Source organism: Sparus aurata, chromosome 22 (genome assembly GCF_900880675.1).
Source record: "Sparus aurata chromosome 22, fSpaAur1.1, whole genome shotgun sequence".
Classification (NCBI taxonomy): Eukaryota; Metazoa; Chordata; class Actinopteri; order Spariformes; family Sparidae; genus Sparus; species Sparus aurata.
Window position 1 is genome coordinate 24,876,818 of NC_044208.1, and position 455,936 is coordinate 25,332,753.

A 455,936-nucleotide genomic window follows, 5' to 3' on the forward strand; every position below is an offset into this window, starting at 1 on the left:
CCGGTGCAAGTGTACCTGAAGTGGCTTCCCTTTTTTGGATAAAACTGTGTTCTCCTTTAATTTCTAAAGTTTTTGCTGTCATGAAACATCATTTTAGATGTTTACAGCATAATACAATGTACATAATTGTGATAAAAAGTGAAAAAAATAATCATGAGTATATATATTTCTGTAGATATGTATTTTACCCCAGCGATAAGGTGCTGGAAAATGTTGTAAATGACCCTCAAAAGTGCTTGAAAACTGCTTGAATTTGACCTTGAAAAATGTGTACGAACCCTGGAAGCTACATTAATGTGTGTTGGTCTTTCATATTTACTGACACAAACCAAGTCTCACTTGTCTTTCTATCCAATATTAATGAATGTACTGCAGAGAATAAATTTAGATTTTAATAAATCTCCACATCAAGTACAGACTTCCCTTCAGTAACACAACTATGAGCAACATGCAACTCTGATATTTAGAGGCAAATAGAGATTGAGAAATAACAACTCTTAAACTACAGATGGTGATTACAAATAGTCTTTTTAAAAAAAGGGTATTTAAAATGATCAGTTGGTGGTTTGCTTAAGGGCACCACTTTCATTGCAGGATACAAAACACAAACAGTTCTCTTTTGTCCAAGCCAATATTTATTCTGTACAGCAGGATAACATTTAACTTGGGAAAAACTGATCCATGGTGACTGGGTTTCTCCTTCAGGGCATAGAAGCACTTAGGAGTTGGCGTTGGGTCCCTTCTTCTTTCCGAAGGTAGGCACAACGTTCACGAAGCGCCTGTTGTACTGGATGCGACGCTTGGCGCGGCCAGTCTTCTTCTTCTTCTTCTCCTGCTTGTCAACCTGGACAATGTGACAGAAAAGGCATCTGTTATTTTTCTAATCTTCATGACCAACGACATCCAACACAGAACATGTAAATACCATTTTCACAGATTTGGAAGCTACTGCAATGTGTTCAGGAGAAGATGTAAAGCGTGGATGTTCGAGTTTGTATTTTACTGGAATATAAAGTGTCATAAAATACACAAAATCTTCTTACCTTGGGTGTCTGTCCCCTCACTTTTCCGGCACGGGCCAGAGAACCGTGGACTTTACCTGAGGAGGGGGAAAAGGAAGATGGGAGTGTTAGTTGGGTTAATTCCCACACAAATCAAAGATCCTGCAATTGTTCAGACAATATGTCATCTAACAAAAGACTAACATGATACCTTTGGCCATAATCTACTGACAACATGCATCATTTTGAATTTTCATACTTCATACATGACGGTTGGTGATGGAGGAAATATTGGTTTTTGACTTTTATCATTAGAGTATATGAAGCCAGCTTGTGCGCTGAATCTTTAACGCTGAAACTAGACTACTGTGTGTCGTATTTCAATGTACTGACCTCCCAGAAGCCTGCCAGCTACCTCCAGGGTGCAGTGCTCTGAGACACCGCAGGATGCCAGGGAGGAATCATCCTCCAGTGGGCACCCAGCGAGCAACAGCACCTGATCCTCGACCAGGAGACCCTCCACAGCCTGGACATGGGCCTGAGACACACCAAACAATAATCATTTATAGCAAAACCCTTCACCAGGGGATGAAAGCATTACTAGGATTCACAGACATCACTGAACAACAGTGCTGCATTGACCTGATAACCGAGATATAAAAAGTTTGGTGAATCCTCACCAACTTATAACAATCAAATTACCTTGATCTGTCCAACAGTTTCCTGTCCGGTCACCTCAAGGGTGTGAGTGTTCTGGGCACGCAAGAAGAGCTGCATCTTGATGCTGGAAGACAAACCGAAAGGGAAGATAAGCTTTACTCATTGTCAATATATCTACTACGGAAATCAGCCTGTGGCGTCGGATTTATTTGTGACAGCAAACATCGGCTACAAAACCCGCCACGTTATACCTGCGTCTGAGGTTACTAAATATGCTAAACGTGGGGATACCGTGTCAAAATACATCCTGTCACAAAACTTTGAAGTTAAAAGACTAACGAGATGCAGAGGACAGCAACGTGCCGGGAGCTGGGGCAGACTTCTCCCCCTCGGTATCTTGCTAATGCTATGCTAGCATAACTAGCCGCATGGGACACGCGTTTCATAAAGTCGCTTAAAACACATGGAATATAGCGCAACTGTTGAAAATAAAGAATAACATATGATACATGATGATATAAAGGCTGTATTAGCGTAACTAAAACTTTCAGGGCTTTACATTTTTAGGATTTTTCGCTGAAATTACACAGGCCTTACCTCGTTGATGCTAGTCGTTCAACGCTAGGCATAGAAAGGGCTGTATAAGGGCCGACACTGCGCATGTGCGGATTTACGTAAGCCTAGATGGAAGCGGTGACCACGCCCATCGCACTTTGGACTGTGAAACAGCTCTTACGGGATCGATTATTTGGTTTTCCATTGTTTTAATTTGCAAAAATGACTGTTTATTTAAAAAAAAAAAAAACAAAGCTCAATAAAACACTTAAGTAACCATACAATTATTTAATCATCACTATAAGAAGCAGGACAACGTTTATTTGGGCATTTTTAAGTATGGATTTATTTTTATTAACTTTACTCAATAAACAAGCTTTCGGTTCTTTATATTTCACTGTACATCACTATTTAGTAAAGGCTAAATTTAATACCTGTCAGATTGACTATAAGGCGATTGTTGCACTTCATACATGTGGAAAAAAGATCATTTCTGACCTTAAGAATATATGAAAGGTTGCTTGGTAATGTCTTAATGGCTCATGAATTCAATATATTGAACAATGTTGGAATGGAAAGGATGAAGTCAACAAGGGAGCACTTCAGGATATCAATCTCTTTATTATGAAATCAGGTCAAAATAAAAAAAGGAGGAACTTTTCATTTTCTTTATGGAAACACAACCATGACATATTAAAAATCTTTCAGTTTGGGAAGAAGAAGAAACACGACTCAGAGGTACATCAATGAATGCATCCTTTACAAGTTTAAATCTTAAACACAGAGAAAGAGACCAAACTAAGCCATCCGATCTAAAAATTAGAAAGCCTTTGTCACACAGGGGAAAATAAATCTGCCTTCTCACACTTAACATGCATTAAAGAACCCAAAAAAGCAGCCAGTTTAGGAGATGATGGATGTAGCAATTAACTTTGTTTTGAGCAACATGACTAATCAACATGGCTGCCATGGAGAGCCAAGTGTATTATAATCTAAACAATTGCTACAAAGTATAATTTAAGTGATTAGCACACTTTAAACCAGAAAGAAGAAACAAATGAGCTTCTGCGGTTGGATTCATCTCCATGACACCAAGTTGAGTAGCCCTGTTCAGAAAAGTAGGCAGGTCAGAAAGGATGCTTTCCTCTGAGTCTCCGTCTTCATGTAAGGATTTTGTTCATCATGTTGGAGGAGGAGGGTAGTACTGGTTATACTGGGCATACTGGTTGTACTGCCCCCAGGAGTTTTGTCCCCAACTGCCGTATGGTTGCTGAGAAACAGGGAAGGAAAGAATAAGTTAGCAGGATCACCTCAATTTTAAAATAACTTGAAACAAAAACATGCGTTTAACTTTGGTACAGTTGATTAGAAACAAGTTCTAACAAGAAAATAGACTTTAAAATGCTGCGTGTGACATGAAGGGAAAAGTAATCTCTTCAGATTAGAAACCCACCTGGTACCAGTTGTAGTTGTACGCAGAGTTGTTGGCCTGCGTGTCTGTCAGTGCGCTTGCTGCAGCCGCGGACTCGTCATCCACACGTTGTCTCTTGGCGTCGGGTTCTTGAGCGCTAAAGACAAACAGTTTACAGTGAGTGAAATCTCTTACTATTAGGTGTTTTTTGCTGCAGTGCCTATAATACATTTTCAGAGGATGTTTAGCTCATGTTAAACACCCAGTATAAGTTTGTGCTACAATGAATGACAACAGGATACTGAACTGCTATTATATGACTGGAATGTTGAATAAGGAAATGAAAATAATGATGTGTTGATGTGACCCAAGCCCTGTTCCAATATCCACCTGTCATACCCGTTCTCCGCTTTCCTCTTTGCGGGTTCACTTTCTTTCTGCAGTTTCTGTTGTTCGTTATATGCAGCCACAAGCCTGAAAGAAATAAAATAATGAAATTTGGCCAGATCCAGTCAGTCAAATCTCCAGGGTTTTCCCTGCCATTATACGGCTTAGGCGCTGCGCCCAAGCATTTTTGCCTCCCGCCTAAGCAGGGTTCTCCCCAGACGGTGGAAGAGCGGCACTACGCCGCTATACCGGTAGGTCAGCACCGCTATACTCCGCGCGTGACGGTGACGAGCGTCTGTCCGTCCGTCCGTTCCCCGGTTGACGGCTAGGAGCTCCCGGCTGACTGCGATGAGCGTCCGTCCGTCCCCCGGCTGACGGAGTTGATGACCGTCTGTCCGTCCGTCCGTCCGTGTCTTCCCCCCCCGATTGAAGTTGACGAGTGTTCGCCACGGACAGACGGTGCGCCGCAACACAAAAAATTTCTGGGGAGAACCCTGATCTCTGAAATTAACAAAACACTTACACATTTATGTCACTGCCAAAGTCCTCGAGGAACTCGACCTTGCGCTGGCAGAAGAGGAGGCGGGATTCAATAGCCATCGGACTCTGCAGGGCTCGGTCGAAACAAGCCAAGATCTCAGCCTCATTCTGCGTCACATCTCCATTGTATTCCAGCTCGAGCAAGTTTAGATAGAGCTTTGGATTAGTCTGAAAAGCCATAGAAGTACAAGTGAGTATGACATAAGTAGTGCAAAACTGCCATTGTGGAAGGTGGTTTAATTCATTTTTAATTACATAATAAAAAAGGCAATTCATCTATCAAGTGCATGTCAACTCCAGTTTCTCTTTACATTCTAAAACAGATTTCTTGGCAGGGGAATAACAGCCAACATTTTCTGTCATTTAAGGTTTAGTGTCCCCAAATTTCACCCAAATCATTTAAAAACCTGCTGTCTGGTATGTGCAAACCACTCTGATTTCCACTTAAGGAAAGAAAACACTTTCAATGATGTGAGGCGCCCTATATAGTGCAGCAGGAATCCAGAGAAGAGGTGATTAAATTATCTTGGTAGTGGGCGTTTTTTTTTTTTTAATGGCCTCTATATACGGCTAAATAACCCAAGAGTGTCTAATGAAATTAACACTACATGTAAAAAAAAAAAAAAGAAAATAGTTTTAAGAAGGGCTTGCTAACTCTTTAAGTTCCCTTGGTAAAAAAGGTTATGCATGCATTTGTAGAAGGTTGTCACCTGGTCTTTTTCAATAGCATCCAGCAGCACCTTCCTGGCTTTGCTCAGACTTTTCTGCACCTTCATCTGCTGTCTGGCAAGCTTCACAGCATAGAACGACGTCTCAGTAGCATCCTTCCCGGACTCCATGGCCTCCCTTAGCAGCGCCTCTGCTTCATCCATGTTACCATGGCGACGCTCAAGACTGACCCTTCGAAGGCGTACCATGGCAAGACCCGGGACCGATTCCTCTAGCGACTTCAGGATGCCACGAGCCTCCTCGACATTGCCTGGACAAAGAAAAGCAGGTTATAGTAAGTGTGGCCCAAACAATGCTGTTTTCATTTATTCATCCCTTTCCCTAATAAACTCCTGAGGACTGTCTTTTGTTTGCATGTTGTTTGAGTGCCACTCACCCTGCTGCTCCTCAAAGGCTGCCCACAGCAGGTGGATGGCTGGTTTCTTGGGCAGGTGGATGGTACACGCCTTCTTGTAGACATGTCTTACACCGTCAGTGCTGTAGCCCTCTATATATTTTGCATACTTCAGAGTGAAAAAGAGAAAGCGGAGTTGGAAGGAATGCAGGAGAGGACAGAGAAAAAGAACAGAGGAGAAAAAGAGAAAGGCAAAGGAGACAACACATTTTAAACCTAAATTTTCAGTTGACAGAAACAGTGAATTTCTTCATTGACAAGATCGTTTTTAGAAATTTTCTGTGTAAACCCATCAGCACCTTCATGGAACCAATTAGATAAGTTTCTGTAAGGTAGTGGGAGACGAAGAAGATGCAACGTAGTAGTTGGCAAATGCTGCAGTCATATCTTGTGTGGCAAGCTGGCCATCCCCTAATACAACAGATACAGTCACATATCAACGTTACACGCAAAGAGAGTGCAGGACGATTTACTGTGTCGAAGTGATTATCATCGTGGATGGGGAAGTGCAGGGAAGTAGCGGGAGTGACAGAGCGGTTTAAGGTAACTTTACCTTGGTCCAGAACTCTTCGTAGAGTGCGCAAGCAATGAGGCATCGTTCAAAAAGAACAACCACGCGCTCTGGAGTCCCATTTTCAATTTCAAAGTCCAGGTACTCCTTCCAGTTGTTCAGCTGGGTCTTCTCTAAGGCTTTGACGTGGAAGTATGGCCTCTTAATCTGAAAAGACATGAATAAATGCTTGTTTCACAGTGTCAAAGAATAAAAAGAAAACATGTTTTCAATAAACAACAAATAAGACACCTACCCCTTCCTCAAAGGCCCAGCGCTTGCTGACTTCATGTTCATTGTGATTGAACACCTCCTGCCGAGCCTCGATCACCTTGTGGCGCATATTCTCGATCTCTGTCACTCTCTACATAAAGACACACAAAAAAACACATGGTCAACACTCTAGTCTCCATATCATTCTCCACTTGATGTCAAAACTGCGAGTCCTGCAATCAAGGATTTACATCACCATGAGCTTGCCAGAGACAAGAAGCCTGTAGAGGGGGGAGGTATGTATGCACCCTGCATATCAGCCTCTGGGTGCAGGTTCTGCGGTCAAGGGGCCACGGTTGATCCGTATAGTTTATGGGCGAGTCCCTGAATGGATGCCAACTTGAATCCCCCCTGGCATTCATTGGCTTGGCTGCTGACATAAAGACACCTCTTCAAACCTAAACAAAGCTTTCGTTCCATCTCATCATGGAGAAAAGGCAAGCTCCGGCTAACCCCTGCAAGTACTTTTGGAAATGTGTCTCCCTCTGCAGGACCAGAAATTAGATTTCTACCTTAGCAGGGTCCGAAAGCTCTTCTGTACCAGGTGGTAGTTCGTCATCAGCAGCAGGCGGCTCCGCATCTTCGGTGACCATCGCCATCAGGCTGGCTTTAGAGAGCTCGAGCCTCAGCTGAACAAACTCCTCTTCTGACAAGAAATGTTTGGGGTTGTTCGTCTGGACATGATCTTTGAACCTGCAAAGATTAATAACAGGCAAATCAGCTTTAATGCAAAGAAAGATCCAAACTGTTATTCTAGAGTGACTTTAAGCAAAAACACCTTTCTTTGTGTTGTGTGGAGCTACACTGAAAAATAAATTACCTTCAGAATCTACCTTCAGATACACAGAACCTGTACCAATGGAAACTGCAAACAGAGTGACAGAAATGCACACATACCTCTGGAAGTGCTGGGAATAAAGCTGGGTTGGGATGCCCAAGATGCGGTCATAGATGGCGGTGACATTGGCCAGCTTCTGCTGTTCCGTCTCCCAGTTGATGAAGGCCTCCCACAGGCGATCTGAGCGAAAGTCTGTGCCTGCTGCTCGCACTGCATGTTCATAGGCACTAATGGTAGACATTTAAAAAAAAAAAAAGGAAAGATTGTGAATATTAACCAACTATTTGATAGTTCATGCCAATGCTTAAGATGTTGGTTGAAACCGTTATAAACAAGAGCCACATAACACAAGGAGGTTGAGGTAAAATGATATAGAGCAAGTCTTTCACTCACGCTCGAATGCGACCCTCAGTCTCTGGATCCGTCGTGTCTGAGTTCTCTTTGATGAAGGTCAGGTAGTGAAGCCACAGGTCGACGCTGAGAGGAATGGCCTGCAAACCTTTCCTGTACACCTTGAAAGAGACCAAACACAAACAATCCTGTCAATGGTTGGAACAATTTTTTATTCATACAAGCACCTCTATTTGCCCCTCTCAATTAAGGCCAAAATACCTGGTGTGTGCAGTCTCTAAATGACAAGGCTCAAGGACATGTACATGGACATTAGTCAATGTAGTATTATAATCAAGGAAGAAATAACAAGGACAGAACCGCCTGCCAAATATTTAGTGTATGAAGGGTAAAATCCATTAGCCAAGAAAGCAACAAATGTGTCCCAACGACAATAATATTTACCTCTTCTGCATCCTGTATATTCCCATGCTTCTTTTCAATATCAGCATACTTCTTCCAGTAGCCATAGCAGTAGGGATAACGCAGGAAGAATACATCGAATGACTGCCTCACAGGTTCAAGGACATTCTGCAAGGGAGGAATAACAGCAAAAAGATTGTCAAGTTCACATTTTAGTATAATAATCGAGTTTTCCACTTTTCAATGAAATCATAATGCACAAACAAAAGTTTGACCCCATGTTTAATTTTGGTTATGACCTAACTGTACATATCTGAATAATCTACTCATCTCTTACCTCTTGCTCAACATATTGCAGCAGGTAGACCCAACCATTGAAGTCTTCTGGGTTCTCCTGACACCCTTTAAAGAGTTTTTCAAACTCGCTGGGCTGCGGTGGTTCTGTAGGAACAGCTGACTCTTCTGTTGTCTCCTTGGCTGGTTCTTCAAGCTCCATGCCATCCCCTGTCTCCTGTGGTGCCTCAGTCCCATCTGGTGCAGTAAACAGGGGACCATTAAGTATCCAGTTATATGCATTACTTATTTTGTATTATATGTATACAATTATTTTTATTACCTTGACTGGCATCCTGTACAGCAGCCTCTGGCTCTACACTCATTTCCTGGTTGTCTTGCAGAGACTCCACAGACTCCGTTTTGTGTTCTTCCTCTTCTGTAGGCTGTGGTGGAGGAGGAGGTGGTGGTGGTGGTGGTGGCTGCTCCTCTTGGAAGAGCTGAGCACTGGCGAGTTGAAACTGCTCCACAGCCTTCTCCACAGATCCCAGCTCTGTGGCATTCATCTGCTGATCTGGTTCTTGCTGTTGTCCCGGGGCATCCTGGGATGCGTCCGAGTCATCAGGCAAGATGTTGGTGATTGGTCCTGGAGCGACCTGGTCCATGGACCAGTCAGCCGCTTGTCCTAGAACAGGAAGGTCTGGTAGAAAGGCATCCCCATTGCTCTCCATGACAGGGGACTCAGTGTCCAGCATTCCAGTAATGGTATCGTCTGAGAGTCCTAGGCCTGTTGAACAGCCGGTAGGATTATAATCAGAACTACAGGAATTAGTCCAACAATTTATTTGCAAACATTTTGATATTCAATTTATCATTACAAAAATGTCTTTGATATATGAACATAAATTGATTAACCCTCCGAATCGTTGCTAAATGAAAGGACAGGCGTAGTGGAATTAAACATTATAATAACTTTTCTTTTCTTAATTTTTTTTTACACTGCAATTACATTTTAAAGTAATAAGTAATTTTAATGTAGAACTAACACCATAGGCAATGTAAACTATATCTCACCTTAAGGTGCACAGTCGCTATCTAGGATTGAGAATTTTCCAGAACTGGTTCGTCGGTACTTTTTACTGCATGGCAACTAAAGCAAACAAACGTCACAACTCCCAAGATGCCCGCTACATAACTATCAAGGCTACACGTTAAAAATGCTGTGACATATTTTTAGTTGCACTTCTGACAGTGGCAAATGGTTAACTTTAAGTTAACTGGCGTTGGCTTTGCACCAAAAAAGGTCAGCCAGTAGAAACAGCAGCTGGTGCTACAGGAGACTTCCGTGTTCTAACATTAACACGGACGCCAGCTTTAGCTTAAACCATTGCGTTAGCCTCTAAAAATAATGTATCCACGTGATGCGTTTCTTAATAAACACTACGCGTTACTGCACGACTTTGTTATACGGCTTTACAAGTGTTTCGTCAAAATCGATTAATATTAGCTGGAGCAATGTTTGCTCGTTGCGACCATGTTACACACGGGAGGTTGTTTGCATAGTCAAAGTTCAATCAGAAGTTGGGCCTCAGTTACACGCCAATGTGTTGCCTGAGAAGTAACACCGCAAGTGACGACACGTTAGCGTTAGCTTCACATTAGCACTCGTTAAGTAACGTAACGCTGAGTGTGAGCTCAGTTATGAGCATTTAACGCTACTAAAATGACCATCTTACCTGTGCTGTGCGTCGTGTTATGAACCGATAACCTCACCATCTTGTCTACCATATGCTAGCTACAACGTGTTAGGCATTAGCCACCGTCTCCAGTTAATAGTCGGTATCGGGGGCTTCTCCATATTAGCTAGCCGGCCAGCGACGGCAAATTCACTAGTAGCTAGCGTTAGCTGGGTGCTGAATTGCCACACTTCTACCGGCGTTACACCAATTTCACGCATAAAGATACGTTTTTTGGACTTACCAGTATCTTCCATTAAATGTTGGTCAACCTCAAGAACTTGTATGCAGCTTTCGAAGTCACTTGTTCTAGTTAACCTACAACAGCCAGGCGCGCTTCGCCCACCATTCTTAACTTAAAGAAGAGGATCGAGGTAGAGACTGCGCATGCTCAGTGCAGAGCCCGCCCTCGTGTGTCCCGTGTATGCGCGCGCTTGTGTGTCTGTATGGTTATGCATTAGATTTTTTCCATGTTACCAAGTTTTGTGTTTATATTACACAATGTGCAAGGTCAAAAAATATATATACATTCAGACACGTGAAATTAAGTTTTACAAGCTGAAGAATAAGGGTTTGATCAATTACTTTACCTATTCATTTAGTCACTTCACTGAAGAGCACATTGCAGTGAAACTGGTGAGTTTTTCAGTAGGGGGGCAGTATACTCACACCAATGACCCGCTTTAGACCACAAGGTTACAGCTAGACTGATAAACTGGTCTATATAACTTTATTGCAGAGAGGCGCTGGCATACAGAAAGATCCAGCCTGTGTCAGCAGACACATAACAATCATTTACAGTTCAGAAATGCCCGAGATATGTTTCACAACATGTTCTTTAATAGTTTATTTATGAAATTAATGTCCCATTATCTCAGTCATTATAATCAGTCAGTTGTAATGACAGTGATTCAGGATTCTTATCAAAATTGTTTGTTTAGACCGGAGCTGGACAGCTACTTGACATCTGGGGCCATTGCCGATACTGATATTAGGAATTTAAAATTTTCGATATAGGTTGATATGCACACATTTTTTGCAGTGCTCCCTCAAATGTGGTTATCAGTCACAATGGTGGCACAATATTTAACAATTTAACAATAAGATTTATTGTCTAAAATGACATCAGCGCACTAAACTATTCCAAACAAAAGTTTTCTGGTAATGTGCAGCTGTGACAAGCCGATATCGACCAATAGTATCAAGGATAAATCAGTCTGGGCCAATCAAGAAGTGGTTCAGACTGAAGTTTATTTTGGTAGATCTCTGCAGGATTTTTAAAATATGCTTTCATGCAGAAGATCCGGACATATATTCAATATATAGCTACTGTAACTTATAACAAATTAGCCCATAAAAGCTCAGTTTCCATAAATATGTTGGCGCACTGTATCCTTGGCCTACCTTTGCAGGAAGCTCAATAAAAGCTTACTATAATGACTATTTCCTGATTTTACAAGGTTAATTTCTTTCATAAGATGTTACATATCTCACTAACTGACACACTGCGGTTTTATAGTGATAATCTGGTGATTTATATGTTGATTGTGTTTTTAGTCAGTTTCACTAAGCTGCTGTCGTCACGGTGTGAAACACCAGAGTGTAGTTCCCCCTCACAGCCTCCACGTCACAGACTGATCATACGGGACCGTTTGAATGAATGATCAGACATGTCGGACCGACCCGGCCGGTAAACTCGGTCTTTACTGCAATAATGTGTGTTAAACCTTTACATCTGTGTCATGTGCGTAGGCCGATGTGTGATTATATCGGCAGACGTGACATTAGAGGCGATTAAACACATAATGAAAGCTCAAATGGCGTCAGCACGCGCTGATGGGCCGGTCTGCGCTCCTGCTTTTTTCGAAGCGCGCATGCGAAATGGCGTATGGTGCGTTTGCGTACAATCCGAAATCGTAAAATTCGAGTGAAGGGTGCGTTCATTCTCCATGTCCACGGTGGTTTTTCTTTGCAGAGCGATGAGTTCAGATGATTACAGTGTGGAATTATTAAAAAAAACAATCAATTCATATTCATAAGGCATTATTTATAGCCAGTTGTCATGTGTAAGTGTCAGTCAGGGGCCATGCCAGTCAGTGTTGCTGTTAATGCTCAGTGGCTTTAACTTTTAGGTAGCACAGTCTATAACACCTTTAAATTGTAACTTAACAACAATAACATTTAATTTACTCATCTTGTTGTGATGATGTGCCTGTCAGCCATTACATCACTGCTTTTGATTCAAATATTGCTCAATCCTGATTGGTGCACATTAGTATGTGACATCATCTTTTATAACTCCCGCCCACTTTAAACCAGTCAGAAGAGCATAAGGGGGGAATAAAAGAAAGAAATCTCAATTGTGAAATACATCAAATGTGTTGTGACTTGCAATGTTGTGTTAATATAGGATACCATAATAATAGAACAGAATAGAATAGAATAGAATGGGTCTTTATTGTCATTGTCACAGGTACAACGAAATGTAAAGTGCTCTCCAGTCAGTGCATCATTTATGAATCTATAAAAAATATGAAAATATAATTGAAGTGCTAGTGTTTAAAAATAGAAACATATAGCAGCATACATAAACACACAGTCATATTCACCCAGTCATTGCATTAAACCAGTATGAACATACATCCACAGACATCCATACTTTCTGTAATTGCATTGATCCATTTCACATTCCGATCCACTGCACATTATTTTTTGCAGCACTGAGGGTGGTTATTGCATTTGGATAAAAACTGTGTTTGAGTCTATTTGTCTTTGTTTTAATTGATCTGTACGGTCTGCCTGAAGGCATCAGGTCAAACAGGGAGTGACCAGGATGGTGGGTGTCCTTTATAATGTTCTGTAATGTTTTATACGTTTTTCAGGAGATGAAAGTAATTTTTTTTTAATTAACCAACATCTGCATACAAGCATTGTGTCTGTATAACAATAACATGCATACAGGAAATAATCGAAAGAGAAGTGACGTGTGAAATAAATCAAGAGAAAAATATGGTAATGATGAAAAATATTAGATACAATCAAAAGTAATATGAAAATAAAGGTAATATGATAGACAGAGAGATGAAACGCCGTTCGAGAACACACAAGTGGGGATAAAAGTTGCTTTGAAAAATTATAGTTCTTTTTTTATTTGCGTGTTCAGATGTCAGAGCTGACGAGCGGCCCGTGAACGCAGCACCAGTGTGTGTGAGGCGGTGTAGAGGAAGTGGCGGCTGATCTGGGTCCGCACCTTTTCCGGTAACACAGCACCGCCACCGCTGTGACTGAACGGCTGACGAGAGGGAGAGAGGAGAGGGGAAGAAGAAGTGAGCCAGAGAGCGGCAAGAGCGGGGAGAAACGGCCCGGGGGACTGGGGGGTGACTGCCGCAGACGTAGGTATCCGCCTCGCCCTCCGTGTTCTTTGTTTTTGTTTTGGCTTTTCCAGCCGCAGACAGAATATTTCCTCGGATCCAAAGTTGTCCTCTGTACTAACACCCCTCCCTTCTCTGGACCCGCTCTTGTGTCACAGGGGGGGAAGAGAAGAAAGTCGGATGAATCAATGACCTTTTGAGCGCTCTGCCTCTGGATGTCCCGCTGCCGAACCGGACCGGAGAGATCCTGATCGGGTGTGTTTTGAAGAAAAAAAGAAAAATCTGAACTGTGCTTTGAGATCCATCGACTGGAATTTGGCTGAGGGCAAGTGTGGACAGCCGACAAGCCGAGGAGGAAGTGGGAACCCCGTGCTTTGGACAGGGCCTGATTTGTAAAAAAAGGCTAGTAGTGGTTCTGCTCTTCATCAAGTCCAGTTCAACTGAGACTGACTGGATCTTTTTTTTTTTTTCTTCAGAAGGAGACTTTGGGTTGAGTGGATTTTGACGGAAGTCTGAAAACGAGGGGATGTAATTTTTTCTTCTTACATCGGAGGGCAGTGGATCATGAAAACACATCCCCACCCAATTCATCCCCACACACACGCTGACTGCTCCAAAGTCAAAAGCCGCTCAGGTCAGACCATCTAGAGAATTTGTAGTGGTTCTGGTCCGACACCTGCACAAACTTGAAAGTCACTGCCTATTTTTTTTTTTTATTATTATTTGAATATTGACACTTGTGTCAGCCCACAGCTGCCATCACGTGGAGGACACTGAAGCTCTTAACGCCTCAGCTGTACTGAAACCAGCTCCTTCTTTCTCACATTAGAGGAGCCTTTTGTTTTTTTCCCTTCACACAAAGTATTTATGCACAGCAAACACGATGGGCAAAGTGTTCGCAAAGATCTTTGGCAACAAGGAGATGAGAATATTGATGCTTGGACTTGATGCCGCCGGCAAGACTACCATCCTGTACAAGCTGAAGCTGGGACAGTCGGTCACCACCATCCCCACGGTCGGGTTCAACGTGGAGACCGTCACCTATAAGAATGTGAAGTTCAACGTGTGGGACGTCGGGGGCCAGGACAAGATCCGGCCCCTCTGGAGACATTACTACACCGGCACCCAGGGCCTCATTTTCGTGGTGGACTGTGCCGACAGGGACAGGATCGACGAGGCCAGGCAGGAGCTCCACCGGATCATCAACGACCGGGAGATGAAGGACACCATCATCCTGATCTTCGCCAACAAACAAGACCTCCCGGACGCCATGAAACCGCACGAGATCCAGGAGAAGCTGGGCCTGACCCGGATCAGAGATAGGAATTGGTACGTTCAGCCCTCGTGTGCGACGACAGGGGATGGACTCTACGAGGGCCTGACCTGGCTTACCTCAAATTACAAATCTTAATGTTTCTCCAAACCTTTTTTGGAGGTTTGCCCGGAGGCAAGAGAAAAAAGTAGCTGAGAATGATGAAAAAAAAAAAAAATGCAATCTGAAGCAATTAATACCACGACCTCTCTGCTGAGTATATATGTCGAAGAGAGTAGCAGTTATATTTTGTTTTATCTTCCTTGTTTGATGAATGATCTCGTCACTATAACCCCACATTTCATTTAAAAAAGAAAGACAAATTGTTTTTATTTTTCTGGCTTTCATTTGAATTTTTTTTTGTCTTTCTTTTCAAAGTAATTTGCTTTGGTTCACAGTCTGTATAATCAGTTTAAAATATACAACAAGCTTGATTTCTTTTTGAGCTCTCGGTGCAAATTCTTTGACACACCCCTCCTTCTTTTTGTTTTTCTTGTATCATTTCATTTTCGGGGACACACACTTTATATTCTGCTTTTTTTCGCTCCAGTATTCTCACGGACCCTTAAGCTACGTATCCAAAAGGACGGGAAGAGTCCTGATAAGAAGAAAAAAAAAAAGAACCTACATCAGCATATCATATCTTTTCATGGCTCTGACTGCCCTCTGTCACGTGTGAGAATGTGTATCACGACGGCTGTTAGGAACCTTTTAGAGACAAAACAAAACAAAAACAGACAAAAAAAAAAAAAAGGAGTTTTCATAACTGATTGTACTGGGCTGATTGAGGAAATTGTGTTTGTACCTACTTCCTGTGCCGTGGTTACATCCATCATGTCTGCTGTGGCGGTTTGTTTTGAAAAAAGACACTATGTGGACGCTGGATATTCGCACGCACACACACACACACACACACACACACACACACACTGTGATATGGATATATACTTTTGTTGTTTCAGTGTCTGAATCTGTTACCAGCAGTCTTATTATTACTGTCATCCTCATCGCCGCCATTTTTCTTTTTTGTTGTTTGTTTTCTCCCAGAGCTTCCATTCATTCATGACTGTTGGGTGTATTCTGTAGTTTCAGCTGCCTTCAGGAGGAGGTTACAGGTGAACGCCCCCCCTACCCCCCCCAAAAAAAAGAAAAAGAAAATCAAGACAGTTACCACAGCAGCAGAAGCTCGACTGCTGACTTTGCACTTTGGGACGGGGAGCGTTGGTCGGGGGGGTCAACAACGAGCTGGCTGTGCACATTTACATTTCCTGTGACTGACTTTTGGACCCCGGCAAGTGTTTTCACATATTCCCAACCCCCCCCCCCCCCTGCCATCACCAGCTCCACATGTCCTGACTGCAGCCCTCCTCCTCCTCCTCCTCCTCCTCTTCTTTATTTTTTTTACCCATCACCTACCTGCAGACTACAAACTTCTGTTAATAGCTCATAGATACTGCTGTTTTATTTTTGTTCCCCTTTTTTTTTTTCCTTTGCTATGCTGTTGAAATAATAAAAAAAAAAAATATATCCAGATCAGTGCGGAAGTGACGCCTTTTTCAATAAGCGGCGAGAGTCGACTTTTTCACTTCTGAAAAAACGCTCGTGAAAGAGGAAGCGAGAGAGCGTTTGAAAAAGGGGGCTGAAAGAAGGTACTAGTTAGAGCGAATCGTGAGGCGAAGTGAAGTTTCCTTTCCTGCACATGCATGCGTGAGTCACCGGCTGTGAATAAGTGATGAGATCTCTGGTTTCAGGGTAGTGATTGTCAGGTTAAACCTGTGCTCTTGCCTCTGCGCCGCGTCGCTCTGTCAAAACCGATGGGAGCCGACTCCTCGAGTGGCTTTTTTTTTTAACAAAGGAAGTGAATTTAAAGCAGCGACGTGCAGCTCGGCGAAAATCAACAAGCCCAAACTTTTTTTATAGAGGGTAAACTCTCTTTGTAATGAGTTAACTTCACATGTGTCTATTTAAACAAGGGGTTTAACAGTAAAGTGATAAAACAAGCGGTTTAAAGTTCATCAGCGTGATAAAGATCTTAACTTCTGGTGTGAATTTGTTAACCTAAGCAGTAACGTTGAGAGCGGCGGCTCGTCTCACTGCTGCGGTTAATGTCACAGCCTCCTGAAAAAAGGCCTCTGCCAGCCCGGCTACGTGAGCTCCAGATCAGAGATTCATCCACCTGCTCGCTGTTCCACCTGTTTTCTTTTTTCTTGTACGTGTTCCCTCTGAGCCACCAGAAGAAGAAGGAGGATAGCTGCTGTAAGGTCAGCTTCCCCCTCTACGTGTGCCAAAAGAGGCGGGTGTGAAATTGCGGTCAGTGACATCACCGTGTGAAGTCAGGAAACGCTCGAGAGAAGAAAACAGTTGTCATGGAAATGGTCGGTTTTAGGAGGCTGTCGCTGAGACAAAAACAGAACCGGTGTCAGCGCAGACAGGTGATGCAGGAACAGAGTACTGACGCACAATGATCCGTCTCCAGTTTCTTGAAAAGATTCACATTTTGAAGGTATTAAATCCTCAGAGGAACACGCAACTGTGGCCGTGTTCAGGAGAGACTCGGTCCAGGAATTCCTGTGCAGGAATGCTTGCTCTCTATCTGTATTTGCTCTGTTTGTCGACCATGTGGTGTTTGCTCTGTGGCTGCTCATTTTGAAGTTTGACCTGTCGCTCCGTCGCAGAGCCGGCATGTATCGTTTTTCCAGCGTGAAGGACAGGGACGGGCGGTTCAACTGGAGATAGACACACAAATGCTCCTTATCTCTCCTGAAACCACACACCAGTTTTTTTTTTTTCTTTTTTCAGACTCAAGCGCTCGCAGGAACTTCACAGCGAGTTATTCTAATGAAACCACTCTCTGTTTGAACAGAGGAGGGCAGCGCCTCTGACGCACCAATCGCAATCTAGTTTGCGTCTGATTTTCCATTGTGGACGAGTGAAATCGACGAAAAACGCTTTTGCTTTTCTCAGGAGGGGAAGTGTGGAAAGGGAGAGCGGTTTTGAAACTGCTCCTGATGTTACATCAGCGCTGAGCCGGTGAATCATGCTGCACATGTCGGAGGCCTTTTGTACAGCTGTCACTGCACTCAGCAGCAGATGCACTGCACACACTGGCTGGTGTCAAACGCTGTCAGGCTCACCTGTGGCCTTCAGTTAAAGGCCGTGTTATAAGAGTTTATGTTTACAGGGGAGAGGCTCTGAATTCAGCTGTGTCTTTATCAGCAGGTTTGGGGTCATACACAGCACAATTACCCTTCAACACTGATACAATCATCATCATCAACAGTCACATCAGGGCTTTACTAGAAATGTGTTTCCTCTGGGCGAAAGCTGCCACGGAAGTGTTGGATTTGAATGAAAGCCTGAAGCAGACCTGCCTCAGGCTTTCTGTCCGCGTTCAGGTCTAGCCCCAGAGCTCTGCCATTGTATGTCCCTGGGCGGGGGGTGGACCGGACTATTGTACGCCTTTTTCAAAGGGGGTGGTTTCAAACAATTCTTTCAAACGGAGCTCATTGGTAGTTCCCCTGTCATCTGTTTACTCAGGCGTTCCCCTTTGATTGTAATCTGGCTGCAGTTCTTCATTCACAGAACACGGAAACGTACAATGTGCATTTCACCGCAAGAGCCGAACTCGTGTTTAAGGAGACGCTGACCTTTGCTTTCTAGGAAGCTTTCAGCTGTTCACCTGGTTAATGATGTGTGTCATGCCACTGTGAATCAGTCATGCTACAGTCATGCTAAACGCAGCGCAACTTCTGATTGTCTTAATGTTAACTTCCGGTAAAAGCCACTCATACAGTGAGATGTGATGTGTCAAACAGACACTTCTCAATCTATGCTTTTGCTCTCACACCTCAGGCGGTCGCTGTGTGCCTCTGCCCACAGCTGTTTCCATAGAGCTGGGAAGTTTAGAGATGGTATGCTCGCTTTACTCGAAGAGTCAGAGGCCAAGTGAAGCACTCGGGGAGCGTTCAGCCCTCGAGCCTTTTCTCACCGTGTTTGTACGAATGTGTTTAAATGTCAGTTTGGAGATATGTACAGAATCGGTGGAATGAAAAGCGAGCGGAAGTTGAGCAAACAGAAGTGCTGTGAATGGACAACCTAGTGAGGTTTATGTTAAACATGCTACGAGGGACTTTAAACTGGTTATGAAACAGTCGCAGTTTAATACTGAGGCCTCTGTATGACCTACATCAGCAAACGCAACCATCAGCAACACGATTGGCTGTTTCTGTGCGGTTATGATAGTGACTGTTAAAGGTGCAGTATGAATTATATGTGGATTATATGAATTGTAGTTTAAAACGTTCCAAAAATTAACCAAAATTATCAACAGAAACATTATTTTAAAGGTGTGTTTGTAACGTGGTATAGAGGGGCCTATTGAAGTTAGCATGCTAACTAGCTTGCCCCTAGCCACATTGTGAAAACACCAACGATCCCACAGTTCTATGAGCTGCCAGCCTGGGCAGAGTCGGCTAATACGACCGCTAGCTGCACGTTTAACTGAGCTCAACAGCTAACACCTGCAGCAGTTAGTGGTTACTATGGTGATATGCTGCCCGGTATTTCTTTTGTTTGTTCTTACATGATGGACCTTTCAAGGAATGGGAGTAAAATTAGAAGATCTCACGTCTGTTAATTTAATCTGAAGCTACAGCTGGCAGCTGGTTAGCTTAGCATAGCACAAACTGGAAATAGAGGGAAAAATGTGAGCCTGACTTTGTCCAAAATCTGCCAGCACCTCGCCAGCTAACATGCTGTATCTCATTTGTTTGAAGGTGCAATATGTAGGAGTTGGCTACCTGTTTAATTTATAGTCAGAACAAACATCGGGCAGCATATTGCCAGAATACCCGCTAACTGCTGCTAGCAAGAGCGGCCGTGCAACAGGGAAGTGTTGGTGTTTGCACTGCTAGCACATGGAGCTTTGGACGGGGATGGGACGAGGCTAGCTGGTAAGCATGCTAAATTCATTAGCCTATATCTCTGCAACACAATACAAGGACATCAAAACTTCATAACTGTTATTTCATCACATTCTGTTGATAATTTCAGTTAATTTTTGGTTGTTTTCAACAAGAATGATTACATATTGCATCTTTAAATTGCAGTCTAATAGGCTGCTGGCTTTAGCTTCATATGAAATGGACAGACATGCTAAATAGACTGCAATATATGGAGATCTTTTCTTGTCTTACTGACTATTCAAATTGCTTTACAACCCCAGTCAGCCATCGCCCTTTCACACACACACATACACATTCTTACACTGGTGGCAGAGGCTGACACTGGCTGCCACCTGCTCATCAGGAGCAATAACTATTCAAACACACGCTCTCGCAAAGATGGAAGAGAGCAAAATTTGTCTGCAGCGACCGCATAACTGTCCTCGTAATCAGTGGATTACCTTACCTTCCTGATCACCTCACTTTTCAGCACACACTGATGAAGCTTAATCCGGAAAAAAAAATGTTGAATTCTTTCCTTTAAAGAAGAGTCATTAGAGAGAACTATCAAAGGGCTAAAGTGAATTCTTTAGAAGCTTTGTGTTCGCCAGGAAACGCGTGCAATTACACAAGAACTGCAGCAATTATGTGTCTACCAGAACATCAGTTTAATAGTTTATTATAAATGTTCGACGAATAATCAAACCTGTCACTGCTCATCACCTGCAAACCTGATGACACAGACACGCTGTATAATACACTTCACTGCCATTCCTTCAGTCGTCGCCGCCGTCCGCCTCCAATAACCAGGGCTGTGCATCCTCCTGTCGCCACGGGCAACCGGAAGCTAAAAAGCATTGTGCTCCTCGAACACACCCCTCTGCTTGTTCTGCTCATCAAGGATAAATCTCACCCTTGTATTACTTTTGTTTTCTGCCTTTTTCCAAAAGTCTTTTGATTCAACGATTCTCTGCTGTTGTCTCTCACAGGCATTTCCTGTCCAACGAGCTGTTAACGCACACAAAGGGACTTTAGGAGCGGCTGGATGGGCCGCGGCTACAGCTCAGAAAGTCTCAGTGTCTCAGTTGTCATGGGGCCCCTTTTTTTATAAACGGAGTCATAAAAGCAGCATGCAGAGTGACATTCAGCTTCCAGGCGGTTGTAAGCTCCTTCAGAATCGGTTGCACATTGTGTCTCCCTCCGCTTTGGACAATGTGCTAATAATTATAGGGAGCCCGAGGCCTGCAGTGTTTGCATTTGGCGGAGAAGTTGTGATGTGGGAGGGATGTGCGCGGCAGCAGCAGTGATGCCGGCTCACAGATGTAATTATTGGAGGCTGAGAAGTGAGAGGATTGCCTCTGCACATCCTCTAGAAACAATTAAAGTCAAACAAGAGCGCACGGAGAGCTCGTTTTCGCGTGAAAGCGCGTTTATCTACACGCCTTTGATTTCATTGATGTGGTTTTTACTCTGCAAAACGGTTTAAAAATCTCTCGTACAGTAAACTATCTGCATGAACAGCAAGTGAAGAGTTTTTCTTCTCACTTTTGTTGCTTTAGCGGATGAAAATTGAAATACGGGAACAGGAAGTGGCATGATTTTCTAATTACAGACAGATCAATCCTGCAGATAAAGACCCAAACTGATGTGTAAAAATGTTTTCAGTTGTGACAGGAAGTGACATGCAGCAACCTTCCTGTGTGACACATGGCACACCACAGCCACATATGGACACGCCGAGATAAGATGAAAACAAAAAAAGAAAGAAAAACGACTAACAGGGCAGCGAGAAGCGCAACCGACGTGTCTGCGTGGGTCGAGAGTGAAACAGTGAGTACGGGGTTAAAGTATTGTCATCCTGAGGTAAATTATAAGTGTGTTAAACAGCACTGTAATTACCTGGACTGACTTTTCTGCTTACAGTACAGTGCGTATGCGAGTATGGCCAACATGTAAGTCTCTGTTTATTTCCCGGTTAAGTTTCCCTCCGCGTTGAGGGACGATTAAAACACTCAACTAGTGTCGCCAAGCCATAACACGTCCTTGGCGATAAAAAAAACCTGTTGAAGCTGGGTCAAAGGCTGCCACTCACACACATTGTGTAATTATTAATAGGTCCGCTGTGGAATACTGTCGGACTAAACAGGGAGCCAATTACTCTAAATGTCGCTCTCTCTCTCCTCCTGGTGCCTGTTGGCAGCCACCCACTTACACAAACACAGAAATAGAGCCACCAACACAACTTTCATCCCTAAATAACACACACAGCGCCAAATCCCAAAATAACCCACCACACACAGCCTCCCCACCGGCTCTTATTAATGACCCGTCTGAGGAGCCATCTGCTTCCAGCGGGCTCAACACCGGGCAGCTGTGTGTGCGGCCCGTGTGCTCGGGTCGTGTACATGCATGGCGGGTTGTTGGCAGGTGCTGCGTGCAGCTCGGTGACTTGCGAACGGACGCCTCAGGTCGCTGCTCGGTGTTTAAGCCGAGCTTCAGTTGTTCCTGCTAAAAGGCCTCGTGTTGCACGGTTGCAGTCTGATAGTCTTTTCTCTCTGAAGATGAGTTCAGTTCTCACATAACCTGTAATTCGCTCAAAACTCAAACACTGGAATACATAAAGTGCACTGCCAATTCCGCAGACTGTAAAGATTAATCTGTCACATGCGCAGGCTTTATTCAGTCAGTTTATTGACAGTGATTTGGTTCAGCAGTCGCTTCTATGACTTCCTCATCTCCTGCTCCTCACATGATGTCATGTCATCTTTCTTTGTCTTGCTCAATGGTGTGCTAAATCTAAAAAAGCGCCATTACGTGCACTCAGCCCGCCCTGAGATCAGCGCAAAACTATAAAACAGTTGAAACGATACTGCCTATACCGTGCGTGACCATGTCCCCCGGAGCTATTATCTACTGTACACACAATCAATTGCCACAGTTTATAATGCCATTCATTTTTAGTGTTTTGCAACAAACCTGCTTGTGTATGCAATTAGTCTTCCCTGTAGGGAGCCACAGTCACTTGTCGAGCCTGTTGTGTCCCAGTGCCTGTAGAGAACAGGAATATGCTGAGCCATCTGCAGTATTATGTCGGCTCTCTTTAGGAGTCTGCCTCCTCATCGAGCTGAAAGAGTGTGATGTCTCACACACACACACACACACACACAAACACACACAGAGACCCACGCCCAGCAGGCATGTGTGCACTCGTGCATCACAGGTAGGACCCTGCCTTTTTTGGTTGTATGCACTAACAGAAGGCACACAGAGTGGCAGCGATGCCCTGATTTGTATTAAAGTGATTTAATCATTTAATAACCTCCTGTTGCTCTGTTAATGCATCACATCCACCAGTCGCAGGTTGTGCTCCACCAGTCCATCTTGGCTTTAACTACAGACAGAGTAGACGGGGTTAGCTGAATTGCAGGAATACCTTTTCTTTGTTTGCTCCCGTCACTATGGCAACATTGACAAAGACTCAGCGGCAGATGGCTGTGGCACATCTAAGCGGTTTAAACTGACTGTCTTGACATCCATCCCTTGCTTACCGCTCCTCCAAAATATATCTGTTTCAATCTTTTTAAATCAGCATCGGTTAAAATCCAGATTGAGACCAGCTCGCCCCGGGGCATCTCTACGTCACCGATGCACTGATATGTTCTGGGTATAAATCACAGACACAGTCCAGAAGCAATCGAATAGCAATAGCAATAGAAGTCACATCCATCATGTCTGGTGGGGTACACGTGTAGAACAGGCTCCCAAGCCAAAAGCATTAGCAGTATCGTGCAATATGTGCATAAAGCATGTGCGCATGTGTCTCTTTGTCTTGTCTGTTTTTAATAATGTGATTTACTCTGGTGCCTCGAACTACTTGTTTCCTCTTCTTGCTCTTATACATATTTATCATACGTGAATGCGTGGCTGTATTTGTGTACATCAGGCGATCCGCGGTCCTCATTTGTGTATATTCGGCATGAGCACGCACTTGTAAATCACCAGTGGCTACTCCGTCTACTGCGATCTGCTCGACTTGAAATGCAGCCTGCCAAAAGCTGCGTAATGACAGCAGAGGCAATGCATTCCACATGTTCACAATTAGGCATACGGTGTGATCTGTGATTTGCTCACCAAATATGGTTTCCTTGATGAGTTTTGTGTGATGCAACAGGGCTGTGCGCTACAACACAAAGTAGATTACAGATTCCTTTCTAATTTGGCTGCTTGGATCCCTTTTCATCAACGCCGGTGACATAAATGTCAAAGCAAGCCGCCATAAATGGAGATTTTTTTTTTTTTTAATTGTTACATGCTGCTGAACTACTGTGCGCCACTTATATGTCACTACTGTATATTTTGTGCAAAGCCAGCCGAGACCTCCCGCTGTGACTGAACTCATGAGAATTCGTCTGGCCATCAAGGAACAAAGTGGCTTTCAATCACAGCTGCCATGTCCAATTTTAAAAAAATAATCACGTCAGTTTGTCTTCATCGCTTCAACAGCGAGAGGACGTAGGAGACAGAGCTGATGACATCATGGAAAGGAGCTCTCTATACAAACTATTCTGGCCTATTTGCAGCTGTGAGTGGAAAAGCTGTTTGTGAACAGTCGTCAAGTTTCTGCTCTCGATAAGGTTGATGAATCCCTCCCACTGTTCTGTTATTGAGCCTCTCCTCTGGGGTCTAATGAAACAACACTTAATCTTTAAATATTTTGCATCAGATACACTCGATTACCTGACGTGGAGTGCATTTCATTCATTCACAGCCAGCACTCTTTACGTTGTACATTCCTGCTCAGACGAGACTGAGTAAATAATCCCCAAAGAGCGAGCTGGATCTCTGCCCTGCTGGTTGATTATTATGGCCATAAACAACATAAATTCATGGGAGCGGTGAGGATTCCTCACTGGATTGTGTTTTGTAGTTTCACGCCGAAATTCTGCCAAAAAGGACAGCCGGAGCGAGGGGAGAGAAAGAGCAGAAGAATGGGAGATACAGAGAAACACAAAGACAGAGCGAGCAGGGTGTGACCTTAATCCCAGACTGGGTAAGAAAGAAAGTCACGCACTGTGAAACATGCACACACACAACACACACATCTGGTCCATCCAGTTCCTACTTCCAATCTCAGAAGACAAGTATGATGGCTGTAAGCTTCACACAGTGAATCTTGTGTTCCACATTGTGTACATGAGGTGAGTCAGCACTCCGGTTAATTACTCCGCTGACTACAGTGAGCTGCCATTCATAAATGAAGGGTGTGGCTGTTTAGTTGGGCTCATTCATGAGTCATCACCCCCTTCGAGGGTCATCAGCAGACTCTTTGGTTTTTTCTGCCAACATGTGAGGGAGGCTATGACATTTCCATTTTGAATGTATTATCACCTTGCTCAGATAACCTCTGTAAATTTTCCCAGGCAAATGTTTTGATGACACAGACAAGAGCCATCATCACCGCACACTGTCAGAGCAGCATGCAGAGGGCTGCTTGGCGCCTCTGTGCCTGTTACCCTGCATGCAAGCCACTACATGTCGCATCTCCCCGCCAGAACACCATTTTAGGCTACTGTCCCAGGTGAAGGCGGCATGCGTGCTGTTGGAGACTGTGCAGATTCTGTTACTGACACCCCAGCTCTGTCCAAAAAAAAAAAAAAGGAAAAAAAGGCCTGCAGGGATGGCTTTGCTTTCTGTCTCATCAAATAACAATGAACAGGTTGTTTGAGGAGAATGTGCCAAGGCAGCTGAATCCAACCCAACTGTTAGTCGCAGTCCAAATTCAAAACCTCGCCGCTGTCGAATCCCTAACAGAGGACGCACATGCTGGAGTACAGCAGGTGTAAATGGACCAATGCACAGGCAGAACTGATGTGCGGACATACAGATTTGTGACTCACTTCATACATTGGAAAGTTTGCCACTTTGCCACTGAAGTGCACTGCCCTCATGTGGTCACACTACGATGAGTAAGTACACAGCCACTACTCTTTGTGTTTATATCTGCCTGTGTGTGACAGAGATAGGCATACAGACAGGGAGAGAGATGGAAGTGTGGGCTCCAGTCGCCCTATATCTGTCTCCCAACTCCCACATGAAATGCAGACAAGGAGGAAAGAAGGTGTCTAGTCTGGGGCTCAATGGTGACCCACATCCTCGCTTCAACCACACCCCCCGAAGCATCTCATTACGTCAGACTCCATAATCACCCACGAGATCAGAGCTATATGATTCCTTTACATCACATCAAAAGGCCTCGTCTTTTACTTTAAATGTGCCAGTACGCCTCTACGTGCCGGGGGGATGCGGGCACTTCCTCCCTCATTTCGAAATGCCTCATTTTATTCTAGCAGTGGGAGCCAGCTTCTCATCGAGGCTGCGCTCATTTCGGGTCCCATGGGTGTGTTCGTGCTTAAACGCGATTGTAAATCGATGTATAAAATGCTTTCAGTCCTGTAGCCCGCTAGTGAAATATTATAGTCGCTAAATAAATGGGAAGGCACACGTTACACATTGTAAAGCCATTTCTGTCAGCGATTTTGAGACGTAATTCCAACGACCACCCCTACAAATAATGGTACGCCCCACTCCCTGCCGTTAGCCGTTGTTGTATGCGATGCTACTGAACAGAGATGTTGCGCTACTAGCTAACTACACACTAGCATTATAGCCACGAAAAGATGCGCCTTCACGGGATTAAAACAATAAAACAAACAACAAGAAGTCCGGAAAAACTTTGCCCAACTGTGCCCAAACTTTGATAGGCTACCGCCCAAATCACTTCCCCTTCAGTTTCGAGTGTGTTAGCATTGTTTTATCCCACCACTACTGCCATTGGACGCGTCTTTTTATTTTTTTTTTCTTCTGGAGCAGTCCAGTCTGATGAATTCACCGAAAAAAGACGGAGATGATGATGTGCCCGTTAAAGACCCGGTAAAATACGGCGAATTGGTCATTTTGGGGTAAGTCTCTTCAAACCTAAAGCGATAGTAAAATCTGTGTAGGACGGAGAAACGCTCCAGCGGCAAATTAACGTTAAATATGTAGCGGCACCTTCGGCACAATAAACCCAACAGATGACGTGTGAGTTCAATTTTAATCCACTGTTCTCATTAAACATACATTCTGTAGCTGCCGTTTATCGAAGAGGAAACCCACCACAGTAACACATTTAGCTCATATTTGTCAGTAATTCCACATTGCCGCCGTGTAGCACCGGTCTGTGGCTTGTGTTGTAATGTTACAAACTAACTTTATCCTCCAAATGAAGGCATAATCCCTGAAAACCACGCCACCGTATTGTTCCCACATCATGTGTGGTGCGTTTGAGTGCAAAATCCGCTCTAGCCGTATTGCACATAAGGCTACTACGGATGTAGCCCCCTTTTTTCATCAATGGTTGTAGTGGGGATAAGCAGCGCTGGATTGCTCAGGCTGAAAACCCCAATGATGTCATACTATGCTGGATCTGAGATTGCTTAAAGTAGGGCTGGGGGATGATATCATTGTCTGGAAAAATGCATGCACCGTGCTCGTATTATTTAGTCATGAAGCAGCTTTTGTTGCTGATTAATAAACGAAGCAGCCAGATGACCATCCATGCCAGAGGATGAGGATGAGGAGGATGACGAAGAGGAGGAGGAGAAAAGCCCTTCTTCATCACCAGCACACGCAAGCACACAGTGGGCAGGATGTGCTGATGACAGCCACCAGCTTCCACAGCATTTCCACCCCTGCAGCTCCACCACACTGTGCAGGGTCTGCAGGGACCAGAAATGCCACAACACACACACACTCATATACACAGTCATATCCAGGCTTACACAGGCCCCCCTCTTGCCTCGCAGAGCTTCCTGTGTATGCCAAAGATAACTGACCTAATGGCCTATCTCTTCCCCTCTGGCTGGACAAGGAGAGAGGAAGCTGTAGCCCGCCCGCATCGGAATACTGATTAGTCGCCCTCCTCGTCATCTGACTGTTTGAACAGAGCGGTCCTTTAGACCCTTGAACCGAGGAGCTGAGCGTTTACTGCGTGCACCTTGAACGCGAGCCTGCTCTGCGGTGCGTGTTGCGCGATGTGTAAATGTGCCTTTTTATTGAGGGCTGAAAATGCATTCATGTTGGCTCACTTTGAAAGTGTTGTGATTGAGGTGTGGTTTGATCTCGTTCTGCCAGAGTGATTGCCACGGGCTGGCAGGCTATTATGGGTATCATCTCTGTGGTTTTGAGCAGGGGCTGAGTGATACGTGAAAAGTGGATGCTGCTGCAATAAGGGGACCGTCTTCCGTTATTGCTGTTACTTAGTTATGTAACACAGTTAACAGCGTATTAAACCTGGTCACGTTGGCAGATGATACACTATTAATGTTGGTACTGACATGACTTTATAGGTGGGATTTATTAAGACCAGCTCTTCTGTCCCCAAATGTACAGTAGGTAACTTTGACAGCAGACAGGCGGTGTCAGAACAGGGTGTTCTTTCTACTGCTTCCTGACATTTTGCTGGCCTGTATTGTGCAAGCGTGTACTAACTTTGCATCTGTCAGCCTTGATGATCACATGCCCCGGGTGGTCGATGGCTGCTTCACTGCAGGCCATGTGATCTTTGCAGTGGCTGCCTGCCGTCGCTCATTGCCTTAGTTAGCCTGGACACTGTGTACAGTAGTGCCCCCCGTCTTCCTCTCCTCTGTATTTGTATCTCCCACACCTCCTTTTTTTATCTCACCCGTAAGCCCTCTTAACAGGGTCTATGTCGCATTCCTCTCACCCAGTCCCTTCCCAGGCAGACTCTCAGTGTTTTGCTGAGTGCTGACTTTCACAGAGGCATGCCTCCTCGGTGGCTTGCCCTCAACGAAAATAAACCCTGTGTCGAGGGGCAGAAGGAGTGAATATTTCATATTGTGCTTTATGATGTGCACACATGCGTGATGCAGGCCGGAGCTGCCCAGGCGAGAGGTGCTTTCTGGAGCTGCGCTTCCACTGGCCCTCTCTCTCGACCCTCTGTCCTGTCCTGTCTTCCTGCACCCTGCCCTTTACTTCATCTCATTCATTTACCTCTCTGTCTCGAATGCGCACAATAGCTTCTGACGTCTTTTCCATTTCTGTTTCTGTCAAGGCGCTGGCTACCTTTTCTCCTTACATAAGCTGATTTTCTCACCCCTGCCCTCTTCTCCTTAGACCCATATCACATCTTTTGCCTTTTAGCCAGACCCCTCAGACGCCTATCCTCAGTGTGTTCTTTTCCTGACCCAGCCCGTCTCTTGTCAGCCACGGTCCAGTTTTAACTGACAGGCAGGGCCGCGGAGGGAGCAGGTAGCACTGAGTCATCCTCTGCTACTGGACTCATACATTTCAAAAAGTAAATGTTGCCTATTTGAAAGTTTGATTCGGGGCAGCATAGCCGATCTTCTCACCAGTATCCTGCACTCATCCGTTTTTTTTAGGGTTGAAACCCACAGAAAATGAATCCTGGTCCTGAGATTCATGGTAGTACAGCTCATTAAAAATGCATAATGTCAACAAACTTTCCTCAGACACACACACACACACACACACACACACAGATTAACTACCAAAACCAATTTATTTTGTTTGGACTAGCTGCTGTCACGAAAATGATAAAAATACATAGAAAGATATAATACAGATTTTTGCAAACCCCTCTGGTTTAATGCTGCTTTTGCTACAAAAGAACGGGACAGAAATTGTTAACTCCCCACCACCCTCTCAGCTGGCATCTTGTGTGGTTGGAAGTTTTGTTTTTTCAGTTCTATTTAAGGTTAATTCCTATTTAACAATAAGTAACAAGTGGCATGCTGAGCTTTAAATTAAATTTTAAATAGATATTACACAGTACAGATGCATACAAAACCAATATTGGCGTATCACAGTTACATCGGTATTTGCTTATACTTTGTTTGCCAATATGAAAACTATTTTTTTAGATGTAATTATGCAGAAAAAGATGCTTGGGGGGGATTTATGATTATTACATTCCCAGTGAAGTTCTATGAAATGTCACAAAAAAACAAATCAGGAGAGCCCAGAGCGATGTCTTAATTGTTGACATAGTCCGAGCAGCAGCAAAACACCACTGACCAGTTGATTATTGGCATTTTCATTTTCTGAAGTGATTCATTGTTCATTTTCTAAAATTGCCATTAATTTGTTTCCTCATAAAAGACTGCTTGATGGGTCAATCATGGTAACTACTTTCATTGTACACACACAATCAAAGCAGGCAGTGTTTCTTCAGCCCACGCTGCGAGGCCAAAGTGGGACAGATCAGAGCAGAGACGGACCAGATGCCCTCTGATCTGATCAAGTCTGTCCAGCAGAGACGGTTACTGCCCCTCACAAAGTCTTCTTGCCCGCTGGGTGTCCTCTGAAAAGTTTTTTTAATAAGAAACATACCCTCCTGATTAGTTAAAAGCCTAAAACCAGAATGCAACCTTCTGTGTGAATCCGGCAGATGTCCAAAACACGAGTAAAAAGCCCGTGTCTTAGTCAGCTCCAGAACCAGAACAGCTCTCTCACTCATTTTCAGTAAAACGTGAAAGCTGAGGTCATCTTTTCAAAAATGGTTGATATTAAATTATAAAACACTGAAGGTCCAATACATAATTCACCTTTCCCATGAGGAGAAGCTGAATTTTTACTTCTGTTTCTATTAATGAGCACAAACCTCACCTCTAAATTAGTAACTAGAGTGCTTAATCAAGACTGTATGGTTCACGGTATTGTGCGACGGTGTCGGGGAAAATTATTCTGTCCTTCTGAAAAGGCTGTAACAGGAGTACAGATGAAGAGCGCGTCCCTCTTCAGCGAGTACAAGCTTCAAGTGCGAGCTGAGTGAGCAAGATCAAGTGCTAGTTGTCCTTTTCATTCAGGTTCAGCAGCTCAGTATGAACCATGGGTGGCCGGGGCGTGCTGCTCTAATTCATTTCAAAAGAATCCGAGGTAATGTAGCCGCGAAGATGCACCGAGTCGTTTGAGCTCACACTCTAATTGCAGTCAGTTCTCCTGACAACTTGGCAACACCGGTGACATTTTATTTATGGCTTCAGTTTTCCCCCCCAAGTGATGACGGATCATAAGTGCGGTGTGAAAGCGGTGAGATAACAGCGTCTTTCCCAACATTGGGCTTTCTCAGAAACGCTCAATGAAGTGGAAAAACAAGTGTTACCTCAGAGTCTGTTGACTAATCTAGTCAAGAATAGAGCTGCAGAAATGTGACTCCAGTTGAGGTCATCATCTTGAACTTTGAGAAACACGGATTTCACCGCGTCCTAATATTTTATAGAAAATAATATTCATTAGTTGCTGCCTTCGTCTTGATTCGTACGACTGACGCGCGTATATCGGCGCTCGCATCCTCATCCTGTGCATGTTTTTGTGTGCCTCTCTCCAGGTACAATGGCTCTCTTCCAAGCGGAGACCGTGGGCGCAGAAAGAGCCGCTTTGCTCTGTACCGAAGGGCCAAGGCCAACGGCGTCAAACCAAGCGCTGTGCACATCCTCAACACACCACAGGACAGCAAGGTACACATCTGTGTGTTTGCATACTGTATGTTTCATGAATGTGTCACGTCGGTTTCCTTCCTGCGACTCCCTGTTGTCTCTTTTAAAATGAGCCAGAGGAAGGATGACTAAGGCTGACGACGGACGCATGTGGGCTGTCCGTCCTTTGTGTGTGTGATCAGGTCATTGTCAGATGCTGCTTTCAAATGCAGCATTAAGATTTATTAATGTAGCTACATCATCAGACTTTTGAGTAACACTATGATTCAGGCTGACGTACGAGCTGTCCGGAAAATTAAAGACTTCTCCAGACAATGAGCACTTATCATCTGCTTGTCACTGTTGTTGTTGCAGGCCGTCCACAGCAGGGGGCAGCACAGCATCTCCTTCACGCTGTCCCGCAACCAGACGGTGGTGGTGGAGTACTGCCATGACAACAACACAGACATGTTCCAGGTGAGACACAAAGGAAATCAGGACATCAGAGGGTCAAACTTCTCATGCGTCACAGCTCGTTTTACAACAATAAATAATCCTGCCTTTGTCGTCATGAGCACGTTCCTCCTAAAATATGCTGTTATGTAATGTCATCAAAGAAACTTCAACAGTAGGCAGATTATTTTGGTATTAAGTATTAAGAATAGAGACGTGTGTGTGGAACATCTCCAAATAAGTCTATTTTTGTGCACAAAGTTCTGCTCCGACTTATTTAGCTTCCAACAAATTAGGACTGCTCGTTCACCTGAATCACTCAAGTATGAGGGAGTTGAAAACCTTTAGTCTAAAACTATGATAGATTGAGTTGTTAAACATAGCAATGCCACATTTGAATATAACTGTCAAAAGCAGTTTTGACAGTGAGCTCTTCTCTACGCTGTCTCCTGCAGATTGGACGCTCCACAGAAAGTCCCATTGACTTTGTGGTGACGGACACCTCTGGAGGGGGGAAAGAGGGGGAGGACCCCTCCATCGCACCCAGCACCATCTCACGCTTCGCCTGCAGAGTGGTCTGTGAACGCAACCCACCGTACACTGCACGCATCTACGCCGCTGGCTTTGATTCCTCCAAAAATATCTTCTTAGGGGTGAGTGGACTGAAGATCTCACCAACAAAAGTGTATTTTTGGAATCAGGGTTGAAAATGCCCACTGATACTAATCCCATGAAGAAAGATCCAAGTTGTTCTTTTTTCTCTGGTAATAAATCATCTTAATATGATCATGAAAGATTTCTGTGCATTCGTTTTCGTGCCACCACAGGAGAAAGCAACCAAATGGAAAAACCCTGATGGGCACATGGACGGCCTGACCACCAACGGGGTGCTAGTCATGCACCCAGAGGGGTTCCCTGAGGACCCAAAGCAGGGTCTGTGGAGAGAGATATCAGTCTGTGGAGATGTCTACGCCCTGCGGGAGACGCGCTCCGGTCCCAGCCGGGGAAAACTTGTGAGTGCACATCGCTTTTGGCCAGCGTTAGATTTGTGAGGCTTCTTTTGGGTTCGATTTTAAGCGTCTGTCCGTTTATTGACCTCCACAGGCGGAGGGGGAAAGCAGTGCGCTACGTGACGGCTCCCTGGTTGACCTGTGTGGCGCCACCCTGCTGTGGCGTACAGGTGAGGGGCTGATGCGTGCTCCCACCCTGCGTCACCTGGAAGCGCTTCGCCAGGAGCTGAACGCGTCCCGGCCCCAGTGTCCTGTCGGCCTCAGCACACTGGCCTTCCCCAGCCTGCCACGCAGCCACAGGTCTGTTTCAAAACTACAGATTATTTCTCATCAGGATATTGTTTCATCTCCACTTGCTCGTCTATAGAGAATTTATGACTGCTAGGGCTGCAATGATTGTTATCGTCGATTAATCTACAGATTATTTTCAAGATAAATTGATTATTTAATAAAAAAAATTGTTAAAAATGTTTTTCCAAAAGCCCAAAGAGAAGTCTTAAGATTGCTGCTTTTGTCCAACCAACAATCTAAAGTCTCCTCAGCTACTATCATATGTGACAAAGAAAAGTAGCACATTTTTACATTCAAGTCGCTGAAACCAGCAAATGTTTGACACTTTGTTCAAATATTGACTGATTAGGAGTTCACAGGAAGTTGAATGTTGATGTGTTCTTTCAGCCTTGAGGAGCGTCAGCCCTGGGTCTACCTCACTTGCGGCCACGTCCACGGACGCCACGACTGGGGCCAGAGATCCGAGGTACAGGAGGACCCAGGAGAAGGCGACGGCTCCACCGTCCGCCGAGAATGTCCCCTGTGCAGGAGCGTGGGTCCCTACGTGCCCCTGTGGCTGGGCTGCGAGCCTGCTGTGTACGTGGACGCTGGAGCACCCACTCACGGATTTGTGCCGTGCGGCCACGTCTGCTCTGAGAGGACAGCCAGGTACTGGGCTGAGACCCCGCTCCCCCACGGGACGCACGCCTTCAGACCCATCTGCCCGTTCTGCTCCTCCGCACTCAGCACCCCCGGCTGGACGAGGCTCATCTTCCAGGGCCCCATCGACTAGTCGCCACTCTGCGGCAACCACTTTCACAGTAACAGGAAAACGCCTGAGCTACATTCACGTTCCAAACGTTGATCAGCGTTCAGTATGGATTGGTTGATGAGTGTCGTGTGTGTGTTCTACACTCAGGTGTTAATTTGTGCGTGTATAACAAACACTGTCAGACGTTGTTACTGAATGCAGCTCACGGCCGAAGTATCCTTCCCCTTGCTTATCCTTTGGTGCGTGTTGATTGGTATATGATCAAGAGAACAGGTGGGAAAAAAAATAGAATAATCAATGCCACCAAATTCTACAGGAGCTGATTTTACCTTCAACAAGACAGTATCTTCACAGGGGCTTAAATGATGCTGCTTGACCCTTTTCAAACACTAATTTCCTCTCCACAACCCTCCACTAATTATAGACTATGTTCTATGAAACAGATGGATCCAAACACTTTTTATTTCTATCTCAGGAGCCATGTATGAAATGTCAAGTAGCTTTTTGCACATAAGAAAAAAATGGCCTTCTTAACCTAGTGGATATGCGGCGTCTTACACGTCTGCAGCGTCCTTGTGTCCTTAACGGGGTGAAACGTCACCTCTTGATTTCCAAACCAAACGCTGCCACTCGTTGTTTTTTTTCTTTATTGATTGTGGCAGCACTTTGATCACCAAGCAGAATAACCCATCTGGCCTCAGCTTCTGGCTTCAAGCACCTTCATCCTTATTTAGCCAACCACTTATCGCAAATACGGGAGGTCACACAGATCAGTAGTGCGAGCTCCTCTCCAGCATTTTAAGTTTCTAGTGAGTCATGATGGCAACTTTAATGGAGCAATGTGTAGTTTTGGAGAAGAAATTCAAACTCAGAATTCTAACATTTACAAGGTAAAGTGAAGGTGAATTAAAACAGTATGAAATGGCGTTTTCCTTCCAGGTCAATTTGTTTATTCAGTCATGAAAACGAAGAGTTTATTTAATTTGTTAAGGTGTAAAACAGATCATGAAGATCTTTCTCCTCTGATAAAATTTCTTCCTCCAAAACAACATACTGCACCTTTAAATTCAGGATGTTTTTGAGTAAATCTTTAATCTCCATGTGTCCCTTTAGTGTGAAATCAGTGCAGGGAGACTCCATAAATGAATACCTAAATAAAACCTACCGTTTGAAGCGCTGCGGGAAAACCACAGGCTACATCTTCACACCTGCTAAAGCCAGATCGTATCCCGACTATCAAGCAGACCAAGGATGAGCAAGGGCTGGGAATGAAACTGGGTTCAAATCCACTTCATAACTCTCTACAGCAATAACAGCACTCGCATAGATAAGCTAGATGTTGTGCTATGTTTAGCCAAGTGTTTAATGTCGGCGGTCACTTCAAACATGGCTGAAATGGTTTCCAGGTTAAGGGCTCAACCAGAGGTGTGTTCAACATCGCGATTCATTGATTGATTTTCCCAATGCGGTCGTTAGAGCAGTGATGTGTGATGTAACCAAAGCACTAGATTCTGACTGAATTAATTTGCTAAATTCTGGTTTTATTTCGTAGCTACGAGAAATTAGGCTTTGCGTTTTCTACTGTTTCTGTTGTGTTGAACACACTTCTGGTTGCTGAATTATGCTAAACAGGGTCCATGTTAGTGTGACGGAGTGTCAAAAAGGTTTGACCTTGTATAACCTCAAAAGATAACCTTTTTTTTTTGTTTCAAAGAAAACTATTTTGTTAGGAAATGGGGAGGGATTTATTTAGGGGTGGGGGGGGGACGCGGGGAATTCTTTTAGATGTTCAGTGTTAAAAAAACAACTATTTTTCTAACTGATAATAATTGGTTTTAGTTAACTGTTGTTACTCAGTGTAAGCAAGTTCTGTATGTTTCCGAATATTATCGTGTGGTAGACCTAGGAGAGCTTGTGAGTGAGAAAACATTTGCCAACACTGTGTCCAACAAAACACACACTTCACACACTGCTACCGTTTAAAAAAAACACATTGCCCAGACAATGAATGTAGCCAAATACTCAGGCTATGTTTAGCCTTCCCTGGTGCTCATATTGAATGGTCTATATTGTGATACTATTTTTGTAACTGAATATTATGGTGTAGCTCGGTGAACTAGCTCAAAAAAAAAAACAAAAAAAAAAGTCCGATAATTTCAATAATAGCCTCAAGTGTGCAAGACGTATAATTGATAACACACAAACTCACATGGAAATTGTGTCTAGCTTGCATGTGCTGAACGTACACATACGGTATGTACACTACACATACACTTACTCGAAAAACTTTGCACGGTTGACTGCCAACCTGTTGTTCATGCTGAGAGCGTTTCGTCGCAGACCAAGATGTCTTCCGAGTCTCCGGCTGTTTTTAAACCGCAGCACTTCTGTTTCTTTGTTTGGTTTCTTTTGGTTTTGGAAGACCTCCTTCGAGAGAAAAAGAACAAACAAACAAAAAAAAAGCGCGCGTGAGAGCCTAAAAAAACAAACAAATCCTCATACTTGATAGATGTGTGACGTTTGTGAATGAGACCTATCGAATCCCACTTTGTACTACTATGCTGATATTTTTCCGCCAAACCAACTCACTGCAGAAAGATGTCCACACCCGCACTTGTTTCTATCTTGCATTTAGGGGCCGATCGTGGAACAGTTCAAAGCTACTGAAAGTCAGCCCGCTGCTTTCTGAATGTTTTCCATTTGAGGTCTAAATGCGAGATTTAAACTCCCCACAGTGCGGTGGATAATTGACGTAGTGTTGATAATTACTGTAGCTCAGGATTAGTGATTTTCAGATTCACAGCTGGCAGAGGCCTGAAGGAAGCCTGGTAGGAGACGGTGGAAACGTTTCACTGCTACACAACACAGTAACAAGGCTTTAGATGTGAACGGTAGCCATCGAATGTGTCAGACGGATTGTAGAGGGCGTACAGTAGAGTAGATCACCACAGGTCACAGTCAGTCACATACGGGTCTTAATAGAAGGGGAAATGGGCAAAAAAAAAAACAGGCATTTAAAACTACGGCTGCCGAGAACGCCTGCTTGCAATTTTTGTTTTGTTTTTAATGCGCTTTACTGTGTTCTCATGATAATTGGTAGATTATGTTGTTGCCTCGACAAAAAACAACTTTATAAGAGTGGACAGTGACAAACACACACTGCTCTGTGGGGTGTGTTTCAGAGTTTTAAAAGCAGACAGTACAAATTTTGTTGCAGGACTGATTTCCCTGATCATTTGATATTAGAGTATTGTCACTGTAATTGGATACACTTATAAACGGAGGTCAATTTAAATGATACGTTTGCGCAAAAAATTTAATTCAGTCCTCATCTACTCACCCCGATGCCGATGGGAAGTCGAGTGAAGTTTCATAGTCCACAAAACTTTACAGCAGAAGATTCTCCTGAACAACGTATGGGGACTTTTTTTTTTAAATGTTAAAAAATAAACACAAAGTGGCTCCATACAACTCGCCCACCATAATCCAAGTCTCCAGAAGGCCAGGGATCACACACTGATCTGAAAATGTTATTTCCATACTTTTTTTAAAGCCCAAATAAAGTTTTGTCAAATCAATTTGGGATGTCGGGACTTCCAGAAACTTGGAATTCGTGTGGCGAGCTGTATAGAGCCATTTTATGCTTGTTTACTTTCTTTTCAAATGTATTGTGGACTAAAATACTTCAATTTCCTCCTCAATTTGACATTTTCAGCTTGAATCTGTAGCTGTCAGGACACTGTCTCTGCATGCTGGCATGGCACTCCCAGTCTTGAACAATACAAGTAATAAGAGGAAACAACTCTTCTCAAGTATCTCGTCATCACAAGATAACAAAATGATTCTAACAGCGGAAAAAGATAAATTGCAAGCACAGCCCCTCTCGGCCTCCGTAGAAAACATCTCAATCGGCTGCCCTTTACTCAGCACGCCAAATCCAGTGAATTCTGCTTTTGAAGATAATATATACAACGATTAATGTAACACCATTGGCATGTGGATGGAAGAACCGCTGCAGCACCCTCATTGGCTTCTAGTTTTCTGACCTGACACGTTTGTTTTAGCCGATTCTACTTCTACTCTTCGTCTGAGCCCTCTTTGGGTTATAGGTGTCCATATGCAATTTCCTTTCCCTTTTTTTTGTTTTTAGATTTTTAGTGTCGGGGGAATTTGTCAGATACAGTATTTTAGCGCAGCATCAGGTTGTTTAATACCACCAGGAACATCATTAGCTCTTCCTTAACTCTGTTATTTTTATGATATCTAACTGTCGACCTTCATTCCAGATGGTAAGACCTCAACTAATGAACTCATCTTGCTATAGGTGGGTGAGTAGCTGGCACGTATTATTACACAGCGCAAAAACCTCACAATTAACAATGCATTCCTTTCAATACATCTGTGTTATGTACAGCTATTTTGTATTATTTTATATCATATTCTTCTGTAATCGTCCGGTGCACAGACAATCGCTATACACATGTCAATAAACCTGTTAAAAATGTCTGTTCTTCTGGCTGTTTTGAGCTCTCTTCCTCTTCAGGGTATCAAATACTGCAGGTCAGCATAAAGTCAAGAATGTGCTTATCAAACAGAACGCAGCTCGCTGTATTTAAATGTACGGGTGTGCTCCACATGCAGCCAGCAGAGGGCGCTCTCTACCAGCTCTGAGGCACAGAGCCCAGTACACAAAACTAAAATAAGGGTTGCTCTACAGTTGCATCACCTCTTTAAAATAATCGACCGTTTTAATGAGCGGTTTTGGCAGTCATGTTCATCACCACGCAAATGTGATAAGGCGCCGCAGATGTTCTGCAGAATTATAGAACGCCTGATTTTTAAAATAGCAATTTAAAACACTTAAGTTTGTTCCGTTTAGAGAGGAATTCAGGATGCGTGCTGAAAGAGCTGCCGAGAGTGGCGTCTTTCAGAAGTTTGTTCAGATTTCATTTTTCTCTCGTGAACCGCGAGGAGGAGACTTTCTCTGAAAGTTCTTTCAAAGATTACGAAGCCTGTTTCATGGGTATCTCAATACCACACTGCATATAATCTCTTCCATAGCACGGGAGGCAGAAAACAAAAAGTCTGCGGAAACCATAGCAGAGGATGTGTGAACAGTGTTGATCCAGGTGCATGTTACGATAAACTATGACTTTCATTTAGTCCTAATGATTGATGTCTGTCCTTGATAGTATTTTGATACATTTACGAGGTTATTATACAGCTAGCTGAAATGCTCCTTTAACAAGTTAATGATTAAAACTTTAAATGAGGGCCATGTGCTTGTTACCGTAGCCTGGTTTTCACTCAGGGATATGTTTTAATGGGGACAAAACTCTTATAGTGACTGATGAATTTGCCAAAATTAGTTTGTACTCTGCTTTAAGCACAGACGAGACAACAGGGTGACAGCTGGATGCAGGCGAGACTTGACGTTCAAACTCAGAAACACAATCGGCTTTATTGGTTGAGTGTTTTAAGTTGCTCTTAAAGGTGCATTATGTAAGAATTGGAAACTCTTAGGAGGCAACACACCACCAGAGTAATCCCTAACTGCTGTTTACTGCCATCACCTAGTTAGCTCAGTTAGCTGTGCAGCTAGCAGTCTGGACTGGGAGCTCAGAGCGGCAGGTAAGTGTTGCTGTTTACACAGCTAGCAATGGAGATATGGAGCCTGATATACCGTGGCTAGCTGGTTAGCACGACATCTTCAGCAGATATCTCTGCAACAAAACATAGACGTTATAACATTAAACCTGATATTTCTTCATATTCTGTTGATAATTTTAGATGATAATACATTTCAGGGATGTTTTCAACCAGTATTCTCACATGTTCTACCTATAAAGTCACACAGTTCCCAGAATAATTTACAGGAATGTGGATAACGAACAACAGACGGCCAGTAAACGGTCAGAAAAGCTAAGCACAGACGAAGTGAACATTTAGAATAAAGAATGTAAGATATAAAGTAATAATAATAATCAAATGTATTATCCATTCAGGGGTGTTTTATTCTACTCAGTTGTAGAGAAGGTGTATGTGACTGCTCTTGGTGTGTTTTGGGGCTTCAAACAAAATCTTGTTTAAGGCTACCAAAAATCTGAGTTGCTGCCGTGTTAAGAGGATATTGTTTTATAAATAGTGAATGTTCTTAAATTAATTTGTGTCAGATCAGATTACTGCAGAGCAAACACTCCAGGAAACACTGTACATACTGCACAGAGGGGGGGGAGGAACAGGAGCTCTTTTTATTTTTGCCCTGAGGCTCCCTCACAGGTTTATCCAACCGTGTGTGTGTGTGTGTGTGTGTGTGTGTGTGTGTGTGTGTGTGTGTGTGTGTGTGTGCGCCATGGGACCTAGCATAGATGATGGAGGCCGGGTTCAGCAATGCATTTCAATCCTCAGCGGAGGGATTTGTAGGTTTTGATCCCAGCTAATTAATGTGAAACCCTCAATGGGAAGCAATGGGTATCTGTAAGTGGGAAGTTTGAAGGGGGACCGTGTGTGTACGCGCTTGTGTGTGTGTGCGTTTGTTTTCATGCATATGTTTGCACGCTTGCACACACAAGTGAGGAGCATGTGAAGGCATCTGAGGAGACTGCGTGTGTGTGTGTGTGTGTGTGTGTTAATCAACGAGTCAGAAATCTTCCCCTCCGTAAACTCTCTGCGGACTCACTCTGGAGGTAGCAAGGGGCGTTCAAGCCATTGTTCCATCAATCCATCCATTAACTACAAACACTGGGAAACTTTAATTAAGCCGGGGCCACAGACGATTAATTAACTTTAAGACTTTCACTCCTTTTTTCTTTCCTTCTACACATTCCACTAAGTCACCGAGCCATAGAAAGTGTTAATTTAGCCACATAATTTACAAATCCAATTAAAGCCAATATTAAGGCATCACAAGCTGCTGCCCTGTGTTCTCCCGTCTTATAAGACTCTCCTCTTTTGTGGCTGTGAATGCGGCTGCGAATCTCAGCGCACGTAAGCTGAGCGGAGTGTATTAAACAGGGGTTAAGAGTTGTAATAAGTTTGATTATTTTATGGAGTTTATTATGCTGTGTTATCCTGTTAGGGAGGTGATGTTGTGGCAGTCGGTTGGTAATCCGGACTGTCTTGTGTCTCACCGAGTGGTCTCCCGTTCCGCCGCCGTGGAGGCTGTCGTCACATGTGTCTGTTTGGGGAAGGGAAGGCCCAACCTGGAGGTGAGATGGATGAGAACACGACAGAGCTGCAAGCTGTTTCAGCGCCTGTCATACACATTTCACTTAAGTCTTCAGGAATGTCTGCACTGTGGCAGTTATGGGAAGCCTGCTGATGATGCCACTTTCCACCAACAACCACCAAATCAAGCTCAGTTTTATATACATTACTATAAACATTTTTTACCTTGTACAGAGCTGTGACACTTAGATTATGTCCACAATCAGAAAGTTGTACATGTGTGTTTTATAGACACCAGTATTTTAGGCTCTTTATGTTTAAATATTTCTCCAATGGGATTTAATTCCTGGCGGTGCGCTGAAGGCAGCATTAAGGACTTCCTGTTGTGAAACAGTTCTCAGCGACTCTCAGTACAAATCAACAGTTCAGAATTTTTTTATATGAAAGTCTGAACCGTACAAAGAATGTAGGCTAAAGTTTTGGGGGATTTTCTGGTTAAAATGTTCTGAATTGGTCTATTGGGTGAACTTCACCTGTAAGTATCAAGAGTGTAATACTATTCATTTGCATTGCATGTGAGTAATATACATCTCTGAGAAGCTCTATAAATTTTTTTGCAAAGCCTGGATAGCTGACCACTAAAAAGTAGTGCAATAAGTAATAGATTACTCTACACAGACAGTAATATTCTCACTTAATATATTACTCTAAAATTAAGGTAACTAGTAAAATTTTGTTTATCGCATTTTGAAAGTAACTTGCCCAACACTGGTCATGTTTTACTTATAAGTCGGAATCAGCTGAAAGATATGTGCCCACATTTCCACAGCATGAATTAGAATCAGAAGAAAATATAATATCATAATCAATGTTGTTATCAATAACCTGATTCTGAATTCTTGTCCAGACATTGATAGACTGTGAGGCCCACAACCCACACGTTCTTCTATATTCATTTCCAACCACAGCAGATTCAGCCAGACCATCTTGAACTTTTAAAAAATATATGTAGTTAACCGACTCAGTTAAAGCCCCGCCCACCTGCGTAACGTCTGCCTCGAGCTGAATTCTACCTGCGCCATTTTTCTTCAACTGAAAGAACTGCGTGAGTGTTTCCTTACGACCTGTTACACCAGAAGTTTGATATTCCAACAAAAAACATTAGCTTAGTACCACTTCATCTTGCTTTTCTCCATATCCTCCAGCTTGTTTTGTTTCTGAATGTTACCAAGTTAATGAGCTAGCTTATTATGTTAATTAGCCAGCTAGCTAATGTTAGCATGAGCTGTTAGGAGGCCTTTCATCCTCTTTGCCTGTCTGGTGTTTTTTTTTAAAACCTCTGCTGTGAAGTCTCATGTTACTTTTATTAGCACACATCACACACACCACCTGAGAAATGTCATTATTTGGCATTTAAAGTAATTATCTTGAATATTTTCATGTAAATAAATATTGGTTAAGTCACTATCGCTGAATGAGGTAACACAATGATGATTCAGTCTATGACCCACTGATGAAAGCCCTTGAATTTACTGTAATAGCAAAGTGCACGCTGGGTGTCGGTGAAAAACTAAATCATAAGTGGTACACAGTTAGCGACGCGTTCGCACAGCAGTGAGCAGTGGGTGGTTAACCAGAGAGAGAAGCAGTTTGGTTTGTTGTGGTCACTGCTAGCGTTTACATTACTCATTTACAGTGTCTGTCAATTTCTCATTTACAGTGTCTGTCAATTTCTCATCCTGTTTTATTTGTATTTTCCTGTCGAAACTGCGCTAATTTCTCTTTCATGGTTCCTCATTCCGATAATGAGGGATGCGTCCCCTGCAGTGGCGTCCCTCTGCTCCTAAATGAATGTAGGCCAAACACTTCTCTGTTTGCAAAGTTTCTTCTTTTCCTCCCTGACGTCGCTCTCGCTCTCAGCGTGACCAATAACAGCCCCGAGGAGGCATCGTCGTAATTCCCTGTAAATGACAACTAATGAAGATGGTATTTCCCCTCATTACTTTGTGTCTTTGAGGGGGCAGGGCTGTACGTGTAGCTCGGTTGATGCAAGCACGTGTCACTTTTATTTTCTGCTCTCCGCCATCCACTCGTGGTTGGAGAAATAAGTCCTCCTCTTTTCTGTTTCCCCTCTCCTCAGCGCCTTCAACGGTCAGGGATGAGCACCCTCCTCTCCTCTCGTGGCTGTATCAAGCACACGCTCAATTAGCATCGCATGGTAGGTGAGAGCCATTTTGAAAACATTTCTCATTACACCTTATCACTGGGGCACAGAGGGGGGCAACATGAAGCAAATTAGAGGGGTGAATGAGAGACGGCGAGAGCGAAGGAAGGAAGGAAGGAGGGAGGGCTGAAGACATCAAAGTGCTCCTGCTCTATTTAAATTGAGTGATCTTGTGTGAAAGATCCCCACTACATAAAGATTAACCCCATCCTCCCTCCCACACACGCACAGCTAATATCACACACCCACATACCCTTGGATTTATGTGTCAAGGGTTAATAACTATGAGGATGAGGACACTGGGGGGGTGTTCGTGCAGGGTGTTCTTGCAAAATGCACGTGTGCGTTTCAGCATGAATGTAAAGAGTGTGTTTATGTGTGTATGCATGCGAGGATGTTTAGCAGAGAGGAGGAAGAGAAGGGAGCGCACACAAGCAGGGAGGTAGAGATCGCACAGCAAGTGCGAGAGAGGCTCAGTTTCATCTCAAACCGACGGACTGACATGTTACAAATCCCAGCAGCAGCAGCACTGAACAGACCTGCCAACACTCCTCAGGAAAAGACTCTCCAAGACACACACACACGCACACACACACACACACACACACACACAGAGAGGCTGTGTGAGAGTTGATCTGTTGCCTGTTTTCCACCAGTTTCATCATGTCCTTTAGCTAAATGCAAATTTCGGTCCTTTTCAGCACATTGTAGTGTGTGAGAGTTGAGGTTGTGGCATCTGTATGTGTTTATGAGCCTTTCATATCTTTGCATGTCTTTTTGTCTGTGTGCGTGTGTGTGTGTGCGTGCGTGCGTGCATGCGTGTGTGTAGGCATGTATCTCTATCTGTGTGTCCCTGTTGTCTTCAGTGTTTGAAAGAGTGTATGTGTGCATTCCTGTGTTTGCCCCAAGTTTTCTTTCACTGTGTGTGTGTGTGTGTGTGTGTATATGTGTGTGTGTGTGCATGCTCAATCCTGCCCGGTGGATTAGTGACGTCGGCGGAACTCACCCTCTCCCTCTGATAAGGGCACGCGCCGCTGCCTCCCGCTCTCTGCTCCCCGCGCTCAATTTCAGATAGTGCTAATGGAATCTGTCCTGCGCGATTGTAATGCGAGCGAGACTCATTTTCCACGGAGCTTGGAGCTGTCAGCTTGGCAGGACTGTTGGGAGGGTTCGGGAGGAGGAGGAGGAGGAGGAGGGGAGAGCCAGCGAGGAGAGGGTTGATGGGAGGACGAGGAAACCGAGCTGCTGATGAGGAGGGTGTGCGAGTGTGTGAGTGTGTGTTTGTGCGTGTCTGACGTGTGTTATGGTAGGCCTCCTCCCTCTTGTCAGGGAGCTGTAGTGTAGCTTCCCACACGTTGCCCATCATGGTGCATTCCTGGGTACTCACAAACACACATTTCCAGGTCAACTCTGTCAGCATATGTTGACTAAGTTTGTGTCACAGGACAAGTTGAAATGTTGTTAGTCAAAGAAGAAAACTTGCAGTATATTCTCATTATTAACTTGTCTACCCATACAGAAAGTTTTGGCCAAGAGTGTTGAGGTCGTGAGATGTCAAGAGTTTCCATAGGAACTATTTTAATTTTGTCAGAATTAAGTAGCTCCTATGAAAAGTGTTCGCAAAGAGTTCTTTGGATTATCCAGAGAAACGAGGCTATTGTTACTGAAACTACACATTGCTGTGGATTTAAAAAAAGAATAAAAAATGTTTCGATACTGTGAGCACCATGAATAAAGATGCCTTTAACCTTTATTGTACAAATCTAAGAGACAGATATATTAAAACCAATCTTCATGGCTGCATACACCAAGAAGCAGGCGATGTGTTTTTGTTTTTTGTAAATTGGGTGGAGTGGCCCTTTAAATTTAAGGGCCTTATGGTTTTTTGTTTTACTATTATTTTGGCAGTAAACTTCCAAATATTGTCAGCCTTCTTGGCAGCAAACATAGTGACTTATACCACACTAAGGATAACATTTCTCAAAAATAGGTGTGATCACATAAAACTGTGGTACTGTCCAGATGATGTTAACCCTCAGACACATGGGCCCAACTTGGCCAGACACTGTAACTGTTCAACTGGCTTGTTGTTACAATAACTAAAAAATGATATTGATCAGTGCAAACATTGACACGATAATCACAATGTAATGATATCACAAAATAAAATAACTTTGAAATACACTGTGCATTCAACGTTTTTTTTATAATATTAAAGGCAGGTAATTATAATATTTTATTTTATTTTTTAATGTTGTGTCATTATCGGTAATTTTCACATCAGTTCAAACAATGTAGAGCCCGACTGATGCTTGATTTTTGGGGCCAATGCTGATAACAAGAGTGAAAATGTCTGTAACTGATATACTGGCTGATTTAAATATATTTTTCATAATGTGGTAGGTAAATAATGTCGGTAATGCCACAAGGACACGGAAACAGTAAACCGTACAAGGAGTTTAATAATAATAAAATACCCCGAGCGTCTTTTCTGCATTATAATCTCACAAAGAACGATTTCATATTGGTGCATATCTGGCAACATGTACGCCGACGCTGACACATCTGTCATAGGCCACGTCGGCCAACCGAGATATCGTCAGGCTCGAATACTATATGCTGTTACATGCTTTTTGGAGGCTTTAAAGGGAGACAAACTGGATTTTCTGTCTTGATATAGGATTTTGTCTCTGCGTGTGTTTGAACCTGTGGGTGGTTTTTGTGAATGTGTGTCGATGTATTTTAAGCCGCGGCCTGCAGGTGGCAGTGTTTGCGTGGTGAACACTATAAGACCGTAGCGGCTGACCACTGGACCAGTTCTCCCTGAACTAAGGGCGATTCTTGCACTCGCCTTTCTCATTTGTCTTTGTTGTGTATGAATTATATGCCTATGTATATTTATTGGTTCTCAGAAACACACCCACAGTTGTTTTTACACATCTTTCTTCAGTAGAGATAAAGCTGAGCCTCGTATTTTATCCCCCCTTTGTGAGCGCCAGTATTACGTATTTCTAGTAATGGTTCTGGGCATTTGACATTCAGTTTAATCCATCCATAAACAAGGCCAGGGAGTTCATATAGGTCACAAGTCACTATGCGATACTTGTCCTCGTCCTGTCCCAGTCTCTGCTCAGTTCAGGGGAAGTGAAGGAAATACCAATTTGGCAGTGCTACAGGGATTACTGTGTGTAGCGGGCATTTTTTAATCTGGGACAGACTGTGGCATTTGTCTGCACTTAAAACTGTCATCAGTCCTGCCCTGTCTGTCGGCCTGTCACCACGTCCCATCCTCTTGGGAAGTAAAACCCCACAATACACTGCTGGAGCTCATTAGACTCTTCAAAAATAAATAAATAAAAGAAATAAACTGCAACCTAAATCTCACAGTCAGGGGTTTACGCAGCCAGAGCCCCATTACTGGTACTCTACCCCCTGGGAAGAGTTTAGTGTCAACGGACCTTCCTTCTGTAGGGGTGGAGGAGGGTCTCCATCAAACACATGAAATGACATGTCTAAATTAAGGAAGAGTATTTTGATACAAACAGATAACAGGTGGAAAGGTTTATTCAGGGTCAGATCGGTGCAGTCTACAGCACTGCAGCTGAAGTAAACTGCAAGTAAAGTGAAGTAACCTCTAATGGCCTCAAAGCCAACGTTAAAGAGCGTGAGGGGACATATATGCTTCTGCACGCACACAAACAGAGCAGCGCACATGCAAAAGAGCATATGCTTAATCACCACTGGAGTTTCCCAGGAAATAAAAAAAGCCTCCATGGATTAAATCCTTCGAGCTGAACATTAGCGAAGTGCAGAGTTCAGCTCTTACAGGGGGAAAAAAAAAAAAAGCAAATCATTATCTTCCAGAGAGAGAGAGAGAGGGGAAGAATCAGAGGTTGAAGGCAGCGGGGCTGTGATACTGGGGAAGAAAGGCGTCACGTTGCGAGGAAGACAGACTGATAAAAGAACGAAGCCATCGGCGGAGGAAGAGAGAAAGGGCCCCACAAATTGGCAAAGGGAAGTCAGGGTCTCTCTGCTTTGCATTTCATTTACATGGCTGGCCGTATCGACCAATCGGATTGGGAGCGGAGCCCGTGGCTTAGGAAGGCGAATAAAGACTCCAAATGCCTTCACTGCTCTCATCCCTCTCTCTCATAATACCCTGTCTGCCCTTCTTTTCTCTCGCTCCCTCTCTTTTCTCTCCTCACTGTCATAATACCCTTTCTCTCCCCATTCTCTGCTCTCTGGCGCGGTACTATAAGTAGACCCTGTCCGATGTGATAGTGGGATGAGGAGAGGTGAGGAGGAGGGGGAGGAAGAGGAGGAGGAGGAGGAGGAGGAGGAGGAGGGGAGTTTGCAGGGATGAGTTTTGCTGCCACCCACTAAAAGTAAAAGAAGCGAGATTGTGCGCGCGCGTGTGTGTGTTTGTTTGCATTTGAGGGTGTTTGTGGGTGCATGTGCATTTATTTCTCAGACACAAGCAGAAGCACTTTCATCCGATGTTGTTTTGTTTTTGTTGTTGTTGTTGTTTGGGGTGCGCATCCTGTGGTGCTCACCTGCATGACACACACAATGTAACACCAGCAGAACACTTTGTTAACCTGACAAATCCACTGACACAGAACAGATGCAAGCACACACACACACACACACACACACACACACACACACACACACACACACACACATACACAAACCCTTAGAAGACATAATGCATGCTAATTGATTTAAAAATGCTCTGTAATTAATAGTGATAATGTCTGTGTAATTACATATTACACATAGAAGAAGATAATTGAGACTGATAGCAGCCATGTGACTTTTTTGATGTACAGTCCATTTCTTCAGTAGAATGTATTGGTACACACACACACTCACTCACACACACACACACACGCACACACACTCACTCACACACACACACACACACACACGCACACACAATGATACACTTCCCCTTGAATTCATTTGAATAATGGCATGTAGACAGACACATTAGGGAAAAACCCATGAATGACCCCCGGGCATTTCTCACAGGAGACATGCAACCACTTAATGCTTAAGCACATCACCACACACACAAGCACACACACACACACACACACACACACTCACACAATCACACGGACCTCCGGGGTGTAATTTTGTGCCATATTACGAGTTGAATAGTTTACCTTCCATCCATGCAAGAGATGCCTCCGTCTGCGAGTCAAATGAAAGTTTTGGAAAGAGGAGATGGAGGATGGAGGAACTTATTCGCCTCAGTCAGAGATATTAACACATCACCCACATTAGTGCAGCATATTGAGATGTCCCCATTGTGCAGCGCTGGTACTGTAATCTTTAATTTTAGTTAAAGATATAATAGTTGTGTGTTTATCCTAAATGTTAAATCTGTAATTTCATTTAAGTAACAGTGTATTTTATCTGGTTGCCTGTCGTCATAACCCTGCTCCTCAGTCTGGCCCTGAATCTAAGCAGCACACAAGTTTACCACCAGCCGCCACCTGAAATCACAACTTCACACCTGCAATACACACACAATATTAATCTCAAAAGTGTGGACCACTACCGCAGCAGCCTCCTCTCCTCAAGAGCTGACATCCAACAGTAAATACATCATCATATCAGCGTGACCTTTGTGAGGGTGTTTGTGGACCCGACAGGAAACAAGAACCACCCAGAGCAAACACATAAAACCCCTGGTGTCCCAAAGTATCCTGAACTGAGATGGACTGACCATGAGTAAAAATTCAGATTTACCTCCAGAGACCTCTTAACTTCTATCACATCAACAGGGACTTTGGGGTCAGACAAAGAGACATCATCTATCTCAAAAAGTGAAACATCGTCTCTCCAGGAGCTGCAGTTAATGAAGTGGATCTCTAAGACAGCCCGACACCTCCAACCGCCACAGCACCATGAATAAAGTGCTAATTGAGATTGATTTTATATCAGGTTTGGTGTTTTTTCTATAACTAGAATGGCACTCCGTAGAGGGCATACCTCAGCCAAGGCCCAACATACTAGCCACCTAAAGAAAGCTGGATTTTTTCATCAATATCCACGCCTTTCTCCTTGATAAATTAATTAAAATGTCAAAAAAAAAAGGAAAAAATCTCAGGATCCATCTGATTTCTTTGGATTTGCATCAAAAGTTACTCTGCTCTTGTCTGGGTCGAGACTGAAACCTTGGCAGAGGAAAAGATGCATCTTGTTTATAAAAATGATTCTTATATTTGGTATGTAAAATGTGAAACTGTGCAATGAGATACACAGATCTAAATCCTAGCTGCTCAGGACTCAGTGCCTTGCTCATGGGCATTTCAGTACCCCGAAGGTGTGAAGAGTATCAAACCTACTGCCGTCTCAGTCAGCTTCATTACAGCCACTGAGTTTAATCTGTGGTAACACCTCACTTTTCATCAGTCATCACCTCCATCATCCTCATTATCCTTTTCCCTGCCCAAACACACACACACACACACACACACACACACACACACACACACACACACACACACAGCACCCCTCATTGCCGTTAATCATCAATAACAATACCTTATTTGTAGGGGAGGAATGTTTACAATGGGATCGCCCCCCCAAGGCGTGTGTGCCCCTCCCTCGACACCGCAGTGTGTCAGTGTGCCACCAATTACTGAGCGCAAACTGAATGAGGTCATGACGGGATGGGGTCATTAGCAAAACAAACCCGCCGACCCCGTGGGGCAAAAGGAGGCAAAGAAGAGGGGGAAGATGATGGCGGAAGACCTCCCCCCCCCCCCAAACATCCCAAAATACATGACTGTGTCTCAGCCTCCGTTACTCTTCAGCCCCGTCCAACAAGTGTGAGGAGGGAAACGTTTTAAATATCCCTGAACACACTCAGAGGGCTGCTGGGTCTTTTTTTTTTTTCACCTTCTTGGCTGTACATCAGGGGTCTTAGCATCCTTTTACATCATTTTACTGTAATTTCTGTGATAGCTTTACTTCAAACATGTCATTAAAATATATTTAGGTGACACTGAAGCACCGAATTACATCATGCATACAAAAGCGAGTGTTACACCGGTGACTCTTAGATTTACATGCACGCAGCTGATGGCTACTCTGATGTTTGTACTATGGCTTTCCTTTGTTTCATCACTTGTGACATCTCTCTTTCATGTCCCTGTCTTAGACGTGACAAAATTACTCGCCGAAACACCTTTACAACCAGCATCCTCATTTATTCATTAAACTACAACTTACTTGAGATTCACTGTAATATTTCTGTTTTGCTTTCAAGGTTCATATATGATTATATGAAACAACATTTAAAAGGCAACATTTAAGAGTATCTGCTTCTGTTTTATGCATTCAAATCAACTTTGAACTACTTCTTAGTGAAAGTTTTACATTCATATTATATGTAATTATTTGTATCCATTGCCTTTTTTGTTGGATTAGATTTTTTGAAGGTCACTTCATTGACTTATATTTATTATATCATCACTTGCATGAAGTTTGGGGGCTTGCAAGACACAGATTTAAAAAGAAGGGTGAAAGCTGATGCTGCAGAGGTCGAGACATCCTGCCTGTTTGTTCCTAAAAGCCACAGACGACATTAAAGACGTGTTTCTGCTGGCTGGCTGGCGCTTTTCATTACTAGCTAATTGACTCCGACATGTGAAATGGGTGTAATGCCCCTTTAAATTGTTGTGGGAACTGAGTTGAAGCTCTTGATATATTACCTTGTACACAGTAATGGTAAAGAATGGCTAAATAAATGATTTGAAATTTAGTTTATTTGAAAACAGGGACAGTGCACATTAATAACATTACTGTAAATGCGCCAGAATTAGCCAAGAGGCTATTTTTCATCTGTAGTCCCTATGACAGATGTTAAAGTCACCCTAAAAACAAAACAGAATATATAAAAAATAAGATTAAAATTACAAAATTACTAGCCAGGGCAATCTACAAAACATGCACAGCAGTTAACAAACATGACAAAATAGCATATATAACATCAATTTAGAAAACATCATTCAAGACGCAAGAAACATCACACCACAGCATGCAAAGCAGAAGCACAAATACAGAATGCATGCAACACAATAAAAACAAGACCACAATAAGACAGCACGCAGTAAAAAGAGAAGATGGCTACAGGTTCAGCACAGACGGACCGAATTATAACTATTATTATAACGAATGTAATAATAGCAGTGATGGAAAGGACTTACTCAAATAGCTTCACGTCTACAAGCTGCAACATTAAAAACAAATGTACACATTCATACATCTGATTATTACTCAATAGTATAATGTACATTGTTCTGTTATGGGCTGTTTAATGAGTTATCTCACTTTTTGTGTTGTTACTTTTGTTCTTGTAAAATTTCAAGGGCAGGACTATTTCCACACTGAAGTATTGTCTCTTTTACTGAAGTAAAAATATCTGAGTACTTCTCTCATTACTGAGTAATATAAGTAGTTCTACCATCTTGACAAGTTTCTGACCTCATAAAGAGCCTGTAGCCCAACGTACAAACGACTGTTCATGCTTCACTGAATCCCCGCGCTCACACTTCTTTATTGTGTAGAGAAAGGCCTTGTTGAGTTCTGAGTGGACCCTTTCTGTCGTTACTTAGAGCCTTTAAACAACACTCAACACTTCTTGTTGTTTGTGTTAACGACGTCCATGCTGCCGTTATTGTTGTTGGTGGCGGCGTTCTGTTTTGACGACCTCTTCCCGGTGACGATGGCCTGTTGGTTTCTCTGCGTTGACGTCACGGTGTTTATATAGTTGAAAAGTAGGACAGCGTATCTGTTGTGGGTCAATGGCAAAACACCCCACACAACCCCAACCCCCATCCACGCACACACACACACGTGATACACATGTTAAAACCCACTCAAACAATCAGTGGAGTGAGTGGTGCAATAAGCCCTCCTCAATAAACACGTACAAAAAAAACGAATCCACGGAAAACACGCAGCTCATAATCTCTCCTCCTGCACCGAACAGCATCAGTCAACACAAACGTAAACATCATCTGCCGAGTCGTGCGTGCTGCGCCCAGAGTCATTATTTCCCATACCATGAAAATATTGAAGATGCTACAAGCGATTAGCGGTGAGGCTGTCCGGTGCGTGCGTGTGTGTGTGTGTCCTTTGTTGGCCGAGGGCATATTTGTGTTTGTGTATCTCCATTGTGACGCGTGTAATCCGCATGCTCTCTAATCCCAGAGCAGGTGGCCAGGCGTGTGGCGGCTGTGGGGGTGCAGCGAGGGCACACTCCTCCTGCTCCCCTAAACACACACGCACACACACCAACACACCCACACACATATGATTGATCCATAAACCCACAAACACATCAATGCTCGCTCCACACTCTGGCGTTCTATAGCAACAAGGGGAGGAGGACACCCATGGAGACACACACCTGCACTCATTCACACACACACACACACACACACACACACACGCTCTGTTACAAGTCCTGTAAGTGGAGATTGATGACCGCAGGGAAGCACGTGCCAGTGTTTCCAGCCCGCCCCTCCCCAGCCACCTCCTCCCCGCGTGCATCCGCAACAGACACGCTCGCCTCCAGGAGCTCAGCGCTGCCCTTAACAGGTGGGCCGAGGCGAGGCGGGGCTCGGACGGAGGCATCTGTCAACAAACTCTGCATCCGTCCTCCTCCACTGTACTACCTCTCCATCTGCCCAGAGAGGAGGCAGCCAGGGCGAGGAGGAAGGTCAATAATGTAATAATGTAATGATGAAACTGTGATCATCAGGCCTGTGCTGTCTGTTTTAGGGTTTTTTTGTTTGTTTTATCTTCATAAATCATCACGTCATGCCCCTAACTGCCTTATAGATGGACATGGATGGAGTTATGTAAGGTTTTATACACTGTATGTTGTTTCCTGAAAAGCACGCAGAGGCCCCTTGACCTTTGACCTCTGTATTGTAGCACCAGTACAGGAGAGGTTTGGCAGTTGAGGTCACTGCATGTCTCACTTATTGAACTGTTGGCACTGATGTAAACTTAATTTAAGGTAAAACTATTTAAGGTAGTTGCTTTTATAATTATATATTATATACAGTGTGTGTGTGAGCGAGTGTGTGTCATATGCAGCAGAAAGTAACGGCTCCATTTCTTTTGTAATGTTGCCACGAATGTGTCTATTTGTCAAATATAGACATTGGCAGGATGTGTTGGGTTGGTTTGACCAAGTTTTGGGGGTTAAGTTAATGGAAGGTGTTTCACCTTATTTAAGTGTGAAAGTTGATTTGTCAGCTGAGGAAACTTGATCCTCTAAAGAATCAAGATTGAGATGAAATGTGGATTTAAAACTCAAAACACTGCAAAAGAAGTGATTAATAGAGATGTAGAACAGCAACGTTAGTTCCAATCAATCCTAGATTATGATCCATTTCCGTCCACCGTCCAATTCAAGAATTGACCTGAGCAACAAGGTCCAGAAACACTGTAAGTTAAGATAACAATTTATAATACTATCATTAATTAGTTATAAATATATTGTTAATTAAACATAAGTTGATAGTTATTTCACTGTTAACAAACAATTGAATGCTTTTTAAACCATTTATTAATTGTTTATTGTTAAGTTGCAACTCATGTCTATAACACTTGTTAATTGTTAATTACCAAGAGGTAAATGGTTAATTAATACTGTGTAGTTCATCTAGAAACATTATTTGGATGGCCCTTTACAATTTTACCTTTTTTTTTGTTGTTTTGTTTTGTTTACCAAAGCATTTCTTTCTTTTTTAACATTGAGGTAACTGTTTGCTACAGTTTAATTAACTATAAATGTGCCCTTTATTGGTGATGGTAATTATAAAGTGTTGAAAATAAAATATGTCATTATTTATATAGTTGTAAACTATAACTCTGCCTCCTCCTCGCTGTCCTATAGCTTCCTCCACGAAGCGTCACTCAATCATCTGTTTGCGTCAAATGCTTTTAGTTCCCTGCCAGCTTATGGATGTAAATTTGGCCATTAAATGCATGTAATCTGTCATTACAACATCTCCCTTTTGCTCTTATAAGGAGATTTATGATTTTTTTTATTTATTTATTTATTTTGCTGCTAATGGTCTGTTCTCATAAGGGCAGGAGTGCTTTGTTGGCTGGATGTCCACTGTCGACGTAATCCAGGGTCGTAAGGTCCAGAGGCTAAATGGATGCTTTGGGGGAAAAAAAAGAAAGAAAGAAACATTAACTAGGCATTACCTTTATGTAAAATACTAATTCTCTTGATGGCAATTCATTATTTTTTATTTTTTCTACATATGCTGGATTTTCTTTAAACCTGTAATCAGCTTTCTGCTTTATGTCCGTGTGTGTGTGTGTGTGTGTGTGTGTGTGTATTTATGTGCAGCATATGTGTGTGTTCAGAGTGCTGTATTTCCTGAAATGACAATATCTAAGTATTATTAGTATTTTGGCTCACATGTGTAACTCCGAGCCATATGGTGGAGACGCCCAGCTCAAATCCCGGCACCACTCACACGTCATTTAGTTGAACATTTCACTAATGTGTAGCTCTGTAAGTGGTTTGTACACAGTCGTAACAGGCTCAAGTCTTGGAAACCAGTTAATTCTATAAATGATGTTATGAGTTATGATTTGGTGAGATTAATATAAAGATTATCACACAAATCAGATGCTTTTTTATGATTTTAGAGCGGGACTGTGCTCACCGTGGAGCTTCTCTCAGCCTGAAGGGTTTATTCCACTCAGAAAGATGATTTAAGAGAAATCAAAGAACATTTAATTGAATTTAAAAGGACTTGAGATAATATAGCGATGCACACATTATAGCCTGTGGCCTGCTCTCGCAGACGAGCTATAAATGTGTGATGGTTTCATCCGGTATAAAAATGATTTTGCGCTTGGCAGTGTCCCTCACATGAAAATTGAAAACATGCATGCAGTGTGCCGTCAGTGCTGCAGTACAGAAAATGGCATCGACAGACGGCAGCAGCAGCTATTATTACTGGAGACGCTCTCAGGAGGTCCAGTTAGGAAGTGTTTTCAGAACAGTTTCAATCAGATATTGGAAACCAGCCAAACAAACCTGGTAAAAAACATGTTAGACTCCATCCTGCTCATGTTGTCCAGCCGTGTGTTATATTAAATATAGTTGGGATTAATATTTTCATGTTCACGTCTCTGAAAACTTTGCCTTCATTTGCGATCACTTGATTGTGTCCTGATTGATAACCAGGGACATGCAGTGGCCTCCTAAAAAACCTTGGCATGAAGTATAATACTGATAATCAGAAGGACAATAATTAGTATTTTAGGCACACATAAAAATAACATTTATAATTTAATTACATAATATTTACTGAGCTTCAGCGGTGGAACTTAACAAAGTACATTTTCATTAGTACAATTAAAAACCACGTGTTCCTGAGTGCTGCAGTTTTGGGTACTTCATACAAGTTACTCCACCACATTTGCTGGTTATTTTAAACAAATCAGATGCTTTGTTAAGATTTAAACCTGTGCTTCCGAGTGTCTTAAGAAAGAGTGACGTCTGTGGTCCCTCGTCGCCTCAGGTGTCTATAAGTTGACAGATGCAGTTCCCTCGAAGAGTCACTTCCTCTTTAAGATTCTCAGATTAGTTTAAAGGCCCAAATAGGTAAAATAATATAATGTCTCGCATAATATTTCATCTTCTGACCCCTCGGAGGGGGCCAGACCTTCTAGGATGGGAAATCACTTCACTTAACTACTGAAATGTATTCAGAAGTAGTTAAAGATAGCTCCATTAGAGTTTTTTTTTACAATGTTTTATCGTGCTTGTACTGCAGTAAAGGGTCTGAACACTTCTTCCAACACTGCTGACGTTTCTCTGCTTATCTTTGGCGTGTCAGCTCTGTGTCAACTTTTTTACACGAGCACACTGCCGTCATCATCATCCCCATGACATTGTTGGACTTTAGTCAGTTAAATTTACTTTAATTAAGTGGCTTCTTTTAGTGCATTTGCTCTCTGTTTTAGTGAAAGAAACTAAAAACTGGGTTATACCAGCCCTCGCTCTGTCCTCTGTTATGCAAAATTTGACTCTGCATTTACGCCACTGATCGGAAGCTGTAAACGAAAAGCCTCTAAACACGAGTTCAGCTGCGCCGACTTTAAAGTTAACCCCCCTGGTCGAGTGTTCGGAGCAATTAAAAGAACATTTTGCGTCGCTTTAAGTCCCATTAAAACATCACATGGCAACGTTTAGCATGCGCATCTGATAGAATTGAGTCTAATCTCATCAAATTGTGTAATCCGTGAGATGAAATCACTCTAAACATTACACGGCTTAACACAGATAGAGAGGGTCACGAAGAGTTAAGGCTGCGTACTTTTTTTTTTAACCATTTACCATATTCCTCAACCGCCAGTCTGACGGGAGTACAGCAACACTATTGTTTCATTCATTCAAATGAGATTCCATGACTGTTGTTGTTGCAGATGAATTATGTATGTGTTAATATGTGATAGACATCGTCTCTCGGGGAATGTAGGACACATGCTTATGCATAACAATAGCCTTTGGTTGTTTTCTCACCAACAAATTGGCCGTTTATCTCCCGTGTTCTTGTCTTCATGAAAGCAACAATATTCAGTTCGTCTCCTGCTTATTTTTAACGCAACATGCTGTCGAGAGATCAGGTCCACATCCCGCTTTAACCAAACGGCGGTTACTATATTCAAATAAGCCGGACTATTGCCCTGATGCCCCAGAACTTTCACTAATTCTTCTTGAAAAAAAAAAAAAACAAAGTCATATGTCTGTCAGTGACATTGTGCAGCTGGTAATAGCATTAGCCTATTTAAATAATCTCTGATAGGCTTGTTTGAGTCATGAATTGTTCTTGGTGAACATTTCTGGATGTTTCGTGCCTCTCGTCTCTCTCTCTCCAGACGATAATCGACATATTTGGGCTCATTGTGTTGGTTTGACTCAAGCAACAGTCACTGTCCATAAGCTGACTACAAAACAGAGCTGCAGGATGAAGCTGATACTCGGGCGATCTGCAGCATATTCACATTTAAATTAGCCGGTACTGATGTGGATACAGCTGGATTTACGTGTTCAGAGATTCCTGTTGGTTTGAATAATATCGATGGTAAAGAGATGAAGACTGTCGGTTTGTAAAGCTCGAGGTGTCATCAGAGCAGCACGCAGAAATAAAATCAAGCTGGTTGTGAGATTCAAACGTCTACACATTAAAGGAGCAGTACGTGGTTTCGCGGAAGAAAGAGTAAAATCTTCATTGACTGATTTTTTTTTAATGCCAAACAAACTAAATACACATAATGAATTGATTATGATTGATTACTGACATGTGGAGAAGGGTTAGGATTAAATAAGTGTTCGCTTCTTCTTCTTTTCATGTCAGTGCTTGTTAATGGAATTTACTTTGTAACAAGCTTTTCATTTTTTTATGCTTATTTGTCGAACTAATTGAACTTTATTTCATTCATTCATTCAAACAAACTCTCTTAGTTTTCATGACTGAATAAACTGAATAAACAAACTGACCTCAAAGGACAACACGGTTTCATTTTACTTTGTTTACACGTGGCGGACCCTGCCACCCTTTCTAGCTTCACACAGCATTCTGGGGACCTTATTTTCCTCTGAGAACAGCTTGTTTATTCAGAACAAAACAAAACAATAAGTTTGTGTTACTGACTCATTTATCTCATAAATATTAATATTCTGAGTTTGAATTTCTTCTCCATAACTACACAGAGCCCCTTTAAACATGAATACTTCAATACAGTTAAATAAGTAAACGTTTAATGTAACTCAAATCAAGCTTCATGTTCTTCTTAATATTTATTAATGTAAGATGTAACTGTGAATACACACTCCTTATCTACAGATGTATTATAAGTAAACAACTTAATCAATCATCTGTATTAATAAATGCTTTAAATCATGAATCAGGCTTTAATCATTCCTTAAGTATTTGATTATTACTCCACATTTAAAGTGTTATCAAGCTCATATTGTCTGTATCTGCAATGATAGAATGTGTTATTATCATTATTATCACTGTTATTGTGAATATAAATGTGGTCATAAAGAGATCAAATTGATCTATATCTTAAGGTTTTACCAAATGCACTCATGAATTGATAAAATCTTTAAAATCACGTTATTTGCACTTTATTCAAACCATGAATTGGAGTTTTCCTACAGTCACATTCATTTTAAAGCAAAGAAGCAGGAAGGTAAAATACAATAAAATAAATAAAAGGCCTGTTCATATGATCCAGCAGCATTAATGTCAGTATTACAGGAGTCACTGTGGAGCCGGAACGCCGGATCAAGTCGCTCCTCTCGGCCGTCGCTCGGATCCTCTGCGCCGGCGGGGAAAACCTGGAAATCCCCGCCGCGGTGAGGGTGAGGTGGCGCCGCGGCGGGGAAAGCCTCGCCTCCGGGCGACGGTCGACAAAATGTGCGGTCGTCTCGTCCAAAAGGAGGCTCCTTTTTTTTTTCTTTTTTTTTTTTATTGTTTAACATCCTCAAATGCGATGAGAGGATTAATGAAGCGCGTCTGCCGGACCCATATGTCCCCTTTAGTGCCGCTTGTGCTTAATTAAAACCGAATGGATACTCGGGGCCCCCGGAGCTCCTGATTTACTGCTCCCTGCTCACATTTACTGTCGAACCTGTTGAAACTTTGACTCTGGGGTCGAGACAAAATATAAATCTTGAGGATTCATATGACAGGCAACATATATACATATATAAAGAATAAGGGAGAGAAATCTGTTTAATTATGAGCCAGTTTGTGATTTTTAGCTTTACGCACACCTGGATTTGATTGTTTTATTAAGAGAACCACTGATTAGACCGGATTTTCTCCCCCATAATATTACAGCCAAAAGCCTTTGGGTCAAATTATATAAAACATATTATTTCTCACATCACTTTAATTATGCCATTTGGTTTTTTTTGCTTTATGTCCTCATGCAGGTCTAGATTTGAGGTTTTAAGTCATTTTCTGTGTGATCGAGCAAAAACAGATTATCTAGTGTCATCCATATAGATCAATAAACATAAAACAGGCTGATTATTGATGTTTAAGAGAGTGCAGCCCTGACATCAGTCAGCTGTTTGTCGCTTTTGTAATTAACGTGAGTCAGTCGGTGCTAATTGGGGGTCAACGGCAGCAGAAAGTCACGGCACAGTTACAAGAAGCCTGTCTGACGTCACCTGTCACATCCTAATTAGACCGATAGCACGAGCCTCCTCCTCTTCCTTCTTCTTCTTCTTCTTCTTCTTCTTCTTCTTCCTCTCTGGCTTTATGTGTACAGAGTCCCTGCAAGAGCTGCCTGATCGAGTCTGATCGAGATTGTTTTATTGGTCCTTCACATAAAGAATAGCCTCTGATCAATGATGGAGTGATTCTTTATTTGCTGGCACATGAAGTTTAAACTCAAGCAGCCATCTGCAGTTTAATATAAACTGTATTTTTTACCCACTTCCCCTGTGTTTTAAACTGTTTGCTCCCTTGCTCGTTTCTTCTCTTTCTCATTTCTCTCCGTGTGAACCGTCCAGCGGTGCGCCCTTTGGACCAAAGAGCAGCCGTCAATAAAAATGTTGGGATTATCCTCTTTATGAGCCGGGATTAACATAGCTCTCTCATAATTCACATTCCTCACAAGCCTGGACGGAAATCGTGTGCACCCCCCCCCCCTTGTGTGGCGTGGGCGTAGAAATATTTAAAAGTGCGCAAAAAGTGAATGGAGTTTGGCACGGGTGGCGCTTTTACCGTTAGATTCCAGCCTAACCAGAAAGAGTAAAACATGAAAATAAGATGTGAGGTTGGTGTGGAGATGTGGTGGTGTGTTTGTGTGCAGAAACAGGTGATGTAAAGTGGAATGAACACAGAGGATTTAGACGGATTTACACATGCAGCCACGGTGTTTTGAGTCAGGTCAAGTGGTTCTTTATTGTTATTTAGTGTGTTTGTGGCCTTCTCACCGCAGTTTACAGCTCAGAAAAAAAGAAAAAAATGGACCTCGTTTTTAACCCTGCAGCCCCCCCTCCCTAATTCCATTTCAACTAATATGTCTTTTAATAATAATTTAACCATTTAACACTCGAGACATGGAAAAAAAAAAATAAATCAAATTCACAGCTGGGCGGGGGAGTTCGTGTGTGTGTGTGTGTGTGTGTGTGTGTGTGTGTGTGTGTGTGTGTGTGTGCGTGTGTGTGTGTGCATACAGGTAGTACAAAGAATCACAGTTTTAAAAAAAAAAAAAACAGAAGAAATCTAACACATGTGGGACATAATTCAAAAACACACGAGGGGACATTTATGAGCACAAAAACGGATTGATTGTCTCTTTATAAACTAGCCTTTAAACAGTTTTCTCATAAATTAATAGTGCATCCAGGTTCATGTCAGAGCTGCTCACACACACACACACACACACACACACACACACACACACTCATGCACAACGCTTTGATCAAAGGGGCCCTTCAGCGTGCCAACATGATAAAAAAAAAAAAAAAAAAAGACAAGAGAGGGGAGTCTTTAAGGAGCTTAGAAGAAAAACCTGACCTATTCCTCAAACTCAACCAAGTTAGGCTTTGGATCTTTCTCTCTTTTGATCCTTTTCTTTCTTTCTTTTCTCCTTTTGGTCAACACATTTGTTCCGTGTCCTTGATCAAAGTTGTTGGAGAAGTCAGAAGTCTGAATTGTTCAATAAATTAACCCCCAACAAGTGAGACAACCAGCTGGCAGTCCTGCTCTGGACGAGGTAGAAGTTTGAGGGGGGCCTCGTTGGAAATTAAAAAAGAAAAAAGACAAAGCCTCACTTGCTGCTCCCCAAACCCTGGTTTTCTTTCTTTCTTTCTTTTTTTTTTAATTCACCTGTTAAAGTCTTGCAGTTTGTCAGGATTGTCCCTTTAATTTCTGTCTCTCTCCCTCTCACAACACTTGAAACTTCCACGCTGCCTGGTCTTTGTAATCCAAACAGTCCGCGTTGAAGTTGAGCTTCCATGAGGAGGCTGTCTGCTCCTTATAGTCCAGGCAGTCCGCGGCGCCGCTGAAGCCCAGACCCGCCGCCCCGTACGCCGACGAGGAGAGGGAAGACGCGGGGCTCAGGTGGCTGGACACCCCGTTGCTGCCCATGGGGCTCATGGCGGAGCCCGCGGCGGAGAGCTGGTGGTGCATAGGCGAAAGGTAGGAGCCGCAGTCCATCCCGGTGAAGTAGGACGAGGAGCCCGTGTAGCCCTGGTTGTAGCCCGGCGCCTGGCTGTAGGTCATCGGGTAGGAGCGCTGCATGCAGGAGGAGGAGGAGGTGGACAGCGGGTCCGACAGCGGGGAGATGGAGGCCGGGCTCCAGATAGACACCGGCGCCGCGCTGCCGCTGCTGCTGCTGCTCACAGCCGGGAGCGAGGTGCCCGAAGGCGGCGTGAACTGGCCGCTGGCCCCGCTCTCTGAGCTGGCCTCTCTCACCGGAGAGCCTTTCTTCTTCATCGGCTTGCTGACAGCCTTGTTCTGCACCCCGCTCTGGGTCTGCTGGGCCTGCTGGCGGTGTTTGGCTCGTCGGTTCTTAAACCAGACCTAGAAGAAAGAAAAAGAGGTTTCGATTAATGAGATGAAGCTATAAAGACAAAGAACAATGTCTGGAAATGTTTATTTCCTGTCTCCAGCATTAAAGATGCTCCACAAGCCTCATGGTTCATTTATATATATATATATATATATATATATATATATATATATATATATATATATATATATATATTTTTTTTAAAAAGGCGAATATTAAATTGACCAGAGAGCCAGTTAGAAATAATTGTTGTTGCATTTTAATAAATCATGTAAGACAACAAACTAGCCATTACATCAATAAATGTCTCATTAATTCTGATTTTTATAACTTTAACAGTTTGAATCAGTCACAGACAACGACAACACGTCGTCTCCAGGTAATAAAGCTGCTCTCAGGACGCTGCGCCCTGAGGTGCTCTGACGCCAACGACTCATTATCGACCTCTCAGTGGGTTAAAAAACTGTGTGTTTGTGGTGTTTGTGTTGGCTCACCTGCACTCTGGATTCAGGCAGGTTGATCTTTAAGGCCACCTCCTCTCTCATGAAGATATCCGGGTACCGAGTCTTGCCGAACAGGTTCTCCAGCACGTCGAGCTGGGCCCGAGTGAACGTCGTCCTCTCTCTCCTCTGTTTGCGAGGAGTCCCTGATCAAAAAAGAACAAAATAAATATTGTTGAAACGAAATCACACCGATTGATCGTGTAAAAATAGCTGGACAAACTTGTGTTACTTGATTCAAGATAATTTATCAATATAATCTGAATTATTTGAGTGTTTATTGATGATAAACATTAAAATTAAGCCTTTGAATCTGATGAAGAACTAATTTGTCTGATGTAAAAATTCATCACTCAGCTCTCAATGTAAATATGAAATGAATTGATCACTCGACTGCAATTAATTCTCACTTTCGTCATATTTAAAAGGCTATACGCTACTTATCCACCCTGGTGTGCCTCAGCCTACCTTGGTACCCCACTGACGGGTGCAGCAGGTCCACTCCTGAGGTAGATAAGCTCAGTCCGTTCACCGTGTACGGCGGCTGCTTCAGATAGGACATCATGCTGGCGGCCGGACGAAGGAGAGCACCGATCAGAAGAAGAAGAAGTCAGAAAAAAACAAAACGTGTCTTTTTAAATCCTCTCGCGTTTCCGTGTTTTTTGGAGTATTTCACCACGTCCACATCGACCTGGAGCAGAACACAAGAGCAGGAGAGGAGGGTGTTCAGGATCGTCCGCTGGTGGCTTTTTTTTTTTTACGCGCAGCCTTTTACGCACCGCGGCGGGTTTAAAGAAGTGGGCGTCCTCGGACACGCAGCGCTCTTAAAGGCGAGTGGAGACCCCCAGCTGTCCCTGCTGGACTGAGGATGCTCTGTCTGGCTGACAGGCGTTTACGCCATCACCCCCCCCCCCCTCCCTTCCTCCCACCACCACCTCCACACACACACACACACAAACTGCTTACTATAACCCCACCCCCTTATCCACCCCCCTCCTCCCCAAACACACTCCTCTCCTGGTACCACCAAAACAAAACATTGTCGTTAAAATGCGCACACTCGTTGGGCCCCAACCGGGCTCTCAATTAGCATATACCCACAGGTTAGGCGAAGCTAAATAGACAGCTGATTGGGGGGCCATTTGCAGAAACAAAGCCCACTGTTGACCGATAAGTAATGCTGATAACAAAAGACTCTTAGGGGAACAAACAATGAAGCCAAATACTGCAAACTGTGCGCGCATTCACACACAGCCGCGCAGCTTCATTTCTGTATCTCGGGGCCTATTGTAGGTTTCCACTAAAACCCATGTACATTCAAATGTAACGAAATTAAAATACGAAGGACAACTTTGGCAAATAATTAGAAACATGGAGGCATCGTCACCCCCACCGCCTCCTCCACCACCACCAGCAGCAGCACCCCCAAATTGAATTGTGACATATTATTGACACTCCTCGGGGCGATCCCTCCTCCACATCCACCACCACCTCCTCATCCTCATCCCTCCTCCTTTTTCCTAATGAATTGCTCCCGGTAATTAGATTTGGAAGGTGAGACTATCGAAAAGTGTTGATTAGAGAGGAGCACTTAATCTTAATCTAAACAAACAAGGAGATGGCCCACTAAAATTGTGTCCAGGTGACGCAAAACACAAACTTTCATTTCAGCCTCGTATTTTAAAAAAAAGGTAAATAAACAAAAATAACATCGAGTTGAGGCAAATTTTAGAAACTTTTCAGGAAGATTCTGTTCGTTTATTCCTATTTTCCTCTTGTGTTATTATAAGGTAGAGACAAATCAAATATTTTTTTAAAAGGAATATTAAAAAAATATTATAAATCCATCCATTTATGATGCAATATTAAATCTATCACGTTATTTTATTCTCTGCAGATTAAAGTAAATTTAAAGCCTATTTTTATATGAGATTAAATATTGAACACATAAACAAAACCAAATGCGTAATAATCCTTCATATTTTCTTTTCTTTTCTTTTTCGTTACAGCTAATTAGTCTATGAACCATATGTTGTGTCTGAGGCCTCTCCCAACGTTTCCACTGACACCTACCTGTAGAATAAACTTCCCAGGGTGCTCCTCTCTCGTCTTTATACAGCCAATAACGGCCACTCTTATCCTCAATCTGTCACTTTTTTACTACCGGTTGCTCCACATCCGTTCAATAATAAATACCCTGCCCCCCCCCCCCCCCCCCCCTATTAATTATTATTGGCTGCAGGAGATTTTTTTTTTCTTCTTCTTCTTCTTCTTTTTTTCTTTTCTGTAAGAAATTAACGAGATAATCCGGACGGCACGCGCTGGCCTGATTACAGGACGCCAGCCACGACTCCGCATCCAGGCCTCCTTAATTTTCTGCGTCACGAAAATAAAACAAAGACTGGCATTGTATTTATCAGACCAGCTGACTGCCAGACAAACCCCCCCCTGTACCCCCACACACCACCCCTCAACCCGGCACAAGCAACCCGTGAACTCACTTTCCCAAACCGACACATTATTATTATTATCATCATTATTATTATTATTATTATTATTATTATTATTATTCCTTTGTTTAAATATTTATATATTTTCTCTCCTGGTCCAAATCCAGAAATAACATACATTTATAATGTTAATGTTATATTTTACATTTGCACACTCAATTTATAGTTTTATTTTCCAGAATAACACCAAAAAATAACCTTTTTTTTTTTCTTTTCTTTTAAATACTTTCCAGTTTTTTTCCATTCATTTAACATCTCGTGGGTTTTAAAGATAAAAAAAAAAAAAACTCCAGTTCCACCCAACTTGACTCCAGGGTTGGGGTCTAACCCTCCCTCCTACATGCCTGAATACATCCACAGTCTATAGTCAAGCATCCAGCAGCAGTTAGAGTGTATTATCTGAAGTTGTGGACCGCTCCGTCGTCCAGCTATTAATCGCTTGAGTGCCCCTTTTTGCTCCGAGCCTGCAGCCCCGGAGAGGGAGGAAAAGTTTGAGAGCACGCCTCCCCAATTACCTCCCTGCGGGCGCACCGCGCGCAGCAGCTCCCGGTGGCTCTCACCACCCATTAAAATAATAATAATAATATAATAAAAACATCTAATTTAAATTTATTCATGCAGCTGGAGTAAAAATCACTTACTTCTTGATTTTCTTCCTGTAAAGGTCTTTTCTCTGTGAGCGCGTCTCTCGGCAGGGTGGTTAGTATGTCAAGCGGCTTTGATTAGTTTGCTCCCGGGTAAGCTTGTTGGATGCGGATAATACGAAGAGAGATGCTCCGTATTTATGGAGGGAGAGGGAGACAGCGAGGAATTTTAGCAGCCAATTGGAAATGAGAGGAAAACGTGATGGGCGCAAAAGAAAAGAAAAAAAAAAAGGTGTGAAAGGGAAGCAGCAGCTGGAGGAAGAGCTGGAGGTGGAGGTGGTGGAGGCGACATCACCAACATACCTGCCATCATTTCTCAATTTAAAGTTCTGATGATATTAAAGATGCTGATATAGGTGTGCTGCCTCGGTCCAGACAGCGACCAATCAGAGCCGAGCACCTGCAAACACAACAACAACTAAAGACTAACAAGCAGAAGATTAAAGGGGCAGCTCGCAGATTTAATTGTCAGAATGAGCTGAGCAAGCAAACTTCAGTAAGGAGAGGTGGAAATAACTTCCATCTGTCACGGTTGAGTCCTGTGTAACCCTGTAGAGGAGATTTAACACACACACACACAAAATATATATATATGGTGGCCTGTGAGGCTCAACAGCAAATTCCCTATATCCCTTTTTTTTGTTATTATTATTATTTAAAGCAACAAACAAACACACACACACACACACACACAATTATGAATGTTGCTCACAAAATTTTCTAGGTTACACATGTTTAAAAAAAACGTGTCCGAGGAGACTCCTTTAATTTTAAAGGTGCATCATGTAGTTTTGGGGAAGAAATTTGAACCAGAAGAGAAAAATATTTGTTATCATGACTGAATAAATAAAAAAAACAAACTGACCTTAAAGGACGATTTTGTTTACATGTGGCGGACCCTGCCACCTTTCATGCGTCAAACAGACCTTGTTTTCCTCATTCTCCAGCTTGTTTAATAAGTTACGAAACAAAAACATAACTGCCTCTTTGCCTCTTTCATGTCGTAAATGTTAAAATTCTTTCTCTAAAAACGACGTAGTGCCCCTTTAAATAAAACACCTGTGTTGGCGAAGCAAAATGCTCACAATTCAATGTAAATGTCTTTTTTTTTTCCTAGCCTGGTTTCAGTCCATGTTCATCCTCTGAATGCAGGTTTTTTCTTTTTTTTTTTTTTTTTTTTTTTAATTGATGCTCCCAAACAAGCAGCAGGTTAGAGAACTAATTAGGAGTCTTCATGCCAGATGAACAGACTGTGAGGCTGCTGGGTTCTCAGACAGGACTAAAAATCAATACCATCCTTCTACGGACTCTATAGAAAATCGTTGTTTATGATTTAGTGCAATTACATGAAGTCACTGCCGTCAGCGAAGGAGCTGAGAATTGAAGCGACATTTGGGAAAAATAACTGTGAGTGGACTTGAAGTGTTTGTTTTTTTGAAAATATTCCCTCTTGTGTGTGCAGCGTTACTGTAAGTGGAGTTTTCCCATTTTCCCCTCAGCCATCTCGCTAAAACAAACAGCCTAACCGGGGCTTAAGTATCTGGTCCTCCCTTGTTGTCCCACAGCTATGTTCTTGGCTCACACGGAGTCCTTTCATCTTCAGCTCTGATATATAATTCATCGGAAAATATCTAATAGCCCTGGGGAGCGTTTCAGCTAAACGGGGCCGCGGTTGTAAAAAGGTGAAGTCGCTTGTTAATGTCTGTGGCAATATGCCCTCCCCCTGTCTCCGGGCCAATTGACGAAGTCACGGTTTCTCCTGCTGTTAGGGAGACGAATTGAAGGCTAAGAATCGTGGGACTGAGATACCGCTCTCTCACACAGGACTGGATAATACTGGCTGGCATGAGGGAGGTATGATGTGCTGCCTCCTCTCTCCTCCAGCAGCCTTTTGTTTGCTCCCTACAGGACCGAATCATGTGGAAGAAGAAGAAGAAGAAGAAGAAGAAGAAGAAAATCACAGGAATCCTTTGTGGCTGCGGGATTTTATCTATTAAGTCTTCTGCATTTATATTCCTGCAAAATATATAACATCTATCTATCTATCTATCTATCTAGTTTTTTTTGTCACACTGACCGTTTCCCTTCATCTGTCCATCTCAAGGTCAAATCAATGACTTGGCCCACTCAACCAAACCCCATCTGTTACACACAAACACAGAACTGTACTGGACGTTTTTAAGACTGCTTACTTCTTCTTCTGCCATCTGCACCGCAGTAACCTCACGCCATGGATTTATTGATAGGCGCGGCGGAGGAAGCGATACGTGTATTGATGACGATGCGAGCGTCCCGCGGATACTGAATTGATATTTTATTTTGGATGAGTCTGTGTTAGCTTCGGACAGCAGGTGTTTCTGTGGAAAATAACAGACATATTCTTTTGTTTTTTTTCCAAATTTCAGTCAGGCGTCCTTTAAGGCTCAGTCGCACCAGGAAGTGATGGTGCTCATACATTCAATCATGTGTGGATCTGGGAATGAGTCTATAATATACTATCTTACAAATGCACAGTTTAAGAGAAGTGGAAGACTAAATAAAGCCGCCAATCTCACTGTCAGAGAGCTAGCGTGTTGCTAGTTCACTAACAAGACAATTACACCTGTCGTTAGTGGACACCCATCGCAGTTTTCATCACACGTCTCCGAGCTGTCCAGCTGATCACTTGTGTTCAGATTTTGTAAGTTCAGTCAGTCTTTAACCAGGCAACAACAAGGAAGACCACATTTGTTGCGAGTGTTACTAGCTAAGGAAACGTGGTATGAGACAGTAGTGCCTGTGAAACCACAAAGGGGGGGTTTCTTCATATACTGGTCTCTTAGCGGCGGTAGCAAACTTGCTAACAAGCCGTGAATATGCAGCTCCAGACTATAACCATCGTCATCTGCTATCTGTACTACGCCTTTCACTCCTTCCTTGCATTTGGTTGTCAGAATTGTACATCACTTCCTTCAATAAAGAGGCAGAAAATACCTCTTTAAACAAGCAGCTCAAGACACAGTGAGTTACCTCTCTTTATTCAAGACCTGTGTTTGTTTCTTAACCGTCTAAAAGCCCTTTGTAAATACAAATTAGTGTCACAAAGTTCCATGATGCACTGTTTGGGCTTTAAGGCTTCCTTACAGATCTCAGCTCTGTCAAAACGGCACAACTTTGCACCCCACGGTCCACCGGGTTAGCCCCCTCAAGATCTAAATGAAAAACTGACATGTGCTCCACTGAGAGACACTCACCGAGCATCAGTGCATTGTTTTATATTACACCTGCGGTCCTGTTAGCATTTAACCCCTCTGCACCCACCGCATCATATCATATTCATGCCCTTCATTGAGATACATCCACCACTTGTGGTTTGCCCGTGGGAGGGTTGAATGTCTTGTCCCTGCTGGTACCTCGTTAACCTCCCGCGGCCTGCGGCTAGTGTTAGCCAAACTGAGGGGCCTCATACCTGGGTATTGGTCAGCAGGGACCGGCCCCGGGAGCCCTGGACCCCCCACCGGGCGAGGGGAGGGAGGCAGGCGAGACAGAGGAGGGCCAAACAAAAACACAACCTGGCATCCCCATGGCAAACAGCCCACCTACTGTCAGCCAGCATCTGGGCCACAGCACACAGCCCCTCTATTCACATTCTGATGACGGCAAATACAGAGCAGCACACACACACACGCACACACACACACACACACACACACACACTGGTGGTCATACAGCATAATCTTTGTAAACCTGCAACAGAACGGAAAATTTGCCTGGTTTCAGTAAAGCAGAGAGCTGAAAAGTATTTTTTGAAACGACTGAGCCGCCACGTTGTTGAGTTTCAGCCAATCAAGGTTTCAAACAATATACAGAAGTGGCTTTTTTGAGGTCATTTGAAATGCTTTGAGTGCTGTGTTTAACTGTACTTTGAAGCAAGCACAGTGCATGTGGAGAACAGAGTTCGCAAATTGCAAGATAGAAAGAATGACAGAAAAGGGATTGGGGGAGCGAGTGACGGAGAGAAATAAGGAGGAGGAGTGTAAAGTTAATCCAGTCTGAATCGCTGGTCCCGGCTGCAGGAGTGACACTGAAAACAGTTTTTCTTTTCTTTCTTTTCTCTGCAAATTTGCTCTCCCCTCTCTCTCTCTCTTTGCTTCCTCCCGTGCCTCTCGCTATTTTTCTGCCTTCTTATCCTTTTTAATTAGAGGGGCTATTCTGCTGCACAGAGGACCTTAATCCCCAACTGACCAACAATGCAAAAAGCCAGCCTTTGAACAGCCGACCTGCGCCCCTCTTGGCCCCCCAAAAACCTTCCCCCACCACTCCCACCAATCACCGCGCTGCCCAAAAACCCTCCACGGCTCCCATCGTTGGGAAAACCCAGGCTCTCTCTCTCTCTCTCTCTCTCTCCCTTCTCCATCTTTTTCCAACGTCTCGGACAAAGCGCTTTTGGGGGGACCGCTGCAAAGAGAAAGTGTGTGAAAGAGCATTTCAATATCCGCCCGAGGTTCTCGAGAAAAGCTTTGGTTTGGTGCTGGGACAAGGCCGAGGTCAAATGGCAGGTGACTCTGAATGAAGAAAAGTTACTAAAATAACCCGCAAACATGTGACGTTTATGGAAAAGAGCTGCAGATTACAGAGGAGGCGTTACAATGGGAGAAGTAGCAGAGGTCAGAAGGTTGCACCTGCAGAGTGTCACTCACTTTATTATTTATTTATATATTCAATTACTCAGTGGTTAGTTCCTTCCTTCTGGTGGACCACGATTGGACCTTATATCGGAGGAAATATCTACAATAGTTAATATCGATACACAAATAATTAGATGAATAAAAAGTCGTTACATCGCGAACATTTGCGAATTAGAAAGACTACACATGCAAAAGTTGTGTCAGCGCTGTCCGAAACTTTGTAGTTGTTCCAGGAGGCATCACAGAATCAAATAACTCTCTATTTCACGACTTTTAATACAGGATTTCTCAACACAACCAGACTTTTCACCCCTTTTAATGATTTTTTCCTCAGGTGAAATGTGCCAGAGTGTTGGCCATGTTGGTGTTGATGGCATAAATTGTGCGAGACGAGAGATGTAGTACCTCCACCAACGCCCAACAGTTCTCTTTTTGTCCCCTCAAAGGAACCAGCTACCCAAATTCGCCTGAGAAATTAGCAAAAATGTCAGAAAACGCCCACAATGTCACAATGTTAACGAAAAGCACGTCACTTTATTCAGATCCGCAACAGAATGTAATGGGGTCTATTCTGGACCAGGACCCATCATCCATCCAAGTTTCATGGAAATCCGTTTGGTAGTTTTTGTGTAATCCTGCTCAAAACCAACAAAACCAACAAAAAACACGGGTGAAATTATAACCTCCTCTGCAAATGTAACTTAATTGTAGTTTACTATTTTTTACGCTTACATTTTTAGAACACTGGACTTGTTTTGATATTATAGATGGACAAACACCATATGTTTTAATTCATTTGCCTCCCACTGTTCCCCCCAGAATTAAAGTACCAGAGAGACTTTCGCTCTCTGTAACTTTTACTTTAACGGTTTTACAATTATTTCTCCTCGTTTTATTTGTTGTCTCTTCTGTCTCCTGCTTTCTTCTTTTCCTCTCCCTTTAAAAAAATTCCAAACTTAGTCTTTAAAAGTACTATAGAAACAAAAACATGCTGTTACGGGCACAATTTTGAAATTGAATATAATCACATACTACCTGCACACTTCGAGTTTCGTATTTTGAAATGTCTTTTAATTCCCTTTCCTGATTTAAGGAGTGATTCTTCAGGAACAAGCGGAGGACGCTGTTATATAGAGCAGAAGCTGAAGCAAATTCCCCCACTGGGTCTCATTTCCATATGTATGTTCATCTCAAGATGGAGTCTATTAAGACTAGCCCCTTGTTGCCTCGTTAGATGATTATGTGTGGCCGTATTAGTAAATTACCTACAGATTGAGATAATAAGTCGGGGGGTCAGGGAGGAGAACATAATGAGGTGCTGGTTAAATTACTCGTCAGAGATAAAAACACACAATAGAAGGATGGTAAATCCATCAACCCATCATGTGCAGGAACCATTGTCATTGTCATGCATCTGATCATTTTGTGTTTTATATTAACCGAGGTTTGATAGAACGGGGGTCCAGATATTTAAACTTTAAGGGGGCAAAATAATTAGTCTCGTTATAATGTCACTGCTGAAGATAACAGAACTCCAACTCGGCCTAAAAGCAACAGAACTAATTTTCCTGTAATTTCGTTCAAGCTGATTTTCTATCAACATTTCGCCAACATCGCAGGCTGACAAATTGCCACTGGAGCACAATGACAATCCTCACGCTTTCAACCCCGCCTCCGCGCGTGAATGACAGAAAAATGGATTTCCTTTCACCGCCCGACTGCAGTTTTTTCCCTATTTTTTGACGCGGTGGCGTTCTGGCTCGACGCTCCTCTCATACAGACGGGGGGGGGGGGGGGAAAAAACACAGGCCAGCCAAACCTTCTGCCTGGCTAATCACAGGCCCAATATTTCCATAGCAGGCAATTAGCATCGTGCTTTTATGTGTGAAATGGCTGAGGCGAAAGAAGGAGCGAGTCGGGGAGAGAGGCACAGTAAAAACAGAGAGAGAATAAAAGAGCAATTAAGATGTTGGGTGAGCGGAGGACAGAGACAGGCAGTCTGCTGCCGTGTGATTTGAGGCTTGCAGGCCCAGTAATTAGCCCTTCATTGTGAGATAATGGACTTGGCCGGTCTTCCCGGTTCCCCGAGCTGCCCAGCCCGACTCGACCCATGGAAGGTCAAAGGGCGCAATGTGCAGTTTGGCTCCTATATGTTTGTGTGTGCATGTGTGTGGGACTGTAAATGTGTTGCTGCATCTTTCGAGACTCGCGTCATCTGATGTTAAAGTCCGGAAACTGTAAAAAAAGAAAGAAAAAAGGGTTAGAAGTGTTTGCATGTGAGTAAAACTAATAATCTCTCTAAATCTGTAAAGGTTGTCGGGGGTTAAGAGCGTGCCAGTGGCGGCGGCGCCCAGGCTTTGAGGCGTTGGAGTCATCGCTCTCCCCGGCCTATCGCTCCTTTCTCCCGCCATCTTTAGAAGAGCGGTAATCTGTGAACCCTGAATCATAAGCTTTGGGTAAATCTATGTAATACGGGTAATTCGATGAAGCAGTATTTTCCTGGTGAGAGGCAAAATCCTGTTGACTATTCAAGGATTGAATCATCCAACAGTAATGCCATTAGACCAGTGCCACGGATTCCTCGGAAAATGCTGTTTAATTGCCAGTAACCAGCCATTGTTTGGTGACGGGTAAACACTAGCCGAGATTGAGGGTGTGTGGGGGGGGGTGAGCGAGGAAGCGTGTGAAAAAGATGGCCCCTTCGGCTTCAGCCAATCGCCATTGAGAGACGGATTTACTCGGGGCTCGACGGAGCCCGCGCTGCAAAGTGGCGGAGGCACTGGCTTAACTAAAGTCTTCAGGAGTATAAATGCAGAGTAACTCTTTTCCTTTTAATACAGGATTTGCTCAACAATGCGATTTAGGGGGGGGGGTGTCTATTCAGGATAGACATTTATTTTTTTTTGAGTGGCGAGGTTTTTGAGGATCAAGCCTTGTTGCTCACGTTTATTAGCGCGGGCCTGCACGGCTCAGGGATTGTTGGTCGCTGTAATCGTCGAGCAGTTTATCCATGTTTGTGTTTGGCTTTGCGCAGATACTCCCTGACACTAAGTCCCATTCTTTTCCACCTGTGTTGAAGATCTTTTAAGAACAAAGACTACCTACACCCAGCCGTTCATCCTAAGCCACACTTACGCCGGCTTCCCCGACAATAAAATAACCGATATTAGCTGTCCGAATCAACGTGAACCGATCTAAAGCTACTTGAGGGAGTGCTTTTTTTTTTTTCTTTTACTTTTACTAGTTAATCCAATTCTCACCACACGGAGATTTTTTATGAGAATCTGAACATTTGGGGTGCATTGTTGTCCCTTTCCCCGCGGCCCCCTTGCTCTCAGGCCTGTCCTGGAGGACGCAGATTGGAAGTGAGAGGTGTGGCGGCCGAGGCTCGCCTCCATTGTGAGCCGGTGCCTGGGAGACGAGCAGCGCTGCCAGACCAGACACTGATTGGGTTTGACACTGCGTCCAGGAGGCGAGAAGAAGCTTTTCTTTTGCTCTTTTTTTTTCCCTTCTTTCATGAGTAAAAGAGAGCCTTTTTTTTTTTTTTTTGTATGAAAGGCCCCTCCTCTGCTGTCCTCTCTCCTCCAACTCCCCCCTGGTTCTGTTGTGCTCCTCGGTTCTCTCTTTCACTCCTCTCTATACGTTCCTATATTGACTCTTTTCTCAGATTAAAACCAGCGGACTTCTGTTTCTTTTGTCTTCCTCTTTTATCGTCCCTCTCTCTTGGATGTTGACCAGGAAATTTGATCCGCGAGCATCACAACATTAAAAACGTACTTTTGTCCTCTCTGAGCAACACTAGTTGTTACAGTAAAACAACTGAGGGCAAACCGAATCTGTCTCCTGCCCTAAGCCTGCCACATACTGAGCCCACTAGCATGTCCTACGGTGGACACTTTGCCACATAGGGATCCTTAAGCGCCGTGCCTCGGGCTATGATCACACACAGCTCAACACTGGGCCTTTACACAGGATTTACCTTTCAATTTTCTAAGCTTGGGGTCCTTTTTGTTGACAAAGTGCCCAAGTGACACATTGTGGTCGTTATTTGTGTCTTAACAATGTCGTTTTGAAGGAGCAGTTTGGCACTTTGGGAAATAGCCAGGTGATGGTTAGCTTAGCTTAGCATATGGACTGGAAACAAAGGGCAAAGCTCACTTATTAGAGGAGTTGGTCGTTTCTATGCTGTCTTGCAGAGAGTTTCATAAGATGTAGGTGTAAATGTCAAGCTACAGCTTTTTAAGAAAGAATTTAAGTTGAAAATTAATTGTAATTCGATGTGTACTGTGTTTCAGAAATATCTATGAAAGTTGATACTACTCCCCAGACTCCCAGTCCAGACTGCTACCTGCACGGCTGACTGAGCTACACAGCTAAGGTGCAGTTAGCAGCTACGTCGGCGATATGCTGCTTTGTTGTGAGTATGAATTTGACAGGTGGCCAATTCTTACATATTGCACCTTTATTTTAGTGTAAAAATTCCCCTCAAAGCTCAGTAATTAACAGGAAATGTGTCATTTATTTAATCTGTACAAAAACCAAAGTATAGAAAAAACATTTTTTAGTAATTTTACACTCCGAAGAAGATACAGCGTGGTAATTAATTATCTTAAGAGGTGCTTTTAGGCACGTTTTGTTACATTTAGACCAGATTTGCCCAAAGTTGAGACCACCATGATGCTCGATTTGGCCTGCTTGAAGTTTCTAGTGAAGAAAAAAGTAATTAAAAGGTAGAAATCCCCTTTACATATGTCTGATCTTTACTTATTATTATCATTTAACATAATCTCAGCATGACAGGAACATAAATCCAGTCAATTAATTGAATCGTAGCAGCGTTTTGGGTCTTAACGAGCCCTGTTTTAGACAGAACCCGGCTTGTTTCCAGTATTCTATGCTAAGCTAAGCTAACATTTCGTGGCTGTAGCTTCATATTTACTAAACAGACAGGAGAGTGGTATCGATCCTCTCATCTCACTCTCAGCAACTTCAGTGAAGAAGCATATTTTCCAGGTGTCAGACTTCACCTTTTAATGTGAACTACAAATCAACCCAGAGGATTATGGGTAAGCAATCCTAAATACTGCTGTTGGACAACTGCGCGGGCACCAAACGGGGAGAATGTGGGATGGTGGAGTCGCATTGGTATCGATCAATCTTCCATTCTGATCACCAAAGGGGAGCACAACCCTCTCGATCCGCTTAATGGAGGCGCTAATGACGAGCTCCATTAGTTTAATATATGCTTTTATCGCTGTGCCCTTAGATGACTGTAGCGTTTCATTAGACATGTCTGCCTCATATCTCACTTTGCACCCAGAGGAAACTGTGAAGGGATTAATTTTATGATGGACCCCCTGCCTCCCTCCTGCCTCCCTCCTCCTCCTCCTCCTCCCTTTACTCCTTCCCTCCCTCCTCCTCCTCTGCTCTGCTCTCCTCAGCTCAGCTCCCAGCCACAGCCAGGAGACCCAGGAGGAATAGTGTCTTTGTCGTCCTGCCGTTTTTTCGGAGTTGAGGAACAAGAGGAGTTTAATCCTCATTGTCCAGGAGACTGCAGAGGGTGAGGGGGGGTCCTCCGGCTGTAAAATGATCCAACTGGCCTCAGCTAATCCCCTCCTAACCCCCCACTCCCGGGCCTGACCCCCCTCCCGGCCTTAATTCACACCCCCCTCCCCTCCCAAAAAAAAAAACTACCACAGTATCACACTATAAACACAAACACGGATCTGCGACTGGATCCTTCAAAAAACACAAAATCAGGTGACGACGGCACCGATCGCTCCAAAAGTGAATGTTAAAACTTTTCCCCCCACTTTCTTTCACACACACACACACACACACACACACACACACACACGTGCAGGATAACAAAGTAATTCATAGTTGTGCAGTAAGTGGTTTAGGGGGGTATGTTTAAGTGGGATTTAACTTAATCACCTACACATAGGCTTAATCAAACCAGTCACCCATCTTCTTCCACTCTGGGGATCCTCGCCACCAGTAGAGGTGTCTAATCACACACATAAACACACACACACACACACTTTCCTGCCATTATAACATGTGTGTGTGCACTGTGAGTTGTGTGAAGATGAAAACAGCCCGGGTTTTGTACGAGTATGTGCGTGTCAGTGACAGAAAAATGAACAACAAACAGCCCGTTCGAGTGATTAGGAGTGATGATGCGAGTGGACGTGTGTGACTTGAGTGTGTATACGTGTGTGTGTGTGTGTGTGTGTGGGTTGACAAAAATAAAAACTAAATAGCTTTCGTTTTTTTTTGGTCATTGTTCTTCTCATTAGCTGGGGGATTATTTTCAAGATTAGGCAGGACAGGGCCGGACATCTATGTGACGTTAAGTCTTTCTCTAACAAGACGGATGCTCTCCAGTCTGCACAAATCTTCTCCCTTTGAATTTTCCCTACCTTTTGCTCATGCAGACCCCTCCCTCCCTCCGTCGCTCTACCCGTTCCGTCTTTATTTCTCCTCTGTTCCTCGCTCCCCTCCTCTCTTTCTTTTTTTTTTTTCCGCGCTCCTCCCTGAGTGACAGCTCAATACCCAGCTCTCCCAGGCTTATCTAGCCTCAGCAGATGGTTGACTTGGATCACTGTTCATACGCCACGATCTGGGCTGGTGATAAAGACTGTTACAGAGGGAATACGTGCTATCTCCCTCTCGCTCGCTCTTTCTTCCTTTCACTCCTTCTCCTCTCACCTCCTCTTGATCCGCACTCGTCCTTTTTTTTTTTTTTTCCTCCTCCCTCTCCATCCGCCTCTTTTCAGCTCTCTCATGCATCGGCTCTACCTGGACACGTCGACTCTCCTCCTCGCCCGTGTCCTCCACCTTTTCTCAACTGTGCTTCTTTGTCCCCACCCGCCCCCCTCCTCCTCCTCAATCCTCCCTTCTGTGTCTCCTCATCTCCCTCCATCCCTCCATCCCTGTGCATTGAATCTGGTGCTGGGTGATTGTCTCTGCCTCCCTGCTGGGCTGGCGCCTGTCTAAAGGGCCCCAGGACCCTCACACACTGAGGGTCTCCAGCCATGCCAGAGATGCCCTCTCTGTCCTCTCCTCTCGCCTCGTATCAGTTCATCTGGTCCCTCTTCATCTCCACAGGATGGAGGAAAAGGTCAAATCGTGTCGCTTTCGGCTCCTCTTGCTCCTTTTCATAATCAAAGTTCCACCTTTTTTCACATTTGCCGTACATATTTCTTTAATATGTTTTAAAATGCCAAAAAAAAAAGTACAATAAGTAAACAGGTAACCTTCAAAGTGCTGCAGACGGAAGCCGCTCCACACTCACATCTACCGTTCCCCGTCGTTTCGTTTACATGATCACTGCGTTTTGAACATCTGATGTGCACTTCACAGGCTTGAATCGGCCATTTTATGTATACTTCACTTGGTCTGGATTGGTCATTTGATGTCTTTCCTCACATGCTTTTCATTCTACACAGCCGAGCAACAAAGCAAAAAGGGAGAAAAAGGGGTATAGCTGCCGCTGCACAGATGAAAAAAAAAAGGGGGGACTGAGGAGCGCCGGGAGCGATATGAATGAGGACGTACAACACAGCGGCGCGTACGGCGACGGGGAAACGGACTGGCAGAGACATCACTTGCGCCGCACCATACGTTAGAGCGGCCCTGTGTGATGTGCGCCAGTGTACTATGAGAGGGAGAGGACATGAAAGCAGGCTGTGGCTCTACGGTGTGTTTTCTTGTGGAAGATGCAAAGAAAAGATGTTGAAATGTATCGAATAATAAGCAGCGTGGTGCCAGCACGGGCGTATATAGGGAGCTGCCATCCCATGTGTGGTGGCAAACCTCCTCTCTTTTCCCTCCCCGACACTCCAGACAATTTGCAGCCATCTTAATCTGAACGGTGGAATCTGGCAACCACACAGGAGCACCTGCATCCGTCCAGCCTGACCCGCTTTTGTTCTGGTCCGACCCCCTAACTTTAGCCCCTAATTAACCCAACAGAAACTAATTAAATACAGCTCTAGTGGACCAGACGCCAGACAGAAGAAATCAAAAAAAAAAAAAGAGAAGGAGGAGGAGATGAGGAGGAGGAGGAGGAGGAGGTAGGGAAGTGAGGGAGCCAACGTGACAGGAGAGGAGGGGGGAAAAAAAGAGGAGATCCAAATGTTGGCCTCCAGCCTCCTGAGGCCGGTTCAGAGAGAATCGAAGGAGGGTGTCACTGTCACAGTCTGGTTTGTCCTGAGCGCGTTGCCACTGTCTTGCAGAGCTCCACGCTGACCTCACGCTCCTCAACACGCCGTCGGGTTTTTTCAAGGTATTTTCGGGTTCCTCCTCATAGATGAGTGCGGCTGCCAACTGCTGTAATCACAAGCGCACCAGTCACATGACGCAACTGACGCCCTGGAGATATTTGGAAAAGGGTAAAGACAGGATGGGGAGAGCCGCGGAGAGACAAGAGCGGCGTAGAATGAAAGCAGGAGGTGGGGGGGGGAGGAGGAGAGGAGAAAAAGGAAGGTACGGGACGGGATTGTGAGAAAGAAGATATATAAATATGGGTTCAAACCAGCCAAGTGTCTCTGGCAAAGGCGCTGCTTGCTCCTAGTCCCAGGCACGGCTCGCTAAGTGATAGAGAAAGTAATTAAGAGAAGCCTGTTCAAGTAGATAGGCCTGTAAAGGAGATTTGAAGAGGGGGAACTGATTGTGCATGTCTGATTCCAGCTCTTCAGAGAGTTCTCAGCCCCAAGGCTTAGCTTTCAAAGGGCCGTCTCTCTTCCTGTCTATCTCTCCGTCTCTTTCTCTAACATATATCTACAAACAAGAAAAAATGACTCACCCTCTTTTTTAACACATATCAAGCACATGTATGTTCAACGGGGGAGCCGAATGTAGGACAGCAAAAGAAAGGAGAGGTGTCTCTCGCAGCATCTCTCGCCACGTGACGGCTTAATCAAGACATCAGACGTCCCCCTTTTTTTTTTTTTATCTACAGGAAATAAAGAAGCACTATTGTACTGGAAAGTTCACACCACGTCTTTTTGCAAACAGCGATCCACCTCTCTGTGATGTGGACGTCCTCGAGGGCAAGATAGAGCAACACTGCCACCTAGGACGGGTTCTACCGACCTGCAGAACCGAAGTGAGTCTGCTGACAGAGGAGTTACTTGGGTTAACTCCAGGCGAGGTTGACTTGTGTTTGACTGGGTCTTTTTTTTTCTCATTGGCTTCAATAAAACAGACAGAAGGGAAAAAAAGATAAAATCTTGCCAACATGCAAAGCTCACAGTGTTTCAGAGGTGCCGCAGGGGCACAGAGGCAACAAATTACCGTTAAATAAATATTTGTCCACTACTTTTTGTTTGCAGTTTTAAACCTTATACATAACTGAACAGAATGAGCGGAAAAAAGTATGTTTTTTTTTCTTTTCCTCATGTCACCTGATGGTGAGTTATGAGGCTTACATTAGTAGAAGTGAGTTTTGGGGAAGATTTTTAAAAACAAGAAAAAAGCAACAACTCACCGATACTGCTCTGGATACCACGTTGTGAGTATTTGTTGTCTAGAATAGATACATTTGGATTTAATGAACAAATTAGTTGATCTAAATAACTCATTTTAAAAGGAATCCTTTATAATGCTTCATATATATGTTATGATGATTTAAAAAGTTGGAAAAATATGGTTTATCAGAAGGGAAATCGTTCTTACTTCAGAGAGATTATCAGCATTTTTACCTCCATCCAAGTCAAAACGACACCTTCTGGGTTTGTGACCGTCTGAGATTTAAAATCACAAAGCTTTTACGGTCGCATTTGATGTATTCAGTTCCTTCAAAATATGATTAATGCTGTGTGACAGTGTGGGATGCAAGAGTTCAGTTGTTTCAGTCTCTGTCCACTACAGTAAAGAGTCTTAGTGATGGAAAATAAGCAGAGTTTTTACTTCTATCTGCAAATAACTCATATGTAACCTACATTTGTCTGATACAGTAAGTGCTGAAGTGAAAAGTGCATCAGAAGTCTTACATGTGCAACCTGCAGGTGCTCCAGGATAAAGTCGACCCTGCCATCGAAACTGATCTACTGACGACACCTGCTGGAGAAACTGTAGTGTAGTTGATGCAAAAGACAAAAAACCATGGCGTCCTCTGCTGGTAAGACAGTAAACAAGTCAGCAGGAGTGTTTCACTAAAGCTTCCAGGACACATTTGACAGTTATTTTGTTGAGTTCATCTCAGACTTCAGTCCAGCTTATGTCAGGATAAGGTGAAAGGTCAAAGTACAAACTGATGCATCTTTTATTGTCATTTATTTATTTATTTTGCTGTAAAAAAAAAAAAAAAAAAAAAAATCCTGTAAGAGAAAAACTGTTTATTACTCACTTCAAGGTTACAAATAGAGGAGTACACTGATTGGAATAAAAATGATAGGCTACATATTAATGTCAAAATCATCATTCTTTTTTTAACCTCATCATGACCTCTGGCCCAATTATTCCACCTTTATTTGACTTTGTTCACCTTTCTGACAACTTAATATTTTATTTTTTATTATATCTTGTTCGCGTGTGCTTCTGTTAACAAACAGGGGGAATAAAACTAAAGTAAGAAAGTAATCTACAGTAGTTAATTGGCCCTGGTGTCTGAAAAAAACCCTGCATCTGTCATGCGTTACACCACTGTCGTAAAACGTTCCTGTCTGCTGTTGCAATGGCGTTTGCTGCGACAGCACTTTGCGGCAGCTGGGAAATCGAGGAGAGAGCAGCGACAAACGTCGCCAGCGGATACGCTATCGCCTCAGAACCCCTCGGATTTATGTAATATTCGGTAAACTAACTTGTATATTGATTGTATATCCCTTCGCCTTGTGGATGAGATTGTGTTCAACGTTTTCCAAGCGTGAATCTCCACCTTAATGCGGTGGGATGGCCACAGTGCCGCCTGGGCCTAGTAGCGCACTGCCTGCATCCCCGGCTGAAATTCCTCCTTTCCCCGGGGCTGGGAGCGGGGAGCCGGTGGGGGGAGACGGACAGCCGGCCTGCCACAGGGAGGGCTGTGTGCCTGCCGATACAGGGAAGAAGTCGCAGCCGGTAAGCGAAGTCAAAACGTCGGTCAAGAATAAGCAGAAAAACATGCTAGCTCGAGCTAGCCCGGCAGCGCTGCACCTCAAAATGCAAGCCCGAGAGCAGCAGCAGCTAAACGGCTTGGTCAGCCCCTCAGAGGACGCTGACAGCCACCAACACGCAGGAAACCGGCCTGACAATCCAAGACCGTCCGTGGACAACTGTGACAGCAGCAGCAGCAGCGGCAGCAATGAGGAACAACCCGCTAGAAACAATAGTGAGCATTGCCAACACGAAGGCCACAGCCCCTTCTCCAAAAACGGCCGTCACTCTCCTCTGGTTAACAATAGCATGAACGGGATGCCGGGTTTCACAAGAACTGAGGCGGCCCACAGCCACCCCGGGGACGGAGGGAAAGAGGAGTTTGACCACATGGAACCGCCGAGACCGCCGACCGTCGAGCCCCTGGACGGTGCCGGGCCCGGCGGAGAGGCGAGCCCCGCTGACCCGCAGCTGCAGCCGCCCTCCGCGGAGCTGGCCCGGCTCGACCTGAGCTGCTCGCCCGGCCGAGCGGAAGAAGACAGCCACGGCATCCGCTATGTCCGCTACGAGTCCGAGCTGCAGATGCCGTGGATCATGAGACTGATCACCAAGGACTTGTCTGAGCCTTATTCAATTTACACGTACAGGTACTTCATCCACAACTGGCCGCAGCTCTGCTTTCTGGTGAGTACAACCCTGACACCATCTCAGTACGAAGACAAAAGCCTGTGTTCACCTTTTTGAGAGTGAGTGTTACCTCAGGTAGCATGCCATTATTTGGGGCTGGGTGTGACTGCATGCTCACCTGTCAGTGTGCCTCAAAGGGCAGCTAAACATAGCACTGATAAACACACACATGTAAATGCCTTCACTGGTGGCTCATTGGTTTGGAGTTTGCATTGTGTCTGCTGGCAGCTACAACACTCACTTTTCTATCACAAAGCCTCCAAATTAGCTGATTTTGTGGATATCAGCCTGTCCAGGTAAGAAAAGCTGAGCTGACAGGACAGTATGTCGAGTTCATCACTGATGTGTGGATCTCGTGTGCAGGAATTTTAAGGGCAAGCGATGTTTTAAAGCCTTTTCTGAGAGTAATGTGCTTTAAGTGGGCGTTTCCTCGTGCACCCACAGAGTCCAGCGAGGGTTTGCTTACTGCTTTGAAACACATTGTCCTTTTTCGTTGTTTATCCTTGGAGCCTCAAGGTTGTAAACTTCCAGTTCCAGTTTTTCTGGAAGGCTGCATGTGACATAAGAGGAAGTGTCGTGAGACAGAGGTCAGAGGTCGGCTCAGAGAGCCTGCAGAACCGGCAGGATGACAGCAACTGTACAGGAACTGTTGTGAGGCTTTCAGCAACCACCCCCAAAAGACCCCTAACAAATGTGTGTGTGTGTGTGTGTGTGTGTGTGTGTGTGTGTGTCTATCACAGGCCATGGTGGAGCAGGAGTGTGTCGGAGCCATAGTTTGTAAGCTTGACATGCACAAGAAGATGTTCCGTCGTGGCTACATTGCCATGCTGGCCGTGGACTCGAAACACAGAAGGAAAAGCATCGGTGAGCCCAAGACTCCTTCATGTAACGTACAGAATCAGCAAAAGAGTCTGTCCTCTCGTAATGTGGTGCAGCGGCGTCATTTTGTGCTTTCTCTGACGACCAAATCTCTTTATGCAAATGCACCATTTTCGATAAGTTACACACTCTTGAGTTGATGTGTAACACCGTGACATCGTGCACCTCCTCGCATTTCTTCTACTACCAGATGTCGAGCCAGAAAAACAGCAGTTCTTTTCTTAAAAGCTTTTGTGTTTTGTGTGTTTGCGTGCCGTCGCTGATTTAAACTCTTCTGTTCAGGTACTAATCTGGTGAAGAAGGCCATCTACGCTATGGTGGAGGGTGACTGTGACGAGGTAAGACACACAGACACATTCCCACCGGAGGGCGATCAGTCAGTTCACACTTCCTTTTGTAAACCGTGTTATAAATACCTGCAGAGGATCATGTAAAATATCTTCAGATAAGATGCACTTATGTGTGCGTTTGTGCCAACATGAGCGGGCTTTATGCCTGACATTGGCACACATTCGCATGCTGCGTGCCAGCTTGTTCGCTCACAATGTTAACGTAGGCAGTAGACGAGAGGGACAGTCTTGGAATTACCAAACCAGATTGTTCTGTCAAAGAAAAAAGAAACTGGAGAATAAAGTTAACGCATGAAACGACAGCATATTTGAAAGTGATTGAAAGTGTTTGGTTCTTTTGTTTTCGTTCGGTGTTTGCCCGACAGCAGAGCCTCAGTGAGAGAATGAACCAAAAAGGGAAGAAGAAAAATGCTGCCAGTGTTTCAAGGCCCACTTTTTCTTCCCCCGTCCTTCACGTGTCTCAGTGTGCTGGTTACCTTGGTTTGATTGTCAGCCACTCTGAACCCTTTCAGCATCCGTCCTCTGTGGCGAACCGTTTCGCTCGCTCTGCTTCTTGCTGAATAGCTGCACACACAATACACACAGTGGATTTCAAAAGTATTTTGTAACCTCCAGATGTTCGAAGTGGAAATCAGATTCAGTATGAACCTTTCTCCAACATCTTTTGTTGACCGAGACCTGTGATTCACCACAGCAATAATTCCTCTGCTGGTGGGATTGTGTGCAGACAAGTCCTCCGGGTACATTCCCCCTTTTTTCAATCAATCAATCAAGCTCCTGCAAACACTGACACTGTGTCGCAAGCTGCATTTTTTTTCTCAGCTGTGGTGCTTTTGTATCAGCAGGCATTGTTCAATTCAGAAAACATTGTAACCTTCGGTCCTGTGAGCTGAGAAAGCAGACTGAAACGATACTGATAAAATAAGAATTTAAAGACTTATTATTTCATCTCCTCTTGTGTTGTCAAATATCCCGGGCTACAACATTTAGTTGGTTAAAACTGTTTAATTTCTCGAGTGCTTCGCTTTTAACTTTTACAAATTAAACCTCCACCTACTCTTCTGGTCACTGAAGTAAATACACAAACACCGTCTGCGTGCTTGTAGTCTTAACTCCCCTGATGTAGGCTGTTGGTGTAAAGCCCGTCGCTGGGCACTATTCCCATCTTCCTCCTGCTATCTGCATGTTACAGTTTTCAAAATCCCCTTCGCTATGTTTAACAAAAACTTCCTCCGAGATAGCAACCTGCTCCAGCGGCTTTTACCCTTTTTTTATAGCAGGAAATAAGCCAGTTTAATGCCAAGGCTCGCCTCCCCATCTGTAAAACAAGTCCCCTCCGACACTGTTTGGCAAGCAGGGGCTGCAGTCGCTGCATCTTGGGGTTTAGCTCAGGCTGAGACGTTTGAGATTGGTAAAGAAATACAAAAAGCCAGAGCATTTTTTCACTCTACACCTGAGAAAGAATTGGTGCAGCTATACCTGTCTCCAACACTGACGGAGCGCTGTGGAGTAAAGTCTGGCTATGTGAGACTAACATGCTCACTGACGCCGTTGGCTCCACCGTACCCCCCTCAGCTTATTGTTGGTTATCGTAAAACCCATCGCTACTAGTGCGTCGGCTCAAGAAAGTCACCACAGACAACATATCTATTAATTCTGGCCTACTGTATTGATCAGCTTAATCAGCATTTTATGAATTATTCTGGCAAGGACTTGAAGGTTACAGAAATTCTGACCCGCGGGTTTTAAATGTCAGACCTCCACGAACAAGAAATATTGCTAAACCACCACAATCTTGCAACTACGTTACACCATAATAACATAACTGTGGCTCCAAGTATGTAGCTAAAGGGCAAGAATGTCTAAATGATGCTCGATTTCAAAATTCTAGTGAAATCTACGAAGACTAATAGTTGCTGGGAAATGAGAACTAACTTGTGTACACATTGGGAAATGTTCCTTAACAAAGAGCACAATGTTAATGTAAAATACTCGAACCTCCCCCTTTGGATGGTATGTTTCAACACTCAACATTTGTTCTCTGGTGACCCACAGAAAACCTGTATATATCTTAATTTAAATCAATATGTTTGAGGGTTTTTTCAATTTTATTAAAGAGCTTTTCTGTGTCGATGAATAATTTCTATAAAACTCATTATTTCTTGTCTTCCGGTGTTTTATTGAGATTAAATATGTGGCTATATGTTTTTTTTAATAGATGTCACAGTAGGAAAAGCACAGATGCACATAATAAAATAAGTGTTAGCTGTTAGCAGTAGCTCCTCGTACTGTACATGCTGCCGTACTGTCATGGCTTCCCGGGTTGACACTTTATTCATGATAATTTGCTTTTTCTGTGCTCTTTCTACAACATCCAGTCAAGATATCTGCTCCATGGCACAGTTAATCTACTGTAGCAGTGGGAAACGGCTAGCATAGCTCAGAGTCAGACACAGAAGTCTATTCAAACAACTTCTAAACTGTCTTTATACACTTAGCATGTGTTTATTTAAGGCACGTAGAAATAGAACATGAGATATTTTGGTGTAGTTTGCAGCTAGCTTACTCATAGAAGCTATTCTTGACCACCAACAGCTGAACTACACTCAGTGATCTCATGTGCCTTCAGGCTGAAAGCTGTATTTGCATGAGTTTCATGATTCTGCACTAAACCAAGCTGACTCTCAGAGGTAGCTATGACTAGTTCTCTAGCTAACAAGACACAGCATGAAACTGGGACAGGTTTAAGAGGCGTGGGGGTTGAGTGTGTTTTCTTTACTTGGGTAAACTTTCCTGCGCAGCGTTTCATAAATCGCACTGAACAAGCAGAGATTACATTGACATTGATCCCATGATAGAAAATGGCTCATTTCCAATAACGTTCCTTGCTGACACTCGTACAACTCCTGTTAACATCCACAAACTGTCCACGGGATCTGAGACAGTACTAAACCTAATAAGAACCAGTCATCCACTCATGTAAAACATCAGACTGACATGGCTGTGTTTTTCTTTCCCTCCAGGTTGTATTGGAGACGGAAATCACCAACAAATCAGCCCTGAAGCTGTACGAGAACTTGGGTTTTGTCAGAGACAAGCGGCTGTTCAGATACTACCTGAACGGAGTGGACGCGCTGCGGCTCAAACTGTGGCTCCGCTAGAGGAAAGAAGAGGGGGACGGGGGAGGACGGGACAGCGGGTGCTGTTCACCTCGTACACTATCAGCTTGACAGCCTCAGCTCTGCCCTGGTCATTTCACTCTAATACACACACACACACAGACACACACACACACACACACCGGAGTATGCACATAGGTATGCATAGACACGCAGACACACCCTCTTTTTGCCCTTGACCTCTGAACAACTGATGTTTAGGCAGAACCGGACTGACATCCCACCTCATGTTCTCATGACGGGGCCCCTGACACTGTCTGCGACGAGGAGGGGCGGCGAGTGAGGGTGGCGGTCTCTGGGATGACCTCGACTGGGGACTAGGTGACCTTTTTTTGACCTTCAAGCTTGAAAGCCACATCGACCGCGACGCGAGGCGTGAGGCAGCTCATGCGAGGACGTGCGTCTGAAAAAAAAACAAAAAACCCCAGAGGACACGGCACCACACCGAATCCTCCTGCAGAACACGGACTTAACAAAAACAACAGCAGTGAAACAGGAAGCGGGGCGGTAAACACAGACTGGGAAGAAAATATTTGTGGAGTTTATTTTTGTGTTTCTTTTTTAACCTTGTAAGTTGGACGGTTGATGGAAGAGCTATAGTACGAGTGTGTGTTTGTACCGCCTCATGTTTGTTTTCTCTTTTTTTTTTTTTTTGCCCTGTTTTTGTGTGCGTGTGTGCCAGTGAATGTGTTTTGGTGTGAGTGGAATTACGCGTACCGTTGTGTGTTTTTGTTCCCCCATCCTGTCCATCGGGGTGCAGCCGCTCCCTGCTGCTGCTTCCATCACCTGCCTCAGCCTCCAGGACTGAAGCCTGTAAAGATATGCATGCATTTTATTTTAATGTAAGTGCGGGGGGAAGGGGGGAGAACAAGCGTGAAGAGTGCGTGTGTTGATTAACCCAGTCTGAGGAAAACCCTCCGAGCCCCTCACCCCTGCGTTTGGTGTAAGCATGTCGGTGCAGAGAAACAAAACGCTCCATTAGCACCTCAGACTTTGCCCACCCGGTTGGATCTGCCACCTTTTCTTTTCCTCTTTAGTGTCCTTCGCTAAATTTCCCCCGACAGTATGGGTGAGGGTTTTTTTTTCCCCCCCACAAATGCACTGCCAGCTGCTGCGAAATTCCCAAAAAGGAGGAAATGGAGTCTCACAGAGCGACTCCTCGCCAACGGAGACGCGGGCAAACGCGTCCTAGCCGTCTGAGTTCGCTCCTTTTTGTTCGATCGTCTACCGCTCCTCATTGCAAGTGCCACTCAGTTTAAGCAAATGCAGTGATCTGCCCACTCACAGGTGTCACACAGCCGTGTCGGCCCGGTTCCGGTCTGCGCTTGGCGTCAAACCGGATGCGAAATGTTACATATGCTGGATTCCTGTTTGAGGATGGTGTGTGTGTGTGTGTTTTATCTCTTGATAAAAAAAAAAGGAAAAAATAGACAAGTATTCTTAGCAGATTATATTTTATTCTTGTGTTTTCGCTTTCAGTTCATTTAGATGATCTACTTTTTACACCTGTGTAACCTCACGCTGCTGCAGAAGGCGGCTGAGTCCACGACGCACTTCCCAGGTGCCCTAACTCAATGCACAACCAACCTCGCTAACAATTTTAAAAGATCTCCAGCCCGGAACTCGTCTCCTAGTTTGCACCCAGGCGTTCTAAATCCACACTAATTATGGCAAAGAAAGTTTGCTTCAACCGCTTTTTGTTTTGTTTTTTCCTCTTTTGAAAGTAAAATGAACAAAAGGTCAGATGCACTTCTTTGGAAATTGCTGCAGCGTGTGTGTGTGTGTGTGTGAGAGAGTGTGTGTGTGAGAGAATGTGTCCGTGTGTTTGTCTTGTTATTTTGACAACAGTGTGGCTCTGTTCTGTCAGACTTTAATTTTCTCTTCTTTCAGAGGCCCCAGCACAGGAACATCAGAGCCTTTTGAGGTGCTGTGTTTTGCTCCAGCCTTATAGGGACAACAGGAAGGAATAAATCACACACTTATTTGTTTTTTGTTTTTTTTTAGCTGTCACAGATTCGATAGAAGTGCGATAGAAATGGAGACAGCTTGGCTGGCAGTCGAGGGGAGAATAAACCCTGAATCAAAAATTTGTAAATGCAATTTTTAAGTGAACGTTTGTTTTTCCTTGTAGCACCTGAAAAATTATGCAAGTGTGCTTTTTATCCTGCTGCAATATTCCGAGTAGGAAGCACTGCGAGACACTGTGCCAAGTGGCTCAACTAAAAAAAAAAAAAAAAAAAACTAAAAAAAAATCTGCTACAAAATATTGACAACAGAACAAACAGAAGTCTCTCGTCTCTGTGGGTGACGCTGCAGGACCGCCATCGTGTTTTGGGTTTATTCTCCTTTCTGAGATATTTCATCCCAGGAGCCGACGACTGAAAGGAGAAAAGATGTTTACAGAGTTTCCACCCACAAAAAAACAAAAAAAACAGCCCGTCTATGTGAGTTTGTGTCTGTGTGCATTTGGAGCAATGGATCAGATGACCTATATTTGTTTTTTGTTTTTCAGATTTGTATACGAGTGTTCAATTCATTGGATATATTGAGAGCATGTTTTTTTTGTTTTTGTTTTTTTGTGAATCATCTGTTGGGATGGGGGCGGTTTGGGTTGATTTATCAGATTTGATTCTTATTTTTAATTTCTGTGCTACTTTGGCCCATCGAGAAGTGTAACGAGAAATCTGAGCAGCTCATAGTGGGCATATGAAAAAAAACAAACACCCAACTATTAACTTTTTACAGCTCATCTGACACTGTTTATATTTCAATTATCACCCCGTGTAACTTCCTCCTGGTTTATGTTGGAGGTTTAGACCTTTTGTCCCTGTGTTGGACACTTGTTTCCCCTCCTCTGCGTCCTCTCACTGTCTCAGCCTTTTTTCTTCTTCGACACACTGACAACTGAAGGATGAGCGTGCAGGACAAGATAACAGCGTACACATTCAACCTGTCTCACTCTTTCAAACCAGCTGTCAGTGTGAGGAGGTGTTAAAGATTTTGAAGGAAAAAGGGTTTTCTACCTTCCCTCTATTTTGTTGTTTTTACTCGTGAAATTTTGGCAGTTCCATTTGGTATATGGGCATTACAGCCTGTCGCAAAGAGCCCGCGGGCTCGGTTTAGACCACGACCACAGACTGGAAGGGCTTTGTCATCAATATCACCTTGTAGCCACGGCTCTCGGTGTCGCATAGTTTTACTCAGCTCTCTCTCTCTGACGATGCGTTTGGAAATAAGATTTGACTTGACATGCCAGTTCAGTGTTTGCAGATGTCAGATCCTGGACGTCCAGGTGGCTCATCCTAACAATCACAACTCCGCTTTTCTGTCTTCACCCGGGGCGACGTCTGCCATCTTTACATTGAGTGTTACAATCATAAACCCCCTCCCCTAGAAACCAGTTTGTTGGTCAAACAAACACGATATATCTCGGTCCCTTCCAACCAACCAACCAACCAACCAACCACGGGGGCTTCCTGCAGTCTTTTCGGGGCGGGACAGCACCGCCTCCACCGCCATCCACGAAGTGTGCAAAAGGGGAGAGCAAAAGGGTTTTTTTGCATGTCGAGACTTCTGTTTCCCCCTGTTCCTCTTCCCCGTCCCCTCTCTTGATTTTGATCTGGAAATGTCCGATAGCTTTTATTTAATGTGGAAAAAGAACACAGAAATAAATTATTTGATTTTTTTAATGCTGTAAACTTGGGTGATCGTGTCTTCTGTCTGGAAAACAGTTGAACTGACAAAGTGTAATTCACACTCGGGGCTGCACGGGAAGAACGAGTCACAATCAGACATCTAAAAGAATCGTTTATTTCATCACATCCGGTTTCATATCTACATGAAGAGACAGAAAAAAGTGTCCACTATTTTACACCACACTTACCCTAAAACAGTATTATTGCATATAAACAGGCAGTTGTACATTAAGCGTAACAGATGGCTCATGAAGTTACAGAAAACATTTTTCTTTTAACTAAGACATTCGTCGTTGGTGTCACGAACGAGTAGTGTTCAGATATTTCTTTCATTTTTCTTACTGAACTACAAAAATGTGAGGACTCGATCTGACAACGACTCGCTGCTTCTCAGCGATGTCACATTCTTGTGTCGGACGTGTTGACCAAAACATCCCCTTTAGTCCATCTGTCCTTTTGTCTGAAACAGATTCACACATGAAAACAGCTATTGCACAAAATGATTTGATTAAAAGCGACAAAAAAACCTTGATAAAATATGAGCTTCTTCCTCAGCGTCTTCAGTGTTTGTGCTTCTCCAGCCAACAGAATAGTCTCTGTCACAGCTCTGTGTATTAACAGATATGCTCTTTAAAAAAGAAACAATTTGCACGTGGCAAAGGAATTCATATTGTACGTCAACATCTGTTTTATGTTACAAACATCTGTAGGATTATGGCATTTTGTATGTGTACCTCACAGTAACTTATGAACAAATACCTTTTGAATAAAACATTCACATTTCCACAAAATTCACATTTAAACGAAGCGTTAATTGAAATTAACCGTACGTGAAGGTTTCTAAAATGTGCTGGAAAATCTTGCCCGATGGGAATGTTCAAGCATTTTGGGAAGCAGGTTAATTGGCTTTCCTGACGGGAGTTTTATGAGAGGACCGATGCCGCTCTTTAATCTGTCCGAGCTAACGTTATAGCCAGGTGAAGCGTAGCTTAGCATAAAGATTCGAAATGGGGAAACAGCTAGTTTAGTTTTGTCTGAATGCCAAAAATCTGCAAACAAGCACACCTGAAGCTCACTCATCATTAAATGTTGTTAACTAGCCGAGACAACAGGAAGTTACAGCTCCCAGTCAACTGTGAATTGTTGTTTTTAGATTTCTTTTTGCAGGATAAAAGCAATTTTCAAGATATGGCCAGAATTTTAGTTTAAAACATAACAAAAAAAAGATATAACATCATAACATAATGTGAAGTAACAGCGTCGACATTATTTTGAAAATGTTCATGTACTGTGTTTCAGAGATGTATACAGAAGTTAGCATGCTAACCAGCTATCCCTGTTCTGAATAACAGTTTGTATCTGAAGAGGCCATAGTCCGATGTCCCCCCTTAATGTCAGCAAAGAAATGTCCGGGAGCAGCAAATCTCAAAAGCTCTCATTGCATTTTTAGTCCAGTAATTCAAATAAACTCACAAGCAAAAAGAAAGTCCACATCATTAAGTTTGTTTGTTTAAAGTCGACAGGAACAAAAAAAAGCATTACAAAACTTAATGTTAGCTAGTAGCTACAGCTATAGATAGCTACAGCGAAGAGTAAAGTGCTCCAGCAGTTAGCGGTGATATGCTAACACTAATCTGTTTGCAGGGATGAGTGAGCTTTGGTGCCTTCTGACCGACCCTCCAGCTGGCTAGGTTTATGCTAAGTTAAGCTAACTGGCTGCTAGCTCCAATTAACGGACAGATTCGTGAGTTTGAATTTCCCAAAATGTTTTAACAATTCCTTTTGAATGTCCTAAATGTGTAGCAAGAAATAAAATGCTAGCCTATTTACACTCACACCACTGACTCCAAGTCAGCTGACGAATACACTGCACATATTTACATCGTTTATGTAATGTAACTCTTCTACAGCCCTTTTTTTAATTTTTTATTATTAGTTGACAGGAAACCCGCTGGTGCACGCTTTCCCCCTTTAACTCCACAAAGACAAATCTTCTATCAGCCAGCACCACTCTCATCCTGCCAATACCCTGCTATCGCGTTGTACTTTTACGAGCAGCAATATATCTATTTTTTTGTTTTAAGTCAAAGTGCATCACACCACCCCCGCCGAAGCCGTTACAGTCAACATCACCTGACAACATTCAGAAAAGTGCTCACGTTGGTAACTTGTAGAAAGGGAGGGGGGGGGGGGATACAAAGCTGACCTTTGTGCAGCCTGTGCAAATTGTGCCCTATACTCTGTCACACTCTGTGGATCAGATGAGTCATAGCCAAACAGCCCGGGGTGATTGAAGATGCGGTAGTCATAGCGATGGGAGTGTTCGACCGAGCCTCCTTCACAGGGAGCGTCAGCCATTGGTCACCAACGACCCAAAAAAGGGGTCTCATCAGAACTCGTCCTCGGAGCTGTCAGCCAGCAGCATGGCCTGGTCCTGACGGCTGGTTCCGGGCTCTCGAGGTTGCTGAGGAAAAAAAAAAAAGGTACACTTAATGCTCAATGCAAGGCTAATCCTCCGTCGAATGTGAAAGAAAAGTAATAAGAAGTGGTATTGACCTCTGGCTGTCTGACCTTCCTCCTCTGGTGTTTGAAGCTGTTTCTCCTTTTGCGGTGAATCATCCTGATGCTGTAGAGGGCGCCGACGATTAGCAGGGCCCCAGTGATGCCAATGCCCACAGGGGCCAGCATCCCAGACACGTAACCCGCCTGCCGAGGGTGGATACGCAAAGGTCAAACCTGAGCAGAGTCGTAAACACGTCTAATCCAGGTAAATCCATTTAATCTCTCTTGAAAACCCCAAAACTGGTAACTGTAAGTTTTTAGTAGCTGTCGGAGGAGAGATTGGTTCATTTGTCACGGACTACTTTCTGCTGCGGAGGGATACAGATTGGGAGCTCTGGTGATTATTTATGGCAGCAGGATGGGGCGGCTGTGATTGAGTCAAAATAAACAACAGTGCCTATTTATGTGATAATGAAGGAACATGTCATCCGGTACAACAATGTGGCTCACTGATGTGTTTTTCAGATATTTTAGGACAACAATGGAGCCGTTCAACACAGAGGAACAAGATATATCAGGCTTAGGATGAAAAGGAAATACCTGTTCTTTGGATCAATGTATTAATTTGCTTATTTTCATGGGGTTAGTCGGCAATTAAAAAATATTGTCAGCTCTATTCTAATCACCACTTAGGGAAAGAGTGAAAGAAACAGACATTTCTTGATGGACAGCCAAGACTTTTCAAGGACAGCAAAGGGCAGTCTTACCTTCTCTCTGATCAGCTCGACCCAGCTCCGCACTGGAAGTAAAAGAAACAAAGATTTAAACAGGAAACATCATAGCAAATTATTTCTCTCAGCAATTTACATGTTTCTGTGTGAGGGTATGAGTAGTCATTATCTTTGATTCTTAGGTAAAACATTGTGCTCGTACTCAGCCCCTGGTTGCGTTGAACCCAGACGGGAGGCGGAGGGATGAGGCTGTACGGAGGCTGCGTCGAGGACGTTTTAGGTGTTTCTGTTAGATCCTCGTCGCTCTCGTCCTCCACCGATTCCTCAGAGTTCTCATCGTCCTCGTCTTCATATGTCTCCTCTGCAGGGGAAGAAAGCAAAAATGATCCATTCAGCAGCGCGAGAAGAGGAAAAAGATCACATTTATGATTAAGAATGAAAAATGTAAAATAATCCTAATTAAAATCAAATTGTTTTTCCCGTCGGCAGTGAATCTCGCCTTACCCTCAGACTCCATCTCCTCTAACCCCGATGTGGACTTGTGCATCGGATGATGGGTTGCCATGGTTACCGTTGTCATAGCATGCTGGAGGGAGGAGAAGGAGGGGCTGCCGGCGGTGGGCAAGTTCTCCTCAATGTTCGGTGTCCTCACAGCACCTACGTGTCCCGAATCACACGGCACGAAGAGACAGTAAAGAAAAGTACAACTCACAGCTCATTTAATATGTCATGATTTGATTTGGGCACAGAGAGTGGAGCTCCTGTTGGTGCTGGGTTAAGGAAAATTGAAAAAACTAAAAACAAAGGGGCATAATAGTTCTCCTATAAAGTTGTATGGCCTTGGTGTAAGATTGCACTCTTGACAGAACGCTCTTCGGTGCCCCTGTGGTAGATAAAACATGGTTAAGTGCCCTCTAAGGTGCCCTTCCAGTTGATAAACATGGCAACTGCCCTCTCTTCACTATCTTATGACCTTCTGTGCGCTGGTGCCCTCTTATTTTTTTCATGCTTGTCCCTCAAACATCCTGATTCTGTCACTGGTCAGGGCCATAAAACTAAGCCACTGCTCTCCCTGTTCTACCATCAGATGAAGAGGGGGATGCCTTTTTGCTCACTGATCCCTCCTCACATCACCTCCCTTACCTCTCTCAGAATGATCCTCCAGCTCAGTTCCGGCATGCCGCGGTGAAACAGATGGACCCGACGAGCTGATTGGCTCCAGCAGCTCGGCACCAGACGTCTGCCAAGTTGAAGTCCAGTCGGGCACGAGCAGGGGCGGGGCACGCGAGGGACCGTTGCTGTCCAGGTCCACCTCTGACGGAGGCATGGCAGCGGGAGGCTGAGCGCTGCCGGACACCAGCGTGACCGCTGCCTCCGCCGGTGCCCCCTCTGATGTGACGTCTTCAAAAGGCTCGAAGATGAGAGGGAGAGCCTCTGATGACATGGTGCCCTCTGTGGCTTCATCCTGAGACAGCGGGACCACAGTGTCCACTGTAATCAACAGGAGAGCAGGGACAAAATGAGGGTCAGGATATGAAGCTTGGTGTCTCGTTCTTAAAGGGCAGATTGCTGACGTACTGCAGTCTAAATTTTTGTGTGATCATGTGGAATTATTGATTCAGAAATACATGAGTGAGAGCATTCTAGGCGATTCTCTTTGCCTAAAGTGTTGTCAGGACGTCAGATGAAGGGCGATTCTTATTGTCTAAAGCGTGAGGAGCTGTCAGGAAGTCAGATGAGGGCCAATTCTCTTAGCGTCTTGTGAGTAGGTCAGATAAAGGGTGATTCTGTTTGCCTGAGATGTGGGGAGCTGTCAGGAAGTCAGATAAAAGTCATATCTCTTTGCCTGAGATGCAGGGTCGTCAGGAAGTCAGATGAAGGGTGATTCTCTTTATCTAAAGTGTTGTCAGGAAGTCAGATGAAGGCGGAATCTCTTCACCCATGGTGTGCCGGGTTGTCAGGAAGTCAGATAAAAGTCAAATCTCTTTGCCTGAGATGCAGGGAGTTGTCAGGAAATCAGATGAAGGGTGATTCTCTTTACCTAAAGTGTTGTCAGGAAGTCAGATGAAGGCGGAATCTCTTCACCCATGGTGTGCCGGGTTGTCAGGAAGTCAGATAAAAGTCAAATCTCTTTGCCTGAGATGCAGGGAGTTGTCAGGAAGTCAGATGAAGGGCGATTCTCTTTGCCTGAGATTTGGAGAATTGTCAGGAAGTCAGATGAAAGGCAGAATCTCTTCACCTGTGGTGTGAGAAGCTGTCAGGAAGTCAGATAAAGGTAAGTACTCTTTACCTAAAGTATTGTCAGGGAGTCAGATAAAGGTAGAATCTCTTCACCTGTGGTGTGGGGAGTTGTCAGGAAGTCAGATGAGGGGCGATTCTCTTTGCCTGAGATTTGGAGGATTGTCAGGAAGTCAAATGAAAGGCAGAATCTCTTCACCTGTGGAGTGAGGAGTTGTCTGGAAGTCAGATAAAGGTAAATTCTCTTTGCCTGAGATGTGGGGAGTTGTTAGGAAGTCAGATGAGGGGAGATTCTCTTTGCCTAAAATGTTGTCAGGAAGTAAGATTAGCTGACAGACATTGTCTAGCAAAACAGCGAGGGTCATTGCCCTGGGGAAGGCCAGGTGAACACCTGTCATGAGGTCTGTTGTCTTGTTACCTGACAGTTTATAAGTCAAGACATTCTGAATGTTCGGAGAGAACATCCGGCTTGGGTCTTCTCTCCATGCTGCATGTATTAAACAGATCTGATTCACCACAACGAGTCTGTAATTCTTCAGAGAATTAAAAACTCTCAAACTTCAAAAGGGAGAATTTCCATTAGGCTCAATTCCGAGAGTAAACTAGGCCAATTGAACGAGGACAAGTCGAGGGTCTTGCAGTTTTTCCTCACACAAAGTTCTGCTGACAGCTAAAAATGTATATGTTTTCTCTTGCAAAGCAGCGACTGTAGTCAGCACTTAGCGCTTTATGCCAGGCTGCATTGAACCAGGTGCCTCTTTGGACATGCAGTTTTCTCATTAGGAGCATCTCGAGCTCTCTGGGAGCCGAGTTCACAGAGCAGCTAAGGCGCCATGAAAAGGGGGATTGTTTGAAAAACGGTTCTCTAGATAAGCGCTACCACAGAGGAGGCTGTCGCAGGGAAAAAAAAACTGTCACCGGGTATCTCTCAGGCGCTTCCTTTAGTCCAAAGCATTTCTAAAGTAGGCTGAAAAATGCTTATAAAGACTGCAATCCTTTTACATAATACAGTGTTGGGAATTGAGGGGGTTTTTTCGTGTCAGCTTCCATTCTATTGGGAGGAAGCTTCATCAAACAGACAACCCCCAAATGAACGTCGGGAACACATATTGGCTCAGACAGACTCCTTTAATCCTTTTTCCCTCTCCTGCCTCATGGAATTATAATAACCTGCCTGTTTCTTTACAATAGCCGAGATGGGGCGAGTGGAGGGTGGGAAAGAAAAGGTTATTTACGGAGGGGTTGAATCCTCCCAAGACTTGTACAACACACCCTGCCACCAGCCGTTTCCTGGCAGTTATGTGTGTTCTCGTTCCTTTTTTCTTTTTCTTTTTTTTTTGGTTCTCTCAGGCTCAAGTCAGGAATAGAAAGTAATTAGACTGCCACGGGTCCCAGCTGGGGTTCAAAGTGGAGCGTGGAAAAAGCAGAGCGCCTTCTTTGCCAATCATCAAAAGGCAATCTCTGCCACGAAGACGTGTCGCTTTCATTTCCGCCTGACTTTTTTTTAATGAAGCCTCCTGAAACCATGCAGACTCCAGCAAGGGGTGGAAAATAAAATGTTGTGGAGGGAATTCTTATGAGGTGACAACAACTCCTTACACTGCTTTTTAAGTATATTTTGGGGCCTTTGTTGTAAGTACGGCTGAAGAGGTGATGGAAACTAGATGAGAGAGACGTGGCAAAGGGCCCGAGGTCGGGACTCGAACCCTGTGGCCCCCACAGCGAGGACAAAGCCTCTGTACATGGGACGCCCGCTCTACCATCTGAGATAAACTGCGCTCCCACAATTTTTCCATCACACTTTCTCTCATTTTTCTTGACCTACCTCCACCGGGCCTCGCTGCCTCAGTCCACAGGCTTTCTGGCCCGTCTTCTCTGGGCATCAGGTTCGGTCCGATCTCAGGCAGCAGGGGGTCTGGGAGGGAGGATGTTGTAGCTCCATCGTGGCTCCAGACTGACAAAGGCGTCGAGGTCCGAGGGGAGAGGAAGACCAAGGGAGGGATGGGGCTGTGGGAGCTCAGTTTCTGGATCGGTTCTCCAGGTTCTGTAGGGGACGGTAAGCTTGTCCCTTGGAGAGAATCGCCATAACCAGGTAGTCTCGTTCCGTCCTCCCCACCTGGGTCCCTGCTGTCTCTGGCTGTGATGCTCAGCTGTGCAAATCCATCTGGAGGCGACCTTGTGGTACCGACAGCTACATCCAACTGCTTCCTCCCACCTGTAGGCTCCTTTTCACCGTCTGGATCAACAGGCGGCTCTGAAGCAGCCTCCGACTGCCTATGAGTGTCTCCCATCTCAGATGTGCCTCCGACCTTCTTTACCTCGCTCCTCTGGCTGCGTGCCTCTCCGCCCGCCTCGCTCGGCCCAGATCTTCCATCAAGGCTGTCCCCGTTTTCTGTCTGCGTCACTGGAGCTGTCCCCTCAGGCCCTCCTCCTCCTCCTCCACCTACATCCAATATCACATGTTCCGTCTCTGAGGGTTCAAACTTTACATCTGTGCTGTGCGTTGACCCAACAGTTGTTGCCGCGCTGGCACACAGCCCGTCACAGTCCTGCGTGGGGGCGAGGTCCAGGAGGTGGACAGGGGTTCCGTAGATGGAGAGCAGACAGGTCCAGGCCAGGAGGAGGAGGAGGCGATGGAGCGTCCCAGACATCAGCATCTCTTCTGTTACTGGACTCAGCGCCTGCAAGAGTGGATGCACAATGACAGATGCTTAACAGGCTTAACTGAGGTGTGAACAGTCCAACATGTGGAGAGAGAGACAGAACAGAGGTGGCACGGTCTGGGTGGGAAGACGAGGTGACAGGACCACATTACACAAAGTGCACAGCTGCAGATTAAAGTGTCAGGACTTCACATAGCCGCCCTGTGATAACCACAGAGAACAGGATTAGCTGTGCAGTCCTTCGCTTTGATGCTGCACTGGTTTTGAATAGTTCTAGGGGAAGAAACTCCTTTTCATCTCCGACTCTTCTGTTCGGTTTGTATAAATAGAAGGAAACGGCAGGCACAGGGAGAGAGAGACGGAGAGGGAGAGAGTCTGACACAGCAAATCCTTCAGCACCCCTCCGCACTTCACCTATAAATAGCAGCCGGTTCTCTATCCTCCAGGATCCTCTACAGATGGACCCACGAATGTTACATTCTCCAATGCACAGTCCTGCGTCTCCCTAAGAAAAATATAGGGGGGGGGGGGCATGTTCACACACATGACGGATTTAAAGCCAACAGCTGTGTGTGTGTTGCTTCACGTGATGTGGCAGCAGGTGAAATGGGAGACGAGCGACATGTGTGTTGTTGACAGGGTGACACCCTTTCACACCGCCTGAGTCAGACAACCCCATCCAGCCCCCTGATGATGCTGCACAGTCCAGCAATGTCCCAATACACCCCACTCCTCCTCCACCACCTCCCCCACCTCCTCCTCCTCCTCAGCTGGTGTGCACCCCTCAGTCCACAACACAATCCCCTCCAGCATTCGCACTGTAAACAAAAATTTGCATCGTTCAATCACAATTTCTCCAAAACAGACCTGATCACAGCCTGACACGGTCTCCAAAAACGCGTCTCCTCCTCTCTCCTCCTCACCTCTCTTCTGCTCTGCTCCCCCCCTTTTTTAAAAAAAAATCTTCTATCGCATCATCCCCGAAAACGAACACAAGGCGACGATCAGAATATCCACCTGCTCTTACCTTCCAGAGTTCATGACGGAGGACGCAGAGAAGCTTCTCTCGCAGCTCGCACACGGAGACAGATCTGAGGAGAGTGTGTGTGTGTGTGGAGGGGAGAGCAGGATGAGGAGAGGCGCGTTGTTGTGCAGCTCAGCGTCACCGACTCTGAGTCTCTCAGTCTTCTCGACGTATGTCCGCCTGCTGCACGAGCGCTGCCACCAAACGCCTGAAACACTGCAGGATTCGGTCAGACAGACATCTGCTGCCGATGATGAGCAGATCTGGTCATTGCTCGATTTCAATTCCCAGTCTGTTATTATTATTTTCTTTCGCTCCCCCCCCCCCCGTCCTAGTCTCTCCTCCCAGGGGGTCATGTGAGGATCCTGGTGGTGCTGAACGGACAGCTCCTTCACCTCGTGTCAGGGGTCGCCTGCTGCAGAGTCACAGAAAAGTCAAAGAAGTTCCTCGTTTACCAGGAAAACATCTTCCACTTCCACTGAAAATGTAACGCATGTACATATACACACTGTGCAAATCATGCTTCATACTGTGTGTGTATTACAGCCATGGGGATAATTATTATGTGCACTTGTCCTCCTTGGTCCTATATGTAAGTAAATGTCAAATAGTGTTTTATTGTCTTATCATTATTATTATTATTATTACGTTTTCACTGATATATGTATATATGTGTGTGTGTGTGTTTGTGTGTGTGTAGATATATATATATATAGCTCATATATGCCCTCTGTATCTTTAATATATATATATGTATATGTATATATGACATAATTATGTATGTCTCTGTGTTGATGTTTCATGTCTGTTCAATATGGAAATTTCATAACTGTAATTAATTATTGAGTTTGTAAATTAGAATTCTCTACAATTACATTTTTTAATTTTATAATTTACTCATCTATTTTTTTATCTATTAATTTTTAATTTATTCATTGCAACCATTTTCCTCGCAGAGAACTTTGCAAGTAAGTTGTCATCCTAATTAATTTCTATTCAGTGGAAGTCAAATTGATAAAGCTCTCCACTGCTGGCCTGTCCTAGAATACAGGGATTTTCAAAAAAGATATGAAAAAAATAAAAAAGATTATGTACAATATACAGCCGCACCACATATATTTGTTGCAAATATACAACAAACACTGTTGTATATTTGCAATACTATAATTAAGATACGAGAAGTACTTTAAGCTAATTAAAATACACTTGAAGGCTATTTCAAAACATGAGTCTATGTTCTATTCTGTGTATTTTATTAGTCTGTATTTGATCGATTAATCTTTAATATGCTGTTTTTAAAAAAAGTTTCCGTCATTGTTTTTTTTTTCTTTCTGAGCACATTTTGATCAGGCAACTCTTTGTGACGTCATCGCGCTTCTGAAGGACCCAGCCCAGCCCAACAGGAAGAAAACAGATTTCTTCTTCATCATTTTGATACGATGCAAATCTGCGGCTGTCAACACTAAGTATTGACAGTATTTGCGCCTGAAGGCGAGCACATCAATAAAATGCCCTTATTTGATGGGTTGGGAAGCGGAGGAGAGAAGACTGCGATCGTCATTGACTTAGGAGCAGCGTTCACAAAGTGAGTTAGCGTACCTTTTTTCACTGAGCTATTCGGGTTAGCATTATGCTAGCGTAAACTTAGAGTGTTATATTTTTTATTTTTTAACTAACCGCCTGGCACATCAGGACTAATACACAGGTCTCAGCTCACATACTCATTAAACATATTTATGTATGCTGATTAAAAAATGCTGTAGCGGTGTTAGCTAGCAAGCTGCCCAGTTAATGCTAACTTGACATGTTTAGCTAGCCTTAATACCAATTTAGAGATAAGATCAAATCCAATAAGAAACATTAACGTGGAAGAAAAACAACTGCACTGAACGCCATTAGCCTCTTAGCGAGTTGTACTGCCAAATACTACTAATACTACTTTTCTGAACACTCTACATGTTAATATTTGGGTACATTTTAGTCGATGAATGTGCTAATGTAAAGCTAAAGGTAGCTAGCTAGACTTCATCAGATTTATCTGACTTGAAGTAGTTTGCAGGTAGTAAGCAGCGTTTTATTATATAGTTAAATTACATGACGTAAGATTTAATTGCAAAAAGCTAACTGGACAATTAATATACGCTCGGCTTTCATCAGATGATAGCAGCTTACTATCTTTTGTCTGTTGTTGGATGGACATTCACATCCATGCTGACAGTTGTTTGTGTGACCTAAATAGTTGTATTAAAGCAGTAGGTCATCTGAAAGCTGTCTGGTACTCAAAGCCACATCACCATAATGATACTGTACATACCTCCACACATTTAGGGCAGTTACAGTGCTGCACAGTTTGACATTTTGCTGGACATTCAGTCAAACTGCAGTCAAGACAAGACACCGGCCTGAGGCAGATCACATGAAGATCAAGAGGACTGTTCCCTTCTCTTTTGATAATGATGTCTTTGTCTACAGTAACTGTCCCACAACATTTGACACAGAGCTGCACTGTGATCTTATTCATATGCAACTTACTGAAGGGATTTTAATAAAATAATTGAGCCTTTCTTTTTTCCTCAAATACAAATTAGATAAAAACAAGACATTATTTTTGTGCGTCATGTTTGCACACAGTTAACAAGGCTTTCTAACAGTATCTATATCAGCCATTGCTTTTTTTGCACATTGTGTATCAGCTCTCCTGACAGTTTCCTTGTCTTGCAGATGCGGCTTTGCAGGGGAAACGGGGCCCAGGTTCATAATTCCGAGCGAGATCCGGAAACCGGGACAGCAACAGGTGAGACGTCGCCGTGCTTTGCTGACGGATGTTTGGAAACTGTAATGTACATGATGATGTTAATGAGTTCTGGAATGTCTTCTCTTTCAGGCCACCAAAGTGGTTCAGTACAACATCAACACAGAAGAGCTTTATGTCATCCTCAAAGAGTTTATCCATATACTGTACTTCAGGTGAGACTCTGCTGCACTCATAATTTATCGTAAGAAAGCATTCAGCATCTTTTTACAAAACGTTAAAATGGTAGTGGCTCAGCATCGTCTAATCAAGGTTTGTCTTATTTGTCAGGCATCTGCTGGTGAACCCTCGCGACAGAAGAGTGGTCATCATCGAGTCCATCCTCTGCCCGTCTCACTTCAGGGAGACGCTCACCAAGGTTTTCTTCAAACAGTTTGAGGTAAGGAAAAGAAAGTAAACAAACAAGCAGACCGTGTTTTATTGACGCTGCAGAACACGGGTGGAAAACGTGTTAATATGGACCACGTGCATGTTTTTGAAAATTCGCTCAGAAGTTTATCGCTGTGCACATAAAACTGGCAGACAAAATGTGATTCACTCAGCAACTTTAGTTAGGAGCTTTATAGTAGGTGTACGCTACAGTGTGTACTGAGTGATTTAAGTGTTATTCTTTGAACGTGTTCTCCAGGTGCCCTCTGTGCTGTTTGCTCCAAGTCACCTCATGGCCATCATGACTTTGGGGATCAACTCCGCCCTGGTGATGGACTGTGGCTACACAGAGACTCTGGTCCTACCTGTATCCTTTTACTGTCACCCTGGACTCTTAAAGGAAAACTCAGACTCTTTAGGATATTAAGGATTTGCTTGCGTCCTTACCAGGAATTAAGTGAGACAATTGATATAAGTCACATCTCTGTTAATAATGTGGAGACACATTTAGCCTGGCACAAAAACTGCGAGCAGGGAGAAAAAAACTAAACCCCAAACTAAACAAAGGTTTTGGTGTGAAAACTTTGAGATTGGGATTCGTTACCACCTTAACTGTGAAATCAGGTTTATGAGTGCACTCCTATTCTGCCAGCTTGGGAGGCGTTGCCTTTGGGAGGGAAAGCCATCCATAAGTAAGTAGCTCCAACAGATGTAAGAGGAGGGTGCGACTTTGCACGTTGGTGTACTGTAAAAAGAAACGCTTCTATTTCTTGCTCGGCTCTGTGTTGATTGAAAGTGTGTTTTTTTTTTATACCAGACATTTTGTCTTTTGTTTCTTGTAGAGAGTTGGACGGACTTCTTGTGGAACAGTGCACTGTGGACACAGACACCACCACTGGGCAGAGTGTTCCAGCTGCCATTGGTAATTACAGAATAATACCGCTGTGTGTCTTTGTCTTTTTAAATGGGTTAACTCAGAAATAGACTGCTGACTTGTTTTGTAGGGCAGGGAGCAGGAACAATGACTTTGACCCATTATGCATCATTGAGTATTCAGAAGAAGAACTTGTTTCTCTGAGACAATCTGAGTGAACAGCATTCTCAATCTGTGAATTATACATATGCACGCAGTCTATTTTAGACTCTCTCCCCACACTTTTTCTCGACGGAGAGAACCAGACTGAGTCATCGTGTTGAGCTGCAGCCGAGTGAGCGCAGATACACACACATGCATCAATAATTAAGACCAGGCAAGGCCCACTCACTTGACTGGACTGTTGAACGAAACTGCACTTCTGCAGGAAGCGCAGAATGTCTGAGGTCATTGTAATCAACCCTTTGTACTGTGCAGGACTCAGGGAGGAAAAATGTGGGCTCAGAATCTGAAGAACATACAGGATTTTGTGTATGAAAGTGGTTGACAGATTCTTCTCTCCCAAGTTTTGTTTTGCTGCAGTCCTCCAACACCAAGCAGTCATATTCGACTCTTCATTTGCTGCAGCGTCAGCTCAGTCATTCTCCAACTGCTGATTCAGCCTCGTCATAAATCCAACTTGGAAATGAATTCAGAGAAATAGCTGATTTATGCGCAAGCAAGTCGAAATAGATTAGGTTCTGCTTCGTTAATATCTCTCTTTCATCTCTTTTTTTCCTCCAGGGACCATCCCAGAGGAGACTGTGGAGGATATCAAGGGTGGGTTTGACTGAGTTGTGTCTGGTTTTTCTTATTTGTTCTTTAAATCTGCACGTCTCGCTCGGCTCCCATGAGAGAGATGGATCAGCTTCATTGTTTATTCCCTTCAAAGGCGGCTTTAAAGAAAACATAAGAAAACTTATAGTGAGACTGTGGCTGCTTCCTCATCACCATCCCTCTTCTAGACCATTATAGCAGCAGAACTGACGATATGCTAATTATATATATTTTCTACTTAGTCACCATCATTTGCAGGCTGCATTCTTTTGTGTTGAGACAAGAATAGCTTTGTTCTAATTTATGTAATTAATTTCTGCAGTCAGTGAGGAGAAGCTATTCGTCCTTAGTTGCAAATTTAACTGTCTTTAGTTTGATGCTTATTGGTTTTGTTTTGTCCTTCCAGTCAGAACATGTTTTGTCAGTGACCTGCAGAGAGGCCTCAAGATCCAGGAAGCCAAATTTAACCTGGACGGTACAGCTGAGGTAAGTGTCACATTGTTTTTGTACTGTTATTTACTAATTACCTCAACTGCACATCCGTTTTTTTGCATTTAGTGATGCGCTCCTGTAGATTTATTTGTACCTTCTCCTCCTTGTGAATGTGTTTTTGCAGCGTCCAGCTCCTCCTCCAGATGTTGATTACCCTCTGGATGGTGAGAAAATCCTGCACGTCAATGGAGCCATCAGGTAGTTGATCAGATAACGCACTTGTTCAGCTGACAGATAAAAAATAAAATGAAACTGCCTATTTTATATCCTCTCTGAGCGACGCTACATTTTTCCTTCAACTTGCTTGCTGTCTAAACTGTGTCTTTGATTATTTTTTTTGTCACAAAGTTTTCAATCATTAGATATTCTGTTGTTTTTTTTTGTCAGGGATTCTGTGATGGAGATACTGTTTGAACAGGACAATGAGGAGAAGAGCGTGGCCTCTCTGATACTCGATGCTCTGGTCAAGGTAGAGAAAAGTTATTCTTCAACGTGTATGTGCAAGGTGTTATGTTCACGATCAATCACTCTCTGGATGAAAGCAGTAGAAATATACATCAAAGGTCTTTCTTGGCCAAGAAACAAGAGTCCTCTAACTTCACCTGTGGAAAAAACAAAATATAACTATCCTATTTTTTCTGGTTTGATGGTTGAACCTCAAAAAAAAGTGATGAAAAAGAGAGAAGCTCAAGTCATCCACACTCCGTTTAGCTATGTGTCGTGTAAGTCAGGGCTGCCAATAAGAATTATTTACATTATTGGTCATTCTAGTGATTGATTGTTTAGTCTATATGCTGTCAAAAGATTGTGAAAAAAAGCTCATTAAAATTTCCCAGAACCCAAATTGACGTCTTCAAAGGATATTAGTTTACTCCTAATTATCCTGCTGTAAACCTTCCGTATCTTTGGCAGCAGGAATGAAGTTAACCCAGTTTTGTGCTCCACATAGCAGCATGTACCTGAGAGCAGCAGCAGACATCACACACCCTCAGACTGTAGCAGCGATCTGTTTAAAACCCCCCGCCTGTGCAGTACTCAGGATATTGATATATGATTAGGACTCTACACACGAGAAGTCACTGCCGTAATGCCCGTCTCGACCACTTTTACCCTACAGAGTGTATTTTAAGTGATTTAATTTGTGTTTCCCCGCAGTGCCCCATCGATGCTCGTAAGGTGCTATCCGAGAACCTGGTGGTGATCGGAGGCACAGCCATGCTGCCGGGCTTCCTGCACCGGCTGCTGGCAGAGATACGCCTCCTGGTGGAGAGACCCAAGTACAGCAGCGTGCTGGCCAGCAAGACCCTGCGTATACACGCTCCACCTGCCAAGCCCAACTGCACCGCCTGGCTCGGAGGTCAGAGATGAGATTTTGGTTAAATATTTAATTCTACCTGATGAACTGAAGAAAAAGAGTTTTAAAAGAATATTCTCCTATGAATTTAAAAGCCCTCTCTGTAATGCCGTCCTCTGCTCCACAGGCGCCATCTTCGGGGCGCTGCAGGACATCCTGGGCAGCAGGTCGGTGTCCCGAGACTACTACAACCAGACGGGCCGCATCCCAGACTGGTGCTGCCTGAGCTCCCCTCCGCCCGAGTCTCTTTACGAAGCAGGAAAGACCCCTCCTCCGCTCATGAAGAGAGCCTTCTCCACAGAGAAGTAGAGCAGCGCTGTAACATCATTCAAACAATGTACTCTCCTTTACTCTACCTGATAGAACAGTTCAGTAATCTCAAATCTTAACATCTTGTGAATGTGTGAAGTACAGACAGCGTCAGGTGTTTGTAATGTTAACTAGTCACACTCGTGTTTTTGTTACGCACTGTCTGACGATCAGGTGAGCGGGTTTCTGACCGGACCAGAACAGATATCGGGGCGGTCACGTCGATATTCTACAAGGATAACAGTGTTGGAATAGTTCCTGTCCCACGAGACGTCTCACTGAACCGACACGCCAACATTTTTATTTTGTTCCTGATTTTGTTGACACGTAAAAACACATCAGCAGAAAAGTTTCTGACAAATATCCAGTTGATCTTTTAGTCATCCGTTTATCAGGAATGACAGAAAATGTTGCTCAACTTTTTGGAGAAAACAAACGTTTTTCCACTGATGTGATATAAAGTGTGGAGATCTCCAACGTATGGATTCAAACCGTAATGTCTCCAGAAAGCATTTAATTTATTTATTGTTTGGACTTAATGAAGGGCCCTGAACACACATACATTTCCGCTAATTCACAGTTTTTTCTACGTACATCCACGCAGTTTCTGAGAAGCACTCTAATGAAAGCGAAGTAATCGAAATCACCTGTGTGTGTTGACCATAGTTATTGTTGTTGTATGCAGACTTTAAAACATCTTCCACACGATATCATTGTGATCTGTAACCATAAAATTCAATTATAACAACCAATAAATATTCAGAAGTCAATCAGACGTGCTGTTTCTGTCTTTTCTATCCAACAGTGGCATATATTTAAAAAGAGAGAAAGAAGGTTAATTTCAGATTTTCACAAAGAAAATCGTCAGCTTGGTGTTTCTGTCTAGCGTTGCTTCTATTACTGTGGAACAGAGTGGAGCATTACATTAAATAGGAAGTGAAGGTAAAAGAAGAAAATGTGTTTATTTCTTGGCACAGCTTGCATTCAAACACAGATATTGTACGGAGACGTGTTTAGACACCAGTTTAAACTATGAATTACACTCTCGTTTCGTAACTCTGACTCATTTGTGACCTCGCACCACACTTAACGGACACAAATCATCCAGTAATTAACTGTAAAAACACTGAACTCACTCTTACTCATTTTCAAATACGTTGGAGGTCGAGACACATTTAGGGCTGCAGCTAACGACTGTGTTCATTATCAAGTCATCTGCCAATTATTTTCACGCTTAATGGATTTAATGTTTAGTCTGTTAAAGGTCAGATTGCTTCTTTTGTCCAATGAACAGTCAAGAACTCTTCGTTTAGCATCAAATATGACAAAGAAAAAGCAGCAAATCCTCACATTTAAGGAACTGGAACCAGCAGATGTTTAACTGAAGTGATCCATTGATTACCAATTCATTTTCTTTGGATTGATTAATCACATAATCACTCCGGCTCTTAAAGAAAGCACTGTACCGTTTATCCCAGAGTTGTACCGCAGGTCTTTACAGTCAAGTGTTTCATCAGGCCTCCGTTTTTACTCTGAATATAAAAACGTTTCGGAGGAAGAAAACCGGGATGGTTGCCAGCAGCGTCCCCCCGGCTGTAAATACAAATAACACAGCGAAATGAATACAGCTCGCCTTCAAACCGACAGAACGCCGTGTTGACTCGTTCACACCAGCTTCACCTGAGTTTACATGGAAAATCAAAGTGCAGCGAGTTCGCAGCGACCCTCAGTGGATCCACTCGTGCAAAGAGAACACAAACCAGACACGCTTCTCATGTTCGGAACTCATCAGTTGGTGATTTTGTGCACCGTTTGTGTTCATTTGTGCGTTGTTTTTGTAAAAGTTATTCCAACGTTCAGCCAACTTATACAAGGAACCCGCAACACACTGTAAATGTGTGTGTGTCTCTAAATGGAGTCGCATCTGTTTGGCCTTTTGGGTCACATTCATCGCTCAGCTACTGTGGGCTTGGGAACCGGCAGCGTTACCCACAATGCACCTGCTGCTGCAATAAAAAAAATAGATAAATAAGTGTGGGAAATCAGATGGAGTTCGGATTTTAGGCACAGGAGTAAAAATAGGCGCAGATTCTGAGCGGAGGAGAAGCTGCGGGGGAAGCTGGAGGTGTGCGTCTGTTCGTCCGTCTCGTCTTGGTGGTTTTTAGGTGAATAATTGCGGCTTCCAGGCCCAAAATCTGGCTGCGTTTCACTTTCGTCTGTTTTATCTTTCCATCTAGGGTAAAATAATCAAGATGTGTGTGTTGAGTCTCTTTCGACACCAGAGGGATTCTGAAGAAAACAAGCATTGTTACTCATACGTAAGACCATTCTACCCGTGGACTCAGGCCAGTTTTTCGTCCTCAGATGATCCTTTTCCGAACATATAACTCAAGAAAGCCGCGGCCTCGCCCCGCAACTGAGCATATAGAGCTGTATTGTCCCACCTGCTGCCTCTGCTCCAGCTGTGGGGGAAACCTCATCCTCCCTCGATGGGGACTGGGACTGGAGCATCGGTGTGGTTCCCAGAGACAGGAAGCAGCAGCTGTCCGTCTGACCTCTGGCTATCCTACTGGGAGTCTGAGCGCGAGGGGAAGCCCCCGGAAAGTGGGTGAGCCCTGCCTCCAAGGAGCGATGGCGCACCACTCATCGAGAGACCGGGAAGCTGAGACACGGTTCACACGCCCAAATCTGTCCAAGCATTCACCGTCACTAATAAATTGTGACTTTTAATTATACCGGCTCGATGAGAAGATGTTTGATAGGTTTGGGTGTGCAAGCTCTTCCAGGAGTGGCTGAGCACGCAGCTTTTGTGTTTTTCTGTTGTAGGACACTGGAAAAAAGGTGCAATATGTAAGAATTTAGAGTCAAAAGGGCATGGGAGTGCATTAACAAGACTCAGGCAGGAATGTTCACAGCAAAGGTGAGGTGTGAAAGTTTTATTCACGCTGTTTTTGGACGAGATCTCCGACTTCCTTCTCCACCCGCCGACATATCGTCTGTTTTCAGAGACGTTACAGCGACAAGTGACTTAATAAACTGCAGTTAGCTTGAGTAAACCTCTGTATCTCTCTGTGTTTGAACATTGTCGGAGACATTCGGGGTGACGTGTGAGTACACAGCTTAACAAAATATGTTACAAAGGTCCAATTTGTCCAGTCTGAAGTCTGGTTTGTGACTCCAGCCCACACCTGAGTTGATGAATGACATGTACGAGGTGACATGAGCACCGAGCTGCTCCGCCATCACAGCCTGCAAATGTGGTCGAAGGAGAAGGATCATCCGTCTTGGTTATCTCCTCCGTAGAGGCTGTTTTTCAACACACACACTCACACCAGCCCAATTATCCCATAAATCACACACTGGCTGTGAAAAACACATCTGAGCCCTCATAATAAATGCCGGGTCGCCTCGGTGCTTGTCATTCACGCCCTGCAGAGCAAGCAAACAACGAATTGTGGCTGGTTCCGCTGCACCTGCAAGTCGTTCCGGGACGTAAACATGATGAGGATTCTGTGGCAGCGTATTAGTACAAAACCACAAGAAAGCCAAGGCAGCTATTGTGTAACAGGACGGCTAAATTTATCCAGCAGTTGTTTACAGGAGTCCCAGCAGACGTGTGCTGATGATAACAGATATGGTCGTCCGTTGTAAATACACGATTGTGCAATAACATGCCAGGAGGAGGAATGAAGGAGGGGAACATCAGAGACATTCTTGCAGGATCGGTGTTGATAACCTCAGATCTGAGGTCTGTGCCAAGACCAGACAGGCAGCTCTCTGAGGGCCCGAGTGCACAAACAACACGGAGGAGCCAAAACTGCTCAAACTAGGAACCGGATCCAGGAGTGGACCCGGAGCAGCTGTGATGCAAGGAGCCGCTCACACCGTCGGCCCAGCAGGATTTCATCATCGTTACAGGACAAGAGAACAATTGGGCTTTTTATTTCATTTAATCAAATTGGTTTTCAAGTTTCAATTTCATACTGTTTTACTTTGCTTATATTTGGCGGACCCTGCCACCTTGCAACCGTGCCCCGGGAACCTTATCATCCCCGGTTTGAATTTCCTCTCCAAAAACTACAAACTGCCCCTTTAAATTAAAATAATCTGAGTATTACCAGTTCCTGCTGCTTTCACCTTCTACTCCACTTCATGTCAGAGGAAACATTAGTGCAAATTAATATTGTAAAAACATGAAGAACAAAAAAAGTTAGGATGATTTTTTTTATTTTATTATTTGAATGTCAAACTTTATTGATCTGGTGTTTCATTCACAAGCTACCAAACATTTTATAATTACGTTTGAATATGTGGGTGGCATAAATCTACTTGTGTGTGATTGTTAAAGACAAACAGACGGACTGTGTGAGCTTACGTCATCAAGTCGTCAGGGTTTCCTATTGATCATCGAGTCTCAGCGGTATTTGGCGCGCGCTCTTCATACCCAGCTCGCGCGGTCACAGCTGGCCAGGTCGGCAGCTCGAGGACTGTTACACTTCTCACTGAAGAGAGAAGAAGAAGAGAGAAGAGAGAAGAAGAAGAAGAAGAAGAGAGGAGAGGGGGAAACTTCTCTTCGGCATCATGCAGACTTGTATCGGAGCCTCGCACCTCTTATTGGCTCTTCTGCTGCAACTCATACCTGCGCAGGTAATTCAACGCTTTTCAAAACACGACGTCTTCTAATGTTGCTGCCGGCAAAGTGCGTTTTATTCCCAGTTAGTTAAATTTAGTTTGTTTTTTTTAGTTTCTGCCATTTATTAGCGACGTAATTCAACTTATCATTTATCAAAACGTCCTTTATTTTGAAATTCTATTTAGAAGACCGCATTAAGATTTTCCTTTTTAGGAGAAGACTGAAAAGACTCGTATCTCAGCCAGCAGGACTCAATTAGGACACATCTGCTCCACACTCTTTTTACACACTATCTGTATTTGGACTGGCTGAGCTCCACCATCACGATAACCGTGATTTATTCAGGGGGTTTGGGGGAAATGACTGATTTATGTTACTGATCCAGGTACAGACAGATAGAGAGGTGTGCACTGAAGATGTATCGGCAGCCTCATTTAGAGACAGCTGGCTGACTGACAGCTCCAGGTTGGTGCTCCCATGTGTGTGAAGAGGCTGTAACCCTCCTCATCTCTCTCTGGTTTCTTCTTCGTGGAACATCACCTGGCCTCAGGATTGACAGATTTGATGTTTTTAATGTAAAGTGCAAACCAAAAATCTCATCACATGAAGAGAGATGTGAGATGGGTTTAAAGTCACCTCAGAAAATGATGAAGTGCATTCATATCTTGTGTTTTACACAGTTTTGTAAAGTAACTAAGTACTTTTGGGGATGACATTTTAATCAGAAGAGATCTTCATCTTCATTGACTGATTAACTGAGTAAAGAAACTCTCTTTCTTTTCACGACTGAATAAACAAACTGACCTTTAAAGGACGACAACATTTCAAACTGTTTTACTTTGTTTATATGTGGCGGACCCTGCCACCTTTCTGGCTTCAAACAGTGTTCTTGGACCTTATTTTCCTCTGAGAACAGCTTGTTTATTCACTTATGGAAAAGAAAGAGTTTGTATAATTACCTCATTAATGATGTAAAAATTAAAATTCAGTTTGAATTTCTTCTCCAAAACTACAAACTGCCCCTTTAAATTAATTTACCTGAGTATTTCTAGCCCACCTCTACTCCACTTCATGTCAGAGGAAACATTAGTTACTTTGCCAGTTAAGATTAATATTGTAAAACATGAATAACCAATACAATTAGGATACATTTTTGATTATGCGAATGTCAAACTTTATTGATCTGGTGTTCATTCACAAGCTAACGTGTATTTTATGAATTCATTTAAATTCGATGAATCATTACAATCCAATTACACAATGTATATCTTGTATTCTGCACAGTGACTAGCTTACTTTTACCTTTGACAAGTAAAATACCATTTTGAATGCAGAACTCTCACTTGTAGCTGTATTTCTACATCTTGGTGTTACGGCTTTTACTCAAAGTGGAAACAGACCACTTCCCGCTCACTGGCGTTGCGAAGTCGTGTTATTTTTGGCGCCACTGTTGCGAATACGACCGGATTGTTTGTGTTTTCCTTTAGAGAAGCAACAACCAACAGCACAGGACTTAATGTGAGTGCATTCATTCACTTAGTCTTTAATGGAGATGTGAAAGCAGACAGAGCGGGGAGGGAAGACGAGGTTTGTAACACAACATTACACTGTGCAATCAGCATTTGACATTTAATGAAACGTTGAGGCAAACAACCTGTCTACGGCCTATTTAAGTGGGAGATCTGAGTACTTCTTATTCCACTGGTAACACTGATTTGATAGTTTGAAGGAAAACAGTGACGGATAATCAACGGAAAATGTTGCAACTTGTGATTTAAAGACTTGTGCTTTTTTAGCCTCCAGAATCAGGAATAGCGTATCTATAATTTGATGAAGATGTCCATCCATTAAAAACTGCTACAAATCTATTTCTGTTGGTCCAAAATGTGTCCAAAAACGCAGGTTAGCAAATGTCCCCAAGTTTGAGTAGATGATCCAATCTGGACCCAGAAGCGCACTTTGATTTACGAGCCTCCCATCGGCTCGGATGAGACTTTAGTGGCTTCGAGTGCAGTTAAGTCAGCAGACCTACCGTCTTTATTTGTCAAGTATGAACCAAAAGACAACAGTGACATTTTAAAACCATACTTAGAAAAATATGGAGGAAGGGTGTGGAAAAGTTGGGAGTTTTTTCAGCATCATAATAACCGGTGTGCATTTGCCTGGAGGCTTTTTTTAAAGGTCCACTTTTGCGGTTTTGGGATGGCCGACCAACCCGACCTGACAATGATGAGTTGCGAGTGAGACTCAAAAATCAACTTTTCTTTCAAAGTGGACCTTGAAGTTCTAAAATTAGAGGGGGGAAAGGAAAAATGAGAGAGGAGACAAGAAAAGAAACACAGTTGTTCATGTTTAATGCTTTATTTTATATTGCTCCTTTAGTTGTGAAGCAACAGATTTAGATGATATCATGTCCAACGCCAGGCTGCCCAATCATAACACTGTACTGTCTAATTACAGCTGTTGTGATGCATCTGGTTCGATTGCTGGATTAGGTACAAACTCACATAGCTCATAGCAGACGTAAAAATCCCCCAATAAAACTGCATCTGACATTTAGAAGACAGTTTTCCCATCAGTGTTCGCAGAGCGAGGGTGGGGAGGGGGGCAGCAGAGAGGTGAGGAGTCAGAAAAGGAGATTGTTGATATTCAAAAGAAAGCAGGGAGCCAAGATCAACTCTGCACTTGTGTTTCTGCTCAATTTGGTGTTCAGAGATCGGGAACGTAGCCATTGTGAGTTTGGAAGGCCGGGTTGTGAGAACCTCACAGAAAATCACGCTGTGTCACGATGCTGTTGAGTACTGCCTTTGTTTGCACTGTGTTTATTGTGTGTAAAAACCTCCCATGTGGAAAGGGGAGCAGCTATTCTTCGCTGTTATTCTTCGCATACTTTACCAGTTGCGCTTCTCGTTAAAACAAACCTTCTAGTGTGTCAGAAGAATTGAGACATCGGGTGTATTTCTGTTGTCGGTTGGCTCGTTTTACTGCTTTTTTTGCTGACCTGCAAACAGTGACACAATGGCAGACTCGGGAATTCATGCAGCATCATTGTTTTTACTGGACCGCTCTGCGTGCACGACTCTCATCTGACCACAAGAGGGCGCTCCACAACTGCTCAATGAGCCCACCACTATTGTGACCACCTGCAGAGCATCATGCTCTCTTTTCACCTCTATTAGTTTCTCTAATTATCAGCTGGATCTGTTTTTCGTTGCTGTAAATACTTTCATCAAATGAAATTAACTGTGGATCAATGCATTTTTTTATGTACTTTGCAGATTTCACACCCTCCAGAAGAGGCTCACACAAGAAGTAAGGGCTTTCACACTTGATCACATCCCACTGAACCGGTTTAAAGACGTAAGATTCGACTTGTCTTGTAGTAATGCGGGTCCAGGAGGTGCTGGAGAAGAGCATGTGCCGGCCCATGGAGCAGCTGGTGGATGTGGGGCAGGAGTACCCTGGAGAAGTGGAGTACATCTACAGGCCTCTGTGCGTCCCACTTTGGCGCTGCTCCGGTTGCTGCGGGGACGAGAACATGGACTGCATGCCTACCCTCGAACGCAACATCACTCTGCAGGTGTCGCAGGTGTTGCCGTGCTAATCAGATGCAACCGATCCGAAATAACTAAAGAAAGGTGTTAGAAATGCACTTTGCTCTCTCTTTCCTTTGCTCCACAGGTGATGAGGATTCACTCCTTGATACATACGCGCGTGGAGCTCACATTTGCGGAACATCGGACATGTGAATGCAGGTGAATCACTGATTCTCTCTAATAAAAAAACTAAATGTGAACAGAGACAGCTCACTGCCTGTTGTTTGTCCTTTTTTTCCCCTCACTCTCTTAGAGCCCGTGAGCATCTCCTAAATAATAAAAGGTCAGTAGATGAACATTTTATCTTCCAGACGAGAACACATCAATATCTTCATTGCACTCTGCTCTTCCCCGCACAGCAGCGGCGAGTCTATCACAAACAGACCTCGGAGGAGGAAACACAAGAAGACGGCGAAAGGCTGTAGCAAGTAAGAGACTGATTGCCGTCCTGTGACACACACACACACATACACACACACACACACACACACACAGTTTCGCAGTGTTTGGACATTTACAGCGACATTCATCACCGTTTCCTCCACATTGTCAGACTACCAAGGACAGATGAGATTAAACAGTATCACAACATATTGTCTGCTCTGTTGCTCTTCTCCTTGGCAGGCCTGCAGTCGGAGAGCACACAGAGTACATGTAGCACACTGATCCAAGGCTGCTCAGTTCCAACCAAGGACTGCCAGTGTCAACATTTAGTCTAAACATAACCAGAATCACTTATCAAGAGTACTCAAAAAAAGAAGAAGATACATGAAAGACACTTTGTATATTTTAGATATGATCCCAACCCGTTTTTTTAAAGATGATTTCTCCCGCTGTTGGCCCTTTAATGGAGTTTTAATCTCTGGCAACTTCCCCAACATGCAATATTCAACTTTGATCACTAAATAACTATAGATCCATGTCAAACTGTTCTCTTCTGTTCAAAGCACTAGAGAAAGTTAATGCAACCCAGTTACCTGGTTTTATGTTTGCAATCAGGTTTTAGAGCCCGAGATAACTGAAACAGCGCTTGTGAAGCTGCTGATGGAGGAAACTACTCCGTTCTTGTGCTTCTACATTTGACATTGTTGACCAAACCATGGTCCTGCACTGTCCAGACACCCTGGTCGGGCTCAGTCGGTCAGGTTTTCTTGGTTGTCTTATCAATCTCCAGTTCCTTTATACATGATTTTAGCTGTGGAGTTCCTCAAGGGTCCGTTCTGGGCCTTCTATTATTTTATATTTAACATGCTTCCTCTAAGTCAGATCACCCAGAACCATTGATTAGATACATTAGACATTTTAAAAGTGTGTAATGACAACTCGGAGGTCATTGTCTTCAGACATATACGACCCACCAACCAGCTGCACAGTAAACTCAGCGGGCTAACCAATGACTTTACGCAGACTGCAAGAAATCTTGATGATGAGTACTGTCCAGTCGTTTTTCTTCCAGTGTCAGCCGGAGCTCCCTTCACAGACTTACACCAATATATGGAACTGGATGGTACTCGGCTTGTGGTGCTCATCGATCCAAAACATAAATATGAAAAACTCACAGCGGAAATCTTTGTGAGTAGTTTTCACATAGGAACTATTTCCTTACCGTATCACCAGAGAGAAGCAAGCATCCAGGAGTAGATGCAGAATAGTCTATGATGTAGGAAAATCACGTATTTATCGATTTCGGCGTCAACTGTCTCTTTAAAACTCTTCAGTTTGAGCTAACAGCACTGGAGATAACGGTGCGACTGAAGAGTAAAATCAACACCAGCGACAGAGCTCAGAGTTCAACGCCGGCCTTAAAATTGAATCCGACCAGGAGATTAATCCCAGTGAGGCTGGTATGTTGTTTGTCTGTGAGCTTCACTCCCTTTTTCTTTCTCTTTGCTTTGGCAAGGGAAATTATTGTGTAACCAACAGCGAAGGTGTCGCCACGCTCAAAATAAATAATAAATAGTGAAGGGGGACACATTGTGAGGTTTAAAAGATGAAAGCAGCAGCCAGATTTGTAGAGCGTTATGAAGTGGTTCTGTTAAAAGGGTCGCTCGTCGAACATGAAGATTACTCGTCCGTGTATTAAATACTACTCAGCCTGTGAAAACAGCTGTATGATATCTTCTGTTTGTGGCTTTAGAGGGAGCTTTCTCATGTCTGTGAAAAACAACCAGGGTGATATCATTTGGGTTATGGGCATTACATCTAGGCTGCAACAGAAAGCCTGTGTGGGGGCTGGGGACGTGGAGTCAGCGGTCATCCACGAGGCAGCGACACTGTCCAGCTGATGTACTGTAGCAGTTCTAGGACACCGGGCGCAAAATAACACAAACGCCCATATGTGCTCTGAAACAGTTGCGGCACTATAATCTTTGCTCTTCTCCGCGCCGGTCATGAAAAGATCCATTCTTTAAAAGTGCTTGCAGCGGGAGACAAAATCCACAATCTTCTTTTTCGTGCAACCATGCATTCTAAAACCACGAGGCTGCGACGTGCAAATTTAGTATGAGCAGTCCGAGTTAGGCAAATCAACGGGGAAATCTCAGGTTATAATCTATTTGGTACACACAGGAAACTTTTTATGTCACTATCTCTCCACCTGAAATCATACCGAGGACTGTATGACGTCCACCAAACTGTCATTAGCATCAGCTGAACTTAAAAATCTATTTTTTCTATACATAAAAATGCATTTATGTATAGACTAAAGATGGCCTACTCACATTGGGATCACATAGTTTCGACTTTCAATATCAAATGATGACTTTCAATCTCATAAATTTACCTTTTTATTTTATAATTCTGACTTTTTATCGCATAATTATGACTTTTGGCCTTGTAATTAAGACTTTTTGTACCATAATTTTGACTTTTTATCTCTTAATTTCACTTCTTAATCTAACAGTTTTTAAAAAATAATAATTTTGACTAGTTTTTCATCTTAATTTCACAAATTTCACCTTTATATTCCATAATGATGTACTTTTTTATCAAAAAATGTTCTTTCTATATCAAATTATGACTTTTTATTTCATACATTTGACTTTTTATCTCATAATTTTGACTTGTTTTCTCATCAAGTTTTCATCTTATTTTTTCTGGTATCTTGTGGAAATTAACTTCCATACTTCAGTAACAATTGCAGTGATGCGTTTTTCAACATACACATGGGCGGGTGAGTATTGCTTTCAGTGAACGTATCATTTCTGCAGCAAAGATCCTCAGTATCAGTATTGGAGGCATCACCAGCGGCTCAGTCACTGAAGCACATAAACCTTTCGCTCTTTGGGGAAATGAGAAACAATGGAGTGATTTGAAGTTTGGGGATCAGTGCTAGGTCAAGTGTTTAGAGCGGTGACTAAAGGCTCTCACCATCTCCTCTGATAAGAGGAGCGACGGGACATCTTATCCTTAAAAGAACTGAAAAGAAATCCAGTCGCTGCGTCAGCCTGTGTGGCTAAAAGAAAGACTCTTGGACTTGAGGTCACTGTGGGCTGAATTTGCTGGTGGTCCTCAGGTTTCCATCCCCTATTACTTCTTTTATCAACTGTGTAGGAACCTGTGTGGCCATGTTGTCGTGGCTGTTGTCTGATCAAACGTGACGCTGCATCATAACCTGTCTCGGCTCCTGTAGCTTTATAAACGGGGGCCCCTCCACCCCGTCTTTAGTGGCCAGGGGACCACACAGTTGCAGAGTTTTTAATTTCTTCCAGCAGATTCAGGAGTCACAAATTGTACGATGTCAGTACCGAACATAAACTGAGCTGGAGTACAACTTCCTACATAAAACCCAGACGGAATAAACATCCACTTTGAGGGTTTCACGGTGGCCTCGGTGTTGTGACAGCCTGAAAGGGAAGTTTTGGGACTTTACTTTGGTGGTTCTGAAGGACATTTTTGCCTTTCCACTTCTCTTTCACACAGAGGCTCAGTCTTAAGGGACCTATGACCCCACTGTGCCACGTAAGCCTGTTCAGTAATCCATCCATGTAGGTGTTGAAATCATCATTTGGCTGCATTTTCGCACATTAGTGGGTCTCATTACTTTTACTTGAAATTTGAAGAGAGTGAGAGGCGTTCAGAGCGTACAAATTCCCCCTGAATCATCCACATAATGTTTGAAAAGAGGTTGTTGTAAGTGACTTTTCAAATGGTGTCTCAAGAGCACATCTTACGACCGTTTCAGGCAACATGTCTCTGCTTAGAAACAGTATGGAAACCAAGATTTTGCTCATTTTTTGATGGGATTTCGGCAAAAAGCTGCTATGTAAGTGCTGTTAAATATGTAACAGGTACTTGTTGTTGTTTTGATCAAATTCAATTACGCATTTGAACAAGCCTCTCAAGCAAATAATGATATCCAGTCACCATTTCTTCCTACATTGTGTCTGAGTCTGGTTTGTTTGCTGTTAGATTTAGTTTTTTCTGTGGTTTAATCGCCACATTTCTACTGATGGAGGTAAAAAGACCCGCAAAATGGAAAAGAGGCTCATGAAAAATGTATCATCAATATGTTATAATTAACACCAAATGCTCAGCCGGCTTCCAGCTGGGTCTGCAGATTTGAAATTCAAATGAATTTTGGTGACGTCAACCAATGTTGGTTACAAAATGGACAACCATTTATTTTTGTCGTTTCAGGTGCCAGTTCCCTCAAAACAAGATACACCTGCACTGATTCACACATCTGTCCAGAGCTTCATTTGGAGGAATCGCAAACAACAACGGCTCATCTGTGGACCGATCATCAACATATTCATCTTCTGTCTGACATCTCTCCTCATCCAGTGCATCAACCAACCATCAGACTCTACATCTTCTTCTACTTTTCTTTTTCTGATATATCGTCAAAGCACAGAGACTTTTTCACCGTGACTTCATCTTCATCGCGACTCTAGTTGTTAGAAATGTTAAGAAACCAACTCCTTGCTGGTACACATCTAGAGACTGAAAACACAGACCGCGTGTGACTTCCTGTAAAGTATTATTTACTCGTGACGAGTTCATGAAATAAAATTGACTCCCAACCACAACCAGCGTCTCTGTTAATCCAGGCCTGCATTTGCATGAAGATGGAGGGGGTACGTACGAGGACACTGTGCAGCTCTTTATCTCACAAGGCTCTGTAGTAAGCACATTGTTGAACGAAGCACAAAGGGTTACTGTTATCCGCCTGTTTGTAGTACATTCAGATCCTTTCACCGACATGTGAGATGGCAGAGGTGTGGTTAGATTCATTACAGCAAGAATTCCTCTCCTGTACTATCTCTCTGAACTGGATAATGTGCCTGTCCAGACAAGTCATTAAAGGGAAGTACATAATCATAGGTGAAACCCCCTATTCTGGTTTTGTTGTGAGTGCCATCAGATAATGTAACTACTGTTTTTAGAGAGTATTCTGTGTTATAAGTAGTACTTTTCTTCTTTACACACTTGCCACCTTATCCTCCATTTTTTTACAGCATGCATGGGGAGTAAAGTAGTGTAGTTAAAGAGCAGCATGCCTGCACGTGAGAACGTTTTGTTCTCATGGGCAGTGTTGTGTTTACTTCTTCAAACATGCAGCCCAGAGCGTAGGTTAGCTGTAGGCCAACCAGTCTGTTATGTAATACACTAGAACAGGGCTCACGTCACAGAGTTCCCCGACAGTACATCTCAGATGACTGCATACTGTCCTGCACACACCCCCTGACTGCACGCCCGAACACAATGTCCTCAACTTGCCACACATTTAGCCCTGGTCACGTTTTTCAGCTGCTGGTTGCGCCGGCCAATCAGAAGGCAGGGACTCTATCAAGTGGGCGGGCGTGGAGGCCTAAAGATTGTGACGTATCTGCTCCTCCAGGCACGACCACGCCCCAGACTACCAAATATGGTCGAGTGTCTGTAACGAATATCCTGTTCCTTGCGCTATTCGGAACTATTGTCTGTGAAAGATTGAAACCCTAACGACCGTCAGTATTTATATATTTTTATATCTATATTTTGAAGCCCGCAGAGGACAATTAACGTGCAACCGTTACCGGCCGTTGCCACCGTGCTCCGCATGTGACGGAGGGAACAGGGGAGGGGCGGGCTGTCTCGTGCATCGTACCGTGGAACACTGAGTTCCAGGCATCGTAGCTGTGCATCAGCAACCGCCACACAGAGGAGGAGAGCTCGGCTAGACGACAGCAGGACAACTCGACCCGACCACACGATCGCAGCCTTCAGCTTTGAGAACAGTGTCGCTGGAATAACACCCAGAAAAGGTACGTTTATTTTTTATGTGTATTTTTTTTTTCTAAATATAATTTGTGGTGTTTCCGTGACGAATATGTACTTCGTGTCAGTTGGGTGAACGCTGCTCCCACCCTTGTTTAGTAAACGTTAGCATTAGCACGTTGCGTAGCTTACCGAAGTGCTAACTTTGACTTTTAAGTGTTTGTTTTGCTCTTAGCTTGTCAGGCCGTCATACATGAGATGTTTATAAATTCCGTTGCTTCGGTTATCTAGTGTTGCCTTTCCATGCCAGGCAAATTTAATATTTGTGGCACTCTCTGACAGTCGTCCGCTTCATACGAGCTCTAACCGCATTTATGAACGTTAGCTCTATTTGCATTTAAGCTAATTAGCTAGACACTTCAGTATTCTACTTTATGACTGCTGTGCAGCGTTATTTTACTCGCTGAAAACTGACGACTGGTAATAGTAGACTGTCAGTAATGTCACACATCTCCATATTCTGCAGGGTTGGGAGGCTTGCATTAAAAATTTATTCAGATACAGTTACTTAATACCTACTAGAAAATGTAGTCATTAATGTAGTTCAAGTATCACAATATTAAAGTGTTGTAATGTTGTTGCTTTGCGTTACTTTTGAATTGCCCTAATACCACACGAATGCAAGTAAAGACTGTGTTCTGGGTTTCTTGTTTTAATAGTGGGTCATTAAAGTTTTATGATGGAGATTTTGATCTCAAACATGTTGTACAAAACACCAGTGGGCATGATCTTTTAATCTGTAAACTCAGTAAAATCAGTGTAGTCGGTGTTTAACCATTTTATTTTCATCGATTCAGTGAAATGGCTGATTTCCATCACAGCTTGTTAATGCAATGTGCGAGCAGTAACCGCATTTAGGAAGGTTAGCTATATTTGCATTTTAAGCTAATTAAATACTTCAGTATCCTAACGTTACTTTACCTCTGCTGTGAGCTGCGTTATTCTGTTCGCTGAAAACTGACGACGGGTAATAGTTAGACTGTCAGTAATCTCACACATCTTCATATTCTGCAGGGTTGGGAGGCTTACATTAAAAATTTATTCAGATACAGTTACTTAGTACCTATTAGAAAATGTAATCATTAACGTAATCCAAGAAACACAATATTAAAGTGTTGTAGCTTTATTGGTTTGCCTTATTTTGAGATTACCTCAGTACCATACCAATGCAAATAAAGACTAGGGAAAAGAAATATCATTAAAATGACTTTTACTTAATCTTACGATCAAGTGTGTCATCTGTGAGAATAGACACGTGTGTATTTGTTTTCACTAGGCTCCAGAAGGATGTTTGAAAGGTTGTCATATTTGCACATGTGCATGGTTACAGACTAGTACTTCACTATTCTACAATTGTAATCCTGTAAATACTCCCCTTTTAATGAATGTCTCTGTAATCTAATTATATCCTTTTTTTTGTAATCCAACTGGAATACTGCTCACGTTTTTGTATTCTAATTACATAATCATGTTACATATACTCCCCAAGCCTCATATGAAAAGGGATTTCTTCTCATGGTAGTTTGATTCTCAGCCTTTGCTTTGCTCATGTAGCTGCTGTGAGACTTTGTCAAGCCAAGGACACTGTCAGTACAACAGGAAACAAGATGAGTACAAAGAGGAAGGCAGAGAGTCACTCGAGGACAGCGAACAGACCTCGCATCATGAAGTCTGGAGGATCCCGAGCTGATTCAGAGAGAGACTCTGGATTCTCAGGTTCGAGCTTGCTCTTATCACAATTTTTAGTGCTTAGATTATAATGCATCACTTTATTCAACTCCATTTACTCTTTTCCTGGTCTACAGATGCTGGCTCAGAGCATATGAGCACAATGGACACAACAGACTCTGAGGGTTCACCCCGTCAGCGGGGACGGCAGACCTCTGGCTCTGGCCCCCAGCCCTCGCCGCTGGCTGTGGTAGGAGGCTCCTACTCAAACATCTCTCCCATGATCATCATGAACAACGTCCTCCTGAAGCAGGTAGACTGCCTCTACATGCCGTAACATAAACCTGAGCTAATAACATTTTCTGTGTGCATGAACTGGATCTCTGCTTCCACTTAGTTTCAGCCCTCAACCTTTGAACCTCAGGCTGTGTTGGGGTCACAAACACATGTGTTGTGGTCCAGATTTATTGCATCTGTGTCTGTCAAAGCTGCCTGGAATGTGTCTCCAGAAAAAGACTGAACAGTCACACAGGGTCGAGACTACTTGCTGACCAGCAGCAGAGACCTAAAAGTAAAGTAGACGTAGCTGGAAGTGAAATTCAGACTTTTCATTACATATTGATAAAAGGGGGGAAACCAGATTAGACAATGGAAACCAAGAACGATATGTTCTAGGATTCTGGTTTTAGTGGTGGCTTATTAAAGTTTTATGACAGAGATTATGATCTCAAACATGTACAACACACCAGTGGGCATGATCTGTTAATCAGTAAACTCAGTGAAATCAGTGTAGTCGGTGTTTAACCATTTTATTTTCATTGATTCAGTGAAATGGCTGATTTCCACCACAGCTTGTTAATGTGACATGCAGTGCTCTTCCTATCAAGTATTATTATATGTTGTAGGCTTCCATAGTATAGTGTATCTTACACTGGTAGTAGCTCCACCCTATACTGACAGACACAGTGATATGGGCCTTAACTGAGTCTGCAGTTGGTCTTAATGAATAGACTGAACATCAGTGCACGTGATCCCAGCCTCTTACAGACTGGTTAAACATGGGTGGCAAGGCAACTCTGTGAGCTATGAAAATAATAATTTTGTGATATTGACGAACAAAGTCATTTCAGTGCCTCCAGAGATGAAAAGAGAATGTGCATGTGTGGGCAAGAGACTGATACTGGTGATTACGTATTGTAATTATTATGATTTAACAGTGAAGTGTATAGAATTACACTGCAGACTGGAGTCTCTGGTAATGTTGACAATCAAAGACTGACATGTGACAGCTGACTCATGAATGGGTCTAGTGCATGTTGAATGTGTGGTCAGCGTCATAAACCAATACCCAAAAGGAGAATTAGTTGTCATAGAGCAACTGTTCAGGTTGCTATGTGACCATGACATTCTGTGTGGGAGGTGATGCTGAAAATATAACTGGCAGGGAATCAACAGAAACATTAATATTGTTTTATCATTTTAGTTACTTGTCAAGTACGAAAACTGAATGTGTTGTTCATGACATAATGTTTATTAGTAATGTATCCAATTGCAGCTGATTGTTAAGTAATCAATTTTAGCAGGACTTTCTGATTTTGTGCAAATTTGTGGTTTGTGCCAGTATTTGTGATGATTAATTGGTACTCTGTATTCAGTGTTTTTGTTCTCATTTTGAAAGTTGTGGTGTGTCGAAGGTTTTAATTCATTTACATTGTGTCTCATTGTAAACAACTGACAGGGAAGTGCTAATTAGGGACCTGCTTCTAAATCTCTTATTTTGACTCTGTGCCATTGCAGCCTGGAGATAATCCTCCTGCCCTGAAGCCATGGGGGTTCAGTCCCACAGTGGAGGTGGTTCAGCCTGTTGTCCAGCAGCCTCAGGTGGTCTTCCTCCAGCCTGTGGTCTCTCGTCAAGCTTCTCCTGCTTCCAAAGAGAAGTCCTCTAGACACCGACGCCCTAAGAATTATCTACCAATCCTGAAATCGTACCCGAAGATTGCTCCACATCCTGGAGACGGCTCCAGTTCCTCAGGGAGAGGAACTGCTTCTTCTTCTTCCTCCTCCTCTTCTTCAGGGTCAGAGAGAAGCAGCAGCTCGACCTCCAACCACCGGGAACACTCTCAGAGAGAGAAGCAGCAGAGAAGTCTGTGTGTCAGTGCCAGTAACTCTGGCTCATCCACTCCCAGTCTTCCGGCTAGCCCCAGCCCCATGTCTCCTCTGCTCCAGAGCCGAATTTCTCTCCACACACCAGAAGCCAGTGCTAGCAGTAGTCCTGCCGGGGAGAGGCCTACATCATCATCATCATTCGTCAGCCAATCAAAGAGTACCACCTCTCTGTCTTTTAGTCACACGACAGGCTCCAGAAATGAAATGCTCCCTGTTGTCCCCTGGGGGGGCACCCAAGAGAGCAGCTCAGCAGGAGAACAAAACAGCAGTGAGGGCGATACTGATGTAAAGAGGAAGCGCTTCTGCAACACTTACAACATCCTGAGCAAATCTGGCCTGCTAGACATCGCACTCCGCACAAAGGAGCTCCACCGGCAGAACCGACGCACACAGAGCGACCTACAGCAGCTTAAAGAACACACAGATCTCTTCCTTCAGGCTGTGTTTAGCGGTGATACCAGCATCTATGTGAAGCTGCAGGCCAGGCTTCAGGAGGAAGACAAAGAGAAAGATGGAGAGAAAGCTGCTCAGACGAGCTTAAAGGCAGATTAGACCAAACTACTACTGGACAGTAATCTGATAGACTGAGGTGTTAAAGGAAGGCTAGGGTTGGGGGTTGGAGCAGGACGGATGGACCGAAAGTAATGTGCTCCACAATACACACCCCCACCCTAGAATCTCACACAGAGTATGCTGTGGCCTACATTTTGGCTGCCAGCTGCCTTAGGGCCCTGACACACCAACCCGACCTCAAAGATTGGGTGCAGATAAAGACTTTGTGTTGCCAGGCATTTTCTGGTAAAATTTGCATGTGAACTCATCAGAAGACTAAAGCTGGTGGCAAGTTGATCACCGGCATGCACTTATGTTCTACACCTGTGTGAGAGGAAATAATTTATTTAGAGGTCTGTATTTGTAATCCAGGGGGACATCATGGCAAGAGAAGACAAGAAAACTGAATTTGTGAAAACTGAATCTGAATTGGGAAAGTTGGTGTCTCCCCTTTTAAAGAAAAAAGTTTGAATATATATGGTTCATTTTGACTAAATGCTCTGCGAATGTTGTTATCCTGCGACCTTCAGCTTGTGGAAAAAATATCACAGATTCATTTGTTCAGTTGGTGCTCATTCTAATTGCCTCTGTTGCTGATACAATAAGCTCATTCCAACAGCCTCAGATAAGGTTAGAGTTAGTGCTGTCAGTGCAAACATGCTGCAGAAAGTTTGGGCGGTGGCTGGCCACACACATACAGTGCTGTCCGGGCACCAGCTGTCGGCTTGGTGTGTCTGGGACCTAAGGTCAAACGAGGCTACAGCTCCCTGTTAGACTAAATCTCTCACTGAAACTGCTACTCTGCTGCCCAAAAATCATTTGCTTGTAAGCAATCAAAACCCAAAAGCCCCAAGAGGTTTGGATCTAAGGCACAAAGGCATAAACCAAAATGCACAATACAGGCTCAGAATCTGAAGAAGAGCTTGATTAACGCACCTTAGACTGGATATTCAAAGTTGAACAGTGCATGGCAAGGTGTTTTCATCTAAAACTGGAAAACATCAATGTGCCACTTCTAACAACCAGCTGTCTCCCTGCATGAATTAGGCTGATCTTTCTGTTGTTAGAACAGTTTTTGATCATAGTAGCTCTCCTAGATGTGTTCCACTGATCCTGATGTGCTGTCAGACAGCTAGCTGACAGCCACAGTGTGTACACAGTCCAAATTATTTTATACAGCAGGCACAATTATGTAACATGGATGATTTATAACAGGCTTATGGATACGTTTTCATGTCGCAGTGAATGGGTCCAGGGCCTCATGCCAGTCAGCATCTTTAAATAGACAAACATATGCCTCAAGTGTCTTTTTAGTTTAAAACTCAGTGTGAAAGATGTGGAACAGCCCGTTAACGGTTTCTCGTTTCGCATTCCCATCATGTTGATGGCAGCTATAGTTCACTACAAACTGGCTGGAGGTATAAAGTTCTTAACAGCCATTTAGATGCTTCCCCGATAACATCCAAGGGTAAAGAGTGCTTCCTGTAGCTCCACCATATTTAACAGTGACTTCAGTGAGTTCTACCATTTGTTTTTGTGAGTGTGTGTGTTTTTTTTATACACACATGGATTTAATTTAATGTGGCAATATTATCTGACTGAAGTGCAGACTTTTTCTCTTGTTAAATTCCTTTCTATTTTCGTTTGTATAAAATATTGAACCTTTTTTTTTTTTAAGACAACCATCAGGTCAGGTTTGATGAAAACCAGTTGTTCAACTTTGGGCCTCACAAGTCCAGATTAATAATATTTTGGGATATTTGTAAATTATGGCCTTAATATCCAAGCCTGGTGTATGTCACAGGGTGTATTTGAAGTGAGCTCTGGGCAGAATTTAATGGCAGCTATGATGGCAGAAAAGTCTTTTTGTTTAAGTTAAAGTACTTGAAGAGCATTGTGAGGCAACATAAGCACCTTACCACTACCGCTGTCTGTAAACTATTTCTACAGTACTGTGGTTCTCAAACTGGGGGGCCCTAGAGCCACTGCAGTGGGGGTGTGGACGAGAGAGCGAAATAGTCTGCTGATGCTATTGTGCTGAACTTTGTTGCACTAAAAATTCCACTTGGGTGATTTTTTTTATGAGTTGCTTCCCCTATAATTGGTACTGACTTCAGTATAATTGTGGGGACGGGGTCATGCCAGAAAGAGGTTGAGAACCACTTCTATGACATGACGATGTTTAACATCGATATTGTCAAATGTTTTTTACTTTTTTATCTTTACTTCTATCATTTTCCTGTATAAACATGTTTTTGTATATTCTGTCTTTAACTCTATAATGATATCAGATGTGATAATAATGTACTTGCTGTGCTTTTGTTAACTTAAAAGGCCTCGTGAGGAACATCTAAATTAAGGGATAATTTATTGTCTACTTTAGCAGTTTTGACCATGTATACAGTTGATTCTAAAGGTTTCTGTGCGCTTGTGAGGGTCATGTGTTCTGTGATGAAATGTATGGAAGTGTTACACAAACTCGGACGTTCAGGTTTCTTTGTGAATGATTTGTGGGTGTTTTGCTGCATATGTTTTGCTCTTGAGGGGAAGAGAAAGAAAGAAGACACAGCAGATGATAAGATAAACATTAAACAGTGTAAATTATATTTACGTATATGTTTCAACTTGGAGGCATCGTTGGATTAATCTGACAGCTTGGAACATTTTAGTTTTCCTGACATTGGAGTCTGCTGTTCCAGGAATTGTCTGTTTGTGGCAAAGTTATGTAAGAGATGAATTTGTTTTTTGCTTTGACTCAAAGTGGGAGACTGTAAATCTGTCTTCTGCTTTCCCTGCGTTACGAGTGCAATTTAAGCTAACAAACGCAGCCAAACCGCCTCTGTCTGCTGAACAACTCTGCAAAAACCCAAAATTAAAATGTTTTTAATCCATCAGATGTTCAGAGGACCCACAGTTAATTGACAAATGGCACCTTAATATGTTTTTTTTGTGTTTGAGTGTTAATGATGCACGTTCTCCAAATGTCGAACGTGGAAGTCGCAGTAGCAATTGAACACGTCATGACCATGCATCTCTTACGGAGAGTGTAACCTTACGACAAGGTTTTAAAAGCCATGGTTTGGCTCAGTGCAGAGCATGGAAAAGAAAATTTAATCTTGTCATATTGTTGTAATATTTGTGCTGTTGTCATTCAGCACCATGCGTCCTTAATGAAGGCCTTATTAAGACACCAATGCTGTATTCTTGATATTGTTCTTAACGGCTCGCTGTGGAGTCTGAATATCTTAGACAGTTCAGTGATTTGCTGGAATTGGATCTTGCTGTTCTGATGTTGGTTCACTGCCAGTGGAAAAAATGATGGTGCTGTAACATCAAAAGGGTCAGCAATATTTTGGCTGATGACAGCACAACAACAATGACCGTGTCCAATCTTATTTAAGAGCTTTCTTTGTTCGCTTCCATCAGCTTCTACCGCAGCACATTTGTTTATTGAAGCACAGGAATTTGACTTTGTTTACATGGATCTGCGCTGCTGTGGCGACTCTTTCCCGGATCCTGTCCACATGATTGACTATTGACTGAACTGTTGCAACACAAGTCTCCGGACTCTCTTCTATATGCTACATGCTGTGCAATAGATTGTGAATGCTGACGTCGTGATCATGATCATGTGTGACCACAGTTTTCTATGTCATCTTTCAAAACCATAGAAGTCAATTTATAAAAACAGGAACAGGGTTTTTTTTCTTTTTTTGGTTCATTCTGAGGACTCGCGTAATTTTTTGTACCACTTGATTTGAAGTGTTTCATTTAACGTTGGCAGCTTTGTCGCCTCGGTGCATTTCAGACTGCCTTCTTTCGCTTTTAAAGACGCTGAACATTTTTGTGATTGTTTTATCAAAATGTTTCAGTCACGCACCAGCAATGATCATTAGGCCGAATAATTCCTTCAGTAGAATTAGGCAGACTGAATGTAATGTGGCTCGCTGGCAATCTGTTTTTTATTCTGAAAACTATCAATGCATAAAAGTTGTGTTGAAATCCTCACGGGACTGTCCGGTAGAGGATTCACTAAAACAATAGTTTCCTGCCTTGCAGTTTTACATATCTGGAGACAGGGAACATAAAAAAATGACGCTTCAGCTATACCAATCAAAGATCAATAACTAAGATTGAGGGAGGGTTTGTTGTAACTCGCTTTTTAGGGCTCTTTTTTGTACATTTTAGATTTAGAGACTCATTGCTTGTGTAATAAATGTCATTCCAAAGAAAATGTTCTTTGTGCGTGTGATGTTTTATTTCTCAGTTCTTCTGCGATCCAAATGAATGTTGCGTCTTCTTGACAGTCAGCTCAGACTTTATTTCCAAGTCACACAGCCAGAAGGAGCATTAAGTGTTGAATTCTGGGTAGAGATGAGACAGAGCAGGACGGAGATGTTTATTTTGGGAGTTTTCCACACACCTCTGTCATCACACCAGGAAACGGTGAGAAGGCGACAAGTGAAGAAGACATCTGTGTGTTTTACTGCACCGAAGGACGACGCGAACACTGAACAATGTGTGGATTTAAACAACGCAAGGGATTACACTCATAGTCAGAAAGTCTACGTATTCCTCTGAAGCCATTGTGGTGGTTTATTTTAAAAAATGATTGATTAGGGCTTCATCTCCAGGCATTTTATAAATACTTCATTTAATTCAAAATGACAGCGCTCTGGATTGCCAAGCAGTGAGTATCTCTTCAGTGCACCTGCCCTCAATTAAGCATTAAAGAGTTTTTAAAGGGGAGACGCCACAAGTGAAAACACAATTTCAGTTCTGAAAAATGTTGCCTCCGTAACGTGTCTCATTTCAGACCAGTGGAATGAAATTAAAACAAACAAAATATTTTGGTGTTTATTCTAGTTTATGCAAATTAGTGCATTATAGTTAGTCTAAACAAAATATTAGAAAGACGATGCAAAATGTCTCCCAATGCAGGAAATCTGCATTTTTGTAGCAGTTGCATCCATTTTGATTGATATATATATTTTTATATACATTTTTATTTTTATATTTCAATTTTTACTCTATACTCTCAAGTTGTTAACAGACGAGTTTAGTTAATTATCATCCAAAGTCTGATCTCTATAATATTTTATTCCTGAAAACAGAATTTTTAATGTATTATTATTATTATTATTATTATTATTAATAATAATAATTTTTTTTTTATGGCTGTTGACAGTATTTTAGTGGTGTAAAGAGATATCTACACTTCTCTCTGCAAAAACCTTATAACAACACAAATCAAGAATTTCAATCTGGCTGTTTCTACTGCTCAAATTAGTACATTTTCAAAATTTGCCAGGCATGATTTGCATATTTAAACATCAAATATCAGAAAAACCTGTAATGCAAACAGTAATTATATATATATATTAACAAACAACAACTACACCCTTTTTAATCTTGAATTTTCCCAGTATTTATTTATTTATTTATTTATTTATTTATTTATCAATCAAAAGATCAAAATGCCTCAACATCTGTCAGATTCCAGTCTGTCCTCACAGTGTAGTTTACGCCTTCAGCCACAAGATGGCGTCCATGATACAGGATCGCCGTGTGGGAAACGCGGAAGTGTCCTAACATTGTCCCTCAGAGACACCGTACAACAAACCTGCTGCTGCTCTGTTTTGGGACAATTATCCAGCTGCTCTCAGCTCCTTTACACAACTATTAGAAGGTAAGCGAGTTCATTTAATGTTACTAAAGATGTTATAGCATTAAATACATGCACGGTGTTACGGAGAGCGGCCAGGCGGTGACACCGGGCAGCTAACGTCAGTCTGCTAGCCCCGGTAGCTAGTTTGGTAAGTGCTAACCCTGCTAGCTAAGTTAGCAGCGCCGCCTGTCATCTGTCTGTTTTTATCCAACAACTGTTCAGACTGACGCAGTGCTGTCGTGCTTCAGCTCCATGTAGCCACATTATCTGACCGGCTACTTATTTTGCATTTCACTCGTAGCGACGCACTTCCAAATAGCAAAAGTGAGATCTGTTAAATTGACGTCTGGTCCCGTTGTTTGACCGCAGATTGTGCGATGGTTCTGACTCAGAGATGACCTGCCCCGTCCGCCGATGACCGACTGACAATCCCACATTTAGTAGGTCAAATCTGAGGTGAGGATTGTTTTGATTCGACTTGAATCTTCGCAGAATCAGTGTGCGTTTGATGGATCAGTGTCATGTTGTTGTCCCACAGGCTCCACGCAGGGTGATGCTTTCTGATGAGCTTGACTCCAAACCAGAGGTAATCTGTTGTGTCTTGGGAGCAAGACATGGGTTCACACCCTGACTGTACTTGTTCTTGTGTTGAGGCTCTTTTCTTCTTCTCCTCCTCCTCTCAGCTGCTGGTGCAGTTTGTCCAGAACGCGTCCATCCCGCTGGTCCAGGGTCTGGAGGACTCAGAGTCCAAACACTCCTGCCTGCCTCTGCTGGCCCCGGCTGAGAGCTCCCTGTGCAGCCCGCTGGAGCTCACAGGTTGTCCCCCGTCCACCAGAACCCAGAACACATCCAGTAGCACTCACAGCTGACTCATATCCACTGTGACTGCATGTCACTCAAAACCACAAGTGTATTAAGTTGTATTATTTAGTGTTTACAGATGCGTTACAACAAGACGCCCACAGCTGTTTGACACCTGCACTGTCAACAAGATAAAAGATACCTTAGACTATCTTGTTAATCATGTTTGGATAGATATCCTAGACTATAACAGCTTCATCACTCATGTCTGTGTAGATATAGAAGAGTACACAACCCTAGATAGGAGTGGGACAAAGTATTGACACGACAGTTTATCACATCCCTTCCTCTTCTGAAGCACCGCTGCCAAATATTGATATTTTTATAAAACATGCAGACACTGTGAACAGATTCTCCAGACAGTATGACTCACAACTTCTGTTAACTTACTCAGATGTAGTCCTTATGTACACGGATTGAAAAGATTAAAGTGAGCCGTGGTGTTCTCCTTTTAAACATTTAAACTCCAGAACTGTTGTTAGAAAAGCTTTTTATCAGTTGTATTTCTACTTTTATTTGGTGCCAAAATCTGAACTGTTCCACCTTTAAGGCCTTAAGCGAGGAAAGGCAACGTGTTCTGAATCTTTAGAATCTCTTCAGATCTTCTGTGATAATATGAAAACAGTCGGGTCAGTTGTTTTGATTAACCTGCAGTGCAGAGTTTTATCACCCGACCCGGCTGCTTCAGGAGCTTCATAAAACTTTACTGTTTTCGTTCACTCTCGCTGCTCTCATGGTGTTGCTTGTTGGCAGCTTCAATCAGTGAGAGAGCTCTGAAAACACACAACTGTTGTGAAATACACGTGCATAATCTTTTAAATTCAAGTGCAGCGGTCCACAACAAAACAGTCAGTATGTACAAACATTTTTTAGATAATAATTTGTGGATATTCTTGATGATTAGGATCATGATTCCCTTTAGACTTGGATCAGTGTCGCATTGTGTCCAACCCTTTATTAATAAAACAAGCTCCACCTGGCTGACTGGATGTGTGTGTGTGTGTGTGTGTGTGTGTGTGTGTGTGTGTGTGTGTTTTGAAGAAACACAGATGCAACTTACCAAACCACGAATTACACAACTGCATTGTGTTCATCCTGGAACCCTATTATAAATGTATTGATCACGTGTCTTTGCTGCACTGTTCATGTTTTTACAGTTTACACGCAATGAATTTGCACTAACCGTGTAAACAATCGTCGGGTTATTTGTGGTATTAATGTACAGATGTCATGTTTTCTCTCTCCTCAGATGGAGGCCTGAGCCATGAGCATCAGAGTTCTCCCTCCCTGTCAGAGTTCGGGGGCGTGTCGGAGAGAAACTCGCTGGTGGTCCAGACGCACGCTCATCCGCGGGCCTCGCCCAGCCCTCCACCCATCCTCCATGACCTGCAGCAGTCAGACAGCACTTCCTACGTCCTGCTGAACCTCGCAAAAGGTTAAATAAACAGTCTGAAATATGCAGTTACCTTGAATAGTGTTTTGCTCTTTCCCCTGTTTTGTCACAGATGAAGGTTAAGTTCACTCAAAAACGTAATTTTAGTCATAATCTGTCCATCCCCTTTCTGGAACAACAGTGTTGTGGATGAGCACCTGTTTAAAAACATTAAAAAAACAGCTCGTCTGGTGTTATTCAAGTCCCCAGGAGCTCCAAGATGCTAAACGGGTTTGAAAAAACCGTTATTTCCACCTCATTCCTGTATGATGAATCACTCCCTGGTGGATTCCAAACATCATTAAGACAGAAGTTCAACATTAAAGCTCTAAATTTCCATCTCGCGTCTTTACTTTGTGTCCTGCGCGGCTCCCGACTCCGCGCACGGCGCTGGAAAAGAAACGAGGTGACACATTTTCATGAACAAAAAAATGAGGGGAGAATTATTTTGGCTGGGTGAAATGATCCTTGGCAGGCACATTCTCTCGGTTCATCAGCCCCTGGCAGCCGAGCCAAAAAATTAATTTTGGTCCCCTGACGTACACCTTTTGTGCAGCGCGCTGTGTTCTGCCTGTGACTCGGTGAGCAATGCGACGGGTAGAAAAGACCTCTCAGTCCGCAGAATCACTTTCTGCCTTTTTGTTACACTAAATTTAGATCAGGAATAAAGAGAAATGCTTTTTGGGGCGTATTTATCTGTCCGTCTGTTGTCCTGCATCCTCTCAACCTTTCAGAATCGAACTTTAAAACCGAAAGTGAGAACAATAATGACCTCAGAAGGACGAACTTGCAGAATATCACATTGACAACTAATCTTCTTGTTTCGTGGTGATTCTCCTCCTGCCTGTTGTTCCCTCCCAGGCATCACAGCCTCCTCAGAGTCGCTGATCTTCGCCGCAGATGGAGCCGGGGAGGACGACGACGAGGGGGTCTCATCGGGGGACTACGGGATCGATGGCAGCGCTCCCTGGTATCTGCGCGTGCAGGAGCTGGCACATGACAGCCTGATTGCCGCCACGCGGGCGCAGCTTGCCAGAGACGCCAAGGCCAGCCAGGACGCCAGGGCTGCAAGTGTCAGTAACGGTAAAGTCACTCTGTGGCGTCAACACCAGCAGAAACAGCTACAGAGGTCTTTTATTCTGGAAAGTGACGCTAAACAAACAAACGTGGCCTTGTGCATGACCGCCATCTGTGCTGTCGTGATGAAAACGAGCCCGTGCACAGGAAGCGGCACATTTGTTTTTTCTCTCGATAAGATAACATCCTGGTCTACTTTCAGCAGGCATCAAAGACATAAAGAAGAGAAATGAGGTCAGTGATGAGATGAAAATGTGGTGCAATCAGCACCGACTGAAACTGCGTTCAGCGTCTCATCAGAAGTCTCTCAATCAAAATAAATTTGTGGCTCCGTCTTCTGTCTGACGGCAAATATTCCGCTGTAAATGTCACATTATCGTCAAACACTGATGGTGTCTCGCTTTGTGTTGCGCTGCGCCTGTCAGGACGTTAATGTGCGTTCAGTAATATATGCTGAACGACAAAGGTGACATAATAATCAGCCCGCCGGCTCCGCCAAAGCTCAGAAATGAACAAGTTATATCTCGTGAGTTTATTCTACGGGTCGACTGATGACAGCAGATTATTAGAAGACTGAAAATTATATGTGGGACCGACATTCATTTACAGCAACAATGAAACTCTTGTTGTCAAAATGTACTCATTACAATTACTCTAAGTATTGTTCTTAAGTACAATTTTTAGGTACTTTACTTGAGTACTTTGATTTTTTTCTGCTACACTATATTTCCTCGTTACTACAGTTATTTAACACATTTAGTCACTGGTTACTTTTCAGATTATTCGGTGTTTATAGGCTATTTATAATTGCGACGTGTTAATCACATGTTGTTGTGTGTGAGGATGCTGCATCAGAGCCAGTGTAACTCATTTTCAAATTAGTTTATTTCATCGGCAATCTGATGGAAATAAAATCACAGATAACGATAATCAAAACAATGCAGAATATCGATCCGATAATCAGCTATCAATCGGTCTACAGCTAGTTTGTTCTGCACAAAGACCAACTGCTCCAAGTCGTGAAAAAGTCTGAGAACCTAAATTTTGTTCCGATATTCAGTTTGACAACCGCGATGGGCTGGATTTAAAAAAAATCGATCTTCATTTGAACGAGCCTGTAGTGATTCACGACAACATGAGGAAGCTTTAAGTCACTTATTCATCAACTCTATGGTCTTCTTCATTTACCTACTTCTTCAGTGTGACAACATCTTGGTGGATCACAAATCTTAGTACGCTGAAATCGCAGTAGAGGGCTCTACGATAAGGATTTTCCCGGACAACTGAAATTTCACGCCAGACCAGTAAATCTAACAACTCACTCACCCAGTCCGTCATAAACAAAGAATCAAACCGGGAGTTTTTTCCAGAGCTGATGATGAAAGAAGAGGAATCCAACTTCCTTCTCATCTCCAGCTGAGACTGGCGTATCGCTTGATAGAAAGCTGTGCTGTGAGTAGAAGCCAGCATCACAATTATCAGAGAAACTCCGAGAGTGAGGCTAGTGAGATCCAACATGATAATAACCTTAAGTGTTTGTTGTTATTTGACAAGCTCTATTAAGATAAAACGTTGTAAGACAAGTGGGAAAATTAAAAAACATTACCACTGAACCCTGAGCTCTCTAAACACGGCTGCTGCTGCTGCTGCTGCCGTGTTTGCCATCAAAATAAAGTATGCAGGAGTTGTTTACTCCGGCTTCTTCACTCGCTAAAATCACATCTTAATCTGTGGCTCAGCAGAAGTTATCCGTGCCTTCATCTCGTCTCCGTCTCCTCGCCATGAAGCTCTCATCTCTGATCTGAGACAGACGCTGGCTTCCCACAGCACACAGCGGCGTAGCAATCTGTTGACCCACACCGGGAGTCGGGGGGGGGGGGGGGGGGCTCCATCGCGGCCCGTTTTGACTTCTCTCCACAGGCTGCCTGTTAGATAAAGAGTCTACCCGTGACATTGAAGGCACCGTGGCTCCGAGCGACTCCTCTGATCTTTGAACTCCCTCCGAGACGGATTGCAGCTGGAGGTCCCGGTTAGAAAAGTGATACGAGAGTGAGTCCTCATTCCGACGCGGATCCATTCTCCGCAGTTTATGAGCTTTTACTTAAACGCTGCTTCATTGTACCTGATGGGGGGTTTTTTTTGTGTGTTTTGGGGGTTGAATTCCCAACGTGCTGAGGAACGCTGTGCTCCCTTGTCTTGAAGCAAAAGGCCGTACTTTACTCGAGCAGATGTGAGAAGTGGCCTCACCTCAGGTGATCGCGTGGCCTGGTTTAGATTCAGATTCAGGTGTTCTCTCATCAACTCCTTGTGACTTCTCCACATTCATCACTGGCCTCATTATATTTCTATTCGGGCCAAGCGAGGACAGTTGGCAGAGGGAAGCGAAAACAATGTTTGGACCGTGTGGATCCAGCTGTGACTGTCTTCGAGTCTTCTTCTGAGCCAGTGTAGCTGTTAAGAAAGAGCTTGAAATACTTTGTGCGCCGTTAGATAAACTCGGACTGTTAAAGCTCCTCGATCTGAGCCGGTGTAATGGCTGCCCTCCTACTTGCTTGCATTAGATTAGACAAGTTCCCTTCAGCAGCAGGGTATCAGTTACGGGTGCATTACTGCTGGCATGCTGTAAGCTAAATTGGACCTGTTAGAGGCATTCAAAGCGGGGAGTCCGAGTGATTCCGAATGATTGCATTCAGGGCTGTTTTCTTTCGGCTGCACTTGTCAGCAGGTCTCAGTCGGTACCTGATGATTAGCGTCTATGCAGCCGGGCTCCAGCGACCGACCGCCCAGGCACTCCTGGATGTGTTTTTTTCTGCTGCTCAATCCCGCCTCACTTCGCTCTTCTGGTTGCCTAGGTGACCACACACACGGCCTGACAGCAGACGGAGACAAGCCGCCTCGAACCAGCCGCCCCCTCTCCAAGCAGATCCTCCGCTGCTCGTTCGAGGGCTGCTGCAGGACGTTCACGTGGCCGGCTCATCTCAAATACCACCTCAAAACACACAGGTAACACACGGGTAACACACAGGTAACACACGGGTAACACACGGTGCACACAGCGGCGGGGGAGATAATGGACCCAGGCAGCAGAAGCATCAGGATTAAACTCCTGTGCAAATCCTGCCTAATGTCGACACGTTCTCCAAATTGAAACTAATGATGAAACCTTGCAGGCTAATGCCGCTTCTCACTATTTAGACAAGTAATTACACACTGTGGCTTCAGGTGTCATATGTGCAGTCATGTCTCAGATGTTAATAGAAGAATACCAAGCCATTCATTATTATTATTAATATCACTTCGAGTTTTATATCTCTCTGTATTTCTAAACTGTTGGACTTCTAGGTGGGAATATGTGCGTTTTCTGTTCTCATGCCTCAGAATAAAGGACAGTTTTGCACTAATGTTTACTAATATAAATCTAATATTTAAACAGCTCTTACAAACTGCTGTTCCACATATCAAGAGCTCCGTCTCTGTTTGTCTACAGGCCTGTAAAAAAGTTGCATAGTGCACCTTTTAAAGGTATTTAAAGCACTGCAGTTGCATTTGCATGAGAATTGTGTGGAAATTGTCTCAAGAAATGTGATAAAAAGTCCTAAAAAATAACCCAGCTATCAAAATAACAGCAAGAATTTTCACAAACTTGAGGGTTTTTTTGTCTACAACACAGTTTATATCACTGGTTGAAGATTAAAAATTGATCATTAAAAATTAAAAAAGTTCCCCAAAAATGAAAAGTTAGTCACTCACTCTGATGCCGATTGCAAAGTCGGGTGAAGTTTTTCGTTGTCCACAAACATTTCTGGAGCTTCATAACCAAACAGCGTTGGAGCATTATCCCAAACAACCGAGGGAGACGGAGACTTGTTTTAAAATCGAACAAAAACAACCAAACAAAAAAGCCAATAAAAAACGGCTCCATGCAGCTCGTCTAGATCTCCATCTGGTTGGTTTGAAAAGACAACACACCTGCTTCATGAGGGGTGAATGCTAATGCTGTTAGCTTAGCAGCTACAGTGAAGATTTAAACTTAAAACGGATTTAAATCACATCTTCTCAAATCAATATAAGGGATCCTCAGGTGTCCAGAGACGAGCACCGTTTTTATTTTCATTCAATTTTTCAATTTAAAATCTACATCAGTTGTTTGTGAGGAGCCATTTTCTGTTGTTGTAAAATGTTAAAAACCAGTAAATAAATAAAATACAACGGAAAACAAGTCCCCAGCTTCTTCAGTTGATCAGCAGAAGGTGCAACACTGTTTTTCTGTGAAGCTCCAGAAATGTTTTTTTTGTGGACTACAAAACCTCACCTGACAGGAACGAGGTGAGGAGATAATTACTGAATTTAAATGTTCATCTTCCAAGTTGTAACTGTAAGTGGCACAGTTAGCGTGTTGCTGTTCTTCATCGAGACTTCAGAGCTGTACAGATGTTTTCCAGCGTACGCTGATCACACAAGTGTTTTCCACAGGTTGTTTGTGGTGGAGGCAGACAGGAGCAGCCAAACAGGAGAAACACCAGCTGAGCCTTTTAGAGAAGAAGTGTGAAGAAGCTCTCTTAACATCTGTGCAGGAAATCTATTTGCGGTCGCCCTGTCTGACCCCTCGGTGGGCTGCTGCCACAAAAAAGAAAAAGTGCACAGGAGACATCAAGCCTTGTGTTTTTTTTGTTTGGTTTCCCTGCCACCCAGGAACGACCGCATGTTCAGGTGCGGCGCGGAGGGCTGCGGCAAGAGCTTCTACGTGCTCCAGAGGCTGCAGGTTCACATGAGGACTCACAACGGCGAGAAGCCCTTCATCTGCAAGGAGAAGAACTGTGGCAAGAAGTTCACCACGGCTGGAAACTTGAAGAACCACCGGCGCACACACACAGGTGGGTGGGTGGAAAGAGCAGGAGATGGTGGTGGCGTTTTATTAAAGCCCCAAACACGCTGGAAGCAATAACTGACTCAGGCCATTTGACTCGCTGCTCATTTAGAGCTTCCTTGGTGCATCCGAGGCTGGAGATTGAAGAGTCAGCAGCACTGGCGCCTCCATTTCACTGCTGCGAAGAGTAACCGTACTCTTTATTTAGGGTGACATTAACATTTTGATGGCCTGTTCAACGGTCTGCTTCTCCTATCTAGGGACCAGTTAGCAGCCGGCTAAGCTACACGCTGTTTGTTTTGCCCATATGTCTGGCAGAGCAGCCTCTCTATGAGCTGTAATATCCACTTAGTTGGATGAAATTCTATAACATTTTTTTTTTTTTTTTTTGTACCCATTTCCATCAAAGTGGGACGGCGCCGCTCCAAAAAACAACAACAAAATAAAAGCCGCAGTCTCCACTTCCAGAGTGTTCAAATCACGTTCAATAACAAGTTTTACGACTTTCAAGTCTTTTGTGTTGTGAAGTTCAACCATATGTATGTGTGCGTGTGCGTGGTGGGTGGCCGCTTCCAGGAGAGAAGCCTTTTCTGTGCGAAGCAGATGGTTGTGGGCGATCCTTTGCAGAGTATTCCAGCCTCCGAAAACACATGCTCGTACATTCTGGTGAGTTGAGTTCACAGCTGCACACCTGAGCGTTTGTTTTATTTGTAATTGGGTATAATATATCCTCACGAGCCTTTCTGTTTTTTTTGGAAGGGATGCGTCCTGTATAATGCGAGTGTGTTTTGCGTCTGTGCTCTCCCCCAGGTGAGAAGCCTCATCACTGTGGGATCTGTGGGAAGACTTTCTCTCAGTCGGGCAGCAGAAACGTCCACATGAGGAAGAGGCACGGCGAGGAGGGGCTCAGCAGTGAAAGCAGAGAAACAGGTCTTTCTCTCTTTTCTATCTCCCTCACACACACACACACACACACACACACACACACACACACACACACACAGTGCAGTAGGTGGTTATGCTAATCCTCGGATTATGTAGCTCCGAGCAGCCCATACATTTTAAAAAGTGCATAGAGATGGTGTTGGTTTAAGTTACATTTAGGAACGTTTCTTGAATAATTGATGCCCCTCAGCACTTAAAAATGTATCATTCAAATGTTTTAGTCTTGAGGGTCGGTTAGCTGAAGCTTCTACAGAGCACACACCCGTGAAAAAGCAGAGACGGCACAACTGTACCGCAGATACAGGCCCCCGCTAGGCGTCTTATGATGGGGTCAGAATCGTCTGAAAAGTACGTAATCGCCAGGTAAAAATGTCACGGCGACTCAAATTGCTCTCGCTCGAATTTCTTTTTTGCCTTCACCTCGCAAATTACCGAGATAAATGAGCGGATACTCGAGTTCATCTTCCACCGCAGCTGTTGGAAAATTCATACAAGTTTTTTTTTTTTTTTTTGCCCCTTCTTCTGTTCTCGGTGTCGGTTTCAGCACCTCTTCAGATTCTCAATGAGCTCTTTACATTCCAACATATGGTCTAATTGTAGGTAATGAGATTAAATTAGGTGGATTTTTCAGCCGTAGAACAATGACAGCAGACAGAGCGTTTGCCTCCTGGTCACATTTTCTATGTAGCGGTGGGAAGCTCCGCAGCTGAATCACCACAGAGGAAACGCTGCCAACGCTCTAATTATAAACAGCACATTTATTCGGGTCAGTCTCCCCAAAGAGGCTGGTCTTTTGTAAAAGAGGAGCAGAGGAAGACGCAGCTTCATAGCAGAGGGGTAGTTTCTGTGTTATTTATACTAACTAGATGAATTATTAAAAGCGGCCGTGTTGGAATTAATACAGGCCTAAAAACAGGCGGAAAAATTCAAAAGAGTCAAAAGGTAACGGCGGAAGTTGAAGTGATGTGCAGGCTTCAGATTAGACGCTGATTATTTTTAATTTTTTTTAGAATTACAGTCAACTGTTCTTTCCTTTATTAAAGAGCGTGTTCATTCTTTTTACGTCTGACAGGAGAGGCTCTGACACACAGCAGCCTGCTGGAGGCAGACGGTGAGAACATGACATCCACTGTGGAGCCCATGAATCTTCACCACGCCATGCTGAGATCACCAGGTAGGTGTGAGCGCACGTACGGCCGGAAAACCCAAAGTATACGGTGTGGACGGGAGACACGTGCCAATACAGTAACCCTGCTTTAGTGCAGCTCACAGTGTTAATGTCAGAGCTGCTGAGTCAACTCGTGGTGTTGCTAATGTCCTGTTAAGTGTTTTTCAGTCATTGTTACTCAGTCCAGCTTTCTTTGTGTTTCTTACTTGCCTTGTTGTCACGAATTTGAGATGTTTTATTTCAGATTTTTTTCCAATGTGGACACGACAATTCAGACAGCAGCTTTCAGGCGTCTTTGTACTGTAGCTGTGTTGTTCTGAATGCTGATTGTCGGGGTTGAAACAAACAGCTTGTTGGTGGCTCGCTGTATTTAATACGACTCGAATTAGAATAGAAAACATTTGTGACTTTTTCTTCTTTTACAACACTTCCTCTGTTTAGCAATATCATCTGAGCACCTTGCGAACGAGCTTATAAATTACATCTTTCGCAGCAGCTCGTATGTGCATATGGTTTCGTGATGCTGTTTATTCTCTTTAGATGTGCATCTCCGAACGCTGTAAACAGTCTGCTTGACAAACCCCTCCCCATCTGTCCTGCCTTGTTCCTTCTTGGTTGGAGTCCTGCTGTTCATCCCAGATACGATTTTTAAATTGTTGGTTCCAACCCAACTATGATTTACTAAACTCTTAGACCATCACTAATAGCATTTTAAGAACTGGAGCGCTCACGACTGTTGTAAAAACTCAATAATTGGTCCCATTCTGTCAGATTAACGGGGCTTCAAAGTGAATCGTATTAATCTTTTGATGTTACATTGGGCTGGGCGATGTAATATTGCAATGTTTTTATGCCAAATAGTGATAGTCGATTAATATCTTGATATTTTTAAATCTCTTTTAAGTCAAATAGTCCTAATATACCTGATCACATACTTCAATATCAATATTGTTTCAAAATGAGCTGCCTCTCCGACAGTCGCTGTATTATTCAGTGTCGAATTGTTCCTTTCATTATAATTTTTTAATGTATTGTTCTTGTTTTTCGTCAGATATTAGCATATTATTTCTGTGACTGCATTATGTGTAAACTTCATAAATCATTTCTTAACCAAACACTGGAGAACTGCGCTGGTGAAGCAGAACGGTTGTCACAAGTAGACTGTTAATAACACATAATGAAATTAACTTAATTAGACATCTGTGTAACAACACTGTGATGAAGCGTCCAGAGTTCAGTCATTAACAAATAACAAACGCAGACTTTTACTTACTTGCCTTTAGATAATATTCCCCCTCTTGGACTCTGAGTACTTGTTTTAGAGACTGTGTTACATTCTGCACAGTAGGTGTTCATGCACGTCCTTCAAAACCGGCCTGTCAGCATTAAAACCAAAAAGCACAACCAGGTGAAGTCTTGCAGAAACCCAAGGACAAATAAATTATTATTAGTTTTCCCTGAAGGGTCTTTGATGTTTTGATGACTATGGCTAAACTTTAGTATGGGTTCTCACAGAAGTCTCACTATTAACTAGCATCCATTCATGTTACTTGTTTTTGTTCCTCCAGGCTCTGCAGACTCCGTGGTCGTCCTCTCTCAGCCGCATGAACTGGTGACCATGACGACCGAAGGCCATGCATATGGAGAAGACGTGGTGGCGCTGCTGTAGTCAGCCATGAAAAATATCACACACTGCCTATTCAGCGCTACACTGACAGTCACAGTGGACATACACAGACATCTATCTGTAAATAATTTAACCTCTGACTTTCTCCCCCTGTAGATATTTGTAATAAGCGATCGATAATGGTTTTATTTTGACAAGTGAGAAAATGGCAACGTTTGTACAAACAACCTTTGTTCCTCAAGTTTTTGAAAGCAAATACTCCCAAAGAAATACTGAGACGGGTTTAAGAGTTTATGAAAATATAATGGCCGCGCATTGTTAATGCGTCGTATCATTGTAAACACAAGTCTGGGTTTGAAATTCAGTTATGATGTTCACCGAGGAAAATGAGTTTCACTGATAGGATTGACTGTCACACTGAAATGAACTGGGCACGTGTCCATTATCCTTGTTACTTAATCACATTAAAACTGCTATATCACACTGCTGCATGTAAACTCTGGTCTTGCACAGCAGAACCAGCCTAACAAGCCAGACCACCCTGTTCATCAGAGTGAAACACACAAACTAATCCAATCCAGCCTGATTGTTTGCCCAGTGTAGCCCACAGCTGCATTAACTCTGTGTGTTATTGGTAACATCTTTCACTCAAATGTCAACCTCCAGTGTTCTCTGAGTAAGGCACACATTGCTCATTTACAACTCAATATATTAACATTTGTGAAAAATAGCTTTTTAAAAAAAAACAAAATTAAAGAATTACTCATGAGGTTGAGTCTGCCATTATGAAACAAACAGCAGATGTCTGGGGACGTTAGATAAGGTGGTGCACGCTGCTTTCGTGTTTTGTCTTTGAGCACCGACTGAATCAGCAGCGTTTGTTCCTCCCGTCTCCTCAGTGGATCTTCAGGTTGTGGAAGTGGTCCAACGTGGCGCCCAAAGCCCAGCTTGACTCCACGTTGTTCACTTTCTTGGTCAACTAGGAGCGAGAAAAAAAAAAAAAAAAGACCCAACACCAAAATCACTCAAATGCCTTTTGTATTTATTGAAATAAAAAAGTAACAGAATTTTTGTGTCAGTTTACTTTTTTGATTCACTTTTTATATCGGAGCTTTTTCTGACGAGGTCTTGTTCTCATCATCTTTAAGGTAATTAAGTTCAAGCATGTACGACAATTTCAGAACATGCTTTCAGGGATTAAAGAAAAGGCTCAGACACACATGTTCACCATGACTGATGTAATGCTAAACAGAGACTTTTAAACTTAATGGTGCAATATGTAATAATTGTAATTTAAAGGGGCACTATGTAGTTTTATTATTTTTGTATTAAAACTACGTAATGAAAAAATAAAATAAAAGAATATTATCAACTGAGTGTGATGACAACGTAAAACGAACTTCAGCCTCAACAGAAACAAGTTTTGCGTGTTGCATCTTGAACCATACTTCGTCTTTTGTTTTGATTTCATGGTTTGATTCATACAACTCTAGTCTGAAATACACAAGTAGTTTTTCTTTTTCCAATTCTTCACCACCTTTTGAAAAACTAAAAAATGTTCCCTCCGGTCTGTTATCTGTATAAGCGAGGTCACAACCCCTGTTGATTATGCTGTATTGAGCTGTCTTACCTGCAGCACCGTGCTCTCCTTGAAGCCGAACCCATCCTTGAGCAGACAAGTGATGTAGGTCAGGTCCATGCACAGGAAAGAACTGATGGGAGGGTACTTGGTCATCTTATTGCACACTGAGCGGACAAAAGGTGAAATCATGTCTGTCAGGTTGGATAATCAGTCATCTGTATTCAGCTGAGCGGATGAGGGCAGGATTTCAGATAGCAGCGAGGACGCACGTCCAGACTATTGAGATGCGCAGCGCATCTCAAGTACAGGGAGCTGCAGATCTGTCATTGTAACGATGCATTGCTTTGGCCATCTTACCCTCTTTAGCTCTCTTCTTGATGTCTCTGACCTCCAGCTTCCCTCCTTGGACCCCATCTATAACAGAGAGTGACTGTGAGTCATCTTCCACACATTTTTAATGCTATACCATTCATTACCAGTGCAGATCCCCACCACGTTTCTATAATACTAATAACAGAGCTGGTGCCCTTTCAGCTTGGAAGACTGGCAGAGGATAGCAATTCCTCTAATAACTACACACCTATAGCTCGTCAAATCCACTGAGACAGGCGCAGATGACTCACAGTGTCCTGCCCCTGTCTAGCAGTGGAATGGGTAATAACATCCTGCTGGGTCCGTGTAATTATGTAAGGTGTGTGTGTGAGTGTGTGCTAACCGATAAGGCCGGCATCCACCGCTCTGTCAAAGTAATAAGAGAACGCGTAGAACACATTGCTGTCTTGGAGCTGGTACGGCTGATGAATAATCCCCTTCACCACCTTAAGTACTTCCTGATAACAAAGCTTGTATCCTGCATAACCTGGAGAAGAAACGGAGACAGTGGTGTGAATTATGCATCTCTTGTAGGAACAACAATATGAATTGATGTGCGATTCACCTAAATCCATTTTAATGGGGCTTTGGAAACATTACTGCAGGTGATAAATCTTCACTTTCCACATTTTTTTCTGAATCTGTGAATCTTACTTTGAACGTTTGTAGCCTGCAAAAATCCTAGTTTGAAAAATGTCACAGTGATATTCAAAGGGATGTTTTAAAGCCTTCCTACAAGTAGCAGCTTCGGATTTGCGGGATTCAACACTAATTATGCTTTTAAATAAACAGAATCTTACCGTCTGGGTCCCCGCTCACTTGATAGGTCAAGTCTCCAAAGCTCCATTCATCCCTGAACTTCTTTGGCAGGCAGGAGCTCTTAAACACTCGCCACTCCAACCCTGCGAGAGCACACACACGGCCCCTTTAATCTTCGAACTGGCTCAACGGGCTTCACACCTGGTCAACGCTATCTGAGGGTGACTCACGAACTCACTAACACAATTTCCTCTGCAGCCCTTTGGTGATTCATCGCTGAGTCTCACTTGAATTGTTTATTAGAATGAAAAGACTTGAAGTACATCCTAAAAAAAAAAACATCTTTCTCTGTCGGTGCCTCCTTTAATTGGCAGGACCGAAAAGAAAAACACCAGAGAGCGCTCGGAGAACTGACTCACTGTTCTGTCTCAGTATCCTTAAGAGACACGCTCACAATGAACACACTGACCCCACCGCTAATGACACCGCACCACCTTTTCCTCATGTACAGCACCAGTACCTTCTGCTCCCAGAGCGCCCAGTGTGGCCAGCCGCGCTGCCATCAGTCCATGTCCGAGGTAACTGCATGAAGACAGAGAACGCTTACACGGTTACAAAACCAAACAGGAACAGACTTGTGAGTGTAACAAGTAAGTCATTGTGATAGCAGGCCGTCTGCATATCATTCACATCCTAATGACTAGACAGATAATAGAAGTGTTCCTAATTAAAAAACATCAGAGCGAAGTTGCAACAACAAAGTCAGCTGCATTCGTATTATTATTATTATTATTATTGATGCTGCCCAAATAATAATAGGATTACTTTATTCTTAATTAAATTCAAGGAGCTTCATTTATCATGACTGTTTACGGTACAATGTTGCCAAAGCGTATTAATATCAACTATACAATTAGAGTAAACGTAAATAACAAAATAACACAACAGTAACGATAATTATCAAATCTGTTACCTGTGCGTGTACAATTCAAATGTCGAGTTGAAGATGTCAAATCTGGCAACGTAATCAGCAACAGGAACACTTTCAATGGTTTTCTACAATATAAAGATCATAGTGAGTTACTAATCACACAATTATTTAAAGGGACAGTTCCAGCCAAGATTTTAAACACATATTTTCCCTCTTACCCGCGGTGCTGCTAATCGCTTGGGTTTGTTTTGATATGAGTTGACAAGTTTCAAAGATACTGGCCATGGAGATGTCTCCCTTCTCTTGAATATAATGCAACAAGACGGCACTCAGCTTGTGGTGCTCAAAGCGTCAAAATATTCAATTTGAAAAACTCAACAGCGATCATGATCCTGTTATTCGAGATAATGGTTAGGATTGTTGTGAGCAGTTTCATGTTGAAACTTTGTCTTTTATCAAACTACGTCCGGCAACAATTTCGAAGCATCTACTCATGGACGTGAGGCCAGCTAACTGAGGCCCTGTTCACGCAGACACAGGGGTTTATTTTATTCAAACACAAGCTTTTTGGCCTTCCATACAAACTGTGCCTTTGAAAAACTCAGCTATGCAGACACGTTTATTTGAGTTTGGAGAGTGATAGAATGGACGTTATATTGTTTGTTATATGTAGAAAGACACAAATACACATTGATAACATTACAGATGCTTACAATCTTTTGCTGATAAATTATGCAAGAGCACTCTGTGAAGAGCAGTCACTTCTCCTTACACTGGAGAGAGGGCAGATATCTCTACAGCTAACATCTCGGAAATTCAGAAACATACACAAAAACAATCAAGGATATCTACATTAATTCATTAATTTTGCATTTTGGCACCAACTGTCCCTTTAATTTGTACAGAAATGTCTAAACATGCAAACACACAACTGACCCTCAGTTTTGGCAGGAAAGTGATCTGTGTAGATCCTCCGCCGAGATCCAAGATTCCCACTGTTGTCTGGGTTTGTGCTTTCAGGTGACCTGAAAACATTTTCAGCAGCCACGACAGAGAAGAGCTAATCGGTTAGACCTGAGATGCTATCTTCAAAAGGCCTATTTGACACAGAATGTGCAAACCCAAAAGTAGAAAAATCCAAACACTGAGCCTGATTAAGATCAGAGCTATCCCCCTGAGGCAACGTAGCTGTATGTATTCAGCCTATATTTGAGAGCCAGGCTCTCTAAAAAGACACTATGACGATTTCAGACACTAAGTTGAATTTGGATGTACAGTAGCTCATTTAACACCATTATACCAGGAAAGATATTCAGTGTGTGTTGCAGGCCATGTAGACGTGTGTTTACAGTACTCGCCTGTCAGAAAATTCACCGATATCCAAGCTAGGATTCCTGCATTAAAGAGATAAGCAAACACCAAGAAAACAGACATTTCAGGTGGAACGCACAAGCTCATTTTAGAAAAGCTGACGACAAATTCTCACTGAAATTATAACGGTTGGCACGGGCATAAACATGCGCAAACACGTGAGTAAGAGGGTGAAATGCTGACAGATCAATTACTGGGGCACAACAGACAATAACAAATTTTCACCACGTAATTACAGTCACAACAACTTCGTGGTAAAGAGCAATTAAATTTTTCTTGGGCGTCATCGTAAACTACAGCGTTAATCTACTGCAATTTAACTAAACGTCTGCAGTAAACAAGCTTTCCTTATAGAAACTGCACAGCACACTAAAAGTAGGACAGAAGCATCACTGATGCCACCTACAAAGCGGCTGCCATAACTGACGAATGTGCTGCTTGTCTGAGTAAAGGGTGGGCAGACGTTACCTTCGTTTGTGCCATTCATTATGCTGACACTGTCGTCTGGAACCAAAAATGGAGATTCGTCAAACACATGTTGAACCTGTGGAGGAAGAAGAAGAGGAGAGGGTGGAATGAGAGAGAGATAAAGGAGGGAGGGTGAGGGAGAATGAGAGCAGAGGAAAGTAGAGAAATGGCCTTAATATTATCTACTGTAATAGCAGCTCATCCAGAGGTGCCCTCTGCTTGAAGGGATTAATTAATTCCTTCAGGGGGATTAATAAAGTATCACTTATCTTCCAAGGTGCCCCAGGGCCATCCATTACTATCTTATCCCCTCCACAAGACCCTTCCACTCTAAGCTCACACCACTCTGATAACAATTCTCTTCCTTTAGTCTCTGTGCCACCTGCCGTAGCACTGAAAATGTTTCTGCCTGCTCCTTCCATGGATAAGAGGTTGCACTTTCCTTTGAAAGTGTCAGACACTGTAGCACCCTACAATTCCCCTATGATTAAGCACTGCACTCTACTTTACGGAGATCTCAATGGTGTGTCTTGTCTTAGCACTGTTGCGCTCATTTTACCTGCTGCAGAAGAGCCTGGGCTTTATCCGGGGACAGCAGCCGAAGTCCAGCTGTGGCTCTGAGGATCACTGGAGTTCTCTTCCACTCCAGACGAGGCACAGTCTTCTTGGCCACCTTCAGCAGCATCCTCACTGTGTGCCCGGCCTTTAAAAAACAGAGACAATGCTCACTGCTCGAAACTGGCTACTGACAACAGGGTGACTCGGTTAGAGATGAGAAAACACTTCACTTGTTTGTCATTTTGCTTTTCTCACTTCCTACCTCTTTTGATTAGCAATGTGATCCCCTGCAGAGGGAAGCTACTGGCAGTGTTTCTGAATACAATGTAGAGCCAGCAGACCTTTCCCTCCGGCTCAATGTAATTGATTAGATTTGACAATGAACTCACCATTTCAGGGGAGTCGGCATATGCTGACAAACCCGGCTTTATGGAATGGAACATCTCATTGTCCAACACAGGCAGCCCGGCTAAAAGATACAAGATCCACCCACATCAAATATGCAGCAGCTATTAAAAGCATTAAGATGCCTAAATCTGCTTAGCGTACACAAGCTGAATATATCCCCTTATTCAAGATGAGGCATGTTTGAAATCTGACAAAATAGGATTATCACCTCAGAAGTTAATAAAGTCAAGTATAACCTATGTCCTCTAAATCTGAAGTGCACATGTTTACAGAAGTGAGAGGCTGTGAGGAAAGCTAAGGAAAGGAATAGACTACAGAAAAGCATGTTTGCATTGAAAATTGACTGATCTTTTCAAGTATTTCACTGACATCCTCACTGTGGTAAATACACATGATTTAACCTGCCTTCCACCCTGAATGCTGATATCATAACACCAGTAAAAGAGCAAAGGGAAGCAGGTCCTGAATTACCTGAGTCACTGTTGATGAAGGTGTAGACATGGATGCGTGTCCCTGTGCTCCCTGCATCAAACATCACCGCGTAGAAGATGCGGCTGTGGTTTGCTGGTCGGCTGAGAGCAGGAAGGATGCTCCCGATGCTGTTGGTCAAATCCAGGAGAGATGTCTTGACCTGGGCTCGGCTCAGCCCTGCGACAGCCAGCAGGACCAGGAGTAGAAGTGGCCCGGTGAGCTTCATCTTCACTCTGGAGAATCAGCAGAAAACACAACAGGACTTCTTGGTAAAGCACTGTTATTCTATGAAATTGTGTTGAACTGCTCAAAAAAAAGCAGCTCACACTGTTGCTGATTAGCATCGGGCGATGTTAAATTACAGCATGACAAGCAACGGAAGAGTACAGCGCAATAGAGTTATTTACAGTAGGTCATTTGACCACTCCCTGTCAGACTTTCCAACCAACCACAGAGACATATCCTAAAATTAACCTCTGTACCTGCTGAGTCGACGCCTGTGGACAATTTAGAAAAAACATAACAATTTCACCATGTTGCACTGGCGATGCTTTAGTCTAATCCTTTGATCTTGTTGTTCGATCGATACGCAGAAACTCAAACCCGTTTCAACATCTCTCTAGAAAAACTCAGCTATGTAATGTGAGGGATTAAGGTTTCTTAACAGCCTCAGTCAGGTATGCTCTGTGTGACACCCCTCTGATCATACAATGAGACAATTAATAGAGTAAAGGCATTTTTACTTTAAAAATATGACAACCTGTGATTTCCAGTTTTACATTTCAAGTAATTTTCTTGCTCTTTCGTCTGGTGCAAGTTACAAAAATTAATAGAAAACACTTCATCTTTGAATCAATGGCATGACTTTCCAGTTAAAAGGACTGTGTAACAACTTGGCCTCCTGGCTTTGTTCCTTTGTTCTGTTATGTATTAACTGCAGAAATGTTTCAGAAGCTAAGTGGTAAAGAAGACGAATTACTATAGATGAATCCCTCGCAGATTTATTTGCCGAGTGCAAAGGGTGCACACTTCAGGTCATTTTCATTCGCCGCCTGGGTATTTGTGCACTTGAAGCTGCTCTCTGCAACAAAAGATGCAAATAAGTCAGCTTTTATAAATTTGCAATGGCCAGTTGTGTGTGTAAGGTACTGCAAAATGTTCTCGGGGACTCGGTGCAAGCATAACCTTGCCTTGACCGTCTCATTGTATGAGTCGTCTCATATCTTCAGTTTGTGAAAAGAGCATGAATTAAAAGGCGTATGACTTATGCAACTATGGTTTTCACTGATGTCTCCAGTGACTTGTATTGATTTTTCAGTGAATCTGTGGCTCCAGAATGGACTGTGTGCTCGGAGGCACAGCGAAAAAGTTGGAACTGTGTCAGCCTTGGAGAAGAAAACCTTACACGATTCACTCAAATCTCCTTATAATCCCATTTAGTTTTTGCAACACTTTTAGAAAACTTCCTTGTAGTTCATAAACAGCTTAAAGCACCATTATGTAACTATTTTTACCTTAAAATAAGTTCAAAATCATGTTGATGCTACAGTGACTTGGAAGAGAAAGAATGGCGCCTCTGTTTTTTAATTATCATATTAGGCCCTTTTTGGTGGTTTAGGATGTTTATAATGCTGGATTGTTCCCAGGCTGCCTCCCTTGATACTTAATTTAAAAAGTGGCTTGCCAGACAACGGCAGCTTTATAACTAAAATAAACTCACTTTTACTGTAGCAGCAACCGAAATGAAGCAGAAAATGTCTGCATAAATATCTACTGCTACAATAACCATAAACTTAAAGGTGCACTGTGTAGTTTTGGAGAGGTAATTCAAACTCATGCAACATTTATGATATTAATAATGAAATGTCAACAATATTTATTTGATGTATTTCTCGAACTGAATAAACCAGCCGTTCTCAGGGGGGAAGAAAGACCGCAGAAAACTTTTTGACGCTTGACAGCCAGTTTCTTTTACACCCTTTCATTCTGACCAAAAAACACACCAAGACCTGCCAACATCTGGCTTTTGTCTTCAATTTAAATTTGTATAGTCAGCATTTACGGTGTGTATCGGCTCCTGCGTCACTCGGCTCTGATGAAAACAATGGGCTAAATACAGTGCTATTCAACTCTAGTCAGACATGATGCGATGCCATGTGTTGGAAGTTAAGGCTGCTGGCTTGGTGATACTTTTTCAACCATCTCTGTTCAGACAGCACAATAGAGAAAAAGAGAGAGTGAAGTAAAAGATATTTTTTTTAAATTCACCACTGACTTCCTGCGTGTCAGTACTGCAAATGTGCAACTCTCCACTGAGATGAGAAACAAGTGAGATGTCTCACTCCTCAGCAACTTCCATTACAGCTCCACCAAAAAAAAATGTGTCTGATTAAAAATGTTATGGATTGACTTAAGCAACTCTAAGGTCTTCTGGATGTAGGGTGATGAGGTGTATAATTGGTTGCTTTACACCAAATTCTGCTTTTCCGGTGCATTTGTGATGACAAATGTCACACACAAAGGGGGAAAAAAACTCAACAGAAAGGCAAAGCTGTCTCCTGGCAATGAGAAACAGTCAAAGGCTTATTTTCAATGGGTTTATCTGTGTTTAAAAATACATATATGCTAATTTTGTTGAACAGGTGAGAAGGATATTGGAAAGGTCCTGCAGATACAAAGAAAAAGAGAAAGGCATTGTGTTTTTTTTCCTTTGAGGAAACTTTGTTTATCCTGTCATGACAATCAATGAATGTAGTTTTGTTCAAATCTGCATAGTGCACCTTTAAAAGTCCACTTACATAGTGTAAGGGAACAGTAGCGAGATGTGTTATCAGCCAACGTCCTGTGGCTGGATGTGAATACCTTCACTCTGTAACAGAGGAGGCTAACGTCATAATAACATTATCAGTTGACTCTCTACACTCCTAAATATGTACCAAGCAATGAAAACTGGAAGAAATTACTAATACTGTTCAATATTCAAGAGACGACCAACTTCAGTGTCAGTGCAGCTTACGTAGCAACTGCTGACTGGAAGTTTATTAATAGCCGTTTTTTAACCGTTAGCTAGCATGAATGCTACACCACGGAACGCTAGCCGGCAAAGTTTAATTAGCCAACTGCCGAACGTAGCAACGGGCTCAAAGTGGAGACAAAACTCCGAATAACCCTCCTGGCAACATTAAAACACACGGTAAAGAAAGTGTAGTTGAGTTGTTTGAGTGTTATTTTGTCCAGTAAACACGCTACGAGCTCACCATGATGACCGGCGGCTACTCTCCTCCATAGCGTTCAGCTAGCTCCACGTGACGTCATCCGTGTGGTGATGACGCTGCTAGGTGCCTCGTGCTGGACTGACAGCCAAAACAAACATCCCACAAAAAAGGTCATAAACAGATTCTGTGCTGTCAGAGTAAAAAAAAAAAAAAAAACATTCAGTGGTTGATTTTCTGCCATCAGCTGCATTATTTCTGATGTTTACAGTTCACAGGCGGTGAATGAAGTGGGATGTTTTTCCAGCAGCGAAATTACAGGCTGTGCATCGCTGAATCAGAATAAGTCAAGTTCAAACAAACAATCACACAGTTTTTATCATCTGTGGAATCCAGAGTCATTGTCTAGATCTGCACACATTCTTTTACACCATTAAGACAAATAAAGCAATTTTCAACACAACCAAGAATTCAACCGAGTCAAATTAGTGTCTTTATTCAAAACAGACAAAACTTTTTTTTTTTCAGCTTATATTTTCAGCCACATGACTTGATAGAGAAGTCAAGGGGACACAGACCGAAATAACTTGTACTGTAACCGCTGCACGACTACTAACAGCTTCATCACACTTCATTTTCATCAAGAATATCAGATGTCAAGTCCATGTTGTGAACACTGCAATTTAACTTCTATCTCTAAAAAAAAAAACACAAAACGATACAGTACAAAACCGTGGACCTCTGAGACACACAGATGACATGTTAATCCCGACACTGGATAGTTTACAGTAGGATATACATTTACAGGAGAAAAACTCAGCAACCATTATTTCAGTTTAAGTGGAGTAACAGAACGGGTGTGTCCTTCATCTACTGTAGCCTTTGTTCCATTTTTATCTACAAGTTTCTACATAATTCTCTTGTGAACAAAGGAACCACAGAGGATACTGGTGGAAGACTGTCACTGCTTTGAAGGCAGAATCCCTGATCCTTGTTTATCTACTGTAGATTTAAAGAAATGTGACGCAGCAGAGCATGAAAAGAAATGTAACATGATTGACCAGCTCATCGCCACTCGATCCGAACAGGTAGTGAAGAGGAGAAAACAGGTACAAAACACAACAAATCCACAGCACCATTCATTGCATCGGTCAGGTTAGTCTCCCCACACTTGTTTTTTGTATTTGTTTGTACTTGTGCAACAACACTGTCTAAAACCACCAGTGATCCCCAGTGTGAATATTTCTCAACAATTAAAAAAAAGGACATGTAACCTCTCTTCCCCCCCCCCCCCAATCCTGTCCTTGGGCTACTTCTTAAGGCATATAAGGAGTCATTTACATTAATGCTGGATGTGCTTTCAACTTAGCGTCCCATGGTTGGCATTGTAACAGCTGGGCTCGTCACAGTGGCATCCTCAGCCTTCCACTGCGATGTCACAGTCTTGATCTGCGTGTAGAACTGGATGCCCTGGTGGAGAAGAGACGACTGCTGTGTCAGCTATCTGGGAGATGATGCAGAGAGTTTTTTTAATCTAACATGACGAGCAGCTTTTGGGGTTTACCTGCTTGCCGTAGAAATTGGTGTCTCCTCTGAATGAGCCCCTGGAGCCGGTGAAGGAGAACATGGGGAGGGGGACGGGGATGGGCACGTTCACGCCAATCTGTTCAAATGTATACGCACATCAATATGAAATCACAAAACTACTGCAGGGGTACAAATGCACTGCAAAACCTTCCCAAAACTGTGGGGGGGGGGGGGGGGGGGGCTGGATAGTGGACAGTGTGTTTAAAAGTCAGGTGTGACAGATCAATATAGCATTTTCAGCTTTACACAAATATTTCACGGTCCTCTGGATTCCCTTTCAGCGCAAATGTGAGGGAGGCATACACAAATAATTCCTTTAGAATGAAGGTTGTGAAAAATGATTTCCTTTCTCTGCAGGAGAAATGCTGTTATACATTTAAAATAGTACATGGACTCCACTGGACCAAAACTATTATCACAAGGGATCTGAAAAAGACTTCTTTCCTAAAACATTACACTTGTTTTGCTTTAAAATCATTCCTCCTGTTCAAGCCAGCCCTTATGGACACATCTCCAATATACATTTGGCATATGCATACTCCGTATTGATTAAAAATGTACTTTAAAAATCTTGGATGCAACTAAAAAGCTCCATTCCTCTGAGCCATCAAGTCACTCCAATAAATATTCAGACATTTCACATGAATTACGTCCGTTTGCTCTTTTTCAATCACTACACCTCCCATGTGAATCTGTTTACTCATCAAAGTCTTGTACGGGTGACTCACTGAGGACCAAAATAACCAACCGGAAAATAACACTTAGGTGTGATCCGTTTGTATCCACAAATACATCTCCAGGATCCTTTTAATTCAGCCTTTTGAAAAGCGTCACTCACCTGGCCAACGTCCACTTCGTGTGTATATTTCCGTGCCGTGGCTCCGTTGGTGGTGAAGATGGCGGTGCCGTTGCCGTACTGGTTATTGTTGATTAAAGAAATGGCTTCGTCAAGGTTTTCAGCCTCCAGGACGACAAGCACAGGCCCGAAGATCTCCTCTCTGTAACATGTCATGCTCGGCTGGAATAAAAGCAAATGCATCACATCAGAGATTTGCACAGAATTCATCATCATCTGCAGCGTGTGCTTTTTAACTGCATTTAGCAACAGTTAAATCTATTTTCTATTTTAATATGAACCTTGTCTGACACCCAACACTCATAACAGGAAACGGTGATGGGTGGTGCAAATTGTGCGTGACAAAGCTACACATTATTAGATGACGATTTAATACGGCTGTACTGTGACAGCCAACTTGTCTGGGCAGGAAAATCAGCCTCAAGTCCCAAAATTTATAGAGTGGTCCCAATTTTAGGCTTCAGAGTAAAAGCATTTTTATCAGCTTTCTTAACCTGGAAAATTACTTCCATCTCCTTAGGATAAACTAGCTGAGCTGTAGAGCTTTTTTTAACCTGGGCGAAGCAGATGAACAACATTAAGTCGAACATCTGTGGGAACAAAAGGATGCCGAAATGTGATTTAAAATGATGACAACAATACTGAAAACAGACTGAACTGACATTCACAGACATTCTTGCAATTTACTCTGAGCAAAGGATGCATTCTGTTCTTCTTTTATTGGCCGATTCTAATTTACAATTTTTTTTTTAACTCACACCTTCTGATTTCGGTCAATTCCGATTTACTTTTCATGGACTATAATCAACAGTATACAGAGAAAAAACAAAACTCAAATAAAGTGCTCTGTAACAAGACAGAGCTTTTTTTGTACAAAACCAGTGACTAAATGCAGTATGTCTCATTTGATCTAAAATGTTATGATATCTTATGTTATGCTAAAATGCTTCTTTATTGAGTGGCCTGTTAGTGACATGGCCATGCAAATACATGAGAATGGGAATTTAAGTTCCCCCTGATAAACACAGTGAAACGCAGACACACAGCCCGCAGAGGAAAAGAGAACAGCACTAGAAAGCGTGACTGTAAATAAAAAGCATAATGCAGTAAAAGACTCTCACACTGAGTTGAAATGGAAGGGGTGCACATAAATTAAGTAAATAACATAAAATATTTAGTTTCTCTTTCAGTCTGGGCTGGTGGTCCTGTTGGTGGGGAGCAGACTGCATGTGTGTAAATGTGAAATCTGTACTTTCTGGTGATAGATAACGGCCGAACAAAATCTTACCGTAACATCGGCCAGGATGGTAGGTCCTACAAAGTTTCCGTTTTCATAACCTTTGACACTGACTCTTCTTCCGTCCAGCAGCAGCTTGGCACCTTCGTCCACCCCGGTCTGGATCAAAAACTCCACTCTGGCCTTGGCCTCAGGTGAGATCAGGGGCCCCACATCTGCCCCAGGCTGGTCACCTTAAGGATACATACAGTATCACGCTGTAAGATTTTATATCAAAATGCACAAGTACAAATACCATTTTAAATGATTAGCAAATTTGTGTTGACTCTGCGGTTGCAGCGGTACACAGTGTGATGAAAACAGAGAAATCTTACTAGTCATATTTGCTTTTCTACAGTACTGAACTCTACTGTAATAGTTAGAAAAAAAAATTCAAATCTAGTTTCTTGTCTTTCAGCAAATATCAAATATTATATAATTATATTATAAAACTTGCCCATTTTCATTTATTTGATGGTCATTGTAACTCATAATAATGATACCATGAATCTGTGATATATTTTTTTTTTTAACAGCATCATGAAAATCTCACACCTCTCCAACCCCAGTTGACAGTGTTACTAGGAAAGTTACCTGCATTAACACGCAGTGATTTAGAGCGCTCCACCAGCTCTGGGAGCCATTCACGAGAATCCCCTACGAAAATAGCAGTGGAGAGAGCCATACAGCGCTGGCCAGCTGCTCCGAAGGCAGCGCCGACCAGCTGGTTGATGGTGTTCTCTTTGTTGGCATCGGGCATTATCACACCATGGTTCTTGGCCCCCTGAAATTAGAAATGTGGGACATGGCTCTGTAGGGTTTCTCTCCAGTTACACAGTAAGACATCAAACAGAGGTAGCACACTGCTAGTCACGTATGTTACAAATCTCAGTGATTGACAGCTAAGCACAGAGCGGTTGCCTTGGTGACAGTAATAGTGGGTAGTCCACACCATATGTTTTTACCCATAACAACAGGAATATTTAATAAGTGGGTTATAAATGGAAAAACAACAACTTCAGCCTAGTGAAACTGATGAATCCCTGATGTAAAAGGACTATCAGGTTGTTAAAATGAATAAAAAGTACTGGAGGTTCTGGTGTACCATGTTGGACTGCACTCTCTTGCCGTTCTTGGATCCCCGCTCGTAGATGTACTCTCCAGCTGAGTTGGAACCCACAAAGCTGATGGCTTTGATGGCCGGATGGTCACAGATGAAGTTCACAGCTACACAAAGATACAAACGCATACTGTAAATCCTCTCTGTTTCATCTGTGCTGCACCCTGGAGGCACAATATAGGAGCACGGAGATTCAAATCCCCTTGCCTCAACCACCTGAATTACTTATACATATAGGAAGCACATAATATGGAAATTTTCCATCTACATATTGCCAGGGGGTATGTGATTAGTCTTTGAATCATCCTTGGACCTTTCCCCAGTGCTCATTACATACACAGATCATGTGCGTCTGAATAAGCAGGTACAAACACACACATACACACACTCACCTGCGTGCTGGCCGTGGATGATGTTGATTGTACCATCTGGTGCCCCGGAGTCCTGGAGCAGTTTGGCCAGGAGCATGGTGCATCCTGGGACCCGTTCAGAGGGCTTCATCAGGTAGGTGTTGCCACAAACCATGCCGATGGGGAACATCCACAGAGGAATCATGGCAGGGAAGTTGAAAGGAGCAATGCCGGCGCACACTCCGATGGGCAGCCGGTAGGTGTAAGTGTCCATATCCTTGGTGATGGAGGGTAAGGTCTCTCCCAGCATGAGGGAGGTAATGCTGCAGGCATGCTCGACTACCTCTGGAGAATGAAGAGGAAGAGAGAGGATGAAGTAAATAAATAAAAATAAGAGATATTGAAGATGATAGGCTCAAGTTAAATGGATAATGCATTGTCAGTTAGACATTAAATCATCATCTTACTTAATAAAAACAGGTAATTGATTTTGTTTCCCTATGAGTAAACTGTAACTTGTGAAAACTTCAAGCACCATTGGCTCCAGAACTGTGGGAAATCTAATGATGGCAGCACACCTGCAGATGTAGCCTGTCTCCCAGCTGATAAGTTCAAAGTCAGCATGCCAGAATAACTCTCAAAAACTGGCAGCTGTACCAGGCACACAAAAAAAAACCCACTTTGGCAGCTCCTCCTTGTAATAAACCAAAATATATCTTCTTTTATTTGCAAGTGTGCATGGCTCTTTTAATTTCTCAACATGGCCCTTGTTAGTTCAAGTTCACCGCATTGAGGGGAACTGCATAATTATCTTTATATAGCATGCAACTAAAAGCACTGCCTGCAAAGTGTTTACATAAAAAACAACTAGGTAGACACACTCCAACATCAGGACTTAACGATGTGATGCTGTAGGGATGCTGTTTCCCGAAGCTTTGTTTTGTTATAATTGGGCACTTTGAAAGCCTCTTTATGCCAATATGGCCAAAACAAGAACTGTTGCTCCATTACTAATTTAAAAGTGAAAGCGAGCAGTGTCTGGTTACACGTAAATAACCGACACCCTGCTGCCAGTTAGTTCGCAAGGGCAATGACATAAAGGGTTGCCGTGGATAAAGACTTTTCATCAGGAGATACAGATAGTATAGACAATAGATTGAGCAGCGGAATTTGATCTATGCTATATATTCACCAGCACTCCAATTTAATCAGGATATCGAATACCAAATGCACGCTGGGAGGTCTAAGCTTTACTTACGGAGGCCTCGGAATACATCTCCCTCGGCGTCAGCAAGAGTTTTGCCCTGCTCCAAGGTGATTATTTTAGCCAGCTCTTTCTGAAACACCAGAGGAAAAAACAGCTTACAAATAATAAAAGACATCAACAAGGAAAATAGCAAAAAGCTGGACACATACAAACCACTTCAATGCTCTCCAAGTTGTTATCTTAAATTACAAAACACAACAAGAGAAGTAGCAGTGACAAATTTCCCTACAATGTTATCCTTGATGAGCTGCTGGTAGCGCAGGAAGATCTGCTGCCTGCTGAGGATGGAAGTCTCAGACCAGGAGTAGAAGGCTCTGGAGCAGGAGTCCACAGCTGCCAGCATCTCCTCCTGAGTAGCTTTGGGAACACGTCCCACCACCTCATTAGTGGCCTGAGGAGCAGAAGACAGTTCATACCAGAGAAGTTGATTGAGAGCAGGGGAAGTCATTACTGCATGTACATTAATTCATTAATATTGATAACAATGTTTTATATCGTTAACATCGTTTATATTTAATGTTTTTTGCATGCGATAATCGTCCAACACACCTTTCAAGAGCTACTTGCTAAACCACTGCAGAGCTGGACTTTTAGAAGATATAAAAACAGGTCCGGTTGTGTTCACAGGGCTCTGATTTCTCTTACTAATGAAATATTAGAAACTGGCAAATCAAGACTTATTTTCTCCCCACCAATGTTCATAAGTTACTATCACAGAGTTGCACTGGTTATTTGTGGCTAGCTTATATATATATAGAGAGGTCTTGTTACGTTGCAGTTTGGATGTAGTTCAACTATGAATACTCACAGGGTTGTGAATGTCAAGCCATTCAGACGTGTTGGACTCCACAAACTTGCCATCGATGAACAGCTTGGTGGTGGGCTAGAGGATCAAAGAAGCATATGATTAAATCCCTTTCTGCCTCATTACATCATTACTAAGTTCATTAAGGACATCCATCAGTCACCACAACATACACAGTGGCTTTCTGAGGAGTAATTTTAGGCCTCTTTAGTTTCTATACTTTGAGATGTGGTTATTGGTTAAATTTAACATTCAAGTTTGCCCGACCAGACTTTTTTTAAACCGAGTCTCCCAATCCCATAATACATACCAATTCTCAGATGGTTTTGAGTATGTAGTGTGTATGTAAAACACTGTACCTGATATATGTATTTTGGTCTAGTCTTCTGTCACTTTTAAACACATACGTAGTTGCCTTTAAGGGAATTCTGCACCAGTCTGACATACCTGTGTTACCAGTAAGTCATGTTTACAGAACTGTGCAAAGAATGTGTTCATACATGCTGTTTTTACCTGGAGGAGTTCAAACATGGACAGAGACTTTTATGAAATTGTAGATCTGCACAATAATTGCATCCTTTCGGCTATGTTTCCAGCTTAATTAGCCAAATACAAAAAACTGTGTGCATGCAAAAAGAAAAACATTTTTATACATCTAGTATTATCACTGCTGAAGATATAGCACATTTTCCAGAAGATACATCAGCGATAAGTTATAGTACTAAATGAACTCAGTATGCATGCTATCAAAATACCTTTTGAGTGTGCTGTTGATGTACATTTTTGTCCCACAATCCAATGAACAAAGTAAATGTAAAAGCTTCTAGAAGGCAGTCATTATGTGGAAAAACAGCTCACTCCCTGGGATATTTTGGCAGCTGCTTTCCCCCCCGAGTCGCAGTTTGATAAACACCCGATGGTATAAGTACTACACATTCTATGCAAACATTTCGGTGCTTACTTTTATACCAACTGCAAAAACAATGATGTTTTGAGACATCTCTATGCAGAACTTCTTGCAGTGAGCACTGGGAACCTCTTGTGCTTTAAAATGGCACTTTCTGGATTCATGCCTCAACACAAATCCCAACTTGAAGGTCTAAGTAGCATGGCTTTGGCTTGATGTCAGAACTCTGACATTCTAGAAACAGTGAAACCTTACACAGGGAGGTTTTGCTTACTAAATAATTTCCAGTCATATTAATATTTCACAACCATCCAAATCTGGATATATCTTATACAGCAAAACCTCCCTGTGTAATAGCCCATCTAGTAAATCCACTGGAACGGTACAAACAAGATATTATAGTAAGGCATACGTCATGACGGTCACGTAGTTTGCTCAAACAATGAAAACACTGTTTAATCACAATGTAAAGTCCCCACTTGGTCACATTTCTTCAACAACCAAATTCTAGGAAAAGTAACGTTAATCATAAATGTTTATTTCAAATTACCCTCCCCCCAAATGCTGTGTTTTGAAATATTGACATTTTAATCAAAAGGTAATCATCTTAAAGATTTATGTCCTTTTATCTTATTTCTGTTTTCATTCTAATCTCATTAGTCTATTTATCTGTACTTACTGCCGTCCTTGTGCTGCTGAAACAACCCATTAAGGTTTATCTTTAAACTTCTAATCTGAGAAAACAGGATCAAGTCTTAGCTCCATTTTGAGTTTCATGGCACAGGAACAAATGCATGTGGATTATATTACGTCAATAAAAACAAACTTTGCCAAACTTTCAATAAGCATCGTGTTGCTTTGACATCATGAGGTCGTGTGTGTGTGTGTCCGATGATGAAGGTTAACTGTGTGATGTAACAAAAGGTGGCACATGGAGACCAGACTGGAGAGCCTGTGGTGAACGCTTAACCTTCATTCATTCATTCACTGATGGGTTATGAAATCCTGAGAGTGGAGGCGCTTACCACTGAGGAGGCGGAGTAACTGCGACCCAGCTGGAGGGGGACCTGCAAGAAATAAACCACCAGAGGATTAGTAAATTAACTTCAGTTCATATTAAATCCATTGTCAAATACAAAACAACCATGTCTGAGTGTTCAATCGCTCGTCACCCATGTACACCTGATGCAAATGAAACCTGTCCTCACCTAGCCAACTTAAATTGCACATGAATATTAAACACCTGCAAGCCAGGAGGAGTGGGCTGGGTACAACGTGCCTGTTGGACAACGACTTTGCTTTGCTAGCTAGCTAGCAGCTGCTTCGTTGTTAGCTATTTTGAGTTGCATTAGCATCAAATAAAACCAGCTGTTTTGCAAAACACGAGCATGAATGTGTGTTACCTTTTTGCTCAAAAGGGAGCGGAGGAGAATGGCTGCCATTGTGGGGACTCGGGTTACTCTTTTTTTCCTGCTCCAAAGCCCTTCAACCGACCCACAAGACACGGGAGCGCTCAGAGAACTTTAGCTAGCAGAAATGTTGCACAGGACCGAGCGGAGGGATACACAGCTGCGATCTACAACACATCAACGGCTGTCAGCAGCTTCGCGCATTCATTTGTTGATCTGCGAAAGCTGCGCGCGGCGGCATTCGCTGTTTCCGCTCGATGTGGGCGGGACATACTCGATTTAACCGCCAATCACTGCACGCAGTTTACCAGCCTCCCCAAATTGGAACAAGCTGATTGGCTCTTTCGACACGCACACAGACTGGAGTCGTCTCTGACACTTCTTCTTCGGGAACTTTGTTGTCAGAAATGTGGCCTAGTTGTCTTATATCGACCGATACCTCCCGTTAAAACTCACTATTTATATATATATTTTAACGACTAAACCAGCTGTCTACTGTGTCAACTGCGTTTATATAAATAAACACAAAGGAAATACTTACAAACACCTAGTGCCAGGTAACAGTTTCCATGGCAACGCGCTTACAGGCAACATGGAGTTTCTGCAGTGGAGTTGTCAAGATGTTGGGAGATGGATTGAGTCTGTAGGATTTCCACAGTACAAAGTATGTTAACATTCACCTAAACTACACAGAGGTAACACTGATAATATTCACAACACTTTTTCAAAGCTCTGACTCTCGTTGTTCATTTCTGTCTCAGGCCTGTTTCACGGAGAATCTCATCACGGGAAGAAAGCTGATATATGTAAATTGCATCCACTTGCCAAGACTTGGAATCACAGATTTTAAAGACATGCAGGTACGAAGGAGCAGAAGGCGGAGGAGGAGGAGGAGGAGGTGGGAAACTGGAGGGCTTCTTTTTTCTTTATTCGGGGCCTTCAAAAAAGAGATTGATGTTACACTGGAGACTTGTTTACATATCAAAGATGGAGGCTCACACAATGTTCAAAGCACTTTCAACAGGCTGAGTAACACCAGGATAAAGATAGGCACTTTCAAAACTAGTGTGCTATAACACGCAGGCTACTCTTACCTCTTAGTCTTAATGAAATCACACTCTGATGTAATTTAAGTATCCTGACTCATAGCATTTGTTGGAAATCCCACAAGACGTTCGTTTTGAATAAACCAACAGCAGGCATACCTCTTATTTGCCTCCTGAAATTGCAATCCAAATGTCTCTCATATCTCTCTGAGTGGACTGTAAATACCAGAAAACTCGCGTCTGGTCTGTGCCAACTCTCACTTGGCACTTGAAAAACCCCTTTCTTTGAACGTTGTGACATCCATTTAAAGTTATGCGCTGTAGCAGCTGAGCATTACTGCCGGCAGACACCTCACGTATCACGTATATGCTGTTTACAGTGAAAGCAGCTGTTTTTCTTCTTCCTCCCTGAGGTCAGAACTAAATTGGCTGAAAGCGCCCGCATGCATTTGGCTCTGCATTACTGTTGAGACATCAAACCACACATTTCGAGACAAATACACTCGGTAAAATATTGCCTGTGCTCTATTGAGTGCAGATGTATATATATTTCCTCTATATGTCCTTTGATTCTTTTGTTTTTGGGAGTGTAACCCTGTGACCGTCCCTCCCACGGTGCCACTATCTAAGTGAGATCTCCTCAAAAGACTAAACACTCTAACTCTCAGTGGGAACACCTTATTATATAAAGGTTAGGTGCTGCAAACATATGCTTTATCAAAGGACTCAACCCTGCTGTGAACCCCCGCAGGTCATCGCTGCTCATGTGCGCGAGCTGCTAGGGATCACAGAGGCCCCGTGGAGCCGCAGCATCGCCGACCCTCCGCGGGACGTCAGGGGCCGTTTCCTGGAGAAGAAGAGCCGGACAGGTGAGCCCGCGGACAGCCTCACCTACCAGCAGTTCCTGGATGACATGCGTCAGTGAGCCCAGCGTGAATCACAGCGGTGAAGGAGCGCAGCAGAAACCAGAACATGTCAGCGTCGTTTCATATCACCACCTGTCAGCTCATGATGACTACGATGACACACTCGGGGTGGGTCACATGCAAGGGTTGACATTAACACTTCCCACCAGAGAATGATTGTATGTCATTGTGGCTGGTGGAAAATCAGATATACTGCGAGGAGTAAAGTCATGTCAGGGAGTGCCGCCCCCCCCCCTAGAAAACTATTATTTTTGTTTTTGTATTAAACATGGCTGTTTTTTATTTTTTACCTTTTCATATTTCATTGGCTGTAATGACAGAGAATATGTATAATTAAAGGATTAATTCACCTAAAAATGAAAGATCACTGATAATCAACTCACCCCTATACCGATGGAAACGTCAGAACATTTCTTAGGGCTTCAACACGAAACAGTTAGGCAGCATTCTCCTAAACATATGAAGCAGATGGAGACTTCCAAATGTAAAAAAACAACAGAAAAATAATTGAAATATTTCTGTACAGCTCGTTGGGCTTAATCGAAGCGCAGAGATCCACAATTGATTGGAATTTATGATGAATCATTTACACCCTTTTTAAAGCTGTAATCTTCAGCATAGCTGCTGGGCAAATAGCATTAGTTAACCCACATTCTCAACCGCTCGCTGAGGGTGTACAGGGTGTTTATGTTTTTTTCCCCACAAGTCCCCATCAAGGAGAATGCTGCAGCAGTGTTTTGCTTTGAAGCTCATTTTCATTTTCGGTTGAACTTATCCTTCAAACCAGAACATGAGAAATCTATGCACCGTTACACAAAGACATGTCCAGATGTTGTGGCCATTGCTTAGCAAATTGTTCCTTTTATCTATGTATTTACAAGTAAACTAAGGGTCATTTGCTTTGCTCTCCTCCCCTCCTTTCCTTGCATCCTATCTTCTCCTCTCCAGCCTTCTCTCCTCTTCCTTTTTTAATTAGTCTTTTATATCAAGAAGTATATATTGTAAACACTGTTCTGTCTGAAAAAAAAAAAAAACATACAGAAGGTACGGAGTGATCTCACAACAGAGACTGATTTCACTTCTTCATACATGTGACATCAGAAACTCTACGCACACTAATAACAGCTTAGATAGCTCTTGCCATTTCAGCTCTGGATAACTACGCTTAATAGGCTATTCTCATTGATCTCATGTTGTAACTGGATGGAGCTATTGATCTGCAGCAGAAATCCTCAGGGTACTTCTGCGGACGACGGCGAACAGTCATTTCAAAGTGCCAGGAGGCCCCACGGGGAGCATGTGTAAGGTCATTGTTCTTTGGAATAATAATACAATAAAATAAAATAAAAAACTCTGAGTCTGCTAGAAAGACTCCCGCGCCTCTGTGCTGTGAAAAGACTTATGCACATATAGGCCTCTTTGCCAACTTGCACAAAAGGCCACAGGATCGTTGCATCTATCAGATAGTGATGGGTGGAGTGCCAAGCAGACCCACGGTGGAGCCAGGGCTTTCACTTTCAGCCAACTCGACACTTTCTTGCCAATAATCTATGTAATACATGCAGGGGTATTCAGCTATAGGCTGCTGTATTTGGCACACACTTAACGCACCAGAGGTTTTCATCTGAAGGAATGGATGGATGTGCAACTCCTGGTTATCATCATCTAACTCATTTTCCATCTCCCGCATGTCCCCCCCTTTGTAAACATTTCTTTTTTTGTTTTTTTCTTCAGAGAATGTTATAGGGCCGACTGCATTTTCGTGCAGTGGTAGTTCAATCTACATGAATAAATTATGATGCCTGCCTGCGAGATGGGCTGGGAGGCACTGCATCTGTCTGCGCCACACAAATGGTCTCTGTGCAGCTCGGAGCGCGCTGATTACCATTCCGAGCACAGCACCTCTGGTCAGAAATGGAGCCGGGTCGGTGGTTGACAGTAGTCCGGGGGCAGAGGGATGAGGTGGAGGAGGGGTAAGGGGGTGTGTGGGGTGGTGGTGGTGGTGGAGGGAGGCCATATGATGGCAGCAACCTTTCAGTCAATCTGGATTAACTCGCACTGAGCCCTGCGTCGCCGGCGAAACACCCCCTCCCCGTGAAAGCGATACGAACATCTGGCTGAATTCAAAGCAGCACCAGTCAGTCAGTCAGGCGGGCGGCCAGGCAGGCAGGCAGGCAGTCACAGCTGAGAGGGAGATATTAAAGCAGCCTGTCGCTACAAAAGGCGTTTTCTCTTGTGGAGGTGCACACACGGGCGGATGCGCAGTAGATGCGATCCCCGCACAGCTGCCTGCAGCCTCGAAGCCGCACCGGGACCCTGCAGGTTGCGTTTTCCAGTGTTTTTTTTTTTTTTTCTCGAAAGGGGGAGGAAGACGCCGAGTTGCGATTTCCTCCGGTGCGAGAAGAAGGCAAGCGGAGAGGAGTGCGTCCTTTATCGGCTCGTCATGGATTTCTTGAAGGGCATCGCCGGTTTCGCAGGCCGTCACATGTTATAGGAGCCGAGACGCGTGTTTCGGGACACCTGAATTATCTCCGAGAGAGACAGCGAGAGAGAGAGAGAGAGAGGCACCGTCGGTCCCATTTTTTTTTTTTTTTAATGGCAAGCCCGCTCTCAGAATGCTCTCAGCTCTCCCGGGAGGAAATCAGCTCAAACCCATCCTCCTTTGACTTGGCTTCATGTTTCATCTGCAAGGTAAATTCAATATTTTATGGTCTGCAATTGAATTGGCGCCTCTGAACTCTTTTGGGGAGGAGGGAAGGGAAGGGAAAGCGGGGGGGGGGCTGTCTTTCAAGAGGCGCAATATTGACTTGAGGTACTTCTCCCAGGACCCATTTGACAGGGTTCACATTTTCCCTCGTGACAGGGGTTGTGGCTGTAACCCACCAGCCCAGGACCTGCACCGCAAGGTCAAAAAAACAAAAAAAACAAGAGCTCTCCAAAATTGCCAAGGAACGCCATCAGATCGCAATTTTATTCTACTTGGCTGCGTCCTGTGCTGCTTTCTTCTTTCTCTCTCTCTCTCTCTCTCTCCCTACAGGTGAAAGTGAGAATCTAATGTGGCCGTTTATTCAGTCCAGCTCAGTCAGATGCACGCAGGAGAGGATTGATTTCGGCTGTGGGGTGTTTCTTTCTTTTATAGTGGATTCTATCAGGGCACCGGGTGTGGGGGCTGCTGTGATAGGCTGCCCTGTGCTGTAAGCTGGTATGCAAATCAGCCATTAAGGTGTGATAAAGTCTAAATTAGCCCTAAGTAAGAGAATTGATAATAGGATGAGTGTGTGGGCAGGGGGGGGACATGTTGCCAGGTGACTGATGGGAGGCAGGTGAAAATGTGGCCCCGGTGGTTTTTATACAGGATAATGCTCTCGTCTTGTGTCGAGTGTTAGTTATCAAATATCTCATTATTCATGAGTGCCCGAGGCACCATTGCAACTGCTCCACCAGTGAAATCAGGCCCACGCCTCATTTCGCTGCTCCTGTTGGCTCTTACTGCTATGTTAATGCACTCAGTGATGTAGCCTCTGTGCCGCTACCTTCCACAGATAGCAGAGGAGTGATGTGTGCTTCCTGAACACCGAGGCTGCTCTGCAGACCAGCTCTACATTTCGGTGACCCAAATTTTTTTCCCCTCGCCTCCAAAAGGGGGCTTTTGTTTTTGTGCCGAAGAAGTGCTTTGAGACACTCGAGATTATTTAACAGTCGCAAAGTTGCATGCATGCACGCACGCACACTCCATCCACATGCGGCGTGCATGTGTGCGTGTGCTGTCCGAGAGAGTTGCCTTCCCGTTGCACAACACAATAGAGAAGATTATGCATTATTTAGCCATTTTGTTGCTGTGTGAGGTAGAACACACTGGATCCTGGGGGTCTGCGAAAGACGGGAAATGAGTGGTTGGGTTAGAGTGATCGAGGATTTCACTTGAGCTGCTCTTATTCCCTCACATTTAGACTGTAACGTGATAAAAGCCCATGTAACGGAGCATTAAGAGAGGAGAGGGGTTGTGCGTCTTTCGTACACTTCCTGTACCCGATATTGCTCCTGGGAATTGGCCCATTTGAAAGTCTACAAACCTGCAGGCCCATACCGTGGAGAATATTCACTTGAAGAGGCCGTATTGGTATTCAGAAGCGGCGTGCACGGACTCTGCGTTCCCCTCTCCGGAAAGAAAATCCCTGGTCATAAGCCCCTCAGATCAGGGCAACGTCACAACGGTGCGAGAATTAAGATCCAAAGTCAGCCTTTCAATTTGGCACATTCAGCCTGCCGCTGTAACACGAGACGGCGCGTAATATTCGGTGTTTATTTGTTACACTGATGCTCCAAGTCTGGAGACATCCGGCTTATCAAGGTACGGCTGAAAATTTCCCTTCGATAGCGTGAGAAGGAAAAACACTTGGAATTACAAGGGCGAGTTGTAAATGCTGATGAACAGCACTTCTATTGATGCAAGCGGGGTCTGCTTAGTATGCTATCCCCCCTGGCACACACATAGAGATGCACACATTTCTAACAAAAAGGTGTCTGAGTGAGAAATCATTTCAACTACATCAAAGTTCATCTAACCATTAGGGGTTTTTTATTTCACCGAGAACCGGAGAAACAGTAAAAGCTCAGTCAGTCCAAACATTGAATCCAGGCTCAGATTAGCTGAGTGCACAATCTCCTTTCTTCTCATCACAGCCGGGTCAGAAATGGTTACAGTGGGCTTGTGCTTTATAATGACTTCGACTGTTGAGGCCTTTTCTCCTCCAGAGCGGACGCTTTGTGTTGAATATTAGCAGGTGATCTGAAAATGAGCCGCTGATTACATCTCACCCCAAAACTGACGTTTTTCTGTGTTGCCATGGCATCGAGGCTGTCACCCAAGAGCTATCGCATTCTAACGTTGGCAGACTCGGTAGGAAAAGAGTGTCACCGCACATATCCACATTCACAAACACAGATGTGTTGGTCAGTCGCTCCGTGACTGCATCAGTGTTTGGTCAGGCTGTTTGGACTCGGGCTACAGGCGTGCGTTTTTTAACCGGCAACGCATTTTCTAACCAACTCGGTCAAAATATGATCCACTTCAGCAGACTCGGCCGCTCCATTTGGTCTCACGAAGCGGGCGGGCTGAGGACCCGTTTCACTGCTTTGCCGATACCATTTTACCGTCATGTCGCAGCATCACTTTACCTCCTCGACACAACAGAGCCTATTTTTGGCAGGAGCAAACGTCCGGCTGCTTCCTCCCGGAGTAACCCAGGTGAGACGCTGCCTGTGTGCCATCGCGTCGACCTGCGTGGAGGCATACCAAGCAGACCTCATCTCATTAACTCCCTCTCGCAGGCCTGCTTTCCCTGATTCCCTGCCCAGACGTGGATTGCAGAGGCTTTCTCACATGAGCTCAAGCATAAGTTCGACCATCTGAAAACATATCCCCCATGACCTCACCGGCCGATTGGCATGCAGTATGCTGCATAAGGCTTTTCTTGGCGAATGCTGCCCTAGGGAGACCATGGATATCCTCTCCTACAGTATGCTGCTGCCGCTGCTGTTGCCGCTGCTGCTGCTGCTGTTGCTGCGCATGAATGTCTGTCTCCATTGCTGGGGGTTGTTGTGTAGTGAGCTACCTCTATTAGGCACAAATCCACCCACTGGTGTGAGTGTGTGGGTGTGTGCTGTCAGTCTGTTCTGTTCGGAGGGGCAGAACGACCTGCTCAGAGGTAGTAAATGAACGTTTGATTGACTAAGAAGGAGATTACAGTTAATGCATCAGTGGATTATCTGTTTTCTTGTTTATATGTGGCCCTCCCAAGTCGCCTTTTTATAATGAACAGCCCAACCTGGAGGATAATGATTTTCTGGGGGGGGGGGGGGGTGTGACATTTAAAGATGAAGTGCATGATTGATGAATGCATTGATTGATTATCTACTTATTTGTTCGTGTACCTGATGAGTGCAACCTGTTATGCAAATCTCCGCGGAGCGACCATAATTAAATGCAAATTAGGGAGACGGCGACATGATACTTCCTGTCCCGTCTCACCGGCGAGAGGGGGGCCTGTCCTTTTGTCCTCACAGAACAAATTTTGTAGGGATTACCGTTGCAACCATTCTCTTCACGTTTGGCTGAGTTTTCAGCGGCAGGGGAGAAAAAAAAAAAAGGAGGAAAAAAAAGGCAACATCTCTAGAGAGTGAATCAATATCACGTCTTCAGCGCCATTCGAGTCTGGAAGTAGCAGGTCCTCTCCGCCTCATTGCACATCCAGAGGCCGTGCCATTCAGAGTCAGAGCAGAAGGTGGTTGGCACGCCAGCATGAGCACACTTGCCTACACATCAGCTTTTGAGCACTCTCCTCTGATGCACACAGACACCTAAAATAGGCATTATAAAGTTTCCACACATAGCTTTTTTTCGCAGCTCTCCTTGACACCGGAGTCATCTGCCGTACTTTAAGGAGATTCACGACAACGTTTAATAATGACTCCACAGACTGTTTCCCAGCAGCCTCAGAGCCCCTCCAGACTACAATCCGCCAAGCAGGGCTCTCGTGCGACTTGGTGAAGTTGTCCCCTGTAAAAAAAAATGGGTCGAGAAAGACATTGATTCATCGCCGTGTTATCAGCGGTATTCATGAAAACGTCTTTCCAATGATATCGTTCCTACCTTTGCTATTAGAGGCCGTTTTAAGGCGACCTCTCTCCCGCCTCCTTGTCGTGCTGTGAAGCATTTTACCAAGCTGTCAAAACACGACCCGTTGTCAGCGGATGCCACCAGGCTTCCTTCACTCCTCTCCCCGCATCAAAAACAGGTCCCCACATGGCCCACATGTCACTCCCATTCCGTCTGATGTTTTTCTTTACTTGAAGATATTTACCTCATACTCCCAGCTGTCAGGGTCGTGAGCTGTGTGTCGAAGCCCCGGTGCAACAGAGGCCTTCGAAGCGTGAAGGCACTCAGTTGGCAGGCCCTTTGCCGAGACAAGATTTTTATGCACACACCCCGAGACCCGGTGTCGACAATGGAGGCATTACCAGCAAACCACAAATCGCTGTAATCATAAATCAGCCATTCTCTTCGGTATTTAAAGGTTAGCCTTTTACAACGGCTGTGGGATTGGCTCCCTTGTTCCCTGTGTTTGATTGGATCGGTGTTCCTTTCTGTGTGCCGTAACGGGACACCCGGAGGGTTGAATATTGCATGTTCGACCAAAATGACACTAAATTTCTGTTCTAAAAATAATCGCGGCGAATGTCACTCCCGCTCTGGTACATTTGTGCGGCGCACCTGCCGAGCTGTGATCTGATCTCCACTGTCTTAGTTTTATGACATGCTCTATCCCTGACAAGGTCTCAGGATTCATCAAATGGATCCCTCCTTATCCCCCATCTCAGTTGTGTCATAAGTAAGAGTAGCAGCAGAGAGAGCCGAGAGAAAATCAATAGCAAGGCATAGCACATCCTTGCAGAGGCACTGGGCCCAATCATCCCTTTCCTATTGCCTATATGATCCTGGGAGATATCAGTCTAATTCTGATGAGGCCGGTCTAGACTTTCATCCCTCTGTACACAAACATAAAAGGCCGGGCATTATCATATCAAAAAAGTATGATCGGTGGAGCAGGGGCTGGAAAGAAGAGCCGTCACCGAAATCGCACAAGATTACCGGGGAGGTTTCACTCTCAAGTTTGGAGGTGAATCATTAGTTTCATCACTAATTGCACAGCACTTATTGTTTGTTCAGGCATCCACTTACTTAGCTTCCTGCTTGGAGTTTGGAGTCTCTGTATGTCCTCGCTGTGCGCTGGCAATAATGCTGTTTTAAATTGTCAGCGTTACAGAGCAGAGTCCCCCCCCCCGCCGGATCACAGCTACAAAACTGACGGTTTGATAAAGATGATACAAATTCTGATCACAGATTTCATGCTTGTTCTTTGACTACCTGATAAATAGCGCGCCCCTCTCTTTCTGTCTGTCTGCTCTGATCCGTTGTAGGCGTGTTAACCTGACTGAAAAGCCAAATGGAGTCTCTCCTGGTTTATCTGATAGTCCTCGGCGTGGCTGTGAAGGCCCACAAAGTCCAGGTCTGCCCCAAACGTTGCGTCTGCCAGATGCTCAACCCCAACCTGGCGACTTTGTGCGACAAAAAGGGGCTCCTCTTCGTGCCCCCGAACATTGACAGGCACACGGTGGAGATGCGTCTCGGGGACAACTTCGTAACCAGCATCAAGCGCAAAGACTTCGCCAACATGACCAAGCTGGTGGACCTCACCCTCTCTCGGAACACCATCGGCTCCATCACGCCTCACGCTTTCAAAGACCTGGAGAACCTACGAGCCCTTCACCTGGATAGCAACCGGCTGAACCGCATCACCAACGACACCTTCAGCGGCATGTCCAAGCTGCACCACCTCATCCTCAACAACAACCAGCTCACCCACATCCACATCGGGGCCTTTAACGATCTGACGGCGCTGGAGGAGCTGGACTTATCCTACAACAACTTGGAAGGTGCGCCGTGGGTGGCCATTCAGAGGATGTCCAATCTCCACACGCTCAATTTGGACCACAACATGATCAGCTACATCCCCGAGGGCACCTTCTCTGGGCTGCAGAAGCTCAAGAGGCTGGACGTGACTTCCAACAAGCTCCAGAAGCTTCCGCCTGACCCCGTTTTCCAGAGAGCGGGGGTCTTGGCCACCTCTGGGATAATGGGGCCTACGTCGTTCGCGTTGAGCTTCGGCGGGAACCCCCTGAGGTGTAACTGCGAGCTGCTCTGGCTGCGGAGGTTGCGCAGGGAGGACGATCTGGAGACCTGTGCCTCGCCGCAGCACCTCGCAGGACGCTATTTCTGGACTGTTTCAGAGGAGGAGTTCCTGTGTGAGCCTCCGCTCATCACCAGGCACTCTCAGGTATAACCTCGAAACGTAGCTGTGCACTGTAAGACCTGACACTCACCACTGTTATCCTCTCCGAGCCAGACATTAGATTTTGTCCTAAGTAATCCAATGTGGCACTCTGTGCTTTCTTTGACTGTCACAACAAATATTATCTTTGCGAGCCAGATGAGTCTAACAAGACTTGTGGGACCCATCGGCTCAGCTAACTGAATATTGTAAAATATATAGGACTTACTTAAAAAATGTAATCGAATTGTGGCCTTTGGAGAGTTTTTAGATGCGTCCTTTTGCAGGATTTTCAGTTTTAATAAAACTATTTGCAGGTTTATTTGCAGGATCTGCAGCGGAAGCCCTTATTACACACCGAAAGCTTGCAGTGATTTAGCCCCTGATTCATGCATCCAAACAAAATTATCTGATCAAGTCCTTGCCAAATAACTACAGCTATATCACCTCATTTACATGCAGCAGACATCGTTTGCATAATTGCAGAGAAAATTATCTTTCACTTGGACTCCAACCCCCGTACACAGACTGTCATATTGATTATCCTGTCTACATAAACATGCTAATCCAATAATATGACAATGATCAATTGTTGGTTATATTTATGGGGTATATTGCTTTAAAACGCAACATCATCAGCATGAGCGTTAATTATAATATCTCACTTGCTCAGACTCTTATTCTAAACTCGCAGCACGAGTTTAGAATAAAACTGCTTGGCTGAAGGCAGTTTTTTTTTTTTTTTTTTTTTTTTTTTTCAGTTTTGGGATTCAGTGCATCATCCAGTCGGTGTGTCTCTGTATTTTACATATGCTGAAGTCCTCCCACTGACTGTCTTTCCTCCCTCGGCTTCAGGAGCTGCGAGCTTTGGAGGGTCAGAGTGTGACTCTGCGCTGTAAGGCCAGAGGCGACCCTGACCCCATTATACACTGGATCGCCCCTGACGGACGCCTTATGTCCAACTCCTCCAGGGCCGCGGTCCACACGGACGGCACACTGGACATCCTCATCAGCACTGTCAAGGACTCTGGTCTGTTTACACCCCCCCACCCCCCATCCTCGTCCCCCGGTGGCTGCGCTTGTGTTGTTTACTGAGCAAAATTGCTTGTTTGCTTTTGCACACAGAAGACTGTGGGACTTAAGTATTTGCCTACATCAGTTGATAAAGTTTAGAGTGTGAGTGTCGGCTCGCACGCTGAATAAAGCCACAAATGACTTTTCACCTTGTCGGATACGTTTCTCACACATTAAGAAAAACACACTTTTAACGCTCAAGCAACACATTCAAACATTTAGACTTCACTACTCTGATATTTTGGGAAATGTTTGCTGTCTTGCTGAGAGCTGGGTGAGAAGATTGATACCACTCATATGTTTGTCTGTTGTAGTTATTGATAACATTCAGCGGCTAAATATGAAAATCTGGCTCCCGCCCTTCACCTGTGTGTGCAAGTGGCTGAATTGTACAGTAGACATAAGCTAGCTAATAAACTTTAACATTGCTAACAACTAACTTTCAGGATTCTTACACAGAGATAAACAAAACAATCATTTTGGACCCAACATTAGTCAAACTGTTTCTTGGCTGGGAGCAACCTTGTGGTGATTTGTTATTTTTTACACAAAGGTTTTCTCGATGGAATTAAACAAAAGGGTTATTACACGTTTAATTAGCGAGCTTTCGGGGTGCTTGAAGACAGATTTTGTGCCAGACAAGCTAGTTATGTTTGAAATGTTAAGCTGCTGGCTGTGTAGCCTTATTTTACCAGATATGTGACTGATGTAAACCTTATCATCCAACTTTCTCCAAGACAGCAAAAACTACTACTACAGAGCAACTGTGTACTTAAAAGATTTTTTTTTTTTTTCTTTATCTTCTGTGTGCGCGAGATAAAGAAATGTCATCTTTCAGGACTTTTAGCGGCTCCGCATAGCTCCCAAATATCAAACTCTTACTGTGAAAAGGATTAGATATGTTTTCATTGTAACTTCAGTGCCTGTTTTTTCTCCCCCCCCCCCCCCCCCCCCCCCCCCCCCCATAGTACTTATCTGTATCTCACAACGACTACCGGGGAGGATAATAATCTAATTAGTTTCTGTTCCAGGTTCCTTCACCTGCGTGGCCTCCAACCCGGCAGGTGAGGCCCAGCAGACGGTAGATCTGGTCATCGCTAAACTCCCTCATTTCACCAACAACACCGTCGCCGAGCAGGAGCCTGACCCCGGATCATCAGATATCGCCACGGTGACCAAGACGGGGGCGGAGGCGGGAGGGCTGCCTCTGGGGAACGCTAAGACGAGCCCGGAGAAGAAAGTGGTCATTGCCGAGGCCACGTCCACCTCGGCCGTGGTCAGGTTCAACTTCCAGCGGAGCATCCCCGGAATACGCATGTTCCAGATCCAATATAACGGCACCTACGACGACTCACTTGTTTACAGGTAAACACAGAGAGATCCAGCAAGCAAACCTCAGATCTGAATAAGAAAAAAAAATCCCCTGACCCGTGTTTTACCTTTATATTCTCCTTTGAAGGCATAAATCCATTTGAACATTAAGTCATTAAGAACTGGCCCCAAGATGTCCTCGTGGTTATTTGTGCTGTCTATTAATCCCATCAGGAAGACAGGCTAATGCACTGTATCTGACTCCTTATTCTTCGACTGATAATCCCCCCCAACCCCCTCCCCTCGCCATTTATTATGTGCAAAACCTTGATAATGCTTAATCAACAAAATCAAAACAGAATGTCAGCACCACTGATCGGAGATGAAAGAGCAGTTTTACAGAAAAGCATCAGAGGCCTCACAGATGCCCGTCTTAGGAACCGGCGTACACAGCGTTCTTTCATCTCTACCCTGCCTCGCTCCTTATTTCGTGCTAATCACTGTGATGTGATAGGACCGTCGCACAGACCCCCCTTTTCCGCCAAAGGAAATTCGAAGTCAACAACCCATATGGCGTTCAGCAGCGGCTACTTAATTCGGGAGACATTAGGGAAACTCTGTAATCCTGATGTTGTGAACAAACAGACGCATCCTGCCTCCCCAGTGACTGAGAGGAACCTTTCATCAGCGATGACGCCGGAGAGAATAAATCAAATGTCATGAAAGATTATGCCCAGACAGATCTTAAATAGCCTCCTGAGAGATGAATGATTGTCATGTCATTTCATCCCAACAAAACAATAAGCCGGATAATCTGATTTGCTTCTGTCTGCTTTCATTTAACCCTCCCTAATCTGTGTCGGAACTCACAAAGCTTTTTTTTCGCCCTCCGCAGAATGATACCTCCGACCAGTAAGAGCATCCTGGTGAACAACCTGGCGGCTGGTACCAACTATGACCTGTGCGTGCTGGCAATCTACGATGATCAGGTGACCGCGCTGACCGCCACCAGGGTGATCGGCTGTGTCCACTTCACCACGGAGCCGCAGTACCTGAGATGCCATTTCATGCAGTCCCAGTTCCTCGGGGGCACCATCGTGGTTGTCATCGGAGGGATTATCGTGGCCTCAGTTCTCGCTTTTATCATCTTCCTCATTGTGCGCTACCGGGTGTGTAACCAAGGAGATGCAGATAAGGTCAGTTTGGCATGATTCCCTCTGTTTTGTTCTTTTGTCTGCTTCTCGTTCCTGTAGATATTGAAACAATGGTGTCTGAAGAATTGCTTTCATTCTTTTTCTCTCTTCACATACTTGTCTCCTGTCTCCTGTCATGTCAGGCTCTCGAGATGGGGGATATTCGGTCACTGAGCAGTGACGGACAGCTACAAGGCTGTGGGATTCCTAAGTCTCTCTCCAAGCAAGTCCTGCGTCCAGAGAAGAATGACAAGGACTCCCTCAGAGTTTCCCTGCCGCCCCCAGAGCCATCCAAGCAGCGACCGCCGGCGACTGTAGCCTCCACCAAACCCACCATCCCAGACTGCACTGTCTCTTCCTCTGCTGCCAGCCACAGCTGGCATCCCGCCTCCCCAGGCGCTCCGAGGCCCAAACGTTCCAGTGCTCCGCCGAAACCCTCAGAGTCTCGCCGGGCTGAAGCTCAGGCAGATGTAGAGCTCGATAACATGAACCGGAATAACTCCTCAGAGGTCAAAATGGCCACCGCCATCGCTCTGGCTATTCCCGGCCAGCCCACCAAATGGACTACCGTTCCCAGGGCCCCGCGGCCCCAACAGGCCCCTCAGCACTACATGACTGTTCCTGCAGGGGGAGCGAGAGTGAACCGCAGGCACTCCATTAACGCAGACTCATACAGGGAGCGCTGCTACGTGGCCTACCCCAAAACCGGGGCCAGCCTGCGCTCCAAGCGGAGCCTGTCGATGAGCGGAGAGCTGCCGCAGCTGGAGAGCACAACAAACATTCGCCGGGCCAGGGACAAGCTCTCCAGGTCTGAGTGGCTTCTGGAGAGCACTTTATGATTCGGAGTTTACGACCGGCGCTCGCTTGTTTTCTCGGATTGGATTTGTGGCCCGTTGTGAAACCGACAGGGATTTTATGCCTTGTTTTGAGCTTTCGCGCTCTCTGTTGAGGGACCTGTGAGCTTCTCTCATATATTTGGGTGCAAGGCAGGCGTACAGGGTTACGGGAAACGTCTCACATTTGTTTTCTACCTTATAACCTATCAAAGTCTTCTTTACAAGAACATTTGATCAGAACTTTGAGGAAAGGCACAACAATGTATAAAAGCAAATTCATGTACAAAAATGTTACGGCGTGCGAGATGCTATATATCTCCGCACGACCTTAAGTGTTCATGTGGTATTGAATGCAGTAACCTGGACATACTGTATTATAACAAAGACAGAAACACGCAGGGGGTGGGGTTATTATACTCGCAGTCTCTTTGCCTGTTACTTAAAGTGATACAATCTCTGTAGACTTCGAACACGATTCTTGTCTCCAGCTCTACAGACAGACGGCGACATGTCTTAATTACCTTGGCGGCGGTTCGGAGAGATTACGAATGTGCTTTTACATCCCAGAGGTGTTGGAACAGAATGTAGTAGACAGACAGCGCTCCATCTTTTTCCATCCCGACACCGTCAATAACGCAGCACAATGCAGTGCTTTTGTGGCACAAGTCGACTCAGCCTAATACTGCCCTCCGGTTTGAATCGATACGTTTTTATCACACAATTACGCAAAAGACTCAAATCTGATAGGATTCCTGTCGTGGCTGATTGGGGGCGCGACGACTGAACCAAACACCGACGGCGCGAACAGGTGCGGGAGGTAAATCCGATATCCCGGCGTGGATGAGGATCCGGAGGAACGGTTCATCTCCATATTTTTTACTTCCTGATGTTTATCGAGTCTTGCCGATGACAACCATTGTAAATTAACTTGTCGATGTAAGGGAAACGATGATCACAAATATGGGAGGACGTCAGCTCTTGATTTTGCTGTTGTTTCTGTTTGATGTTTACCAGTATAAATAAACCAGTGATAAAAAAAAAAAAAAGGGGGACACACTCAGACTAACTTCATTTTCAGCTCGCTTCGTCAACTCTCACTACTCTCCCCACATCAGAATTAGCAGCACCTCTATACATATGTGCAAGTGGAATATGTATTCTTGGCCCAGACGGCTTCTCGTACCAATGTGCTGCAAAGTTGTTGCAGAACAAAAACTACAGATGCACCGCTTAGTTCAGCAAGCAGCCTGATGAATTTGGGGGTTTAGGGAGTCTTGCAGCAACTTAATTCCCTCCTTCTCTGCGAGTGGTGGACCTCTGACAGATCCCTGCCCTGAGCCCTTGTGTTCGCTCGAAGAGAGGAGGGAAGCAGATGATGAAAAGAGGCCAACGCTAGTCACCGGGGACGCCTCTCGCCTGCGCATCTCCTCGGACGGCAGCCACTGCAGAAACCTGCCGCAGGAGAGGTTTAACACAGCCTCCGCAGTGGGAACCCGTGCACGACTAATTCTACAGTTACAGTAATGTGTCCCTGATAGCGGGGCTGACATGATATGCATTATCTGCTGGAACACGAGCTCTGATTCACTGTGTGTTTTGGCAGCCTGATTGATTTTCATACACATGCACTGGTGTATGCCTCTCAGCAGCATGAAAACCTCGAGGGATGCAGCATATCGGTTCGGAAATACAGCACAGTGCCGCGGAAAAACCTTTTTAAAATGAGCTGCACACTGTATGTAAAACATGAATTAATCGCCGTCACCCAAACAAGCTGTGTTCGAGCCCTTTTATTCATTATTTCTCGCTCATTATGGGTGATTAAAATGCTGAGGAGCTTGGACCTGAACCTTGGTTCAGTCTTTGGCGAGAGCCAGAGGTGTGTGTGTTAATAATAGATGCATTTCTGGGGGTGGGGTGGGGGGGGAGCAGAGCAGAGGGAAGGTTTTTGTGAAACAAATACGCCGAGGAGGGTTTGGAGGCAGCGGGGGTGAGGAGGATGAAGAAATGGAGAGCGAGGTGCAGAGAAGAAAGCGAGACAGCTCAGACGTGGGGAGGGAGAGAGACGAGAGGAGGAGGAGGAGGAGGAGGAGGAGGAAGAGGAGGGCACGGGGAATGTAGAGCGAGGAGTGCAGGAGACGGAGGAGAGAGCATCCTTTGTGAGCCGGCCATGCAGCCGCTGGCTCCTCGGTATTCAGTGCACCTTCACAAAGGGGACGAGGGGAGAGGAGGGGGGAGAGTGTCGGTGATAGACCTCGGCTGGACGTCTGGTGTGAGCCCTGCGGCCAGACCAGAACCGCACACTGCCCTTCACAACACTGACCTGCTTTCCAAAAAAAAAAAAAAAAAAGTATTTCCTGGCACTTGTCTCGTCTTGCTCGACCCCTCACCACCATCTGAACCCCCCCTCCTCCTCCTCCTCCTCCTCCTCCTCCACCTCCTCCTCCTCCTCCCCCTCACTGGTCTACTGTCTTGCATCATGCTGACTCACTTCTCTCAACTGCAAGCGTCCTGCAGAACTGAACCTGCCAGTCTCCCTGAGTCTGCAAACACACACCGGCCCGTCCCTCCTCCAGCCTCTCCTGGTTTGGTATGCAGCTCACCGGGGGTCAACGTGATCGTCTGAGGCATCCTGATGAACCCTCCTCCTCCTCCTCCTCCTCTCCTCATCTCCTCCTCTCTATCGTAGCGTCAATGTTCCACTGATTAAATTCATTTTCTGCTGTCAGTGCTAATGGGCTTTTCATTCCTTTGTGTGAGTTTCAGTCGTTTCTGACAGAACGAGTCCCTTTACAGAGCACTTAAACCAACATGGTCTCCGACACCACAATTGTCTGCCTTTAATGACAACGATGATGTGTGGTGGTAGGTGGGGGGGGGGAATCACCATCATTGGGGCATTGATGTGTCCAATTTGTGGTCAATTGTCTTATTTAAAGAGATCGTTGGGCCTATTTTAACAAACCAAAGAGCCCATTAGAATCACAGTTAGACAGAGGAGGCTTTAATCGAAGGAGACTGAGGTCCTTCAACAAGTGTGTTAGCACCTTTGGCTCTCCGATCTGCAGCTCAGTGTATCATTATCTCCCCGCAGCAGGCGGCCTGAGTGACTCACACATGAGACTTTGTTCCCGTGGAAAGCAGCACCATCCTGGGGAGTGCGTGTAGAGAGAGAGAGAGAGACAGAGAGCCCGAGGGCCAGAAACAATCAGGAATCCAAAACACAACTTGATATCAGTCTTAGATTGGAGGAGAGGAGGTGGACAAGCACGGTGTAAAATATGCACAGGCAATTCCAAAGAGTATGCATTATTGAGAGGAGTAAATGGGTCCAGGATGAACATTACGGCTCATTAATAGTGAATGTGATTACTGTTTCTGGGAAAACAGCAGTCTGGGCGAAAGAGGGGGAGATAATTGAAATGGTCAAATCTAAACTAAAGACTTCCTTGTTTACTCAGCACCAACTGTTACTGTCTGGTCAAACTCGCGATTAAAGCCGATAACCAACGCTGCCAAGTGTCCTGCGATGATGCTGAGTGCTCACGCTGACATCTTGACCAGCGGTCCGCCTTTTAGAGAAAAGCTTTGGACTCATTCATTTTTTATGATCTCAGCTTTTGAGTCAACTCAATTCAATTACCAGCTGGATTTTGACAAAGCCGGGAGAGAAGATGAGAGAGCTTTCGTATCATTTTTTTAAAGAGTCGGGCTGAGTGAAGGTCACGCACCGGGGGTGCTGACTGAGTGGCTGCGCGCTGCTTGACACGCACACTAAGTGCCACCACGTCATCCCGCAGCACAGACTCCAGATTTAGTTTGACGTGAACCCAGATTATCGGCCGAGGGGTTTTCCCACGCTGAACGAACAGATGCTCCCTCCTCTTCCTCTCCCTCCTCCTCCCCCCCCCCCCCGCTTCCTTCAGTTACATATGCTCCAGGGTGATGGACGACAAAGAGCCTGTCTGCAGTTTACACCAGACACACCAGGCACCATTAGGAACCATTTTCTGCCCATTTGCCTGATAGCTGCTATCGCTTATAGAAGTGATTTGCTCTCTGTCTGTGCACTGAGTGTCCCCAATGATGGAACTCTCATTGATCTGCCCTGTTAAAGATCACTAGGAGAGAACGGTGCAGCAAACCAAACAGATGTGCCAGTCAGCTCCCAAACTATCTATCAGCTGCATGTGAAGGGAGGGAGGAGGGGAAGAGTTTAAGCCTCTTTAAGGATCCCATTCACACTGACTTACTAAAAGTGCTTATGTTAATCGTGTTATCGCTTCAGGCTCCTGGTAATGGAGGACAGGAAGCTGCTGGGAGGTCGAGGGCCGCATCATTTTGCTCACCAGTCACACGAGTGGTCCCGAACTATTTCATGTTCCTGCTCTGCTTCCTCGCGTCGCCCATTGAATCTGTTCTACATCCACACACACTGACACGGAGACACACACACACACATCTGCATGGCTTTGGGGCTTTCATAACCAGCTCACACAAGGATTACGGATTGTCTGTGTTTCTGTGTGCTAATCTTATTTATTGCTCAGAGTGATCTCATCTAAGTGTGCTTGTTAAGTTGAGATATCAAACCAGGCTGTCACACGAAAACACGAGTTTCACGCTAATTGGGCACCCAAAGCGTACATGTGAACTCACATGGGAACCCGGACAGAGAACCGACAGTGCAGCGGCCCCTCAGCTGCTGTTTGATCAGTTGTCACCGGCTGCAGCTGATGGGACAGAGCCGCTGCCGGTGAAAAATTGAGAATGTCAGGTGGCTCCTCATAAACAAGGCTTTCAAGGTCTTTTGATGTGGCTGTGGCCACGTTTGACGATGTGGAACCTGCAGGCAGATCGCATCTCTGCAGTCGAGAGATTTGAAATGGCGATGCAACGGCTCTGAGCCCCTTTGAAGAGAGTTTCAACCTTTAGTGACCGGGCGGAGCTAAGCGGGGACGTGACGAGGATCCCGAGATGAAGCATTAAAGGGGTCATAGTACGCCATTGTTCAGGTTCATGCTTTTATCCAGGGGGTCCTGGTAGAATGGGTTTATGTACTTTAAAGTTCAAAAAACACATTATTTTTCTCACAGGGCGCATCGCTGCAGCCTCCGTTTTCACACTGTGCCTTTAACACTCCGTTTTAGCTACAGAGTGAGACATCTGGCCTCTGTTCAATCTTTGGTGAGAGCTGCGCATTACTTAACGGGCAGGATGAAGACAATCAGGAGCAGCTGTATGTCTGCTGACTGACTGGAGTGTGTATCTTTTATGTTAAATATATGAATATATATTCAAATAAAGCCCTGTTACACAGTGATGCACATACGTTACAGAAGTGAAGGCTCGACTCCAAACCGGGCATTCAGGCAGTGCAGGAGCAGAGTAACTCCCTTTGGCGTGCACTCTTTCAATTTGCAGACCTTTTACATGTACAACAAATGCTCCGTACTATAATAAAGGAAAGGCAAACCCCCCCAAAAAGCGCAATAAGACCTCCTTAATCAAATAAAGGTCGATTTGTGATTAACATGTGGTGGCGCATGGGAGGGAGAGAACCGTGAAACCTTCGTGCACATCTGGACCAATCAGATACAGCCGAGGAACATCTATGCTGTAAAAACACGAAGCCATTAAGCACTGAGCCGACAGCGCCAAGTGGCAGATTACCTGAGCACAGAGTGATTGAGTGGAACCTGGCTGATGGATAGAGACAAACCTGGCAACCCAGACACGAGAGACCGAGACAGTCTGCCAAAAACCGAGACAGAGTGTCTCTTAGCGCCGCGCTGCAGCCTGTTTAGAGGCAAAAGAAGCAGGAGCTTTACCAAAATAACATCCGACACACTCTCAGACTTCAAAGCACTCTCGTTATTATAATACTATGTTGCAGGGCTGCAGCTAATCATTATTTTCTCTTTCTTTTTTTTTTGCCATGGGTGGAGGAGGCACCCAAAGCTTTTTAGTGGAGTAGAAGTCGAAGTACAACACCGTCAAAGTAAATCAGTACAAGAGAAAATGTTAAATGAATGTGAAGGTGCGAGTTTATTGGCAGCAAAATGTAGCTGAGGGGTTGTGAGGTGAATAATGAGGTGGTAAATACAAATTCATGCCCCTCAAATGTTCTTTGTGTTCTTCTCTTTAATCTTTGCTTTTTTTTGAGAAACATTAGTTAAATTGACATATTTTGGGCCTCAAACAGTCTGAGAAAGAAGACAAGGAGCCCAACTAGACACTCGGCTAAATGCAGGTTGCAAACTGCTGGTTTAATCTTCAACGATTTTACCGTATTTTATAAACTAATCGGAATTTTAAAGGTCCCATATTAGACCTCCATGTCTTCGTTGTGATATAAATACTGTGAAAGTATCTAAAAGCTTAACCCGACGGGGAGAAGATGCACACAGGCCGCGATCAGAAACGTTACCTTCGAACGAGCCGACAGCAGTTTGGTGACGTTGTGATGTCACAACTGCGCAACGTACTTTCCTGAGGGGGTGTGGTTAACGGTCGGACATCAGCCACGACCATCGCAAACCAGACTGCTCTTTGCGAACGATCAACATCGTTAGCATATTTAGCATTAGCGCGGTCATTAACGAGGATCGTAGTAGCGCTCACACAAGTTCCTCTCAGATTCCACTGTAGTAAGACGCAATTGTTCCATTTCAGCAACAGCACAAAATCAAGTTATTCATCAGAACATCGTGGCATTAAAAATGCAAAAAAACTACACCGGAGTCGGGGCTTTAAAGAGAGCGGCACGGCAGATTGCTTCAAACAGAGAGGCTGCAGTGACGGACAGCAACATAATGTGTTTTTTGAACACTGAAAGTTAAAGCATGTAAATATTTTTTTTTAGCAGACAGCCAAAATAAAAGTATGAACCTGAACATATGGGATCTGTAATCTTATTCTCCAAAGCTATAATAACTACAGCTGTCAGGTAAATGCAGGAGATTTATTCAGATTTCTCTGCAGAACGAAGTGGAGTAGAAATTTCAAAGCAGCGTGAAATGGAAATACTCATGTAAAGTACAAGTACCCCCAAAAATGTGTACTTGAGCACAGGACTTGGAGAGTAAAAGCACTTCAGCAGTTTCCATTACTGAAATGAGTTAAAGGATGAGTTCACCTCAGAATGAATGTTCAGTCGTTATCTAAGTGCCCTCGTGTTGATGGAACGTCAGCTGAAGTTTTGTTGTCCGCGAAACATTTCTGAAGGTTCACAGCTCTCCTGAACACCCGACGCAGACGGGAACGATGGAAGAAAAGGCATAGAATGGTCCTCTGGCATAATCCGGTTCTCTGGAAGCCTCAAGATCTCAAATTGATTTGGAAAGACTATAATTGCACCCTCGATGTGTGCGGACGAGCTACTTCAGACTTCCAGGGAAGCAGCAAAGATTCCAGCTTTGATGAGGGTGTAAATAAAATCTTTTCAAATCAATTTGTGGTCTCTCGGCATCTTTTTTAAACAGGTCCCCATCTACTTCAGTTGTTTAGCAGAATGCTGCGATACTGTGACGCTTTTATGGCCGAAGAAACTCCACCTGACTTTCCATCAGCACGAGGGTGAGTACATAATGACCGAATTTTCCTTTCAGGGTGGCGTTACCCTTCAATGATTGCGTCTAGGCGTGACACAATCGTGAAAAATGCTCATAATCACATCTTGAAATTGCTTTGTTTCGTCGAACTAACACATCAAATCCAAAGATTGGATTTCTAAATCATCTTGAAATTGACGTAGAACAGAGAAAAGCAGCAAATCCTCACATTTGGGAATGAGGCCAACATTTTTTGGGGGGGGCTTTTTCTGCATGATAGATTACCTCAATGATTAATCAATCCATGAATGATGAGCTGGCGATTAATGTACTGTGTATTGTACATAATGTGCAAAAACATTTTTTTTTTTTTTTACATTCTGCATTCCAAACCTCGTGCAACCTACTTCAGTAGCGGTGCAGTTAATTATGGCGGTGCCGATGAAGCAGTTTGGAGTTTTGACAGACAGAGCGAGGATGAGAGAGGAGACAGGTGTACACGGATGGAGGGAGACTGAAACTGAGGCGGAGGAACGAGGGAGAGAGGGAGAGAGAAAGGGAGAAAGGCGGTCTATATTTAGGCAGGGAGGCAGACTCGGAGAGAGAAAAGAGAGCTGATAAGAGGAGCAGAGGTGAGGAAGAGGGTGAGGCGCTGAAGGAGGCAGGAAACCGAGAGACGAATTACACCCTGCACTGTTCTTTGGCTGTGACACTCGCGCAAATAAAGAGATGGAAACAAAAAGCTGCCTTGACATTTAAAAGCATTCAAAAGCAGCGTTTGAGATGTGTAACCGGTGTTGTACCACGGCAAGGAAAAAAATAATAATTCCTGCTGTAGGGTGGAGCGCCGGGCTGTACGTCTGCAGCGGCAGTCCTGGTATTCAGGGGGTATCTCAGCCTCCCTCTCTCTCTCTCTCTCCCTTTCTCTCTCTCTCTCACTCTCTCACTCTCTCCTCTGTTACCTTGGCAACATATTTTCTGCATGGAAATAGCATCTCTCGCTGTGCCCACCGTGGAAAAAAAAGAAAAAGAAAAAGAAAAAGAAAAAGAAAAAGAAAAAGGCACTTGAAGAGATTTAAAACGTGTCCATAACAGATTTAAGTTCAGAGGTCTGACCCTGCAGATTGGATTGGAATTGAGCTGTGCTGTTCTGCATGCCTTGGCATCAAATTGGGCTGTGTGGTTGGAGCGATGGTGGAGTTTAAGGATAATAGCCAGTGACAGGCTTTTCTGCACTGTGCGGGACTGAGGAGGGGTGCAGTTGGAGAAGTGTATCTGAGTCTGCAAGGAGAAGATTTCCCAACCCGGTGAAACGCTGAATTAATGTCGGACACGGCTCCGACAGGCGCACTGTTTACTCCGGTGCTTGTTCGCCTCAGGACTTATTTACATCCGGCGGCACGTGACTTGTGTGTCTCAGCTCTCGACAAGCGCAAGCGCGAGAAGAAAGAGATCCCCTGCAGAAGTGTTATTAAGAAATGTAAAATAAATAACACACCACAGAGGGGGCTGAGGGGGAGATCAGTCAGGATTTCCTGATTTAGTCTTGCAGATGAACAGGGGAGTGGAGAGGAGGGGGAGGGGGAGGGGGGACTTCGGCGCATCAAGCTGAGGGTGCCTGGTGATGCTGAAGCTTTTGTTTGACTTGTGCAGCAGCGGGGATGGAAGACGAACTGATGACAGACAATCTAGGCGTCGAGATTGCAGAGTGAGATCTCACCCCCCGAAAAAAAAAGCCAAGACTGGGGCCAGAGCTGCGTGAGGAAAGCAGGAAAAAGGGGGGGGGGGGGGGAAGAAGCATCCAGGTTAACACGCAGCACAGAATTAAAAATAGAAAACACACACACACACACACACGCAGGCATACATACACGAGTGCTTTGACTCCTGGGAGAGAGGAGCCATAATGAAATAAGCATCTGAAAGAGAGCAGGTGTTGGAGGCTTGACAGACTTCAGCTGCATAACAAGTAGCGCGTTTACTCTCCCCTGCCTTTGTCAATCAAAACAAGCAATCCTGTGAATAAATGCTGCCTTAGAATGAAAAAAAAAAAAAAAAAAAAAAGACAGAAAGAAAACGGTGAGAGACAGAGACCCCCATGTGGAATCATGCTTGAATCAGCCTTTACATACACACACACACACACACACACACAGAGGGAGGGTGAACTCATGCATCCCTCCAGTCAAACTTGGTCTCAGGTAGAGGAGGGAGGGAGAAACAGCGTCTGGTTGTGAATCTTAAGCAGCCGGTCTGAGCTGTGTGGAGTCTAAAAAAAGCCAATAAGACATGAAGACCGCACCGGAGCAGAATCAATGCGTTACCATAGCAGAGACACAGAGAAACACAGCGGCTCCCCTCTTTTGTTTTTTTTTGGTTTTGTTTCTGTCTTGCATCGGATCGTTCTGTGCGACAGAGTCCCTCGGTGACGCTGAGGGCCCTGGATGAGGATCAGCACCATGGACAGCTGCTGGCACCTGGGGGACGACATGAGAGCTCAGAGCCAGAAGGGGGCAGCAGGAAAGAAGGTAAAGCACAGCTCAGGATCAGGGCAAAGAGCAGGATCTCCAGGACGCTGAGGTCGACAGTTGTGCTTAATCCCGCTTAATGGCTGAGCAGAAGAAAAAAAAAGGGGGGGAAAGGGACTTAAGTGTAAGATGAAAAATTGCAAGCGGAGAAAAGGAGGGAGGATGATGAAGCTTTAAAAAAAAGTCTGTTAGTCAAAGATGACCGACTCAGAGGGATGCGCTTCTATTTTTCTTATTCCTTTCCCAGTTCCAATTCTCTTTAAGAAGCCTGTGGTGTGTTTACTAACCACACGAGTAAAGACTCCCAGGAAGGGGGGGAATCTTCTCAAGCGTGTCATTTTCTATGGAAGAATATCAAAACAGCTTCTCAGCTGTGAATGTTTTCTCAGTCTTCTCAGTAAAATTAACACCAACACGTCTAAAACACATCCGCTTGTGACTGCAAACTTCAGCATATCTTTTAATTGATTTCAGAGGCCTAAAACTTCATTAATAATTTAGATCAGTAGATTAAATAAGACAATTAATGAAAGTGCTTGTTGGTTGCAGCCACAGGTTTATGTGATATTGGATGTTTTTGCACATTTGGCACAAAACACAAGTCTACTTTACATGTCGGCTAGAAAAAAAACCCTTCAATTACTTTTTGAGTGCCCACGGAATGTAACTAAGTACATTTACTCAGATACTGTATTTCCATTTTCTTTATACTTCTATTTCACTAGATTTTGGTGGCAAATATTGTACTTTTTTGATAACTTTAGTTACTAGTTACTTTTACTTGCAGATTACATGCTTACATGAAACAATGAGAACAATTCTGAGTATCCAGGCCAATAATTGCAAACCCCCTAATATACAGTACATTAATACACATATATATTGTATGAATATACGTATAATGTTCTTTTACTTGTACTTTTTATACTTTGATACACATTTTCAAGACTTCCTACTCCTCTGACATTCATATGAGTGACTTTCACTTTGACCAAAGTCATATTTTTTCATCTTTAATCTGACCCCTGTCTGACTTTTGGGTACTTTTTATGACTCAGACAGATTACTGAAAGGGGCACGTGGGTAAAAGTTACGGGCCGCGGCCTCCGGGGGCCGAGGATTACAGGACCATCACAGTAAGCACGGAGAACGATGATGATGCAATGTGACGTCCATTAGTGGGAGAAGTATTCAGTGCATCGCTTAAGTCAAATTAGCAATATATATATATATATATATATATAAATACTCATGCATTAGATATTGTACTTAAGTAAGCGAGAATTAAATATAAAAGCACACAGAGTGACCAGTGTCAGTGTTACATCATTGTTTAATCGGATCTTTATTGCTGATGTATTAACAGCCTGGAAGTGGAGCTAACTTCAGCTGCTTTATATTCTATATTCAATGGAGTGTAGTTCACAAACTGATCATGCAATCTGTGTGTTTTCATGTAAAATATCTAGATTTTTTAAATCTAAATGTTTGCAACCTTCAAAGTCAACGGTAGCCTTACATTAGCTTCCAAATACAGTCTGAAATATATCATATCACAGAAATACTCAAGTAAAGATACATGTGTAGTATTTGATGTACAGTACTTAGTTACTTTTTACTTCTCATGATTGTATGTGTGTTTCACAGTGAGACAGACGATAAGAATGGATGTTGTGAAAGGATCCGAGAGCATCCTGCATTTAAAGTGTGTTGGATTTAAGACATTATTGAATATAATTAGTTATATTATAGTCTTCTACTTTTTCTGTGGGGGACCCCCAGACACCCCAGACCTATTTGCTCACCCCAGATGTTGACTACATACTTCCAGCCTTGATGTGAAAGCTGATCCTGAACCATGTCTGGTATGAAATTTAATGAGAGGCTTTCTCAGATAAACACAGTTTAACAGATAACACGGTTGTCAGTCAATGTACTATCAGGGCTGCAATCCACTATTACTTTTGAGTTATTTTCTCAAAAACTTTAAATTTAAATAACTATTATCTAAAAACACTGATTACACTAATTCCCCAAAAAAGCCTGAGTCTGTCTTTACATTTCTCATTTTATCTTAACGTCAGTCCAAAACAAAAAGTTATTCACTTTGTTACAAAGACAAGCTGGGATTAGAGAAAGTTACACATTTTTAACTTGATAACTAAATTTAGAGATTTATTATCAAAAGACCTCCAAATTAACTTCTTAAATATACGTTAATTTGTATTCAGTGGGGTAAAATATGCCAAAACATGCAGCACAGAGTCTGTGTGACGGAAGGAACTCGTCCAACGAGAATAACAAAAAGATACACTTGTTAAAAGCTTGTGTATATTTCCACAGGGTTGGAATGACCCAGTTTATTGTGGGCAGTTGAGATACATGTGTGTAAATATCAACAAAGGAAGTTAATGGTTTGACGTCTGTACATTACATTCTAACAAAGAAAGTGATGGTCTCGCAGTCAGATCCAATGTGCGCTCCAGATACTTCAACTGAGACACGCTCTGAATAACTTTATATTACTCAGTCGTCCGTGTAAAGACAGCTCATAGAAAATATAAAGCAACTCATGACTAAAAGTTTAATTGGTTAACACTTTAAATCACACCTCTATCTATGTCTACGTAATTTTCAATACAGCCATACGATACAAGTATACAAGGTTATTTTGTGGTTAGAGAAAAATACAACCAAAGGTATGGAAATGCAAACATACAGCCGTTTTTTTTCTTTTTTAAACTTCTCATACATGTGAAACAGGTCACACAAGGCCAGGACGCCTTTTTGTATCATAGGTACGATCTCGTAATGCAGGAGGAAAAAAAAAACAAAAAAAACAAAAAAAAAAAACAACTCACCATTGTACTAAACATAGCCTGAGTCAAGCGTACAATATGCACACTTGAGGTAAATAAAAGCTATGTGAGAAAATAAAAATACTAATAGATTGCTGCTTCTCTCCTCGCTCTGGTAAAAATAAGTCTCTGATGTTTGTCCATGAGTTCCATCTTCTGGCAGCCGACTGCCACTGGAGAAACAAAGGGACCGTGTTGGCTGGGGCGTCGGGGAGTAATCAGTGTGTTCCTCATCCATTATGACAGCAGAAGAGAGGGGGACGCAGGACAACTAGCTGAATTTCAGTGTTTTTAAGTTGTTTTTTTTTTTTAAATCCATCAGATTTTTTCATATAAATCGGTAAGTCTCAAGCTTTTCATTCCGTCTTTGAAGGAGGTTTTTTTCACGTGTGCCGCCAGGATGCTGCTCTCTTTCTTTTTCCTCCAAATCGGCAGCTCGACGCTGGTGGATGGGCTCTCATTGGTTGTTTTTGGCTTTGGCGTGTGTGAGGATGTGGGACTTTAGGTTGGTCGACTGCGCGAACTTCTTATTGCAGCCGTCGAAGGGGCAGACGTAGGGCCGGTCTCCAGTGTGGATCCGCACGTGTGTGCGCAGGTTGAAGTCCAGAGAAAACCGTTTCCCGCAGCCTTCGAAGGTACACTGAAAGAAGAGGAGGAGATCGGAGGAGTCAGTCTTCACATTGATCATGCAGCGTGCCTCCTGAGCTTAACTGACTACTTGTTAAACATCTCCTGGAAACACGGACTGTCCAGTCACTGTTGAACTCTTGCCCCTTGAATTTTAAGAAGTTTCCACTGCAGCCAACGTTAATGTTTACCATCTCGCTAAGAGGATTAAAAAACTAACAGGATGCCTTGGTCAATCTGGATGTTTTAAAAAGGTTATTTCATTTTAGTTGTTGGCCCTTTTAGCCTTTTATGGGATAGTGCAGCTGAAGAGAGACAGGAAAGAGAAGAAAGGGCTGACATTCAGTAAAGGGCGCTTGGTTGGAGCATGCACACTATTTTTTTTTTTTTTTTATCTTAATAGTTATTTTATCTTTTACTCGGCTTGGACTATCTTGATGTATAAATGCTGTTTTATGGCATAATGTGAGCAGCCAAACGGTGACGTAAACAACAAATTTACAGTCTGATCTCACATTTTCCCAATCCAACTGCCATGACACTGCAATACAAAAACAATCCTGATCTCTTCTCAATCAGTTTGTGTGTGTGTGTGTGCTGACTTTTCACCTGTAGTAACCAGCTGAAGTCTGCGCTTTGGGACAATGTTGTGTTTGTGACATGATACATTGACCTCGATTTACAGGATTCTCGTTTTAAGATGCGAGCCAGATGGAGAAGTTGTTTTCCACCAACTTATGGAGCTAATGTTAGCTCAATTAGACAGCTACCTAGCTACAGCTGTTAGCATGAACAGCTGTCATTTCAGCCCGCGAAATCGACAGCTGTGAAGCAGCAATGAGAAGCCGGCTTTTGTCTGCATCTTCGTGAAAACAAAAGCCCCGCTGTTCCAAAACATTTCAGAGAACCGGTGGTTAATCTTTATCGTTATCACCGAAAGCCTTTGGGATTGAACAACAGCCAATCAAAACGAACACATTTAAATGCCAAAATACCAGCCGATTTACATTATTTTGAGCGAGATATGATAGTGTTTATCAAGAGTACAGTTGAGGACAGAATAGACAAAGTTTTCCCAGCGTTCAACCCCACGAGCCAACATTTACTTATCATCCCATTCTCCTTAGCTTGAATTTGGCTGCAAACTGTGAGGGGGCTTATGTGCTTAGAATGTATTAAAACAGTGAGTGCATCAGTGTGTGGAGGAGTGTGAAGTTCGTCCAGATGCCAACCTGGAAGGGTTTCTCCCCCGTGTGAACGAGTTGGTGACGTTTGAGTTTGGAGCTCTCGACGAACGCCTTGCCGCACTCGGCGCAGACGTGCACGCGGGGGCCGTGGGTGTGGAGATGCTTCCTCATGGCCGAGTTATCCCTGAACATCTTTGTGCAGCCCTGGGGACCAGAGAGAAAGTGCAGCACAGAGTTGACGAACAGACCGGCAAGTAATGCGAGGTTCTTTGTAGCAGGCTTGTAAACTGTGAAAGTGCTGCACCGAAAAGGGTGTTTTGTTTCCTTGTTCACAAATATAAATGTCAAGTGTCCTCGGCATTCTCTGTTGATTCTGTTAATCAGCTTTAAATCCTGAAAAGAAGCGGCACGGCCTCTATTAATCCCTTGAAGTGCTAATGTACCGCTAACAGCTTCAACCTCCTTTACATTAGCTAAACATGTCGAGTTCAGATGAGGTTTGATTGTTCTTGTAAGTACATGAAAATCAATTCACTCGAGTGCTTTTTTTTTTCCACTTTTAAATAAATGTTCAATTACACAGACAGCAAGACTATCAAGCTATTTAGTTTTGTTTGAGCAAAGTGGTGACACAGCTCCTCCGGGGACAAAGTCATTAAACTCACTTTATGAGGGCAGGCTATCGTCCGGGGAGCATCGTCCTCTTTGACTTTCCTGGGCTTCATCCTGTTTAGAGAAAAAAAACACAAAGGGCCACAATGTAAGGTTTTTAAACAAGCGAAAACCCGTGGAGCACAACATCCCTGTAACACAAACACTCATGACATCTAATGGTCCAGTTTTAATGTTGATTTTTTCAGTTAATCAATAACCCTAACCCTGTAAGAGCCGCTCTGTTTGAGCTGATATATCCCCACTTGACATTTCACCCTGTGATGTTAGTTATTACGGTAAACATTACATAATGATGCTGCTTTTCATTTAGATGACCTGCACTCAAAAGGCTAAAAAGCTGAAGGAGTTAGTCGATTAATCTGTAACAACAACAATTATTAACAATTTTAATAATTACCTTTGGTTACAGCTCCTCAAGAGCTCCTCAACTATTAGCTTTGTTTAATCTTTTTAAAGTTTTAAGCTTCTGGTTGAACAAAACAAGCCATTTAATTTTCATTTCTCATTATTTCCTGACTTTGTTCAGACCATAAAATTAAACAAAAAGATCGGGCACATAATCAGCAATAACAAATAATAACTGAGGCCTTTCTTCTTCTTCTTCCTCCTCTAACTCAACAGACGTCACCAAAACACAACCAAAAAATGAAAAATAAGAATGTTACAATGAAATAATATCATATCAAACATAAATCAACATCAATCAAACATTCCTACATTGATTTTGTTATTTAAATATACATATAAACCTTTCTTTCAACATTTATATCATTATTTTTATTTCTTATTTATTTTTCATTTTTTCATTTTTACTGTTAACTGTCATAACTGTTATTATTTATTGCACACTTGTCAACACACGTGTATAAAAACAATAACCAATGACTCTTAAAGGGGGCAACATGTAATTTTACAGAAGAAATTCAAACTCAGAATTTTAATATTTACAAAATAAATGAGGAAGCAATACAAACTATGTAATATGTGTTTTTTTTCCATAACTGAATATTCCATGAGGAAAATAAGGTCTGCAGAACACTGTTTGAAGTTAGAGAGTTGGCAGGGTCCGCCACATATAAACAAAGTAAAACAGTATGAAATTGAGCTCATGTGTCAATGAAGATCTTTCTTTTCCTCAAAACTACATGGTGCATATTCAAATCTTGGGAGTACATAAAAAACCAAAAACCAAAACACAATTTTGTGATTAAATGGGGCTTCACAATTACTGTGTGTCCTCACGAAACATGTGTTTGCATTTGGAAACCAGAAAATCTGCAGCAGAGAGGGACAGACAAACACAAACACTCACCTGGCAAACTCAGCCAGCTGTTTTGGGTCTGAGAGGTCGATCCCTGGGATGCCACCAGGGGGAAGCTTCTTTCCTGTCATGTATTCGGAGTAATCCGGAGGGGAGTTCTCCCCGACGATCTGCTCCTCCACCACTGACTCATGGTCAATGTCTTTATTATCATCTAGAAATACATTACAGAGACTGAACCGATAACATAGTGGTTTTTCCTTAGCTACCAGTCTGAGGGAGGGCAAACACACCTGCAGCTGCCTCGGTCATTAGGATGTACTAAAAGCCACATTATTGTTGTTTAATTTACATTAATAGCAAAACTACCTATTGCTGCACATTGTCCATACTGCACATTATTGTTTTCAGGTTTCTACATTGTAAATTATAATCAACAAAAGCTAATAATACCTGAAGCTAAACACACAAAACAAAGGACAACATAACGAGTTAAGTTAACATAAAGTTAAGTTCAACAGAGATACAACCAAGAAAAGGGAAAAATATCAAAACTAATGATAATTTCGACTATGATTCTACCCAAAGGTGAGATTATTGCACTTAAAAACTGTTTTTAATGTGCAGGATGAGGGATTACATCTGAGGGGTTTATATCTGAACCCTGACTTTAAGACATGTACGTTTAGTTTATATTAAATATATATATATAATGCATGAAGCAGACAAAATAATTAATGGATTCCCTCACTTTAGAGTAAAATCAGCAAAACATATAGAGCACCAGTACTTTAAACCGACCAGCAGAGAGCACTAAAAATAGCTCTAGGCAGCTTCTGTGTCCTCAACAACAACAACATGAACAGGTAAACTGTCAGCTACATCCATCCTGCACAGATTTAGTCTTCACCTAACTGTGAAATATCACGAGCACCCTTCAGACAAATCTCTCCCCTTTAAAGACATTTTTTCCCCAGGACTGATCGATCACCCCGCAGGTCGATATTAATTACACCGCTCGCAGCACCGCCACACTGCACGGAGGCAGCAGCAGCAGCTAGCCTGACGCAGACGCACTGCGAGCCGCCTGCCGAGCCTCCGACAGCAGCCACAGCTAACGGCTAAACCGTTTACAGCCCGAACAGAACCGGACTCGAACATTTCACGCACACACGCTTTATCTGAGCCTCCGGCGCTACTTAAATATAGCTAAGCCCCGAATTCCCCTCAGTTTTGCGGCCTGCACACACCTCAAGCCCATGCTATCCATGTCTCTCTCCCCCCACCTCCCCCCTCAAGCACCGCCGCCATCTCTGCCTGACCGCGACTATCGCCATTTTTTCGGGGCCGCCGCCATACTTACTAGTCTCGGGGAATATGGCGGCGCCCAGCAACACTTAAAACATGGCCTCCCTTCAAAACAAAAACATTTCGCTATGGTACAATCGGGTTTTGCATCGAAAACCTGCGATATTTGTCGCTTTTCGCAGCGGTGCAACGGAGCACTCCAGGAACTAGTCTGGTGCAGCAGGACAACGCCCAGGCAATGAGGCCTCATGCAACGGCTAACAACGGATCTGACAGAACAACACAGAGCTAGCGTTACTTACCCGAAGCCCACATTGTAACAGAGAATTCCCCCTCCAGTGTCTTTATTTGCACCTGCTTCTGTTCCCATTTTCTTCCGCCAGCCTCCGCGCCGCTTAAATAGCTCTTTTTGCCCGCTTTCTTGCCACCGGCGCCGCCTCCCCGTTTCACCCGACCCACGGAGCTTTTCCCAGCCACAGTCACCAAAGTCTGTTCGATGTACTCGTCCTCCACCCCGGGAGCCGGTACCGGGATGAGGATCTGGTCCTCGAACCCGCTGCCGCCGTCCGTGTGTAGGTCCGAGTCATCCCCACCGACCACCTCCTCCCGGGTCTGCACCAGGATCACCTCCTGGTGGTGGTGGTGGTGATGGTGGTGGATCGAGTTGGGGTCGTCCGTGACCAGCGGCTGGAGCGCGATCATGGGCTGCCCGTCGTCGTCGTCGTCATCCCCGCCGACCACCGTGGTCTCGATAGTCTCCACCGGTATCGTTTCCACCTCTATCTCGTGGAGCTCCACGATCTCGGCCGGCATCTCCGAGCCGTCTGTCTCAATGTACAGAGTATCGCCTGATGCCATATTGAATTCCGCCAGCTTGCCTCTCTCATTCACGCCGTGTTGTGCTCCTTTTTGGACCTCACAAACACACTCACACACCCCCAGCTCTGCTCCTGCCTCCGTCTCTTCTCCCTCTTCTTCGATAACAACTCTCTTCACTCCGTCCCACGCCACTTCTCGTCGCCACTATGCTCTCCCAGCCCGGAAGCATCGCGAGACTTGGGTGAATCCCAGCGTCCACAGTGCTGCTGGTTGAAGTGGTGGTGCCAGGGGGTTCCCAAACTGTTGACACGAGGTTTAGTTATATTTATCACAAAAACAGTTATCTAAACCATTTTATTTTATTTATTTTCTTTTGCAGTTGATTTAACGGGTAAATTTCATAACGACTGACGTGAACAGGGAATAAGAATTCTAGGAATAAGGGATGCAATTAGGCTATTATTGAATTTCAGACTCAGGCTTTATTATGTTTTTAGGAGATCAAATGATGATTTCTTTTTCCGTAAAATGTAGCAATATGAATATCAGTTTTTTCCATCATACGTGATTGGATCCCAGAATTATATAATAAAAGTTTCCTCTCCTGACCAGCAGTTGAAATACCCGAGTGTTCATGTTGAATGAGATGAAATTGGAAAAGCAAGCTTTGCAAATCCAGCAAACTTTTTGTTTTTCTTTCAAAAGGAAGAATGTTAATAGACCTCATTGACTGATAATTTAACTGGGTTTACTTCAACTAATTTTGATGGAAACCTGCAGCTTGGCTCTCATCAAATAACAGGGTTAATTTGGATTTTTAAGCTCTAATTATCAGTTCTGTTACCTCAAGTACACAGTATGAAGATGAATCACCCCCGTGCTCGCTGCATCTCTTCAAGTCTATGATTAGATCAATAAAATGATCATCTAAATATAGCGACACTGGCTGTAGACATATATGGGTGGCCAATTGAAGGAAAAACACTGCTGCTGCACTGCTCACTATGTGCTCAGTCCTCCCAGCATGTTGCATCTATATCAACACCTCAGTCAGTGATGATGCTTCAGCAGTTTTTGCAACCCTGTGAATCACACTGCATTTTTTTCTCTCTCGAGTTTGTCTTTATTGACACTGTAGTCTGCAGCGTTCTGTTTAACCTGCCCAAATACTGTGTGTGTTCAGGACTAAGCTGTGGCTGTTACGTAATGAGTATACGGGGGCACTATTTTGTTTTGGAGAAGAAATTCAAGCTCTGAATTCTAATATTTACAACATTGATGAGGTTATAATACAAATGAGAAATATTTACCTTTTTCATAACTTAATAAAGACGCTGCTCTCGGAGGAAAATAATGTCCCCAGAACACTGTTTGATGCTAGAAAGGTGGCAGGGTCCGCCACTTATAAACATATTAGAACATAGTTTGTTTATCAGGTTGTTTACAAATAATAATCAGTAAATGAAGATCTGTCTCTGCTGATTAATATCTCTTTCCCAAAACTACATAATGCCCCTTTAAAAATAAGTTTCAGTAATGTAAAATGAGAACATATTTCACCTTCCTGTCTTCATGTCGTGGCCAAATGCATCCAGCTGATGGTAGAAATATAATATTAAGGTATGTGATAGAGCTGATGAAGTATTTTGTGAGATTTGAGTTCATCATTTTGAATCTGCTTAACAGATATTCTTTCGAAGGACGCTTTAGCAGCATCCTACATTGTGTGCAACACTCGAATAACACAATAAGGTTGGCCAGAAGCGGCTCAGATGTTTCACACTTCTCGGCGCTGCACCAGCTGACATTTATGGCAGCTATTCAGAGAGCCCGTGTTTCCGTGCTGGAGAAGAAAAATTACAGTCGCACAACAAAAAAGCAACCAGACAGCCATTAAAATAGCAGCCAAAACAAGCACAAAAGGAAAAGAGACGGCCTCGTTTATCCAAGACATTGTTCACAGTTTTATTTGAATTTCATTTTTAAACTTGGTGCGTTTCTTTTTTTTTTCTTCTTTTCGTTGTTGTCAAACCAGGAAGCACTTTGTCATAAAAGGAGAGAATAAAATGAACAATACTTCACCATATCCTTGCAGCCAATAAACATTTTATTAACAACATGATCACAAATACTCTAGTGTTTTATTTAATTTTTTTTTGTTTTGTTTTCATTTATAAGATTGCAATATCCAAAGAAGTTTTATTCCACCCTCGGTTTTTCAGGTCAGGGCCTGTTTTTTTTTTTTCTGCCATGGTTCCACACATATCTGTGTTGGCGAAAAAAGGATAAAAAACCTTTTTTAAAAAAACTTTTCAGGCTTTAGACGATGAGAAAAAACACTTTTTGGATGCGCTTGCAACTGTATCTAAAACAAACAAACAAAAAAAAAACAGATGAAAACAACCAATATAAAATACAAAAGGCTGACATAAAATGATGTGCAATAATAACGATCGACATCATCATTACTATCATATTCTCATTATCACTTCCTCATATTTACCATTGCACTCTACTACACTACCACTACTCATATTAACAGTACACTTACAATCATAAAAATGATAGTGATGATAATGAAAACGATAGTAATAATAATACAAAAAAAAAAAAAAAAAGTTGTGAAAAAACAAAACAAATAAAATACGTTTTATCCATTTTCCTTTGGGCCGAGGACAGAGGGCGAACTGGGCGAACGGACAGACAGAAAAAATGTTAAGAAATCAGAGTAATCAGTGCGAGAGTGTGCCCGCGTCCACGTCCAGCTCCCCCCGACAGACAAACCAAACGTTACACAGACACGTCTGAGGTGTTACAGCAACGTTGCTGCGTTGCTTCAACACCGCAGCTGAAACAGGATGAGCAGATGTCACAGTTTGGGCCTCTGTTCTCGACTTCTCTTCCTCCTCCTCCTCCTCCTCCTCTTCCTCGTCTTCCTCCTCTTCCTCCTCAGGGCCACAGCAGCTACTGCAGGGGCAATGTTTTCGAAAAGGTGGTTCATGTCGGGGAGTGTCTCTGAGAGATTATGTCGTGCTAATTCGACTGAGTTCATGTCTAATGGCTGCAGGCAGAGGAGAGAAGACAGGGACATGGTTAGGTTTGATATCACAGGATAGAGTCTTAAAACATGACGTATAACAACCTGTTTACGTCGTTGTCAGCGGGGACCTGAAGTGACAGTTTAGTGATGACAGCCAGGAGTAAACCTACGTATCCTGTGACACCCGTTCTGGTTCTAGTTTGAAAAATGAACCCTCATGACATCACAGTGATGTCATTAGGTAAAAGAAGTTATCCGGCTGGATTGTGGAAAATGTAAGATCCAGTGTTTTTGAAGCTTGATCTACAAAACAATAATCTGGGCTTCTAGCTGCTTCAACTGTGGGCGTTCAAGTTTAAAGAGGCAGTAAGCGATTCTGGAGAAAGATAGCTGATTGTTGAGGTTGTCAAAGCGTCAGTATCTGATGAAGTAGGAACGAGATGTGTCGGTGTTTGACGACCTAAGAGTAAGACTCCGCAATTATTCTTTTACGAGAACCGCTCTCACAAAGGGAGTGTGAATAAACGACCCTGTCAGCGATATAGACTGACACTGTAATAAACATTCCTGAGATTCCTTTTGTGTGTGCGTCTATTTTAAACCATTGACTGACAACGTGATCACCCACAGTATTCATATTCGTCCGCGGTGAGTCACAACATGATGAGTCAACATTATCATTACATCGTCTTTCGAAACGCGGTACCTCGGTTCTGAATCGAACGAACTGTCAGTCGCAGTTTATTAAAAGTATCAGGTTTAGTCTGTAAGTTATTCCTCTATACTGATATTCAGCTGTATGATGTAATTATATGTCTGATAAATGTGCTACAGTCAATTTAACACAACATTTAGTCGATTATCAAGATTGTTTTGTAGTGAACTTTGATTACAATATGGTGAAAATATCTGTAACAGGATTTTTTGCATTGCAACCTGTTGTCACAATAAACACTTGATTCTATAATGTAGAGTAATATTTATTCTTTTTGAATGTATTATCATTTTTATTATATATCGTGTTAATATATGTCTAATAAGTGTGTGACTACATGTGTCTCTGAGGGTTAATACCACAAATGTCGGGTCTGCAGAGGACATTATTCAGGAGTTCTTAATTCTATATGAATACTTTTTAACACACACTATATTTAGATAATTCAGATGTCATTTTATTATATTTAAACAATCAGTTTGGCAGCATTTTCCATTAGTCTGTGCACAATGTCACACAAATGGCTCTCAGGGCTCTGATAACGTGAGCTGCTCTACACTTTTTAAATTAATCAAGTAATAATAATGTTGACTAACAATGTCATTATCCAAGGTATTTACATTTTTCTTATCTGCACGAGTTAATACATTATATATCCCTGTTGTTAAAGGCTCTTGCTGTGTCGATGAATCCAGTTTCCATGCTCATGTTTCTGTGACTCTACTGCGACCTAGTGGCCACAGCCCCGCATAACCACCCGACTCCCCATCATCCCACTGGTTGGATTTACCAATTAAATAATCATTAGCATAAATTAGCAGCGAGACAGCGTTCCTAAATGAAGACTGATTATCCCTCGTGAGTGTTTCAAGAGCAGATTAAACGTACCATCGATGATTTCATCCTTCACTTTGTGCAATTCACGAAACACCTCTTCCAAGATTTCCTGAAGGCGAATGAGACAGATCAGAAAACCCATCAGTGCTCGTTACACATCACATATTTCTTTAATCACTGCTGAACCCTCTCTAGAAGGAGGCAATCCGCTTTTGAAAAAAACAGATTGTTTTTGTTGGAACAGGCCAAAACACAAGGGAGATTCAAAAAACACACACATCTCTGTTTCAAACTTTGGCTCGTGGTTGGAGTTTTCTGTACTTTCTTTACCTGTTTCATTCTGTCAAGGTCTAACGAGTCTGCGTCACTGCCCCCTCCCCCGGGCCGTACCCTGCACGATACACCAAAAAAAAAAATCAAAAATCATTCCCCGTTAGATTCACTGTCATGTTTCTGCTTCACAGACACGTATCCGATGGGCTGTGCTCACCTTGAAACCATCGACCTGTCTGCAGAGTTAGCCCGGTCCCACGGCTTCTTTGCACCATCTAGACGACAGAACAACCAGTTTCATCTCTGACGTTTCAAAATAAAAGACTCCCATGCAGACATATAGGCTGATACCCTCTGCTCTCTGCATCATCATCATCATCAGGCTCCTATCAAGTGTTTTGCTTCAGGAGAAGCGTTTTCCTCAGATAATAACATTTTTGGCATTATATCACGAGTCTTCAGAAACACACAAAGCATTTTGTGATGCTGTAACTCAGTTGACTGCTCAGTTTTCCCCACCTGTGGCGTTCTGTCCACTCCGGGTGCTGGGTGACGGAGAATTTGGGTCATCCTAAAGGCAGAAATAAGGATTAATAATCATCAATCACACCTGTTTCCTTTATCTGACTGCAAATAATACAACCTACGACACATCAAATTCACGGTGTTCTTTATTATGCTCGTCTAATTATCACAAACACTATCCAGATCCCTCCTGACACCAGCCTAATGAATCAATAATGAATCAATAACCACTGCTGTTTTTCATCCACTCACATTTTGGCTTTCCTCAGGCTTCTCTGAAGCTGCTTTCCTTCTGGGGAGAAAGAAGAATCCTCAAGTAAGATCGGGCCTCTCCTCCACACCCATGAATGTCAACAGCTTGAACGAGTGTCGTATTAATAACGCCTAATGAATCCCGAACCACACATTGATTAAAAGGCTTTAATGGTCAATTGTGTCTAACCGTGGCTGCGGGATATCAATGCAAAATGGTTTTTGTGGTTTTCTCAACTCAGTGCTCTGACCTTCGCGCCAACAGAGCGTTCATCTCCTCCATCAGTCCTCCGCTTCCTCCGCTCGTTCGGTTGGCTTCGTTTTTGGCGCTTGGAGAGCTGCTGTCCTCGGGCTGAGGAGAGGAGGGGAGGAGAGGAGAGGAGAGGAGAGGAGAGGAGAGGAGAGGAGAGGAGGAGAGGAGAGGAGAGGAGAGGAGAGGAGGAGAGGAGAGGAGAGGAGAGGAGAGGAGAGGAGGAGAGGAGAGGAGAGGAGGAGAGGAGAGGAGAGGAGAGGAGGAGAGGAGAGGAGGAGAGGAGAGGGGAGGAGAGGAGAGGAGGAGAGGAGAGGAGAGGAGAGGAGAGGAGGAGAGGAGAGGAGAGGAGAGGAGAGGAGGAGAGGAGAGGAGGAGAGGAGAGGAGAGGAGAGGAGAGGAGAGGAGAGGAGGAGAGGAGAGGAGAGTTATTCTATGATGTGTACAAATATTAAACTTTTCAATTATCAGTCAGGTCCGGTGAAGATAATCCAATTATTTCCCGCCTGACTTCATCAGAACATCAAAGCGGCGGTGATAAATTGTCGCCTCACTCTTTGAACGCGGCGCAGTTTGGCTCCGGCGATCATAGCGGCAAGACCCGTCTGGACCGGGGGCTCGTCCCCGTGAAGCCCTCCGCCCATGGGAAGCGGAGGTGGCAGAGGGGGCTGGGGAGCCATGGCTGAGGGTGGAGGAGGTCCTGGCGGCGGCGGAGGAGGAGGAGGACCGCCCATGTTCATTGGTGGAGGCATCACCGGGGGGGCCACGGAGAGCACAGCAGGGTGGCCCTGGAAAGGAGAACCTGGAGGGGGAAGTTTGACACGTGAAGTCTCAATCCGTCTCTTTGTATCTGCGCTCAGATCTGTGAGAGCACTTTGATGATAAAAAAACCTATTTTACGATATAAACCCCAGCTGACGTGTGCTCTCTTCTGTGAGTACCTGAGTTGGACGACCGTCGCTCCCGCTCCATGTGCGCCTGCATCTGCTGCTGCTGCTCCATCATCTGCCTGAAGGGACACGACAGAAACACTTGTGGTCACTTAGCATCACGAAAGTCTGTCACTTCATTATCCTGCAGGAAGCAGCGCAGCCGAGGAGAAAAGCCCCCCCCCCCCCACCCTGCTGAAATAGTAAAAGTGACAAGCAATCTTATACGGCTCCAGACGCAGTAATAACTGCAAGTGTGAAGCATACAGAACGGAACATCGACGTATTCTCCCTTCATAAAGTCACTGCTGTTTCTTCGAGGACAGTTTGTTTATCCAGTTAAATTCACTCGTGAAATTCAATCAGCGTATCTTTACTTTTCCTTCCCTAAACTACACGGTGCACCTTTCCCCCCCAGATTCCCTGCGTTTATACGTCTTGTGACCTGGAATAAAGCAGCACGACATTGTTCCGGCGTTTGAGCGTCCTGCCTGCAGTTTGTAAGCTATGAATGTCGAGGAAAACAAAGATTAATGATGCTGATGAAGGCCTCGTCAGCAGAAACACGATGCCCTTTACTCTCCAGCTGTGCAAGTCTTTCTTTCTTGCTGCTGCAAAGGAGCAACTTTACCTCCAATGACTTGATTATTTTCTGAAATATTGCATCTAAAATGTGGCAGCTTTGATTTGTGCAGCGTGGCTTTACCCGACATGAAGTCGTCTCTCCATCATCTATATAACAACTTCCTGGCTCTTCTCTACACTTTCTCCCCCTGCAAGCTTTTACAGCACGAAGCGAGCGTCTATCTCCTCGACTGTCCAAACCCATATCGCTCTCTCCTTCATCTCCGTCCATCTCCGCCTCCCTCATCTCTCCTCACATCTCCCGTCTTTGATGTGAGGAGCATATGTATGTCACGACTCAGGAGAGAGAGAGAGAGGAGACAGCTCGTGGACAGGAAGTGGAATTTTCCAGCTGTGTGTTGGAGAGCAGAAGTGCTGAGTGAGCAAACCTCCCCGATGTGACAGCAGTGAGCGCGGCGGGAGCAGAGCTGCTGAGCAACACTGTCCCGCTGCCGCCGGAGAGGGTTGAATTAATTTGCATCCGCTGCCACACAAACACGCACACACACACAAACACACACGATCCCGAAAATCCACGCCCCATATAAGCACGCAATCTCCCCACACAATCAAGCGACCTAATCCTTTGTGCCAGAGGTACAGTTTAGCAGACACGGGATCAGAGAGAGCCGCAACTCCCGTCGTATTTGTTCTCTTAAGCCCTGGCATTTGGCATTTGGACCAATAGGCTGGCCCGAAAAAATGGGTTTAGGTTAAAAACAGCAACAAAGACCCAGCGGTGTCTCTGAGGAAGAGGAGCCACGGCGGGAGAAACCCAGCGACGGATCATTGCCTCGAGCATCCTTTTCAAATAGTCGACCGCCTGTGTGAGTCAGAGGGAGGAACGTGTTTCCTAAAACCTCACATTCTTCATCCGACTGTTAACCACTGGAGTGATAGTCCCACGAGGGGCGGCAGAGGGTATTAAGGGCAGCAGAGGGATGAGAGAGAATGGGAATAAAAAGTCACCGAGGCCAGTCTGCTTATCTCAGCCGCTGGAGTTCATATTCCCTGTGTGTGACAGGTTGTCAAACACACGGGACGGCGCTCGCTACCGTAATCCTAACCTCCAAAACACGTTTGGGCCGAGTTCACTTAAAGTTCATCCACCCCGGCCCGAGGATTATTTTGGTAACTTTGGTAACGAGCCGTCGTACCTGCGCTAAAATACAAAGAGGTCTCGGAGGTAAACATCTGAGAGGCAAGGCGGTAAATGTCACGTCCCCGCAGGGACCGTCTAAATATAGCTCGCTGTCTTTTACATCTTCCAAAAAGAATTTCAGCCTTTGGAGGATCGCCGTGAGTGTGTTTACTGGGCCTTTGTTGCAGAGCTCGTCTCCAGGACCCCCCCTGCATTCAAAGAGTGGAGTCTGAAAAAAGGCTTCTTGTTATAAGCGACGGGATCCTTCATGAAAACACAAAGTTCGACTGCTTCACGAGAGACTTTCAGCATTCGTTTTGTTTGTCCGTGCTCGTTTCTCAGATGTTTTTATTTAAAACACTTGATTCAGAATCTGATGACAGCTGTTGGCTCATGTTGCTCGGCTGCTTTCAACCAAATCTACAGTTTTTAAGCATTCAAATCTCACTTTCTACTCATATTTAAAAGGGGCTGTAGTTAATATTTCTATATCATCAAGGCAAAACATGACTAGTGTCTGTTAAGAGGGGCCACTAGTAGTGACATATCAAGAGAGATTGTCATCTGACTGCACTTCCTGTCAGCTTTACAGAGCGGTTTAGCATCCTTCAGCTTATTGTCTATTAAGACTCTTTGAGACAACTGCTGTGTCTCAATTCAGGGTCTGCATCCTCTGAAGGACTCGGCCTTTGCGGTCTTCGAGGGTGAGTCCTTCGTAGAGACCTTGTTAACCGCATCAGCCGTTGTTAAATGGGACGGTCTAGCCTTTGGAGCATTTCCTGGTTGCGTTACCAGATGTTTTACTTTTACGTCATGATTTCTGGTGCTCAGGCCCTCAAAAGTGACAATCTACGCCACGCAATGTCGCCATTTTCTCTCTTTCTTTCTTCTTTTTCGGGCGCGCAAAGAATCTTGGGATATGTGAGGCCACGAAGGAGAGTAGCGGTGCATCCTCCAAAAAGAGGGAAAAGGAGGAGCATTTGTGGGCTGCACTTGGAGGAGCCTTCGGATTGGACCTGGTGCTCTTCCTGGGGGCTTCTACCTCTACTACACCATCAACTACAGTAGCCCAGACAGGACAAACCAAACACTGACTCTAGAGAAGGACGTCCAAGTTCCTATGTTCCCTGAAGGCCACCGTAGGTTCTCCTACATGCTGTGACACACTGATACTTAATGTTACAGACAAGTAAATTAATGAATTTCCTACCTCGCTCTCTGAGCTTCTATCTCGTCTGAAGTTGGTCCATTCTGGACTTGGCGCTGGACAGCCGGACCTGAAGAGGCAAACAAAAAGCAGGGAGAGAGAGAGAGAGAGAGAGAGAGAGAGAGATAAAGTTGAGCTTAATAATCCATTATGAGCTGCGTCACGTTAATTGAAATTAGTCCCAGTTGAGACAATTAACCAGCAAACGACAGGGAATTAGTCGATCATTACGTCCTCTTTCTTCTGTGGTGAGTAATGTGCGGTGAAAAGCACATTAATCCTTCACTCTAGGTGAATTAACATAAATTGATTTATCCACTTGTTCGGCTGAAGAAGGCAAAGCAGAACATGACTGTGTGCGTGCGTGTGCGCGCAACGGGAGCTCCTGTTACCCATGATGCACCATTTAGGGAAACATGATCCTCAATGCTTGAAGCTTTCAATACTTAATGTTAGATGATGATACTCCAATTATATTACAACAACAACAACATGAAAAATATGAAGAAAAGATTTAACAAGCGAGGTTAAACACACACACAAGCCTCAGCCAGAGATCCCAGTGTGTTTTGTCTGTGATGACGTCCAACTCGCTGGTGTGTTAAGTGTTATGGAACGTAAAAAAAAAAAAAAACCCAGAGCGTTTGAGGTCTGGAGTGTGTTTGAGCGTCTCTCTCCGAAAGCAGATGGCCCCAAATTGGAAACAGAGGAAATTCTGTCGTCTGCGCCTGCAGAGTTATTAACAACACGTCTGCTCCTGGAGGTCAAAGTTCACAGACGAGACGCAAGATCTTTTTGCCTCTGCTCTGGGTGAATCTGCCGTATGTTAGAATCGCGGCTAAAAAAACAGATCAAGGTCTTGTTTCATCAAAATCATTTCGGTTTATTGACGTGAAGAAATCACAGGAGGATCGCTATCATAGTCACTCCTCCTGCACACGACGCGTTTTGAGCCACGAGGCTTTTTAACGATGTAATCCGTTTAACACCACAAGTGAGATCTGCAGATAGGGAGTGTAATTAATTGAAGACGCGATAAGACGAAGCGCAGAAGACGAACGACGACTGAGGGATTACAATCAGATCTGTGTGACTCGTCGGTTGTTCAGCGAAACCTTTTACTCATCACTGAACTCCTCCTGGACAATATCAACCTTCACCGTTCCTTCTTCCTGAGGACCGCTTCAGGATTTACGCTCACATTGGAGTTCTTGGCAAATTGAGAAATGGGATGAAGTCTTTGTGAAGTTACAGGAACAGAAGATAAACCGAGTTGATTTATGACTCCTCTGAGATGTCGTCAGGGTGTAGGAAACAAAAAACACTGTCGTTCTTTGTTTGGGTCTCCTCCAAAGATCCCGTTACCTCCCTCGTCTAATCAAAGGAAGCCCTTACTCAACACTTTTTACAGCTCGACACAGTCGGGCCCGTTTCAGGGGTCAATACTCAGCGCCGATACTCTCCACCGCTCACATCTCTAATGGAAGTGACTCTCTGGCCGGCCTGGCGGTGATAATGGCCGCCGTAGATCAAGTGACAGAAAACCTAAAAATAACACACGACGACAAAAGACCTGACTCACGACTATGATGAGAAACCTCATCCTACACACACACACACACACACACACACACACACACCGACACACACACCGACACACACATTTACATATTACGACTGTGTTCCTTATTATTCTAATCCTGATTAATCTGTTAATTAGCTTCTTTATCAACTAACCCTTTTTACAATACAGTAAATATTGTTTATGTCTGCTATTAAACACTGTCCTTGTTCTGTCTTCTGAGTCTTCCGTCTCAAAGCTCGACATTCATTAGTTTGTTACAGTCGACTTTGTTGCGAGGCGAAATACAAAAACCAATAACAGAATCTGACACATTAAAATGGACAGTTGTTAGTAGTTCACGCTGTAAAAAGTCATGATAGACGGAAATGATATGCTCTTGAAAGCCCAAAGTGAATTCAAAAGTCAAGTAGACAAAGTGTTTCAGGTATCTGTCCTTTACCTGAATATTTATTTTCCTGACATCTTTTTACTTGATCTCCTTACTATCTGTACACTCTACTCCTCAAATGTTCAAAACAGGCACGCTCCTTTGGTTTTAAAGCATTTAAGGTGAATTATTCTATCTAATTAGTCGTATTGCCTTCCCAACATCTCGAGGCTGACTTCAACCCATCACTGCACATCACGCATGGCAGACATAACAAGACGAAACAACAGAGAAAAGACGAGATGGAATCGGAGGGAGACTTTCCTGCTTTCTCACTTTGTTGCGAGCATTTGTCTTTGACTTGTTATGCTGCATTGTCGGTCCACTACTTACACATTCTTTTCTACAAATCTTTGCTTTTCCTGTCAGCAACTTCAACATTTAAGCTCTTACTCAAACAGTGTGATTTATTTCAGCTGAAATCACTCTGCTGCCGCCTCTCAGTGAGAACCAGACACTGTGGATTGTCTCACAGATAACGCTCAATCATCAGAGAACCCATAAACGGAGCCTTTTATTCTTAAACTCCACATTATTCATTTAAAGCAAAGTATGAAATCTGTCTCCTCAGACGGCCAGAGAGATGAAGGACGCAATTGTTCTTCTTTCTTACTCTCAATAACTTCAAAACGGGCCATTTCCTGGTGTTTAAACATTTACTGTAACAAGAAAAGAGTAATTTATTACTCAAAGTAATTTACTGTGGTAGAAGACTTAAGCACCAATACAGGACAGAAAACAGGAAGTTCATTTACACGATCTAAAAAGTGACTTTGTGCTTCAATATGAAACTATAATTTGGCTGCACACCTGTAGGAATGAACACCACACCTTTAAACACACACACACACACACACACACAAACTGAAAATAATAACTATCGTGCAGACACACACACACACACACGCACAGCTTTGCTACCTACATGACATGCTGAAGAACAGGAAGCGGTTGTAGCAGATACAGAGGCACTGACAGGCCCACTCCCCGCTGACCATCTCTCTCCTTCAGCTCCTCTTCCTCCCCCTCCATCACCTCCCTCTCCCTTTCCCACTCTCTCTCCACCTGCCTCCCCTCCTCCACACAGCCACAGTATCATCTGTCATCTTCTTGTAACCCACACCTCCAGGCAGCAGCAGCAGCGCAGCGAGCATCTCTGGTTAATGTTTCAAAAGGTCGGGTTTGTCTGTAGGCTGCGCTGCCTGACGCCACACACGCACGCACACACACACGCGCATCTCTGGTTCGAAGCCTCGTACATACAGAAAGTCGTGTTCTATTAAAATGCCACTAAAGAAAGAAACATTTTCATCATTCTCCCTCATTCGTTGTCACCTGGTGACGATCAAACATTAATGAGCTCAACATCATTCGACGTGGGTCTTACCTCTAATCTCCAAACGGCCCCAGACGCCAGAATAAACTGCTGGCTTTTTTGCAAAACCTTTGTACATTTCACACACATCATCCCAACATTTCAACAATACGTGTCATATCACGTTCAGATTACATGAATGCGAGCTGACTTTCTTGTCAGTGAGAACTCGGCGATGCGGCTGCCGGGCCGAGACACCACCGCTTGAGACGGCGTGTCGACATTCATAAGCGTGAAACAACTGGATATATTTTTTTTTTCCCAGACGTCAGGACATTTTTCAGCCGTGCTACTGGCAACAAAACTGCGTATTTCTGAAGAGGCGTTTGGACAATTCGCAGGCGCGTTTGTGGTGACAGAACCAGGGCAACACGTGATCCTTAAATGCCTTAAATATTATTCATGTAATTGTTGTTTGCTTACATGTATAATCATGGGATTATGGTGATACACAGGAAGTGTTTCTCACGGACGCGTTTGGTTACGGCAGTCTCCTCCAAGAAGAAAAAATGACGCAGGAGCAGTTGATACCATTACACGCCTGAAGTTTAAGAGCATTAAAGTTATATAACAAAGACCATTGTGAAGATGTTTGTGGCTCAAGTGGTCTCATTCTTTCTTGGTTGTGTGCAGCCAGCGACGTAGGTTCATCAACATGTTTATGCATCGCTGTGCATATTTGTTATCAGGGTTTCAACAGCTCGATCATGCTTTTTTTTTTCATTTCCTTCAGTGTTTTCTAGAAAGTTTTCTAGAAAGTAAAAAAGTGGTAAAATGTCCGCAGCAACAGAAGCTCCTCTCTCCCACAGAAAACACTGCTCCTTAAACGCCTCGTCAGTAGCCCCGCTTTTAACATTTAGCGGCTAGTTTCGCACGTAGGAATCAATTTAGCACAGCTGCTCTGTTGTTGTGAGCGGTGCTGGGTCAGGCATGTGTGAGCTGACCAATCAGAGGAGACGGGGTCTTAAAGAGACAGTTGGGGGCATTAAAGCATGCAAACCTCTTCTAGCTGAACCCAAAACAAAATTATGAACCTGAAAATGAGCATAATATGTCTCGTTCAAGACATTTATCCATCAGTAACAAAGGAACCAGGATGTTTTGAGTTTCCTGGTGGAAGTGACATCTTCTCCTAGACCTTACAAGTGGTTTTTCTGCATAAAACATGAACATAAACAACATATCTACACTTCGCAAAACATTTTTTCTGCCATTTCACGCTCACAGGTGATAAAAAAAGTGTGTGTCTGATCAGGCATGACTCCAAACTCTTCCAAAGTTAATTACTGCCCATCAGTCCCATTACAAACTAAAGTATTTACTCCAGTGTGAGAACAACAGTGAAGACAAAAAGGTCAGGGATTGACCTTCTCACCACTAGAGGGGGCAGACACACTTGTTTAGAGTGGAGGGAGAATCACACATCAAACTGATTTTATCTAACAAGGTGTGAACATGTCTTATGAAATCCCTTTGAGCGCACAGATGTGCTGAAAACAGCTGCTTTGCCACGAAAGGAAAGAGGAGACACACATCAAAATACATGACTAAGTGTCTTGCACACACAAACACGACTCGAAAGCTGCTTTTCATGTGTTTTCTCCTGTGTGTGTGTGCGATACACAGATTGTATCTCTTCATGCAGCTGGCGTCGGAGCTGTATCGTAGCGAGGCTGGCAGCACTGAGGCTATCGGTCTATCTGTGTGTCGAGTGTGTGTATCCTCCTCGTGTGCGTTTGTGCACTCGTGTCTGGCTGCTGTCACTCGAGCCTCTTTGTTCCCCCCGTCCTCGTGTTATTAGGCAGATGAAAAGATCTGCTCTCTAGCACGGGACCCGGGGGAGATCTTCTCAATGACTCATTCTAATTAAGAGGCTGGAGGGGACTGCAGGGGGAGACGCACTGCTGCTGCTGCTGCTGCTGCTGCTGCTGAAGTAATGACTGGCAAGCTGCGATACTCACTCTGCCTCTCGGCCTCTCATTCTATCACTGCCCAATTTGTATTTGTCTGTCTTCCTCTTTACTCTCACACACACGTATGCACACACTCGTGCAGGCGCCGAGCTCAAGAGGACGCCTCTCTTGCGCGTATGTATGTTCACCACTGGAATAAGTCTTTAAATAAACCTGGCTGATGAAGCGCTATGGTGGATATTCTTGGATGCGATTGGTCACGGTGCATTTAATCCATTTCATTAGCGCTCTGACACGCTTGACGCACGCTGCCTCATTATAGGTCAGAGTTTGGATTCAGGTATAATGTGCAGAGGGTGCTGTGTCATAACTTATTTTCCAAAGTGCCCAGTAGAGGGAACTAGACTCGGCGTCGAAATGAGGCCGCTCTTGGAATAATATCACAGACATGCTGCTCAGTTTGAGGCTGGAACCGACCGTGGATAGCAGGAAACTTTAAAGGAGACGTATTAAACTCACTCTCAGGTTTATAACTTTATTTTCGGTTACTACTAAAATATATTTACATGTTTTAATGCTCAAAAAACACATCAGTTTACTCATACTGTCCAGTTCTGCAGCTTTGTATTCCCCCTCTGTCAGAAACGCTCTGTTTTAGCTCCTGTCTCTTTAAGGATGAATACCCACTCTCCTCTGATTGGTCAGTTCACACACGCCTGACCCAGGACCGCTAACAACATCAGAGAAGTTCTGCTAAATCATTGTTTACATGCCAAACTAGCTGCTAAGCATTCATTATGCAAAAGTGTGACATGGTGACGTAGTGTGATGTCAGAGAGTCGCAGAATTAAAGGCGGGACTACTGACGAGGCGTTTCAGGAGCAGCGTTTCCTGTGGGAGAAATGAGCTTTTGTGAAAAAATTAAAAAGCATAATATGTCTCCTTCAATTGATCTTAAATGACTGTTAAACTTAGAAAAAACTCAATTTCTGGCTTGATGTGAAGCTAGAAGTTTTTAAAAACAACATTAATGAAGTGACTAAAAGTCCCTAAAAGCAAAACTGCATTGAGCAAATTGTCCAGTCATCCTTTTTTTTTTATCCGTTAAGGACTCTGGTGATTTAATTTATGGGCACTCTCCTGCCTCCACTCTTGATGCAGCTTTAGAGCGCTTCAATGAGAAAGAATGGCACCGCGCTCTGTTTTTCTACAAAGCACTTCTTGGCAAACTACCAGGGTATCTGTAATGTCGTCTTAACCGTAAATCAAGTAAACGCTGCACTACGTCTAGAGACTGTTTGGTCTCACAATGTCAATACTGAGAGTGGGAAGCCGGCTCTAAAAACACTTCCACTGCTCCACACGAGAGGAGCAGGTTCGGAGGAAACTGTCTCATGTTTTATGTAGTTACAGCGAAGTTTCAACCAACTGGAATCGAAGCAGATGTCTCATGAGACGGAGAACACATGTGTGGGTCTAATTTACTTTACTTACTTACTCATTTACTTTTCCCCACATGGAAGAAGAAGAAGAAGAAGTCAGGAAACTGTGAACTACTGTGTTAGACGAGATGTGTGACACAGCAGCAGCGGTATAAATCAGTCCGTCGGCGGCTTCCTGCTGCACTCTGAGGCTCCCGCTGCATTATTGATGCGTTCCATATTAATATTTTGCTGGATTTCTGAACTACTGCGTCAACAAATAAAAGTGTGTGAGGAATAAGAAACCTGTAAATACATTCTGGTCGGGTTGATCACACGTGTGAGCTCTTTCCTAAAATACTCCATAATCGTATTGTTTGAGTCACTGAGGAGAAACACACCTCCATCCTGAGCGCTAAGGACGTTGAGGGCGAAGAGCATGGCGTTGGAGAACGTGGTGGCCTCCTCCTTGCTGGCGAAGTTGAGGCCATAGACCTGCCGGGCGTCCCGCCACTGGTGGAAGGTCGGGGTGGCCTGGTTGTACTTGAGGCCCTTCACTATGGAGTAGTTGATGACCACCTGTGAAAGAGGAAAAGACGGAGCGGTGGTTCACTGAAGGAAAACAGATTCGTTACCGCAGAGCGTCTATCTCGTTTCTCTGAGGGATGATACGAGATTAAACACGCGGTCGCTGTTCTCCTAATGACACCGATGGAAAAAGACCTTTAAATGCCAGAGAATTGATGATCAGCTCTGCGTTTGTGTTTTGTCACTGGAAACACATTCAGAGTGTTTGGCTCATAACAGACTTTAGATTTGTCACCTGATTTTTATGTGGCTTACATCACAAGCTATGAGAAATATTAATCTATTTCTTCATCTTTGTCTCTATGATGTCAGTTGGATTTCACTTTTTTAATTTGGTTAAGCCCAGTATTGTGTCACGTAAGGCCGCAGAGTACTAGTTTCAGTTTCGGGAGGCTGATGGAGGGGAAGAAGGAGTCACTCACGGCAGAACGGGGAAGGATTAGTGCCGCTAAAGACCTTTAATGAAACAGTGGGGTTATGAACACACACACACACACACACACACACACACACACACAGACTCTGACCAACACAAAGTGAAGCTCTGGTCCTCACATGCACCTGTCTGTGTTTTAAACCACCACTTTTAAACTCCCACAGAACCATGAAATCTCTCTCTCTGGTGGCTAAATGGCCGAAAGCTCACTCCACCTCTGCTCCGACTTCTGTCCCACACGTCGTCATCATGTCGGTTTACCTGCTGGTCCTGCAGCTTGACGCCCACCACTCTGAAGGTGTTGTTGGCAGTGTTGTGGTAGATGTTGATGCGGCTGAATCCCTGCTGTCCCGGCTTGATGGGCACCCACTTCTTACTGGTGTCATCGTAGACCATGACTGAGGCCCTCGCCTGGCAGATACTCTGCTCGCTGCGGGGGAGACGAAGGGAGAAGGACAAGAGACGAGGGAGGGAGTTAGTTTTGTCAAGACTGCAGAATTCATCATCTCAACTGTGCGTCAATGCTCGTTTAAGAAATGATTGATTAAAAGAAAACTCCACCTTTCAGATATAAATGTGCACAAGTTACAGACCTCTTTATTGATATGCACATTATTCATCAACCTGTCAGATCTATCTCTGAGTCCTTTTGTAAATTCACACAAACACTTTCATTGAGATTAGCAGCGTGTAAATGTAGATTCACAGCTTCCCCTCATGAGGTTACTGTTTGTAGACATATATATATAATTATGATGTTCCTTTAGTGTTATAGACAGCTGAAAAATGTTATTGCCCAAAACAAAAATAAAGAAAGAAATAAACGACTCATTAAATCAAGTTATATACCTTTAAATGCACCAAACATAATATAAAAAATAAATATAAGCAATTCCATTTAATATTTAATTGTATAAAATTATCTATTAATTTTAAAATGTATTTATTTGTTTATGTTTTTATTTCGGTATCTTATTATTCCTCTTTGCATTGTGCCGCTTTTTATTTCTCCAAACTTATTTATCTTTTTCTTTTGCTGCTTCATTATGTTAATGAGGGAGCTGTCAATCAAAACGTAACGTAAATACATTTGAAAACGAATATGTTAATAAAGCAAATTGATTATTTAATGGGACAGTAAAAAAAAAGGTGAAATAATAAAAATAAATAAAATAATAAATAAACATAAATATCATTTCATGTCATATTTTAGATGACATGATATCTATTCATAAATAGATATCTAAACATACATCATATTCATCTATTGAGTCATTTATTTATCAATTTATTTATGATATGGGCAGTTTAAATCCTCCATACACTCTCGCTGCACTGTCACAATGTATGATTTTGAGATACAGACGGGTCATAAGATTATTAAAAGATTCTAACAGCAGAGAAAACATGTAGTAATATAAATAAAAACCTTTTAAACCTTTTTTTTTAAATGTCACACTTGTTTTTCAAATAAAACAACCGGAGCAGAAAGAATAAGTCTCTGGTTGAAGCGCTCACACCTTCCTGCATCTGTAAGAAGTGTTCCTGAGAGCAGATTGATCGGAGAAGCTCTCAGCCTGTAAATAAAAAATCTATTGTGCAGATGCTGCAGGGTCAAATCCTCCTTTACCAGCAGTGATGTCACGGATGTCACTGCTGCTGTCCGTCCGTCAGACAATGTAAGTGAGATAATTACAAGACAACAACTCAGTCTTCTAATCCTGTGTTACACTAATGGTCTAATCCAAATGTAATCAAGCGCTTGTCCAGCAGCTGTTGAAGTCCTTAATGAGAGGCAATCGTAATGTGTGTGTGTGTGTGTGTGTGTGTCTGTGTGTGTCTGTATGTGTGTGGCCTCCAGTGTTGTGTCTGCCTGCTCTCCCATCTGACTGCATCCATCAGCCGACTGCAGCTCTGACCCTCTCTGAAACACACACACACACACACGCACACACACACACGTTTCCATGTGTTTTTTCCTTTCTTTTACAACGCATGGCGACAAAAGGCACGCGCTGAATTGCGACAGAGTGACGGGGAAAAAAAAACAGAACGTCGAGGTTGGAGTACGTGAGGAGGAAAAACACAGAGGGGGGGAACAGAGAAAACATTTTTGACTTGCAAATGAGATTAACGAGAAGAGTCCCATCTGTGTCTTTGCCTCTTTGCCAAGCTAAAATTAGTGGATCAACCCCCGAGGCCGAGTGAAAGAGCTGCGTCAGAGAAGAAGAGGAGGGAGAAGTCTTGGTTTGTAGAGCTGCATGTGAACGCAGCATAAAGTACAGCGAGAGACGTGTGGTGCATCTTAAAGGATGACATTTAATGGATATTATACAAGGTGTAGTTTGACTTTTTGGGAAATATGCTTATTTAATTGATACCACTCTCATGTTTGTACAGTGACATGATTAGCTTAGCTTAGCATACAGACTGAAAGCAGGGGGAAACAGCTAGCCTGTCTCTGTCCAGATGAGTGTATCAGTGCTTCTAAAGGATAAACTGACAAACATCACCTCTAAACCCACAAACTGGAGTTTTTAGCCACTCAAACTACACGTTTCAGCATGTGAAATGTGAACCCAATCACCAGAATACATGTTAGTGAAGGATGTTTCTGCAAAACCACAGTTAAGTTAAAACTGGACGTTTCTTTATGTTGCAACTGTACGCTTGTTTAGGTTCAATTTTCTGTTTTTGTCTCTTCGTCGCAACGCTGTGCTTTTGCTTTGCTTAAGTTTAGGCAGAAAAACCACTTGCTTGGGGTCAGAAAGTAACTGATTTAGCACAGCTGCTCTGTTGTTGTCAGTGGTGATAGCTCAGGCATGTGTGAGCTGACCAATCAGAGCACACTGTGTATTCAGGAGGAGGGGCAGCCTTAAAGAGAAAGGAGCTAAAACAGACAGTCTCCTTAATCAAAAATGTATTAATTGTAAGATAAACTACTTTAACAGGGTGACTAGTTCTCTGTTATATATTACATTTCAAAGGTAACCTCTCTGACACTGCTACTAAGCTAATGTTGCTACGCTAACAAACTAAAATAAGATGACAAACATGGAAAACATCTGCTCAACATCAAAATGTGTCATGCTCACGTTAATGCTACAGCATTGTGTGCTGGCATTAGCATTTAGCTCAAAGCGCCTCACAGAGCTGCTGGCACGGCGTTCCTGTTTGTGTACTTATTAAACAAATGTGTTATAAAGTGTTAATTAGTGAGCTTTATAGGTCCTTTAACTTTCCCGCTAATCGCCTCCAGGCTCTGGTTCTACACTTAACATACAAACATGAGAGCGGTGATGATCTTCTCGTGTAATATTCTGCAAGAAAAAGTGAGGAAGCCAATTTCCCTTAGCTGTCAGGGGGAGAGGCGTTAATGCACCGATACTCTGGTATAGAAACGACTTAGTATGTGCCTAGGTAGCATTCCTAATTGCTCTCTGCAAGCTGCTGTGCCCGACTTGTGCACACATAGCATCATAAAAAAGCCACCTCTCCTTTTTCATTAAAAGAAAGCACCAGACTAGCAATCAGATAAAGAAAACAGCTTTGTCTTCTTTCACGTCAAAGTGCACTGAAAGGAGAGCAGCAGGAAGCAGCTGAAACTTGTAGGACTAGAAGCCATTGGAATCACACACGCACACAGAAAATACGAAAAAAAAAAGCTCCATATAATACCCGGCTGTATGCATTTTAAGCTGGAGGTATAAATAACTTCCTCCCAGGCCTCCACACTCAAGTTATCTCACATGAGCGCTTTTCTTTTTTCTCTTTTTTTGAGGTGCACACACTTGAAATCGGCCCGAGCACCAGCAGCCGGGGCGACCATGTGTTTAATTTATTTTCTTTAACTTGTCGACTCGGTTAATTTTTAAAAAGCAGTTCTTGGCAACCAGCTGAAAATGGCATCGAAGGCCCAGGAGCATGAATAAATGAGGGTTCTTGTGCTAAAAGAGACTCGAGCAAGGAAAAAAAAAAAAAGTGGAGGAGACAAGGAGGAGGAGGAGATGGAGTGGTGGAGAGGAAAAGAGAGAGGCAGGAGCTGTGAAGGAGCTGAGGCGACAAGAAAACAAGTTTCTCTGACTGACAGTTATGGGACGCACACACAAACACACACACTGGCCCGTGCACACAAACACAGGGACGTATAGTGAGGATCGCTCCACGCCACACCCGTTGAAAAATTAACAAACGCTCCGCAGGACATGAATAAATCAGCTGCTTCTGAATTCACCTTGACAGCACACGCTCACATACGGACGTGCACTCTAAATGCCATCCTCTCCGGTGCGTTCATGGCCGGTCTGCGCTGCGGTAAATTCAAGCTGACAGGGACAGACAGAGGAAAATCTCAGAGAGCTGCTCAGGAATCGTCCTCCACGGAAAACGGTCCGATCGCACATGCAGGAGGGGGAATCATGCACAAGTGTAAAATGTGCTCGCTCACCTTTAAAAACCGCATCCTTACTTATTTAAAAAGCTATTCCGTGTGATGATGCACATTTTGGCTGCGCTCTTATATTCATAACAAAGAAACTGTTGCATTTAAATCCAGCCCTCATGCATAATCTCATCCCTCAATGACTTCAGACATCATAACGTGATATTGACAGTGCAGGAGGAGATGAATGCAACCTAAGCAGCTGCATGAAGGAGAGGAACGGTGTTTCACCTCTGTGGCTGCTGATGTGATGGCTTGTGTCTGACATCAACATGTTGGTGTTGTTCCTCCTCGCACATCATCATTAATGCTGCTCCAGCGTGTTAACTTATGAAACAGCGATGAAATCTGCATCTGGAAGAAACATTTCTGACCTTCTGAGTTAAGTTTAGGACTCTTACTGAAGAGACTGGAGATGATGTCCTGTTGGAGCATTTTATTACACTCTTCACTCATTATTTTCAGTTGACTTTCGGTTTTCTGTCCCTGTTTGGTTAGATTTAGACAACACAACTACTTGTTAGGTTTAGACAACAAAACTACTTGTAAGGTTTAGACAACACAACTAATTGTTAGGTTCAGGCAACAAAACTACTTGTGAGGTTTAGACAACAGAACTACTTGTTAGGTTTAGACAACACAACTAATTGTTAGGTTCAGGCAACAAAACTACTTGTGAGGTTCAGGCAACACCACTACTCACAAGTAGTGGTGTTGCCTGAACCTCACAAGTAGTTTTGTTGTTAGGTTCAGGCAACACAACTACTTGTTAGGTTTAGACAACACAACTAATTGTTAGGTTTAGACAACACAACTAATTGTTAGGTTTAGACAACAAAACTACTTGTGAGGTTCAGGCAACACAAATACTCACAAGTAGTTGTGTTGCCTGAACCTCACAAGTAGTTTTGTTGTTAGGTTCAGGCAACACAACTACTTGATAGGTTTAGACAACAAAACTACTTGTTAGGTTTAGACAACACAACTACTTGTAAGGTTTAGACAACACAACTAATTGTTAGTTTCAGGCAACAAAACTACTTGTGAGGTTCAGGCAACACCACTACTCACAAGTAGTGGTGTTGCCTGAACCTCACAAGTAGTTTTGTTGTTAGGTTCAGGCAACACAATGATTTGGTTAGGTTTTTCCCACGAGTTGCTAAGCTATGACATTACAAAAACACGATCGGTCAGTTTTAATTATGGTCCTGGAGGAACACGAACATGGCAATAACAGATCGTGCGCGATGGATTCGCTCTGAACTGAAAAGAAATCATTAACTCGTGGAGTTAAACAACACATGACACTAAGTGAAAACCTCCTTCAGAGCGACTCGCACCGTCTAATTTGTTGCCCAAATGACTTGAACACTAAACACGATGTTGTCATTATTCAAATTTCTGCGTTGGCCTCTCAGCATCCGACCTCTTCAGTTAATGGGTCCGTGTGTCTGTCTGAGGTCAGATTAATGAGGGTCTGTACTGAACACATGAATTATTCATCCACGCCGCGGCATCTTTGCAGGGTTGAAAAGAATAATTATTGCTCAGATGCAACCCATCTTTTTTCTCTTCCTCCTGCAAACTCTTGCACACGCGAACACACATCAGCCCGAGTTGTTCTCCTTTATGTCTCAGGTCAGTGAAAGGTTAATGGGATGCCCATTGTGCCTAAAACCTTCTTCCACCACCATTAGCTTTTATTTCTCCTCTCTTGCACACACACTAAACAAAAAGTAATCAGTACTTTGCATTTCCTCCATCAGTGATGAGGACATAACCGTCTGCTCACACCTGGACCAGCCACTCTAACCAGCGGACTCAAGTCGTCAAAGCGCTTCGTTCCCCTTTCTCTATTTCTGGCGGCAAAACTTCCTGCCTGCACTAAATTTACGCTGCTCGCGTCACTTCTCTGATCACGGATGAACAGCACGGCCATGAAGTGTCAGAGCAGCTGGATGAGCTTCTGACTCACGCAGGAAAAAAAGGTAGACGGTAGAAGAAAGAGCACACACATACGCAGAGGAGAGAGATTCATGGCTGGGATATAAACATAAAAACCTCCCCGAGCATGAAGCTCAATTAGCACTTTGATCCTCTCCTCTGCTGATGACTTGCCAAAGAGGGAGGTGGAATTTAAATTTAGCACCATATCTGCTTGGTAATGGCATTTTCGCACCATAGCAGAGGTGGAAATTCCCACATTTTCACATAATTTACTGCTGTTGTGTGAATCGGTTTTTCCGTCTCTGACGTAGGAAGTAATTCTTCTATTCCGAGGTCCCATTGAAACTGAATGTTTTCGACTCTCTGAGCAGATCTCATTCATTTTTTCCGTCTGTTCATGTGAATCAGCTCCAGCCCGAGGGCGAGTTTTTTAATATCAGCAGCTCTGCGTCACTTAAGTGTTTTTTTGGTAGCCGCATCTGTAACGCAGAGTGAGTTTCTGTCGCTCCGTCCTCTTGTGAACGTTTGCGCCGCTCTCTCCTGTCACTGTGTGAGTGTTTGCACGTGTCAGTCGCAGCCTGTCTCTTACACTAATCTGTGCTGTCAGAGGGACACTCGCGTGCGTCTCGGTCCGCTCAGCAGGCAGCTCTGCGGCTCTTACACCACCCTGCAGACATCACAACATCAAAGCTATTGTGCTGCTCCACTTTTTTTTTTTTTCCGAGGCCGCTTGCGCTCAAGGCAGCGGTGCGCCGACAACAAAGAAGGATCGGGCCCCCGAAATAGAAACGCAGACACACACACACACATCGCTGCAAATGCAAATTTTGCGTGTATACAGTCACAGTACGGATTAATATTGTTCAGTTACGCTCCACTTTGCTTGAATGAGGCCGGCAAAAGGGAAACAAAGTACAGGAAGTGACTACGACCAAATGATTTAGTCTGACACAGTCAACATGGGGGATGTAAAAATGATTTCCCACAATGCAACAGGATCAATCTCCACAGTTTTACCTGCAGGTGTTAATTAGTTTCTGCAAAATGTAAACTGAGCCCCCCTTCCGCATTCATGTGGTGCCCATTTAATCTTTTTTTCACCCTCGTCCCTCAAACATCCTGAGTGCTCCACTGACAGAGACAAAGACACAGAAAATTTGTCTTAATTGGTGTTTTTTTTTTACCACATTTTGTGACACACAACCTCTGATTACAGTCAGTTTTATGTGTTGTCTAGCCAGCAGTTTGCCAGGCTGATGGTAAAGGAGAACCCCTTTTTTCTGAATATGCTCAAATATCACAACGTTCTCAGAAAGATGGTTGAAGAAATGAAAGAAGTAGGCTGCATGTTAACGTAAATATTACCGCAATACTCATTTTCATTAGCATGTAAACAGCTGAGTAGGAATACTGTCTGAATATTTTGTACATGTAAAGCTTTTCTATATCACCTGTAAGAAAAGGATGTGAAAATCTGCTCGCTGCCGCACCAAAATGAAATATTAAAACATCAAGATTACCATCAACGAACCAACCTGTCTTTATAGCTGACAAACTGAGTAAGAGGCGTTTTTATCTGTGGTGCTGTGAACAAATAAGACTTGTATTTTTTGGTTGTGAGGTCTGACTGTGAGACTAAACTAATGCAGGCTGACTTCATCACTTCATCGCCTCATATTTGAGCGATGTTGACAAAGAGCTTTATTATGAAGCTCATGATCCGCGATTTAAGATGCAAAACAAAAGCTTCAATCAGACACAAACAAACTATCGAGGCCATAAAACGACGCAAACCTGGAGTGAAACCAACTCTTCGGGCCGTCTCTGCAGGTTACAGAAGGTAATACACAATCCAGCCGACAAACTAGCTTACAATATGGTCCCTGAATGGAAACTTGCCAGTGGTCAGTCGTCAGGAGATCCAAAAAATGGCCTAAACTGATTTAATGGATTAGCTTATCCAGCGATGCTCCTGCCAGAACAAGAGGTTAATACAAAGTAAAACCCCCCTGTGTGATGACGCACCACCACAGAGACGCACCGAAAGAGCGGAAAACAACACAAACACAGCTACCTGCCAACTAAATATCACTGTGAACATCATTATACCGCCACAGAGAGAGCGATGAAGACGACAGTGAAGAAAATATACTTTAACTACGCGCATAAATGCACTTAAACACAACGGCTCTCACACACTGGCCACGCTTGATGCATGACACCACTTATCCTCGAAGAATTGTGGTTAAATGGCACGTATGCACACTGTAATTGAGTGTGCTCAGCCATCAGGGAAGATGACTATAAACACACAGAGGGAGAAAAAATCGCAGCTCTTATTCTGAAATCTAAATGTGTGTAATCTGTAAAATGAGATTTAGATTCAGGGGGCCGTCGCTGACAGACACACTTGCATGTGATTTGCAAACCAAACATTGGATCCTCCTCTGAGATTTCCAGCTTCATGTGCAAAAAAGTCATGACAAACCACAGCAGCGACCTTGAGACGAGTCGAGCAGCTGTGTTATTGCCAGACTTCAAGATTTAGCTCCAACATTCCTGGTTAATATCACTCTGTGCTGCTCTGCTGGCTCAGCCGGCTATGAGTTTGGTTATTTCTTTATCTTTATATCTCTCCTTTAATATTCATCGGATTTTAAGTAGAGTGGTACTTTAAGTCCCCACGAGTGAATAACAACGCATAAATTCGATTTTACGATGTGACAGCATTCAGCCAAACGCTTTTAAAAATCTTTATTTTTGGCAATTACCGCTGCTGATTCACTGAAGTTATAAAGATGTTGTTGCATCTGCGGTTCAGTGGCAATGAGAGATGAGAAGAGGGGATCACACAAAAGTGCCTTTGTGTCCCGCAGTCAGCTGCTTAGAGGGAAAACGGCCAAATCCCGAGAGTTAGCTGGCAGAACAATCGTCACCGCAAATTGTTTGTCTTTTTTTTTTTGTCCAACGCCTTTTTACTAAACGCTCTCTGTTTTCCTCAACAGGATGAGAGTGATGGAGAATCCTCCCGCCTGCAAACCGGCCAAGACGGGCTGCACAACGAAACTTCTCGTGTGTGTGTGTGTGTGAGCATCTTCTGCATGAAACATCAAAGCTGCATAAAGCAGAAAAAAGAACAGCTGACAGCTTAAACATTTATGAGCACGCCAGGGCAAAGCTACATTAGCAATGAGACTGAGCCCGAGCTAAACCTCAGATTTCATAGAAAATGGGATAAATTGTGCTAAACCGACACTGTAATCCAACCACGGGGGCCAGTTGGCATAATGAGGAGCCACTTTGGTTAAATGACATTAATTTCTGCTCCCGTTCGAGTCTCCAAACAAACTTCTATCAGCGGTTGTTTCAGAGACCGCGACACACAAGGAGCTTGTCCCAGTTGCTGCTGCTGCTGCAGCGTCTGTGAAACTGGAGCTTGCTGTGTTGGATGTCAGCCATGTTTGCTCTGCAGAAAATGTTCAGACAGTTTGCTCTTCTGTAACTCTGCAAAATGATCAGAAAGTTTTGACATGCAAATGTATTCCCTGTGCAGGAAAGATTCCACAACAAGGACTGTGGGAGGGGCTCGAAGAGGACTGCGGTGTGAAAAAGGAGGTTTTAAAAGAATACTGTATGGTTTAAAGAAGCTCTGTGTAACAATATGTCGCAATTAACGAGTATTAATCACTTTTTTATGGGCCGTATGTGAGTTGATTGTAATGTAACATGAAAAAAAAGACCTTTCCTGTTTCTCTCAGTTGTCTGTACAAGCTGTTGGACAGTTTAAGTCGTTTAATGCAGCTGGACTGTGGATTTAAACTTCCCTTTAAATACAACAAATATGAAACATCCTAATATGTTTAACGATTCATGAATTTTTGGCAAAAGCTTTTCTGTTCCAGTCATTAACAAGTCGGCTAAAGCCTCGGCTACATTAACCTCGACAAACGTGAGTAACAAGTGTTCCCAAAGCTGTTAGATAGCATTAGCTAGTGAGCTAACTCACTTGCTAACTGACAGCTAGCTGCTGTAGCTTTTCCTCTCTTCAATAACTTCATATCTCGCTAGCTGGACGCTAACTATCCCTGCAAATAGCCCCAAACTCACCAAGCTGAAACAATATTTTGTGAATTTAAATTGAACAATAAAATGGAGGAATGTGGCATAAAAATGGAGTTTATCTCAAACTAGTAGAAATAACCTTGACTGCCCTGCAAAGCTTAAAAAGGTAATAAAATAAAAATAAAAAGGCTATATACTAACTACAATTACAAGTAGTGATTGTAACAGTTGACCACACTCATATATCGCACAAATAATATAATATACATAACTAATAAAGTTCCAATGTTCATACATTTTGATTTGTGGCTACCTGAGCACAGATGTTCTTACCTCGTGGTTGGGTTATTTAAAACAACAACAAAAAAAAAAAATATCATGGTTTTAACAGTTAAAAAACAAAAACATTGTTATTTTGCTGTGACAAAATATTAAAACCTTTGGTACTGTGGTATCAAATAAAACACGTAGATACAGTATTTAAAATCATACTCCTGGGAATACCTCAGTTCATTCCAACAAGGAGGGAGCAAATAAATACAAATGTGTGTGTGTGTGTGTGTGTGTGCCTCCATGTTTCTGTCTCACGGTATAAATCACTGCGTGTTTATGCTTTTATCCGTGAAAGATGGTCTAGAACAAAAGTAAACTGTCTGGCTGGTTCGCAGGCCGGTTACATAAGCGAGCTGCTTTGCTTGCGTATTTGAGGTTTCGGTGGTGGAGGAGGGGGGGGAGGTGGAAAAAAAAAGTGAAGCAGTGAGAGTGAAAAAAAGAGAAGAGAGACGACTCAGAGGAGAGGAAAATGGGCCCGCGCTGACAGCAGACTTTCAAACAGGCTGCCGGCTCAACACAAACAGTTATAAAACACAGTGAATTGCTCAACTTGCAAAGGAGAAGTCTAAAAATAGCCGGCCTCGGCTGAATTAGGTTACAAGTTTTATATGTGTAGACATCCACTCACTCACCGTGAGCTCGTGGAAACGTTCTAGTGGAGGACAGTCAGACAGAGAAGATCATGCCTCATAGAGAAGCCGCAGCGTGACTCAGTAATAGTTGTTATTGTTAGACGTGACACTGCATATTAGCACCCGAAATAGAACGGCGGCTTTTAAACTTCATCTCTACGGACCGGCGGTTTTAAATCATCTCGCTCTCTGGCCCAATTTTTTTGCAGGCTATTGTGCAAGTTAATCTGGCAAACTGTGCACTGTTCTAGACCACTGACACAGTTACAGGGACATTTTTCCTCAAACCAACACAGTGAAGACAGAAAAATAGGAGTTTAAGAGGAGTATGCCAGAGCGATGTGTCCGCCGCTTTGTTCCGGGCGTAAATCTCAACAACAATTGGTTTGACTACAGACGTTCACAGTGAGGAGAGCTGGTTATCTTGTTACGGTTCAGGACACTTGGATGTATTTTATGAAACATTTATTGATTGTCACATGATCACTACATCACTGTAATCAGTACACCTGCTCGGTCACAACTCAACATATAGACCGTTGACTTTGTTTTTACCGTCTAAACTCTTTATATTTATTGTATTACGTGATGACCGAATTAAAAAACACAACTAATACTGCTACACCTGCTAAACATCAGCATGTTAGCATGTTTATGTTGGTACTTCCAGTCCAACAGAGACACCAGCGCGGCCGTATACCTGTTTAAATGTTATGAAAGGTGTGACTGGTTTCAGTTTTATGACGATTTTGTGGAAAAAATAAACTTCCAGAGACTTGAAACCAGTCGGCTGGTTGATTTAAATGCCTGTTAGAAGCACTGACATTTAAGCAGCGGTTTTAATGCTCATTCATATAATCCTTTTTAATGGTGTTGTCAAGGTTGTTTATGGGGTTTTGTCAGCACCAAAGCTCGTAAATTCAGTGTTTACTGGGCAAATAATACTGGAATTTCTGAGCATCTTAGAAGCGTCCATCATCCCCAGACAAACAGGCACGGTTGGAAGGAAACATTAATCTGTCTTTAAGATTTGGGTAAATTAGTTCAAACATAAACTTGTTTGTAGTTTTAGCAAATATATTTAAATTTTGACCCCGTTTTCTAAACAACCATCAGTCTTCAACACTTTAAAGAGGTTTTTAAACATACTTATGTTCCTGGTAGAACAGTTTACATACTTTAATTCTCAAAAAACACATTATTTTTTTCTTATACGGTGCATTGCTGCAGCATCTCTTTTCACACTGTGTCTTGAACTGTTTTACCTACAGAGTGAAACATCTCACCTCTGTTCAACCTTCGATGGAGTTGCACGTGGGCAATCGCAGACAAACAGCGACGGTTGCAAAGAAACATTAATACGTCTTTAATATTTGGGTAAATTAGTTCAAACACAAACACATTTGTACTTTTCTGACCCCATTTTCTAACCAACCCTCAGTCTTCAAGGTTATTTTCAGGTTAATACTTTTATTCAGGGGTCCTAGTTGAAAAGGTTTACATGCTTTAATTTTCAATAAACACTGCTGCAGCATCTCTTTTCACACTGTGTCTTGAACTGTTTTAGCTGCAGAGTGAGACATCGCACCTCTGTTCAACCTTTGATGAGAGCTGCACATGCACATTACTTAACGGACAGAATGTAGCCAATCAGAGGCAGAGCAGTGCGGGTCATGCCGAGCAAGGTAGTGTGATCTAAAATAACGCTGCTACAGCTGGGAACTATGGCTGCGGTACAGCTGTTTATATTTTATAATATACATACATAACTATATATCAGGGTTTCCTCTACATGTAATTGACTGTGGCGCACCACCACGGCAAAATAAAAGCCACCACACCTTCAAAATTCAGGCATAAATAAATCCAGTGTTAGAGAAAGGAAATATTTTACCGTTGTCTTCCACCGCAGTCTTTGACGTTAACTAGCATGTTAGATATTTCGCTTGATAATTAGCTTAGAGCAGAGTCCTGCACGGGTCACCGCATCCGACCAGTTTTCCGACACAACTTACATTCCACACCCGAGCCGACCCGGTATAAATTGATACCGACGCCCGAAGGAAAATTGGACGGACGCAATTTTTAAAAGTGAAAGTAAGACAGTGTAGAGGGAATGAGTTCTGGGAGGGCGCAAGCACGCATGAATGAGCTCATATGAAATATAAATGCTTATCATTTGTGTCGCTAATAATGACTGATGATAAGTGACGCCTTGAAAATGGCAATCGTAAAATCCGACCCACGTCTCCAGGCGTCCGCATGTCTTCCATCTGTGTCCGACACAGTAGCCCACATTATTTTTCACCCGTGCAGGACTCTGACTTAGATAACTCCTCTCTTGAAACAAATAATTAAAATAGTATTTCTTTACAATATTAGAGTTCATGATGGCTGTGTGAGAGCATTATAACCAGAGAAAAAAAAAAAGAAATTCCCTAAGTAGCCTATGACATAAGTATAAATATTACGGTATGACCCCCCCATGACTATGGCTGCGGTACAGCTGTATATTTGTTTAATATATACATAAATATACATATTTATATAAGACCTGTTACATAGTGACACACATACGTTACAGAAGTAAAGGCTCGACTCCAATTCAGCCATTTCAAGCAGCGCAGGAGCCGTGTGCATGAAAAGAGAGTAAAGCACTTTGGTGTGGACTTTGGGCGTTTTCACTCTGCAGAACTTTCACATGCACAAAAATGCTTCACAATAAAGTAAAAGAGAAAAACCCGCTTTAAAACTTCTGCAGTAACTTTTCGGTGCGGTCCTCCTCCGTGTGATGTGATGTCGAGAGTTATACAAAAGCATGCTAATGAAACAGCATGTTTCTGAGTGTGTGTGTGTGTGTGTGTGTGTGTGTGTGTGTGAGGGAGTGTTTTCAGCTTGTGTGTATTTGAATGCATGCCAGAGCCTGGAGACCCTGCAGAGATGACACACACACACACACACACACACGTGCGCGCGGGACCTCACATGCACACATGCAAACACACACTCCTAGACTCTAGTGCCGACTGCTGAGACCACGCAAGAGCACGCTAATCTGTTGGCATGACAACTGGAGTGGAATATTCGCTTGGCCTAGAAAATATGGCTGTGAAGAAAAGATGAATGAGCAACGAGATACGGATGGAAAGAAAAAAAAAAAAGAAAAAGAAAACAGCAACATAAGCCTTCAGACAGTCAGCTCCTTAATTACAGACGCGGATGTCTTTGCAACAACGCTGCACAATGTCCTGTCTCTGCTTCTCATCATCAAAGTCTCACGTGGCTGCGGCTGTGCGTTAACACGGGCGTACGCCTCCATACGACTGTATGTGTGTGTGTGAGCTATACAATAATGTATGTCGCCTCGGAGGCAGACGCTACAGACTCTGCAGACCGTGCGCACAATTCTTCCTGCGTCTACCGTACATGTTGCCTCGCTCTGGGGGTTCTGTTATTCACCGCTCAAACCGCTAATAAAGCCTTAAACGTCTCTGACAGTCCGCAGAGGTCATCTGGGACGGCCAAAAGGAATAAAGCCACACTCTCTGGCGCCATAAAACAGGTTTGAGTTTATGGTTTAATTCGAGCTGAGAGCCTGTGAAGAGAGTGCAAGGATGAGGTTTCTTTTTACTGCTGCTCCGCATGATCGCATAAAGCATTTAAGAGTTTCCTCAACCCCGAGCGCTAATGCTGAGACTCCGAAAAAGCAGCACAGCGGTGGGGGAAATCTTGTTGGGGAGGGCGGGAGTTTTTTTTGTGTGAGATCGGGTACTTTCAACTTTTATGTATGGCTGATAAACACAGGTTTTATGACCTGCGATGGACGAGGAACTCTTGCCTAAGATACACAAAGAGTTTAAGTGGTGTGTTAGTGGTTTTTTAGAGGGGGATGTTTTAATTTTGTCAACAAAATGGCGGGTACGCGAGGTCTAGTACAGAGCTTACTTTGGATGGTCTTAACTCTTAACTGCTGTCCTCGCGTCATCCCGTTCCCTCCTGACTTATCCTCCCATCACCGAAGAGATGACGCCAGGCGGAACAAGTGAAATTAAAGAGGGGAGCGTCTGACCCCGCTTGGCTCACATCAGAGAGACAGAAGAAGAGTGGAAAATAACTGAGACTCTCAGCGGAGGATTTAGTCTTCGGATGGTCCTTTATGTCTCTGCAAAGACGGCCAAATCCTCTGACGTAACAGAGGCATCGGCAGAGACAACACATGGTCAATAGATCCCTGATGAGTTGACTGCAGCCCTGAGCAAACAAGTTAATCTGCTGTGAACTCAGAGCAGAACGCACAGCGCAGATCTGATAACGTGCAGGCGGATGCGACATGAATCCTGCAGGTGCATGAAGATCACTTTAAAGGATAAATCCACATTATGGGAAATAATGTTATCTGCTCTCTTGCCGCGAGTTAGATGAGAAGATACCCCACTCATCCAAACATCATAATCTCTTTCAATCGCAATCTCGATGCATCTTTGAACTTCTCATCAGGCGACAGCCAGACCAGAAATAGCTCCATCTGCACCATTCGAACATAAAATATCTCACTAGATTTTTCTCACATTTGAGTGTTTATAGTGTGTCATCTAAGGCAGAACCATGTGAAGTACTGTAGTTTGTCCAATCAGCTGGCTACGTCATTCACGTAGCGCCGATCAGCTAATAAAGGAGGTTATGTGATGTTTGAAAACAGAAGAGGATGTCAAATAATCTACGATTTACTTGAAAAAAGATGTCAAGATCACGATCATGAATTGAACTACCTGTAAATAAGATGAAGATACAGTCAGCACCTGGTTAGCTTAGCCTAGCATAAATATGAGGAAAAGGGAAAACAGCTAGACAGATTAAGAGTTGCTCAAAGATAATTTTTCAACAGAGCTAGGCTAGCTGTTACCCCCTGTTTTCAGTGTTTATGCTAGGCTAAGCTAACTTTTATTTATTTAGCCTATCAGACACATCTTCTCATCTTACTCTTGGCAAACAAAATCCAACAAGTGTATTTGACAAAATGCAAAACATAAGATATGGCCACCCGTCGAAGAAAGCTTACTGCTTTTTGCTGCATCTAGCTTGGTTGAAGCAACTAGCTGCCACTAGCAAAAGCTAGCTCAGTTAGCCATACAGCTAAGTGTCCCTGTCAGCTGACCTTTGATCACAGGCAACAGAAGTTAACTCCAAAAAAGCTCAAAGCTCGACAGAAGACTGAGACGGAACACAACCTACGAGACTGACGGAGGTGACTTCAACAACAAGGGATTCAGTATGGAGGCGATTTACAGCGGCTCTGACCAAGACTATGACTCTGATCTGCAAAGTGGTATAACGTGACAGGACGAGTCGGAGCTAGCTGGTTAGCAGGGTAACATGTCTTCAGCATAATGTCAACACTTCATTTCGTTTCTTCTAATGTTTGTTTTGAATGTTTTAAACTTTAGTACACTTTAAAGGACATTTCATTTCTGTTTCGTGTGTTTCGTGTGTGGCATTAAAGGCTTCAAGTCCAGCAAGAAGCCAGACATTCCTGTCTAGTTTGTTGTTCGTGGGAATCTTGATCTCGGCTTAATGAGCGTTCGTTGGAATGTTTAATACAGCCTCCGATGCCTCGGGCTGTCCTCGTCTACCTCCAGCTGAAGTTATGTGCTACTGTAAACATGTTAGAGGGAAAACTTTGTCTGCGTCGACCGCTGAGTGGCTGCATTCATGTGAGGGAGGCAGGCGTTCTCTCAATCAAGCATGAGCCGCGGGATCTAAATGGCCGGGCAGAGATGTTCGACCCCATGCTGAGAGGAAGAGAGAGATAAAAAAAAAATTAGAACGAGCACCAGGGGAAAACAAGGGACAGGGAAATAAAGCGAGGAGCGTAGAAGAGGAAGGAAGAAAAACAATGAAGACAGAGACAGAGATAAATCTAAGGAGGCAGAGAGATACAGATTATAGGGAGCACAGAGGAGAGCGGGGGTGGCTTTTAAAAAATGCATACGTCTCCGTTTGGCGGAGGGGGGGAAATTCTTCCCAGCAGAAAGAGAAGAGAAGACAGTAGGTGAAGCATTATCACTCAGGAGCGTCTAAAAGAAACACTTCCTGCTCCCTGGAACCAGGCGAGGACGGAGGAGAGAGTGAAGGGATGGAAGGAAAAAAAAAAAGGAAGCTGTGGAGATGCCCCGAGGCGGCGCTCTCTCTCCCCCGTGACGCCATTTAACTGCTGCTACTTACCGCGGAGAATCACACACAAACACACACACACATGCACGAACACACGCGTACACGGCTCAGACATGTTTACATGTGATCCATTTTACAGTTGAGCGTTTGCTGAGGGCCATTAGGTTAAGTGCTCTCTATCGCAGACTACGTTGGGACCTGATAGTCCACATAAAACGCACTCACAGGCTTCTGTAATTGGCCGGCTCGTCCTCTTTTTTTCCGAAACACGCACAGCGGCGTAGCGGACATGTCGGTTCACGCAGCTCCTGTTTGTGCCACGGATCATCAGTCAGTGGACTCAACGACCCAGAATATTTCACAAATTTCCGCCAGTGCTTTCTTGTGTTTGACATGCACGTGCGGTGGAGTCCATCTCTAATCTGTCAGGGCCGCGAAGCACTGAGGGAGTAATACAGACATTTGATCTCCTCTGGGAATCCTGAAAAACTGAAAGCCCTTCCATCGTCGCATGACATAATCCTCAATCAATAATGTACATTACAGCAGCTCTTGGATTTGAGTCAAAGGCTTTTCAAAGGAGAGATTGAGGAGCGATCAAAGTAGTGGTCAGAAGCCACCATCTTCTCATCGTCTTTTGGAGGGAAAGTTAAGATAATTCCATTTCCTTGTTTTTTAACACAGGGTACGTTGAGGTGGGTTACTGCACAGTGACCTGGAAAATGATCTGTCATTTCCAAAGCTGACTTTGAGAACTCGCTCCTCCGGCTGACACGAGTCCTCCAAACCAGATGACACAAAACTGCAGGTCATTTGGAGATAATACCAGCGAATAAAAACCATTTGAGCGAAAACAAAAAAGGGTTGATTTGGGTAAGGTTAGGGAAAAGAACATGGTCACAGTTAAATGACGCTAACGCCGACTGTCATCATGCTACTTCTGCCTCTGTTGCTGTGACACAAAAAACATAATTCACATGGACAGAAGACGTCCTTGTCAGTTAATGTAACATAGGTGCTTTTAAATATTTGAACATGCGACCAGCGCGGTCATTTTTCTCATGAGGACAAAGTCAGCTGACAACAGAAAGACGCAGAGTTAGCTTTAGCCTCCTAGCTGTACAGACGTTCCAGCACAAGAAGACACATTTAGCAATATCACTATGTGGATATCAAACCTGAAGGGAAACAGTTAGCATGCTGTAGCACAGCAGCATCGCTAGCAGTCATAAAATGAGCCTGAAACAACAAGAGATATTTCTTTTTATCTCCTGGTTCTTTTCTGTTTGACTCAGAGAGTAATTTTTTTTCTTTTTGTGAATATTATTTAAAAAACTGAAATACATCTTCACCAGATAAACAGACTTGTATCCTTGCAAGGACTTTATTAAGACCCGTATTTATGATTATTGTGGCTGTAGTGATCAAGACGCCAGGAAAGGAGGAAGTCAGGTGTCGAGTATGAAGATAACGTCCACGCATGGAGGAGTTTGGGGTGAATGGATGAGTCAAACACTTACTTTTGTACGTAACTAATGTAACTAATGTAGCTAACATAGCTAGCTTACCTATTTTAACCCAAACCACTCTCATTTTTCTAAACCTAGACCTTCTAAACCTTATTTTGGTGCCTAAACCTGCCAAACTTCTACCATTTCACACAGCTAACCTCGTGCGATAGGTTCGGGATGCGTGTCGCTAATACTCACTCACGGGTTGTTTTGGGAGTTATTGGTTATCGACCTCTTCAGTCGTTTAGCAGTGAGACACATCAGAATATTTCTAGTATTTTGTTTTTGTCAATGAACGTAAGACGCTGCGCTGGATCTTCAGCATAAGACACAATCACACACATCACCCAGAAGGTCTTGTTTTTCTCCCTGTGGAGCTCGCAGAGGCACTGAAGCAGAAGATCTCCACCTCTCTCTGTGCATTTCTGTGCATACATGTACTGTATGTTGCTCTGCTGCACCGGTTGTCATGGTTATCTGGCCATACTCTGGCTCCATCGACTTCGGTCACCATGGAGCCCGGGGTTGGCTCTAATGTCCCAGCATCCTTTGCATATGTTTTTCCAAGGCGTGTGCCGCACCAATAAAAAAAAAAAACCACCCACCACCCTACATGTTTAATTTTCTCCCCCTACATTCACTCCTTGCTCTTGCTCACTTCCACCCCCATCCGCCTGACTGTTTCCCTCTCACATTTACAATCCACTCTCTCTCTTCCTTTTGCTTAGCTTTGCTTTTCTCACCATCCCCCCCTCGCTCTCCCGCTCTCCCATGTTCTCTCCCTCTCATCTCGTTTCCCTCCCCTGCCTCTCGCTTTGCCTCCGTCTCCAATCTTTCTTCTTCCTCTCTCGCTCAGATCTAATGAGCTCACCTTGCTAACAACACTGTGATTGACACTGCTGGGTAGCTGAGTCCACTTCCCGTTCACAGCCCGCCGAACTAACTTCAACAGAGAGTAAAAAGACGACAAGTGATTAATCGGCGCAGAGATATATTTACGTGTATTCGCTATAAATCCTCTCGCCGCTTCCGTAAGTGAGTATTCATTGCACACAATCTGATTTGGGAAACATTAACATTGCCTAAGGGGGCCTGGATTGGTTTTTATGAAAACACGTCGCACTTTTTAATCTCTTTAATCTCTGCAAACGCTCGCAGTGTGTGTTTTGCATGTGTGTGTTGGTTGCGTGTCCCTCCTCCAGCGAGGAAGAGGAGAGGTGTGATCCTCAGCCGGAAATGTGCGAGACTGTGTTTTTTTTCCCGTTGAGACTGCCGTCTGCACACACGCATCAAACGCTGATATCTGCTGACATTTCCTGATGTTTGCTGATGTGGACATTTCAAGAAAAGATCACCGAGGTGCGACTGCGCGGGGGGACCGAACCTGTTTGTGTATTTCAAATAACCCTTCTGCACTGTTTGAAACAGTCAAACAGACTTGACGGCGGCACATTAGAGTTACAAATGTGATTATTTGAGAGTCGTTCCAGGATTAAATTAAAGTGGTTACGGTCTAATTAGTAAAAATGGGCTTTCTCCCGGTGATGCCGCCCCAGCTCGGACTCCCGTGGCGCCGTCGGGGAGCTCGGCCAGGCCGTGATAGTGACACGCTGTAGACCCATAAAGCTGCTCCAGCCCGGAGCACCAGCCAAACTAAAAGCTGCTTAGTGGGGCGAAACTCTGGCTGAGTCCCTTTAAGCTGCACTAATCAGAGCTGTTAGAGGAGGAATCGACAAACGTATCGCACACAAGATTACAAGAACATCTCAAAACATGCATGCAAGGATGGATGGATGGATGGATGGATGATGGTGGTGGTGGTGGGTGCAAGAACAGATGGCTAAAGAGAAGTTGAAATAACTGAGGGAAAAGACAATCAGCTTCTGCCACAAAGCATCAGGTCTGACTTCTTGCACACCCCAAGTGCAACAGCTCCATCCGACACAATTACATCTCAACAAGACAAAGAGCGGGGAAGCTGTTGCATGTCTGAGCATGCGTCCTCGAGCGCTCTGCAAACATGACGGCAGGCGTCGGCTGTGGATGCAACAAGCCACCCCGAGCACTTTCAGAAAGAGCGGCAGAAGAAGAAAAGAGGCGTAAACGCAGAGAACAAAAGAGCCACAGAGGCGGCCGGCGAGAGGGCTACAGCGGCCGCGGCGCCCCGGACGGCAAGTATCACACAACCGCCGCACTGTCACCCCCTCTGTCCAAACTTGGCAAGCTCCTCCGTAGGCCATCAATGCCCTCTGCTTCTCCCAGGAGCCTGACACTTTCCTGCACAGCTAGCTAACACATTAGCATGCAGCCCCATCCCCCTGCAAGGGCAACCAGCCACTCGCAGCAGCACTCATCATACACAGGAACGCTTCATATGCAGCAGCAGCAGCTGGGGAATCTGCTGGAAACAACAGGAGAGATGCTCGAGCTACAATTTTCGGGTGGATCCGAAAGGCACAAAGCAGACGGAGACAACAGATCTGGGTGTCTCCGGTGTTGGATCTCGTGGAAGCCTACCTGACTTTGAACTCAGTGAGCTGTGGTGGTGGTGGCTGCGCCCCCGGTTCAGCGCAGTAGATCTGGGGGAAGTAGAACCGGTGCGACTGAAGGTTGATGTCCATGGCGTCCACACGCAGGTCAGCCCTGTTTTGCGACTAGAAAAATGGAGGGGGAAAAAAAAAAAAGTAGCTTATTTTCCCCTTTTTGTCGCTCCGGAATCTGGCCGCCGACACTTTGGCTAAAGGTCGGAGTTCAGCCGCAGCATCCCAAGTCACCTTCTTCCCCAAGTGGTCGCAGGGCTACAGAGCGCTACCGCCAGGAAGGCATCCCCCTCCTCTTCGCCTCCACCGTGCACAGAGCATTCAATCACCTCCGCCGCCCGGCACCGAAACAGGCACACTAACCTATTTCCCCACAAGCAGCCAGTGTACCACTCAGCAGCTGTGTGCACAAGAACAAAGATGACTCCGGGAAAAAAAAAAAGAAAAAAAGATGATGCTGAAGATCCTAAAAGACACAGGAGTGACAAGAAATAATCCCGGGTTTTGTTGGTCGTTAATTCATCCTTTTAGCTAATGGAGGAGAAAAAAAACTAGGAGAAAATGAAGGAAACGTTTGAAGAGTTCGGCTTGAAAATATATGAGAGGAGCTCTCAGCCACGTACAGAGGAGACTGACTGGGAGATGAGAGTCCTTTGGTTTTTACGCTTCAGAGACGGAGGAGGGGGGGGGAGAAAAAGAGAGAGAGAGATGGAGATGGAGAGAGATTCCCGGTGCTGTGAGGCGTTGCCCTCGCACTGCCTCTCCTCTCTGTGTCTCATTGGATTACCTCCTCCCTCTCCACCCCTCCCTCCACCCTCCACCCTCCCATCCTCCCCTCCCAGCTGTGACAAGAGCGATGGGCCGCCAGCCCCGGAGGCTGCTGGTCCTGCCCCTCCTTCTCCCTCCTTCCCACTCTCTCTCCTCTTCCTCCTCTCAACCCCCCCCCCCCCCCCCCCAACCCTCCCTACTCTCCTCTAGGATTGGCCGAGGCGAGGATGCGTAAGCCCCGCATGGAAAAAAAAAAAAAAAAGGGAAGGGAGGCGCGGAGGAGGAGCAACAGATTTTAATTCATCTGATGGCTCCCATCTTTTTCTCGCATATGATTTGAGGTGGCGTGTCGGGGCTCGGGTACAGCTACACAGTTTTACACACACACACACACACACACACACACACACACACACTGATCTGACTGACGTTCATTAACAGGAAGGGACACAGGTGCGGATATAGGAAACAATGCATCCCTCTGTTGGAATTTGGTAACATGTGGCTCGATCGGCTCTGCACAGTTGATGTAAACCACACACAGCTCGGGGCGTGTGTGTGTGTGTGTGTGTGTGTGTGTGTGTGAGGACGCAGTCACATGTGCGTAAGCTGTGAAGTGTAATTAAATTAAAAAGGGCCTCAATGGAGGGATGGTCAGTAAAATAAACAACAGGCGACCAAGTTCGAGCGCGCAGCTCCGACACTTTCCTCTTTAACGTCTCCTCCGTCAATCCGGATGCACGCAGATTATAAATGATATATACGGTGAGTGGTGCGCCGCCGTAACACTAATCTTCTGGGTCGGTTCCAGGGACCAATAAATCCCTCCCATATTTACTGTACATCCCTCTGACATCGCAGGAAACGCTCTCTTTCTAGTACAGCTCACATCACCCACATCTGTCCTGCTGTGTTTTGCCAGCAGGCAATTTCATTGATTGCACACAGACCCACAGAACTGTTGGATGACACGGTTTCGCTCTGTAATCGGCGTGGAGGGCAGTGGACGCTGCAATTTGGCAGCGATTAAAGTCCTGTTTACTCTCCCAGCCGACGGTGCCTGTTTGGCCACAAATCTTCAATCCAATAAAACGTGTTTCATGAGCTTTTTATATCCGCGTGATATTAGTTCAACGTATTTTTTGCGCCAGACGCCCCGGAGGAAACATATTCACCGCGAGTGGGATGCAGATATCTGCTTGCAATGTGTTGCATCATGTGCACAGAAATGATGAAGTGTCATTACAGCTCCACAGCAACTTAAGCGCAGATTTAAAGGGGTACTCCGGGCTATTTAGCGCCGCACTTTCACAAGTCGGGAGGACTGTGAGAGCCAGAGCTGTCAGAATCAGAGCGGAGAGACGCTGATGTTTACGGGCCGAGACTCAAGGACGCTGGATGCTTCCCATAATCTCGATTAGGTAAGCGGCAGGCTGAGTGATGCTAAATTATTGGTGGCATTTATGTAAACAGATGCACCAATATGACGTCTTCAGCTGTGGAGGTTTCTCTTGCGTTGCTGTGATCCCTCTTCCGTCACATCGGCGTCTTCCATTCATCGAGATGCATGAACGCAAATAAAAACAGAACTAGCGCTACAGGCTAACATTAGCAACCCGGACTGCTTCTCTGCCAGACTTCAGTTAAATCCTGTGTGTCATATGCCATCAAAAGAGGGGAATGCAACACTGAAGTACATCAAAATGCGGTGCACATATCGGTAATAACGACGCAATTTTCGCTAGCTGGCGAGTAAATAGTGATTGTTTCATGCTTCTCAGAAAGAAAAGTCTCATAATTCAGTGAAACAAACTATCATAACCCTCGATTTGAAGTGTTCCTAGGAAAAAAACACAGTTTGGAGGGCCATGTACTGTAGCTGGAAGGGGCCAATCACACAGAGATGCTCCAAAAACATTTATTTTTCCATGGAATGGTGCACCAGACCTGGGGGATACTCATTTTGGAGAACTGGCACCACGCTGTTTTGTCCCAAACAGTCTTTTCCGAGGTGTTTTTGAAGCGACTGCAGCTGTAGTGACGAGTCTCTGTGTGAACACTTCGCCCAACAAGAATTAGAACGCCACACATCCACGTGTAGGAGTTAACAAGCAAAATGGAGGGGTCGATCTCGTGTTTTAGCCCACTAATTTAACTGAACCGTAGCTGAGCTGATTTGTCTTCGTCTGTTTTGCGCGTCACACCGGCGATCATTACCGGGATACCACTGAAACAAGACAAACTGCACCTTAAACATTTTCCCCCTCTCACAGGCCCGAACATGTGACCGAATCACTTGTTGAGGGGGATGTTTCGCTGTCCGTGTGTGAGTATATTGTGGCGCTTCAGCCTCAGATTTACGAGCTACATGAACTTCCACAGTGGCCAGTGTGTGTCCAGACTGAACACATGACAGTTCAATCAATGGATGACATTCTTTTCCAAATTAAACCTCAGCACGCCACGGGCAGCGTCCTTTTCTCTCTAAAAACAAAAAAAAAAACCCTCGCTGTGATTCACTGAGCGAGGACACAGACTGTGAAACCGGCCGATGCAGCACACTGGGCTGCATTTATATGAAAAGCGGAGGGCATGAATCGTGTCTTGTCTTGTGAAAAGGCAGCGAAAAAGACTGCTCGCTTACTGAACAGCAACAAGTCATTCATCGTTCATCTCTCGTTCTCCGTTACAAGAAGAGAAATAGTTGTTTAACATCATATTGTAGCTGTCACAAGGCACAGTCAGCCCTTCACCGTGGCGTGTTTGTGTGTGATGGTGAGAGCGCGTCGGTCCTTGGCCTCTTATCCGAGCGGCGGAGACGCTGTCAGAGTGAAAGAAAAAAAACACACAACGAGCCGAGTACGAGAGGGATACACAAAAGAACAAGACAGAAAGGGGTCAGAGCTCGAGAAGAGAGCGGGATTGATTTTACGACAAGAGGATGAGGGAGGGCGGAAGGTGGAGCCGACGGGGTAGACAGATGGACGGACAGGTAGAGGGAGTCGGGGAAGGGAGGGACACCAGGGGAGGGAGAACGATGGAGAGAGAGAGGAAACAACAGGAGGGGTGAAAGGACATCCAGCCTCCACTTACAGCACACACCCATCCCCCATCCCTCTCTCTCTCTCAGGTTCGACCCCGGCAGCAGATTGTATCCTAATCCTCAAAGCTACACACCTCCGTTTTCCTACTGTGTGTGTCTGCACGTCTGACCGAGTGTGTGTTTACGTGTGTGTGTGAGAGAGAGAGAGAGTTGCCAAGTGCTACTGTAACAACGCGGCTATTAGCATACAGCAGGAGGGATGGCCTTCTGTCTGACGCACAGCACGACTGAGTGAGCGCATGTGAATGTGTGTCGGGAAGTATGTGTGAGCACGTGCGAGTCGGTGTGTGTGTGTGTGTGTGTGTGTGTGTGTGTGTGTGTGAGCCGGCGAGGAGAACTGGAGGATGCGATTGGAGGTTTTCGGGGTGAAAATGGGTGAATCACACCGAGCGAAGAGGGCGAGAAAAGAAACAGAAAAAAAAAAAACGATGGCTGCCGGTGAGAAACCGTAAGGGAAGGGTGACATTGGATTTGGGGAAATGTGTGTGTGTGTGTGTGTGCTGTTAATGTGTGATGCTGTGAGCGTTTCTGAGAGTCGAGGTCGTCAGAATAAAAAAACACCTTTAATGAGTGTAAACAAGCTAATTCTCCGCGGTGTGTGCAAACTGTTCACACGCTCACAAAGTCTTAAGGCAACAGCCATCTAAACACGCGGCGTCGTCTCTGCAGCTGTCGGTCTCTCAACAAGAGTTTGGTGACGACGTAAAGCAGCGCGGGATCATGGGAGTTGTTGTCTTCATTGTTGAACATACTACAAGAAACTTTAACTGGTTATGAAGAGTCTCTATACGACCTACGTGAGTAAACAAGACCATCAGTAAGATCTGCTCTTTCTGTACGATTTTTTTTAGCTAGCTAGTTTGCCGACTTCCTTCGTCACACACGTGTTTCCTCTTGAGTGTGAATTGAAACATTTGGGGTAATGTCAGTGCAAAACTAAATATGTAAATGTTACATATTATGCCTTTAATTATGGGGATCCTTCTGTAGAAGACCTTTAACTATTAAGTGGTTTACTTCATGGCCTCCACACCAGTCGCTGCCTGAAGTGTGTTTACAAGTCTGATTGTTGGTTTCTGAAAATTACCGATATACGGATGCAGCCTTCCGAAGATCTGATGTTTGAAACGTGCGCGTGTGTCGCACGCTGACATCTTAACCTTCCTTCTGCTTGAGTAAGATATTGTCGTATCACTTCCTTCACCCCTCTCTGGCGCTGTCAATATCATGGGTCGTCGCCAAAAGTGTGCTTTTATACACCTCCGTGATTTGAGCACTGACGGCGTAAAACTCTGCGTGACAGTATCTGCTGTGCACCGGGAGCTTATTCCAGGAAGCTTCTTTGTTGACGTACTGTAGACGCGTCTCTCTCTCTACGAACACACATGAAGGTGCTGTCAAGTCGGCAAGTCACACAAGCTGTCTGTGTGCAACACGCCCACGCAAATACACAGGGACACACACCAACACCGCCGACCAAATATCTGTAAAGATGAGTTATTTTCGTCTCCGGTACTCGGGCGAGTTTAATCATCATTCATGCTGCTGAACGGAGGAACAAGCCAGAACACCACGTCCACCGAGTCTGACGGATGGGGGTGTTGGATCCTGAGCTGCTCCCTCTTTCCCCTGAATGTTCTTCTTTCCGTTACTCCGCTGCAGGTTGTCTCATTTGTCGAGAACTCGGGACTTTACTCCCCTTCATCCTCTTTGTCATAGCAGAGGTCGGCATCTTTTGGTGAAATCTGAAGAGCATTTTTTACTTTGTCTCACATCATTTCAGAAATATTTGCTCCCTTAAAACTGAGGGAAAAAAGGGGCCATGGTTCCTACACGATACATCCGACGTATATGTGAACGCCCTCAAATTAAAGCTGAGCTCGAGCGCGTTGACGTCATTGCCATTGTTTCATTTGTAATCCCATGTGCTCGAGTCGGAGCAACTAAATATGTGTCACCGTCCAAAGACATGGTCTTACAGCTGGCCGGTCCAGCGTTATTCCGTCTAATCCAATCTGACTTCCCTCTCCCTCCATCCCTCCCCCTGCAAAACACCCACAATCCACCTGTACGCCGTCACGCTACGCGAGGCAAAGTGAGGCGGAGAAAAGAAAAAAAGGGATTAAATGAGCGCGAGAGGTGTGACAGGAGAGGAGGTTAAAGATCTCTGGCGTTTTCCTGTCTTCCCGGTTAACTCGCGACCGGCTCATCCTCTCAAGCCCGCGGGATTGAATTTCAGCCGCAAACAAATACACACACTAACACACACACTCTGTCTAACTCGCATGAGCCGATCATTTTAATTACGGCGCACACCGATGGGAGCTGCTGGCAGAGGAGATGCAGCGAGAGAGAGAGAGAGAGAGGGGGGTGTAGGGAGACGGAGCGGGGGGAAAGGAGGAGGGAGTGATTTCCCTCTCATTCACAAAGATTTGATTACCTCTCACACACACACACACACACACACAAACGTCTGCGTGGATCAGCCTCGGCGCCCTGCATTGTGACGCCTCTGTGCATAATTATGACTCATAAAACCACACTGTCTTCACCCAGAATGCACCGGGTTAGCACACAGATCCGCGACAGAGGCGGGCAGGACACGTGACCTCGCACACCTGACACCGGACGCATCGCAGCGCGCGGCATCCTTCTTCCATTTTGTTGCCAGATCGCGTTACGACCAACGTGCCTCTGAGGTATATAAATAAAAGCAAGTCGCATGCGAGCAGGGAAACTGAACGGCGAGCAGCTGAACGTTCGGCGCTCAGACGGCGTCACAGATGTTTGTGCATTCTTGTTTCCGCCCCATTAACATTGTTTTTCTAAAAGGTTGGCTGACGATGTAGCCGACACACGTGCAGAACGAGAGAGAACTTGGTGACAGCCAATAAAAGCTCCACAGCTGTTAGCAGAAAGATTCAGTCTTCTGTTTACACACAACAAAAACGGAAAACTAATTGCAAACAGTTGGATTATGTTGCTACATTTTTTTTCCAGCGCTTCATGGTCGGGGTGAGTACGAAGCGCAGGGTTTTTCAATATTTAAATAATCTTTCCAGGCCCGACCAACAGGATAAAATGATGGCAGTTAACGTTCCTGCAAACAACTGAGACGTCCACATTCGTACGTGTCGTAGGCCGCGTACCATGTTGACATTTCTGGAGTTGCAGAGGAGAAGCCAGTGACCACAGTTCAAGACTGCTGTTCAAACATTTTGTTTGTTTGCATTCATGTGCTGACAGAGTTATCAGAAAATATTTCATGCGAGTGCCCTCTTGAGTCAAGGAGAAAATTTTGGCACGTGAGGCGAAGGGTTGATATCATTTGATGCTGAAACGTGGCGGATAAAAGTAAACGTTCGGTTGAAGTCCTTGTATTGTTTCCTTTGCTCTTCCTTGTCGCTCAAATGTTGGAAAAAGCTGTCAGCGTGGTGTTTAAACGTCCTGAGCGATGAAATGCAAAACAATTATTTTTGGCGTCCATGCTGCTCCCACATTCCACCATGATGCGCCTGAACACACCGAAGTCAGAAAGAATGACTTTGCAACTCAGAAATTGAGCATATTAATGCACTATGATAACATCTGTACGCGTGACACTGCTGGATATTTCAAGGAGGCCTTTGGACGATTTTAAAGCTTTGTGTTGACTAAAAAACTAAATATTTTTGACTCTCAACGGGTTCGTTGCAAACAAAACAAGTCTTTTAAACTGTACATGATCTTCTTCACACCCTAACATGTGTTTGTGCCAAATCCTGACCAGACCAGAGGCTTAGCAATGCTTTTAGGAGAGAAAAGTGAACGACTGTAATTTAAAAAATGTCCTGTACTCTGATCAGCTGTGAGAGTTACTGCTCTCCAACCAGCTCTGTTAACCCATCAAAGTTATGTAACAACTGTTTCAGGTCAGCTGTTCCACGTGCAAAAGCTAATGGTGTAAAATAATCCATACCTGTCGTCAATATCCGCCAAAACAGCAATCAACACATTCATTAACTTGCATTAACACGTAGATAATGTAAGCCGCATTTCAAAATGCCATTTCTAAACACACATTAACACATTTGTGGCGACTGAAACACAACAGTGGTGTATCGAAATGAGGAAGCAGCAACATTAGCATTAATTTACAGTCATGTTTGTGACCATCTGACGGATGCAGTACGGTGGCCGGGAGGTGCAAACCAAAATTACAAAATGTGAAACACTTTTACGAAGCTTGAGACAAATTTACATTTTGGAAAACATTTTTACACATCATAAAACAAAATTACATTACCGAAACAAATTTACATTTCAGAAAACAAAGTTACATTTCAGAAAACAAATTTACATGATACAAAACACTTTTACAAATGCCGAGACAAATTTACAAGTGGTGAAACACTTTTACAAGTCCCAAAACAAATTTACAAATAACATCAACCGGAAAGGGAATGTACCAACTCCGGGGCTGAACCGGAATTATACAACAAGTAGTTCCGACCAAGCAATCTGATTGGTGTTTTGTATCATGTTAATTTGTTTTCTGAAATGTAAATTTGTTTTCTGAATGTAAATTTGTTTTGGTAATGTAATTTTGTTTTATGATATGTAAAAATGTTTTCCAAAATGTAAATTTGTCTCAAGCTTCGTAAAAGTGTTTCACATTTTGTAATTTTGGTTTGCACCTCCTGGCCACCGTAATGCAGGGCCAACAGTCGCTCCCCTTTTAGCTCTTACTTTGGTCTCCACCAACACACTGCTAAATACTCCAGTGTGTTCATCAGATCGTTGCTAATTTTGTCCATCCGTCTGTCTGGTGCTGGACAGAAAGTGTATGGGTTGAAAAGTTTTTGGAGCGTTTCATCACCGGATTGTTTGCCTGTCAACACAACTCTAATGAGAGCTGTGAGACTTTCTACATGCCGTAAAAATTACAAACAAATATGCATCAAACTCTCGTAAAGCCGACGGGAACGAGGTGATAATTATTTCTGTACGTCATCTCGCCCATTTTTAAAAATATTCCTTCCACCTTTAACTATTCACCAGATGGTGTTTGAAGCCTCGTAACATTTTGAACTGATGTCAGACCTTCTTTTAGGATCATGAGCGTTTATAAAAAAAGCAACGCAGCGTTTACTACGTGGAGGGGAAACGAGATGACCGCATCCTCGACAGCCTGCGGTTCAAACATTTGTCAGCGGTTCAAACGTCTTTGGAACAAAACGCACAAAATCGACTTCAAGGCTGTAACTTTGTAACGAGGGTGTAAGCAAGAGCGCACACCTGTGCAGCTTCAAAGCACACAGCTGTGCGGTGAGAACAACGGCGAGCGAGAGAGAAACCCGACCTCCGCTGCAGCTAGTCGGGACGTTACAGGCGACAACATAAAGCGAGACATTTTGATTTATTCCCCGTCAGGCGCCAGATGCAGGCAATATTGGTTTACAGTGTAGGTGTGTTATGGAAACACTAAAGTTGTCCCCTCCTCTCTGAAGCTTGTTTTCACCCCTACAGTGCAATAAGAAGTCACACAATCACGTCTGCGGCTTCACCTCCGTGCGTCCTGAACTCATTCAGCGCGCAGTTACTATTAACGCTCATGTGGGTCACAAACACACCACCAACCGCTCCTGTCAATACACATCAGGCTAACGGGGATGACGCCGGATCGATGGCGCCCACGCTTCACTTTCAGAGCACAGTCACACATTCCCGTCCACGCAAATAATGGTGGCGGCGGCGGGGAGGCCACAGTGGGCGGCGTCGGGCCGCGCATCAATCCTGCTGTCAGAGTTAACGAGGGAGGCGGGCGAGCCACAAGCAAATGCACTAAGCAGTCATTTAGTTATAGGATACGCCGCTTAACGCGAGGCCGCGCGATGCTCGGAGTGTTTCCTCGAGTCTGTGCGGTTATTTCCAGCACATTAGTCATTTGCATAAACAGACAGTTGATATGAATTAATTATGAATGAAACATCAAATTTGCAGTTTCAGATGAAATGTGGTCCTGCAGAGTGAATGAAGCAAAACGCTGATTAGGTTTTTTAACGACCGGTGGTATAACATAAAAGTGTGAGTGTTATGGTGGAAATAAGGACACATATCATCAGTTTTCTGTCCTTATTCAGAAGATTTTCACTATTGTCAGTACAAAGGTCTTATTTTTACTCAATTAGGACTGAGCAGAACGGCTGCAATGATTGTTTTCATTATTAACTAGAGTGGCACTCAGTAGAGCGCAAACCTCATCTGACAAATATGTCGATCCACACCAAAAGTTAATGAGGTCTATTCTGGACTGAGACCGACCCTCCATCCAAGTTTCATGGAAATCTGTTTAGTAGTTTTTAAGTCAACCTGCTGACAAACCAACAAAACAACCAACAAACTCATGTGGGCAACAAAAAGACCTTCTTGGCGGCGGTAATAAATATTAATTCAAGATTTATTTTTACTTTTTTGTATTTACTCACATTTTCTGAATAAAAAAATAGTGGAAAAAACTGATCACAGTTTCTGAGCCTAAATCTTTGTTTCTTTGTCGACGGCCTAAAACCCCAAATAACAAACGACTTTAATTAATCAACGATCACACTAACGGTTCTGTCAAGCTGTCCGGGAAACTGGAGAAAGATAAAAATGAGGAATCAGACATTCAGGCTCCATCAATCCAGGGCTCAGTCCTTCAAACTAAATCCCAGACTAGAGTCACAATCCCCGGCTTTACTGTCCCAGGATGTCTCCCCCCCTGAGACCCTACAGCACCTCCAGTCCGTCCACAGCTGGAGGTAATAGAAACTAATACCGTCTGTCTTAATCTTGACAAATGAGAAACAGATACGGCGGCTGTGTTGGGTTCACTGCCTCTGTAATTGAAAAAAGGGGGAAAAGTCTGAACAGGATGAGATGTTCGGATGAATCGAGGACGACCGTCGGTTGATTTCACGGCCAAGAACACTTATTGGAGACGATGAACGAAATGCGGCCGTTAATGTCCCGTTTAAAGAACGAAGCGGACGGTTTTGCAACACCAGACTCATAATAAATCTTGACCCCGACCTTTAAAAACACTTTGAAAACACTTCCGTTCTTGTGTTTCACCTTGGTGCTGCTGTTTATCTGACCTTGGGTAATGTACGTTTGAACTGCGGCTCACAGCGCCAACATCAATTCTCATTAGATCACAACACAACACAACTCTTTGTGCCCTACTAACACTGACACACACTGTCACACACACACACACACTGTCACACACACACACACTCTCCACCACATGCTTTGCAACCAACCGGATGAAGCGCCGGCTTGTTGTGGTGAGTCACAGTCTGTGTTGCCACCTACAGAGCACCTCTGTAAAGCACACACTCATCGTCGTCGTCCTAAATAAACACACAGCTGAGGATTTAAGCGGCTGTCAGACAAAAAAACAAGAGTGTCAGGCGAGCAGACAGCTTGTCAGGCCGCTTTACATCAAAACATAAGCTCCCGCCGATAATTACGCATCTCCGGCTGGCGCCGCTTTATGAATCTATTCACACCGGCCACTTCATTCCAAGTGACAGATTAAATTTGACTGAGAGACGTCAGTGTGTTCGCACGCTAATGAAGATTGGATGGGCGCTATCGCCACATAATAATTCAGTGCACAAAGGAAAAGAAGAAGAAGAAGAGGAGGCTGGATCCAAACGACAAACTCTGGAGTCGCGTACGGAGGCTCAGAATATCATCTCTGGCCTACATTTTTAATAAAGCAGCTGTTTCACACATTCAGGATACGTTCTTTTTGGGAAAAAAGCTGCACGTCACGTCCGTACTGCAGTCAGTTTTTGGTAAATAAGTCTAGTGAAGTCTGCACAAAGTCTGCTTGAGGTCTCTTGTGGACCGGACTAAACGTGGGTTTGGAGGGCCCCGAGTGTTGCCAGATATCGCGAGAGAAACAAGCAAGCGGGCCTGTGAAAACAAGCCCAAAACAAGCGACTCCTCCGTTATCCGTTATTATTATTACACTTTGCACACACACAGATATCACCCTGAATCCAGAAATGTATTGCATTGTATCACTGTATTTATTATTGTTTTGATATGTTATGATCCTTTTTTGTTTTAGTTCCAGGACTTCAAAACAATATGACATGCAATCGGTAGGAAGAGGAACACTTTAACAACAACCCGCAACCCGCGACTACCAATATTTATAAGCGACGTTACAGAAAAACAAACCCAAAGTCGCTTATAATAAGCGGACTTTGCAACTGTGGAGGGCCCTCAGTGGGGGACACCAGGTGCACACTCGCCTCGTTACAAAGTGCGTACTGTTGCATGCAGTATGCATCCAGGTGAGACATTCGACTTCATCGTGACACCTCAAACTTTGACCCTTTTGCTCCTGATACCGCAGCCGCGCCGTGACTTTTAGAAGTACAAAGAACTCTGTAGTTACACTTAAACGTGCTTTCATCCGTCATTGTCGTGTCAGTCGTTCTGCCAGGGAGCTGTTAAATGTTTGAGCTCTCGACACGCCGCATCTTCGGCTGCGCAGAGGATTGTGGGTCGGAATAGGAAAAGAAGTCATGCTGTTTTTCCGTACTGCAAAATGTAACTGGACATCCTGGTAATTATGTCAGACTGCATTATCACACATATATCATATTAGGACATACTGAATCTTTTTCTGACACGCTACATAAGACGGTAGCATGGGATTGAATTCCTCCAATCAGATACAAGCTACTGCGATTCCACTCACTCTGCACATGCTCAGTTGTGTTCTCGCTGACACGTTTGAAACTTTTCGGATGATGTGCTGAGATCGAACGTCTCTTTTGTGAGGTGGAAGCGACGGACATAGCAGCAGCTCTTACATGAGTCACACTAGCATTCAAGATAGATCACGTGAGGTGAAAACGTGGTGATACAACCGTTACTGAGCTTTCTGGCTAACTCCAGCATATTTTCAGAAATGTTATAAATATGCAAACTGTCACATGAAGCAATAAAATAGGAGGCGAGTGACTTTTTATAAATCAATTTTGCATCCTGTACATATTTCACATGTACAGGACACTTATACTGTGACAGTAGTTCACACACTGACGTTCATAATATACTGTAGCTAACAGGCTACAGTGAGTTATTGGGAAAATTGCAGAAAAGAAAATGGGAACATGCTTGAAAAGCCTGCAAGAGCCGATACAGCAGCTGGAGGTACAACTCAGAAAACAACAAGTTATCTCAGTTGTGGTGATGTTCCAAAAATTGTGTATTTGCAGATGTCGATCATTTCTTCTACACCACATGGAAAAAAGTAGTCTATACAGACTTTATAAGCTATATACAGTCAGATATGAGGGCTGCATGATTAAATCGCAGAAATAATCCACACTACTTTGTGGTGCTGCAGAGATGCTCTCTCCTACGAAGCTCGTTCGCCAGATGTAATGAAAAACACGTGTGTTGTTCGGCAGCGACTTGGAGAAACGCCGCTTCATCTTGGACAAAGTCATTTTCACTAACGATGAAAGTTGTGATGTAAAATATATATCTGTCAGAATGTCCACAATGTCACTTATTGACCTGGAACAAGTGGTGTGATCAGCTCCACCCTGACAGAGAGTGATGACAGCGGCAGTAAATCAGTGTTTAGTTTCTCCTCCTCTGTCCAGCAGAAGAAGACAGATAACAACAGTGAGAGGAGGAAGAGGAGGAGGAGGAGGAGCTTGTTAAAACTGACCCTCAGTGGTCACAATCCCACTCTGACCTTGGTGCACACACTCTCACACACACACTCTCACACACACTCGCAGATATCGATGCCAACAGCTATTAGACCGAGTTCAGGCCTCCTCCTGTTCATGGTGAACCTGAGCCAAGCGCCGCCGCCCCTCCTCCCTCCTCCCTGTGGCAGCAGCCTCGCATCTGATTGGCTGCCCGGCCGAGCCCTGCCAGCAACGCCTCACCTGATAGGCTCCTTGCAGCCCAGCGCTCGCATCCCCCTTACACAGCTGTGTCTTGCCTGAATCCTCTCAGCTGATTGGTTCTCGGCGGGGGAAGGTGTGTGCGCGCCGTGTGCGTGATCTCAGAGCACTAACACACACACACACACACACACACACGTGCGCGCTTTGTAAAAACCCAGTGATCACACATGTGGAGCAATTAACGCGTGGGGCTAATTAACGCGCGTTCGGCGTGGTTTCCATGACAACAACGTCTCTCCCCCCCCCCTCTCCTCCACGTGACGCGTCAGAGTCAGGAAGCCTCCAGGTGCTGCTGCTCTTAAAGCTCCGTATTCTGTCGGCCAACAGGTGACCCGCCGTGGTCAACCCACACACACACACACACACACACACATCAGGCCTGTAGTCTCGCTCCATCCTCTGATGTCTCGTGGTGATGCGCAGAGGACGGAGAGCAGCCTGCGCGTTACTGTGCAGCAAAAGAGCAACGCGTGCTTGTGCTTACCTCATCTTCCTCTCCCGCCCGTCTGGATGAGATGGAGGATGTTTTCTGCCCGCTCAGTGCTTCGTCCTTGAGTTGAGTCCCAGTAGAAAACAGATCCAGCAGCAGCAGCAGCAGCAGCTCCGGAAGGTTTTAATAAAAAGCAGCGGTGCTGGCTGACAGTGAAGCCTGCAGCCGGCTGCGTGTGCAGATGTGTGAGGGTGGGAAGAGGCGACAGGGTGTGTGTGTGTGTGTGTGTGTGTGTGTGAGGAGGGGGAATGCTACAGCGGATGGCCACAGTTTCAGGTCGGTCTTGGTATAAAATAAATAGTTGCTCCTCGGAGTCTCGTCAGGCGGCTGGCGGGTCCGTCGAGGCCATCTCACAGAGCGGCACGCCGCTGTCCGCAGGACGAGGAGCCGGGCGGAGTGGCTGACAGCGGCTTGTGAGGTGCCATCTTTTCCTCCCTTCAACCACTGGGAGGCTGCATGTGGAGGGAGGGAGGGAGGCAGGGAGGGAGGGAGGGAGAGGGAGCAGTCTGCTGAAATATTCAAGTGATTTGGTGGATTTGCTGCACGGTGGCGCCCTCAGTGTGGTGATGCAGCTGCAGGCAGGCAGGTAGAGAAAACAAGCGCACACCGCCTCCTCACAGAATCAGTCAGAATAAAATAAATGGTTGTATCTAGAGAAAAATAACACACACACACACACACACACACACACACCTCTAAAATAATAATTAAAATGATGTAATATCGGTAGAAAAACAAGAGTTTCATGAAGATATTAGAGAAATGATTGGATATAAAATACTTTAAGCCTTTAAGACCCTCCAGAGATAGTATTATGTTATTGCATGGTGTGTGTGTGTGTGTGTGTGTGTGTGTGTGTGTGTGTGTGTGTGTGTGTGTATCTGGAGTACAGTTAGGCCAAAGAGTAATGAAATGTACCAGCACAGTTACAGAACTGTAATATTACTCAATTACAAGTAAAACTACTGGTATTAATGTAATGCTGCGCAGAGTTTTGTGTGTGGTGTGTGTGTGTGTCAGGGTTATAAAAAGAACAAAGTACAAATACTCCCAAAAAATGACTTAATTACAGTGATCTGAGGAGCTGTAGTTACTCTGTGCTTAGAGGCAAATATATAACGTTTCATTAATATCTTGTAATATGTGTATTTATTGAGTTTAAAGCTGTTTTAGTCATTGTTATACAAAATATCTTGTTATAAATTATACTTGAGTAAAAGTCTTAAAGTGTCTGATATTAAATGTAAGTATCAAAGTAATTAAGAGGCAATAAATGTAATATCAAAGGTATAAGTAAAGTTACTATAGATATATATTCACCATTTTCTGATTATCGGAATCATTTTTGGTGAAAAAAAATGTAATTACCCATGAAATGAATAAACTAAAACATCCATTACTTTGGCTCTGATGCAGGATGTAATCTGTAAAGTAACTAGCAACTAAAGCTGTCAAGGAAAAAAATACAAGATTTGGTTCCAAAATGTGTCAGAGTGGAAGTTATAAAGAAGCTGAACATGTAAACGTGCAGAACTTGAGTAAAAGTACTCAGTTACATTCCATCACAGCTGTTTTAAGCTCTCGTGTCGTTCTGTTTCTTCCTCTGTGGATGTCTCAACCCTGCTGATGACATCAGAGGTCCAACATGCTGCTGCACAGAACCGTCCAGCGTTTAATGTGTCAGTGGATACGATGTGATTCTGTATTTGGAGGGACACACACACACACACACACACACACCTGTCAGCGGCCACGATCACCCGGCTCAACATCTGTCTCTGTAACAGCCAGCTGCTGTTTCATGGGAGGACAGACGGGCTCAGTTAAACTCTGCGGGCCGCTGACTCTGCAGAGTCTCCAGAGGACCGGTCCACTCCCTCAGCATCGTACTGTCAGCGTGTTTTCAGAGTTTAGGGTGCTCTTTATGGAAAATGTTCCTTTTATTAATGTATTTTACTTTAGATTTATAAAGCACCTTTAAAAACGAGTTTACAAAGTGCTTTGACAAATCAAGCAAAAGCAGGAAACTCAGGAAAACAGTATTACTGACTAAACACCAAACTGTCAAACGAATATGAGAAAGAACACAACATGTAAAGAATCAAAATGAGTTATTACAAGTAAATAAATACAAGTGATTAAACAGGAAACAATCACAGAACAAGAAAAAGAAAACTAAATAAAAGAAGGTAAACATGAGGTATTGTTTATGTCCTGGGTGCTGAAACCTAAAAGAGTTTCGCTCCACATCACGCTGGACGCTTCCTGTGAACAACATCACACTGGGATGATGTTTAAATTCTACATACAGCTGTTAGCAGCTGCATGCTGCATCTCAAGCATTCGGTTCAAGCCTGCAGTGTCTCTGTTTGTCCAGCGGAGGTCCTCATAACGTCCAGAGAGCAGAAGAGCTTCCACTGTTTCACATACACAGAGGTGAGGATCCACCGTCAGGCCCTTAAATCTGAAGAATTGTGTTTAGTTTATCTGGATGTTCTGGTGCAACTTTAATATCCAGGTGACGTCACCTTTCTTTGAGGGTCGCTGTCATCCCTGTTTGGGTCGCAGCATCACATCCACAGGAGGGCGCTGATGCTGCGGACTCTGATTGAAATCAAAGAGATGTCAGGATTTATGGATTTCTTTACTTATTGTGATCATTTTCACGGCGGGTGTATGATGGCTCCAGTCCTCTAAGTGACCCAGTGAGTATAATTCCTCCTGTGATTCTCCTGCTTTGACAAGTTTTCTGTTGCTTCCTCTGTTCAAACATGAAAACATAAACTTTGAATATGAGCTAGTGCTGTAAAATTAATGTCAAAATAATCGAAATTGCAATATGACGAAGTGCAATATCCAAATCGCAAGAACTGCAGTTATTTGATAAAGGTAAAATGTGATTTAATGAAGCTTTGTAGTGCTAAAGAGATGCTCTCTGAGGGCTAAATAAGGCTGAAGTCACAAGATTTACAGACGTTTCTACTTGTGTGTTGCTGCATCTGTATACGTAGAGGCCTCTGAGTCTGCTGACTGTCATATCTGATCAGTTCTGAAGCCTAAAGTATAAAAAAAATCCTTGAATCAACCACTTAATCCAAACTTCCTGCCCGAAGTGTCCCAATAAGCCACGTCAGTGATGCCACAGCCCTGAAACAAGCCCAACTAAATGGAACGCACCTCTGCTTTTCCCGCCTCAACGAGTCAAAACGTCTGTTGAACTGCGACACAATAAACCCGCTGCGATAACGTGAACGATGTGCCGAGTAAGACACAGGAACAGATTTGGGCTCTGACTTTGTTTGACAGAACACTAATAAGATCTTAATAAGCCGTGCTTTGTTTCAGATTAGAGGAAAAAATAGAAATGATGTTCGTTATTAGACAGTAAACACACACAGTTACACCCTAATTAGACACCAGCCACCGAAAATGATGCTGTAATTAGAAACCGCAAAAAACACTGGCGCTCTAAACGAGTGTAATAATCTCACATTTAGATTAAATATGTAGCCGCTCTTGTTTTTATTACGTGCCGCTTTCAGGGGAAGATTCTCTGTGTTGATTTGAGTAAATGTCACTTGATAAGTAGCTTTATGTTTATGTGGATGCACGTGGTTGTTAGACGTCCTCTTCAAGGCCAGACGACTTATTTTTAACACCCTATATTAGAACTAAGCTGCTGCATTTAGACGTGATTTCATATTTGGATTTAAATATAGTCTGACTTCTGTTGAGGAGACAGTCGGGGGATGAAACAGCTCATTTTAAAGCTGCAGTATGTAAGAATTGAGTTGAGATGCATGTGAAGTGCTTACTGTTTACTGTAGCTGCCCTTCGCTAGGTAGCTCTGTTAGCTAAGCAGCTAGCGGTTCAGACTTTGGACCAGGGGAGTGTTGGTGCTGCGTGCTGGGTCGGGGCTAGCTGGTTAGCATGCTAACTCCAACAGATGTCTCTATAGGACAATATTCAGACTTTATAATGTCAAAAATGGCAATTTATTCAAATTCTGTTGATAGATTCTGTTCATTTTTGAACGTTTTCAGCTAAAATTCTGACATATAGCACCAAAAAAGTTCATTTTTAGTGTAATTATACCAAATTATACTCTGATTAGAAGCCGAATTGAAGATGCTGAAACTCTGGACATCATTTTACAAGATTATATTCTGGATTAAATACGATGTCTTATCAGATGTGCTTTAACATGATCATTTTTTAGCTCTAGCTTTATGAATATTCTGATTTCTTTTGTCTTTTTTGGCCTTTTCATGGCTTTTACTGACAGCAAAGTGCTGAGAGTTGAGATGACACAGCGGGGGGTCACACCTCCTGCAGCGAGGATGAGGCCTCTACCAATTTAGCTACCGGGGGCGCCTGGTATTATTTTTGGCCTTTTCGTGGCTTGACTGACAGGACAGCTTGAGAGACGACAGGAAATGGGGGGGATGACACTCAGCAAGCGACCGCAAGTTGGACTCGAACCCCGGGTCGCTGCAGTGAGGACAAAAGACGAGGACTTTCATAAAGTGGGAGTGCAGCTTGAGTGTTTTCCATAAAGCTCCACTGAAAAGGTCAACATGCCGCATGTTTTCCACCCTCCTCACACACACTCAGTCATTTAATAACAGACAATTGAAGAAGAAGCCCATCAAGTGTTCACAGTTCTTTATTGTTTCCTCCTGAACTAAAAAATGAGCCTGTTTTTGATTGATCCGGGAACATCCTGTACATTAGTTCTGCTTTCAAGTGGAACATCAACGACTAATCTACAAAACATCACAGCACACACAGACACGCTCAGTGACACGCACTCACTGTGATCAAACACCGGCTTCTCCCTCCCTCATCACGCAGCCGGCGCTCAAAGAACTACAGACGCACAAATTCAAAACTCCACATGACTCGGTGAGACGGAGGGAACGTTTACGGCAAACACAGGCATTCAGTGAGACGGTACGCAGGTGAAACACAGATCTACGCCAACATTGTTTCCTCTGAGGAGGCTAGAAAAAAAAAAAAAAAAGCAGAAAAACATTCAGACTATCTTTGAAGTAAGTAATTATGGAATAGACAAAATGCTGCAAGTGCTGGTGTCGTACAAATCAGGAGAAATCACGTCATTCAGAGTCTTTATCTGCAGTGTGATTGACTTTTTTATGGTTATGTTTTGGTTTTGTTCAGTTAACCAGAATCTTTCCTCAGTAGCAGATCTGAAAGTACTGGCTGGGGGATTTGAGCGGGCTCTTGTAGCTGGACACTTCCTGCGCCGCGTTCTGGCTGGACGTCGTCTTCTGCAGGTTCAAGGTGAAGGACGGGGTCGTCTTCTTCGCCGGTGGCCTGCCGCCCAGCTTGGCCTGAGGCGTGGCCGCGGGCCCGCTGTTGGCCGGCACCGCCGCCGCTGACTTGGCGGCCTCAGAAGACCCAGTCTTTCTTGCGAGGGGGCTCAGATAGATCTGCATAGTCACTAAGTGAAGTGGTGAAATGAGGTGAGGAGGGCGAGGTGTGAATGTGAGGAGGAGGAGAGGGGAAGAAGAAGAGACACAAAAAAAAAAAAACAAATAGGGGTGCACGGGGTGAGGGGAGGCACACAAGTCATGGTGAGATGTGACAAAATGGAGGGTGGGTAAAAAAAAGAGCAACTCAAACACGATGCTCGTGGTTGTTTTAACGATAGTGAAGGCGTGAGTGTGTATTTCCTGCGATGCTATTCGGGGTGAATCCTACCTTTGCAGTGTGTCACACGCCTCGACCCTGCAGGGAAACAACACGCAGACGTCACATTCAAGAACAGAACTTAGAGCGTTCGACATCACTGAAGAATAACGTTTCTGAAAACCACGGATACGTTGAATTTGTACGTTTCAAACGTGTCGTATCGACAAATGTACGACATGTCAGTGGGGGTTCTAGACCAGTTTTAATAGGGGGGCCAGGTTGGGGCCGGCTTTGTTGTTAGGGGGCACACACAACCCGGAAAAAAAGATAAATCCCTCATTCAGACAAAACAGTGTTTACAATTTCAGCAATTTTGATTGGGTAGTAAACTGCTGAGACACTTTATTTCTGCCTTTCCCTTCAAAACAAAATCATTGCAAGAAATCTATCATTGTATTATTAATGCAGACTCCCTGTTAGGGGGGCCACAGGGGGGTCCAGACTCGGAGTTACGGGGCACTGGCCCCTGTTACCCCCCCCCCCCAGAACCGCCCCTGCGACATGCGTCACGTCACGTTCAGGTGACATCTCTAGGAGCTTTCTGTCGTGTCAGGAGGAGGAACGATGGAGTGAGAGCGCCCGAACAAACGGATATTTTATCCAGACGTCAGGATGTTTTTTTTTCCAGCCGCGTCGGTGGCAGAACCGGATGTTTTTCTGACATGACACCGGGACAATTTGCAGCCGGAAAAACGGGTATTTTTAACGAGATGTGTCCAGCTACGTTTGTGCTGACGGAGCAGACAGTAAGCGCAACGTTATCACAAGAAAAAAAATGTAAAATTGAGACACGTGGAGTTGTTACGTAGAGAAATATAAACGTTCAGCTTATCTGTGGTGTTCAGAAACGTGCACTGCCAACATTTACAGCCTGGAAAGATAAAATAACGACTGCTGGGAGACAGAGAGAGACCTCACTCACCTACGCTCACTGCAGCCTCCTTGGACTTGCTGCTGTTATAATGAGAGAGAGAGAGAGAACGTGATGTGAGGAGGGCAGAGAAACTGATACTGTGACAGAGAGACAATCAGTAAATCTGAGGGCATCAGATCGTCGCGTGGCTTCTTCTTCTTCTTCGTAAACGTTCCTCTGCGGTTTGAGCTCGTTTCACATTAAAACAGGATGTCGGGTTTTTTTGGAAAACGACCTTGATTTGATCTGAGAGAGGTTTGACTCCGGCTTGATCGGGGCCAGGAACAACTGGGTCACTGACAAAAAAATGACTGGAACATTTTCTGTATGTGTGGAAAAAGAAACCTGACATGTGAGACAGGAGGAGAATCTGAGAAGGGAAGGACTCTAAGGATCGAAGCCTCGTGGCAGTACAGAAGGAGCATTTATTTCAGAAACACTTACCTGTCCTGAGGTTTCCTACAGGTGGAGGCGGAGGACGTGGGTCGTGACGTAGCCGACTTACACGGACTGTCCTTCACACTGCCGAGCGGGCTCTTCACACCGCTGCAAGGGAAAATGAAACGAGTCCTGTGAGGTCGTGGTTCGTTTGTTTAAGTCTCATTATTTATAAAAAAAAAAAAAAAAGAAGCTGACAATACATCCAGCTTCACAGTCTAAAGCACAAACATGTGCGTAAAACTTATCCTGAGTTGAAACGTAGTCGTCCGAACACGTGAGGCACCAAGATGAAGGAATTTAGAAGAATGTTTTTTTATTTTCTTTTATATAGATTTAGATAAAATCACAGGATTTACAGGAAGATTCTGAATATTTTCCACAGGCAGGAAGGATTTGGAGATTTTGGAGATAACTGACCTTCTTGTCAAATTTGAATGACTTCTTATACTTTGTGTCCTGTGTTCTTATACTTCGTGTTCAGACGGCCAGCAGGCATAAAACCTCCTGGGAGACATGAAGGCAGCCTGTCTTTATATCTCCATTAGAGACCGACTGAATGACTTTTGTTGAAAGTTGCTGCTCGTGAGTGAAAACAGATCCGGTGGCAGCGACGATAAAACCACGTGGCGACTCTTTAATGTCACTTTACTTTGAAAACCATCCGGATGAATGTAGATCGTTCAAAATCCTCAAAGTTTAGTATGAAAACAATCAAGTTGCTCAGCTGGGATTGATGAAATTCAGATCTTCATGATGGAAGATTAAAAAAGAAAAACCTGATCAGGATCTGTTCAGTCAGATTACATCCTGTCACGAGAGATTTTCAGTTGATTACACAAATTTCTTTGCTTCCTTTCAGCTGCTCCTGCCTCAGTAACCGCTGTGATACCCAGATTTCTCAGTTTCCCCTCGACAGACAGACACATTTTCTATCAATACTTAAACATCTGAGATTGTCGGGTGGCAAAATGTCTTCAGCTTCACCAAATCTCCTCAGAATTCAGCCTTGATTCAGACATAATCCTTCCTGAAAGTGGTTTTGAACATACACACTCCCACCGATGATGGCTGCCTTGTTGAACGTGTTTTACTTTAACTCTAGGTGATAAACACATGCAAGAGACAATAAAGGAAAACAGATGTGGCCACTTCTGTTTGAGCACACAAAGGAGTGACGGGCAGGTGTGGAGGATCTGGAGGAGACGCAGGTAATGAAGAAGAAGCGGCGGCCGTCAACGTGAGCGAAGGGGGAACACAGACGGTGGGATCAGATTAATGAGCGGAGACGTAACGAAGGAGGGGGAAAAACCAAGCGCTGACAGTGATGATGATGATGGATCTCCCTTCATCCTCACACTTAGACACGGGCAACCTTAAGTGAGCGGAGATTTACTTCAGCTCGGTGCAAATTACAGCAGCGCACCCCAGATACAGCGGAGAGAAAAAACCTCATCGCTCACTCCGACTAATGGCAGCATCGTTTGAAAGGTAATGGAGAGGGAGAACATCTGCAGAGGATGGTTTACCGCTTTATTGCTTTGAAAATAAAAAGAGGAATAATCATTGAGCGGCGTCCGCGCGCAGTGCTTCCTGGGTAATGGAGGGAGACGGCTGATTGCTTTGGCACATTAGATAATGAGGAGTGAAGCCTGAGAGTGTGATGGCTGGAGCCTCGTTAGAGACGGCTGCCCGGACTGTGTTTCATGATGAGTGCTGAGAAAGCAGTTAGAAATATTTCAACCTTTTTTTTGTGTGTTTTACCCCGCAAGACTTCATATTCGTGCATGCAGATCTTAGACTGTGTGGTCATGAGCCTAAAGGTGGAGGTGGAGCAGCAGCAGCAGCGTCTCACCTGCGAGGTGGTGTCGGGCTGTAGTTCCTGGCCGTGGAGCTGGAGGGCAGCGTGGAGCTCTTCTTCACGGAGGCGGTGCTGGAGGTCAACATGGGCGGTCTGGAGGGCAGAGCGAGGGACACCGGCCTCGCTGCAGGGACGCACAGCGAGGAAGAAGAGGGGGAGGAGGAGGAAAAAGGACAGCTTACTTATCGAGCTTAACATTGATGGAGTCTCGTCTTCTTTTATAAACACAGGACATCTTTCTTATTCTGACTCTCTGGGAGGTTTTTTTTTCAGGTTTTCAGGTTCAGACTGACACTAGATTTTAAGTGTTTAATATTCAGGGTAAAACAAAAAAAAAAAGTGTTCACATTATATATCAGTTAATATTTTATATGTAAATTATATATAATCGGATGCACGATGGCACAGAGCTTGATGGACGACAACGCTCACATTATGTTAGTTCGTTGATGTAATTAATCTTATCGTCTCCTGTCTTTTTAAAAAACAATAAATAGATGTGACAATGATGAAACATATAACAAAATATAGAGACGACTGAGACGATTTGTCGATTAATCAGCAAGGCTAGACTGTGATTGTTTAAAGGGGCAGTGCGTAGTTTTTGGGTTAGCAATTCAAACTCTGAATTTTATTGTTAAAATATGAACGAGGTAGAAACACAAACTCGGACATGTTTCATTTTTTACATATGTGAATAAACAAGCTGCTCTCGGGTGGAAAATAAGATTCCAGAACACCGTTTGAAGCTAGGAAGGTGGCAGGGTCCGCCACATGTAAACAAAGTAAAACAGTGAGCCATGAAAACAAAGAGAGTTTAATTATTTAGATTCTTTACGCATAAAAAAAGATCTTTGTTTATTTAAATTGTCTTCCTTAGAACTACATAATGTTCCTTAGAGTCACCTATCAATAAAGAAGAAATGCCAAATATTCTTTCAATCTTTTTGCTCAGTTTTGAGCATTGTTCACCTTTTCTTGACATTTTATGGATTTACCGATTAAATTAAAATAAAAACAATACAACAGTTCTCAGCCGACCGCCTCTAGTTGCACTTGAGCTTCAATGAATGACACTGACACACACTTCAGTCAACACAACGTCAACAATCCATTAAAGAAATCAATGCAGCGGTTGTAAATATCTGCTCCCCCTTAAATCCTCAGACTGACATGCAGATAGACGCAATAATCCGGATCTTTGCTCACCTTTAGCTCCTGACGGCCTCCTGCCAGCGGCGGCAGCAGCGTGGTGCTCCTCGGAGATGTTGAGCCTCTTGAGGACGTCGGCCAGCGCCATCTTCAACAGCTGGATCTCGTCCTCCTGCATCTGCATCCTCTGCTCCAGATAGGTCAGCCGGTCGGCCACGTCCAGGCCGCTGGCTGCCGAGCTGCGGTCATCTGAGGGGAACGAGAGGGGAAAACAAGGACATGTGTAGGTATGACGGATCGGTCCAGGGCACAGATTATGTGGTTTAATTTACATAAGTGACAACAAGCAGAAGAATCTGAGGAATCCAGAAAAAAACATTTGCCGGCCTCAAAACCACGTCTGAACATGTTTGAATGTGCCGATCTTACAGAGCAAAAAGAAACAGTTAGAAAGAGCTTGTGGACCAGGAACAACAGTGACAAGCAGAACCACACAAACACACACACACACACACACACACACACACACACACAGAGGGAGAGAGGGAGCAATGCCAGGAATGAAATGAATATGCAACTGACTCATACAGCCAAGAAAATCTTGAGTATGAAAGAAAACAATCCTCCAGTCACAGATTAAGAAACTGTTCTCGACCGTCCACTCAACAGAAGCACTTCTGGAGCCACAGCAGCAGTTTCTACTCGTCTCTTCTAAGATTTAAAGACGATGAGATATAAGGTATGAGCTCTTCATCACCCCCCCCCTCTACTTTGTGCCTACAGAGCAGAAATCAAGCTAATGAGGTCACAGCACAGCTGGACATGGTCGTCACGCAGCAGCATGTAAACAAAGGTAGCTGAGCAATCATCCAACAACATCCGACACACGGCCCTTTCTCTGCTGGCCGTCATCGGTCACAGCAGCTCAGAGGTGGATACCGTGGGAGACGCTGGATGCTGACGAGCTGTCACGGTGCCTCTGCTGGCCGGCGGTGCCCTCCTCCACCACTCCAGAGGCCTTCCTCCTCTTCCTCTCCTCTCGAGAGCACACCCTCTCGCTCCTCTTCCCCCCTCGGGCTCCGGAGGCCGTCTCTCTCTCCATCTGATCTGGATCCACTGGCTGGTGTCCACTAAGATCTCATCTTCTCTTGCTCCACTTAGATCACACCAACACACACTAACACACACTCAGCAGCCTCTCTGGTGTTCTTGTCCGCCTCTGTTTTACAGCATCCGAGCGGTATTACAGCATCTGATGTTGTGATCCTCTCACGTTTCCTCGGTGGTCGCCTGACACGCTCTGGGGCGCAGTGATGTGTATGACGGCGCTTAAAGCCCTCTTGCTCAGGGTGTGTGCTTATACAAAGGCGGGGGTGGGGTTGATCATGCTTAAAAACTCAGCAGTCGTCCAATTCAGCCTAAATTGTCTGTACACGTGTGTGTGTGTGTGTGTGTGTGTGTGCAGAGTACAATGATAATCCCTCAGACTGAGCCTCTTTGACCCCGCCCCCTCACATAAGCCCCATGTCACTATGAGAGATGGAGACACAGAAGAGGAAACAGTGGACATAAAGCTGAGATGACGGCCTGCAGTAAACAACCTGCACGTCCACAGAGCTGCAGAGGTCACAGCGCAGGTCAGCGCCCGCAATACGGAGGATGAGGGGGATGATGAAGAGGAGGAGGAGGCGGTCGGAGAGTAAACACGAAAGCAAACATGCACGATGATGAAGCATTATGTTACAGTTACACAATCGGCGTCCATCACTGACAAACCGGTCAATCAGAACCAGCGTAGCTCACCGACAGGAAGACTTCTGGTTTTCTGGCTACATATAAAGATGGCGGCGTCGCTCTCATGTTCACCTGAACACCACGTGTTGAATTTGTAAACAGGTAGCAAAAAATAATAGATACATGATTAAAACTAGATCGATAAATTGTTAAAATAGAAGACTAAAGTCATGGCTAAACAGTATAAATATAATAAATTAATGAATAGATGGCAGACATGGTTTGCTAAAAGTAGGCTTATCGCTAAACAATTCACATAGCTTAAAGAGGAATACACGGTTCATATTGTTAGTTAAATGTTATGACAAAATAAATCAATAAACACATGAAATAACTCTAAATAATAGATAGCAAATAGTTGCTCAAATTAAAAGATATTGCAGAAATAATTTGTTGAAAGCAGCGGCTAAACGGTTGACCTAGTTAGCTCGAAACTGTGTAACAGGTGAAATAATTAGATAACAATCAATAATATCCTGAATGGAAGAAATAGCCGGAGATAAACAACAGAAACAGCTAAACGTTGTGGATAAATGGATGAAATTGTCTGCTGCAATTATTGGATACATGGCAGATAGCCTAGCGTGCTATTAGCAATTTAACATGTTAGCTATAAAGTTATAGATGGACAGGTGAAATAATTCGTTATAAAAATAAGGAATAGGCTAAATGGCTAAAACTAGTCTATTATAAACAATTAAAATAACTATAAAATAATGAATAAATTGCGGGAATGCCAAGTTAGGTTAAAGTTATAGATAAATGGTTGAAAAAGTGTAATGAGATGATTCGATAAAAAAGTGAATAATAACATAAAAGTCAACGATAAACTGTCCCGACTGCAGTTGAAATGGCTAAAAGTAGCTTTGAGGCTAAATGTTGTGGTTAGCAGTTTAAACTAAACACACCTAAATGTTTGTAGTCTAATCACATCAAAACATCATTTTTTTTAACATCCACTATTACATCAACTTTTATATCATTCTTCGTTAAATAATACCAGTTTAAAATCAATTCAAGTGATCACAAGTGGGACATGATGGGATGTGTTTCTAAATCTTAAAACTGATTTTCTCCTCTCTTCTGAGTCTGAGTTCTTCCTCCTGGCAGAGATAATCTGCTGTGGGCAGAAAAACTTTCCGTAGAATCATTCAAGCGTGTCGGCAGCTGTAATCTGTCTCTCGCGGAGGGTTGTGACTCCCCGTGTTGATTTTCTGTTTCTCTTCTTGTCCTGACCGTGACATCATCCTCGTGCCACCTCCACACACCCCATATGGGATTGGGATTAGAATAGAACATAATCCCGGTGCTGTAAAAGGGAATTAGCAGCCCAAAGCTCAATCTCTTCACTAACTCGACCGCACAAAGAACAGGCAGGATGCATTTCATGCAAATGTAAACACACACGCACACGCTTACAAACACATGCATTGAGTCTATCTGCGTGTCTCTGAGTCACATTCACAGACGTACGAGCAGCCAGGAAAGAGCAAACACTTATAAATTCATATGCCTGTTATGCATAAGCAAAATTAAAATACATTAAGGCGCAGAGAAGCAGCGGAGTGTTTTAATCTCTGCTCGCAGATGGTGTTTCTTGAATGAAGGGACAGCATCTGTCTGCTCATATCAGCATCCTGCATGCTGACACATACAGTGAAGGCCACGTGTGCACCAGCAATCCTCCACATTCAGTGTGAGTCCACTGATAGTGGAGGAGGGGTGGTGCTGGATCGGGCTGCTCCCCCCCCCAAACTCCTCAGCCGAGGCACATTCCTCTACACCCACAGTTTGACTGTGTGGCGCGTGAGACATCGGGCAGGTATGCAGGATTAGTGTTTTTACACAACGACGTTCAAATAAAGCATCGTAGTGTGATTAAGAAGAGGAGCAGAGGAGGCAAACCGGCTTTTTACTCACATTCTCGTCACTTTATCCAACAGGTTCTGAAAGCAAAGTCAAGCTATTTTTTTACTGTTTCTGATACATTTTCTCCTTTAATGTTCTTTTTCCTGTCTCCAGAATTTGGAGAGCTTTTGTTATTCCGGGAAAAACAGACAGAAAAGAGAAATTTCACCAAATCTTTTGCTGTTTTTTTTAAAAATAATGTGTCTTATAATGAAACTTCATCCAAGACGGCAACATGTTAATAAAAATACATCATGTTACGTCCTGTGAGACACACAAAAGAACACAGACCATCACTTTAGTCTTGATATAACTCAGATAAACATAATTTAAATCATCTGATTTCCGTCTAAGAGTGATATTTTTAGACACGGTGCAGTTTTTATTTTACAGCTCTCAACTTTCAATGAACCGCACATTTGGTTTGTGATGAAGGATGCACTTCATTCATACAAAACACTTTAGAGAATCATATAATTGTTGTCACCTGATTCTAGTTACATCAAGCCGTTAGTTTGGCTTTTATTTGCACATTTTTTAAGATAAACATCTCCAAGATTTATACTTTTTAAACATATTTTTCAACACAAAATTTGCTTTTACCTCCACTGTATTAGGCAATAAGTAAATCTGCATGTAGCACAGGAAGTGAACGAGACAATATAGTTTTAATTTGGGTGAACTGGCCCTTTAGCATCTCATGTGTTTTTAACTGTACCTGTCATGAAGTCGGTGTCGGGTGCCAGCAGGGAGTCGCTGTGGTAGCTCTCCTTCATCGAGGGCCTCCTCAGCAGGCCGTGGTCCGTCTCCTCCATCCCCAGGCCCTGGTCCTGGTCCTGGTCCTGGTCCTGGTCCAGCAGCTCCTCCATGTGTGCGTCCCCCTCCAGTGTCCCCGCAGCCATGGCCCCCCCTGATTAAAGTGTGTCGGAGCGGTTCCTGTGCGCTCCTCCTGAGTCTCCTGGGCTTTAATTCACCTTCCCTGAACCACCAGTAGCCACCCCCCTCTCGCTTTCCCCTCCCTCCTCCTCCCCCCTCCTCCTCCGGCTGTCCCGTGAGGAGTGTGCTGAGAGACGGTGATGTCACTCAGAGGACAGATTAAGGACCCGGTAAGCCATCTGAAGCTCAGGAGAGGACTATGAGAGTGTGTGTGAGAGAGAGAATAGCACAGTGTGCAGACGAGGGGGTCACGGAAGGGCCTCACATCGTCACATTAAAGGCCCCCAAAATAACTTCCCTGAAAGACAAGTTGCATAACTCCCGTCTGCGGAAAAAAACCAACATACAGCGACTGCTTCTAGGAGGAAACGATGAGTAACAATTACTGACCTGTGTGAGGAGGAAACACACACTCCTGACAGAAAAACAACACACACAGCAGGGAGGGAACGAGCAATTTGCTGTTGCATGCAAAGTTGCAGCCAGGCACACAATTAGGCTCCCAAAAAGAGCTTACATCAGGCCGCCATCCGGTGTGGCCGGCCCTGGTGTACCGTAAGGATGATGAGATTCAGAGATTAGGGAGCACAACTTGATTAATTACAGTCATCAAGAGGACAATAAGCCGGACGTGGTAATTAGACCAACAGAGAAAGACGACGGGAGCAGATGAAGAGCCAGTTAGGCGATTGTGTCGGAGGGTCTCCCCCCGGTGTAAGCTGGCTTTCTGTCTATTTTGCATTCGCTGGATTGATTCTTTTTTTCTCGAGCAGATGCTTCTCGTCTGCTGATCTGTCGGAGCTTTTCTTCCTCCTCCTCCTGATCTCCCCAGAACGGGAGCAAAATTGCTTTGCGCTACATTTTCTTTTCCCGGTGTTTCACAGAGTCATAAACTCAAAGCGTTGCTGATCAAATGTAAATATGACTCACGTGTTTTTCTCTTCGGAGCTTTCTGTTACGTCTGAACGCCTTCCTGTGTGTAAATATGTATCTGTGAGCAGGTTGGGTTGCTTTAAGATATAGTTCAATACAGTCACTGGTTATCTGTTGATACATTTATAATATTAAAGGTGCAATACGTCATTTTAGTCGAAAACTTTCAACAATTAAAGAGACAACAAGGAGCTTTTCAGTGTTTTTGAACCAGCCCTGTGTTTCCTCTGATGATTATAAATGATCAAGCTCCATGTCCTGACTGCTAGCTGCACGGCTAACTAAGCTAACTAGCTAACTGCAGCTACAGTCTGTGGCAGTTAGCGATGACTCTGGGCTTATTTATACCTATTGCACCTTTTGTAAGTAATGTAACTTGATAACTTCCTGTTCCTGTTGGATTACCTAAATAATTATGTACAAAAAAACAAAAACAAGAGAAATAGAATACTAAAAGTTTTGCAGACGAGTATATCACTCTATATTTTAAATCTGACATCCTGTTAGTAATCCCCCCGTTTCAAAGTTACTTATTTTGTATCCTACTTGCGTGACCCAATCACAAAGCCTGTGAGAGAAACAGAGACACACAGGTAGGGATGGATAAATCTTTAAATACCGATACTGGTACCAAGTATTGGTAGTATCTGTCGTACTGATACCGATACCAGTATTTCCTGTAATGTGTTTATCTATGAGTGCATGTTGCGAAAGTTCGGCGCCGGTACCAATATCAGTATCGGTATCGAATGGTCCCCGACGCTACAGACATAACAGGAAGTAATACTGATACTGGTCGCGGTGTTAGTCCTGAATCACTTTATACATGTTTCTATGTGTTACTAGTTCCACTTTATGTTTCTATTGTTGTCTTGTTTTCATTGTATCTGCGTTCAGTCACCATCAATAAAGATCAACAAAGTCTCCCCTCACTGCTGATTTCCTCCAGAATTAAATAAAAAACCAGCAGTAATTCACTTTACGATGCTTCCACTGTGCTTAATGTTGCTGTTGTTGATACAGACATGACAGGACGCAGTGTGTCGTCTAGTTCTGGAGGAAAATAAGATTCAGATAATGAACAACAAAAAACAAAACAACAGGACAAAGAAGTGAGCGTACCTGAAAACCCTGAATATAACGCACCTGTACAAACTCTTAGACTCGATATTCACTAATACAAAACAAGACAATATACATCATACTGACCTTGTACAGATATTCTAAGTGTCCTTGTCTTTGATTTAGCTCTTTATTTCTCATTTTCTTCTCTACCTCGTTGAGAGTCCTTTATATTGTTTGATTTCTCGTTCAAGTGCGATAATAAAGCTGCAATTTTCCGTTGTTGTCAACAAAGTGCTCTCTCTCTCTCTCTCTCTGTTCATCTCTCATCTCTCCGATAAGTATTAACGTGGCTCTTCACTGAATAAGTCAGACATGTATTCTCCAGTACGTTCTTTTGTGATGCTTGTCTACGATAAATGACATTTAGAACAAAGATGCTCGATCACAACTATTTTTAAGTCGTTATTCTTATATGGTTTGTGAATATAAGTGGCTGTAAACTGCTTCGATCTGATGATTTTTAACCTAAGTTGTTATACGCGGTGGTTCCACTTCAGAGGCCAAGAAGAGTTCATGTCCCCCCCGAGCCACAGAAAGCAACTCGTTGTCAAAGAAGTTGAGCATTCGTGAAACAAAGGTCAGCATCATCGCATCAGCAAACCTTACGCTGGTCTTCCACAACCACCAGCCGATAGTCTTGCAGCACACGGGCGCACCGGAGAGGCCTCTGAGGTCAAAGTGTGGAGCTAGTTATATCATTATAAGACACTAATCGTCTGCGCTGGCTGCTGTTATCCCTGTGTAACACACACTAAGGCCCTGTAGTGTGTGTGTGTGTGTGTGTGTGCGGGACATTCTTAATGCTCAGAGGCCTGAACAGGGATAAAGAGCCAAAGACAGATAATGACCGTGCCGACAGAGGACATGCGGAAGGAGGGAAACATGCGAGACGAACCGCTGCATTAAAATCAACAGATGACCGGACGACCATGTGCTGCTGTGTGTCTACATGAGAAAGGTCAAAAGAAGGTGTGACCCTGACCTGAGGCACGCCGTCTCGTTACTGACCTCCTGTGGAGACGGCAGAGCACGACAGCTAGCTGGAGGAACATCACAGACTGTGTCTCGGTTCAGGGTCTGCATCCTTCGAAGGACTCGGCCTTTGCGGTCTTCGAGGGCGAGTCTTTCGGAGAGACCTTGTTAACCGCGTCAGCCGTTGTTAAATGGGACGGTCTAGCCTTTGGAGCACTTCCTGGTTGCGTCATCAGATGTTTTACCCTTACGTCACAATTTCTGCCGCCCAGGTCCGCAAAAGCGACGATCTACACCACGCGATGTCGCCATTTCTCTCTTTCTTTCTTCTTTTTCGGGCACGCAAAAAATCTTGGGATACGTGAGGCCACGAAGGATTGTAAAGGAGGAGGGCTGCATTTGGAGGAGCCTTCAAATTGGGACAGCCTTCGCACAACGTAGTGACGTAATTGTCCTTTGAATTCGGCCTTCGAAGGATGCAGACCCTGAATTGAGACCCAGCAACAGACTGTCTTCACATCACGTAGAGAAAGAAGAGCTTTTTTCATGCAGGGTTATAAATGTCAGACAGGATATAAAAAGGAATGTTTGTGCCGGAGTTAAATGTGAGAAATAAAGAGCCACACGCAGAGGTTTTTTTTTTTTTTTCACAAAGGACTTAAAATTTATAAATATTCTTTCAATGGAACATTAAATCAGTAGGGATCGTTATATAATTCTTCCAAAAAAATCAGAGAGACTTTCAGAGAGCGTGACAAAGTGACATTAATGCGATACACACGTTGCTTCTCTACTCCAAAAATATCTAGACTTTTTTTTTTTTTTCCATTTTATTTTGTTGTTTTTTTTTTTTTACCGTACATCCCCCAAATATATCAAAATATATGTTGACAATAAGCATCGATACGGACCACACAGAAAGCAGAATCTCATGGGTTGGTCGGGTGCTTTTGTTTTGTTGACTCATGGAGTGAACACACACACTTCCTGTGTGACATCAGCGGAGGTCGCTCAGTGGTTTTTGAGCGATCTCCACTCGCGCCCCCACCCGGAGCGCTGGCCCGGCCCTGTTGTCATGGCAACAGCGGATGCACGCCATGCAAAAAAGAAAAAAGCAGCGAGGAAAATTAAGTCACATGAATAATAACATACAATCTAGTCCATGCTTTTTTTTTGTTTTTTTCTCCGCAGGGCCGGGCCAGCGCTCGGGAAGAGGATGACTCACGGCCACTTCCCCTGACTCAGCTTTTCTTCTATCTCCTCCTCCAGAAAAAAAAAGTTCCTGCATCACTCTCCAGTAGCCAGAAAGATGAGGATGCAAGAGAAAACATGGAGGAGGAGGAGGAGGAGGAGGAGGAGGAGGATGTGGCCGTGAGCCAGTTCTTCTGCACACACAGGATTCCTGCCCTCTAGGGGACGAACAAGGTCAATGCACATCTGGGAGAAAGGCAAACGGTGGCCAGCTGATTTGGATGGTGGGAGAAGCTGTTTCAGCAAATCCTCAATTTGATCTGCTTATTAATGCATTAAAACTCCTCTCGGCCTGCTGGAGAAACCATGTAAGTCTTAATGAAGTCACTGAGGGACTGTGTGAAAATGATTAGGGGCAGCAGAGGGACAAAAATCTCACATCTTCTTTTATTAGATTATATATTTATTATAAAAAGAGTTTTAAAAAAGCCCCCCACATCATTTAACATAATTATCTTCTTTGGACCCTGACGGAAAAAAAAAAAAAAATCAATATCATGGTGGCAGCTCTTTAGTTGCTGATACACTTAAAGGGACATTATGTAGTTTTGGAGTGTAAATTCAAACTCACAATATTAATGAGGTAACATAAAAAAAAATAAAAACAATCCATAAGTGCATAAACAAGCTGTTCTCAGACGGAAATAAGCTCTTCAGAACACTGTTTGAAGCTAGAAAGGTGGCAGGGTCCGCCACGTGTAAACAAAGTAAAACAATATGAAACTGTGTTGGCCTTTAAGGTCAGTTTGTTTATTCAGCCCTGACAACAAAAAAGAGGTTTTTTTTAATGCCTAAACAAACTAAATCAACAATCAGTCAATGAAGATCTGTCTCTTTAAGTACAATTTCTACATAGTGCAGCTTTAAGAAGTCATATGTTTGCACTAGAATTGAAGAAAAAATATGTAATTCTTGGGTGAGAAATGTTAAAACACCCTCCTGCTCTAACCTCCTTTTTGCACCTCCCTAGTAATTTTCACACAGTCCCTAGTTCCAGACTCCTTCTGCGAACCCTTTAGAATATCTGGCTAAATTTAGAGGAGGGAGACTGGTCTCAGATCAGCACCTGAGGGGATCTTCTCGAGCCCAGAGGACGTCGCGTCCCGTCTCAGGTGTACCGTCCTTGTCTCTCCCCTGATAGGACGAATCAATAAGAGCTCAGGTGACCACGGCATTCTCCCAAACGTCACGCTTAAGGTCGGTCGGGTTAGGCGGGAGAGCCAGAAGTCGTCTCTCTCCACAGGTCTCGGGTCAGATTTGAGTTCTGAATTACCTCAAAGTGGAATCAAATCTGCGTCTGTGATCCCACTTCTGCTCCCACCACCGTCCGCCAGGGAGTGCTTTGGTCTGGTCTCCACCCCCCGACTAAAACTAAAACCATACAAACTAAAAACAACATTTTTTACATCTCTGTCAACAACAGCCACGCCATCATTTTCAAATTTCTAAACTCATAAGTTACAAATAAAAACAGAAAACCACTTCTATCCTGGAGCACAAAGAAACAGGATACAGTTAATCAATTAGACACAGCATTTTCCAAATAAGTTAAATTGAAATCTTAATATATCGTATCGTTTTTACTCCATTTAAATATTTATTTTTTTTCTTACTTTAAATATAATTATTACAGATCTTGCAAAAATACTACACTGTGCATTGGCTGTCTGCTTGTTTTTAAAGAGTGCCCGGTGCTTCCTGGGTTCAGATATGTACACTTCATCAGAAAAATGGCGAGGAGGGGGAGATTCTCACCGCCGCCGGACGCACACGACCTCCGAGGTCGCGCGACGGCGATCGACTCCCTTCATTCTCCTTCTTTTCTTTCTCTCTTTCTTCCATTTGGTCAAATCTCAATTAACGCTGTGATCGTTTTTTAAAGTTAAATTTTGAAATTAAATTAATAAAATAATGCATATTCTTTTTTTCTCGACTCGTTTTCAAAAATAGTAGGCTTAAAAATATATTGCATATGCCATCTTAGGAAACTGACATAATAAAATATTCTTACTAAGGAGAAATTGTTAAAGTAGGAGAATATATATATTACCTCTATGAAGAATAGAATCAGGGCGTTAATAGAAAGAATTAAAACCCAGTGATCGGGTTTTTTTTTTAGTTTGTTTTTGTTTTGGGTTAATAGAGAAAAAAGTTAAAGATGGCTTTTTTGTTTTTTTAGGGTGTCGAAAAAACTTCTCATCCAATGTTTGGGGGGCATTTGCTGCGTGGTGGGGGAGGGGGAAAGCGATCGGGTACTCTTTATGTTTCCCAAAAAAAAAAAAGAAAAGAAAAAAGAAAAAGGTACACACACTCCGACACTACTGCTGAGTGACAGTACAACACTTGCAGGTTAAAAGGCAATGAATGAGCCACCGCGACTCGGTTACGTATCAAACACCGTCCCGCCCCCCGAGCCCACGTTTCATCCGAACACACCAACACTAACACGGTGCTACGTTACGTCCGCACAGCGCGTCAGGCCTCCGTCCAGAAGCCTCTCTGAACTCTAATCACATTAACAGTGTGGATACATACATATATATATATATATATATACTGTATATTTATATAAGTATGTCAGAGCTGAGCTGATTGAGCAGTCAAATGGAATGACTCTAGTAATACATATATATATATACTGTATATATTCCATGGGATTCAACAGGTTGTGCATCATGATGAGAAAGAAACTCGCTGGCCGACTCCTCTACCGGTGAAAGAATAGAAATATACAGACAAAAGCAGCCATGGCATCCTTCTATACAAAACACACACACACACATGCACACACACTCATAAGTGACATACAGCATGTCCCCCCCCCCCCCTGTGAGATCTTAAGAAGCTGGAACCAAAAAGAAACAAAGAAAAAAACACGTCCGTTGTAATTAAGGAATGGATTAGTGCAATATAATAAGCGAAGGTGGGCAGAGGAGCTGAGGAGCGAGGGGAGGAGACGGGGGGAGTCTGGGTTGTGTGACATCCTTTGGTTTATCTTCAGAGGGGGGGAGGTGCAGGAGGAGGAGGAGGAGGAGGAGGGAATCTTCAGGATGTAGAATCAGAAACGGACATTGTGATGCTTCGGGACACAACGCGAGCAGCTGGAGAGCAACAGACGGACGACATTCGAGAGGCGCTCTGTGTTTGTGACCGGCGTGGAGCTGCAGCCAGGACTGGAATCGGAGGGAGATGCTGGTATTTTTTTCAACCCCCGGGTCCCTAAATTTACATGTTCTGGTGCGTAAATGATTCTACGTAACAAAAGCTTTGGTGTCCGTTTGCCTCGGCTGGCAGCCGCGACAACTGCTGCTGTGACTGCAATGTAATCCAACTCAAACCGTCGGAGATATATATATACGTCCACTTTAAGTGCTTGTTTTTGCCACTGACAGGCTGAGGTTGTTATCCTTAAGTGGCTGGCAACATTACAGACACGATTCCTACAGAGACAGACCTTTCAGAGGCAGTTTAAAACAGAGAAGTCTGAAATTAGTAGACAGTTGTTTCTGCTGTCGTCTCGTCTAGATTGTAAAAAAATCAGTTCCACCCTTCAGAAATGAATTCTTGCTGTAATCTCGCCACCTGTGACTCGTGTTTCCACCTTTGTCTTCCTGCAGCAGCTCACCTCAGACTAGTCCCTGAACAAGACTTCTGTTTCTGGTTACAAAAGAAGATCTTACGCTTGAAGAAAAAGGTCCGTCTCTGCAGGAAAAGCACCCGCAATGTTGTCGAATAACAATTTTAGCATGTGACGGTCACAGGTGCCCCAATTATTACACTGCAGTCACTGCAGCTGCCAGCTGAGGCGATCTACTGGACCTGCGCCAAACGATTCATTAAGTTGGGATTTACACACAAAAACGTGTAAATAAAGAGCCAAGGTTTGAAAAACACCTGGATTTCCCTTTTTGGCGGATTAACTGAAAATTAAAACGAAGGGAATTTAGATGATCAGATAATGATTAGAGTCACTTCCTGTTTAAATTTGTCACACATGACAGTAAACTGACAAAACAGGAGAACTGAACACGTTGTCTTGTGTCATTTTTTCACTATTCTGTGCATTTTTAACGGACAAGACGCTTCATTGATGATGAAAACAATCGTGGGTTGCAGCCCTACACCAGCGTATTGTGCATTGATCGCGTCAATCATTCAATCTGGGACTACAGCGCGCCCTCGCTGCCGCCTTCCTGTTGTGTGTGTTTGAGACAAGCTGCCTAAAGCTCTGCCTGCAAGTCGTAAGGCAAGTCACAGGGAACAGCCGAGGTGAAAAGGAAAAAGCAAACAAAAAAAAACAATAAGCGATGGCCCCTCGATACGATGAGCCTTCACAGGGCTCAGGAGAGTCTCAGTAAAGGCTCTCTACATCGGATCCGGCTTCAAGCCGGGACTGTAGCTGAGCCGACAGTAAGTTTGGATCTCCGCCGGGACTTCTGTCACGTGTGTTTTCACTAATGAAGGAGCCATTTTTAGTGTCCTGACCCCGACGTTAAAGAGGCCCCGCTCTGGAGTCAAGTGTGGTAGAGACAGATCTATACAAACACCCCCACCCTTCTTCTTCTTCTTCAGGTGCAGTATTTTAGTTTGCGCTGAGCGTCACGCGAGATGAACATGTATCTGTCAGTGTCCGGAGGGAGGACGTGGGGGGACAGAGACAGAGAGAGAGAGCTCTGCTTCCTCTAAAGCTGCTTGTTTGGTTTGATTGCCTGAAAGCCTCCTAAAAAAAAAAAACCCATCACACGTACCCACATTTATCCATTTATCCACACTCGCTCTCCCACTCTCTGTTCCACGCACACACACACACACACACACGCCCGAGTGAGACGAACTCAAATCAGGAGGAATAAGACGACACCCTCCATTAGCTGCTCCGTCACCCCGGCTGGTTGAACACCGTTAACATCGAGCTGACAGCGCGGTCGCTTGTGTTCCCCGGGAAAGCACCTTAGCGCCGGACCGTTCCTGAGCCACTGGCTTACAAATGAAACAAACATGATTGTTGTGCTAAGATGCTTTGAGGGGGAGAAACGCGGCCCTGACAGGAGCCCGCTTCAGTCTGGTGTTCGGCATTCCCGGCAGGCGAAAAAGGGGGAGCACACAAGCCTCCACGTCACCTCAGAGCGGTGCGGAGGCTGAACACTCCCGAGCTGATGGATGAACTCTGGTGCTCTGACTGAGATGGATTCATCTGTCGCCCCTCCGTAGTCAACTAAAGGGATCTGTGCTTCATAATGTGTCACAAACACTTTTTGCTTGAAATTCCAGCCCCGCCCCATCATCCTCCTTCCCTTCTGATCGGGAGCGTCATCAGCAGGAAAAGACAGGGGTGTTCAGTCCTTGAGCAACCCCTCGTCCTCTGTGTAGGAAGGGGGAGCCACGTTATGATTAATTCATGGGTACGATGACACCCCCTCTACCCTCTACTGCAGGTTCTTCAGGATGCGTCCGTAGCGGAAGTCGTAGACGTGCCGACAGAGGTACACCAGCTCGGGGTCGACGTCCGTGGGCACACAGCGGTGGGAGGGAGGGGCGAAGTCGGGGCGGCAGGGCACCATGCTGGCGCTGCCAGGTGAGGCGCCTTCGGCACGCCGCTTCACCAAGGCACAAAATCTACCCAGAAACACACACACACACACACAGGGGGAAAAGAAAACAAAAATCCGTGTTTTCTATTAGGCACAAATCAAATATATCTTCATGCTCCTGCACCTTTAAGTGGGAATAACAAGCAGGCGAACACGAAACAGATAGTCGCTAATTATGTCTAAGCAAATGTTCATGGCCTGGTGCTCCAAAGAATTCATTAACAGCTGCAGTGTCACCGCCGTGCGACGGGAAAGTCAGAAAAACAGGCTTCCACATATCTGAGGTGTTAATTAAAAGGAACGACTCCAAACCTTTTGAAAACACTCCCAGCTAACGACCATCGCTGAGGTGTATTTCTATCTGTGTGTGTGTGTGTGTGAGTGTGTACTTACCTACAGTACTGGGCTAGTGGGAGAACGTAGCATCTGTCTTCTATGCAGGCAACACTATTTTCATCCTGATGCCGAGAGGCGAAAATCTCATTCTGAAACCACAGTGGGTGTACAATGTCACATCGGCACAAGTGTGTCCCATTGTGTCGGCTGAAGGCTGTAGAAATGACAACACTTTTCAACCGCGAGCGGCGTAATTGTTCATGTGCAACAGGATTCGTGCCTCCGTGTTTCTGCGCTACACCTCTGCTCGACAGACGCTAGACATCCATTGTGAGGAGAAAAACTTGAGCAGTGTTTTCTGAGTCAAATTGCTCTCTTCTCCGAGTCTTTGTGCGAGAACTGAGGTGGCGGAGATATCCTCATTTCTGCTGTTGTGGTTACGCTAAAGAACCAACCGGCGCTCGGCGGCGTCTGGGCTGCTGACAGACGCATAATAACGACTCCAGCAGCACCGCCGCTCACCTCCTCCCTGCGCATTATGCAACACCGTAACTGATAATGACATCGTTTCTATCGTAGCGCGCAGATACGTTTGAAATCCAGGTAATGCAAATGACAAAACTTCTCCGGATTTAAAGAATTAATCTTTCCTCCCATATTCAAACACGTCTTTTAATCTTTACGAGCACAATTTTGAATTGTTTCGAGAACATTATATAAAAGTTGCCAGAATAAATGTTGAGTCTTATTCACCTGATGACTCCAAGTACCTGCATGTACTGTACAGCTACTGTACACTCACTATGTGTCGGGGTAAAATGTTAAATCCCAGTATTTTCTGTAAAAAGCCTACGGAAGCCCAAAGTGTTCAACATCAAATACATGAATTACATTATGAAGTATGTAATCATGTATCAAAACATATAATTGAACCATGAAATGTGGAATAATGCAAGAAACAGTCATTCAAATGGGTTAACATCCTGCTTCTTTTCACAATAAAAGCACATATTATCTCTGCTGGTGCACATTTAGGACTCTGTGCTCCAGGAACTCTGGAAAACAAAAAACTATTTAAGTAATGGCTCTTTTTTTTATATCACCACTGTCTGATGACTCCTCTTAACCGGACAGTCGATCAACAACTTCGGTTTGTAATCTCATTTTTGGATCAATCTGGGCCAAATGTTAAAGCACCTTGAGAGCTGTTTTGTTGTGAATTCAAATAAACATTGATGAGAGTCCTTAAGAGCCAAATCGTAATGTCTCATTTGGTGATATGTGTTACGACAAAGCAAAAAGCATTTCAGGCAACATGTTGGCCTTTTGTTGTGGCTCAAAAACTGACAGCAATATAAAAGTATGGCATCATCTTCAATCTGCAGATCATTTTAAACACAGACATGTTACGATCCACTAAACGTAAGAACAATACGACGCAAATACGCGCCCGTTTTTTCACTTTGGCTTGGCTGACAAAGATAAAATGTCAGTATGAAATGAAAAACAATCAATAAAATATTTATTCTGAAAAAAAGCAGGATGGATGTGAATAATCTCACAATTTCATCGAAATATTATATATATTCTGTCTGTATTCGTTCATATGATCACCACTTTGGGCCTCCATACAAAAATGGCTGGCATTTATTAAATAATTGGAAGTTAATTAAAATAATCACTGAATGTCAAGATCTCATCAGTCACACTTTCATGTTTCTCAGTTATTTGTGTTTTTAAATGGGACACACGCAGTTTCTTTCAGCGTGCTGTAACTGTTTCTCCTGCGACGCTGCCATTTAACCAGCCGGCAACATTAAATCACGGGCGCCTCACCTCACAGTGTGCGCTGGGATCCCGACCTCCCTGGGTGTGCTCGGGTCGGTAGTACCAGAACAGACTCATCATCAGCTCTCCTGAGGAGGCAAATTGAGACACGCACACACACACACAAGTAAAACATCTCGGCCATATGTCCTTTCCCTCCATCCACGCATGCATACGCACAAACCGCCGTATCTACTCGTGACCTCCCCCTCCCTCCCTCCTCTCCCTCACCTGTCTTGGGGTCCTCCCACAGCGATGATATCTTGGCAACATACGGGAGGGATTTCTTCCTGGGGCCGGATCGTAGCAGCACAGTGTCTCTGACATGTATCACTTCACCGTCCCTCTCCACTCCTTCATAACAGCGCCGCAGGGCCGTCTCATCCTCTCCCTGAGACAGACGGATACACATGCAGGCACACACGCCCACACGGACAGATATAATTCTCATTATGAAGACAAAAAGGAATCTGTCACACGAAGCTGTGTGGTCAAAACACAATTATCTTCTCTCCCCAAGAGCTGGTGTTTTTTTTTTTTTTTTCTTTTTTTCTTTCTGCCAGGCAGCTGCACGGACGCTGCGAGCAGAATATGAGCAGGTCGTGGAACACAGCAGACAAAGTCTCACAAGAGAAACAACAAGCTCTATAATCTCCGGCTCATCTTCACCGCACTCACAAATAAACCTACCGCAATGAAGACCTCCCTCTCTGTAGGCACTCCAACAGGCCGCCAGCCGTTGGTGGCACGTCGGCGGCTGACTCTCTTTTGTTTGGTGCTGCTGAGGCTTGGCAAGGGCGACGGCTGTTTCTGGTTCAGCCGCGTGCGGCCCATGGACAGGGAGCCGTTGGAGGGCTTGGTGCTCTGTGGGCATTCTCTGGCCAGCTTTAACCTGGCCTGGGGCTGGTCTCGCCCCGACAAGGGGGTCAGCAGGTGGGGTTTGGTCTGGGTGGAGGTGGGCACGCTGGATAGAGGGCAGCTGGACATGGGCAGGGAGGGGGGAACCAGGAGGGAGGGGCTGTGGTCACCCTGAGGGGAGGAGTAACCCTCTGGAGACGGAAAGAGTGAACGTGAGACAATGAAATAAAAACATCAAGAAAGCAAAAAAGATCGCGTTTATAACGAGACGTCAAAGTTTTTAACAGATAGAATAACACATCCTTCCTTTTTCAGGTGAAACGCTGAATTCACAAGCAATAAAATTAACTTTAGATCAGTTCAGCACACTGAGGGTGAGCAAACTCCAGAGGCTAACTTCACCCAAAAAAAGAAAATTCACTCATCAGCCACTCACCACCATGCCAATGGAAAGTCAGGGGAAGTTTCATAATCCACAAAACATTTCCAGAGCTTCGCAGCAAAACAGTTGCAATATTCTCCTAAACAACTGAAATTGATGCAGACAACTGAAGAAAATAAACCAAAATAAAATGGCTCCATATTTAATCCGAGTGTCCGGAAAACCTAAGATCCGAAATTGATTTGTGGAGATGTTATTTACACCCTTTTTAAAGCCTAAATCTTCCCTGCAGCTGCTGGGCTGAAAGTGTTAGCACGCACCCCGTCTGAATATTATGCACAACCTCGACTACACATCCAGGGTGTAAATAATGTCTCTTCAAGTCGATATGGGATCTCAAGGTTTCCAGAGACTTTGATTACAGCAGGAGGAGCTGTATGGAGCGATTTTATTATTCTTCATCTACTTCAGCTGTTTATGCAAGTAGCTGCAATGCCGTTTTGTGGATAACAAAACTTTACTCGACTTTCCGTCCTCTTAAGGCGAATAGACAATGTCTGAATATACATTTTTTGGGGCAAACTTATCCTTTAAGTTGTCGGTTCAGTTGCTGCTGTTCAACGAAAGTTACATAAATACCTTAAAATGGAAAAAAAAACAACACTGTTCCCCTTTAAATGAGCTGAAAAACAACCTGCTTCTTTTATCTCATTAATCAGTTAAACTGTACAAACCCAATTGTTCTGGAAGATATTACACGAGAGCCCCGAGCTCCTTATCAAGAAGCATCTAAGACCGAAGCCTCGGGCTGCGGACACTTTCAAAGCTCATACCGACAAATGAAGACAACAACAAACAGAAATGTTCACACTTGTTCGGGCACAAAACTGGCTTGAGGCTCACATTTAACAACAAAGGGCTCTTCAGTTCTGTACGTGATAACCTGATCTAAGTGTAACGTCGGGATAATGGGTTCTTTCATAATAAAAAAACAAAGAGATCTTAAGATGAGCGAATCAAAGCCAGGACGTGAAAATGAACTCGTAATGAGTGAGGACGAATACTCACCTTGCTGTGGATCTTATTAAAAGAGCTGAACGTGGTTGTTCAGAGAGTCCAGATGAACGTGAGATTAACTATCTATTCAATTTACTTGCTTCCTTCAGTCACTGTATGGATTTCAAATCAATGATCAGCTCTCTCCGCTTTCCACTCACCTGTTTTGATGCTGTGTGTGCATCCAGTGCATCCTGTGCTGAAGGAACAACCCCTGCTGTTGACGGGAGGCATCGCTCTGTACGTGTAGCCGCCGATCCCGCAGTTGTCACCGTAGCAGGGCGAGGCCACCGAGTTGCAGTAGGCGGGGTGGGCCAGCCCCGAGGCGTGGGACATCCGCGGACCCAGCAGCTTGGTGGAGCCCGTCACCCGACTGGGGCATAAACTGGAGGGCGCAAAGTTCAGAGGCCGCGAGGTCAGGCTCGACGACGTCGTTCCAGTGTGTGTCGGGTGGGCGATGTGAACGTAGTAGCTGGAGAAGCAGTGGTCGGCGGTGCAGAGGCAGGGGTGGGGGCTGAGGGTCAGGGCCGTGTGCGGGTGGGAATGCGTCAGGGACGGTGAGGTTACGAGGCACTCGCGCTTCACAGGGGGCATGGCCGAGTTCAGCGGCTGATCGTCCGACTCTCCGTAGGGCTGCTGGCCCAGGAAGAAGGCCAAGCGGTGGCAGTATTCCACTGAGCCCTCGGGGGGGCAGCAGTAGTACGGGCTCAGTTCGGTCTCCATCTGCTCTTCCTTCACTTGCTTCAACGGGTACGCTAGCATTGAGCGGGACTGGTAGCCGGGTTTGGTCAGTCGATGGGTGCAGCTGCCGGTCTCCCACTCCACTTTGGGCTCAAAGTCCGCCTTATTCTTGCAGGTGGTGCAGCCGCTGTGCAGGGCCGGGACCTTCTTCCCCTTCTGCTCTTGCGGGCGCCCCTTGTGTTTGACTCTGGAATGCTGTTTCGGGGTCGAGACGGCATCGGGAGCCTTGCAGTCTGACGTGACGGTAGCAGTGGGAGCAGCCTTTACTCTCTGTTTGCTGGTAGCAGAGGAGCTGGTTAACTTCAGCAGGGCTGCAGCGTTGAGTCCAGCCAACCTCCTGGGGGCGGGGGCGTGCAGACTCTCCTGACTCATCCAGCCGCTCTCCTCTCGGTTGGCTTTGGCCTTCTTGGCCTGCTTAGAGCTTTGGCACTGTTCAAGTTTGCGAGACGTGGAGGCTTTAGTGGTCTTTCTCCGCGAAGCCTTCAGACCTCCAGGGACGCCACTCCTGGTTGGATCTGCATCCAGGCATACCCCTCCATTCGTGGGCTCTTCCTGTCTTCTGGCCTGCTTGGCTGCCGGCTGGGGGTCAGTAGCTCTTTCAAGCAGTAGACTGTTCACCGCCTCAGCATTGAGAGAGGCCAGTCTGCGCTTGCGAGGCTGTGCATCGAAAATACACTTGCCGTGACTCGGACTGTTTGACTTTGATTTGGTTTTTGCTAACGTCTTCTTGTCTTTTCTTTCGCTGCCTTTCCCTTTTTTAGGTTTGGGCTTGCCGGATGAATGTCGGCGTGCATCCTTTCGCTTCCTCTCGTCAGAACTCTCCTGCTCGCGGATGCTTTCTTCCAATCGGGTGAGGAGGACGTGACAGCTGAGCCCCTCCCCGTCTGAAACCCCACCCCTCCCTCGCAAAGGGTACGACTTCCTGTCACGCTTCTTTTCGCGCCTCCTGCCGAGTTTCCTCTTCTGATCCGATTTCTCCGTTCTCCCTCTCTTGTCACTCATCTTCTTGGCCGGATCTTTCCTCTGTTTGATGATCTCGCTCATCTTCTTGGTCCTCCCGAATCGTAGAGTGCGCTCAGGCCAGGCGCCACCCATGGCGCCACCATGTGGCAAAAGAGGGCAGTTGTCCCACCACTCGACGCTGCCGTCGCTCTGCTTCAGGGAACCCTTCTGCCTTGCGTGAGTCATCACATGCTTCTCCACAGGGCCTGGGGATCAGAGACCGACAAGTGGTAGAAATTAGATTTCGCCCTAGTTTCACTGTGTGCCTAAAATGTTCACAATCAACAGAACAGCAACCAGTTATCTCGACAGGAGCTGACGCTACTCGCAAACAAAGCTTATAATTAGGTCCGGAGAGAGCTGGTCCAGCTCTGAAGATGTTGCACGTCTCATAACATCTTTACAGAGTTTGCCTGATCTGATCACACAAAATCAGCTCATCACAGTTTTGGCCCTGCTGACGAGAACAGTATTAACGGTCAGGGAAGACAATCATGGAGTAGTAGAAGGTGGATTATGGACCAAAGACGGGAGCGTTCACTCTTTTATTGCCGTGACTTAAGACGAGACAAAGCTGGAAGCGCTTGTGTGATGTGGAAAGTACCGCCGCACGAAAAACACAAAGCATGACAGAGATATTGATTATCTTGCACAAGTCTTCAGTTCACATTTAAAGAACAACATCTGATGCGGTGCACAAAGTTGCCTAATGATGTGCGAATACAGCCGGGCGGTTCTGCGATCAGACTGAATTTATTTGATCGTATGGCGAGCTCCCGCTACTGTACGCCTGTTTGAGATCCTGTCATAATAACAGGCTTGTGAGTGTGTGTGTGAGTGTTTGTTTTACGCAGCGAGGGAGAGACTGCCGCTCGCTCCCTGTCATTCATCGCCTTATCACCTCATGTGCACAAAAGCCCGAAATCACATCTTGTTAAGGCCAATTGTGTCGTCTGAAAAGGAAAATGTCAAAAAGGCGATATCACAATATTAAGCTGGAGAAGACTGAATAAACAAGACGGCTGAAAGCTTCAAACCAGCAGATTCTTCCGCGTTAACGTGCAGAATCAGAGTCTTAATATCATATAGCGAGAGGGAGACTCGTGCGTCGTACCGAAACTCCCTCAGCTCATTGTGAAAAGAATTTAGCAATTAAACTCCATTCACAACAAACACGTAGCTCAGGGACTATTTGTTCAAAAAAAACACTCCCCGAGCTCCTTGTGAAATTGCAGCATTAACAACAGAACCATGGCTCATGTGTACGTTAAAGCATCGGGTCTTTAAATAAGGCATTTAAACACACACACACACACACACACACACACACACTGTGGTGCGCAGGGAAAAGGTAAAGCAGCATATTGTTTACGCTGAGGGTCGTAAAGATTTATCGTCTGCCTAACGAGACGCGTGGACGATAAAGATCTGCATTTAAAAACCGAACGTGCAGAGGAAAGAGAAGAGGAAAACTCTCGACGGCGAACACAATCGTACGTTTTCCTCCATTCAGCTTTTCCAGTTGTAAACTGAACGGATCGCCCTGCCCCATTACTCCCCATAATTAGCTATAATCGGTTGATGAATTCTCCCCCCGAAAGAGGAGCTGAGCATGCAAATAAGGAGGATTGTTTCCACAAAATTCATACTGTGTTTGTAAAAAGATGCTTTTTTTTTTTGCTCAAACGTAAATCGTACGCTTCTGCTTGGATTATTAAAACAGATTCTGTGACCGCCTAAATGTCACGTATGCCGCAGTTGTTTGTTCCTAATTTAACTATTTCCTCCAAAAAACCAAATCTAGTCCGACCGTGGGATCTGGATGTTAAGAGACATGCAAGGTCTGAGTGCGAGCTTTAATAATAAACGTACTTCATGTTAGTCGTGGGCACAGCTGGGGAAAGAAGCAAATTGTACAAAACTGGAAATGGGACCTTCCTCAATCACAGAGGCAAAGGGTTCAATTAATCATCATCCTGTAGTTCACCTGCACCGACAACAGATATGGGGCTCTTTCCCGGTCTTACTACCTTCTTTACACCCTCGTGAACCCGATCAAGCTGTCCACCTAAACACTGAATCAATACTTTACACCCTCACACCTCATTTGATTGTATTTTATGTTTTATGTTTCAGTTGTGAACGAGGGAGAAATGTCTACCACACCTCCTCCCTGCTGAGCGGGGCGGGAAGCACTGTTTTCATTTGTATTTGATTGTGGAAAAAAGACTGATCAGCTTCAATAAAAACATCTTTATAAATATATATCTTAACCTTTTCATGCACAAACTATTATATCAAGATGTGCATAACTTCTTTTTCCAATGTTTTATTTTGAAGGAGTGTGATTCAGGAGCGTTAAACCCTTTAATTCTTAGAAAACCAGGCAGGTAAAATAAATATCTTTCCGCTAATTTAGATGTGAGAAACACTTTCATCAAGATGTTAATTATTATTATTATTTTATTTTTTTTCTGTGACTGAAAACACATCTGTCCTCTCCAGCGGAGGTTATATGCCAAAGGGTGTTTTCAGCCGCTGAAATCTGACCGCTGATCTGTTTTAACTATTCAAGTGTAAATTATATCATGATTTAAATCTACAAAAAAAATGATGTGAAAATTAAGTGTTTCCTAAACCTCGTGTTGTAGATTTTGCCTGATTTTCTGAGAATAAAAAGGATTTAACCGTTATTTTAAAGGCATTTGGTGGATCTCTGATTCTCTCCACCATTTTGAATTTATGACACAACAATCAGTCAAAGTCACACCTCTTCTAAAAAGAAAATGTGTACAGTAGTCACTGCGGAGAGACACATACATTTCTATGTCCCGTTTGGATCATACCGTGACTCACACATATGATGTTTTTGATTTAAAAAAAGGTGGTTTTCGGTAAAGACGGTAAAAAAAAAACACATAGTTTTTGTGAATCCGCTCAGAGCTGCATCATCTCGCTCAATTTATAACACCAACACCAACATGGCTGCGGCCTCAGCACAGAAAAAACATCAACAAAAGGTGAAAATCACAGTAAATCTGCTCATATTGACAACTGCAATTACCCTAATATACACGAGCAGCACTACAATGTTTAAGTTACTGGTTTTGGTGAGCATTTAACGAGACAACGTCACTAACGAGGCTGCCGGCCGCGTGGTCATTATAATTATGTATTTTCACAGACGAACTTTGACTTTCTCAGCTTTTATTTTGACACACATCATATGTGTGACTCATGGCACGACTCAGACAGGATCATAAAAATATCTGTCTTTCTCCGTTCACTACTGTACATATTTTCTCTGAAATATGGTCCCATGGTGATCCACAAGACTTCTGCTCTCTACGTCTCTAAATGACAAAGACAATCAACTGGAATCCACCGCTCTGTAGTTCGGACATGGCCGAGAGACGCGGCTTAAAAGTGGGAGAGCTGGTTCTGGCAGAATCTGAGGGCGTACTCACTAAAGACTGCAGACATGCGTATGTACAGTACGTCTCTCTCCTTCTGTAGCTCTCACAGAAAAAAAAGCTTTTCAACATTCTCCAGCTCGTTCTGCACGGAGCTGTAGTTCCAGACTAACAGGCCGGGGCATCTGTTCAGACTAGCACGGCTGCAAGCGGCGCCGTGCAGCCCGATGCTCCGCGCAGATCTCGGACTGACTGGCGACTCACTCACAGTCGAAGCCCGACGAGATTTTTTTTTCCAACATGTTTGATTCTGTCCGCCCCAAAATCTGACTGGGCTTGTGCAGCGAAGAGGGCGGTCGGAGTCGGAAATGTCAAGAGCGATCCCGGCATGAGCCAATACAAGTTTAGCTCCGGGGTTAATTAAAATCAAGTTCAACTTCCAGAGCTGCAACCGCAGTGTTACAGCATTCAGCATCATTTATTTTTACATCCTCTGACTCAGAAAACACTCAGCAAAAATGGTGAGCGTGTTCATGAATGCCAACAGCAGGTAGTGTGTGTGATCCCTCATCTGTGTGTGTGTGTGTGTCTCCGTCTTCGCCCCCGTCACAGGGCGGCTGACTGCAGGCTGCGCTCCTCAGACGAGATCTAATCCGTTTTGTAGTGTGACCTTGCCGGGCTGAGACTGAAATTCAATACCAGAATGACATCCTTCAAGAGGGGTTTCACATCACACTTAGCTCTAGAATTCAAGAGAGAAACGACCGTAATCCCTCCCAGAATCTGTCGGGTGAAAAGATTTAAAAGCGCCTCAACGCTCGAGAGTCTGTATTTGTGGGTTCATTCAAACTTTTTATCCTGATTTTCCACCGGCGGTTGCGGGTCACTGCTGAGAAAGTGCAGGTGGGGAAAAAGCTGGAGGGGAACAACCTGTGAGATATTATCTCACGCCGCGGCGCTCGGGCCAAATGGTAATTTGGCCTCTTTAAACACGGTGCGGCCTGGTGATCCTCAGGAAGTAATCTCACATTTACGGGAAGATCAATGACCCCGCGCTCCGTCTCTAATCGGTTAGAGAGCAGATCATCAGCCCCTTTCAGAGCGCGAACGCCAGACACACTCGCAAAGATCTCCCGGGACTCCTGCTTGAGACGATGTGTGCGTACGACAGCAGCTCCAGATGTGTTTGGAGAATAATTCAACAGCGTGACGACGCACAAGGTCAAAAACTACCTGCAGATAATTTCATATTCTGAGAAACTGTAACTGTAGAAATCAGCGAGAAAAATGTCTTTGATATGAGAAGAAACTGTTGAGCACAAATCTAAAATAACCTGCGACAGAAACATGTTTAGTTTCATGGCAACACTTTAGTTAACGAGAATAAACTGTATATACAAATTAATAAATGGTTTATATTATGTTATTATGTAGCTGCCAACAGACGTAGGGAGGATGTTTATTTAGTCTTAGTTAATATATTAATGATCTGTAACAGTATATATAGTTTTTGTCTGTATAATCTATAATCGTGTCGTTAGCAGTTTTAAATACATCTGTAAGATTTTTCAGGCCCTGTGAAGCGATTCAAACTCAGATCTTCAATATTTACAATGTTAATGAGTTTATAATACTTATAAATATTGACCTTTACCATGACTGAATAATATTGAAATAAGGTCTCCAGATGGAACACTGATTGAAGCTAGAAAGGTGGCAGGGTCCGCTAACGTGCAAACAAAGTGAAGCCGTGTGAAACTGTCTGTTCCTTTGAGGTCAGTTTGTTCATTCAGTCATGAAAACAAAGAGAGTCCGTTTATTTAGTTTGTTAATCTTCTGATTAAAATTTCCACATAATGCTGCTTTAATTTCACTAGTTTCCAGTTAATCTGGGTTCCTTATCGAGGTCATCAATCCTTTGTAGATTAGGGGGTTTCTAATTGTTTTTAATTAATTACAATTACAGGATATGTATGTACATTTATAAATGCATTTAAAACAACATAAAAATTAGATTATTTACTTTCTGAACTGTGTTATATTGTGATATCAAGCATGTAATAGCCTCTTCATAGAGCCCCGATTAACATTAATCTGTAAGACACTCATAAGCACATAAAAGACGTCCTCATGTCTTTTCACAGCGACACTGCAGCGCGTCGTAAAACACTTTCTGTTTATATACAGCTTATAAATGATTAATGGGCGGGTTTAAACAAAGTGTTACTTTATCCCTCTGTTTGGAAGTTACAAGGGTGTAGAGGAGGAACCATATATTTAGTTTACTATATTTTATCAGAAAATCACTGATACCCTTTAGAGATATTTGTGAGGTCACAGTCCGTTCGCCCCGTCAGCAGCAGCTGACGTAGCACCAGATTACGTAGCAGCTTCTCCCCTCAGGCTGTGACGACTCCTGAACACTCCACCATAAAAAAAAACAGTTTCTCTTGTGCACCATGAAGAGATTTCAACTTGCATTTCATTTGTTTAATCCTGTGTTGTAGGATGACAAACTAGAACGGCACTCAGAGGAGCTCGCACCTCCACTGAGGCCCGACAGTCCCCTTTAATTAAATCAAGCTCAATCCAATATCAATTAAAACGTAATTAAACCCACTAGATCGGGATTTCTATTTGCATCACTCATAGATACCAGACGCCTGAATATGCCCATAGACCCCGTCGTCCATCCGGGTTTACATGAAACATCACATTTTGTGTAATCCTGATGACAAACCAACCAACGAGCAAACAGACACAGCTGAAAACACGGCCTCCTCGGCGGGGGGCGATAATAAACAGGCATCCTCCATGTTTGTATAAGCTGCTAAACAATTAGACATATAAGAGCCAGTACATGAGTGAACTGGTCAAATTAATTAGTGTCCAATATTTTCACCAAAGAAAGAATGAAGTGTGATTTAAATGCGGAATAAATGTAAACAAACGATGATGTCCCAACAGATCTCGGCAATGTTTCTTAAATAAAAGACCAGAGACATATAACCTCACTTCAGGACCAGCTTCCCCCTCTAGAATAATTCCCACAGAGTCCCTAATGTCTTGACGTTTCTTCTTGAATACAGAAAACCTCTTTGAGCATCCAAATCAAATCAATTCTAGCCCGCAAAACCACAATCACATCGCCTCAGTGGGCTTCACAGGTCTGCACAGAGAGCGACACCGTCTGTCCTCAGAGCCTCGAATCCCCTGAGGAGAAACTATCCGAACAATCAGGCGACGGCAAATCAGTTTTTAAAGCCGAAACTTAAAGGAGCAGTGAGGAAATTCAAACCCAGAAATGCAATATTTAAAAAATATGAATGAGGAAACAATACGTGTTTATTCCATAACCGATTAAAAAAAGCTGTTCTCAGATGGAAAATAAGATCCTCAGAAGAGCGCTGTTTGAAGCTGGACAGGTGGCGGGGTCCGCCACATGTAAACAAAGTACAACAGTGTGAAACTGTGTCGTCCTTGAAGGTCAAATCAGAAGAGAACGGTCTTCATTAGCTGATGTACTCATATTACTACATTACACTTGCATGTGGCGGACCCTGCCACCTCTCCAGCCTCACGCGGTGTTCTGGAGAGCTCGTTTTCTACTTGAGAGCAGCTTGTTTTGCTCAGTCTTTCGGTACAAAAATAGAAAAGTTTGTGCCAGCGCCTTTAAAATTCTGTGTTGGAATTTCTCCCCCTTTGAAAATGAAGGTGTCACAAGCAGAATGGGTGTCGTTTGTTTTTTTTTTTGTTTTTTTTAAAGGTGCCACAAGCCTAAAAAAGACAGAAAAAGCCTCACAAACCAACACAAGCAGCGTGCAGCACACCTTCCTCAACACAACTCCATCTCTGCTCCGGATCCCTTGGTAACACCGGTTGTCATCAGCCAACATCACACCTCCAATTACAACCCCGACACTTGCGCTTGCCTGTTTTTTTCCTTTTTTTTTTTTTTTTTGGTGAAGCGGGTTTTCTCCTTCCTAACTTTCACAGGAGCAGCTGGGTAACGTGGCCCAATCGGATCCACACGGACGACGGTGGTGCTGGTGGTGCTGTTGGGTGGAGGGGGATCTTCTCTTTACATTTCCCAGACAGCTGTGGTGAGGGGCACCGCCAACAGGAGGGCTAAACGAGACTCTCAAACATTAGCTCACTCTTGTTGTTCTTCTCTGTTTGAACACTTGATCTCCTCCATCCGCTGCTGGAAGATGACGCGGAAGCGCCGCGCCGCATGCTCGCCTCCATACAGCGGCGTGCGTAAACACACATACAGCAGGACGGGATGCAGCCCGAGCTCGACGTAGCTTTTTTGCCCATCTGAAGTAGCCAGCCAGGCTCTAAATATGGGCTGGAGAGGGGGGAGGAAGGAGGGAGAGAGGGAGAGAGGGAGAGAGGGAGGGAGGGAGGAAGGGGGGAGGCTACCCGAATACACACGCATAGACACACACCAAGCAGAAATAAAAAAGGGCAGTCACCCCTCCGGATCGCGTTTTTCTAGCCGGATTCCTCATTAACCGACGCGGGTTGTGTGCTCGCTCCGATCCCGGTCCTGGTCTGAGAGACCTCGGGAGGATTATGGCACGTAGCAGCCGGCAGCCCCCCCGGTGGATCGCTCCGCTTCTGGTGGTGCACGAAGCGGAAAGGAGGAAAATAAAATAATAATTCAAAACAAAAAATGGGGCTCTGTGGACGAGTGGCCGGTCAACTTCAAACATTCAGAGGCGAGGTAGCAACACAACACGCACACACACACACAGACACACACACACACACATCGAGAGGTGGGAACTTACGGCTCGCCGACACGCTTCCTCCTGCGGGTAGGAAAGAGGAGAGAGAGAGAGACGAGAGAGAGAGAGAGAGAGAGGGGGAGGCGGCTGTGTGTGTGTGTGTGTGTGTGTGTGTGTGTGTGTGTGTGTGTGTGTGTGTGTTGTGTTGAGAGACGGGAGAGAAGGACGCCGGACTGGTGCGATGGTGGAGCTCCGTGAACTGGGAGAGCTGGGGAGGAGTGAAGAGAGAGAGAGGACGGTATGTGTGTGTCTGCGTGTGTGTGTGTGTGTGCTCTTCCTGGTTGGGCTTCCACCACGATTTGCAAACAGAAAAACTTCATCTGGACCAATTGCCACACGGACCGGGCTTCGCTTGACACCCGCGTCCTCCAATGACGGACACACAGCCGCCCGTCGCGTAAAAGTGACCGCGCGTCCGCCGCGTTTTAGATCCCGAGATTCCGAGGAGACTCGCGTCCGCTGTGGCGCTACATCACGGGCGATGGATGTCACTGCTGCCCCCTCCACCTCCACCACCCTGTCATTTGTCGTGACCACGCTTGTTGGGAGAGGTCGGTGTGAAAGGTGAACGTGGAGGCAGGACGCGATATCAACAGTGTCCCACATGCTGCATGCTGAGATATCAGGCTCCCCCCATGTGAGTTTGTGACTTTGAAGCAGTTTAATGTGCTTTAAAGGGTTAAACTCATGGAATAATTCACTTTATTTGTGCATATTTTGCTAAATTCATCATTAAAAAGAGGCCAAAGAGTCACTTTTTTTCAAATTAAGCTCTCAATTAATAGCTTGGATCAGGGAGCAAGATGAACAGAATTAAACTACAGATCAAGCACGATATCAACAGTGTCCCGCAGGCTGCACGCTGAGATACGAGGCTTTAACTGTTTCCCATGTGAGTTTGTGGGATGTGAAGGAAAATAAACCCACCTAAAACTCACTTTGAAGCCAAAAATGTGCTTTAAAGGGTTAAAAATCATAAAATAACCCTCGAGAAATGATGTATAATCTTTAATTTTGTATATTTTTTTAACATCAATCGTTTAATAGTGGCTTAAGATTAACTTCATTTTATTTAAACTCTCAATTAATAGCTTGGATCGGGGACAAGATGAACAAATTACACTGCAGATCAACCTGCAGGCGATTTGTTCGTTCCCAGGCAACGAGTGAACTTTCTAACTCGACAAACCTCAAATCATTGGATGGCAGATAAACAAGGGGGATGCATTTGGATCGTTTCCCTAACAAGGAGAGATCCCATCCCCCCCCCCTTTCACCCTGTCATTTGTCGTGACCAGTCAACCGGCGCGCTGTTGGAGCGCGTCTGGAGAGATCGGTGTGAAAGGTGAAAATGGAGGAAGGCGTTTAAACGCGATGTCAACAGTGTCCCATAGGCTGCACGGTGAGATACGAGGCTTTAAACGCTTCCCCATGTGAGTTTGTGGGATGTGAAGGAAAGTAAACCCACCAAAAACTCACTTTGAAGCAAATCTAATGTGCTTAAATGGTCAAAATCATGAAATATTTTACTTTATTTTAGTATATTTTGTGAAATGAATCATTTAAAAAGAGGCCAAAGAGTGACTTTTTTAAATTAAACTCTCAATTAATAGCTTGGATCGGAAACAAGATGAACAAATTACACCAAAGATCAACCTGTGGGCGATCTGTTCTTTCGTTTCATTCCCTTGTTATTAGCGACACGTTCAAGGAAACAACAAGAGGAGGGGATTTTACCAACATGGAGGGATCGAATCCCCCCTCAAACCTCCCGAGTACAACCGCCAACATGTCCAGCTGAGAGGTGGCAGGTGTTTCTACACGTACAGAGAAAATACCTAAACTCTTAACATGAGACAAAGAAGTAAAATAAAACTCATGCATTAAGAATTTATAGAGATGATGAAGTGTTATCAGCTAAATGTGCTCAAGTATAGAAAGATAAAGTACTCGTGCTCACGTTAGGTGATTTAATCTGTAATAATAATTGATAAACTCAACGTTAGGGCCACAGCGAGGCTTTAAGAGGTGTATAAATGATCATCGCCGGCACTAAAGTTTCTAAAATGCTGTAATTATATTGACTTTTCATATTTGACTATTTAAACACGTTTAAGTGCTGATTCAAAGCCGCTCCGTCGCTGCTAATAAAACTCTGCTGGGGCCGCTCTGAAGCCTTTGAATATATTCAGTTTAATCTACCTAGAAGATACTCAAATTGTATTATGTTTTTTTTTTTTTTTTTTAATCTAACTGTGGAGTTTAATTTTCCTCTGCTGAGCTTCACAGTGAACATCAAGGACGTGATCTCAGCGTCCTCAAAGCCACGACCTTCATTATAGTTTACACGCATCGTAACCTTCAAAGTCACTGGTAACTAAAGCGGTTGATTAAATGTAGTTAGATAAAGACTTCTGGAATAATCCCCTCTTAAGGTCGTCAGAGTGGAAACCAGAGAAACCCGTCAGCATGATGACATTTCAACCCATGACCACTAATTAGTGATGGCTTCGTCACAACATGAGTACTCAGCACTCGTAAGAAGGACCGCACCCGTCTTTTAACTCGGCCTTCATTTTGATCTCAGCTGCACACCTGTCAAGTTTCACGACCCCCCTAACTCCGGCACCCTTGCTCGGACCACACCCGTCTTCAGACCGGGCCTTCACTTTGATCCCAATTTCATACATACATTGATTGATGGTAGTGGCTGCCATGCAAGGTGCCGACCAGCACATAAGGAGCAGGCTGGCATTCAGTATCTTGCCCAAGGACACTTCGATATGTAGACCAGGACCAGGGGACTCGAACCAGCGACCTTCCCCTAACAAGACGCTGGCTCTGCCCCTGAGCCACAGCCTCCCCATATACAACTACACTATATACCTGTGTGTCCCACAGGCAGGCAGGCAGTCATATAAACAACTGACGAAGTTCCTAAAGCGAAACTCGCGCCAAAATTCAACCAAGGCTTTTTTTGTGAATGTATATGAGTCAAACCGTCGTGTAAAAGTATAATTACAACGAAAGAGGCACTTTTAAGATTTACTGTATTTTCGTTTTCGGGTCAAACTCATTTGCAGTGGGAGTGCTACGGGCACTTTAGCGATAGCATCAAAATAGCTATTTTTAAAACAGTAAGAAGACTCGACACAACATGAAACTTTGCTCGTAGTATCACCAGGGTCTCTACACATGAACACCAGCACTGAGAACATTGTTTGGTTTACTAAAAAGAAAGTTTTTGAACAACTCACGTTAGCAGTTGCTTGTTCCGCTAGCCGCCGTCCTGGCAGCAGAGAAGTATCGATCTCCGAATGTGACGTAACATGGAGGACAGTTAAGGTGGAACTACTGTCTTCCGGCAACTACGTGACACGATATCTCACGTGACTTTTCCGGCTTTTTATTTTAGCTTTGTTTCTTATACGAGGCTCCTTTTTCAACTTAAAGGTCAATACTGTTTTTTGCTAACGACAAAACAACAAATTATCCTGCATTTATATGGAACTAAGCTTTAGGAGCGTTCCACCTTAACTGTCCTCCAGGTTACGTCACATTCTGAGATCGATACTTCTCCACTGGCAGGACGGCGTCCAGCGGAACAAGCTACTGCTAACGTGAGTTGTCCAAAAACCTTCTTTAGTAAACTCTGTGTACACAAACAATGTTCTCAATGCTCGTGTTCATGTGTAGAGACCCTGGTGATACTACGAGCAAAGTTTCATGTTGTGTCGAGCCTTCTTACTGTTTTAAAAATGGAGATTTTGATGCTATCGTCAAAGTGCCCGTAGCACTCCCATTGAAAATGAGTTTGACCCGAAAACGAAAATACGTTAAATCTTAAAAGTGCCTCTTTCCTCGTAATTATGCTTTTACACAAAGGTTTGACTCATATACACTCAAGTTTCACTTTGATATGGACACAAATGATCGACCCCTATGACACAAACACACAGACTTACAAGGTGAAAACATCACCGGCCAGCGCGGTCGAGGCTGGTGATGAAGGCAGAAAATGGAAAAACTTGAGTTAAGTGCAAGGACTTGAAATAAGTGCATGAGCAGAGTCGAGCTCACGCTGCCTCCACTCAACAGACGGGAACACTGAGGCAGGAAACAACATCTCAGTTGACTTCATTTAAGTAAGAAGCTGCAGTTGTCACGTAGATGTGTAGATCAAGTGTAGATCTCATAGGACGGAGCGGTGACACCTCAGTGTGTTCCTCGGTCCTGACTCAAGGTCCTGCTCGTCAACAGTGCGTGACATTGATCTGACACAGGATTGACTGTGTGAGTATATTAAAAGGAATAAATTACTTGCTGCTTACGTCTGAAACACACCAGTTATAAGCGTTGCATCTGAACATAGTGGGGTGTATTTTATCTTGAACATCTGTTGCACACAATCTGCCACCGTTCAGTACAGAAACTCTTGACAGTAACAGATTCTTCTTTTCTTTCTATTTCCGGCGATCGTTTTCAGCTGAATCCGTCGTGTAAAGATCATCGACGGGGGTCTTTTTCTTGTGTGAAACTTTACTTTTGAAAGATTTTAATGTGATCTGAAAAAAAAATAAAAATCGGAAAACCTGCTGTCAATAAAAGCGACCACTTTACCTGCTCCTTTTTTTTCTTTTTTTTTTTACTGGCACGAAACTGTGATGAAAGTCTGAGAGGCTGAAAGAGCTGAATCATACACTTAGCTCAATGGAAGGCTTCAATACTCGGTTATTACATCAATCCAAACCCCTCAAAAGGTGCCAGTTTTTATTGGTGGGAAAGAAACTCAAGTGATTGACACATTGTGTGATGTCAAATAATAAATGACTCCACATTGCAGCGATAACGATCCAATCACTTCTATTGTTACACGAACAACTCGTCACTTGTTGTTCATCTTCACATCTCCAGCAAACAACCTAAGAGATCAACTGGATGGTGTCAATTAGTTCACAAGGATTACACTAAAAGAGAAATACATCCATTTATAAAGTTATACACTCAATCCCGACTAATTCCATCGGAAGACTAGTGAACGATCACTTCCTCGAGCCTCTCCATGTTGGTTACAGTACATTTATATAATGAACGGTAGAAAGAATTAATGGACACGTTTACGGCAATTTCTCAAATCAGTCCTTTCGCTGCACATTTTCCTGCTCAGCATGCTTTTAACAATCATATTCCCATTATCCACAGGTACTGCCATTCACTCTGAATGATTCTGCAGCACATGCATCACCAGCAAATCTGAATATTCAAGAAGCTGTGGTGCTGAAAAAGAGAAAGGGCGTGGATGTTTTATAGATGCAATTACAACCTTTCCAGTGCCAAACAACAAGCAGGATGATTGGTGAACATACTGAACATTTAAGTACTGCACGGCCAGATACACGACTCCAACTGAATGAAAATACAGCGTTCATGGCATATGTGCTCACATCACCCTCCTGATCTGTTCAGTAGTTGTGTAGTAGTAGTAGTTTGTGTAATCCTGTTGACAAAGTCTAACCTTACAATCCATCCAACCTTTAAACAACCAACCAACCAACCAACCATGCAAGCATCCATCCAACCAACCAACCAACCATGCAAGCATCCATCCAACCAACCAACCAACCATGCAAGCATCCATCCAACCAACCAACCAACCATGCAAGCATCTATCCAACCAACCATGCAAGCATCCATCCAACTAACCAACCAACCATGCAAGCTTCCATCCAACCAACCATGCAAGCATCCATCCAACCAACCAACCAACCATGCAAGCATCTATCCAACCAACCATGCAAGCTTCCATCCAACCAACCATGCAAGCATCCATCCAACCATCCAACCAACCATGCAAGCATCCATCCAACCAACCATGCAAGCATCTATCCAACCAACCAACCAACCATGCAAGCATCTATCCAACCAACCAACCTACCATGCAAGCTTCCATCCAACCAACCAACCAACCATGCAAGCATCCATCCAACCAACCATGCAAGCATCTATCCAACCAACCAACCTACCATGCAAGCTTCCATCCAACCAACCATGCAAGCATCCATCCAACCATCCAACCAACCAACCAACCAACCAACCAAACGTATAACCAACCAACCAAACGTGTAACCAACCAACCAACCATGCAAGCATCTATCCAACCGACCAACCAACCATGCAAGCATCCATCCAACCAACCAACCAACCAACCTAATGTATAACCGACCAACCAACCATGCAAGCATCCATCCAACCAACCATGCAAGCATCCAACCAACCAACAACCAACCATCCACCCATATGACCAACCAATAAACAGACACGGGCGAAAAGAAAACGTCCTTGGCAGAAGTAATAATAAACTCTCTAAAACGACACCATGTCCTGACTCCACTGTAGTCCACTCCTCGGGAATTGTTTTTTCCTTTTTCTTGCGCGGACTTACCAGAAATCAATATTTTTTCAGATTGTTTCTCAACTAAAAATCACTGTTTTGTCCTATGAGGCAGTCAGAAGAATTGTTCTACAACATGGAGCCCAGCTGAGTAAAATTCTGATTGTTTAATATCACACATTCAGTGAAAAAAAAGAGTTGAACAGTCAGTAAACCTCACCTAGCTGCCTTTTCTTTCAATAGATTAAATGAGTGTTTGAGTGACAGAACCGGCAGTCGATCAGTTACCTACAATAAGAACAAGCCTACAGAAACACTGTATGAATGTTGAAATGATTACACTGCAGGAACTGCTAGAGAAGCTTATGTGGGTGCTTTTTTTATACTCTGGGTGGAATCAGTTGTACTAACAGTGAATCCTTCGCTCTCTGTGAAGAAGCAAACCACAGTGTTTTACAGCCACCTTTCAAGTCTCCAGGGGTGGAATGTTTCAACAGAAAGACAGACTTTGCGAGGAGAATAGCTTTTTTTTTTTTTCCTTCCTCTCTCCACCAGTTAGACTTTTAGTTCGCTCACTCAATGATTCACCTGAATATATTTTCATTCAGAGACACTAACGGAGACACACTGAGCTTCACTACCTGCAGCTGTTCATAAAGTTCTTTGAATTTCAAGAAGATGTAGTTTCGTCAAAACATTTGGAGAAAGAAAAAAAAAATCTACTCACAAAAACATTTCTTTGGTGGGGTTTTTTTTTCCTCATTTTTTTTAGAAACCAAAAGAAAACATCCTATCAGAGAACAACAAAGGGAAGTAAAGCAGCTCAACATGAGACACGACAGTGAACGCCACAAAACAAAGAGGCAAAGAAAAAAGTGCCTTAAATACACCAGTTACACCCAAATCTACCACTTCATTACACCGGGTGTCAGAACACATGCAGTCACATTAACACCCCAGATTTGTTTTTTAAAAAAAGGCTTCTCTCTCAGTTGATCTGTATAAAATCCATTCTAATGTCGACTTTTTTGTCATCAGCTTCGTCCATTCCTTACAACAACACGGGCCAGACGACCTCCATGTATTCTACATCCTGTTGTTGCAGCCAGACGGACCCGAAACCTCTTTTGTTCATTCACAATGATTCTGTGGGTAAACAGGCCCAGAATACAGAAAAGCTGGAATTTAATCATATTTTATGTTGTTCTAAAAGGATTTGCAATCATTTACTTGGTAACCCTTTATTATAACCTCAGTAATATATTATTTTATATTATTAGAACACTGATTAAACTTGAGTTGATAGTTCTTTGACTGAACAGACAATAAAATGCTTAAAAAACATTAAGGTTTATAAACTTTGTATTGGCTCTCAATTATATTAATAGATGAACTACACAGTATTTATTAATGATTAATTCTTCAAGTTTTATAAACATTTGTTGCAACTATACAGTAAACACGTGCTCAATAAATGGTTTTTAAAGCATTTAATTCTTTGTTAACAGTGAAGTAATTATTGACTGAAGTTTAAAGGTCATATTAATATTTTTTATACGTAGACGAATCATTAAAATAAAACAAATATGATGTTTGTAGAACTGTGTGGAATCACAGCATCTCTTTTCCTAAAAAACATCATGATTGTGCATTAGCAGCATTAGCATTAGCTAGCATAGGCAACGTAAACATTTGCAAGCTAGCGTTAGCAACATTAGCTGGTGCAACAACAACTGGCAGCCACTTGAAAGGTGCAGATGATCCAAAGACAGCAGTGATGTGACGTGAATGCCCCAGAGGAGGGAGATGAAACACCATTTATAATGATGGTTATCATAAAGTACTAACATTCACTTTAACTGATGTTTATGAAAAATATAAATTTTTTCTGTCTCTTACAAACAAAAGCCAAATAGTGCGACCCAGAAAGTCACAGAAAGTGACACAAAGAGACAAACGTCTACTGGCTGCCTCAAAAGAAAACACACACACTCGGTTCAACTCAGTTCAACAACGTCACTGTGTGTTTCAGAGACAAAAGCATCCGAGTGACCGTGGACAAAGAGCGTGGCAGGGCATTGAAAATTAATCCAACAATAAGGGCCTCTTTACTTAATGTGCCTCACAGGTTAAGAATGTATGTTATTCTCAAGGTCTGAATTTTGTTATTTTGTCTGTTCACTGTGAGCCACTTACGGGCTGGAAAACCACTTGAAAACAGTCCGGCGGATGTGATTTGTTTCATAAAAGTGAACCGGTGTGGACGTGGAGTGTATAGGTACAGGGTTTCATCAGGACAATGACAGCGATAGAACATAAACAAGCCTCTTCTGATGAAACCAAGCAACCGTGACGCTAATCTGGCCTCTCATCGGGAGGTGCTCCTGTATGGAGCCGCTCAAATGACAGCCGGCGAACACACACGGCGGCACAAAATGTTTGACTGAGACAAAAGTGTCACATTAAAACACATTCAATTAAATGAATTCTGTAGACATTCAAACAGCTCTACGACTTTATATGTATATATAGATTTCAGACACTTATAATCAGTTGTGCTGTGTACATTTGTAGCGTTACAGGTAAGTTAGGTAGTAACTGATGAGTAGCAGCAGCAATAGGCTTTATCGTACTATATCATTCAGTAGAAGGATCAATCCGTACGTAATGTTGTTAAAAATCAGCCAATTTAACACAACACAGTACACTTTACCTAAATCTAGTGGTGGGGGAAGTATTAAAAACCTTTACTTAAAGGGGCACTACGTAGTTTTGGAGAAGAACATTTGATATTAACAATATTAATGAGAAAACTCATATTCACCTTTTCCTTAACTGAATAAACGAGCTGTTCTCAGAGGAAAATAAGGTCCCCAGAACACTGTTCGAAGCTAGGAAAGGTGGCAGGGTCCACCACATGTAAACAAAGTAAAACAATATGAAATTGCATGACAGTTTGTTCATCTAGTTTGTCTATGAACATAAACATCTGAAACCTGTGAAAATGGGCCTCAGCTACATATTAATGATATATTATGTCATATATGTAATGATATATATACAGATATTGTTTTTTAGAAGCCTTTCACACCATTTAATTTCAAAAATCTATTAACTATTAGCTTTTTTGAAAATGTAGTCGAGCAGAAAGCGCAATAAATCCCTCTTCAATAGAGAATAAAGTACCATAAAATGAACACTCGAGGAAAAGTACAAGGACCACGAAATTGTACACGAGTACTTGAGTAAATGTACTTCCACCTCTTCCAAATAAACAAGTGACTCGACTGTGTTGGAAACAGGCCTGCGCGTCACGTTTCTCATCAATACTGTGCTACTTCTGTTACACGATTAGCACAACTGAATGATGAGCCACGGTGAAAAATAAGCACAAGAATAGATCGTTTGTTATCCAGAATATACGGCTAATCCAAAAAAACTCACAGCGGCCCGCGTTCCACCGGTGATTTAAGCATTAGATTTGTACGCTGGCAGAGCCCATTGATAATTCACAGTGGACGGCCTTTACAGTAATGGCTCAGTTATTAGGCCTGCATGGCTATTTAATGACGGGTCTAGGTGTGAGTCATTAAAACACTTCTATATTAAGTTTTATGACATTTATGATGGTTTAGTGAGGTTGAAGGGGGGGTGCGGTCTGTTGAATCAGAGAGGAAACGCTGTGAAGAGGCGCTCGGCTGCGTGGTGTGAAGTGCAAGTCTGCTGGAGAAAAAACTTCCAAAAGATTAATGTTCAACTACAATAAACTAGTGTGTCACGGAGAGGCCCGGCAGAACAGCTTTTTCATTTTACGCTGCGCGACGTGTCTCATGGCGGCACGGAGGGGAGGGGGAAAAAAAAGAAAAAAAAGGGAGACTTGGCAGGAAAAAAAAGAAGCAAATCGTTTCTCATGGTGTGAACGAGAGAGAGAATTACTACGAGTTGGAGGACGGTTAATAAGGATTATTAAAACATAGACGAGAACGAGATGACTAACTCGTTCAGAAACATCGTATTATAGCGAGCACGCTGAAATCTGCTCTTCCTCCAGGATGACGTTTTATCATTCTGTGACTGATCAACAAGTGTGGGAATTAACTAAATACATCTACTCAAATACTGTGATATTGAGTATTTCCATCGTGCACTATTTTACACTGTTACTCCACTAAATTCCAGCGGGAAACATTTTATAAGTATTTTGTCCTTTATTTTGAAGTTATTTAACAGTTATTTAATCGATCGAGTTGCAACACTATGAGATTTTAACTGAACGATAACCACAGAGCAGAAAATATCAAGGTTTCACCCAAAACTATTATTAATATTGTTGTTATTATTATTTTGTCTGTGTATTGTGGTTGCAGAGATATCTACTGACGATAACTGGAGCCAGTTGTGTTCAGTGTGTTTTAAGAGGCGGCTGATTCTTACATGCTGCACCTTCAGAGGACTGAACAGGAGGGATTCTCGGTGGAACAAATGTTTATGTTATTATTAATATTATTATCTTATATGACGAGATTTACCTCACTTGAATCGAGGGTCTGGGTTCAGATTGTAAAGCCCACTTGAGGCGATGACCGACTGTTAGTGTATATAAATCTAGATCCACCTCGGCCGGCCACGGCAATAAAATCTTATAATTGGATATATCCAGTGGTGGACGCAGGATTTCTAAGGCGCAGGGGCAGAAAAATAAAAAAGGGCACCACATGGACGCACCATTGTTCAGAAAGTCAGGTTTTAAATTTGAAAGTGAAGAGAGGGCGCTTCACTGTATGTAGCAGACATGAAACTTGACATAAACTTGAAATATATACATTTTTAATATCACTAATATAATCGGAGTCACACCACTGTAAAGCATTAATCTGCTGCATTATTAAAGGGAGTTACCTGAATTTAATTAATTCATTAAAAGAGTTTTAAAAAATGTAAAAAAGCAACCAGATCGAGTTTAGTGTACTTAAGAAAACACGTTCTGTTAACTCAACAAGTCTCTCCAACATCTTCTCCTTTTAAATGTTCTCAGTTTGAAGAGTCTGACGTGATGCGTTTACAGCTGCAGCCTCTGTGTACCACAGTCAGTACAGAGGTGACTCATTATACAGCTTATTATGCAGAAAGGTGAAGATTCACGAAGAAATCTAAAACGTGAATTTAATTTTTCAGCTTTTTGCTTTTCTTAGCTCCTATCTCATTAATCATGTCATGACCCCGAAGAGCACTGGGTCGCTGCTCTCCTCTGTTTCACCTCTATGTGAACTTCTGGATAATCTGACGCCTATTTATTCTGATGTTTTCTATTTCATGGCTTGTTATCTTGTGTGGCCTGTTCTCCTCCAGGTCACCGCGGTGGAGAGCTGCGACTCGCCCCCGCTCATGGATACACACACTTTACATACATTATCTAATAATTTCTATCAGATATTCTGTCAACGCAAATTGATTTTGTCTGTCCGTCCGTCCTGAGAGAGCGATCCGTCCTCTGTGGCCCGTTAAAAGGTTGTTTTTTTTAATCAATATTGGAAGTTTTACCTCACTCAGATCAAGGTGGTGGACTCAGGATGTTTAAGAGGCAGATGCAAAAAAACAAAAAGGGCACCACAGCGCAGAAAGTGTGTAAATGTTGTATTGAAGAGAGGGCACTTCAACATGTTATGTCCACTGGAAGGGCACCTTAGAGGGCATTTTATCATGTTTAATCCACCATTCAGGCATCAAGAGGGCACTTTTGCAGCATCTTTCCGACCATGAAAAGTCCACCACCGAATATATTTTGATACTTTATCGTGCTTATAATTGTGATTTCTTTTACTTGTTCACATCATTGTATTAGTACTCCTCACTTTTAAGAATGTCCTGTGTCGCACGTATAGAGCTAAAACAAAGAGTGAAATTAAGAGTGTAGGGTTTTGGAATTAAACATTCATGACATTTTAACAGGGTTTCCAGATTCTATACAAACAGGAAATATATAAAACAAACGGCGGTGAAGTTTACGAAGCTACTCGACTGATTTTATACAAAAGTCCCTGTTTTTCTTTATAATCTGGTGATGGAAGGAAGCGGTCCCTCTCTGAATCTGTTTCCACAATCTCACCCCTCAATCAGCTGATCTGAACATCACCCACCGACAACCCCAGCCTCAATCTATGATGTCATAACAGCATCACCCCTGCTGAGCTCACTGCCTTTTTTCTTATGACCTAATTGGCTAACTGCGATGTGGGCTAATTGCGCTTGGCGTGGTGTGCGCGAGCCCTCTTCGTTCACCTGCGGGAGTGAGCCAATGGCTGCTCTCCCTCCTCTCTCTCTCTCTTTCTCTCTCTTTGGGTTCAACAGTGGCTCGTTTGTTTGTTCTCACTGAACCCAAAGTAGCCTGTTAAAGGCCCAGATTACACCCGTTATAAATACCAGAGCTGTATGTACCATAAAGTTTGCAACCACACACACACACACACAGAGAGAGAGAGACACAGACACACGGAGGGTGTGATATCCAGGTAACCACATCTGGCATCCACGCAGCCAATCATAACACTAGTGAGCTCACGCGCTGCTGCCCCCTTATCGCTGACCTTGTGTCAGTCTATCCCGCGGACAAAGCACTATTATCGCTTTGGTATTACACTTTGGTGGCTGCTGCTGCTGCTGGTGGTGGTGGTGGTGGTGGTGGAGGAGGAGGTGGTGGAGGAGGAGGAGGAGGAGGAGGAGGGGGGGTGGCTATGATAACATTGCACGGCCAGTCCGACTGAGTACCACTCCCTGGGAATCTCCTTCATCATCATGGCCATTATCTGCCTCTGCAACGTCCTCCAGACATGAGTACACACACACACACACACACACACAGAGAAAAAAAGAAGCGTGCACAAAAGCGGAGAGCTGGCCGCTCCGCTCCGCCTCAACACAAACACACAGCGCAACGAGGAAAAGGAGATAATGTGGAGCAGCTACTCACCGCGCCGTGCAGCGGGCACCACCTCCGTCTGAGCCTCAATGGTGCGGGGGGAGCCAGCCGGGCCACCTTGTCGTCCACACGGCGAGGTTAAAGACAAGTCCGCCTGGCGCGTCCGTCCGGCTGCAGCCTCAACTCGAGGAAATAAACACGAATGTGTCGCCGATGTTTCTCTCCACTCCACCCCGGAGAGAGAGAGGGAGGGAGAGAGAGAGAGAGAGAGAGAGAGAGAGACCCCTGCCTTTTCTTTTTTTTCTTTAAACGCGAGGCAGAGAGGAGACGGAGCCAACTCTCTTCTCTCCTCAGCGCTCCTCGCCGACAGACGAGCAGCTTTCTGCTTCAGGATGTGTGTGTGTGTTTTTTTTTCTCTTCCCCTATCCCATCCGCTCCTCCGACGCCAGCACGGCTGCAAACCTCAGAGTGTTGCTGCTGGAGAAATCCCGCACACGCACACACACACACACACACACTCACACGGGCGCGCGCACGATCACGCACACACGTCGCTTATATCCGTCACTTGGCGCTAACACTGTACGCAGCTTTCAGTTTGCGCACCAGTCGCTCTGTGTGTGTGTGTGTGTGTGTGTGTGTGTGGCTGAACAACAACTAGCAGCACAACATGACTGACTGCAGCGCTGACAGACGGGGGAGGGCTGGCTGCCCCCCCTCCACTCCTCCTCCACCTCCTCCTGACACGCAAAGTGGAGGAATAGTCAGAAAAAGTGTCTCCGGTCCAAACACAGCTCACTTATAGAGGAAACAACTGTGTTTTTTTTTTTGTTTTTTTGTTTTACATAACAGCAACAAGAACATCCTCATCCTACTTCTGTGCTGGAGCATGTGATGGCAACATGGTGAGTCTTTTAAAGGGGTATCCACGCGTAACCGCAGGAGAGACGGGTTCGGCTGTTCTGGAGCCGACCCGGGTAACTTTCTGCGCCGTGGCGTTAATTGGACACACGGAGGTGACTGTCAGGGAGCTGTGCACAGAGCAGCAGCGGGAGTCAGGCCAGGAGAGCGTCTCCTGTGGGGCTCCGTGCCAAAGTTGGCAAGCATGGCTCCAAATAAAGATGCAGATTTTTTTTATTCTATATAATTAAACAGGAGCCTGAATCCAGCAGTGTGTGGAGGCTCGACTCTGACAGGAAGTGGACACACTGGTCCCCAAAACTCAGCTGCTCTGTGTGAATGTCTTTTCTTTTTTTTTTTTTGGAAATATACACCATAAAAACGTAATTGAAGATGAATTCCTCCTGCATTTACAGCTAATCTTATCAAAAATCAATCTACTTTAAAGGAACAGTCCGCCCAAAATGTAAAATTCAGCCGTTGCCTGCTCACCTCCACGCTGACTGAAACATCAGGGGAAGTTTTGTCGTCCACAAAACATTTCTGGAGCCTCACAGTCAAACAGCGTTCTGATAAACTAGTGAAGTAGATCGAGACTCCATGGAGACCCCAGAAGCCTTGAGATCCCAAAAATCCCCTTTTAAATCAGTAATCTTTACTGTAGCAGCTAAAAGCGTTACTCTGAAATAGATGCTGAACTCGACAGCGTGTCAAGGATGTAAATATTCAATACGGTCATCTCTCAGCTTCTGGAGACTTTCACAACCTTGGATTTTAAGTTTTATGTTTTCTTTTACAGACTTTTCCATCGGCACTGGTGCAAGTAGTGACTGAATCATCTATTTTAGGTCGAACTTACCCTTTAAGACTTTATTCTATATTGGTTTCATGGAACATGTTTTCAAAATAAAATCAATTTGTTCAATCAAATTGTCTTAAAATAATTGATAATAGACCGGGTATTTTTCCAGCCCAGTGGGACTGGTTGGTCTCTGGTTCTGTGGGATGAATTGAAGGTGGACACAAACGTCTTCATTGGAAAATTGTGTGAGTGGTTTAGAGTTCAGACTCAGCTTTCTGCTCCAGGACACGTTAATGAAGACGTCTGTTGCTGTCAAAGTCTGAACCGACTTGAAAGGTGGCGTCGCTCCGACCACATGGCCGCCGTCAGTGCCTGACAGGCTTTAAATGGACAAAAGCTCTTCAGATTTATCATGTTCTCTCATCAAGTCTAAATGTGACACCTAACTGGATTGAAGTTTTATTTCATTTGGAAACAAAGTCAGAGATTTTCACCTTGGTGATAAATATTCATCTGTGGCTGTGGAAAAAAAAAGCAGATGTCTGAAACCGCGAGACGGGATCCAGATCGACCGAGCGTCTCAGTTTTTGAGTCTCCTCGATAACCTCCGCTTCACACCCTTCATTCACTCCACAGACAGGCGATTTCTGAACGGCTAACAGTGTCACCACAAGTGTCAAACACGTCTTATATTGACGAGCTGGCGATTAAATGTAATTCATCCGCCGAGCGATGTAACCGGCGAGGATGCCTTCTGATGGCTGCAGCATCCAGAGGACATTTTAATGTAGCATTGCAGCCGAGGTGCTGCAGCTTAAGTCCAAGTCATGTAAAAGTCAGATCTTCATTCCTTTTTGGCCAATAATAATCCACACAGGAAGGTTATAAAACGAGAATTCACTGTGTGACTCAGAGTTCAGGCCTCGATCAGAGCAGATATTCTGACGCATTTGAGCCACAGGTGTTATAATAATAATATAATACATGGCGACTCTGTTCTATTCAAGTAGTGTGCCTGTTCTTTTCTGATGGTGACATGTCAAAAAAAGACGGTTTAATTACCAGGTTTCTTACCTTTATAGAGCATAATCACAAAGACCACAGTGAGGAGTTGAGGTTGGTTGAAGGTTGAACCACACTGATTTTGTGACTTTTCCACCACGAGGTTGACATACATTCATGTTAGCCTTAACAGTTATTGGTGGAATGAACAACATCAGATCTAAACTGGAATCTGCTCCTTACTTTCAAACCTGCAATGTGAAAGTCATCATCTCAGCTGTACTTTGAGTTAAAGCTGGCACAACTCCTTTCTTTTTGTGCAAGACTCATTGCCTCTTTATTTTCTTCAAGCATTTTTCTTCACTTGGCCTGTTTTGCAGTATAAGCCATCACCATGAGCACTGGGACTGGCAGCTTTCCGCCATTGCTGGTGTCGCAACCAGAGGATCCTGCTCTCTGCGTGTTTGCCAGGTAGACAGGTCCGCCTCCTTTTGGAGTTCTCTGTCCTGATTGGTTAAAGTTGGCGGGGATAACAGAAACAGTCATGGGTTACTTATGAAATACTATAACAAAGATTACTGTTGGAATATAGAGCTAGTTTACACTTACTTTGATAATAAAATAACACTTAGCAGCTTTAAACACAAATCAGCAAATGCTAGCATGCTAAAATTAGATGATAAACATGACAAACATACCTGCTTAACATCAGTATGTTAGCATTGATACTGTGAGCATGTTAGCATGCTGATGTCATGTAGCCCAAAGCACTGCTGTGCATATAATTCAGCTTCAAAGACCCAACAGCGTGGCTGAAGAGGGTTTTTTATGTCCTAATACCGAAAATAATGGCTGTGATGCCAACCCGATGCAAACATCCATGTTATTTCAGTCTAATAAGGGGTATTTTAGTTGGGGGTTTTCCAAGTCCAGTGAGTGTGGAGACCAAATCAGGAAGACGGAGGATTATGATTTGTGGAAAACCCCCAACTAGCCGATGTCCCACCGCATCAGACTGGAACAATGATTTCTGTTAGAGTGACAGTGAAAAACCAAGCTACATGAAAACATCCGCTAAAAGCAATCAGTAACCTCTGCTAATAGGCAGAGACAACGATTTCAATCAATTCAGTGTGATCAGGTCTGATTGATAATTACTGGAACGTGACAAAGGACAACCTCCCACGCTGTCCAGGCTCATTACACAACTCTTAGTTTACCCGTTTATTGCCTGTGTAGGGCTTATCCCTTAATTACACACACACACACACACACACACACACACACACACACACACACACACATACACACACACACACACACACAGTGGGATTCACAATTAAGCTGAATCAGGGCCTGGCTGAAGGGAACGTCTGCTAACAAGACGATGCACTACAAGAGGAAAGAAAAACAAGCTGGAACATGAACTGGTCCTGTGTGAACAGCAGGGTCCAGAAGCCCCATTATGTTTGTGTTTGTCCACCACACACAGACACACAAAATCATTACACACACACACACACACACACACACGCACACCTACATGTAGATGAGCTTGTCGTCTAAATCTCGTCATATTGGTTTTGACACAGAGACCACATTTACTGATGCTTTTACCCTGAAACAGGAAGTTTCCACCAGTGTGTTTCCCTCTGAAGGCCAAAAACTGACGGCTTAATGGTGGGCAATGGGCCAGAAGCAGACACCTATTGTATTATATTGTATTGCTCAGTGGCTATGTTGCATTGTGGGTAATGTAGGCAGCAGGTTTTGAAAAGGAAGAAGGACATGTGGGGTAAAAAAGGTGTTATCTCTGGTTTTGTTCTATTGACTTTGAGTCCAACAGTGTTCTAGGAGTGCTTTGTTACACCAGTGGGCTGCTATTCAAAACCCTTGAACCCACTTTACCCACAATGCAACTTTGCCACGAGTGACATCGCTGGAGGCAGTTTATCAGATGACTTTCAGTATCCTCTGGAGCCACAAAAGGCTTTATACTGCATTTTTTTTAACATATGCAGTAGTTCTCTTCAAGACCTGTAAACACACTTTAAAGCAACATTATGTAATTTTTTACCTCAAAATTACAGCTTCAAAATCATTTTCATGCTACCTGGTCTCGTAGCAAAGTGAGCGGTAGAGTGACCTTCTAATGATTAGGGATCAGACATTTTAAGGAGCATTTTTACCTCACAAAGCCACATAAATATTCATTTATTTAAAAAAAAAAAAGCATTTTTAGTTGAGCAGCTCTGGTTTGGAGACACAACTTACACCATCGACTCATTAGCCTCAGCTGCAAACACAAATTAATTAATGGTTAATTACATGTAACTATATCAGGTATATTATATATTGTATATAAGGTGGATAAGCTGCTGAGTTTCTCAAGGTCTAACCATTTTTATCACTGCTCTTGCCTTAATTAACCTCTGTTATTTCTATTTCAGTGTCTCAGTTATTTCTGGAAGAAATTATAGGGAGCTACACTTACAGCATGCCCTCATAATGTGTATACCTTTAGACGCTAGTTAACCTCTTGCAGAAGGGTAAAGAGGGACATGTTGAGAAAGGTGTCCTTAAGTGGATATTTTTTGTATTGTCAGACACAATATATCATGTGGAAAAAACACCAAAAGACAAAAAAAAGTGAGGAGGAGAACTTGTTACATAGGACCCAAATGAGCTCTTGCAGGAATTGCACTCTGTGATGTCAGCCAGTGGAAAAACATGTCATCGCTGTAAATCAAACACTGCACTGGTCTCAAGATGAAGCTTTGAAAGGCTCAGAGGTAAAACTTTAATGATTCCCAGCCTCCAATGTTTCCAGCATCGCCCTTTGTTTTTCCCTTTCTCTATAATGAGCACAGCCAATCAAGGATCTAGGTTCTTGCCACCTTTGAGGACTTGATAACGAGAGGTTTCTGGTCAGTGATGCGGCAAAGCGGCGAGAGACGAAACACACTCCAACTCTGCTGCTGAGGAAGTCGTATCGCTGTCTGCTTCTGTGAACCGAACACGGGAGGGACGTATTTTGCGTGATCCTTCTTTTTTGAGAATGATTGGATCCGTTGTCCACCTCTTCAACGTACGAATCTGCATTTCTATCATGGGAATTGTGGGTAATGTATTTCTCATCGTCTGCATCGTTCAGACCAAGTTCACCCGGGTTAAAACCTTCGAGTTGTTTCTTTTGGGACTGGCTGCGGCCAACTTGGAGGACATTCTCATCGTGAACATCTACGACATTATAATCATCCAGAGTTCCTCCGTCTCCATCAACATTTTGTTGTGTCGCTCACTCAAGTTCCTGACCGTGTTCGGGGAAATTACCAGCATCCTCTTCACCGTCCTCATCAGCATCTTCCGCTACCAGAAGCTGAGAGACGCCGGCAAGAGGGTCAACCTCCCGATCTACCTGGACAGCATCAGGTCGGCCTGGATGGTGAGCGGAGTCTGCGTGACGCTCTCTACATTACTAAGTGTCCCCATCTTCGCCATCAGCCTTCAGGACCCTGCGGAAAACAGCACAAGAAACACCGGCTGCCCCCCCGACTTCTTTCAGTGTAGTAAAACTTATTGTCCCATACTCAACGGCATTTTCAAGTACCTGTTCATCATCCTGTGCAACCTGCTGCCTCTGATCATCGTCACGGTCACCGGCTGCCTCATCATCGCCGTGCTGCTGAGCCAGAGGAAGACGGTGACGCCGGTGGTGAGCGTGAGCAGCTCGAGCCAGCTGGGCGGGAAGAGCAGAGGCGGACTGAGGCTCCAGCGAAGCACGATAGCTGTTCTGGCAGCGATGGGATTGTTCCAGGTGGACTGGACGCTCTACCTGATCTTCCAGCTGACTTTCAGCCCTGCCGACCTTCCCTACTGGGGTGAAATGGAGTTCTTTATCTCAACTTCCTATACATCCATCAGTCCCTATGTGTATGGGATTGGGAATAATCTGTTCTCTCTGAAGAACTTGATGAAGAGGTAGTTTGAAGCTCATCTTGTGGGTTAGCTCTTGTTTTGAGTGATAGAATCGATGAAACAAATGTAACGTGATTTTTTACTCGCCAATAAAAGTTATATGTTGCAAGCTGATGATGATTATAATGTCATTAAATTCACCGAGTTACTTCAGGGAAAGAAGACATTTTTAAAAAACTTTTCATTCCCCTGATTTAAATCTAATATGAATATATATGAAAGCTCCTCTGGGCAGAATTTTGCATTATATCTAAATTAGCTTTCAGCCCCGTTTTTATATTTTGCATGACAAAAGCAGTGAAGGGCCTTCAGTCTTTAGGCTGAAAAACAAACCCCCCTTTTGCTCCTGCAGACACTCTCTTACGGCCTGAAATAAAACACCTACAAGTCTCTGCTTCGCTCTGAAAAATGCAAACTCACACGTCGCCTTATTTTTCAATGCAGTACTGCACATAACATCTATTTATGCATGAACTCAGACACCGTACGGACCTGCATAACGTGTTTACACCATAACAAACTCAGTGAATAAGCAATTCTGTTCCCCCACAGAGAGCCAGCAGTGATAGCTTAATCCTTGCATGTCTTTCGTCTCCACAGCAGCTTTAAATTTGTGGATAGGATGTGCAGCGGCGCGCTGCAGGTAGATGTGACACTGACCACTAAAGCGATCGTTAAATCCCATTCCCTTAAAGGGTTTTCTGCTCATGCATTAAAGGCTCTTGGGCCAACAGTGTTTTTACAACAGTAGACCGACTGGTTCCTGCTGAGAGTAAAGGTTATGACTCGCAGATCAGATATTAGTCACTGAGTGTGATTGTGACTAATTTAGTGAGATGTATTTAGATGTGGTGATATTAAACCTCGGCTGATTTGCAGTTAAATTGGCCTTTTAAATTGGAATTTATTATCATTAGAAATATCTACAGTAAAAGCTTAAGATGTTTAAGCATCACACCGCACAGCAAACTTTATCATTAACTTTAGTCCCCCAGAATTACATTAAATATCACAGAACATACTGCAGAGCAAAACATACTGTGTCCAAGTCTTCTGTTTCTCTTTTTCCCATCTTGAGTCAGACCCTATATGGGCACTGTGTAGTTTTGGAGATGAAATTCAAGCTCAGAATTCTAATATTTACAATATTATTGAGGTAGTAATACAAACTCATAAATATTTTTTTTTTCCTGTAACTGAATAAACAAGCTGTTCTCAGAGGAAAATAGGGCCTGAAGCTAGAAAGGTGGCAGGGTCCGCCACATATAAACAAAGTAAAACAGTATGAAATTGTGTTGTCCTCTAAGGTCAAGTTGAATATTCTGTTTATTCAGTCATGACGACGATTGTGTTTGTTTATTTAGTTTGTTTGGGAATTAAAAAAAAGACAAATATATTTTTGACAGTTATTGTTTGTTATATTCATAGAATAAGAAAATAAAGAGAAACGTATTAAAGTGTTCTTGCACTGGATTATATTTATTTTCTGCAGATATCTATGACAGTTTGGATAACATAAATCAACTTTACAGCTAATACTTATTTAGATACTCTTCGGTATTTATGCAGTGTCACAAAATAAAAGCGTGGTGGTAAAATGATAAGAATGTGATGTTCTTGTTAATTCTAATATTAAAAAAAACTTGTTATTAAGATTTTTCTTTTGCTACCTGTGTGTTGCTGCTGTGACTGTTTATGCACAGCTGTAACACTCCGCTTTAGTTATTTATACCTGCACATATTTTAATTGAACACTTTAAATCCACTATCTAAATGGTGCAATAAACACATCAACATGTGTTTCGTTCCTCTGAAAAAAAAGGATGTGATGTCATTTTATGGGAAGTTGTGTGGAGTGAGTGCCTACTGTCTTTAAATGTGCCAACTACATGTAACAGCTTTTCAATGCATTGCATAGCCTTCACGATCAATCAAACATATTGTGGTAAGTGTATGAAAAAAAAAACAATAACTGCACAGGTGGTGGAGGGAGTCGAATATGGGGGGGGGCTGCCCTGCAGGAACAGCCTGCAGCACATCGCCACGAGATCTCCACGTGGAGCACAGAAGATGGGTAGGTTCATGTGGGCTCCTGTCCCACTTCCTAGTCCTGCTCAGACCCCGCCCTGTCGGTTTAATAATATATCACTGTTGTCGCCGTGATAACCCAGTTGTCTGTGTGCAGGCTGAATCATCAACTGAACATGTGAGCTAGTTTATTTCTGACCGGAAGTCGTGTTTTTTTTTTTCTTTCTCTATCACAACATTACAACTCAAATGGCACGAATCAACTTTAAACATGCATTCTGTTGTCAAATGCGTTTTTAAAATCACGTTAAGTGTTATCAACAGTCGTTGTGTTTGTTTATCTTTCTGATTTATTTCCTATTTAAATGTGTTGCTAGGAGCAACCAGCCGTTGACCAGCCCAGCCCCCCGCCTCCTCCCCCCACTGAGTCATGGTCGAAATGAAAAGCCAACCTTCTCCGTTTTGCCCTAATTTACCACAAAATCAAAGAAGTTAATGTATTAAACTTGTACATAAACGCGTTTAAAGTCGACTCCAGCAGTGAGCAGCACTCATTGTAAGTATCTGTTCGGTTTTGGTGGAGTTCAGGGTCCATTTTGTGTGGGTGGTGTGAAGTCTCAGCTCGATGAATTTATGATAATTGTGTCCACATTCCCTTCATTTAAGGTACACAAAAATCAAACTGAAGATGTTACAGCTAGCTAAAAGATTGGTGTGCTCTTGATCAATAATTCATATTTATATTTTTTCTTAGTCGGTTAATTAAATGCCGTTCCTCATTCAAAAAAAGCTGTAGACAACATTCTAGCTATGGGGCTAATTACATGTGTGTTTTGTTGTTTTAAAGACTTAAAAACATTAAATTAGCCACTACATGTAAGCTAGCCACTCTCCAATAATCTCCAATCAAATTACTTTAGTTCCATGTGGTGTTAAATGTTTGGAGAGCCTTACTAACGGCTGTTGTGAAATTAAGATTAGCTGTTTGACTTAATTGTGAGGCAGGGATGTTTTTTTTATTATTTCGTACGCGTTTCGCCGCCATCTTATCTGAGAACGGTTGCGGGTCAACGTTGTGTGTTTTTTAAACAGTCGTTCAAAAATACGAAGCACGTGGTGGATTTGGACTATCTTTGGATTATATTTATATATTAAGTTTTTCATCGGGTTGTGTTCCGGTCAAATATTGAAGCCGCGGACACCATGATGAAACAACTGGCCGGTGGAGTCCTCCGGGGGGAGCCTGCTCATTGGCTGCTGGAGCCTAACCGCCATGGAGAACGTGTTACGTCACAGCACGGATGTGTGTGTGTGTGTGTGTGAGAAAGAGCGAGGGGGGCAGTGAGGAGTGTGTGTGTTTCACCGAGTGTGAGAATGGAAACGTGATCGAAAAGGTGCAAGAAGTGAAGGAAAAACAAAAAGGTGGGAAGAGAAAGTCTCGGCTCGGGGATCACGCACGCGAAACATTTTTTTTTCTCCCGTAAACTTGCTGAGAGTTGTGCTTTACCGGCGCGCGAGCCGGTCTGTGTGTGTGCTCGAGGTGGGAAGAAGCGAGAGAAAAAAAAAAAAAACCTCCGGGATGGCGGACTCCCGCGCCCCTCGCGCTGGCGGCCCAGGAATCACGCGCCATTGAAGGGGGTGATATTGTGCATGCGCTTTGGCTTCGCCTGCGTGCACGCTCGGGTCGGTCGATGCAGGCACACTGGCGTGGCTCTCGGCCTCCATTTGCCAGTTTGTGTTTATGTTCGAGGGATTCGCCGGGAGGACGGCGACGACGACGACGCGCAACAGTTGGAGTTTCACCGGGAAGCGTCTCGGTATATCGCCGCGAGAGGCCACGAGGCAGTCAGCCGATGTCGAAAGGTGAGGCGTTAGAGAAACCTCCAACTTTTCCAACTCTGCGAGTGGAGGGGAGGGCGGCCTTGCTCTGTCCGCGGTGTGTGAGGAAGAAAGGGCTGTTGTCAAACAACTAAATGTTTCAGCGTGGATTTTGTTTTTAGGAGGAGAACCGGTGACACGGACCACACTTTGGAGTTTGCGTGGTAAACACACCGGTGATGGCCCGTTTGATGCGCTCTGTGGCCCGATTAACACCTTCTACATGAGGCTACAGCATCAGTGTTGTTGGTGTGAGTGTGTGATCAGTAAATTGACCCGTGGAGGGCAGGACGACGAGAAAACAGGTTGTTTTTTTCAGCCTGTCCTTTGCCTGCGACCACGGAATTGATTGAATTCGTGCTGCGGTGGTGAGAAATGATCGAGCAGATCTGTCCGTGGTGATTGTTTTATTTCATCCATACTTTAAAAAACAGGCCTGTCCGAGCTCCTCAGCAGCCATGTCGTCAGCTCGGTGTTATCACGTCAGTCAGACCGAAGTGGTCTCACAGCCCTCCTCACCGAGGCAAAGTCCATGTTCGTATTATACTTAAACTTTTGCACCATTTAATTAAAAAGAAAAAAAACATTAGTCGCATTATGATGTTTTTAAGATTTATGGGTGCATTTTTCTCATCTTAGTTCCTGCTACAGTTTTCACCATAAGGCTCCGTGTTTATGGCTTTTGACTTTTAACCATTTTTTAAAATCTACCATTTATTTATTCCTTTGTCTGTTCTTGCAATTAATAGGTGGGAAGTTAAAGTGCACTATGTAGTTTAGGGGAAGAAATATTAATCGGAAGGGAAAGATATTGATTTAAATTTCTTTTTATGATAAACAAACTTAATAAACTTGCTTTGTTTACATGACTGAATAAACAAACTGAACTTAAAAGGACAGCACATTTTCAAACTGCTATACTTTGTTTACATGTGGCGGACCCTGCCACTGTTCTGATTCAAACATTGTTCCGGGGAACTTATTTCCTCTGAGAACAGCATGTTTATTCAGTTATGGGGGAAAAAAATGTGGGAGTTTTATTACTGTATTGATATTGTAAATATGTATATATTATATATTCTTACAAACTACTTAGTGCCCCTTTAAGTCTTTTAATGTAATTTAAACAACCTATACAGATGTCTTGAAAGGGTAATTTAGCTTTAGGGACCAACTTGAGTGTGTTCTCCAAAAACTACATATTTTTTTAAATAATAAACAGCGGCTGCTAAAATTCATGTTCAACTTAACCAACCATTATTTTGTGTCTGACACTTACCAGCTATTTTCATATCTCACAAGCATTTGACTGGTAGTTGGTGCAGATTCTCCACCCTCACAGTGTGCAGTATCATCACAGTGAAACTTGAAGCAATGTCACACTTAAGGTCAAATTTGAGACATATCACAGCATCCTAATCTCCTTGTGGAGGTGTTTAAAATATACATGTTGTACATATACAGTCAAATGATTCACCACCAGCTCATAAAAGAATCATGTCAATGCTTGTTTATTAGTAGCTTATTCATTTTTTTCTATGAATCAGGCAAATCAGATGTCTCGACATTAGGTGCTGGTGCTCTCTCTTACAAAAGAGTCACACAACCAACATCATGGGAAACAAATGTTGGAATTACCTTTTAATCATCTATGATATGAAAATGGTGATTTCAATTTGACTGAAGTTATCTAATTCCTTCATTTGATTTCACCGAAAATATGTCTCACAGAATTTGAAGTTGCATGTGATGTAACAACGCCACTGTTGCCACAACTCTCTCAAATTTAGCCAGTATTTAAAAGCTCTATGAAGTTTAATTTGCATATACAATAATGAGAATTCGACGCTAAATGCTTCAGTAAATAACACTTCTCTAGTTCGGTGGGTAGCAAGTTGAACTGCACATTTTTCTACTCGCTCTCTTTTCTTGATGCCTCTTTTATGTCTCTTATTTGTTTCCTGTCAGTATCCACTCTGCTTGGATGACTTGTAACTGCTTTTGTTAACATTTGTCAGCATTGTTTGGGTTGCATTTGGCTTTTATTTGTATTTTCTCTTCTATTTGTCGGTTGTCAGCCCTGAAATTTATGATGCTCCATTTAACATCGCTGTGCTGTATTACTGACATCATTGTTGTTGTTATTTTCTGTTAGGCACCAAATGAAGTTGGACCACCACAGCCTATAGTGATGCCTGCCACAGAACCCACACCCATGGAGGACCCCCATGCATCTGAGGATGAGAAGGGGAACTTGACTTACACCCCCTCCTCACTTCCTCTTACTACCGTCCTGTCTTCAACTCCTCCTGTTCTGACCACTACGGGGCCTAATTTCACTAACGAGGCCGAGATTGAGTCAAAAGCTGTATCCATGGCAAGTAATGACTGCAGCTCTGCTCTCTCTTCACCTGCTGAAGCCAGCCCGGCCAAGCCTGCTGTGACATCACCTACCACATTTGATGGGACCATTGAAACAAGCCCAGCTACCTCACATATGGCATCAGCGTCAGACTCTCTAATGTGCAAAGGGTCGAGCCTCGTCAACATAGAATCCTCACCGTCGTTGCTTGTGTTGCCATGTCATATATATGGCAGTCCAGACCCGAACGCAGACTTTCCTACTGTGCTGACCTTCAAAGGTGTCAGTGTGACTCTGGAGAATAACAGTGTGTGGAAGCAGTTTTACAGCTGTGGGACTGAGATGATTCTCACTAAACAGGGGCGCCGCATGTTCCCGTACTGCCGATATCGCCTGGCAGGCCTAGATCCTGAACGGAAGTATAGTCTGGTCCTGTCCATAGTTCCATTGGACCATTCCAGGTACCGCTGGAACACATCCAAATGGGAGGTTCACGGGCCAGCAGAAAACCAGACACAGGGTCTGATCAGGGCGCTTCCTCACCACTACTCGCCACGCCGAGGCTCAGAGTGGATGGCAGGCTTGGTGTCCTTCTACAAAATCAAATTGACCAATAATCCCCAAGACCTGGAGGGTCACATAATCCTACACTCCATGCATCGCTACATTCCAAGGCTACATGTGATACCTGTCCCAGATGGGGACGTACCCTCGCCTGAAAAGCCTGTGATCACAGGACCAGAAAGCATGACCTTTACTTTTCCGCAAACCCAGTTCATGGCTGTGACGACTTATCAGAACTTTCGGATCACCCAGCTGAAAATTAATCACAATCCTTTTGCAAAAGGCTTCAGGGATGATGGGAAATACCCCCGTACGTTAAAAGCTGCCACAGCCACGGCTCAACCTCTGGTGGAGATGGACACCGCGGCAACTCAACCTCTGGTGGAGATGGACACCGTGGCAGCTCAACCTCTGGTGAAGGTGGAAACCGCGGCAGCTCAACCTCTGGTGAAGATGGAAACCGCGGCAGCTCAACCTCTGGTGAAGTTGGAAACCTCGGCAGCTCAACCTCTGGTTAAGATGGAAACCGCAGCAGCTCAACCTCTGGGGAAGATGGATACTGCGGCAGCTCAACCTCTGGTGAAGTTGGAAACCGCGGCAGCTCAACCTCTGGTTAAGATGGAAACCTCGGCAGCTCAACCTCTGGTGAAGTTGGAAACCTCGGCAGCTCAACCTCTGGTGAAGTTGGAAACCTCGGCAGCTCAACCTCTGGTGAAGATGGAAACCTCGGCAGCTCAACCTCTGGTGAAGATGGATACTGCGGCAGCTCAACCTCTGGTGAAGATGGACGCCGTGGCATCTCAACCTCTGGTGGAGATGGAAACTCAACCTTCTGAATTAAAATCTGCTGAATCCATTGAAATCAAGGAGGAGGTTGTGGCTCTGAGGTCAGTTTAACATCGTTTCTTATGCATTTATTCTCTTTACAACACATTAATCTCTGTGGTCTTTATCAAGTGTCTCAAACAAAGTAGCCTTTATTCTGTACACCAGGTAAAGACTTGTCAAATCTAACTCAATACAGTAACCTGGCTCCATTACAGAGGTATAGCTTTAACTACATGATTATTATTGATGACAATGCAGCTCAATACAAGGCCAACTATAACTACGACCGCAATAATAAACATAGTTGAATTAACACCTCCCCATGACAAAAACAGACCTTTTTATAAGCTTAGTTAACGTAGAATTTGTGACATGGCGGTTGTACTAGATTGTATTAGACTGTGTAGATGTACTTTAAAAGTGTCTGTGGGGTGTATAACATGTGGTGTTTTGACTTTTGGAACGACTTGTCTTCAGTTAAATTCACAGCAAACAAACACATACATAAATCATGCTTTTGTCTTATTATTACTGTTGTTATTAAGAGAAAAACGTACATCCATGGCTGTGTCTGGTTCAAAGTAACTTCATCACACAATCATGTGACTGAAAAGATTTCTTTTTAAATGTGTTCTTTTAACTGCTTGAATTAGCCTATTAAATAGCATTACCAGATGCTGTGCCATTACAATTTAATATGTCTGTCTAATGAAATCACAATCGAATCATTTTCACTTTTTAAAAATTTCCCTTTATTCTGTCTTACAGCATAAAGTCTCCCTCTCCTCCTCTCTCAATTGTACAAGTGACCAGACTGGTCCTGAAGCCCATCATGTCTACCTCTTCCAATAGGAAGGACCAGTATGTCCCCTGTATAAGAGGCAAGCATGCCCTTGGTGAGCTTGTTCTGGTCGAAAAGCGTCCACGAGTGGAAGCGAAGGAAGAAACCTATGAACTCAGCGTAACCCCTCAGGCGGAGGAAGGCTTCAGAGCAACGCCTGAAGCGTCTCCCACTTCCAGGACGTCACCGGGGTTCCGCAAGAGGAGGAAGAGGATCAACAGGCATTGGGCGAACGCACGGGGAAAACAGTGGAATGCTGTCACTGCCTCCCCCACTGTAGTCCACAGCCCATCGTTGACTGTCGCTATGCAACCAGAGCTGGATGATGTAGAAGGCCTGTTGTTTGTTTCATTTGCCTCAAAGGTAAAACAATGCAGATTGCTGCATGTTTCAAAAGATATTTTCCTTAAGATCTGCCGTCTTTTCCAGCTATTAATAAATGTATACTAGACGTGTTGAGTATTGGCTGAAGCTGCACACATTTCTGAAATGGCGTTTGCTGATGCATACCAGAAAAGATTTTGGGTGCACAGAAGTAAAGGTTCTGTCAAGTGTTAAATCTTTGGCATTCCTCTGTGTGACAGGAAGCTCTGGAGGTTCACATCAGGGACAAACCAGCCAACAACTCATCATTAGCATCTCCCGTTTCTCTAACAACATCAATGCACTTGAAACAAACAGGTAAGCAACGAAAGAGCTTTCATTTAACTGATGTGTTTAACAAATGCTTTTATGAAACCTGTGTAAGTTGTCAAGAAAAAATCCTGCATAAAACCCTTTTCATCACTTACAGTGTTAAACATTTTGAAAACCTTTCTGTGGTGTTTCAGTGAAGGTCATTCCAGAGACTGACGAAGAAAAGATAGCCCGCTTGGAAGCTATCTTGCTGCAGGACCTCCAAACTCTCAAACACAGACAGGTCATCCATCCTGTGCTGCAGGAAGGTGAGTCTTTACATATGCACATGAACATTCATGTGGTTGAGTAGATTTTTGTATATGTCATGTGAATATTTCTCTCTCCTTGACTTTTTATGTCTGTTTTTTTTGTAGTGGGCTTGAAGTTGAGCTGCCTGGACCCAAACAAGACCATCGACCTGCAGTATCTTGGAGTTCGACTGCCGCTTCCTCCACCAAACCTACCAGAGAAAGGCAACGCCGCATCTCCTGTTGGTATGTTGGATTGTTGTTTGACAGTTTGTACACGCATGATTGAGGATTCATTCGTGTCCTGGGGCAGTTAATTGGCTCAGTTTGGAGACATAAATGTTTGTTGTGTATTAAATTGGGTTTATGTAAAGTCAGAATTCAGGCTATTTTATTTATTGATTGATTGAATTTAAAAGGTCTTCTGGAGGTATGTTAACAAAAAAACCCTTAAGTTTAATTTCACCATCATTCATGTCTTGTCTAATACATGAAACATGTGCAGTTCCTCATGTGGGATTACTGTCGCTGTGTTCAGTAACACCCCAACAAACAGTGCTGATCAGAGCCAGTGCAGTGGGCATGTTGCCGTCTGTATACGTATAGACTCATAAGGGAAAAGTGACAAGAGCCCTGTGTAGTTATACCCAGAACATCAGTAATAAAGATGTGACATCAAGACTGGTTAAACATATTAACATATTTATATAACAAGTTTTTTTTTGGCTCTCTTTCGCTCACACTAGAATGCTCCCTCTCTAAATTTAGACAGCACATTTACAAGGTAGCATTATGTATTTAGTAGGGTGAATTACAATAGGCTGAAAAAGAATCACCTCCTCCTGCCAGCCTCATCTGTAGTTTGTCAGTCAGGTCAAATTGGAGCCTTGTGTGATCTGGAGGTGCAGGCTGGACAGGGAGTTTGTAGTTAAAGAATATGGCCTGGTAATGGTTTTGAAATGTGTTTCAGCTACTTGGGCCAGACATGTCGGGCCTGGCACTGTATAGTTTCTTTTGGGGTTCTTTATCTAGGATTTGATTAAAGTAGCGTTGATCAAAGGTCCATTGGTGTAAAGATAAGAGGCTTCATGATATAGATGTGAGTCTCCTACTCCTTCTTGAGAGGCAAAGTTCCTCCCCTTCCCGTGTCCCCCATGGGACCTTTTTTATATTGAAAAAATATGAACTGTAGTTAACGGTGAGTGTGTAATCACATAGACAAATGGTGTATCTCAATTTAATAGATAGTTTTGTCAGTTAAGAAAGTTTGTTGTAAAGGTAGTAAAGTACCATGTTGTGTGAAACCAAATCGCAATATAAACGTAACCAACACCAGCGTCTGACCCAAACTTCCAAACCAAAGCGTCAGTATCTGACGGCCTGCGAATGAGACATAAACAAAACATTTTGGGGGAATTTAAATAACATTTTTCTGCTTTATAAGGGTGAAAAATGCCACAAGCTAGTCATGTTGATGCTGCCACTGTGCAAAAGTAGAGTTATTTGCTTCTGTAAGCTAGCTAGTATGTAAGACTGGCTATACATGGTTTCTGTTATGGGTTGTTAAGCAAGACGTCCCTTGAGCGACTGTTGATTATGTAGTCTTCTACTTAAACCGCCTTTATGACAAACAAACCATAAACAAAGTTAAAGATAGATTTGGTTATGAGCTCTTTTATTTTTTCAAATTTTATATAGATATTGTGATAAGATTGTTATCATGACTTTGTTTGGCCGTGACCCCAACTGTTACATAAATGTTTTCTGAAGAAATGTCCAGTTGCTGTGCACCAGAAGGGAAGAGACCTCACCTCTCTTTAGTCAATATGCTAGAATATTCTCAGTATCCGCTGTGTCATTGATGCCATGTTCTCCAGTCAAGTAGATCAAGTATATGCTTATATTATGCTCCTCATGATGTCCCTTCACACCACGAAGGATACTAAGACATTGTTACCTGGTGATGTTCAATGAGAATGATTGTTTGTGTATATTGTGATACCTGTGAACTGAACCAGATCACATTGTTTGACAAGTTCTGCCAAGACGGCATGATTGTGTGGGCTGTTCTAGGTTTACACGTTGTCAATTACAGTGTTTTGATTCATTTTCTACTCATCATCCATTGACTGACTGTGTAAGTTACAGTAATTTTTTGGTTGATAAGTCAGTATGACGCTGTTTTTGTGATAGTGATGGATAAGTATGTGTAAAACACAGATAAGTAAACCACAGGAAGTGGTTAGGAGGTCAGATGAAGGCTTATGCGGTATTCTTTCTCCTCAGATGAGGGGTTACCCTTTATTTCCCGCACAGGAAAGACGAGTGACATGACAAAAATAAAGGGATGGAAAAACAAGTTCATCAGAAGCAAAGAAACGTCTCCCTCTAACTGCGATGGTAAGCTTTGCTCATGCTGTTGTAGCTGCAATGTCCCTTTTTATCATTCAATGGGATTAGTACAGTCATGCTAATTACCAAAGATTAACAGTCCTGAAACCAGCTGAACGTACTTGTGTCTGATTCATTACTCCTCACTGATGAATTAAAGGCTCTTTATTCTTCCTCCTCTCAAGGATCACAAAAGAACCTATCTGCCTTCTGCAGCAACATGTTGGACGAATACTTGGAAAGCGAAGCCCAGAACATCAGTGAGCGCGCTGCTGCCTTCTCCACAAACCCCGAGGGCTCTGTTGCCTATCAGCTGCCTGCTAAAAGCTCCAGCTACGTAAAGACCCTGGACAGCGTACTCAAGCATCGGAAGATCACTCCCAAATTGCCAGCGGGGGCCAACAGACCTTGCCCCCTTTCCCACAAGCCCCTCCTCTACTCCGCCCTGACGTCACCAGCTCCTCCTCTGGCCAGCCCTGCGACCTTTATTCAAGCTGCAGCTCAGTCCGATCAGCAGTCTGCATCTTCATGTGTTCATCCAGGAGCTTCACATGCTTCTTCTGGGTTTAACGGCAGTAGTTTTGTTCCTCAAAAGTAAGGATGTGTTTGTAATTTTTGGCTTCATTCTTAGGGTCTTTTCACCCCTCAACATTTCCATGACATTTTTGAGTTCTTTCTAGGAAAGCAAAGCACCATTATTTTCATTATCGAACCATATTCTCTTGTGAGCTGTCACAGATCATCAGAAAATAGTGAAAAATGTCAGATTTCCTGAGCTGACATTTTCACGCATAATTGTACATCTTCACATTGCTTTTTTTTTTTATATCCAACCAATCAGCCAGAAAACATCTTCAAATGATGAGATGATTATACAATAGCTTGGGAGAAAGTGATACAATCTCATGCTGTCACTCAGCATACACTTTACACAGTTGGTGTCGGATGATAATTCTGTTTGTGTTGTTGCCCACATGATTTTGTGGAAGCGATGGGGGGTCTGGAGGCACGATCCCCCTGTTAAAACATTTTATGCACCTTAAAGATAAATGCATCATATTGATTGTGTAAATATGAATGGTGATGACACGGCAAAAACACAACACCTACAAAGCACGGTAAATGAGACGGAGCTCACACGATGAGCCATCCTGCTCTTCAGATGCTGAAAATTGATTGACTGTCTGAGCCGCTGGCGTTAATGGTAGATAATCTGCTGATGTCTGCGAGCTGGATATAACATTACATATGTTGCATGTTGTTTTTCATGTCAGGCAGCCATAATGTCAGTAAGGTTGTCTGCTAGCATATTTTTTGTTATCAAGAGAAGTGTGAAGATGTTTGTGGTCTATTTGTCACAGTTTCACAGCTGTTACCAGTGATGCTGTTTTTTGCTGGTCGTATTTATTATTTATTTTTATAAGTCTGGATCTTTAGGTAAATAGTCACCTTTTTAGCTGAGGAGAATTACATATTGTCACTTTCTTACTCGGACAGTAAAAATTCTGCAATTGTCTGATAAAGAAGCGCATGGTGCTCATTTTTTGGAAATTAAAATGAGCAACACTTATCTGCTGGTTTATGTCTCTTCAGATTATCTGCACACCACCCACAGCCACAGCGGACACACAGACCTCAGGGCTTCACTAAGTTCCAGTACAGTTTGTTAAAGATGGAGATCGGAGCCCAGAACGAGGGTCTGAGCAGAACAGAGCTGACGCCAGACAGGCTGAATGTGGCTCTGTCTACAATTCTGACAAAAGAGGTATGCAGTATACTACAGGAATGTATTTGCAGCCTTCGTGTACTGTGTCTTTTGAAATATGTCATTTGTCATTTTTGTCAACATTTTCCACGCTTTTCTTGCTTTTTATAGACTCAGATTGACGTGTTTAAAATTGTTTTGATGACTCTTCTTTTGATCCAGATGCTGCCCAGCCAGGTCTTAAAAGTACCCCAGTATCCAAGGGATAAATCTGAGTTACCTGAATGCGGTCAGGAATTCTGCAGAATGGGCTGCGTGTGTCTCAGTCTCCAGTGTTCGAACAGAGGTCCCCTCCACTGCCGGCGGCCTGAATGCATGTTTGGCTGTTCCTGCTTCAAGCGCAAGATCATCAAGCAGCTGAACTCGGGGGAGACTGAGGAAAGCATCCAACCGCTTTACTGTAAGATCAGGTTATTTTGATATCATTTGTGTACGTTGTTAGTTTTGTTCTGACTGCTATGTTTAAACTGAACGCTATGTTTCTGTTTTTAGCTGTACTTTTTCTGCTCAGTTTGGTCACAACTCTCAGTAAATCACAAGTGTTAATGAGACACTTTTATCCCTCCCCAGCTATGACTAATATGGAACATGTGGCCCAGCCTCGCCCGGGCTCCCATGCTGATAAACTCTGGAATCGCAACAGTCACGAAGAGGATCCAGATCCTCTCTACTCCCCTGCAAGTGTTCCTGTGCACGTGGTGCCTATAAGGGCCCAAAAACGCAGCAGTTTGTGTCGTCCAATGCAGCCGGTAAAATAAAGTCTCTCTCTCCCTCTTGTGAGGCTTCTCCACATGTTTTTAAACCTTATACTCTTCCTAATAATTGCTTAGTATTTACTAGAGTATAAGGTGAGAGAGCTGTGCGTTAAGTAAGTTATATTTGTCTGCTTTTTGTTCCTTTTTAAGATTCGAGAAGAGGATAAAGATCCAGTGTATAAATACTTGGAGAGCATGATGACATGTGCACGCGTCAGAGAGTTCAACAGCAAGCCTCCTCCTGTACTCACGCTAGAACCTGATACTTCAACACCAAAACCCAAACCCTCAGCAACACCGCAAGAGACGACCACTGATGGCCAGCCTAAGAAGTACTACAGAACTCTGCTGACTGCAGGTACAGAACCAAAGCAGATTCAATGATTACTTAACAACCTCTGGAGATAACATCATTTTGTTTTCCTGCTCTTGGCTGGACTACATACTGTGCCTAAAGTGCCTGACTGTATGCGTCATGTCCCCCTGCAGAAAAGGCTTCTCACAGGGCCGCATCAGAAGAAGCAGAAGCGAGGAAGCAAATCGAGATCCAGTCGGGGTGTCAGTGGGGCAAGGACCGCAAAAGGGTCCTGGAAACTTTGTGTCGACGCATGACACAGAATAGGCTGTCTCGCCGCTTCTCCATAGGACCTTACCGTATCCGCCCGGTCTCCAAGATCTCCATGCGGAAGCCCAGCGGCTCCCTCATCACCTACAGGGTAGGTCTCAGGAGAGTAATGCTTATGTGTGGTTGTTACACGTAATTGTAGTCCAGAATCTGAACCAAAAAAGACCAGCCTGTGAAGATTATAAACGCTCAGCGACTGTTCAGATGTAGCTTTTGTTCTCAGTTAATCCTGCTCTACTCCACCCTCCCCAAGGTACACATCAGTAAACCGTCATCAGTCAGTGAAAATGATGAAGATGAACTTGATGACAGCGATGAGGAAAGGCATACCTATAAAAGCTTTGATGTGGACACGGCTCCAGAAGTTGAAGACTGGCAAATTGAAGAGCCGGGGATGCCGGTTGGAGTCACACCCTTCCTCAGAGGAGTGATACCTGCCGGAAAACTCAGGGCCAGGACCAAACCTGTTGGGTGCCAAGCATATGGGCTTATACAGGTCAGACTTATGAAAATGCCCTTTATCTTTCACTCTGTAAATATGGATTTGCCTGGTGTGGAACAACTGAAATGTTGGCATATGTAATGTAAAAAAAAAAAAAAAAGCATGTGTGTAATATCCAGTTGTTTTATTCTTTTACAGGTTAACGGCAAATCCTACAATCAAGCCAGACTGCTGCTGGGGAACATGGGATCTCTCCATCCAGCCAACCGCCTCGCAGCATACGTCACCGGCCGACTGAATGCACCCCCCAACCTATTTTATAAAAAGGCTCCGAAATCAGACTCTGCAAACAAAGTCAACACTCCTGGTCCTCTGTACATAAAGGCTGCTGGCACAGTAGTCCCTCCAATTATAACTGCAAGGAAAACCACTGAGCTGAAGACACCAGCACAACCACCAGGTAATACGATCGCTCTGACCCCAGCACACGCACGTAGACGTAAATTGATTGGTCCCCAAAGGAGGGAAATGGCAATCAACTCGAGGCACACCTGCAGCTACTGCAGAAGACTAACATCATCCAATAGCATTAAAGTTACTTTAATTTTGAGTGGTAGTTGTTGGCTGAAGATAAATAACATGACTCTTTGTCATATTTTGGGTTAAAGCATTCGACATTTAATAGAAATTACGTTTTTAAAGACAAAAAAACAAACAAGCAGCTGTTGTTGTTGTTGTATGATAAATATTTCATTGTCTCACCTCTCTTCTCTGCGTTGCTTTGTCTATTCAGTTCAGCTTCCCCTGCCAGACTCTTGCAGAAAGGGATCCATCAACTTTCTGCACCCTTCACAAACCTCCTCCACCATCAGCTCTGTCCAGATGTTTGTCTCGGCCCAGCGCAGCTCCGTCGGCTCTTTCCAGAACAGCGTCACTTCCTCGCCTGTGTCCCTCACGGTCTCGCCTTCGCTGAAAACCCCCAGCTTCTTAGCACAGAGTGGGACTTATTCATTCAGGATCTGCCCTCCAGCTAACCAGGCCACCAGTAACCAGAACCTACCAGGAGTAGCTCTGCCTGGAGGCTTCACTCTCATTCAGCTGCCTAAGCCGGGAGTTGATGGAGCCGCACAACAGTCAGAACACACAAACACTACAAACACGGCTGCTGTGGCTCAAGCCCTTCTACCAAAAGATGCTTTATTTCGCCACTTAGTTGGTTCAAATACAAACTACCTTGGTTTAGACATCCTAGCTAGTGCTAAGGAGCTGTTAAGCAAAGACACAACGGAGTCTGAACCCTCCCCCGAGCTGGCGTGTCATCGGATGCCCTCTGATGACACACCGAGGATTCCCAAGGAAGAGAAGGAGGAAGTCAGCATCCAGCAGGCGGATTCCAACCTGGACACCACCTCAGAGGACTTAAGCTCCGACTCCTCAGACTACAGCGGAGAGGGTGACGAAGATGTAAGTGTGAGAACTAACAGGTGTTTTTGTTTTCAGTTTCAGTCAGGTTTTAAATGGAAAATGTTATTCACAGCGCATAAAGAAAACAAAGGTTAACTAATCTGTAATGTATTCTTCAGGATGAGGTTGTGGACATTGAGACTGTGGAAGAAGCGAGACAAGGAATGACCATCACTAAAATGAATGAAGATGCCAGTGGAACGTCACATCAGTCAAGGTACTACATGTCAATGTGTGTGCTTGTTAATGAAAGTATAGATGTTGTGTGTAGCTTTGCATATTTTCTGCTATTGAAGTAAAAGTATTTTTTATATTTTGGTCCTCAATGTTTCTTAAATTCTTGTCAACCTTCAGAAAATCCAGTGATGGTTTTATATCAGCGACGGATCCCAGCATCAAGGTACAGCCTTTTTTTTTGTCAAGTAGCATGATAGATATTTCCAACTTAATTATTAGACAAAGCCTATGTCAGCGTCATATCATCATCACTTTCTCAAAACTCTTCTGAGTACACATAGCCATTTCAGTATCACTGTATTCATTGTCAGGCTGCTCTTGCTTTGTTCCAGGATCCAGACGAATATGAGTCCAGGTACAGTAGGAGGCGAACGCACCACTTAGTGACGGAAAGGCGAAGACGCTATACACAGCGGACTCTCTTTGACAAACTCCAGGGCACCCTTCAACCTGATGCAAGGACCCCCAGGCTCCAGCTCCTCTCAATGGTGAGTCCCACATCTTGTGCGGACGGGATTGTTTTGTGTTATAATTGGCCAAAAACAAACAGAAGAGTAAACACAGTGCCATTACAGAAATTAGCCACTGCTTGCAGTATAACGAAGAAGGTAGCCACTTTAACGTTAAGCTCGGCTAGCCATGCGGCTAGCGGTTGAATTAGCTGACTGCCTGGACTGTGCGCTCTGAACATTGTGTCTCCAGTCTTCACTCTGTTTCGTTGTTCTTGCAGGCCCTAAAAGAGATCCGAAGTCTGTCGGAGACCTCCAAATTTCTGGAGGAGAAGAAGAGCAGGCTGACCCAGATTCAGGCTCATTATGTGAAGGAGATTTCCACTTTGTCTGGTGCGTACAACTTACTGCACGCAGTTGCATTTTCTACTTTTGTAATCCCATTTATTAAATCTATAATACAGAAAGAGTTGAAGCTCGTAATGTCTTCACTTGATCTGACAGTGTGTTAGATCCTGAATCATGAATAATGAGCAGACTAAAGGAAATGAGTAACTTGTGGTATGCCATTTCACCTTTTTAGGGAAGTCAGAGCTGCTGGTTAGACGCAAGCTGACGCAGATCTACGACATGCAGAAAATGAGAGAGAAGACGATGAAATGGAGCCCTTTCTATTCCCATCTGCTGCAGTCCAGAGCTGCTCTACTGCAAGACACTACTCCCCACTCCATCCCCCAGCGCACGCCCATCTTACAGCCTAGCTTCTGCATGGCTCCATCTCAGGTCAGCCCACACACGACTGCAGCCGTGAAGAGCGAGGACAGCACACTCAAGCCCACGGCCCACCCTCAGCCCACAGCAGCGTTCTCTCCTGTCGTTGCACCTCCACTACAGACCACGAGCAAGCCAGTCCAACCTGGAGCCCCAGCCCAACTCAGATTGTCCAATTCACAAACAGAGTGTCAGCCTCAAGTCCCCTCAGACGCAGCTTCAACTACATCCCCATCCCCCGGCACCACAAACACTTCTGCTCACCCTCCACATCCTTTCGCTCTCCCTTTGATTCGCTCCAAGACTGGCAGAATCATACTTCCCTCATCTCTGAGACCAAGTAAGTTAAGACATACTGCTCCACTGCGGTTTGATTTAATTTAATTGTAGGTGTTGCCGTTGATATTCATATTTATTATATTCATACATGTATATATTTTCTTCTCTTTCTCACAGCTGGTCAGGGCTTCTATACGCTAATGCTTATGAATTCCAAACACAAAGAAGACGGCGGTGAGGTTAACGTGCAGCCATCTGATGTGGAATCATCCAAGAGTGGAGAGAAGAGTCTCTCTGATTCCGAACACCCAGATTCAGAGAGCAGTCGTACTTCGGAGGAGGACAAAACTGTGCTATCTTCAGAGTCATGTTCAGGCGTAAAAGCCCCCCTAGCTGAGCTCGCCCTCCTTAACAAATCAATCTATGTGCCTTCGGTGGCTCTGAAAGTTCTGGAGAAGAGCCAGGACGGTGGAGCACAGTTGGGTGCGAATAATGGAGCCGCCCGCTTGAGTTTTAACTGTGCGAAACCTGTTCATACAAGTGTCGAGCCGGAACCTGATGTCAGCCCAACTGTAGCCCGTCGTGGCAGAGGCAGGCCTCGAAAGTCAAGCGGTTCCCCCGTAAGTGAAAATGGGAAACACACTGAGGTAGAAGAAACCACCGGAAGTCTTGGGGAAACTGAAAAAGTTATTCCAGTTATTCAAGAGGGGCGAAGGGAAAAGAGTCGTTTGAGGGGGGCCAAGGACAGCCCGGGAGTGGTTAAAGAAAGCCCGGTGCTGGTCAAACGAGGCAGAGGAAGGCCTCCGAAGTCGGCACTGCTCCGTAGTCCTTCTGGCATGGGAGCAGGAAATAGTCCATCTAATCCCTACAAGGACAGCCCTTTCAGACTCCCTCGCGGCGTTAAAAGCCCTGACACTAAATCAGAGGAAAGCCCCACCTCGCCCGGAGATAGGAACAAATCTCGACCTATGACCCGAGGCGCTTTAGGAAAGGACTTCCCCAGCGCCAAGAAGCGCTCCTGGATAGACGTCGAAAAGGAACTGGAACCAGAGCTTGAATCTGAATAGTCCTCGTGTATCTCCCTGAAAGCCAATGCACACAGTCACGTGACCTCACTTAGTGTCGCAGCTTGATGCTGCTTCTTTGCTGTACATGTTGGCACAAAACTCAGCGGACCGTCGTTTTGTTTTTCATACTACAGAGAAAAAGCCGTTTTTGGTACAAAGAATATGAAAGGAATCATTAATTGACCTGCTGAATGTATGAACATGATGGAAGATAACTCCCACATTCAGTTTTGATCTTGCGTGTTCTCATGTACGTTTGCTTCTATTTGCTCATCTGTTCTGTTTACCATCACTTACATTCATGTTTTCTTGTCAGAAACAGGAGATTTATTCCAATTGTGTGTGTCTTGTTGAAGTCATTTATCACTGATCTGTCGTATGCAAATAAATTAAACTGTACAGATTGCGTTCAGCCTTAAAGTGTACAAATGATCTGTGTCTTGATCAGATTGTACACTGCTTCATTAACTCTGTGAAATGTAAATGTTAACTTATGTCTTATTTTTATTGAGAGGTAGTTTGATGCATTCTTCCTTTTTTTTTTGAAATTCTTGTTTTACTAACTCAGTGAATCATCGTAGTAGCACTTTATGTTTTTTGGTAGAAACCACACCCATGATTTGTCTGATGTCTCTGCTTTTCGTCTGTGTAGTAAGCGAGAGGGGAGTTAGTCGAGTAAAATGCACAAAAACCTGACGTGTCACAAGCAATCAAGGTAAAAAGCTATTAGCCATATGCTGTGTTTATGGAAATAACCTCTAAAAAATATTGTTTTTTCTTTTCTTTTTAATGCCAATACATTTATTTACTTTGTGGGTGATTTTTTTTCGGAAACACTGGTTGTCCTGTTACTTCAGTTTAAAAATGTGAAAAAAATCATGTGGCCCTTTAAAATCAATAAAAACAACTACATGGATTTATGATGACACCCTCCAGTCGCTCAACAACAAAGGTGTTGTGAATCAGTTTCATGTTTGTGAGGCAGAATTCAGCTGAACTCTTGATTTTGGTTAAGACTGCACACATAGGATTTGTTTAAACTATCAAGTGTGATTTAAAATTAGTTTGAATTAACATTTTTGCATGTTTTAATCTAAAATTTCACAGAAAGAAAACAGAGAAATCATATTGATCTGTACTAAACATCTAAAGACAGGTTACTTTCTTGGGATTTGGATGTTGCACTCAGGCACGTTGGATGAATCTCACAGCCGTGGTTAAAGCCGTCTTGTGTTTTTACAACACGCTCAGTTAACCTCAACAGAACGTATCAGTGTCTGCTGCAGCTGCGTTATCATGGCAACAGTCAACTGTCCTAACTGACGGCAGTTACAGCAGACGCCTCCGTTGTCATGGATTAATTAACTTTCACATTCCCCCCACATAAAAAGTGGATTCAAAGCCAAACAACAGTAACGCACGGTTTCCCTTTATAGTGTAAAAAACATTTCAGAGGAAATTTTATATGTTAGATTTTCAAGTTACAGTTTTGTAAACCACTTATTTTTATTTTTCAGATGTTTGATTCCCCTTTAACTCTTTGGCCTAGCTATTCAATATCTGGCATTAAAGAGGTCATATTGTGCTTTTTGTGTATTTGCCTTTCCTTTATTACGTTATGTAGTATTTTTGTGCTATGTCGTTTTTTGGGGGGCTTTGGAGTCGAGCCTTTACTTCTGTAATGTATGTGTTATGTAACAGGCTTTATATAAATATATTTATATTTATTATAGAATATATACACTGCAGTCAGTGCTGTAGCCCGTTTTTTTAGATCACACTACTTGCTTGGCATGACTCGCCCTGCTCTGCCTCTGATTGGCTACATCCTGTCCATTAAGAAATGCGCATGTGCAACTCACCAAAGATTGAACAGAGGCAGGATGTCTCACTCTGTTGCTAAAACATGGCGTGTTCGAGACACATAGTGAAAAGAGATGCTGCAGCAATGTATGAGAAAAATAATGTGTTTTTTTGAAATTTAAAGTATGTTAACCTATTCCACCAGGACCTCCAAATAAAAGTATGAACATAAGATGACCTCTTTAAAGGATGAAATTACCCCAAAATAGAAAGTCACTCATTAGCTACTCACCAACATGTCGCAGGAAAGTCAGGTGAAGTTAGGAGAAAAAATAAAAACAGACAGCTCGTCCAGGGTAATCCATATCTCTGGAAGCCCTGAAAGCCCAGATTGATTTGAAAATACTTTATTTACTCAATTGATGCACAGTCGGCCTCCTGCACCCACTTTAGACTTTCAGACATGTTTCAGCAAAGCTGCTACAGTGAAGATTGTGGCTCAAAAACAGATGTAGATAACTTTTTTTTCCAAATTAATTTGTGATGTCTGGGCATCCAGAGGCTCAACAAGCGTCGATGATGTTTGAATCTTAATTTTTGGTTGAATTTAACCTTCAAAAAGCTGAACACAGGGACTCAGTGGGCTCCAGATCACATATTTGCTGTGTCTCAGTTTAGGGTCTGCATCCTTCGAAGGACGCGGTCTTTGCGGTCTTCGAAGGCGAGTCCTTCAGAGAGACCTTGTTAACCGTGTGAGCCGTTGTTAAATGGGACGGTCTCGCCTTTGGAGCATTTCCTGGTTGCATCACCAGATGTTTTACCTTTATGTCACGATTTCAGCCGCCCGGGCCCATGAAAGTGACCACTGATGCCACGCACTGTCGCCATTTACTCTCGTTCTTTCTTCTTTTTCGGGCGTGCAAAGAATCTTGGGATATGTGAGGCCACGAAGGAAAGTAGCCGTGCATTCTCCAAAAACAGGGAAAAGAAGGAGCATTTGTGGGCTGCATTTGGTGAAGCCTTCGGATTGGGACAACCTTCGCGCAGCGTTGTGTGGTAATTGGCCTTCAAATGCTCCTCCGAAGGATGCAGACCCTGAACTGAGACACAGCACGTCTCAAGAGGCCCTGAGATCCCAAGTTGATTCGAAAAGACTTTATTTATGCGACCAAAACACAGTCGAGCTCCTGCACCCGCGCCAGACTTCCAGTCAGACTGGGTGCATGATGGTGATTTATGATTTGTCTCTAGTGAATATTGTGGCTCAAAAATGGATGTGGATAACCTTTTTTTTCTTTATAATCAATTCATGATGTCTGAGTCTTCATTTTTTGGGTGGACTTATTCTTTAAAAAGCTCTCACAGGGACTCAGTGGGCTCCAGATCACATACTGTCATTGTGGGGAACATCAGGGAAAGTGATCTATCAACTTTAAATTCACTCTAAACTCTATTTTTTGTGTGTATTTTTCAATGTAAGAGCTGTTTTGATGCTTTAAATTAAGCATCTTTTGATGTTAAGTCCAAAAATATAATTAAAAATGTATCTGAAGCTAATTATAGGCTGATATGAGAGGAAGACTTGCATTATAAAACATGTACTGAAAGCCTCATGTGTTTGGAACAAATGGACTAAATTTAAGAAATATATAATTTCTACAGTGGTTGTGATTGGTCCAATGACAGCGCGGGGCGTGGTCTGTTTTGCCAGGAAGCTCACCACGTGGACACTTTAATGCAGATGACATTTTACAAGACGAAAACCAGATCTCCTGATTTAAATAAGATCAGATGGCGACACTGAATGTGTGTGTGATGAAGTAACGTGTCCTGTTTGTAACTTTTATTGTGTCAGAAAACAAAAAAAAAACTCGAGCATCAACCCTTCAGTCCAGGCGCCATTATAATCTTAACTAAGTTAATAAGACATCAGCGAGACAATGAGCCCCTCAGAGAACACAGAAGATGACGTCGCCTCAGACAAACATTAGATCAGATAACTTTTATCAGCCAGACAAAAAAGAAAAAAGGGTTGCGACACCAACAAACATCCGCCATTCAGCCTCAAGTCTCTCCCTCCCTCTATAATCCTATTAAATCAATTAAAGCAACAAAGGCGCTGATTGATGTGATCAGGAGACCAGCACAGGTCCAGATTAAACCCGTGACGTCACGCAGGGAAACTGTTGAACGGCGGTGTGTTTCTGCTCGTGCGGCGAGCTGAGACTACACACATCTGTCCAGAGGTGGGAGAGGAAGGAGGCTGACAGACAGACAGACAGACAGAAGAAACAGAAGAAGAAGAAGAGGAGGAGGAGGAGGAGGAGGAGGACTGTAAAACCCGCTCAAGAGATTAAGTGAGTCCACATGTCCCGGCAGCAGGAGCTCTGATCTGTGTGAACACCTCTGCAGGTGGAGGTGGAGCTGGTTGGAGGCTCATTCTCTCTCTCTCCTCTCGTCGCTGCGGACGGTCAGCGGGTGTCCGGACAAGATGCCCGGAGACGGATTCACGATTAAAAGTCGCATCAGGAGGCTGCTGCGGTCTCCTTCAACCCGGCAGAAGAAGCACCGGAGGGAGGATCTGAGCAACAAGGTAGATCTGGAGGAAATCAGAGAGTCAGTAGTTAAATCAGCTCTACAGGAGTGAATGAGAACAAGTTTAATGTGTTCAGTTTGAAGTCTCTTTATTCAGAGTGTTATTGAGCATTTTCTGTGTAACTTACAACTGATAGAGGATCTTTCACAACCTGGCAACCCCCAAATCTGCTCTCGTGAACGGTTTATAACTCACTTATCAAGGGCAGGAAATTAATTTACAACCATTGATAAACCTATTTTTTAAAACAAACAAAAGGAGCTGATAACGTGCTATAATAACCATCATCAGTAAATGTTCAGTTTTTAATTAATTCAACAATTAAATGATTTATCAAATATTTATTAAGTGGTCAGCTGATGTGATAATGTGCTATTTTATAAATGGTTAATAAATACTGTGTAGTTCATCTATACACATATTTTGGATGGGATATGATAAAGCTGTTACTGATGTTTATAGTTTTAACTGCTTACTAAATGGTTTATAAAGCGTTTCTTTATGTGTTAGCAGTGGATTAAAGGAGCATTACGTAGTTTGGGGGAGGAAATTTTAATCAGATGAGAAAGATCTTCTGTTTTAATACCTAAACAAACTAAATAAACAAACTCTCTTTGTTTTCATGACGGAATAAACTGAATGATTAAACTGACCATAAAGGACGACACAGTTTTATTTTACTTCGTTTATATGTGGCGGACCCTGCCACCTTCCTAGCTTCAAACAGTGTTCTGGGGAGCTTATTTTCTTCTGAGAACAGCTTGTTTATTCAGCCATGGAGGGAAAAAGTTTGAATTTCTTCTCCAAAACTACACAGTGCTTCTTTAACTATTAACTAAAGTCTGAATCAACTGGAAATCCTCCAGTTAATTGACTCGCAGACTTATCAATGACACGTAACAGCTGCTTTGTAATTCCCAAGACAGACAGGCAGACAGGCAGACAGACAGACTGATTTGCCTTCTGTTGCTTCTTCTGTTTCATTACCAGATTAATGCTGACCTTTTTTTTTCCATCTCTACATCTGCCCCTAAAGATAAAGTAATGTACCCACTCGTAATGTATTTCAAGCTCTCCGCGTGACGTTTGGAATCAAATGTATAAAGCGCTGCTGCAGGAGAATGTGAGCGGACGAAGATAAAATGCAAACGAGCACAAAGTGAAGACGTTAGCTTGACCCTCAGCCTGTCGTCTTCACATGTTGCAACCAAACGGGTCTATTTCTGTCTTTGATTCATTGACGAGGCTGCTTAGTTACATCACGGCCTGTTTGCGGTTTGGTATTTATACCTCCACTTCAAAAGTAAAAACCCTGCTTTGTTGTCTCTCTACCCCCCCTCCAGGTGACTTTGGAGAAGGTGTTGGGAATCACCGCTTCAGGAAACTGCGGTCTGGCCTGCGACCCCCGATCGGGACTGGTCGCCTATCCTGCAGGGTGAGAAAGAGAGAGAGACTCCTGCGTCCTCATCTCCACATCTGACCGCTGACTTATCAACACGGCGTGCACACTCGCAGCTTCCTTATCATATCTACCTCACGTGGATGCTTAGTGTGCAAATCTGTGTATGTGTGTGTGTATCTCTGCACCATCTCAGAGTTGAGCTCTGTGGGCTTTCTCATCTACAAAGCCTCTTTTCAACCTGTCCTCAGGAGGGAGGGGGACTTCCTTTGACTCTCCCAGTGACATGTAAAGAGTGTTGTGTAGTTTTATTAATTCTATGCAAACAGTGACACTGGCTGTGTTTTTGGACGTGTTTAAAAACGGAGGCACGTGAGCTGCAGGTTGGAGGATTTAGTCTCGGCGGTGGCGATGCTCGGGGGCCCTCGGAGCCGCCGCGCCACCAGAGTGGAAGCAGAGTTTAAAAAAAAACAACAAGCTCGCCGGTTCCCGTGGGCCTCGAACTGAAAGAGCACACTGAGCCTCTTTTGTGCTGTTCTCAGATCTTCCAACAAAGCTGTATTAATACCAAGAAGGTCAATGGCTGTTTACAGCATTGCTGCATCAAGGTGTTTATGCTGTGTGTGTCTGTCTGTGCAGGCATTGTTCTTCCTGTGTGTATACGTGGGCGTGCGTTGTATCTAGGTCTGAGTGTCATTTTCTAAGTAAGCTTTTATAAATTGTGCGCAGGCTGGCGATCCACCTGCCGTCTGAGTTTAAATCTGCACAAGCTGTTGAACCAGGAGCAGCTTTTTTGTTTTTTCCCGGCACGGCGCTGCAGAACAGGCGGCACACAAACAGGTGGATCACCGGGCTTTGTGTCGCGCTTAAACAGGAAGTGAAGATGGCTTTTTATCAGCAGGAAACAATGTGGTTAGGGCTGGATTATTTGAATATGGAAAAAAAAAAAGCAGAGACACATAAAAGGTGAATGAATCACAGGGCGAAGGCAACGTATCGTAAACACTTTGTGAAGCAAGACTGCGCTTTTACTTTGAAACATTTAAAGTTGGGGTTTAATATGAGTTAGGGTTTTTATTTTTCATGTGATTGTTGTCTTAAAGCTGCAGAATGTCAGAAGGCAGCAAAGAACCTGATTATCCACTTATTGTTGTAGCTTCTGTCGGCTAGTTAGCTCAGCTAGCCATGCAGCTAGCAGTCCTATTAGCTTTGCTGTCAAGATCTCCTGTTGAGCCGTTTTATGAGACTGATGATGGGCCAGAGCTAGCTGGTTAGCATGCTAACGTCAGATAACACTCGACATAGATGTCAATGATTGTTTTAGTTTAATTTTGAATGCTTTTAACTGAAAGTCTTCCTTTAAAGGGTTAGCTCAACATTTAGGTAATGACACTTGGTAAAATGGTAAATTTGAGGCTACCACAAGAAGCCAATTAGCTTTAATTAGCTTAGCATAAAGCCTGCAAACAAGGAGAAACAGCTAGCAGTCTCCGTTCAAAAGTTACAAAATTCACCAACCAGCAAAACAATTAACGTGTCTTGTTTGTTTAATTGTACGATGTCAGACATATTCTGTTACCTTTGGACAGAGCGAGGCTAGCTGTTTCCTCATGATTACAGTCCTTACGCTAGCTAAGCTAACTGACTGTAGCTTCATATTTAGCACACAGACATGAGAGTGGTATCAATGTTGTCACACAGGAAAAACATCACATTAGTTTTTCCTTAAATGTCAAACTATTCCTTTTAAATGCTAAATAATTTGACTTTATATTGACTGGTGACTCTGAGGAGTTGGTAGCAGATTGGCAAAGTTTAGCCAAAAAAAAGGCGGTAAACAAGGAGAAATAGCTAGTTGTCTCTGAAAAAAATATCTCAACCCACCAACCAGCACAGATCACAAATGAACCTGCTATAACTCATTTGTTTAATTGTATACTGTTAATTATACATAATTAAATCATTTTGTTACATTTGGACGGAGCACGGCTGTTGTTTCCTCATGATTCCAGTCCTTATGCTAGCTAAGCTAACCGACTGTGCCTTCATGTTTAGCTCCGAGACAAGAGAGCGACATCAATCTTTTTCACAAGTTTTATATTCACTGCTGCATCTGACAGTTTGGTGCCCATGAATCTAAGTTATCTCGTGCTCCTTTTTATATAAATGCTTCTAATTGTTATTTAACCTTGGACCCCTCTTTGTCGCTGTGTTTTTTAAAAACATTTTGATTAACTTCAGCAAGCGCTCAAGTTAATAAATATATTATTGAACCAAGGCCCAGAGGGATAAATGCATGAATGAGTGCTGTGTTATTGGATTTTCTTGCCAGTAATCTTCTGAAAAATGCTTTAACAGGTCAGAGAATGAATTTTAATTAAGGATCAATAGAGATTAATAAACGCTGGCTCGCTGTTAGAGTAGCGCTGGATGGATTCCTGTGTTACATAAGAGTCTATAAGGTCACGGTGTAATCACTAAGCATCTGTATGCTATGTACGCACAGTGAAAGGAGAGCTCAGTTCATTTATCTGCCGACCTGAAAATGTGTCTGACGAGTGTTTTCTTGCGGACACCCTGATGCAACAGAAACCTTTACCTCAGAGCGAGTTACACAAGTTATAGATCTGTTCCAATTCAGTGAGTTTATAGTGTATTAATTATATTCTTTCTCGTGTAGGTGTGTGGTTGTCCTGCTGAACCCCAAGAAGAACAGACAGCACCACATTATCACTTCGAGGTGAGTTTAAACACAGATACATTTAAACAGGACAACATTAAAGGGGCAGTACGCAAGATCTGGGCACCTGTTGATACTCCAAATAAGGGGGAGTAACCACTAAATGCTGCTAACGTAGGCTAGGTAGCTCAGTTAGCCGTGCAGGGAGAGTGTTGGTGTGGCTAGGGGCTAGCTAGTTAGCATGCTAACTTCAAAAGCTACCTCTGCAACACAATACAAACATGCATCTGACGTAAAATTAAAACTGTTACTTGTTCATATTCTGTTGATAATTTTGACTTTTTGGACGTTTTTAACTGACATTCTTACATATTGCACATTTGAAATATCAAATGTACGTAAACATGAGTGTTTTTTTCTCTCTCTGGACACAGGAAGACCATCACAGCTCTGTCTTTCTCCCCTGATGGCAAGTTTTTGGTCACAGGAGAGGTGAGTCTTCATACTTCATACTCTTATCCTTCCGATTACTTTATTTTCTCTGCCTTCGTCGTGTTAACACTGCAGTAGAGCGAGTGTATTTAGCCGGCTGGATCGTTCCGGGCTGCGGCTGAACGAAGTAGTACGAGGGCTCGGCGTGTTTCATTGAGAACATCCCTGCAGGATTCCCTCTGTCATTCCGCTGTAATGCGTCAAGTCAAGCATCTGCATGTATGTCGTACTTAGAGTGTTTGTCTCAACACACGCTGTCTTAATCGGCCCCAGCGATCGAAGCCGATTAAAGACTTCTCTGTGTAAGTGGATGAGCACTCAGTAGTTGCCATGACGGCAGAGAGCAAAGTTCACACAACCAAATACCACGAGGGTGCCGCCGAATTTTATGGCTTACAGGGCTGATTTTCATAATAAAACACTAAATGTTTACAGGGCAGTCTTCTATTCAACCAGACTTATCAGAGCTCTGTTAGAGGAGAGACCTTCTTCTATAGAAAGTGTTGAAAGAGGAGAAGAGTTTGAGATACTCCTGAGTGAGTAATCTGATAAGAAACGTCCCTCACACACACACACACACACACGTATTAACACACAGAGGCTAATTTACATCAAGTACAGACCAGACGAGGACACGCATGTCTTCTTTTTTATTTGTCTCTCTGTCCTCCTTTGTGTGAAGCTCAGTCTGTTGTTGAATGTCATCCATTGTCTGGCTGCCTCTCCTCTCACCTTCTAACTCTGACCTTTGAAAGGTCGTTCTGCATGATTAGAATAAGAGACTGCACAAATAGCCCGCTGACCTTTTGATCCCTGACAGAGAGTAATGCCCGTCGAGGGACAAGTTAACTGTACTCAGTGAGCAGAGAGGATTACCTCTGAGCGGACTGGGAAGACCGGACTGCTGTACTGTTCCAGTGGATCTACACTGGTGGTGATATAACACACCAAACTGAGGCCTTTCTCTAATAACAATGAGCTTTCCGTTCCTCCCACCAGAGCGGTCACCTTCCGGCGGTGCGTCTGTGGGACGTGGTGGAACGACGACAGGTGGCCGAGCTCCAGTCGCACAAATACGGCATCTCCTGCGTGGCGTTCTCCCCCAACGGCAAATACATCGTCAGCGTGGGAAACCAGCACGACATGCTGGTCAACGTCTGGGCGTGGAAGGTACGCAAAAAACACAATCACCTCCTCGCGTAGCGCGGCTGATGTCGCCCTGCCACGGGAACGCTTGATGCTCGTTATGTTGAAGGAATAAGTCAAACATTTCTACTCACGCCCACACTGATGGGAAGCTTTACAGCAACATCATCAACATCGCACACAACTGAGGTACATGGGGACTGTAAAAAACACAAAATGGGTCCATGGGTCCGGTTAGTCTCTGGAAGCCCTGAGATCCCAAATTGATTTAAAAAGACGTTATTTACACCCCCAACAAGACCGCTTCAGACGGGGTGCACGCTTCCACTCTCAGCTGAGCGGCTACAGGAAAGATTTAGGCCTAAAAACAAGCATGTAACAACATGTAACAAGTGATTTTTTACACCGTTTTGTTGTTGTCTTGCAGAAAGATGTAGTCGTGGCGACCAACAAGGTGTCCAGCAAGGTGACGGGCGTGTCCTTCTCTGAGGACAGCTCCTACTTTGTGACCGTGGGGAACCGACACGTCAAGTTCTGGTACCTGGACCACTGCAAGGCCAGCAAGGTACGACAGGATGATGATAATGTGCAACCTTCCCTTTGCTTTAGTGCTGCTTGGTGTCGGAAACCTTTCTCTACCTTCAGAGGAGTCTGGTTTGCCGCATCTCCTGTTCTCGTTGTTCCAGAGGCTTTCTACTTCTCAACTTACCCTTTGTTAATTTAAAAACTTGACACATTTACACATGCACACATTTGGAAACACTGTCTGAGCTTCCCCACCTCACCCTCACCCCTCTGTGGTCTGCAGGCCAGCGCTCCCGTCCCTCTGCTGGGCCGCTCGGGGCTGCTGGGAGAGCTGAAGAACAACTTCTTCTCCGACGTGGCCTGTGGACGCGGCTCCGCGTCCGGCTCCACCTTCTGCATCACGTCCTCCGGCCTGCTGTGCGAGTTCAACAGCAAGAGGATGCTGGACAAGTGGGTGGACCTGCGGGTGAGTCACTGACATGAGGTGTCCGATGGTCATGTGTTAGTACTAAAGTTCAATATGTATGTTTTTTTTTCTTTCATTTTTGTGCAGCCAGGTTAGCTGTTGCTCTGTTTCGTGTCTTAGTGCTAAGCTAAGCCACAGATTTCAACTGGTTTTTATGTTTTTTATGACATTTCCACACCATTAATGAGATATTCCCCTCATTTAATTTACCGTCACCAGAGTTAATCTGCAGTATGTTTATGCATCCATCATGAAGCAGTGTTTAACCAGCAGTGTGAGTGTTCAGAGTCCAGCTGTGGTGTTGAATCAGGAGGTGAGGATTGAGGTGTGTGTCCTGCTCCTGTCCTCCGTCAGAGGATCAGAGACGGATTAGCAGCAGGGACGAGGACAAGAACAGGATGTGTTTGGAAGTGCTCCAATAAGGACGCCTTTCTGCTCCGCTGCAACCTTCTGTAACCTTTATCAGCACCGCTGTGGACTCACGCCGCTCTCACTTATAATGTGTTTCCCTGGCGGCGACGGCACTCACCCGTGTGTTAACGACAGAGCTGTGCAATGAGCTGACGTGCCTGTTGTGTCCTGCCCCTGCAGACGGGCGTGGCCCACTCCCTGTCTCTGTCGGAGGATCTGGTCTTCTGCGGCTGTGCTGACGGGACCGTTCGAGCCTTCAGCCCCGTCGACCTGCACTTTGTCTGCACGCTGCCGCGGCCGCACGCCCTCGGCTCTGACGTCTCGGCCGTCACCGAGGCCAGGTGAGGGAGAGCTCAGCAGAAACGCGGCCTTTGCCTGGCAGGGATCCACTGCCAGATCAAATGCTCTCTATTTATAGTGTGTCCTGTCTCAAGTGGCAACATCTCACAGTGGGAATCGCTCCGGGATGTCTGGGGAAGTCAATAGCGGGTTTTATAGAAGGGAGAATAACCATAATTAAGCCTAATAATCATAATTACCGTGCTTGGTAACCATGGTTTGATCATTTTTACACTGTGTTTATGAATAGTGTGACTGATTATATTATTCAGTTTCTGGGGAACAGAGCTCAGTTAAAACATGCGACTATTTATAATCAACACATCTGTCGCCGTTGTTCCACGTGTCTCAATCTCTTTCCCATCAGCCACCTGTTTTGCGCCAAAGCGGACGCCCGCTTCCCGGACGCCATCGCCGTGAACTACGACCCGGTCAGCCGCTGGCTCTGCTGCGTCTATAACGACCACAGTCTGTACGTGTGGGACGTGAAAGACGTCAGCCGGGTGGGGAAGGTGCACTCCGCCCTCTTCCACGCCGCCTGCGTCGGGGACTTGGAGGTAGGCAGATTAATCAATACAACCACAGTGCCAGAAATAACAAGAACATAAGAAAACACAGAGGGAAAAGAAAAGTAAAGGTTTATACTAGATATATTCCCTCGACTCCGGCCCAACTTCAAACCTTCTCTCTCTCATCCCTCCACAGATGTTCCCAGATGTTCCTGGGGATCTGGGTGCTGGTCTGTCGTCGGGAGCGTTCCTCAGCTGCTCGGCTGATAACACCATCAGACTGTGGCGCACGGACGGTTGGGCACATTCTCAGAACATCCTCAGCAGCGTACGTTTCGCATTCAGACGCCGCACGTCCTCCCGTCAAAACGAAAAAACATTTCAACAAGTACAAATGTCTCTATCTGTCGTTGCTGTGCAGGATCTGCTAAATATAATCTACATAGATGGGAACACGAGCACATTGCTGGATCCAGAAAGTACGACCAATGCGAACGCGGACAAACCGGGAGACGGACAGACAGCAGAGAGCAGGACGGGCATCAGGACCATCTGTGTGAGTCCAGACGGCAAACACCTGGCGTCTGGAGATCGCAACGGGATGCTGAGGTAGGACAAGAAGGCTCGAGATGAGAGTGATGACTGACTGAGATGACCTTCCTCCTTAAAAAAAATCAAATATGAATGTTATTCTGCAGGATTCATGACCTCGGCAGCATGGAGGAGATTCTCAAAGTGGAGGCCCACGATGCCGAGATCCTCTGCCTCGAGTACAGTCAGCCAGAAACTGGTGAGTGCGTGTGTTTGTGCGTGTGTGTTTGTGCATCGGTTGTTTATAACGACGTGTGATTAAGTCGTCTCATCGCTGTCAGGTCTGAAGCTGCTGGCCACAGCGAGCAGGGACCGTCTGATCCACGTCCTGGATGCCGAGGACGACTACAGTCTGGTGCAGACGCTCGACGAGCACTCGTCATCCATAACAGCCGTCCGCTTTGCTGGTGAGCCACTCGAGAGATCGTCAACATCTGACGGCTAATCTTTTCTTAATCCTCACTTTCATCTCCATTCAGTCCCACACAAAGTCCCTCTTTTATTTCGCTCTGTTTAAATATAAGATGACAACTGTACATGTGTAGTCAGGTGAGGCTCTGTTTGTTGTGAGCTAAGCCTTTTCTTGCCCGCGATTTAGTGTTTGATTACGTAATTTAGTCTAAGCTGGGATTGGTAACGCTTTTGAAGATGCCAGTTGTGGCTGACAGATGAGGTCTATCACAATATTTGCATGAAAGAAGTCATCATTACATTCATCTTTTGTTCTTCAGCCAATGACAACCAGGTGAGGATGATCAGCTGTGGGGCGGACAAGAGCATCTATTTCCGCACGGCACACAAGGTGAGACACGTCCCAGCAAGAATCAGCTGTCATCAAACATGTGTCCACCCAGTTTGTGTCAAAACAAGCTAGCCAGGCTAGCTGTTTCCCCCTGTTTACAGTCTTTGTGCTAAGCTAAGCTAAGCTAAGCTATCCAGCTGCTGGGAAATACACTCAATCACTTTCTTGTTAAGAGCTCAATATGACTCTCATGTCTGTTGGGTGAACATGTTTTTAGCTTAGCTTAGCTTAGCTTTAACGCAAAGACTGGAAACAGGGAAAAAGCTCGCCTGGTACTGCTTAAAGGTATCAAAATCTGTCAACTAGCACCTCAAAAAATTCACTTATTGGCGCGTTAATAGTTTATTCTGTACAAAAAACTGTTTTAAAACAGTTAAGCTAGGCTACCTGTTACCTGTTTCCAGTCTTTGTGATAAATGTATCTAACTGCCTGCTGGGAAACTCACTCACTTTCTTGTTGGGAGTTTGATAGAAAAGCTAAATACAACTCAGCATGCAGTTAGCTTAGTTTAGCACAAAGATTGGAAACAGCTAGCCTGCTTGTGTTTTAACGGTTTGTACAGCATAAAGAAGATAATACGTGTCTGTGAGTCGAGTTTTTGAGGTGCTGGTTGGCGTTTTTTGGTCCCGTCGGACAGAACCAGGCCAGTCCTTGCCCCGTTTCCAGACTTTGTGCTAAGCTAATAGCTAGCTAGCTCCAAGCGTTAGAGTTGTGTTAAGCTTTTCATTTAACTCTCGACAAGCAAGGACGAAGCGTATTTCCCAAAATGTCAACTATTCTTTTAGTATGACACAATAGTTTGGTGCAGAGAAACGCTCGGATTATACCACAGAATTACTTCCACAAAAAATGAAAATTTGTAAAAAGAAAATAATTATTATGAAATCTTTCTGGCCATAAAAGACACAATGAGGAGTTAATCTGTGTTCGGCACTCAAATTATTAATTAATTCTTCACATTCAGGCCTCATTGTGCAGCAACACAATCTGTTTAGCTTCCATTCGTTCGTACAATTCTGCAGCTTTCACCACAAAAGGCGCATCTGGACTGCAAGTTGTATAACTGATATAACTGTTGCAGACTTTTCTTCTGGATTCTGCTTCTGGGTTACTGGGACGACGTTTCCTTCGGGTCAGAGTTGCATAAGTTACAGCATTCTTGTTAAACTTAAGACAGGATTCAGGCCACTGCGTCGACTCGTGAACGCTGCCGAGCACAATAAACAAAAGGCTTGTTAGTGCTCAGTTAAAACTCCTCAGTCATCCAGAACTCGTAACCACAGGATCCACTGTGGAAACTTGTTGTGACAGGTCTGCGCTAAATGAGCATCCTCTTTCGCTTTCGTATCGTTATCCGTGCGTTCTGACGGATTCTGAATGATTCTGACCCGTGTGTGTGTGTGTGATTGGATGCACAGATACAGAATTTATACGGACTAAAACTTCCAAAAAATGATTTGACTTTAACTCAAATTGGGTCTGCAGCTTCAGTTCCTGCAGCTCGTTATGTAAAACACTAAAGCTGTAAGCAGTAAGAGACGAACATGCAGAATAAAGCCAGGTCAGTTTGGCTATTCATGTTGACACTTTTTCAACTATAAACCCCTTTAAACCTCCCATAAAGTCACTTGACTTTGTCCTGCTGCTGCCTCATAATCAATGATAAACCGCTGTGTGTGTATGTACTGACATGTCTTGTAATGAGGGAGTTGAGTGGAGTTGTTTAATCATGAATTTAAGGTTTAATTTGCCTGTTTTTTAATGTTAAATCATCAATCAGTCATTTTTTGTCGGTGTTACAACATTGCGGTGATGCACGCTGGTTGGAGGAGCGTCAGACGCACTGTATTAACCATGATAACAGTAAGTTAGCTGTAAAATGAAGAGGGAGGGGGAATAATTTAGTGTCAGTCCAGGAAAGATGCTGACACAATGTTTAATGTCGCACCTTTCCCTCTGATCCCATCAACTTCTGGAGAAACTGCCCCCTTTATACATTAATTTCATCGCAAATCCTTATTAAACCACCACTAAAAAAAGCTTTCCATAGCTCAACAACTGATCGACGGTCTTCTGTCGGTCATGTATAAAGTCTTGTTCTTGTTCCTGGATGAATTTAACTCGTCTCCGTTGGCTCTCAGATTATCGTGAGACTAATAAATTCGCCCAGAAAGAATTTACCAGAATTCATTGACCACGCCTTGAGGTAAAACGATTCGAGGTGCACAAGTGATCAACACGATGAAACACAAATGTTATGATGTATGTTGTATATAAGATCTACTGGCTTTAGTTGGTACCAACTGTATCCAGATAAGTGTGATCCTTTTAAATAAATAAATAAACGCTAAATACAGTTTTTTGTTTGTTTCACAGACTGAAAGAGGAACCGAGTTCCGGCGTTCCCACCACATGGTGAGCAAGACCACCCTGTACGACATGGGTGTGGACCCCACCTGCAAGTATGCCGCTGTGGGCTGTCAGGACCGCTGCATCAGGTGAGCGCGTGGGAACGTGTGCGTGTTTCTGAAAGGTCGATGAGTCGTCGCTGAAAGACATTTTGAGGATTCTTTTCTTTTATTCCCCGTCTGACTCTCTCAGGATTTTCAACATCAGCAGCGGCAAACAGAAGAAACTCTACAAGGGGTCCCTGAGTGAGGACGGCAGTCTGCTCAGGGTAACGTCTTCCTGCACACTCCACGAGCCTTTTCTCCTCACCTGCAGTAAATAATCAGTGCGTCTGACAGGGATTCTCTTTTTTTCCGTCCGGGCAGGTTCAGCTCGATCCGTCGGGTCAGTACGTGGCCACCAGCTGCTCCGACAAAAACATCAGCATCTTTGACTTCTACACCGGGGAGTGTGTCGCCACTATGTTTGGACACTCAGGTATCACAGCGCCTCACGTGCACCCTCATTTATTTTTGTGTTTTTCTGGAATTACTGTTTTGATTTAACTCACGCCGCCATGTTTCTTGTTTCGCAGAGATCGTCACCGGGATCAAGTTCACCAACGACTGCAAGCATTTGATCTCTGTGTCCGGGGACAGGTGAGACAGATGCACTCGAGGAAGATCCAGAACGTACAATATTAAAACTCAGCATTTCTTTATAAATTACCAGCATTAGTTCTTAGAACACTGAGATATCAACATAGGAATAGAATGAAACGACTGTAGAAAAAAACCAGGACTGGAGCGCCACCCAAAATTAAAATCATCCCCGGCCTCTGGCTGCCGGAGGAAATGAGCCGGGGAAATGTGTTTGCAGACGGTTTCCTCAATAGTGAGGCTGAAATGAAACGTTGAATTTTTAATGCCCGAATGCTTTTATCTCACAGCTGTATCTTTGTGTGGCGGCTGGCCCCGGAGCTGACGATCAGCATGAGGGCGAGGCTCTGCCAGCTCCGGCAGAACCCGAACGCACCGCCCTGCAAGACCTCCAGTCTCAGGTGAAACCACACACACACACACGCGCACACACACACACACACACACACACACACACACACACACACCACCTTCAGCTTCACCTTCGTACCAGTACGGCAAGTTTCACGTATGAAAGCTGGCAGAACGTTCATCATGTTGTCTGTCTGTGTTGCTCCAGGCGAGAGATACACAGCGCCCCCCTCCTGGGTGGTTTATCCTCCGACAGTGACCGAGAGCCCGAGGAAGAGGAGGAGGAGGAGGAGGCAGAGAACGACGACGCCAACGACCCAGAAGACATTGCGACCAACACCTCCTCTGACAGCAGCCACGGAGAGGAGGACACAGGTAACGTCTCGTCAGCCGCGACTTCGTGTCGTCTGAGTATCCGCCATCTGTGGTGATCCTGACCTTTATCTCTCCGTGGAGGGCAGCTCGTGATTAAAAAAAAAAAACAACGCAGAGATCAAACAGTTTTGTTTCATTATTTTCCTGCAGCTTCTGATTATTGTGCTCTTTCATACAACAGGTGGCTCGGACGAAGGGCAGGACTGGGAGGAGCCGACGAAGGTTGGTGGTGTTTAAACGATCCGTCCATCAGATTTACACGCTCACGCTCAGCTACATATAAAAAAATGACTGCTGAGCTTAAAAATAAGTAAATATAGTCTCTACGTGAGGACAGCGTGTTTATCAATTTCACCCACAAATACACCTAACGCCCTTCATTAAACTCCCTCAAAGTCTTAACTACATATTTCACGAGCTCCATAAATGGGAGGTAAACTCCAACAATAGCTCTAATTCAGTCCCCGTCAGATACTTAACAGTTATTAACGGCGTGTAATAACCAGCGCGGCGCTTTGATTACGTGGGAGATGGACGGCTGATGATGAGCGGTTCAGCTGACGCCTCGCCGCCACCTCTTTAAGATTTCTGTCAGTACTTCAGAAGGACTGAAGTGGCTTAAGGATCTCTGGCTTCACTCCACCACACATGAGATTAAATCCTCTGTGATGCACCGGAGGGGAAATTCCCTCCCGCCGAGTCTTAACAGCGATAAAAAGCTATGTGAATTCCATTCTGAAATAGTAGGAGTGCTAGAAAATCTAGATCACACGGCCTCATTTGAGACGCCTCGTTTAGTACTTGTCTGCTTTAATTTCCTGAACTGCCGTGTGATATTATTTATTCATGTCCTTTTCAATAAAAAAACGTCGTTCACCGAGACAACGTTTTCCCGTACCTCCTTTTTCTAGCACGGAGTCGTCGGCCAGGTCACCCCCGACTCCTCCAAGCGCCCTCGCAGGCGCTGGTCCCATCGCATGGGCTCTCTGGAGGTGATGGTCAAATCCATGATGGACCTGAGGCAGCTGGAGACCTTTGCCCACAAGAAGAACCCCAGCTGCCCCCCTCACGACAGGGAGAGGCAGAGCACGTCCAGCCTCCAGGAGCCCCAGGTACGCATGGCTCTGATGTTAACGAGAGACAAAGAGGGAGCTGTCCGTCTGTGTTTGTAACTGCACGGCTGTGTCGTCTTTCACTTTCTGCAGCTGCAGTTGGAGGAGAGAGCGAAGAGGCATCGGTTGTCCTGGCTGTCCTCGCAGCCGTCCAAGGGCGCGAGGGGGACCGATGGAGCCGTGCTGTACCCCGAGGAGCCCGAGGACGAGACGAGTCCGCAGGGCAGGTAAATCCTCGCTCGAGCGACCACGACGACACTGAGAGGGAACCAGAGTGCTTTTTCTATTCTTGGTGTAATGTTTTGTTCTTCCCCTCCTCCTCTGTTCCTCATTGTTTCCCCGTGCTCTCTTGTTTCTCATACGTCAGTGAGTACATGGTGGAGGAGCAGCGCTGCAGGATGCAGGGGCGAGGGATCCGCAGTGAGAGCCAGCAGAGCCAGCAGAGCCGCAGCCCGGACAGCGCCTGCTCTCTGGGCTACGACAGCAGGGAGTCCAGCCCGGATCGTGTCCCGGATGGTGAGGTCTTACACCAAGAAACACGAACTGTTGCTTGCTTGAAAACAAAAGATTAGCCCTTGAAGTCGGTAACTTTAGGGGCCCCCAGCGGTTCTCTGAGACAAGACGTTGTGGCAGAGCCTCATTTCCACACAGTTTTGTTTTGTGTCTGTAATTAAAGATGCATCCTCCCCAAAGCAAGGAAATGCAGTTCCTTACGCCTATAAATGCTGCCGCTAACACAGGAGAGAAGATAATTATCTCTCTAAAAACAGGAAAAATAAAACATGCCAACAAATTAGTGAGCAGCCAGTTTGGTTAATTAGTTTGTCAAAAGGCAAATGAACCCACAGCTAGCATGCTACCAATGTTAGCCAGATACTCTGTTGAACATTTCACATAAAAAAAAACGTGACCATAGAGCTGCACCACCTTCATTCATCAGTTAGCAGACTTGTTTTTATTTAAACGTCCTGTGGCACACGGTGCGTACCGTCTGTCCGGAATCTGCTGCAAAAATAGTGGTTTGGAACGTACTGGGGGCAGATTCTGTGCCAGAAAGGGAAGGAAAGAGTTTGTCAAACACATCTGAAAGCATGAAGGGTTAGCTTCCCCATAGAAATAAATGGACTTCGGGTTTGACTCGCATACTTACGGAGACCTACGTAGAAACAAGGCGTCTTCAGTTTTGTCAAAGGTGTATAAATTTTACTGCAAACAAACCTAATGCCTTAAAATAATTCACACATTATATAAACCCTTTTAAAGATTTACATTTTAAAGATCTTGAGAGTTAAAAAGGTCAAAGTCGCACCAACAGCCCAACGCCTCGTCACTTTGTGACATCACACGACCTCACAGAGTCACACATTTGCATACTTTACGTCTCGCAGCTAGTTTTTGCGTGTAAGAATTGATTTAGCACAGCTGCTCTGTCGTTGTTAGCAGCGACAGTGTTTCAGACGTGTGTTTTTTGAGCACTGCGGCATCTAAACTTAATCTAGTAGTAACCCATAAAGTTATGAACCTGATAACAAACATACTGTCTCCTTTAAGATGTTAAGACCGGTGTTAGCGGTTTTCAGTGAAGGTGTTTCTTGCTGCCATAGCAGAGTGAGCTTTCATAAAACAGACCAAAGCCAAAAGAATCTTGAATAGATGTCAAAGACGCCCCTGCATGCTATATTTCAGTATTTTCCATCCGTCTACATTTCTGTTTCAACTCATGAATGTCTTCTCAAAGTGTGTCAAGGGCCGGATTTAAAAAACGAGAAGCTAAAATGTAAACGAAAGCCCAGATATCCCTGCAACATACAGTAAAGCCGCTACCCGCCGAGAGGGATTTGAGCGCACAGGGGCTCGGATTTATTTATTTTTTTTGAATTTTTCAGACCTGATGGAAATATGTCAGATAACATGAACACATAAGCCTCCGTGTTGTTGGCCGGTCATTTGTTAAGGATTATGTGATACCTGCCTGCTGTATGTGCTAGATGCACCAAGGTCAAGGAGGGTTTGGAAAGCGTTTTCTTTCCTTTGTGCCTCAGCTGCTGCTGTTTTTATCTCCTCAGATTCTGTAGATGTGGATTCCCTCGGCCAGGACAGCTCTGACGAGGAGGAGGAGGAGGAGGAGGAGGGGCGGGTGGCGCGGGTGACGAGTATAGACGAGGCTCTGAGGACAGTGACCGGCGCCGCTGACCGAAGTCAAGAAGCGTTCCTGAAGCGGAACTTCGAGACGCTGGCAGAGAGCTGCAGCAGCGGTAGGAGAGGCCAGACGCTCACATGGAACTTTAAAGGAATAGTTGAAATGAACACGCTTCATCACAAAATGCTCATCTATCCCTTTAACTGAAGCAGGAACACTATTGATTAGGTTTCCAGTTTCTCTTTCAGTTTCTCTTTCTGTTTTCTCTCCGTGTCACCGCCTGTTGTTCATCTCTCTCTCTCTCTCTCTCTCTCTGCCACGTCTCTATTTTCATTGAATTCATTTTTTTCCCCCCTCACGCTCGATGTCTTCCTGATGTCCGTCCTCAGCTGCTGAGCAGAGCCGAGTCCCCAGGCTCAGTATGTCTTCACGCTTCCTGGCCAGAGGACATAATAACAGGTACCGTCCACCACTTCAGAACCGGTCCGGGCTCACAGCTGTAATTACAAACCCTGTGTGGACTCACGCACGCCGCTCTGCTAAACCATCTGTGTCATCTGCTGTCAGAGTAAAAATGACATTGTTAGGGTACTTCTATTAGATACCCTTGTTTTTTTTGTATTGACCGTGAATGCAGGGAGACATTTAACTATAAATCAACGTATGTTTTTGTCAGAATCATTGTTTTTTTCTCATCTGATTAGCTGGTTAAAAACATGAATTTAAAATTGTACTTCTTTGGCTCTGACTACTAGATACTGGTAACTTACTGTGAGATTTTAAATGATTTTAGTGGAGTTAAAGTACAATATTTGACTCTAAAATGTTGTAGAGTCAAGTATAAAATCGCAAAAAAAAGGAAAAACTTCAGTAAAATGCCACAAAATTGTACTTAATTACAAAACTTCAGAACCAGAACCAGAATGCCTTTATTGTCATTGTAAGCTCAGAATACAAAGTTGATAATATCGGCCTTCCAGCGCCTCTACAGCTAACTAATGATCATTTTATATCTTGTTTGTTTAATCTATACAAAACACGTTATGGTTTACTGAGCTGGACTATAGCTAGTTGCTAGCTAGGCTAGTTTGCAGCCTTTGTGCTTAACTGCAGTCTTTATCTTTATATTTAGCGTCCTTGTCTCACTCTCTGCAAGAAATCCCATTAACTTACAGTAGAGAATTGTGTTCTGTATGTATTTATAATGCCGTCTCTCTGTGCAGGAGCTTCCCTTTGTTTGCCAAAGTGCACGGAAAGGAACAAGGCAGCCTCTCTCCGAAGCCCCCGGTGTCGAAAGTGCGGCCCATGATGGAGGACAGCGCCGAAGACAAGACCCCCGCGTCCCCTGACCGGAGCGAGGGGCCAAAGTAAGACGACGGGGTGTTATTTTAGAATCAGTGCTGCCGTGAACAGAACATGTTGGTGAATCATAAATGCAAAACATCCAAAAAGCACAAAGAGGAGCTCTGTTTGCAGACGTAACTGATGATTAAACATTAATAAGATGGAGAGATGCGTTATCACACGTACTCACAGCCAGGACTCTCCTTAAGTCACGCAGGGCCGCCGCCACATTTTAACTCAGTTTACAACCAGAACAGTTCTGCTGTTACTTACACATTAATAATGGACGCGGGTAAACAAAGGCAGGCGGAAAGTGAACTCTCAGCTAAAGTAATTATGCACTTGCAAATAGATTCAACCAGTGGAATAAACGGCGTGGCCTGAATGTGGCACAGGCGGCGGGAGGAAATGAATATATGAGCGGAAGCAGCTAATGTTTGCTTGTGACCAACTGATCTCAGAGCTGCTGCGTTGCCTCTCAGCAGGTCCGACGCTCCGGAGAGTGACGGCGCTCCTGCTCACAGACCTCTGAGGAAGAAGACCTCGGGGTCCCACCTGTGGAGGCTGTCCAACCCTCCGTCCAAAGCTCCGCCGCTGATGGACAGAGCGACGCCTTTACAGAGGACGTACTCAGCCCAGAACCTGACATCAGACGGTACGTTTCAGCATCTTCCTTCGGATTTATTTCTACATATTTGCTGCCATTTCTGCTAAATTAGGCCAGATTATCAAGTTAATATACAGGAAAATGACATAACATGATGGATTTACTTATTTTTTCTCAAAATCAGTCACAATAACCTCCACTTGTGCCTTCTGTTCTCCAGCTCCTCACTCACCTGTGCCCTCTAGTGACCACAGCGAGTCGTGCAAGAGGCCTCAGCAGTTCTTCCTGGATCACGACATAATCGGTCCGTCCTTCCGCTTCTCCTCCCCCTCCCCCAGCTCCCCACGGTCTCCCCGGTCCCCCCTGCCCTGGGAGAGCCCCAAACTGAAGCCCCAGCACTCCTACATGAACCCCACGGCCAGCTCCATGGCCAAGAGCAGCCGCTCCTCCTCGCTGGGGGAGGGCATCCAGATTCGCTCTCCGCCGGGCTCCCCCTCCTTCCCCAAGAGCAGGAGGTCATGCGGGGAGCTCGAGGCGCCCCTGCTCGCGTCGTCTCCCGTCACCGCCCCACCGGCGTCGCCCCTCTTGTCAGGTCCTCACCCGCATCCCACAGCTGCATTTTCACCCACCGCTTTCACCCAGAACGTCCCGCCCTCTCGCATCCCGCTCCCCAAACAGCCTCTCAGCCCTCGTCGCAGCCTCTGCCTGGAGACGAGTCCGAGCACGAGCTGGTCCGGTGGCCTGGCGAGGGCTTGCTCTCCCACCGCAGACCCCGGTTGCGACGTCACACCTGCTCCAGGAAGTCAAGGTGAGACAGCCGGTCGCATACTGACGACGAGTAAGAAACCAAAAAGCAGATTTCCTGTGTGTGACTTTGAGTCGATGTCGTTGTCTCCAGCTCGTGTCAGGCAGCCGTCTCTGAGTCCGGATCCTTCTCCGCCAAGTTCACTGCCGATCAAGCAGAAGAGAGGCTCGGTGTCAGAGAGGTAGGTTTCTAAAACACGGTCCTCTTCTATTCTGTTGATGTGATTGTTAAAAAGTTTGACTGACACACATGTTCTGACGTTTCCTCCCAGTGCCAAGGAGGCAGGACAGGTGGCTGCAGCCAAAGAGTGCCCTCTGGTGCCGGACTGGGCGGACACACCGAGTTCTGACCCGCAGTCAGGTCCGTCCTCCGAGCAGCTCTTGTGTTAACCTGCCCGTCTTTACAGCTCCTCCTCTTCCTCACTCCATCTCTTCACACTCCTCTTCCTTCTGTCCAGTCCGTCAGTCTGCTTCTCCGCCTCCTGCTGTCAGCACTCGTACATGCGTGACTCTTCGGTCGAGAGGACGTTTTGATTTCTGCTCTTTTGGTGAATTTTGAGAAACTGCTCATTGAAGTTAAAAAAAAAAGCGAAAAAGGGAGATCAAATATTATTCTTGAAGTATTTCTATGATAAAAAAAAACATGATTGAAGCGGCTTTATACTCGGGCTGCTCAAAAACTTGAAACAGATTCAACAGGCTTGAAATTCCACTCGACATTGGAAAAATCCAAAGTGCTTTAAAATCCTCTGAGCTCACTCGCATTTCACTCAAAGGAGAGAGCCGCTCCGTGTCATCCGTGTCATCTGTGCACATGATGCTCACGATCGATTCCAAAAGATCGCAGAGGACGCTGAACGCATTCATGCCTGATTCTATTGTACTGATATAACTTCCCTGTTAGTCTCCTATGGATGCTGAAGGGTGTTAACCAATCAGAGGCAACATGAGACGTCAGCCATCTTTTCCTGAACGTAACCAAGTCAACGGTTTCTGTTAATTAACATCTATATAGTTTTGAAACAATTTGTTAATTTTGGCTCAGTTTGTCTTTAGATTTTGTTATTTATGTTATAGTAAGACAATGATGTTGATAAATGTATGAATAGTGTAAAATATTCTATTCTCTGTTATGTTTTATTTAAAAATCAACTTTAATTGTTAACAAAAATATTCAATGGAGGCCTTAAACTTGTTGGTTCATACCCAGAATTAAGTTTTACTCTGCAAGTCAGCCAGCTGGCTACATGAGTCGCCTGAAAAAATTCAAAGAAGAGTTGCTAAATGTGGATCCAGGAACACATTTTAACAATAAATACTTGTATTTCTTAGTGTGACTGTTGAAGGGTTAAAGGTTACACTCCGCAGTTGTACGAGAGGCCGAGCGATGTGACAGAACATCGATATCTGACGTCCTACAGATGAAACCAGTCATTCTGTTATTATAAAAGCCGACATGAGCTCGTACAAAATCCTGAGTCGTCTCCCAATTACACCGCGAGCGTTAACATAATTCCACATGACACGAGGAGCCGGTTCTGCCCTCTGAGAAGCAAATGTCACAGCTCTTTACATAAACAGCACGTGTTTACACAAATGCATAATGAAACACTGTATTATTTGACAGGCTGCTCTGATACAGAGAGCCCCGGTTAGCCGAAGTGCCGCCGCAGACTGTTTCCGCACGCTGAGTGAATAAAGCGTCCGAGTTAAAAACGCTGAGATGACTCTTGAAATAACTCGTTCTTCATGCCGCTGCGCCTGCTGCTCCGTGGATGATAACCGCTTCGCGACGGCGCCACACTTTCATTTCATTTCAATTTGAAAAAAACACAGAAGCCATAAATGCCGTTAAGTGATACCCCCAAGTCCACGCTTGTACCTACAGCTGCGTTTTTTAAAGCCGGAGGATATAAACTGTGAAATCATTTCTCTCACTTTCACAGCTCCCGTTTCTCTCTCCCTCCCCGCGTCCTCCTCGTGTGTTGTTACTTTTCCGCCACCAAGTTTATTCCTGTTTCTTTCCTCGAAGCTCTTCGACCCTTTTGCTGCACCTTCACTGCGCGCCGCTCGATAACTGTGTGTTCGTCTGTAACAGTTTCTATGCGTCTCTGTTTTTTTTTTTTCCCCCTGCGTGCTGTGCTTTACTAAGAGTCCTTCTCTCTCTCGCTCTCTTTCTGCAGATCACTCCATCACCTTGGAAACTTGCAGGCAGGCTGCTCGTGAGCTGCACACCAGTCTGAGGAAAACCGTCATGCTCTACACGACGGTCAGTAAGAGACAGTGTGTCGGTTAAACAGAGAGGTCTGAGTTAATTATACGTCTACGAATGAGGCGGCCTTTGCAGAAATGTATACAAATGACCTCGTATTTTCACACCTTTCCACACTTTTATAGAGCTGAAACAATACGTCCGTTCGTGGATGAGATGACTGAGAGGAAAATTGGCCCGTTGTTTTGTTTTTAAGCTAAAGTGCAAAACATCTACTGGTTCCAGCTCCTCAGATGAGAGGATGTTCTCCTTTTCGTTGTCCTATATTATAGCAGACTGAATATTTGGGGTGTGTTTCGACTGTTTGTAGGACATCTTGGGTTTTGTGACGCACTTTTTAGGACCTAAACTGATGCGCTGAATGTTTTTTATTAATTTTTTTCTACTCAAAACCATCTGGAACTTGTCCTTAGAAACCGTTTTGCATAAGAGCAGACGCTTTTAAAATCTACTTGGCAGGTGATCGGACGAACCATCTGTCTATCACCATCAATCGCGGGGTGAACTTCGACCAATCGGATCAGCAGCTGGAGACAGTTGATTGATCAGACTCTGACGGAAGAGAGAAGCCTTCAGTGCCGCTTTTTACTCTTCTTTCATTTAGCTTGAACAGATGCCACGCCAACCCGTTTGAGTTGATTTCAAACAAACAGTCGATTCTCTCGCTTGATCGTCACTCCTGAAACCGAGACCTTCGCTGCCGGTAGTTCTTCTTGGACACTGATTGGTCGAAACTACAACAGTTCAGCGCAGAGCCCTTGAGTAAAGAGAGTTGCGTCTATCTATTTACTCCAATGGACCATTTTTCTGTACTAACATCAGTCATTTATTAACTACAAACTGCCAAACAAGGTACTTCCGTCTCTCTGTATTCTTGCCTGCGTAGAACATCTACGTCTCCATGAACCACCTGATGATCGTTATTCTGAGCCTCCGCTGTTGCGACTCTCTCTGCTGAAGACTCTGGTTTCAACCACGAGCATGATCGTGTGATCTCACGAGTCAAACTGCCTCGCAAAGAAAGTTTGGAGCAGTCACTGATAGCAGAGTTAATTAATCTGCAAATTATTTCTCCAGTTCTTAGTTTGGTGACCATCAGAAGTTCCCAAAGTCGAGGGACGACTTCAAAAGTCCTAATTGGTCCAACTTAGTGTTCACAACCTCGTTATTCACATTAATATTAAGACAGAGATAGAAAAAAATCCTCACGTTTGAGAAGTCGGAACCGGAAAATCTAAATCATAATCAGTTAATCAGATATCAAAATAGACCAAAAAAGACAAAAACATCGATTAATCTCAAACATTTTTTGACACAGACTGCCTGTGTGTCGTTCTAACGCAAACATTCATCTCAACCAGGTGCTACAATCCGGACAGCAGCCCAGTGAAGATCAACAAGAAATGAGGAGCATCCTGTCCGAGACCCTCCTGACAGTCAAGGCTGAGCTGGACTCTCTGCCTCAGCCCGCCTCGCGCTGTGACGGGCTCCAGGTAGACCAGGAGGTCACAGGTGAAGGAGGGAAGGCCCTGGCCCTGCTGGAGCAGTACGCCGAGCTGCTGCTCAAGTCGGTGGAGAGGAGGCTCGATACAAAGACCTGAGGAGACGGACCGATGCTCGCTACGCGTCTGTACGCACCGACGCTAGCAGGAACTAGAAGCACTGTGAATTGCACAATTGTTATTTGCACAAAGATCCTTAGATTCACGGGCTGAATGCAGATTGTATTCAGAGACGATGAGGGAAAAGGATTGTTGAGTTTCATGCACTGAGAAAAGAAAGATTGAAGAGTTTGCCTTATTTTTTCAAGCTGCTACGGCTCTTCTTTGTCTGTTTTTTCTACTTTTTAAAAATCTTAATTTTATAAACACGAGTAGTGAATCACCGTTGTTACGAAGGGAGACGCCAGAAGGACAAAAAAACGATGAGGTTGCAGGAAGAGCGCAGGTAGTCAGAAGGGTCGAGAGCCCTCAGAAAATAAATTAGAAGACAGAATAAACTATTTTGCTGTTATTTTTCTATTTTGATAAAAGTGTAAACTTTGCTCTTTGGGTGACTGAGGGCACATTTTTGAAGTATCCAAAAAAATAAAAGGGTTCATCCTCAAGCAACAACATAGAATGACAAGTATTTTACAAGGTTTTTAATTATTTTAAATCCAAATACATTTTCAGACTGAGGTCTTGCACAGATGTTGCTCCTGAGACCCTCCTGCACTGGGACAAACCCAGTTTTAGCCACTACCTTGAGATGGAATAAGCATGTTGTAAGTGCGAGGTTTGAGGAAGTGAAGTGAAGGTGTGAGGATAGAAATGGTTATATTGACGAGGGATCAGCAAGGTGTCAGATGATGGACCCGGGAAGATGTTTTGTTTGGTGTAACTCATATTTTTGTGTCAGTGGCGTCTCCCTGACTGCAGAGCACTGTAGCTGGACCACAGGAGGAGTGTTCAGTGCTTCATGTATGATCATATCATGTCTGTTGGTCTCTGTTACCTGTGTACGTTTGTTTTAATTTTATACTTCTCTGATTTTCTGTCGTACAGTTTCAAACTGCAGCACTGTTCTTCTCTAAGCTCTCAAATAAACAATGAAAACACTCGACCGGTTGTCTGAGCAATATTTTTATTCAGTTAACAGATTTCTAATGATATAAACACACGTATAAATCTGTTAGTATCAAATTAATAATATAGGAAATATTGTACACAATAATACAGAGGTGCAAAGCTTTGTGTATATTAAAGGGTTAGCTGTGTGGCAGAGGAAGGAGTTGTAGCATATTATAAAATGAGCTCAGCTCATGTCGATATTAATATTACATCACATTATAACGCTAATTTGTTCGATCTTTAAGCATCATGACGAATAAATTGGAAGGTTTTAGTTCCTGCAGGTGTAGCCTATAGATGGTGTGTGTGTGTGTGTGTGTGTGTGTGAGAGAGAGATTCATGTGCTGTGTGAGTAATAATGTGCTTCCTATGGTAGAATCTCCAGGTTGACGTAGGTGAGGACGACATCGTGCAGGATGTTGATTCTGTCGATCTGGTTGAGCTCTCTGACGCGGTGCCGGAACTCAAACAGCGGGATGTTGTTCACGGCGACCCTGAACGCCTCGTGGGTGCACAGGATCTTCATCTGGGCACAGAGCAGATTGTGTACATTTAGAAAGAAATGTGATCATCGTTTCACTCAGGAAGAGTCACTTTGCAGGGCCACAAAAAAGAGAAAAGATATCCAAAGTGTAATAAAGATGATTTAATGTCAGTGCAAGTCCCATTTAATTAAACTTTACTGGCTGGAAAATAACAGTAACACTGAAGGAAAAGTCTGAATCTAGTTGTTTTTGCTGCCAGTAAACACGGACACAGGCTGTGTGACAGAATTAGCTCTCCGGGTTAGTAACCTCTTGGCGAAGCCTGAGAAGCGTAATGGTTATTGATGTTATTGAGCAACATGAGACCCCCACTGACCTCCAGGAGCCTTCCTGCAGTACAGCAGCTCCTTTATCTAGGACCCGCCTGCACAAACGACTTTCCAACCCTTTCCATCTTTTCCAAACGTTAGCCTGACGTTAACCATGGGGAAAGTGACCTGGAGTCAGTTAAAGGCACCATGTGTAGCATTATGAAACATGTGATGGTGAGGTTCAAACAAACGAGAGCAGGGTTAAAGGTGTAACATGGAAGAAATAGCCCGGATACAGAAAGCAGATTAACCGCTAACTGCTGCTCACTTTACCCTTTGTTGTAGCTATATCTGGCTTTTAGAGACTAGCTTCTATTAGCAAGTAGCCCAGTTAGCCATGGAGCCAACTCTGTGTAGAGCTATGCACAGACATTTTTTCAAATCTGCGAATTGAGGATTTACTTTAACCAACTGTGGAGAGACTAAGCAACACTGTTTTGGTAAGTTTATTTCAATTAAAGTTTTTTTACCATGAGTTAATGAGGAAATTAAGCGAGTGTTAGTTCGGTAAAAGACGGAAGCTTGCATTCATACGGTTTGCGGTTGTATTTTTCTGTTTAGAATGGAAAATGGGCATAAAACTATGTCCTTGCTGGACATTTTGTGAGTTTATTTTGTCAGAGACTATAAGACTACTGCCTCTTACGGTAAAAAGTGGTATTTCTGTGACGGGATGGGCCGAGGCTAGCTGGCTAGCATGCTAACTTAAGATATATCTCTGCAAAACAATACACAGACATCATTTACATGACGTCAACACTGTTGTTTCTTCAGATTCTGTTGATAATGTTTGTTTCTTTAAGTTTTAAACTAATATTTTGCTGATATTTTACATCTCACTCCTTTAAATAATTAGCAGCTTTCTGTCTGTGTAATTTATTTGTGCTGTAAGGTGGATTAGTAGCAGGCAGCAGACACAGACACTTTGCTCCGTGTGCGTCTCCACATGAATGTGGTAATGACTTATTGACGCTAACATGCTACACATAGCATCGTTAAGCACTGCTTTTAACAATCTACCGCCTCGTCTGAGTCCTGTTTCTTGCTCACCTCAAATGGACTCCCCTGAGCGAAGGGGAAGGGTCCCTTCAGGTCCCGCTCCTCTGAGCCCCAGCGCTCTCCTATTTTGTGGTTACGGACCACCACCTGTTTGCCGCCCTCGCTGAAGCGGGGGTTGATGTGGAAGGCGATGTCGTTGCCTCTCAGAAAGTTCACTGTGAACCTGCGGAGGATCAAAACTGGTTGCTGACTTGTCTGTCCTCAAACAACTGGTCAGATTTGTATGTTTTATATGAATTTTAAACTCAAGAGACAGTGTAAAAATGGGCATATATGTTCATAAACTGATCTGAATACATGTAATCAAGCTCACATTTTAGCATTAGGTTTGACATGGCCCAGGATGGTCATCATCATCTTGTCGTAGACCCCGCGGGCCAGGTTCAAGTTGTACGGCACGCTCTGAACAGCAAGAGAATGACAAAAAGACAATCTGACGCACACATTTATCCATCAGTACTTTTACATACACATCTCTTTTAAAGGAGAAGTTCACCCAAAAACTAAAAATTGTTATTATCTATTCAGCCTCGTAACGATGAAGCATCGGATTAAGTTTTGTGGTGCACAGAACAGTTCTGGAGCTTTGCATCAGAGCGGCGTTGCTGCATTCTCCTAACCAACTGATGTAGATGGGGACTTGTATCATAAAGTAAAACACAACCTAAACAGAAATACTGCTCGGTCAGTGTTAGTTACGTATTTGGTGAACAAGCCTGACTGTATGTCAAGGGTGTAATTTTTGTTAGATCTATTTGGGATCTCGGGGATTCTGGAGACTTGGATTTTGCCGGGAAAAGTTGCATAGACCAGATTTATTGTTTTGAGCGACCTTTTTGTCCCCCATCTACTAATGCTGCAACACTGTTTTGCAGTGAAACTCCAGAAATGCTTTATGGAATAAGAAACTTCACAATAAGTAAATGATAACTACATTTTTCACTTTTCCTTTCAGTCAGTCTTTCCTGTACCATAGTAAAGAACATCAGAGGTCAGATTCTTTGACTCACAAGAGGTCCAGATGTGGGTGGAGGCCAGTGTGGAGGCACGTAAGATGGATGCTGTCCAGGCCATCCTGACTGTCCTGGGTTGTAAGGCCAACCAGGATGTGCAGCCCACCCCGGTACATTTGGGTGTGTGCCTGCAGCAGGACCAGGTGCCGGGACTGGGTGAGGAGTTATAGTTGGAGCTGGAGCTGGAGCTGGAACCTGAACCTGAGCAGGGACTTGAGCTTGAACTGGAGCCGGTGGCTGGGGAGGCTGGCACTGGGGGCCTGGCCAGTAAGGGTTGCAGGGCTGCACCGGAGCCGGAGCTAGAACTTGAGCTGGAGCTGGAGCTGGAGCTGGAGCTTGGATTACGATCGGGGCAGGAGCAGGAGCTGGTGTTAAGATCTGAGCCGGGGCTGGGTAGGAAATCGGTGCGGGGACCAAGGATGGGGCTGGTTGTGACCCAGGAGGCCAGCAGGGTGAGTTTGGCTGGCCGGTCCAGCAAGGTGCAGGCTGGGTGGGCTGACCGGGCCACGCAGGGAACCCAGCTCCAGACGGAGGTAAGGTGGGCCAAATACTATTAGCCTGTGGGGCAGAGCCAGAGGGCGGGCAGCTGCCACACAGAGCGTCAGAACACTGAGAAGGAAGAGGGGAACATGGGGGAGATGGAGAGACAGACGGGTCAGGGGCCAGAACCGAGAAATGGGGAAGAGAGAGGGTGGAGAGGATGGAGGACACCAACTGGCAGTTGCAAACACGGCCGTTTGACGTAAGCAAAGAGTTAAGCGTTCACATTTAGATGGAATATGTGGAAAAAATAGTTGAAAATTGATTCTTACCATCGTGGTGTTCTGACAGTTTGGTGCGGTACTTACATCCATGCTGCCTGCCAGAACAAGATCACAGTTATTGACTTTACAGCTCGCAAACAAACACAAGTCTCAGAGGAGCAACTAGAGATGGAACAAAAAGAAAAACAAGATCTCAGCCTTTAATCATAAACGACACGACATGGAAGATACACAGCCGACCAAACCTAAACTTAAAAAGCGTGTTTTTTAACTCGGGTATTGAAACATATTTATTTCTTTATAAAACATACAGAACATGGACTTCATTACTGAGCTCTGATGAGCTGCAGAGAGAAGAAATAGTTCTCTGGCTGACCACCAGAGGACTCCACAGCTCGTCAGGATGTCAGAGAGATCAGCCAACGTTTGCACAGGACGACCGTCCGTCTCCATGTAGATATGCATAGTCAGCTTATCGGATGCTATGGAATGTACTAATTGAATGATGATGACCGCAGGACGCGTTGTGAGGAACACAATGGCGTATTGATTCTGGGTCATTTCACCTGGAGAGGAATGTGCAGTGACAACGATCCTCTGGAGTCAATAGTCGTCCTTGTGACTGCAAATTCAATTAACTGTGACGGGAGTATTAAACCACCTGGTGTCACTATTTCATACCTCTGACTGATGCTTGTTAATAGCAGAGGTGAAATGTGTACTCGGGTCTTTTCAGTTAGTAGAAGCAGCAGTAACACAATGTAGAAGTGCGTTTAAATTCTCACATGAGAAAAACTAGGAGGAATAAAAGGATATCAAGTATAATTAAGTTTGGTTGGGTTTGGTTTTTTTTGGGTCATTTCCCAACTAGTAAAAATGCAAATACACTGTTAGATAGACAATAAATTAACTTAATGCTTTCTAGCTTCAGAAAATAACAAGTCAAACAAACAAAAACAAATTAACACAACGAAAAGGTGTAAGTTTAAGTGCAAAAAGCAAAAGTACTTATAATGCAGAAAGAAATATTAAACAATAACGTGCATTGTTCTATTGAATTATAATATAGATTCATTCATGTGTTACAGCCAGTTAAGATGGTTTAACTACTTTATATACTTCCTTTAATTAAGGATCAATAGTTTTATATTAATCTATAATATTAAATCATAATTTATTTGTTGATTACCTTTTTGAAGTACTGAACTAAATCTGCAAAGTAGCTAGTCACTAAAGTTATTGTTTGTTGTATAAAGTATAAAGTACAATGTTTGTAGAACTTTTTGACCACTTGTTATTACTGTTTTTTATAAAATGTTGGTATAACATAACTCATTTTTTCTTATTTATTTGACTTACAAAACATTATCAACAATTTAAAAGTATGTTAAGGCAAAAGATTCAGTCACATGTTACAATATTAAATATCAATTCACATAGATTAAGGCCTTTCAGTAGCTTTGTTAGCATAACCAAATAATCAGCAATCAAACTGATAAACTACCTTGATAAACATGAACATAAGATTAATTATTTTCTTATATCTCCATAAAATTTTAATGATGCGAACACCTTAAACTCTACAGCAGCCGACAAGCACATAACTGCATTATTTTCTTGAAACTACCACCTCTGGTGGCAAAGATATAAAAGATAATAAAAATATAAAACCTTGTGTGAAGTGCCACCGTGAAGAATAAGATGTAAAGGTTACCTTCTCTGGTGTTTAACCCTCAGGTGCACACAGGAGCAGGGCTGCAGGCTACGGCGTCGTTAAAGCCAAGCACGTCCAGAAACACTCTTTTATAGCCCCAGAAACCCTCCGAGCACGTGGCCACTCCTCACCTCATCACTCCACCTTCTGTCAGGGGAAAGAAAACACCACATGCTCACATGGTCAGGAAGAAGATGTAAATAAGAAAAACATAGTCAGTCCAGAAACTAAAGCAGGGAATCTTTTTTTCCTTGTTGGTGTTGATGTGTTCAAAAACATAAAACACAGGTTGAATATTAAGAAACACACTTATAAATGACAGAAGGATGGTTGCACTGCATGACCGCCACAGTGTCACCAGTTCAATTCAAGCAAGTGACCATTGTTGTTGTTGTTGTTGTTGTTGTCAACCTCTCTTTAATAAAACTTAACCTAAGAACCTTACAGAGAAAAAACAACAACACAATAATACAAAATATTAAATGAAGATTTTTTAAAATAAAGACAGAGAGAAAAGGCAGAGGTAACACACAGTAATGTGTTTTATATATCCCAAAATGTCAATTTTCTGCTGTATCTGTATTTTTTATAGTGTTACATTACTAAATATTCAGCTAAATTCTTTATTTTTATGGTATCTCTTCCCTCGACTGTTTGTCCAGACTGCTGTCAGCTGGTAAAAATAATCTAAAGTGACAGATATTGTAAGAGAGAGTCAGAGTTATACATTATAAAACCACTGGCATGCTTTGTAAAATGTTATATACTTTCTTTTCTTTACTTAAATGGTAACCACTGACAACACACTGACATGTTGTTGTCCACTTCACTGTCATGCAGTCATGGGACTGTGTAACGCACATGCCATATCTGTCTCAAGCCTCGTGGAGTAACACAATTACAGCAGATAGACAAAGAAAGTCAGGATTCAGTGCTCAGGGTTTTTTTTCTCTGTATGATCCAATGACTCAGGCACTGACGGCTCAAGAGTCAGACATAACTGCCTGGTTCAGCCCCAGGTTAAGACTCTGCGCTGTGTTTGCTTGTCAATGGAGGCGTACTTCAGATTTAATATCTTCCCCCCTCCCGGGCATCTGTTAAAAATAATTCACAGTGGCAGAGATTAATGTCCGACCTCTTCTCGTGCTATCTCTCGGTGGTGTTATCGATAACATTAAACAAGGAGAGAGACGTCGGGTTCGAACTCAGCCGAATAAATCGACACGTATAATCGTCACAATGGAGTCTCCGGGGCGACAGCTTCATCACAAATGACTCTCGCATATGTGGATTCACACAGTTGCACTGCTTGTCCTCCGCACTGTTATTAGATTAGGAATCATCTGAGCTGGAGAAAGAAAAAAAAAATGCCAGAAAACTGCGAGAAGCTCTGAGAATGCTATGACTTAATCCTCCAAGAATTCAGCTCCTGACATTTATCCAGCTGGGTCTTTAATTTCTAAACTTGAACAGCCATCAAAACCATCTTACAGAGTATCATGTACACAGACCTTTTTCTTACATGTAAGTGGCTGCTTTGGGTTCAGATAAACATTTGAATTCAAGCAAGAGATTTAAATCTGCAAAACACCCAATAGAAAAAGTACATTTTTTATTCTGACAAAGTGTTTTTTTTTTCTCTGTCCGCTGCATTTCTCAGGGTTAGCAGGTTATTGCATCATAAACATTTACAGAGCACAGCTTCCAAGAACAAGCGAAAAAATAAATAAAAAATCACATCTATTATTTGTAGTCACCAAAACACCTACACATCTTCATCCAAGTCTGTCTCTGATAACATTCTCACAGCAGCTCATTGGAGACCCTGGGTGATGCAGCATACATCATATATTCCCTACATACAGGGAATCTTTTTCTCTCTCTGCATTTTAAAAATAAAGACCGAGAGAAAAGGCAGATGTGACACAGCAATTTTCTCTGTTTTTCTAAAAGTCAATTGTCGTGACTGTATATCCCAAAAATGTCCAGTTTCAGTTGTATCTGTATTTAAAAACCTCGGTCCCTTTCGCTGCCATTGTTTTATGGCTGTGTGTCGTAAATGCAACCACAGGATTGTTGGTTTAATAAATACATTGTTTTCGACTATTTGATTTTCTGGAGGGTCATGGTTTGAATTTATATCCCACATTTGCTCTTTTTCCTTTTTCTGTCCAGTTTTTAGGAGGCAGAAATGGATAATAATATTCAGAATTATGTTTTCAGTAGTGTTTAATCACCTGAAACTAACAATTTTTGTGTTTTTGTTACCTTAAACAACGTTTTATAACTAATTTTACACCACCATGTTTCTACAGTAGCCCAGAACAGACAAACCATTCAAAACTGGTCCTTTAACATCCTCCCTGCAAATTCAGACAGGCCTGTAATATATGTGACAGGCCGCAACGTTAGACCAGTGTCCAACACCATAATCCTGAGGACTTTCTGTATTTATCCATTAGGACGTTCACAACGTCCTAACGGAAAATTGATAAAAGTTGTGAATAAAAATAAATCAATAAAAACATTTTCTATTCACAACATGTCTCATGTGGCAAGTTTTCTGCGTTGTTCGTTCATGTACAACACTTGTTGTGAGTGCTGTACGTGTTTAACATACTCAATATTAATTCATTGGAAGTTGGAAGTGTCTTTAGGCTTCTCCTGAGGGGTCCTTAAAGGAATATAGTATAATTTCTTATCTTATAATATAGTATCATAATGTAATGTAAGGTAACATAATGTAACATATATCGTATCTTGTCTTGTCTTAACTTGTCTTTTCTTGTCTTATCTTATGGTATAGTATCGTAACGTAACGTATCATATCTTATCTTGTCCAGTCTTAACTTGTCTTATCTTATGGTATAATGTGGTATCGTATCATAACGTAACGTCACGTAACGTATCATATCATATCTTGTTCTGTCTTAACTTGTCTTTTCTTGTCCTACTGTATTGTGTTGTATCGTATTGTATTGTATCGTATCATATCTTGTCCTGTCTTAACTTGTCTTTTCTTGTCTTATCTTATGGTATAATGTCGTATCGTATCATAACGTAACGTCACGTAATGTATCATATCATATCTTTTCTTGTTTTATTTTATGGTATAGTATCGTACCGATCATATCGTATCTTGTCCTGACTTAACTTGTCTTATCGTGTCTTATCTTATGGTATAATGTCGTATCGTATCATAACGTAACGTCACGTATCATATCTTGTCCTTTCTTAACTTGTCTTTTCTTGTCTTATCTTATGGTATAATGTCGTATCGTATCATAACGTAACGTCACGTCACGTAATGTATCATATCATATCTTTTCTTGTTTTATTTTATGGTATAGTATCGTACCGTATCATATCGTATCTTGTCCTGACTTAACTTGTCTTATCTTATGGTATAATGTCGTATCGTATCATAACGTCACGTCATGTCACGTCACGTCACGTCACGTAACATATCATATCGTATCTTATCTTGTCTTTTCTTGTCTTACTGTATTGTGTTGTATCGTATTGTATTGTATCATATCGTATCTTGTCTTGTCTTACCTTGTCTTTCCTTATGTTTTCTTGTCTTATCATATGGTATCGTAATGTAGGGTATTGTATCGTATTGTATCTTGTGATGTCTTAACTTGTCTTTTCTTGTCTTACCTTATGGTATCATCGTAACGTAACGTATCATATCTTATCTTGTCTGATCTTGTCTTAACTTCTCTTTTCTTGTCTTATCTCAAATGTTGTGACTCTCATCTGTTGTCTTCTGTCCATGACGCTGTCTGTTGAGGTCTGACTCATCATCATCATCATCATCAGTTATATAAACCTCACTGGAATATCCGCCATTATTTCTACATACAGTGCACTAAATGTCGAATACTGTATAATAATGTGTCACGTGTTCACGTACAACACATGGGCACATGTGCACACACACACTTATCCTCATTAATTCTTCATGAGTGTATGAGAGCACCCTGTAGTCTGTCCTCAGGAGGCCAGCTGTGACTCACACATTAGGCAAGAGCGAAGGGTGCGGCCATGTTGGAAAATTTTGTGTGTGTGTGTGTTTGTGTGTGTGTGCATTTTTGTGTGACACCACTCAAATCTGTTGAATGGAGCATCTGGGCTGATTAGATCCTAATGTCTCATCATCTCCTATAAGCCGTTACAAGGCAAATTGTCCCGTCCTTTTATTGTCGTTTTAAATTGATTTTTAATTGTTTTCAGAATTAAATGATAAACAGATGATTGTTTGGCGTTCGCCCGTGCTCACCGGGGACCGTTGTGGATTACAGCAAACAGTGAAATGTGTGGAAAATTGTAACAGCGGTGATTATATAGTTGTCAGTACCAGTAAATCAAATAAAACTGATGCTTCATGGGGAAACTTAAAGCTGCGCTAATCAATATTTTTTCTATTAACAATGGATGGAATGTATAATGGATGGAATGTATAATGTGAATGAGGTCGCTTGTATGACCTCTGCAGTTTCCTTAAGCTCATCAGAGCATTTTATTAGGGCTTGAGCACTATCAGCGCGAGAAAAACGTTACAAACCTCTCAGTGAGCTGCTGTTAGCTTCATTAATGTGATAAGAGATGGCGAGAGGCAACACATGGGACCTGGTTCTAAATCAATCATTCACAAAACAGGAATAGATCCTGTGAGAAGCGCTGTTCTGATCAGAGTGAGGATCAGACAGCGAGATTTGAACTTAACGCCCAAACTGCACTGACTGAGTCGTGGGCGGGTCTTATTTTTACCTGCAAAATGAGCAATACAGCACCTTTTGACCACCTGCTGTCGTCACCGAGTCTGTGTGTGGGACTTTAATTAGATGTGAAATGAGTGAGAGTTCACCTGAGTGACTGTCACCTGAGATAACACCTTATAACGTCAAGTTGGGTGCGCCGTTTAGCTCAGTTGGTAGGGCGCGCATCCTACTTATAGAGACTTTGTCCTGGCTGCAGTGAACCTGGATTGAGTCCTGACCTGCTTTCAGTCACATCTCAATCTGTCAGTGCCAAAAAATAAAGAAAGAAACGTCAATTTTTGAGTGATAAAAAGAGAAATCCCTCTGCACAAAACCTCTGAGTGTAATATGTCAACAAATGGATTGAACCTGGATTTATCCAAAGTTCAGATTTATACTCTTTAGAAATTAGAAATGTTTTCATTTTCATATTTAGACTTAATATTAAATAATAAATTGTGATGTGCAAAACATACAGTCTCAATTTAAAGTTGGAGGAAGGAAGAGTCCGCTGTCAGAGGAACGTAAGAGGGAGAGATACTGGAATTATATATCATTGTTTTCAAAATAAAAGCACAGTACAAGCAGATGTCCCTAAACACTTGGGTAACAACGTAACTACGCACATTAACTTAAATACTTCTACTTTACTCTGCCAAGGTTTTCCATTTTATTAACTAGTTTCCTAATAAAACGTTTGGCGGCCTAAACATTCCCCAAAACTCACTAAACTCTGAACCTTTAAAGCTTTACTAAGCATTAAATATGTATCTTATTATGCATTAACTAACAGCCTCTCATAAGACCGCCGCACTTGCCATTGGCCTCTGAATCTCTTCATTGACTCACTGTATCGACAAAATCACTTGTTTATGGATCGGGCTGGAAATAAAAGTCAGGCTGTGTGCTGCCCCGTGATGTTCTCCAGCACAGTCAGCGGGCTTCAGACAACCATAAAATGAAGAGGTTGCTGCGAGGATGTTTGGGAATTGTTTTGCTCGGGCTGCATATTGTCTGAGGAGATCTCTCGCCAAGAAAACAATCCAGAACATTTGGTCCGTGGTTAGTCTCCAGGTTTGGCCCGCCGGCCTGTCAAGAGAGCTGGAATCTGTTGTACTCACTCGACCCAATCTGTTCTTATTGAATAATGTGATCTTAAATAATACAATGAGTTGCAATGGAAACATCATGAATGTGTGACAAATATAGCTCAATCTAAATTAGAGAGTGAATTACAGTGCTTCACTCGAGTGGATGTTCACCATGTGGTCATGACGGGAGAGGGGTGATGATGATGATGATGATGATGATGATGGTGATGATGTCACTTTCTAGATCTGCTTTTGTGAGCTTCAACCAATGAGGCAGTCGAGGGGAAAGGAGGCGACCGTGAGGCGTGCTGCTGTTAGGCAGAAGAGAGCGTCCTGGCAGGAAGCAGGGTTTTCCAAAGTGACAGCGGTGGCATTAGCACTCTGATAAGCTCCGGGCCGCATTCCAACACTCATAAACTTCAATCTACTTACCTCTCTTTCGCCCCCTTTCCCCTTCCTCCTCCTCTTCCTCCTCCTCAGCACTTCTTTCCAGTTAAAGGTGCAATAACAAGCCTGACTGGAGTACAAAAGAGACATTTCTACTCCAGGTAAAACGTCTCTGCTGTGGTTCGAGGTACGGCGCTCTGTGAGACGGTTGCTTTTTTCCAGTTACAACCGAGACTAAAGAGCGAGTGAGCGAGAGCAGACTGAATCAAAGATAGCGTGTACGAGTGAAGGGAGACGGCTTCAAAGAAAACTGCTACAGTTGCCATGGGGACAATGGGACGTTTTATTTCCAGGGACTCGAGTGTGTTTGTGTGTGTTTTTTAAAACGATCATCGTATCTGGACCGCCGTGAGATCAGCTTCATGTCACGAGTGAGGGCGTCTCCGCTCAGAGACGTTCTGATTTATGCAGTGGCACCAGCAGGTAGTACTACCAACCCTCCCAGAGAGATGCACTCTGGTAACCTGTGCACTCCCACAATGCACCACTAGATGGAGGTGTCAAATTCTGACAGGGAGGTGCAGGTAGGAAGTCCTGCTCCAAGCAAAGCAGTAGGATGAGTCTGTAATATGTGTTATCCTCACATATATCAAAACAAAACATTGATGAAGCTCTGCAACCCATTAAAGGGATATTCCACAGTTTCTTTGGAGCATACAAAAGTCAGGTAGGTTTGAAAAATGTTCTTCATGTGGTAAGATTTGCAAGTGGATCTCAAAACATTTATTCAAATATGTTGCCCATCCAAATATGTCTACTTGCACTGCTTCCTTGTCGGGCTGTCAGCCTTAATGACACCTTTCCAGAGGGTGACTCAAAGATAGGCCTATATTTGGGGAGAGGTATCACTTCTCAGCTCTTTGGACTGAATCTCGGAGCTGTAAAGATATTCACAGTATACACAGCATATCTGAAAAACACCATCAGGCTTCCCCACCTTCCCCTCTTGTAGCTGTATGAGAAAGGATAGATGTGGCCGTCCATAAAACCCATAATAAGCACAGCCTGTAATAGGCCTGAGCTCAGAGGGGTGTTCCCACTGCTTCCCCGTCCCCGGCACTTATTTCCCAAAGGGGGGATTTATGGGGTGGCGGGGAGAGGCGGCGTGGGAGACGGAGCGGGCGAGGACGGTGTCATCACAAGTGGAGAAGAAATCACTGGAGCGAGGAAAGATGGAGTAGCGAGGAGGAGAGTATCTGTTTGTATTGACACACATGTTGCTCATATGTGGAGTCTGTGACGTCCTCACCTGTATGAGCAGCTGTTCAGAGGAGGGAAGGTGTCCTTGCAGGCGATCAGGGAAGCTGTTGAAGGGGAAGGACATGTGGTGGGGCTTCCATCATCGAGCCCTGTGTTTAAAAACAACACAAAGAAGAACTAGACCTTGGTATAATAATGGATGCTCAGCTCTCCGCCTCCTCCTCCTCTCTCACTCTCTCCCTCAGTTCACCAGACAGTCAGACGTGAGGACTTCCCCCGTCACAGCGGGAGGAATTGACTCGTGCACTTTGCACATTCGCTTTACTGTAGTCTGGGGGAAAGAGCCCTGCGCTTCAGACGGCCCGTCAGAAACAGAGATGGGAGATCAATGAGGGGCTGCGACACTGTCGGAGCTGGCGGAGGCTGTCACACTGCATGTATCCCCACAGCTCCGGGGCTGCAGCCTGCGTTGGGCCTCACATGAACACTCTCGCCTAACACACTCCTCAGAAGCAGAACAATGGAAGCTTGATACTGTGATGCACTTAAAAGGCTGCAAGGCTCCATCTTTGTTTTTGTTTTGAAGTAACAGATCAGTATCAGACCTCAGCAATGAAAGACACGGAAATCTTTCAAATGCTATTAGGATTTATTACTTCATCTTAAAATAACCACAAAGCAAATCTGAGGGTTAACAACTGTTTATCTATTATTTTTGACTAATTACAGTCTTTTTCAATAATTTAGTTCATTTATTGCAATACTAACAATTTCAACTACAGGTCTATATCATACTTTGTAGCATTCCAACCATTTATACATTACTTTATACATTATTTTTACTTTTACTTTTTTACCATTTAGCCAATTGGCCTGACATTTTCTTTTAGCAATCTTTTTCAATAAGTAAGTTCATTTCTAGCCCACATCAGCCTATTTTTAATCATTTATTTCAACCATTTATCTTTTAGGGGTACTAACTCTTTCAACTGTAGGTCTATATCATACTTTTTAGCATTTTTTAGTGTATTCAAACCATTTATACATAACTTTTAGTTAATGAAACTGAATGAATAGTTAATTTCAAGCACTTATTCATCACTTTTGGCTAAGTAGCAATCTTTTTCAATAATTTAGTTAACTTCTAGCCCACATCAGCCTATCTTTAACCATTTACTTCAATCATTTACCCGTTACTTTTAGCTATCTCTACCATTTATCTATTAGTACTAACTATTTCAAACATGTATAGGCTACATTAGCTACCTTTAACTAAATATTTCAACCATTTATCCATTACTTTTGGCTATTTACTCATCTTTTCAATAATTTATTTCATTTATAGCCCACATCACCCTATTTTTAGCCATTTATTTCAATCATTTATCCATTACTTTTAGCTATTTCAACCATTTATCTAGTACTACGTATTTCTACCATGTACAGGCTACAATTGCTACCTTTAGATAACTACTTCAACCATTTGTCCATTACTTTTGGCTAATTACTCATCTTTTCAATAATTTAGTTCATTTATAGCCCACATCAGCCTATTTTTTAACAATTTATTTCAATCATTTACCCATTACTTTTAGCTATCTCAACCATTTATCTATTAGTACCAACTATTTCATCCATGTATAGGCTACATTAGCTGCCTTTAGCTTACTATTTAAACCATTTATGCATCACTTTTGGCTAATTAGCAATCTTTTTCAATAAGTTAGTTCATTTATAGCCCACATCAGCCTATTTTTAACCATTTATTTCAATCATTTACCCATTACTTTTAGCTATTTTAACCATTTATCCATTTGTATCTTACTAACCATTTCAACCATGTATAGGCTACATTAGCACCTTTTAGCTAACTATTTCAAACATTTATCTATTAGTACTAACTATTTCAACCATGTGCAGGCTACATTAGCTACCTTTAGCTAACTATTTCAACCATTTATCCATCACTTTTGGCTAATTACTCATCTTGTTAATAATTTTGTTCATTAATAGCCCACATCAGCCAATTTTTAACAATTTATTTCAATCATTTACCCATTACTTTTAGCTATTTCAACCATTTATCTAATAACGTTAGTACTAACTATTTCAACCATGTATAGGCTACATTAGCTACTTTTAACTAACTATTTCAACCATTAATCTATTAGGTGTGTTAACTCTTCCAACTATAGGTTTATATCACACTATTTAGCTGTCTATTTCAACCTTATATCAATGACTTTTAACAAGGTAACTCAACCATTTACCAGTAATTAAATATAACTATTTCAACCCTCAACCACTTACACTTAGCTATCTACTTCAACCGTTTAGCTAACTAACCGTTACTTTCATGCTAGTTAAGCTAGGTGTTTGATTTCTCTGCTTGCATGCTAACTAGCTTACACCTGACATTGTGTGGTAATCACACTGTATTTAAATCTCTATGGCGGCTCTCTGTGATATCCAGTGAAAGAAAACATCTCAGACAGGATATAAGATGTATTATGATGGTGTGTGTGTGTGTGTGTGTGTGTGTGGATGTGACTGAGGTGGAGGGACACAGGTGCTTCTACATATCCGCGGAGCTCTCCGCCCTCTCCGCCACCACGAACTGCGCTCATTCGCTCTCCTCCTTCAACAGCCCGGATGTAGCGCACACAGGACGGACCGCACAGTCCTCCTCTCACCGATAATAACATGGCGCTGGCAGACACATAACGGTGCCCACCATAATAATAATACCCACAACTACAGACCAAAACAAAGCCGCGGGACATGTGAGCTCTTCGACCCCGGGACAAGCAGGTACGTGCGGGGCTTTTCTCATCGACTAAACGCGGTAGACGATGCGGTTCGGCGGTGAATGTGTGTCCGCCGCCGCCGCCGCTGCTGCTGCTGCTGCCGCTTCTTGCGGGGGGCAGAGACGCCGCTCAGTGAAGCTAAAATGCTCGTCTAAGGTTTGTGTCTCGGTGTGAGTGTGTGTGTATTTTGTGTCGGTTGCTCACGGTGAATATCCGTGCAGGGATAAATCAGTGGTCCTGTGTTGTCATGGCTGTCAGGCTCCCCGCGCGTCGACCGCTGTCCTTGGTGTTGAACCGGGGTGGGCATCGCACCTATGTGTGTGTGTGCGTGTGTGTGTGTGAAGGCCTGTGTGTGTGAGCCCGGTTATCATTGAATGCTGTCATTTATTATTGAAACAAGGATGAATTAATGTCGATGTTTGAAGAAAAAAAAAAAATCCCCCCCCCCCCAAAACAAAATCAGTGTAATGCACCTACAGGCTTGTGATCCAGCAATGTGTGTGTGTGTGTGTGTGTGTGTGTCATGTTGTCATATATCTTCATCTTCCTCCACTCTCTTTTTATTGTTAGCACTCCTTCTTTTATATTTATGACAGTGATGATGACAGTGCAGGACATTAATTTGCACTGCCCCATGTTTGTTTCTCTGCGTGTGTGTGTGTGTGTGGAGGCTAATGTAGGCCAGGTAAGAAAAGGGGGGCAGGAACAGAACAGATGGCTTGTTTTCAAGTTCAGTGTGGCTTTCGGATTAGAACGTGTGGACGAAAATTAAAAGTGGTGGCTGTTAGGCCCCTGTGAGCCGGGGTTCCCCCTCCCCACCTCCTCCTCCTCCTCGTCCTCCTCCTAAGCTCATAATCGCCCGAACAGCAACACTCTATTAATAGGGGTAATAATAACATGTAGCACAGAAACCATGAAGGCTGTCAGGAGGCCGACATCGTGCCCTAGAACACGCTTCATACATGTGACTGTGGAAGACACAGCGGAGGCGGTTTGTCCTATTCAAGCATGAAGGAAGCGAGTTGTGACCTCCAGTCGACGGCCGTCCTGATGTAAAGTGCAGCTGGGACCGAAACTATCAGTCCATAAGTTGATCAATGGATGAATTATGGTCAGCTTTTTCTCACTAATAGTGCATTATTAAGCTCAAGTTTTAAGCAAAAACGCAAAACATTACCTGGATCTTCTTTGCAACATATGCTGATAGTGTTTTTTTAATAAGAGGTCAAAATGACTCATTTGTTTCCTTAACAGCCATTTTGCAAACAACCGATTATAGGCAGGTTGTATTTCAACAGTATGCATTGATTCACCTTATCATTTAAAGCTGCTGTACATAAGAATTTTAGCTGAATGTGAGGAAATAACAGCGTTAATGTCATGTCAAATATGTTATGTGTTGCAGAGATATCTTTAGACGAAGCATGCTAACATGCTATTGTGCTATGATTTCCTCTCGGGGATAAATAAAGTTATCTATCTATCTATCTATCTATCTATCTATGTATCTATCTATCTAGCCCCTACCCGCTTCTGTACCTCAGCCAACACTCCCCAGCTAATATGACCGCTAGCTGCTCTGGTTTTAGGAACTTATGTCTGCTATGGTTAGCAGCAGTTAGCAGTTACTCTAGTGATATTCTGCCCCCTGTTTGTTTAGAGTATGAAGTTCTTACGTATTGCACCTTTAAGGCAGCAGGTGGCAACAGCAGCTGGATGTAAGCCTGCCATCAGCCGACTATTTCTGACGGCATTGTCCTCCCTACCGCTATCCGCTAACTGCTTACCGCTATCCACTATGTTGTAACTACCTCTAAGCTAGCTGCAAGCTTAAAATGGCAAGCTAGCAGTTGTTAGCTTTTCAAAACAGGATCCACTCCGCACTATTCTGCAGGGGCAACGTGGCTTTATCTTTGGTTTAGCGCCGGCCGAGACGATTGTGTTTCTTTTCTTCCCTGGGTACCAAAAGGCTAACATGTGTCAGTTTATATACCACAGATAGACGTTATAAAAGCCTAAAATAGTGTTTTAAGTCCATTCTGCAGATAACTACGAAGGTAAAACTGACCTGAATACGTGTTACCTTCCACTACACACCTGGTTCTGTGAGTTTTCTTTGCAGACTTTCTCTAATAAATTTGCCACCAACTTAAGCCGAGCTAACCTTGATGATATCAGAACTGCTGTCCGCTATCCACTATGTTGTAACTGCCTCTAAGCTAGCTACAAGCTCAAAATGACATTTAGCAGTTGTTAGCTTTTCAAAACAGGATCCAATCAACACTATTCTGCAGGGTCACCGTCACTTTGTCTTTGGTTTAGCGCCGGCTGAGACTATTGTGAGTGTTTATTTTTTTCCTCGGGTACCAAATTGTTAAAATGTGTCAGTTTATATACAACAAATATACATTATAAAAGCCTAAAATGTTGTTAAAGTCCATTCTTCAGATAACTATGAATGTAAAACTAACAGATTATGTGTTACCTTCCACTACACACCTGGTTTTGTGAGTTTTCTTTGCAGACTTTCTGTAATAAATTTGCTCCCAACTGAAGCCGAGATAACCTTGATGATATCAGAACCGCTGTCCGCTATCCACTGTGTTTTAACTCCCTTTAAGATAGCTACAAGCTCAAAATGACAAGCTAGCAGTTGTTAGCTTTTCAAAACACTATCCACTCAACACTATTCTGCAGGGTCCCCGTCGCTCTATCTTTGGTTTAGCGCTGGCTGAGACTATTGTGAGTGTTTCTTTTCTTGCTCGGGTACCAAAATGCTAACATGTGTCAGTTTATATACCACAAATATACATTATAAAAGCCTAAAATGTTGTTAAAGTCCATTCTTCAGGTAACTATGAAGGTAAAACTGACCGGAATATGTGTTACCTTCCACTACACACCTGGTTCTGTGAGTTTTCTTTGCAGACTTTCTCTAATAAATTTGCCACCAACTGAAGCCGAGATAACCTTGATGATATCATCATTTTCTTAACAAAACTCCCCCAGAAACCAAAATAGATGTTATACAACTGTTTTCACAGCCTTGTGCCGTCCTTCTCCTTGACCGCCACGCTTATGATCCTCATGCAACGTGTAAAAAAGAAAAGCACCGGAGTGCCCCTTTAAATAGCATTTAACGGTCAGTGAAGCCAGTCTGCGTCCTCCTCGCCGCCGTCATCTCACATCCAGGTGTGATTAGATAAGAATGTTCTCTTCACCGGTGAGATGACGGCGATTAATTTTAAAATAAGAGGAAAACTTAGAAGCTGAGTCAATGTGTCGGTCTGTGCGCGCCCGCCTGCACGATGCCTGGTTATCCACTCTGTAATGTATTCAGTGGCAGCGCCGAGCACACAACAGCTTTACATAATGATCAAAGCTTGAGGGATGCCAGAGCATGGCTTCAGCCTGCAGTAATAATAATAATAACCTTTGAAGTTATCACAATCCCACAACCTCGTTCCCTTCACTCTCTCTCTCTCTCACACAGTTACGGACCCACTCGAAGGTCCTCTCCTGTTTAATGTTTCTGGATACGGGGTGAGTACTTTAAAAAAAGAGGAGAGCGATAACGAACACATGACCAACTATTTTAGTCCCTATGGCTCCGCGCTAGACCGCTCTCGCTGGTCTATGAGGAGGCAGCCCTCCGTTTGCTCGCACAAATTCACAATTACGTAAGAGTCAGAGGGAGTCGTACGATGAATAATTTGACCAGAAGAAGAAGAAGAAGAAGAAGAACAAATCGAGCACTGCTTGTCTTTGCCGTGCCGCTTCCTTAACCTTCAAGGCTTGACCTTCCTGTGCCCAACATCTCAATCGCTCTCCCCGTGTTTTGAAATGCAAACGGTGTGAATGTGTTATCTGTAATTGAAGCGTCTGATTCAGCCCTCTTTATTTATATAGGAGCCTCTCGAAACGTCTGGCCGGCTCGGCGCTGGTCGATCTCGCTAATCAAGGGAGTGAGGGGAGCAAATGCGAAAAAAAAAAAGGGGGAAGATGAAGAGAGAAGGGGAGGAAGAAGCGAGACGTGAGAAGGAAGGTTATGAGAGTGGGAGGTAGAGCCAGGACAGGTGGAGGATGAGGACAGAGGGATTGAGCTGTGCAGCCCAGATGTGGTTGGTGGATGAGAGGAGCATGAAAGGGAAATACAGATGGGTAAAGTAGTGGGATAAGAATGGGGGATAAATGGGGGAGATGAGGGGAAACAGAAGTGGGAGAATAAGAGGATCAGAAGCCCGGAGAGAGAGAGGAGTCAATCTATCCGTCTGTGTCTCGCTTCCTGCTCATTTAAGCCGCAACCGAGTCGTCCGTCTGAGCTGCAGCCTCATCTTCAGATGTCAGCACTTTTGTCCCAGGTTATTGCATTTTGCTGTTTTTTTTTTTTCGTCCCGGGATTAAAAAAAAAGAAAGAAAAAGAGCTTCCCTTGTGTTTTCTGCATGACTTGGCGTGTCGGTAACAAAATGAGGTTGTGTGTGCTTGTAAGAGTTGTGTGTTTCTGTCTGTGTAAGAGAGAGAGATGAAGACAGCGAGAGATCGAGTGTGTGAAGGAGACGTTATGACAGAGGAGGAGAGACGAGGATAAAGCAATTGAGAAAGATATAGGAGGATGTAATTTGTGTGTGTGTGTGTGGATGGGTCTCATGTTAGCGTCTAGGAAATGTTGCTGCAGTTACATCATGACTTTATGATCTGATATGGAAATCTTCCTTGTGAAACGGTGGTGAAATTAGAGTTAAACCATAAAGGAGACATATTATTCTCATTTTCAGGTTCATGATTTCATTCTGGGTTACTACTAGAATATGTTTACGAAGCTTTACGGCTCAAAAAATCAGTTTTCTTAGACTGTCCAGTTCTGCAGTATGTTCTCCCTCTGTCTCTTTAAGGCCCCGCCTCCGAATGACCCAGTCTGCTCTGATTGGTCAGCTCAAACACGCCCGAGCCAGCACTGCTAACAACAACAGAGAAGCTGTGTACATTCAGTTCTAACTTGCCAAACCAGCTGCGAGACATGAATCATTTTGGATGTGTGACATGGTGACGTAGTGATGTCATTAAGTGACTGAATTAAAGACGGCACTGCTGATGATGCGTTTCAGGAGCGGCGTTTTCTGTGGGAGAGAGGAGCTTCTGTTGCTTTGGACATTTTTACATATCGGAAAGGAAAAAAAACGAAAAAAGCACAAGAGCGCTCCTTAAAAAATCTAATCTGCGAAACATCTGGTGATATCCGACACTCAGCAGCCAAATTAAAACGCTGTTTGTCACAGATCTAAAGTGTTTGAGCTGTGTCATGAGCTGTCTCACAACTCACACACACACACACACACACACACACACACACACACACACAAAGAGTTAACCCAGATACTCCGTCAGCATCCGAGTTAGCAAGAGGGAGACGGTCCACCATAACCTACATCCTCTCCAGCTCCCTCAGTCTTACTTGTGTGCGTCTGCGCTCAATGAGGCTGTTCTACTTCTTTCCCGGTTCCCCCTCTTGTCCGAAAAGGCCTGACTGGCTGTGTGTGCTGCTAGTGTGTGTGTGTGTGTGTGTGTGTGTGCCGTTGGTCATGGGGCTAAGGCATCAGAGGGCGCTGATGAAGAGGCCCAGTGAAGCTTGAATACTCAGCGATGCCCTCGGGCTACTCAGCGCTGCATCTGCCCCTGTTACTGCCCAACACAGCGCTGGCCCTTACAGCTCTGTCACCCACCCTCCGGCCTGAAGGAGCTACGCTATGTCTTTGTAGGCGTGTGTGTGTGTGTGTGTGTGTGTGTGTGTGTGTGTGTGTCTGTATATACCCTGTATGTTGGGAAGGAGCAGGAGATTCTGCCTGGTTCTCTGTGTGCAATAGAGGCCTAAATCTGTTGCGAACTTGTATGTCTTGAAGCATTTCCTGTGTCAGTGTGTGAGTGTTTGTGTGCATGTAAACTGCTGCAGTAACCAGTTGGAGCCTAATTCCAGTTTAATCACTATCAAAGCGATACCTGTTTAGAATGGGCCGCATTAGAAAGCCAATTGGTGCGTCTGCGTCTTCCCCCAGAGCGCTTTTTGGAAACGTTTGCTTCATCTGCATCGACTCTCATTTGTTCGACATCCGCTTTATTACAGAGGCCAGTTTTGACCTTGGCTCGGAGTACATTTAGTTTCCCAAAAAATCAGTATTAAAGTATAATATTAGTAAATGAGAATGAGATTTAAACTAAAACTGACTTTTTTTGAAGGCAATGAAGGAATAAAAGCCGACACAAGAACTTCAATCCGGCGCTTACCTCGTTGAGTCCCTAATTCTCAACTTCATTTCGCCTTTTTTTCGTTGAACTCTCGAGTGTAATCCTCACACAGACTGTGGCTTAGAGGAGACGGTTTAACGGCGGCGTTAAAAGTCCAGCTGAACACCAAAAAGTTACCATAAACACAGCTCATAACCTGAAGCAGCAGCAGCAGCAGCAGCAGCAGTTGCCGCGCTGCGCAGCTAAACGCTGTTGGCAGTCTATCGCACGCTTTGTCTGTGAGATCCCACTCTATAATTACTTACTTCTTTTGTTACTCCTGGCAGTCTCCTTCTACCTATCGTGAATACCGCGGGCTTCCAGATGGGCCCCAGACTTGTACAAAAGCATGTCGTCGACGACGGTGCCGCTGCAGAAGTGTGAAAAAGACTTTTTTTTTTTTTTGCTAATTTCTACGGCCTGATGCGACACACAGACAGCGACCGTGTAATGAATTGAGAGATAAGTAATGTATTCATCCTGACAACTTTGTTAACGGGGGTTATTATTCCACAGAGACGATCAGCTCAGTGCCTTTTATGACGTTTTAATGTGTTTGATGTATTCACACAATGTGCTATAGCATGGACAGGCCTCTCGCTGAGTTAATTACTCTACAGAGCTCTTAAACATCTTAATTGGCGCACATGTGCATATTAGTAACACCGGGCGGCCAGTTTAGGTTCACAACAATAAATAATGTCTCATTTGTTTAGATCCCCCTCAGGGTGGATTACTTATAGACGCAGATAGCTGCGGAGGCACATCAAGACTCGGCCTTAAACATTTGTGCAAATCCAGACGCTCATCAGATTTCATCCTACTCAGTGATCGCAGGGGAAGTAAGAAAGGAAGGGATGGAACAGAGAAATGTATCCTGAAGGGATCCTCGGCGTCGCCCGATGCTCTCCATCATACTGCCAACCCGTATTGCTTTCATAACAGTTGTTAGCAAGCCCTGACTGTTTTGTTCTGTGATTTGAGATCAGCCAGGTGGAATTTCATCAAAGCAGACTTGAATAAGGACGTTCATTACGGCTCAGCTTGATTCATTACCAACCCCCAGCTCGCACACCCCCATGGGGAGACTTCAAAGGCAGCCGAGAGGTTGAAGATGCAGGCTTACATCACAGCATCCTCTCCACCATCCACACTGTGTCCTCCATCTGAGAGGTAGATGCGAGGCGGTGTGAAGCGGTCGACCGAACTTGTGCATTTGAACCCGCTGCATCCCTCAGTCTGACCTTTAGACCTTCTTTACCCGAACATACGGTCGTCTCATTTTAGTAAAAATCGACTGTTCGCTGTCTCTCTCACTGGTGACATCATGTGCGGTTTCCTGTGATGAAGGTGTCACATGTGCTGATTAAAACTCTTAGTGGTTCTTTAACCAACGGGTCCTCGATTTCAGACAGTGGAAGACAAAGGCAGGCGTCAGATTTCTAGCCAGGAACTTTATTTATGTTGATTTTGTTTGCAGCGCTTGCTAGCTTGCACATTAAACATCCATTGGCAGTAGGTTAAATATGCTACCTTTGGTTGATTTGCCGTTGTTTTATAGCCGACCCACTTCAAAACAAGAGTCTAATAAGTCGCACATCCGTTGACGAAGAGGCGGAGACCAGGAAAGAGATGTGTTTTGTGGGTAAAATCATGAATACTACAGCAACAGGCTCAGGAGGCTTTCCCTTTCTTTTTCACTTGGCCGAACAGCCAATCGGAGTGAATTCTCTCACCTATTTGCTCTGACACCAATTCGACACGCTGAATCAGCCAAAAAGCCACTGAGAAGAGCTGACTAGTGCCAACACCGCCGGCCATACTGTAACAACAAGGGCCGCAGACACTGACCGATCGCTCCAACATTGACTGACAGCCGGCTGTTGTGCCTGGTGTGTCGGGGCCCTAATTTGTAAACCATTAACATCCTCCAAACTCAAACTTGGTGATTTAGCAAATAGTCAATAAGGGTAAAGCCCACAAACGTTAAGGTCCGATTTAAATAAACACCACAGCGTAATCAGTCAAAGCCACTGAGCTCAGACGGGACAACTGTATTCCCCCTTATTGACCAACAAGTGCTCAGAATCTCATTTGTTCCGACCAGACGAGTGAAATTCTTTCATTCAGCATCGCAGGAGACAAATAGCGTCCTGCTCCTCAGCTAATTACACAGAGTGGATGACTTTGTGATCGGACGCAGTCGGCTGACAATGATTTATATGAGCCAAGACAATTTAATCTGTCCAAACATTCGGTTGGTGGCTCTATAAAAATTGACTCCGTTCAGTTCCCACAGTCAGTTTTCTGCGATCAGGATTCCTCTCGTGCTTCTCGTCGACACAGCGGGACGTGTTCGTGATGTTTCACCGGACGACCGGGCTGAAACGGTGTCAACGCCAGGTGGTTCTGGGATGAGGGTGTTGTGGCTGGTTGGGGGGTGGGATCTCCTGTGGAGCTTCCCCCGTCTTCACTCATCATCTCACCTCCTCTTCCTCTTCTGTGTGACTTCTTATCCCTCGTCAGTCAGAAGCAGCAATCCGGCCTAAATTTAGCGTCGCTCGGGAAAAACTTTACCATCACACAGATTAGCGTCCACGATGTGATGCCTCGGTATTGCCTTTAGCCGGGAACCCAACACAACTTCAGGCCTTAAAAAAAAAAAAAAAAGTCCTCTCATGTCATGTTGTGTGTGTGTGTCTTTGTCAGTGTGTGTGTTGATTCCTGCATGAAGAGAGCACATATGCAGCGAGACTCATACATTACTGTTTGTGCGCATGACTGGATGCATACGCGCTCACGTGAATACTCGCTAAACCAGCCACACACACACACACATGCACGCACGCACACAAATAAACATATTATGGCGAGCGGCTAATGACTTAGCGTAAGACAGAGCGCACAGATGCGCTGGCTGAATAGATTAAAGCGTTCATCCAATGACACAGCTGTGCTCTCTTTGATGCCCGGGCATGAAACTGCAGGAAATTACAACAAAAGAGGGACGCAGAGACTTAGCTGATGTAAAAAGGAAAAAGAAAAAAGAGATTCGCTCTGACGTGTGTGGCATGTTAACGCCGTGTAACCTGTCAGAGCAGCAGCTGCGGGCTAACGCTCGTCCAGTGGGCCCATTAGATTGATTGATGTGCTTGTAATGCTGCAGGACCACATCTCGAATCTTCAACTCTCTTGTTATTGTGTCATCACAGTCCAGCTATTCATGATTTAGTATTTTACTCACCTATTGTCTGCGCACCGATCGCATGATTGGACAGGGAGCTGCGGGTACGTTCCCATGCGTTTGTTCTGACATGCTGAGAGATAAATGCAGCTGTCTATTAGTGTAAAGAGATGCTAAATGTGCAGCATATAGGCTCGTTAGCTGTACGTACTCCACGAGGGGGGGTGGAGGAGGGTTTGTTGTGTGCCTGCTCGCCGGCCTGTTCCGGCTCCAGCATCCTTGCAGAGCTCTGGTTGTGCAGCATCCACAGCGCTGCCAGCGTTAACTCTAATTAAGCCAGGCACGAGCTTCTTTTAAACCCCCTTGTGTGTTTAAGGAAGAAAAGACAACTCCCTAAGTCAGCCGTGAGATGCAGGAAGAGGAGGAGGAGGAGGAGGAGGCGGCCGCATGCTGCTGAAATATAAATGTGCTGCACATCTTTGTTTGTTGTGAGTTGTTTTTTTTTTGCTGCAACAGAGCAAACACAAAATGGTGGAGCCACTTTAATGAGAAACAGTTAAGCTCCAGATTATTAATTAGTTACCAAAGGGATTGTGTAGTGTTCAGTGTAATTCATCAGGCGGTCGTGTTGTCACTCATCCATTCACACTCCTCATGTAGCAACCGCGGCGGTCAGTCGCTTTACATTGTTCGGTTAAAAATAGCGTGACCTCCTTCACCTAAAAAGCCAAACAGCAGAAAGTAGGTCCTTCACCTCTTTTAGCCGTGTAAGCTGCTGTCTCGTCTATTTTGTAACGCTCCAGGAAAAAAAAAGAGAGGCAGTACTCCTGATTGTGCAGTTATGCAGCATGCTGCGATGCATTATGAATTATTTGGCTTTTGTTTTTTTTCCCTTGTCGTTCTATTATCCTCCCAGCTAAGCCTCTTCATTTCCTCTGCCTCGGACGGCTGTGCCACTGTGCATTTCCCTCCCTGTAATTTATCCATCTGCAGAAATGGACCGTGCGTGAGCCTGTGTGTGTGTGTGTGTGTGTGTGTGTGTGTGTGTCTCTGCGTGCGCACAGAGTAATAGGGTACGTTGTGTTTAAGGGTGATGATTGCTCTGGCCCTCGTGGTTTACAAGCAGACAAGGTAATGATGGCTGCTACTTTCTCAGCGTGCTCAAGTCAATCCCCCTGAAGTGAGTTAGTGTGTAGTGTGTGTGTGTGTGTGAGAGTGTGTGCTGAGTAGTAAAGTAAGGGATCTAAGAGCTGTCATAGTTTACACACAGTCGCTCGGGGCGTTCTGAATGTTTCCAGCTGCTCTCATCAGCTTTAGCTCGCTGTCTAATTAAGCTAACGTTAGCTCCATGAGTTTGCAGACTACTGTAGTCAGTAATGGTCTTTGAAGTAATGCCTACTGGGAAGTAACGTTTGCCACTGTAGGTAGGCTAGTAAGCTACTTAGCCTGACATATACGTAAAAGCAGATAAACAAACTGTTTAATTAATTGCTTACGTTTCCTCTATTGTTTTTGAGTGTTTCTAGCCACCGTTATTAGCTGTAGCTTGCTATCCAGTTAAGCCAACGTTAGCTCCAAAAAGTTGTTGAAATCTCTGTCTGTCTGGGACTTTATTATATCAACATAACCTGTCGTCATCTTTTGAAGTAATGTGTACTCGCCATTTTCTGGTGTATCTAGGCTAGTAAGCTAGTTAGCCTTGCAGCATGTTAAAGCAGATAAAGACACTCTTACATGTTTCTTTTCTACAGTATTTATTTTTGGAAAGACTAGACTAGATTCACCATCCTTGCAGAGTCTTTAAATCCTGAGTATTGCTTCAGAGCATTCGCAGTATCTGCTGTCGACTACAGCGGCCATTAGCTAGTTAGCTCAGTTAGCCGTGCAGCTTGCAGTCATGACCGAGAGCTGAGACATCGAGAGGAGTATCAGTGTTTTCACCACGAGCACAGGAGCGTTGGACTGGGATGAGCTGCATGCTAACTTCAGTAGAAATCTGTGCAACATGACTTCATAATGCCAACACTTTTATTTCGTCTCTTGCTATTGATACCTAGTAAACTTTTGAATGTTTCCAAATAGAAGTCCGTTACATTATTTTGCACCGTTAATACAGCCAGACTTCCTCAGACTGATCTTGAGGATCTCATATATTATCAAGGGTTTTAAGTTTTTTTTTAAATAAGTAGCAGTAGTTAAGCATATAATCATACATGAAAATCCGTAAATTGCCATTGGCTATGTTTTCTGATAGTCCCTCCTTGGACATGCATGATGCCTGCTACATCTCATCTTGCACATGCCAATCATTGTCTCTGTCAGTAGATCTGTGTGAGGTGTGTGTGGATGTGCTCTAATTTATTTATAGCATTTATACTGAAATATACGACGAGCATATTCGTAAAAAGCGTGTTTGTATTTACTTTGTTATGAGATACTGGACTCCAGAGCAGAATGGTTTCATCAGATGCTACTGTAAAGATGAACTGATGAGACAGGAGAGAGTGAGACACTGAGGGGAGAAAGAAAGAGGCAGAAAAAGGAGTGAAGAGAAAGAGTTGCGGGGCAAATAAGCTTAGCTTAACTGTGCGATATATGAGACTGAGAACACACCCGGTGTCACTTTGTATTAGTTGCACATCTGATATTAACAGGCTCTGACTGTATTATCAGCTCCTAATTCTTTTTTTCTGGGATACAGTGAGTAACGCAGGCATGGAAAAGTAGAGCCAAAGCTTCCCGCTGCATACAGAAAAAAGCTTTTACACTTCAATAACATTACGAGACATTTAGAGCTGACACATGATGCTTTTCCTGACAAGTTGTCACCCAAAATGTAAACACTTCATCTCATGAGCAAAATGTTCGGTCCCTTTCTTTTTCTGTCTCTCATAAACATCTCATGACCTCTTCGACTCATGTTGCGACCCCTTAGGCGGGTCCCGACCCGCACCACAGAAGCTCACTGGAATCCAGTCACAAACTGTAGCTGCTGGTGGTGGCTACCAGCAGGATCCAGTGGCTGTATAGGGTGTGCATATCTGTGGCTTTTACTTCGGCCTTAGCACTCAGACACACACACATTCATGCACAGACTCACATATCGACACACGGTGGCCCTAATCCCGGCACGTTATCAGTGAGCATCAGTGTGTGAAGTCATGTGGACCGGTATGAGTCAGCGGCTGAGCCTCAAACTCTCTGCAGCTGAGATCCGCTGATGGGAGCTTCTCCACTGGATGCATGTCATCCTTTCACACCCCGACCCACCACTGCCCAGCAGCCCACGTTAGCTCAGAGGCTGTTTGGCGGAGAGAGAAGACAGGATATATTTAGCATTTCAGGAAGATAAGAGGAGACCAGTCGAAAGTCACATGTAGTCCGTAATTGTCAGTTTGCAGACTTCTGGCCGTTACTGTAATCTAAAAATGACCCGTGCCAATTGTTTTATCTTACAGAGTACAAAGAGATGCTTTGTTTTATTCTCGAGAGACTCTGGATAGAGAGCAGATTTAGTTAATCCACAAATGTTTCATTTTTTCTTCTCAACTGAATTTTTTTTCTGTGGCCTGACATGTGTCTGTATCGACTGACCATTTTGCCATCAATGGAGCAGGTACCAGATTTTTCCACATTGATGTTCACACTGACCTGCAGCAGCAGGGTTGGAAAGTTATTCCAGAAGCATGTTTTGTTGTATTTGTAGAAAATCTCTTAATATCTAGACAGCAATCAGTAAATCAAATGCTCTGACAAATAAAAGCCAGTATCTGTGGCAGGAGCCTCTTATAAGCCCATCCACTTGTTAAATTTCATCCGCGAGATAATATACAGGCCACCTGTCTGTCTACCTACGTAACGGCCCATCTGCCTGCACTCATTGCACATGAAAGGAGTCTTCCACAAGGCTAAGCTCATGTACTTCTAAAGTTATTAGCGTGCTAGTCACACAGAATAGCAGAGAAAGTGTGGCCAAATTTTCCCAAAACATGCTAGTTTGACAGTCTCACATATGAGTGAGGCGTGAGGTAGCAAAGATGAGCTGCATCTTTCTCAGACAGCTGCTAAACTTGTCATTCAGCAGCTAGCTAACTCAGTAGCACAAAGCAAACAGACCCTGATCCAAAGAAAAGAGCTGCTGTAGCAACAGGCTGTGTCCCAATTCAGGGGCTGCATCCTTCGAAGGACACAGCCTTTGTGGCCTTTGAGGACGAGTCCTCCGGAGAGTCCTTCGAAGGCGAGTCCTTCGGAGAGAGTTTGTTAAGAGCGCCAACCGTTGTTAAATGGGACGGTCTAGCCTTCGAAGCATTTCCTGGTTGCGTCACCAGATGTTTTACCCTTACATCACGATTTCTGCCTCCCAGGCCCGCGAAAGTGACGATCTACGCCATGCGATGTCGCCATTTTCTTTCTTTCTTTCTTCTTTTTCGGGTACGCAAAGAATCTTGGGATATGGGAGGCCTCGAAGGATAGTAGTGGTGCATCCTTGAATAAGAGGGAAAAGAAGTCCGCAGTTGGAGGAGCTTTCGAATTGGGACAGCCTTTGCGCGCTGTTGTGACGTAATTGGCCTTCAAATGTGGCCTTCAAAGGACGCAGCCCCTGAATTGGGACACAGCCACAAACTTGTTCAGCAAAAAGCGCACACCAACAGCAGTTAGCAGTAACTGCGGTACGGTGGTGATGGCTAATTTACTGGTGTTTGTGTGACTAGGGCATTTCAAAGTTGTTTATTTATGTAGAGAGCTTGTTGTCCTGGCTAGCAAGTCAGTAAGAAACTAGTCAGTGTCAGTATAGTCAGGTAGTGTGTGTTCATGTGTTTTGAAGGTTAACTTTGGATACATTTTTCTCTGTTGTTTCTGTCTTTTTCTGTTTTGTTTTCCACAATGTCGTACAGTCATCTTGTACGCGCAGGTCGGTTAATGATGATGTTTTTGACCATTGATCTCTGTGTGTGCATGGTTACCTTTTTTTAGAGTTTTGGTCAGTGATATTTTCATTCAAATACATGTTACTTTTGCTCTTCTATCTCCAGTTTCATATAACGCAATAATGCGTCAACCTGCGCCAATTCATCAAAGCGCCTACATAAACTGAAACGACATTACCGGAAAAGATCCCAGAGACAAACGGTCCGAGAGTTTAGAGAAAAGCATGGCTACTGAAATGAAAGGGAATATTTCAAAGACAAGAGTAAATTAAACATCAGCTTTACCTTCCATAGATGAAAGAGACTTGATGCAGATGTGTCGTAGTGAGTGCTGCTCAATCGGGAGCTGTTTTTTTTGGGGAACTGGTTGAGTTTGCTGCTCTGTTGTTATGACTATTATTTTTTTGTAGCAGTGTCTACATTGAATTACTCCGTGTAAGATCAATAGACCTTTTGTCAGTGTAATGCAATCGTTTCTGTCTGACAGTATGTACGCAGTATGTTTGATTCATGGTTTCTGTGTAATGTAGAATTTACAGTCTCTGCAGACTTAGCTTGTATTTCCAGGCCTGCGCTCTGAATCTCCACACAGTATTTACACTGTGCCAACGCTGGAGAAATGTCTCGCAGAACTAATATCATTCTGAAACAGTTATGTCAGACAACAGATGGAGCCTGTGGGGAACATTGTTTGTAACAAACTGAAACCAGCGAGCACTTGCATCGACTTTCCGTCCATAAATGGCCTGGACACTTTCACAATGTTCCAAGAGAGAGTTGCTCTCTTTATGAAAGTCGATCAGATGTAGGTCAACATTTTTTAAGGGTGCTGAGCATCGAGTCCCACAACAGCTACCGGTATAAAACGTGTTAGAGAGCAATCTGGATGGCTGGTCCGACTTAACTGCTGGTGCACAGGTGTGAATACAAAAAGAAATCAGGTGGATCTATATGAGCTACTTCTGACTCTGTGGTGGCTTAATGTCTGACTCTTTTATCTGACATCCACCTTGCTGTAACCCTGCCGAGCTCTCACTCTGGATTCATCACCTTCCACAGCTCTAATCTTACCTGCTAGGAGCCCGGCCGGCTACAGTTTATTATTCTGCCTTTGTATCGTCTTATTATCTGTTGGGGGGCAGTCAATACTGTAGTATTGCTTTTTGCGTGTTGCTAACAATACATCCTCAGACCTGAACGACTGAACAGGTGCCTCTGACTCCCATAACAACATATATCACCGTCCTCAATACAACCTGATGGTTGCATCGTGAACGCTCTGCCTTTGTTGTACGCTTGCTATTTAATTAGGTGAAAACTACTTGGTTAGGTTAAGGAAAACATTGTGGTTTGGGTTAAAATAATTAAATTACTTATGGATCTTCAGTTATGGAGGTACCTACATTTCGTACATAACCTCAGTTGCGTTATGTAACATAACTATCTAAGTATGTCACCGTTGAGTTTTGGTAATGCACTTGGAACGAACAGCCTTCTTTTGCTCTTCGTACTTTGTCTCCCAACGTCCTCCTTTGCTGATGCTAATTATTACGACCACTGGAGGTCGCGACTGAACATGAACCGTAAATATATGTCATAACAACCTCCTTCCGGTCGAGCTTTGATTGTAAATTGGTGAGGAAGGGCTGTAGATAACTTTACTGTTATGATAGTCAGTTAGCAAACACTCGAAAATATAAGTAATGTAGACATTTCTTACTTCTTAGCTTGAGTGAGGGGCTTTAAAAGTGGCAACAGAAAAGGAAAACCAGAATGTAGAAAGGAGACTTAGACCAACTGTGTTTTTCTGTGAAATTCCGCTGTTTGTTCTCTGTAGATGTTTCGTGCATCTAAGGATAAAAGCGCGACTGGCTGCTTTGCTATCATACAGTATGTGCTTGAGTTTAGTGAAAAGATGGCCCGGTCTCCTATACATGACTGTGCTCTCGATAGGATAGGAGCAACGTCCTCTGTGCAGGCCTGTCAAGACAGTTGTAATGTAGGTCAACAGGTATAAGCCTCCATCCACCATCTACAGCTAAAGACAAGTGGGGTGGAAGAGGAGGCAGTGGGACGTTAAGCATCGCACAGAGAGGGATGGATGGTGGAGGGGGAAGGAGATTAAGAGGGAAGGGAGGCAGCTGATTGGTCCACAGGCTATAGTGGTGGTCTGATCAATGTTTTATAAGTGTCACTACTCTGTTTGTAGGTTAGACTTATCTTTCCTCTCACATGTTTGGGCTAATGGTCGGGGCTGTGAGTCATACTGGGCTGCGTCGTTGAGATAACCCCCTGGCATTGTGTGTGTGTGTGTGTGTGTGTGTGTGTGTGTCTTTGCTGTTCAACCAATGCAATTAACCAGCAATGCAATCAGCCAACATTACTTTTAATTTGGAGAGCATGAAACCATTTAATTTCTGACATTTGAGGCTGAACAGCAGCCTTGTTATATGTGTTTACGTTGCCATGGCTGCAGTCCTGCCGGGATGTTGACTACGCAGACGTGTTTACGGACGCCTTCCTGCCGAAAATGTCTCCGATTGTTTCAGCATGAGACGATATAATCGAATGCAAAGTCTCGTTTTAATTACTTTATACATTTTAGATTATATGGTTGATTTATTTGGCATGTTGCAGCAGAATAATACGTCAGATTCTGCACACGGAGAGCAAGATCAAGATCAAGATGTCCTGATTCACGTGCTTGTTGCACATCAGTTCCTCATTGTGCCACTTTATCCTCGTGTTTTTTATCTTTTCTCTCCGTCCACACTCAAGTACACGGTCACTTGACCTGTTGCTCTTTACCACAAGGTCACACCGGTGCCTCTTCACCGCGCATAGGTGGCTTTTCTGAGGATTAATGATCGTACGAGAAGTGTCTTGGAGCAGCGGTGTAAACTGGATAGTCCTCCGCTGTTACTGTGAAAAATCCCAGACTGCATCATCTGTCAAAGCTGACGTTTTTTTTTCTTCGCGTCCTTGGCTGAAATGTGAAGGATTGATACGCTGTCAGTTATCCAGCTCATAAACAAAAGGCCTTGCCACAGCTTTTACAGAGACACGACCCCGGCTATATCAGTCTCACGCGTAGAACCTGTGCTGCCGTGTCAAAGGTCTTATTTAGACTCAAAAGCTGTCAAATGGCTGTAAAATGAAGAGGTGTCATGCTTCAGTTAACCATTAGCTTTCCAGAATGGCAATTTTCCAATCACAGCCAAGCTGCTGTATGCATGGCAGGCCTGTCAAGCTTCAGATTTCCTCACATGAAGCGGAGGCTCGTAGCTGTGTAAGAGTGACACTATGCATTTAAAGTGGTTTGATGGTTTTTGTGTTAACTTTTCAAAAAAATAAAAACACTTTAGTTAAAGTTTAAGGACGGATTTAAGGATGAAACATTGAGCTTGTCTGCTCTCAGATAAGATGGAAATGTTTGCACGTCTGGCTAACTACCTGAGGCTAGCTCTCGTTACAGTAGCCTCATTTCCGGCAATTTTTTTGGGGTTATAGGTTACGTAAGAAAAAAAAGCCCACATCCGCTGTCCACCTGGAAGCTGTCCTGAATGTTAATGTAGCCTAGTTAGCATCTCTGTCTGCTAGCATTGAAGAGGCAACCCTGGCCCACCTTTTTAGCCGTGATAGCTTAACATTGTTAAACACATGTCAAACATTCCTCAGAGCCTTTTCTCAGTTAATGTTAAAAGTGGAAAAGTACAGTTTGAAAATACAAACAAACAATAAGGTTTAAATTGAACCTCTGGGCTAAGTAGGCCAGGCAACATATCTACGTATCTTTCTTCCTGGGACATGCAGCTCGCCTCAGTCTTTCAGCAAAGTGTTATGTGCTGTGAAATGCATATTTAATTCCCTTTATTAGACAAATCAAGTTCAAACATTAAAAACGTCAGCCTGAGAGCGCGTTTTCATCCTTCTAGTTAATGTTAGCTTGATTAGCTACCTAGTTTTAGTTGGTGAAATCTGGTGGCAGCAGTCGTTTTAGCCGACAAAATCAACAATCAGCAGCTAGAAATCCTAATCCTACACTTATGTTTTAAATTCTGAATCAAGTCGCCATTGTTTCAAAATGTATATTCAGCTTTTGTCATACTGTTAAACCATTCATTAACGGTATTTGCGCTGTGCCAGAGCTGATAGCTTCATAGGTGCAGTGACACTAGTGCAACTTTGTGTGGTGGTTTTGTTAGCTTCATTAGCAACCTAGCTACAACTGCTAGCATCAGTCATTCCAGTCCACAAAAATCTATGGTCACTGGCTGTAAATGAGAATCCTGCATTTGTTTACCCCTGTCTGAAATCATTTTTTTGAATATTATTAGAAATTACAGTTGTTCAGTCATTACTGTAAACATTCATTTACAGTATTTGCGCCGTGCGAGAGCTGATAGCTTGATAGCTGTAGCAACAATAGCACCAGTTAGAGGGACGTAAATCTCTTGATCTCATCGTAGCCGTTAGTCCTGCTTTCTAAGTGCTATACAATAACCACAATAAAACACACATATCCACACTTTATATTCCAAACACACGCTCAGATGCAGGACACACGCTGGGCCATCCTCTCTAATATACACCTTGCCCCAGCAGTTTTCAGCTGGAGGACATTAATACACAATAACAGGCCCTGATCCCTCACTTAAACACTGCTCGGCCCATTCAAACGCCGGCTGGCTCCAACAAACTCCTTAACCCACCTCGTCTTTTTACATCTCTGCCTTAACCATTTTCCCATCGCACCAGGAGGGAAGGCTTCTTGCCGAGCTATCAATAATGAACGATATAGTCGAGGGTTTAACATGCTTGTGTTGATAATGGAGTGGAGAAAGGGGGGGACAGGCTTTCAAAGAACAGAGTGCTTTTAGTGCGAAAGAAAAAAAAAAAAAAAAACAACCCACCAGCAGGAAGTGCTGTGTTTTTAATGGTCAGGACCTGTAAAGCTGTGGGTCAGTTTTCAAGCATCGTCTGTCGCAGATGGTTAATGACTCATTGAAAAATAGTCATCGCTTACATTAATGTACTGTTTTCTTCATATACAGTCACATTCTGTCCTGTAAATGAATAATAAAAGCAGTGAATTAACATAAAATAGACGTAATATTATGAATTATTCTTAAAACCAAGAATCGGGAGCATTGAATTTATTGATTCACAAGTTAGGATAATGGTTCTCATTAAGGAATGCATTCACAAAGAGTTTAATCAATAACTAGCTGGTTTTATTTTTCAGATTTTCCTCATGATGTCATCGTAACAGGGATATCTCTTCTTCTGTGGTGGTTCTTAGGGCTGCACAATGAATCGAAATATAACCGAGATCAAAATATAGCAGAGCGCAATATCCAAATTGCAGAAGCTGCAGTTTTTTTTTTTTCCATAAAGGCAAAAACATTTGGCCTACATTTCAGTTAAATCTGGGTCAGTTTTAATCATCAAACGCGAGGTAGACGGGAGGACCTCTGGGTTAAGAATGGAATCAATGAGATATGTCAGTAAGTCATCCCCGACGTGTGAGTGCCTGGGAACATTTTGACCTTTCTTTTCCCACCTCTCAGGAGCAAAGCTGGCTGCAGTGTGTCGCTCTTAACACTGTTTGAATACTTGACAACAACGTGCACCGGAGCAAGTCAGCAACAGTGATAAAACCTGACGGAGGACGCCTGATATATTAAAGCACTACGAGTCGTACAGCGCAGAGCAGATATACTCATAGATAAAAAAAAAACAAAACGCTGCGCTCTAATTGAAACGATAATAAGCTGCATTGTTTCACCAGGCAGAAGCCATTTTCTTGTAATCACTCGGTTATCTGCCGTCAGTCCCTGTAACGTCTCAACTGAATCAGACGCTGCGGAAATATAACCGCTAAGATTTCGGCTCAGTGGGCATCAGTAGCTGACCATCACACAAATCCGCATAGACACACACATGCACGCTCACACACACACACACGCACACTCATCCAGATGCTAACATAAACAAATAGTCACAGAGAGCCCTGCAGTGTTGCCAGTCATCCTCTTTATGTCTGACTGCTTTTAATTGGAATGGCAAGTCTATGAAAAGACTGCTCTCAGTTTATGAAAAAAAAAGAAAAAAGGAAACACTGGTCTCTTCAGTCTGGACGCGGACGACGTCTGCATACAGATGTTCGCCCTGGGGCACTGAAACTAATACCATATGGCCGAGCCTTTTCTCTTCACGTGCTCGATAGTGTTGATAGCGGGACTGAGAAATGTTTTTTCCCCTCGTTCTTTATCAGCGTAACGGTTTCAGTCGCGCAGCACAGAGACGTGGCTTTATCTGCTTTGCTTGTCGGCTGAGGTGTGCGGCGTGGTGGGCCTGCAGTGTGTTATTTTATATTTTATATGCTGTGAGCGAACAACGAACATACACAGGAAACAGCAACAGGTGTAAAAAGCACAAACACATACTGTGTATACAAGTATTTGCACTTATATTTAAAAAAAATCTCTTGATGTTTTTTGCCTTTTTTAAAATGTTGGTTCACTGTGGAGGTCGTTGAGCTAATTCCACATGTGGAACCCTGCTAATTCTTTCTGGATCAATGTGTTGGACAGCTGTATTTTTTCAAAGTCTGGCCTCGAAACAGGAGAGGGGGAAATAATCCATCAATTGAGAATTAAAAACTGTGATCTCATGCTAATGGATGCCTAGCTATGTCGTGTTTCAGTGAGGCGTTTGCTGTAGAAAACAAAAAAAATGTTTACTATTTGAATGTTGGGATAGAAACCTCAGAAAAAGCCAATTATCCCAAAGTTTATCATTATAGAATTGTGGATGTAAAAGTAACGAGTAGGGCTGAGTGTTGAGCTTTGATACCAACATCTAATAGTTCTGGTGATCAGGTGTCTCGAGGCAGTGTAATGTCACCTTTTGTTAAAACGGAGTTCATAAAATTGGTATTGAAAAAGGCATTTTTTTTGTTTTGCGTGCATTCAAACTTCAAGTAAAGAATTAAATGGAAGTTATTCATTTGTGTGATGATTGACAGTAAAGCAGGAATTCAAAACCTGATGTTTTCTATACTAGTTAAGGTGGATTTGCATTGTATTGCATCTATAGTCCAGATCTTTACGTACGGCCATGAACTTAACTGTGTATACAAGCGGCTCAGGTGCGATGGTGTCTGGTCTCAGAGCTTGTGGTTGAAAGTGCTCCTCCTTCCTGCTAAACGAGACGGGGAAGCCGGTGATAGTATTTCAGGCGCTTGCTAACTGGAAGCAGACCCAGAACGCGCTGGAGGGAAAACATATTCCATACAGCCGGGGAAGGCCTCGGGAGGAGCTGGAGGATGTGGCCAGGGGGAGAAGGATGTCTGGGCTAATGTAGTGGGCTAATCTAACTAAAGTGTCCATCAGAAGACTGAACCAGGATAAGTGGCGGAAGATGGATGGGACAACATCAGTCAGCCTTTCACTATTTGACAGAATCCTCGCCTGTCAAATGTAAAAGCGCGACCTCTTCTTCACAAGGCAGAAATATTAAAACACTGCGAATCATCCCTTGATATTAAATCTTAAAGCACATCAAACAGAAAAGACGTTTTCAGAGTTTTAGGTTCCTTTACTGCGCTTTTAAAGCCACACAGCTGCACACATGTGCACAAACTCCTCCTCAGACAGTGACACACGCTCCTCTGTCCTCAGGACGGCAGAGATCTCATTTAGATAACTCTCCTGATCTCTCTCTACCTCCCAGAGTCGCCCTTCCCCGCTATATTCATCCATTATGTTACCACATGAGGCGATAGCGGCAACTTCAGCTGATCCTTCCACGTGATAGCGAGAGATCGGCGAGGGACTTGAAGACGGCGTCTGAACTGGATATCCTGCCTTTCACACATTATCTGACAGTTTGCTGAACATTACCAAATACTCGCTTCGCAACTACAACACCTCACAGGGAATCATCATCACCACATTATCATTTATCTCACAAGAAAGCGTCTTTTTGACAGTTGTTATAGCCGCCTATTAGCCATGTGCAGGCTGCTGTATCAATGCTTTTAAAGAGCGTCGCCAAATCACCCTCAACTGCCATAATTCTACTGGTCTCTCTCTCTATTTAGTCTGCAGCTGTCCCTGCAGCTCCCCACTTGTATTACCCCTCTGCATGTGTATTTGTGTTCGGCAGAGAGAGAGACTGACGGCCTGTATAAGACCCTTGAAGGTGGCATGTGTATTTATATCCAGTAGTACTTGTGGAGGGGTGTGTCTGTTGCTCCGGTCTTTTAACCATCAAACACTTTTCTCTCTCTCTTCCCCGTAATGCTAAAGCAGCTTTGTGGGCGAGTGGCCTGATATCAAAAAACTTGCATGAACCGCAGCCAACCACCAGAGACGCTTTGAGATTTGACTCTTTTTTAGAGCCGCAGTTGATTAATTTCTTCATCAGTCGTCGTCATATATTAAACATATATATTTTGATAATCGATGAATCATTTGACAGACGGTGACAGCAACATGGCGACTTTTAGCGGCCTGACTGCAAAAACGACTGCATGACTGCTGGTTTTGAACCGTCTCAAGTCTGATATGGGCTCCTGGTGGGGAAGACGTATCAGTAGAGGATCAGACTGATGAATCCCCGTCTGTTCACTCTCCCTCGCTCTGTCTTTACGTCCTCCGTCTGCTGGGTTCGTTTTCTTCTGCCGTGTAGCGTTTCCACAGTCGCTCCATCGTTACCTGGGGATGGTGACCGGGGACAACAGTGCCTCTTCCTGTTTTGGTTGCGCAAATTATAGATGAGCTTCCTTTGTGCTGTAACTCGACCTTTGTTTTTCCTGGAAGAATTCAGCGACAGCGAGACTTACAGGGAGCCAATCCATACACGGACCAGTATACTGTGAGATCAGTGTTGACTGCAGAATGATAAGTTAAGGGGAAAAAAATGTTCTACTGTCAGCTTAAGTTAGTTATCAAGGAGAGATGCCAAACAAATAATGGTTCAAGGTTATTTTCTTCGTTTTACACGACTGAAAACTGAATATTCTTTGGTTTTGGATTGTAGGATTTCTCGTTTTCTTTCTGTATGTTTTGAAGACAAAGAGATCAATCAAGAAAATAACCGCCTGATTACTTGATAACGAAAATAATTGCTAGTTGCAGGCCTACACTATTTTAATTATTGTAGTTACTAGTTACAAGTTCTTTCAATAGTTATTACTTATTAATTTGAAACTGATGATTTGACACCCTTTATGCCTATGAATTGAATTCATACACATTAGCCTTCATCAGCAAATACATCATGTATTGAACATCATATCACCAGGTTAGATTTCTTATCATTACATGGAAAACATGTTGGCAACTAATATATTATTATTTGTATTCTCTGCTTCTGACAACCAGAACTGTTTTTTTGTTTTTATTTTTATTTATTTTCTAGGCAGCTCAAAGCACTTAAGGTGAAGGTGAGAGAAAAGTTACTGTCTTGCGTAAATATATATAACAAAAAATCAATATTGACTTGGAGCAAGAGACAGGAAGCACTTATTTTTCAGTGTCCAACTAAAACCTTTATTTTCTGTTTTTTTCTCTTCCCTCAACCAAAGAACATGAACCTGTAGCATCCTCATCATCGTGCTCCTGCGCTCTGTATCCAACTGTGACTTCTGTGTTGGGACGCCGCGACACATTGTCAGGGAATGTGATCCACACAGCAAAAAGACTTCTACACAATGAACTGAAGCAAAGCAACGGTCTGACCCTGTTAGGAGAATACTCTAGATATCCTGCAATATTCATGTCACGTCTTCACTGAGCTACACCGAGGGCTCCGTCGTGAACAACATGATGTGCTGCTAGAAGCTCGACCATGAATGTTATGAAAACACTGAAGTTGTTTGGTCTGAGTTCCTCCACGAAAACACCCAGCTGTTCTTCAGACTTTCCTCACCCCTGTAACACCACATCCAGAGTGTACTACTTACTGCAAACAAATGAACTGCTGCAAGTTTTAGCTGCCTTTAGCGCAGTTAGCTGTGCAGCTAGCGATCCAGACTGGGAGCTCGGAGCTGTATGATGTAAAAGGATGGGCCAGGGCTAGCTGGTTAGCACGCTAATATCTCTCAACACAAACTTCAAAACTCTTATCGCTTCACATTCTGTTAATAATCTTAAATTCTGACATTTTGCAAGTTCAGTTGTTTGGATGTGACAGATGGAGAACATTACTACCTTGAGCTTCTCATGCATCATGTATTACTTCCTGTTTCAGCTCATGTTTGCAGATTTTTAAAACATGGAACAGTCAAACACTGCAGACTGGAGGTTAAACCTACTGTCCTGTGTGTGTGTGTGTGTGTGTGTGTGTTTGCTGCTGTATATTTTGTACAATACGAGCTGATAAATGACAGAGTGTGTGATGCAGAGGTGCAGCATGTCATTTCAAGCGCCCTCTGCTCACCACTCTTCCCTCCGTCTCTCTCTCTGCGAGGGGAAATACGTCTAATGTAATCCTAACAGCCTCAGCACCGCCTGTGTGAGTGTGTGTTTGCCCTCAGCGCAGGGCCCGTCCCTGGCTGCCACCGCCGAACGTCCCCTCAGCTTCGGCAGACGGCCAGAGTCTGTCACAGCCGCCGACTCGACCAGCTGTTTGCTTCTCTTTCTTCCATCTTATCTCCTCCGTCGCACTATCTGTCTTGCTCTCTGTGAAAGAGCAGTGATAGGGCGCCTGGTGGTGCAGCACTTGACACCAAAGTTGATATCCACACATGCTGCCGTCAGTGGGAGACAGTTTTTTTGTGTCTGCGTGTGTGTCTGCATGTGTGTGTTTGACACAAACGCCACCCTGTTGGATTGTGGGAGCACAGAGGACACTTGTGCTCTTTGTTTGTTTTTTTGTTTTTTTGTGGCACTGTTGACAGAAGGAAAAGCGGGAGGAAGACAGTGAAGGTCAGAGGGTGCTCGGTTTGGGACGAGGCCGGTCAAACCCAGTTAGGCAAACAATGAAAGCGAAATGGGATGGGTCCGGGCTTAAGCTGTCTGGCCGTGCCTTGGTCCAGGCTGCTGGCGTAGGCAGTTTTTTGTGCCCTGTACGTCTCACATCGGGAGTTATCAGAGCGTGCAGGCAGGGACAGTCACAGCAGCAGCAGGCCGGCAGTAGTAGTAGTAGTAGCAGCTCGCTGGGGGCTGCAGAGGGTCCCGGATCTGACCTGATTTGTCAATTCGATATCTTCACTGAAGTGTCGCTCCTCCGGGGAATCATTGGCTTATAATTCGGCAATCATGTGTCGAGCGAGGGACTCGCCGTTTCATGTTTTGTTGGAAGAAAATTGAGGTGCATAATGGATTTATCAGGGGTGTAATTTGACATCAAAGAGCGCAACATCTGAGGAGGGACTGATTGTCCTGCACTGTCTCGCTATGGCTCATCCAGAGCACTTTGATTGGCTGAAAGAAAGCGTCAGTTTTTTGCCAGGTAAGAGCAGCATTTTTAAACATGAGTGGAAACAAAACAAGTAACAGAACTAGGATGAGATTCATTTCATCATCAGAGCTACAAACATACATGTATGTCTCTATATATATAGATATATATATGTATAAAACATGCTGCAGCCTTAAAATGTGATCTAAATGAGAGATGTTACAAACTTCTCAGCAAAAGATTAAAAACAAAAAGGGTTTCCTTTAGCCTAAAGTTGTTTACCACTCTGCAGACATATCTACAGGGAATGGAAGGTGAAATCCATGTCTGTGAAAACAGTTTTTAAAGCCAATTAAATCATCTGAAGGAACAAGGTCTGGAGAGAACGAGTGAATGCAAATGGGACAGAATTGAACGGTGCACAACAAAGCGGGCCGGGACAAAAGAGGGGAAGGACAACAGAGCCGAGACACTATTGATGAGGACGGAGGAGCACATTTTTGCCTCGCTTTGTGCATTTTTTCCGTCACTCAGACCAATTAAAGCTGCGCTCATGAACACCGGGGGAAAGTGTGCGCGCAGAAATGTGCAATCACGTTTTGATCTGCCGCCTGCGAAACATTTGACCTTTTTAATTCAATCCGGAGCTCCACCTCTTCCCTGTAGTGGCAAGCGAAGCCGAGAGCGTCGCCCCCTCCCTCAACTTGTTTATCAGAATGAACTTGTGTCCTTTTTCATGTCGCATTTTAAATTATGTATGAAATGTATTTGCATATACTTGTGTGTGAGTCAATGTTCTGCATCTCAATACCAATTAATGCCTCAAAAATTACAATCTGAGGGATGCGAAATTAATGCAGTGTTTGGAAAACACATGAATACGTCACGCTGCCGCAGAGCGCTAATATGCGCTTAGGAAGCAAAAATAGACACGGTATATATTCAAACAGCAACACACACACACACACGCACAGAGTCTGCTGTAGTGTAGGACGAGTTCCAGTGAAAGTGTGTGTGTTGAGGTGTTGTACAAAAGAGGAAGTGCCTGTGGAGGCTCAGATGGTGACAGATGGTTTGGAGACAAATCAGCCTGGGAGTCAGGATCTTTGCCCTGAGACTAGCCGCCGCGTCACGTATGTGCGTGTCAACGTGTTGGTATGTATCTGTGCGTATGTGGAGTGTGTTGTGTCATACGCATGTGTCTTTTAGAGCTGAGAGTCTCTACGGATCTTACAATTTGATCTCAAAGGGCCGAAATTGTAAAACAGTAAGCTTGTCACTTAAAAATGTTTTATTTCTTATACGTGAATCAGCACTGGCACCATTCCATTTATCTTGTTCTTGTGAACGCAGCATCTCTCCGGAGGGAGGTTTTTTTTTCCAATTTGGCACAAACGTGGACACTTGGACTCAACAATCGGCTGATTAGAAAATTGGTGGTCAAAGTTCAAAGGTCACTGTGACCTCACAATACGCATTTATTGGCTGTAACAGTATTTGAGATTTCTAACAAATGCCTTATAGATAAAAAGCGATGACATTTTGTATAAAAAAAGGTCAAAGTTCAACTCCATACCTGCCAACATTAGGCTGAGAAAAAGGTTGTTTATCTGTGATATTGACAATTGACTAACCCTCAACGACCCCGCCCTGTATATAACCCTACACCTAAGAATTGTACAAGAGTGTAAAAGTAAAATTACTTACGAAATGACCTCATCTTTAGGTCTGGAGGTCAAAACATGTCTATAAAGAGGAAGGACTTGCACCAGGTGGAGTAAAGTCTATTTCTTCAGCCATTTTCAGCTGAAAACTGACCAAAGTGGAGAGAACACAAGGTCAAGTGAGAAAACTCCCATTTGATTTCTGTCACTATGAAATATCAAAACTGCAAAAACACTTTCCTGGCCATTATTCAGCATCATAACTCAGAAACAGAGCGGCTACAGAGACAATATCTCATTTGGTTGATACTGGATTCGTGACACTTGTTTTGGTTGGCCTTCTTGAAACTGTGTCCATTGTAGAGCTCCATCAGGGATCCACTTTTTACAATTCGTAGCTTCTTTCTACATCCATATCTGAAGCATCGTAGTTAACCACGGGCTCATTGGTTTTGTCCGGTTATGTAATGCGCCTGACAGCAGCAATGAATGGGTCTAACATCCACGTCAGAGTGTATTGCTTTCACACAGGGTACATATTCATGAAGCAGATCAATATGTATTTTTAGTAATTGGAGCTTTACTCAGCTGGAGTAAAAACACACAACATACTACACACACACACACACACACACACACACGGCCACAGCTCACTCCACTCTTACACAGCGAGATTAATCGCGTTTCATAATCTCTGCCATATATTACCTGGCTCAGTTTCTCATCAGAGTGACATTGTTACTCTTTGGCAGAATAACCTTGCAGGCATTAGTCTGAAACTTCACAAAGTGCTTTACAATCTGCCCATAAATTACAGCTCAAGAGGTGCTTATGTGGCAGCCAGGAGAAGTTGTGCACTAAGTAGTCCTTCCGACCTCTGCGTGGAAGCGGATTCCCAGAGGGCCGTACACTTCGAGCACTCCTCAGTCCAAACCTGCCTCCGCTGTTGTGAGAGCGCAGCAGCTAAAAGCTCTCCAGGAGTAACTCTGGACCGTGTGAGTGCAGGAACATTCGCCTCCACCTGCTGTCTTACACGCATTCAGTGGTGTTTATGTTTTCCCCCCACGTGTTGTTGTGTCTCTTAGCGGTTGAGCTTGGCCTAGACGACTTAAACCCTCCTAGTCTAATCTCATTCTCAAGACGCGCCATCTAGGTCAGGGGATTCCTTCTACTGTACGGCTGCTTACAGACCACAGATAAGTTGGAAGATGAAGTCCCAAAACTTCCCTTCCAGCATGGAACAGAAAGAATTAGCAATGATAACGGTGTCAGATTTACCTCAATATCTGCAGCTAATTTAGGAATAATGAGTCTTCAGCACAGAGGAAACAAAAGCACACTTCATGACATCATCACTGTCGCTACAGGATCTTCTCAGCTCTCGCTAACAAGCATAAGCTAAAGCTAATGCTGACACTCTGTGGATTGGTTGACAATGGACTGACTGACATTGTAGCTGCGACCAGCTGCTCTATAGGATGATCTGCTCCCTTTGGCGAGGGACGGATTTCTCCCTCGGTGGCTTGAATTTTGGCACTCATGTCAGTTCCACAAGGCTGGTCATGAGCCAAAGGACACGAGTTCACATGTGGGCTGTTCATGCACATTGGCCAAAAAGAGGGTGTGGCAGCTGCCCCGCCATTAGGTTTGGGCAAAATCCTTCATTTGATATCACAATATTCTCCCTGATCACATATCTGGATAGACGATATTATTGTCTTATCGCCAAGATGATATCTGGTCTCATGCAGATCCCTTGGCTCGCCGTATTCTCCTGGCATTCTTCTGAGAGACTAAGATCTCTTTGTATGATTGTTAAAACGCTGCGACGTTTCAGCCCGATTGACTTGTTATTGCTTCTGCCAGCCCGGTCTCATTCGCACCTCGTCAGATATTGACGGGCTTTGCTTGCCACGACAGCTCAGTGTGCATTTTCTTTTCAAAATAAAAGCCTGAAGAAAACTATTTGATATTCAATAACGTAAAAAAGAAATATTGCATTTAACTGCAATATCGCGATATCTGATAACATTTAATATCGTCCCAAGCCTTCCAGCCTTTGCACTCATGATACTAAGGTACTTTCTGTTAAGGACAAGCTACAAGGTGGTTAGTTTTACGCATCATGTGCTTCACTCACAAGAGAAAAGGATCTGAGGATGATTTCGGCTGACGTAACAACCTCCCTAAACTAAGTCGAGAGCAGGACTGATCTGCTAACATTACTCTTAACTCACACATGGCTCCAACACTGTGGATTGTCTAGTTCTGGTCAGGTATTTTTCTAAAAATAACCCCACAAAATAATGTAGCTAGCTTATGACATACTGCTTGCCTTAGGAAATAAAACTACGATTGCTGCTGAAAGTTTCAACTTAATCGGTTGTGCACGTGAGCTTTATTGCAGCTAAATGTTTCAGCAGGTTCTCAGATTGTTTCATCAGTTCTGAACACTTTTGCACACATCCCTAAATTTGCACCTGGCTTAGAGACAACATACACACACATACTTCACTGTCACTTTGTCACACGACACTTTAAATCTAGTTCTTAGTTTGACATGTCATTAAGGGACGTGCAGTTCGTGTTTGTGCATTGCTCTGAGGTAACAAGGGCTTCAGCTGCCGCATGTGTCAGCTGATGATTCAGTGCAAGTCTGCGATCAAGCCCTGTTTAGTCACCGTGTGTTCACCGCGGTGACCGCAGAGCGCAACTTTGCAGCCGCTATTTACAAAATATTTGAGCAGTGCCTTCTGTTGGACAGCTCCTCTCTCCCAGGATACTGTTCAGCTCCATCCTTGGCGTTGTCATTGTTGACTTTATTTCGGGAATGTCATCTCTAATCAGCGCCGTGCCTACATGTCAGTGTTTCATCTTGCCAGAGCCAAGCCGTGTTCGTGCTGTAAAAATAGTAACAAGGTCAGAAAACCTTGGGTCGATTCGTGGAGGTTTAAGCGGACACCAGCCAGAAGTGAAAAAGGTTGCTGACATGTCGGCGTTGCGTAAGAGATTTGTAGCTCAGCGCAAAAGAAAATGGGAAAGATGAAGGATTGTTGGGGCTTTGTTTCTGCCGGTTATCTAAGGGGGACACCTGTGGAGCATTAAAGTCATGTGTTTTCGTGAATCAGACCATGTGAAGGACCAGAAAGAGAAAGAACAATCGTGATTCTTTAGACTGAACCAGTGGTTGTGCATGTTTTATGTCTTGAACATTGGGGCCGGTTATTTCCTAAAGCGTGCAGCTGTATTTTTTAATATTTTGCAGTTTAACTGTCAAAATGAAACATTCAGGTTTCATCCCCTGAGAAATTAACAAAAAAGTTTAATAAAACTTAATCTTGTGATTTTAATGAGAGTGAGAGAACATTTAAGTTAATTCTCTGAGAGGCTCCTCCATCCAAGTCTTGTGGAAGTCTGTTCAGTTGTTTGTGTGATCCTGCTGACAAACCAACAAACACACAAACACCTGCATGAATTGTAAGCGACTGTCATTGATGAAAGCACTTAAGATTTACTGTGCAGAGACACTTATGCGGTTGGACGGGACTGTTAACGACTGTATTCACCTTCAGGGCTGCAGTGCTTTGGATGCATTTCTTCTGCGATTCTCCCAATTTCAAAGTTAAAAGTTATATCTCAGCACTTTGCACACACATGATCATAATAAATACAAAATCATGTGGTTTGTTTTACACATAAAACCCGTCTGTTCTCTCTTTTTCACTGCAGAAGTGTCATGTTTCTTCTCGCAGGCGATGAAACACATCCTGGAGTCTTTACGGTGTAAACCGAGGCTAACAGCGAACGCAGCGTAGAAGGCAGAGTTGTGTAAACATGCCCGTGGGACGAGGTTTCTATCTATGACTTAACACCTTTTTGATCCGGTATTGAGCTTTCTAAAGGCAGCAGTGTGCTGCATAATAATCTGTTGTGCTGCGATTTCTGCCGCTGCACGCATCACAAAGAGCCCGAAGCCTTCTCAGCTTCCATCCTCTCTCCTTGACGCTTCACATTTTTTGCCTCTTTCTCTTCCCCTCGTCTCCTCCACGCGCTCATTTCTCCCTCTAACCTCCCCTCTGTGCTCTGCTTCTGTTCTTATCTGTCTCCCCCACCCATCTCCCCTCCTTCCTCCCTCCCCCCCCTTCTCTCCCATCAGTCTATCGCTCCATCTTTCCTGTTTGAGGCCACTAATTTGGTCTGTCTGGCTCTCCTGCGGGGCAGCAAAGGAAATGATTGGGGAAGATTTCCGTGATTACATTTTTGTCTTGTCCTTTTAAAGTTACATTTAGAAAAAAAAAAAACTCTTTGGTGACTTCTGTGATTGCATCTGCTCAGGGGGTACTGCCAAGGCTTAAGAGTTAGTCATTTTCACAACTCAAACTGATTTAGCACGCTGCTGTGAAGACTTCATTAACCCTTTTTTTTTTTTTTTTTTTTTAAAGCAAATAACCAGAATGTTTGAAATGTCTTATTTAATGATTGACGGGTCGCTTCTTCTCACATACAGTCGCGGTCAGACGTTTTCATACTCTTGTAACGAACATGTACATCGTGACAGTCTTGAGCTCCAGTGATTTACAGCCACAGCTCTCGTTTCTCTGTGATGGAACGAAGTGGGACACAATCAGAGGTCTTCTGAAAATGTGACCAAATCTGCTGCGTCTAAAATATTACATAGAGTAATTATGATATTTGGTTAAATGTCCCTTTGGCCATTTTCACCTCGATTAGCTGCTTTTGAAAGCCATCCACAAGCTCCTGGCTGAATTTATGAAGCTGAAATTTAACTGAATTTAATGGCTTCGTGGCACGGCACTGATCCGTCAGCACAGTCCGCATGTTCTCGATGGGGTTCAAGTTCGTGCTTTGGGAAGACCGCTCCAAAACCTCAATTCTTTTCTGATTTAGCGATTCTTTTACCACTTTTGATGTGTGTTTGGGATTATTGTCCCGTTGGAACAACCAACTGAACCCAAACCCCAATCTTATGGCTAATGATTTTATGTTTTCCTGAAGAATTTGGATATAATCCTCCTTCTTTATTATTCCATTTACAATACTAAATGTACAATACTACCGGCACCATGCTTGACAGTAGGCGTGGTGTTCTTGGCCACAGAAGGTTGTTTCTTTGTCCATGTGATCGGCAGCAAACTTCAGTCGAGCTTTAAGGTGCCGCGTCTGGAGCGTGAGGCTTCCTTCTTCTTCTTCTTCTTCTTCACGGCAGCCTCTCGGCTCATGTTGATGCAAAACACACATGGACGCTCTCACCTGTCTTCCAGCAGCTTGTAATTCCTTGCAGACTTGCTTTCTGGTGGTTTTTGGTTGACTCTTGTACGTCCTGACCAGTTTTCTCTCAGCAGAAGGTGAGAGTTTGCACTTTATACTTACAGTTGTGTGAACAGTGGATCTCGGGACCTGGAACTGCTTTGAAATGGCTCCAAGTGACTTTCCTGACTTTTAACTGAGAGCCTTTGCAAACGTAAAGGTGTATCTTCTAATATTAAGAGCTGCAACATCATCTAGATATTAAATCTGCAGTTATTTTAGTAAGACCTTCTTAATTGTTAGCTTTAATAAAGTTTTTTTTGCTTGTTTTGTTTTTTGCACATGTGCTTCACGGAGGCTAAGTAAATGAATGAATGTTTGGTATGGACCAGCGCAGCAAACTTCGTGTGTGAGAGAGCCACAGCAGAGGGGAAGAATGAAAATAAGAAGGGGAAGAAGAATGGCTTTGTTTTTGTCGGAGGACAATGCCTCCTAGAAGGGAACAACACAATAGTCTCCATTCACAGCCACACCAGCAACATTCGTTCCCATGACTGGACACCATGCATCCACCCAAACCACCGAGACCACAGTGAGATTTCCAAACAGTTCCTCTCGGTCCTGGAGTAAAACCACAGGCAGGAGCAGCTGCCATACGTGATGTCCGTCTGATCGTGGCTAACGTATCTGAACCTTACATAAAGTTAAAAAACCTGGCATCATTTCCTTCTTTTTCTCTTTATTCACTGAGGCATAATTTCTTTCCTGTTTGTTTATGTTACATAACCGAAGTGGACACTTGATCTTTTTTAGCATGTTTGGACAGTTTTGCTTGTTCTTTCCTTGTTTGTATCCTGCAGCATCGTGAGGCCGAGCTTAGCATGCCGCAGAACGGCACAGCGCAACATGAAACATCATCAGCTCCAAACTGCCGGTCGCAGCCAATCTTTTCTGACGTATCTGTGTTACTTCGACTGTGAAGCTTTTCAGGCCTGGGAAGGAAGAAAACTAATTGATTGCTATAGAAACTTTATTAAAACCAGGGCCATTATCAGCTCACTCATCTTACTTATTGCTGCACGCTGTGAAATGTGCTGTAGTTTGCTGTTGTATAAAGGTGTTTATACCTTTTATAGATGTTTCTTGCCATGCAGTGCAACACAGTGTGCCATCTGTAAGGCTCAGTATTGGATTAAGCGGCAGGTGAGAGATGGTTGGCAAGATATTAAAAGATCCTGGGGCATATTTAGACAACATCAAGTGTTGCCGCGGACCAAAGCTCTGCAAATAATTCTTTATTTTTCACACGAGATAAACAAGTTGGTGCAGGTGTGCTTGTAAACTCGAGGGGGTAAGGGGAACAAACTTTTTTTTTTTTAAAGCGTATTTATCGGCTCCACAAGCTGCAGTCACCAAAAAACAACTCAGAAGTCTGAACAACGTAGTTTAATCTGAAATATGATTATTATTGTTCTCATTAAGGTGGTGATATTGACGAACGGATGTTGATTTTATTGTCCAGAGCGATGCGGTCTCTGTCAGTAAAGCGTAACAAGGCGTGTGCGTCGACTGAACGACACCTTCAGGGACCCTTGAACACAACCTCAAAATTACATTTCACTGTTTGCTGTTGGCAGCAAAACATGTCATTTTAGGCCTCGTGTTGTTGGAAAAAAGTGCACGTTTGGTAGTGTTGTGGTGCAAACCAGACAAAAAAACGCACTCCTCTGCTTCCACTCATCCGCATAGTGTCACACCTCCTTTATACACTTAGATATGAATGAATGCATTCAAGGTCATTGTGCCAGACAGGCTCAAGAGGAGGAGAGAATGACTGTGGAAGATCGAGGAGCAACATTGCCAAACTACGGAAGCCCTAAACGGCCATGCATTCATACATTTTATTTCCTCCGTTTTCCCGAGATAAAGAGATAATTTTCTCGTGATCTCGGATAACAAAACTTTGTTTTCTCGTGATGACGAGTTAATTTCATTTGTTTTCCCGAGATAATGGGATAATTTTGGTCGAGATCTCGAGATAACGAAACATTGTTTTCCCGAGATAACAATATATTAAGGTGTGTGTGTGTGTGCGTGTGTGTGTGTGTGTGTGTGAATGAATCGGTCAGTTAGTGTAACGACTGTAAATGACCTTTAATGTGGTAATTGTTAATAAGAACATCTTGTTTTCATTTAGTTAACTTATATTCTTTGAAGCCAGGTTATTATTTCATTAATTATATTAGACACTAAATGCGGGGCTTTTATTTTGAAAGCGTCTCGCTGTGAACCGAGAACATCTGTTTTTCCTGTGAATCGTGCGTGTGCATGTTTGAAGTGTGCCTGTATGATTTTTGCTGAACGTGATGAAATGATTTACTGTGAACCTGGCTGATAAAGGGTACAAGCTCTTACGGTGTGTCCGAAGGTGTGTTATCTCAGAAAAGCAAAATTTCATTATCACGAGATCTCGAGAAAATGTTCCCATTATCTCGGGAAAACGGAGGAAATAAAATATATGACGGCATGGCCGTTTAGGGCTCCCGTACCAAACACTCTGAAAGGCATGAACTTGCACTGCCCTTCAAAATAAGAGTATTTAGTCAATGTTCTGAATATTAACCTGCGACTGTCTTTTCTCCGTTGCCAGGTTTGCCAGGGTTTTCCAGCATGTTTGGGAAGAAGAAGAAACGGCTGGAGATCTCAGCTCCGTCTAACTTTGAGCACCGGGTCCACACAGGCTTCGACCCGCGGGAGCAGAAGTTCACCGGGCTGCCGCAGCAATGGCAGAGCCTCCTGGCGGACACTGCGAACCGGCCCAAGCCCATGGTGGACCCCTCCTACATCACCCCCATCCAGCTGGCACCAATGAAGGTAGAGTGTGATTGGACAGACGGCATCAAAACTGGAGACAAATGATTATCATTTTCTTGTCTGATTGACTCGCCTCGCCTGTTTCTCCCCTCCTGTTACACCCCCATCACTGTTCTGAAGCTACTCCACTACTTCTGTTTGTCGTCGCTCTGTACGGCTCTGTAGATATCTTCCTCTTCAGTGTCCCTGTACTGTATGTCCCCACTTCATCCTCCACTTGTTACACAAGTTGTTGTTTTTTTTTCTTCTGAGGCAAAACAGTTAACTCTCCAGTGCCATCTGGCCACTTCACACTATTCAAATTGCCCTGTTGTATGTAATAATAGTTATTATATTGCTTTAAACCTGCATTAAGCAATTTTGTGATATCAGACAAACTCTGAATGACTCCCCCGTAGTGCCAAATCCACTGAGAACTTGTAAAGGAAATCAAATAATCAACTGAACAAATGAAATGTTGAGCTCAGAAGCAAATAAAATGAACCGCTGCTCAGTAGCTTTTTGTATTTTATACTGTTACTCTGACTCTCCTCTACTTTGTGCTACTGTTTCACTGCATTTCATCATGTCAAATTTCAGTGGTTTTTTACAAGAAAGGTAAAACAAGAAGCAACACCCGCCACCTCTCAGCAGGAGGCGTGTTTCCTGCTCGTGGCTCGTTTCACTCCCTCTCCGCACGACGACGATGTCCTGAAAGCAGCCGACTCAAAACATCTCGAGAAGTGAAGCGAAATTCAATGTGCCAGTAATTTGAGGCCACATTATCTGAGCTCACACAGTTTATCCACAGGCGACTCTTTTGGTTGTAGCTCCGTTTAGCTCAGCGCTTCGGTTCTGCAGCGTGTAGAAGTCGGGGGCTCTGCTCTGTGGCTTTGCTGTAATTCCCCTGCATCAGCCCACATTACAGGCCGCACTGCATTGTTGGGTCTTAACTCACTCAACGCTGCCAAGTGCAAAGTGGCCGTGAATCAGGGCGAACGAGAGGGTTGAGAGGTAGAAAGCTGAGCGTCAAAGACAGAGATAGAGAGAATAAGTACCGCCAATGTGTTGGCTCCTACACAATGACTGAATAAGTTTGGCATCGACTCCCAAAACAACAGATATGACGTTATATTATGTACATGATCGTTCATGGTGAAGAATCCTACGTTACAAGGTTAACATTGCAAAAGAGTTGCATTAGTTCAAATAAGATGACTTTTGTTTTCACTCAGGACGTTAATAGCTGTCTCCTGGCTGAAAGTCCTGTTTATTATCAATCCATCCACCCCAACCTCCGCCACACGTAGACGTTCTTGCTCCTTATACTGTCACTTGACATCCTCCTTTGCTCCTGTAATGTATAACTACGGATGCTAGAGGTCGCTGCCAAGGTAAACATCGGCTGTTTTAAAGGTGCAATACGGAAGAATTTAGTGTAAAACATTAAAGAATGAACTAAAGTCAGCAGTTTGGACTGTATATGAAGACATCTCATATTGTCCTGCAGAGATATCTAATGAAGCTAGCGTGCTAACCAGCTAGCTCTGACCCATCCTTTCTCATGATACCACTCCAAGTCCAGATCACTGGCTGCAAGCTAAAGTTAGCAGCAGTTAGCGGTTACTCAGATGATATGTCGCCCCATGTTTGTTTGGAGTGTGATCTCAAGAGATGTTCTTACATATTGCACCTTTAAAGCAGCTTCTAAATCCTGTCTTTAAACTATAGCAGAGAAAGAAAAGTCCTACAAATACGATACAAAATAAAGGCGATGATAACTGCCTGAGATCAAACCAGAGGTCAGGTGAAATCAGACTGAGACGCTCGTGTTCTGCCCCCTGCTGGTCAGAGATTTGCTTAATGCAGCTTTAAAAGACAATAACTTATTCAACTTCTCCATTCAATATGTCACAATCTCAGAAACCCTGATGCAGACTTGACGTGTCTTCCCTCATCCGGCTGTGTGATTTCTCCCTCTCTTTACCTCCCCAGTGATTGTGACTGTGTGTGTGTCTCCTCTTGTCTTCCGAAACCTTCCGAGTGTCTCCTCTGATGTGTTGTTGTTCATTGGTTCTTCTTGACATATCGCAATCGACACATTTGAACAACTGAAAAAAAGAAAAAAGAAAGAAAGAAAGGGGCTGTAGCTTTATCATGCACACATCACAACTGTTTGAGAAAATGCTCCTTAACACTGTCTGTGCACCTTTCTCTGGGTTGTAGCAGAACACACAGGCCCTCCTCTTGCTTACCGGAGTGATCGGAGGTTTTATTCTGCCTCTTGGGTCTTCGCAGGAGCACTTTTTTGTTTTCTCTCTTCCATTGTACTTGTCTGTGGTCCCATCATACTGCACGTGTGACCCAGTTTGCCCTTCAGCTTTGAGATCTTGGACACATTTCCTGTGTGTGTTACAACACCTGCTTACACCTCATTTTCTGTCCACCTTGATAAATACTTTAAAGAGGCTCGCCCCAATAAGTGTTTCAGTTTAATTTCCAATTTCTCGATGTTGAAAGTCGACACAAAGCACTGCAGCAGTTGCTCCCATTTGAATACATCTAAACTCCACTGCATTAATCATTAAGTCTCTGAGGAACCAATTACAGGTCCCGCTGACAGGAAAATACATAATCAGACATCCGCAAAAAGTCCTGTAACGGAGAACAGCAATATGCCACAGGAGATATCTCTGAAGAGGGGGAAACAAGACAATAATTCTCTTGCTCTCTTCACAGATATCTCCCAAGAAAGTCCGGTCATCCGAAACGCCGTTGCCCAAAGTATGACTTCCTTTTCCCTTCTGTTTTTAACCCCTCCCCCCCCTTTTTCTTTTCTTTTTATTTCTTATCTTTTCTTTCTTTTTTTTTTTTTTTTTTTTTGTTGATCGTCTCTCACACAGTCCCAACTTTTGTTTCCACATCTCTCCTCCGCTGCCTGCTGCCATGCATTCAGGTGGAGGTGGCGTGTCAGCAGGAACAGGGAGAAAAAACACTCGAGAATGACTCCACACACATGACATAACCGCATCGCTCTGCCAAGTCTTTTCTTAGGCCTCATCATCTCCACTCTCTTCCCTTTTTGCTTCATTCGCATGAGCCCCACCCACAAAGTGACCAGATTAGCTGTAGCGGCATGTTCCCCTTGTCTCTGAGACGCCATTGATGATGATGATGATGATGATGATGATGATGATGGTGATGATGATGCTGAGATGTGAAGTGCATGTTGCCGTGACAGCTGGTTCTGCTCTGCTGTAGGCCTCAGCTCTGTGGAGGTGATAAAGGGTTTGCATGTGTTTAGTAGAACCCTTTGTACGATCCGATCCGGCAAAGTCGGATCGAGGCAAGACTCCTCTCCTCTCCTCTCCTCTCCTCTCCTCTCCTCTCCTCTCCTCTCCTCTCCTCTCCTCTCCTCTCCTTTCTTCTCCTCTCCTCTCCTCTCCTCTCCTCTCCTCTCCTTTCTTCTCCTGTCCTCTCCTCTCCTCTCCTCTCTTCTCCTCTCCTCTCCTCTCCTCTCCTCTCCTCTCCTCTCCTCTCCTCTCCTCTCCTTTCTTCTCCTCTCCTCTCCTCTCTTCTCCTCTCCTCTCCTCTCCTCTCCTCTCCTCTCCTCTCCTCTCCTCTCCTCTCCTCTCCTCTCCTTTTTTTCAAGTTCATCTTGAAGTCTGTGCTCAGTTTTCTCCAGCTGTTTTGAGCACTTAAGTTATAAGATGCTTGCCAACAGTTTTTAATTAACAGGCTTAAACAAGATGTGACCATATCTGTCACATCGTTTTAAAGCTCAGTATTAAAAATAACTGATAATCGAGGAGGTGGAATATAAAACTATGTCACGCTCTTCGGGAGCCAAACTCGTCTCTCCGGACAGCTGCCGACGACGCCAAATTTTAGATGATGGTCCGTAATGGAAAAAGGATATTTCAAAAGGAAAATCACTGTGAGGAAATTCAGTCAAAGGAAACCAAAGTCATCCTGTGTAAGAACTAAACACAAGCAGGATCAACAGCCTGCTGGTGTTTCAGACTGTAACTACCACTGGAGTGGGCGGTGGAAATCACAGAGGGATGACCTCCAGACTTAAATCACTCATCAGCACATTTAAATTTAAAATCACCCTGCCAGATCCTATCAGGATGCAGTTTGCAGCTCTACTTTAAGCCTTTTAGACAAATACAAGTAAAAAAAAGAAAAAGCTGATCACGGATCAGTATGGAAAGTAGTTTGATGTTACTTAGAAGGAGTCGGGGTCACTTCACTCCCACATCAAATCTGAAGGATTATGCGTGTGCTCGCTCGGAGTGCAAAGAACACAAACTAACAAATCAGTGTGAGTGTGAAGTGTTTGAAGAAGTATTATGATACTCGACTGAAGTAAAAGTACTAATATCACACTGTGACAATACTCCCCTACAAGTAAAAATCCTGCATTTAAATCCTTAAGTACAAATTTGTAAGTATAATCAGCGAAATGTACAGAAACGCGTTCTGCTAGCTGTTGAATTCAAAGAAAACAAATAGGGGGCAGCATTTCACCACAGTTACTGCTAACTGCTGCTAACTGTAGCTGCCGTTAGCTAGTTAGCTTAATTAGTTGTGCAGTTAGTGGGCCAGATAGGGAGTTCAGAGCATTAGGGAAGTGTAGCTGTTCACACTGCTAACAGAGGAGCTTACGTTCTGGGCGGGCCGGGGCTAGCTCGTTAGCATGCTAACTAAAGTATGCAATGCGACACATCGGCTGCAATAATGATAAAAAACTGTTATTCCTTCACATTCTGTTAAAAAATTGCGTTAATTTTTAATGTCTTCAACTAAGATTCTTACACTTTGTACCTTGAATGTATATATTGGGTTTTACCGCTGCAGATGTTCAATGTTGGGCTAATTTTCACAACAAAAACTACAGCAATGCATCATATTCTATAAGATAATACTTTCCAGCTTTGTTTTCATGTGGGCGTATGAATCTCTAAAAAAAGAAGTTCAGGGTGTCAGAAAATCAACCCATTTTCAGCGTTGTCACAGTGTTTTCTCCCACTAATCCAGGAAAGATTTTAAATAGTTTGTTTAGATTACGAAGGAGGAGAATTTACTCAACCACTGAATGAATTCTTGATATTTGAGTTTATCACAAACGTTCAAAATCTAAAAATATGGAGACCGAAGTGAGGGTTTAATTTTTGCATTAGTATTTATTAATGACCTTGAGTAAATGTCACAGTCCATCATTCTGAGCCCGCTACTTTGAGGAAGCAAATGAAGGAAGCCATTTTGTTTGCTCTAATTTAGTGACACTGATGACACAATTACATGTATCATTTTAGTAATTAATCGCATTGTCGTCCTTACTGATGGTCATTTGTCACTATGAGTGTGTGTGTTTGTCTCTATGCTTGCATTTGTGTGTATGCTCGTGTGTGTGTGTGTGTGTGTGTGTGTGTGTGTGACCCTGACTCCAAAGGTGGGTGGGGTTATTTATAGTGTCTCACCCACGGACTGATATACTTCTCCCCTGGTCGCCCTGACACATGATTGACGCAAGCCTTCCTCAGCTTGGCAGACTCCCCCAGCTCTGTCGAGTGTGTGTGTGTGTGTGTGTGTGTGTGTGTACATGCATGCAGGAGGGCATGGATAAAGCGGTCTCCAGTAGACCTCTAGTGATGTCCTTTACCGAACAGTTCAGAGGGACAGAGTACAGTAAAAGGTCAACATGCTGTGTGTGGGTGTTCGCCTGTCAGTGTGCTCGTATATATTCTATATATTGCTGTGTGTGTGTGTGTGTGTGTGTGTGTGTGTGTGTGTGTGTGTGTGTGTGTGCAGGTAGAGCAGTTGGAGAGGTTGGCGCGGCCGTCATGCAGAAATAACCACTACCTCTGCCCTCCGGCTCACGCGCTCATCGTTTATTCACGAGTCTTGTTGCCTTGTTGTCAGACCGCTCATCTCAGCTGAGCATTAGTATTGCTTAAAGCCTCCACCCCCCTTCTCCTCCTCCTCCTCCTCCTCCTCCTCCTCCTCCTCCTCCTCCTACACCAGAGCTCAGCACACATGCTAATCCACAAGTATAGGCTAACACCATGCCCTAACAGCATTTCCATGTTTTAAACATTGTGCTCTCAAATCTTCTGCAGTCTGACAATCCGAAGTGTGTGTGTGTGAGTGTGTGTGTGTGTGTGTGTGTGTGTGTGTGTGTGTGTGTGTGTGTGTGTGTGTGGTGCATGAGAAAGTGCGCTATAACAAACCTCTATTGCAGAACGTCTTCAGTTTTATGTTGTGTTTCTGGTTTTGGTGTTGACATGCAGCAGATTGGTTCAGATGTGGGTGTGTGTGTGTGTGTGTGTGTGTGTTGGGGGGGGGTGCTGGCGTTACATGTGTGTTAATGTGTTGCATTCGTTAGCACTAGCAGGGGGCTGCGCCGCGGCTATTATTAATGGCGGTCTCATGTTGCACCTTGACTTTAACACCCTCAAATTGCCGACTCCTATACGGCTCAGGAGGTAATTTACCATGATGGTGTTTGAGTGTGTGTGTAGCTTGGCGTGTGTGCACGTACAGTGTGTGTTGGCATGCATGTATGTGCATGTGAGTGCTCGGGCCTGCTAATGCTATCTCCTACTTCCTGTTTACTCATGTTTCCTTAACTGTGGGCCAATATTAGATGTCTGGGTTCTTGTAAATGGGAGACGGTGGAGGAAAGATGACACATGAAGATTCTTCAGTCAGTAGTTGTGTTTCTACTGTGTTTCTTGCCTCATTTGGTCTGTAAGATAAGATCAACAAGACCGCAATTAATCAGCAGTATTTAGAAAATGAGCCATAAAAAACTGGAGTGAATTAACACAACAGGTTCTCTAAAAACAGCTGTAAAGTTTATATCCTTTGCACAAGGTCAGGACGATGACAGCCAGGTTAAATGCCTGAAAGAAGGTCTGTGGTGACGCAAAAAGTACATCATTAAATATCCCACAATTTATTCATCAAGCACTTACGTGTCTTACAGATGGCAGTCGCTCACAAGTGGCTAAATGAGACTACAGATGTTGTCACACCGAACATGGAGACTCATCTACTCACTCCTCCATCTTTACAGGCCGACTCTAAATGCAAATTATTCTAATTCTAGCTTCACATCTTGTATATTGATCATTTATAAAAAAAAAAAAACGTGACTAATAATTGTGTAGTAAGACGTCAAGATTGCAGTGTAGTCTGTTTATAGACTAACATGAGTTTTTTACCACTAGCAATTTAATTTAACACTTAAATTATTTTCGGTCCTACAGGCTTTTTGTTGAGGAAACCAGGGCGATGCCAATTTCAAGGTTAGCCTTTCAAAAATATGTCATCCCTGCACCACTCCAGACTTTGCGAACACAGATAGGAAGACCGTGATATATGTACCAAGTATGATATGGTACATTTTAGGTTTACATGCTTTGATGCTTGAAAAAACACATTAGTTACTGTCCTGTATTCTGATTGGTCGCTCTCACACGCCTGAGCCGGCACTGCTAGCAACAGAGCAGCTGTGCTACATGAATTATTAGGTGCCAAACTCGCTGCTTGGCATAAACTATGCAAATTTGTGACATGGTGACGTAGTGTGATGTCACAAAGTCACGGATTTAAAAGCGAGACTACTGACGAGGCGTTTCAGGAGCAGTGTTTTCTGTGAGTAGCTTCTGTTTGACCTGTTTCACTTTCAGGATCTTTTACCTGCACAAGAATAGATTTTAAATGAAAAAAAAATGCACAATAGGTCTCCTTTAAAGTCATATTCTCCAGCCCCAGTAAACAGCAGCCGAAAACCCTGAGCCCATGCTGCACGAGGAATGTTCATTTCCACTTTAACCTCAATACATGTTTCATTTGAAAGCAATATAAATTCTCTGTCTCTATCCCGGGGTTGTCAAACCGCCCTCGAGGCCCGGACATCAGCATCAGTAAGCCAGTTAGAGAAAAAGGAAAATAGCTTGGAGGGTTTTACAGAAGACCGACCCGTAATGATTCCTGAGACCAACTTAAAGCTGATTCCTCCTAATTCTGCACTCGCTGCAGAGGAGAGATTCTCACGTTCGCAGATAATACGTGAACCAGGAGGGATCAGAGGAATAATATATGCGCATCATGTTTTAAGGTGGATATTTCTCTTTAATACCTTCTCTCTTCTTCAAGTAACATGCTCCTCTCCTGGATGAAGATCAAAAAAATCCCCACCTTGCATCTCCTGATATCTGAGTTATTATTCCCTCTGTCTTTGAAAGCAAACACGGCAAAGCAACGACGGCTTGTTCTCTCAAAGTGAAGCAGACGTCAGACATCAGCTTTCTCTTCCGTCTCGATTTATCCGTAATATAACGCTGACAGTGTGGCTTCGCGATGATATCAATTTCAGTCTCGCTCCATGTGGGTGTGAAGTTAATGTGATAGTAGTTTAATGGCCACAGGTTTTCCACAAATGACTCTTGATAAGGAGACATTTTTAAAGCTGCCTGTCTGCATTTAGATTCCACATTCAAAGTGTCTCTGGCAGCTCTCTGATTGGTAGTGAAGGGCAGGGGAGATGGCATTCAGGATGATGTCGGTATTTAGGGATAAATTGGTGTTTTAGCGCGGATGTTGTTTAGTGTTCCTTGCTGCAGGAGCTGCTGGGAAGGGGAACCATGTGGCGAGCGAGAGTACGACGTGCGCGGTGTGAACATCGCTGGTTTTTCGCATCAGAGCTAACATTTACAAAGCTGCTGGAGGCTCATACATATGCATCAGATATGTGCATAATGATATTTCCTGTAATAAAGAGTACACCCTTGGAAAGACACATTTGTATCAATCCCTGATGAGCAGCGCATTCCAGGAGCTATTATGTAACGAAGATGTACTTCTCTTCGGCTGTTTGTGATTTCATGCCTCTTACTAAAAATGACTGCTGACAGCCTCCGGAGAGCCTAAACTTCTTCTCCCTTGCATTCAGCTGTGGGTTACATGTGCTGTAGGTAGTGTAGGTGGAGAGAGCTCGCTGATATTTTAGGTAGCTGAACATCTCTGCGCTGTCAAACCCCATTATAGCCGCGCTGAAAATACCTTATCCTTACATCACATCGGGAGTGGAAATAATGCGACAGAATGTGCCCAGAATTACGCCGTACATTGCCAGTAGATGTTATTTATCAGTGTCGAGGTTGATTTTGTTCATTTTTGGGAACACTTAATAGACAGTTTGCTGCAACTCAGCCATGAAAATCAGATTTTATCGACTTAAAGGGCAAGTCCGCCGATTTTGCACATTCAAGTGTGTTTACAGATCTTCAGGAGTACGACTGCATGTGTGAAAAAGTTGTATTAAGACTTACGTGGCTCCAGAGGAAGCTGCATGTAATCTGTGATGTCACACAGGGTGGTGATAGCTGACCAATCAGAGCAGGCATGGCCTTAAAGTTTAGGAAAGGGGCAGCATATCATTAGAGGAACCCCTAACTGTAGCTGCTGTTAGCTTGTTAGCTTAGTTAGCCTGCGATACAACCAAGAGGCACAAATCAACAGGGAAGTGTTGATGTTTATACGGTTAGCACAGAGCTTAGGACCAGGACAGGCCGCGGCTAGCTGGTTAGCATGCTAATCAGTAGATCTCTCTGCAACACAGTATTTGCGTCATAATGTCAAAATCTGTCTTTCTTCCCATTCTGTTGATAATTGTAGTTAATTCTTGTTTGTTTTCAACTTAAATCTCAGATATTGCACCTTTTAAAGAGACAGCACTCAGACTATAGAGGGTGAATAGAGGTGCTGCAGCTACGGACAGCGTGAAAATAATTTGTTTTTGAACATTAAAGCATGTGAACATTTTCTAGTAGGCACATGAAATAAAGGAAATATGATATGAGACTATTGAATGATGCAAAATCTTTATATCTTGGACCTTCAGACAGGAGCGAGCCCGTCGCAGTGTGTGTGTGTGTGTGTGACAATGAGACAAAGCAGTGGGCAGACACATTGTGAGTAAAAGGCACGTGACCACCAGCATGACACTGAGGGTGATAACTGGTACAGCACTACTGTAAATGTCACTGGGTCAGTAATAGCAGAGCGCAGCCCCCCACCTTCCCCCCACCACCACCACCACCTCTTTTTGGCAGGTGATGCAGGCGGGAACACGATCAGTGGGTCTCTGTAGAGGGTGTCTTGCAGCGGGTGCAGAGGTCCAGACATCCGGCTGCAGAGCGGCTCGTCATGGCCGGGGGACGAGGAGCTGGAGAGCGGGCCGAGGGACCGCGAGACACGGGGAAGCTGCGGCAGCTGAGGCCGGTAAAGACCGAGGAGGCGGTGGTGTTTAAACCCCAGGCGCAGACGATTCATAAACAGTTACAGGTGGGGTGTTTGACTGCTTCTGCGTCTGTTGAGCCAAGGCTGCATGCTGGTATGCTGGCTATGCAGATTCGTCTGTGCAACAGGTCTCAGCTGTCTCTGCCAGCAGTTTCCCAGCACTTAATGAAAACATGTTAGACTAAACAGTGACGGTGCAGGTGAGACAGTTTATCCTGACATTTTGCACTGAGATCACAGATACCTGGTGTTTAGAAAGTCACATACCAGCTCCTATTTTTGTTGCATTTTTAACGCTGAGCTGTTACACACCGTGAGTTATAGCTGTACAGTGTGCAGGTTGTTTTCTCATGTTTCCTGGGAGAGAGAGACGGCAGGTTGGCGCTCAGAGCGGTGCCCGGCAGAGTTATTTTTGTAGCATTGCTGGGTTTGCTGTACGTGTACATATAGGAAAGGGAGCTCGGAGAGATAGTGTTCCTGATTTAACAGGGTCACCCAGTCCTTGCTTCAGGGGGCAAAAATGCGAACCTGTGTGTCTTTATTGAACAGGGAAGCGGGCTATTATGGTTCTGACATGTGCGCGCGGAGAGCTGCTAATTTGAGGAGGCATTTTATTGCTGTTTATTAATGACACTGGATGAGCTCCAAGGCAAGTGGACTGTCCAGACTGAGAATGAATGAGGGTTAGACAAGTGCTTGGATGTGGAGCCGGTCCAGAATCCCTAAATTTGATGCTGTGCCCCGAAAGCCTGTCGGATGTTCTTCTTATTGGATGGAGAGAACATGAAATGAGACAGTTGTCTATTATTTTTTGCAGTACATACAGATACACATGTACATTACGGTGTTTCTCTGCTCCCAATCTGCCAAACTGCGTCTGCGCTCCAGCCTGTCGTGCGCGATGACTGTTGCATTCACTCAGCCTCCTAATGGACAGAAAGGGAAAAGTCGGACGCTCTGATCAATATGCGTTTAATTTCGAGTTTGATTTGAATTGGGCTCCGTGTGTAATACGTTGCGTCCCACATTGATTGAGGATTAAATTGGTCAAAGCAGAAATAGACTTGAAGGAAAACATCTCCTGACTGATGCGAGTCTGCGCGGGCAGGCCCGGCTCGCGCACACAACAGACAGAGCGAGCATCTGTCTTTCTTGGCACCGAGCTGAAGTGGATGGCATTGATTTAGACCCCTCTCATTCCTTCCTCCACTCTGCTCCTCCTCCTCCTTTTGCTTTCCTTACTTTGTCTCCTCTCGCGGCTGCCATTCACAGTCGCACTCTGCAAATCACCTCTCGCGGAGGCTTCGGAGCCACAGTCGGCGGGGGAATTTTGGCTTTCAGCGGCGTGCGGCGCGCTCTGCCAGGGCAGCTCAAAATGTCCTGGCGAACAACCATCCTTCAGTGTCTGAATGTGGGCTTTTTGGAAGGACATTTAGGCTGTGAATTTTAAATAGGGACGGATTGTTGCAGGAAAAACTGATTCGGGATGACTGGTGTGTCATGCTTGAAAAGATGCAAGTTGGTAATGTGTTGTGAGATGCTTTCCAGCGTCCCAGTGAGAAACTGCAGGGTGACTTTTCTCAATCCTGATCTTCTAGAACACATAAATGCTTGGTGCCCGGTTGACTGAGTATGAATGTGCATCTTTTTACTCCCCTCATAACTCCAATGTGGATATTTGCATCCCAGTGAAACGGATCTCAGCCCTTGTGGAGAAGTTAGTGTCTCTGACAGTGAATGCCTGGACCTGCAGTATCCTCCTGTGGCCACACAGAAAACTACAACTCCCAGCTCAGTGTTTTCCAAATCATTCACCTCCATTGTTCATCGTGGAAGAATGATGAATGAAAATCACTGTTGTGAGCAGATAAGAGTCACATTTGTACTATAATAGATTCCTACGGAAGCATATTGCATTCACTTGAATTATTATTTTTTTGGTTAGTTTTTCGGAGTAATTATTTCAGTTTTTCGGAGTAATTTTTTTTCTTCTGTTTTTCAGAGTAATTTATTTTTCTGCTTTTCTGAATAATTATTTTTCTGAGTTTAGAGAGCATTTGAAACGATAGCCATATTCATTCCTTTATTGAGAGCTCGATGGAAACAATCATGACCGGCTTGTTTAGTTTAATCAAGATTTACTTTGAGCTGGGATCAAGACACTGGGAGAAAGTCCTGCCTTAAGTCATATCGATGGTATTACCATTAGTTTGTCGACTCTACGCAGGCACCTGAGGACTTTGCGGTTGTGCAGAAGGAAGTCACTATAGGCCCATGGGCGTCACTTGCAGGATAGAGGTTCTCGCGGGAGTTCGAAGTATCGCGATGATTCAGAAAAAAAATTACACCGAAAAACAGGGGGGAAAAAATTACCATGAAAAACAGAAAAAAAATACTCAGAAAAACATTAGTCAGAAAAAACGAAAAAAATATTCCAAAAAACAAACCAAAAAATAAATTACTCAATTTCAAGTGAATGCAATACGCTTCCATAGATTCCATATATGTTCTATATATTCATGAATGCGCCAGGATAATGATGTCCTCACATAAAAAATTATTTCAGCTGATTTTCTCATATTTTCAAATGAGTCACAGGTTATAAAAGTATTCATAATGACTTGTTTTTTTATCTTTACTAATTTTTTAATGAGACTGTGGAACATAAACATCACACCAGGATTGAATACTTTATTGTTTTTTAGATACTGTTTACTGTAAAATGCCCGAAGACAATCCAAGCTGTAGAAACAGAACTATCACAGGAAGTCATGTGTAAGTAGCGGCTCAGTGCTTCCTTTGCGCTGCTTTAGCTACTTATTATAAATAAATATAAATATGATAAATAAAAACTACCTCATGTTCACATAATTATGTTTTCTTCTTCATTTTCTTTAGATGTTGTTTCCTCCTGAACAACAAGCAGTGCCCTGGTATTTCTGTTGTGTTTCTTAGCAAGCCTCTCTTAGCTAACGCCTAATTATTGATTTTAATGCTGCAGGACCGTCACTGTTTTCATTATTATTTTTTCACATGCAGTATCGAGCTGTGATCCTGATCAGTGACAGATGTTGCACTTGGTTCCTATGGATGCTTGAAAATGTGTAAATTAGAGGAGCAAAATCAAAATGTTGTCAAAATTCCTATGTTCCAAGAATAGAAACTAAAGCAGCTATGAGTTTGTCTTTTTACTTGACATTAGTAAACAGTCTTGTCATTGTTTCACTTACAAGCTGCTTCAAATTAACTTGTGTTGTTGAGCTAATGCGAATAAAATAAAGGAGTTAATTTGCTCTTCAAATCGTAGATAATCATCTTCTTCCCTATCACTAAACTTTAATATATAGTTTTGCTATTTTGTGTGAGAGAAGGTAAAAGCCTTTCTCTCTTTTTAAAGGTCCAGTGTGTAGGATTTAGTGGCACTTAGTGGTTTGCTTGTAATCTAAATCAACTGAATACCCTTCCCATCATCCCACCTTAAAGTGGCCTGGATAAAAGAGAAGTTCCCTCTTTGGAGCCGGTGTTTGGTTTGTCCACTCTTGGCTACCGTAAAACATGGCCATGCAACATGGCGGACTCCTTGGAAGAGGAAGTGCATAAAAATGATAAACTGAAACACAGCAATTCTTACTTTCATGTGATTGTATACTATTGAAAACATTACGTTAATAATAAAAGCATTAATTAGGAATCTGACATTACATTTCTGCAAATAGATCCCCATAAATCCTGCACACCGGACCTTTAATTGTTGTCCATAAGCTTCTAAAGCTAGTTTTCATTATAAAACTCTCTGTGCTTGATCCGTGCCTCACACTATGCTGCAGTGGGTCCTTGAATCTGAGAGAACCGGGCCGGCGAAGTCCTTGAAAAGTCCTTGAATCTGATGTTTGAGAAGGTGTGGGAGCTCTGTCAGAGTTTGGAGGCTCGCTAGCAGCTCCGCGAGGTTCTGCTGAGGCTCAGCGGTGTTTTGGGCTGAATGCTAATGCCAGCCTGACAACTGGAATGCTAACCTGCTGTTGGTATCAGCAGGTGTAATGTTTAGCTCGTTCACCGTTTCAGCACAGAAAAAAAAACACATAATGATAACGTGTGGCTTTGTTGAACTCATTCGCATTCATAATATGCCGTCAATCTAGCGTTTGATTGTGACCTTGACAGATACAGGATGAAAGGGTGTGTGTGTGTGTGTGTGTGTGGGTCTAATGAGTGTGTGAAGGAGTAGAAACCGAGCGTTGAATGATTACGGTCGGGGCGGAGATGTGATGTAGGAGTCTATAACTGTCTGACGGGCTCAGATTAATGAGCGCTGCTGTGTAATTAATCTATAGCGGGCAGCTGTCTGTTTATCTGTCTCCGGGTTGACAAGGAGATAAGTGAGGGACATCTAATTGATCTCCTCTTCTTCTTCTTCTTCTTCTGCTTCTTGCTCCCTGGATCGCCTTCCCTCTCTCCTCTTTTAGATCAGAAAGTTTCCCTGACAAGTGACAAGCCGCCTCTGAAACTCCTCGAGACTAAAAAAAAAAGAAAAGAGGAAGACCTCGCCAGAAAGCTCTTAGTGATCCCACAGCAACTGCAGTTTATTTATGCTGCTTATTATCTTAATGTTATTACATTTTCTAGACATTTCTGCCGGCTGTGTTTCTGCATCAGTCTAAATCTGCCAGCGCTTAAACCGATGGAAAAAAAAAAGAAAAAAAAAAAAAAAAGAAGAAGCAGGGTGTCCAGGCTTTACTGCGCTAATATGCTTAAGGTCTGGGATTTGGTCCGACTGTATATTTGTATTTCATTATGCTTCCACCACTAATCCATTTTGCTGGAAATCATCCCCCGTTCCATGCGTCGCAGCCTGTTTGACTCATGCATCCCGGGGCTTGTGGCTGAGGCTCTGCCCAGCTGAGGTCAGAGGTGACTGGGTCACGCTGGTCCCGAGCTGCCGGCTGGAGAGCTGTGGGGGGTCGGAGGCGACACATCAGGGGAGGAAAACACGGCCACAAACACGCAGCAGCTCATGTGAGGGGCTCCACAGTCCGCCCTCAGCAGCCTGATACACGTAAACAAACATGCACACGTTACATTTACTGATGCTGTACAGTCTGATACATGTGCACAAACATTCATCCTATTGAGCACGACTAGAGTCACAGGCTTGGATCTGTACCAAGACGGAATACAGTTTGCTACTGAGAGATAAGATATTGAATGAAGGCGGTTTGAATTCCCCACTTTTGTTTTGCTTCTGACCCTCAAAATAATTAGATGTCTCCCCCTCATGTGGATCCTGTTTCATTTCAATAGTTTTTATTGGTCTGAAGAATAAAAACTTAAAGAGATTAGAGAGAAGTGTGTAACTAAACATGTTTGTATTTATCTTGAGTCATTTTTTTCTTTCAGCTCAGTTATGCTTTTGTAGGCCTGTCACAATATATGCTTTTGTTGGATAATATAATGTCTTAGAAATAAATGCGATTAATGATAGTATTGTGATTTAAAGACCACAGATGTAATGTTGATATAACAGCATAATAATGCAAGTGCACCCATCGAAGAGCGATAGCATTTTAATTCTGAATAAGATTTGCACACTGGCTTTGAAATATGAAATCTTCGTAAAGATAAATAAAATGGACTGTCCTGCTCTTTTAACAAAACAAAATTGCAAGTAAACACAGCAGGTTGTAATTGTTGCAACAGCCCTTTAAGTGGATGCATAAATGTTTCGAAGCATTCAGCTATTAAAATTATTTACGAGAGCTCCAGAAATCTCCTACCAGTGAGTAGTGACTCGCAGCTACAGTACAGTTCCACCTTTGTGTTGTTCTGTAATAATTCTGACGGTAAATATTATAGTTTAACTGTAAAATGTGAGAATTCTGGTGAGTTTGAAAGACGTTGAATGATAAAACATAGCAACAACAAATCAATCTGATTCTAAGTGTACATAAAATGATAAATCGTCTGCAGTTATTTCCATCCGTCCTTTGTCTTCCCTTCACACAAGGTCGGATCCCAACGGCGGCAGGCAGTTTATTTTATTATTTTTAAACCTTTATTTAAGATTCTCAGAGAAATCATTGAGGTTAACCCTCGTTTACAACGATGCAGAGACTACACCTTGAAAAAAATACATCTCGAATATCACTTAAATGATTCATAGAGATTTAAGTGCCCAAATATTAAAGCTGTTAACAGAAGTTTGGGGAAAATATTTTATAAAAACTTTCCTTGATGTTACAATACACTGAAGCATAATGTTGGATACAATGAATGACGAGGTGAACGTGATGCTGTGGTCACCTGCTGTATCGAGGCCACATATTGGCTGTGCTGGAAGGTGGACATGATTGTAGTCCGTTACTTTACAACACTTAGGAGTCACTGCGGCTCAAACACCTCCTCGACTATTCTGGAAGTTAGAATATTTTTACTTGAAGGCTGAAGATATAAGAGTGAAACATCCTGATCGATATACAGTGACTTCTATTCTTCCCTTTCCCTCGTTCCTTTATCCACATGTGTACAAAGAAACACAAGCATTGGCTCTAAGAGGTGGTATTCGGCTTTAGCGGAGCTCTTTTCAGCTCCGATCACGTCCACCTATTCAATTAAACCCTGGGTGAGCAGGCCCTCCTCAGCATGTTGAGATGATGGTTATTACTGTAACTAACAGGCAGCAGGATGGCCTGAGGAAACAGGTCAGCTCACAGCCTATTAATCACGGAAATGCTCCAAAATCCTGCTCCTTGAATTATCACGCCCGTGTTTGCTAAGGCGTCGTCTTTGGTTCCGGCTAATAACATGTCAAGAAATCAGTGGAACCGCTCCGTGAGACCCTCGGCTCAGTAACACAGGTGGGTCAACCTGTCAGCCTGCGCACTGATCTGAGGTCAGATTCGACTGGGTTTTCGGGGTCAGGATTAGTCGTTCTAATTAATAACTGAGATCTGAGATATGTGCCTCAGGGGATCTTATTACCAGAAGCCTCACTGTACTTTGTCCCTTCATCAGTGAAATTAACCTCCACATCATTTTATTTCACGGTTATTTTGTAGTTCAGGCAGTAAATACTGTGTCCGACCAGCAGAGAGCAGCAGAGAATAAGACACTTCCTGCTTCTCCTTTACCTTTAGTTGACTTTCTAGACATTATTATGAAAACAATAAACATTTCTGGAGTTCTGGAGTCCAATCCTTCACACCGAATCCACTCAGACTTGTTATTTTTTATTTTTTTATTTATTTTTTGGCCTTTTATAGCTTTATTGATAGAACAGCTGAAGATATGACAGGAAACAGGGAGAGAGAGAGGCGGAGTGACACGATTTTTTTTAAGGACAAGACAACATTTCATATTTTTCTTACTGTCAACAAATCACACGATTAAAGCAAACAAATGGATCTCACTCATAAGTTGACCTAAAAACACATCAATGAGCGACACTGTTGCACCGGATGACACATTCCCTCATTATAATAAAACATGGCACCGTTATGTGTTTTGAATCCATCTCGGAAACATTGTTCTGCTGCCATGAATTCACTTGAGCACCACATATGTATCATTCCACAGCTTAAAATAGTCCCCAAGTAATGTACTATTTACTTGTCAGCTCAAAGTTCAAACAAGGTTTTAATCTTACACAGGAGGAGCGATCACAGAGCAACACGCAGGTCTGTTACAAAGCGAAGACTCAGAGTCTTATCTGTCTCTGTGGGTGTGTTTTCACTCTGATAATTCACCAAAAATGAAGGTCACAGGTTACAGATAACGTTAAACAGTTAAATTTAACATTCCTGTGTGAGACCTCAGTTCACATCTCTCTTCATGAAGTACCATCACAGATGAAAAGCATTTTCAGTTTTGGTCTTTTTGTGTGGTTTGTTGACGAGATAGGAAATATAGAATAACACCAACATTCAAGTCAAAAGTAATTTTCTAGCAACAAATGTACCTAAATGAAAATGTATTCTATGTTATTTTTATTTTTGATTATTACTTGTATCTACTTTGTGCCTGGGCCCCTCTTAATAAGCTTTTTAAGCTTCCTAGGGTGTCCCATTTCACATAAGATTATTACAGATTTAAAAGAGTATGTTGCATATGGTTTTAACTGATGTGAATAAAGAAATGAAATGAAATGAAATAAATATCAAAAATAAGAATAAAAAAAAAAAAATGCATATTTGTACATGTATGCATAATTGGCTTTTGCACACGAGACACTTGTTTTGTCTCCAACACTTTTCAAAAGCCTAATTTTGTTAAAAAGATCTGAAAAAAAGCTTTTGGAAAGAAATATTAACTCACAAATGAAGGTGCGCTGCATGCAAAGGTGCTTCTGACAGTAGATGATGGCATTGTTTGATTGACATGGTGTTTCCTGTGACTGATCTCAGTCGGTCAACGTTATTGATCATTGTGAGAATGTTTCTATTATCACATGTGCTTTTAATGCACCGTACTGCTGTTATTATCGACTCTGACCTCCATACTGATCCCCACGTAACATTAACTAAAATCACGTGTGTCGTAGAAAAAAACATCTCCTCATCTGAACCCTTTTCAACACAAAGTGACGCCCTTGCATGTATGTGTATATACTGTATATGGATCAAATGATTATGGGCCGGGACAATCATTGGATCCAATATTCAGGAATCAGAAATTCTGATCAAATGAATAAAAGTCGTGGAGAAGTGTGAAGTAATAGTCAGGTGAAGAACAAGTGCTTCAAAATTGTGCTATAGTTGTAGTTGATAGTGGCGCGTAAATACATTTTAGCTGCAGCAGTTGTTGCTCTTTCCACTTCCACCCAGCAGAGGGAGCTAGAGGATAAGAACACCTGATCTTCCTGCTCACCTGAATCATGTGAGATGATCTGTTCAAATCCACGATATCTTTCTGTGAGTTTGTGCATTGTTGTAAGAGATACGAACTCTTGTCTTGTACCTGATCACGCTACAGAACACACCCAGCTGTTTTGTTGTTGTTGTTGTTTTTTATCCCCCAGTGAATGATGGATGTCCCGTTTCACAGAAACAACGCCGTCACTCTTTGTGTATGCATCAGCTGTAGACGATGCTCCGTTTGATCGTCCATTCATCAGCGCTGTAGGTCGTGTTGGAGACACTCTGAGGAGAGTCGTGCCCGGTCTCTTTTGTCTGCCGTCTCAAGGGCTCTCCGATGTTTATCTTCCTCAGACGGCCGTGAATAAGCTCCTGTTCACAAATTGGTCACTGATGCAGAAGGATACTGCACTTCAGGAGTAGTAGTAGAAGTGTGTGCTGACTGTGTGTGTGTGTGTGTGTGTGTGTGTGTGTGTGTGTGTGTGTGTAGAATACCCCACGCATGCTTGTTCTCTGCAGTGTGAGTCGTGACAGCAGGGAGGCTCACAGAGACGGCGCTTTGGATTTTATACAAAAACAGGGAGAGGAAGAGGGAGAACGGTGCGACGTGGACGGAGGAAGAGGAATATTTCTGTTGCACTCAGACACGTACAACAGTTGATGTGTTACAGCCCGTCAGCGAGCACGCTCCGGTGAAAACAACACAACCTAAATGTGGTCGTGTTCTGGCAGGAGTGAGAGCCGAGAGTAGGTGTGTTGAGTAGGCGATGTTCTGCAGTGTGTGTGCGTGTGTGAGTGTGTGTGTTGGAGTCAGAAGGAGAGAGTGGGGGTGTGGTAGGTGATGAGCATCCATGTGTGACTAAAGACTCACCGATGGGAGGAGTTACACATCTGCCTCTGTTGTAGTGCATGTGTGCATGTCTCTAAACCTGTCAGGCTGTGTGTGTGTGTGTGTGTGTGTGTGTGTGTGTGTGTGTGTGTGTGTGTGTGTGTGTATTGGTTTGTGTGTGTGATTCAGTGTATGTTTAGGTGCCGGTTAGCAAATTCTGGAAAGGAAAACGTAGAGAATATCCTCACACACCGAACAGTCATGGAAACAGGTGATGTTTCAACCAGGCCTGAAAAAATTGATTTATCAATAAAGGATATCAGAAGTAAATGAATCAATAACTGTTTTAATACATTTAATTGTTTATCATGCACAAAAAAGTCAAACAAATGCACATCATAAATTGCATATATTTGGTGTCATCTGATGAGAAACTGTTAATTTAAATTAATCAGTGTTCAAGTGTCGGAAGAAAGGGAAGCAGAATCCAGTTTTCAGTTTATTTAGCACGTTTTTAAAAGGATTTTAGTGGCTCAAATATTTCAGTATTCTTGTCAGAAGGTCGAATAGCTTCAGAAACCTCCGACACCCTAGGGTGTGTGTGTCTGACCATTTCTGTAACCTCACGAATCAGACGACCTACCGACATTCACGCAGCTTCACACCGCGGTTGGCCAGCTGTGCAGAAATGAGAGAGGAACCAGGGTTTGAAATTCTCCGACTTATTCTATGATTAGTGCAACACCATGAATATTTTCCGAAGAGGCTGTTTTGCATCTTTATATCTGTATTCCAGCGAAACATCGTCCCTCACTTTTTTCCTGGGTTTCACTGGCTTTATATTCTGACAGCAAGTTTTACAAACTAACTGATCGAGCATAAATGGCCGTCCACGCCAAGAACAATAACTATAAATTATCAGTTTAAAAATCATTTTAACTCAGGTGGATGATGATGATGACGACGATGATGACTGTGGCGAACAATATCTTTTGGATCACTTTCAGAATGGTGAAACGAAAAACAGTGACAGCCAATTAAAACAGAATTTACAGGGCGTCACTTTCCCAAGTCTTTAAATACATATACAACATATTAGTAGTTTCTCATAAGTATCTATTGTTTTGTCCTCTTTGATGATCGGCAGGATAATTGACGTGGCTCATACAAAAGTGTGAATACAATTAGCCTTCAAAAGACGACAACCCTCGTGACAGACTGTCGGATTCTCCTCACAGCAGTAACACGTCATCAAAATCCAGTTTCCTCAAATCGTTCATCAGTGTGGATGATTGTTCTGGATGTGGACAGCCCTCAAACTTAATGAACCGTGGAAGGGTTCAATTAAAACATTAAACAAAAATCTACTTTAAAGTGTGGAAAAGTTGCCCGAAATGCAGTTTCAGAGCTAGAATCAAATGAAAAGCAGTGCAGAGGAGCCATGCAGCAGAGGCGCTCCTCCTCCTCCTCCTCCTCCTCCTCCTCCTCCTCCTCCTCCTCCTCCTCCTCCTCCAGCCCTCCAGTTGTCCCGGGACCCTGCTGGCCGGTGAAGCGCAGCCTCCAAACCAGGGTTCTGGCTAGGAGTCACGGGAAGGGCAAGCTCATTAATTATCTCTCCCTCTCTTCCTCCCTCCATCCTCCCATCACACCCTCCCTTCATTACCAGCAAGGTTAATCCCCCCCTTATCTCCCAATGAGCCTCATTTTTCATGGCTCCCTGTCTACGACACTTCCTCCCTCCCTTCCCTCGTCACCCCTTCTTCTACGACCGCGCTTCCCCTCCTCTTCCTCCACAGCTGCTCTTCGGAGTTTCTTCTTCTGTGTTTCTATTGCTTCACACTCCTACACACTCTCTTTCCTTTCCTTTCCTCTCCTTTATTTCCTCCCCTCTCCTCTCCTGTGCTTACCTTGAACAGGCCGTAGTGAGTGGAGAGAGTAGATCTATTACAGCTTATCACTAAAGGACAGGCCAACGCCGAGCGCCGGTGAAATATGGCTGCTGTCACAGCCGCCGCCCAACATAACCCGTGCACAGAGCTCGCAGAGCTGTAAGGACAGGGTGGAAGGAGGAGGGAGGAGAAGGGGGGAGAAGGGGGAGAGTACGGAAGCCAGTATCAGCCCCCTAATTCAAATTAATGGAAAGATTTTAAGACTTGATGCCGACCGTTTGACAGTGATTTGGCACACAATTAACCTTGTCTCCCTCTCCCCTCTGCACCCTGATCGCCTCCTCGCTCTCATCCGGCGCCGCAGCCTCGTTTCCTGCGACTCTCTCTCTCCTTTTCCCCCCTCCGTACCTGTCACGCTCCTTGACACAGTCTTATTGATTATCAACCAAATGGGGATGATGATGTTTTATTAGATAACTGACACTCCCTACTGTTGTATGCCAATTGAATTAGCTCCGATTCACCAGCATCCACGTAGCGTAACATGATGTGACTTGGCCTCATTTTCGATTTCACACGAAGCGCGTCACACGTAATGCAGTTTCAGAGGAAGTGCGAGAGTAATTCTCATGACAACACCGGCAGAAATGATCATTTGTAGCCGTCTTATTTGCATTGGTTAACAACGTTAATGTGACATCAGCGTTATTTTTTTGAGGAGAGCGCAGCAGAACAACACGAAGAGCGTTTGATTCTTCATGTCAGCCCGAGCACCGCAACATCTGTCCGGAGCATGATAGATTTCCACTCAGCGACCTGTTTAAAAGACCATCCGTCCTGCAGCCTCTGCCTCTCAGCCAGACTTTGCTCACTGCTTTTATAGACCATTTCACCTTGGGTTCCAGGTCACGGCACCAAACAGCCTATAGCTCTCAAACAGAGGAGAGCAACTGGAGTGTTAAAGAGGGAGAAGGGGAGGCGCACCAAGTAACGAAATAGAGAGGGGGGAGATGATGTGTGAAAGAAACAGTCGTAGTAATAAGAAAGAGGCTTTGTTTGAGCCTGAAACCTCTGCATTCAGATCGTTAGGAAAAGCATCATGAAGGGGACGACGAGCTTGTGGCTGCAAATCAGAAGATATAAGAAACTGAGTGTTGAAATAGGAAGAAAACAGTTAGTTAGCATAGCACCCCAACTAATTATCTAAATTGCTTGCAAACCTTTGGAACAGTTGCTTAAAATGTACCAGCTAGCACGACAGCTAACCTCAGTGGACACCCCAAGTCAGAATAAGGGTGTTTTCCTTGCTGTCCTTTAAAGGGATATTCCGGTGTAAGTTTAATCCATGGTCTAAATCGCCGTGAAACTATGTTAGACTCCCTCTCGAGAGATCAAGTTAGCAGACCGCTAATTTACGGAGTTTTATCAACCTCAGAAACGACCGCACGACAACAATACACTGCAGTAAACCGATCCAAATATAAACCGCCACCAAAAAGCCACAAATAATGCTCAGAACAGCACCAAACTTCAGCAACAGTACAAAAAGGGTCGCAGCACATAGTCCGGGGCATCTAACCTCCGCTAGCTTAGCTAGGGAAGCTATTGTGAAGCTAAAAACAGACTACAATTCTCCTCCATCAGCTTCCGGGTCGGGGAAGTCCCGACGCGACGATTACCGAGTGCGATTAGAAATGCTCAATTCCGTTCTTTTCCCTGTCCGCTCTTGATAATAACTGTTATAAACTGGCAGGTAAGACACATATGAACTTTGATTGCTTTTCCATGGAGTCAACTTAAAGTACAGTTGAAGCTCACAAGACTGTTTTGATCCAGCAGGTATTTGGTCTTAAAACAAAAGTATTGGGCAAACTGATGATGATGCTATAAGGAAAGTCTGGCACTCACAAAAGTAACCAAGCTCTAAGTATCCAAGAGAAGTATCACAGAAATCCACCTAATAGGTGTCAAGATTGTTCCCTCTGAATCATAAAAGTCAACTTCATGATTGATAGAGGATCACCGAAGACACTGAGATTCATCCTCAGGGGAACATCAATGTCTACACAAGATTTTATGGCAATCTATTCTATATTTGTTGAGATATTCAGTCAGGACCAACCGACTGACGTTGAAATTCCTGAAAGCTGCCAGCAGGGCTTGAAATGTGAAAAATGTAGAACTGTCAAGCTGCAAAAGAAACTTGATTTAACTCAAGAGCCCTCAGTCAACACCTCTGTCAGACACGTACTTATGGGCCAAACTCATTCCTTCTCAGATGAATGAAAAGGAAAAGAGAATGTCCATAATAATAAGAGAGAATATAACTTTTAATAGCTGCGGTTGCCTGGTTGAGTCACAATTCATCTCGTAGATAAATGAGATGAGAGGAAGGCAGTGGTGGTCTGCAGGTAGCTCGGAGAAGGAGTCTACATGTATCCCTGCGTCAGCACAATGTAGCTGAGAGTTGATGATTATCCAAGCTTTTTCTCTTCTCTGCCTCAGCACATGTGACACGGACCAACTACGGCAGAGACAAGTATGACAGTTGTGTGACAGACAGCGAGCGAGAGAGCTGTCAAAGGGCGTCAGAGAACTTGCTGATGTGACATTGTTGGGTTTAAGTGCAAGACTCAGCAAACACCTCCAGAGTTGGAAACGACGAACAAGTCTACATGTGGAAATTACTACTGAAAGACTCACTTTAAAACAATCAGCAGACACCTCAGCAACAGGATCATTAATCACTACTTGTTAATTTAATCTGTTGTTTGCTGTGAACTATCAAGTTAGCTTCACAGACCACATATCATATCCTGCAGACTCCAAAGTGCTTATATCTGATCAGCATATACAAATGTGTTCGATTTTCTAGTCGCCCGGAGCTTCATGCCACCACTTTCTACTTATCCCTCTCGCATCAGTTTTATTGCGTAGGGTACAGCGACAGTTTGCAAAAAAAATAAATGTTTCATTCGGTTAGAATTTCAAAATAAAGCTTGCAGGCAAACATTTCACATATTAGGGGTTTTAGACTGTTAATTTTGTGAATCGCTCATAATGTGGTTAGTTTTAGGAACTAAAACTGCTTGATTAGGTTTAGAACAAAATCATGGTTTAGCTTAAAAGAAGCACGTCATTTATGATAAGTAAATTGACATCAAACTAGTGATGTTTGACTTGTGGTTTTAACACAGGACTTATTCTAAGGTCTCCCAGATGGAAGTCCTGTCTTTGACCCACTCATCCACCCTAACCAGCTACTGATGTGAACTTTTCTTGCTCTTTATGCTACTGTGCTAGAGGGACGCCTCAAGAAATGACACCAGAGGGATATCTGCAGTGTCTACGCTGCCATAATTGACCCACTGGGAGTGAGAATGGGCTGGCAGTACATCTCTAGCTATGGCAGCGCTACTGGGAATCAAACCACCGTCCCTGTGAAACAGGCATCTAATCTAGCTACTTGAATCCAGTTCACTTTTCAGTCTGTTCCGTGATTGTTACAGCTTTGACAAACCCATTAATTTTCAAGGAAATACAATTTTTAGAATATTTGCAAGCTTGTGAAAGCCACACGAGTCGGCATTGACAGGTGGGTGGGTAATTTTTGTGCACAGGGAGCTGAGAACTGACTGAGACCATAAAAACATCAAGGTGCAAATACACTAAACATCTAAAGTATGACGGGCACTTCCATGAAGCACACAGAGCGTGTTAATCCAGGTAAAAGCAAGGAGGGAAATGGAAAGTGGTGATGCAAGAGCTCATATTTATCAAACAACCAATTGTGGATTGTGCAAAATATAACAAATGAAAAGACGTTGACTGGATGGATTTGATACTCGAGGTACTTAGAGGCTGTAATGCAAGTAAAAACCCGCTGAAACACGGACGAAAATACATTTTTTTTCCCCGTTTTGTTTGATCATCACAAAAAGCTCTCAGATAGATTATGTAAAAGTTTGAAAATTCAAATAATAATCCCTTCAGCTTGGCCTCCTCTCAGCACTCAGCAGTCACGCAACATGTTTCCATTGTTCTAACGCAGCGTTTCCTGTTCTGTCTAAGTGGAGGAGAGACAGGTAGATAAAAGCTGCGCGTCTGGCTTTTGCCATCACTCGCATGATTTTCACTGTACGGAGGTGGCAATCCTCGCAGTCCACAACACAAAAAAACGGCGGTGTAGTTCAGTCGGTGCTGCTGTAGCACCCGTTCCCCGTGACTCACGACACATCCGTGTAAAGGGCTTAACACAAGGTAGGAGGGGATAAGCAGCACCCCTGATGTTTAAGCTGCCTTCGCTTTGAAGCAGATGTGAGCATGTGTGTTCAGTCTCTCTCTCCTACTCGCTCTCTCGCCGTTTTTGTGTGTGTCATGCGCGTGCGTGGTGTGCTCGCGAACCTCACGAGCGCTAAAACCAAACGTCACGACTATTAATGTATCCTGATCATCCCACTGAAAATGAAGCTAATCTGTTGCGAGGGAAATGGGGCAGGAATTAGCTCCTTCAATCCACCAAGTGGTTTCTTTTTAGCATCTGTGGTATCCTGCCATTTATCTCCATGCATTCTGTAGCTGCATCCCGACTCACAACGACTAGTGGTTGTGTAGGATTGTGCCTGCCATTCTTTCAGATGACAAATGACAAACATTCATTGATTGCAAGTGATGATTAATTTCATACTTGTCACAAAGCCCTGATACACATGAATTGAAATTCCTGCCTGAAAATTGTTTATTAGTTGACCGAAGTTGATCTCACAGGAATTTCAATTCATCCCGTTCAGTTTTCAGTCAGGAATGATTCAACTGAAATTGAATGTACTGCAACCCAAAGTATCAGGGCTGTCTTCCATCGAGCTCTCAGGCAGCGGGCGCTCGTGTATGTTAAGTGTAAATGTGTTTGTTCTTCTCGTAGACTATTGTTCGAGGGAACCGGCCACCCAAAGATGCATCCATCAACGGCCTTCTGGAGGAGTTTGACAACATCTCAGTTACGCGCTCCAACTCCCTGCGTAAGGAGAGTCCGCCAGGCCCGCACCAGGCTGGAAGCAGCTCCAAACCCTCCAGCAGTGGTCATCCCAACGCCCCAGAGGAGAATGGATTCAATCATTACTACTCCCGTTACTCCTGTGACCTAGACACCTCCAGCAGGGACTTCTCTCTTGATCCCAGCAGGCCAGGCCTCTCCATAGATGGGGACTGGGCAGTTGGGAGACACTATCGATTCACCAAGCAGAATGGTCACTCACACCCCATACGCAGCCCTTTCTACCCGGATGCCATGCCCCAAAAATCAGACTATGGCAAACTTCCCCCGGACTACCACACCTACCTGGAGAGCAAAGTGCGCTCAGGAGATGAGGCGGCCTCCACGGTGGGGAGTGGGGTAGGCTCCAGCGGCTACTATCGGGCGTCTGTGGGTGGCTCGTCCAGCCAGGACTACAGGGACACTTCAGTAGGCACGCCATCCCGTGCCTCGCTGCACAGCGAGCAGATCAACTACCCAGACAGCGAGTGGAGCTACGGTGGCCTGCGGGACGAATACGACAAGCGACCTAAGAGCTCATATGTGGCACAGACCAGCCCCACACCAGCTATCAGACAGAGATCTCGGTCAGGGTCTGGGTTGCAGGAGCCAAATGTCCCCTATGCAGCCAGCGGAGCTTTCAAGAACCCTCCACAGGCCCACCCGTACAGCTCCTACACCTACCCTCGCCTCTCGGAGAGTCTCGCCAACTCACAGACCTTAACCAAGGTAACCACACCAAACACAAAGAGTTTGCATCCTAGTCATAATTTATTGTATTCATCTGTGAAACTACATCCCAGTCTCATGACAAACACGGTAATAGATCCGCCAGTGAGGGTTGACAGTTTGCCACGCTAAGGCATGGAAAATTACACAACTGTATGAAGGTGCTGTACCAACAGGGGGCAATGATGATGGGAGAGAAGGGTAAACGTGGTGAAAAGAGCCAGAAAGTACTCATAGGAAGGAGGTTTGGATTGAATAGTTTGGTCATTCATGAAACGTTCACTCATAAAGACCAGGGTTTGAACGCTGCTCTCTTTGAGTGGTGACTATCAACAAAGTAGTTATTTTAATCCAAACAACAATGCTTTCCTAAACATAACCAACCAGTTGTGGTGCATTTATTCAGATGTTGTTTAGGCAGGGCCAAACATGACAGTGACACGGTTGACCGGTGGGTCTATGACATGATTTGACACATTACAGGATTGGAAAATAATTGCGTAAAGGGGCTTTGATAGTGTTTACTCTAAACTGCAGAGCATATTGTATAAGCTACCAAACGGCTACAGTCGCTGTCTAGGAAATATGTTTCCACACAGGACTCCACACACCCCTGACAAGCCTGTCGAAACATTTCAGAGAAAATTACACAGATGTATCTCCACATTTAGCTCCACCTCCCATCCACCTGCAGTGCTTTCTCTCTCCCCATCTTCCTTCCCGTCTTTCTCTCATTCTCGCGCTGAACATTTGTTTTCTGGCCTTCCTGCCAGAGAGAGTCAGCTGTTAATCCATACTTCCATGAAGGAGGCAGGGGCTGTCACATACAGAATTACCCCTCTTCAGTAGCCAACGTCTCTGCACACAGATCAATTAATGGTCATGCTGACCAATCAACCAGAAAACTATTAATTACACGAAGAGTTACAGAGACTATACAAAGAGAGGCACAAAGGAATGTAGAAAACAGAGAAGAAATGAGAGACAGAAACAGGACGGGTACAAAGTGAAAGAGAAAATACCAGAACCAGATATGAAATCAAGGTACAGCATCTCTAGTCGCAGTGGCGGACTCAGGATGTTTAACGATCGGGGGAAAAGAAAAATAGGGCACCACATGTATGCGGGGGGACAGCAGTGCGCAGAAAGTCATGATATGTGAGGGTACTCCATTTTGTCCACTGAAAGGGACATCGAAGAGGGCACTTTATCATGTTTAATCTACCGTGGGGGCATCGAAGAGGGCACTTTATCATGTTTAATCTACCGCGGGGGCATCGAAAAGGGCACTTTATCGTGTTTAATCTACCGCGGGGGCATCCAAGAGGGCACTTTATCGTGTTTAACTTACCGCGGGGCATCGAAGAGGGCACTTTATCGTGTTAAACTTACCGCGGGGGCATCGAAGAGGGCACTTTATCATGTTTAATCTACCGCGGGGGCATCGAAGAGGGCACTTTATCATGTTTAATCTACCGCGGGGCATCCAAGAGTGCACTTTATCATGTGTATCTACCGCGGGGGCATCGAAGAGGGCACTTATACGGGGCATAAGGCACTTTAATCTACCGCGGGGGCATCGAAGAGGGCACTTTATCATGTTTAATCTACCGCGGGGGCATCGAAGAGGGCACTTTATCATGTTTAATCTACCGCGGGAGCATCGAAGAGGGCACTTTATCATGTTTAATCTACCGCGGGGGCATCGAAGAGGGCACTTTATCATGTTTAATCTACCGCGGGGGCATCGAAGAGGGCACTTTCGCAGTGTTTTTCCGAACAGAGATATAGTTAAAAGTATGACTAAATTCTAACAGATCTGGCAAAAAGCAGGGTAATAATTTGCAGCGTTTTCAAATTAATTGTGTGTTTTAACTATGATCACATGATATGAACCTGAAATAACAAAAATAATATGAAAAAGTGCAAAGAATATATACAAATAAAAAGAGCTTTAAAATAAATTCTGGTCACCAATTAACACTTTTCAGAGTAATTCACAAGAGAATATGGATTTAGCTGGCTTAAAGAAGTATTTTTTATCACTACTACAAAGATGGTCTTTTCTTAAAGGTGGGCTGTCTTTGCAGTATAAAGACACAAATATTTATAAAAATGGTTCTAAAACCGGCCTGTGGTATTTGTTTGTGCTTACTAAATAGGTAAAAAATCTACAACTACAACAATACATTGAAAACTCACGCTAGTGGTGGATGTACTGCGAGTTGATTTGAAACAAGAAACAAATATGACACCCAGCTGGTAACGAACAATCTCAAGTTACAGCTCAACAGTACAGTTATTGTAGCCTCTATTTACAAACTGTCTCTGTCACAGCTGAACAGTACAAAAAGTATGTTTAAGATAACATTATAGGCAAGAAATATGCGATGCAGTCACAGAATCTTGGTTAATATTTCATCAGGACTGCCAAGTTTTACAGTTTGATCTGAGTTTGGCTCTCTCAATCTGTAGCTGTGAATATAATTACAACCACAGAGAAAAACTGCAAGAATAATTGGATTTACACAGCTGTGTCATCTGCGTAGAAGGAGCATCTTATGTTTGCAAATGATGCAGAGAGGCTACAAACAGTGTGGTGTGTGTAGAGAACAAAACTAGTCAGTGATATGACTCTCAACAGTTCTACACTTCCCTTTATAATGGATGCTTCTAACAGGCTGTCACCAATAAATAAATACGTTTTTCAAGAGCAGATTTCAAGGAAGCCGATGAAATAGAGAGAAAATGAGAAGAGGTTTTAGAGTACATACAAATTCCAGTTTTGTATGTCAGGAAAATTTCCCAGCAACACGACTTAGTATTAATATCATGTTTTATAGCTTATGGCTTCCCCCCTCGTGCATGAAGCAGCTGCACTGGATTCTGGCATTTGGCGAGTGTGATGCAGCCTCAGATGTGCTCCAGTGGAGCAGCGGGAGAGACTGAGATACCCGAGAGACTCCACAGACAAGAGCAAACAAACCCTCCACGCATTATTGGCTGTGTAATGTAACCATATGTTTCCAGTGTAAGCTACACATGGTGATTATTTTGTAGCCAACTTATTATACAGATCTGCCGCAGTAGAAGATTGTAGAGCAGGTAACGCGGCAGTAGGAGGCAGAAGATGATGCTCGTCGATGCAACAGCGGGGGGTAACAGAAAGATAAGGCGGGCCCCCGATCTCATTTCTTTATATGTTCTTTATATCATTCTCCGAAGCTTTCAGCGCCCCATTAGAGCCATTATACAGGTGTGTGTACTGCTATCACCGCGCTGCACCATCCATTCCTTCACACACACTGAGACCATTCGCTGAGAGGAATAACTGGGTTTGCTGATGTAGATCCCAGGGTGCCTTGATGAAAAACCATTTAACCTGCATGCTTCAGTAAATAGCCACTCATAGAAACTGCCACAGAGAATGCAAAGAGAAGCAGGATTGGAAGTGATGTGGGAGAAGGTCAATTTTTCTTTTTCTTCTTACGTATAGTTTATTATGACCACTTGCTGAGTCGTCGGGCTACAAAAATATATGTACAGTATGTGTAAGGAATTTAAAGATTTGAGACGTATTAAAGCTTGTGCATGAATCCAAAATGCTAAAAGATCAGACTATATGGTGCATTCATTATATTTGATTTGATGCTTTATGTATTCTAAATCAAATATAGGCCATAGTGAGGAGCTGGCAGAGGAATAAATGCAGCCTAATTTGCCTTGTGATGTTTGCAGCGGTGGTAAGAAGAAGAAGAAGAAGAAGAAGGGAGGGGAAAAAAAGGAAGAAAAAAAAACAAGGAATCATCTGGCAGCTTAAGAATCACTATTCTTCTCGGCTCACGGACCTTGTAACAAACCCAGCCCTCTCTCTCCGCTCGCATTCTCTGCCTTTTCTTCTCCTCCCTTCATTCAGCCCACTCACACCACTGAAGTAAATCCTTCTTTCTCCCTGCTGTTGTTGGGAGCCGGTGGGGATGTAACAGTAGACAGCACGGAGAGTTGGCCACACACAGACGACACACACACACACACTCCCTCTCTCTCCTTTCTTTCTCTCTCTCTGTGTTTTGTGGCGACTGCGAGCTCAGTGCCGCAGCTCTCGGTGACAAATTGATGTTGCGGCACTTTCCCTTTCTGCAGCCTTAGCATAAAAACTGGCCGAACGATGTTCCACCGCGGAATTCAATTTCACAGTTGAGTTAGGTTGTTGATTACCCTGCCAAACTCAGATTAATGCGCGTTTAACCAACATGGATCAGGAGACCCTTGGCTGACAGCCAGCCAGCGGTGCCGGCCAGCGATAGTGGGGGAGGCGAGACTGGGCCGTCCCAGCAGCGCGGCCCCCCCTTCCCACCCTTACACCTGCCTGAGAGTGATTGATTAAAAGAGTTCACACCATGTAATTATACACCATCATGAGGGCTCCTCCTCCTGCCCTGTCTATCCACCAGTGTGTGTGTGTGTGTGTGTGTGTGTACAGTATGTGTGTTACGGAGAAACAAATAAATGGAAAGAGGAAGAGAGGGAGGTGTTTTATTATCTCTTGAGAATTTATGAGGAAAAGAATCACGCTGGTTAAAGAGCATTTGTCGGGAGGTGTGGCGGAGGTAATTTAATTTATTCTCCGTAGGGTGGAGGCAGCGCGATCCAGTACTGTCTGTGTGGAGCTCCGTATGTTCTGTTCAAGTCCACACTGAGGTACTGATATTTAGCCGTTAGATAAACAACAGTAGACTGACACTAAGTAGAGCGCATACCTCCGCCAAGCCCCGCCAGCCCCCTCAAATAACAAATAATACAAATTTAAATACACTAGATGCAGATTTTTGTTCATTGCCAGCATCAAATCATCAGATACCATCCACCTTAATATGCCTGTTTTATTTTATCAAGTTTCAACAGAAATATTGAAAGAAACTTTAAAGAAAGTGAGGAAAAAAACTCAAATGTAACAGTTATTTTTTAAACAATTGAGGTTATAAAATGTATTTGCACTTTTATTCCTATAACATAATGTGCTTAGAATTTAAATGATGTTTTGTTATTGTCTTAACCAAAATTATGATTACGTGTAATTACATAATCAGATTACGAAAAATAATTTATTATCATCAGCGTAGATTGCATTTGAAAAAAATGTTTAATTTGATTAAAGTAACATTATCAGAGAGTATTTTATTTTATTTTTTAGATTGTGTCATTAATATGTGTCAAATATTATAATTATGTAAATGTGTGATATTTTGACGTGATCTGAAAGTCAAAATATTTAGGTTTTATCGCTTTTTAGACTCTATTTGATTACTTTAGTAACCGACTACATGTCAACATAATCTGAATCACTTCTCAGTGTTGGTAGATATTTTTTGTCATCGTTTTCCATCTATTTCCTGTTTTTATTTGATCTATGATCAGGTAAACACGATGACATACAGTAGATGTTGATGAAATCAGTACCGTGTGGTCACTTGTGTTGACATTCTCCTTAAGGTTTGAGTGTGTGTGTGTGCGCACCAGGCTTATGATGAGTCAGACAGGCTCAGCTGACTCATACAACTGAGCTTTTATTAGCTTCAGCTCTACTTTCTCACTGTGTGTGTCAGTGCGAGTGTACACCAGCACTAACGCTCCTGCACCGCTTTAAAGGGACACTCAGGTGTTTCTTGGATCTTAAGGATGAGGTGTGTCCCAGATCCCGGCGCTCCCCCGGGCTCCTGGTTGATGAATGGAGTCGTTGAGGAGCGTTGTGGGGTGGTAATGATAATGTACGGTCCCTGTCCTGTGGACTAAATGTCCTCTGTTAGGTCTGTCGAGGGCTAATGTACCTGCAGACACACCTGGAAGTGGAGCTGGCGTTTTGTGTGTGATCATACATTCACACTGCTGCATCCACGGTAGTTCATACACGGCTCACAAGCCTCACTGTTCTTTTTTCATTTAAATCCACCAATCAAATAACCTTTTTCATTCTCTTCTCCAGGGTGACTATGAGCGTCCGTTACGTGACGGCAGCCCGCAGGTTTTGAGCGGCGACACTTACCCCCGAGGGCCTTTCAAGCAGCCGCAGAGCCACAGCAAGCCGCCTGGTTACCCCCCAGCACACCTGCCCTACCCTCCAGTCTTTCACCATTACAAACCTTCACCCTACCACCACCCCCCTTCCCAGCCCAGCCCACCGTACACCCCTCAGGTACAGTATGTTCACTTCGATGATTAGATCAGGCATCTCTCTGTTTCTCTGACACTCTGTTTGTGTGTGTTTTTAAACACAGGGGGCCTATTCACAGCCTTCGTCACCTTACATCCCCCCGGGGGCCTACCCGCCTCCATCCTGGGGGTCCAGCTCCGACACTCAGCCCTCCAGAGTCTCTCATGAGCAGTTCAGAGCTGCACTCCAGCTGGTGGTCAACCCAGGTGAGAAACAGATGCTGAAACACATGTCATGTCAGTTTCCGTTTCTGTCGTGCGTCAGAATTGAGCTATGTTTTCGTGCCGACCCACAGGCGACCCTCGGGAATACCTGGACAGCTTTATCAAAATCGGAGAGGGCTCCACAGGCATCGTGTGCATCGCCAGCGAGAAGCACAGCGGCAAGCAGGTGGCCGTGAAGAAGATGGACCTCAGGAAACAGCAGAGGAGAGAGCTGCTCTTTAATGAGGTGTGAGAGACTGACAGACGCTGCAGCACACTTTCCTCAAACTCAGACTAAATCTCTGGTTCTGTTTGCGAGTGTTTATTCATTTGGAGGCTGGATGCTGCTACTTTAGGTCAGTTTGGGGCGGCTGTGGCTCAGTGGGTAGAGCGGGTCGTCTAGTGATGAGTAGGTCACCAGTTCGAATCCCAGCTCCCCCTAGTTGCATGTCGAAGTGTCCTTGAGCAAGATACTGAACCCCAAATTGCTCCTGATGAGCAGTTGGCGCCTTGCATGGCAGCCTCCGTCATCAGTGTATGAATGTGTGTGAATGGGTGAATGTGGCATGTGTTGTACAGCGCTTTGAGCTGTCGTTAGACTGGAAAAGCGCTATAAAAATGCAGACCATTTACCATTTACCCAGATAAATAACACCCACTCAGATTGTTGATGGCTCAAACACGCAGAGGAGAGATGAATCTTGGTTTAAAAAGCATCATTTTGGTTCAAACGGAGCAACAAAGCAAAACGGCAGCTTCAGTTTGCCTCTCTTCTCCTGACACACATCCATGGCAATCAAACCACAAGAATATTTTTGCATCTTTAATTTCATTTTTCACCAAAAATTAAGTGCCGCTCAGACTGAAAACCCTCTGCGAGAAAAATTATTCATGGCTGTTTCTTTTCACGGTTTGCTAACTGTTGAAAAATGAACTTGTGATTGCTCGTTTAGCAGAAAAATGAGAATTGAGTAACGGGAGAACCATGGATTTCATTTATCAAGCTATGTTGCACTGATCCTATTTTGGTTCTATGTGTGTGTGTGTGTGTGTGTGTGTGTGTGTGTGTGTGTGTGTGTGTGTGTGTGTGTGTGTGTGTAGGGGGGGTCGAGAGTATCCATGTATGTACGCATGTGAGCATGTGTGTGCAGTGAACACAGACGTGGGTGTTCAGTTGGGAACTAATTTGCTTCGTGTAATCCTATTAATTTCTGAGTGTTACCCTTTTATAGTTAAGCCTCCAGAACATGTTCACGTTAGACAATGGAAAGTTAAAATTAATAAATAAAAACAATTATAAGAGCATGTTTTTATACAATATTTACATGTTATATTAATTATTTTGAGCACATTTAAAAAGCATCCTGAAATGTGATTTTATGTATCGATATAAATACAGTATTGAATTTAAAGGGGCAAAAAATTCAGACTCAGAATGTTTGTATTTATATTATTAATGAGGTAATTAAACAAGCTGTTCTCACAGGTCCCCAACACTGTTTGAAGCTAGAAAGGTGGCAGGGTCCGCCACATATAAGCAAAATAAAACAGTATGAATTTGTCCTTTTAAGGTAATTTTTTTTCCAGTTTAATGAGTCACAAAAACAAATAAAGTTTGCCAAAGATTAATATAGATCTTTCTCTTCTGATTATTATTTCTTCCCTCAAACTACGTAATGCACCTTTAACAATGGATAATAATGATAATGATAGCTGTGTTACATATATATAGGCGTATATGCAGCGTTTTCCTCGTCTGAATATATAATTTATCGGCCAGCGTTTGTGAGAGTTCATCACGTCGATAGAAACTGAAGAAGTAAATCAATCTTTTATCTGTGTGTGTGTTTCAGGTGGTGATCATGAGGGACTACCATCACGAGAACGTGGTCGACATGTACAACAGCTACCTGGTGGGGGACGAGCTGTGGGTCGTCATGGAGTTTCTCGAGGGCGGGGCGCTGACGGACATCGTGACTCACACCAGGTAACCTCTCGTGAAAACAGAGAAGTGAAGCAAGAACAGCAGCGTACAAAAACGAAAATAGTCAAAGAGCAACAACAGCAGACGTAGAAGAGTTACAAGTTAAATTTTTTAAGGATTACTTGCAAGCAGCAACCAATCAAAAGGAATTTTAAACAAGGGGAATGATTTTAGAACCAGCTAAAGAATAGAATTTTATCTACTGGATTATATCAGGGTTGATGCCACGTTGTGAAAATAACCAGAAATTCATCCCCCTTGTTAACCTGCCCCCCCCCTCCACGCCCCGAGAATTAGAGGGAGTGCAGTTGTTTAACTGAATATGTTTGTCCAGTCCGCCTGACTCATTGATCCTTTATCTGACTGAGGTTTGTGCAGGACTGAATCTATGACTCGGCTCTGAATGATCCGCAGCCTAAATGTGCTGCCGATTGATAAATCCATGGGGCTCTCTGTGGCGCTAAAGCATCAAATGGATTTGTGTCCTTTTCGCTCAGTTCTACCTTTCAGTCAGTTTCATCTTGGATCTATAATATCCTATAAGCTATATACTATATATAGTCAATTCTATAGTATATAAGTTTCGCCTAGCTTAGCATAAAGATTGGAAGCAGGGAAACAGCTAGCATGCCACAATCCATCTTCCAGCACCTCTGAGTGTAAAAAAGGCAAGTTTTCATGAGGTTGTCAGAGCACAGAGGCAGGCAGGTTGAAAAACTAAAAGCAAGCGTTTACGACAGCTGATGTCGAAAGTCCAAAATACAAAAAACAAGCATCAAAAGGCTGGCAAGTACAAACCAGTCAGTAAAACACGATAAAGAGACAGGACCAGGGAACAGGCGGTGAGGAATCCACAGGCTAAAAAACACAGAAATGATTAATTAATGGAACACAGGTGAGCAGGAAAAAGGTCGGGAAAACAGACAAAGACAGGAAGCAGAGAGTAAAACATGACACTTACAATATAGTCCTCAAAATAAAACAGGAAATGACCAAACCATAACACAGCAGAGAGGACACTTCATTTTGTGTTTCCCGCACTTTCCATTCTTAATGTTAAGCTAAGCTAACTGTCTGCTAACATGAAAGTGGTATCAATCTTGTCAGTTAACTCTTGGCAAAAAAGTACATTTCCCAAAATGACGAACTATTCCTTTAAAAGCCTGTAATAGCTGTTTTTCACAGACTCAATGGGAGACGTCCTCCATTGTTGTTTGAATGACTGAGTACATGACATGTGCTGGTCACGGCGGCGACATCAAACTGGCTTAACTGGCAACGAGCGAGCAGAGACGTGTTGTTTAAAATCACACGGTCGTTTGATTTCAAAAAACCTCGACGACGACGAGCGAATCCACGAGACAAGCGGGACAGATGGGCCGCAATTCAGCCCCCATGCGTTTGATAGTTTGAGGATTATTGTTCTCCCAAGTTTTACCTAATTGCTTCTCTGTTGTCGAGTCGTGTTTCTGAGCTGCCGCCTCATTGTTTTAAGCTTACTTTGCGCTTGGTGTTTAATTACAGTCATTTGCGTGGAGTGTCAGCATTAGCAGTGCGCGGTGTCGGATGCTAATAACACGCTTTGGCGAGGCTGAGCACCGCTGCTACCGTGAAGCATTCTGAACAGTCTTCCCACACAGATGTTTGCCAGTGTGTGTGCTCAGTGTGTGTGTGTGTTCAGTGTGTGTGTGTGTGTGTTCAGTGTGTGTGTGTGAGAGAGAGAGAGAGGGAGGGAGAGTTTCAGTGTGCCCATGAGTGCTTTTATAAGTGCTAATGGAAATAAAGAGGATATTATTGGGCACACATGTTATCTCATTTAACTCGCCCATTTTCCCCTTTTTGATGAGTCTGCTGAATTTTAAGTAAATGTGTGTCTTTTTAAAATATTTTAACTGGTGTGGAAAAAACAAACATGTCGCTGAAATGGATCTCAGCATCTAAATATCATTAAAATCTCCTTATTAGAATTCACTTTGGTTTTAAAACCACATAAATCGGCCGCTTGATTTATGGTAAAGACGTTATACATCACATAGACGTCGATAGTTGAAGGAACACGACAGTTTTGTTCTCAGCCATTTTCTGCTATATCTGTCCAGGTGAAAGCGTCGTGCTATTTCTGTTCAGCCTTTTGTTGAGGAAATAGCTGCCTGCCCGCCTCGCGTTGCGCAAGCCTCATCAGGTCACACACACGGATACACGAACACACACTCATCTCAACACACAGGCAAGTCAGCAGCGGCAGAACCGTGTCCGTCAGTGTTCCCGGACTGTTTCCCCTCACGTTCAGATTTCAATTACACCTTGGGGTTTGTTAATGAGCTGCACTTCACGGAGGTTTTATCCAGTGTAAGTGCAAAACGCAGATATATGTGTGTGCGCGTAGGTGCGTGCGTAATTCCCCTCCCCTTGGCAACCTTTACTGGCTCATTAAAACTGTTTTTCACTTTGTGTTTGAAACAATTTTCTATTCCAGTGATCCTGTTTCTCTGTTCAGGTGTGCGTGTTCATTCCCGCGCGTGTGTGTGTGTGTGTGTGTGTGTGTGAGGGATGGAGGAGGGTGTGCTGACGTGAATGAGGCGACGGTAAAAGGTGAATTGTTCTTGCGCACACTCCTCCATCCCGATCACTTTGACTTAGCCAGTTGTTTTCCCATCAGCAGAAGGCTCATTTATCTCTGGTGATTGTAAATGCATACATGTGTGACAACAGAGTCTGCTGCAGTGTTTGCGTTGATGTGTGTGTGTGTGTGTGTGTGTGTGTGTGTGTGTGTGTTGCCTGGGGGTTATTTTTTAAGTTTGTAACCTAACAGTAGAATATTTTAGACTGATTGGTGACATAAAGTCAGGTGTGTGTCAAAGAAAGCATGTATAGCTGCGTGTGTGTACTTCATCTACATACCACATGTATGTTTGTTTCCTCGCTCTCCGCCTGCGAACGAGCGTGTCTCTGTTCCTGCACATGTACTTGTATGTGTGCGCACACACACTCATGAACACACAGCCCAGCCCGGCCCGGCCCGGCCAGCTGGGTCTAGATGTTAATGTTCAGTGGAGCCGTGAGTTTCTGTGTGAGCTCAGTCAGACGCACTGCATCGCCCCGGCCCTCCATATGGGACCCTCCTGCCCGCCCTGCACATCGCAGCTACAGCCGCTGCAGGCTACACGGGGATATTTCTGCTCCGTCTTCATTGTGTTCAGCTGTAATCTCTTCAGAACGACTGCGGACTCGGTCTGTGCTGTCGCCTGAACAACAGTCGTAAAAACTGCCACTAAAAAAAAAAAGTGTGTTATGACATGAAATATCAAGCGGTACCTTCTGTAGGTTTTGATTTATTGGCGTCTTTGTTGTAATTTTGTTGGAAGTGCTTGTAACGATTCAACACACAAACTTTTATTTACAATTCAAACCCACCTTCATGTTCCCATAATGCACCACAGAGAGAGACAATACAGGGATCAATAAAACAAGCAAGTGGATTAAACAGATACACTACAAACTGTGTACAGTAAATAAATCAAATTCATAGAAGATTCAACAGATTTTTTTTTAATATATAAAGAAATTAGATATCTATACATATACAGAAAACATATGAAAACACTAGAATGTATACATGTTTAGATATTAACGGTCATAATTATGAGATAAATGTTGTCTTTTTTGTTAATATTATAATTTTGTAGTTTTTATCTCACAATTTTGCTTTTTTTCCCTCATAATTATGACTTACTATGGGAATATTTTGCCGCAAACTCAGTTTTCAACATGCAATAAAACTCAAATTCAAGAAATAATATATGGCAGGGTTCCCACGCGTCCTGGAAAACCTGGAAAATCTGGAAAACGTTTGACGAGTTTTCCAGTCATGGAACGAAAAAGTAGAATGGAAAATCTTGTGTTGGAACATTATTTGAATTTCCCCCAAACTACACAATACAGTATGATATCAGTAGTTTACTGTATAGTAATACAAAAATGTAGATTTTTCTTAAAAGGAAACCAGCTAGTTGTTTGTTTTAAGAGACTTCTCTTCTTTATTTGTATATTTATTATTGCTCTCGATGAAAGCAAAACTTCCAGCAACACTTTGTTACTGGTGTTCATGTTATTAGTCGCTGATGTTCAGGCAGCCATGAATAATACCCTGTAATTCACAAGAGCAAAAGGCATCATTATAAATTCATTAAGTAAGGAACATATTAGTGTACGGGCGCGCTTCCTGTGAGATCGTCACTGAAAAGGTCCTGGAAACTGATGGGGGAACCGTGTACGGATATGCAGATATGAACAAATGAATAAATACATTTGAAAAGTTATGCTTTGCTCTTCCTTCCTTGTTTCTCGCCCCCCCTGTGCCGCTGTAATAATTCACAAACAGTCCCTAAATCTTTAAGAGTTTGCTGTCACACTCATTGCTGATGTTGTGTGTGTGTTTTTGTGTTTGTCTCCCTACAGGATGAACGAGGAGCAGATCGCCACGGTGTGTTTGTCGGTGCTGAGGGCTCTGTCCTATCTGCACACACAGGGCGTCATCCACCGCGACATCAAGAGCGACTCCATTCTGCTGACCAGTGACGGCAGGGTGAGTGCTCGTGACGAGTGTGTGATACGTTATTCATTCCCATTTAAACAGGAGTCCTAATAAAACCCCAGGTGTTCATAACCAGTGTTACCAGACTTGTTCCTGTCACACACACACACACACACACACACTCTCACACACTCGCTGACCTTCTCCACGCGTGCCACTCCCGCCACTCGTCAACAGCCAGTGCCAGAAACTCATCATCATCAATTACCACTCGTGCCCCAGTAATTAAATCCTGCCTAATGCCTCCTAACGAGCTGATAAGACGTGATTAATTTTAGGATAATTAACCACTAATATGGGAGATTAGTGTCTTCTATAAAGGCTCTTCATCACAATGGGTCAGCGCACTTCTCCACATCAGACAAAGAGGTTCTGAACTAATGCGATCTCCTACTGTATGAGTGTGTCCTGAAGGCAACGTGGTGTGTTTGTGTGTGTGTGTGTTTGCAGATCAAGCTATCAGACTTCGGCTTTTGCGCCCAAGTTTCCAAAGAGGTGCCCAAGAGGAAGTCCCTCGTGGGCACCCCCTACTGGATGGCACCAGAGGTCATCTCTAGACTACCTTACGGGACCGAGGTGAGGAAGGCAAACACGCTAAAACTCCTCGAGACCATGTGAGCACGAGAGACCTCCCAATTGTTCCGAGTTGATTGTAATGAATGTTCTGGTGCGTGTCCAGGTGGATATCTGGTCTTTAGGCATCATGGTGATCGAGATGGTGGACGGAGAGCCCCCGTACTTCAACGAACCCCCTCTGCAGGCCATGAGGAGGATACGGGACAACCTGCCCCCGCGGCTAAAAGAGTCGCACAAGGTAAGAGAGACTCCGATACACCTGTCACTTACTTCTTAGTAAGAATGCATCTTGAATATTCCTAGCTGCATGCCCTTGTGTTAGGGTTTGGGCAAGATACTGAACCCCAAAACTGCTCCTGATGTGCTGGTCGGCACCTTGCATGGCAGCCACCACCATCACTTTCTCTTTGTTTTGTATACACAACCCTCGACACAGTGGCACTAAATACTAATGTGGTCGTGCTCACATGCCCAGAATGACAATAATAAGATGTTTGATGACGAGCAGGTAGAATGTTTACCGTGTTCATTAGCTTAGTTTAGCGACAAAAGTTCAAGTTTTTGAGACATTTCACTAAAAACTTTAATTTCCAACCTCATGGCGGTGCAGCGAGTACATTCAGGAGATAATCATCACGATTCATGAACGTTGGTCTTGTGGTCGACCGACTGTCTAGCTAGCATGGCTAAAAATTTATGCGCCATAATCTCAATAATAACAGATAAAGGAAAGGAACCAGAACTAAAGCTGGTGTTTGTGTCTGCAGGTGTCCTCGGTGCTGCGGTCCTTCCTGGACCTGATGCTGGTGAGGGAGCCGTCGCAGAGAGCCACGGCCCAGGAGCTCCTCCAGCACCCCTTCCTCAAGCTGTCTGGACCCCCTTCCTGCATCGTCCCCCTCATGAGACACTATCGCCACCGCTGACCCCTGCTGGCCCAAAGACCTGCCCTCCTCCACACTTAAAAAAAAAACAACACACACATAACACACACCACCAGGGTGGCACTGCCCTCACCCAGCCAAAACACCCCACCGCTCGGTGGCGTGCCACTGACACTCACACCTGTAACCGTGAAGTAGATTAGCTAGAGGAAATATCTAAGAAATACATTTTGAAAAAAAACACATGACAGAGAAAAAGAAGAAAAAAAAAAAAGAAGAAATCGTCGACCATTTTGAAACCTTGACCTGGAGTTGAAGCGTGTTACTACTGTGCCAGAGGAACTCACTAGACGTCCGGTAGACAAACGTGTGGGATGTGCTGGGTCTTCTCTCTTCCAAGACTGTGAGTCTTCAGCTCCGTGTAGAGTCGTAGTAGCCATCAGCGAGAGCCTGAGAGGGGGCGCTGCGAGCTGCTGACGAAGGTGGAGTGAACCCCGGGGGGGGCCCGACGCTGTGCTCCAGACCAGAGCAGCAGAGGGCAGAACAATCAGCTGCGTGCGGAGAGGGCTCTCTGACTGGTTATGACTGTTGTACGGCTGCTGCGGCAGTCAGTCAATCCACCTTAAGGACGTTGGGGGGAGGCGGGGCGCTGCTCGGCTGGTCGAACAGAGGCGAGCTCTCTCTCTCTTCTTGTAATCTCTCTTCTCACACACTAACAGTGAAAATGTATTTTAGAGAAACTTGTAAGTTTTTCTGTACAGTTTTGATAATTTGCAGTATTTTATCGTGTCGTAACCATTGTGATATGAGCAGTATTAAATAGAGTTTCTGCAGAGATCTTTCCTACTGTTTATAATCCAGTTTTTGCTTAAAGATATAAGAGATATCCCAAATAAAAAAACCCACCTTAACCTAACTGTTACTAAAAAATACTAAATATATTTATTATCTTACATTTGTAGACAGAACTTCCATTAAATGTTGGAGAAAAAAAAGGGTAATGTCAGAATTTTGTATGACGTTTTAAAGTATTTATTTATTTATTGCAATTGAAGGTTTATTTTTTGGTAGTGTGGCCTTTTTTTTTTTCTTTCTTTTGGTTCATTTTATTTGTTTGTTTCGTTGGGTTTTGATTAACATTTCTAAAAAGCGCGTCGGCAGACACTGATATCAGCTGTTTTATCATCCGAGCAATACCCCGAACCTATTTATGAAACCATGAAGCCCTGTATTTATGAGACTGTAATTTACAACATGCATTTAAATGTAGCACAGATTTGACGGCAAAAAAAGAAAGAGACGATATCTTTGGACGCAGACCGTTTTTTTTTGTGGTTTTTTTCTTCCTTTTTTTTATATATATTAGGAGCTTCATCCTGTTTTTTCTCTAAACGCTAAGAGGCGTCCATCCAAGACGCCTCAGCTGCCGCACAGATTTTAGGATGCTGATAAAAACAAAAAAAAAGGTCTCGTTTTCTACTCACATCCTCACTGTCATCATCTCACTCCTTATCCCGCCTCAAGTCAGAACACACACACACACACACACACACACACACACACACACACACAATCGCTATCACGGGAAACTGTGCTGCCATTCTCATCTCTGGTCGGACCGGGAAGAAACAGTGTAATCCTCCTCCCCGCATCGTTTTTACCCATCATTCACTGTGATATGTAAATATGACTGTGCGTACGTGAGTGTGTGTGTGTGTGTGTGTGTGTGTTTGTGTGTGTGTAAAAGAGTGTTTATCTCTGTACAACATCTGAAAGCGTGCGTGCCTGCGTGTGTGTGCGTGTGTGTGAGTGTGTGTGTAAAAGAGTGTTTATCTCTGTACAACATCTGAAAGCGTGCGTGCCTGCGTGTGTGTGCGTGTGTGTGAGTGTGTGTGCTGCTGGCTAATCCTCGACGATGTGTCAGGACTTGAATGAGTAACACTTATCTGTGGTGTTGGCTTGTACAGTGATATTGCATGTTTGTTATCAGTGAAGCTGGTTTCAATTAAAAAACGCCCATAAAAACATTGAGATGTGTTGCATGTGGATTTTTCCTTCATCACCCCTCTACAGTCTCCTCCTCCCTCTCCTCTTCCTCCTCTTCTTCTTCTTCTTCTTCTTCTTCTTCTTCTTCTTCTTCCTCTTCTTCTGTGTCTCATATCAAGCAGAGATTTTTTTTCTTTTGTCCAAACGGCACACTGTCAGATTATTCCAGGGGGGGAGTTCCTCTCAGTCATCAACAGTTTTTATTTCTCTCTATTTTGTTTTGGTTCTTCCATATTCTTTTTAAATCCAACAGTTTCTCATTTCCAACGATTTCACCCTAACTTCACCTCCCAGCAGAGAAGCAGCAGCAGCAGCAGAGACACGTTCATGGATCGCTGTTTGCCGTAATATACGAGGTGATTTCTCTTTCTATCCTCTGAGCCATTTCCCCTCTGAAACACTATAATGGGATATTGATTTGGCTCGGACAGAGAATGGAGCTTCTCTTTTTCGGAGAGAGACACCTCTGCCGACGGCCCAGTAAATAAAAGCACAAGTACTGCCGGGGCCCGTTGGGACTGCAGGGCATCAGCGAGCCTCACACTGAAGAACTGTACAGTGGCTGAGTTACTATTAAGGTGAATAATGTGACCCGTCCGTAAAGTCTCAACACACCGCATTAAAGCTGCAGGTCACTCGATACTGTGGTGATCTGTACATAAACAGATCTATTGGTGCTCGAGCGTTGGCTTTAAATGGTATCAATGACTATTAATTGCTCCTATGTTGTTATTTCAAACAGATTTATGTTTTTTTTCGAGAGCAGCTCTTCTAACAGCTCACAGAAGTAAAAGTGTGGGTATTATTTCTCCACTGAGGACGATGAGGAGGTGATTTACTGAGTCAACACATCTTCACATGTGACTGAATGAAGATGTATTCAAGCTGAATGAAGAGATTTAAAAAATAAAAGACATTTAAACCACAACGAGTACAAAAATAAGCTCAATTACATTTTTAAAAGCTTTCTAATTCATTAATGTATTTATTTTTGTATTTTTTTTACACGGGTGAGGTGTGACGTGTGGCCTCAAGGCTCATTTATGTATAAAATCCTGTCTTCAGCTGTGGCAGCATTCACTTTAAATGTATCCAGTATAAAAAATGCTGACAGAGACGTCAGTAACATCCTTTGTTACACCTGTGTTTTTCCCGCTGAACGCACACGGTGGACTTGAAACTCTTTCGACGTGAGTTTTACGTCAGAAAGTGAACCAGTAACCTCCCTTTTCCTCACATTTGATGTGATATTGACCGGTAGAGTTTAAATCCAGCCCCAGGAGGAGCGCCGGGCTCTAAAGTCAGTTATCATAGTGGCCACACTGTGTAACTACAGCGTCACGTGCTGCACTGCGGCCCAAAAAGACTTTTTCCCATAAGCTACCATATGTGTAAGAAGCGTCTGGGAAGCGGTGGATACATTTTTTTTCTTTTCATAATTTGAGCCATTCAGTCAAATACAATTTGGAAAGTCTTGAAGATTTATAATTTTATCCCCATTCAAGTATTTGTTCATTTTCTATTCAAGAGCTTTAAATACATACAAATAATCCATACAAGTTCAAAATTACAGTCCATCCCTAACACAGCCAGACATCACCAAACAAAACAAAACCCAGTTAAAAAGTCTTCTAATTTAATTTCAATTTCTAAACGTTTTTGCCAATTTTTGTTTTTGTAATTTTTTTAATTTAAATGTTCACTGGAAGTCAAGAGATTTTAAAATGTGTAACTTTAAAAGTGTGAAATGAATCTTTCAGGCCATTTCATTATATAAATGTTGTAATTTGCTAAAATAATAGTAGATAAATAATAATAAATAACAAATAAATAAGTAAAACGTGGGACTAATTTTGAGCAAGAAACTCTGTGATTCTATTTGGATTAATATTTTTATGAATCCGCACGATTAAATCATTGTTTTCATCATTCAAGTTTAGCAAGTTTAGCCGGGCGCTGCACCGGAAGTTAGCCGGCCCGTTGGGTGGAAGTCTCTAGTGCGCATGCTCTGTGAGCACACGGCGCGAAAGCTATGCGGAAGAATCCCGGCCGGAAGTCGGGCGTGTTTTTGGATTCACGCTCCTCTGAGCAGCTTCCGGAGTGATGAACGGGGCTTCATGTCTGAGGTTGAGTTCAGGAGTTCTGGGTTGCGATAGTTTTGGGTCAAGAAAACGGCGACGAAGTTTCCAAAGAGGAGGAAAAAGGACATTTAGTTCGACGCCTGAAGATTGTGAAGCTCAGCAACAGGTGAGTTTCTGTCCAAACTAACAAAGACTGTGTGTTTTTCTGTTTGTTTATTGTCTCTTTGGGGGGAAACACAGACTTACATGACGGCAGCTCGTTGGCATTTGAATTAAGAAAAATATTTAAGAACTTCAAATACGTAGAAAACAATTTATAAAAGTTCAAAACTCCAGTCCATCCTCTCCACAACCAAACATCAACTAACAAAATAAAACAGAATTTAGATTGTCTGCTAAATGTTTTTAGCCAGTTCCTGTTTTTTTAGAAATCAAAAATGATGTCAAAAGTTTAACTTGGTTTAAAAGTGTGACAGGAGGAAGATATTTCATTGAAAGCCTCCCTCCTGTCTGCTACTCTCTGCGTCCGATATAGTTACATCTCAGATTTATTTTTATCACAAAGTTTTTGGTACATTTTTGTGAACGGCTGAATGTTTCAGGTTGTGGAAAGTTCACCTGTGGTTAAAACTGCAGGCTGTAAATTAACCCTCTGCTAATTTCCCCTAATTAAATTAATCAAATGATTGAGAAATGCTGCTCATAACTATCAAATACCTGTAGATATAGTTTTATATGTTACACCACTGTTTTGTGACTGTGTGTCATTAATGTGTCAGTGTTGGAACATTTACTGAGCTACTGTACTGATAGTGTACAGGTACTTTGTTTGAGGTACTTTAGTTTTTATGTTATTTTGATTCACTTTAAAGCAGTAGTTGTTTTTTAATCCTGGTCCTTGGAGCCAGCTGCCCTGCGTGTTTCAGATGTTTCCCTGCTCGCCATCGATTTCTGCTGACGCCTGATAACGACCCGTTTGTTTCAATCAGGTGAGTTTGAGCACAGAAACATGTAGCGCTGTGGGGACCCGAGGACCCGGACTGAAACACGCTGCATTAAAGGATAAGTTCACCCAAAAACTGTAAATCATTATCTGCTCAGCATCAGTCAGGTGAAGTTTTGTAGTCCACAAAACATTTCTGGAGCTTCACAGAAAAACATAAAACGGCTCCTCCAGCTCAGTCCAGCCTAATCCGAGTATCTGGATGCTCCAAGATCCCAAATTGATTATCACAGTTTTTATTTACACCCTTTTCTAAGGTGAAATCTTCACTGTAGCTGCTGAGATTAAAGTCACAGTGCACACGGAGTCTGAAGCAGGTGCACGAGCTCGACGCTTGTAGAGGGTGTAAATGCTGCAACGCTGTTTTGTCGCGAAGCTCCAGAAATGTTTTGTGGATTACGAC

The 455,936-nt window shown here is 43.8% G+C and overlaps 24 protein-coding genes and 2 long non-coding RNA genes across 53 annotated transcripts; 15 read left to right on the plus strand and 11 right to left on the minus strand.

Moving 5' to 3' along the window:
- Positions 1-615: 615 nt before the first annotated feature.
- faua (FAU ubiquitin like and ribosomal protein S30 fusion a) lies at positions 616-2,292 on the minus strand. Its single transcript, XM_030404363.1, has 5 exons — positions 2,259-2,292; positions 1,704-1,785; positions 1,395-1,539; positions 1,044-1,099; positions 616-844 (listed from the first exon to the last, which is right to left on the minus strand). The coding sequence occupies exons 1-5, from the start codon at positions 2,288-2,290 to the stop codon at positions 719-721; spliced, it is 441 nt and encodes a 146-aa protein (XP_030260223.1). The 5' UTR covers positions 2,291-2,292; the 3' UTR covers positions 616-718.
- A 525-nt stretch (positions 2,293-2,817) lies between these two features.
- On the minus strand, positions 2,818-10,500 carry prpf39 (PRP39 pre-mRNA processing factor 39 homolog (yeast)). Of its 3 annotated transcripts, none has more exons than XM_030405026.1 (15): positions 10,345-10,500; positions 8,708-9,151; positions 8,429-8,622; positions 8,134-8,259; positions 7,732-7,850; positions 7,398-7,565; positions 7,013-7,193; positions 6,484-6,591; positions 6,231-6,395; positions 5,660-5,786; positions 5,265-5,533; positions 4,538-4,722; positions 4,027-4,101; positions 3,670-3,784; positions 2,818-3,486 (listed from the first exon to the last, which is right to left on the minus strand). In XM_030405026.1, the coding sequence occupies exons 1-15, from the start codon at positions 10,355-10,357 to the stop codon at positions 3,397-3,399; spliced, it is 2,379 nt and encodes a 792-aa protein (XP_030260886.1). In that variant the 5' UTR covers positions 10,358-10,500; the 3' UTR covers positions 2,818-3,396. The 3 variants fall into 3 exon arrangements, with proteins under 3 accessions (XP_030260886.1, XP_030260885.1, XP_030260887.1); XM_030405025.1 differs by having other exon boundaries at positions 4,018-4,101; XM_030405027.1 differs by having other exon boundaries at positions 4,018-4,101; positions 8,708-9,183; positions 10,345-10,471.
- Positions 10,501-13,273: 2,773 nt separating this feature from the next.
- On the plus strand, positions 13,274-15,918 carry arf6a (ADP-ribosylation factor 6a). 2 transcript variants are annotated; one of them, XM_030405028.1, is made up of 2 exons: positions 13,274-13,496; positions 13,630-15,918. In XM_030405028.1, the coding sequence occupies exon 2, from the start codon at positions 14,355-14,357 to the stop codon at positions 14,880-14,882; it is 528 nt and encodes a 175-aa protein (XP_030260888.1). In that variant the 5' UTR covers positions 13,274-13,496; positions 13,630-14,354; the 3' UTR covers positions 14,883-15,918. The 2 variants fall into 2 exon arrangements, with proteins under 2 accessions (XP_030260888.1, XP_030260889.1); XM_030405029.1 differs by having other exon boundaries at positions 13,274-13,492.
- A 10,393-nt stretch (positions 15,919-26,311) lies between these two features.
- Positions 26,312-38,232, plus strand: LOC115574323 (E3 ubiquitin-protein ligase pellino homolog 2). Its single transcript, XM_030405792.1, has 7 exons — positions 26,312-26,685; positions 31,134-31,263; positions 31,597-31,698; positions 32,130-32,327; positions 32,502-32,687; positions 32,779-32,984; positions 33,363-38,232. Exons 1-7 carry the CDS (start codon positions 26,606-26,608, stop codon positions 33,745-33,747), a joined length of 1,287 nt encoding a protein of 428 aa, XP_030261652.1. The 5' UTR covers positions 26,312-26,605; the 3' UTR covers positions 33,748-38,232.
- Positions 38,233-41,936: 3,704 nt separating this feature from the next.
- Positions 41,937-49,027, plus strand: LOC115573547 (uncharacterized). Its single transcript, XR_003982303.1, has 3 exons — positions 41,937-41,998; positions 43,034-43,111; positions 48,913-49,027. It is a non-coding gene; the product is annotated as an uncharacterized LOC115573547 (long non-coding RNA).
- Positions 49,028-59,099: 10,072 nt separating this feature from the next.
- On the minus strand, positions 59,100-65,668 carry LOC115573546 (homeobox protein OTX2-like). Of its 3 annotated transcripts, none has more exons than XM_030404359.1 (4): positions 65,372-65,668; positions 62,689-62,786; positions 62,215-62,366; positions 59,100-61,731 (listed from the first exon to the last, which is right to left on the minus strand). In XM_030404359.1, the coding sequence occupies exons 2-4, from the start codon at positions 62,783-62,785 to the stop codon at positions 61,093-61,095; spliced, it is 888 nt and encodes a 295-aa protein (XP_030260219.1). In that variant the 5' UTR covers position 62,786; positions 65,372-65,668; the 3' UTR covers positions 59,100-61,092. The 3 variants fall into 3 exon arrangements, with proteins under 3 accessions (XP_030260219.1, XP_030260217.1, XP_030260218.1); XM_030404357.1 differs by having other exon boundaries at positions 62,689-62,911; positions 65,372-65,665; XM_030404358.1 differs by lacking the exon at positions 65,372-65,668 and adding an exon at positions 64,294-64,316 and having other exon boundaries at positions 62,689-62,911.
- Positions 65,669-80,580: 14,912 nt separating this feature from the next.
- Positions 80,581-89,913, plus strand: naa30 (N-alpha-acetyltransferase 30, NatC catalytic subunit). The gene is made up of 4 exons (XM_030405024.1): positions 80,581-81,804; positions 82,548-82,671; positions 82,969-83,024; positions 86,060-89,913. The coding sequence occupies exons 1-4, from the start codon at positions 80,941-80,943 to the stop codon at positions 86,195-86,197; spliced, it is 1,182 nt and encodes a 393-aa protein (XP_030260884.1). The 5' UTR covers positions 80,581-80,940; the 3' UTR covers positions 86,198-89,913.
- A 91-nt stretch (positions 89,914-90,004) lies between these two features.
- armh4 (armadillo like helical domain containing 4) lies at positions 90,005-98,982 on the minus strand. The gene is made up of 8 exons (XM_030405023.1): positions 98,912-98,982; positions 97,207-98,062; positions 94,287-94,634; positions 93,648-93,800; positions 93,346-93,504; positions 93,180-93,211; positions 92,467-92,616; positions 90,005-92,374 (listed from the first exon to the last, which is right to left on the minus strand). Exons 2-8 carry the CDS (start codon positions 98,036-98,038, stop codon positions 92,300-92,302), a joined length of 1,749 nt encoding a protein of 582 aa, XP_030260883.1. The 5' UTR covers positions 98,039-98,062; positions 98,912-98,982; the 3' UTR covers positions 90,005-92,299.
- A 1,444-nt stretch (positions 98,983-100,426) lies between these two features.
- actr10 (actin related protein 10) lies at positions 100,427-106,869 on the plus strand. 2 transcript variants are annotated; one of them, XM_030406055.1, is made up of 14 exons: positions 100,427-100,653; positions 101,790-101,862; positions 101,953-102,035; positions 102,151-102,259; positions 102,509-102,616; positions 102,874-102,941; positions 103,092-103,171; positions 103,907-103,942; positions 104,346-104,425; positions 104,556-104,629; positions 104,819-104,900; positions 105,587-105,788; positions 105,913-106,122; positions 106,269-106,869. In XM_030406055.1, exons 1-13 carry the CDS (start codon positions 100,577-100,579, stop codon positions 106,092-106,094), a joined length of 1,254 nt encoding a protein of 417 aa, XP_030261915.1. In that variant the 5' UTR covers positions 100,427-100,576; the 3' UTR covers positions 106,095-106,122; positions 106,269-106,869. The 2 variants fall into 2 exon arrangements, with proteins under 2 accessions (XP_030261915.1, XP_030261913.1); XM_030406053.1 differs by having other exon boundaries at positions 105,913-106,869.
- A 3,362-nt stretch (positions 106,870-110,231) lies between these two features.
- LOC115574064 (vascular endothelial growth factor A-like) lies at positions 110,232-119,353 on the plus strand. 2 transcript variants are annotated; one of them, XM_030405265.1, is made up of 7 exons: positions 110,232-110,741; positions 114,006-114,039; positions 114,111-114,307; positions 114,409-114,482; positions 114,577-114,606; positions 114,686-114,751; positions 118,962-119,353. In XM_030405265.1, the coding sequence occupies exons 1-7, from the start codon at positions 110,676-110,678 to the stop codon at positions 118,996-118,998; spliced, it is 504 nt and encodes a 167-aa protein (XP_030261125.1). In that variant the 5' UTR covers positions 110,232-110,675; the 3' UTR covers positions 118,999-119,353. The 2 variants fall into 2 exon arrangements, with proteins under 2 accessions (XP_030261125.1, XP_030261124.1); XM_030405264.1 differs by having other exon boundaries at positions 110,495-110,741; positions 114,683-114,751.
- Positions 119,354-120,208: 855 nt separating this feature from the next.
- cipcb (CLOCK-interacting pacemaker b) lies at positions 120,209-129,204 on the plus strand. The gene is made up of 4 exons (XM_030405263.1): positions 120,209-120,571; positions 122,139-122,300; positions 122,390-122,565; positions 124,050-129,204. The coding sequence occupies exons 2-4, from the start codon at positions 122,192-122,194 to the stop codon at positions 124,968-124,970; spliced, it is 1,206 nt and encodes a 401-aa protein (XP_030261123.1). The 5' UTR covers positions 120,209-120,571; positions 122,139-122,191; the 3' UTR covers positions 124,971-129,204.
- A 1,323-nt stretch (positions 129,205-130,527) lies between these two features.
- Positions 130,528-143,630, plus strand: znf410 (zinc finger protein 410). The gene is made up of 12 exons (XM_030404424.1): positions 130,528-130,659; positions 131,008-131,094; positions 131,177-131,224; positions 131,322-131,454; positions 132,749-132,934; positions 133,793-134,014; positions 136,861-137,011; positions 138,701-138,882; positions 139,452-139,541; positions 139,686-139,805; positions 140,893-140,994; positions 142,557-143,630. Exons 3-12 carry the CDS (start codon positions 131,192-131,194, stop codon positions 142,655-142,657), a joined length of 1,320 nt encoding a protein of 439 aa, XP_030260284.1. The 5' UTR covers positions 130,528-130,659; positions 131,008-131,094; positions 131,177-131,191; the 3' UTR covers positions 142,658-143,630.
- LOC115573591 (uncharacterized) lies at positions 137,018-138,675 on the plus strand. Its single transcript, XR_003982308.1, has 2 exons — positions 137,018-138,334; positions 138,482-138,675. It is a non-coding gene; the product is annotated as an uncharacterized LOC115573591 (long non-coding RNA).
- On the minus strand, positions 142,893-152,904 carry entpd5b (ectonucleoside triphosphate diphosphohydrolase 5b). Of its 4 annotated transcripts, none has more exons than XM_030404425.1 (14): positions 152,793-152,904; positions 149,536-149,768; positions 149,046-149,125; positions 148,658-148,801; positions 148,099-148,174; positions 147,618-147,653; positions 147,196-147,284; positions 146,302-146,384; positions 145,849-145,910; positions 145,370-145,471; positions 144,913-145,056; positions 144,555-144,611; positions 144,246-144,361; positions 142,893-143,594 (listed from the first exon to the last, which is right to left on the minus strand). In XM_030404425.1, exons 2-14 carry the CDS (start codon positions 149,759-149,761, stop codon positions 143,511-143,513), a joined length of 1,299 nt encoding a protein of 432 aa, XP_030260285.1. In that variant the 5' UTR covers positions 149,762-149,768; positions 152,793-152,904; the 3' UTR covers positions 142,893-143,510. The 4 variants fall into 4 exon arrangements, with proteins under 4 accessions (XP_030260285.1, XP_030260288.1, XP_030260286.1 ...); XM_030404426.1 differs by having other exon boundaries at positions 142,898-143,594; positions 149,536-149,777; positions 152,793-152,837; XM_030404427.1 differs by lacking the exon at positions 152,793-152,904 and adding an exon at positions 150,515-150,539 and having other exon boundaries at positions 142,898-143,594.
- Positions 152,905-153,217: 313 nt separating this feature from the next.
- On the minus strand, positions 153,218-162,509 carry LOC115573587 (methylmalonate-semialdehyde dehydrogenase [acylating], mitochondrial-like). Its single transcript, XM_030404423.1, has 12 exons — positions 162,319-162,509; positions 161,941-161,982; positions 160,012-160,086; positions 159,433-159,594; positions 159,195-159,273; positions 157,979-158,281; positions 157,572-157,693; positions 157,061-157,250; positions 156,479-156,660; positions 155,173-155,352; positions 154,312-154,410; positions 153,218-154,217 (listed from the first exon to the last, which is right to left on the minus strand). The coding sequence occupies exons 1-12, from the start codon at positions 162,355-162,357 to the stop codon at positions 154,113-154,115; spliced, it is 1,578 nt and encodes a 525-aa protein (XP_030260283.1). The 5' UTR covers positions 162,358-162,509; the 3' UTR covers positions 153,218-154,112.
- A 187-nt stretch (positions 162,510-162,696) lies between these two features.
- On the plus strand, positions 162,697-164,658 carry LOC115573590 (sterile alpha motif domain-containing protein 15-like). Its single transcript, XM_030404429.1, has 3 exons — positions 162,697-162,988; positions 163,086-163,184; positions 164,122-164,658. The coding sequence occupies exons 1-3, from the start codon at positions 162,917-162,919 to the stop codon at positions 164,293-164,295; spliced, it is 345 nt and encodes a 114-aa protein (XP_030260289.1). The 5' UTR covers positions 162,697-162,916; the 3' UTR covers positions 164,296-164,658.
- A 2,201-nt stretch (positions 164,659-166,859) lies between these two features.
- On the plus strand, positions 166,860-178,657 carry lrfn5b (leucine rich repeat and fibronectin type III domain containing 5b). The gene is made up of 6 exons (XM_030404422.1): positions 166,860-166,987; positions 172,277-173,193; positions 174,043-174,217; positions 175,293-175,626; positions 176,468-176,768; positions 176,909-178,657. The coding sequence occupies exons 2-6, from the start codon at positions 172,303-172,305 to the stop codon at positions 177,602-177,604; spliced, it is 2,397 nt and encodes a 798-aa protein (XP_030260282.1). The 5' UTR covers positions 166,860-166,987; positions 172,277-172,302; the 3' UTR covers positions 177,605-178,657.
- Positions 178,658-190,007: 11,350 nt separating this feature from the next.
- On the minus strand, positions 190,008-196,646 carry yy1b (YY1 transcription factor b). Of its 2 annotated transcripts, none has more exons than XM_030405252.1 (5): positions 195,901-196,646; positions 194,342-194,504; positions 193,020-193,080; positions 192,400-192,558; positions 190,008-191,180 (listed from the first exon to the last, which is right to left on the minus strand). In XM_030405252.1, the coding sequence occupies exons 1-5, from the start codon at positions 196,454-196,456 to the stop codon at positions 190,998-191,000; spliced, it is 1,122 nt and encodes a 373-aa protein (XP_030261112.1). In that variant the 5' UTR covers positions 196,457-196,646; the 3' UTR covers positions 190,008-190,997. The 2 variants fall into 2 exon arrangements, with proteins under 2 accessions (XP_030261112.1, XP_030261113.1); XM_030405253.1 differs by having other exon boundaries at positions 194,342-194,492; positions 195,901-196,642.
- Positions 196,647-198,357: 1,711 nt separating this feature from the next.
- evlb (Enah/Vasp-like b) lies at positions 198,358-250,396 on the minus strand. Of its 3 annotated transcripts, none has more exons than XM_030405251.1 (13): positions 249,922-250,396; positions 214,217-214,385; positions 213,333-213,510; positions 206,214-206,280; positions 203,251-203,318; positions 202,864-203,111; positions 202,311-202,411; positions 202,060-202,099; positions 201,802-201,853; positions 201,500-201,557; positions 201,340-201,400; positions 201,061-201,118; positions 198,358-199,478 (listed from the first exon to the last, which is right to left on the minus strand). In XM_030405251.1, exons 1-13 carry the CDS (start codon positions 249,924-249,926, stop codon positions 199,441-199,443), a joined length of 1,143 nt encoding a protein of 380 aa, XP_030261111.1. In that variant the 5' UTR covers positions 249,927-250,396; the 3' UTR covers positions 198,358-199,440. The 3 variants fall into 3 exon arrangements, with proteins under 3 accessions (XP_030261111.1, XP_030261110.1, XP_030261109.1); XM_030405250.1 differs by lacking the exon at positions 249,922-250,396 and adding an exon at positions 235,570-236,373 and having other exon boundaries at positions 202,060-202,096; XM_030405249.1 differs by lacking the exon at positions 249,922-250,396 and adding an exon at positions 235,570-236,373.
- A 4,181-nt stretch (positions 250,397-254,577) lies between these two features.
- Positions 254,578-264,692, minus strand: LOC115573621 (echinoderm microtubule-associated protein-like 1). Of its 3 annotated transcripts, none has more exons than XM_030404475.1 (7): positions 264,427-264,692; positions 260,064-260,255; positions 258,849-258,978; positions 257,000-257,101; positions 256,565-256,593; positions 255,652-255,678; positions 254,578-255,391 (listed from the first exon to the last, which is right to left on the minus strand). In XM_030404475.1, exons 1-7 carry the CDS (start codon positions 264,608-264,610, stop codon positions 255,126-255,128), a joined length of 930 nt encoding a protein of 309 aa, XP_030260335.1. In that variant the 5' UTR covers positions 264,611-264,692; the 3' UTR covers positions 254,578-255,125. The 3 variants fall into 3 exon arrangements, with proteins under 3 accessions (XP_030260335.1, XP_030260334.1, XP_030260337.1); XM_030404474.1 differs by having other exon boundaries at positions 256,565-256,596; positions 264,427-264,691; XM_030404477.1 differs by lacking the exon at positions 264,427-264,692 and adding an exon at positions 260,946-261,640 and having other exon boundaries at positions 256,565-256,596.
- Positions 264,693-271,205: 6,513 nt separating this feature from the next.
- LOC115574599 (bromo adjacent homology domain-containing 1 protein) lies at positions 271,206-302,882 on the minus strand. 5 transcript variants are annotated; one of them, XM_030406236.1, is made up of 7 exons: positions 302,283-302,882; positions 279,137-280,924; positions 277,370-277,728; positions 276,911-277,070; positions 276,689-276,768; positions 274,910-275,001; positions 271,206-274,541 (listed from the first exon to the last, which is right to left on the minus strand). In XM_030406236.1, exons 2-7 carry the CDS (start codon positions 280,902-280,904, stop codon positions 274,352-274,354), a joined length of 2,649 nt encoding a protein of 882 aa, XP_030262096.1. In that variant the 5' UTR covers positions 280,905-280,924; positions 302,283-302,882; the 3' UTR covers positions 271,206-274,351. The 5 variants fall into 5 exon arrangements, with proteins under 5 accessions (XP_030262096.1, XP_030262098.1, XP_030262099.1 ...); XM_030406238.1 differs by lacking the exon at positions 302,283-302,882 and adding an exon at positions 288,928-289,004; XM_030406239.1 differs by lacking the exon at positions 302,283-302,882 and adding an exon at positions 288,610-288,778.
- A 5,111-nt stretch (positions 302,883-307,993) lies between these two features.
- ora6 (olfactory receptor class A related 6) lies at positions 307,994-308,920 on the plus strand. Its single transcript, XM_030404902.1, has one exon. The coding sequence runs from the start codon at positions 307,994-307,996 to the stop codon at positions 308,918-308,920; it is 927 nt and encodes a 308-aa protein (XP_030260762.1).
- A 2,411-nt stretch (positions 308,921-311,331) lies between these two features.
- On the plus strand, positions 311,332-330,170 carry mgab (MAX dimerization protein MGA b). 4 transcript variants are annotated; one of them, XR_003982500.1, is made up of 23 exons: positions 312,537-312,804; positions 314,975-316,632; positions 317,342-317,777; positions 317,999-318,095; positions 318,245-318,358; positions 318,467-318,586; positions 320,627-320,740; positions 320,917-321,325; positions 322,325-322,496; positions 322,659-322,896; positions 323,067-323,245; positions 323,402-323,609; positions 323,741-323,967; positions 324,130-324,372; positions 324,517-324,778; positions 325,112-325,782; positions 325,902-325,999; positions 326,137-326,182; positions 326,352-326,507; positions 326,750-326,861; positions 327,052-327,579; positions 327,696-328,821; positions 328,852-330,170. XR_003982500.1 is itself a non-coding variant. In XM_030406021.1 (22 exons), exons 2-22 carry the CDS (start codon positions 315,011-315,013, stop codon positions 328,583-328,585), a joined length of 6,942 nt encoding a protein of 2,313 aa, XP_030261881.1. In that variant the 5' UTR covers positions 311,332-311,497; positions 314,975-315,010; the 3' UTR covers positions 328,586-330,170. The 4 variants fall into 4 exon arrangements, 3 of the variants coding, with proteins under 3 accessions (XP_030261881.1, XP_030261882.1, XP_030261880.1); XM_030406021.1 differs by lacking the exon at positions 312,537-312,804 and adding an exon at positions 311,332-311,497 and having other exon boundaries at positions 327,696-330,170; XM_030406022.1 differs by lacking the exon at positions 312,537-312,804 and adding an exon at positions 312,236-312,363 and having other exon boundaries at positions 327,696-330,170.
- A 2,558-nt stretch (positions 330,171-332,728) lies between these two features.
- On the plus strand, positions 332,729-357,001 carry LOC115573728 (mitogen-activated protein kinase-binding protein 1-like). Its single transcript, XM_030404639.1, has 34 exons — positions 332,729-332,745; positions 332,864-332,981; positions 334,328-334,419; positions 337,064-337,123; positions 337,498-337,555; positions 338,555-338,725; positions 339,129-339,266; positions 339,510-339,692; positions 340,284-340,444; positions 340,810-340,999; positions 341,148-341,279; positions 341,373-341,560; positions 341,650-341,741; positions 341,824-341,949; positions 342,274-342,344; positions 344,722-344,843; positions 344,947-345,022; positions 345,120-345,231; positions 345,329-345,392; positions 345,683-345,793; positions 345,952-346,118; positions 346,300-346,340; positions 347,030-347,230; positions 347,324-347,457; positions 347,598-347,746; positions 349,297-349,485; positions 349,760-349,829; positions 350,594-350,737; positions 351,200-351,369; positions 351,542-352,129; positions 352,220-352,307; positions 352,398-352,486; positions 354,309-354,394; positions 355,759-357,001. The coding sequence occupies exons 2-34, from the start codon at positions 332,880-332,882 to the stop codon at positions 355,996-355,998; spliced, it is 4,605 nt and encodes a 1,534-aa protein (XP_030260499.1). The 5' UTR covers positions 332,729-332,745; positions 332,864-332,879; the 3' UTR covers positions 355,999-357,001.
- A 3-nt stretch (positions 357,002-357,004) lies between these two features.
- LOC115573730 (galectin-3) lies at positions 357,005-373,107 on the minus strand. Of its 2 annotated transcripts, none has more exons than XM_030404647.1 (7): positions 372,931-373,107; positions 362,416-362,562; positions 360,786-360,796; positions 359,935-360,546; positions 359,238-359,326; positions 358,916-359,087; positions 357,005-357,535 (listed from the first exon to the last, which is right to left on the minus strand). In XM_030404647.1, the coding sequence occupies exons 3-7, from the start codon at positions 360,789-360,791 to the stop codon at positions 357,377-357,379; spliced, it is 1,038 nt and encodes a 345-aa protein (XP_030260507.1). In that variant the 5' UTR covers positions 360,792-360,796; positions 362,416-362,562; positions 372,931-373,107; the 3' UTR covers positions 357,005-357,376. The 2 variants fall into 2 exon arrangements, with proteins under 2 accessions (XP_030260507.1, XP_030260506.1); XM_030404646.1 differs by having other exon boundaries at positions 360,750-360,796; positions 372,931-373,101.
- Positions 372,517-452,434, plus strand: pak5 (p21 protein (Cdc42/Rac)-activated kinase 5). 5 transcript variants are annotated; one of them, XM_030404643.1, is made up of 12 exons: positions 372,517-372,730; positions 408,113-408,336; positions 411,055-411,099; positions 435,115-435,954; positions 441,938-442,147; positions 442,230-442,371; positions 442,461-442,615; positions 444,222-444,355; positions 448,811-448,937; positions 449,397-449,522; positions 449,626-449,760; positions 450,290-452,434. In XM_030404643.1, exons 2-12 carry the CDS (start codon positions 408,133-408,135, stop codon positions 450,443-450,445), a joined length of 2,274 nt encoding a protein of 757 aa, XP_030260503.1. In that variant the 5' UTR covers positions 372,517-372,730; positions 408,113-408,132; the 3' UTR covers positions 450,446-452,434. The 5 variants fall into 5 exon arrangements, with proteins under 5 accessions (XP_030260503.1, XP_030260500.1, XP_030260501.1 ...); XM_030404640.1 differs by lacking the exon at positions 372,517-372,730 and adding an exon at positions 398,065-398,581; XM_030404641.1 differs by lacking the exons at positions 372,517-372,730; positions 411,055-411,099 and adding an exon at positions 398,068-398,581.
- The last annotated feature ends 3,502 nt before the right edge of the window (positions 452,435-455,936 follow it).

Excerpts from the sequence above, each read along its gene's own strand:
- evlb (XM_030405249.1), bottom strand. The coding sequence starts at position 235,673 with ATGGACATCAACCTTCAGTCGCACCGGTTCTACTTCCCCCAGATCTAC. Across the intron at positions 206,281-213,332 it reads CCTTAGCGCTCAGGATGGAG|GTCCGGCTGTCCAGCGCCAA; the intron begins GTGTGTTTCTCC and ends TTGCCTCTTCAG. Across the intron at positions 199,479-201,060 it reads GAAGGATGAAATCATCGATG|CCATTAGACATGAACTCAGT; the intron begins GTACGTTTAATC and ends CTCTGCCTGCAG.
- LOC115573590 (XM_030404429.1), top strand. The coding sequence starts at position 162,917 with ATGGAGTTTCTGCAGTGGAGTTGTCAAGATGTTGGGAGATGGATTGAG. Across the intron at positions 162,989-163,085 it reads TAGGATTTCCACAGTACAAA|GCCTGTTTCACGGAGAATCT; the intron begins GTATGTTAACAT and ends TTTCTGTCTCAG. Across the intron at positions 163,185-164,121 it reads CAGATTTTAAAGACATGCAG|GTCATCGCTGCTCATGTGCG; the intron begins GTACGAAGGAGC and ends GAACCCCCGCAG.
- armh4 (XM_030405023.1), bottom strand. The coding sequence starts at position 98,038 with ATGCTGATGTCTGGGACGCTCCATCGCCTCCTCCTCCTCCTGGCCTGG. Across the intron at positions 92,617-93,179 it reads TCGAGCTGATCAGAGAGAAG|GCGGGTTACGTGTCTGGGAT; the intron begins GTAAGACTGCCC and ends CACCCTCGGCAG. Across the intron at positions 92,375-92,466 it reads GGAAGGTCAGACAGCCAGAG|CAACCTCGAGAGCCCGGAAC; the intron begins GTCAATACCACT and ends TTTTTTCCTCAG.
- cipcb (XM_030405263.1), top strand. The coding sequence starts at position 122,192 with ATGAGTACAAAGAGGAAGGCAGAGAGTCACTCGAGGACAGCGAACAGA. Across the intron at positions 122,301-122,389 it reads GAGAGACTCTGGATTCTCAG|ATGCTGGCTCAGAGCATATG; the intron begins GTTCGAGCTTGC and ends CCTGGTCTACAG. Across the intron at positions 122,566-124,049 it reads ACAACGTCCTCCTGAAGCAG|CCTGGAGATAATCCTCCTGC; the intron begins GTAGACTGCCTC and ends GTGCCATTGCAG.
- LOC115574064 (XM_030405264.1), top strand. The coding sequence starts at position 110,676 with ATGCAGACTTGTATCGGAGCCTCGCACCTCTTATTGGCTCTTCTGCTG. Across the intron at positions 114,040-114,110 it reads AGAAGAGGCTCACACAAGAA|TAATGCGGGTCCAGGAGGTG; the intron begins GTAAGGGCTTTC and ends CTTGTCTTGTAG. Across the intron at positions 114,607-114,682 it reads CATCTCCTAAATAATAAAAG|CAGCGGCGAGTCTATCACAA; the intron begins GTCAGTAGATGA and ends TTCCCCGCACAG.
- pak5 (XM_030404640.1), top strand. The coding sequence starts at position 398,527 with ATGGCTCATCCAGAGCACTTTGATTGGCTGAAAGAAAGCGTCAGTTTT. Across the intron at positions 408,337-411,054 it reads TCCAGCTGGCACCAATGAAG|ATATCTCCCAAGAAAGTCCG; the intron begins GTAGAGTGTGAT and ends CTCTCTTCACAG. Across the intron at positions 449,523-449,625 it reads GACTACCTTACGGGACCGAG|GTGGATATCTGGTCTTTAGG; the intron begins GTGAGGAAGGCA and ends GTGCGTGTCCAG.
- arf6a (XM_030405028.1), top strand. The coding sequence starts at position 14,355 with ATGGGCAAAGTGTTCGCAAAGATCTTTGGCAACAAGGAGATGAGAATA.
- entpd5b (XM_030404425.1), bottom strand. The coding sequence starts at position 149,761 with ATGAAGCTCACCGGGCCACTTCTACTCCTGGTCCTGCTGGCTGTCGCA. Across the intron at positions 148,175-148,657 it reads CCCAGGCTCTTCTGCAGCAG|GTTCAACATGTGTTTGACGA; the intron begins GTAAAATGAGCG and ends CTTCCTCCACAG. Across the intron at positions 145,472-145,848 it reads GGGCGCTCTGGGAGCAGAAG|GGTTGGAGTGGCGAGTGTTT; the intron begins GTACTGGTGCTG and ends GTGCTCTCGCAG.
- LOC115573546 (XM_030404359.1), bottom strand. The coding sequence starts at position 62,785 with ATGATGTCCTATCTGAAGCAGCCGCCGTACACGGTGAACGGACTGAGC. Across the intron at positions 62,367-62,688 it reads CCCGTCAGTGGGGTACCAAG|GGACTCCTCGCAAACAGAGG; the intron begins GTAGGCTGAGGC and ends TTTTTTGATCAG. Across the intron at positions 61,732-62,214 it reads TGCCTGAATCCAGAGTGCAG|GTCTGGTTTAAGAACCGACG; the intron begins GTGAGCCAACAC and ends TCTTTCTTCTAG.
- lrfn5b (XM_030404422.1), top strand. The coding sequence starts at position 172,303 with ATGGAGTCTCTCCTGGTTTATCTGATAGTCCTCGGCGTGGCTGTGAAG. Across the intron at positions 174,218-175,292 it reads CAGCACTGTCAAGGACTCTG|GTTCCTTCACCTGCGTGGCC; the intron begins GTCTGTTTACAC and ends TTTCTGTTCCAG. Across the intron at positions 176,769-176,908 it reads ACCAAGGAGATGCAGATAAG|GCTCTCGAGATGGGGGATAT; the intron begins GTCAGTTTGGCA and ends CTGTCATGTCAG.
- faua (XM_030404363.1), bottom strand. The coding sequence starts at position 2,290 with ATGCCTAGCGTTGAACGACTAGCATCAACGAG. Across the intron at positions 1,786-2,258 it reads GAACGACTAGCATCAACGAG|CATCAAGATGCAGCTCTTCT; the intron begins GTAAGGCCTGTG and ends TTTGTCTTCCAG. Across the intron at positions 1,100-1,394 it reads AGCTGGCAGGCTTCTGGGAG|GTAAAGTCCACGGTTCTCTG; the intron begins GTCAGTACATTG and ends CCCCCTCCTCAG.
- LOC115573587 (XM_030404423.1), bottom strand. The coding sequence starts at position 162,357 with ATGGCAGCCATTCTCCTCCGCTCCCTTTTGAGCAAAAAG. Across the intron at positions 161,983-162,318 it reads GCTCCCTTTTGAGCAAAAAG|GTCCCCCTCCAGCTGGGTCG; the intron begins GTAACACACATT and ends TATTTCTTGCAG. Across the intron at positions 159,595-160,011 it reads GGCTTGACATTCACAACCCT|GCCACTAATGAGGTGGTGGG; the intron begins GTGAGTATTCAT and ends TCTGCTCCTCAG.
- LOC115573728 (XM_030404639.1), top strand. The coding sequence starts at position 332,880 with ATGCCCGGAGACGGATTCACGATTAAAAGTCGCATCAGGAGGCTGCTG. Across the intron at positions 334,420-337,063 it reads CTGGTCGCCTATCCTGCAGG|GTGTGTGGTTGTCCTGCTGA; the intron begins GTGAGAAAGAGA and ends TTTCTCGTGTAG. Across the intron at positions 349,830-350,593 it reads GCCAGAGGACATAATAACAG|GAGCTTCCCTTTGTTTGCCA; the intron begins GTACCGTCCACC and ends CTCTCTGTGCAG.
- LOC115573621 (XM_030404474.1), bottom strand. The coding sequence starts at position 264,610 with ATGGCTGCGGGGACACTGGAGGGGGACGCACACATGGAGGAGCTGCTG. Across the intron at positions 260,256-264,426 it reads CGACACCGACTTCATGACAG|ATGACCGCAGCTCGGCAGCC; the intron begins GTACAGTTAAAA and ends CGTTCCCCTCAG. Across the intron at positions 255,679-256,564 it reads GGAGGCTGCAGTGAGCGTAG|GGTCGAGGCGTGTGACACAC; the intron begins GTGAGTGAGGTC and ends GTTTCCCTGCAG.
- LOC115574323 (XM_030405792.1), top strand. The coding sequence starts at position 26,606 with ATGAATTCACCGAAAAAAGACGGAGATGATGATGTGCCCGTTAAAGAC. Across the intron at positions 26,686-31,133 it reads GGCGAATTGGTCATTTTGGG|GTACAATGGCTCTCTTCCAA; the intron begins GTAAGTCTCTTC and ends GCCTCTCTCCAG. Across the intron at positions 31,699-32,129 it reads ACAACACAGACATGTTCCAG|ATTGGACGCTCCACAGAAAG; the intron begins GTGAGACACAAA and ends TGTCTCCTGCAG.
- mgab (XM_030406020.1), top strand. The coding sequence starts at position 312,592 with ATGCGCTTTGGCTTCGCCTGCGTGCACGCTCGGGTCGGTCGATGCAGG. Across the intron at positions 323,246-323,401 it reads TGTGTCGTCCAATGCAGCCG|ATTCGAGAAGAGGATAAAGA; the intron begins GTAAAATAAAGT and ends TTCCTTTTTAAG. Across the intron at positions 323,968-324,129 it reads GCTCCCTCATCACCTACAGG|GTACACATCAGTAAACCGTC; the intron begins GTAGGTCTCAGG and ends ACCCTCCCCAAG.
- prpf39 (XM_030405025.1), bottom strand. Across the intron at positions 5,787-6,230 it reads ACGAAGAGTTCTGGACCAAG|TATGCAAAATATATAGAGGG; the intron begins GTAAAGTTACCT and ends TTCACTCTGAAG. Across the intron at positions 4,723-5,264 it reads ATGCTATTGAAAAAGACCAG|ACTAATCCAAAGCTCTATCT; the intron begins GTGACAACCTTC and ends ATGGCTTTTCAG.
- naa30 (XM_030405024.1), top strand. The coding sequence starts at position 80,941 with ATGGCCACAGTGCCGCCTGGGCCTAGTAGCGCACTGCCTGCATCCCCG. Across the intron at positions 81,805-82,547 it reads GGCCGCAGCTCTGCTTTCTG|GCCATGGTGGAGCAGGAGTG; the intron begins GTGAGTACAACC and ends TGTCTATCACAG. Across the intron at positions 82,672-82,968 it reads ACACAGAAGGAAAAGCATCG|GTACTAATCTGGTGAAGAAG; the intron begins GTGAGCCCAAGA and ends TCTTCTGTTCAG.
- ora6 (XM_030404902.1), top strand. The coding sequence starts at position 307,994 with ATGATTGGATCCGTTGTCCACCTCTTCAACGTACGAATCTGCATTTCT.
- LOC115574599 (XM_030406236.1), bottom strand. The coding sequence starts at position 280,904 with ATGACTCACGCAAGGCAGAAGGGTTCCCTGAAGCAGAGCGACGGCAGC. Across the intron at positions 276,769-276,910 it reads GTGGGAGGACCCCAAGACAG|GAGAGCTGATGATGAGTCTG; the intron begins GTGAGGGAGAGG and ends TTGCCTCCTCAG. Across the intron at positions 275,002-276,688 it reads ATCCCAGCGCACACTGTGAG|AATGAGATTTTCGCCTCTCG; the intron begins GTGAGGCGCCCG and ends CTGTGGTTTCAG.
- actr10 (XM_030406053.1), top strand. The coding sequence starts at position 100,577 with ATGCCCTTATTTGATGGGTTGGGAAGCGGAGGAGAGAAGACTGCGATC. Across the intron at positions 102,260-102,508 it reads TTTTCTTCAAACAGTTTGAG|GTGCCCTCTGTGCTGTTTGC; the intron begins GTAAGGAAAAGA and ends CGTGTTCTCCAG. Across the intron at positions 102,617-102,873 it reads CAGAGACTCTGGTCCTACCT|GTTTATGAGTGCACTCCTAT; the intron begins GTATCCTTTTAC and ends CTGTGAAATCAG.
- yy1b (XM_030405252.1), bottom strand. The coding sequence starts at position 196,456 with ATGGCATCAGGCGATACTCTGTACATTGAGACAGACGGCTCGGAGATG. Across the intron at positions 193,081-194,341 it reads CAGCTGGCTGAGTTTGCCAG|GATGAAGCCCAGGAAAGTCA; the intron begins GTGAGTGTTTGT and ends TTCTCTAAACAG. Across the intron at positions 191,181-192,399 it reads CGGGGGAGAAACCCTTCCAG|TGTACCTTCGAAGGCTGCGG; the intron begins GTTGGCATCTGG and ends CTCTTCTTTCAG.
- LOC115573730 (XM_030404646.1), bottom strand. The coding sequence starts at position 360,791 with ATGGATGTAAGTACCGCACCAAACTGTCAGAACACCACGATG. Across the intron at positions 359,327-359,934 it reads CACCCACATCTGGACCTCTT|AGCGTGCCGTACAACTTGAA; the intron begins GTGAGTCAAAGA and ends CTTGCTGTTCAG. Across the intron at positions 357,536-358,915 it reads CTCAGGGGAGTCCATTTGAG|ATGAAGATCCTGTGCACCCA; the intron begins GTGAGCAAGAAA and ends CTCTGTGCCCAG.
- znf410 (XM_030404424.1), top strand. The coding sequence starts at position 131,192 with ATGCTTTCTGATGAGCTTGACTCCAAACCAGAG. Across the intron at positions 132,935-133,792 it reads CCTGCTGAACCTCGCAAAAG|GCATCACAGCCTCCTCAGAG; the intron begins GTTAAATAAACA and ends GTTCCCTCCCAG. Across the intron at positions 139,542-139,685 it reads ACACATGCTCGTACATTCTG|GTGAGAAGCCTCATCACTGT; the intron begins GTGAGTTGAGTT and ends GCTCTCCCCCAG.